The 576,716-nt window shown below is 42.0% G+C and overlaps 7 protein-coding genes and 3 long non-coding RNA genes across 37 annotated transcripts; 8 read left to right on the plus strand and 2 right to left on the minus strand.

Annotated features, from left to right (window-relative positions):
- Positions 1-5,650: 5,650 nt before the first annotated feature.
- On the plus strand, positions 5,651-36,204 carry ONECUT1 (one cut homeobox 1). Its single transcript, XM_043524373.1, has 2 exons — positions 5,651-7,399; positions 34,607-36,204. The coding sequence occupies exons 1-2, from the start codon at positions 6,322-6,324 to the stop codon at positions 34,897-34,899; spliced, it is 1,371 nt and encodes a 456-aa protein (XP_043380308.1). The 5' UTR covers positions 5,651-6,321; the 3' UTR covers positions 34,900-36,204.
- A 61,334-nt stretch (positions 36,205-97,538) lies between these two features.
- Positions 97,539-151,416, plus strand: FAM214A (family with sequence similarity 214 member A). Of its 6 annotated transcripts, none has more exons than XM_007056403.4 (12): positions 97,539-99,100; positions 128,870-129,054; positions 129,801-130,003; positions 130,674-130,799; positions 131,097-132,930; positions 133,519-133,635; positions 133,997-134,076; positions 137,316-137,424; positions 138,771-138,929; positions 141,813-141,881; positions 143,583-143,782; positions 150,807-151,416. In XM_007056403.4, the coding sequence occupies exons 1-12, from the start codon at positions 99,085-99,087 to the stop codon at positions 150,958-150,960; spliced, it is 3,252 nt and encodes a 1,083-aa protein (XP_007056465.2). In that variant the 5' UTR covers positions 97,539-99,084; the 3' UTR covers positions 150,961-151,416. The 6 variants fall into 6 exon arrangements, with proteins under 6 accessions (XP_007056465.2, XP_043379462.1, XP_037765852.1 ...); XM_043523527.1 differs by having other exon boundaries at positions 97,593-99,100; positions 133,997-134,145; XM_037909924.2 differs by lacking the exon at positions 97,539-99,100 and adding an exon at positions 99,142-99,260 and having other exon boundaries at positions 133,997-134,145.
- An 8,570-nt stretch (positions 151,417-159,986) lies between these two features.
- Positions 159,987-181,149, plus strand: ARPP19 (cAMP regulated phosphoprotein 19). 2 transcript variants are annotated; one of them, XM_037910298.2, is made up of 3 exons: positions 159,987-160,413; positions 168,592-168,714; positions 177,357-181,149. In XM_037910298.2, the coding sequence occupies exons 1-3, from the start codon at positions 160,369-160,371 to the stop codon at positions 177,525-177,527; spliced, it is 339 nt and encodes a 112-aa protein (XP_037766226.1). In that variant the 5' UTR covers positions 159,987-160,368; the 3' UTR covers positions 177,528-181,149. The 2 variants fall into 2 exon arrangements, with proteins under 2 accessions (XP_037766226.1, XP_037766227.1); XM_037910299.2 differs by lacking the exon at positions 159,987-160,413 and adding an exon at positions 163,846-164,165.
- A 4,920-nt stretch (positions 181,150-186,069) lies between these two features.
- Positions 186,070-392,027, plus strand: MYO5A (myosin VA). 20 transcript variants are annotated; one of them, XM_043524710.1, is made up of 43 exons: positions 186,071-186,540; positions 268,408-268,518; positions 269,931-270,102; positions 284,456-284,600; positions 306,288-306,444; positions 312,312-312,455; positions 313,676-313,757; positions 315,629-315,736; positions 316,319-316,425; positions 319,404-319,669; positions 320,572-320,653; positions 326,828-326,968; positions 327,820-327,945; positions 330,632-330,715; positions 332,924-332,926; positions 335,653-335,814; positions 337,953-338,050; positions 338,436-338,522; positions 338,620-338,728; positions 343,403-343,614; positions 344,562-344,718; positions 347,417-347,656; positions 348,251-348,499; positions 349,527-349,620; positions 350,785-350,933; positions 351,864-351,977; positions 355,280-355,426; positions 356,370-356,426; positions 357,180-357,407; positions 359,178-359,186; positions 361,012-361,112; positions 361,729-361,809; positions 363,850-364,048; positions 365,819-365,893; positions 368,205-368,298; positions 376,573-376,719; positions 377,168-377,322; positions 378,652-378,741; positions 382,027-382,177; positions 382,948-383,230; positions 384,172-384,346; positions 385,751-385,831; positions 388,549-392,027. In XM_043524710.1, the coding sequence occupies exons 1-43, from the start codon at positions 186,514-186,516 to the stop codon at positions 388,699-388,701; spliced, it is 5,652 nt and encodes a 1,883-aa protein (XP_043380645.1). In that variant the 5' UTR covers positions 186,071-186,513; the 3' UTR covers positions 388,702-392,027. The 20 variants fall into 20 exon arrangements, with proteins under 20 accessions (XP_037766076.1, XP_043380648.1, XP_043380645.1 ...); XM_037910147.2 differs by having other exon boundaries at positions 186,072-186,540; positions 355,283-355,426; XM_037910148.2 differs by lacking the exon at positions 359,178-359,186 and having other exon boundaries at positions 186,070-186,540.
- LOC122462223 lies at positions 291,294-321,349 on the minus strand. Of its 2 annotated transcripts, XR_006284649.1 has the most exons (4): positions 321,248-321,349; positions 312,426-312,562; positions 293,406-293,580; positions 291,294-291,350 (listed from the first exon to the last, which is right to left on the minus strand). It is a non-coding gene; the product is annotated as an uncharacterized LOC122462223 (long non-coding RNA). The 2 variants fall into 2 exon arrangements; XR_006284650.1 differs by lacking the exon at positions 293,406-293,580 and having other exon boundaries at positions 291,317-291,350.
- A 4,645-nt stretch (positions 392,028-396,672) lies between the features above and the next one.
- On the plus strand, positions 396,673-454,932 carry MYO5C (myosin VC). The gene is made up of 41 exons (XM_037911199.2): positions 396,673-396,814; positions 403,178-403,288; positions 404,714-404,879; positions 405,199-405,343; positions 405,791-405,947; positions 407,108-407,251; positions 409,246-409,327; positions 410,264-410,371; positions 410,928-411,034; positions 412,222-412,487; positions 413,517-413,598; positions 413,803-413,943; positions 414,918-415,043; positions 416,481-416,564; positions 417,483-417,617; positions 418,577-418,674; positions 419,976-420,062; positions 420,145-420,256; positions 421,804-422,015; positions 422,527-422,692; positions 423,081-423,227; positions 424,130-424,294; positions 424,523-424,616; positions 425,202-425,265; positions 427,252-427,432; positions 428,272-428,365; positions 429,418-429,481; positions 429,596-429,676; positions 430,721-430,901; positions 433,130-433,223; positions 434,196-434,256; positions 440,883-441,051; positions 442,749-442,836; positions 443,358-443,456; positions 445,109-445,263; positions 446,483-446,572; positions 448,098-448,248; positions 449,556-449,838; positions 450,944-451,118; positions 451,716-451,796; positions 452,037-454,932. Exons 1-41 carry the CDS (start codon positions 396,788-396,790, stop codon positions 452,187-452,189), a joined length of 5,226 nt encoding a protein of 1,741 aa, XP_037767127.1. The 5' UTR covers positions 396,673-396,787; the 3' UTR covers positions 452,190-454,932.
- LOC122462226 lies at positions 452,598-463,742 on the minus strand. 2 transcript variants are annotated; one of them, XR_006284653.1, is made up of 3 exons: positions 463,630-463,742; positions 461,048-461,197; positions 452,598-452,724 (listed from the first exon to the last, which is right to left on the minus strand). It is a non-coding gene; the product is annotated as an uncharacterized LOC122462226 (long non-coding RNA). The 2 variants fall into 2 exon arrangements; XR_006284652.1 differs by having other exon boundaries at positions 461,048-461,139; positions 463,630-463,740.
- Positions 463,743-465,228: 1,486 nt separating this feature from the next.
- Positions 465,229-491,995, plus strand: GNB5 (G protein subunit beta 5). The gene is made up of 11 exons (XM_027818834.3): positions 465,229-465,821; positions 471,172-471,308; positions 474,097-474,138; positions 475,055-475,131; positions 476,588-476,720; positions 480,734-480,877; positions 486,320-486,411; positions 486,551-486,599; positions 489,748-489,844; positions 491,088-491,254; positions 491,669-491,995. The coding sequence occupies exons 1-11, from the start codon at positions 465,710-465,712 to the stop codon at positions 491,678-491,680; spliced, it is 1,062 nt and encodes a 353-aa protein (XP_027674635.1). The 5' UTR covers positions 465,229-465,709; the 3' UTR covers positions 491,681-491,995.
- Positions 491,996-495,256: 3,261 nt separating this feature from the next.
- Positions 495,257-514,881, plus strand: LOC122462225. The gene is made up of 3 exons (XR_006284651.1): positions 495,257-495,335; positions 513,438-513,443; positions 514,871-514,881. It is a non-coding gene; the product is annotated as an uncharacterized LOC122462225 (long non-coding RNA).
- Positions 498,352-504,763, plus strand: BCL2L10 (BCL2 like 10). Its single transcript, XM_037911410.2, has 2 exons — positions 498,352-498,807; positions 503,581-504,763. The coding sequence occupies exons 1-2, from the start codon at positions 498,403-498,405 to the stop codon at positions 503,710-503,712; spliced, it is 537 nt and encodes a 178-aa protein (XP_037767338.1). The 5' UTR covers positions 498,352-498,402; the 3' UTR covers positions 503,713-504,763.
- Positions 514,882-576,716: the final 61,835 nt, after the last annotated feature.

Genomic DNA, 576,716 nt, shown 5'->3' on the forward strand with positions numbered 1-576,716 from the left:
CTTCCCCCTAATCCATGCTGCCAGCCCCCGGTATACCGTGGTACACCCCAGGGGGGTCTCAGGCAGCAGACCATGGTCTCCACCTTTCACATTGGGATGGGTGTCTTGTGGACCATTTATCTGGCGCATCTATTCCTACACCCCACAGAAAGCGCCCGGGTACTACGGTGATGGGCGGATAGAGAAGCATGCGTCTCGTGTTGTGCTGAGCTAGGGAGCCGAGAAATAGTCCAGGGGAAGGAGAAATAGAGGCTAATCCCTCTGGAGGAGAGGAGAGATGTGGGAACCAGAGGGTGAGGACGAGATTAGCACGAAGAGGAGAGGGATGAAAGTAAAACAGGGAACAAGTGAGATGGAGGGAGTGACTGTGACCAGGGGTGGAGAGAGAAGAGGTGGTGGTACTCGGCTTGGGTTGTGGAAGCAGAGGGGAGGAGATCAGAGCGGGGAGTAGCAAGGGGCGAGAGAGGCAGGCCGAGCAGCGCGGGGGGCTGCAGGAAGGAGCGAGAGAGAACAAGACCAGGCAGGCTAGAGGAGGCCAGGTGTGGAGACAATGGAGCGAGGGGCACCGCAGGAGCAGGGGCGAATGGCGAGGGGTCACGGGGAGCGGGGCAAAGCGTGAGGGTGGGACGGGTTTGTTTCCACTCCGGCAAACGGGGAGATGGCGCCCAGGAAAGGGCGAGGGGAAATAAACCGCATTGGGCAAACCCCGGGCAGCTAGCACAGAAGGAGAGAATAAAAGAGGGAGATGAAGGAAGGAGCCTGCAAGCCAGAAAACACCCTTCATCTCGCCTCCCTTCCCCAGAGCGTGTTTCCATCCCCCATGCCCTGCCCTGCTGAGCCCAGCAACCCTCTCACGGGAGAAAAAAGCCCGTGCCCTGGAGGGCCCCAGTGTTAAGGTGCGGTCCTGGGGGCTTGGAGGCTGGGGGTGGCTCTGTAGTGTCCCGGCTGGGAGGGTGGTTTTACCCCTTCATGCCAGTGTGCCGGGTAAATCACCGGCAGGCCAACGTCTGAGCACCAGCTTCTGCGCCCTGCAGCCCAGAGCAGGGAGCTCTTCCATTCCACGTCTTTGGGTGAAACGCTGGGCCCATGGGAGTCCGTGGTAAAACTCCTCCGGGGCCAAGACTTCACCCTCACTCTACTTCTGCAGGGAAGCCACTTAGCCAGCAACATTAGTTTAACATAAGCAACCTATGTCCATTAGCTCAGTTCAGTATTGCTGGCTTTATTTGATTGCGGTTAAATTAGGGGTCAGGTTTGGGGGACAGCCTTGGGCCTGCGGTGGGAGTCCCAGACTCGGAGACCGGAGGCCTGGTTTCTAGTCTCAGATCTGCCTGTGCTTTGGGCATTAATTCCCTCATTTGTAAAAAGGGAATAAGAAAGCTTGCTCACCTTTGTAAAGCCCTCTGAGCTGTACAGAGGAACAGCTCTATGTAAGTGCAGAACATTGTCCTATATTTGTTTCCAGCTACTTTGTTTTATTATCGTCTTGTGCTTTATTCTTGCTTGAAAATTTTGAGGTGCCTACAGAGACATCGTGCGATTTACCTTATTGTAACATCATCCCCATTTGTTTTCAAGGCATTCCTCTCTTCCACTGGCTTCTGACAGTACTTTAAGAATAGCAAATGAAAGGTCAGATCATTTTCCTTTGTTTTGGCCAAGGATTTGGTCTAAAGATCAAACACAACAAACCTACGGTGGCTCCTTGTTCACAAAATATGCACTATGAGTGCAGTAGAAGGTTCTCTTTTCTAGGAATACCGTATGAAAGATTTTATCAAATGTGCTTAATATTTGTTTAGCAAGTGGATTTGTTTTCATCTTGATTAATATGAGCAGCATTTAATTCTAAATACACCATTTTGCACAGTTGTTTACAGAAAGTTTGCAGGAGAAATTTCCAGGAAACCCTTGTAATAAAGTTCTAGCAGGAGACATTTCCAACTTATCCTGTCATTTACTTTTCAGGTCCCTTCAAAAGAGGGGTGGCTTGTTTTGTTCTGGGTTCACCCCTATTTTTGTCTTCACGTGGCCTCAGAAAATTTGTGAGACTGACTTGATTGCACTGATATTGGTAGCCAAAGATTGGCTGTTTATAACTGAGAGGTATCATCAAGATTTCACAATATAAAGGAGTCTTTGATCTGATGCATTTTCCAGCGAGACGGGTGGCTAGGAAATGATGATGGCAAATTTCAGTCATTGCTACTATTACAAACCTATGTACACAGTGAAGTGTACTTTGGACAAGAGAAGGACCAACGAGTTGCCCAACAATTCTATCTAGACAGCTTCTTTTTGCCAGGTTAGAACACATCTATCCACCATAGATAAATGATAACAGAGCCTTCTGTTTCAGATGAAAACATTTGAGTAATTGATACATCTAACTAAATCTGCCTCTTTTGGGTCAACCACACTCCTTTCAGGATATCGCCATAACAAATGTAGAAAGTCTGTGGTCCTGGTGGTATGCAGTTTCTGAAGGATGAATGAACTGGAAGCGTTAATAAACATCAATCAGGGATAAATCTGCATTGACAGGGAGACTGTCTAAGCAACCCACTGGGGTTGAGGGTGTTTTCTCAAAACAGCATATGTGACTCCAAGAATTCATAAAGAGCAGTGGTGTAATACAGAGATTGCTAGATGTCCCTTTGACACATTATTCCAAATTTGTTAGATTAGCCCTGGAAATCTCACGAAGCAACATGTTATTACCACATGTTCTGGCTACACAAAATCGCATCCAAGGGTTGATACACATCGTATATTTATTTTTGCTGTCCAAACGCTCACTGATTTCATGGTAAGATCTGTATTGTAATGGTTCCATTGACATCATGTCAGGTCAAAAGATCTGTTTTGAAGATAACAGAAGTATCGTATTGATGTACATTACTCCTGCGACCAAAATGCTGGGAAGTACTTGACACAGAATACATTTTAGATCAACAGCCTTCTCATTACATAACAATCTCCGCGCTTTGTCGGGACTTGGTACAAACAAACCCGCACTGCAAGAGACCTTCTGATCTTCCATGGGATCTGCAGGTGCTCAGCTCCTCTGATGATTGGCCTATTGTTTCTAGCCCAGCGATGGGCACATCTGATAGGATAGAAGTGTCTCACAAGAAGACACACGCTGCAATGGGCCATACACATTTATCTGGGCATCATAACCGGGACCAGTCATGTTAGTGGCACAATATGCCCAGCTAGGAGTAGAGTTTTGTTTAGTTTGAGTACGATTATTAAACTAAATTAATTCAGCGTCCCCAGCCAGTATAAGTGAATACACAAGTGAGAAGACATTCCTACTTGAAAAGGAGTACTTGTGGCACCTTAGAGACGAACCAATTTATTTGAGCATGAGCTTTCGTGAGCTACAGCTCACTTCATCGGATGCATACTTTCCACAGTATGCATCCCATGAAGTGAGCTGTAGCTCACGAAAGCTTATGCTCAAATAAATTGGTTCGTCTCTAAGGTGCCACAAGTCCTCCTTTTCTTTTTGCAAATACAGACTAACACGGCTGCTACTCTGATTCCTACTTGAGGTTGCTACGCCTGCTTTAATTAACCAGACGGGGGTTGGGATTGTACGACAGACGTTACGGAGGAGCACCCGTTACTCTGGGGCGGGCAGTCGAGGGAGGGCTGACTAGAAGGCACTCTCGTTCTGAGCCTTAACATTGCTCTAATCTGCATGTATCTGTAAATAACCCCTGTGGTGTCAACAGTTCAGCCGTGGAGCTGCTGTGTGCGCCATTATAAACCATTCTCCCCAGGTCACCGTCTCACTTGGCCATGACACCAGCTAACGTCAGCGGGCTGAAGACATGTTTAAATATATTATTTTTACGTGCAGTGAATAAGTATAAAAAATCCGGTTTAAAAAAACAAACCCCGTACCCCACGCGATGGTGCCTTTGTCAGCGAAGCAGGGCTGTGAGCTCATCTGATAGCATGGAAGGAAATCACTTTAATTTCCTTCCCTTTATTTTCTTCCACCCCAGCACAGTTATGTAGATACTATTGCGAAGCCGAGCCTGGCTTCTCCTAATCAGTTGTGTTCTTTCCCCGCAGATCGGTTCAGATATAATGTAGAGTGTCATAATTCCACCCTCCCGCAGCTCGGCTGGGGGGGAGAGAAGCCACCTTCTGACTGGCTTGGTACGTTATTGTTAATGGGCGAACAATAGGCACATCTGTCCTTTCTTCCGCTATAAAAGCACCTTAGCTAACAAGTTTTTCTTTCTTTCTTTCCCTTTGGAAAAAACAGCGGCATGTGGTAGCTGGAGCGTCCTTACAAATGCTCGGTTTTCACAAGCCGGACAGTTGACGTTTTTTCCGCCCTGCCCCCCCCCCCCCCCAACTCGCTCTGAGCTCATTCCCTGAAAGGGGGAGTGTTGGGGGGGGGGCTCTCGTTTAGTCCCAGCAGGTCGCAAGGGCTGGAAAAGCTGCCAACTTGAGCTACTCCTCTAGAGCTGCAGTCTAATTGTCTTGCGGGGTTTCGGAGGGATGGGGGGAGAAAAGATGGGAAGGGGAGAGCGGAGGAGCGGAGCTGGGATCCGGGAGTGAAAGTAGATCATATGAAACACGGTCACCAAATATTTCCAATGAGGCTCTGTCTTCCCGGCTACAATAAAAGTTTCCCTAGCGAGAAGCAAAGAGCAGCGGGCCACAGGGAGCGAGGCGCCTCACACGGCGTCGCCTTGCGGCCCCCCCCCCCCCCCCGGAGGTGCGATCCCCATCCCCCGGTCGCGCTCCCATTGCATTTCCCCTGGGGGGCGGGGAGGGGAGCGAAGGGGACACGTGTGAACAGCCCAGCTCTCCGAGCTGCTGCCCCAGGCGGGGGGCGGCTCTCACTCCCCGAGCCACTGGGAGCGCAGCGCCTTTGCGGGTGTGTCCCGCGGCTGCCTGGCTTTTGTTGGTTGGCTGGCTGACTCGCACGCTGCGATTTTTCACCTTGATGTGTCGACTTGAGGAAACCCGGAAGTTAATATTAAAATTCAATTTAAGGAGGATCGCTCACTAAAAATGCTAAGTCACCAAAGGGGAGGGACCGGCCGCTTTAATTACACAGGGAATCTCCCACGCGTCTCCCGCACCTAGAGGGAAGGGCGACGGGGAGGCAGGGAGACCCACCGCTCCGCAGCTCGGACCCCGCGCCCCTGAGCAGCCTCCCTCCCTCCCTCCCTCTCTCCCGAGCCCCGCCGAGCTTGCCGTGTGGGCGGAGGTGATGGGTTACTGGGGGGGGAAGGGCTCGCCTGCAGCGCACTGAACAAGCTGGGGATCTACAGCCCTGTTCACACCCCGGGTGAAAGCGCTGATGGGGCTGTCCCCGGCCGGGGTGCAGCAGATCTGCCTCCAGCCCCGGCAGCCCCGCTCCGTGGGGAGCAACCTGCAGTCCTGGTTACCTGCCTGGGCGTGGGAGACCAGAGCCAAGCTGCAGCTCGCCCTGCTCCTCCGGCTTCTCTTGGTGGCTGGGGCGCTCAGGGTCAGATCGCTGGAGGGAGGGCTGCGATCGATGTGAAGGGCCACAAAAAACGGCTGGGGGGGGGCGGTGACAGGGGTGGGCACAACCCTACAGCGGCCAGGGGCGGGTGTGCCCGGCCAGGGTGTGTTTCTGACAGGCACAAGCTCCAGAGCAGCTCCTTTGTGCTCCGCGCAGCCGAGGGGTTGTGCTCGTTTTCCCGTCCGCAGCCATCTAATCTGCTGGCGGGGACATGCAGACTTTTGCAGCACGCTGCCTGTGGGCTGAGTGCAGGCTTCCCCCCCAGCCCCACCGCCCCCTTCCCCAGGAGGGGCTGCTCCGGAGCTTGGGAGCGGAGAGAGCCGGGCTTAGATAGGAAGGAGAGACGGTCCAGCTTCCTTAATATGTACGGTGATGTCACGGGCAGGAGTGTGTATGTGTGAGAGAGAAAGAGAGTGTGTTTGGGGGGGGGGGGGGGTGCATGGGGCCGCCAGCGCGCATGTCTGCTCTCTACCAGCAGCAGCAGCTGCAGCAGCGGGCGCTGTGGCCAAAGACATTGAAACAGTAAGAGACATGGCTAGAGATGGCGAGGGACGCGACCAGACACCTACTGGGGCTGCTGAGGCTGTTTTAAAAGAACGGGGGCCTTAAAATTGATCAACCGTCACGAAAAAAAAAACAAATCACACAGAAAGAGAGAGCCCCACCAACCCCCCCCGCCCCACGCGCCTGATCCTTTCCACCGGGGCTGGAATCCTGCATGCCTCCAACGTGAAGACCTCCTAGGACCTTCCAGCCACAGGCCAGATAGATGTGGTGTCCACAAGCCTGCACGAATAACAATGAACGCGCAGCTGACGATGGAGAACATTGGCGATCTGCACGGGGTGAGCCATGAGCCGGTGCCAACCACGGCCGATCTGATGAGCAGCAGCCCCCATCACAGGAGCTCGGTGGCCCATCGCAGCAATCATTTGCCAGCCCACCCTCGCTCCATGGGCATGGCTTCCATCCTGGACGGTGGCGACTACCACCACCACCACCGGCCTCCTGACCACGCTCTGACGGGACCCCTGCATCCCACCATGACCATGGCCTGCGAGACACCCCCCGGGATGAGCATGAGCAGCACCTACACCACATTAACCCCTCTGCAACCGCTACCTCCCATCTCCACCGTCTCGGACAAGTTCCCTCACCATCACCACCATCACCACCACCACCATCACCACCAGCGGATCCCTGGGAATGTGAGTGGCAGCTTCACCCTCATGAGGGACGAGCGGGGTCTGGCTTCTATGAACAATCTCTACACCCCCTACCATAAGGATGTTACCGGCATGGGGCAGAGCCTCTCCCCTTTGTCTGGATCAGGCCTGGGGGGCATCCACAACTCCCAGCAAGGGCTGCCTCATTACGCTCACCCCAGTGCCCCCATGCCTGCCGAGAAAATGCTCACCCCGAACGGATTCGAAGCCCACCACCCTGCCATGCTGGGCAGGCATGGGGACCAACATCTCACCCCTACATCCGCTGGCATGGTGCCTATCAATGGGATCCCGCATCACCCTCATGCCCACCTGAACGCCCAGACTCACGGGCAGATTCTGGGCTCTGCCAGGGAACAAAACCCTTCTGTCACTGGTTCGCAGGTCAACAGTGGAAGTAATTCAGGGCAAATGGAAGAAATCAATACCAAAGAAGTAGCTCAGAGGATCACCACCGAGCTCAAACGGTACAGCATCCCCCAGGCTATCTTCGCCCAGCGGGTGCTGTGCCGGTCTCAAGGGACCCTCTCAGACCTATTGAGGAACCCCAAGCCCTGGAGCAAACTCAAATCCGGCCGGGAGACCTTTCGGAGGATGTGGAAGTGGCTTCAGGAGCCAGAATTCCAGAGAATGTCTGCTCTCAGGCTAGCAGGTGAGCCTCAGCGGTTACTGCTGTGTTTGTGTGGCTAGGCAGACAGAGAGCTCAGAGCTTGCCCAGGACAAGCCCATTCCAGTACGTATGTGCAGATAAATAATATCACAGGTCACATCACGCCTTGTATTTTGTTCCTTTCCAGTGCAATATGTCTCTCCCTTTCAAGTCTGACATTCCCACTGGATTTCCTTTCTAGCTCCTTCACATGAAAGGGGAGCGTTTGATTTATTTGCACCGTCGTCCCCGTTCCTAAACAATGATATGCGAGGATGGTGAGGCATAAGGGCAGGCTGTGGGTGCTGTGATGCCACTGTGCGTGTCTGGGGCTAGGGGAGAGAAACGGGGGGAGGGGGGGTCATGCTGTGTACTGTGACACCCACAGGATCAAAATCTACCAAGTCAGGTCTTATTATATAGACATGTAACGCCTACATGTTTATACCTGTGAACTGTACACAACATTGCATGTATATGTACATCAACTGGAAGGTGCACAGAGGAGCAAAAGCTAATTGATATTTTGGAGTGCCCATGAAATACGGATCAGGCCCCGGATAAGATAGATATTTCCTGTTATTGCCTATCTTCACATTTGTATATTTGCAAATGCTCTCTGGTGTGAGGTACAGCCAACTGACCAGCACACAGAACTAAACTCAGCTGTTGTATGTAAAATTGCTTTCAAACTTAACATGCTCTGTCTGTGTGTGTGTGCGTGTGTGTACTTTCTCTGCCTCTTACACACACACACACACACACACACACACACACACTCCTGAAGTGTTGGGAAACCCTATGGTGGAGACTTAGGTGAGGCTTCACAGTATTTCAAGCACCTCTCTGTTAAACGATGTTACCCATATGTTTGCATCTACCTTTTCGTCGCGTTTCTTTGGGGTTATTTGCTTGTATAAGAAATAAGAGTATCATAAAAGGCTGCGCAGAGCGAAATATTCATGTTTGTTTGTGTGATCGTGTTGTAAGTGGGTTTATTACCTGATAATTGTGGGGTTTGTTAACCCAGACTGTAGATTTTAAAAAAAAGAAAGAATCCATTTAAATGTTTCGGTGAGGTGTTGTGGAAATTGAAGCTAAGACCTCATAATAAATCGTTTTATACACTTCGGTGGATCTACTCTGTAACAAAAGTAGCGTTGTGACAAGGGTGAATAGATAATAGCTAAGTTGAAAGGGGAGCAGATGCTAGTTTCCTATTCTGCTTATTTCGGATCGGGCATTTTAGAACTTTGCTTTTTGACGCAAATGATACAATTATGGAATGTAACTTGTGGCTAAAGAGAAGGAATGGAACTGGTTAAAACTGCAAATGATCACAAGTATCATTAGTCCACAGAGTTCTGATTTACATAGTTCCAGTCTGTATATGCATGTGACAATAAGTATGTGTTATGCACAATTTATGCACTGAGTCAGTAATTGGTGGCGAACAGAAATAGCACCTGGGATTAACATGGCCATAATTCGCTAGTTCTGTTTCGTCCTAGGGAATGGCTGGCTGTATTGTCTGCTGTGACCCGAAAGAGCGGAGTAAGAATATTTCAATCCATTTTGTTTGTCTCTCTCTTTATTTTATCCCCCATCCCCAACTTGTACTCAGTCATAGTACAGAGCCCGAGTTTAATATGATGGTGGTGCCTTGAGTGAGGGTTTGCTAATTAACTGATAGGTCTCTATTAATTTGTCCCTGGAGAATGCCAGACAGTCAATCCGAGTTGGAGTCAGGGTCACTGATCCGTTTCACAGACAAAAATCAAGGGAAGGGCCAAATCTTCTCTTTCCAGTGCACAAACGGGTCTGCGCCTCTGCCTAAACAGTAGAATGGATACGGTAATAAATGCTCCCTGGCTATTCGGAGGCCCCAAACTGGCTACACATTTGATTCCTCGTCTCCTTTTCCTGTGCTTATGCTCGCTTGGCTTTGGAGTCTGCACTGGTGTGAGAAAGGGGATCTAGCAGTGACCTTTTCTCTCTCAAACTGGAAATGGTCTCTCTACATTAACAGGGGCGGATGAGGCGGGAGGTGTAGCAGTGTCTGGTTTTCTCACTCCTCCAGAGTCATGTAGGTTTCACAGGTCTGATCTGCCAGAAAATCCCATTCTCTCTCTCTCTCTCTCTCCCAATAACAGACCCCACGAAAGGTAAATCCCAGCCCTGCTGCGGCTGTCCAGGGGGGAGGCGGGGGAGGGATGGAGTTGGTGCCTGAGATCTCCCCTTAACGATTGACAGGGCGAACTTCGATTTGGAGTGTATTTTTAGGACAATTTGGACGACCTGAATTTCCACTTATTTACATAGATCGATACTGGAAACAACCACTTGAATTAGAATATGTTGGAGCCCCCTTCTTGGCATGAGCTGAAGGAAATTATGCCAAGCCAGGCTCGGCTGCTGAAAAGAAGATAGATGAGAGCGGGGGGCCGATTTCTGCAGTGTATGGTTGACAAGCTACTCCTCGCACTTCCAGAGATTCAGAGAAACAGGCAGCATTGTTCGGTACTGCCCCAAATCAACCCCCACCCCAGGCCCCCACGAATTCCTCCTCCAGCCCGCCCCATCAGGACAGCTCTGGGTATAAGTGGATCTCCATAATCTCTTTAGGAAGACAAAGACTCATTATTCCGCCCTCTCCTTCAAATCCAACCTGAATGCTCGATATTTGCACATGAGGGAAACAGAGCCCCATCCCTAAGGGTAATTTAAGCAAACATGGACCTAGAGTCAAAGCATCTACTCTGACCTGGGGGAGGGAACGGCGCTCTGGCTGCAACTGTTTATTTTTTAATCCTTCCGGCTTTGTAACAAGTTCCTGCGTCTCCCCTGTAAATACTGTAGGACCGTTAGGATCTGGAAGACAGATCCGGATCCTCTCAGGACCAGTCACCGTGCCTTTTCTGTCTAGCGTGTGTCCCTGCAGGGGCTGGCGATTGGAAGCGACTGAGCCTCCTAATTAGCCGGGACTCTGTGGTGTGCTTGTTGCCACGGCTGGGGCTCCTGTCCCTTATCCAGACTGCTCTGCTAAACACCCACCCTCTGTTCTCCGGGCTTGCTGCCTGTCTTGTGACCCCGGGCAGGAGCTCCTTAATGGGGGTCTGCTCAGCGCCTAGCCCTGGCATTGACCTCCGGCGCCCCAGGCCGGGCCACTCCTTGTCTCCAGCACAGCAGCCACCGAGTGGGATTGGGGAAGGGGGCGCAAGGCTGATGCTCACAGACGCAGGGCTGCAGCCGGTCCCGGGCCCTGGGGGGTGTGCACTGCCCGAGGGGAGGGGAGAATCCCTAGGAAGGACTCCGAGCCTGGCCGGGGGTGGGGGGGGGGAGCAGGGGGAGATAGGGAGGGACAGACCTGGAGCCCTGGACCATGAGAGGCCCCCTGGTTATCCTGCCACAGGGGAGAGGCAATAATCGTCGCGGACTCAGGACAGAGCAAAGCTGCAGCTGCCTGGAAGAGCTCGGGCAGTGGGGGTCGCTCGCTCCCATTGCGGACTGGTGAGGAACCCCAGGGGAGCAGGAAACTGTGCGATGCGGCACCGCCCTGGGCCCTGCCACTGCCCCGAACGGAGGAGGGCCCTGGGCCGGAGATCCCTGCACCTGCCTGGCGGGAGGCGAAGCCCAGCGCCCGGCTCGGGCCTGCAAAGGGGCAGTTCGGGAACACGTGTCCGTTTACAGGGAGCTGATTCGGGATCCATGGGGCTCTGGGCGCTCACACGCACCGGGCCGGGGCCTTCTCCAGGGCGGACGCCAGCCACTCCCATCCCCCGTTGTGGGTTCCCAGCACAGCCCCCGGCTGCCCCCGCACCCCGCCGGTAGCCAGTGGGCTTGTGGGGGGGCGCTGGTTAGTTCTCGGGCTGGCCCCCAGTAATGCAAAATGCCCGCGTTCAGGGCAGGCTGCCATGCTCTGGGATGCAGGCGTTGCTAGAAAGGCAATCTGCTGTAAATGCATAAACTATCGATTTTATTTTGTGCAGGTTTTAAATGTGTGATGATCTTACTAAGTGGTAAAAATCTGCCCCGATTGATATTGATGTATGAACATCAATTGGAAATATCATAAATTACTCCAGCCAACGCAAATTAAATTTCACGTCCAAATTATAACTCACTCTCGGGCATTTAGAGAATTATCAGGCAGATTAATATCCCGAGCAGGCTGTCAGACTCTTTATTTATTTTCTGTGCGTTTCTTAAAGCCAACATCAAGAAGGCGACAAGGAGGAAAACAAAACCCTGGTTATTTTAGGCTTCACAGTCTTGTCCAGCACTTTATCTTGAGTATTTGCCCCTTCCAGCGATCCCTGGGGGTTTCTTACTTCCCAGATTACACCGAAGCTCCGACAAATAAAGGGAAAATTGGTAGTTACATGGAAGCTGTATTGAGGTCTTGACACTTCCTGGGCTGTCTCTCGAAATGTAAGCAGAACTGCTAATTGCAAAGCTGACCTCTTCCAGCCTCCATTTTATTCACCCCATCTTCCTTCTCCTCTCCATCCTCCTTTCCTTTGTCTGTCCCACCCCCCCCTCTGCCCTCAGCACTGCATATTTATCAATTTACCCGTTTTTTCTCCTTCCGTCTTAGAAACTTATTCTTTCAGGGATGATTTTTTTTTTTGCCTTCGTGGTGTTTAAAGGGGAAAGTCAAGGATTAGTCATTATTATGAATATTAATACAAGGCTAGAGCCCATCTACAATCTGTTGGGGTCGGGAAGGCGATTTATTTTAGCGTGCAAGGTAGAGTTGACAAAAAATAGCTTTAACAAGAGTGAAGGCTTGACACGACAGAGCTAGCCCAGGAAAAAGAAACGTGCCCACCTCGCTGTGAGCTGGATATAGGGTCTGAAATGAGTCTGTCCAAATGATGCTCTCCGAAAGGCGTGTTTTGAAAATGACACCAGAGCCACACACATAGACACTTGCCCAGTCAAGGGAGACTCAATTCAGAGCGCGAAGAAGGTAAAACGTTAAGGTGAGCTCGGATCTGGAAATAACTGAACAATACAAGAGAAAGCTACAAGTGCGCAGGGCTGGACCGGAGTTCCCCTTTAAGACAGAACTCCCCAGATCTACTGCACAACGAGGTGGTCCGAAGAGCCCAGAGTTTATCAAACGGCAGCTTCCCAGCAGCCTGTTCTCAAACAGACTCTTTCACTGATGCATTTTATTTGCAATTTCTAGACAGAACAACGTCCCTGTTCTCCACCGAAGGCAGCAGGTCCCCAGGGCTACGGCGCCCAAGGAGGGAAGCTGGGCGCTTTCGGATATAGGGAACATTTCCTCTGCAAATGGCTCACCCTAAATTGCAGGCGAAGGGTTTGCCCACAGGCGCTGCCCGCTGCTGCATGGCACAGGGTGACTTTGCTTCCTAGATCAGGAATCAGTCAATATCTTCCAGAAACCTAATTTAAAAAAAAAAATCGTTGCTTTGCCTTTTTTCCCCCCTCACACTTGTTTTCCTCCATAAGAAATTAAATCTCAACTCAGCTGAATCCTGGGAAACCGGAGAGAAATTCTCACCAATTTAACCGTAAAGAAATCAATACTGTAATCAGGGCAGTTTTCCCATTAAATATGAAATCTAATGAACGCCGTTTGCAACATTTACCCTGAAGACGACTGTGTGCAAACTCACCGCGTGCAAGGAAAGGTCGATGCGTTTCTGGTATTAGCAGATCGTCACTCGAGCAGGCAATTAGTTCATCATTAGAGATCTGTTTAATATTTACACAGTGGAGATTATGCATAAATATAGTTGCATCAGAAAAGATACATTAATCGATTTTCGGTTGAACATTAATGTCTTGCTGCTTGTTTTAGTTATGGGGAGCCCATAATCGTAGAGTTTTTAAAAGACTGCGAATCTCCCTTCAAGGAAACTGAAAAGCGACGCACCTGCAGTCTGATCATTAAACAAGCCACCCCACGCCCATAGGCCTGTGCCTTGCAAAGTGGACATCTATTGACACATCTCTGTGACTTGTACAAGTGCTGTTTGTTAGAGAGAGAGCGTTGGGGAAAGGTTTCTCCTCCTGTGTGTTTGTTTTATGAATTAATTGCTAAAGGGAATCGAGTGCATTAGGACATTCCAAGCCTAAAACAAGCAATGAGGCTAGGCGGTTTTTTTTTTAAAGTTCACATTTCTCTTCAGCTCTTGGGGGAGGGTAAAGTTCCCAGCTGCGCATTTCAGAGGACGCCTCTGCTTCCCCCCAGAACAACTCATTAGCTGCCATTTACCTACAGGTCACGTGTTGTATCAGTTAGCAACCAGCCTTGTGGTTTCGCTGGGATTGCTCTGAAGTAGCCCTTTAAATAAGATAAAGTTAACTGCATTCGCCCTAGCTGGTTTGGCAGATAGCAGCAGCCGGTGACTCAAAATGATAAGGGCTGAACCAGAAATCCCATTCCCCTGGCAGCTAGTAACAAGTGCTCTGAGAAAGTCCTCCAGTGAGGAATCTGCGATTGTTTGTTGTTGGTGTCCTTGTAGCCTGATTGATTTATAACCAGCTAATACACGGCCTCATTTGCTTCTTGTTAATATTTATCCAAAGGAGGGACTGAAGGACTGCTTGGCTCTCTGGTAGCATGTCAATAGGGAACCGCGTTCCGCTGGGCCGGGCTTGCAGGGCATTCTGCAGTCAGAAGCAGGGGCGGCTAAACACAGGGAAGCCGCAATTTACTGTATGAGATTAGAAATACACGCAATGCTCAGGGCATGGCTTGACGGGCTCGTGGCTATCTGGGCCACCCTGCCTCTCTGGTGTGCGAGCAGCCCACAGCACTTCCGCAGCAACGCCAACATTGCTCCCTGAAACCAAGGCATTAGTGTCAGGAAATAGAGCTGCGGTGAGGGGCCCAGGGGCTCGAAAGGGTGAAATTGAAGGGGCTCTCTTCCAGTCCCGAAGTCTGAGGGATGTGATTGATTCTTGTGACATGAGCTGGATCCAGTTCAGGGCTTGACTTTCGCTGGGTTTTCATGCACTTTGAACAGGCAAATCACCTGCCTTCTGTGGTTCATTGTCTATTTCTTATGAGCTACAAAAAAGCGTTTCTGGATTGCCTGTCACCCGAAAGGGGCAGGGGCAGCAGAGAAAGGGACTTGCTTGGTTCCAATGTACAAAAGCGGTGTAACTAGGAAGAAAGATAACTTGCAATGAGTTGCAAAAAAAGTTCAACCCGGGTTAACCCTGGCTATAGCCACAGCCATGCCGGTTTGCTGCGAGGGAGCTCTTCCGTCTGAAACCGATCTTCCCTGTTTCTTTTTAAGATGCTGCCATAATGTAAATGGTTCACATCTCTGGTTATTTATTTGACTTGGCAGAACTCCTCTGAAATCATAGTGTGCTGGGAGTGAAGCGCATTGGGATGCGAGGCCAGGAAGCTGTGGGAGAGGGGGTGATAAACAGATAAAGGAGGATTTGGGGATTACCTTGCTAGTCAGTAACAACCCTTAGTTGCCACAACAGGTGTTTAAAGTTGTTTAAACATTCCTTTTCCCCAAATGACATTTTCCCACGGTTTCCTAGTCATTATTCAGCTCTGATTTTTGTTTGTTTGTAATTAATCACGTTTTAATTGAAAGACACACTGGTGCTGGGCAGGGAATGATATTTTAGAAAGAAACTGTAAGAGGAAGAGAGATATTAAGGGGATGTGATTGTCCCTGGTGGTTCTCTTCCGGACTGCCATTTTGATGATGATGTGAGATTGCATCAAAATGGGTGCTGCTCCTGGCCTTTTGGGGAAGGCCTCTTGTCTAAAGTCAACCCGGGATTGTTTCCTTCCAGTAAAGAAATGGGGTTTGACGAGGAAATGTGCGCTCAGGTAAATCCCACCCGCATGCAATGCAAGGATCCTGAACTGCAACTATTCCAAAAAGCGGTGTCACAGATTCACATGCAATTGGAGGGGCTGGGACCCAAGCCTAACTGGGACCCCAGTTCATAGACACAGCCGCAGTACGTACATAGCGAGTGATTGCATAGTCTCACCGTTCCTGAGACCTCTGTTGGACTTTGCTGCTCATAGTTTCTTCTACAAACTAATCCCCAATAGTTGTGTTGTTATATATATACAACTGTATATATACAATATACATAGTGCTCCTTTGAAGTGTGTGCATTGTACACAAGACTATCCGCTAATCTGAATGGAAAGAAATCAGTTAATTGCATCATACTGTCCGCAGATTTCTCACATCGCCTCTCAACAAATTAAAGAAACACTGTATGCATAATATTGACATGCTGCCCTACATTTCTATGGCCATTTTACTTCCTTGTTTGCGCCATGCTTGTTGTTCAGAAGCCATGCGCCATCTACTGTCCAACAGTAGCTAGTGCGAAAAGCTGTAAAGTACGAACTGGTCTTTGTACTAGTTGCGAGTTCTAATTGATGGGTGCGGGGTATTTTGGAGAAGTCTCTCCTAGAGAGGCACCTGTTGTTTCTGCGGCACGTGTCGTCGCCTCTGAACGTATCGAGTCCTAATTAAGATACAAAAATACAGACAACTTTCACGAAACTTTGCAAACATCTGGTTGCCACCAAGTTGCTAATAAGAGGACATGTTCATTTCAGTCGCTTGAAAGGAAAGTTTTTCTGTCTGTTTCTTTAGGGATTAGGGTTCATGTGAATGAGAATCTGTGAAATGAAGACTAATTTTTCAAGCAAAACTAAGGCTGCGCCTTCGCTCATACGTGGTGGGGGAGTCTATTGCCTTTTTTTTTGCTCTAAACTGAGTTTTGATTGATAAGCCCATCTGAGCCAGAATTCGTGCACAGGTAGGGTTCTGAATTTCAGCACTTCGGACAGTTACCTGCCTGCTCCCCCGTTGCGATTTCTATTCTCAGATCTTCGTCTCCTGCTCCGCGTGCTGTATTTCCTGAAGGACTCACGTGGGAACGGTTGTTGGTGACATTATAGACAAAAAGGGAAACGACTGATTTCCTACAATAAAGTCAAGAGAGGTAAAGAACAGGAGGGGTGAGCGTACTGGCCACATGCTTCCAAGGAATCATACAAGTCCAGTGAACTTTTATTCGGAAAGCTGATGTTCTCCTCTCTAACACAGGAGCAACAATAGCATCGATGATGCCTAATGCCAGCGTGCAGGGAACCGGCTGCGAGGATGTCGCACGCGCAAACTCCTCCCGCCACTCTTTCCCTCCCTTCCCACCTACATTAGACCTGGAGGCTTTAGCCACGCACATGCATGGGGACGATCACTCCAGAGGAGGCAGAGTGTTTCCATTGCTGTGACACCTCCAGCGGCATGACACCGCAATGCTTGGCGAATGCGTTTCAGTGGCTGGGGGGTGCGGGGAAATGCTGAAGAAACAGTGGCTAGGAAGCAGTGCTTAGCGGGTTACTGGGACCGTGCGAACCTGAGCATGAGTTCGGGGGTGAGGATAATAGGAGACTGATTAGGAAGGGAAAAGAGAGAGAGATTTCTCTAGCTAGAGGGTGGTGTTTCCGGTCCCAATTGGTGCATGGGGCTGTAGGGAAATTTGTCACAATGCTGCGATCGAGCGCTGGGCACTTGCAAACCACGGCTGTCAGATAACCAGGAGGGAATCTCTCAGTACTCACAAAGAATGATCCTAAAAGGCACAGACAGTGAATCCTTTCCTATCTATTCCTTTATTAGTTCGTAATTGAATGAACCCACGTGTTTAGCCTGGGCAGAGCTGTCATGTGCCCTCTGGCCGATCCCCACGGTAACACATCACAAAAGCAGCTCATACTTTGGGACAATTAGTGGGCTTAGGGCTGAAGAGTAAGATTTATTGCTGAGGTGCAGTAGGGGCTTCATCAGAAGCCTACTGGAGTCTTCAATGGGCTTGGGATCGGGGCCTACCCGAGCTGTGTGTAGCAGGTTGCACAAAAGCCTGGTGGCATCGTACCCAGGGCCACATCAGCACAAAACCTGTCATTTTCGTGACCACTAGATTTATTTATGAGCAAATCAATACATGTCAACGTGACAGAGAGGGCAACTTCCTGCAGTATCTTGGCGAGATGATATTGTATTACGTGTGTGAATGGTTTGTGTATAATTTTAGGTCAGGGATTGTATGCACTCCATGGGGGGAGGGCTACCACAGCTTCTCCAGGAAGGAAAAGCAGTAGGGGATGATCAAGAAAAATCACTAAGGTTATAACACCTGCAGGTAGGCACCACCTCCTGGGGAGGCTCTCCTATTCTGGTTTTCCAGAGACCAACAGATAAAGACAGGACTTTTGGATAAACAGCCTGAGCTTAAACTTACTTGGGGCCTTAGTTCTGGTTCTTGATCTAAAGAATCATGTGAACTTGTAACCAGAGGAAAACCCAGTTGTGAGGTTGGAAGGCCTGACACCTACCTACCAGAGCCCAATGCTGGAATTGGGGGTGCTCTGGTAAGCTTGTTAGCATGTGGATAGGTTCTTTTATTGTTTCTATGTTTTTGTTGTAATGCTTTTACTTTAAGAATAAATGTGCTTGCTGAGAAGGAGCTGTGACATAACCGCAAGAAATACACTGGTCTTAGCATTTGAAGTAAAAGCAAAGCACAGGTATTGGGCTTTTAGACAGACTGGCTTGCTAAGGCTACCCCAGCGTGGATCATGGAGGTGTGCAGCCTTTAAAACCCCTGTCAGAAGGGAATGAGATGTAGGCCTCCACCCAGTGGAGGTGATGGCCAGGAGCCAGAAATCTTTTAGTGGATGCTCTTGAGGGACCATGGAGGAGAAATACAGTGCAGTTACCCTACAACTATGACATTCAACTCTTACTTTAAATAAATATAAACTTATTTTCAAATATCATACCTTGATAAAACTAAAATGATGCTTCCTGGATTTGTTCCAAGATGCATCATCTTTTGGCCAGTAAGAAAGTTGATTTTGGTTGTGTAATGGCAAAATAATCATTTGAAGGAGAACTTTCCAGGAACAAGAATAGTTTTGATTGTACCCCATTTTACAGTGATAAAAATCTTCAATGCTAAAATTGGATATGTTCCCACAATGTTAAATGAAGGGTACATTGATTATTGTTCAGTAACTTTTACACACAGTATTACTGACTAACTCATAATGCTAAGGCCCAGATGACCTAAGGATTTTTGTATTTAACTTTTTAAATTTTTTTTTTCTGTTGGGCCACCAACCTGCTACCACTTCAAACTGAACTTCAAATACTAGTGCACCACTTGTAATTCCAGCTAATTTTAAATAAGAGGACACAAACTTCCATTCTTTAGTGATTTTGCTCCAAAAAATTGAAGAGAACCTTAAGGTCCTAGACAGTTTTAAAGTACAGTGATATTAACATGAAATACTATGAGGATTAGTCTGAAATAATCGAAAAGATTACTGACTTTTGAAAATTCTAGCTGCTCATTTGTATGTTCTTGACAAACATTTTGAAATACTTTCATGAATATTTATGCAACAATGACACTGCAGAAATGCATTTTCACCAGTTTCAACAGAAATCCTATATCAATATTTCTCTAATTTCTACAGGAGGGAGCTCTTTTGTATATGCTGACTGAAAGCATGTTTTAAAAGCAAAACAGATACTTCCTGTAGCTTTAAAATCCATGTAGACCGAAATAGCTACATTTTATCATGATGAGGCTTGATTATTTTGTTTAATCTCGAAGCTTGTTAGCCACCCACTTTTTAAAATAACCATAATAAAATCAAAAGTAAAAGTCTCTTTGAAACTGAGATGTTCATTTATCCATATTACGAATATATTCAATTTTATTAACCAATAAGAAATATTTGCCCTATGATGCTCAGAATGAACTAAATATTTCATTACTTCACTCTGGAGGTCACAAAGGCATGAATAACTGGGGCCAAGACCACATCAGAGAGAAATGGTTACAACAGTGAGACATCGCGTTATTAAATGTCCAGTTTTTGCTCAAACTAAGGCAGAGATTGAGTTGAGTATTTGTATCTTTCCTTCCTCTCTATACCACAAATGAGGAAGAGGCGCCACCTAGCGCCCACCACCGCTAACAGCTATCTAAGCTGGTGAGTGCGATACGAATGGCGGGCATGATTAAAATATTGATGTAGTCACAAGAACCGTTCATTAAGGCAATTTAATCTTTGCTATTAATGTCCCTTCAATTCATTTGGGGTAATTAAGATGCAGTTAAAGTGATTACATTCTAATTACTTATGCTTGACGAACGAGCGTTTGCCACGCTAAATGCGGTTAACTAAGGACTCAGCGAAAGAAAGTTAACATTTGCTTTAAATGAAGTAACTGGAAAATCAGGTCCTTTCCCTGTATTATTCCAGTTAGCAGCATATTCCGTAAGGGTGACGTCAGCTCACTGGAGCAGTTAAGGATCCCTCAACATTGCAATGGGGGGTAAGCCCCGGAATCCCAGCCCTGTTGAGTCAGCACCACTCAATCTGGATCACTTTGTTATTGCAGTGGAAGCAAATTAAGGTCACTAATTTTCATACAGTGCCTATAACTGGGATGCTTACAATTAAGATTCTCCGCTGAAATCTCCCTGGCCAGTCTGTGGACATTCTGCCTGGTTTCCCACAGAAAGATGCTTTATTGTCAAACTGTTCTTTTATTCAGATATTAAATAGCAACAAAGTGAGCAGAACTGGAATCCAATTTGAGTAACGTGAGAGATGAAGTAGGAGGATATATCCTAGCACTCACTGTCCAAACATCTAGAGTGGAGTAGGATGACAGTGAAATACTGCACTCTAAAGAAGCGTAAACCTGAACAGTCATTGTGTTTTTATATGTAAACGGGATTGATCTATGTCAGGAGTGGAAAGAAATAACATGGTGTAGTTTAGGATGTACCCTACGATTTTAAAACCATTAATATACTCTTCTGCTGGTGTGGGGGAGAAAGAGCCATTCTTTAGTGAACAGTGTAAGCAGCACTAATGTTTTACTGGGCTGGGGAGGCTTTAAGCTGGGAATGAGTCGTGGTGTGTTTGTACGGGCCTAACCCAAATGCAGGCCTGATGTTGCTTGGTGCCTGTAGGCACTACCATAGTACTCCTTTTGCACAAGACTAGGTGACAGAGACAGCCACATGAGGGTCTCCCATGTCCTTCTGAACACCACTGAGGGCAGTGTGAATGAGATGGAGCAAGTCAAGGACAGGGACCACATAGACCCAGTGGCCCTAATACTATGTGTAATGGCACAGACGGGCTGGGGCTGTCGCTTCAGGCCAAACAGGATTGTTTGGCTTTGTGACTGAATCGCATTAAATGAACACAATTCATATAAGCCCCTAATTATGTTCTTATACATGCTATATTTTAAGAGTTTTGTGAGAATGTCATGTATTTCTATCACCATTCCTATGTCTTCACACTCCATGTTTGTGTGGAAATGATATCCATGTGATAAATGAATTTACCATACACCTTTGACCATTTTGCCAGCAGTATGCCCACTGATTCATAGTCTCTGGGACTATTTTTAACACCCCAACCCCCTAAGCAGCTTAAAATAGATGCCATTTAAAAAAAATCAATCTGTTAGAGAAATGTTTCCTCCTTCTCTGTCCAAATGTGGAATTTCCTCCAAGAAATCTCCCCCCAGTCCTGCTCCACTTGATGGGTTTTCTATACATGAAAATGTCACTGGATATTTTATGATGCAACAAGGCTAAAAGCAGGAACTTTGGAAAGAGATTGTTCCCAGCTTCACAATGTGGCTCAAGCCCTTCTAGGTCCCAAGATAATGGGTTTTAAAATCATGACATGCTTAGGTTTAGAAAAGACATTTAAAGTAAATCTAGAGGGGGTTTGTGGCTCCATTTAAGCTTTGTACATTTGGATTCAGGGGGCTAGATTCACAAAAGTATTTAGGTCCCCATATCCCAGACTTAGGCCCCTAAGTATTGGGTTTAGGTGCCTAAATCTCCATTTTAGACTCTATTGCAATTCACAGAACCATCTCTGAACCCTGTAGCTACCTAAACTCACTCGGCACCTGCATTTTTGCAGTATAAAAGATGCTCATGTTTCTGCTCTCCACATGTGCTCTGCTGCCTCACTCTAGATGTCTGGTTTCAGAGTGGTAGCTGTGTTAGTCTGTATCAGCAAAAAGAACGAGGAGCCCAATCCAGTCGGTGTGCTCAGGCCATGTCTGCTGGATCAGGCCTCTCAGGCAAATTCAGACAAAATGGAGGAGACCATCCCTAATAACTTTTAGCCCAGTGGTTAGAGTACTTACCTGGGAAGTGGGCACTGTGGATAAATAATCAAACAGTCATTGGGCCAGAGAGCGAGCATGAGAAAGTGCAAGCATGAGAATGACTCTATAGCCTGGTGGTTAGCGCACTCACCCAGCATGTGGGAGACATAGGAACCAGTCCCCCTGAGCTAGTGACTCTTCAATTATTTATCCACAGTGGAAAAGCTTCAACTGGAGAGACTGAAGGAGCCCCACATCAGAATGTCCCATAGCCCAATGGGTATGGCATGCACCTGAGCAGTGAGGAATCCCCGTTCAATTCCCTTCTTCTCATCCGGTGGAGTGGGGACCTGAGAACCAGGGTCTCTCACATCCCAGGGAGTGCTCTAACTACTAGGGTAAAGGTTATGAGGAACATCTTCCCCTCCTCTCACCAGCTTCTTGCAACAACACACCTTAGGCGCCTAACTCCAAGAGATGGGTTCACAGCTGAAAATTGCTTGCAGAGATAGGTGCCTCCCTGCAGCCTGGACTTAGGCGCCAGGGTAACTAAACGATCTGGCTTTACAAGTAGGGGGATATGAAAAATTAATTCCAACAAAACATTTGAAAACTCTCTAAAACATTCCTAAAATAATTTTTCCATAGTATACGCAGAATACATGTTAATGTGAGATAAGAGTTTTATTGGCATTAGCCTGGGATGTCATGCAGAATTCCTCACTCATGGGTAATGTGCATTAAAAAGCACATAGATACCGTTTGTAAAAGTATCTTTGGAATCTTCAGGATCAAAGGCACCATGTACCGGCAACATTATTTATCCCAAAGTAGAGACAGCTTGCAAGACTTCCCAGTTTTGCTCCACCAAGGTATTTCAGGAAGATCATCTCTAGAGTTTCCATGCTCGTTCAATCCACAGCATACTGTTGAAACTTCCAGCCATGCTGCTAATTGGTATCAAGTGCGACCACATGACAAATGCAATGGAAATTAGTGTGGTGTGAACCTGCCCACCAGGAACTGAACTGAGACCACTACCTTATTTAATATAGGACACCAAACAACCCTCAAACAATAATGATCTGTGGTCACCATTGACCTGGGCCATGTTTGAAAACATGTCCTATCACCTTGAGGTGAAAGACACTATATCCCACCACCAGTCCACTTCTACTTTTTAACAAAATTACAAATTTTTAGATATATGAAATCACCATATTTGGAGCTGTATATCTGCATACATCTCTCTACAGTTGCATTGATACATACATCTCAGAACGTAAGCAGACAAATAAATAAATCCACCAAAGCATAAACCAACAGTGTGTCTTGGTTTTTCTGTTTGCTAGGTTCTAGAATCAGGCTATGATACTGATGGAACTGCAAGAGTTTTTCAAAGAGAAACAGCTGAGCAATAGAATTCCATTTTCTGCCATGTTGTGTTGCACTCAGATGGAAGAATTACCCTCAGTGCTACATCCATCAGGGCACAGCTCTGTAGGAAAATATTTCCAGAATCCTTCCATTCATTGAGCTGTTGAGAACTTGACACTTTTCCATTTTATATCTGAAAGAGTGCGGTCATTGCCGTTAACATATTTAGCCATTGGCTGATCAACTTTTCTTTCAGTGGCAGCTCACCTGTGATTTCAAAATCTTTCACAGAAGTCAGTACAAGTTTTGTCCATATAGTTTCTTCTGTTCTCCATCTTGACCCTGAGTACCAAATTTTCAAAAGGAGAAGCTATGGTGGATTGCAAGTCATGGTGTTGTCTCTTTATAACGTGTCTGAAGCAGAGGGCAGGTTCCATTTGATATTTTTTGTCTTTATGTGTTGTGTTTCTGTGTGTTTAGGAGTTAAAAATCCAGAAGGAAAGGAAAGTTATCACTTTTGTTTATATGTTTTAGGTAAGACAGAGAGAGAGAGAGAGAGACAAAACCGAACTGCTCCTGAAAGTGGGCAGTGAGGAAATAGTTCTGTTTTATTTTTTCTTAGACTTTAAAAAGGCAAATTCCCCTTAAGGATGATCTTCTGAGTGAGGCAGTGCAATCAGCACAACATATGCCTACTCCAGTTTTGGCTTTTGGACCCACAGAAAAGTTTAGTTCCCAGTGCATATGGACAAAATATCTACTTCTCTACTCCAACCCCATGAACTGAGAGAGATCAATCTCATTGCTGAGTTTTCATATGGGGTTTCATTCTTCTCTCACTGAAATCAATAGGCACTTTGCCCATTTACCTCAATGGGACCAGGATTGGTCTCATTGTGTGGGGTACAATCGGCCCAACTCTTTGTTTAAAAAGGAGCTTAAAAGAGCACTGACAAATGGTGTGATGCTCCCATTCTAGTGAGCAGTAGGTGCAGCAGGAAGTTCTGTACAACTCACAGGCAACTGGGCCTTAATAAGAGGTACCAGACTTGGCAAGTTAAGTCAGTCAAATCCCTAAGGCAGCTTAGAAGGAACAAAGGAGACAAAAATAGATGGATGGACTGAATCAGGAGAATTGCAAGTGTCAGAAATATCTGTTGCTCATGGCAGAAAAGGATGGAAGTGACTAGAAAAGGCCACAGTTCAGCCATGGATTTATAAGTCTCCTTGTGATGCTGATAATATTACATTGTCCTAGCTACACACACAAAGTGTTGGAGTCAAAGTGACTCTCTTTCTATATTCTGCTTTGCCTTTTTCTTAAACAGGCTCTTTTCAGAATCTTTCAAATGGCAGCTCAAGGGTATCACTCAGCTGCAGGCAATGCCAGAAACAAAAGGCACCTTTCTTTATATGGGATGACATGGGGAAATGGCCAGCTATGCTCCACATGCCAACATGGTGATAGAGCGATATAATCATAGCGTGATCATCTACAAAAGTGCGACATTCCAGTGGTTTTAAATTGAAAGAATTTTTGTGCCTGTCTTGTTTGTATCAGTCAGACAACTCAAAAACTTAAACTGCTTCTGGGTAGGTGTATGTTAAAGACATGAATCCAAATTATTTCTAGTGTAATTCTCGGCTACTTAAAAAAAATAGTGCTCATAAAGGTACAGGATTAACTGTCCAGGAGACTAAGGCCTGGTGGATGTCCAGAAAGGGCCTAATATATCAGTCTTTAAGCAAGCCCTGACTTCAGTGATGAGCTTTGCCTGCTTAAAGGAAAAGGACTCTGGCCCAGAGGAGAGAGATGCAGCTGCTTCCTTTTCCCACTACCCTGAATGGGAGTTGAACCAGTGACACCCAGGTGAAAGATTCCATTTACCATCACTCATGCTAGGAAACAACTGTTCTCCACTCCTACTTTTGACAGGCTCCCCTTTTGGAGTATTTGTTTCATCCCCTGTCTTACATTTGTGCTTTGGCAACTTGAGAGCAACAATTTATTATTAAAATTGATTGACTGGCTATAGAACAGAGAAAATGGTCTTAAGGAAAACCTATTATTACTTTTCATTATCACTGTTATTTATTGTTAGTTCTAGCAGAGTTCTTGGTGCTGTATGAGGCTCAGAAATTAAGAGTAGTGACTGCCCCAAAGCGCTTACAAACTAAGTGGGTACGATTTTCAAAAATGTCTAAATCAGTTAGGTGGCTTTCAATGGACTTTAGGCTCTTAAGTCCCTTAAGCACTTCTGAAAATTTCAGGCCGATCTGTTTTCCATGGAAGTCAATAACAGTCTTTCCTCTGACTGCCATGGGAGTTGAATCTATCCCTAGGAGACCAACAAGACCAAATGTTTGTGAAGTTATGTGCTTGTCTGAATAGGCGGGAGTAGCACACATGTTTAAAGTTAGCTGAATTGGGGGCCTAAATGCATTTGTTCTCTACTGTGCTTTTTAGGTCAATCAGTCTGAAAGTTTAGACACATTATTGACAAACATGGACCATCATAGCACATTGCATTTCTGAAAAAGAAGGCCTATGTATTTTTGTCTTTAGAAGAAGGTCATAGCAATGTCACCAGCAGGACAAAGTATCAGTATGTAAGTGCTTTGCTGAATAAAGTTGGGATTACTCACATGCTTAAAGTTAAGCACAAGCTGAAGCACATTGCTGTATCAGGACTTTTGTTAGTACAGCTTATGAAACTACCCTGTTGTAGTTTTCTAGCTATACCAAGAATTTACAAGGTATTGCACAGACCGAATGAGAGTTCAGATTTTTACAGTAAACATTGGAGACTTCTTTTCAGTACAAAACATACAGTCGTTCTTTTGCACCAAAATATACAGAAGAAAAAAAATTTTTAACGTAATGACAAAAAATGTCCACCCACCTTTTAAAACTGTTTTATGATTTAGGATATTTCCACTGAAGTCAGGGGGGTTAAGATTTCATCCTGCATTTCTGGAAAGAAGTAAGACCTGGTGATTAAGGCACTGGAATGGGACTCAGGAGTTCTGGGTTCAGTTTCTGGCCCTGCTACAGATTCAGTGTGTGACCTTGGACAAGCCATCTAATCTATATGTACCTCAGTTCCTATTCTGTAAAATGGGGATAACAATGTTCCCTTTTATTTCACCCTTTGCCTGCTCAGTCTAGTTAGAGTGAAGGCTCTTTGGGACAGATCCTGTCTTACTCTGTGTTTGTAAAGTGCTTAGTACAATGGGGCCCTGATCTTGGTTAGGTCTCTATATGCTATGGTAATACAAATAATAAAATAATAATAATAATAATAATTAATAATAACATGAGAGATCCATCCCCAGCAGCACCAAGAGGTGTCTGGTGGTAGGCTAGGGAGGTATGGGACATAGCTGGTGTATCTGCAATTACAAGGGCTTGTCTTCACTACCGGGAGATTGAGGCTGTTGCAATCGATGCTGCAGGGGTCGATTTAGTGGGTCTAGAGCCTGGCTGAAGAGCAACCAGCCAGCCTGTGGTGAGAAGCATCTAAGTTTGTACGGGCATTGAAAGTGTTAAGATCAGTTTTTATTTCATTTGACCAAATCTGACTTCTTATGTTGACTTATAATCACTTAAAATCTGTCTTTATAGTTAATAAATCTGTTTGTTTATTCTACCTGAAGCAATGTGTTTTGTCTGAAGCATGTCAGAAACTCCCCTTGGGATAACAAGCCTGGTACATATCAATTTCTTTGTCAAATTGATGAACTCATATAAGCTTGCAGCATCCAGTGGGCATAACTGGACACTGAAAGACAGAGGTTCCCAGAGTTGTGTGTGGGACCAGAGATATTGGCTAGTGTCATTCGGCTGCAAGTACCTGGGAGCAGCTTACATGCCAGAGGCTGTGCGTGAACAGCCCAGGAGTGGGGGTTCTCACAGCACAGCAGGGTAAGGCTGGCTCCCATAATCAAGGGTTGGGGTGACCTAGCAGATCACCAGTCCAGACAACACCAGAGGGGAACATCACAACCTGACTAAACAGTGCAAGGCTCTTCTGAGACTATGTATAATAAAGGATGAAAACCACAAAAATCTGCTCATACAGCTGATCCTGACTAAAGCCAATACACACCCAAACAAAAATATAAAATCCCCCTCTCAATCTGACCACCCCCCTGTATCTCAGTCCACACCTTCAAAGGTTGGAGAAAAGAGATGAGTTTTTCAGGATGCCCAAAGATCAACAGATCCAGGAATGAATTCACTTCACTAATGTCAAAGCTGCAAAGTTCTTGTTAGCTGCCTACGGTACCAGTGATTTTGTAGTGAGATCTCCAAAAATAATCAGTTTTGCACAAAACTGGAAAACACATTTATTTTTAAAATTAAATTTCTTGAATTTTAAAGCAAAATGCCACAAATGAAATACAAACATCTAGAAATCCCAGCACTGAGTTATGCACCAGTATAGAATGCATACGCTGCACCTGCCCATGTAAATATATTGTGTGCTGGGCTGATAACTTGTCCTGGGAATACCAGCCCAGTGTGCAAGGGGTGGAGGCAGAAGGGAAGGATGAGAATAGTACCCACTGCTGGGGTTCGAATGGATGGGGACTAGAGAATTCATATACAGTCCCCATGTGGAGTAGATCCATGTCTAGCCCTGGCCCTCTCTTTTCCTTTCCTTGGCTGGCAGATCACCTCTGGGAAGGGAGAGGAGTTAGATGGTGATTTAACCATTCCTCAGCTGCTTCAGAGGACATATTTGTAGCTGCAGGCTCCGTGCACTTGATAGATAGTCCTAGTATTGGGTCCTATATAAACAGATGATATTATATAGCTATATCTACGCTTACAATGCATGTTAAAAATCAAGTGTCAGTTATTAATTAAGAGCACCCTTTCATAAAAATTTAGCTGCCAGTTCTGACAATTATTCTATAGGTGGAGCTGGTAGCAGCACCTATTATTAAGGTTGGCTGACACGTCCCATTATAAGATTCTGTTTTCAATTGCTTATAACTTTGCCAAACCGTAACCATTCAGGATGAAATTCTCTGTGCTGCCTCAGTATGATTTTTTTTAAAGCTGAAGCAAAAGCAGCTGGATCAGCTGATTCCAAGAATTAGATTAGGGGAAAATATGTTGTTTTATCCCTGTCTAAAAAAATTCTTACAACCCTTTAATTGAAAAGCTCTAGCACCCCCATGCTTTGTAGCAAGTCTTTGAAATTTGGCTGGGGTAGAGAGAGGCTGGCCTGCTGGCAGGGTTGTGCCTTTTGCCAACCCTGTGAAAAACTACCTTAAAAAGCTCTAAAAATAGTCAGTTCACACATGCTCAGTAGAGTATTGTTAAAGTTTGGCAGCTAAATTCTCTGAGAGTCCATCTGTACTGAGCATGCTTCATCCCAGGGCTACAGGGGCCCTGCAGAGCAGGACATCTGTGGGCCACTGTGATGCTGGGTACTGGACAGTGAGAGTGGAGAGACTGTCACTTATATGGTCTTGATGCCCAGTGCTGTCACCCTGGTAGTGGAGAGGAAAAGGACGAATCCGCTTGACTGAAATGCAAATGGGATGAAAGCTTCACCAAGGATGGGAGGGAAAGGGAGTAGATTGGGGAAAGGATCTGGGGCTGGGGTGGCGGGGGGGGGCAGGGGGAAGACAAGACAGGCTGAGAAGATATTGGGATTGTCTGAGCAAAGAGCCTGAATGGGAAGGGTGGGATGAGGCGCTTGAGGAGGGAGACTGAGACTGGATGAGGAGCTGGGGGCAGAGAGGAAACGGGGATGCTGTGCCAGATTAATGCATTGGCAAACTAGACCCAAGCCTAGGGCCAAAATTCGTGGTGGAAGGAGGGCCACACATAAAGTCACAATGCCACTCAGGTTTGGCCTGGCTGCCCCTGTGTCATGACAGAGGTGTGGCCAGACTAAATTTGAGTGAGTGGCACTTATATTAGAAGTGTACGTTTACCTAGGGCCCTGTGATGGGTTAATCTGGCCCTTCTGGGATGAGTAGTTGTGGTGGGATGGGGAGACAGGACTGGCACAGGGTCAGGCTGGAAGGAACATAGGCAGGAGGGGTCAGACTTCAGGGAGGGGGGCAGAAGAGTTTGTGCCTTCTAAAGCATGTTCCCCTCCAGAAACAGATATTGCACCCAAAATTTCTGAGTCTCACCATGCCTCTGCTGTCAGCAGATATCTGTGAAATCTGTCTGGCAAAATGTGTGTCAGATCCTTCACTAGTCCAGGTCCACATAGAGGATGACAACCTACTACTGCTATCAGTTACTCTGTTAGCTCAAGTAGCAGAGGTCTGTGTTATAGATCTAAAGGTTCTAACTCTGATGCTGAACCACATAGGAGTCAATATAATTCAACAGGAGTCAATTTATGTGTTTTTATTTTGCTTTTTTAAAAACCTAGGAAATTACACACAAAAATCTACATTTTAAAGAAAGATTAATGTTGCAAAGTCAAGCACACAAAAGTTAGGAAATGTCAGAAACCAGGTTATCCTTGCAACCTTAATTCGGCCTCCTTGTGCATATGCATTATTATACAGTCCTTAATTACATGATCATATACTATTTTTGCCACAAGACCCCTGCCTCAGTCAGTGCACAGGATGGACTGTGGTCTGGGGATTAATCAAGGATATGTAGTGAAGGAGGCTGTTATTTCTTGAACACCAGCCTCATTTATTGCAGAAGCTGGAAGCTGTGCAGTGAATGAGGCAGGGAACTGCAGGAAGAGAAAGCCCAGTCCATAGTTAAGGCAGCTGAATGCTGCCCTAGAGAACTGGAGTCTATCACTGCCTCTGCTACAGAATTCCTAGGTGATTCTGGCCAAGTCACTTAAATCCAACTCATCAGAGATGATTTCTAATTATGTGTTTCTCATTTTCTGGGAACCTGAATTGAGACCCTGGGTTCTGATTTGCAGAAGTGCTGAGCACTCACAGCTGCTGCTAAGGTCAGTGGGAGCTGTGTTTTGAACGTATACAGTGCAATAAAAATGCTAAGTACTCTGAAAAATCATGTCCTAAATGTCTCAAAATGGGCACCCAAAATTAGTGGACACTTTTGACCTTAATCTCTGTGTGCCTCAGTACTGCAACTGTAAAAGTGGGGTAATACCTCCCCGTCACCTCACAGGGGTGTTGTGAAAATAAATTAATATCTGTGAAGTGCTTGGATACTATAGTGAGAAGCTCCAGACAAAAGTCCATGAGGTAATTAATAATTTAATATCCAGAGAGGGTTTGAATAGTGTGCAGTAAATAAAGTATGGCGCCACACATTGAATAATGGGAATAAAACAAGATTTCGAACAGCTGCTCATTCAGGAAGTATTATCCAGCCTGTGAGCATTTTAACTGGCTTATTTTTTGGAGCAGAACCACACTTTAATCAAATAGTAAGAATGTCAGGATCAAATAGTGAGAATGTCAGAACAGAAATAGTGGTATAGGTTATATCACTTTCCTGAGAGGACTGCAACTGAACAGATGTTGCCTTCTCTGATGAGATCAGTGGAAGCACCAGAGATGGTGTTTTCTCAACTTAAATTAGGAAGTATCTGTCCTGTGATTTCCATGAGAGGTCCTTGGCTCTAGAATATGTTCCCTTCCTGATCCATCACACTCTGGATTTCTCAAACGTCTTGTCATTCTGCAAAGCCTACCATTTCTCCTGGGCACTTGGATAGAGGTTGATCTGAGGGGAGAGGCTGGTAAAATATGGGGTTATTATTTTGTAGGTTTTGTTGGCAGGTCTGATGGTGTAGTATGTGATCAGTCTAATTCAATCTATAATATTCTGCAGCATTAGGCACTTTATTGTTTTAATTGGTGTAGAGCCAAGGTGAGGCACTTTCAATTAAACTGAACAAAATACAGTTCATTTTGGAGGCATTGGTAGCAGCCCCATAGTTAAGGCTGAGCTTTGAATTCAGTTCTAAGCTCTGCTTCCAAGATCCCTTATAACTTTTGAACGGAGTAACCAATTTGTTCGCAGATTGAAATGCTGCCTATACTGGGGCATGAGAAGAATGTTCTGACAATTTGAAAAGTGATAGATGTTTATTTGATCTTTAACCACTATTTTAACATTTTATGTTTTCTCCCCAGTACCTTAAACTTTTTGGATCCCTGTGTTCTCAGCAGCGATAGGTTTTGAGAACCTCAGGCCTTGTGCAGATGCTGAGGTCCTCAGGAACAAGGTATTTTCAAATCATGGGCCATTTTCTAGGGAATTATTTAAGAATCTTAACTTGTATGGGGTGGAGCCACAGAGCTCAAGAAGACATCAAACTTTACAAGGCAGATTCGCAATGCATGTTTATTTTCTACTATTCTTCATGTTTCTGGAGGACTGTCCTATAATTGTTTGACCTAGAATTATGAGGTTTATATATGCAGATAGACCAACTCTGTATTTACTGCTGTGTGTCTGTCTGGCTGTGATTCTAATGCTATTTGTCCAATCAGGACAAATTATAACAAATGATTATTTCATCGCACAGTGTGTCTATGCACAGGTCAGAATTTGTGCAACCATTGACAGATTAAAGAGGGGGACATTCTGAGGAAATGAAATTGTTTTTAATTTTCTTTCAAAGTTTATTTCCCTGACTCCCCTCGGGGCATCACTACCAGGGCAAAGGTAAGGATAGACGCTGGGGTCCTTACAGCAGCAGTTTAGGTTCTTTGGATGCCTTTACTGTGAATTTCCATACTTTGAAAGATTTGAGGTTTTGTTAAAGTTTATTCTTTACTATGAATATCTTTACTTTTTATTGTTTGTTAATAGATAATACAACATTCTTGCAAGGGTATTCAAACTCTTAGGTTACCAATATATATTCTCAACTTGAACTCCAGCTTTTGTCCAAGAATTAATTAATTGATATACAAAGCATAACGTCACTGAGGGTTTGCTTGCATGAAAAACATAAGATCTGAGACATTAATGGTATATTATCATAGAGGACAGGGAGTTTGAATTTTAAATGGTTCTTTAGTTCAAACCAACTATAAAAAATTTTGAATCTCTGTCCATTTGACGAGTGTGTCATAACCGAGCAAAAATGCTGTCACTGGAATAAATATTGACAAGTAACTTCTTCAGAAACTTCACTGCTGAGAGAACTGAAATGCCCTTATCCCCTGCCTCATGCACAGGTTGCTGTGAGTGACAATACACGAGATATCTGGGGACCTTTGTGGAATAATTTGATCCCCTCGATCCAATACTAAGGGAATGGGTGGCCATACTAGGACACTACAAGCACTGTTGGCACTGAGCTCGTCAGAAATGAGGACTGAATGGGCATGGAGGAGGAACTTTAATTTTATCTCTAGAGGTGGTTCATTCAGGTCAGCAATGAGGCATAATTGCTGGGGAATGAAAGGGAAGCTTGCATTCCCACCGCTCCTTCTGTCTCTGTCCAATGGATAATCTCCAGGTCTTTCAATACAGCACTTTCACAAGTGCTATATTCACTTTAAAAATACAGAATAAAACAACACCAAAAAACAAGAATGGAAAGAGAGATGGAATTAAATGGAAATGTTGTAACCAAGATTTACTGTGTCACTGTTCTGGGTGTCACAGTGTAGTTTATTTTGTTCAAAATATCTAATTATCTGGCCTTCAAGAGTGTAATACAACCCTGTTCCCTCTCAGTTCCTTGTTCCTCTGCCAATTAAAAGATGCTACAGAAAATGGATTGACAACAAAAAAAAGATAGATTAAAAAATGTGGAAAAGTTTGACTTGAAAAATCAGTAAATTTCCACTTCATCTTACAGGGATGATACATAGTTATATAGCCAGCATTATTGGGCATTATCAAAGGTTAAATGCCTCAATTGTAGCATTTTAACAAACAATTATAGAGGTGCCTCTCCCTCCTCAGATGTTTTCTTTATACATCAAAGTAAAAGAGGACAGTAAGTCTGGGTCAACATGGTTACAAGCATATCTGTGACCCTCGCAGGACGTTATTGGGGAATAAAAGGCCAGGCTACCCCTTTCCTGGGAGAAGTCAAGCGTATGGGGGGGGTTTCCTCTTGGTGTTTCTTTCTTATGGTCCTGCCAGGGGAATGAGGTTTGCTCCATGGAATGGAGAAGCCACCCTCACATATCATGAAGCCCTAGAGGTCTGTGGGATGCCAGGCAACTGTGAGGTGCCTCTGTGCTGGTTCCGTACTCCAGCAGCCTCCTCTCAGCTCCCTGTGTTACGAATTATACCTGGTAGGACACACACACAACTGCTGCGAATTATACCTGGTAGGACACGCACACAAATGCCACGAATTACACCTGGTAGGACATGCACACAAATGCTAAGAATTACACCTGGTAGGACACGCACACAAATGCTATGAATTATACCTGATAGGTCACGCACAGTTCGAATCTAGGCTGAGGCACATAAACAAAGTCCACAACTGCAGAGTTCCCAAAAAACACCAAGTTTATTATGCTCGAGCGTGGTGTCCCCCTGCTAGCCAGGAGGGGACCCCGAATACAGATTATACAAAGGTTATATACCTTTTAGCAAAGCATGTTGCCCTCGTGCATCGGAAACCTTAGCCAATAAACAAACCCTTTTCTTATCTACCACCTATCCCTGCTTGGTGCATTCCTCGTGCTAAACTAGTATGTTAATTACACAGCATGGTCCTAAAGCGATGCATCAGTAACTTTTATTATCAGGATGGGAGGCCTCACATCAAAGGCCAGGAGATAGGGAGTTAGAGACAGACAAAGAACAGATCACCGGGAGTCAAGGCAGGCTGGAGACAAGGAGGAGGATTTTCACAAGAATGCAGTATCTAAGGAACACTCCTCCTGGTGCATGATGTGCTTGCTTTTAGACAATGGTGGGCCTCAAACCAAAATGGAGTCACATGTGCTAACTTTTCCTTAACACCTGGCATCATGACTCTGGACCCACACAGCTGGAGACTACCCCTAGATGTGGTTTCCTCAGGGCCACACCCTTCCCCACTTGGAGGGGGATTCTATGGTCAGAGATTAACCTAAAGGAGACTAAACTAAACTAGTGTAATATAAAATCCCTCAGTATGTATGGCACACCAACTTGGACTCCCTCAAAAGCCCCTTAAACTTAATTAGACTCTGACTTCCTGAGACTTACTTGGACTCACATCCACTGACCAACCTGCAAGCTACACCTCACTCCAAACCGTACATATCATCTTTGAATTGGGTCCACTGAGTCTGAGCGTAAGGGAGTCTTTGGGAATATAAACTAATGTAACTTACACTCCAAAGGGCCATAAGAGATGAGTGAAATGAGTTGTGAAAAAAATCAACTAGTGGGTGGATGTAAGAATGCACAAATTCATGAAAGAATGCCATACCTTCCTCTATCTTACGCCTTCCTGTATTGTCAACTCGCTGTTCAGTGTGTAAATTACACCAACACAAACTTACTTATAAGTGAATATAGGTAGGTCCAAGAGGGGCTGACGTACCCAAACGTAGACATCATCCCTAAATTTGGAAGATCTAAGATGAAATGAATGTTATTTCCAACTTTCGGTTTACTGGCATTAGCAGCATCTTCTCTGATGCTTTCTCAGTCCGAACGCTAACAGTCTCCTGTGGTTTATTGCAGCATGCAAGAGGAAAGAACAAGAACATGGGAAAGATAGAGGGAATACACCCAAAAAGCCTCGGTTGGTCTTCACGGATGTCCAGCGTCGAACTCTACATGCAATATTCAAGGAGAATAAGCGTCCATCCAAAGAATTACAAATCACCATTTCCCAGCAGCTGGGGTTGGAGCTGAGCACCGTCAGCAACTTTTTCATGAATGCACGGAGGAGGAGTCTGGATAAGTGGCAAGACGAGGGTAGCTCCAATTCAGGCAATTCATCATCTTCATCAAGCACTTGTACCAAAGCATGAAGGAGTAACCACGAACTGAACCTCGGGGGAAAAGCTTTAAAAATAAATAAATAAATAAAGACCAGGACCTCAAGACAGCAGGTTTATACTTAGAACTATTTGAAAAAAAAAAGTTATTTATAAGTCCAAAGAAACCAAAGACTTATTTCACCTGCATTTTGACTTTGTTCTGAGATACACACTTGAGTAGGACGACGACTTGCAAGAAAAAGAAAAGAAAAGAAACAAAACAAAAAACAGAGAGAAACGAAAGAAACCACTGGTCTTACACCTTCATCCATGATCATTTTCACCGTATTTGGCTTGTTTAGTGGTTTGGAGCATAGTGATTTCTTGTCATTGAATGGACATCTTTTCAGATATGGCTCTTCATTTCCACAGATATTGCCATGATGGTGTATGGTGTATCCGTACTGTGTACACACCAGTGGTTAGGGACTTAGTCAGGGTCGTCTTCAGAAAGGGTTGTGCCACAGCATGACCAACATAGCGTGGAGTCGTCTGAATTCATTGAACGGTAGTGTGATTTTTGCTGTTTTATCGTTTGAACTTTGCTAGTGCAACATCTGGAAACAAGTTCAAACTAGGCAAAGAAATTTTGAATGATACCTAAACCAGTGCATTCTCTTTGTTTGTTAAGGAATGTTCAGATTTTAAAAAAAAAGTGAAACAATATTCCATCCATTAAAAAAAATCGACTAGCTACCAAAGAATACATTTAATATTATATTGCAGGTATTTTATTGCAATGATTTTAATATTCCAAAGCTATTTTTACACAAAATACTATGTAGAGTTATAGGTGTAAACTAATCTAACTGTATAACACATAAAACCTGTAATCAAGACTGTTATTTGCAATTATTAAACCACTTTAATATTTGTTTCCATGACTGGCAAGAAAGAATGTCATTTTAGGAATAGCAGCTAATGTCACAGTGTCAGAGCACAGATGCTAATAATGGGATCCTGCTTCCACTGAAGTCAGTGAGAGTTTTGCCATTGGCTTCAATAGGAGCAGGATGTGGCTTTACAGCTTTGTGTATGGCTGATGTGATATTTGCCATATATGCATACTTTTATTACACTGTCCCTGGCTGACAGTGCTGAAAGCTCATCTGCTTGGAGGGTGTCAAAAGACCATCTTTCCCTACCAATGTATTTTTATACATCTCCCAGCAAGCAATATCATCTAGATTCCAAACATTATATTCCATTCTATTTAATTCATTTTGTACACAAAAATTAAAAATATGAATAAATTTACAGTGTCCAATTCTGCCCCATTGACATTGAAATCTATGGCCATTAATGAGAAAAGGAGTAGAAGGAAACATATGGAGGAATGTGCTTTTGGGCCCAAATTATTTTTCCATTGAAGATTATGACAAAACTCCTGTTGACTTCAGTGGGAGCAGCTCCAAGAAGATTACGGTAGTGCTTTTTTTGGGGGGGCACATCTCGAAGTCAATAGCAAAACATTTATGGAGCTCTATACGAGTGGGATATGGCCCTTTGTTTTGTGGGTTTGTACCTGCTTACTAGGCTAAGTTTTTATTCCAGTACATTCTTTCTTGCACGTCTGTTAACCAGGAAAATGCATGAAATAGTTTACAATTTGTAGTTGAAAAGCTTTAAGTGCTCTGTTGCTAACAGAACTTTCAGAGAAATGAAATTGTTCCATTCTTATTGTGATAAAATCAAAAAGAAAACAGTGCAACATCTGCTTATAAAATTCTAGTGTAGAGGGGAAAAGATTTTACATGTGCCTGTTAGATCTCTAACTGGTATTTCAAATTACTGTTGCAAATCTCCTAAGCATACCACATTCTACAGTGAGCAGATATGCAGGTATATGTCCCATTGCTAGGATAAGAAATCTGTAATCTTTCTTATACCTGTAGCTTAAAAAAAAAAAAGGTAAACTAAAATCCAACATATTTCATCATCACAGGTTCTATTTTCTTGTGATAAAGTCCAATTAAAACGCTAAAGACTAAGAAATTAAGCAACTTTGCAGCACCATCAATTTCCCAAGTTAACAATGTTTGGTCAAGTTTCAGGCTATCCAGTTATAATTACAAATAGGTATTTTAAAACGCAACTGAAATATCTCCTTATTAAAACAATGTTAAATGAGAACAGGATGTTTGTCACTAAATATTTCTCAAAATTTTTCCTATGTTAAACTCATTTTAAAAAACTGCAATACACTTGTCTAATGAAATGTGATCCATGAATATTAGAGTCTCTAGTTTACCTTAAATTCTAGCGTGATTCGTTTTAAAAAGCTCTGTTCCCAACTAGACATAATTGAAGTGGAAAAGTTAATAGGAAGACATAACCTCACATTTAAGGGATCTTATAAATGCAGTCTCATTAATGTAATATTGAAGAGGACAACCATAATTAACGTTTTGCTTTCTCCAGGAAAACACTGCTTTGTAACTTACTTATAAGTTTAGAAAGAGAGCCTTATTTATTTAAAACTTGAGAATTTAAAAATGCAGGGAAATTCAAAGTACATTACCACATTTTTAGTATTTCCATTGTAATGTGTCTTGAGACTATTTGCTGAAACCAAAGATAACTTTCATACCAGCATTGAATTTGCACCCAATATGCAATTTCAGGATCTCTTGCTATGTATGTACACACACACACACACACAAATTGATGCACAAGTTAAAGCCTAAAAGTGGTTTTCTTACATCTGTTTAAGTATGCTTTAACCTTTTGTTTTTTATAAGCCATTAAGAACAAAGTCACCCTTCCTGTAAGCAATATGCTAATCACATTTTGAATATACGGAGAACACACACTTCTCTTTAGTTGGTTTCTAAATATGAAGCAAAATAAATATGGAAACCTTCATCCTGATTATAAAGTTATTTTATCCCTCAGGATACTGCTCCGTTGCACTGACTGAAGCATAGACAGTAGATCATATGGTGCATCAGATTCTTATTATTTCTTGTCTTTAGTAATGGTCATCCATGAAGGTGATTTTTTCCCCCAAAGTTGCCCTTAAACTTCTACATTAAGAATAAAAGCCTGGCCCCATTGAAGTCAATGGGAGTCTTGCTACCGACTTCAGTGGGGTCAAGATTTCACCCAAACATTTCCTGGAAGAATGGAAGTTAGTATTAGACTGAAAAATTACCACTGAGCCACTGGCTCAGGACCTAACAGTGACACAAAACAGTTCTGAAAGGAAGCAAAGTGGAAAAAGTTTGGAAACATCAAGAAATTGGGCTTCAGTCAAAGTTCAGTTAAACAGCTATTGCGGGTTAGGAATGTGCACTCAGTTCATGAAGTGCATCAAAACTTACCATAATGACCCAAGAGGGGGGGTGCCAAAGAGGTTGAAAGCTTTAATCCATCCACATCATAAACTGCATTATCAGATTTCCAGAAAAAAACAATACTGCTACTTTTTGGCTCCCATATTGCTGTCTAAGGGCCTCATCCCACTGTCCTTGCTCAGGGTAAAAGCAAAAGTAAAATGAAAACACCTACAATGGGGGTTGTTGCCTAGCAGCTCAGTCCTGCTCATTTTGAAGTCAATGGCAAAATTCCAGTTGACTTCAATGCACCAGATTTCACAATGCTTACCCATGTTGAGTGGAATCTTGCTCCATGAGTAGTCTGTTGAATTCATTGGGATTGCTCCTGGAGTTATGTGCTACTCAGTGTTCAGGAGGTTCACAGTTTGGCTTATTGTGAGCAGGGTCAGGCCCTTAGAAGGACTTCAGAATCAGGCTCCAACATTCTGCCCAAAGGGGACTACCTGTCCTTGGAGGGCAAAAAAACATGGCTGACCTTGTTATACCAAAGAGTCCTAGGACACTTCTCCTTGCCCGAGTTGTAAAAAAGATATTTTTTCCCAGGAAAGGTTGTACTTCCTCCTCTTTCTCTTTCTCCTATCCTCCTCCTCTTCCTCCTTCTTTGTACATAAGGATGAAAACTATGCATTTAGCAAACAAAGAGAAAGCACTTATCCTTTTCCTATCTAGCTGTGTTTAGGGTGCATTCAAAGGCCCAGAGGCTAATTTTGAGACTTTGCTTGGCCTTCTGGTTTATTATTGTGGTGTGGTTAGCTTTACAATACATTTGGTAACTATTTCCTAAAGACAAAGAAGCAAAAGGTAAGGAATAGCTACTTCCATGTGTTTAAAAAAAAAAGTGTGTAAAGATCTACTATTTATAGTGTGAACCAAAGACGCTACCTCACTCGATTTCCATTGGTGATTTTAATCACATTGATGATACCAAAGAATACCAAAGATTTTTCATGCACGGCCTCGGTCTGTAAAGGGAACTCATTCTCCTTCTTAAATACCCTCCACCATCCCCCTTCCTCAACCTTCACTCCGTGTGTAAACTTGTCTGCATTCTTAATAATAATAATCTTATGAATACTACTCTTACTACAACTGCTATACTGATGATAATGATGATGATAATAATAATAAAGCTCTAGGCAAACATGTTGCAAACTTTGTAAACTCATAGGACGAGTGCCTTGCTTGAACCAAAGTGTTAAACCGCTGTTGACCTCTTTATCTCTCACCTTATACTCTTTGAATACCTCAGCCTGTTAGAAAGGCCACTAATGAAAAAAAAAAGGAATAATTCTTCACCGTGGTGCTTTTTGCCGTGCAACCATGCAATGAAACTTTCTTTGATACCAAAGGAAAATGTTTTTTTCCACTTTCTTGCTGACAAACCAAAGGTTCCTTCTTCTTTCCCCTTGAAAGCAGCTTGAGTCCCTCCACCCAGACAGGCCGTGCATTGCTTTTACCAATTTCTCCAAATACCTCATAGTAATAAATCGTTAGGGTTATGTTGTATAGAGAGTTTATGTGATAAGGCAGAACTTACTAGTTTGATAATTGTTAAGGTTACTTAAAAAAAGTTTTATAACTTATTTATTTTGTAGAGGTTGTTTTGTTTGTATTTCTATTATTATTATTAATTATTATTATTATTATTATTGTTTGGGTTTCTTTCTTTCTTTCTTTCCCTTCATTTCTTTTGGCAGAACTGCTCTGTTATACTCAAGGAAGATCTTATTCCTGGAAATATTTCAAAGGTTGGGTAAAGATTGTTGTTTGCAAAGAATGCAAAAAAGGGAGAAAATATATATATATATATATATATGGCTTTGATTCTTTTTGTTTAAATTAGGAAGCTTTTTGTGTTTGCTAGTCAATGTTCTTTTTACAGGGTAAAAAAATATTCTCTGCTGTGATAAATGGGTTCCTATTTTTTCTCTATAATGTGCTGTGATTTTTAATTTAATTACATTTTGTATATGTTTATTTAATCACTGCTTTAATTTATGACTACGTAGTGAAAAAAATTGTATATAGTAGATTCAAAAATGGCCAAAGCTTTGTGTTACAATCTTTTTTTTCCTGATGCTGAGATAAACTGAAGGAGAGTGCTTCTCTTGACTGCAGGGTGTATCTTCAGACTTGTCTTAGCATGCACTTCAATGTGTTACAAACACTGCCAGGTCCCCCACCTCCCAGAAAACAAACAAACAAAACTTGTACATGCCAAAATGAGTGTTTCAAAGTAGTACTTTTGTCACTTAGAAAGCAGAAAGGCAATGTTAGTGTGTTTTTTTCCTTTAATTTATTTGTCTTTTTCTAGGAAGGTTATTTTGTGGGTAAGACCTGCATATCCAAAGAACTTAAAAGTTGTTTAATGTTTAAAAGCACTGGCATTTGTGAGAGACTTTGATTTGTTTTTGGTTCGATTTGCCATTCGCACGGGTATAGCAAGTAGAGGTCGTAAAACTTTGGAGATAAGCTAACTTGAATTTGGAAATGCTCTTCAGTACATGATACAGTCTTCACCAAGCTTTCTTCCTCTCCCTCCCCCACCAAAACTGCTTCAGCTAGGACAGGGGGAGGATGCTGCAAACACGATAAATACATTGATGTGGTGATATACTGAGGGGCTGGCTCCTGCTGCCATTGAGGTCAATGGGAAAAGTTTCACTGAATTCAGCTGGCAAAATGGATCTCTGAGAAGCCACTATTAAGAGCAGCTGGTCTGCCAGACACTGTTATTGGGTGTGCACTTAGGAGCAGAACAGGACAGTTTCTCAGAGTCCATCAAACATGGAAATATTTTCATGGGGCATGAATTTTTCTTAGCCCCCAATCCTCAAGAAAATTGGCAGAATAAATATGTAGGCTCTAATCCAGGCAAGCCCTTGTGCTTTGAACACAAATTTAGCCCCATTAAACGCAATGGGACTACCCCCACTCTTAAAGTTAAGCATGTGCTCAAGGGCTGGCTTCAGGAAAGCACTTAAACACAGGTTTAAGAGCTTTCCTAAGAGGGAAGAACTTAAGTAGGTGATTCAATGCTTTTCAAACTTGGGGCTTATGGCCAAGGCCCTCAAAGGTATTTGGGGTTCTAAACAATGGAAGTTAGGAGCCTAAATACCTTTGTAGATCTGGATCTAAGTGCTTTGCCAGATCAGGACCTTCAACATTTGAAGAGAAAGTCGTCCCCCTGCAGACACGCAGCATAAGGCTGATCCAGTCACCAAATGAGACTTAAGGGGTGGATAGGCTTTGCCCAAGGTGAATTCAATCCATGGCTGTCTATTTGGTCACCCAGCTGAAACAAAACAGAATAGAAATGTATTTCCCCCACACCCTTACAACTGGAAACATGTACTGTATTCTGTACTTCCCCTACACCTGGCATCACTTTGTACATCTTTAGAGAACAAAATCAGTTTTAATTGAGAGAAAAAAAGAAATGACAATGATAATTCTGCAAAGCTGATGGTGGCATCATGGCACAGGAAATACGATGCCATTTACCTGTATTTTATTTTGCCTGAGTGATAGATTCTATTTCAACTAAATGCCATGTACCAACATGATTTGTGATGGGTGTAAATATTTTTTTTTCATGCACAATAGTTAAGCTCAAGGTGTACACTGTTTTTGTTTTCGGGGATAGTTGAAGGGTTCAGAGAGGGAAGGACACGGGAGGGTTTGGGCTTTTGGTCAAAAGTTACACTTTCTTAGATAAATTTTTATACTTCAAGTATTGAAATGGGGCAATAAAGATGCTCTGAAATGCAGGATCATTAAATGGTCTATTGGTAAGCTTTGGATAATTGTCTGCTTTTAATACATAAACTAATGCCGTGCAATGAGTTATGTTTCACATGGGGGAGGAGACAACATAGTAGTCTATTAATCCAACAGTAGCTATTAAACACTGGATGGAACTGTATTTAGAAAATGTTTTCTGTTTAGTATTTTGATTTTTCTTGGTATGTTCTGCATTTATTGCATAATCATTGTGGAATCATTTTAGTTTTGCAGTATGACCCAAACAACAGTATTAAAAGAAAATAAAGTTTAAAGCATTGTCTTTTACTTGCTTCAGTAGTTGTCTTCATAACCCTTGTGTCTACTGTCCAGTACAAGCTAAACAATCTTCATTCACCTAGATGCTCCCAAATGATGGAGTTTTTTTTAATAACCTCTTCCCTTCCTTTCTCTGTTTTTCCATTCTGAATACACCTTTGACCTTTACTATTTTTTTCAGTGCAAGTCAGTTTCCATGTTCAAGTTAGCTTGATTGTTCATAATGTAAAAAGGGCGCCAAAGACAATCATCAGGTATAAGATCAGTAGAGGTAGGAAATCTTCCAAGAGCGAGAGGGAGTTCTTCCATAGCAATGAAAAAAAAAAAAAAAAGAAAAAAAAAAGAAAACTTAAGAGAAGATTTTGATAAAAAGACGACTTTGCTGTCATATTTGGTTTGCCAATTAGAAAACGGTAGTAGTCTATGCGTTGCATCTGCATTTCATACTAAGTGATTATTGTACCTAATTACAGCTGATTGCTAATATTTCCTCAATCTCTCTCTCTTAGTCAAGCGCTTCTTCTTCTGTATTTTGTGTATAGCGACAAGTGTAATGCACTAGGCATTATTCTGGTTTGTTTATGGGTATCTCCTGTACTGCGTTAAGATTTCTTTAAGTTACTTTTTTTAAGCTTTGCTACTGTTCTCACTTGATGCCGTGCAATATCATCTGCTGTGTTTGCTAAGCAAAAAAAAAAAAAAAGAAAAGAAAAAAAAAAGCAAGTGATGATGTCATCATGCTTTTCAGTGTTAAAATGTTTCAGCGTTTATGTAGTCACAAAAGTGTAGTAAATAAAAGGTTGGATTTTCCAGCACTTTAAATTTAGACATTTCTTGCCTTCTTTTGTTTTTCCATCTACAATCACAACATACTAATCTAATCCTTACATTTGCTTTGGGAGAGGAATGGGGTGTTTCACGTGCGATAGTTGTTAGATCATTCACAGGATAGTATGTGCCAGAAAGACACAGCTCATAGAAAGGGGCAACATATTGTTGTCACCTCGGGAACATCCCAGGGAAGAAACTGTGGCTCAAGGAGACATAGTTCCCTACCTTCTCCACTCTGGATCCATGTTGGGGAGGTTATTGGCTTAGACTAGCAGCAAATAATTTCCTCCTGTCCCCCTGCACAATTTCACCTCTGCTGCCTGCACACTGCAGGGGTTGGAGCCAAAGCCCCACCAGTTTCCTGCCCACTCCAGTTTGGGGATTACCCCATGCTGCCAGACCCAGGTCTGGGTAGCCTTCACAGAGGAGAAAGGAGGGTTAATGCCCCTGCACCCCTTATGTCCCTACAATGGTGCACAATGCTGGGCACAAACTAGACCAGTGATTCTCAAACTTATTTGATCATGCCCCCCTTCTCTGTGTCTACACAAAGTACTTTATGTCCACTCAGTCCCGCCACACAAGTTCATATACCAATCTATGCAGCAGTGGTAATTCACTTGAATCTGTTTCAGCTTCTTTGTTTTTCACTTGAGGTTTGCTTTCGGTTTTTTTGAGCCAACGATCCACTGTAATAAGAGCAAAAGCAAAACTGCGATTGTAGTAAATGCTCACAACTAAATGTGCACCCCGCATCATAACAAACGGATTAACGTGCAGATGGCAATGACGTTGTGTAATATTATGCAAGCTTGACAGAAATCCAGCAAAATGCACAGCGCCACCTAGAGTCAAATGCATATCACCAGCTGAGGACCTGATATGTCTGGACTGGAGGAATCGTCTTTGCTAGTTATTCATTGCTATGGGTAAAATGTGCACAGTAAGGTTTTTTTCCCCCCTAAAGCTTCTTATGCCCCCCGCCCCACCCAGGATAGCCTGCCTTCCAGTTTGAGAACCTTTGATCTAGACCATAGTGAGAAACAGAACATCAGAAAAATTTCAAAGTGGAGAAAAAACAACTTGAAGTACACATGTTATTACTCTTACCAAACTGTTTATTGGAGGGCCATGGGGCATGTGGAATAATTAATAACTGACTTCATGCTACAGAGAATGTTATATTTCTAGAAAGAATATGAAACCTGGAGAAATGTCGAAAAAAAATAGAGACAATCTTTTTTTCTGTGAGAGGTTCACTAATCACCAGCTGAGCCCTTTTGGGAAAACTTCTGTTCTAGCTGGAGTTCTATGCAAGGGTGCGTGCAGGGAAATAGTAACAGATATATTGTAAGGAGCTATACTGCACTAACTCAGTAATGAACTGAATGACCAAATAGCTGTTTTCTCTCCACTCTTTGCTGCTATGAATATCTGAGTCAAGATCTACTGTGCAGCTCTTGGAGCAGAATTTCACCCTTACAAAATAGGCGGTGTGGGAATGATCCTGTGTTATTAGGGCATTAGGAAGGCCAAGCCCTGTACAGTTCCGTAGCAGCTGGCATTAAGGGTTCCCAACAGTGATTTCCAATCCTGAGCAGAGAGGTTGGAAAGGTGGAGTCAGAGAGATGAGCAACTCACACATAATAACTGCAGAGCAATCTGAACCTGTCCGGGACAGGAAATCTGCAGGGAAAGAAGGAGATCTTCAGTGAATTCAAACAAATCCTTCTTCCACTAAATGGTCAATCCCCACTCATGTTTGAGGATAGCAAGAAGTATAGGGAAGAAGACCAAGAAGCAAACAAAGGGACAGCTCAGAATTAGTCACCACTCGGGCAGGTGCCAGTAAGTATAAATTGTGGACTTGTTTCTCTCCTCACAGTCCTACTCAATTCAGTGCACTGCAGCCACTGTCACAAAGAAGTTGGCTGAGGCCTCTGGCTGGCCCTGCATGTAACAGCACCTAGATGTTACTACTTCAACAAGGAAATAATGTGCTTCTGTTGGCACATTTTCTTGGAAGTGAAGTGAAAACCTAAAGTTTGATGGAAACTTTTGTTCTAACTCCTCCATCTCTAGACCAATATCCTCTCATCCAGTTTAGCGTGGCACGCCAAAGACTTTTTGTCAAGTGCTGGATGTTACAGCAATGTGGTATGTTACCTCAGCTAGTACAGTGAAAACTGTACCTCTGGATCTGTCACTTCAGGAGGATGTGGACTGGGGGCAGGAGCTAAAGCTACATACAGTGTCCTTCATTCTCGCTGAACATCTGTTTCAGTTTGGGAATGGAAGCAACAGGGACAGCATGGCACCTTTCAGGAAGCTAGGACACTTATTCTTCTAACCATGAGTACCATGTTACACCTGAAGATGCTATTTTTGGGGGGCAGGAACAGTATTCCTTAAGGATCTTATTGTTCTTTTTTATATAGGTTATCATATTATAAGGATTATGATCTAGTTAGATTCAACAAGCATTCCAGTCCCTATATATTGTACCTCATCTTGAACAATAAAACTAGGTGAAATTTGGGACGTGTCTGATTCTGCATGACTTGCTTTATATGATAGTTGCATAAAGATGCATATACTGCATGGTGCTGAAGTAATTCGAAGTGCCACAGTGATATTAGCCATGGGTTTATGATCCTCAAGGAAATGAGCTCTATGTATCGATCCATGTTCTTACATTTGTACTGTCAAAAAAGGGTCTGAGACTATGGCCAGCTGCTAATCAGAAAAGGAGGAACACCAAAGCAAGGCTCTTCCCTTTAGTTACTAATTAGAAACAAGTGTAACTGGTAAGCTAACCTGACCTGTGCGAATGTGAGAAACTTTCTTCAGCTTCCTTCAGTTGCCCTGATGGCCAGCAAAAAGCCCTACTTTGCTTTCCTTTCTTTTCGTTTCTCTTTCTGCAGCGTGACCTCTCTCACCTCCTTGGGCCTCTTTCTCATAAAGAGAAGACGTCATTGTTTATTTAAGAGAGAGACCCAAGACACAAACTGACTGGAGCCACACTTTCCCAGAGTCCTGGGGTGTTTGGATCAGAGTTTATTTATTTATAGTAATGAACTGTTTAAAAATTGGGTTGGAGAGGGTTGAAGAGGAAATCAAAATAATAATTCTATTACTTTTGCAGAGTCATTGTAACCATGGCACTCCCAGGATGTTAAAGAGACAAGGTGGGTCAGGTAATATCTTTTATTGGACCAACTTCTGTGGGTGAGAGAGACAAGCTTTTGAGTTTACATAGAGCTCTTCTTCAGGTTTGGGCACTGTACTCTGAGCATCACAGCTAAATACAAGGCAGACTTAATCATTTAGTATAAGTTACATATTGTAAGTGCTCACCCAAGCTGAGGGGGCTAGTTAGCACCTCTCCTGTCATAGGACAAAAAAAAGGAGGTGGGGGAGCAATTCTATGATGGGCATTTGGTTGGTGTTCTGCTTCTGCGTGGGAGCTTTAATGATTCGCACAAGTGAGCTGGGCTCTGTGCACAGGACTTGGATCCAGAAATTGATGACTTCTAATCTCAGTTCTCTGTAACCCTGGGCAAGTCACTTTCTGTTTCAGTCTCCCCCGCCTCCCTTTATGAAAATGGGACAAAAATATCTTGCCTCAGAGAGGGGTTTGTGAGGCTTAGCCATCGTCTATAATGCACTTGGAAAATGGACAGTGCCATGGGTGTGCCAAACAGGAATGGGTGAATTCATTTGGCCACATTTCAAACTCACTTGAACAAAGTAGATGAAGCTGGGAGAATAAAGCAAAAGGGAGATGGGGTGACAGGATCATGACTTCAGAGGTCTGATGGGAATTTGGGGGCCCTGTCCTGAGGAAAAGGTGCAGTCTGGGGAAACATGGCAAGATAAATGGTCATAAAACAGTAATGAGCAGATGCACAAGGAGCAGGCAGAGAAGCACACCTTGGAGATACCTGGGTTCCCGCCCTTATTTTTAAAAAAAGCACGATATTCCCCAGTAATCGTTTAAAACACAATAGTGGTACAAGAGCATTTGGGCAATCACTCCAGCATGCAGCAGTATTAGTTACATAGTCACCAGCCTCTCCAGTTCGCAAAAAGCATGGAAATGACCAAACCAAAACATCATCATGAAGGCGCTAGTCTGGTGATGACAGCAGCTCCCCACCTGTATGTGAGAGAGAGCACAGAAATTGCCCCTACTGGGGCTGATAGAGTGATATGCTCTGCCAAGGAAGTGTGGGCATATGGACATACAAGCTACCACCATTCAAACTCTAGCTCTAGCAGGCCAGGAACCCACGTCACTGGTCAGATGAACCCCCGCACACAGCACGGCGGGTGGCAACCCATGTCTTGACAGGCTGTGTGTGCAAAAAAATTCTTCTGTGCAAATTGTTGTGCTTCTGTGCCAATTTTTGTGCACGCGGTGTTTCGCCGTGTATGCGGGGTTTAGGATCTGTGTGCATGCGCACATGTGCACAGCTTAGAGGGAACAGTGGTGGCAACAGAAGATACTTTGCACACCAAAATCTAATACACACAGTGAGAGACCACAACTGTCTGTTGTGACTGTATGGAAGCATTGGACATGAGTGCAGTCCATTGGGTTGCTGCTGGAAGCCAATAGTTGTTGGTCCCTCCCCATTTAGTCAGGTGATGTTAGAGCCTTGGCAACCCCTGTAAATTCCTTTGTGTGCTGTTCATGTTGTGATTCCAGAGCCTCTTTCCCGCCCTTTGATGACACCTTCTTGCCAATCTCTATGAAAGTTCCATCTATCGATGTACCTTCCATCTTTGCAGTGCATTTCAGAGCAGATTGCAGCTGCTTTAATTTTCACATGCGCCCATAACCAGAATATGCAGTACCGCCAGGAAACCTGTGATTGTATCCTCATTTGCATATACCCCACCCCCTTTCCTATACATACATGGGTTCTGTGCACAGCAACAATTTTCCAAAGTCTCCCTGCACTGCCGCTTTGGGGACCACGCCAGCAGTGAGTAGGCTATGGCTTTCAGTGTGCCTTTTCCACCTGCTGCATAATGCACTACTGCCAAGGATAGATCCAGGGGTTTTATGCTGGGTGAATATATTGAAAAAGTAACTGTAATGTATCAATGCTTTGATATTAAGGTGAGAGGTGCCTTATAAATAACTACAATTGGTTGTGTCATGGGGAAGGTCAGAAGGCTAAAACCTCAGTGTTCTGTGGACCAAATCCTCCTGCTCAAGTAAAGCCAGTGGAAGGCCCTGAAGGTAAGCTGTAAGCAGGGGTCAGAGGGAAGGATGAAGAGAGCCTATGAATGGGGTCTGACTCCACAGGGCCCCATTAATCCTGACACAGATGGAAGGTTTGTGGATGTACCAAGTGGATATACAGTTAAGAAGATTCACTGAGCAAACTTTTCTGCATGGGAGAAAGAGGGACACACCTCTATGGACTTTCCCACCAGCCCCCATAGAGTCTCACTGAGTCAGGATTTGTCCCTAAGGAAGTCAGAGGAAGACAAGGCAGAGCTTGAAACACACAGATGAGTGACATCTTTTGGAATTTATGAAGAACCTCATTTCAGACTCCAGCACTTTCAGCAAAAAGATCAAACGTTTTGCCCCAATTCCTATTCACAGTTGTAGGCATTTAGGATGGGCACCTATCATTTACTCTCTCTCTCATTCTCTCTAGCACTCCCCAGCATCAGCAGTGTCATTCTGACACTAGAATGCTGCATTCTGTTTGCCACAAGCCAGGACATCAGAAAACCTGGAAGATTTTGCAAAAGCTTTGACTATTCTTAGGCATTCTGCTTGTTTCTGAGTCAGTTTATTATTGTTCATCTCTTTTAAATAAACTTAGTTAAAAAACTTTACATGTGGAATTTATGGTTATGTGCCCCAGAAAGCCCTCTCTTTCACACTGGTGTGTACTGTTCTGATTCTTAACACTAGTAAATGATGCACTGAAAAGGTTGTGTCTGCACTCAGGTTTCACCTGCATTTGGTCCCCGTTTAGGGTCCTTCAGATTAAACAGCACCTGGTTTTCTTTATTAATCATTTATTTTTGCTTTGAGGAAATAGTATTTGAGTGGCATGGCTATAATATGTCCCACAGATCTGGTGAAGCATTAAGACTCTTTGATATGCAGCTGATATCCTGATTCTTCCAGATGGACGTCCACAATAGCTTGGATGGCTTTGGATCCTGGATGTTCTGTGCAATGCAAAGGCACATAGTATTCCTGCTGGACTTATATTCTAGAGCGCACACACCATTAAATGACACAACCAATCTATAATCGTTAGGGGCTCAGCAAGGGTTGCTTTTGCAGGTATGACTGCTGAAGGGAATTGACCCACGAGTGATCATCCAACGTTGGTCCTTTCATGCATAGGAACACAATGAAGTAGGTTTCAGGGAGACAGGATATTGAACAAAGAGACTTTTCATAATGATACAGAAATTAATATATTTAATGTAATATCCCTGAATATTGTGGGATTTAAAAGGATGGGTCTTAGAAGGAATGTGACTTGTAATTTTTTAAAATTCAGTTTGCAGTCTTACAAGAAACATTGCACTAATTGAGAGCAAGAAAAATTATTAGGGAAGTAGGTGAGGCAAATAATCTTGGTTTCCTTTATATCTTCTAAAGATAGAGATGTCACCATATTAATTCACAGAGGTGTTTCCTTTGTGTTATGTAGTCTACCTCAGGCCCACAGGATCAATATTTAATTGTTTAAAGGGATATTGCATTCCTTTCCTGTCACTTTTGTTAATGTCCATGCTCCCTGTAATCCCACAGGGTCTTTCTTTGTGGGTCTGATCACAGAGATTACCCCATCATTCAACAGCAGTGGGAGGAGACTCTACTTCAGTAACTGATTCAGTAATGGATAGAACCCATTCCTCTCTATCTCCTAATGAAGTGATGAAGTGTGTGCCACAAAATTTAACAGGCTTTTGTGGCAAACTGGGTTGCAGTGCTGAGAGGAGGATTAAACCTTCTTCTCATTGCCCCATAAATCATGGAATCAGATACATTTATTCTGATGGATAGCCAAGACTCCACTGACAATATTTTAGCTATGGAACTGTCTCAGCACAGTGCCCTTGTGAGCAATTTCTTCTTACTAAGAAGCTAAGCCAAGTGAACTGCATCTATTATGAGGATTCCCTTTCAGCTATGAAATCCTTTGCTCTGCAGATCATCTCAGAAACTATGGCACCATTGGTAATCCATGCCCAGGGAAAATGTTGATTCCAAATGGAAATAGGAAACACTGAGGCCTATTCTATGGACAAAAGTAGAAGCCTCTCTTAAAAGGGAGCCTAGGGTACTTGATTTCAGTAGAATTGCATCAACATAAAATGAGAGTAACTTAGTGGGGGTATTGCTCATACACAAGAATGTGCTGGAGGTACCTCTTAGAGCTATCCCATATCAGAACACACGGCTCCCCCCAACACTCCCTTCTGTGCCTAAATCATGATTACCTCTCACTCAATGAGAAAGATAAAGACTCCACCTTCCCATCTCCAAGAGACCAACAAAATGCTACTTCTCTAAAGAAAAGTCTTGCTGTAGGTACCTCAGCAAGTCACACCTTCCCAGAGGCAAGAAGCACTAATGAAATTAAGGATATCTTGTACACCTGAAGACTTCATGGGTGGATGGGACTATAACATCAGAAGTCCCACCCCTTTCTGTAGGTTCCTTATTATGCCTCCCCCTTTCTTGATGTCCTATGAGAATCTTATTGTTGAGGAGTGAGAGTGAGACATCAAAGGCAGCTCCTCCTCCATCTCCTTTTGCCTCTCCTTCTCTTAATCCATCTTCACTATATCCTTTTCCACCTCTTCTGTTTCTCCTTTTCTTTCCTAAAATAGGAAGGGGTTTGATGGGATTATGACATCAGGAGTTAGTCACCCCCCTCACTTCACTTGACTATTGAAATCTTATGACTGAAATGAATCAGCAGGTGTGTAGAAAATACGTGCACAAACAGATATGCTGGCAGTGACTATGTACAGTTATTAAACATAACAATGAACATAGCCCTATAACTATTCTAGCATTTGCCAATAGGGATTCAGAAGGCTTACAGGTTTATAAGAGACTAATTTTATTTTTTCATTACATTAATTTGGTAGTATCATCGTACAAAGTTCAAGTATTTTCTGGGTAATGCTGAACTGGCGTATCTAATATTCAGCTTTACTGAGCTACCACATTACTTCAGATATTAAAGGATTAAGGCAAACAAAACTAGTTGGAGTATTTTTTGCTGCTGATTTCTAAAACTACATTTTTTTCATAGCACGTGAAGTTACACTTCTTTATTGACCTCAAAAATCTATCCTGACATTGGACTTTTGGATGTTAACACTATTGCGTTATATAGCTATAGAAATTCTTCATAATTCTTCCTTGGCCTAATTCACTGTGGAGCAGTAAAAAGTTTTGGACTGAGTCACTGTACTTTTACCAAGGGAACTATTCGGACAATATTTTTCAGTCTATTTGGACAATATTTTATAATTCTAGTGGTTATAAAGAGAATTTTAAAGAGTTGGTGAGGCAGCTTTGATGGCGGGGGTTAATAGTAAAATATAGAAACATAAATTTCTGATTCTATCACTTCCTATTTTTATATAAATTCACACAAGCTGTGAAGGCTCAAGGAAGGAGTCATACTGCTCTACCTTGAATCTGGTTTCAGAGTAGCAGCCGTGTTAGTCTGTATCCGCAAAAAGAAAAGGAGGACTTGTGGCACCTTAGAAACTAGCATAAGCTGTAGCTCACGAAAGCTTATGCGCAAATAAATTTGTTAGTCTCTAAGGTGCCATAAGTCCTCCTTTTCTTTTTACCTTGAATCTGGAAAATCATTTATACAACGCTGGGCACTAAAAAACGAATCTCAAACCTGTGTATAGCATTAAACCCATCTTTGAAAAGATGACTTTCCTGACCAGCTGTCATGCACAATCCACACACTACCTAGAGTCTACATCACTCCTCTGCTTTTATTTGACTTTTATTAACATAGAAATTAATAATAATATTATGCTGGAGGGCATTGGTGTTTTGATCTATGGAAAATCACAGACTTCACTGAAGCGGATGGGCATGTCAGCCACCCTTCACTCTGGCTAAATGGGAGAAGCAATTAAACTCCTTTACGGAGTAAGACAGGTGAAATGATAGATGTTTCTGCCCACAGCACTGGCCACATGTAAGGCCTGTGCAAGAACTAACTCAGGGAAAATAAGAGAAGTTTCCCTGAGAATTGATGGCAAGCACAAGAGCTGGGGCGTCAGTGGATTGCATCTCTGTGTGTCTGAACCATAAAGCAAGCAGAAAGCCAAGAAAAGGAGCCACAAAGCCCGGGAAAGCCAAAGAAGCCACAGTAGTGTGGCTGTTGGAGAAGGCCAAGAGAGAGAGCTTTTGGGGGCAGAGTGCCAGCTGGAAAAGCAGACTTAGAAACTGTAAGGATGGAAATTGCCTGCCATTCTTTGTTTGTATTGTGTCCAGGGAAAGAGGGCTATGTCTACATTCTTAATTAATCAACAGGACTCCATCGTCAATTTCTCCTCCTAATGGAAACCACCCAAAAGGCCCTAAATATTGGCTAACTGCTCGGGCCTAAGGGGCAACAATAAGATAACATAAAGTTCAGCTCAAGCCTTCTCCCCAGGCTTGGTTGCTTCCAAGGTGCCTCACTCAGGACTGCCCCACCTAAAGCCTAGATCCTCTTTTTAGAGAGCTAACCTCACCTCCCTTGTGTGTAGCTGGAGATGACTAGCCACCTGTCTCAGTTAGCAGAGCCCTCTTACCATTCTAAAGAATGTCCACTCTACTAATAAGGTGGGGGTGTTTTGCCCCTTTATTGCATGCAGAATTTTGTGTGATTATGTGCGGGAATCTGAGTGCCACTACATTTGTCTCCATAAAGTAGATGGGCTTGAACCACAGTCAGCAAAGAGAATTATTACTCTATATCCAACCAAAGACAGAAGTTGCAAATACAGTTCCTATATATATACACAAGGACTAGTTGAAATTTTCCATTGAAACTTTTTTTGACAGAAAATTGGGTGAGTTCCACCTCTTGAGTTCTACTTCCTAGGCTGAGCTATCCCATATAGACTCGTAGATTTTAAGGCCAGAAGGGACCATCATGATCATCTAGTCTGACCTCCTGCACAGCGCAGGCCACAGAACCTCACCCGCCCACTCCTGCAATAGTCCCGTAACATCTGGCTGAGTTACTGAAGTCTTTAAATCATGATGTAAAGACTTCAAGTTACAGAGAATCCACCACTACTCTAGTACAAACCAGCAAGTGAGGAAGGCAAACCCCCCCCCACACACACACACACGCACAAAAGTCTCTGTCAACTTGACCTCTGGGAAAATTCCTTCCTGACCCCAAATATGGCAGTCAGGTAGACCTTGAGCACGTGGGCAAGACCCACCACCCAGACACCTCAGAAAGAATTCTCTGTAGTAACTCAGAACCCTCCCCATCTAGTGACCAATCTCTGGCCATTGGAGACATTTGCTACTAGCAGCTGCAGACGGGCCACATGCCATTGTATGCAATCTCATCATGCCATCCCATCCATAAATTTATCAAGCTCAATCTTAAAAGAAGTTAGGATTTTTGCACCCATTCTTCCCCTTGGAAGGCTGCTCCGGAACTTCAGTCCTCTGACCGTTAGAAACCGTTATCTAATTTCAAGCCTAAACTTGTTGATGGCCAGTTTATATCCATTTGTTTTTGTGCCGGTATTGCTACTTAACGTACATAACTATGCTTCCGCCCTGGTGTTTATCCCTCTGATGTATTTATAGAGAGCAATCATATCTCCCCTCAGCATTCATTTGATTAGGCTAAACAAGCCAAGCTCCTTAATTCTCCTTTCATAAGGTAGGTTCTCCATTCCTCTGATCATCCTAGCAGCCCTTCTCTGCACCTCTTCCAGTTTGAATTCATCTTTTTTAAACATGGGAGACCAGGACTGCACACAGTACTCCAGATGAGATCTCACCAGTGCATTGTATAATGGTAATAACACTTCCCTATCTCTACTGGAAATATCTCAACTGATGCATCCTATGACTGCATTCACCTTTTTCATGGCCGCATCACACTGGTGACTCATAATCACCCTGTTATTGACCAATACACCCACCTCTTTCTCTTTCTTTCTCTGTTGCTTCCAACTGAAGCCCTGAGGGAGAGAGGGCTAAGGTGGCCTAAAATCACCTTTGCACCCACCTGATTCTGGGCAACTCTGGGAGCCAAAATGGCTCCTGGTACAACTTAAGCCATTACAGCCTATGTGTCAGGCCCGCCTTCAGTCACACACCGCAGCTCATCCCCTACTTCAGGGTTTGAGGGGACCTCTGTAAAGTGGCCTATAGCTGTTCATACAGTGCCTTCCCTCAGGGAATTCTCCCCTGGCCCTCTATGGGCTTTTGCAGCCCCTGTAGAATGACATAGATGCATACAAGGGCCCTAATAGGGGTGAAAATCTCATCCCATATTCATAAATAGCCTCAATTTGCTGATATATTTTGAGGTGAACTCCTTTTTCTGCTGGAGAGTGTCTGTCACACTCGTTTGTACATATCAACATATTGTGCTACTCTCGCAATTAGAGTTAGCAATTGCACGTAGTTATCCATGGGGGGAGGGATCGCTCAGTGGCTTGAGCATTGGCCTGCTAAACCCAGGGTTGTGAGTTCAATCCTTGAGAGGGCCATTTAGGGATCGGGGGCAAAAATTGGGGATTGGTCTTGCTTTGAGCAGGGGGTTGGACGAGATGACCTCCTGAGGTCCCTTCCAACCCTGATATTCTATGATCCCTTTAAATCTAATCATCTTTATTTCAAGACACTTGCTAGATTCAAATTTACGTCAACATGTGAAACAGCTCATCAAGCAACTAATCCTTTCTGCAAGACGTGTAGGGGTGAAGCGCTGATGGTCAACTCCAATCCTGTCATCTTGACGGCAACGGATCAGGGACATCCCGTTCTGTCACCAGCATGAATGTTTGACTGCCAGCCGGAGGTCAAAATAGGCCTTGGCACGCCTTTCATGTTACTGACTGCAGTGGCGCTAATATTAATAAAACAGCTTTGAGCCTTTACAATGTCTTACTCAGGTTTTTATCTGCTCCTGATTTTTCTGCCATGTACCTTTACTGGATTAATGCTGTTAGTTTTTGTTTCAACATTCACTGAACATTGTCTGTGAGAACTTATGTGACCAATTCAACATCTAGAGTGCATATACTTGAATGCAATAAAAAAGGAAAGATGTTTCTAACATTCTGTAGACACAGCCAACAGCTTTTAATGTATACCAGTGGTTCTCAGGCTGGGGACCCTCTTCCATGCCATGAAGACAAAACTCCCTCGAAAGTCAATAGGATTTTTATTGATCCTGCACTCTGGGATTGGCCCCCATAATTTGTAAACTGCAAAATATGTTTAGAAATTATGCTGTTTCTAACTGTTTCATATTAGTACAAACGATGCCATTCTAACTCTTACAGTGCTTCCTATAAGAAACATTATTTGTCCAAAATAGGTGGCATCTTTGATGTTCTGGTTGCTGTGGTTTTATTTTTTTACAGTGTGGTAATTATTCTCTTCTTTTTTGTTCTCCTTATAGACATAATAACATGCAATGAGGCTGAGGGAGATTGTTGCTCCCAGTATCCTCCCGCCACTAACTCCACAGAGAGAAGGTGTCTAAGTTAATGGCTTCTCCAAATGTGGACACTCCTTTGAGGGGATTTCTTGAGTAGTGACCAGGGCCTATCTCCACAAAGGTATTTACCTGTCTTTCAATGGGAGTTAGACCCCTAAATACCTTTGAGCCCAGATGGGGAACTCCTGACAACAGCGTGGCTAATCATCATGGCTCAAACAGCAAACTCCCCCAGCTGGGAAGGTGGCTGGTGTGAGCCACTCAGAGATACCCTCAATATTCAGAGAGTGGTATGTCCAAGATAGTTTGAGTTCACCCCCTCCACAAGACCAGTGTCTACTAGACCAGAGAGACTCTTAGGTTACTGCTAACACCAGTATCCCCCAGCTGACAGAAGGCTGTGATGCTGTCAGCAAGTTTATGCAACAGGTATTTTCTGGGTTTGAATCCAAATCACAGCAACAGAGCTGACCCTTTCGGACTTTGGGAAGTCCGGATGCAGGTGAGAATCTGAATTTTGTCGATTTCCTTGAAATCTTACTGGGCTATATGCTTTAATTCCCTCCTCTACAAATTCATTTCCCAGAATTCATTTCCAGTCCTCCAGGGAGGGTTTTGTATCTTGAGTAGATTTTAAGGCACCCAGAAATGGGTCCTAAAGTACCCCCTAGATCCTGATAAATTTGGCAGAGGGGTGGGGAAGCTGGTGGATTTCATATTTCTAAAACAAATTCATCCTTCTGGGGGAGGAGGGAGATTCAGCATGTCGCAGAATCCCAGATGAGCTCACAGCTTGAACATAGAGCATATGCAAATTAGATTTAAACAAAAGGAGCTGGAAGGCATTTGCTTTGTTAAATTATCATAGCGCTCTAGGGGGGAACAACTGCTTTTATCACCATGAATAAAAGGAAATACTCTAAACAAAGCTTCACAAAACCTTCCCAGTGAGCAGTGGTTAAAATAGATTGAAAAAGAGGGGAGCAAGGAGGAGGGGGAGAGCTGCTTATCCAAGCCAGGGAGAGGAACATTGCTTCTCTGATCCTCCTTCCTTCACCCCACTACATTCCTTTGTATTTTTACTGCCTACAAAGGGGTCTATGGATCTCTTGGTTTCACCCTACAGCCGTGATGCATCCCAGCCACGAGGTGCCCCACAGGGAAGCTCCCAGTGTGTTTTGTGCTTTGACAGAGTTGGAACCACCAGCGGATCTCAGAGTCAGCTCAGAGAGGCTCTCCCGGCTGAGAAGGAATCAGGTGAAGCTAAGTCCAGTAAGGAGGGTTATTTACATTCATGAGAGAGAAAGGCTTGTTGATACGTACATTGTAATTTCTTTAGAGCTATGTGTTTGTGAGTGCCTAGCACCCGGTCTATGCCTGAGGCTGCTAGGGACTACTGCAACACAAAGCAATACCTAGAACCCAGGGTAGGATGCTCCAGAGACAGAAGAGTTAAGCTAGTTATAGTATTTTGCATGGGTAGCTGTTCCTGGGTTCCTTCTGCAGTTGAAGAAATTAAGCCACGTGAACGGAATATGGCCAGTGAGTGGGAAATGGGGGTATTTTGTAATGATCTTTTGCTGACACAAGAACCTTGATCAAATTGACTTGGCAACTCAGAGAACGTTTTCTGCTTAAACTTGTTCTCTTGTGCTGTTTTCCTCCAACTGCACAGATCCAGGCCCTACCACACCCTACTTTGGGATAGTCTCCCAGAGTTCACTTGCTCATGTTCTCATTTCTTTAGCGAGGACATGATTGTACCACATCAGTCCCTGTGCCAGTAGTATCATACCAAGCTACCAGGCTTGCTGAATCAATAATTGGTAACAAATAAGAACCTATGCCTGAGAGAGGATGGCTAGTCTAGCGGGAAAGGAAGGATGGTCCAGTGATTAGGGTGCTATGCTGCAACTTGGGAGACCTGGGTTTTAGTCTCTGCTCTGCCACAGACTTCTTTTGTGACCTTGGGCAAATTATTTAGTCTCTCTGCATCTCAGTTCAGGTGGGGATAATAGCACTTCCCTATCTCCCAGGGGTATTGCAAAGATAAATGCATTAATGATTAAAGATTGTGATGCACTCAGATAGTACAGTAATGGGGGTTGTATAAATAGCTAAGAGAGAGAGACACATACGTACTCAGCCAAAACGCCCATTGTCATCATTTAGAGACAGTCACTGGCTGGGTCAGGATTGCAAAATCACACCCATGCATCTGTAATATAGGCTGCAATTATTTGTATACAGGAAAAAATCTTTTATATAAGATGGCACTCCAGTCAGAAAAAGACAATTTCACTAAGCTACATGCAGTATAGGGAAATCTGCAAGGCTTACTTGTCAGTGTTATTTTTGTTACTAATGCTCATTTGAGATGATCTTAGAAGAGTGATTCGGATTTGTAGTTAGAGTAATTTCATCCCAGAAGAATCACTGCAATGTTTACATAGAAACAAAATAATGATGCAAGTGACCCATGCTGACTATTAGCACACAGCAATGCTGTTTGATTGAGGCCTGATCCTGCAAACCCTTCACCACATAAGTAGTCCTTACTCATTCAAGTAGTCCCATTGACTTCAGCAGGACTGCTTGCATGGGTGAGCGTGATTCGGATGAGAAAGGGCTTGTAAGGTTGATTCCCTCTTCAGAATAAAGAGAGGGAAAAATACTTTGCTAATTTGAAAACATAGGCAGAATTTAAGATGGTGAGATCTGTAACTGACCAAACTGTAACTTACCCAGCAGGACATCAACCCTAACACACACAATACTGAGGAAAAATGCCACAGTGACTTGCAGTGATAAAAAACAGTCAACATTTCTCTGTTTGGTCTCATTCAAAGATGGCACCTCCAGAGCCGCAGAGACGTAAAATGACCATAGCAGGGCACTGGCTTGCTACTGCGTCCAGGAGGAATGCAGACTCAATAACTTTTCTTGGAAGTCTGTCTTCAAGTACGGCCCAGTTCTGACTTCACTTAGCTCACATGATTAAGGTGGTAAGAACTCTGAAAGGGAATTCTGTAGAGATGGTGTTTTTCTGTCCACCTGCAAAAAATACAATTTAATAGAAGCTTTTACATCTCTAATGTCCTTTCCTGTGTGTGATTCTTGGTGTCATAGTCGGGAACATGGCGGTAAGAACTATTCCAAACATTCAACAAACACAGTGATTTAATCAGAAATAATTAAGTTAACTCCCTGTGGTCAGAATCACCAAACCCCTAGCCCAGAATGATCCTGTTCTAGGATTCAGAGTAGCAGCCATGTTAGTCTGTATCCGCAAAAAGAAAAGGAGGACTTGTGGCACCTCAGAGACTAACACATTTAAGTGAGCTACAGCTCACTTCATCGGATACATTCAGTGGAAAATACAGTGGGGAGATTTATATACACAGAGAACATGAAACAATGGGTGTTACCATACACACTGTAATGAGAGTGATCAGGTAAGGTGAACTATTAGGAGTGAATGTATTTATTGTGAATATCCCCAGTGATGCAGGGATGAGGTTAGTGATTTACTCAGATTACCTGGTGCTCCCCAGCAATACACAAAGGTTCAGTCTTGGCACGGAGTTTAATCAAGTCAGTGACATACATCAAAGGATACTGCTTTAATCACATCATTAGACCACAGACATTGTTTGTAACTCATTATGATGTGTTTAACACAGCATTCTGTTTAACACAGTTATGCACAGTCACTATCAGACATTTCTCTCCTCAAGCGGAATGTCAATATCTTAACATCTTAATGAGTTATAGTCAATATCCATTGCAATAAAGCTCATGTTTCCCTATGCTATGATTTTGTCCACCCTTCGGGTCTTGATTTAAAACGGCAGCTTTTCCTATGTGACTGATTGAAGAGTTATAGAAATTCCATATCTGAATAAGTGCACATTGCTCTGGCAGCTGATGGAAAATCTTACATGTTTTCCTGGACCATAGCTCTCACAGTCGAATTAAGACCTATCAATCTAAACTACTCGTCTTCTAAAGAAGATGGGCCAGATTTGTTGCTTGTAGCTTGATCAGATTGTGAAGGAGAGCAGTTGGAATAAGGCACCGGTTATGTCCAAATGATAAACACTTGAGTTCTGTTAGACTAGAGCTTTTGGCTGTGTTGTAACTTGAGTTAATTGATTAACAATTAACTCAAGTAAATGAACACAACTGTAAATGCTAGTGAAGTGAGCTAAGGGGGGAGAAGCAAGGAGTGGTAGGGGAAAGGCTATGACCCCCACTTTCCGCTAGGTCATCTAGGAGAGCTGGCCAGCCAGAAGGATGTGGAGGCTGCACCCTTTCCTAAGGTCCCTGAATCTTTGGGAGGCATTGTGCCCCCCAGACCTACTGAAGGGATGTGCCTCTGCACATCCCCAATGTGGGACGTGGCTCTATGTCACAATCCAGGTCTCTGCTTTGAGGCAGCCAGGAGAATAAGCTGCCTGCTTTCTTTGAAATGTACCACCCGGAGTGCATAAGAGAAGTCAGTTCATAGGTGCTGGAACTAGGAGTGCCGCACCCCCTGGTTTGAAATGATTTCCATCATATACAGGGTTTACAGTTTGGATGAATGGCTCTCAGCCCCCTCCCCTCCCCCAACTATCCAAATTGTTCCAGCTCTCCCCCCCAGCCCCGGCTGCCCCCAAGTCAGTTACACATTGCAAAGTGTGTTAGCACAAGCCCAGGCTCTGCTCTTAATAACGCTATGTGCAAAGGGCAATTTGTTAGAAATATAAACTGACCACCTGACTCTGGCTGCCAGCTGCAGCCAGAGGCCGGATGCATGGAGTGGGGGCTAGGAAACAAGGGGGAAATGTGGAAAGGCAGAAACCAGGCAGGGACTGGAGCGGGGCGCCTCAGAATGGGGAGTGTTGGAGTAGTCACTAGGAAGAGAAATAGAGAGGGGAAAAACATACACATTGTTGGGGCAGGAGCCCCCTGGAGTATAGAGAGGACATAGAATAAGGAGAGCATAGAGGAACTGGCTATAAAGAACTAAGCCCTGGTCTACACTAGGACTTTAGGTCGAATTTAGCAGCATTAAATCGATGTAAACCTGCACCCGTCCACACGATGAAGCCCTTTATTTCGACTTAAAGGGCTCTTAAAATCGATTTCCTTATTCCATCCCTGACAAGTGGATTAGCGCTTAAATCGGCCTTGCCAGGTCGAATTTGGGGTACTGTGGACACAATTTGACGGTATTGGCCTCCGGGAGCTATCCCAGAGTGCTCCATTTTGACCGCTCTGGACAGCACTCTCAACTCAGATGCACTGGCCAGGTAGACAGGAAAAGAACCGCGAACTTTTGAATCTTATTTCCTGTTTGGCCAGCGTGGCAAGCTGCAGGTGACCATGCAGAGCTCATCAGCAGAGGTGACCATGATGGAGTCCCAGAATCGCAAAAGAGCTCCAGCATGGACCGAACGGGAGGTACGGGATCTGATCGCTGTATGGGGAGAGGAATCCGTGCTATCAGAACTCCGTTCCAGTTTTCGAAATGCCAAAACCTTTGTCAAAATCTCCCAGGGCATGAAGGACAGAGGCCATAACAGGGACCCGAAGCAGTGCCGCGTGAAACTGAAGGAGCTGAGGCAAGCCTACCAGAAAACCAGAGAGGCGAACGGCCGCTCCGGGTCAGAGCCCCAAACATGCCGCTTCTATGATGAGCTGCATGCTATTTTAGGGGGTTCAGCCACCACTACCCCAGCCATGTTGTTTGACTCCTTCAATGGAGATGGAGGCAATACAGAAGCAGGTTTTGGGGACGAAGAAGATGATGATGATGATGAGGTTGTAGATAGCTCACAGCAAGCAAGCGGAGAAACCGGTTTTCCCGACAGCCAGGAACTGTTTCTCACCCTGGACCTGGAGCCAGTACCCCCCGAACCCACCCAAGGCTGCCTCCTGGATCCAGCAGGCGGAGAAGGGACCTCCGGTGAGTGTACCTTTTAAAATACTATACATGGTTTAAAAGCAAGCATGTGAAAGGATTACTTTGCCCTGGCATTCGCGGCTCTCCTGGATATACTCCCAAAGCCTTTGCAAAAGGTTTCTGGGGAGGGCAGACTTATTGCGTCCTTCATGGTAGGACACTTTACCACTCCAGGCCAGTAACACGTACTCGGGAATCATTGTACAACAAAGCACTGCAGTGTATGTTTGCTGGCGTTCAAACAACATCCGTTCTTTATCTCTCTGTGTTATCCTCAGGAGAGTGAGATATAATCCATGGTCACCTGGTTGAAATAGGGTGCTTTTCTTCAGGGGACACTCAGAGGAGCCCATTCCTGCTGGGCTGTTTGCCTGCGGCTGAACAGAAATGTTCCCCACTGTTAGCCACAGGGATGGGGGAGGGTTGAGGGGGTAGCCACGCGGTGGGGGGAGGCAAAATGCGACCTTGTAACAAAAGCACATGTGCTATGTATATAATGTTAACAGCAAGGTTTACCCTGAAAGAGTGTAGCCAGTGTTTTATAAAATGTGTCTTTTTAAATACCGCTGTCCCTTTTTTTTTCTCCACCAGCTGCATGTGTTTCAATGATCACAGGATCTTCTCCTTCCCAGAGGCTAGTGAAGATTAGAAAGAAAAAAAAACGCACTCGAGATGAAATGTTCTCCGAGCTCATGCTGTCCTCCCACACTGACAGAGCACAGACGAATGCGTGGAGGCAAATAATGTCAGAGTGCAGGAAAGCACAAAATGACAGGGAGGAGAGGTGGTGGGCTGAAGAGAGTAAGTGGCGGGCTGAAGAGAGTAAGTGGCGGGCTGAAGAGAGGGCTGAAGCTCGAATGTGACGGCAGCGTGATGAGAGGAGGCAGGATTCAATGCTGAGGCTGCTGGAGGACCAAACCAGTATGCTCCAGTGTATGATTGAGCTGCAGCAAAGGCAGCTGGAGCACAGACTGCCACTACAGCCCCTGTGTAACCAACCGCCCTCCTCCCCAAGTTCCATAGCCTCCACACCCAGACGCCCAAGAACGCGGTGGGGGGGCCACCGGCCAACCAGCCACTCCGCCACAGAGGATTGCCCAAAAAAAAGAAGGCTGTCATTCAATAAATTTTAAAGTTGTAAACTTTTAAAGTGCTGTGTGGCATTTTCCTTCCCTCCTCCACCACCCCTCCTGGGCTACCTTGGTAGTCATCCCCCTGTTTGTGTGATGAATGAATAAAGAATGCATGAATGTGAAGCAACAATGACTTTATTGCCTCTGCAAGCGGCGATCGAAGGGAGGAGGAGAGGGTGGTTAGCTTACAGGGAAGTAAAGTGAACCAAGGGGCGAGGGGTTTCATCAAGGAGAAACAAACAGAACTTTCACACTGTAGCCTGGCCAGTCATGAAACTGGTTTTCAAAGCTTCTCTGATGCGTACCGCGCCCTCCTGTGCTCTTCTAACCGCCCAGGTGTCTGGCTGCACGTAACCAGCAGCCAGGCGATTTGCCTCAACCTCCCACCCCGCCATAAACGTCTCCCCCTTACTCTCACAGATATTGTGGAGCACACAGCAAACAGTAATAACAGTGGGAATATTGGTTTCGCTGAGGTCTAAGCGAGTCAGTAAACTGCGCCAGCGCGCCTTTAAACGTCCAAATGCACATTCTACCACCATTCTGCACTTGCTCAGCCTGTAGTTGAACAGCTCCTGACTACTGTCCAGGCTGCCTGTGTACGGCTTCATGAGCCATGGCATTAAGGGGTAGGCTGGGTCCCCAAGGATACATATAGGCATTTCAACATCCCCAACAGTTATTTTCTGGTCTGGGAATAAAGTCCCTTCTTGCAGCTTTTGAAACAGACCAGAGTTCCTGAAGATGCGAGCGTCATGTACCTTTCCCGGCCATCCCACGTTGATGTTGGTGAAACGTCCCTTGTGATCCACCAGAGCTTGCAGCACTATTGAAAAGTACCTCTTGCGGTTTATGTACTCGCCGGCTTGGTGCTCCGGTGCCAAGATAGGGATATGGGTTCCGTCTATGGCCCCACCACAGTTAGGGAATCCCATTGCAGCAAAGCCATCCACTATGACCTGCACATTTCCCAGGGTCACTACCCTTGATATCAGCAGATCTTTGATTGCGTGGGCTACTTGCATCACAGCAGCCCCAACAGTAGATTTGCCCACTTCAAATTGATTCCCAAGTGACCGGTAGCTGTCTGGCGTTGCAAGCTTCCACAGGGCTATCGCCACTCGCTTCTCAACTGTGAGGGCTGCTCTCATCTTGGTATTCATGCGCTTCAGGGCAGGGGAAAGCAAGTCACAAAGTTCCATGAAAGTGCCCTTACGCATGCGAAAATTTCGCAGCCACTGGGAATCGTCCCAGACCTGCAACACTGTGCGGTCCCACCAGTCTGTGCTTGTTTCCCAAGCCCGGAATCGGCGTTCCACAGCATGAACCTGCCCCATTAGCACCATGATGCCTACATTGGCAGGGCCCATGCTTTCAGAGAAATCTGTGTCCATGTCCTGATCACTCACGTGACCGCGCTGACGTCGCCTCCTCGCCCGGTATCGCTTTGCCAGGTTCTGGTGCTGCATATACTGCTGGATAATGCGTGTGGTGTTTAATGTGCTCCTAATTGCCAAAGTGAGCTGAGCGGCCTCCATGCTTGCCTTGGTATGGCGTCCGCACAGAAAAAAGGCGCGGAATGATTGTCTGCCGTTGCTCTGACGGAGGGAGGGGCGACTGACGACACGGCTTACAGGGTTGGCTTCAGGGAGCTAAAATCAACAAAGGGGGTGGCTTTACATCAAGGAGTATTTCAGGCAGGACTTCACGGAGGGTTCCAATAAGAAATGGTGCACCTAAGTTATTGTTCTTATTGGAACAAGGAGGTTAGCCTGGCCTCTGATTGATACATGGCTAGATTTACCTCGCTGCACCTTCTCTGTGAGTGACTGCAGTGTGACCTAGAGGAATGAGTCCCCTAGATGGGGGAGGAGGCAAATGAGTACAAAACAAATCTGGTCTATTTCTTGTTTTGATCCACTCCATCTATCTTTTACATCTTTGGCTGGCAGCAGATGGTGCAGAAGGACTGCATGCCATCCACATCTCATGGCTGCTCGGCAGAAGACGGTACAATAGGACTGCTAGCAATCCATATTGCCTGCCTGCTCACCATAAGACGGTTCAATAGGACTGACTGCAGGACTAAAGAGAATGACCTGGTCAAGTCACTCCAAATTTAGTCCCTGCGCCCATGTCTGCCCAGGCGCTCCCAGCCGACGCGGCCAGGAGCACCTTGGACATGACGATGACAGCTACCAGTCGTATTGTACCATCTGCTGCCACAAGGCAATGGGTTGCTGCTACTGTGTAGCAATGCAGTACCGCGTCTGCCAGCACCCAGGAGACATACGGTGACGGTTACCTGAGCGGGCTCCATGCTTGCGGTGGTATGGCGTCCGCACAGGTAACTCAGGAAAAAAGGCGTGAAACGATTGTCTGCCCTTGCTTTCACGGAGGGAGGGAGGGAACGGGGGCCTGACGATATGTACCCAGAACCACCCGCGACAATGTTTTAGCCCCATCAGGCATTGGGATCTCAACCCAGAATTCCAATGGGCAGCGGAGACTGCGGGAACTGTGGGATAGCTACCCACAGTGCAGCGCTCCGGAAGTCGACTCTAGCCTCGGTACTGTGGAAGCACTCCGCCGAGTTAATGCACTTAATGCACTTAGAGCATTTTCTGTGGGGACACACACACTCGAATATATAAAACCGATTTCTAAAAAACCGACTTCTATAAATTCGACCTTATTCCGTAGTGTAGACATACCCTAAGAGTGACACATAGGATCAGAGTGCAGGGGACCTGGAAAGTTGTAGTGAGGACAGAAGAAGATTGTGGGTTTTTTTGCCTCTCCATTCTGATCCACCTTCTACTACCCCCATATTCCACCCAGGGTTAACTCCCCTCAGTACACACACCACCTATGGAATTGCTAACACAAGCCAAGTAGTGACTCAAACCAGATTAGAAAAGGAGCATCCCCAATCTTATCTCTACAGAAATGAACATCCTGCAGCATCTGGGATATTGCTCTGGCAATATCAAGAAGACAAACTTGATTTATTGAATATTAAGATGAATATAGTGCTATGAAAGGTGCCAAACTGAAAAGACAGGAGATAAAGGCCCTATCTCCACAGAACAGGAACGCTATGGACAGTGACAATGCAGTTTCCTGACACTACCTTGCCATTGTCTTCACTGTAGAATTAACTGGGGCTCTTACCCTGGTTTTAGCCCAACCTCCCCTGCCATCCACATACACAAATCTTTTCCCCAGGTTTGAAGGTGCTTTACACACAAGCTAGCTTATCTGGCTAGAGGTTGGAGCCTGAGCCCAGGCTTTGCTTTAACTCAGACTGGAACCCACCCACTTTGCAGGTGAAGTTACTTCACATCACATCACATCCATGCTGCTATATTTAGAGTGCTAGCTTGAGCAGAGTTCATGTGAATCTGTCTACACGGGCTGGGAATCACACCTCCCAGCTGCAGTATAGACATACACAGTGAGGGCAGAGTAATGTTAGTATGGCCTTGCAATGAGGATATTCCCAACTGGGCTAGGTTAACCTGGGAGCCAGATCACCCAGGCTAACTCTGCAATGAAGACATAACTTCAGCCACATCCTTAAAGGGTCACATCTAGGTGTGAGAGCCCCCCACCCATTCATACCTTGACCTTTCTGCTCAGACTGCAAATAGGGTGCTAATTAGTATTAATTCCGACCACAGAAAAGGGAGATTGCCTTCCCTAGCAAGCAACACCACTAGCCCACTTCACAGACCACCAAACAGCCAGCACATGGGAACAACTGACCTGGGCTATATATGACACCTGGTCTACACATAACAGTTTTGCTGGCATAGCTATATTGGTTGGGGATGTGATTTTCCTCCTCTTCCCGAATCCTTGACCAACATAGCTATGCCAGCAAAAGCCTAATGTAGACGCAGCTATACCAGCAAAGAAGTCCTTTGGCCAGTAGAGCTTACTTTGCTTGGGGAACTGATTTAAGCTGGTATAAACTGCCTCTCCAGGGGGAGGGGTAGAGTTGTCAATATAGCTGTAGCAACAAACCCTTTCTAATGTAGACAAGGCCTGAGCTTGAGGCAAAAATTTCCCAGTCTCATTACCTGAGCCATTCTGTCTCCCAACTGTATTCTTTTACAGTCCTTAATCCCTCTGGCAGTGGTTAAAGTAGATTGTAACAGGAGTAGGTGCACTCCCCACTAGTTGAGGGCGAGCTGTGGGGAAGAAAGCGCTGCTCGCCCAAGCTAGGAATAGAAAGGGAACTCCCCTGCCTCTACCCATAGCTCCCCTTATCTTAACCCTCTCCCTCTGGGCCCAATCCAGGGCCCATTGAAGTGGACGAGTTTAGTCATAGGCTTCATTTGGACCAAGACCCGGCCTTCTAATTTCACATGTAAAAATCATTTAAAGATGTGCTCCAGCTATGCAGAAATGCATTATGAAAATGTAGGAAAATTCAACAGCTTTCCTTTTTGAACAAAGCACAGGAAACTAAGTTTAAAGTTCTTGATATTTTTCATATCTATAGGGACCATCTTTTTATTATGTTTGTGCACCCCAAGTGGGGTCTTTGTCCATGTCTAGGGCTCCTAGCACTATAGAAATACAAAGAAATAATATTAATAAGGAAGACACTTGTTGGAACTCTGTAGCCCTGTTAAAAATTGTATTTCCTTCTAAAAATATATTTGTTTCATTCAGGAAACAATGGCAGAGATCTCCTGTAGCTAATTTAATCACTGTACCATACATTTCTTTACTGTTTATAATAAAAACGGATTGTGTCCTCTAGTGGATTAATGAGGACTGGCGAAAGTTGCTCATATTCTTAGCAGTTACTGAAAATAGAAAATGAGCTCTGTGGTTCACACTGGAAAGTAACGAACATTTCCTGTTTGTGAAGCTTGAAAGGATTTAGAAATAGAGCTCCATGAAAACCAAACTTCGAAGATCCCGTGTCACTACAATATGTAGTTTTGCCAGCAGAGGGCAGGCACAACATATTTTCAAGTAAAATAAGACAGTTCTGCCAGACCAAGCTTCATTGACAAACATAAAAGGTACCCAAAGTGCAAAATTACACTCGTTATCATGAAGATGAGCTGCTGTTAATTTAGATCAGCCAATGTGAGATGTCATTTATCTGTTTAAATTTTTTTTTAGGCTTTAAAGAAATGTGGAAAATTCTTGAAAGGACTGTAAATTCTACAGTAACAAATAATCATTGACGATAAATATGCATTTGGGAAACCCAGCATTTATCATGCAATGAAGTTAGGAAATGGATGTTTAAAGTGGAAAATATCTTGTGAGTTGTTAGGGGCGAGACCATTTCTGCTCCCTCAAGTCTTCAGTTGTTCATGGGATGCTGACCAATTCAAAACATGAGAAAATTAAAATCTTAATATAATAAATTAGTCATTGCCAATTCTAAGCCCCATCAGTTTAACAGTAATCTTCTTTGTACAAGCAGCTGTCCTAGTCCTTAGACTGTATTGTGCGTACAAGCAGCTTAATTGTACAGTTTGATAGCCTCAGTAGTACACTGAATTAGTTCCCTTAATTAATAATCATGTGCATGAAGGCAGATTGCAGTTCCCCACTGAACATTTTGACCCGGAATCCCCACTTCAAATTTATGTGGCTCATTAAATTCTCTCGTGGCTCACAACACCCTCAATCACCTAAGAATCCTCCCCCAGGGATCAGATTTCAGAGTAGCAGCCGTGTTAGTCTGTATCGGCAAAAAGAAAAGGAGTACTTGTGGCACCTTACAGACTAACAAATTTATTTGAGCATAAGCTTTCGTGAGCTACATCTCGGCCTAAAGTAAGAAAAGTCTCTGCTGGCTTTGTGAGATTTAAACTCTTGTCCTAGGAGGATTATGCACTTTGGAAAGGTGGTTTTGAATTACAGGCAGGACTGATTTCTCCAGTTACACAACTGTTCCAGATCACTGGAGTCCCCAAGTGAATAAACAAGCTAAGAAATCTGCTCAGGAACTACCCTGGTGAAATCCCACAGGAAGAAGGATAAAAAGGCTCAGAATGTTCCATTATACAATCAGGACAAGCAACCGTCTTTCCTCCTTGCATGCCAGTACTGGACCTCACTCTGCACTCCTTACATAGGCACAGGGAGATCTTATTTTGCATGTTCCTATTCAAAACAGAAGGTTTAGAAAACATGGGAGGTGGGATCAGTGATGCCAGCTAGAAGAAAAGCAGCAAGGTTCAAGGATATTACAGGAAAGGGAATTCACTTGGGGCCTGATCCAATGCCCATTGAAATCAATTAAAAGATTTCCATTGACCTCGATGGACTGTGGGGTCAGACCCTTGGTGCACAAGAAAAGAGAGGCCACGGGCATACAGACAGTTTGAAAACAGGCACAGGGGTCAGGTTTTACCCCAGGCTAAGCCTTTGTAGCCAACTTTGGTGCATACAGTTAGTTTCCAAGGGAGAAGGGAATTGGACTTCGGAATGTCCTTAGCTTCTTCTATTCCATCTTCATCTAACAGTAGGATCTTGTAAAATATTGAGGCAAGATTCAATTATTCCTCACTAGTTGTTACCCACAGCACTGATGAAAATAACACTGTCATTATCTCTTAAAAATTAGGTGTTTATACTCAAAATATTCCCCTAATCTGAAAAGTCTGTTTAAACCTAAATCTGTCAGATGTTTATGGCAGGGAGCCAGGGATGTTTATGGTTGTGAGCCAGGGAGCGTGTACTTAAAAACAGATCAAAACCCCCAGAAGACAAAACAACTCAACTCTTAAAAGCATTTGAGCTCAGAGGGGTGTGTGTGCCTTGAGACTGCTCTTTTTATTTATCAATCATAAATGATTCTCTTATGCCTCATTGTTCAAACTGTAAATCACAAGAAGATATATGTAACCAAAGGAAGACACAGACACGTTAATAGTGTCATCGACATGGAAACTAGGAAAAGGAGGATGACAATATATGTAATGCTTAGGGAGGAATCCATAATTTCCATCCAGTAATCAACATCAGCAGTCCAATGAAATGTGTTTCCAATTTTGCCCTTGCAGTGTTCTTCATACACTTACTTTAACATTTGTCTCCCTTTTTTCACCATCAATATTCATTTTGGAGTCTAGGTCTGGTCTAAAGTTGTGGTAGCCTGCACCTTTTGGTGTGTTCTCATCACATCTTGCAAGGTAAGCAGTGTCTTTGTTTTGGGTAGGAGCCTCCAAAGGATACTTATGTGTTACAGAAATGGTGTTGTATCTCTTCTAGACTGTAAACTCATTGGGACAGAGGCTGTCCTGTATGTGCCCAGCACAACAGAGCCCTGATTTGGTAGAGGTCTCTAAGCACTACTGTAGTCTGACTGTAATAATAATGTTATACTGAAAGTTGGTAATGGCCGCCAGCAGGTGGGTCATAGATCTAAAGACAATCACATACCTTGCTAAAGCCAATGGAAGTATCAGTCACGCTCTTTTCTGGTCCAAGAGAGGGAGAAAATTAAGCCTTTTCATTTAGTAAACACAGCTGCGGACAGTGGTAGCAACTACCCTTGGCAACAGACTACATGGCAGGCCAGAGCTAACCCAAGTAAATTAACAAAGGTTTCCCTGGTTGCAATCTGCAGGGGCTTGGATACAGATGTAGGCAGTGTGAGTTGGATGCAAAAAGCTAGGAGAAGGAGTTGTGAGTATAAGCCTGAAAGGAAGCAGAGACAGAGCTTCTTGGACACAGAACACATTGGAGAGGCACACTTGGGAATTTATGACCAAGAAAACTACTGGCTGTTGTTTTCATGAACACAGTAGAAAAACTGAACTCTCTCTCTCTCTCTCTCTCTCTCTTTTTTAAATAAACAAGATTACACAGTGATTATACCTAACTTGTATCATCATTTTCTCAGCCTAGTGGGAAAAACCTTGAGGCTCTAAATTTTGGCAAACTATTTGGGCCAAAGGGGCAAGAACAATAATAGTGAATACTTTCATCAGCAAGATCTAGAATGCACAGGAAATCTGCTGTTCTAATGAGCAAAAATAGATCTCCAACAACTCATTCTGAACTCTCTAATTTCATAAGTTTATTGAAATCCCTTAGATCTACAATGGACTTTTATTAACCCTCTGGATTTTTCTTTTAATCAGAAAGTTAAATATAAAATTAATCTATACTAATTTAATTAGTTAAAACGCAGCCAGCCCCTGCTCCTAACACATACACAATTTTTAGGCACTGTTTTCCAAAGCAGAGGAAACTTATTCCTTTGAGTAAGGAGCATAACTGATACTTGCATTTAATTCTACTCTAAGGCTTTTAGTAGTTTTGGAGAACAGACATCAGGCCATTTGGACTTAGGGTGGTTGTGGTATTCCACTCCACAAGGAGTTACCAGTGGATCTCACTGCTAAGCACTCTGAGCCCTCTGAAAAGGGGGATGGTCCTAGCACTAAAGATAAAAAGATGTATTCCGTGTATTTCTGTGGCACCTTAGGCAGCGAAATTTGGAGGAGAAGGAAACATGAGTGACTAGAGAAGTGAGGTGAGCCAAGCAGAGAGTTGGAAACAACAGGCTGGAAGAGAGGCAAAAAAGGAGTAGGCTTCTGGACATGACAGCTGAGTGTGAGCTGTGGTAGGAAGCCCATGTTAGAACTGTGATTAGTTCTAAATATAGCTGAGGAAAATTAGGATCTTCCACCTAGTGGAAATTCTGACATTTCAACATTTGTTTTTGTTCCAATTCGGGGGGCGGGGGGGGGGAGTTGAAATTTCAATGTCTTTTTCTATAATGGAAATTCTGAAAAATTTCAGTTAAGAAATGTTGGAAGGCTTTATCTGGACATTTTCAATCAAAATGAAACATTTTTGCATTGCCAAAACTATTGCCTCATGGGACTTGTAGTTCTGGGAGGTTGATCTCCCATTCTCACTTGTGAGACAAACTCTCTGACCAGAAAAAAGAAAAGGAGTACTTGTGGCACCTTAGAGACTAACAAATTTATTTGAGCATAAGCTTTCGTGAGCTACAGCTCACTTCATTGGCATCCGATGAAGTGAGCTGTAGCTCACAAAAGCTTATCCGATGAAGTGAGCTGTAGCTCATAAAAGCTTATGCTCAAATAAATTTGTTAGTCTCTAAGGTGCCACAAGTACTCCTTTTCTTTTTGCGGATACAGACTAACACGGCTGCTACTCTGATCTCTGACCAGACTACAGCTCCCAAGATGCATCCCATCATGATACCCATGGTGCCATGCAGATTTACCTCTGGCCAACCTCTGCATGATGCATTATGGGAAATGTAGTCCTCACATGCGCTCAGCCCATAGATGACAATAAGGGCCTGAACTACAACTTCCATAAGGCAGTTCACTCATATGGAAATCCAGTTTAATGTTTTACTTAACTGATTCAAAACTAAGGTTTTTGGTTCAGTTCACCAAAATGAAATATTCTGATTTGGGTCAAGTGGACTCGAAATATTTCATTTTGATTTTTTCCTTTGGAAAATTGAAGACTTCTGACAAAACTGAGATTTTTTTTCCCTCATGATTTTTGAGGAAACTGATTTTTCTGTTGGAATATCATTCCAATGGAAAATTCCCAACCAGCTCCAGTTCTAAAGATGAGGATACCAAATTAGTTCAAGACCTCTGCACTGAAGACATAAAGAACTGTACAGTGACAATGGAGAAATGAAATGGATGCCAGCAATAAATGAAAAGAATGGGCCCATAAGAGTACAAGTAAATGGATCCTAAAGAATTCCCAGCATGCTGGAAGGAGGAAGCCAAATCTGAAATGCTTTGATTTTCTTTTACTGAAAGGATTCTGGAATAATGGCAAAAAGTTTCCAGGATGGGAGGCCAGGAGAGAAAAAGTAGGTGGTCTGGAAGACATGCATTGAAAAGGGTTTCAAGGTCTTGCCATTTGAAAGGGAGCAACAAGATGCTACAGAGAAGTGCAAAGTATTAATATTTGTATTATTATTCTATCTGGAAAGATTACGTTTGGCTTTGTATATTGTCCTATTGGTGATGCATCTCAATATGATAGCAAAAGCAATTGATTTATACAAAATAAAACAGACCAGATGGGTGAGGTAATCTGTTTTATTGGACCAACTTCTGTTGGTGAAAGAGACAAGCTTTCATGCTACACAGAGCTCTTCTTCAGGTCTGGGAAAGGCACTAAGAGTGTCCCAGCTAAATACAAGGTGGAACAGATTGTTTAGCATAAGTAGTTTAATTCCCAACCAATGTGGACACAAGAACAAATGGATATAAACTGGCCACTAGGAAATTTAGATTAGAAATTAGACGAAGGTTTCTAACCATCAGAGGAGTGAAGTTTTGGAATAGCCTTCCGAGGGAAGTAGTGGGGGCAAAAGATCTATCTTGCTTTAAGATTAAACTCGATAAGTTTATGGAGGAGATGGTATGATGGGATAACATGGTTTTGGTAATTAAATATTCATGGTAAATAGGCCCAATGGCCTGTGATGGGTTTTAGATGGGGTAAGATCCAAGTTACCTGGGAAAGAATTTTCTGTAGTATCTGGCTGATGAATCTTGCCCATATGCTCAGGGTTTAGCTGATCGCCATATTTGGGGTCGGGAAGGATTTTTCCTCCAGGGCAGATTGGAAGAGGCCCTGGAGGTTTTTCGCCTTCCTCTGTAGCATGGGGCATGGGTCACTTGCTGGAGGATTCTCTGCTCCTTGAGGTCTTTAAACTACAATTTGAGGACTTCAATAGCACAGATATAGGTGTGAGGTTTTTTTGTAGGAGTGGTGGGTGAAATTCTGTGGCCTGCGTTGTGCAGGAGGTCAGACTAGATGATCATAATGGTCCCTTCTGACCTAAATATCTATGAATCTATGAATCTATGAATTCATAACTTTGCTAGACAGTAAAAATCATGGTCTTAATCTAGACACTGGATTTATGGTTTATTACAACAATCTGTAACCCACTAATCCCCCTTTTTGTCCTATGACTGAAGAGGTATTAATGGGCCACTTCATCTCGAATGATCACTTAGAATAAGTGTTAACTTATGCTAAACAATCTGTTCCATCTTGTGTTTAATTGTGAGGCTAGGAGTACCTTCCCCAGACCTGAAGAAGAGCTCTATGTAGTGCGAAAGCTTGTCTCTCCACCAAACAGAAGTTGGTCCAATAAAAGATATTACCTCACCCACCTTGTCTCTCTAACATCCTGGGACCAACATGGCTATAACAACACTGCAAACAAAAAAGACTGTTTAGAATGTTTGTGCTGCACATATTCAGCATATACATTCAGACAGACAATCTAAGTTTGAAAGGATGGAAAAATCCTTACTTTTTTTTTAAAGAGACGACTATTAGTGCCAAAACACACATGTACAGCTATTGCAAGGTAACAGGGAAAGGGCTGTATCTGAAGCAATAAGCTTCCTTTATTTCCAATTCTTTTTTATAGCCCTTGCTGTTAATTTTTCAACTTTCCTGTCATATCACAAGCAACAAAACTGTGCTTTTTTAAAAGCAAATTACTCTGTACTCTTATTTCAAACTAAACTTGCCTCCTTTAAAAGATTCTGGAACCAGTCTCAGAGCCAGTCAAAATCCAGTGAAGTCAACAGGAATGTTGCTGGAATGAGGACTGCAAGTTGATCCAACATAGGAGACATTAGGATTGTGTTTATTTTTGGGAAATCAAGATTATAATTTAGAAGAACCCTCTAATTCCAATTTACTATAAACACACGTTGAATGTTTTTCAGAATAGTACATTGAGCAATATCCATCCGGCTGTCTTCTAAGCTACTGTGCCTGCTAGCATTAGTACAAGTAACCCTCCTACAACTGAATGAGATTTTTGATATTTTCACACACTTTCCTGATATGTATCTAAGGACAATGACTCCAGACAGCCTACTGCGTTTTCTGATTATCAAAAAGTATTGAGGTATTACTTCAAATATACATTTTGACAGAGGGGAAAACAAATTACTATGAAGATATTAAACAGGGGCTGGCTGCATTTTAACTAATTAAATTAGTATAGATTAATTTTATATTTAACATTATGATTAAAAGAAGAATCCAGAGGGTTAATACAAGTCCATTGTACTCTTTACTGGAACTTGTTATGAATCATCATTTCCTGTCCTTTCCCTCCCTGCCTATTTTTCTATACACAATGTTCCTGTATTTATTTATTTGACACATTATTTTCTTGTCTTCCTTACAGGACAAGTCATCCTTAAACTACTTCAGCATAAACAGCAAGACTCATACCTAGCTTCTTTGACATTGTTAAATCCAATGTCTGATTCATATTATGAGTTTTGTTGGGTTTTTTTTATCGTGAAGACAGTTAACACGGTTTTGTTAATAGTTTTAGCAAACCTAGTAAGGGTTTGAAAAATGAAAATTCATTGTTAATTATGGAAATTTGGACAATTCCTTTTTTGTTGTTTGTCTACATCAGTTTTGTCTGTGTCTTTAGACTGTAAGCTCTTTGGGGCAGAGACCATCTTCTACTCTATGTATGTACAGTGTCTAACATTGGGGTCCCAATACTAAGAGCTTGAAATGCAAACAAAAATAATAATGAAAGAGTTTAGCAGGTAAATACATTTCTTTATATGTACAAAGGAAAATGTCAGTGTCCCATATCTGGCAAATATCTTCTCCTTGGTTTCCATTCAAGACCATATCTTAGCACTCACTCTGGCAATGTAAAGGGGGTGGACACTGGCTGGCTCTCCCCAGCTGGCAATGTTGGCAGTCCAGAGGGCCTAGAACCACCCTAATGGGATTCTATGCTACCCCTAGAGTGGCTGGAATGCAGTTGTAGCCAAACCGCACTGTGCTCCTGCGATGCATGGTTGGCAGAGGGTTCCTAGGTGTGATACACAAGCCATTTTTGTTGTTTGTTTTTATTCTGACGTTCTCTGTCTAAATACATCTTGTTTTACCACAGCCTGAGTAGTTTTGTAATCTTGTTTGGGAATTTCACACAGATCATCCTGGAGAGGTGAAACCACCTTCTGCCTCTAAGAAGAGGCAGTGCAGGAAGAGTGTCTAGAGCCCACCCCACTTGGGATTTTCAATCACAAAAGCACAGAACTAAGGCAGGGGGGTCTTCTCCCAGATGGTGTATCTCTGTAGGGGCCATGCTCCTAATGATGGACAGGAAATGCCTAACAACCCTGGACAAGAGCAGAGTCTGAGGGGCCAGAGGTGCTATCACCATCTATAAATGACTGTCACTTTTACTTTCCTGCCCATTCTTGGCAAGCTCCCTCCATATTTCCCATGTGTATTCTTCTTTTTCCCTCGTGATCTCTGTTTAGTTTCTAGACCTTCCTCTCTTAATTAAACAACAGGAAAAAGTCCTCCCTGTGTCAGGCCAGAACATATTGTTTGTTAGATATAATTTGTTTCACAGGGAAATCTTGGACTAGAATTTTGTCATAGGCACATACTGTAGCTTGTTCCCTGCATTCTGTGCATGCTCAGATGTTTAACTACACACATTTTAGATTGCTCCTTTCTCAGGAAACTCATTTGAAATTGGGATTGGTTGAGTTAAAAGTTGTGGTGACCTTGCTATCTGGTTAGGGCTCGGGGAAGAGCTCTAACATCACTTCAAATTTCATTTGCTAATTTCATTTAAAATTTTGGATAAAAATTGTCTGAATAATAGGGTGGGGTCAATTAGACCAGGCAAAACTAGTTTGTGCAACTGACACAGTCTTAACCCAAGCTAATACCATGTCAGCGTTATTGAGTTGGTGTTATGTAACCACTTGGTATTGCTGCCACATATAGTCTGTAGATCCTAATCATACTCATAGATGTGGGAGGCCACAACCAGGAATAGGGCTAAGAGATAGGCCCTGCCCCCCCAAGAGTTTACCATCTAAAAAGACAAGACAAACAAGCAAGTAAAATGTTTGAAGTGGTGTGAGACACATGTCATATGCACTGGTGGAGCTCACCTTGGCTTGAATCTGGAGTAAGCTGCTCCACAAGAGCTTTCCTCGTCTACACTAGGTGTTTGCCCAGCTGCAACTATGTTAGTGACTGGCCACTGATGGCTGTAGTTAGGGAAGTCCCCAGCAGAGCCGTCTCTGGGGTACGTTGAATTGGGGCAACCGCTCCTGACTCTGCGCTTTGGGAGGCCCCATGGGCCACCAGTGCAATTGGCTGGTACCGGGCGCAGTCGGTTCCAGAAGTGACGGGTTGGTCCCAGAAGTGATGAATTCATTACCTCGGCCCCGGACCCACCTAGGGACAGCCCTGGTCCCCAGGATAGAAAAGGCCCCACTGACAGCTTTATAAATGCTGCATGGGTAAGGGGAAGGCTGTTCAAGGAGTTGGTAATGCTATATTGATTGAAATTCTGTGTTACCCCTTCTGTTGGTGCAACACAGAAGGCACATCCAAGGAAGAAGTAGTAGAAAGGTGACTTAAGCCACCTCTGCATCTTCAAGATTCTGGGCTGCTCTAGGACTGGGCGGGAGGGTGTCAAAATGGCTTGTGGCATAAATGAGAGCAGTCCCAGGGTGCTGTAATTAATGGCAGCTTCCTGAGACAGTTTGGAGCAGTCCAGAATTTCTAGCAGTGTGCACTTCCACGATTTTTCCTTCTGCCCTGGCACACTTTTGGTGCTAGGGCTTGTGAAAAGGCCAGCATAGAATGGTTTGTGGGAGGCCCTGTGCTGTGCCTTTAGCAGAATTCTCTTTAGACCCTGTACAGCATAATTTTGGCCTCTGTACACCACTGGAGCCGCAAACAGAGGCCAGGGCCGGGAACATAATCTGTTTTCTGGAAGATTTTGCTTATACACTGCAAGTCTAAATTCAACCCGAATCAGCAGCATCAAAAATTTCTTCACATTTTGGTTGTCCATGTGTTCTTGGCACAATCTCTAGTGGACCACAAACAGTTGGCACCTCATCTGGTACCTTTGCTGGATTAGATTAGACGGACATAGAGGTAGTACCTCCAGCTCACTGGCAGGTTAGGGTGAGGAAATTTACATTGCTGCTAGCTGGCTCCCAATCCTACAACTTTCCTGAACACTGTATTCATTTGAGTTTGTTTGTTTATTTAAATATAAAATCCTTTTAAAGCCTCTTTCAAGGGTCAGGAGAAAATGGTCTGACAGCATTATATTTGTACAGGGACATGACTGGGTTAAATAAAGCAGAGGGGTTACTTTAAACCCACCATAGTTATTGCCACCATTTTATTGCAGACAGTTGATAACAGTTCATTATTGGCTCTAGATACTGGAAAAAGCCATTTCAGTGACAGCAAACGTACAGCAGGAAAACACTCCCTCTTTCTTAAAATGGGATCAAGGAAACATGAGAGGTAGGCTGTCTTATCATGACGGTTTGTTTGGGATCATGGCCCTCTTCCTGAAACCTGACCCATGTGGGCCAGTGCCACGCAGATCAGATTCTAGTATCTGAACATTTATTTTATGTTCCAATTGAGATGGTAAACAAACACTTTGTGTCATCTTTAAAAAAAAAATTAATCTATAAACAAAGGGACGGCTCTTCCTCTTACTGACATCAGTTTACACCAGTATAACTCCATAGACACCAGTGTAATTACTCTTGATTTGCACTGATTTAAGCAAAAGGAGAATCAGGCCGTAAATATCTGAGGAAGATAAATAGCTTTTGTTTTTCTTCAGGGAAAAAAACTCAGTTAAACAACTTAAAGGAGAAAAAATTCAACCAAAAGGAAATTTCAAAAGGAGCCAAATGTGAGAGAAGCAAAGACTCCAATAGACCATTGTAATTGCTTTGCTTGTTTAAAAAATATGTACCATAATTAAATAAAGGTTTCAGAGTAACAGCCGTGTTAGTCTGTATTTGCAAAAAGAAAAGGAGTACTTGTGGCACCTTAGAGACTAACCAATTTATTTGAGCATAAGCTTTCGTGAGCTACAGCTCACTTCATCGGTGCCACAAGTACTCCTTTTCTTTTTGCATAATTAAATAAAGATTTCTTTTGTTTACAAAGTGACTTGGTGAACATGTATAGGGATTTCTTTTTCCCTTTCAAACTTTTATTAATGAAGACAGCTGCAATGCAGTGGTGCTGTTTTTAACCTGGATGTACTTTTAATAACAAATTAGAGGCAGGCCTCTCAGTACTTTAATACCCATTTTTTGGTTTAGTTGCTATTGTCCTTTCATCCTCCAGGGGATGAAACTTCTGAAAAGTTTGCCACATTAATAGGTTTGGTTGAATGTCATAGGGTTTACCAGCATGGTAATGTAACTAGAGGTACATAGTCACCAGTGGAATTTTGAATGCATGAGGAATGTGGAACTGGCCCCCAAATTTGTCTAAAACTATGATATACTAGACTCTGTTAATCCACTGTTACAATGGGTGAAGTAAGCCAGAGTATATCCCCCAGCACAGATGGTGGAGTCATATGAGTCCTGAAAGTAGTTCATTAGTGGAATTTCAGGGCATGATATTTATAAAAACATCTCTGGGTCCAATGAAATTTGTATTTGGGTAATCTTCAGATTTTACAGTTGAAACATCAGTCCAAATGGCTGGGGGTTGTACAATCGCTCACAGGGAAGTGCCCCTTCCCCTAACCGCCTCCAGAACCATTGGCTCTGGAACTAGACATGGGATGACTATGAGCTGAGGTCACAAACATTTGCAGTGCCATTTTAAACTGATTCTCAGAGACTATATGTGATAACAAGCAAACATTTGTACATATAGGCCACATGGTGAGACCCATTATTGTGTCGTTCCATTCCAGCCAGAGGGACAGTACTTATTCCATGCTATTTTGTGTGGGCAATAACCTGAGAGATCTTGTGTTAAAAGTTCTCCACAAGAAGCCCTGCAGTTTTCAAAGTTACCTGGCTGTCAACCAATGTTGACACCTTACCTGTTAAAGAATTTTGGGCTATGACTTCCACAATAGTTGCCTAATCAGGATCCAGGATGGTTTAAAATGATTGAAATATATTTTAAAACGTATTGAAATGATTAGTGAAAGCCTCATACAGTTTATACGGGGTGAAAACATGTTTAAAATGCTCAAAAAATCTTATATTTTAGCTTTGAATTATGCATTAAATCAGGGATTGGCAAATTTGGCCCGCGGCCCACCAGGGAAAGCCGCTGGCAGGCCAGGATGGTTTATCTATCTGCAGCGTCTGCAGGTTTAGCCAATCACAGCTCCCACTGTCCGTGATTCGCCGTCCCAGGCCAATGGGGGCTTCAGGAAGGGCAGCCAGCACATCCCTCAGATCGCGCCGCTTCCCATAGTCCCCATTGGCCTGGAACGGCGAACTGCAGCCAGTAGGAGCTGCGATCGGCCAAACCTGCAGACACTGCAGTTAAACAAACCGTCCTGGCCCGCCAGCAGCTTTCCCTGGCAGGCCGCAGGCCAAAGGTTGCCGATCCCTGGTCTAGTGTGTATTATACATCAACATTTTCCTCATTGACCATGCAAACAAATAATGTGCAATAATCAGCCATCTCTCTGTTTTGGTAAAATTAGTGGGGCAAAACATTACCCCTAATTTACCTATCACCAGCAATGGTTAATATAGCTATTAATGTGTTCCATTTTAACTCCAGGCAAAGCATTTGGATGATAAATGAATGATATTTTAAATTAATGTCTTCCTAAATATTTATAGTCGCATGTGGTTTCATAGCATATTTTCCTTAGAGCCAGCAATGTGGGAAAACAGCACATAAAATCTTAACATCTCAGAGGGAGGTTTTGAGGTTTATTTCAAACAAAAAGAAGACAGAGTTGGAACACAATAAAAGGTGTTCGTATCTAGCACCGCCACATTTTCCTAGCAACAATTAGTATCTATGGGATATTGAAAGCACAGCAATGAACATTGTCAACCAAGTGGATTTTCAGGAAGTGACTTCATTGTTGTCTCCTAGACTACATGTTTTTTGTTTTATAGATTCTACATTAAATTGTTTTTTATCAAAAACTTGATAGTAAATGGCACTAGATAGGTTTCAAAGGCTTCAGCTAACAACTGCACAACTAAAACAAGGCTCTGACAGTTGTGCAATATCTCTGGTATTCACCTAATAGATCCAGACCTATTGACTCCTTTGGTAAATGGTATGCAAGTTATCTTGTAAACCAAGCATGTGACTACTTTAAATATTGCCTTGTATTTAAGTATGTTCTACTTTCCTGCCCCACTCTCTTGTAAATCTGCCCTCATTAGAGTAATAGTATGAATTTAGCTTGGGCAGGACTGTAGCTCTAGCAAGGCTATCATTTTTCTCCAGAAGGGAATTATCCTTTTTTGTCTATAGATTATGTAGAAAGTTATGGCTATAATTCTCACTATACCCAGCAGTGTAGCTACAGTAATTGAGAAGCACACTGAGCACAGCGCACTGAATCCATTTCATTTTTCGTGAAACTCCATAATTTCATTTGAGCATCACAGGGTGAACTGGCCCTTTGAGAGGGTCCTCAGTTCAGCTTCACTTGAGGCTAACTTTACCTCTCAGAGTAAGGGAGGGGGGAGTCACGTGATGGGATCATATGACTGAGAACCAGGCCTTCTGGGGAATATAAGTGTAGCCTGAGGTCACACTGAGAATGTTCTGGCACCTGTATGGAAGAGAGAAAAACAGCAGGGGAGAGGGAAGTTTCAAGTACTTCCAGACAGAAGGCCTGGCATACAAACCCGCAGAAGGTTGTTGAGGGACAAGCCCTGGATGAGGGATCTGTGGTGGAAAATAACCCCCCAGCTAGGATGGCCGCAAAGGATTGTGAGAGGCTGGGCTATATGAATGCACGCTGAAGCCTATTATAAACTGAAAGGACTAATTGAACCTGGGGAAGAGGGCTGTAAGGTTTTGAGTATAATTGTGTATGGTAGTAAACCATGCCCAGAAGGGGAGTGGTACTGTGAAAACACTAGGTGTGATGATCTGATTGATGTGACATGAAAGGTAAACTGAGCTAGCAGAGGAACCTAAAGCTGGACTGGATGACCCTGAGGCCCTGCTACGCCGAGTTTCACCAAGAATAAATTTGGTACAAAATTTGGACTAATCTGAATTTGTAAATTATTGGGAGATGCCTTTAGGCTATCTGTCAAAAAAATATAGGGCCCAGTCTTGTCAAATTCTGAACATCTTCTGGAAGGTGCCCTCAAATCTCACTAAAATTAATGGGAGCTGAAGGCACTCAGATACTTGTGGGATCTGGCCCTTATCACAGGAATGGCTGAGTGTCTGATGTGAAGCTTTTGGAGATACCTGCTGGAAAGCAAATAGGGCTGAAGGGTAAGGGTGACATAGATGGTGAACAGTTCTTTCCCTCTTAATTTCCAAGTTACCTTTACAGGTGGTGGGGGCATTTTATTTGTTGTTGCTTTGGGGGAAAGAGACTTCTCCAGCTTCTGTTTGGACAACATATAAGACACCCCATTAAGTGGTGGAACTCATTTGCACCCACCATGTCATCTACTCTCTCATTCAAAAACGTTTAAGGCTTCTTCTGTTTGAACTGCCTTCCTCTCACTGGGCTGTATGTTGTGCTACTGAAGTCATTGAGAATTTTGCCATTGAGTTTGATAGGACAGGATGGGACCCATTATGACAAATTCAATGTAAATGCATGAACTGGGCATGGTGTCTACAAAGGGAATGGTGTTCCCTGATACTGAAAGTCACTAGGCTTAAAACTGAGTCAGAATGGAATTGCTGCTTGATAATTAATGGCTAGTATAGGATTTCTTCTGTGTTACTATTGAGATTATATTGACTCTAGAAGAGAAAATCCAGTTTCAATTGAGCATCCCAGTGTAAAAGGCCCACTGCCTCAAAAACAAAATGCAAACACAACACCTATGGGTTTGTCTACATGGTAGGGCAACTCAAACCAACATGTTTCACACTATGGCCTGTGTAGACCCTGCTGATGTGCACTAAAAGTTCCTTAGTGCATGTGCACTATGTTAATGTGCAGTAGGGAACTTTTAGCATTCCGTAGGATCTACACAGGCCAGTTCATGCACAACACATTGGTGCATGTTCGAATTCACACCTGCACATTGTGCACCATGTAGACAAATAGGGTTACCAACTTTCTACTTGCACAAAAACGAACACCCTTGCCTCATCCCCTGCCCCTTCCCTCCTCCAAGGCTCCTCCCTTGCCCCACCCCTTCTCCCAACCCTCGCCCCCGCTCACACCATCACCCCTCCCTCTGTCACTTGCTCTCCCCACCCTCACTCATTCATTTTCATTGGGCTGGCTCAGGGGGTTGGGGTGTGCAAGGGGAGTGAGGGCTCTGTCTGGGGGTCCGGGCTCCAGGGTGGGGCCAGAAATGAGGAGTTCAGAGTGCAGGAGGGAGCTCCAGGCTGAGGCAGTGGGTTGGGATGCGAGAGGGGATGCAGGCCCTGGCTGGGGGTGCGGGCTCTGGTGTGGGGGAAGGGATGAGGGATTTAGGGTGCAGGAGGGGGCTCCGGGATGGGGGGGGTGGAGCTGAGGGGTTTGGAGTATGGGAGGGGGCTCCGGGCTGGGGCAGGAGGTTGGAGTGCAGGGGGCAGGGGGAGGGCTCCAGCTGGGGGTGCAGACTCTGGGGTGAGGCTGGGGATGAGGGGTTTGGGGTGTAGGAGGGTGCTCCAGGCTGGAACCGAGGGGTTCGGAGGGCGGGAGGGGGACCAGGGCTGGGACAGGGGGTTGGGGCATGGGAGGTAGTCAGGGGCGCAGGCTCCGGGTGGTGCGTACCTCAAGCAGCTCCCGGAAAAGCAGTGGCATGTCCCCCATCTGGATCCTACGCGGAGGTGCAGCCAGGCAGATCTGTGCGCTGTCCTGTCTGCAGGTGCCACCCCCGCAGCTCCCATTGGCCATGGTTCCTGGCCAATGGGAGCAGTGGAGCTGGAGCATGGGGCAAGGGCAGCATGTGGAGCCCCCTGGCTGCCCCTACGTGTAGGGAACTGGAGCGAGGACATACCGCTGATTCCGGGAGCCATGGGAAACCACAGCAGGCAGGGAGCCTTCCTTAGCCCTGCTGCGCTGCCAACCAGACTTCCAACAGCCCAGTCAGAGCTGCCAGGCCTGGTCAAAAAACGAACACCTGGCAACCCTATAAGACAAACCTGAGGCATGTCATATTAAAGATCTAACTTAAAACTCACATAAGAAAAAAAATAACTTTAACTGGAATTTGTTTCTTGAAGAGCAGTGATTAAACATACCTGGCTATTTCCTTTCTCAGAACTCTCAGCCAAAACATGTATGTCCAGTTTCTTGGGAGTAACACTGCCTCAGTACTCTCTAATTAGAGAGGTTAACCTAGAGAGAATATGCTTTTTCTGCTTGCAACAGCTTCCCTAAAAATAAAATAAAAATACAGCATTTCTCCCAAGACTGTACACTGTGTGCATGTTAATAAAAGAAATTGTAACATTGTTTAACAGTGCCATCTGAATACTTATATGTTTATCATTAACATTTCCATTAACTTCAGTTCCAGGAAAATAGTGTGCAATAATGATATTCACTGATAATACCAATCCTTGAAAAATATAGGAGGAGGGGGAAATTATTTCCAGTTTGGAATATAATGGAATATTAGAGCTAGAGAAAGGATGATGTACTTCAGAGGGAGGACTTTCCCTGTTTTTCCACCTCCAGATAAATTAATTGTGTCTGATGTGTCACCTCCCTACTGTGCCACTGCGTTTGTGCAATGAAAAGATTATTGCTCCGAGTTTACTGAAGAAGGATTCATACAGACTTAAGGTGTATACAGATGACTCATCCTTTTTTTTAGGCAAGCCAAATCTTTATATACCTGTAATTGAGCTCCCGTGCAGTTCTCTGCTTCCATGAGCCTCACCCTTTGTCGTCATTCATCCACATTAGACTTCAATTTTTTGTTTTGAATCAGTATCCAATTATGCACGCCAGCTCATCTGCCAAAATGATCATAGAAGAGAGCGTGCAATGCTTCTGTATGAGTTGGTACAGAGCCAGCGGAGGCTGGACAAGTTACAAAGATGATGTGCAATAAGGTAATCTAAGGTAATCACATGTGTTTCATCCATGTGAATTTTGAAAAAGGAAAAAAATGAGAATGCTAATTCCCCATGACTTCTGATATCAAGCAGCCCTGTCAGATATCTGGAAAGTCCATAGTTTATCCAGACTCATGCTTGATTTTAGAAATGAGATGACAGTATAGCCTAGTGAGAACTAAAAATAGTCACAGTGCAGACTGCAGCTTTTGTCAAGCTATTTCCAAACTGTGAGTTTATGGAAATCCAGCAAGAGCGCTTACTTTCAAATGGCTAAAAGAGAGTTTGATTGATATATATCTTCCTTTGTGACAGTGAAAATCAATGCTTGAAGAATATGGGGCGTGAGCCTGTGAGGGTGCTGAGCTGCCTCAGCTCTCATTGACTTCAATGAGCATTGAAGGCATTTAGCATCATATACCATCAGGTTCCCAGTCATGTGGCCAATGGGAATTGCAGGAGCAGTTAGCACTTCAAAGGATTGGGCCTTGGGTGCACAAAAATAAACAAACCTTCTGTTCATAAACTGAGGTTTCATAGCAAAGTGTGGAGTCCAGGAAATTCTTTTTGACAAGTGATAAATTCCACTATGTTGGGGGTGCCATTACTGTTTTGTAAGTTAAACCTCTCCTTAGCTTATCAGTGGCTAACTGTATCTCTCATCAGAACGTGCAAGTCAGAAAAGAAACAAATGTATGAGAGCACTTGGAATAAAAGATTCATCAGCTGCCAGTTTATTAACTCCTAGAAGTGAGTTTATGGAGGTGATAACTTGACAATAGTTATATATTTTGATTGGCTGAGGAGGGTCAAACGGCAGTAAATTTAAGTAATAAACATTTTGGTAATGATTGTATGAGAAGATAAACAGCTTGTAGATCAATACATACAAAGGTTGCATGCCAGGCCATTTATTGATTCAGCCTGGGCAGCTTCATTTACTCCCATGAAAAACATTTAACACAAATTTTATTATTTATATTTTTTTAAGAAAGAAAACAGAACCCAAGACAGGGAATAGTGGTGCCTTAGAACTTGATCTTCCAGTCTTTTACACAGGTTCCATGCAGGTGTAACTCAATTGACTTCAGTGGAGTTACAACAGGGAAAACTGATGTAATGAATGGAGGAGCAGGGCCCTAGACCAACATTTTCAAACATGTGCCTAAAATTAGGCTCTTAAATCCATAGTTAAGCATCTCAGTAGAATGGCCTGATTTTCAGAAATGTTGAGGACCCACAAATCCCACTGAAGTCAGTGGGAATTAGAGATACTCTGAACCTTTGAAAATCAGACCACTATTGAGGTGCCTAAATATGGATTTAAAATACTAACTTTAGGCACCCAAGTTTGAAAGTTTTGGTTTGACCATCTCCATATACACATTCATCAGAACTGTGTCTGTCCAGTATGCAGAGTGATCTCATAAACAATATTTTATATCTGTGAATACAGCATGACTTTGTCACTCTTTCTGACATGGGTCTAGATTCCAGGGGGTCATGAGCTGTGCTTGTTTAGGATCCAGGGACGAGGAGAAAGGTGGATCTAAGCTAGTTTTCCACTCTCCATGAGCCTGAGATTGGCCCTCAGAGTAACTGAGAGAAGCCTAAAGACTTCTACACTGTCACCTAGGGACTGCTACACTGGCTGTGGTTCACCAAAGAACAGTGTGCTCTGGCCTTGTTCCCAGCCATATCCCTGAACATAGAACCTTCCCTGTGCCTTAATGGGAGATGGGGTGAAGCAAGTGGTGGAATGCTGGCTACATTGGTTTTATACCACTCAAAGATTTCTCTCTGTCAGGGGAATCCAGTTTGGCCAACTGTCCACCCCCATTGTGCCACTGGAGTCGTGCAAATAGGCCAGGATCTGGCCTATTTTGTATCATAATTTTCAAAAACAAATAACACTTGACCAGAGAGCTCTGTGCACGTTCTGTCACCTTAGAAAGACTTTCATCTGTGGTGTTATGACTGTAAAGGGCCCTGTTTTGTAACTTACTCATGTGAGTAGTCCCATTAATTTCAATGGGAGAGAAATGTAAAAACTGCTCACATGATTAAAACTCCCATTTACTTCAGTGGGAGCAGTCTTGGGCCCTTTATTGATGCATAGGTAAACTAGGACACAAACTACTTAAATACATAAATATTATAAATGTACTAATATCCAGAATACATCTATTTAGGTTTATACTGTACAAAGAATAAATATAAGAATATGATGATAAATGTATCTACGTTAAAAACCAAACGAAAAAGACCAAAGGGATGCCAGAGATATTGAAATGTGGGATTTTCTAATAAAGTATTCCCCTAAAATAACATTTTCCCATTCCTTTCTATGAAGCAAAATTTCATGATTTCTCCATTTTCAGTAATACTGTACTGGTGATCAGCCAGCCTGTTTGCCCATCCACCGTACTATGGTGTCACTTGCAACTCCTAGAAAATGTGCTTAGGTATGTTGCAAAAGTCATCAGTAGACCTGGTTGAAATTTTTCAGATGGGAAAAAAAAAACAGTTCAAAAGTGCTGCTTTGAAGAAAGCAAAATGCCCCACAAAATCGTGTTGACTTGTTGAAATTTCTCATTTTTTCATGAAAATTCTACTTGTCTTCAAAACTTTGATTATTTTCGGGGGAGTAGGGAAAAGAGGAATTGTGCAGAAAAAAAAATGTTTTGGTCAGTCTGACACTGATGGTTGATGGTCTGTAATTTGAGACTGAAAGCTGAGTTTTGTCACGTTTCCATGTGATGTTTCATGACTGGATGCGGCTACCTATATCTACTGGGAGAGTGTGCAATCGGTTCAGTTGATGGACATGTCACAGAAGGTGAACCACTGCTCTCTTTTGCAACAGGCCTTGGCGCTAGGCTACTGAATGTCTCACTCACTGCTTGTGGGATTGTCTCTTGGGCTGCTGAGCTATAACTCTCCCGAGTTCACTCCAGCCTTTGGGTAGAGGGAATGGATGAAGGCTGGTGTTTGTCTCACAGACCGTTGCAAAATTTGCAGCTTCTTGGCTAGTGTTTTTGATACAAAGGAGTTCTGCACAGGCCTTATGCATTGTGGGGCTGTCTGACAGCTACTGGAATCCCCTGTAGGATTGCCAGACTATCCTCTGCCTGCAGAATATTTGTGGGGAGGGAACAGGGATTTGGGGCTGGTATTTCTGACACTGAACATTGCAGCTATTCTCCTCCAAGGGCCCCTTTTCCTCTCTCAGACCCATGCTCTTGCTCCAGAAGTTGAGCAACTCTTATCATGGTCCCTAAGGCTGAGTCCAGGAGCAGCAATGCCTCCTTTGATTATATTGAGGCCATGTCTACATTAGATGAAGTATAGCGGCATAGCTGTGGTACTGTAGCTATGCCTGCATAACCCCATATTATAGACCCATCTTACAGCAGTGGAAGGGATTTTTCCTCCCCAAGAAATGGTAGTTAGATTGATGGAAGCATTCTTCAATCAACCTTATTGTACATACACCAGTGGTTAGGTAGGCATGGCTACAGAACTCAGAGGGGTGGATTTTTCACACCTTTTGCTATGTAACTTAAATTATAAGAGTATACCAGGCCTCTCAGTGGACCTGGAGAGGCTGATGGAAACTGCGCCTGGGAAGGGAGGAAGAGGAACATAAGAATGGCCATACTAGATCAGACCAAAGGTCCACCTAGCCCAGTATCCTGTCTTCTGACAGCGGCCAATGCCAGGTGCCCCAGAGGGAATGAACAGAACAGGTAATCACCAAGTGATCCATCCCCTGTCGCCCACTCCCAGCTTCTGGCAAACAGAGGCTAGGGACACCACTGAGGAGACTGGGGAAGAGGGCTGGTAGCTCTCTGGGGCCCTTGCAGCACCCCTCAACCCTATGGAGGTGGCTCCACAAGGTACTGGTCCCTAACTCCTGGCCCTTCTAATATGTGAGTCTCTCTGCTCCTCCTCTCCTTCCCCCACACCTTTGCAGTGATTTCAGGAAGTCAAATTTGGCTTCCCTGTTATCAAAGAGAAATGGTCCCAGTGTGCAGAATGCAGCCTTCTCCCTCTACTGCCCCTGGGTTATTAAGAGGATGCAGTTGCTCTTCCCACCCCATCACCACTTTCCCTCTCCCCTTGCCCTCATCTATCCTCCTTGGGGTTTATTTTATTATTTTCGTTTTGGTTTCAGGCGGTTGTACCTATCAGAGGACCTTTTCTTTCCTTCCCCTGCCAACCAACACACTGAAAAATCAACTACAAAATGGCCACTCTGGGACTTTCTATTCTAAGTTGAAATGATGAAATTTCACTCAAGTTGAACCTAAAATATTGCACTTTTCCCTTTTGAAAGTCTTTTCTTTGCAACCATGAGAATTTTTATTTTGCACAAAATTATGAAGTCCCAACACTTCCATTTTGGAACAAAAATTATTTCAAATTTTTGAATTTTTTCACACAATTGATATTCTGCTCCTCAACAAGCTCGAGTCATCACAGCAGAGCATAGCATGGAAGAAGATTGCTAGCAATCTGGCTCAACACATATGCCATGCAAAGCCTTGAACTAACAAGGGATGGGTAATAATCAGTGCCCAGAAATAACTTGTATTTTGAATGCGTATTACTCTGATACTACTCAGAAATATCTGGAGTAGAAAAAATGTATAATGGAGATAGTAGGGCTAAAATGTGAATTGTAAAATGCTAGGGAATGAGGCCAACAACTACCACAAGGACCAGCACATAGCAGTGGTGAGACCAGGCTTATTTTCTTTTTAAAATTATTTTATTATAGTGACAGGTGTCCATACCCTTTCATGAGAGAGACATAGCAGACAAAGTGCTTCCATTAAATTAGACACATTTGTTATTTATAGGTATCAAGGAATTCAAAATACGCTCTAGCTATAAGCCCCCCAAATCTACACAGTCAGAATATGTTAAAAGAACAGGAGTAATTGTGGCACCTTAGAGACTAACAAATTTATTAGAGCATAAACTTTCATGGGCTACAGCCCACTTCATCGGATGCATTGAATGGAACATATAGTAAGAAAGAGATATATATATACATACAGAGAAGGTGGAAGTTGCCATACAAACTGTAAGAGGCTAATTAATTAAGATGAGCTATTATCAGCAGGAGAAAAAAACTTTTGTAGTGATAATCAAGATGGCCCATTTAGACAGTTGACAAGAAGGTGTGAGGATACTTAACATGTGGAAATATATTCAATATATGTAATGACCCAGCCACTCCCAGTCTCTATTCAAACGCAAGTTAATAGTATCTAGTTTGCATATTAATTCAAGCTCAGCAGTTTCTCGTTGGAATCTGTTTTTGAAGCTTTTCTGTTGCGAATTGCCACCCTTAAGTCTTTTACTGAGTGGCCAGAGAGGTTGAAGTGTTCTCCTTCCGGTTCTCCTACACACCACCCAACAAAAACACTAACCCAGGAACCTATCCTTGCAACAAAGCCCGATGCCAACTCTGTCCACATATTTATTCAAGTGACACCATCATAGGACCTAATCACATTAGCCATGCCATCAGGGGCTTGTTCACCTGCACATCTACCAATGTCATATATGCCATCATGTGCCAGCAATGCCCCTCTGCCATGTACATTGGCCAAAGCGGACAATCTCTACGCAAAAGAATAAATGGACACAAATCTGACATCAGGAATCATAACATTCAAAAACTGGTAGGAGAACACTTCAACCTCTCTGGCCACTCAATGCATCCGATGAAGTGGGCTGTAGCCCGCGAAAGCTTATGCTCTAATAAATTTGTTAGTCTCTAAGGTGCCACAAGTACTCCTGTTCTTTTTGCGGATACAGACTAACACGGCTGCTACTCTGAAACCTGTCAGAATATGTTGTTGCTCTAAGTTTATTAGGTCATAATTCATTTGCTCTGATAAACTAACAGCTAGCTCCTGAATTCTGATTGACTCATAGGTTTCTACAAACATCTTGCAATGCTCACTCCTGTTTAATACTTTTTCTAAAATTGATCAGTCAGTACTAGAGCTGATGATTAAATTATAGCAGATTTGTACAGTGTGCTAGAAAACACATTTCCTCAATCGTTTATTTTTCCTATTCTCTTATATTTAAGTTGTCATACCATGCCTATTGCTGTGATTTTTGAGTTCCTTATGGAAGTCTTATAGCACATCACCAGCTATCCCAAAGCAGTAGTGCCACCTCACTTTGGAATTACAGGAATCTTGATCTGCAGCATCAGACGTCATTTCCTTGCACATGCCCTGATAAATACAGACTAATGGACATCCTTGGGGTAAATATTAACATGTAATTCACTGCAGAGACTGTCCTGATGGCAAGAGTCCTGAAAGTAAATACAGCTATGCATTCACCCCAAGGACATGTGATGTTTATTTTTATTATATTTGTACCATATACTGCTAGAATAGCTAAAATTCTGCTAGCATTTCCAAACAAAATCTGCTTTTGTGAGATTTGTAACTCAGCCATAAAAATTTGAATTAGGATGTTTTAATCCCATTTATGTTTTCTCAAGTCAGAAACAAATTTTATTAATGGTACTGTACTAGCAAAAGTCCCGGATACCTTAATATGCACCTGCCTTCTTCCCCTTAAACAAGTTTGTACCAAGGGGCTTTCAACACGTTCTGTCTATTGAGGCATTCATACAGTGCTCATCAGATGCATCCGATGAAGTGAGCTGTAGCTCACGAAAGCTTGTGCTCAAATAAATTGGTTAGTCTCTAAGGTGCCACAAGTACTCCTTTTCTTTTTGCGAATACAGACTAACACGGCTGCTACTCTGAAACCTTCATTTGGTATGTGATTGTCCAAGGAATGGGCAAAAGGATCGTCGCCATTCTTTAGCCATCTTTATATTATACCAAGTGAGAATATCCTACTGGAATGAGGTCTTCACCTGTCACTTCTAAACAAGCTTTTCTTAATTTAATCCCTTTCTCACTTGTCTCAAACGAAAGTAAATGTTGGTCTCAATTAGGGATTGTTGGGCTGTCCTATTCTACCACCTTCATTGCTAAAACTGCTAAATCCTGAAATGGAAGCTATTGAAATATATTATTTTTATTTTAAAAAGTGTTTCAAATCATTATATGTTTCCTGCCATAGTACTTCCTGGTCTGTATCTCACATGCACCATAAAATGCAAAACACTCAGCCTTTCTTCTCTTTCCTCTTCCCTGAATCAGGGCTCAGTGGTATGCCTCCCAAGTGCACCCAGCCCCTGCTGAGCCAAGGAATGAGACTAGGAGGACAAGAAGCTGACCCGCCTAGATCTCCTGCATGGTATTGTACAGCTTTGCACAAAGCAGGCCTAGCCTGCTATTCTCTTCTTCTTTTGCCCTTTCTCCTCCCCCTTTATCTTTATTATGACATTTGTTCAGGTTTTCTACCTTAAGGCTCCTCCTAGCACTTCCTGCCTGTGGCAGAAGGTGGGGGCTGTTGCTGGATGTGTAGATTTTCTCTATCTTTACATGCCTGTCTTTCCCTCCCTCATTTTTAATCCTTTGTTATTTCTTCTCCTCAGTTTTCTCCTCTCCCTTCCTCCAAGATTTTCTTCTCATTCTCATACACTATTCTCTTTCCTCTGTTTGTATCCGTAACCTCTCCTTTCCCTTCTGCCCTCCTGACTCTCCCATTCTCCCATATCTCCATCTCCTTTTTCCCAATTTTTCCAATTCTTCTCGCCCTGTTTTTCCATTCATGTCCTTCCCTGCAGCCTCAGTTAGTTCCTCTCCCTCATCTTCAGCCTGCAGGGATTAAGCACTATCCCTGCAAGGCCTGTGCCCCTTCTTTCTGCCCCCAAGAATTCTTAAACTGAGTGCATCTACCAGCAAGACACCTTGCAGTGTGGCAGGCTCAGTTCTGGGACACCCATATGGTGGCAGACCATGTGCTGGGCTGAAGGGATAAGGCTTAGACCTTGCAAGCTGAAATTCGAGAAAGGTCTCTTTCAGCTGCGAGGGTGGGAGATTTGACCGTCATGCTACATATTGTGTTAATACTAGGCACAATAGTCTTCCAGTGAAAAATCTGGTCCATGTTTGGACATCATATTTGACAATTGCTCTTTATATTGTGCCTAGATATAACAACATTTATGGTATTGAATCATCAAGCAATGTTCCAAGATCACTGAAATACTTAAATACTAAAGAGTAGAGGGTAGAGACTCTAAATGTCCTCCTTTTCTCTAGTGCTCCTACTGTGCTCAGAGCACTAACCTTAAATTCATAAAAAGAAAAGGAGGACTTGTGGCTCCTTAGAGACCTAAAATTCATTGGAAGTTCTCAGAATTAGGTCTCAAATACTGTGAGGTGCAAAATACTCACAGCTTCTATTGGCTTCAAATCCTAAGTGACAGAAGTGCCATGATAACTGAAAACAATGGGGGCTGTGCATGCACAGTATTTGGCCCATTAATCAAGAAGAACTTATTATCATAAATAAAACATGTTTGAAGATAGAGTTTTAAATTCCTGTGAGCCACGTGCTAGTAGCAGGCAGTCTTTCTGAAAAGTAACATCCCTTGTAAAAACTCCAAGATCTGAGCAATCCCACACTTTGGGAAAGTTTGGCTCTGGGTCTGAACTTGAAGGGTTGGGTCCATTTTTTGTAAAAAGACTCTAAAAGTCTTAATCCCACTTTAGTACTGATTTAACTATCATTAAAAGAAGTTTACTATTTTAAAAGTTATGGTTTAATGTAAACAATAGACAGTAAAGATTTTATTTTTGTTGTAAAGCCAGTATTAGAGCAGAAAGGTCTGCAGTATCTTATATACGATGACACAAATTATGTAAATTTTCATTAAATTGGCTACCACAAATAGAAGGATCAGAAATGTGGCTGAGTCATGCTTTACGCAGTCATGATGAACTCCACATATCTGTACATCTGCAATCCTTTTATATTGCAAAATTGACACCTGTGCAATTATTCTGCATCCGGTAAAGAGCTTTGAGATCTGTAATTACTATGCAAGTCTAGGGCAGTCACACACAATGTGAGTGTGATGCTTACCCAATTATTTATGAGTCTAAATATCAAAGCTCTGTTTATAACACTCTCTCATTCACCTATGTATCCTGGGCTATGAGTAAATGAGGCAAGGATGTTTGTCAGGCAATTTGTTCTCTGTAGTTGTTGCAGGATATAGAAGTGCCTCCATCAATATTTGAGAGACAAAAATAGATACAGTTTATACAGGACAAATAGCACAAGACTGAGTTGCTCTGGGATTTTGAGTACTTTGCAATAGCTGGGCTGCCACACTGTAAGGAGGAAGTTAGGAAGAGAGTTGTATGTTGTAAATTGTATGTGGCAAAACAAGTTGTATGTGGCAGACAAAGGGAACTTGGAATCCATCATATTTACTAATGTACTTGGTGCCAGTTTTTGAAAATCTGGTACTGAATCTGCAGAATAGGTACTGTATATAGAAGAGATAGAACTACCTTCTGTAACAAATGCAAAGGTCCTGGCCATAGCAGGGGGAGTGTGTCTGCCTATACTTTGGCTGTAGCGTGGAAGCGGACATCTACATAGGTCCTAACTTTGTGTGTGTCTTCCATAAATCCTGTGTGTGTAAATCCATAGTAGGGATGGGGTGTCCACACAAGACTGAGTCCTAGAGGGGATAAGAATGTCTATATAAGTTCTAACCATAGTGGGAGGAGGTGATCTCCATTAGTAGAGCCTTGCAAATCCACGGATATCCACATCCATGCAGATGCAGATATCCGCAGACCATTTTCGCGGATAGTGGATTGGATGTGGATACAACCGCGCAGGGCTCTACTCACCCCTCTGCACCTGGACCATGACGTCCGGCTCAGGCATTCTGGGGGGCACAGCGCACTCGGGGCCGGCAGCCAGTGGCTGGGGCTGGGTGGCAGGCTGGAGTTGGGGCTTTCTGTCCAGCAGCTTGGGCCCCTTGGGCAGCACCAATGCCCCACCGTGTCCCGGCCCACCAGCTCCTGGGCAGTGGAGCCCACCCACGGCAATTGAGGCGGGTGGGGCCCTGGCACCCCACTCCTGAGTCCCACTGTGAGGCAACACGCACTGCTGCTGCTGTCCCTCATGAGCCCCCGGGAGCAGCACACGATGTGACTCCCCTTCCCCCCCAGCCCATGCCCCCACGCCTCCCCTTCTCCTCGAGAACTTGCCCCCGCGCTGCCCATTAACCCCAGTCCCTGCCCTCTCACTACCTCTTCTCTGCAAGACTCCCCCCCCACCCCACCCCGCTCGCTCATCTCACCTGCTCCCTCCCATGCTAGACTTGTGAGATGGCTTGCTCTGTGGGTGTGGTGCGGATGCGGATACACATAAAAGACAACTAGCAGATTGTGGGTCCGATGCATGTTGATTCTGGTGGATGCAGATCCACATTTTTGTATCTGTGCAGGGATCTGTGCCCATCATGAAGGAGGGCGTTGTCTATAAATCCTAGCTGCACCTGCAGGGCCAGATTAAGGCAATTTGGGGACCAAGGTACATGCTCACATGAGGTCCCCAGTGGCCCTGCCTCCATGCAGTGGCCAAGTTTTGTAAAAGGTATTAGAGGCAGAGGCTACCTACACAAGAACTGTCTGCTGAACTGATGCATGCAATCCCCTCACTGGGACAGGCTGGAACTTCTCTCTTCACCTGATCACTGCTCCCTGTCTTCAGGGGTCTGTCCCAGAGGAGGGAAGATTCAGTTTCTCCTACCTTAGCAGAGGACTTTGATTGCAATTCAGTGTTTCCTTGCCTTGTAGTTATTTATACCAGTGCAAAGTAAATGCAAAGTAGGCACCAAATGCTACCATTCTGATGGGGTAGCCTTTAACATTCACTTTGCCCTGATGTAAATAGCTTCACTAGGTGCAGGACAAGGGAAAATCAGGATGTGTGTATGTGTGGGTATGTCTACTCCTGCAATAAAATACCTGCGGCACAGCTGTGGCTGGCCTGGATCAGCTGACTTGGACTCCTGGGCTCAGGCTGCAGGGCTATAAAATTGTAGAGTAGATGTTCAGGCCTGGGCTGGAGCCCAGGCTCTGGGACTCACAGGTCCCAGACCCTGAAGTCTACACTGCAATTTTATAGCCCAGTGAGCCTGAGTCAGCTGACCTGGGCCAGCCGCAGGTCTTTTATTGCACTGTAGACATACCCTGAGTGTACCAGCTGCTAACACTCCACCATAGTCATGATAGGAAGGATGGTAGCAGTAAGCAAGGTTCCCCTTCACCCTCTCACAAAGTCCTCTCCTGTGGTGATGTCAACAGGGGAGGGGAAATGAAGGGAATGGGGGTAATTCACATCTCCTAGAGATATTGTTTGAGGCAGCTTGCAAACTAAGGCAAGCATCACCGATCATGAGGGCTAGAAACTTCAAACATAATATATATTTTAAATGAAAGCTTAGGCTATATATATATATACTAGAAACACTTTACTAGTGTAGGAATATTGGTATATTATACTAGCAAAACACTCCTAGTGTTTACGCAGCTCTGCAAGCTTTGCACTGGTACAATAAAGCCACACCAGTGAACGTAAAAAACTATACTGACTAATAAAAGTGAAGTTTTTCCAGTATAGCTGCCTCCACACTTAGGGGCATCTTCCGGCAAAGCTATGTCGATCGAGATCACACCTGTTCATATCCCTGATGACTGACACAGATATACCAGCAAAATTCTGTAGCGTAGACCTAGCCTTAGAGTTTGACATCATCATGTGTCTCCATGAGCTGGAATCCTAGGCAAGTCCTATACCTTAGTCTGTCCTTGCCTGACTATGGGTGGGAGGGCATCTGTGTATAAATCCTGACTATAATGAGTGTACTTGAGTCAGAGGGTCAGGGTAATGGTTGCATATATCCTGCCCTAGTGGGGAGAGGATCAGGCATATGTCTTGACTGTGTCATGATCTTGCTAATGAAACATTGACCATAGACCAAATCCTGGCCTGTGTGTGTGTGTGTGTACATTTAAATCCTGCTCATACTCGGAAAGGTGTGTCTGTATAAAGTCTGATCTGGGACAGGGGAAGAAGGCGAGATGGTTTCCTGCATAAATCCTGCCCACAGTGGGGGAAGGACTATCCCTACAAACTGTAACTAGAGTGGGGACGTGGTATAATCTGCCTAAATCCTGGTGCTAATGAGGAAATGACATCTGCATTAGTGCTGACTACTGTAGTAGGAGTGGGTGTCCGCATAACTGCCGTTCATAGTGGCAGGGGGTGTCTGCAGAAACCCTGATCATAGGGGTTTTGTTGTTGTCCTGACCTATGCTAACTATATTTACACTAAGCTGGGCAGCCTGTCAGTCAAGCCTGCTACAGCTCCCTTCCCCACCTGTGGTGGTGGGATTTGGGGGAGGGGAGAGGAGTCACCCGTAGGCAGCAATCAGGCCTCAGTTGTTCTTGGGCTTTGTTGCTATAACAACTGAGGTCCTTCCAGGGCTCGGGGCCAAAGAGGAAGTGACGAGAGGGGATTGGCTGTTGTTGGGACACGTGACCCTGGCAGTGTTTTGACAGGGCAAACAGAGCCGGGAGGAGGGGGCGCGAGGCAGGCAGGGGCATGAGCGGGCAGAGGGGATGCAGGGAGGGGTTTAGAGGGGTCCTAGCGCTGCCCGGCCACGGGGACACGCTTGTCCCCGCCGGGGCCCTCCTCCCTTCCCCCTTCTGGCCTTAGGTGAAGCCGCTGAGCCGAGCCCACGCCCCCAGCCCTGCTCCAGCGCTTGGCAACGCCTGGGGTGGATGTGCTGCGTGCGGCCCGTTTGGCCGGAGGCAGAGCGGTGCCAGGCGGCGAGGAGGAGAGTTAGTCAGCAGCGCGCACAGGAGGGCGGGCAGGAGGCAGAGCCATGGAAAACAGCCCTCTGCGGCAGCAGCCAGAGGGAGAGGAGGGGGCCGTGGCGGGGGGGAGGCAGAAGTGAGGCGGGCGAGCGGAGGGCAGAGGCGGTGCCGTGTCTGGGGGGGGGGGTGTCGTGGCACTACTGGGGCGGGGGTCAGGTATCCGCTCCCCTCAGCCGCCGCCCCACACTTCCCCGCCCTCGGCCAGGGAGATGACCCTGTGACATCCCGCTCGGACCCGGGAGGGCACGGGGCACGGCGGGCGAGCAGCGGCTGTGGCCGGGCGCGGAGGGGGAGATGAGTGTGGCATGCGGCCCCTCCCGGCGCTAGCCAGGTGCCGGTGCAGGGCTAGCCCGCCCCGCAGGGGGCGTTGATTGGAGGGAGGGGGTGTCTGTGTGACAGGCGGAGCGGGCTGCGCAAGTCCTGTCAGACGCGGGCAGGTGGGGGGCACTGACAGGGAGCTGGTAGGGCCGACCGCGGCTGTGCGGTCTGGTACATTTCCCCTCCGCCCCCCATCCCGGTATGCCAGGAGAGGGGCCAGGCGGAGCGGGGTCACTCATGAGCGGAGGGGGTGAGAGACGAGTCTGAAATCCAGGTCAGCCCTGGCTGTGTGAGGGGGCAGTGACTGTGCTAGGGGGCGCGGGGATGGGGCTGCCCCCTCTTTCTGCCCCTTCTGCGATCGATGGTTTGAGGGGCTGCTGCTCGCCAGGAGCATTTGTGTAGAGGAGGGGAGGGCAGTTGGAGGGGTCTGGCTTCTTCCCCCTCCTGGAGCAGGTAAAAAGGAGTGGACTCCAGGCAGCCTGTGCTGACATTGGCTGTGGCCGCAGTGACTCAGAGGCTCTTTCTGCTGCGGGGGTGAGTTTAGGTGGCAGTGGTGTGGGATTTTACCCCGGCAGGTTATAAATAGACCTGCTCAGTCGCTGCTGTGTCAAGGAAGGACACATTGGCAAGTTCCAGAGAGAGAGAGACTGGGCTGTGTTTAGCTTTTCCCCGCAGACAGCTGCTGCCACCACAATGAATGCAAGGAGGAGGCCTAGCTGCTATTAGCAGGATCTTGTAAGCTCTAAGGAGTGGAGTGCTGGGTTTTATCTTATTTTATTGTTTTACACAAAAATAAATACAAGTAGCCAGAGAGAGCATCAGAGAGTCTTCCAAAGAAGAAGAACAAAAAACCTTAGTCTTCTCATTTCAGAGATCTGGGAAGAAACAGACTGGGAGTGAAAATGAAGCCTGAACGAGGTAAATGATTTATTAAGAGTTTATTTTTTTTCTAATTTTAGAAACAGCCTGTTTTTTAAGGCCTTCCTATATTATCACTGATTCTGGTTGAGGGGGAAGGAGAGAATACAGCTGCTGCTTTGGTTCAGTCCAGGAAATACTGAGAAGGGTATAATATAAGGTAAGGTGTAGTCTGAAATTGATTAGGCAGAATTGGATATTGTAGTGGGTTTTTTAAAAAAAATCTTCTGTTTGAATGGATTAATTAATTTTACCAGTAGAGCTCAGGGAAAGGAAGCAGAAACTCACTGTGGTAAACGCCTTTTGCCCTGGGAGATAGTATCAGTTAAACATCAAATAGAGTTGTATTCAGACTATTATCATACAATTGCAACATTTTAAACAAAGAAATCAGTCACAGATACAGTCAGGGCAATCCTGGCATAAGTCAGGTATATGTAAATGCAGGTAAGTGCGGCCCAGAAACACATCTAAAACAACTATAACTGTTAAAGAATTTTTATTTAGGTTTGATACAAGGGATTCTTTTTAGTAAAGAAGTCAGGTAAACAGCAGCAGGTTGAAATAGTCTTACTGTGTAATGGTTGTTGCTGGTATTGATCATATTTTTCTATGACTAATCCATAGGCAAAATGAGGTGCACTGACAATGTATCTGTTTCTACCACTTCAGCTCTTGTATACAGTATAACAACAGCTGCTGATGCCCCTAGAGTTAAAAATATGTCATGGCTTCTCTTCTGAACCATATTATCAGGGGTATATTGCTGTAAAAATTTGACTCACTTAGTCAATAAGCAGTCTGGGAGCAAATTTTGTTATTTGTCATACTAAAGAATTTTCAAAAAATCTTGCATAGCTGATTGTACACATTTCTTTTCCTTTTTTTCTGTTTTTCCTGCTGCTATTTTTTGTTTAACTTAACTGCTTTTTAGTTTTTAAAAACTATATATCTCTATTTGCCTGTAATATGAATAACTTTTTTGGTATTTGAGAAGTGTTTTAAAATAGTCTAGATATTGAGGTGTTAAACATTAATATACATGTGCAATAACTACTTTCCATTAAGCTTTTTATGATACAATTGCTAATATGGACCTTGCATAGATGCCTATTATTATTTCTCACACTCTGTTACATCCTTTGTAGACATCATATTCTGCAATTGTATATTAAAAATGCACAACACAGGTTGATTAGTTGTGTGTAAATTAAATTTAAAAACAGTTGCTTTGAAAAACAGACGTTTATACTTTAAAACAGGTAGGTGCTATTAAGAAGCAAAGGAGCATTATTTTTTTTTTTTGAAAGCTGACTGCTGCAAAGCAAGCTGTTTGTAGTGTGCCTCTTTAGACTCCAGATCACATGACTGAAGTTTGAAAGCTGTCTACCACCAAGGTGAACTCAAAACTTCAAAATAAATAATCAGATAAAACAAGAGAGTCAATATTTGCAGTTTTAAACTATTCTAAAAGCTCTAATTGACCTTTGTTTATGCTTTCGTAACTCATAACAGATAGGAAAATGCAGTTGTCTAGTTTGTATTTTAAGATGTTTGTGGAATGGTTAATGTCTTTTAATCAGTATGATGTGGAGATGAGTGGATTTGTAGAGAAACAAGAGTGGTAAGATTTTTTTCATGGAAACTGGCATTTAGTATATTGAGATTACATTTAATTATCTCTGAGAATCTTCAGACAGTATAGAATGTTCAGTAATGTGTTTAAACTGCTTTTAGATCAACAGCAAATGAAGGTAAGTTGGGGTTTTTAAAACAGTCATAGCTGTTTTCACAACAAATAGAGAATGTGAATAGCCATTTTAGTAAACGAATGTCTCTAGCTTAACTGTGTGCTGTTTGTTAATGTACTTGAGTAATACCATATACAAAGGGGGTTATGAAAGTGCTGCCTAAATGCCACATGCAGCCCACAGACGCTCTTACAGAGGCACGAATAATGCAAATGTTTACATGTGCTGCCTTCTGCATAGCAGCTGCACCACAGTAGAGCAAGCAGTCAAGTGTGCAATCACCTGCTTCCATTTGTTGCAAATTAATCGTGAAGGACACAAGACAAGCATTGCTGTCAGTTTGCCAAGGCCTAAATTGTGGTACAGACCTCCAACATGTTGGACAAAGACCCATAATGAGCACACAATAGCTAATTGGAAAGAAGGAAATTTAAAAGATATGGAATAAACTTATTTAGCATAATTTTTGATAACTCCAGTTTAACTATTGAGAAATTTTGAAATCTGTATTTTCAAAGTGTATGTTTGAGCCTTCATATCTGTGCACAGAAATGTACTGTACTTCTGCATTTCTGAATTGGATAATTTGTGTGGGGGGGGGTGTCATTTGAATTGGATATTTTTTTCTGTAGATGTACATGCCTTCAAAAATCAAGTGGAGAAAAGATTTGTTTTTTTTTAATTAAGGTAATGCTTAACTAAGACTTACCCAAAAGGAGTGAAAGATACAAAAGTTTGAGGGGGAAAGAAGGAGGATGATTGTCTGACATACCTTTATCACAGTACCTAATTATGAGCTTTTCACAGAGACCAGGTCTACATGACAAAGTTTTGTCAGCATAGCTATGTCGTCAAGGGTGTGAAAAAACCACACCCCCTAGCCAACATAGCTATGCTGGCAAATGCCCCAGAGTAGACACAACTATATCAACAGAAGACTGCTTGTATCAGCATAATTAATGTAATTCAGGGAGGTGGTATACTGACTGAAAGACTGTTGGTTTATGCTGTGCCTACGTGGTGTCTTTGCCAGTATAGCTGTACTGCTGTAGCTATACTGGCAAAGCATTTGTAGTGTAGACAAGTTACAGAGTCACCAGTAGAGAGGAATGGCAGACAGGGAAGGTAAGAAGAGGGGAACTAATTCTGATGTCACACTCTTACTAACAGTGGGGTTTTTATAGGACAGTAACTCTGAGGGGGAAGGTTTATGTGGGATAGAGGTTTATATGGGATAGAAGATCTAAAATACACAGTGTGCCTTATAATGAGAGAAGTTTGAAAATTGCAAAGGATAAAGACAAGAAAAGTTTCAAGGGAAGTGGCTGGGAAAACATGAGTATAGAGCTCCAAAAGACAAGCTCGTGGAGCAATCTTGGAAGCTAGGGAAACAGTTCGTAGATCTGGAAGTGCAAGGAAGGATGTAGCCTCATCACAGTTAAATGTGAGCCCTCATTGGCTGGGTCTTCACTAGACTTTTTCACTTAAACTTCACTGGAGCTCCACCACTGGGAGCATTAATGTAGGGAGGCAGCTGACTCCTTAGCTGCTGTCACCTAACCCTACATACAGCAGGTCTAGATGACATGGTAGTTAAAGCATTGATAGCCACGTGTCTGTACCGTGTCTGCACTAGCATTATTACTTGGTATGTTGTTGCCAAATCTCTATCACAAGTCTTGCAATATTTGGTGTTTTTCCTGGAGTCATGTAATTAAGTAGGAATCTCAGATTTCATTGCCAGTCACAGAAGCTACAGTGTGCAATTTTAAGAGAAAACAAATTCTAGTGTTGACAAAACTGTCTGTGTAATGTCCTGACCTATGTACAGAAATTTGCTTGCACAGATATACTGTTCTCTTGCAGTGATGGTGCTTGGCCTCTTTGCTCTCAATAGGTACCTGCCTAGTGCATTCCATAAACTAGTTATTTTATATATAATTTAATGGAACGAAGTACCAACAAGATGTGCACATATACACTGAGTTGCTGTTTGGTCTTATTAATGTATTAACTGTTCTCTTTCCTTACCCCTTTCTTCTCCAGTGTTTGTTATTCTTTTGTGGCTCATTTGTGACCCATCTCAAATTAGACTGTCAGTTCTCTAGGTAGGAATCATCTGCACCTTTAAGTGTTAATTCCCTCCCACACCATCCTACTTCAGGGGAAAGGTGAAGGTTTCCTGGCTGACTCGCTTCTGTCCTGTCATCGAAGCAAAAAAAGAGGAGACCATCAGGCTGAAGATTATGCTCCTCTCTCCTTCCTCCTTTCCAGAGAAATCAAGATTGGAGGTGCTGAGTGGTCTGTTCCTAGTAGTTGGGTTGAGAGACCCCCTTATGTCTCTTTCCAGTGATCAGTGAGGGGAAAGCCACTTCTTCAGCCTTCATAGAAATTTGGCCAGCCTTGTCACATTGAGGCTGTACATGAAAGATTTTCCAGTGGGCTGTAGGAAGAGGGGTTGAAGACCGGGATTTACAGGAAGTTGGGAGTAGTGCTGGCCACAAAACAAGAATTTAGTGTTGTGAAAAATGTTGAGCTTTTAGAATTTTTCATTTTACATTAGAATGAAACTGAGACCTTTTGAAAAAAAATTTGTGGAGGTGGGGGGGAGAAACAAAACAGAACAGCAGATATCCCATCCTGCACCTGAGAAACCTTTCCAGAAGAAAGTTTTGTTGAAACAGATTTATTTTGGTTTTAATTAATTGACATTTTCTGAAGAGAAAAGTTTCGCTGAAAAATTCCCAACCAATTCCATTTGGGAGCCTGTTTGCATGAGCACTTCTTCCCCTGGCCAACTGATACTGAGTGCATTTTTTTTTTTAAGGGGACATTGTTAAGGGGGATACTTTTGTTTCAGGCATAATTTGGCTTTTTTTTTCTTTTTTTCTTTTCTTCTAACTTCAGAGAGGGTTCCTTGCAAGTATTTTAACAAGCGGTGAATAGTACAGCAAATAGATCAAGTAATGAACAGACCTTTTAAAAAAAGAGATGTGTAATTAATTGCATTTTAGTGTCCTATACATATGACCCTTCATTTTCAGTTTAAAGCGATTTTTTACTGAAAAATTCCTGGGCTTTACAAAGTATTATTCAGTTGTTTCTGATTTTCACCCTACTTTTGTATCATTCAAATGTGTGTGTATATATGTATGTTTTATTAGGAAAATACAATACATTACATGAGATATATGTATTACAATAATATATTTGTGTGTATATGCAAAGCTGCCTGTTGAAGTAAGGCTATGTATTAGTCTAAAAGATACACACAACAAACAAACAGGCATGCATGCAAGCTCTGAAGTGCGTATACATCTTAATGTACTGATAAATCTCATGCCCACCACATACACATTTCAAGCTGTTAGCAGATAACTGTTTAAAGATTTGACACACTAAAATGGGAAGAAAACAGAAATCTGCATCAGAATACATTTCAGAACACAAGGAACTATTCAAAAGTTTTAAACAAACAAAAACAGGAGAAAAGGATGAAGTTGAGTGTTTGCGCTGAAACTGGTGTTGTCCAATTATTAAATCTAAATATTTAGAGGCTAATAGTTCTAAGTCTACAAAAGTAAACTGTTTATTCAAATGAAAACATTTATTTGGAGATTAGAGATATATTGTTTTCTTAAACTGAGAAGTGGCATTATATTTTGAGTTCTGTTTTAGTTCTGCAGCAAACCACATTGATAAACGGAATTCAAAGCATTAATCTACTGAATACTTTTTTCTCCTGTCTTTCCATCCACCAAAACAAACCCCGATATTTACCCAGAAAAAAATTAATAGTTTTTTGCACTGATTTTTCACCTGTTTTTATTGTTGTGGTAATAAACACTGATAAATTCCTGGGGAAAATTAAATAAAATAAAAACTGAAAATGAAGAGCCCTACCCGTACAACATATCTACTCCCCCAATAAAATGGTGTCTTAAATACTTATTTTTGTTGTTGTTACATTTTGGAAGCTGACCGATTAAAATTTAAATTTAAATTTAAAATTTCAGTTTAAAATGAATAATACAAGTTATGTAGACAACATAAACAAAAAGTGGAGGTGATGCTACTTCCTGTTCAATAAGGAAACTATCATTCTAAATATCTTTCAATTATGCTTCTGGCTATAGGTGCCACAGGTAAATGCAGGGAAGGGGAGATTGAACTGAAGGTGGTGCTGATTCCTGTTTAGTGGAGAAATTATTCTGATAATGATCAGTTGTGGCTCTGGTGCCATGGTTGAATGCAGGGAGGATGGGGATAAGATGATTGGAGAGAGGAGGCATGGGTGTGCTTTTTCTAATCTTAAGATTACTGTTATAGAGTAATCTTAAAAACAAAATGATTCGGATGGAAAACATATTGATGGGCAGTCAGAATATTAAACTGAAATTCCATTTATAAGGCATGAAGCCATCTAGCCTTAAACTATGGGGAAAACAGATTTGTTCTTGTAGTATGCAGTATACATATGCATACGTGGTGTTAGATATCAAGGTCTTTTTCCTTTTTGTTGTGGAGTTGGGTTCTGGTTTCTTTGATTTTTCTCTTTAATATCCACCCCCTTCTTGCCAAAACAAGACTGTATGCTCTAGTAGTAAAAGATTACCACAAAAGTTTGGTTTAAGTAAAATTTTAACCATGAGATGATGGTTTTCTTTGTATTAATAATGAGACTTTTAAGAAGAAAACATTGGTTTATAAACATTGATTTATAAATGGACTTAATTAAAATGTTTCCTATTGTGAAAACTTTCATAGTTGAAATACAGATAAAAACATTTATTGCCTAAAATTGAATAATTTTAATAGTATTGAAAGGCAAACTGCTAAAGGCAATTGATAACTTCATCTGTGAGGTGGAAATTTTTAAGAATTTAGAATTTTCCCCTTCACCAGAGCCCTGGAGAGAGCTGCTTTGGTGTGGTTTCACTTTATATGTCTAGGGGGGTGGAGTTGAGCTCATGCTATCTTGGAAGAGAGCATGGAGATTAGGGTGACCAGACAGCAAGTGTGAAAAATAGGGACGGGGTTGGGGGGTAATAGGCGCCTATATAAGAAAAAGACCCAAAAATCGGGACTGTCTCTATAAAATCAGGACATCTGGTCACCCTAATGGGGATGGTGGGGCTGATGGAACTGCAACTACATGGGTTCTGGCTATCCAACCCATCCCCCATTTTGGAGGAAGTGTAGTGACTGGTGTAAAGGCAATAAGTCTCCACATCAAAGTGTCTTCCCCTGCACTGTTTGGCCTAGTCTACACTAGGTATGCCTGCAGACCCATCTAGTGTAGATGCAGCTTTTGCAGTATAAGAGTTCTTTTGCCAGTCTAGCTTATAAAATAGGCTGGCAAATGTATATTTTTTCTGGTATAACTGTGTCTACACTAGGGCTTTTGACAATATAAAAAATGTCACCCCTAAATGATTTAACTATCCTGGCAAAAGTTTCTAGTATAGACTTGATCTTACAGAAACCCCGTCATGTGGACTGAGCTGTACACTGGTCTGTGGATTTGACCCTTATGACTTGATCCAGCACTCACTGAAGTCAAGTAGGACTTTTCACCAGGTCAGATCCTTAGGATTCAACATGTATTGAATCTTAGTCATTGCTATCCTGTCCTTGATTTTAGAGGTCACATTTAAGTCATTAGGCGAGCTGAGTGACTGCCAGGCACAAATTACTTGCCTTACAACTTTTGCTGATTGACTTCAGTTTAAAGTAGACTATAGAATAAAATTCCACTTCCTAAAATCAGCAGTATTCTCTGGAATAGGAATAGTGTCACCTGATTGTCACTTTGTGTTGTCACTTTTTACTACAGTACCTTTGTTGAAAGACTTTGTCCCTTCAGCACTTCACGCTGGCAACTGTGTTTCTCTGGTAGTTTTGAGAAAGGACTACCTCAGTACCTCTGTTAGAAAGGTTCTGAAAATGGATTTATTCTCTAATTGCACCATCAACACACATTGCACATCTATCTATCAGTGCAATAATTAGTCAATAGAAAAATATACTTTCATTACAATTAACTTTTTAGTAACTATCTCCTCCATCCTGATGCAGTAACTACTAGCTAAAGTCTTTCAAATTTTGAAAAACAATGACTTGAAATAGCTTTTAAGGTATGATAGAAAGTGTTCTTTCTTAGCTTTACATTGTTCACATAACTTACTGTTTTTGTTTAAGGGCTTTTATATATTAAGGCCAACTTAAGTCTTCAAACATGTAGTGTAGTGGTCTCAGAAGTGCACATACAGTTCCATGGTCACTTTTGCACTTGTAATTTCTCAAGTAAATCGGACTTCATGCATAAATAGGCTATTAAGCTTTGTGTGTGTGTGTACAATCTCACTTCTAGTTACTGAAAAGTCTCCATTCATAACATCCACACCCCCGCCCCTTTGGCCTTTTCATTCTTCCTTTGGTATATCTGCAGTTATACACAGTAAACAATGTACACTCATACTTGGATTATATACACAATTTGCTGGTACTAAAATTCTAAAAGAGGCTTTTTAAAAGGCTTCCTGTAAACAAACAGTAATTTAATTAAATGATATGACCATCTCAAATGTTCTCCAACCACTTTCATTTAATTATACGAGTTATTTTGACCAAATCAAAATTCTGACACTTATAATTTTGCTCATCGTATAGTTTATATGTATAGATTTTTGTTTTAATTTGTTATGGTAGATTTTGTAGCAATGAATATTGGCCTAACTTTTAATGTTAGCAGCTTTAAACAATTTTAGAACAAAAACTGTCGGGCACTGTGCCATAGAGCCTTCTAAAATTATGTAGACCTAAAAAGTGAAACCGTAATAATGGTGAATAGAGGGGCTGTTTCTAAGAAGGGCTTGGGGAATGTAGAGAGAATAACTACGTATGGAGTCAGGGAGGTGAATAAAGCACTTCAGGTAGCAAAACTGGGGGGAAACCTAATTTGTGTTCTGAACATGATCACAGTCTCATTGCAAATAAGTACAAAATCATTGTGTGTATAGTTTTATCTGCAATGATTCTGAAAAGAACAAATTCAAAATAATGGAGCTTGTTTCCATAACACTGTTTCCATCTGAACTATTTAACTGTACCACTGGGTGCATAATATTTTTGGTCACATGCTCTGGAATATTTTACTAGCATGCACTCTTTCAAGATTTTCTGTGCCACATAAGAAATCTCTCATGGATGAAGAAGAAATAGTATGCACTACTAATCAGTGCTCTGTTTCCTAATTTGTTATTTCTCTAGAGTTCTAACATCCTAAATCTAATATGCTTGTGATACTAGCTGCGAAAAACTGCATTAATGCAAAGTTAATGCTGCACTGTTAAAATCAGGACATACAAAAGCTAGGGACCTAACAGCAATGTTAACTAATTTGTTGGTAACTGTCTATTTAATAGTGCATTTTTTTTTTTTAAGTTTCAGTGAGAATGTCCAAGAGGAGGGGTGGGAAAACCTTAGGGTTACACTTGAACAGGAGGAAGAGGTAAGATATTTAGATATATTTCTAGTTATAGAAATATAATTTGACTCACTAGTTAATACCATTAGTATAGCAAAAAAGATTCAGATTTATAGTCACCTTAAATCAAAGTCAAAGATTGCTAATTTCTGGTAAGAATAAGGAAAAGTTGGAATGTGTTGGTTGGTGAGGAAAAGCATAGACGATTTACTCACTCATATTAGAAAATCAAAAAGCTATAGAAACATGGTCTAGTGGATAGGGCATAACGATGTGAATCAAGAGACCTGGGTTTCTGTTCCTGGCTTTGCCACTGACTTGCTGTGTGGCCTTGAACAAGTTCCTTCACCCCTCTCTGCCTCTCTTTTTTCTTCCTACCCTTTGTCTGTTTGATAAATTCACTGTAAGGTCTTCATAGCAAGGACTATATGTGCCTGTTTGTTTGTACAAAACCTCATTCATGGAGTCCCAATCTCAGATGGAGCTTCTTGGGGCTATCATAATACAAATGATAAATCTAATGGTGGATTGGAGGCATCAACAGATCTATATTTCTATTACTATGCTTTCGGAAGTCCTACTGTAAATACTTGATCGGCAAGGGGCATGCATGTTTTAGACCTTAGAATGATTTTTAAATATTTAAATTCTTCCATGAAATATTGCATTAACCATTCTGCTTTAATATTACAATAATATTTTAAAAAATAATCTCTTTAATAGTTTGTACTTAATGTCATTTAAGGCCCTAATGTGCTTCCACTGAGGTCAGTGGATTTTGCCATTATGCTCAGTGGCAGTAGGATTAGGACCATAGTGATCCCATTTAGGCTTTGAAGTTCACATCTCAGAATATATCTTCACTGCAGAGTTCACTTGCGTGATTGGCACTCAGCTTGGCCTGGGTGTGAGCATCCACACTTCAAAGCCGTACCCAAGATACTGGGTCCTTACTGGCACTGCACTCACTTGTGTGTGTTGCTAGACTTCTGGGGGCATATCCTGTGGCTCTTTATGCTGAGACACTCTGATTTTTCCCAATGAATTGTGGGAAAGCTTGTCTGTCATTTTAAACACACAGGGGAATTGTGGGAAGGCATTGGAGGACTATTTGCACTTGAGTGGTTTAGCTTGCATCCTTGCTGCAAAATGGAGATGCTGGCAGATTGAGTGAAAGTAGAACCCAGGCTGTAGCTTAGACCACCAACTGTGCCAGTTCTCCTGGGTTGAAAGCACCACTAAACTCAGGCAAGAGGGTTTTGTGTGTGAATGGAAGGGATGTTAGGGAAAACACTTGAGTTACTTTTCCAGTGAAGACGTGAAATGTGTGGGCAAGGGGGAAAGGGTTAGTTTTCACCATGTCAACTCCTGGTTGTTTTGTCTCAGCATTTTTTGTAGGTCGGGTAAACTGGGCAGCAGTACGTTTACTTCAAAATGCAGCCACAACTGAAGAGAACTTCCCGACCCCATCCCGAAGTCTCTCCTTTGTCTTTCTGTTGGGGTTGTCTGATGGCAAGGCTTCTCCCCCCCCAAAGGAATTTTACTGTGGGGAAGGGAATTTCACACCAGTAGTTACTGAGCAGGGACTAGACTATCGGGATCAGCCTGAACAGAGAATGGGTAGTGAGATCACAAAGGATGATAAGATTAATTACTGTTCTGCTAAAATAATAGCAGATACCTACTGAGCCTGCTCAGGAGTGAATTTCCTGTCTGCCCCTGCAATGATTTTAACTTTAATTTGCACTTTTCTTCCCCCTAACCTAATAAAGTACACAGATTTTATTAAGGATATTATTCATGCCAGGTTTCAAACTTCAGATGTTACTTTTCAATAAAAACATGATTGGGTTGGTTTTTTTGGGTTTTTTTGTTTTTTTTTTGTTTGTTTGTTTTTTTACATTGAGAGGAAAAATGTTTCTCCCTCGCCTCTCCATTTCAGTACTTATAGCTCAAAAAGGGTCAAAGGGATTCTGTTCAAATTTCATCATTGAACAGAGAGCAAACATGGAAAATTGAAGCCCAGAAGGAATACATCTGGAAAGTTAGGAGTATGAAAAGAGGGGTGAAAAACAACAGTTGCTGCCATAACTACAGTAATAACTATTTTCATGCAGTACTTGGAATGTTCAGATATAACAACTGCAGATGGACCATAGAGGTAGGAAGAATATCGAAGACTGTAGTTTCAAAGGAAACTTTAATTCTAATTCCTTTAGGGGTGTTTGGATTTTTTAAAAATGTAATTTGAAAACCACTGTTATGTTCTAACGCTGCAAAAAATGTATAATTGTTGAAGACTCATGCTGTGCCATGAAATGAGCTTTGTTTAGAAGCTTACACACACTCTATTCATGAGGCCTTGTTACGTCATATGTATCTTTTGTACAGCATTGAACCATACTTATTTCACCTGGAAATAATTTAATAAAACTTATTTTCCTTCAACAAAATACGATATAGTAATTGAAGGAGGCCAGCGGCCGAGAAGTCTGACTAAGAAGTGGTCATTAATGACCTTTGTAGAGAGAGGTTTTGCCGAAGTGTAGAGGTAAGACAGATTACAATAATTCAAGAATAGAGTAAGGGCTTGTCTACACTTAAAGCACTATAATAGCACCAGGGTTGCCAAGTGTCCGGTTTTTGACTGGAATGCCTGGTCAAAAACGGACCCTGGTGGTGCCGAGTGGGCCATTAAAAGTCTGGTTCGCAGTGCAGTGGGGGCCCGGGGCTAAGGCAGGCTCCCTGCAGGTCCCGGAAGTGGTCGCCAGGTCCCCCCTGCGGCCCCTACGTGCATGGGCGGCCTGGGAGTCTATGTGTGCTGCCCCCACCCCAAGTGCCGGCTCCGCAGCTCCCATTGGCTAGGAACCGTGACCAGTGGGGCGGCACCTGCAAGCGCAAGGACAGCACATGGAGCCTCCCTGGCTGCCCATACACCTAGGGACTGGACGTGTTGGACACTTCCTGGGAGCCATGGTAAGTGCCACCAAGACCCTGCACTGCTCACCCCAACCCCCTCTCCTGAACCCCAAAACCCTCATTCCTGGCTCCACCCCAGAGCCCACACCCCCAGCCGGAGTCCTCACCCGCCAGTACCCCAACCCCCTGTCCCAGACCGGAGCCCTCTTCTGTACTCCAGCCCCACCCCAGAGCCTGCACCCCCTCCTGCACTCCAAACCCCTTGGCCTCAGCCCAGAGCCCCGTCCTGCACCCCAAACCCCTCGTCATTAAAGGTAGAGGGCAAGGAGCTTGATGAAGGAAAGAATAGGGAAGAGGAAACTGAATGCAGTCTAATATTAATCTAACGCTTCAAGGTTAAATGTTTCAGTTTCGTTTTAATAGCCTTGTGTTGGTATTCGTCAATTATTGTTCCATAATGTTCAGTTTTTGTGTGTGTCTTTTTCTTTTTTTGGAAAATGCTTGTGCTGAGTGGTTAAAATTCACTAAGCTCAGCATGGCTTCGTATCATTGTACTTCTTTTGTTTGGGTATACTGTTCAGGCATTGAGACGTGTCAGTAGTTGTGTTGTTATGAGATGATATATTTTGGATGCGTTAGAAAGCACAGTTAAAGTATGTTGCCTGATGTGCAGTTGCAGACATGATGCATACAATGTGGCCTGGTCTACATTGACTACTAAGTCATGGCAAGTATCATGTCAGCTAATTTTAGTTTTTCATAATTGTTTTGCAACACGGTAAAATTTAGTAGCATAGCAAAGTTGCTATTGAGACTGCATCTAGACTACCGCATGCATTATTGAGCTCTGCAACATTAGAAATATCTTAACAAATTGGATTCATAAGAAGAGCAAGAAATGATTAAAGGGCTGAATAGACTGACCTGTGAGGAAAGATTAAAATCAAAATATGTATAGTATGGCCAGATAGCTACTAAGACAGCAAGTCTTTAAAGAATGTAAATACCAAGTAGATCTAAGAATTAGAGTAGCGCAAAGAGGTATGAGAATGAATAATGGGATGAAAAATTTCCTCACCCAGTGTGTATTCTAATGGTGAGAACTGTTAGACTGTAATTGTCTTCCACTTGAGTCATTTTAAAACTGGACTAGACAAAGAACTAGAATCTGTTTTAGGAAGTAAGTTTGCATTGGCTGGGATGTAGACTTTGGGATGTCTATACTGCAAAGAAAAACAAGTCTGGATGAATTGACTTGGGTTCTCTGAGCCTGGGCTCCTGGGCTAAAAATAGCAGTGTAGACGTTTGGGCTTGGGCTGGAGCCCAGGCTCTGAAATCCAGGGAGGGTCTCAGAACCTGGGTTCCAGTCCAGGCCTAGAAGTCTATGCTGCTATTTTTAGGTCTACAGCCCCAAATCAGTGAGGCTGAGTCAGTTAATCTGGGCTCTGACACTTGGTTCCCCAGGTTTTCCTTTGCAATGTGGATGTGCCCTAGAAGACTTTACAAGTCTTTTCCATTTCAAATTTCAGTAAGACTATGAATTTTACACAGATGCTCTTGGTTATTTAAAAAAAAAAAAACAGAAAACTTTTGTGCCATGTGCATGGATATATTAGGTGGGTAAATGCTCTTGTTTGCATGTGTAACTAGATAGATAGATAGATCATAGAAATGAAGGACTAGTACAATCCCCTGTAGTACAATGCACTGAGAGAGAACTAAGTATTGTCTGGAGACCATCCCTGACAGGTGTCTGTCTAACCTGTTCCTAAAAACCTCCAATGACTGAGAATCTACAACTGTCCTAGGTAATTTGTTCCAGTGCTTAACTACCCTTAGAGTTTGGAAGTTTTTCCTAATGTCTAAACTAAATTTCCCTTGCTGCAGTTCAAGCCCATTACTCTTTGTCCTGTCCTCAGTGGATAAGGAGAACAGTTTATCACCCAGCTCTTTATAACAACCTTTTACCTACTTGAAACTGTTGTCATGTCCCCCCTCAGTCTTCTCTTCTCTAAACTAAAGAAACCCAGTTTTTTCAATCTTTTCTCATAGGTCATGTTTTCTAGACTTTTAATCATTTTTGTTGTTCTCCTCGTGGACAAATTGGAGAAAATCCAATCTTTCCCAAAGTGTGGTGCCCAGAACTGGACACTGTACTCTGGTTGAGGCATTATCAGTGCTGAGTAGAGTGGAAGAATTACTTCTCACGTCTTGCTCACAAAACTCCTGCTAATACATCTCAGAATGATGTTCACTCTTTTAGCAACAATATTCCATTGTTGACTCATATTTAGTTTGTGATCCACTATAAATGGCAGATTCTTTTCTGCAGTACTCCTTCCTGAGCAGTCATTTCCCATTTTGTATTTGTGCAGTTGATTATTCCTTCGTAAGTGTAGTACATTGCATTTGTCCTTACTGAATTTCATCCTATTGATTTCAGACTATTTCTTCAGTTTATCAAGCTCATGTTGAATTCTAGTCCTGTCCTCCAGAGTGCTTACAGCCCCTCCCAGCTTGGTATCATCCACACACTTTATAAATGTACTCTCTATGTCATTATTCAGATTATTTACAAAGACATTGAATAGAACTGGACCCAAGACAGATTCCTGAGGGACATCACTCGATATGCCATTCTAGCTAGACTGTGAACCATTGATAACTACTCTCTGAGTATGTTTTTTCCAATCAGTTGTGCACCCACCTTAAAGGAGGTTAGTCTAGGCTATGTTTCCCTAGTTTGTTTATGAGAAGCTCACGTGAGCCAGTATCAAAAGCCTTACTGAAGTTGAGATGTATCACATATATTGCTTCTCCCCTATCTGTAAGTCTTTTTTACCCGATCAAAGGAGGATGTTAGTTTGGTTTGTTTTGAAAAATCCATGTTGACTGTTACTTATCACTTTATTATCTTGTGGTCACAAATTGTTGATTATTTGCTCCATTTTCTTTCTGGGTACTGAAATTAAGCTGACTGGTCTATAATTCCCTGGGCTGTCCTTATTCCTCTTTTTATAGATAAGTGCTATATTTGCCATTTTCCAGTACTCTGGGATTGTTTCTGTCCTCCATCATCATTAATGGCTCAAAGGTCTGTTGATATGTGAAAATGGGTAACTTTTCTTACACGCACTCTGAATACATAGTTAATTGATACACATGGTAAAATATCCATCTATATACATGGCTAAACCACAGGGGTTTTCTATGTACAGTGTGTATATATTTTTTCCCATTGCACAGGGTTTTGTAAATTTGCCTATCTAGTATTTAGTTTACTGTTAGTAATAAATTTGTTAGTCTCTAAGGTGCCACAAGTACTCCTTTTCTTTTGGCGGATACAGACTAACATGGCTGCTACTCTGAAACCTGTGATATAGTATGTGTCCTTATTGTCAGTTGATATTCTTATTTGGTAGGGTTATTTTTAATTGTGAATGATTTCCTTGCACTAAGTGTTCCTCTGTGTAAATGTAATTATTATACTGTGAAGTCTTTATACAGTGTAACAAATGAATTCCCTGACATCTCTCTCTCTCTCTCTCTCTCTCTCTGTGTAAATAGGTCAGTTTGTATATTTTTATTTTTAATAGCACTTTAGTACCATTTTTAGTAACTCCTAATACTTCATATTGGTCTTTCTGCTGTTCTTTCCTCTCCATTTGCCAAACACAGCTGAGTTCACAAGAGGAGAAAAGAAAACATGATACTGCTGCCAAGCAGACAGGAAACTGTAGTAGACCTTACGAGCAGTAAAGGGTTTAGGCACGCCTTCCACCCAATCAGCTGTGAGTGCTGTTGCTATGTGCACTCTTACTCTGCCTTCTTTGTGAAAAAATGTCTTGCACAGAGAGGCTAAATATGCACCCAGAGCTGAACATTTTGTTTTAACCACTGCAGACATCTGGATCTCTCAGATACTGCCAGTGTAGCCCATTTGCACCTAGGAGGCAACTTCCTTTATACAAGGATTCCAGTATGGTTTACAGTGGAAACAAAGGGCTGCACAGAGAAGGTGTGTAATTGAAGGAAGTAATTTTAAATGCTTAATTTTTTTCCAGTTTGACTAAATGTTTATGAAGGTGGGTTCTCCTTTCAAAGGGACATAGAATTTTTATACACTTGTGATTAAGTGTCAGCTTGAGAATATTAAACTCACATGATTTACATTCAACATTTTTGTAGTTCTTTTTCTTCAAATCATACTAGAAATAAAATTTTGGTTATATTGTTGATCTGAACAAAAAAAGGGTTGGGGACAGGCAGGATGCAAGAGAGGAAAGAAAGGCCTGTCAGACACCGTGGTGCTCCTTTAATGCAATAAGGTTTTAAAGATAGTGAGATGGGGCTGAGGAGAGGAACTGGAACAAATAAATTTTTCCCTATTCTAGCACAAACTTGTTTCTCAGTGAGTTTAAACTTTTTTCAGAGACTCCATTGGTACTAAATTTGACAAGGTGACAAAAGTTAGCTTACTAAAACTTTTGCTTCCCAAGTTATGAGCTTGAGAATTAAATTTTGAACTTAAAAGTTTCAAAATATTGTTTTTAAAAATATTAAATATATAGTGAAAGGAGAACATATCTTCAGTTTATACATGGATCCAATGATACATCCATCCAGAGAAATGAAGGTGAGAGGGTTTTTTTTAAAATTAATTTACCGTATATATCTCTGAGGAGCAGTAAGGGGAAATTACTACTTGTGGCATTTTAAAGTGGACATCTGATATAATGCCATGTCTACTAATAGCCCTGGTATAGTTATTATAGCCATATGTAACTGCTCTGTTTTTTTAAGTTGGAGCGAAAATACAAGACTTAGCAGAATGTGTGTTTCTTTTGTGTCCTGTTTTTTTTTATGTAGGTCAAGTTCCTTTAACAACACAGGGAAATGATTACAGCACTTTCATTTGTGCTACTAGTTGAGTGCATCACAGTATTGTCAGTCTTTTGTCATTATTTGCTTACCCTAGGCAAATAAAGTTTATGCAAATAAGTCTCCACGTGGGCAATTAGAGAAGCAGACTTTAATATTTGGCAAAGTAATAGCTTGTCATCATTGGCTGTTCAGCTATAGGTATGCTATGTGTTTAAACTACTGTTTAATAATATAACTGATCTAGCTCAAGTGCTGAATAGAGGATGTTGGTGTCTTTCACTGTATGTAGTATAACAGTGGTTTTCAAAAAAAATTTTCTGGGGAGCCAGTTGAAGAAAATTGTTGATGCCCGTGACTCAGTGGAGCTGGGGATGAAGAATTTGGAGCGTAGGAAGGGCTCAGGGCTGGGGCAGAAGGTTGGGGTGTGAGGTAAGGGCTGCAGGGTGGGGCTGGGAATGAGGGGTTCAGGTTGTGGGAGGGAGCTCTGGGTTGGATCAGGGGGTTGGTGTGCAGGAGGGGGTCATGGCTGGGTTGGGGGTGCAGGCTCTGGGGTGGGACCGGGGATGAGGGGTTTGAGGTGCAGGAAGGGGATCTGGGTTTGGGGGGCCCATGGCTGGGGCAGAGGATTGGTGCGTGGGGTTGGGGTACGGTCTTACCTCGGGCGGCTCCCGGTCAGTGGTGTAGCGGGGGTACTAAGTCAGGCTTCCTCTCCGTCCTGGCACCGCAGACTGCGCTGCGCCTGGAAGCGGCCAGCAGCAGGTCCGGTTCCTAGGCGGAGGCGCGCAAGCACTGTCCCCCCGCTCTCCCCAGCTTCCATGGGCTGCTTCCTGGCCAATGGGAGTGCGGAGCTGGTGCTCAGAGCGGAGACAGCACATGGAGCCCCGTGGACCCCCCCCCCCCCCCCCCCCCCGCCTAGGAGCTGGACCTGCTGCTGGCCACTTCTGGGGCACAGCACGGTGTTTGAACAGATAGGGACTAGCCTGCCTTAGCCGGGCAGCACCCCCGACGGGACTTTTAACGGCACGGTCAGCAGTGCTGACCAGAGCTGCTGCGACCCAGTGCCATACATTCCATGGCTCAGTACTGGGTCACGACCCACAGTATGAAAACACTGTAGTAAAACATTTTCCAAAATATTGCCAATGGCATAAAGATTACCTAATTACATATATTCTTGTTCTGTATGTCAGACTTGATGATGTAGAAAGGGCCAGAACTCTGATTTTAAGCAAGTTTTTTGAGTTAAATGTTCATCCTCTGCTTAGGAATGAGAAGGAATAGTCCCACTGGTGTAATCTTGTGGCTTGTGTAAGGATATCTATTGTGATTCACTGAGGAGTATTGTTCTAAGAAAGAGTAGTAGAGAAAATTAGAGAAGCCTCAGTGAACCTTGCCATCCTTTTAATTTACCTGACTAATATCTTTCTTTACAAATATTTACCCAAGACACTATTATTGTATCTTGTGAATACAGTATTGCACAAATTTATTCTGTGTGTAGCGTAACAGAACCCTATATAAAAAGATACTGCTTGCTGTTAATATCCTTAAAATTCTGTCTCCTGACCATTTTTAAATTAAATCATATATGTACAAAAAAATAAAATAAATTATAGATTAAATTGAGTGAGGATTTAGGGGAGGGGACATCGGTACATAGAAAAAGAAACTCAAATGAGATTTTCCTGACTTCAAAAACTCATTATCCATTGAGGGTGGCTGACAGTGAAAAAGAGGACAGAAGATAAAGTACTGGGAAACTGACTACAAGTGGAATGTTAGTACTTGGCTTAGACAGGTTATTGAGATGTAATAAAAATGAATTTAACCAAGGCAGGAAACAATGGCTACCCCTCAGGTAAGCAGAGCCAATTTAATTTAGTTTTTCCCAATAATACATAAATCATGTTGTCATGTAAGAGTTATTATATTATATAAAACTACTCAAAATCATTCTGTAAATGCGCTGCATTTAAAAATGGCACCTATGAACTTAATATCCACTGTTTTGCACATATATAACAACTTAGGATAAGGAAATATGGTAAAATAGAATCTTTAAAACCCATATTTGGTTTAAGCAGTAGAAATTTTTGGTCCTATGTAATTTTAGTCCTCTTGAATACTAAAATATTTTAAATGCCAATTAAAATGTAATCAGTATATCACAGAAGCTTGTAAAATAGTTATATTATGCCCTGTGACACACACAGTTCTATTATTCTGTAGCCGTTAAAAGACATGTTCTTTTGTTCTGTGTACTCATACTTCTATAACAGGCACTCGTGCTTATTTTAAAATAAGCTCCACCCCCCCCCCCCCCAGTTTTTAGGGATGTGTGACACTTTTTCCTTCATTTTCATAACTAAAGCTTCCAAAGCAAATAAAAAATCATGGCCTTGCCAATTTGTCGAAAGTAGAAAGATTTGGTATATTTTGTCCTGAATCATTCATAATTCTACTCCACCAAAACTGAAAGCAGGCCTTGTAGGTGCCTGCTTGAAAGGAACCTTGGGAAGTGGAAAAATAATTTACCTGAGGAGCTTCATGATACCGCACTATCTATTCTTTCATGGGTTTCTCAACTACTGATGGGCTAATAATATGTCCTACAACGTCCTTGGCCTGTGGTTTTCCCAGGATGGAGTAAACTACAAATATTTAAATAAAACTTACTGAAGCTGAATGTAGCCTGAAGGTATGTCTACAGTGCACTTAAACATCCACAGCTAGCCTGTGTCAGCTGACTTGGACTTGGGCTAAGGGGCTGTTTAATTGGGGTGTAGACATTCAGGCTGGAGCCTGGGCTCTGGGACCTTCCCCACTTGCAGGATCCTAGAACCCAGGCTCCAGCCCAAGCACAAATGTCAACGACGCAGTTAAACAGTCCTTTAGCCTGAGCTCTGTGAGCCCAAGTTGACATGAGTCAACTGCGGGTGTTTAATTGTATTCTAGACATAACCTGAGTGTCTAGTGAGAGGATTTTTTTTTGGTGAAGTCTGTTCTGAGAAGACTCCTGTCCAGAAGGATGTCACAAGATCAATTACAGACTGAAACAAGTTAGGAATAGGTTGAAACACTAGAGAAGGTTTTGGTGGTGGGGGGATGATGGGGAGCCTGGATGAAGGGAAGTTGAATTCAGAAAGATGAAAGTAGCTCTCTTCTCTGAAAATGGGTATTGCAGCAAACAATGGGGTCCATGGTCTACCTAGCTAATTCCCTATGACCTAGTTAATTCTCTGTATTCATTCCTCCTGGTGACTTCAGTACCTCTTGTCTCTAATTCTTTTCTAACAACTTCTCAGTGAAGGAACTCTCTGAGAAACTGTTACTTCTGACTGTGCCACTGAAGGCTGCCTCAGTATTGCTCAAGGGATTTGAGTCTCTTATCTCATACTTAACCTGAATACTATCTGTCTGCTTAGTGTCCTTTCTCTAATGAATGGTCTATTGGAGAAAAAAAACTTGCCTTTTTTGGTGACAGAGACACTCTGAAGCACAAATGTCCTCTTTTCTTCTCCTTTCAAGAACTTCCTTTTAACAGTTTTTTTTAAAGGTTTTTATAAACAGTGCTATTGCACTGTCATCTTGTTTCCCTCCCCCTATTTTTATCTTGCAAGTATGTTGAGAGAAAGCAGCTCAGCAGCTTTAGTAAGTGCCTGATGAAGTAACACAATGCCCCTAACAGACAAATATAACAATGCTGGGAAAGAACTATGGGCTTGGTACTGCATCAGTGCCAACATCACTTTTTTGAAAGTGAACGTCAAGAAACTCTGAAGGTGTCTGTTGACTAGGGGGTGGTCAATACACAGTTGACTTGAAGGACATTAAAGAGCAAGTCTTCAAATGTACCAAGATATGATTCCTGTGGTGGATGCCTTGCTGCATATGTGTCAAGAAAAATCTGAATAGTGTGCTTGGACATCTTTAAAGCATTTAGCTGTACAGTATCCTCCTTGTTGGAACCAATGGAAAGCATCAAGCTATCTAGTCTTATTGTGATGTTGTGGTGCTTTCCCCTCTGGACCATCACATTACCTCAGCTGCATCCTAGATATTCATATGTACATGTTGCATCTTACTGATTGAGGCATTATCTCAGCAGAACCAGCTCAAGGTCACAGGTATCATGTGTCCAAGTATACGGCATCAGTCCTAGCATCCTAGTTACTGGTGCCTCAATGTACTTTACACCAGTTCTTGGAACACTAATAATGCCTTAACTAATGATGCCATCCACATTGGTCATCTCAGTGCAGTTGGAGTTAGCATACTTGTCATCCTGATTCCCACCTGAAACAAAAGGGATGATGGGGGTAAGAACTTCTAGTCACATGTATGTATGAGTTGCAAGTCTTCTGACACTTGTGAACTTTTTGGGAAGTGTGGTCAGCAATAAACTAAATTCTCTCTGTGGAATCTGAGCTTGATTTATCATTGTGATGACTGAGCACTTGTTTACGTTGTAGACCCCCAAATGTCCTGCATTGAAATCCTGGTTTACATTGAGTTGCACCTCTGCTGCAGGAGATTAGTGGGGAAACCTAACACCCCTTGAGTCTGGTGCGTGAGATAGCTATAGGCAGTCAAGACTCAAAGCTGAGCATCCGTGCACTGTGATCCCGTACTCTGGAATGGAAAATGTATTAACCCTCCATTCTTGCTTCCCACATAAGGAGTTACCAGTTCAAGTGAATAGGTACCAGACCACCCATTAGAGGGTGGCTTGTTCATGCTTGGATTTATCTTCTTCCCCAAAACTATAAAGTGATAAATTATAAAAGCCTTTTGGTGATGGCCTAGCAAGAGGATGCCTTTGTAGCTGCCTCCAAAATAGGCGATTTATTGCAAGTGTCTGGCCTTCAACAGGAGCTACTTTAAAAGCTTGTTATGACAAAATAAACTTGTTTTGTGGAGTAAGTGAAGGCTAATCTTATGAAGACTAAAAAGAATAAAGAATAAATAACATTCTGTTATCTTTGTTCCATTATCTGTCCTATCATGGTGAGGAGAGAGGGAAAAACAGAACTTGGCCCACCCTTCCAGGACCAGACTAAAGGACACTTGGTACTTAAAGACTCGGGACATTTGGCATTGAGTATCAGCTGAGACAGAAGGGTTTCAGCTCCAAAATTCTAAGCTTTGAAAACCTCAGTTTTTATGTGCATACAGCCAATAGGCCAGCATATACCTTGGATCTTGTAGGAGGAATGTAAAGGGTTAACATCCCTGGTTATATCATATATAGGTCTGGGGCTTTTGTGTTGTCAAGCAAGGCTACAAAATTTCCATCAGAGAAGTATCTCCAAATTGCCCATATGAAGATGCTTTCCATATCTGCGTTATCCAGAAGAGACTGCAAAAAATCAGTAAATGTCATAAAACTCAGATGTTTTGTTTTAGGTACTTCCTCATATCTAGAAACACAGAAGGGCTGAGGTCTGTTATGGACTACAGCTATCTCAACTGCCATAATATTCAAAATGATGTCTTTGTGAACAACTCTGCTTCTTTGAAAAGATGACAACTGGTTAAGTTTGTGTGTACTGAAACTTGAGTTCAGTTTGCTTGGTGGGAAAGGAAAATGCTATTGGACACAATAAGTCATAGCCCAGTTTCTTTTGAATAAAATGACTACCTGCCCACAGAAATGCATTTTCACACTTGTCTTTTCCTCTAACAGCCAAGGTCCTAACCAAGTTGGAGAGACAAGTTCTACAATATTAATAGCTCTTTAATGGCAGAGGCAAATGTGGGTCCCACTCATGCCAGTATTGGCGGTATCCAGTTCCATCAGGCTGAAATCTTATGTATGATCAAACAGAACCAGGTAACCTCTCTGCATGCTGACCTAGGATCCCCTTTCCCTATCAGAATGGCACAACTGAAAGCATGCATCGTTTCAGTGAAGTCTGTTGAATTGAGTGTGTGTGTTTAAAGGCAAAGGAAACAGCTAGAAGAGAAAACGGTAAAGAAACTTCAAGAGGGCATGGATATGGGTTTCTAGAGCCCTTATAAGTTTTCTTTCCTTAGGACTTTACTGGAGAAAGACCTTTATCTTACCAGAAGATAACTACCAATTTCAGTAGCAAAGGTTTGTAAAACGTAATGAGAAGGCCCATAGGAATTCAAATTACCTACCCCACATGAAAACTACTTGCTTATCATTTCTCTTTGTCAGTCTAGGTAAAAGGAATTCTCCCTTAAGATTTATCTGGCAACTATTTTTGACACTGTATGAGTATATTAAAGTTCCTCTATAGTCTCTAGTCTAATGATCAGATGGGAATTTGAAGAAAACCCATTAAAATCCCTTTTTCTTGTGGGGTAGTAATGCCATCCGTACTAAGCCATTTTACCACCCAAAAATGTGAGTTTCTAAAACGAAAACTAATGCTCGTAGTGATAGTGTGTTCAGTTTGCAGAGTTAGTAAGAGTCAGGTCTTAGTTACTAATTTACCTTTATGCTTTTTCATAAGAATAAGGTAGTGTAGTACACTTGATCCTAAATTCCTTCCAGAGGTGGTGTTTTAATCTAACTTAAGTAGCCATCCTGCAAGTGTTCTTTCCACATGCCTGTCCAGAAAGGCTGTTCTCTGTAAGCTTTAAAATGAAAAGGTCCCAGAGCTGTTATTTGAAAGGGAGCAAAGCCTTTAATGTCTATCTTGCTCTTCCTCCCCTCTTTTTCCCCCTTGTTTTCTTTTGCCCCTGTGTTACTAGTTCTTGTATCCAAGAGAACCATGTCTAACTAGCTGTCTGATGGCATTGTTTGTTGTTCCTTATGAGGTCTGCAACTTCAAGGTTATGTTAAGGAACATTTATTTGGAGGAATGTCTGCTTGTGTAGCTGAGTTCAGATTAGCTCCCAGGAAGAGATTTGAAGGGCAGCCATGTGGACTGACTAAATTTTATTAGAAGTGATTGAGTTCAGTATCCTGTTGTGATTCTAGCTTGTCTTATCAATGTTTCCAAATTGAAAGAGGAAATTCCTTTTACATCTGGTATTTTTAAGCATATTTTTATGCTCTTTTACACCCTTTGCTCTTGTTTTGGTTATCTAATTATGCCACTCATATATTGTCAAGGTGGTTTCTCCTTCTGAGGAGCCTGAAACTAAAGGTATCCTCAGGGTCCAGGTGCAGAATACATCAAATATATGATGGTCTATGGAGATTTCATGAACCTCCAAGAATAAGGTTCTGCTGTGAACTCAAGCCTTATGGGGCAGAAGAGGGGGAAGGAATTTCCTGGAATTCTTGTTATCAGATGGTGTGCAGTTACAGCAGATCCTTGTCTACCTTCCCCACAAAGTTGAAGAGGTATAATCTTTTATTCTACTTCTGTTTCACACTCTGATATTGGAATGAACCATTGGAAATGCTGTGGTCACCAGAGCTTCTTATAGAGCAGGCACGTAATATCTTATTGTCTGTTAGCCAAAGACTTTACTCTCACTGGTCATGTTAATGGAGTATGGACCTAGAGTGTGGGTCTGCTGTGAATATACTTGTAATTCTATTTCTCTTGAAGTAAAGTAATCTTTTTACACCAATCCAGGTTTCTACACTTTGACAATGTACACTCTTGACAACAAACAATTGGCACCATGAAATCTTGGAAGACTGTTCTAATTGTAACCCAGTTCAAATCAGTCATGAATTTATAACCAGGTAGAGACATTTCAACTGATTACAAAAGATATTGTTCACTTTATGGGTATACAACAGCTTTCTGCTTTCACAGTTCTGTGTATGCCTGCACCTACTATGTTGCTTAACTATATTGATATCATTGCTGTTTGAGGGGAAACATGGATGGCTAGTCAATGGTGTATCTGTAGGGGATGGAGTATCCAAAGGATAAGGATCAGTACTGCAGCATATGGGGAAGTGCTCTCTGAGAATATCCTACCACACACGTAGCAGGAGGAGAAAGGAGGACTGACAGTGGTTACACAAACAGGTATAAACATAGTGTGTTTTGTCTACACTTTTTAAAAAAAATATATGCCAAACTGGATACAGGAAGATAACTATGTGCCAGTGTAGACCTGGCACAGGCTGAAATTAGCTGACCTAGTTACTGTCAGAATCTTAATCGTGGAGTGTGCAGATACAAACACAACTTAAAGCCATTTATGCTAGTAATCAGTTGCAAATTCTGTAAGATGGAGGTGGACATGGCCTAAGAGTTTGATCCTTAGAGGTACTGGTCAATGCAGGAGTATTCATTGGTGCTCTACAGCTTCTTTGTGCTATCTACACAGCTCAGAGGGGCAACAAAGTCACTGCAAGGCCCTGCAATAATATCCCAGGCACAGGGGCCCCCCTTACTGGTGTTGAGATGGCTTTGGGTCCTTCCTGCAAAAGCTACTAGTGCATGGGGCTTCTTGGGATAGGCAGGAGATGTCAAAAGGATAGGAATATGTGTGGCTAGAATGATACTATGCTTGAGCTATTTCCTGAATGTGCAAGATCTGTGGGGCAAGGAGCATCTGGGTGCAAGTTAAGGCAGGCTTAGGGGCTGTGCTGAACTATGCTGGGAAGTGAAACCGCCTCAGATTACCTGAGGATAGGGGAAGCAATTTCTTTCCTTCTTAGTTCTTGCAACCAGGCTTTGTTTCTTTCAGGACTGATTCATACAGAAGACATTTCAACAGTTTTTCTAGCTAAACACTAACGTGTTGTGTTTATAAGTGTGTCTTTCCACCCTTGTCCTCAATTACATCAGCTTGCATCAGCTGGCTGGTCTGTGCGTAGGAACAATTACCACACTCTTCAGTGTCTATAGTCTTGGCTTTTTTCTTCTGTATAAAGCCATTAAAAGTTCTTATGTACTAAGGAAATCAATGTGCCAAACCCACTCTAATATAAAATTAAGATATTTATCACAAATTGCTTTTTTTAAAAAAAAAAAAAAAAGTATGTCTGTAAAACATAAGATCAAATATGTCTGCAGTCTGTCACATAACATTAATAGTACAATATAACAATTTGCCCTGTCTTTTTATGCTTTTTTCATTAAAAGGGTAGTATTTAATGCAGCTACTTTAGTGTTTGTACTGGTATTCAAAGAATATAATGGTTGTCTTTTGATTTTATGCAGTTTTAATACTGAAGTGGCACAGTGTTTGTTGTAATTACATTAATGCAAATACTATGTATCTGGCCATTTGTGTTTCCCTACTCCTCCTCACCTCCTACTTAACTGTGATGGGAGTGGAAATCTTAAATTGGTGGAGTAGAAAGTGAGGCAAAATTTGGCAACTTTTTTTGTTTTAATCGTCTGTATTGGAAAAGTCCTAGATTTATTTTAAGAACTCAAATAGTGTTAAAAAGGATTTGAACATAAAGTGTTCCTTAACCAGATCTTTATAAAACTTTGCATACAGTAATTATATGGAACTTCAGTTACATTTTCAGAAAGGTACGGTGGCTTCCTCTGTATGCATAGGAGATCTTTCTTTCCCCTTCCACTTCTCCACTAAGTATTAAACTTCAGTTTATTTGCCTTTTAAAATAAAACATACTATAGGTAGATGTTAGGAATAGTTGAATGCTTATGCTCTTCATTGCCAGTAATGTTCTTAAATATCTTAGACTTAATACTTATTCTGTTGAGATCAATACATATTTTAAGGAAACCTCTGATAATATCACTTAGGGATTCTGGATTTTGATTTCCAAGTACTTATTTCAGACCCAGTTTCTTTATTTACTCACTGTTTTGGTCTCACACTTGGATGTGTTCACACTATATGTGGTTCATTAGATCAGTTTTTACTATAGCATGAAACCACACTAATATTACAAATTGTAAAATACTTTCTAAGCACTCAGTTTTTAATGCCAGAACAGGGACCCTTATGATCCCATAGTGTGATGTCCTGTGTAACACAGGCCCTAGAATTCACTCAGTAATTAGTGCATTAAGCCTGATCATCTGTGGTTGAACTAGACTAGAGCATGTGTGTTTAGAAAGACATCCGGTCTTAAAAGTTCAAGTGAGGGAGTCTATCTCCTCCAATAAGCTGTTATAGTGATTAATAAGGCACACAGTTTTAACAGTGAGAGTAATTTCCAGTCTGAATGTTTCTAGCCTCAGTTTTCAGCCATTGGATCTTGTTATTTTTTCTGCTGTAATAAATTGCCCGTGGTATCAGATATGTTCCTCCTGTGTAGGTACTTGTAGATCATTATCAAGGCACCTCTTAACCTTCTCTTCAAGAGTCGATGTACTGTAGATCCTTTGGTCTCTCATTTTAAGGTAGGTTTTCCAGACTTCGAATCATTCTTGTAGTGTTTTTCTGAGCCCTCTCCAAGTTGTCAACTTCTTTTTTGAAGTGTGGATGCCAAAATTGGAAACCAGTATTCCAGTAGTGACTTCACCAGTGCCATATACGTTGGTGATATTACCTCACCCCTCTTTGTGCATGCAAGGTTTGTGATGGCCCTTTTAGCCACAGCATTGTACTGGGGAATCGCTTTTTATTTACCTATCATGACATCTGTGACAGAGTCTCTGTTTTCAAGTTCATAATCCCCTATCCTGTAAGTATGACTTACATTCTTTGTTTATGTATGTATGACCTTGTATTTGATTGAATCAAATGCATGTTGTTGAATGTCCCCAGTTTACTAAACAATCCAGGTCACTTGGTGTAAGTAACCTGTTCTCAATATTTACTACTCCACTAATCATTTTCATTTACAGATGTTGTTAAAAATTGCTGATATCTTCTGACAGATAAAAGACCACTTGCTGATGGTATGCATACCATGCTCTGTTCCTTTCATTCATAGGCAAAAAATGCATGTGCAAAAAGTGTAGTGGCATAATAGTTTGGACAAAAGCGCACTTACAAGGAGCTAGTTATATATATTTACCCAGTCTGCACATGCTGTTTGTAGTAATTGCACACGTAAGCATGAGTGTTTGTCTGGAACTCTCAGGCCTCTGTTTGAAGACGATAATTTCAGAGCACCCGTGACAATCTGGCAAATTGAGTGATAACTACAGTTGTTTATTGTGACTGACACTTTATGCATTTGAACTACAGTACTTCATGCTCACTTTACATTTGTAGCAACACAGGGGAAGAGGGAAAATGTAATATATAAAAGCCTTCTGGTGTACAGTGATTTGGGTATGATAGGGAGGACAATCCATTTAATTGACATTACTTTTTTGTATAGCTTTATGTGTGTGTGTGTGTGTGTGTGTGTGTGTGTGTGTGTGTGTGTGTGTGTGTGTGTGTGTATATATATATAAATAAATGAAAGACATTGAAACAAAATAAAAAGCTGGGGTAGGGATCTCAAATGTATAAACATGTGGAAATGTTATTTTATACATAATTATTTTCTGGGAAATCCTGTCACAAGAGTCTACATGATTTACCCTGCAAAAATCCTCATAAGTAGTTGAGTTTGTGTTTCCATTTTCATCATAAGTAGCATACCTTTTTATTTCCAGCCACTGAGAGCCCTTGCTAATTCTCTAAAATAGCTACTTGGATTTAGTTCCTCTTCTGCACCCACAACAGGGCCTTATAGCCTGCCACGATTGGGTCAGCACCCATGATTTAGAGGCTAGACAATAAGGAATAGATTGTTTCAGTTTTGTACGTTTGTGACAATCCCCATATTTTCTGTATTCTTCTCCCCACCTGATGGGGCACAGCCTTGGCTTTCCATCATAAGTTTTTTTTAATCATGTCCTCCATGGAGCCTTCGTAAGCCGAAAACAGAAACTATATTTATACTCTTGCAGAGCTCTTGTTTCTGAAATAAAATTTTTGATATATTGGGTGCCTTTTTTAGTTTGGGGCACACCACCCAGAAATGTTCTTACATACTTCAAATCAAAGACAGAAAATGACACTGGGTCTAGGCATTGGTATAGTCAATCTTGGACTACTGCTTGATTGAAGCAATGAAGGTTGCTTAGAGTAGGCAGACCAGGCATTGTCTGCTCTGTTTGATACAGTACAATTTTTACTTGCTGTTGTAAGATACTAACTTTTACATGCTAGTTCTACATATGCATTTGCAGCTGTCTCGTCTTCTTCTGGAACAAGGGACCAGTATCAGTTGCAATCATCTCGCAAAATGCTAGAGCTGTAAATGCTTTAATAGAACAGTAAAGCCACATTTGAAACCAGTGTTTTTTTGGAAAGAGAATGTTTTGATCTTTGTAACACACATGAAGTAAGATGTTTGGATTCTCAGGATTTCTCTCACCTGTACTAGAGATACTTTAGTCCCATAATGACAGGTTTCAGAGTAGCAGCCGTGTTAGTCTATATTCGCAAAAAGAAAAGGAGTACTAGTGGCACCTTAGAGACTAGTACCACTAGTACTCCTTTTCTTTTAGTCCCATAAAATCCCTTGGCATTGAGCATAGGGTACTTTTAAGGTTTAAGATTGCCCATATACTCTTCGACAAATTTTAAACATTTCTACATTACTTTGTGATGGATGGATTGGTGAGGGGAATGGACTAAATGAGCAGCATGTAGGAATCCAGCAGATCAGAGGCAACAAAATATTTACCATGTAACTTCATACTGAATATTGTAGCTGAAACGGGGTGGTTCTTTCATTTAAACAAGTTAGAGGTGTAACACTCTTCACCTGTGATGGGTTTTGTTTTTTTTTTGTTTTACAAATCTGTCTTTAACTTCTACTAATGAGGATTTTTTTGTCTCTTTGTGGAATGACAGATACTTTAGATGAATACTTTGAATATGAAGCTGAGGAATTCCTGGTTTCCTTGGCCTTGTTGATTACTGAAGGTCGAACACCAGAATTTTCTGTAAAGGGTAGAACAGAGGGTTTCCATTGCCCTCCAGCACAGTCAAGTCAACCACTAACATCTAAGCATGAATGCACCGACAAATTGGCCCAGGTATGACAATATCAGTACACGATAAATACCAGGGGGTATTTATGGGGAATCCATGGAATCTTCAACTTGTGTGAATTGTCATGCTATAGAAGTCATTTGCAAATGAACATAACACGTACTTGTGTTCCTATACCGTTCTTCTTCTTTGTAGTAGAATGGTATCAAGTTTTTTTATTGTATAGAACCATAATTTGCATTAAAGGGATTTTTGAGAAAATGTAGACTTTTCCCTAATTTTTGTTGCATTTCTAGATAATCTTGGACATTTATTTTTCTGTTTTGCTCATTGGTGTGTGGTTAGGGGGAGTTGGTGCAGAAAGGTTGGGGCTCTTCAGTTCCTGAATAAGAGATGTTGATCCAGAACTCTGTAAACTTGCACCCCTGGCCATGCAGGAGAATTGCTCCGGCCCAAAGATTCTAACAACTCTAACAGGATATTAGACCGCAGAAGGGGGGACTTATAGAGAGTGAAAGAAGAACAAGTAGCAGAGTACAGTTGGTGGGAAGCTCCTCTATATGATCTCGCTTTTCCCCACAAATTCTCTAAATTGCCACATTAGTGCTTTATTATATCTTGCCTTGGTAATGGCTCTGCAGCCTTCTTTGTGATTTGAAAAACTCAGATGTGTTTTCCTGGATTGGGCCCTTAATGCTTTCACATTTTTTGAATGTGCTCTTAAAGCTGATTTTAAATCTAACTAGTATTGTGGTGCTTTTTCTTTTCTTTTTTTTTTTTTTTTTTTAAGTGTCGTCAAGCCAGACGAACCAGGTCTGAGGTTATGCTACTGTGGAAAAATAATATTCCTATCATGATAGAAGTGATGCTACTTCCAGACTGTTGCTATAGTGATGAAGGGCCCACCACAGAAGGGAGTGATTTAAATGATCCTGCAATCAAACAAGATGCATTGCTGTTAGAAAGGTGGATTTTGGAGCCAGTTCCCCGACAGTAAGTTTGGGTGTGGAGGTTAGTTAATAATATAAGGTGACTGGATTCTTGCAGGGCAACTGACTGGTTTAGTAACTTGGATTTGAATCCCAGATTATTATTGCTGTTCTTAGAAAATAATTGTATTCTAGTACAAAATTTGGGCTTGATTTTCCACAGCCTAGCACTTTGTGTAATCACCTGAGTAATGTGGGTGTAAAGTTTAACTAAGAATGGTATCATTTTGCACTCACTTTGAAGAGATATAGATATTCTCCAGGCACCATGACTTTTTTAGGATGCTAGATATACTTCATTAGGACATAAGTCTCCTTTCGTCACAAAGTTCACCAGAAATAATATTGTTTTGTTTCTGGCACTTTGAAAGCAAATTTATTTTCAGTCATTTTAATGCAGGTTGTTTTGATAATGCATAGTGTCTTTGTGTATCTTTTTATAAATTGTGCATTGAACCATAATTTCCTGCAGGATGTTTAGAAAATGTGTGACTTAAAAGTTCAAGAGTAGTGGAAGGAAATTTTGCAGCAACGGATCTTGTTCTGAAAAAATATCATTGGTTTCTAAGATCTTTAAAAAGATTAAAGCAAAGCTGCTCTAATTATTTAATTATTTTGCTGTTTTTTGTAATGGCTCTTACCAATACCTGCTTATTTCTTTTAATACATTTTAGAAGTGGAGATCGCTTTATTGAAGAGAAGACGCTCTTATTGGCTGTCCGATCTTTTGTTTTCTTTTCTCAGTTGAGCGCTTGGCTGAGTGTTTCACATGGTGCTGTTCCTCGTAATATTCTGTACAGGTAGGTCTGAGGTAGAAAAGAGCCATTTGTTTGTTCTTAGTGGGTAATTGCTGAATAGAAAGTAGCCTTAAAACAATTGATTCTCCTCACCCTTTGCTATTTACTTTCAGGAGGGATATATGGATTGGCTTTGCTTGTTGTTCGTTCTAGCATTTGGTTTGTGGATTTTGCAAAGTATGACAGTTGCCAGTTTCCGTAATGAATTTTATTTGTCTTATTTTTTTTAATATAATTATTTCTTTAGAAAAATCTGCATATAATGTAAATTTATCCAGAGGCATTTCTGTATTGTTTCAGAGTAAGTGCTGCAGATGTGGACCTGCAATGGACTTTCTCACAGACACCAACTGAACATGTGTTTCCTGTTCCTAATGTTTCTCACACTGTGGCCTTGAAAGTCAGTGTCCAGTCCTTGCCTAGACAATCTAACTATCCAGTTTTGACCTGTAGTATTCACACCAGCCTGGGCTTTTATGAAAAGGGAATACAAGAACATAATGTACATCAGCACTGTGATTCCATTGACGGAGAGCAGCGCAGCATGTCCAGTTCACAGCGTTCATGTGGAAAACAAACATGGACATTGATTCCTGAAGGCTTGCTTAATGCAAAAATATCCCCTGAATTTACTACATCAGTGAGAAATGTAAAACTTTATCCAGCAACTGGTTTTGGGTCTGCCTATGGGACATCACAGTCTAAAGTTCAGTGCTATAATGCAATGGGGGACAATAAGAAACAGCCACATGAAACATCAGTCAGAACTTTTAAATCCTTTTCTTTGGTTGATCCCCAAGTTCCAAATAGTCAGTGTTCCCGTCAGCCCATAGGAGAGACTAATCCTTTGATAGGTTCTTTACTTCTGGAGCGACAGGAAGTTATAGCAAGAATTGCTCAGCACTTGATTCACTGTGATCCATCTACTTCACGTGTTACTGGATGTCCATTCAACATGCATGAAACCAGTTCAAAAGTTTTTTGGAATACTTATGAAGATGAAAGCTTGCTGAAAAAAGGCAAGGAAACATCCTCTGTTTCTACTGCTAACATAGATATTATGTTATCAGAAGACTGCAGTGAAGACAAGACAAGAGTAATATCAGAGAACCCATTGGTTGATTCCCATGTTCTTATGAACCACTGTTCTCGTCAGTCCATAGGAGAGACTAATCCTTTAATAGGTTCTTTACTTCTGGAGCGACAGGAAGTTATAGCAAGGATTGCCCAACATTTGATTCACTGTGATCCAGCTACTTCAGACATTACTGGGCATCCATTCAATATACATGAAAGCAGTTCAATCACTTCAAAAGTTTTTCAAAGTTCATATGAAGATGAAAACTTGTTGAAGAAAGGCAAGGAAACATCCTCTGTTTCTTTCTCTAAGTCTGCCGTTACCATAAAAGACAGCAGTAAAGTAAAGACTAGAACACCTGATACCCCTCTTACATCTTATAGACTTGATGGTGAATTGAAGGCTTCTCCAAAACCCCAAGCAAGAAGAAAACTGATTCTAGCAAAACCCAGTGAGGTTGTCCAAAACACATTTCAGCAGACTCCAAATAAAACTACCAATTCGTTTACTAGCATAAATATATCATATAGCAAAGAAAATAAATCTGAACTGCCAGATAAACTGGACGCAGTTTCTGGTTGTCCACATAAAGACCAAATGACCAACAAAGGCATTGGTAAACAATGTTCAAATTTCAACACAACTGATGAACAGATTTGCAAAAATAAACTTAAAGAAAGAACAATCATGAGTGAGAATAGCAATGGAGGCTCTTTAATCAATCCACAGTTAGATAAATCCAAAATACTTGAAGGTACAAAAAAAGCGACACTAATGCAGGCATCTGATATTTTGCACAAAAATGAGCTTAAGTGTTTAGATAAAGATCCCAAAAAACCAAATATATGTGAGCAAAATACCCAACTTGTTAGTATTGAAAATTATTTAAATAAAGACCATGACAGTTTCAAATGCAAAAATAAGCAAGATAAACTGAAAACTGCACATGATGAGAATGAAGACCCAACGGACTATGAATTTCAAAGCAATTCTCAGAAGAAATCTGTAGAAGACTATTTGGATAGGTGTCAACGACTGAAGAATGCAGATGTGCTGGTAAGTACCTACCTGACAAGAGGGGAGTAGGTATCTAAATAACTTGGAGTATATTCTAGATCAACTCTGAAAGAATCTCTAAATGTATAGATGTAATCATGCTCTTATGTGAAACAGTGTAGTTAAAATCTCTGCTTTCAGGTCTGAAGATTGGTCTTGTGCTTTTTTTTTTCCTCCTGTTATATTTAATACTTAGAGGGAAACTGCCAGGCCTCACACATCATAACAGAGCTGTTAATGAATATTCCCACAGTCCTACTTCATTTGTCAGACTTCTTGGTTTTATAAATAGAACAATATCTAATTATGCAACATGATGAATAACAAGTGAGCTAGTCCATAGTGGCTGTAAGTTGGCGCCACAAGGAAACTCTTCTTTAGAGAATGCATGAATCTGTTGTACTTTGTTTCCTAAAACAGTAATACCATAGATCTAATTTCTCTGAACCAAGGTATATTCTTAAAATATGCTGCAGGGAAACTGGAAAAACTTTTCAATTTTTGAAGACAAGTGAGAAACAAATTCAGAACTGAATTTTAACTTGCTAGGCTACCTGAAATACTTGAGTAAATGTCTTTTACTTACAGAGAATACCACCACTCAAGCATTCAAGTATATGGCGGAAACACAATTTTCACTCTTTGGACGGGACTGTAACCAAGGCTTTCCATCCTCGAACTGGATTGCCTCTACTTTCAAGTCCTGTAAGTTACTATTGGGATTTTTTAGCTATTTTTCTGAAGAAGGATGAAATAATTTTGTATTTTAATGTGTAGGTGTTCTAGAAAATCTGATAAAAGCTGATGATATACCATCTCAATCATAAAGGGTTAACTTTACAACAATTTGTAGTGTAGACAAGGCCCTTCATTTCATTTTCAGTTTTTATTTCCCAAGGGTTTAATAATGTTTAGTTAAAAAATTCACTCTTAAATGTAGAATGTAAAAAATTTAAGATCGTATATATTTCTGCATTGTTTTTGTAATTTGTTATATCAGAATTGTCACAGACCACGGGATTTGTGATTGCAGTCTTCAAAGTAATAAAATATTATTTTTCCTTAGGTTCCTCAGAGAAAAACACAATCTGGGTGCTTTGATCTGGACTCATCTTTGCTGCGATTGAAATGTTTGTCTACAAGAAGGTATTCATCCTTTTCTACTCACAAGAAAGTGTGGGAGTATATTCAGTGGAATAATTACATATATAAACTGTAAGTAAGTGAATATGTAAGCAATAACACATGAAGTGAGTGAGGCAAACTAAACCTAGCCAAAACGTGGGTGTAAAATTTATAGGAACCTTTCTTTAGCAGTACTCTGTCTTCTAAATAGTTGTAACAATTGGGATGAGTTCCTGTGCAGTAACACTAGATTTCAGCACATTTCAAATGTACATCAATCAATCAGAGATTTTTAGACCATAATTCTTCCTTTTACAATAAATAATTAGTCCACAGCTCATAATGTAAAACAGAGGGCACTTTAAGTAAGAAAAGAGGTTCACTGCCATTTTGGAGATAGATATATATGTAACAGCTGGCTCAGATGGGTTTACGGCTGCGTTGCGTTGCATTGCTGGAGACATGCAAAGCTGCCAGAGAAAACTGGCGAATCTATCCCAGAGTAGTTTAGATCAGGGGTGGGCAAACTCTTTGGCCTGAGGGCAGAGGTGAAAGTAAGCCGGTACACCCCGGTACGGTGTACTGGTAAGAGCCAGTGTGCCGTACCGGGACCAGCTTTCCCAGAGGGCAATTTAAAGCCCTGGGGTAGCGGCAGCGGGGCTGTGGCAGGGATTTAAAGTGCCCCAGAGCTCCAGCCCCCACTACCCCTCCCCCGGGGCCCTTTAAATCCCTGCCTGAGCCCTGCTGCCCGAGCCCTGGCGTAGCGGCGGCGGGGCTTTGGAGGGGATTTAAAGGTCCAGGGCGGTAGCGGCTGCTGGACCCCCCAAGCCCTTTAAATCCCCACCTGAGCCCTGCTGCCGAAGCCCTAGGGTAGTGGCGGCGGGGCTCCGGAGGGATTTAAAGGGCCAGGGCGATAGCGGCTGCTGGAACCCTGGGCCCTTTAAATCGCCACCGAGCCCCGGGGCTCCCAGCCGTCTCTGCAGCTGGTAGGTCAGGTGTGATTTAAAGGGCCCCAGGCTCCCAGCCGCCACTACCGCAGCTGGAGTACTGGCCCTTTAAATCAAGATTTAAAGGGCCTGGGGATTTAAGGCCACGCCTCTTCCGGTTGAGGCCACGCCTTTTCCGGTTGAGGCCACGCCCCCTGTTCAGGACTCCAGCGTACTGGTAAGTCTTCTAACTTACTTTCACCCCGGCCTGAGGGCCACATCTGGGTGGGGAAATTGCATGCAAGGCCATGAACATAGGGCTGGGGCAGGGGGTTAGGGTGCGGGAGAGAGTGCAGGGTGTGAGAGGGGATGCGGTGTGCAGGAAGGGGCTCAGGGCAGGGGGTTGGGGTGCAGGAGGTGGTGCAGAGGGGGCTCAGGGCAGGCGGTTGGGGTGCAGAGTGCGGGAGGGGGCTCAGGGCAGGGGGTTGGGTTACAGGGAGGGGTGCGGAGTGCGGAAAGGGGCTCAGGGCTGGGGTGCAGGAGAGGTGTGGGGTGTGGCAGGGGGTTCAGGGCAGGGGGCTTGGGGTCCAGGAGGGGTGTGGGGTACAGCAGGGGGCTCAGGGCAGGGGGTTAGGGTGCAGGAAGGGTTTGGGGTGCAGGCTTCAGCCTGGCACCTCTTACCTGGAGCAGCTCCGGGGTGGCAGCAGTGCATAGTGGGGCTAAGACAGGCTTCCTACCTGCCCTGGCCTCGCACCGCAGGGGTGGCAATCCTGCGGGTCAGATCCAAAGCCTTGAGGGGCCGGATCCTGCCTGCGGGCCGTAGTTTGCCCACCCCTGGTTTAGATTGATAATCCAAGAATATCTCACATAAGCAAAGGAAGTTAGTTGCTTGACTCCTTTTCTTTCTGAAACATTTTTTTCTTACATTCTGTCTTGTAGATTTTCAAATTTCTGCCAAGGCATGTGGGATCAGATTTGGATTCTTTTGGTGAAATCTTTGCCCCCTTGACTTTAGCAGGGCCAGGATGTTACCCTTTTAAAGCCTCTGTAGAAATTAAGGGGCTAGTTATGATTTCTCATACACTAGTATGCATAACTTGAAAATCTGTTATTGTGGAAGCTAGTTAATGAAGATTTCAAGACATGTTTTCAGGGTTCCTTCCCCACTCTGAACTCTAGGGTACAGATGTGGGGACCCGCATGAAAGACCCCCTAAGCTTATTCTTATCAGCTTAGGTTAAAAACTTCCCCAAGGTACAAACTTTGTCTTGTCCTTGAACGCTATGCTGCCACCACCAAGCATTTTAAACAAAGAACAGGGAAAGAGACCACTTGGAGACATCTTCCCCCCCAAAATATCCCCCAAGCCCTAAACACCCCGTTTCCTGGGGAGGCTTGAGAATAATATCCTAACCAATTGGTTACAAAATCATCAAAGACTCAAACCCCTGGATCTTTGAACAATGGAAAAATCAGCCAGGTTCTTAAAAGAATGATTTTATTTAAAGAAAAAGAAAGATAAAAATCATCTCTGTAAAATCAGGATGGAAAATACTTTATAGGGTATTCAGATTCAAAACACAGAGGATCCCCTCTGGGCAAAACCTTAAAGTTACAGAAAACAGGAATAAACCTCCCTCTTAACACAGGGAAAATTCACATAAAACAAAAGATAAACTAATCTGCCTTGCCTGGCTTACCTATACTGGTTGCAATATTGGAGACTGGATTAGGATGGGTTGGAGAAGATGGATTTCTGTCTGGCCTCTCTCAGTCCCAAGACAGAACAACCAGGTAAACAAAGAGCACAAAACAAAAGCCTTCTCGCCTCCCCGCCAAGATTTGAAAGTATCTTGTCCCCTTACTGGTCCTTTGGGTCAGGTGCCAGCCAGGTTAGTTGAGCTTCTTAACCCTTTACAGGTAACAGGATGTTGCCTCTGGCCAGGAGCGATTTTATAGCAGTGTATTCAGAAAGGTGGTTACCCTTCCCTTTATATTTGACACATGTCGAAATAAAACACCTACATACAAGAGAAAAGAATGTTGACACTTTGTTCAATTACTACTGGTGGAATGAATGGACAACATAAATTCTTGTGTTTTCATCTATTTTTAGCATACAAATTATGAAGGCATTGTCCAGTGCAGGTTATTAGAAAATGGGTATATTAAGACTTTGTCAGTATAATTCTTCAGTCATTATTTGTTTGGGACCATAGTTTGTGATGCATCAAAAAAAAATGAATTTTCTCCCCAGCTGTCTATATGCATAACAGAAAACAAGGAACGAATAGTATTAATGCCATTACTTTATTATTTCCTTTTTTTTAATAGTCCACAACAATATATAAACACAGACAATGACCCAGAAGGCCACGGGAAACCATTTCTGAGTTCCAGTGCTCCACCCATAACAAGTCTTAGCCTTCTAGGAAACTTTGAGGTATTGTATGTGATCCAAAAGTCCCATACTTATAATACTTATTTAGTGTGTTATAAAGAGTTAATTATACTTGTGTGAATACCTCCTAAATAATTCCCTATGTTTATTATTAAACTGAGCAAAAAACCCTTTGTTCTGATTTCTACTTACAAAAGCTCCCCAGCCCATCTTCTGTCACAAGCATGAACATTGAGCAAGTGGTGGGAATGCTGTTATCCTTTATATCGGTTTTAAGGGGTCAGACCCTTTAATTGTTAATGTTTATACTAAGATCCTGTGGAAGTAATTAAAAAAAACTAGTTTCTCACAATTTGACACTTAAAGCATCATACAAGCTAATGTAAATGGAATGAGTGAAAATGGTGTACAGCAGATATTAAGGCACTAGCCTTTCATTTCAGGAAACTTGTGTTTCTAAATTTAACTTCAGTGGCCAGATAGTGTCCTATTTATAGAATGCTAGTTCTAGCTGTGAAATTTTGGTATAGGATTATTTCACTTAAAAGGGCTAAATTGATTTTTATTTTTTGTAGATTTTATATGCCAAAGAAAATTATTGCATAGACCCATTGGTGTGTTTCAGGGGGTTTTGTCCCATACTTCAATGGGAGCAGGATTGGGGTTCATGTGTTGTTTACTCTTGAACTAATGCCACTCCACTATATGTTTAAAAGTTGGAGGTATGTTTATGATTTGGTTATGATTTTTGGCCAAGTCCCCTCACAGTAGCCCAAACAATGAAGTTCTTATGCTCACAAATTTCCCATTTGAAGTTACTGGAAGTTTTGCCTGAGCAAGGATTACAGGATTTGGCCCATTATGGGCTATATTATGTCTTTTAAAGTACAACCCTACATTGGGTGTCCTTGTGCCTGAAGCAGGTAGAGTGCCTCCCTGTGCCCTGAAGAATGCAGAGAAAGCACAGTCACTGCATTGCCCTTGCTGGCAGTACAGTGTCCACTCCTTGCTACATGCATGTACAGAGTTGGGGCTCTCGTGGGAGAGGCTAATGCAGGCAGCAGTACTAGCTTTGTGGAGTCCTCAAGTGTTGTAAGTGCAGTGGCTGCTATTGTGCCCAAGCCCAGCACATGGCAGAAGAATGGGACAATGGAAATCTATGCGCTATGTTGTGTCTGTCTTTACTTACACATCTATTCAGGGGAAAGTCACTCTTGATACCCTTTATTTTAAAAAGAATGAGGAAGATGACTGTGACAGCTGTGTATGATAACTGGCAATAATTTAATTACAAATTAAACTTTACATAAAAGTTTGGCAATAACTTTTTGCTCTGTTTTCTATGCTGTATACTTAATCAGATGCATGTGTGCATTTTGGTCTTTCAGGAGTCTGTCTTGAACTATCGTTTAGATCCCCTAGGCATTGTTGATGGCTTCACTGCTGAGGTGGGAGCAAGTGGAGTCTTTTGCCCTACGCACATGACTCTTCCAGTCGAAGTGTCATTCTACAGTGTTTCAGATGATAATGCACCCTCTCCCTATATGGTATGTGTGTGTTTGATTTTTTTCTACTTTCTTCTGCAAAAATCTAACGGAAATGTCTGCACATTTTAGAGAATCTGACTAGCTCTTTCTTAGAATCTGTTCTGTATAAAGCAGCTTGAAGTCTGGCTTGAGGGCCAAATATAACACTTTATAGCCACTTTATTCCTATAACTCTGGGATGAGGACAAAGCTGATTAACTATAGGCTTTTGTTCTTGGTGAACTTGCATAACTTAATTTCTCCAGTAAAAATATGCACCTACAAACAAACATTAAGGCTGTGCACTTCATTAGGCAAGTGTGTTAATATATGCATGTGGCCCTCATGCTCCTAGCCAGTTGCAGGCACACCCTTTGGAGTCAAAAAGTTGATTGACCTGTACTACCAAAGCTGGAAAACTAAAACAACCCCTATCAGCTGTGGTTTAATTAGTGGATATGAACAACAAAGTTCCACTGTGCCTCTGCCCTGCATTTCTACTGTGACAGCAATATTTTTGTACACTTCAAAACCCTATATGCTAAAAAGCAAAAGGGCCTAATATATGCCAGTGTTTTGTGGAGAAATATAGTAGCCTGCCTCAGTTTGTTATAGGCTCCTTGGTAGGAAAAGTTGAAATGATGTGGGTAACAGATCCAATTTTGAGTTACAGATTTTAGTGTGCATATGGTAAATAAGATCTTTAAGTGCCTATGTAAATTATTTAGCAATTTAGGAGCCCTTCTGAAATCCCATTCTTAAACTAAATCCTAGCTAAATGTGTATTTTCAAGCATAAATCTTAGATAACATGTATTTTTCAAGAACAAGATGTTGAAAAATGTGAAAAGGCTTTAAAAAATGAGAGAGGAATCTTTTGGTTTTTCTGTTTTAAGTTTGAGGGGAGTAGTTATATTTTTTTTTGCTTTGTTTTTTTTTTTTTTCATCCTCTCATCTCACTGAAAGCAAACACCTTTCCTTTGCTTTCATCTCCCTAGGATTATTTCATATAGCGGTTTTCAGGTCATGCATTGGATTCTGGATTCTGGCTAAAGCACCCTCGCTTGTTTTATTAGCTGGACTTCATTGTTCTGATTCTTCTCCACATGCTGTAAATAAATCATGTAATGTTATGGTTGTGCATCACAGAACTAGTACAACATTTATCTAATGCCTTCACTATCAAAAAGATTGTTTCTGTTTTTCTGCCCTGCTCTGCTATTTTGCATGCCCACTTTTGTGCACATAAAACATTGCATACTATCAAACTTGCACTTTAATGCAAAACCTTAACAGTGATCTCAACAGAACAACTTCCCAAATGCATGGAATGAGAGCTGGTCAGATGTGCTGTTCTGTTGGTATAATTGATAAGGTTTTGCATTGGAATGCAACCTTGATGGGCAGCAGGTTTAAAACAAATAAAAGGAAGTTCTTCTTCACACTGTGCACAGTCAACCTATGGAACTCTATGCCTGAGGAGGTTGTGAAGGCTAGGACTATAACAGGGTTTAAAAGAGAACTAGATAAATTCATGGAGGTTAAGTCCATTAATGGATGTTAGCCAGGATGGGTAAAGAATGGTGTCCCTAGCCTCTGTTTGTCAGAGGGTGGAGATGGATGGCAGGAGAGAGATCACTTGATCATTACCTGTTAGGTGCCCCAGAGGGAGTAAACCTGGCATTGGCCACTATCGGCAGACAGGATACTGGGCTGGATGGACCTTTGGTCTGACCCAGTATGGCCATTCTTATGTTCTTATGATGAAATTGGGGAATGTTTTTGATCTGTGTTAAAGAGGGAAGTGAAAGTCATATGGAGTGTTGGAGTTTGTTATTGATAGTGTGGTAGACAATAAGAAGCTGGAAAGAAATGCACAATTCTTTCCCCTTAACTTATTTCCATTTTATCAAAGTTTTGGGTCATTAGTTTGTATCCTACCATAACTTAAATTGTCATTAAATATAGTTTTTGTTTGCTAGTAGAAGATGGCCAATCCATGGCTCTTTTTAACAAATACAGTATCTCCAACAACCAGAGATGGGATGCTTGATGGGGAAGGCTCTGAGTTACTACAGGGAATTCTTTCCCAGGTGTCTGTCTGGTGGGTCTTACTGATTGCCATATTTGGGGTCAGGAAGGAATTTCTCCCAGAGTTGGATTGGCAGATACCCTGGGGTGGGGGGGTTGCCTTCCTCTGCAGTGTGAGGCACAGGTCACTTGCTGGTTTGAACTACAGTAAATGGTGGATTCCCTGTAACTAGAAGTCTTTGAATCAAGATTTGAGGACTTCAGTAACTCAGCCAGAGGTTATGGGTCTATTACAGGAGTGAGTGGGTGAGGTTCTGTGGCCTGCAATGTGCAAGAGGTCAGAGTAGATGATCATGATCTCTTCTGGCCTTGAAGTCTATGAGTATGATTTGAAAAATCAGAGTTTGGCCTAAACTGAAAATTTGGGCCTGTCATACTGTTTATAATCTTCCAGTTTACAGGTTTCAGAGTAACAGCCGTGTTAGTCTGTATTCGCAAAAAGAAAAGGAGTACTTGTGGCACCTTAGAGACTAACCAATTTATTTGAGCATAAACTTTCGTGAGCTACAGCTCACTTCATCGGATGCATACTGTGGAGAGCTGTAGCTCACGAAAGCTTATGCTCAAATAAATTGGTTAGTGTCTAAGTGCCACAAGTACTCCTTTTCTTTTTCCAGTTTACAGTTGTAAGATCCATGGTACTGACTGTAATAGCATCTTGTGGATGGAGTGGCCTCCCCACTCATTAGTTCAGTTTAAAAAATAAAACTGTCAATATATTTAATGCCTGTAGTTACATGGATAAAGCATTCTCATATGCTAATATTTTACAAGTGTTTATATCCTAAACTTGTCATCTATTTTTTTCCCTAAGGGTGTGATTACTTTAGAAACCCTTGGTAAAAGGGGTTATCGGGTACCTCCTTCAGGAACCATACAAGTGGTATGTATTTTATAGCATACAATTGCATAACAGTTCTCTCCCAAACATACACAACTAAGCATTTGCTGGTGCTGCTGCTGTAGCATCAGTAAGTAACAGACTGCATTTCTGCTAGAAGATTCCCTGTTTTTCCACACTAAGCTCTCAAAGAGAAAAAGCACTAATGTTAATTTATCAGACTGGTGGTTATATGTTAATTACTGCCAGGAAAAATGCCACTTAAAGATAAACATGGTTGACCAGTAATGCTTATATTTTCTTGTGAAGTTCTGAATTTCCTTAATACTCAATACAGATTACAAAAGGAGATTTTTGGAGACCTTATTTGCTGGAGAGCTTGTATATGTGTTACATGAAACACGTGTGAAATGTATGACTTGTATGGGTGTGTTATACATGCCAAGTGTGCATACAGCATAATAAGATGCATACTAGTGTGTATGCACTCATATATAGAAACAAGAAAGGAGAACACAGTGCATGATGCTACAGTATATAGTCACGTGGCTAAAACCTGGTGCTTTTACATCTCTTAGGTCTGTTAAGAGGATCTCAAGAAAGATCAGTGGATTTTTGCTATGGGGTTTGTTTTTTTTAGTGGGATGGAGAGCCTTGGATGGTGGGATTAATCTTTATACATTTTAATCATTTCTCACTGTGACTTAAATTTTCCTGGAGCAATATCAGATGCCCCCTGTGGACACATCAAAACCACTGGCACCAAGGAGCTCCCTGGTGGAAAAAAAAAATAGGTTATTTGGTTAAAGAGATGTCCACCAGATTGGGACTTGGGTTGCTGAATATGAAGCTGTGTAGGTACTATCATATTGTGATTTTTTTTTCAATGCATAAGTGTGTGCATGCTAGTAACTCATGGCAAATTCACCATAAATTTTAAACATATCCCATGAGAGAGTCTAAGGTAAGTTATCCAAGATTCAGGCCCCTAATTTGTAACTGCTTTCTTTGTGGTCTTTAATAATAATAATATAATAATAATAAAAGGCACAAAAAATCTAGTCCATTATCTGAATTTTAACATATTTCTAATTACTTCTGATTTTCATTATTTGTATCAAATCCGTATTTGTGCCTAAGCATAATATCACATCTCAATATTTCAACAAGCCCTAGTTTTCTATAAATGTTAAAAATTGAAAATTATTAGAACTATACTCCAGAAATTGGTAAGCAAACCAAACAGCATAATCTAAAACCAACGCTGTACATCTCCTTGATGAATCCAGTGCAGGATCACAACGTATGAATTCAGGATTCTTTAAATCTGTAGCAGACCATTGTAATTACTGGAAACACAGCATTAAGGTCAGAAAATAATCTAAACAGAAAGTTGACACAAGGAGCAAACAGAAGTTTGTGTTGATTACCAAAGTAGTAAGAGTCTGTCTCTTACATGAAGAACTAGTTTGTGCTTATGACCTCCTTTAATTACGTTAATGTGAGGGGAAAAAATGGACAGTTCAGTTGCCAGTAGCTGAAGTGTAGAAATACAGGCTAAACAGTAATCTTTAAATTAACTTCCTATATAAAACAAGGGAACAGAGCACATAGAAGCCATCCAGTGAATCTGAACCATGATTATTCATTGGCATACTGAATTCTCATATCTTGTCACCCTTTATTATTCAGTGACTCTGTGAATCAGCTTTATTTTGTAAAATAACTGTTTGTCTTTTTCAGACCTTATTTAACCCTAATAAGACTGTGGTGAAAATGTTTGTGGTGATCTATGACTTACGAGAGATGCCAGCCAATCATCAAACATTCCTACGGCAAAGGACTTTTTCTGTTCCTGTGAGACGAGAAGTAAAGAGAAGCATCAATAAAGAAAACATTCGGCAGACTGAAGAAAGACTACTACGCTACCTCATACATCTGAGGTAAGATCCTCAGAGTAAAACAAAATAATTCACTTACTTCAGTCCTGAATTTATAACTGCCATGCAAACAATAGAGCCTTATTAAAAATAGAATGCTTTTAACTTTGTCTTCAGTGAGAATTTGTAGTTAACAGTAGAGACTCTGAGGAAAAATGATAGTAGATAATTGGGACTTTGAGGAGAAACTTGGTTAAATTTAAGACTGTTTCTTGGCATTCCAGCCAGTGGTGCAGTCTTGCATATTACTAATTCCTCTACATACTGATCCAGACACCGTCTTCGCTGGATAAATATATCTTTCTCTAAGGTGTCTTACAGTAGGATCCTATCTGTGGTGGTTGTCCAAGTAGAAGCTACGAATCCTATGTGGCTCTTTTTAATAGAGTATGGGATAAAACCCCAGTATCCTGACCTATGCCTCCTGCTCAGTAAAATGGGTTCTTACATGAAAGGCACTCTCTAACCTATTGATAAAAACAAAATAACTGTTTCATTTGTTTACACACTTACTACACTATGACTTATACATTCTTAACTTTATGAAGAACTTTGGGACGATTGTGTGAATACTTAAAGGCTGCTTGAAACCAAACACTACCGTCTTGTTACTCTGGCTGTAATGAAGGCTGCTATATAAAGCCAAAGGGAGGAATATTTGTCTAACCTGTCAATGAGATGGATGCCAGATCTGATGCACCTTGTCCTTATGCTATTTGCAGTCTTGTACCTACAGGACTGTGGCAAAAAAGACCACCTAGAAATGCAAAGATGATGATCTGATTGCAGCTCTTCAAACTTGATAATAGTTGACACTTTAAGATTAATTAGTGTAACAAAATGAAGACTGTCAAAAGGAGGTATAGTGTCCATTATAATTTCAGGTTTAAGCACCAAAGGAGTTAAAAATAAGGAATGTTAGGGCCTAATTAAGAAATATTTTTTCATTGCTTTGCATCTTTAACAAAGGTTACCCTTACTCATATCGCAAACTTTTATTTTAGCTATCCTCCCATTATTTTGTAATTAATTAACGTAATGCTCATGAATGCCCCTGCTTAGTAGCACCAGCTTTTTCCCAAGCCAGTTTTCTTACACAGCTTTGTGCATCTTAAGTCTAGCCCTGGGATTCCCATAAGCAGAAGTTGACAAATACTTGATAAATTGTATATTGGTTTCCTGAAGTGGACAAATAGAGATCATAATGAGATCACCAAATTTTGAATTGTAGTCTGGATTGGCATTCAGTCCACCAGAGCTCACTAACTCACAGCGCATCACTTAGCCTTTTCCCAAAAATAAACTTCCCTGTGGAACCAGTCCTGAAAAACTGAGCTGAGCCCAGGTAAAAGGGCTTTGCTTACATGAATTGCTGAATGGATGCAAAGGAACTGGGGCGTAAAATTCTAAAGTGTACCATAATTGATGGTGGCCGAGTGATTTTTGGGGTGTAGAGGTAGAGGAATAGCAGGTACGGGCCACTTCTTGGTTCCTCTTCCAATTTAATTTGTGCTTTGCTAGTTCAGTAAGTAAAATGCCCTTTTTTCCTTCTCCATGGTCTTGTCCAGGTAGTTGCTGTGTAGATTATACCCGTGTCATACATGAAGATATACAGTCTTCCTTCATAGGCTTCCCCACTACTTAGCCTATCATAAGGGCAGCATTTCTACTTCATGTGGCCCTAGAATACACATGTAATTGGGCTCAGCATTTAGATCTATGGTAGGAAAGAAGTTATGGATTTGCAATTGGTGTTCTGCAAAAAAACCACTAAAATGAGCAATCAGTTGGCTGTATGATCTTGCTGGTGACCTTGCTGGTGACCATCTGGTAGCTATATCACCAGTCTTTTCTGCTTGAGATTCAGAGCCAAGCAATAAGCAATTCTAAGAGAAATATATGGAGTTTCTCAAAATATTAACTTTAATTTCTAACAGTGTTGAACTATTAGAAGGTATAAAACAGGATACTCTGAATTTTACAGTAGATCATATTTCATGCTGACTGATATGTAAAGATTTGTTAGAGATGCAAGAATAAGCATTTTTACCAATGTATCATTTATATAAAAATAGATAAGTTATTTTAAAGCATGTGTTTAAAACAATGTGCCTCCCTTTATATTGGTTCTACCAAAAACATCTATATAAAAAAAGAAAGCACATTAATTTTGTTTTCATAGTTGAAGTTGGCCTGGAAATGTTTGGCTTCTTTATAGTAATAGTAGGTTGAAAACAAGTAACTTAATTTTACTTGCTGAAACTATATATATGTTTTGCTCAAAAAGAAATGAAGTCACAGAACTGTAAACTGCATTGTGGCAGCATCTGTTTGTGAGGCACTAATTAAGGTTATGTCAGCACTTCTATTATAATAGGTTCTTTTAAAGTGATTGTAACTCAGCAAAAACATTTGCCCAAGGCTGAAACTTGACACACAGTCAAATTTTTAAAAGCATCCTTTTAAACTTCATGTTTAGTTTTGCTTGTGCAGTTTTTCACACCCATGTTTTTGTGTGTTCAGAAACTCTTGGGTACTCTTACGGAGTATATTTGTACTAGAAGATACAGTATCTATGAAGGCCCAAAATGCAGTTTGAAGAGAAAAGTAAAGCTGCTTTCCTATGCAAAATCTCAGTTGTACCTGCAGTTTTAGAAGCCTTTGAAAATATTTGCCTGCCAAGTCTCAAGCCAGAAAGAATTTTGTATTATATTCAGACTTACAGGGATGTAAGAATTATGAGTCCAGATCAGACCTAGGGTCCATCTAATCCATTATCCTGTCTTTGACAGTGACCAGTACCAGAAGCTTCGGAGCCTTCTAAATAGTCAATTAAAGAGTAACCTATCCACAGCATATCTTTTATTGATTCATTTTTTAATTTACTATTTTTAATCCATCCTTTCTAAAGGGTGCCACAGTGCTATACAGTGGAGTCGCATCATCCGCGGGAGTTGGGTTAGGTTCTAAAGTCCGCGCGTAAGGCGAAAATCGCGTATAGTCAAAATTACCCTTGAAAATCCCTTAAATTGCCCACAAAGTACAGTATACTGTACATGGTTTTGTGTATACAACCCTGTACAGTAATATGTATAATGTGTACAGTAATGTACACTATATAATAGAGTACATATGCAAAATATCATTTTACAGTACTGTATTTTTAATTATGGGGGTAATTACAGGGGGTCATCACGGCTTGATGTCAGTCTAGGAGATGGAGGTGACGGAGAGCTTGGGTGATGGAGAGTGAGTCATAGACAAAGTGTTTGGCTGTGGTTCAGCTCAAGAAGTTGATTGCGTAAGCTAATCTGCTGCTGGTTGTTTTTCCTTGAAAAACATGGTGATTGGCAACTGTCGCTGTTGTCTCTTGAGCTGCTCAAATATTTCTTGATATGGTCTCAAATCGTCCGTAATACTACGTGTGATTTTGAGGCTTCGTTCCATTGAGGGATTGTATTCAGAAATTAAATCATCCAAGTATTTCGCTGCTTGGAACACTTCAGCAAATTTATGAAGATTCCAACTTGCAGGCTCTTCCAGTTCGTCATTGTCATCTTCGTCTTCTGTAGACGATTTTATCAGTTCCTCTACCTCTTCGTTAGTCAATGTTTCTCTATGACTCTCAATTAATTCTTCAATTCCTTCCTCAAGGATGTCGACAAAGCCATCAGCACCCACTTCCCTGGCCACCTGAACAATGCGTTTCACTTCTTTGTCAATGGTCGGAAAACCCTTAAAATCATTCACACATTCTTTCTATAGGTTTCGCCAACATGCATTGACTGTTTCAGGCTTGATTGCATCCATTGCCTGTTCAATATAAGTGATGCAATCGGCAATGTTGAAGGACTTCCAACACTCCATCACATTAAGATTGGGATCAGCATCCATAGTGCTATGTATCTGTGAGAACGTAAGCCTCGTGTATGTGGCCTTGAAACAACGAATCACGCCTTGGTTGAGAGGATGGAGGTGGTATTGGGGGAGAGAAAGATGACTTCAGCGTTGTTATGCGCAAACCGGAGTGCTGCACGGTGGCCAGGAGCATTGTCTACAATTAGCAACACTTTAAAGTCAAGTCCTTTCTCTTCGAGGTACTGCTTGACTTCAGGAATGAAACACTTGTGGAACCAATCCAAAAATAATGCTGCCATCACCCAAGCCTTTTTATTTGATTGCCAGAACACAGGCAGGAGATTTTTGTTCTTGCCTTTTAGGGCATGGGAAGTTTGAACAGCGTGTAGAGGCTAAGAGCCTTTTCTCGCAACGTGTTGCCATCGAAAGGCACATGTTTACGGTTCATGTCTGCCAGCCATAAGTTTAATGCCTTTTCAGTCTTCACTAAAGTCTTGTCATGCACCTGGCTCATCACCATAGCAGTTGTTGGAATACCTGATGCCCCGGCTTGACAAATTTCTCTCTCTCGAATGTTGATGGCACGGATGCTAGATTCATTGCGGCCATATTTACGTGCCACGTTGGAGACCGACATACTGTCTCTCAATAAGCCCAGCACAGCCAGTTTTTCCTCCAGCGTTGGAACAGATCACTGTTTCTTCGATTGAGCACCAGATGAAGTAGTTGGCTTGTGTTTAGGGGCCATGTTGTATGAAAAATACATATCTTTAAACACTAGAATCACGCTCAGCGCGGCGAGATGCTCACACTATGAGAGGCACGCAGGAACTGAGACCGACTGAAGGAACAGTAGATTCACATCTCCCATCTCATGCTCACTCGGGGCATACGCTCATTGAGTGGAATGGTGGGCAGAATCGCCCGCACTATTTACAAGTATCTTGTTATTTTTCTTGTTTTTTGCTGAGCGCGTATAGTTGAATTCGCATAAGTTAAATGCGCGTATGATGCGACTCACCTATATATTGGAACACCCCTCCCCTTTTGCAAATGGAACTTACTTTAGGTTATGAGTACTATATTACTTAGTGGCTAAGCTGTAGTTATTTCTTGGAACTGTATGTTAATTAAAACTAAGTTGAATAGCCTCTCATCTTGTGTGCCCAAGAACTAGTTGCTCAAAGAAGTAATTGTTGAAGGTGTTGAGAAATTGCTTCTCTAAATATTGTCCTGATATGACATATGACATGTTTATCAGTGGGAAGCTGAAGTCACAAATTATTACTGCTTTATTACACTTAGTTGTCTTGTTGATCTTCTTCAGCATTGCACTCTCAGGATTTTTCCAGATCTGGAGGCTGGTAGTACAGTCCTACTAGGATATTTGTATTTCTCTGATATGGGATTTGTGGTTATGTTCTACTGTAAAATCCTTAGAAATTTTAACACACTAGATTTTTTATAATCTTACAGATACAGCACTATATTCCCCCCTTCTGCAACCTAATCTTTCTGTATTTTGAGTTTTGCAAGTAATACAGTGTCCTCTGTGCATCATTCCTCTGTGGTCCAGTAATGATTTTCATGTAAGGTCCTCTTTTGCTGCCAGACATTCTAGTTCACCTGTTTTGCTGTTAAGCTTCCTGTATATTGATATCTCTGCAAAGATACCATTTGCCAGAATTTCTGCTGGCTTTAACTTGGTTACTTATCATGACACATTCCTTATAATGGAACTTCCACAGCTCTTCAAGAATTTTACATAAGGACATAGTGTGAGCTAGGCCCCATCCTGGACATTACACTCTATCCCTGCATGGGGTATAAATGCTGCCTTCCAAATGTTTCAATCAGCTTCTTTGCTTATTTGGGAAGCAAAGTTCAAATGATAAGGCTATTCAAAATTATTCTTTATGATAGATGTTCCCCAAAGAAAAAGCAGAAATAAGTGTCTCACTAATGGAGAGTAAGAAGCTTGAGGAGTGAAAAAGTGCTTCCATTTCCCCACCTGTAAAACGGGGAAGGGATAGCTCAGTGGTTTGAGCTTTGGCTTGCTAAACCCAGGGTTGTGAGTTCAATCCTTGAGGGGGCCATTTAGGGATCTTGGGCAAAAATTGGAGATTGGTCCTGATTTGAGCAGGGGGTTGGACTAGATGACCTCCTGAGGTCCCTTCCAACCCTGATATTCTATGAACAGAAAGGGATAATACTTCATAGGGACACTTCAAGACATAAATAATTTGCAGCTGATGCATCTATGTAGTCAACCCACCATTGCCACAATATCTCAAGCGAAGATCCTTCAATTCCCTCTTTAATATAAATCCTAATTCAAATTTGGCACTAACATACTGCACTGCATAGTGAACTACTGAGACAATCTCATTACCTTATTCTTTACCCACCATGGAAAGGGTCATGTGTACTTATGGCAGTATGTTTGTATGTTCAAATCAACATTGATAATAATGGATCATAACTTCACAGCAGCCAAGAGCCATGTCCTACTGCTCCACTGTGGATAAGGCCCTCTGCAGCCTCAGATGGGGGAGCAGATTTATTCTCTTAAGTACAATTGTGTGGATGAATGATATTATGCCTACTACCCCTCATGCAAATATTGGATAGAGTCTGTTTCTACATCCTGACTGCCCCCACGCACTTAAGCTGACGGTTCTGCTACAATAAGAGCCTTCAGCTTTTTTGATACCTCTAGGATTTCACTTTCTTGGTTAAGGCATGTCTATATGTTTTGTCTTTTATTCCTCATTTAAATGGGCACAGTACTTTTATTTCATTGTGGTCACATAGTTAAGGGTTTTACATGCACAAGCCGCAAGAAGTTCAGTTATTGCTCCCACAGTAGCTGCAATTGTGTGTTGGGTAATACCTTTTTTGTTTGTATGGTATGGGCAATAGCATTACATTCAGCTGCTGTAAGAATTGTAACTCTGTATTTCCTGTATGAAGCAGAGTGGGGCCTGGAAACTTTCATTTCCTGCACTGTTTCATTTTGCCACATTACTCAGCTAATGCATACTTTTATGTGTTCAAACACTATGGCCCTGATTAATTACTTCTAAAAAGTGTGTATAGTTATCATGTAAAGTCACAGATAGTTTTTAAAATATTTACTATTTACTATACATATATATTGTCTTCGTAGGTTCCAGAGTTCCAAATCTGGAAAGATCTACCTCCACAGAGATGTAAGACTCCTGTTCTCCCGGAAATCAATGGAAGTTGATAGTGGTGCTGCGTATGAACTCAAATCTTACACTGAATCTCCAACAAACCCTCAGTTTTCACCAAGATGTTAGCAAGCAGTGAAAATCAGAGTATTAACTGAATTACCAGATTACTGTTTACAAGCAAAACTTTGACATGGAATACAGTGTAAAATTAAATATGTAAAGAAATGAAAATAGTGCTCAAGTGAGAGTCAATACTCTTCTGTGATCCTGGACCAGTTTTTGTAAAAGGTTTCTGGAATGAGCTTCGTGTATTCCAAGTAGACTGGAAACAAATACTTAAATCTAATCTTTTTGTACTGTTTAAAACCACTTCATTGGATGTGTTGCAATAGCAAATTCCCAAGTTAGTTTAGTGTTTACACCTTTTATTTTATTTTTCAGTTATTTAATATTTAATGTTTCATTTAATACTCAAGTGATGTTTGTCTTTAGTGTTCTAATGTAGCACAAATCCTATGTAAAATCATATGTATTTTTTGCATTAATAATATTGAAATCTGAAATATATACAGAAGTCTTTAATTCTGTGTGATGTGTTTTTAAGTGATATTCATTTAAGTTATTGAAAATTAGGATGAAATTTTGAACTTCCATAACATTATCATACTATGCAAGCATGTGGTTTTCCTCGTTTTCTCTCTCTAATTTTGGTGACACCCCATTCTCATTGCTTCCCACACACAAGTCCTCTTACAGCACATGCGGCCATAATGCAGAATGTGTTTCTTTAGCTACTCGCTAGTTCAAATCATTGACCCAGTTCATATTTTGCACCTTTAATTTCCTTTTTTTTCCCCGAGTGGATGCTCTACTAAGAACATTTCTGGTTCTGTTCTAGTTATCAGTATAAAAATGTCACACAAAATTATTATCCTATTCCTGATTTGCTCAATTGTTTAAAAATGTACTGTGAAAACAAATTAGTACTTATATCTTAAATATATGCAAAAACTATTAAACTTGTAGTTTGGTTTTATTTTTAGATGAGGATTTTCATGTACCTGTAAAAGTATATTTGATAGATTTTTCCATTTAGGCCACTAGGTGGCTACATAAAGTTTGTATATTGTACTGCATTAGCAAATACTGATAAACAGTCAACCAATCACATGAAATACTCTCCAGTACATGTATATTCCTGAAACAAAATACTTTCCCTAGATTACAATAGTCATTTTATTTGAAAGCTTATTTTCATGAAATGTCTCAAAATAATATTTACCTAACAGAAGTACACTAAGTGTTAGTTAAATTGATGTGTAGCTGAGCTAGTGAGAAGCTATCATTTTTCTCTTGCTTGCCTTGACCTTAAAGCTGTATAACTAACTGTTCTAGTTTTTATTAATGTTGAATACTAGTTCTTTCAGTATTTGGCAAAAGCTTTCAGATGTTCATTCCTCAATGAATCTGATCACCACTGTACCACACGGCTTCTTTGACATCAGTGTATCTCTTACTGGTATAAAAAGGACATTTTAGTGTTTGTTAGGAGTATAGTTCCAACGCACAATAAACACTTGGGAGAAAGGAAGTATTTATTAAATTTTCAGCGCCTTCAATTAGGTAAGAACTCAATACACCTTGCCTGAGACCCTGTAGAAGCCCTCCAGTAAAACCAAGCGAGACTATACTTTCCTGATATTTCACACATTTTCAGCTGTCTTAGCACTACTGTAGTTGCATAGCTTGCAGAATCCAATTTATAACCTTGGCAGGATTTTTTTTTTCTGTTTATATTAGTGTCTTGAAGATCAAAACTAAACCTCTTTCTAGAGATGTGAGAAAAGCTGTACAAAATCACATTCTAGCTACAGCTTCCAGTCAGTCATGTGCAAATCTTGTAAAGGAAGTTGTGGAAAAGTTCCCTGTTAGCAAAAACTTCAGGTGCTGGAGCTGTACTGTGTACATAACTACTTTCTGGAACAGCAATGAGAATGTGTCCTATTTTCTCTGCATCTGCTATTCAGGTATAGAGTATGTTTCAGAGGAGTTAGTGTACGACATGTCATGAAGCATAAATTCCACCACAATAATTCTGTGCATACCTAATGAGATGATGGAAAAACTCTCATATCTAATTTCCGCATTGAAACAAGGGTCACCGTAGATGGAACTCTTTTTTTTTTAATGAAAAGAGGCCAAAGAATCTAGTTATGGTCGATTAATCTTTAGTTGTCCATTAGCAATTATCATACGTTATTTGCAGCTCAGTGTTGGTATGCTACAGTAGTTTAAATAGCTTCGTTCTGTCTTTCTTTTACATTTTCCTGAGAAATTTTGTTTTTTTTTTGAGATGAACAGAGAGATGTGGATCTTTGTTCCATGCTGGTTAAATTGTGAAGTTAGTCTTGTAGAGTAGGCTTTAAATTGACCTAAATTTCACACAGAATTCTAAATGTAGATATAGCAATTTTTCACTTAATACTGAAATCATTACCTTATCCATTTAATATTGAAATGATTGGCATGCTTGTTTACTACTGTTTATTTGTATTACAGCTGTGCAAACAGGACCTAATTAGATCCAGGCTCTAGTCCAGGGGCGGGCGAACTTTTTTGCCTGAGGGCCACGTTGGGTTTCCAAAATTGGGTTTCCAAAATTGTATGGAGGGCCGGTTAGGGGAGGCTGTATCTCCCCAAACAGCCAGGTGTGTCCCGGCCCCTGCCTCCTAGCCGACCCCCCCCCCCCACTTCTCGCCCCGATTGGTCCCCCAGGACTCCTGCCCCATCCACCACCCCCTGCTCCATGTCCCCTGACCACCCACAGACCCCCAACCCTGAGTGTTCCCTGCCCTCTGACCCCCCCCCGACACCTATCCACACCCCTGAACTCCCCTGCCTGCGCTGCCTGGAGCACCGGTGGCTGGCGGCGCTACAGTCACGCGGCCCAGAGCACCAGATCAGGCCGCGGCTCTGCAACTGCGCTGCCCGGCTGCCCAGAGCATGGTGCGGCGCGCTGAGGCTGTGAGAGAGGGGGAACAGCAGGGGAGGGCCGGGGGCTAGCCTCCTGGTCCAGGAGCTCAGGGGCCAGGCAGGAGGGTCCCGCGGGCTGGATGTGTCTCACGGGCCATCGTTTCACCACCTCTGCTCTAGCGTGCTGGGAAATGTACAGAGTAAGACAGCCACTACCCTGAAGAGTTTAGAGTCCAACAATTCTGCTTGTGCATACAATATTTTATTCTTTTTATACTTGTGTAACTTTTTGTTTATGCTGTAAAGCGTAGAACTGAAATTCACCAACTATGCTGGCTTCACTACACGTAGCAGTAGCATAGTAAAAATGCCAGAGTCCAACTCACATTAGCTTCCATCGTTGCATTTTCAGAAATGGTGAATTATAGCTCTTAAAGTTTGCTAACGTAATCAAAGCATCAGTCATTAAATGTCTTATTCCCATTGTCACCCTCTGGAAGTAAAAGATCACAGGTAGTAGGGCCTTTACCAAAAATGAAGAACTGTCTACTGCTTCAAGCTCTTTTACATAATTTACAATAAACACTGCATGCTTATATAGCATCTTTCAGCCTGAGGGTACTCTAATGCTCTGTAAAAAGGAATCATTTTACTCAGCATATGAATGCTGCTATTTGGTAAAAACACAATAGCGCTTTACATACCTACTACAGTAAAGTTTAGAACAATAAGTGAGGGCAGGTGGGGTGTGTGAGAGAGAGGGAGAGACCCTTTCTGTTTGAGGAGTCTGGTGGCACCTAAAAGACTAACAGATTTATTTGGGCATAAGCTTTCATGTGTAAAAAACCCACTTCTTCAAATGCATGGAGTGAAAATTACAGATACAGGCATAAAAATATATTGGCACATGAAGAGAAGGGAGTTACCTTACAAGTGGAGAACCAATGCTGAAGGCCAATTTAGTCAGGGTGGATGTGGTCCGCTCCCAATAATTGATGAGGAGATGTCAATACCAAGAGAGGGAAAATTGTTTTTGTAGTGAGCCAACTGCACCCAGTCCATATTCAAGCCCAAATTGATGGTGTTAAATTTGCAAATGAATCGTAGTTCTGCAGTTTCTCTTTGAAGTCTGTTTTTGAAGTTTTTTTGGTTGAAGAATGGCTACTTTAAAATCTGTTATTGAGTGCCTAGGGAGATTGAAGTGTTCTCTTACTGGGTTTTGTACGTTACTATTCCTGATGTCTGATTTGTTTCCATTTATCCTTTTACATAGAGACTGTCTGGTTTGGCCAATGTACATGGCAGAGGGGCATTGCTGGCACATGATGGCATATATCACATTAGTAGATGTGCAGGTGAATGAGCCTTTGATGGTGTCGCTAGAGTAGATACGGAGACAGAGAAGGGATTGGTTCCTGGGTTAGTGTTTCTGTGGTTGAAACTGCAAGAGGATTTTAAAGGTGAAGGCAAAGGGAAACAAATTGGGCTTATGCTCTTAGGATGAAGGCTTGGGTATCTTTTTATATTTTTTTTACATCAGAAATTCTGATACTGTCTAGCTTGAAAAATTCTGATGATTGACAGAACTATGAAATTATTACTTCAAGAGCAAAGACAATGAAAGTAGAGATAGAACAGACATTTTAGTCAGATTGTTACAATGTTCTGGAGAAAGAAAGACTTTAAGTCTGCCAGTGAGCTGAAGTGTAAGACACATCCAGAGACCTCCCCGCAAAAACAGGAATGACCAAATCTGAGATTCCTGGTTTTTTGAAGGTAAAAAACAAGCAGAACAACAATTAACAACCAAACATCACAAACCTTCCACGCCTTCTTTAAAATGCCATACCTTGCAGACTGATGATAATCCCAACAGAGCTGGAAACACTGTAGAGGGCATCTCCATTCTCCCATCAAGCCTGTGTGGCTAGAGGGTGGAAGACTCATACCATATAAGCTCCAAAAAGGTCAGAACTTACTTTTATTTCTGGAAATATAAATTAGTTTTCCAGAAAGCAGATTCACTCTCAAAGGTATTATGTTAATGCTTACAGGGGTCTAGCTAGCTCTGGCTGTTGCTAATGAGCTATAGAGCCTTTCACTTGTAAGTTTCCAGTTTGAATCCTACCCAGCTCAGCAGGGATTAAAAACTGATCCTCCTATCTAATACATTTGATACCTCCTTTATGAGATGACGAGTTTGGTTAATCTCAGTTCCAGCTCCCACATCACAAACTCATCACTGCGCTGTGGGACAGTTCTTGCTCTTTCTTTAGTTGCACAGTGCCCAGCAGAATATAGCTCTGATCTTAGTTAGGTCCTTCAGCAAGACCTCTTATCCTAGCAGCCACAATAGCCATGCTAACTATAAATTTGTCAGAGTTGGCAAGGGAAGTTGGGGAAACACCAAAAAGATGATTGAATCTTTTTTTTAAAAAAACTCCCTATTTTAATAAAAGTGCTTCTTTCAGCCTCTCTTTTCCACTACTCTCAAGATGTATGCAATGCTTTCTGTGCCACAGTACACAAACATCTTAGCTCACTCCATGTGCTCTAGGCTAATAACTAGCACATGTGTTAGCAAAAATAAAAATACACAATAATCAATCATGGTCTATGGAAAGTATATATGTTTACAACATAATCAGTGTTACAGCAGCATTTACTGTGGTGGTCTCTCTCTGGTAGTCCATCCTGATTTTTAGAAGAAGGGTGTGACCTGTAGAAATTGAACCATACCAATTAACCTGACCAGAGGCCTCGTCTCTTGGTGAGACCTGTTGTCACTGCAGGCAAAGTGCTAGAATTAGCGCGGCAGAAGAGTCTGTCCTATATCGGGGCCTCTCCTTTTGTCCCTCCAGGCCCACGAACATGATACAGTTCTGGCGTGACCTAGAATCCTACTTTTGATGTCTCTGACTGAAAGAATATTTCCAACACACCTCTGAACAACACACTAACCCACAGAATCCTTCCTACCAACACTACAAAAAGAAGGATTCTGCGTGGACCTCCTGAAGGTCGAAACAACAGACTGGACTTCTACATAGAGTGCTTTCGTCGATGTGCACGGGCTGAAATAGGGGAAAAGCAGCATCACTTGCCCCATAACCTCAGCTGTGCTGAACACAACGCCATCAACAGCCTCAGGAACAACTCTGACATCATAATCAGAAAGGCTGACAAAGGAGGTGCTGTCGTCATCATGAATAAGCTAGGCAGCTCTCTAACTCCACATTCTACAGGCCATTATCCTCTGATCCCACTGAGGAGTACCAAAAGAAACTACACTATCTGCTCAAGAAACTCCCTGAAAAAGCACAGGAACAGCTCTGTGCAGACACATGCCTAGAACCCTGACCAGGGGTATTTTATTTGCTTCCCAAGGTCCATAAACCTGGGAATCCTGGATGCCCCATCATCTCAGGCATTGGCACCCTGACAGCAGGATTGGCTGGCTATGTGGACTCTCTCCTCAGGCCCTACCCTACCAGCACTCCCAGCTATCTTCGAGACACCTCTGACTTCCTGAGGAAACTACAATCCATCAGTGATCTTCCAGAAAACACCCTCGTGGACACTATGGATGTAGAAGCCCTCTACACCAACATTCCACACAAAGATGGACTACAAGCTATCAGGAACAGTATCCCCGATAATGTCACAGCAAACGTGGTGGCTGACCTTTGTGACTTTGTCCTCACCCATAACTATTTCACATTTGGAGACAATATATACCTTCAAGTCAGCGGCACTGCTATGGGTACCCACTTGGCCCCACAGCATGCCAACATTTTTATGGCTGACTTAGAACAACGCTTCCTTAGCTCTCGTCCCCTAACACCTCTACTCTACTTGTGCTACATTGATGACATCTTCATCATCTGGACCCATGGAAAAGAAGCCCTTGAGGAATTCCACCATGATTTCAACAATTTCCATCCCACCATCAACCTCACCCTAGACCAATCCACACAAGCGGTCCATTTCCTGGACACTACTGTGCTAATAAGTGATGGTCACATAAACACCACCCTATACCGGAAACCTATTGACCGCTATACTTACCTACGTGCCTCCAGCTTCCATCCAGGACACACCACACGATGCATTGTCTACAGCCAAGCTCTGCGATACAACCGCATTTGCTCCAATCCCTCAGACAGAGACAAATACCTACAAGAGCTCTATCAAGCATTCTTAAAACTACAATACCCACCTGCTGAAGTGAAAAAACAGATTGACAGAGGCAGAAGAGTACCCAGAAGTCACCTACTACAGGACAGGCCCAACAAAGAAAATAACAGAATGCCACTAGCTGTCACCTTCAGCCCCCAACTAAAACCTCTCCAGCGCATCATCAAAGATTTACAACCTATCCTGAAAAATGATCCCTCACTCTCACAGATCTTGGGAGACAAACCAGTTCTCGCTTACAGACAGCCCCCCAACATGAAGCAAATACTCACCAGCAACCACACAACAAAAACACTAACCCAGGAACCTATCTTTGCAACAAAGCCTGATGCCAACTCTGTCCACATATTTATTCAAGTGACACCATCATAGGACCTAATCACATTAGGGGCTCGTTCACCTACACATCTACCAATGTGATATATGCCATCATGTGCCAGCAATGCCCCTCTGCCATGTACATTGGCCAAACCAGACAGTCTCTACACAAAAGAATAAATGGACACAAATCTGACATCAGGAATCATAACATTCAAAAACCAGTAGGAGAATACTTCAACCTCTCTGGCCACTCAGTAAAAGATTTAAGGGTGGCAATTTTGCAACAGAAAAGCTTCAAAAACAGACTCCAATGAGAAACTGCTGAGCTTGAATTAATATGCAAACTAGATACCATTAACTTGGGTTTGAATAGAGACTGGGAGTGGCTGGGTCATTACACATATTGAAAAGGAGTACTTGTGGCACCTTAGAGACTAACCAGTTTATTTGAGCATGAGCTTTCGTGAGCTACAGCTCACTTCATCGGATGCATCCGATGAAGTGAGCTGTAGCTCACGAAAGCTCATGCTCAAATAAACTGGTTAGTCTCTAAGGTGCCACAAGTACTCCTTTTCTTTTTACGAATACAGACTAACACGGCTGTTACTCTGAAACCTACACATATTGAATCTATTTCCTTAAGTATCCTCACACCTTCTTGTCAACTGTCTAAATGGGCCATCTTGATTATCACTACAAAAGTTTTTTTCTCCTGCTGATAATAGCTCATCTTAACTAATTAGCCTCTCACAGTTTGTATGGTTTCAGAGTAACAGCCGTGTTAGTCTGTATTCGCAAAAAGAAAAGGAGTACTTGTGGCACCTTAGAGACTAACCAATGTATTGTATGGTAACTTCCAACTTATCTGTAAGTATGTCTGTATGTGTATATGTATATATCTTACTATACGTTCCATTCTATGCATCTGATGAAGTGGGCTGTAGCCCACAAAAGCTTATGCTCTAATAAATTTGTTAGTCTCTAAGATGCCACAAGTACTCCTGTTCTTTTTTAGGATTAGGATGACCATACATCCCATTTTGGCTGAGACAGTCCATTTTTAAGCCTATCCTGGCCGACCTGCATTTTTTTTGCAAAAGTGGGGGGCAGGCTACGCTAGGGGAGCAGCAACGCCAGCCACCTGGATGGGTGGCGAGGAAGAGGCAGGGCTCGGGCCAGCGAGGTGGGTTAGCCCCGTGTGAGGGGAAGAAGGGGAGCAGGGCATGGGCCAGCCACATGTATTTGGGATGGGGGGGCAGGGCTTGGGCAAGCAGTATGGTTCTTGACCAATGAGAACTGCAGAACTGGCACTTGGGTCAGGGGCAGCGCGCAGAGCTTCCCTGGATGTCCATGTGCCTAGAGGCCACAGGGACCTGGCAGCCACTTGCAGGAGCCGCATGGAGCCAGGGTAGGCAGGTAGCCCGTCTTAGTCCTGGGCCCCCACTACACTGCCAACCGGACTTTTAACAGCCTGGTCAGCAGTGCCGACTAAAGCTACCAGGATCCCTTTTTGACCGGGTGTTCTGGTTGAAAACCAGATGCCTGGCAACCCTAGCAAGTGGCTCAAGCCAGCCCCATGCACTGTCCCCTTTTCCCTTTGGGAAATATGGTCACCCTAGCTAGGATGCAGTTTTAATGCAGGTCCCCCTTGCTCTCTCCTCTTGAAATGGCGTAATCACAGAGTAGTAGCCACCCTAAGGCTAGAATAGGCCAAAACAAAAGACTATACTACAACTCCCGCTTTTCATCTGCAGAGGGAAGCGGATATGACGTTGAAAAAGCGGAAGTCGAGGAAGAGAGATGCGGAAGTTGGAAAGTTCTTTTCTGCTTATTCGCTCTCTCCCAAGCCGGCTGAGTTGCTGGGGAGCGTAAGAGCGGAGGAAGTCTGATCCCGCCAGCTCGCCGTCGTAAGAGTGGCGGCCATCTTGTGCGGGAGGCGATCGGTGCGCGGTCCGGTGGTGGTGGTAGCAGCGAAGGACTGAGGCGGCTGCGCTTCCCCACTCCCTGCCGTCTCCTTCTCTAGCAGCAGCTGCTGGGGGTGCTATGTCCGCCGAGAGCCCGGAGCCTGCCTCGGCCGAGGAGCAGAAGGTGGGCGGCTGGGTCGTGCCTCCTCAGGGCACGTGGGGGAGGGCGGCCACTCTCTCCTGAGCTGTGTTGGTTCCGGCCGCCGTCGGGGCCCGGGGCAGGGTCGGCTGCGTCCAGCCTGGCCCAGCAGCGTGCTCCGTCTCTGGCGGCTGACGGTCCCCTCTCCCGGCCTGCGGGGGCGGCTGGTTCTACCCGGGGCGCGGTGCCCCAGGCCTGAGCTGCTCTTCGGCTCTGCCCGCGCGGAGGCCCCGCTTTGCTGCTGGCCAGGGTCTTGGGGAGCCCCCCAAGCGCGGTGGCCGCTGCCGCGGAGCAGGCCGGGTTCGCTGCGGGAATGGGATTGTCTCAGGATGGCGCCTTGCCGCCGCCGAGCCTGGCTGGGGAGGCGCCTCGGGAGCGGGTGTACGCGAGCTCACGGCTTGGGGGTGGCTTCCCCGCAGGAAGGGTGGGATGGCGCGCGGCCCCCTGTCCCGGCTCCCGCAGTGAAGCGCTGCGGCCCACTGCAGGATCAGGAAGCTTTTACCCGTGCTGAGCTCTGTCCCGGGGGGGGGTGTTGCTGGCTGCGGACAGCTGGGATGTGTGACTGTGCGCGGAGCAGGTTGCAGGCCCTGGGCTCCATACCTTAACATGGCTGAGCGGTGAAAAACACTAAGATATTGACCTTTGCACATTGTTTCACGGGGGAAGTTTTAGTCTCCTGGCTAATAAACCATTAATATGCCTGGGGCTGCGGGGAATGATCACTTTTCCTCTCCTTATTACTCCAGGGCCTTTCCCTTTCCCCCAGCTAGTCCCTGTAGTCGTCTGTATGCTAGGGATCTGAGGTCTTCATGTGAAGCCTTAGTGGAAGGAAACTCTCCACCATTTTATCAGCATTGTAATTTCTGAATGGCTCAAGGAGCAGCAGGCTACTTGAGAGTCTCTCTTAGCTTTTCCCAGAGGCCACAAAGAATGGAGAGCATCCAAAACAAAACTGCTATACGTACTTATGATCTGTCGTCACTGCAAATGGCCACTTTAAAAGAAATCATTGGCCAGTTTTAAAACATTACTTCTGTTACTTACAGCAGCTTGGAGTTTGAAAACTGGAATCTAGCTTCCCTCGTTTTATGCTGTTTTTACTTTTTTTCTTGATTTGGACTACAAAAAGTCTCCCTTCTTTTAGGGTTTGTATTATTGCTTATGGTCTGCATTGCAAACACTAAATGTTTTTTTTTTTAAGTCTTCCTAATTGTACTTAAGTTATGGAATCACTTCTGTTGCGCTGAAGTGCTGTAACTTTTTACCCCAAACAGTCTAAACTTAGGTGATAGCCTTAAGAGAGTAAACCAAATATATGTCTACATTAGCACTTTTGTTGGTATAACTTATATCACTTAGGAGTGTGGAAAAAACACACTGCATAGGGACATTAGTTACACTGACAGAAGTGTCTGTGTGGACAGCCCTATTTTGTCAGGGGACATTCTCCCACCGACATAGCTACTGCCGCTCATTGGGGGTGGTTTAATTTTGCCAACGGCATAGAGCAGCTACCTGGGAGGCCTTTCAGTGGCACAGCTGCATCTGTACAGCTTTGCCACTGTAAGCTCTCGCGTGTAGACATGACCTAAAGCTCTGCCGTCATCCACCCATTTTCTTGTGTCTGACCTGAACTAGCTGTACAGGCAGAAAGGGTTTGGGGCTAAAGTTGACTGATTGAAATGTTTTAATGAAGACCTTACCAGTTCACACTTCCTACAACAAGTTCAATTTTCTATGTTCAATAGCTTAACGTTCTTAAGTTTGGAAAACATTTGTGGAAAAACTATTGACGGGACAGCGTTCGTACCCAAAATGTGGTAAAAATATTTCGGACTATGCATCGCTATCAGAATAGCTATGTATACTTGAGTATTCTTAATACTAAATTATGCAACAATATAGCTTATGTGATTTCTTTTGTAGTGTTCTAGTTCAAGCAATTGACTCAGGCTGCAAACTTTACGATATTAACTAAATATCAATATGAAGTCTTCAAAGTTTAAACACTTAGTGGAGATTTTTTTTTGGAACCAGACACTGTATCACTGTTCTGGTGCTGTAGTTCCACTGTGAAATTGATTTGAAACAGACCCAATCTAGTTTAATAGTCCAAGTCAAAGAAATTTAAAAGAACAAACTCTGAATTATAAAAACAGAATTTGAATTTGATTTGCATCCTGTTAGGATGTTGTTTGTGTAATTCTTACAAAGTTGTATTAATGGAATTAAAAACATTTAATAAACTGCATACTAGATTTTATTGACTGGTAGTTTAATTTATGCACCCTCAAGTTATTTCATTTGGGAGCTGGGAACATCTTGCTCTGCCCTCTTCCCAATTGTCAACTAATAGTAAATTAACAACAGCTTTTTCAGGGTTACTTGCTTTAAAATCCATGCATTTTGTCACATCTTTGATGTTCAGTCTCTCACTGATTTTATGTGCCAAGAACAAATACAGGAACCCAGTGACAAGACAGGAAAGCAGTTGGCATAGTCACCACCAGTATTTCCACAGGGCAAATCAAATGTTGTCTTTTGTAGCAGGAAATGAGAAATATTGCCTGAAAGATTTAGCAACGTTTTGCCTGGGAAAATGTCACTGTTCTCATAAAATAATATTTTGATAATCCAGTGTAGAACTGTAGTACCTCTGTATTACTTACTAAAGTTATGCACCCAGAGAAAAAATTCCTAAAAGCTCTGGAAGCACAGAAATAAACCCTGATTCAGTAAACGCTTATAACTGAAACTCGGACAACTCTTTAGATTATAAACTTTTTATTTTGCAACACTATCTTCTGTGAAAATCTGACTTTCAAATAACTCTTGTATTTGGATACAGTCCGATAATGAATCTGAACTGGGCAGGGATTAAATCATCAGAAGTTTTTCTAGTTGAAAGAGAGATGTTTTGGAAACCTTTACTGTATGCTTGTTAGAGTAGAGGAATAAAAAATGTTAAATAAGGGATAAAAATAAATTGAAACTTCAGTTACAGCCGAACTAGATTTTTCTTGTCTTTGGTGTAAAATTTACGGGGTTGGGGGAAGAAAGCGGTGCCCTGTAACAAAATACCTGTCATTTGCCAAAGAATGATAATGGACTTTGTCAGTTCATTTTGTCTAGCCTTAGAGCTTCATATGTCCAAGAATCCTCTCCTGAGAAGCTGCAGTTTACTCCTGTTTGAATATCTGCTTTTGCCACAGCAGTTTATCTTGGATTTAATTTATTGGTCTTCAGATTCTTATTTTTGTAAAATCTCCCTTTGGAGCACTCTCCTTGATGTTTTGTTCTGGTATTCCTGTTGAGCGGACTATAGTTTGAGAAGAATTGATAGTCACATCTTTGGGTCATAAAATTTATTAGAAGAAACTGTACATCTACATATTTAGATTTTTTTTGTCCTTGTAGGGAAAAGGAAGCTGTGCATTCTCATCTCTGCTCCAAAATTTGGTTGACTGAGACCTTGTCTACACTACAGGGAAAAGTCGATCTAAGCTACGTCGACTTGACTTACACTATTCACGTAACTCAAATTGCATAGCTTAGATCTACTTACCGCGGGGTCCACAATATGCGATGTCGACAGGAGACGCTGTACTGTTGACTCCCTTTACTCTTCTCAATCCAGTGGAGTACAGGAGTTGATGGGGAGCAATCTGTGGTCGATTTAGCAGGTCTTCACTAGATCCGCCAAATTGACCGCTGATGCATCACCCGTCGATCCTCTGGTAAGTGTAGACCAGCCGTGACAGTGCATTGTATGTCAGCCATCTTGGTTTGTCCTACTTAATGAAGTGTTGCAGAATTAATTCCTTTAGAGCGTTTGCATGCTTCCTTATGGCTGCCTAATACAGAAATCTGTCAGTTGTACATGGCCTTCCTCCAAATAAATTGTCAAACATCTGTCTGGATTTTGCTTTTTGTAACGTGTCTAGAGAATGTATCCTTTTCCAGAATTCACTAATGCCATTGATGTATGGGTCTCCATTGTTCTAATCAGTAGTAGACAACCATATTCTGCATCCTGTTCAGGTATTAATACACTTAATTAGTTTTGCCACAATAGCATAAATGCAAATTCTATACGTTTTTTGACTTCATGGTAATGTGCTGGCTTGTCAACATGTAAACTAGCACAAGCTGAGTTTCCTTTAAGAGACAGCAAGACAGTGTATTTATGTAAGTTGTTGGATGTTGACCCTCATTTATTAATGTCATTAGATGGAGATATTTGTGTGCATATTGTCTTAAATGTCATATTTGTCTTAAATGTTCTGTCTTTTCTGGCTCTAAGTTGAGTAAAGGTGTTGTGTGAGGGTCACATTTACCAAACATCAACAATCTATAGCTATAATAACCAGGACTTACGAGCTATTAGCTGTCAGAGCTTGTCAGAACTTGCATGGAAGACTTCCTGGGAAAACACATGGTTTTGTACAAAGTGATGATATTGTGTTCAATTGGGTGTCACACTTCTCTCTGTCTATGCACACGCAGTGACCCAGTGTGATAGGAGTCACTTGTCATGCTGTCTGGAGTGGCTCACTACTGTTAGTTCCAATCTTAAGTCAGACTGTCAGAAAACAGGGCAGGCACCCCAAATTGGTGGTATATTCTGTAATTAGATTTCATCAAGCCAGTAACAAATGTGAACTCCTGAATCACTATATCAGTATTACCATGTCACACACAGTCCCCTTAGCATTTCCAGCCCATCTTGCCACCCAGACAAACTGAAGTTTGTGCTAATGGTCACATAAACCAAAAATCATACCACATCAGGTTTCTCCCAGTCCCAAACGACCAGTCGCTTGCCCCCGCATCAATTCATACTCTGAATCTCACACCAAAGATAACGCTGTCAGCCAGTTCTCTAATAGCTAGTAAACCTTTAGTTAGTTTAAGAAAAAGAAATGAGTTTTTGAGAGGTTAAAGCAGTTAAAATACATTAACGTGTGAGTCAAAGTTTGTAAGTCCAAAATGATAGCAGAGATGCAGTAATCTGCCAGTGTCCCAAAATCTTTTCAGGGCTACCCAGAATAACTCTGGGGATCTCCATCTTTGTGTTCAGTTGTTCTACCCTGTTAGAATCTAAACAGTTCAGAGATAAAGGATCTTCCTTTGAATCAGAACTTATAGCTTCTTCTCCATACAGCAATCTGATGATTGTTTTACTCACATAATGGCCAATTGCTTTGAATTAGCATTTCCACTTACAGGGATATTACTCCTGGGAGAATTCTCTGTCCCCTCCAAAAATTTTTTGCACACAGTATTTTAAAATTCTGCAAATTTTGTTAAAAATAACATGACATAATCACATCAGATTCAATTATTTTGGTAATTTATTTCAAAATACTAGCTGAAAGGTATGTCTGTGACAATACAGACACACAAAGAATTTCCCCAGGAGTAGAGTGTTAAAGAAATCCCTGTGACAACACAGTTCCTATTTCTCTGCCTTCTCTCCCCCCCCCCCCCCCCCCCCCGTTACCCCCCCAGCCGAGCCCAGGTGGGAGGCCAGACACCCACAACCTCTCCCACCAGAGATCAGTTGCGGGGCCCTCCTGGCCCAGATACCTGCAACTCCTTCACCCCCCCCCCCCCCCCCCCCCGAGCCCAGCCAGAGGGGCCCCCTAGCCCAGATACCCACCCCCTCTCCCCCAGGGTCCAGCTACAGGGCCCCCCCTTGCCCAACACCTGCACCCTCCCCCCAAAGATCTCAATTGTGGGCTCCCCCAGCCCAGACACCCACCCCCATACCCCTCAGAGCCCAGGGATCCAGAGGGAGAAACAGCCTGATGCTCAATTCCAGGCTTGTGTGGAGTTTCCTGTGTGCTGCCACCTCGTTCCCTCCGGGCATGCTGGGAACTGCAGCTGCCGGTAACCCTGTAGCTCCCTCGGTCCCCTGCAGCAGTGTCTTCTATGTGTGAAGTGGGCTCTGCCGGGTCAAGTGGTCCCTAGTGGCGGTCAGCAGCACTGCAGCCCATTTCTGTGGGGGAAAGGAAGTTCTGTGCACACAACATTAATTTCTGCAATGCGCAGTGGTGCAGTATTCCCCCAAGAGTAGGAACTACATAATGCGAATGCCTGCTGTTACATTATAATAGGAATAGATAAGTGAAAACAATACAAGTAACGTTCCATTAGTTTTCGTTAAGTTCTAACACCTGAATATACTTCATTAACATATACTTTGATCTATGGTTATTTAATTACCAGGCATGTATAATGTAAATGTAATGTAATAGTAAGCAACAGGATATAGATAGGCAAAAACAATACAATTAACATCTCCTTTGATCTCTGTTAACTCACAAGAAAATTGCCTTGAATATATACTACTACATTTAACTTCTTTGATATTCACACACAAGTGAATTGGCCTATGGCTCTAGCCTGAGCTGATCTGTCAGCGTCACAGCACTGTTGTTGGAAGTGATCTTTATATGTGAAAATATATCTTGATCAGTACAACCTCTAAATGAGATGCCATTTACGGTTCAATGCAACTTCGTGGGACTGTTAAAACTAGACAAAACAAAAAAATGTACCGGCAGGTACAACATTGTTTTGGCAGAGAGGTGGGTTAGATGACTTGATAGGTCTTCCATATCTATTTACCAACTGGCTGCTTTCTTGTTCATTAATGTATTGAAATAGACTGGTGCTCCTGCATGGTGAGCTCATGCTGTCATTGAATTTTCTGTGAAGATTCCAAAGTCCTTCCTCACAAGATCATGCAAATTCAGAGCCCATCAGTATGTGAGGAAGTTCAGTCTTTTTGCACAAACTTATACAAACTGAATTTCATGTAATTGTGTGATCTAGTTCTCCACTATTTTTAAGTTGGGAGTGTCTCACAATTCTCTACCGTTGAGTTGTGTCTGGACAGAAAAATATTGCATGTGGTAAATCCTCAGGTGTTCCAAAGAGGTAACAAGGGGAAGTATGATACCAGGGAGAGGCGTTAATTATGGCAACGTTCAAAGACGAGCTGGATGCAGTTGGGTGACTATCTCAATGAGAGTTCTCATCCCTTTACTTCTTGTCCAGAAGTCTTGCCGTGTCTTCATTTTCACAAGAGGAGCATTTAGCCAGCCTTGCGGATTAAAAGCAGTAGCAACCAGCATAAATCAAAAGGGCCTCCCCCAAAATTTGCCACAATTGAGTACCAGAAGCAGTCTAGGCTTGGCCTCTGCATTGGAAAGTAACATCAACATAACAGTATTGAATAGAAGAAAATACTTGTTTCTGAAAATTATTTGTCTGATGATGATTTCATGTGTATGGAAGATATGCACATGCTCTTTCATATATACATATAATACGAGCAGATAACCAAAGTAGAGGGTGATGCTAAAAAACAAGAGGCTGCAAATTCTTGTCTGTTGAGTAGACATCTTTAAAATGTTGATTCACTTGATGTGTTGTACACATGAGTCTGTTCCAGCGATGCGATGGACATTACTCAATCTTAAACTTGTACTGTATCAGCCTGTGGAAATCTGTTAGAACGTATATCAAACTACTTATAGATTCATTAGTGTTCCATAAAAGGCCAGTATCTATAAATGTGCTATAATTTCCTGACTATAATGGCAGGCAAGGATTCAGAGCTGTACTATTCTGATATTTGTATGCAGTGTGGGGTGATACTAATACTCCATAGCTATAGTACAGTCATGAAACAGGAGTCTTGTCACAAACTAACATCTACACAGATCTTTTCTTGTGTAGCTTTATGTACGATGCAGCAGGGATACTTGGAAAAGGTCCCACTGGCACTTGTATAGATTTCAAAAGTTTTTGTACCACCAGTTTTAGATTGAGAAATTAAGCTTGCTCTATGAAATTAGATATATTGGCTGATACAGTGTTATCAGCTATTTGTAAAATTGGAGTCCTGCGAGATACAGCAGGAATCTCTTTTTTGCCTTGTATATTTAATTTTAAGATGGGAGGGGGACACACTCTATAGTTGCTGCAATCAAAGCTCTTGGAAAAATGCTGAACAGTGTCTAGTCAAATCCTCTCTAATAGTTTGTGGCATCAGATGGCTAACATAGATCAGTGTGCTATTGAATTGCTCAGTGGGGGAGTTGTGGCACAGGTGTTTATAGAAATAATTTTTTTTAATTGCATATGTTTCAGGAAATGGAAGATAAGGTGATCAGTCCAGAAAAAGTTGAAGAAGCAAAGTTGAAAGCAAGATATCCTCATCTAGGCCAAAAGCCTGGGGGTTCAGATTTCTTGAGGAAGAGGCTTCAGAAAGGAGTGAGTTCTGTTTTATAAATTGATCGATACAAGTCACTTACATGGAAAAGTAAATGTGGAATGCTTGTTGCTGTGACTTTTTCCCCCCACTATACTGATGCAGATAATGCATACATTGCTGCGAAGGTTTTTTTGTTGAGCCAGAGAGTAATGCTCTGGAAAAAGCCATGAAGTGTTCAGAATCCTTTAATGTTATTTTTTTGAAGTCAGTAACTTTTTACACTATAGCAGTGTAACTTTGCCTCAGGGTCACAACTGAGGATGCCAAATTCAGGATGAACTGCTGAAAAAATAGGGCAGATACACCCCAAGATTGGTGGCTAATCTCCCATCGGATATACCAAACCAGCAACAAAGTAAACGTCTGTTTCACCACACTGGCTAACAAGAAGTCATAAAAACAGTTTCCTTGGGCATCCCAGTCCTTGTATTGCCACCGAAAACACTGGATTTAGAGATGAGTGGTTCTTTACAACCAGTCTCATCAAATAAAAGGTTCTTCTGATCCCAAAGGACTAGCTACACACCCAGGTCAATGGATAACTCAGATCTTACCCCAAAATCATGCTGATGCCAATCCTTTAGTATCTAAAGGTTTATTTATAAAAAGAAAGAAAGAAAGGTGAGCATTCAAATTGGTTAAAGGAATTAAATACATACAGTAATTGCAAAGTTCTTGGTTCAGGCTTGTAGCAGTGATGGAATAAAGTCTCTGGCTGCATCCAAATCATTGTAAGGTCCTCAGTCCATTCGTTAGAATGCTCCAATTAGGATAAGTTCATAGTCCAAAGGCTTGGGCAGGAAAGAGGCTGGAGCGTGATAGAGGCAAAATGGAGGGATTTCTAGGGCCTTTTATATCCTCTGCCATGTGGAGGGAAACTCATTGTTTTTTTAAAAAAAAAAAAAAAAAAAAAAAGCAAACCTCAGCACAGCTAGTGGAAAATTACAGATAAAATGTGAGTTTGGAGTCACGTGGGCAAGTCACATGTCCCTGCCCAATTTTGCTCTGTCATTTTAGGAAGCCATTACCTATACTCCGGACAGCATGTTTACAGGATAGTCCACTCAGTGTAGATGGGCATCTCCCATGGTCCATTGTAAGTTAAGTGTCTTTTGATGGGCCACTCAATTTGAATAGACCCTCCAAGATGTGCTGCCTAACTGCCTTGTTGGTTATCCCAGGAGAAAACATTTGAAACACAGGTATAGAGCCAATACTCATAACTTAAAATACAAAAATGATACATGCATACAGACAGCATAATCATAATCAGCAAATCATAACCTTTTCATAGACACCTCACTTGACAATCTTTGTACAAGATTTGTTGCAAATGTATAACAGTGGTTGCAACAATGATCTATATCAGTGGTTTTCAAACTGTGGGTCGCGATCCAGAACTGGGTCGCGGACTGGAAGGGACTGGGTTGCGGAAGCTCTGGTCAGCACCACCAACCGGGCCGTTAAAAGTCCTGTTGGTGGTGCTGCCCAGATAAGGCAGGCTAGTCCCTACATTTTCCGACACGCACTGTGCCCCCAAAAGCAGCCAGCAGCAGTTCCAGCTCCTAGGTGGTGGGCGGGGGCACGGGGCTCCATGCACTGCCCCCGCCCCGAGTACCTGCTCTGCACTCCCATTGGCTGGGAACTAGTCAATGGGAGCTGGAGGGGATGGTGCTTGAGGGCGAGAGCTGAGCAGAGTTGCTTGCGCGCCTCCGCCTAAGAGCTGGACCTGCATCTGCTGCTGGCTGCTTCCGGGGTGCAGCGCAGTCCACAGTGCCAGGCCAGGCGGGAAGCCTGCCTCTGCAACCCAGCTGCGCCGTTGACCGGGAGCCGCTGAGGTAAGCCTGTGCCCCAAACTCCGGCCTCAGCCCTGAACCCCCCCCCAAACCCAGAGCCCCTTCCTGCACCCCAAACCCCACCCCAGAGCCTGCACCCCCAGCCCAGAGCCCTGACCCCCTCCCGCACCCCAGCCCTGAGCCCCCCCAGACCTGGAGCTCCTCCTGCACCCCAGAACTCTCATCCCTGGCCCCACCCCAGAGTCTGCACCCGGAGCCCTGACCCCCTCCTGCATCCCAACCCCCTGCCACAGCCCTGAGCCCTCCCCAAACCTGGAGCCGCTCCAGCATCCAAACCTCTCATCCCTGGTCCCACTCCAGAGCACACACCCCAACCACCAGTCCAGAGCCCCCTCCCACACCCTGAACCCCTCATTCCCAGCCGCAGCCCTCACCCCAACCCTCTGCCCCAGCTCTGAGCCCCTCCCATACCCCAGACCCTTCATCCCCAGGTGCGTTGGGTCACGGGCATCAACAATTTTCTTCAACTGGGTCGCCAGGAAAAAAGTTTGAAAACCACTGATCTATATGGTCCTATTTTAATCAGCTAGCGTCACAAATGGTAAAAGCCACGGGAAATTATGTTTGTTCAGAGATCATGCCTGCAAAACAAACACTAACAATCTGGCTCTGTAACTGAATACAGCTTCAATGACTCATCCAACCTTTTTGAGAACACTAAATTCAAAAGGTGGCCCCTTGTTGTCTAACAGTACTTCCATAAAATCAGCCGTCATTCCACTGTAGTAAACATTTAGGGCCAGAACCTGGTCCCTGCTACAGCTGCTTTGCACTGCTCTTATACCATCCCTCCTGTTTTAGGATTGCCAAAATTAGTGGCCGCTCTTAAAAAATATTCACCCATCTTCCTAGTAACTACATGAAGGCCGTAATGTTTCACTGAAATTTGTGCCAATGTACTGTAGACATCACAGGTATTGTAGTCATAAATTTATATCCCAGCCTGGAGAGCACTGATCTAATGGATTGAGTAGCATGGAATGAGTCAGCAGTTTTGTTCTGTTCCAAACTCAGCCAGTGATTTTTGTTTTTTACACTGGGCAAGTGTCTCATCTATTTTATGCTTTCATTTACCCATCTGTAAACCGTTCAGTATGTTTGCATGAAAGGCACTATGTAAAGTGTCCTCTGTGATTAGATGAGCAGTCATGGTAGGCCAGGTGTTGTGCAAGCTTCTGCAACCTCTGCCAGTACATGCACCTCCAGATCTATAGCATCCTAGCTTTTACTGTTTGTTGTGCAGCTCAGATGGGAGGGGCATATGAAAGTGAAGTCAAGCCATCTTTAATCCCCCACCTACCAGCCAATGCAAAGTTATGTTGGCAGTTAATGGCTCCCCAAAATTGGTGGGAGGTAGAAGCTGTGACATAGTGGGGATTTTCCCTTATGTTGTATGTGAGCCTTACTGTTTTGCATGAATGCTGTGCGTGCCTCAGTTTCCCTGTGTATTGCACCAATGTCTAGGTGGTGGGAATAAGGGTGTGTGACTTTTGTGGGGGCTGCTCCAGCTGCCTGCACGGATGCTATGGCTGCCCCTTTGTAACCTGAGACCCAGGAGGGGGATGCGACCAGATGACACTTGGCCCGGGAAGCGAGACAAAGGCCAGAGGAGGAGCAACGGGCAGGGCAGGGACCAGGCAGCTCGAAGCGAGTCAGTCTCGGCTGGCTTGGGGTGCAGGGGGAGGACCAGAGCCATAGGTCTGGGCTCCCTTTCCCCCCCCAAGATGGACTTGGTTGAAAGTCACTGATTTCTGTGCTAACAAGTTCTGTCCTATGCTGTGTTCCTGTCAACTAATAAACCTTCTGTTTTACCGGCTGGCGGAGAGTCACATCTGACTGCGGAGTTAGGTTGCAGGGCCCTCTGGCTTCCCCAGGAGCCCCGCACGGGCGGACTCGCTGCGGGAAGCACATGGTATGGAAGGGGATGCTGAATTCTCCAAGGTCAGATCCAGGAAGGGTCTAAGATGTCTCAGCTTCTTGTCCTGGAGACAGTATGCTCAGAGAGAGGACGCATGCTCCCCCAGAGTCCTGGCTGGCTTCATATGGAGTAGTTCTAGAGCATCGCCCTCGTGACTCCATGACAGCAGCTTCCTGAACATGTCCTTTTTACTGTACCCTGAGCTGGAACACAGCTGCTACACAGGTCCTTTGCCACGTGAGTGGACTTCTCAGGTAGCAGTTAAGATTGCTTTTTGCTGCTTTGCTGTTGGAGCAGCACAGATCAGCCAGAGTGGGGTCAGGATCTTGCCCAGTAGATGAAGCCAGTGTAAATGCGGCGGAATTGGGAACAGTTAACCACATTATTATAGGGACTCCTCGTTGTTTTCACATTATTATAGTTCATCTGTGCAATCCATAGATGGAAGGTAAGTACAGAGAGGTGTGCTCCTGGATTATCCTCACAGAATCTGAGTTGTTTGGGGCTTTTTGTGTGATCGTTAGAGTACAATTAACATGTTCATTCACTTATGCTCAGAGAAAACATTTGTCTTTAAGCAGAATATCTAAATATGTGCTCATGTATCTCTTGAACTATTCACTACGGTTAAATATAATGTTGCAGTACGAAGGACATTGTGGTCTACATGCTTTTGCTGGTATAGTTTATTTCACTGGTATATGATATACCGGCAAAAAGGCTGCACTAGGAGGGTTTTCCAGTTAACTTCAAAGTGTAGACCTGGCCTAAGGCTCTCGGGAAAACACAGATTTGGTGACTTTAATGGATTGGCAATCCAAAGTCAGGATGCAAATTGTGCCCCCTGTCACCAGCCCTTCCCGGTTAATTCAGGGGCTGTTAGCTCAGGCACTGTATATTGCAGCTGCTATCGTACTTAATGGAGAGCCATTCAGGGCTTCACAGGTTGAAACCAGTACCTTAAACTTCTCTTAGAAATGAGTCAGTAGTTAATACAGAACACTGAGAGTGTATGTAATGTGCTCTCTGTATTAAACACTTAACTAGTGTGTTACATGTTCTACAGTATTTAAGTTCCAACTGACTTGAATTTATAAACCTATAAATAGGGTAATCCGTTCCAGAGGTGATATGGAATATGGAGGAATACTTTCTCCATTACTAGAAGCTTAATTTTAAGTCTGATTTTTGGCCTCCTTGTATAACCTAAAAATAGTCACATAAGCCTCAAAACTGGCAAATCTGGGGCTGAAGTAGAGAATGTCCTTTACAATATAAAGGATTGAATGGGACAGCAGGTTCCTGAATTATGTTTGACACTTTGCAACAAAAAATAAAGCTAGAAAAAGATGAAAAGTTTAGTTTACTAAACACTATTAGCTGAGACCTAGTGGGTAGCAGTAAAATTTGGTTTGCCTGCTCCAGCCACTATAAAATTAGGTCTCAAGTTATGGTTTAAATATCAAAATTGTAAATCTCTAGCTTTTTCTTTGCAGAGTCTTCAAAATGTAACCTGACTGAGAAAAGGGGTTGACATTGCAGATTCTCTCCACTCCCAACTGTCTGTTTTATAAGTAAAACAAAGACCAATCTTAAACAGCCAATTAAATTTGGGAACAACAATCTTGTTATGTATTGACATTTCTGGTAGACTTGAACCATCTACATGTCTCACTTTTAAAGGGACACTAACCACTTAAAACACACTTCTGAATTTTAATTGTCAGATTTGTTTTATTTACCGTTTTATTTTACTGGCTTTTTTTTCAGTATTCTCTGCGTTAGACAGTGTTCTGTGTGTAGCGGGTTTCATTGTATAATCACTTCCCTTCTTTGTTCATTATTTCTTTTAATATGCAGCGTGGGAAGACACTTAAATTGAATTGTCTTTGGAAATAAAGCAAAATTTTTGTTAGTAATTAGATTTTGGAGGGCGGGGCACATGTTCACATTCCCACAATCATTGTTAGCCCATTGATACAGGGGGATAAAATATGGCACTGCATATTATGATTTCTGTTCATGTGGCACAGTGGCTCAGTTTTGAAGCAATTGTTTCTACAGTGTGCCACAAGTCTTCAGGAGGCAGTTTTCCTCTATGTCCAGTTTGCTTTCTCTCTGACACCGCTTTTGTTTGGCCAAAAAACAAAGAGCACTGTCCCTTCCATAAGCATAGTAAACTCTACACTGTCGTTTTCTGTTACAGAAATGTAAGAGCAAAAACTAATATTATGGGGGGAATCGTAGGCACACTTAGGGCTAGATTTACAAAGGGATTTAGGAGCCCTAGTGGAATTCACAACCCTGAATTAGATGCTCGGACTTCCTACAATGGATGGGGAGAGTTCAGTGTCTAAGAATGGGAATAGCACAAACCACCACACTGAATGGGGAGCTGCCTAAGCCAGCCAGTAGGAAATGCCAAGGAAATGGTATGGCCTAAGCTCCACAGAGAGAGTTACGTGCGTAAGTCTGGACTGGAGGGAGGCAGCCAGCTCCACTTGGGATGTGCAGCCATGATCTCTCTCCTTGAGTTAGCTGGTGTGTGTGGTGGGGATTTTTTCTTTTTCTTTTTTTTTTCTTTCTTTTTTTTTTTTTGTAAGAAACGCAGTAGCAAGAGGCAGCATCCCTGTTTTCACCTTTGGTTAGGGTGTGTGGGAGACCTGGGCTCAATTTCCCCCTCTGCCTGATGTAGAGAAGGGATTTGAACTTGGGTCTCTTACTTCTCAGGTGAGTGTCCCGTGGTTAGTTGGGGGGGGGGGGGGTTCTCAGTGTGTCCTGTTGGAGCTGTTCCACTAATATATATATAATTATCCATTGTGCCAATGAGAGTGACTCTGTAGTCCAGTTAGGGCACAGGAGTGAGAGGTGGGAAATCCCTGTTCATATCCCTTCTCCACATCAGTTAGAGGAGGAGGAGGAGGAATGAAACCTTGGGTTTTCTATATCCCAGGTGAGTGTCCTAACCACTGAACTGAAGGTTATAAGGGGCTGCTGCCACTCTACTCTCCAGTCGTTTTGTGTGGATTTAGGTGTGCTCCGAGCATGCCTACTGGATTAGCCCCTAAAGGCAAGAGTGGCAGCAGAATGCCTGGTTTCTGAATCACACTAGGGCTTATGTTCTGAACTACTGTGAAGTGTCAGGACTTAGACTGTTGTGTACATGCTCAGCTGCTGAAATTTTGGCACCTACAAGGTAGAACAGCTGAGTGGTGGTCCCAGTGGTGACCAAATGTGGAATATAAGTGCCTAAGTCAATTTCTGGATCCAGCCCTTACAGTTAAAGTTGCATAACTGTTGTCATTCTAACTCATTTTCAGTTGCTGTTTGAAACTTTTGCTTCTGGACAGAAAACTCTGAAGGAATTCTCTTTGGCAAGTTAGAAGCAAAGCAGATCAGCTAGCTTATGTGTGAAGGCTATGACAAAAGATCTTTTTATTTGGGGTTGGGGAGTTTCGGAAAAGGTCAATAGATTTCCCTCTGGCTGAAATGTTATGGGGTTAGAAGGTACAACTTGGTGTTGGCATAGTCCTCATGAAAAAGTGTTTTCATTTTCAAGCCTTTTCATTGTTTTGGTTGAAAGTAGGTGGTTTGACCAAATGGGCCTTTAAAAACTCAGAGCATGCTCAATAATTTTGTTTGTTTGTTTTTTTTCCTAAGATCATAATTAAGGCTATGATTTGGTCGTGGCAGTCACGAATCCTGTGACTTTACGAGACCTCCGTGACTTCTTCGGCTTCAGCTGTCAGCGGCTGAAGCCAGGGCTGGAGGTGGGACTGTGTGCCCCTGCCCTGCAGCTGCGGCTGGAACCCAGACCATGTCCTGCCCTGCCTCGCAGCTGGGGCTGGAGCCAGGGCCATGTGCCCCTGCCCCACGGCTTCCCAGGGCCATCTCTCTCTCATTCCCCCCCCCCCCCCCCCCCATGGCTGTGGCCGGGGCTGTGCGTCTATGGCGGGGGTTAGACTGTGTGCCCCTGCCCCACAACTGCAGCCAGCTCCAGAGCCAGGGCTCCATGTCTCCCCTGTGGCCACAGTCCCTGGAGGCAGGTGGGACTCAGCCTGTCAGTCCCCCCCATGGAACGCCAGCTGTCATTCCTCCCTACTTCCTCACTCTGCCCCTGAGTTATTTCTAGTAAAGTCACTGGCTCCCATTAATTTTTGTTTGTTTGCCTGTGACCTATCTGTGGCTTCTACTAAAAATAACGGTGACAAAATCTTAACCATGGTACGTGCAGCTCAGGAAGGACTTCGTGAATGTGTCCGTAACTAATTTAGCTGTATAATGTGAAGTCTAGTTAAATATGCTGGGTGTGTGTTGTTTTTGTTTTTGTTTTTGTTTTTTAAATTTATTTAAAGGTAGCACAGCTCTGGGGTTCCTGGAGCAGGCTCTCTATCCTTTGAACTTTCTAAGATATTTTGGTTGTTGAGGTACATGATTCTGAGTTCACTTAGCACACCAAGCTTTTCAGGTCCTGGGTTGAAGTCCTTGAGAGTGAATGAAGCCTCCTGTTCTTTTGAAAACTATGGTCAGTAGCAAAGTGCTTATATGAAACAGGACAGATCTATGGTTACATGTGAAATCTTAACATCAGCGTTTCTTCACCTGCCATGCTTAACTCTGCAGTCTTAATGTTCTCAACTTACTGTTTTATTTTGGAGTGTTTAATAAAGCTACTGTGCCCCAAATGGGGTAGAAAATAGTTTTGTTTTTTAACTCTTCTTTCTTCTCCTTTTTAAGAGCACTGCTTTAAACTTCCCACTCAGTTATCTATTTCTGAAGTTTTAAATGGTCTTTGATTCAATAACTGATGTAATTTCATTTATGTATTGGATAAACTTTTCAAGTCTTAAATATTTTTGTCTTCTAGCAAAAATACTTTGATTCTGGGGATTACAACATGGCTAAAGCAAAAATGAAGAACAAGCAACTCCCTACCGCAGCTCCTGACAAGACAGAAGTGACTGGTGATCACATTCCCACTCCACAGGATCTTCCTCAGCGGAAACCATCTCTTGTTGCCAGCAAGCTGGCTGGCTGACTAGAATGGCTGAACTGCATGAATCTTCTCATTCCTGTTTTCTCCTGAATAGTTATTCCTCACTTTTTTTTCTCTTCTCCCCCTACCCCCCTACACTAAGTCATTGAGACTGACAGCTTTGCAGGTAGTGGTAGCGTGTGCTGCTATTGTATGGGAGTACTGTTGAGAGTAAAATGTGTAGTACTTGGTCTAGTTGAGAACAATGCACTGATAAAAAGGACAGATTTGGTTAGAGCAATGTAAAGTAATCTACTTGAAAATGTACATATTGCCTATTTCCTAGTGTAGGACTGGTTTCAGCAAGTGACATAGCAAGTTTTACAATTTTTAATGTTTCTGCTTTCCTTATTTCTCCTCAATTGCAGCATAGTATGTTTGTATTTAATATAACTACCTGTTGTGTTGCTTTTTCTTCTGTGTTTGATTTCTGCTTTGTTCTCTAAAATAGAGGTTTAGACCACAAGTTGCTAGGAGGTAAAGCATGTATAAAAACAAAATTGGGGCTTTGAATGAATTTGTGTATCTGCTCTTGAACTTGAATGGCCTTAAACCTGTCTCAGCTTTAACAATAGACTTTTACTTGGGCAATATTTGCCCATTCTCATGTAACTCTTGTGAACCTAGTACTTATTTACAACTGCCTGTTGAAGCTGGTATTCTTTTCAGTTCTGTAGTGTAGAACACTTTTGTTGAAGATGTGAATGAAGTGTGCATGTGCATAGACTGTTGAATTCACTCTTGTGCCATTTTTGTAAATACAATAGTTTTGCACAACCTTTTGCAATTGTCTATTAATTTTACATTTTAAAAAGCAGAATGTGCCAACCAGAAGCACAAGTGATTCTGTACCTTTGAAAGTCTCAGCCTGAAATTATGTGCTCAGAATCTTGCTGCTGAACGTAACAAACTTGTGTACCCAGAATTCATGAAACACTTAACATAGACACTTGATTGAGTTGGTCTTAACCCTATGCTTTTGAAGCTGTATTTTTTGTGTGTGTAACAACCTCCAATGTTCATATATGGTAATCTGAATTATGTACCTATGGGCATTCAAAGGCAGGTGCCCATTATGTTCAGTATCTTTTAAATCTATAGCTTTTAAAGTTGAAATGCTTTGTGGGATATTTGGAATATAGAGAAATAAATGTATGAAAACGTATACTGTCCTTGAGGGTTCCCCAGATGACAGCCTTCAAAACTACTAGGGGTTACTAAGAAATTGGACAGGCATTAATGCATTTGGAATATTTAACATTTTTAATTGAAAGGATATGAAATCTTGTTTTGCTGAACGCTTAAGGTGATGTTATAATATATAGACTTATTGTTGGGACATCTTAGTTCTTTGTGTTGCACAACAAACCCTAACTGGTTTTGATCAACACCAAGAATAGGAACTTATATTATACACTGTGATCTACTGATTAACACAAGATGTGTCTATTGATAGATAATGTTGTAGTTTGTCATTTCAGTAAATAAAGATAAATTTCACTTTCTGTGTAGACAGTGCAGGTCATATGGGGACCTAAATTGCTAGATACAGCAGGTAACACTTGGAAGCTACCAAAATATAAATGTAATTACATCATATCGGAAAGCTAGCTGAGCATGGGCACAATATGAATCAGAACTTGCTCTTTTAGCTGGATCACGTATTAGTTAATGTAGTGCTTGCTCTATAATGCTTATTACAAACCAATTAACAAAAAGGCTGTAAGTTCCCCTTTTGAAAAGAGGAGTTCAGAATTTTTCCTCCCTCCCCCCCCCAAAAAATCACCTCTCCAAGAAGGCAAGAGTCTTGGATAGCTTGCTTTTGTCATTCACTTCTTCAAGGAAAACTGCAACACAATTCCTTTGTGTAAACCCAGCCCAATCACAAGCATGCATGAAAGAATATTCTAATTACAATGTGCATTTAAAAAATCTTCTGTATTGTAATCATCCAAAAAAAAAAAAAACTTGTGGGGGAAATGACCATTGAAGAAAAATTAGACTAATCTTTCTTCTTTTCAGTGGCCCATCCCAAAGACTGACTAAAAGGTCAGAAAACAAACAAGGAAAAACTTAGTTAAGCTTAACTCAGACCTATTTGACCATGCACTGTGGCCAAAGGGCCTGATCGTTTCCATAGGCACTGAGCACCTGCAGCTCTCATTGACTTCACCCATTTTGAAAATTCTGGTCTCTTTTCATAAAAGATGTAGTGGTAGATATGTTAATTATGTGTATGGTAGGTTTAGATGATTTAAGGGTATTGGTACAGGATTAATTTGCATAATCTTGTCAGTTTGACCCTCCCCCATTGGAGTCAAAGGAGGACACTCATCCCAGAGAATTTCGAAATCTCAAAGAAGTCTGTTCCTTTTTACATGTCTTTCATAGGTCTTTTTGCTTGTAATTCATGCTAATTACAGTCCACTTTTTCCTTACTTCCATTAAGATTATAACAAATTTGTGAATATTTTTCATGGGAACCAGACTGAATAAACAGTAAAATTGATACCCTGTTTCCATAAGTAAAAAGTTAATCTGGGAAAGGAGAACTGTCTTATCAAATCATAAGTGTATACCACAATAGCAAGGAAATACAGATATATATAGAGAGAGAGAAAAGTAAACTGCTTTTTATAGCTGTCTGTCCTAATGTGAAAATCCTTCCTTATTTTTGTATGTATGACTGAAAGCAAATGAAAAATTAGGCCTACTGATAGGATTTAAGATTTGGTCTGAAACAAGATTCTAACAATTGAAAGTGACTCAGTGTGCATTGTCGGTGATGCTACACTGTAATTCACCAGGTGAGTTGTCTTGATATTTAAGGAGGTAAAAATGGCTTAAATTTAACATTCCATTCAGTCAGCTATAATTCACTATTTTGTACCACTGATTAGACACCAAATGCTTGTTGTCCATTCAGTGGCTTGCAGTTCTTAAAGTTGTAACAAATGCCATTATAGATGATTCATGAGAAATATATATTTGAAGTACTGTTTTACTAACCAGGGAATGACTGATTGTGAGCCTTAACCTCGTCTGATAAACCTCAGCAGCAGGCACAGCTAGTTTGATTATATATACATTAATTAAGACTTAATGATGAAGCCCAATAATCGCTTCACAGTAGATCAAACTTGACTGCTAATGTACACCTACCTTCATCTTACTCTAGCAAGATAACTAAGCTATCCAAACTTGTGTATATAATGTATAATATGAGTTTTACCATTTGATAAATAACCTTTTTCAGAGATCTATCTGCACTGTAGCCTGGTAGTCCCTTTCTTATCTTGCCTTTAAGGATAGGCAGTGATTAGCTAGTAGTACTCATGTAGGTTTATTATACAGTATCAAGTAGCATCAACATTTTATTCAAAATAGTTGCAAGTGGATTAATTAACAGCTTCAAAGATATGTCCCCAAACCTAATAGCACTGAAGGCTTCTTTCATTGTTCATGGTACTGTAGGACAGTGTTTGTGCAAAGGCCCCAGAAGTGCTGTTTTGTTGGACATATTCTTTACACCCACTCAAGAAGTTAAGGTGATGAAATGTCAATTGCTTCTTACAAACATACACGTTGTATAGTATACATAATAAATTGATCTACTTAGTTTTTATTGTGATGTGCAAATTTGTCTTGTCTTTACCATGGTCTCCAAACCATATTGCATATCTTAATCTTTATGACGAATTTCTAGAACCCAAATCTTGCTCTTCTGTATCACTAAAAGTATGACTGGACCTCAATTTCTAGTATGTTGGACTACAGAACTACTTTAATGTAACCATGTTTATATATCAGCGCTTATTTGTCTAACAGGCAATTAAAACTTACTGTTTGAAAATTTTAACTCCTTAACAAATGCTTGTTTCAATGCCTTGCATTTTTGAGCGAAGGTGATTTCTGTGAGAATTAACTTTGCATCTAGAAGATAGCACTGCAATAGATAGTAACCTTACCTCAAAACTTGGCCCTTAGCGCCCAAATTTTGATATCCAAAGTTTTACCAGTAACTTGAAATAGGAAAAGACCAATCCGGTAAGCCGAAACCATGTTTTAATGTGTCTTCCTTTTGGAAGGCTTTCAGAATATTTGCAAAAGGCAGGCTGACGTCCATGCATGAGAAATCAACTGACTTCACTGAAAGGTAGTATTTTTTTATTTAGAAGCAGACAGCTGTTTCCTCAACCAATCTATTTTACTATATGCCTGCTAATGCTGTAGTAGATACCCCTTTTCTAAAAACAAACAAAAAAACCTGTTAATATAAACAATCTTCCTCTTTTTTAAAGGCATATAATGTTCAATCTTCAATTTTCACTTACTCCATAAACCAAGAATATTTTCATATTTAGTCACTCAAATCATGTGCCTTGATAACTAAGGCAAATATTGACCTTTCATGGTTGTATTTGTGGGCTACTGGACATCTCATGCCAATCACATTCCCACATAAATGCGACCTTTGGTATGAAACCTCTGACGTGCCAGTGAACTGGTCAAAGAGAATGACAAAAGGCAGGGTGCTAGTCTTTCCAGTTGTAAGACTATTTTACAGCAAAATTTTAAAATTCTTCCACTGTACTGCAATTTCACCCCCCTGCTGAAACAGATGTGACTCGGTCCAGTTGAAAGTCAGTGCAATCCTCAGGCCCTTTGAGTAGTTAACCAGAGAGAATAGACAGCTTAGACTTCTGCTGTCAGAGTACAGATTTCTCTGAAATTCTAAATAATGGCATATCCTGTGAATGTAAACATTTTAGCCTAATTCCTAAACCACCATATTGCTGTGGACAAAGTTGACAGTTCTGTGTACTGATCTTCATTTTTTATGTTCATTTAGATCCTATAGACCAAAATATCTGTGCCAACGACCCCATCTGCAGCTTTGCTGAAAAGATCATGTTAAGGAATGCTGGTATTAGTATTGGCAAACTACTCAATACCTAAAGGTATTGATTACCCAGTAAGTCTGATGGGCATTGCAGCTTTGGAGGTGATGGGACCAAATATGAATGGAGACCTTGCATCCAAGACCATAAGTGATGTGAAAACAAAGTTGTGTGTACAAAAGCCTATACAATCCACTCCATAAAAGGGTGAACTCATGCTGCAATTTTACTTGATATTTAAGTAGAGCTCCACCATGCAGTTTTCCAGCTGAGGCTTTCATTTGGCAAAGGATGTCTGTTGACTGCAGTTTGAGCCTTCTCCCTGAATGTTGAAAGGTGCATGATTCATCCTACAGAAAGCTAAACTAAGCACTAAATATATGTTCAGTTACTTACTCCAGGAACAACTTTTGTTTTGATCTACACCCTTGTGTAAAGTTGCATATTCACAGTATGCACTGAGATTTGTTTATTCATTTTGAAAAAAACAAACCTCTACCAAACTTAAATGTGTATGTTCCTTTATTTGAATCTGGCTTACAATGGAATATGGAGCATTTTTTGTTGCTGTCGTTGCTTTGGGCTCTGTCCCAACCTAACTAAAAGCAGATATTTTCAGGAGTTATTTTTAACTCCGGTAGCAAAATAGTGTGGCATGGAGACTTGCAATGCCATTTTCTAGAAGCTGGATGAAGGACTTGAGTCTTGTGAATGTTTTTATTTCCAGGTTTTTTAAATACATCGCTATTTCATAACTTAGCAAATAAAAACAAGCTTTAGTGGCCTGTTTTAAATCTTTATGTAGCCTAAAGGTAACTTGTGTTTCCTTTAAAACTTTGCTCCTGTGTAGTTGTTCAGCTGTAGACATTACTGTGCCTTTCTACTGCATACTCCTAAGTGTGTCGGTGAAACTTATGTAAGTCAGGGGGGTGTTTTTTCACACCCCTGACCAACAGAAGTTTTACCAGCAAAAGTGCTGGTGTGGACATAACCTACGTTACATTGTGGGCCTGGACTGACACATAGTCAACTCTGCAGAAGCAACAAGGACCCTCTTTCACTGATATAGCTACTGCTGCTCATTGGGGGTGGTTTAATTATGCTGATAGGAGGGCTTTCTCCTTTCAGCATTGAGCAGCTACACAGGAGCCCTTACAGCTGCACTGGTACAGCTGTGCCACTGTAAGGTCTGTAGTGTAGACATAACCGAGAAGCTGTTCCAAGTTAAACTACCAGTGACTCCAAGGCCCATCAGCAGGGGTAGACAAGACAAGCCATTCCAGCAGCATGTATTGATTCAATGCCATTGGATGACTCCCCCTATCCTGCAGTGGTCCTGTGGCCATCTAAAGAATCCAAAAGTTATAGTATGGCATAAAGAAAGCTACCCTGCACACCAGGATCTGGGCCTAATAGCTCAAAGAGAATTATATGGGTCTGAAGTTGGAGCAGAATTTCTCTTCAGCAGTTGAACCAGATCACAAAATGGGTATACACAAGAGAGCTTTAAATGACTGGGTAATGCTCTTTTTAATCTTTGGAAAAAAAAATTCTACTTCTACAGTATTTTCCTGTTCTAAATGTCTGGAAGATAACTTTCTCAACATTTTCTCTGCTTTGATTTGAAATCCAGTATAAAATAGTGTATATGAGAACCCTGTCATAGTTGTGTTAATTCTGACTAAGTAACCAAGTGACTGACTGCATCTAGGTATATTACAGGCACGCTGTTCCTAAAAACTGTCACTGCCTCTAAATCCTGATCTTTAACAATCTTGAAATCCCAGTTCAGATGGAATTGTGCCCAACCACTAGTGTGTTTTTGGGTACACACAAATATTTTGTATTTGTAATTACAATTGAATCCTGGGCTCCAACTGTGAATGGCTGGTACAATAATCCACTGTTCAATCAAGCTCCTGAAAGTAGAATTTTGGATTGCATTTAACGTACAGATCATCCCAAAGAAACAAGATAGATGTTATACCTGAGCAAGTGCACAGACAGCAAATTCAGGTCCCTTTTAAAAAATAAAGGTCAGTAAGTTCATGTACCCAGAAGGAGCAAAAGATGAAAGTATCAGAGAGAGGAGACAAGTGTGTGGGCAATGGTGACAGAGAATAGGAATAACCAGAGGGCATGTCATGTGGTCAGGAAGACAGGCTCCAAGGGAGTGAGAAATTCAGTGAAGAATATAGGGTAAATAGGCAAGAAGAGGCCCATAGGAAATACGAGGAGGGAAAGGACAATGATCACAGTGTTCTTTTCAGTCTAATTTTAAGCTAACTTGTAAGGTTTATTGCTTATGAATGGTGTTTGACAGTCCTAAAGTACATTTTCTGTTTATCCACAGAACAGATATGAGGAGCAGCTGTGTAAACTTCTCTGCCAAAAAGCCTGAATCTTGAACTGGAAGATTAATTGGCAGGTATAAGAAGGTAGTTCATGCCCTTTCAATCCATAGCTTCTCCCTGAGATGCCAGTGCTGATAATGGCAACCTGTTTCCTAGGAACTGGATGATGATAATGGTTAATCAAAAAAGAAAAATTGACAGAGTTGAATATATTCCTTTGACTATACTCTTCACTAAACAGCTACAACTTCCTGCTGAACTAGCATAATAAAATATGGTAATTCCCTCTCCTCCCCCATTCCTCAGCTCCTTTCGGCCCCCTTCCAACATCAGTAACACATGATGATCAAAGATCTTGGGCCATAATCAAGTGATAATCAAGGTGGGCCATTTCCAGCAGTTGAGAAGAACATCTGAGGAACAGTGGGGGTGGAGCGGAGGGGGAGGGGGAGGGGGATTAGTTTTACTTTGTGTAATGACCCATCCACTCCCAGTCTCTATTCAAGCCTAAGTTAATTGTATCCAGTTTGCAAATTAATTCCAATTCAGCCGTCTCTCGTTGGAGTCTGTTTTTGAAGTTTTTTTGTTGAAGAATTGCAACTTTTAGGTCTGTAATCGAGTGACCAAAGAGATTGAAGTGTTCTCCAACTGGTTTTTGAATGTTATAATTCTTGACGTCTGATTTGTGTCCATTTATTCTTTTATGTAGAGACTGTCCAGTTTGACCAATGGGGTCATTACACAAAGTAAAACTATTTCCCCACCCCCACCGTTCCTCAGACGTTCTTGTCAACTGCTGGAAATGGCCCACTTTGATTATCCCTACAAAAGGTCCCCCCCCCACCCCTGCTGGTAATAGCTCACCTTAAGTGATCATTCTCGTTATAGTGTGTATGGTAACACCCATTGTTTCATATTCTCTGTGTATATAAATCTCCCCACTGTATTTTCCACTGAATGCATCCGATGAAGTGAGCTGTAGCTCACGAAAGCTTGTGCTTAAATAAATTTGTTAGTCTTTAAGGTACCACAAGTACTCCTTTTCTTTCACTCACTAGATCGTAGCGAGGTTTCCTCTCCAAATTGCGAGGTTGGACTGAGGGAGTCTCTCCCTCTTTCTAACCTGGTGGTTAGGCGGTCAGAGGGGCTGGTTCTGATCTCTTCCGCCTCCCCCCCGCCCCCCCCGCTGACGGATGGATGGGAAGGGGAGTAGAGAAAGAGGGCACACTGACATCTAAGAGAGTGGTCATGTTTTACACACAGTAGGCAGGGGCAATTTCCCCCCTATAAACGGAGGGGGGAAGACCCTGACCTGGACAAAATTAGAAAAAGCAAGACTACTCCTTGTTTCCACTGCTCATCCTTTAGCTCGAAGGTCCGGCTTCTTCCTTCTACCGCAGCTTATTCCTCTCAAGCTACAGCCCTCTCCCCAGTACCGCAGCTGGCTGCTCCCTGGCTTGGCCCCCGCCCCCGTGGAGCCTGCAGCCGTCTGTCTGTCTGCTCCCGTCCCGTCCCTCCTACCCACAATGCACAGAGCGGAGCAGCCCGCGCCCCATCCCCGCATGACAGGTAACTAACAACATGGCGAGCCGAGCCGGGCCGGCGCTCTGAGCATCCCCTCCACAGCCGCCGCGGGCCCCGCGCTGCGCCGCACCCCGGGCCGCCAGCCGGGGGCAGGGCGGAGCAGGGAGCGGCTGCGCCGAGCCGCGCCCGGGAGCCGAGGGCGGCAGCGCGATGGCAGCCACCGAGCTCTACACAAAGGTAAGGACCGGGCTGGCCGCACCTGCCCAGCGCGCTGCGGCCGGGGAGCGGGTGGCCGGGAGAGAGGCCCCGGCAGCGGGCACTCGCCTCCCCGTCCGCCCGGGGGGGCGGGGGAATGAATGAATGAAAAGGGTGGCGGCAGGCCCCTGGAAGAGGGGGGGCCGGGTGCTGAGGGAGGCGGGGCGGCCCCTGGCAAGTGGGGGGGGGCTCCGAGGGGGGTCTGGGGGGAAGGGGTGAGCGGACGGTTCGTGCTGTTCGCGGCTGTCCGCTTCCTCCTGGCTCCCCCCATCTCAGTGGCTGGCTGGGGGCCGTGATTGTCCTTCATGCAGCCCCTTGGCCAGTCCGCCAGCGGCTCTGCAGCGCTGGGCAGCCAGGAAGTGAGGGAGCTGGGGGTGACCGTCGCTGAGGATCCTTTCCAGCAGCATCTTTCCCACTTGGTCCGCTGTGCCCCTTTTCTGACCTGAAAGTGAAAAGGCTCAGGAAGAGGAAGGGATAGCATCGGTGTATCTAGCACTGTGGACGTTTCCTTATCATGCACGCTGCCACCGCTTCTTACCTTGTTCCTTCCCAATATGGATACACCTCTGTTTAAGACTAATATTCATAATCTCCATTGTATGTTTGCTTGAACAATTACCTTCTAATATATTTTCACTGGCTCAGCATGTCACACTGACTTCATTATAATCAGATGGCTTTTGTTTTACTCCACATGCTAGCTAAAGAATTGCAGTTTAGGAGATACATGGATTTTCATCCTCTGTTTTTGTTCTTCTGTAGGGATATGGAGGTAGTGGACAGCTAGGTTATGCTAATGGAGTGAAGAGACAGAGATATAAACCTCCTGGATTTCACAGGAGGAGGCATTAGTCACCTTGACTCTTCATTGTCGATAAGTCAGGCTCCGAGATTCATACTGCTGATTCTTTATGTAAATTCTGCTTATAGCCTTTACATATCAGACATAGCACCATTTCAGTGTAGTTGAACAATCAGTACTCTAGGTATGTGGCCATGGTTATTTTTAAAATTATTTTTATTTATTATTTTACATTGGACTGTGGTGTTCAGCTATCATCATAGTTTCTAAAAATGTTGTCCAATTCCTTAAAACCTTCTGCTGAGACATACAAGGTAGAAAGACCTCTAGTATTAAAACCAGGGGTGCTGAAACAATTTTTATAGTGGGAGTGCTGCTGATGGAAAACATGTATTGGTGTTTGTTATTACTACTTAAAGCCAGGGGGTGTGGCAGGACCCCTAGCTCCAGCACCACTGATTAAAATCAACTTTTTTGGTGATGCTGCACATTCAGATTATATTGACTCTTGGATTTGATTCAGAATCACTACTGCCAGTAGTGAGGCAGTAGACTACTTTTTTTAGTAGGGTACACTGGTCAAGCAGACATCATGTCCTAATGTTTTTAGGTCCTGTAATTTGGTATCTCATCAGTTCATGCATTGGAAAGATCAATGTGAACGCAGTATGTAGATTTTGATGACAGGAAAGATTGCAAATTAAGGTCTGTTGAAAAGGACATGTTATGTATTAGCAATAAATTAGAGAATGAGAGAGAGAGAGCATGTTTTTTTTTTTTAAAAAAAAAACCTGGTAAAATCTATGCTCTAGTTTACTTTATTTAAGGGTGACCGGGACCAATGTGGTAATCTAATCTGATCTCCTGCAGAACACAGGCCATAGGATTTCACCAAGTGATTCCTGCATTAAGTCGTTAACTTCTGGTTGAGCAAAATCATGTATTTTTGAAAGATGCCCAATCTTGAGTCTGGAGTCACTTTTGAACATATTTGATGATCAATCTAGGTCACTTTTGAACATATTTGATGATCAATCTAGTTCTTTGCTTAAGGAAGGAGAATGAAATGGAACAGCAGATTTGTTTTTCGGATGGGCTAAAATCTTTCACCTTGTTTGTGGTATCCACCCACAAACAGAGATATAATGGGCGATGCTTTGAAGATAAATAGTCAATGCAAACCAAACTCTTCATGCTCTTCGTAGCGGGGCTTGAAAATTTCACTAGACACCTATAAGAGGCTGATACAAACGACTGACTGCCATATTATCCTGGGGCAACATCCTGCTAGGAGGCTTAAGGTACATCTACAGAGTAATTAAACACCCATGGTTGTCCCAGGTCAGCTGACTCAGGCTCACGGGGCTTGGGCTGCGAGGCTGTAAAATAGCTGTATAGATATTTGGGCTCAGTCTGGAACCAGAGCTCTGGACCCCACAAGGGCTGAGGCTCCCAAAGTCCAGGCTCCAACCCAAGTCCTGACATCTACATAACAATTATAGCCTCTCAGTCTGAGCCCCGCAAGCTCGAGTCAGCTCTGCCACGGGTCTTTTATTTCAGTGTACACGTACCCTTCTGTTTCTGGTTTGTAGGTGTCTAATAAATGTGAAACCCTCTCAGACTGATTAAAAGGGAAAATGTCTTTTTTTCCCCCTTCACACTCACCTCAGTTTTCTCCATATAGTTACTGTCCCATTCCCCAGTTTAAAATATTTAGGTGTCCTCCTTAGCATAGCAGTAACAGAGTAAAATTGGCATGATTCTTGATTAATGAACATAGACAATGGATTTAAAACCTTAGCAGGCAGAGGTGAAAAAGACCTAATGAAATAAAACAAGGACTGGGTATAATCCCCAATAGAGGATTTAAAAAATAGTAAACTAAAATGACCCTCACTCTTTGAAGATACACATAATGCTGCGACAGCAAACTGTTCTTGCCACCTTTAAAACCATATGCTTTTCACATCTCTCCACTAGAGGTAAGCACATTCAGGAAAGTCACTTGGGACAGTTCCTCAGGGCTTCTAATGGGAATGAGACTTAACATAGATACACAGGGACTTAGCATAGCCTCTGTATCTTGGGACAGGAATTACTTTACGACTGGACCAAATATTAGGTAACTTATGTGGTGTCAGAGGTTCAGTAGTGCAGTGGAAGGATCATACTTGGTATTACAGATATGTATGGAGAATACCAAACCATGAAGTATGGCTTTCCGTAGCTTAGTGTGTGGGTAAATTATTGTGAATTAAGAGGTCCATTACGGCGTGAAAGACTTTTGTGGGACTCTATGTGAGTGTGAAAAGGAGCTTACATGATTCACTTTGTAGGAACACATCCTTAGGCCTTTTGTAGACATACAGTTTGAGTGCTGGCTTTAAAGAAATCAATTAAAAACCAGTGTAGTTAAATTGGAGCAAACCCCTGCGCCCCCAATATTTACACATGTACCCGCACACACTTAACAACCTAAGTAAAATTGATAATAGGGACTCAATCTGCAATAAGAATGGCCACACTAGGGGCTGTTCTGATTTTAACTGAATTGTCTCCTGAACTGATTTTGTTAAATTGAGGCTCGAGCCATGTATAGATTAGTTTTGATTGTAAAATACTTGAGCCATGGCAGACCTGGTCTTTTATGTGTTTTCTGTGAATTGTGTAGCATACTTGTGGGCATTATAAAACAGTAATTTGTTCTCCCTGGAGACAAGAAGTAAATGTTCTATAGTAGGGTATTTCGAAAATACACAATGAAGTCTTGAGACCTTACTATGGTATTCTGCTATGAAAGGAACACTGTCAACTTGAAATTAGAATTGGAAAATGTATAGAGGAAAGCAACAAAAATGAATAGGGGTATGGAACATCTTCCATATGAGGAGAGATTAAAAAGAGTGGGTTTCTTCAGTTTAGAAAAAAGTCAACCTAGCCAAAATATGATAGAGAGCTATGAAATCATGAATGTTGTGGAGAAAGTGAATGAGAAATTGTTATTTATGCCATCACATAACACAAGAACCAGGGGTCACCCAAAGAAATTAATAGGTAGCAGGCTTAAAACCAGGGAGGATAAAAAATCAGATTTTTTTTTATTTAAATCAATTTTTTTGATAAAATGCTTTTTGAGGAAAAAACCTATCTAAAGATAGTTTTAATTAAGATATATTATAGCTCAAAGATAACTCATCATGGAATAGGGATTATAAATTCTAATTCTATCGTATGAGACAATATATTAATGTAATGTTTAAGAAAAGTTTTGTAAATGAGTTCCAATAGTTCATGGATTAGGGACCCAATCTTATGGGGTTCCAGGGGCTTCTGTATAGATTATTTAGGTTAATCTTTCTATTTGCCCAATGGGATTCAATGCTCAGTTTAGAAGATACCATCAGAGATGCTTAGTTTTGCAGTTCTCAAACTGTGAATTTGTGTCTCCAGAGATAACATGCTTGTTAACAGCAAAAATGGTTTTAAATAAATAGAGGTGAGAAATAACAGACCTCAACCCTATTGTCCCTCTGCAAATTTGTGTACACAGAGTCAATCCTTTACCTCTCTCTAAAAGTTCAGAGTTTCAAAAAGTTCAATGAATAGAAGATTATTGGGGGGCGGAATAGATCTGGACAAGGAGAAGAAGTCTAGAGATAAATGTGAGATGGGCGGGACAGGCAGTAGAAACAAAAGTGAAACTGTTTGAGCAGCCTATTCCAGAAGTCTTGAGGTCTTTCTGAGTGTAGCCTTCATTGATTTGAGATCTACCATACCATTCTCTCACTAGAAGGGAATACCTATAATGACAGCAGGCCGTAAAAGAGACCCAGTTTGGGAATATTTTAATGAAGCTCCTCTACCTGTGGGTAAGACAGGCATGCGTCCAAAATGCAAACAGTGCAACAAAGAAATGCAAGGCCTGGTTGCTCAAATGAAATAACATCATGAGAAGTGTTTCTTCTCAGGAGGAAGCTGCGTTGAAGATGATGAAAGGAACGTACTTAAAAAATGTATAGTGTGTACTTTCTAAAAATGAAACCTACATCTATCTCTGCATTGTGAAGAATATGTTTTAAGTTTATAACAACCAACAAGAATGCACTTTTATGTAGAAATCCATGATTAAATCGAGTCTTCCTGATTAAATCAAATCCACCCTGCTTAAAACAAACATAAGGAAGTATGTCCTCACACAGTGCACAGTCAACCTGTGCAACTCGTTGCCAAAAGAGGTTGTGAAGGCCGAAAGTATGACATGGTTCAAAAAATAATTAGATAAGTTAATGGAGGATATGTCCCTCAATGGCTATTAGCCAAGATGGTCCGGGATGCAGCCCCATGCTCTGGGGTTCCTAAGCCTCTAGCTGCCAGAAGCTCGGATTTGTCGACAGGGATGGATCACTCAGTCACCCTGTTCTGTTCATTCCTGCTGAAGCACCTGGAATTGGCCACTGTTGGAAGACAGGATTACTAGGCTAGATGGACCATTGGTCTGACCCGTATGGCCATTCTTATGAAATCTCATCAATTTTTTAAAAATTGAGTTAAAATGGTTTATGTAGTACACCTGAATCACCCTGCCAATTTTTGTGGCTTTACAATCGCATATTCCTGTTGTTAATGTGGTAAAGGGACTCAACTCTGTATGGAGATATATGATTTAGAGTGTGTTCAGGGTGACTGCACTGTCATTTTTCTATGGAGGGGAGGTGGCCCCTCCCCTCTGGGGAAGGGGAACTGACAGTTGGTGGAAAAGAGGGCTAGCGGCAGGCAGTGGGGAGCCCGAGAGGGTTTGACGGAGAGAAACAGAGAGTCTGTGAGTAAATGGAAAGAAAGAGAGTGAGGGCGAGAGGGCAGCCAAAGGGGCGGAAGGAAACCAGAACTGAGAGAAACTGAGAGTGAGTGGACGGACAGACTGAGGTTGAGCAGAACAGCCAGATGTGCAGAAGAGGGTCTCTTTGGTTTAAAGCTGGCTAAGTCAGTGCATGTTTGATGTTGTGTTCTTGAGCGTCCGTTCCTGTTTGTTCTTGATCATTTACTTCAGTTGTCTCCTATCTTTGATTTATGTTGTCCCAGAGATCCGGAACAGGAGAGCCAAAGGTCCTTCAGATCCTGTGGATCTGGTCTAATGTGCACCCCCTAGGCAACATCAGTGGAGTCAAGTCCATCTCTTCAGGAAGTCACAAGAAGTGCCGGAGGCTCAAAAACTGGCTTGGGCATTAGATATTGCGAAAGATATTTGGGAAAACTAAATCTAAAATTAAACTAAAATAATAATAATTAATAATAATAAACAACCTATAAGATAATAGGCTTTGCATTCAGAGATAGATATATTTCTTTATTTAGAGGGTTATATTTAGTTAGGTGAACTTAGTAGGAAGTTATAGTGTGTGTGTGTGTGTGTATATGTTCAAATTATTCTAAGTTTTTTTATTATATATATCCTTCATCTATTTAATGTTATTGTACGTAGGTGGAATCTAATTCTGTTTGTTCCGGTTTAAATAAAATCCATGTTATTGGTTTGTTTGTTTTCTGACAACCAGTTGTATTATTTTGGTTACTATTAAATAAGCTTTGGTTTCAGAGTAACAGCGGTGTTAGTCTGTATTCGCATATGCATCCGATGAAGTGAGCTGTAGCTCATGAAAGCTTATGCTCGAATAAAGTGGTTAGTCTCTAAGGTGCCACAAGTACTCCTTTTCTTTTTATTAAATAACCTTTTATCATAATGTAACATCTCTCTCTCCCCCCAGGTCTCACCTGGTAAGTAAATTATACCACCACTGTGATGGACTATTACTAAATCTTGTTCGGTGGTTTTGGGACGGGGTGACCCTCAGATGTATTTCAAATTATAACATAAATAACACTACTCTGAGAGTTCTGTTTACACTATTTTAAATTTTTTTCCTGATGCTGTGTGAAAGACCTGTGTCAGTATTAGTCAGTAATCCATATTTCAAACAGTGTAGAGTTATCACTAAGAGAGAACTAGAAGGATTACATGAACTTTCTATTTAAACTCATTTACAAGCCAGACAGCAAGGGGGATTCAGGTAGACACCTCCAGCCAAGACCACTGACTTGCCTAAGCATGAGCATTTGGTGAGAGCAAAAGACAGCCAAGCCCTTGAAATGCTGAATACTTACTTGAGTAATATGAAAAGTGGATTTGAGAACCAGCCTTCAAGGGAACTCTTAATTTATGAAAGGTGTACAGAAAAACAGTAATTCAGTCCAGTGCTTACACTGGTGAATGACATAAGGAAACATGAGACAGACTAATATTCTCCTCAGTGATGAGAGACTGGTATAGTAAAGCAAGGATATAAAAAAGAAATGTGAAGAATATTGCAGTGCTTTAAGTCAAGGAAGAGGGGAAGAAGGATGACCACTGCCTTCAAGAAAAGGCTGTCTCACAGGGAACAGGGATGGTGAGAAAAGGACAAGTTGACCAGAAAGATTGTCTTTTAAATGTCAGTCATTGCTCCTTCAGTGTAACAATGTGAATTGGACAACTCTTGCCAAGTATAAGAAGAGAGATGTTATGCATATAATCTTTTTTGTTTTAATTTTATCTTTTTATATTCTTAATCTCACTTTACTACAACCCAAGTGGTTGAAGACTGTTGTTTGGGATGATCTATATGATATTCCCAAAGAGGTCCTCAGACTCTAAAGAGCTGGTGAAGCAATGGAGTCTCTCCTGCTTGGGATTCTCAGTCAAAAGGGCACAGGTCAGGAGATCTTTCCCATAAAGTGTTTTGTGATCCTACTGATGCACAGGAAATTCCTGGTTTCAGAGTAGCAGCCGTGTTAGTCTGTATTCGCAAAAAGAAAAGGAGTACTTGTGGCACCTTAGAGACTAACAGATTTATTTGAGCATAAGCTTTCGTGAGCTACAGCTCACTTCATCGGATGCATTCAGTGGAAAATACAGTGGGGAGATTTATATACATAGAGAACATGAAACAATGGGTGTTACCATACACACTGTAACGAGAGTGATTGCTTAAGGTGAGCTATTACCAGCAGGAGAGCTGGGGGGTGGGGGGGGAGACCTTTTGTAGTGATAATCAGTGATGACCACAATAAGAACAGAGTTTCAGGATGTCATGTAGTAAGACTGACTATACAGATAGACTGAAATTGTGTGTAAAAGGTGTTAAATAAATGCACAAAGAAAAAGAAAAGAAGTGTGGAAAGAGTGTTTTCTTCTACTTTTTTTCAGTTACAGTAGTCTTAAAGGTTACTTGTTACGCTAGTGGATGCAAAAATTGACTGGCAGCGTGGCTGTTTGAAAATGTTGTCTGTGTCTCTTTAAATCTTCATTGGGAAGTTGGTAGGGACCACTATTTTTGTATGCAAATTATGGAGATTGCAGATCAGCAAAGGGTGGTTGAGCAAAGTTCTACACTACTACATTTTAAGATATGCCAAAGCACAGTTCACCTGCAGAATGAGGACCGATGCTTTCAGGCTTGGATCTCTTGCATGGCAACATGAAATACTATTCTAGACCACTGGTCAGGCCACATCTAATATCTTGAAATAGGATGTAGTAACTATTATTTTCCTAAACTAAGCAAGTCTTACCAGACACCATCTACTCATGTTGACCCTGGGTCATATTTCTAAATTATATCTTCATATTTTAGACCGTCAATGGCTCCCACTTCCCTGCAAAGCACACCATAGAAACAATTGTTTGCAAATTCATATCTATTTGCAGCAAAGCCAGAATACTATGATGACACAAGTTATCATACTAAGTTACAGAATCTTATGGGGGTAATTCCACTGTGCAAAGTTAAGCTTCCATTCGTCTTGTGATTGCTTCTGTTGAAAAATCTACTTATCCACATGTTGGGTTTGTTTAAACACTCTAACTTGTATAGACATTACTATATGCTTTTGTAGTTAACAACAACTTTGGATTTGTTTGAGTGACTGTAAAACAAGAAAATGATAACTTGTTAAGTGTGAATAATGTTTGATCTATGCCATGTTTTGTATTTCTGCACCAGTGAGGTTTCAACTGCAAATTCTGCTTTAAGGCATTATCTTCCCTCTGGAGACCCTGTTCAGTTTAAAAACTGTTTCCTGGGTGCCATTGATGGGTGTGGTGGTTGGTTTTTTTAGAGGTTTAATGTGTACATGATCTTTGTACATGATTTTTGGTGCAATCAGAAATCCATCAATGACATGGAAGTAGTACTCTGCTGTAAATGAATTGTGGAAATGTTGGTTCTTTGACATTTTACTTTGGGGGTGGGGGGAACGTCATTTAAGGCATAATACACCTTACAAGTGAAATGATTCTCCATTTTGGCCTTATCTAGACTCAGGAATAGTCCTGATTCAGCAATTGGTGCCAGAAATTGGTGTAGCTGTACTGGTGCTGGCCCTTAAGGGCACATCTACACAGAGATAAAAGATCTGTGTCATGGCTGCGGCTGGCCTGGATCAGCTGACTTGGGGTCAGGCTGCAGGGCTTAAAAATTGCGGTGTAGACATTCAGGCTCAGGCTCCAGCTCAAGCCTGAACATGTTACACAGTGATTTTTCAGCTCTTCAGCCCATGAGCCCAAGCAACTGACCCAGACCAGCCAGGGTTTTTTTATTCACTGTGTAGACATACCCTAGGAGTCAATAAGGGCAATAATGGATTTTACATCAGTTGAGCTAATCAAGGTTTATGCTTGCTTGAAGTAGAGGGCAAGTGAGCACACTTTGTCATGGATGTAGAACTCATTTGACCTCATCTCCATCAATAGAAAAAACATTTTCAGTGTTGGATGTCAGCATTGCTCCAGGTGTTTTTAGAAATTTTCTTTGTGCCAAATTTGTGAATATCTATAAAACGTCACAAAAATTAGTTTTTACATATGGAAATTCACAAAGCAGGTTAGAAATTGTCTTCTGCTCCTTTTCGTTTAAAGCTGAAATGAAGAGCTTACATTAGTAGCTTTTTTTTGTCCCCTTTCTTCTACCCTTTCTTTTTTTTCCCCCTTTTTTGTATGATTGAGACACTTCCTCATTTGTACAGTTACTTGTGTACATCTTCACAATCACATAACAAGAAAACTTTTTTTTTTACGTTGGGGACTGTGTTTTCAGAACATTTGTGTGTTTGTGTCGTTTTTAACCACCCATGACCAGGTTATTAATAAAGGCGGAGAAAAAGATATTCTAAGATAGAACCTTTGTTTTCTCAGAGCATTTAGTGTTGCCTTTTTAGGACTTCTTGTTTCTATTACCTCCCTTTCCAGAAGTAGCTTTGAAGTAGCTAATGCTGCTGACCTCGGATCCAATCCAGTTCTATTAAAGTAAATGAAAAGACTCCCAGTTATAAAGACTCACAGTTATATTGGGTCTTTCCGTAGATAGCTTCAGTTTTAGATCATGTGAGTCTGCACGCAGTGTTTGACCTTAAACTCTGCCAGCTTCTCTTTGGAGCTTCTCAGCTTTGGGTTTTGCAAGCAATACCCGAAATGCCTTCACGTCTAGCTGTATTTGGGAAACTGCATAGTAAAGGAAGTAACTTGTTTGTTTCAATTCAAAGTTGTTTGTTTTAGTGCATATTTTGTTACTTGGCTCTTTTCATTGTGTGCACTTGCCTCATTTGTCTTTGTGGAATGATTTGCTTTGGATCCAGAACTCTCTTTGCTTGTTGAAATTTCACCCTGTATGTAGTATTTGTAAAAAATAATTTCCCAAGATCAATAAAAATGTTTTTATGAATTTAAAAAAGAAACATTAGGCCCTTATTCTGTATTGATAACTGCATGAGCAGACCTTGGTACTTCAAGAACCCCATTGTTTCAGTGGGGGATAGTGCTGGCTCTGGGTCTGCCACTACAGTTGTCTGGGAAGGGGCAGGTCCTTAGTTAAAATAAACAAAGATCCCCTTTCAATGTTCCAACCCAAACACAACACTATACTAGTGTGCTGTGTCTATGAAAGTGAAAGTGACTAGAAACTATTTAGTTAGTATGTTTTAATGGTTGAAGATAAGATAAATGTAAAATAGCAAACAAATAGTAATAGTGAAAGGTGATTTGAAAATTTGCTCACTTTTTAAAAAAAAAGGTGATAAAATTTTGTTTGCTTTAAGCCTGGAGAAATTCCTTTAGCTGGCTAAATTAAAAAGACATTCATTTTACTGCTATGAATCACTTTATATTGTTTAGGAGCTTTCTAAAAATTAAACAACAACCCGTTGTTCTCAGGAAAAAAAAGTTTTCTAACAGGGTTGTACTGCTGAGTTATAGAGTGGTGGTAGTCATTCATTTTGACATATAAATTGTGCAGTGTGCTTCTTGGACCAGAAAGAGAGAGATACTTAGTATTCAAACTCTTTTCTATGTAAGATCACTGCATCTCTGAATAGTGAGGTTATTAGGGAGATTAAACCAATACTGTTGATGTTGATTTAAGCAAATACATGTGTAAGATGGCAAGGTGTCTTTTATTGTGTATTTGCTAAACATATCTTATGTTCTTGTCTTCTTGCCAAAAATTAATTGCAAACAGAAGAGGAAATATTTTAGCTTCATTTCTCCTTAAGAGACTGCTGTATTATTAAAATAGAAGTAATAAAAACATTATGGGTAAGTGCTATGCAAAATTCTGAGCAGTCGACTTTATTGCTGTTGTCTTCAAAATAAAGGCACTTAGTATAGCATTACCTGTTGTATATCCATGCATGGTTATGCCCTAAATCATTCATTCATTGTGCATTCTCTCTTGTAATCTTTTTCTATGGTTGGATGTTACATTTGTGGCCAATTAAACTGAAGAAGTCTCAGCTTTCTGTAAGCAATTTATATCTGTTATATATGTCAGCATTTTGCCATTCTTGTTAATAGAAAATTTGAAGCCCTACAAGCAAGATTTGTTAGTCTTTTTTTATTAGTGTACATGTAAGTATGAAGTTGCATCCTGTGCTTGAAGACCAGAAAGAGTATTAAACCAAGACCTCTTAAGTCAGAACTGTTTATTTTAACACCGAGTTTGTTCCAGGGAGGAAATGACATCATCATGGGCAGAGCTCTGTACGGTCTGGGAGGTAGCAATCCGTTTGTGAAAGCTTCTTCTCTTTCCACAAATAGGCTTTGAGAGGATGTATTATGCAAGCCTAATGCAAACTGAAGAACTGCAGCATCATTGGAAGCTGCTTTTTTTAAAGCAGCTCTGTAGAGTAAAAGAAAATTATTCATTGCTGCTTCAGACTTAATCTTGGGGGAGAGTAAATTTCCTTTGTCACATCTGGGGATTAAGCATGAAGCTCCTATTAATAATTGGTTTTGTATATTTAATTCAGGGATCGGCAACCTTTGGCCCACGGCCCGCCAGGGTAAGCCCCCTGGCGGGCCAGGCCAGTTTGTTTACCTGCCACATCCTCAGGTTTGGCCAGTTGCGGCTCCCATGGCCGCGGTTCACTGCTCCAGGCCAATGGGAGCTGCGGGAAGCAGCAGCCAGCACATCCCTCAGCCCACGCCACTTCCTGCAGCCCCCATTGGCCTGGAGCGGTGAACTGTGGCCAGTGGGAGCTGCGATCGGCCGAACCTGCAGACGCGGCAGGTAAACAAACCAGCCCGGCCTGCCAGGGGGCTTACCCTGGCGGGCTGCATGCCAAAGGTTGCTGAGCCCTGATCTAATTCCTCATCCATAATGTTAAAAAAATTACCCTTTAATAGTATTAATGGAGTGTGGTGGGTTCCATTTCCCACCAAGCATCACCAGAAATCCTTGCAAAATAATAATGTCTCTCTAAGGTGCCAAAGGATTCCTCGTTGTTTTTAATGTCTGTGTATTTAGAAACACACAATTTATCATGTAAAAAGAACAGGAGTACTTGTGGCACCTTAGAGACTAACAAATTTATTAGAGCATAGGCTTTTGTGGGCTACAGCCCACTTCATCGGATGCATAGAATGGAACAGAGAGCAACAATACCTAAAGTCCGAAGGTGCAAACAATTCGATGTTTATTGGGGTGAACTTCCAGCAAGATTAAATCCAAGTCCCTTTTTCCTTATTTTCGAATCCCAACTTACTTCCTGTTTGCCCCTAATTTATATAGTAATGTTCTTAGCTATACCTTAACTAATCGTTCTATTGAAATTTACCTAACCAATCCTAACATATTGTAACATGATTAGCTAACCAATTAAATCCCACCACCTTAATTAGTTTACACCCAGCAAAATTAATTATACAGCAGACAGAAACAATCACAGAACCAGACAGAAACCATGCAAATAAACAATAGCAAAGTGGGAACTATAATGACAAAACAATACAGAAGTGAGGATTTCACAACTATATCTATAAAGACATAAGGGTTTCCCAGCTGTGTCTATTGATAAGTGAGTTCTTACCAGACAGAAAACTATCAAACTAAATTTCCTTTTCCATCTTCTAGGCTCTTCCCTTTCTCTGGAGGTGATAGATCGGATCACCTTCCTAACAGCCCCATATTGACTAGTTTGGAATGTGAGGATGTGACTGTTCGCTTCCCAGCTTATGACTGCCTCTGCTGCTTAGCCAAAGGCACTGGCCTAAGAACAGGGCCTCAGACTGTCACAGTGAGAGAAGGCCCTTACACAGATTCTTTCTTGTATACCTCTATTACTAGCTAAATGATAAACATATACTGAAATTCTTAAAGTATATGCCTGTACAGACAGGCCAGAATATCTATATCCTAACACTCCACCCCTTTTTTGGGGGGGGGGCGGGGGGGATCCTCCTGCCCAGGTATCCCTGGAAAAGCATAGGACATATGGCGACACATTTCCTGAGAGGGCCAGGCATCAAGGTGGAAGGTGTCGATGCTCCATCTGTCCCACTGCCATTTGTGTAATACCGTGCCCTGCACTTTCGCTTGTACGGGCATACTACACCTATTCCAATTAGTGTTCCAGACTTCCCATAAGAGTGGGCCCGAGAAGGTTGGGTCCGGGTTGTCTAGTACACTGGGTGGGAGGGCTTACTACATTACTTATAGGTTATAATTAGTGGCTGTTCTCTAGGGGGTTGTGCCCCCCCCGATCATTTCCGTATGCAATGTAACACAAATATAGTTAACAATACACCAGTTGCTATGATAATCCACAGCAACACCAAGAGTCCTGACCACTGCAGTATGGTCCAACATCCTGGCCACCACCAAAAACACTGCTTCTCCTCCTTTGATAAGGTTAAAATTTTGTCAGCGCCATCCTGTAGTGTATATTGTAAGTGTGTCCAACTGTTGGAGCTTGCAGCAAGTTGCTCTTGTAATCTTTGTGTACTTTGGTCCATATTGTGTGTCCATTGAATATCCACAGTGAAATTTGGTATTGTCCAAACCAATTCAACTACTTGGTACGGCATGGTGTAGTAGGTGCTGGTTCGATTGTTTACAATGATTAAGTCCACTGGTCCATTTGTGCACCATAGTCCAGGTGGCAGTGTATAGAAGTTCATAATTTGGTCATACACTGGAAGGATTTTGCCTCCTAGTGTTATACTGCAGGATTGTATACATTCCCAACAGAATACACTGTACCCCATATACATTACCCCTAAATGCCCCCCTTTTTGCAATAGGCCATTGATCCTGGTCCTCCATAGTCATAGGAGAGAGGCACATCCATATTCCTCCTCTGGATATACAACTGCTTAATGTGATGACAGTCCAATTTACCCCATTCCACCCCTGCCCCCCTGTCAAGGTTCCTTCCCCTCTCTGAACTCTAGGGTACAGATGTGGGGACCTGCATGAAAACCTCCTAAGCTTACTTTTACCAGCTTAGGTTAAAACTTCCCCAAGGTACAAACTATTTTACCCTTTGCCCTTGGACTTCCACTGCCACCACCAAACTTCATCTGGGTTCCAGAGAAAACGTTGTTTGGAAACGTCTTTCCCCCCAAAATCCTCCCAATCCTTGCACCCCACTTCCTGGGGAAGGTTTGGTAAAAATCCTCACCAATTTGCATAGGTGACCACAGACCCAAACCCTTGGATCTTAGAACAATGAAAAAACATTCAGTTTTCTTACAAGAAGACTTTTAATAGAAGTAAAAAAGAATCACCTCTGTAAAATCAGGGTGGTAAATACCTTACAGGGTAATTAGATTCAAAACATAGAGAATCCCTCTAGGCAAAACCTTAAGTTACAAAAAAGACACACAGACAGGAATATTCATTCTATTCAGCACAGCTATTTTCTCAGCCATTTAAAGAAATCATAATCTAACACATACCTAGCTAGACTACTTACTAAGTTCTAAGACTCCATTCCTGTTCTGTCCCCGGCAAAAGCATCACACAGACAGACTCTTTGTTTTTCCCTCCCTCCAGCTTTTGAAAGTATCTTGTCTCCTCATTGGTCATTTTTGTCAGGTGCCAGCGAGGTTATCCTAGCTTCTTAACCCTTTACAGGTGAGAGGATTTTTCCTCTGGCCAGGAGGGATTTTAAAGGGGTTTACGCTTCCCTTTATATTTATGACACCCCCCCCCAACCTATTTTCTAGTGGCTCCCAATGCACTCCCCCTTCCCTAGTTACTCACATAGAGTTCAAGGGGACCACTTATTTGCATTTCCTTCCCATGGTATCATAGTAACAATTACACAAGAACTCTCCCCACAGGTGGGGAATGTTATTTTCCAGGTAGATGGTATGTTTTTGCAATTGTGGATAAATATGGGCTAGCCTCCCGATTTAATACCGAAGGCCGTTGTTCTGACCAAGCCTCTCTCATAATATCCATTAACATTATTAACTGAGCATTTTGAATACCTAAACACACTTCTCCCCATGTTAGTCTTCTGAAGCCACCCCCCACCCATGTCACCAGGTCCCCTGCCCAATGAGTTAACTGCAAGTTTGCCTCTACTGCTGTCTTCCACTCGATAGTTGCTGTGCCATTAATTCATTAATTTGTTGTTGAAATCTCACATTTTGGCTTACTAATCGTTTGGTTACCCACTCATCCCCCAGATTCCATGTGCCCAGCATAGTGTTCCACACTGCCCACAATCCCCTTTTCCGACGACAATTCCAGGTGTGTCCCCTCACCCATCCATTGAATTGTTGTTTCAATCCTTTTATGTACATACTACAATTAGGATGAATTTGGTCCACTCACCACTCCTTGCGGCATACCACCCCTGTAAAAGAGAGAAAGAACATGTTAAAAAGTGCTGGCTGCACCCGCTCTCACAATGGCTCCCATACATTTGCCCATGTATATTCTCTGGGAATATTCTCTGCTCCAGGCTGTGGCCATTTTAAATTTGGATTCTTCCAACTGGGCATCCATATCACCTGTAGGGTTATATTCTGTAAAATGGTTTTCATACACCCAGCGTCCCAAAGGGGATTTTACGCCCAATGTAATATGTACATAACAATCACACCTTCGGGGATTATCTTCCATGGAAGTACCGTTGTGGTTACATATGGTAACATCACACCCTAAATGTGGGGCCCTATTTTCCTAAGAGAGTTCATTTGCTCCAGGAGACCAGAGGGTTATATTCTTTGGACCCTCTGTAACAAACCACACAGCTGGGTAACTGTGTTTTCCACTATCATTAATCATGGCAGCACCCAGGGAGTATCATGCAATATTTCCTGATAAATTTGATCTTCTCCGCCTGGTTGGGATTCCCCCATCTAATCCATAAACCATACACTGACACTGCCAAATTCCTGTTGGAGTATTAGTGGTACATCGTTCTATGGGGAGATTCTCATACTCTTCATTAGCTTTATTACCACAGGTTACATATGTACCCATCCATGTGTTTCCTCCTTTTGACAATTCACATCGTGGGATCTGAATAGAATTTGTAAATGTGACAATTGTAATTAGCACTAGTAAGTGTTCCATCCAGGGCCACGGAATTTTCATCCTTTTCTCCTTTTTGAATTAACCTGTAATACACACACAACAAAATTTACACGTCCTCTTTCCCAATCGCCTGTTTGTACCTTTTTATTTGCGTGCAGTGAACCCATTTCCGTCCTCCATTCTCTGTACCCAATAATAGCAGACTGAGCCTTAATTGATCAAGGACAAGATAGGGGCCCTTCCATTTAGGAGCTGGGAATGGATGGTGTTGACCTGGAATCTTGTACATCACTAGATCTCCCACCATGGGTAGATCATGCTCCCCGGGCAGGTCAGACCATGCTTTGATTCTTGCTGCTCCTTGCTTGTCTCACCAGGCCACTGCCTGCTGTACTTGTTTTATATGTTCGATTATAGTTAAAATCCATTCTTGTGTTAAGCCGTGTGTAGTGATTTCCCCAGGTACTGGGGTAAGTAGATTTTCCCATCGTTCTATGGGCCTTCCCATGAGAGCTCCATATTGAGAAAATCCTGTGCCCTTTGATTCTCAGGCCCTTATTCTCATGAAGACACAGGGCAGTAACTGTGGCCAGTTTTTTCCTCCCATTTACACTTCCTTCCTTAGCTCACTTTTAATAGTGCGGTTCACACTTTCCACCTGCCCCGCAGCCTATGGGTAATAAGCAATATGGAACAACTGTGTGATTCCAGTGAGGGCTGATAGCTCTCCTAACAGATCTGACTGGAAAGCAGCATCTTGGTCTGAGTCCATCACCTTTGGGACGCCCCAGCGAGTGAATACCTCATTTACCAGTATTTCAGCAGTTACCCGGGCAGTTTGATACTTTGTGGGGAAAGTTTCCACCCATCTACTGAAAGCATCCACTACCACCAACATGAATCGGTTTTTCCTGTGATCTGGTAATAGGTGTCCTGTGAAATCAATTTGTATTCTCTCCCATGGTCCCCTTGGGGCTTGTCTCATTAATTCTCCCCTTAGCACCTTGTGAGGTGGGCTGTGCCTGGCACAGTCCAAACAACGTTCCAGATGTGATTTTAAATCAGCTGCCATTCCTGGCCACCAGCACAACCTTTTTAAAGTTCCCAGTGCCTCCTCAAACCCAGGATGTCCCCCTGCCAAGCTCCCATGCACCCAGCTTAAGAAAGCCGTCCGGCTTCCCTGAGGGCACAGCATTACTGGTCCCTTAGTTGTTAAGGCCTTGTCTACACTATGAAATTAGGTCGAATTTATAGAAGTCGGTTTTGTAGAAAGCGTTTTTATGCAGTAGATTGTGTGTGTCCCCACGCAAATGCTTTAAGTGCATGTAGTCGGTGGAGTGCATCCACACTACCGAGGCAACCATTGACTTCTGGAGCTTTGCACTGTGGGTAGCTATCCCACAGTTCCCGCAGTCTCCGCCGCCCATTTGAATTCTGGGTAGAAATCCCAATGCCTGATGGGGCTAAAACATTGTCGCGGGTGGTTCTGGATACATATTGTCAGGCCCCCCTTCCCTCCGTCCCTCCATGAAAGCAAGGGCAGACAATTGTTTTGCGCCTTTTTTCCTGGGTTACCCGTGCAGACAGCATACCACGACAAGCATGGAGCCTGCTCAGCTAACCGTCACCGTATGTCTCCTGGGTGCTGGCAGACACGGTACTGCATTGCTACACAGCAGCAGTTTATTGCCTTTTGGCAGCAGACAGCGCAGTGTGACTGGTAGCCGTCGTCGACATATTCCAGGGTGCTCTTTTAACCGACCTCGATGAGGTCAGGGGCGCCTGGGCAAACATGGGAGTGACTCAGCCAGGTCATTACCCTTTTAAGTTTTGTCTCATGGGATTCAGTCCTACCGGCAGTCCTACTGCACCGTCTTTTAATGAGCAGCCAGGAGACGACAATGGCCAGCAGTCATACTGCACCGTCTTCTGCCGAGCACTCAGGAGATGACGACGGCTAGCGGTCGTCCTGCACAGTCTGCTGCCAGCAAGATGTATAAAGATAGATGAAGTGGATCAAAACAAGAAATAGACCAGATTTGTTTTGTATTCATTTTCTCTTCCCTCCCTCCATGAAATCAACGGCCTGCTAAACGCAGTTTTGAGTTCTATCCTTGAGGTTTTGAGTTCTATCCTTGAACGGACCATTCTGTTTCTTGAAAAGCCACCCCCTTTGTTGATTTTAATTCCCTGTAAGCCAACCCTGTAAGCCATGTTGTCAGTCGCCCCTCCCTCCGCCAGAGCAATGGCAAATAATCGTTTCGCGCCCTTTTCCCTGGATAGCCCGAGCAGGAGCAGACGCCATAGCACAGCAAGCATGGAACCCGTTCAGCTCACCGCAGCAGTTATGACCATTGTAAACACCTCGCACATTATCGTGCAGTTTATGCAGAACCAGCACCTGAAAAACCAGGCGAGGAGGCGACGGAAGCACAGTGATGAGGACATGAACACACTTTTCTCTAAAACCGCGTTCCCCCGCAATTTGGAGATCCTGGTGTTAATGGGGCAGGCTCATGCCGTGGAACGCTGATTCTGGGCCTGGGAAACAAGCGCAGAGTGGTGGGACCGCATAGCGTTGCAGGTCTGGGATGATTCTCAGTGGCTTCAAAACTTTCGCATGCGTAAGGGCACTTTCATGGAACTTTGTGACTTGCTTTCTCCTGCCCTGAAGTGCAAAAATACCAAGATGAGAGCAGCCCTCACAGTTCACAAGTGAGTGGCAATAGCCCTGTAGAAGCTTGCAACGCCAGATAGCCACCGGTCAGTTGGGAATCAATTTGGAGTGGGCAAATCTACTGTGGGGGTTGCTGTGATGCAAGTAGCCAACGCAGTCATTGAGCTGCTTCTATCAAAGGTAATAACTCTGGGAAATGTGCAGGTCATACTAGATGGCTTTGCTGCAATGCGATTCCCTAACTGTGGTGGGGCTATAGATGGAACGCATATCCCTATCTTGGGACCAGACCACCAGGGCAGCCAGAAAATAAACCGCAAGGGGTACTTTTCAATGGTGCTGCAAGCGCTGGTGGATCACAAGGGACGTTTCGTCAACGTCAGTGTGGGATGGCAGGGAAAGGTTCATGACGCTTGCGTCTTCAGGAACTCTGGTCAGTTTAAATGGCTGCAGGAAGAGATTTACTTCCCAGACCAGAAAATAACTGTTGGGGATGTTGAAATGCCTAAAGTTATCCTTGGGGACCCAGCCTACCCCTTAATGCCCTGGCTCATGAAGCTGTACACAGGCACCCTGGACAGTAGTCAGGAGCTGTTCAACCATAGGCTGAGCAAGTGCAGAATGGTGGTAGAATGTGCATTTGGACGTTTAAAGGGTCTCTGGCTCAGTTTACTGACTTGCTCAGACCTCAGCAAAACCAATATTCCTATTGTTATTGCTGCTTGTTGTGTGCTCCACAATGTCTGTGAGAGTAAGGGGGAGACGTTTATGGCGGGGTGGGAGGTTGAGGCAAATCGCCTGGCCGCTGAATACGCGCAGCCAGACACCAGGGCAGTTAGAAGAGCACAGCAGGAAGCGCTGCGCATCAGAGAAGCTTTGAAAGCCAGTTTCATGACTGGCCAGAGTACTGTGTGACACTTCTGTTTGTTTCTCCTTGATGAAAACCCGCCCCCTTGGTTGCCTGTAAATTCCCGGTAAGCCACACACTCTCCCGCCTTCGATCACAGCTTGCTTGCAAAGGAAATAAAGTCACTATCATTTAAAAAACATGTATTCTTTATTAATTGATTATAAAAATAAGGAGATAACTCACAAGGTAGCCCGGGTGGGGTGTTGGAGGAGGGTAGGAGGGAAGGAAAAGGCCACTTTAAAACTTGTTGAATGCCAGCCTTCTGTTGCTTGGGCTGTCCACTGGGGTGCAGTGGTTGGGAGCCCGGAGGCTCCCCCTCCCCCGCCCCCGTGTTCTTGGGCGTCTGGGTTAGGAGGCTATGGAACTTGGGGAGGAGGGAGGGCGGTTAAGCAGGGGCTGCAGCAGCAGTCTGTGATCCTGCTGCCGTTCATGAACTTCCACCAGACTCCGGAGCATGTCCGTTTGATCCCGCAGTAGCCCCAGCGTTGCCTCATGCCTCCTCTGATCTTCCTTCCGCCACCTCTCCTCACGTTCATCGGCCACTGTCCTGTACTCTGCTATTGTGTCCCTCCACACAGCTCTGTCAGTGCCGGACGACTGCATGAGCTCTGAGAACATGTCATTGCGCGTGCGCTTTTTTCGCCGCCTTATCTGAGGTAGCCTATGGGACAGAGGAGGGAGGCTTGAAACATTTGCAGCTGCTGGAGGAAAAAAAGGGAGTGAAGTATTTAAAAAGATACATTTTACAGAACAATGACTATACTCTTTCACGGTGAGCAACACTATTCACATTACATTGCACATGTGATTTTGGTACAGGGTTGCATTTTGCATCTTATATTGGGTGCCTGCGGCTTTGGTGTTAGAGGTTACACACGCAGGGCCGGGCAACAGAATTCGGCTTGCAGGCGGCCATGGTAAGTCATAGTCTTTCGGCTTCTGCAACCTTCATAACAGCAGCGCCCTCCTTTCCCATACCAAGCAAAGCCCGTTGAGTTGGCCATTTAGTGCTGCAGTTTTCCTGTTAACGTGCAGCAGCAGAAACCAAACTAACCCCCTCCCCCGATCCAATTCTCTGGGATGATCGCTTTTCCCCTCCCCCCACCGCCTGGCTGGTATCAGGGAAGATCCCTGCCAAACGCAAACAGCTTAGCGCCAATGCCCCCTCTCCCCTGTGTGGCTAACTGCGGGGAGGATTTCTTTTCAGCGTCAGGCAAACAGCCCAGTAGGAACGGGCACCTCTGACTGTCCCCTGAATTAAATTCCCCTATTTCAACCAGGTTATCACGAATGATATCACTCTCCTGAGGATAACACAGAGAGATAAAGAACGGACGTTGCTTGAATGCCAGCGAACACCGGCACCATACGCTGCCAGGTTTTGTCATGCAATGACACCCGATTACTTGCTACTAGCATGGTGTGGTAAAGTGTCCTACCATGGAGGGCGGAATAAGGCTGCTCTCCCCAGAAACCTTCTGCAAAGGCTTTTAGAGTACCTCCAGGAGAGCTTCATGGAGATGTCCCTGGAGGATTTCCGCTCCATCCCCAGACACGTTAACAAGACCTTTCCAGTAGCTGTACTGGCCATGAATGTATCCCAAGTCCTCAGGGCTACTTAATCATTAAAAAACGCTTGCTTTTATAACATGTATTATATTTAAAAAGGTACACTCACCAGAGGTCCCTTCTCCGGCTTCGTTGGGTTGGGAGAGTATTTCAGTCAGGGTGATAAAAAGATCCTGGCTGTCGGGGAGAACGGTGTGCTGTGTGCTCTCCCCAAGCTCGTCCTCCTCATCTTCCCCATCTGCAAAATCCTCAGGCATGATGGAGAGTACCCCATCATCGGAGTCCATGGACAGGGGTGGGGTAGTGGTGGCGGCCCCCCTAGAATTGCATGCAGCTCAGCGTAAAAGCGGCATGTCTGGGGCTCTGTCCCAGAGCATTTGTTTGATTCTTTGGTTTTCTGGTGCATTTGTCTGAGCTTCTTAAGTGTCACGCGGCACTGTGTTGCATCCCTGATGTAGTCTCTGTCCCTCATAGCCTCTGAGACTTTTTGAAATGTTTTGGCATTTCGTCTTTTGGAACGTGGTTCTGATAGCACGGATTCCTCTCCCCATACAGCGATCAGATCCAGTACCTCCCGTTCGGTCCATGCTGGAGCTCTTTTTCGATTCTGGGACTGCATGGTCACCTGTGCTGATGAGCTCGCCTGGCCAAACTGGAAATGAGATTCAAAAGTTCCCAGGGCTTTTCCTGTACACCTGGCCAATGTATCCGAGTTCAGAGTGCTGTCCGGAGTGTTCACAATGGTGCACTGTGGGATAGCTCCCGGAGGCCAATACCTTCGAATTGCATCCACACTAACCCTAATTTGAAACGGTGATGTCGATTTCAGCACTAATCCCCTCGTTGGGGAGAAGTAAAGAAATCGGTTTTAAGAGCCCTTTATGTTGAAAAAATGGCTTTGTTGTGTGGACGGGTGCAGGGTTAATTCGGATTTAACTCTGCTAAATCCGACATAAACTTGTAGTGTAGACCAGGCCTAAGACACACCAAATCCCTTCCATTAGTTCCACCTTTGGCACATGCCTGTCCCCAAGTTTCATGACGCCTTCCAGTCCTGGGTCAGATTCTTGCAACTCTCGAATTCGCCCTCCCTGATCTGTATCCACCCCGCTTCTTGTTAACCCTGCTACAGGCACACTCTCTTCTGGCTCCCCGGGCCATGGGGGTGCCTCTGTTGCAGCCCACTTGGCCTCTACATCAGCCAGATTATTTCCTTTGCTTTAGGGGTCCTGTTTTCTTGAGTACCTTTACCACATTGATCCGTGTAAAACAGTGACTGAGCTCCTCCACTCGCTTCCACCACTTAGCATGCTTGATTGCGGAGCCGTCTGTTGCCCTGAAACGATTATCTGCCCACCATCTCAGCATTAATGTGGCACCATGAAATCCATAATCTGAATCTACCTCCACCCAACATTCTGGCTCCTTTTTGGGATCCACTTCATTTAAAGCTGTTAGCAAGGCTGCCAGTTCTGCCTCCTGAGCTGACTTTGCTTCTCGTGAGAAACCAGTGGTGCTGACTCTCATTTCCTCTGATTCCCACAACAGCCAAGCCTGCAGTTTTCCATCCCCCTTGATACCTACAACTTCCATACAAAAACCATACCAGTGTCCCCTCCTTTACCTGATTGGGGTTAGCCGCCCGAAACACCTGATGTTGGGTTTTACCTGGGTTGGCTTCACATTGGTGTGGGGTGCCAACCAGATGTAATCCAGCTACCCAGACAATGGGTTCCTTTAACATTTCTGCTTTAATGTTTTCTGCTTGTAGAGCCAGCAACCATTTGGCAATACACTGCCCACTCACTGGTCCCTGTAAGATAGTATACATATTTAACAGCCGCAGGGGGTAATGATGAGATCGGACTATTACTTTCTGCATTCCCGTGAGGTATTTGAATTTCCCTACCCCCCCAGTAGGTGCACAACAGCTCCTCCTGTTCTTTTTGTGGATACAGACTAACATGGCTGCTACTCTGAAAGTTATCATGTGTGTTTCTGCTGAAGTGATGCTGCAATGTACACCAGATGGGATTAGATAATTAGTATTTTTTTAGCTAGATAAATCATAGCTTTTCTAGTTGACGAGTTACTGGGCCCTACACAAGTAAGTGTGAATAAGAGTCAGTACTGCTCCTTTTACCACAAAATGCTCCATGCTAAGGAGTGAGGCATGGGGGAAGCAAATCAGGCAAACCTACCTGGTTTTCAGGGTCTCCTGAGGAGGACTGCAAATCTCTAACAGTAGCCTTGTGTCTTACTAATATCATCTGTCTCAATGTATATCTCTAATGTGCCATTGAATCACCTTTGCTATTAAAAATTACACACTGAACTGCTTGTATCCAAGCAGTGGTTCACAATATTAAAACAGTATTCCCATATGTGGTGGTCTGGTTCCTCAAATATATTTCACCAGCTTTATGTGTTAGTATGGTTGACTTCCACAAAAAGTCAAAGGTGACAGTAATGTTGAATGTAGACAGCATGATTTCCCTGTGTGTGGGAAATAGTGCATAACTGACAATTGTATCCTATAAAGAAAAGGCTACCCCACAGGGATGGCTATGGTAGCTTCTTGATAGCTTGGTAGCTTCTGTGGTAGCTTCTTCAGTGGACTTAAGAGGTGCCAGGCATTTAATAACTGTTTTAAAGGGACAGTGTTGGAACTTAGTTTAGTGTGTGTGCTCTTTTTAATTTGCAAAACCTAACATTAATAGAACTGTTTGCATCATTACTTATGTCCTGAACACTAGAACCTAACAGGAACAAAGGCATATGCATAGGCAGTTCACTTTGAGAAGCAAAATGTAGCTGAGCAGGTGCTCTGGCTGGTCCGCCAATGGTGTAGTCAGGAGATGTATGTTTCGTACAGAAGTCATGGATTCTGTGGTGTGTTTTGTTCCCTCCCAGCCCTCCCTTAATCCCTGACTTTTGGTGTCTTGGGACTCTTTCCCGTGGGTGAATGGAGGTAACAGCAGTATTTGAACCAGTTTCACTGTGATCCTTGGAAGATTTCAGAAATCAGGAACTCTCCTGATTAGTTAGTGATTTGTCTTATGTCCATGCTTGGGAGGGGCAGACCATGAACTCCAGGACTTTTTTACTTTACTTTTGCTGTTCGCATGTTTGAAAAAAGTTGGAGGTTACCTCCGATCCAGTCCCGCAAACACTCACTATGGGACAGTGTTTGCTACTTACTGTGAGTAATCCCCTTGGTTTTACAGTAGTAAGCAATATACCACGCAGTATGTATAAGGATTAAGGCCTTAATTTGTATTCTTTTTAGTTTTAGGGGGATAACTTTATGGTCCCCATTCCCCAGGCATAATTTACATGGGAAACAAATGAAAATAAATCCTAGGATATTTCCTTGATAAATCCTTAATGGTGAGTAGCATGTGTGTAAATACATTGCTGCTGCTGCCAGGAAAGGCTCTATTTAAAAGTGTTTTAATATTTATAGCGAAACCAGTTCATTTTGCAGTGTGGTGTCCGATTTTCTAGACAGCCTGTTGTGTCAATCACATCATTAATTGGCTCAGCTACTTATAATAACACAGAACACTCTTTGAATTGCACTCTGAGTGCAGGCAGCAGCCTTGTGCGGCACACACTATGAATCAGGACTTTGTGAGACACTGAATGGCTCAATTACTGGCCAACACAAAAGCATCCAGGGCTTTTGAGCTCATGATCTTTTTCCATCTACTTACTACACGCTTGAGGCACAGGAGCAACCTGTCACCTGTTTTCTTTCTAAAGTCTTTCAATTGGAAAAATATCTAATTTTTGTGTGTTCTCATTTGACACCATCATTTAGTTTTGTTGCTGTTTCTTGCCATATCTGTGTGAGGAAAATCTGAAAATGAGAGGATCAGAGATGGCCTGAGGCTCAAACAAGACAGGTGACTGCTTAGGGTCCAGTAGTCAACAAGAGGGGTGTTTTTGTATTGTAATTGCACTAAATGGCTATCTCACACACAAACATTAGGCCAGGCTTTCATATTGCCAGCAAGGTCTAAGGATTTGGCTCTACTGTATGCCTATGGACTGCAAATCCTAAACATGAATTCCTATCTGAGGACCCACACATCGTAAAGCTGGTTCTGGAGAGGATAAATTTGGCGAATTCCTAGGGGTGGGCAGGGCAGCTAGTAGGAGCTCCAGGAACATACCATATGGTTGGCCATTGATGCAGGTTTTACGTACTGGCCCAAATTAAATAGAGAAAGAAAGACAATCCAAGAGAAGTTCTGTGGTAATAGTAATCAAGTCTTGGTGCTTTGGCTATAGCTACAGCTCCTTCAAGTTTATTAGTGGAGGAAACAAGACAGTAACATAAGTCCAAAGAGCCATGTATCAATGAGAAAATAGGAGCATTATCTAGTGGTTAAATTAGGAGATTAGTAGTCAAGACTCCTCCTGAATTCTGTTCTCAGCTAACTTGCTGTGTGACCTTGGGCAAGTAATTTCATCTCTGTTTCTCTTTTTCCTATCTGTAAATGGGGTACAGTAATATATATCTCAGGGGGATATTCTGAAGTTTAATTAATGCTTCTAAAGTGCTTTGTTACCCTTGGGGGGAAAGCACTATAGAGTTGCGTTGCAAACAACCGCCATCACTAACTACTGAAATGCTATCTCTGCCTGCCAGTGGTAGCAAGTGTTGGAAGGACTGAAGCATAAAAGGCAATGGTGTAAGAGTAGGGAAGCTCAAACTTTGCTCAGCTTTGGGATTCATTGGTAACTTGAGAGGAGTTGAGTACAGCACTTGACTTGCATTTGCCCTCCCTTTTAATGTGGGCTGTGATCCATTATAGTTGCTTACAAGGTGGGAGCAGAGTCTTCTCAGGCTTCCGCTCTTTATTAAAAATCTATGTGGCCACATGTTGAATTGTATATACTTCTGGGTTGCAGGCCTCACGTTGTACACTCCTTATATAGGCTTGAGAATGAGGGGACAGATATGGAACAGAACAGGTCTAATCCAAGTGTAATTGCAGTAGTATATTCAAGTGTGTTACCATCATGCTGTTTGGTAAAAGTGTTTTTAATGAATTCTTTTAACACCCTCCTTATTTCTCCCAGGTTGCTTATCAAGTCTCTCACCTTCAGTTTAACCTCCCATGAAATAGTGACCTCTGCTATGGCTAGACCTACGGCTGGCACATTAATTAATAGAGATGGAACAAAGACTGCCACAAATAATTAACAGGATAATTGGCTTATGGAGTTAGCTTAGTTATTGAGAGATGGAGAGATAAATGGCATAAACACAATTTGTACAACAGAGACTCTTCCAAACTACTTATTCTCCTAGTCTGGTGATGGTCTGGATTACAAAATTAAATGCAAAATGAAAGCAATGCTATTGTATATCTCATACCTTGCTTTAGTCTTCAGTGGAACAGGTGAGGGGAAAAATATGACTAGTTATCTTGCCATGTGAAGGTCCCTACGTTATCCATGTTTTCAATGTAGTTAAATGAACTGTGAGTTTGTAAAGTGGTAGTTTTAAACAGGGAAAAATGCAACATCCATATTTGCTCTAAGATTTTCAGAGATTTGCATATGGAGTCCTTATTGAAAGCGGATAAGACAAATAAATCATTCATTGCTACTGGAATTACTTATGTTTTTCAGTTTCTCCATTTGATTATCACAAGACAGTGGGGTTCTGCCGTTATTTCTAGTGACTTAAATGAAAACACACTCACTCTTTGTGCCGCTGGAGAAATAAGATAAAATATTGTGAATCACTTTAACAATGAGGGAATTCATTGCCCCAGTGTGGCTTGTCACACGTTATCCTTGCAGATTTTCGTGGATTACTAATGCATAACTTTAAAAGAAGATGACTTTAGTCATTATGCTGCAGAGGAGAGAGAGAGAAGCTGGGGCTGGCCTAGGTGTTTCTGCAGACCAAGTGCAAACAACGTGGAGATATTCTTCACTCAGACTAAATCTGTTTCACATGTAAAGGAAACTATGACTGACTCTCAAGATGCTGGAAGTTTGTACCACCAGAGGTACTGGGTGATGGTAGATGGTTTAGACTATATGTACATTAAAGTAAGTGTAATATGTTGCCTTGTTTCATGCTCTTAGTTTTAATACAGTTGAAACCTTTTGATATGGTTATACAATTTCTTTATGTTTGTACCAAGGCTTAATGTAAATTTAGTTTTGATTTATACTGATCCAGACTGGTAATATAAACAAGATTCTTCCAAACATGTCAGATGATAGTTTCATTGTTTGGGACAGGGTCTCTTTTTTTTGTCTGTTTCTTTTTAAATCTCTCATAGTTTTTCAAAAAGAGACCTAAGCACATGTTGAATTGAATGTCAGTGTATAATATTGTTTTTTATCATCTGTTAATGAGATTCATGCCACAGCAATCTTAGATATTGGAAGGCAAAGCAATGTTGTCTTGGTGGTAGTAGCTGAATATACAATATTTGTGAGGAAGAGGAATAGAATCATTTATTGAAATATGGCACTGAAAGAAGTGCATCGGGAATCCAACAGATGCACACTTTTTTTTTTTTTTTTAGTCACTTCTAATGCAGGTGTGAAGCTCTGAGGATTGCTGCTACTCTTCCTAATTTATAAGACCCTCCAAGGCTCTGTGGGCTAGAATCTCATTCCAGTTTATGCTGGTGTACACTGGAGTAACTCCACTCATTAACACTGAAATTTAGCTAAACAAGATGCAGTCAGCTAGTGGAGTGTGCTTCCAGGTGCAGCAACAAAGTGTATAACTAAGTGCATTTTGGTCCTCGGGGCTTTATCAAGGTGCGGAGCTCATAAGATCATAGGAGACAAACCAAGATGTTTTAAACAGAACAAAGGTATACATGGAAAAAGTCCTCCAGCAAATAGGTGGGGAGCTCTGCCTCCACAAGTTTCCTTTAGGTAACCCTATAAAAGCAGCTCCTTACTCTACCAGGGAGCTGCTTTTATAAGGTTGCCTGATGTTTCTCAGAGTGCAGGGCTGGGCTGTCAGCCCCCACTCTGCTTCACTTCTCTACCCTGTACTCGTGTGGGATATCTATGTGGGGATTTAACACTGCCTGTTGGTATTCAGTAGAAGCCCCTACACCCTATCACAGGATGCAAATCCAGTTTCAAGTCTCCATGTACACAGGGTCTACATATCTTCAGGTGAAAGGCAGTGAGACTGAATCAGTCTTTGTCCTACACTTATTTTTACATGCCAGTGCAAATGGGTCATCAGATTAAAATAAACTAGGTTAAAAATTGGCAGCTAGAATAAATGGCATAATATTTAAAAAATTAATAGTTGGGGGCAGAAGGAACGTACCACTGAGGGTGGAAAGAACAATGGGGATAGATCCTCAATATGCTGGGGCTCAGGCCAAGGTATGGGTGATATGTGTCTTTCCTTGTCCTCTGACCCCATTTTTTAAAACTTAGTTCTGGGGATTACCAAGATAATGAGCTGAGATGAGCAGAGCGTGCGCGAGCATGTGTTTTATGAAAATCTAGACAGGCTGTTCCTCCATGACTCAGAATTTAGTATGTCTCAGGTGACTATGCCTTATTGTTCTGAATTGATACTATCTGTTAGTTGCTGTAATTGAGCTCAAATGTGTGGCAAAAAGTTATGTGTTTCTTATTTTAAAGGTTCACTGCTCTTCTCAGGAGCCCAACAGCAACTTTGCTCAGCATCACCTCTCAAGTTAAAGTAATTTAATAGCCAGCATTTGCTGCACTGCTGTTCTTGTATTAGACTTCAGTAATCTATTTTGCATAATACTATACACATATGTTTGTGTTTTACTACATATTTTACTGTAATGAAAGTTTTCTCTGAGTAAAAAATGAGGGAAGCCCTCAGGATTTACTCCCAAGTTTGTAAAAAAACATTTGGGAAGGTGCAATCTATTTCTTGGTTTCTAACTATAAGGTTACCCTAATGTAACAAACTGTTTCTCTTTACATTTGTACATTCTCTCTCTCTCTCTCTCTTTTTAGCCTAATAAACCATTTATCAGTTTTCCATATTCCAGGCACTGTACAAACATTAATGGATTTAGCCTCTAATAACTCTGCAGGATTGGTTATCAGTCACTGCCCCAAGATCACACCCTTTCCTTGAATAGCTTCAATTTCTCAATTCTAATGCTGGCCCAGTATAGCTGTCTGATCAATATAACCCTTTATTTTCTCTTCCTGCCTTGTTAAATGCTAGAAGTGCCAACTAATCCCATTACAGCGCTGCAGATGGCTCAGTGCTAAATCAGTAACACTGATACAAAAGAAGAGATTTCCACTTCCTATATCTGTGAACCAAGGATTAACTGACAGATGCATTCACCACTGTCTAGGTTCTCCTTCCTCTCCTCCCCCCCTCAAATCTGGAAGGATCTGTAAGCTGGACATTGGCTCATAGCTGTTTGCAGAGTGAGTCAGTTCAGTTATCTCAGCCTTTCCCTTATATGTGAACTTGAAAGCTTTTTTTGGAGGGGGAGAGGAATCTGTTTAAGAGCCTAAGTCCATAATAGAATTTGAGAAGTTGAGGGTGAGAGTTTTGGGGAGGAATCAATTTAATTTTTACATTTAAAAAAGGTTTTAAATCAACTCCTTGCACTTTTATACCAAGACCTGATTTGAAGATTCTGTATTTTCCCTGCAAGAATTAATGACACTGCTAACAACTAAAGCAGAAAAGAGAAACATGGGGCTTCAGTGTTTGGGAGGTCCTTTCATGGTTAACATAGTCCTCAACTCAGGTCTTAGTCCTCAAGGCAGGTAGGGTGACCAGATAGCAAGTGTGAAAAATTGGGATGGGGTGGGGGGTAATAGGCACCTGTATAAGACAAAGCCCCAAATATTGGGACTGTCCCTATAAAATCAGGACATCTGGTCACCCTAAAGGCAGGTGAGAGAGGTGTGTGAAGATCCACTTCTCTTTCACCTGGCAAGACCTGAGTTTTCATAGATACTAAGGTCAGAAGGGACCATTTTGATCATCTAGTCCGACCTCCTGCACAACGCAGGCCACAGAATCTGACCCACCCACTCCTGCGAAAAACCTCTCACCTATGTCTGAGCTATTGAAGTCCTCAAATCGTGATTTAAAGACTTCAAGGAGCAGAGAATCCTCCAGCAAGTGACCCATGCCCCATGCTACAGAGGAAGGCAAAAAACCTCCAGGACCTCTTCCAATCTGCCCTGGAGGAAAATTCCTTCCCGACCCCAAATATGGCGATCAGCGAAACCCTGAGCATATGGGCAAGATTCACCAGCCAGATAGCCAGGAAAGAATTTTCTATAGTAACTCAGATCTCACCCCATCTAACATCCCATCACAGGCCATTAGGCCTATTTACCATGAATATTTAAAGATCAATTAATTACCAAAATCATGTTATCCCATCATACCATCTCCTCCATAAACTTATCGAGTTTAATCTTAAAGCCAGATAGATTTTTTGCCCCCACTGCTTCCCTTGGAAGGCTATTCCAAAACTTCACTCCTCTGATGGTTAGAAACCTTCATCTAATTTCAAGTCTAAACTTCCCAATGACCAGTTTATATCCATTTGTTCTTGTGTCCACATTGGTACTGAGCTTAAATAATTCCTCTCCCTCTCCGGTATTTATCCCTCTGATATATTTATAGCGAGCAATCATATCTCCCCTCAACCTTCTTTTAGTTAGGCTAAACAAGCCAAGCTCCTTGAGTCTCCTTTCATAAGACAAGTTTTCCATTCCATGGATCATCCTAGTAGCCCTTCTCTGTACCTGTTCCAGTTTGAATTCATCCTTCTTAAACATTGGAGACCAGAACTGCACACAGTATTCCAGGTGAGGTCTCACCAGTGCCTTGTATAACGGTACTAAAACCTCCTTATCTCTACTGGAAATACCTCTCCTGATGCATCCCAAGACCGCATTAGCTTTTTTCACAGCCATATCACATTGGCTGCTCATAGTCATCCTATGATCAACCAATACTCCAAGGTCCTTCTCCTCCTCCGTTACTTCTAATTGATGCATCCCCAGCTTATAACTAAAATTCTTGTTATTAATCCCTAAATGCATAACCTTAGCCTTCTCACTATTAAATTTCATCCTATTACTATTACTCTAGTTTACAAGGTCATCCAGATCCTCCTGTATGATATCCCAGTCCTTCTCTAAATTGGCAATACCTCCCAGCTTTGTATCATCCGCAAACTTCATTAGCACACTCCCACTTTTTGTGCCGAGGTCAGTAATAAAAAGATTAAATAAGATTGGTCCCAAAACCAATCCTTGAGGAACTCCACTGGTAACCTCCTTCCAGCCTGACAGTTCACCTTTCAGTAGGACCCGTTGTAGTCTCCCCTTTAACCAATTCCTTATCCACCTATCAATTTTCATATTGATCCTCATCTTTTCCAATTTAACTAATAATTTCCCATGTGGCACGGTATCAAACGCCTTACTGAAATCTAGGTAAATTAGATCGACTGCATTTCCTTTGTCTGTTACTTTCTCAAAGAAGGAGATCAGGTTGGTTTGGCATGATCTACCATTTGTAAAACCATGTTGTATTTTGTCCCATTTACCATTGACTTCAATGTCCTTAACTACTTTCTCCTTCAAAATTTTTTCCAAGACCTTGCATACTACAGATGTCAAACTAACAGGCCTGTAGTTACCCGGATCACGTTTTTTCCCTTTCTTAAAAATAGGAGCTATGTTAGCAATTCTCCAATCATACGGTACAACCCCTGAGTTTACAGATTCATTAAAAATTCTTGCTAATGGGCTTGCAATTTCGTGTGCCATTCCTTTAATATTCTTGGATGAAGATTATCTGGGCCCCCCGATTTAGTCCCATTAAACTGTTCGAGTTTCAGTTCTACCTCAGATATGGTAATATCTACCTCCATATCCTCATTCCCATTTGTCATGCTACCATTATCCCTAAGATCCTCTTTAGCCTTATTAAAAACTGAGGCAAAGTATTTATTTAGATATTGGGCCATGCCTAGATTATCCTTGATCTCCACTCCATCCTCAGTGTTTAGCAGTCCCACTTCTTCTTTCTTTGTTTTCTTCTTATTTATATGGCTGTAGAACCTTTTACTATTGGTTTTAATTCCCTTTGCAAGGTCCAACTCTACTTGACTTTTAGCCTGTCTCACTTTATCCCTACATGTTCTGACCTCAATAAGGTAGCTTTCCTTGCTGATCCCTCCCATCTTCCACTCCCTGTATGCTTTCTGCTTTTTCTTAATCACCTCTCTGAGATGCTTGCTCATCCAGCTTGGTCTACAACTCCTGCCTATGAATTTTTTCCCCTTTCTTGGGATGCAGGCTTCTGATAGCTTCTGCAGCTTTTATTTAAAGTGATCCCCGGCCTCCTCTGCCTTTAGATCCATAAATTCTTCACTCCAATCCACTTCCCTGACTAATTTCCTTAATTTTTGAAAGTCAGCCCTTTTGAAATCAAAAACCCTAGTTGCAGATTTATTTTTGTTAATCCTTCCATTCAGTTTGAACTGAATTAGCTCATGATCACTTGAACCAAGATTATCCCCTACAACCATTTCTTCTATGAGGTCCTCACTACTCACCAAAACCAAATCTAAAATGGCATTCCCTCTAGTCGCTTCAGTAACTACTTGATGAAGGAATCCATCAGCTATCGCATCTAGGAAAATCAGAGCCCTATTATTACTAGCACTCGTCCTCCAGTCTATATCTGGGAATTTAAAGTCTCCCATGATCACGCAGTTTCCATTAGTATTTACTTTATTCAAAACATTAAAAAGGGCTTTATCCATATCCAAATTAGATCCCGGAGGTCTATAGCACACCCCAAGCACTATCCCAGGGGAGCCTCTAATAGTTTTCTTCCCCGATGTAATTTTTGCCCGGACGGACTCTGTCTTATCCATTCCATCGCTTCTTATTTCTTTACATTCTACCTCATCATTGATATACAATGGTACTCCACCACCTTTTACCTTTATTTCGGTCTTTTCTAAACAGCACATACCCTTCAATACCTGTAGTCCAGTCATGACTACTTTTCGACCTTGTTTCTGTTATCCCTATAATATCTGGTTTCGCTTCCTACATCAGTAGCTCTAGTTCCTCCATTTTGTTATCTAGGCTCCTCACATTGGTGTACAAACATCTTAATTTTTGCTGTTTGGCCTCGCTCACATTCTGTACCCTATTAGGCACGGTCATTCTACAGCCAGTATAACCTATTAGACTGGTATCTACACTGCCCTTCCTCCTGATATACATTCTCCTACCCACGGCTGTATCCTTTCTTACTTTGTTTTCTTCCCTCTCAATGCTAAAATCCGGCGTGGAGATTACCTGGACACCTCCTAACCATCTCCCCCAAATTCCTAGTTTAAAGCTCTTTTAATCAGTTGTGTCAGCCTCCATCCTAGAAGTCTATTTCCTTCCCTACTCAGATAAAGTCCATCCCGAGAGAGCTGTCCTCTGTCCATGAATGCCTCCCAATGGCCATACATCCCAAAGCCCTCCTTATAGCACCACTGCCTAAGCCATCTGTTGATAGTCATAATCTTGTCACACCTTTGTTGCCCTTCTCTAGGAACAGGCAGAATCCACTAAAGATCAGCTGAGCCTCGATTTCCTTAAGCGTCTTCCCCAGCCTAGCATAGTCTCCCTTAATACTTTCCAGCGAGAATCTAGCCGTATCATTTGTTCCCACATGAAGGATAATTAGGGGATTCTTTCCTGCTCCCTTTAGGATCCTTTTCAACCTCAGGTCTACATCCCGTATCTTAGCACCTGGAAGACAGCATAGCCTTCTATTCTCTGGATCAGCTCTGGTTACAGGCCTGTCTATTCTTCTCAGTAAAGAGTCCCCGATCACATAGACCTGCCTTTTCCTGGTGACGGTGCTATTCTCCAGTCTATCTCCTGTTCCCTCTGGAGTTCTTTCCATTCCTATTCTCCCTTGTAATCCTCTTCAACCCATCCTGTATCCTCCTGGGGCTCATATTTGGTGTAGTCTCCATTGACTCTTCCCCTTTTCCTATAGGACTAGTCGCTCTTCTCTTCTTCCTTGCCCTTCCACCGTCAGTGGCTACCTGCTGAGCCCCTTCTTCATTTTCCAACTCTGCAAACCTGTTCTTGAGCTCTATTTCTCCTTCACTAGCCCGTCTTTTCCTCGGCCTGGTTCTTTTAGTCACGTGCTTCCACTGACCACTTTCCTCACCCAGTCTCCCCTCAGAATTCCTCAGTCCTGCTTCCATCTGCAAGTCTGAGCTTTTCCCTTCAGATACCTCATGTCTGTACTCCATAATCTGCTCGAACCTCTTCCTAAACTCAACCAGACTTTCCACCTGCGTCTCCAAACCTCGGATCTTTTCCTCCATCAGCTCTATCAGACGGCATTTCATGCAGACAAAACTCTTACCAGGTACCCCCTCCAGGATCATGTACATACCGCAGCTTCCACATCCAGTCATCTTCATTGTGTCTTCCACGACATGAGTCACTCCCACTGCTACCTCTGTATCTGTCATAGCCTTCCCACCTAAATCCTGTTAATCTGGGAAACGCAAACCACACCAAAACACCACCACCCACAGCAAAAACAAACCCCAAACAAGCACCACAAGACAAACTCCCCTGTTTACGGCTCTGTTTGTTGGCTCCTCTGCCGCTGCAGCTGTCTGTGCCGCTGCACGACTGGCTGGCTACCTTTTATAGGACCCCTAGTCAGAGAAGCCCCGCCCCCTAATCAGGGCTCAGCTTCTCTCCCAGCACAAAGCACAAACTCCTGTGAGTTGAGGAATCAAAAGAACATTGCAAGAGTTAATTTTGACTTGAAATAAGTTTTTCTAATTTGTGTGACTTTTTAGTGCCTGTGAATGGTGTCTGATTGGTAGTCTTGGACATTGAAGTTCTCTGCATATCTACAGTGCAGGTACAGCAAGTCAGTGGCCATGCAAGTTTCTTAATATTGCTCTATAGTATGACTAACCTAGAAATGAAGAGAGCATTTCTAGAAGTAAAGAAGGTAATTCAATCTCACGCCCATTCATTCCTTGTCCTCTTTGCTGAGCGTGCCATCCACGTTGCCTGTTCATACCAGTTATTTTGGTACTTCTTTTGATGTGAACATCAGAGTCCAGTTCTCAGAGGACAGAACATCACACTCATTTCTTTCGGATACCAAAGAGTCCTCAGATGGCAACGAGTTTTGGTCATTATTGACTTGACTCTGGATTTGGACTGGTGGCGTTATTTTTAATGTTTAAGTATAAACATATAAACTGGTAAGTGGTTTGTGATCTGTTGATTTTTTTTTTTAAAAAAGTTGTTTCATTTCACCTTTTTAGAACTAACTTCTTTGGATCTTAAAACGAAGCCACTCAAAAAGCTAACCCTGTTTTATGTATAACACTAACATGTTTCCCTATTTCTCTTTAAACCTGGAGTATTTATGGAATCTTTCTACAGATTCAGTTGTAACATAGTGAAATATTAGTACAATATAAAATGGTATCTCTCTTTTCTGGTACTTCTCCCATTAGTGCAGCATACCTAATTAGCCTAATATACAGGGTATAGATGTAGTTTTTTTACTCCCCTTGTGAGCTCCCTTCACCCCCACTGGTTTCTGCTATTCCACACTTCCTCTAACCTATCTTCAGGTCATGTAGCCTTTGGTTGTATTCTATGGCAGACTTGTACTTCACTATTTTCCAAGGTCACTAGTATGTAATTGGGTAAGTCTCCATTGCAGTGGTATAGACTGAAATTTAATTGTACCAGTTACTGTGCATATGATCCATACCTGTACATTTCTTCGGTCAGAGCACTGAAACTACAGCAGGTAAGTTTTCTGTGGAAGTGTCTAGCGTATGCATCACGTTCCTCCTCACACTTTAAATAACCTTACTATGTTTCTTTAGCTTATTCCTTGTGTATTCAGCTATCAAATGCTGACCAAGCCACTCATATTTTTGGTATAACTCTAATTAGCATCCTTCATAGAAACTCTTCTGACCCATGATCCTTCCTTTGCCAATTTGCAGTTATTCCAAATGCAAAAGCTTTCCTTGGTACAAATCTCTTGACAGCTAATTCACACTAAACGTATTGCTTGACACTTTTCCAAATTATATGAGTACTACATTGAAGGGAGAGTTAAATCACTTAGATAGAAATGCTAATGTTTAACTCGAATATCATTCCCCAAACTAGTTTATGGTTTAAATGTCAAATCGAATTGAGGTTCTATGGCATGGTATAATTTATACCTAGGTAAATTGGTCTGATCTCCATTTACAGCTATATACTCTGAAATAGCTTTTTCTTGATAGGTATTGTCAAGGTTCCTTTCCCACTCTGAACTCTAGGGTACAGATGTGGGGACCTGCATGGAAAACCCCCTAAGCTTATTTTTACCAGCTTAGGTTAAAACTTCCCCAGGGTACAAACTATTTTACCTTTTGTCCCTGGACTTTATTGCTGCCACCACCAAGCGTCTAACAACTATAACAGGGAAAGAGCCCACTTGGAAACGTCTTTCCCCCCAAAGTCCCCCCAAGCCCTACACCCCCTTTCCTGCGGAAGGCTTGATAAAAATCCTCACCAATTTGCATAGGTGAACACAGACCCAAACCCTTGGATCTTAAGAACAATGAAAAAGCAATCAGGTTCTTAAAAGAAGAATTTTAATTGAAGAAAAAGTAAAAGAATCACCTCTGTAAAATCAGGATGGTAAATACCTTACAGGGTAATCAGATTCAAAACATAGAGAATCCCTCTAGACTAAACCTTAAGTTACAAAAGACACAAAAACAGGAATATACATTCCATTCAGCACAACTTATTTTATCAGCCATTTAAACAAAACAGAATCTAACGCATATCTAACTAAATTGCTTATTAACCCTTTACAGGAGTTCTGACCTGCATTCCTGCTCTGGCCCCAGCAAAAGACAACACAGACAGAGAGAACCCTTTGTTTCCACCCCCCTCCAGCTTTGAAAGTATCTTGTCTCCTCATTCGTCATTTTGGTCAGGTGCCAGCGAGGTTGTCTTAGCTTCTTAACCCTTTGCAGGTGAAAGGGTTTTTCCTCTGGCCAGGAGGGATTTAAGGGTGTTTACCCTTCCCTTTATATTTATGACAGGTATAATGTATTAAGTATAGTTTTTAAAAATGGGAATGGGTTAGAGTATACTAGATACAAAATCCTATGGGGTAATATGACAAAGTAAAAATTTAAATATATTTACCTGTTACTCATAACATCTTACATTATTACAATTTAAAAATTTAAATATCTAATTTGCCAATAACCATTTATATTGCTTATAGTACTTGTCCTTGCTTTGACAACAAAGTAGGGATTGTCACATTCTGATTCTCATGCACTAATGCAGCGCTGCACTATTTGATTTGGAAACATTGAAAGGAAATATTTAAGTGCAAACAGAACTGTTTCAATTGAACTTAAAGTGAAATATTTTTATTAATATTGTATAATTCTATATTTTATTTACTGAAACCCTTGCTTTTTTACTTCAACTAGCTGATGGAGACCCTTAAAATTTATAGTTTGCTCTTTAGGAAAAGAAAACAAAAACCCAAACAATGTGTGTATGGCACAAAACTGTAGGATGTTGTCTGCCCTCCCAACATGTTACAGCATCTGAACTTTTCTAAATTAAGTTTAAACAACTCATTCAGAAAAGATGAAGTTATCAGTTTACTTCATTCATCCTGAAATTCTTCAGGAAAATTCATTATGATTTTGAGTGGGTATAATCAGAGTAGTGATTATAAATGGTGATTAAAATGTCATCTGCAGAGATGAAGACTCTGATCTTATCCCGTGGATGGTATCTCCTCCAATTTTAATAGGTATATATAAGTGTTGAGCCAAACTCCTTCTCCATACACCACTACAATGGAGATGGCTCTGACTCAGTTTTCAGAATAAAAAGGGTAAAGAACTATCCAATAACCCTATATAATCAGAAGCTGTGTATAGTGCATAGTTATTCAGTGCATTGCTGCTGCACCAGTAGGTCAGAACTAATACCATATGTTTTTGATTCTGTTTTTAAAGTGTAATGTAGTCATATGACAACAGTGTGGCAACAGAGACCCTTGACTCAGTTATTGTGGAGATGGTGCCTCAGTATAGACTATGTGGCAGCTTTTCCATTTCTCATTCTCTCCACTTGTCCAACCATTTTTTTGCTATTGCTTCACTTTGATTGCTTTGAACATCCCTATGTCTTAAAGGTTCTTTCAGATGTGGTATTGATTTCTTAATTTAGTTCTCTCCTTTGTTTAGAACTGTGATTTCCTTTTCATGTTTTCATTTATCACTGTTGATGTCATGCCTGATGATTTAAAGGTGTGTCTAGTCAGTTATGTGGCTCTGAGTCACTTTTCTTTAGAAGATGTTACACACATTCTAGTCTGTCAGGCAAGAATTGGTACATTATGAAAGCATGCTACTGGCCTCACAGTTAGGGCTGCATTAAGTACCCTGCATTTTGCACCAAAAAATTAAAAATTCTGCGCCAAAAAATTTAAAAATTCTGCAAATTTTACTTGTCAAAATAATGCAATATAATCACACCAGTTTCAATTGCTTTGGTAAGTTATTTAAACTACAATACAGAAAAAAGTCACTAACTATTCAGGTTTCAGAGTAGCAGCCATGTTAGTCTGTATTCGCAAAAAGAAAAGGAGTACTTGTGGCACCTTAGAGACTAACAAATTTATCTGAGCATAAGCTTTCATGAGCTACAGCTCACTTCATTGGATGCATTCAGTGGAAAATACAGTGGGGAGATTCATATACATAGAGATCATGAAACAATGGGTGTTACCATACACACTGTAACGAGAGTGATCAGGTAAGGTGAGCTATTACCAGTAGGAGGGGGGGTGGGGTGGGGAACCTTTTGTAGTGATAATCAAGGTGAGCCATTTCCAGCAGTTGACAAGAACGTCTGAGGAACAGTGTCGGGGGCGGGGGGGGAGGAATAAACATGGGGAAATAGTTTTACTTTGTGTAATGACCCATCTACTCCCAATCTCTCTTCAAGCCTAAGTTAATTGTATCCAGTTTGCAAATTAATTCCAATTCAAAGTTGCAATTCTTCAACAAAAAACCTTCAAAAACAGACTCCAACGAGAGACTGCTGAATTGGAATTAATTTGCAAACTGGTTAGTCTCTAAGGTGCCACAAGTACTCCTTTTCTTTTTACTAACTATTCAGGATTTCCTAAACACATGAAAGTTAAGTCACAAATACTTGGTAACTAATACCCTGCATTCCAGTTATAATCCTGGATTTTTATTTAAATTACATTACAGAATACCAAACAGGAAAAAAAAAAGTAGAATGTCATTTTAAATTGCTCAGACTTTCACACATGAAAGTCATACAGTTTTGCTAATCATTGTCCTGGACCTAGCTGGGTACTTTGGGAAGTGCTTCGTTCTGATTGTCCTGACATTTTATTGACTGCTTGGTAAATGTTTTATTTGCCCTCAAAAGTAGTTTTTTTGTTATTGTTTTTAATGGGTAAGTAAAAATCTAACCCTATTATGCCACTTTCTCATAGGAAAAAAGTGAGAGAGCGCGTAGATCTTCCTAGCTGATTCCCTTACTGTCATTTATAAGACTTTACATCACTCTGACAATGTAGGGGCCTTAACATTTCTACAGGTTTTTATGCTCCTGAGGGAATTGACTGAGAATGGGAGTAGTTACCGAACAATAGAATAATTAACAATGTTTCTATGCAGACAGGTTGCTATATTTCTGCCTCAGAGAATGAGACCAATTAACCAGCAACATTAACAAAATCTGGGTTGTTTTTTTTTTTTACAAAAGCTATTTTCTTTAACTTAAAAACAAACAATTTTCAGTAACATGATACTTATCTTTAATTAAGTGTTTTTTCGGTTCTCAAGAAGCTATATTTTACTTGGCAGGCAGGCTGCTACACTTCTGCCTCAGGGACAGAGCCTTCCTCCTGCATAACAAAAAGACCCACTCTCCTTCTCGCCCCTCGAGCTACAGTATCAAAGAGAGGGACAGACTTTCTCCCTTTTTGGCCCGCCCCACCCCCGAAGGTGATCAGCATCTCCCTGTAGGCATCCACGCTGAGTCCCCTTACCCCTGCAGTGATTTGCATCTCTGAAGCTGGTCCAGGCACGCTGGAACAGACATGCTGTCTGGGCTGCCAGGGAAGAGATGGGTATCCCCCTGCAGATTTCTTTTGCGTTTTTCTGTGCGTGGGGCACAGAAATATGTGGGCCATATGAATTCTGTGCCCCCGCATCGGTGTAGAATTCTGTCAGGAGTAATTTAAGATTTGTACTTAGCAGGATTAAAATCCCTCTAATTCACTTTTTAAAAAGACTGAATTTAATCTCACTTTTAAGGAGAATTGGATTTTCCATAATTTATTTGACTAAGGAACCACAGTCCCTACAAACTCCAAACTTCACCCATATATTATAACATCTTGGGTGTTGTAACAATGCTGGTTCTGACGGGACCCAACTGAGAGTGCCAATTCAGGACAAATTGTTTAAAGGAGGGCAGTTATAGTCCAAGGCTGGGGTTCCTTTACTATTAAGGCAAACCAAACCAGCCAAACAGAGAAGACTTTGGTTTTACCCAACTGGCTAACCATAAGTCACACAAGCAATTCCCTTAGACACTCCAGTTTCCCAGTATCCCCACCAGTGCCACTCGTTATGGGGACGAATGATTATGAAAATAAATGCCCCAAAGGACCAAGCCCCAGACCCAGGTCTATATACAAATCAGATCTTACCCACAAATCACGCTGTTGCCAATCCTTTAGAATCTAAAATCTAAAGGTTTATTCATGAAAGGAAAAAGATATAGATTAGAGCCAGAATTGGTTAAATGGAATCAATTACGTCCAGTAATGGGAAAGTTCTTGGTTCAGGCTTGTAGCAATGATGGAATAAACTGCAGGTTCAAATCAAGTCTCTGGAGTACATCCATAGCTGGGATGGGTCATTCAGTCCTTTGTTCAAAGCTTCAGTTTGTAGCAAAGTCCCTCCAGAAGTATGAAGCAGGATTGAAGACCAGATGGAGACGAGGCAGCTGCCTTTTATAGTTTCTTCCAGGTGTAGAAACACCTATTTATTCTTACTGTGGAAAACTACAGCAAAATGGAATCTGGAGTCACATGGGCAAGTCACATGTCCATGCATGACTCAGTTCTTTACAGGTGGCAGACATTGCTCACATGCTACCTTGTAAGTTCCCAGGAAGACTTCTTATGTGGATTGGAGTCTTCCAAGATCCATTGTCAGTTAAGTGTTTCTTGATTGGGCACTTAATTTGCACATTCCTTTCTCAAGAAGCTGACCAAATGCTTTACTAAGGCTACTTCAGAATCAAAACACATTGATATACAAGTACATAGCCAATATTCATAACTTTAACTACGAAAATGATACACACATACATATAGCATAATCTTAATTAGCAGATTATAACCTTTCCATAGACAGTTTACACTACAACCTTTGTACAATATTTGCTGCAATATATAACAGTGGTTGCAATAGTGATCTATACGGTTACAGATTCTGTCAGTAATGTCACAGGTGTACGACACAGTTCAAATGTTCAACTTAAATACAAAATGAGTTATTGTCCTCTGTCATCCCAAACTCATTTAGATCCACAAAGACAAGCTGATGGAACTATCAAATTACACCAACTATTTCTGTTTTCCCATTCTGCCAAGAATATCTCTTTGACTCACCATCCCATTGGGAGACCAGGGAGCATTGGTTAGGGAGTGGAGATGTTACGGGAGGACATATGGGGTTAGTAAGGATGTGATGGGGAAGTGGGAGTTAGTGGCTGTGTGTGCCTGGAGAAATAGGGTTATGGTGGCAGGAGGAGAAGGCAGCAGCAAGGAAGCACTAGTGTTTCCCTGCCTTCTCTACCCAGCAGACTTGCTATGGCTTACTGGGAAAGGGGCTGCAAGCCACAACCAGATTGCTGCAGATTGCTGATTTCTCTTCACCACCCAGGATAGTGTCCCAAATTGTAGCCCTTACTGAGCCTAGTGTGTCAGGAGTAGAATCATAGATTTGCTATAGTGAAATTCCTCTCCAGCCTTGCTTCCCTCTCCACCCAGGTGCCTTAGCTCATTATCTCTCCCTGCTTGCCCCTCATCACCTGCACAGCTCTTAATCATGTACCTCCTCCATAGCTGCATATTCCAGTTCCTCCACATGCCCTCAGTCCCTTTCCTCATTCTAGTTTTATGTGTTGATTCCTGGAAGTCTCACTAAAATGCCCAACCTTGCTTCTGCGTTCATGTAAACAATACAGTTGATACTTTCCACTGCAAGTGTATCTGTAGGTAATTCTATTTTAATCTAGCTGAGGTCACAGTTCAGGTTGTTTGTTTAATTTTGAGGGATTGGTCATATACATGGTGTTTGGTCATATGACAGAACTTAAAAGGGAATTTATGGTGGCGCTAAGGAGTCTGTTGTGCTGGGGAATGTGATGTTTGGGTAATAATTAGGGCCCTACAAAATTCACGACCATGAAAAACATGTCACGGGCCATGAAATCAGACCTCCCTTTTGAAATCTAGCTATTGGAGGGAAGGGAGAGGGACAGGACTGAGGGTTCCATAGCTGGGAGCTCCTGCTATTCTCCAGGCTCCAGCTGCTAATCCGCCTGGCTGGGGAGGGACGGGATTTCCTCTTCCTCTGCATGGCTGCTCTCAGGGGGGGATCACACCCATGTCTGGGTACCTCCCCCGGCTGCAGGAAGCTGGGCTCTGAAGGCAGCACAGCCGTGGACTTGCCTGCAGCCAGGGGAGTTACCCAGAGGTACCCCAAGGGCCATATAGGGGAAGAGCAAGCCCTGTCCCTCCCCAGCCCAGATGGGACTAGCAGCTAGGAGCCCCTGCCTGGGGCACTCCCAGCAGCATGGGGGAGATCAGTCGGGTTGCCAATTTTGGTTGGACATATTCCTGGAGGTTTCATCACATGACATAATCTTTAATTGAAGATTAGTCTTTATTTCCTGGAGACTCCAGGACAAGCCTGGAGTGTTGGCAGACTCACCTCCACCTCCAGAAACCGCCTCCGGCTGCAGGAAGCTCCGCGGCTGCTGTCTTCAGAATCCAGCTCTGAAGGCAACGCAGAAGCAAGGGTGGCAATCCTGTGACCCCAACCCCCAACAGCTTTGCAACCCCCACAACCCTCTTTTGGGTCAGTTCCCCCACAGTTACAACACCCTGAAATTTCAGATGTAAACATCTGACAACGTGAGATTTACCAATTTTAAAACCCTCTGGCCATGAAATTGACCAAAATGGACCATGAATTTGGTAGGGCCCTAGTAATAAGCATTGGAATAAGATGTTGGTGTGCTATGAATATTTACACAGTTTGTGATTGCCTGCTTTTATAGTGATTGAGCTGATAGGAAGTGCAGTGCGTGACCTTAAGTGTAACTTGACAATTTTTGCAGGGAAGGTGATTTTAAATAATTTGCTATGTTAAAATAAGAGACAGCATGGAGCTTCTAGTTTCTATTATTATTAGTATTTGTATTATTGTAATGCCTAGGAGCCCTAGTCATGGACCAGGACCCCAGTGTTCTAGGAGCTACATTTCTGCTAGGGGGTTTGAGTTCTATAACATCACAGACAGCAAGGGGCCTTAGCTAAACTTCATATTAATTTTGCATTTAAATGGGGAAAAAAAATCCAAGCTGTAACAACATGAAAATGCATGAATCTGTGCTAGAATTCCAGTCTGATGACTTCTCAGCTAATTTGCTAAAATAGGTAAGTTTCAGATATTGGTATGTTGTCCAGAATTTGTGGATTTCAAACACATGACTTACGAAGAAAATACCTGAAGGCATATTTTCTTTTCTTGTAATCGATTATATATCCTTAGCTGAGTAAGTTCCATGAGAGAGAGTCTCTCAGATTCAATATGTGGTAAACAATTTGTTGCATGTGACTTCCTTCAGATACCAATGTGGTTTTAAAGCATGTGGGCTGCTACTGGCATCACAAGTTATGAGCAGAATAAAGGATTTTTAACAGAGGGTGCTGACTGACATTGACTGTGTTTATGAGATGGTAAAGCAAATGAAGAGAACGCATGAAATACATCTTTATCCTTTAGATTAGCTGCCTTTAGATGCCACTGCTGGGCGTGACTGTTTAGAAGTTATTCTGGTGAACAAAGTTTTGATGGCTAAAGTATGATCTGAGGTAATGACTGATCACAAACCAAGTAAAAATATTAAGCAGAAGATCCGGTAAATTAAACATAACGTAGGATTTTTTATGGGGAAAGTTATTACTGAGCTTATACTGAAATGTTCATGAGTCTCAGGTGTTTAAAAGAGAAACAGTTACAACAGCAATATCAAATGTTAGCTGGAACCCCAGTGTGCTAGACACTGTATGTATTTGATGCAGCTCTGAATGTGCTGGTATAAAGAAAGATTGTTTCATAAATACTAGTTTTTCTAAGAGTTCAAAAACATTTAAATGTCTGTTGCAAGCCAAAATCACTGATGGTAATATGGCACAGTTACCTGTGCAGGGTACAGCTTTTGCTGTATTGGTAGTCTAGGGCAGCTATGTTGGAATTTGATGGTAGCTAGAGGTAATAGCCTGGCAAGTCTTTGTGAAAAGCCTGTATTTAAAGTCCCAGTCTTGATCATAGGTATTTATGTGCCGTAGCTAACTTTCCCTTTCGTTGACAGTGAACAATTTCTGATTTCAAGAGAGTGCTTGTGCTTTTTGAAAAATATTACGAACTTAAGTTATTGTGTACTCAGGTGTCGAATCAGGTATACATAAGGGGGTTTTCTTTTGATCATATCAGCATGTGCAGACCTAGGCTCTGATCCAAGTAGTCCCCTTGAGTTCAGAGGGACTTCTCATGTGCTTAAAGCTAAGTGCTGCATAAATCTTTGAAGGCTTTTGCCTAATTGCTGGCCAGGGTTTCAGCCACATAGAAACAAGCCATGTGTTAATAAACAGCCAAATTTCGCACAAGTTGGCTTAATTTGTATACTACAGAAGAACTAACCACAAAAAAGTCTGCTGGTGCTATATTGCCAGTTGATGTCTGAAAACCTGCAGTGGTCACTGGAAACTGTAGAATGTGGATCTTTGGTTGTCAGGAAGAGGAAAATATTTTCCTCACTAAATTATTTTGATACTGGTGGGTAAAGCTGCTAAATTCTATTGAGACTTTGTGGCACTTGAGTTTTGAAGTGTAAAAAAAAATCCTACGTTAAATGCTCAATGTTTGGAACATGATCAAGTATTAAGTTCTATGACTGTCACAATATAATATGGTATTGTAGGGAATAACTAGATTGGTCACAATAACTTTTAGCACAAGAAGCCCTCTGTACCTCTTTTAGGTGAAAATCCTTATGTACTGACACTACTGGGAGAAAATTTGACAATTCATCCTTGTGTAAAGATTATCTCTAATTCTCTCAAGGTCACCATCTCATCTGCTGTGCAGGCTGGGTAGGTGGTTCATATATCTTCAAAAGTACTCTCCCTTCACATTGCTGTATTGGTGTGACTTGTGGTTTCATGACATAGGCCTTGTCTACACTTCCGGGGTAAGTTGACATAAGTTACGCTACTCCAGCTACGTGAATAACATAGCTGGAGTCGACGTAGCTTAGGTGGACTTACTCGGTGTCTACACAGATGCTCTCCTGTCAACTTACCTTACTCTTCTCATTCCAGTGGAGTACTGGAGTCGACGGGAGAGCGCTCTGCGGTCGATTTAGCGGGTGTTCACTAGACCCGCTAAATCGACCCCCTGCTGCATTGATTGCAGCAGTGTGGATCCCTGGTAAATCTAGACATGTCATGAGATTCCTGTTTTTCTTTATTCTGCATCCTTTGTTGGATAGACCGACATGCAATCTGAGTTGAAGTCTGAAGTTTTAAGTTCAGAGGATTAAGTTTGCGATGCCTTAACTTTTCATTTCCTGATTTTCATAGGTATGAATATAGCTCAACTTGATATTTTGTCGTCAAAGTTTTCGGACATTTAATTTCCTTGTTTAGGGAAAAAAAATTCTCAGCATACCACAACCCAGTTCACCACCTCCACTGCCTCTGGTTCCTTGGCAATGATTACCTCAGCCAAAGAATTAAGAAGTTTCACTGTCCTTGCATCATCTCCTCCTCTCCCATCACTCTGCTTGACCAGCACAGCACAGTTCTACCTCCTCACTCCACTTCTCCACAAATACATGGATATCAGAATGGAACCAACGGGTTGAGCAGAGAATGCAGTGCAGGAACTAGCATAGAATCAGTGGGGACATCTTTTTGCAGGGGAGTCAGGGATAGCATACTCTGCAAGAGGAATATAGATTAGATATTAGGAAATGCTTTCTAACTATAAGGATAGTTATGCACTGGAACAGGTTACCAAGGGAGGTTGTAGAATCCTCACCCTTGGAGGTTTTTAAGAACAAGTTAGACAAACACATGTCCACGAGGAGGAACTGTGAAGGGTGGTGGTTTCATTTCTTTGTAGGAGCAGTAGAGGGATGGGGAGAAGTCTGCATGTGGATTTTAGAGCACTTTAAAGTATCACTCTTAAAGCAAAAATGTTGGTCTTGGGGCAAAACTTCCTGTAGAATGCTGGCAGAGAACAATTTATGTGCTGCCAAAGGCTAGGGCTTAAATTCAGAGCATGTCACCTTGAGTCACCCAGTACTGGGACAACAGACTGCCTACAAATCCTTTGTATTCCACAAAGCCCTGACCTTGCTGGACATACATATTTCACTCTTCTAGGCACAGTTTAGCTCCTGCAGTTTGGACCTGCAGTTCCAAACTTTACCCTCAATAACTTTGGAAATATAACTTCTCCAAAGGGGCAGTGAGTGCTGTGTACTAGCTGAGATAAATTCTGATGTCAGTTTGGGGAGGATCGGAATCACAGTTTGAGCCCCAAGTGTGGACCAAAAAAGTTAGAAGAACTAGGTGATTTTAAGCAGGATCTATCTCAGGAACTTCTTGTTCAAATGCCTCTCAAGTTGGGACTGTCACAACCTGTCTGAGTCCCTCTCTGGAAGGAAACCTGTTTGTTGTGAGTGGATGCAATCGATGGATTCCATGTGCTCTTAAGCTACCTCTCCCTTCCTTGGAATGTGGGGCTCTCCAAGCGAGTTCTGTTAGACCCTGAAATCAGTACCTCAGCCTTTCCAAACCCCCCAGTTGCATGTGCACTTTCCCTCTGAATTCCACCTCACTGTGGGCACTCAGAGCTTATCGATTAACCCCTTCTGGGAAAATGTGGCGGGCAAGCAAGGAATACAGGCTTAGCAAAGGAATTTTTTAACCACAGTCACTTTTACTGTTAAGAAAGCACTAGAGTTACAGATCTTTGCAACATAATACAGTCCTGAGATGCACCCATTGAGTCTGCTCTCACATCTGTTGTGAGTCCGAGAGCTGGTCAGCATTTCAGACAAGGCAGAGTCCCTCCTGCCTTCTCCCTCTTCCAGCATGGTCTTCTGGCATGTGGCAGCGGTTGGCCCCCTTGCTCAGAGAAGCCCCTCCCTAAATACATTCTGTGTCCCTTTTTTCCCATGTTCTCCAGCTGGGAAATTCCAGGCCCTTCCTTCAGCCAGGCTTATGTGCAGAGAGTCCATCGTCCCATGGCAGTGGGTTGGCAGTTAAGAGACAATCAAAGTTGATAGCCACACACTGCTCTTCTGTTGACCTATCTGTCTGCTCTCAGAGAGATGGATTATCTAAATCGATGGGGAAAACCCTTCTGTCAATGTAGGAAGCGTCTACAGTATGGTGCTGCAGGACAAAGATAACCTACCATTCCTGACAGGTGTTTGTCCAATCTGTTCTTAAAAAACCTCCAATGATGGGGATTCCACAACCTCTGTTGGAAGCCTATTCCAGAGTTTAACTACGCCTATAGTTAGAATTTTTTTCCCTAATATCTAACCTAAATCTCCCTTGCTGCAAATTATGCTCATTACTTCTTGTCCTACATTCAGTGGACATGGAGCACAATTTCATCACCATTGTCTTTATAACTGCTGCCAGTATATTTGAAGATTATCAGGTCCTCCCTCAGTCTTCAGTTTTCAAAACTAAACTTGCCCATTTTTTTAACCTTTCCTCATAGAATAGATTTTCTAAAGCTTTTATCATTTTTGTTGCTGTCTTCTGGACTCTCCCATTTGTCCACATCTTTCCTAAAATGTGGTACCCAGAACTGGACACAGTACTCCATCTGAGGCTTCAGTAATGCCGAGAAGAGTGGGGCAATTGGCTCCTGTGTCTTACATATGATACTCTTGTTAATACACCCCATCATGATATTAGCTGCAGCATATTGTTGACTCATATTGAGTTTGTGAGTCACTATACCCCCAGATCCTTTTCAGCAGTACTACTACCCCAGCCAATTATTCCCCAATTTGTAGTTGTGCATTTGATTTTTCCTCCCTAGGTGAAGTACTCTGCACTTGTCTTTATTGAATTTCATCTTGTTGAACTCAGACCAATTCTCCAATTTGTCAATGCCCTTTTGAATTCTAATCCTGTCCTCCAAAGTGCTTGCAACCCCCTCCAAGTTTGATGTCATCTGCAAATTTTATAGTCATACTGTCCTCTCCATTATCCAAGTCATTAATGAAAATATTGATTAGTACCAGATTCAGGCCTGACCCCTGCGGGGACCTCCCTAGATACCTCCACCCAGTTTGACAGTGAACCATTGATAACTACTCTTTGAGCATGGTCTTTCAACCAGGTGTGCACCTACCTTACAGTAATTTCATCTAGACCACATTTCCCTAGTTTGCTTATGAGAATGTCATGTGGGACTGTCTCAAAAGCCTTACTAAAATGAAGATATATCACATTTACTGGTTCCCTGTAGCCACCAGGCTATTAACCTTGTCAAAGAAGGAAAGTAGATTGATTTGGCATGATTTGTTCTTGACAAATAACTGGGCTGTCTGTTTCTTATAACCCTACTTTCCTCCATGTGCTTACAAATTCATTGTTTAATAGGTTTATGTACCTCCCCATCCAAGTGAGATATTGGAAATAAGACAAAATGAAGTTGGAAAACTCTGTAAAAATAAGACCTATTGGAAGTGTTTCTTATATTAGCATGGAGAAGCTCATTTTGGTTGCTTGTTTAGTGACTCTTACATAGTTGGTGAAGAGGTGATTGAGGAAAATGTTTATTAAAAACAACAACAACAATATATGCAACTAGGGTCAGAGGTAGGGGTGATTTTGCCTCTAACTTTACCTTGTAATCTATATCACTGGTGTGTTTGTCTCTTTTCTGATAACACATCTATATTCTCCAGTGATTTATTATTTCTTAACTCCTAAAGGTAAAAGTGAAATTGATCCCTTTGGACAGCTTTTTAGACTAGTTCTTGGTGGTGATCACTAACCTCAGGTTTTCTGTAGGATATAACTATTGTATTTGCATTACTGAAGTTGCTTTAGCAGAGAAAGTGGAAAGAACCTGTGTAAATCACTTCATTTTTGGGCAGAGATAGGATGCTGGCATTTTCATGGCCTCAAAAACATGGATTGAACAGTGATGAAGTTATAAATAGAATCATTCCCTTGTCAACAGCTGACATTCTGAGTCACAGAGACAACAGGGATCGGAAAGCAATACAAATAGAGACCAGCTTTTGAAACGAAAAATAATGTTATGAGGGCACAGCTGTGGGAAACTCCTTTCTCCAAAGGCCATGCAGAAGAGCCCTTGTTATGCAGAGAAATGGAGATTCTATTTGTATTTTCCTGGTGCCCTAAATGAATTTATAAATAGATGCTGCTCAGAAAATGGCAGAGAGTGTTTTTGCTCCTCTGTCAGGTTTTCTCTTTGCCCAGCTGTCTAGTGTGGCTGTGTTTATGGAGGAGGAAGACTTGAATCAGTCTGAATCTAGACTTGTACCAAATTGCAGCTTCTCCAAATCTAATATTGGACAGTCATGTAAAAGAGCACTAAAATCACCCATTTTTTAAAAAACATGCCCTTTCTGTAGCTAATTAGGAAAATTAATATCAGAGTCTGGTTTGTTGGATTATTTTTCAGTGATAGAGCTAACCTGCAAAATGTTGGTCAAAAGCTGTTGTTAGATTTTTATCAATTTAATTTGCAGGCATCATGATGGAGATATCTGGCTAGCGTTGACTTTTGAAAGTGAACGCTATACAGAAGTAGCGTCCTACAAGCAGTGTGAAGCACACTTTTACCTCACTGATATTTTATGACTATGACTAGGGTAAATGCTAGTAAATGTTAGAAAATTTATGTTTTCTTAATTTTTCCACTCCCAAATTTGTCCCTTTTCTTTTAAAATGAGAGGACTAGGTGTAAGCTGAGAGTTGGCCAACCTGCAACAAGAGCCCAGCTTGGTCAGCAATAAAATGGAGTCCTATAGTCCTGGGAGGAAGCAGTGCTTGACTTCTCCGTATGACCACAGAGCTGTTTGGGCAAATTAGACCCTCAGCCACCAGGCATGGTTTGTTATCTTGTGTGGGGCATGGGAGTGTGGAGCAGGGAGTTAACCCTCTCTGTGCTGGTGCATGGGTAGGACTCCTGTACTCCCTGTCACTGGGATTAATGCACCAGATGAATATTGTGCATTTATGAAGAGTTTCTGCCTACACAAAGGATCAGTAAAATGGCATAAACTCTCTCGGGGCAAGAGTCTCTTCATCTGTGTTTGTTCAGCACCCTGCAGAGTGAGGTCCAGATTATGACTGGGGCCACTATGTGATACCATAATATCGATAATAATATCATCTTGCTTGTGCGGGACAGCAAACATTTTAATTGAATGTATAAACTTCTCTGCGGTTGTAGCATCTTTTGAAATGCGGTGCTGGAGGAGTGTTATTGCACTCTTTTTAGACACCTTAAAGTGGGAAAAGGAAGAGAATTCTGTGTATGTGGCTGCACCATGTAACTCTGTAGCCTGTGTTGTCAACTGATGCAATAGTCCAATCCATTAAGGCACTTCACTTTATGGCATTGATTTTTTCAGTAAGGTGGGATGTCTGTGTCAGCACTTAAGTTCAGAGCTACTGTACTGAATGTCTGGGGAGCTACCTGATCCTGACTCAAGGCTTAAATCTAAATAACTAGTTAAGCTAGGTCTTTGCATTTTAACAGAATATTTTGCTTTCCCACCCAAAAGTTCCAGTTGGCAGGAACAACAGCAGCCATGTTCTCATTCTTGAAATTCTTAGAAACTCCAAGCCATCACCCTGCTGAGTGATATGTAAAATAACTTCTGATATCTAGTAACAAGTACATGTGTTCATCCCTCACACAGTTGTATACCATCAACATTGTTTAGGAAGAAGATACGAACAAATTATTTTCTTTGTCTCTAGCTATTTGTTCCTTTATTGACAGCTTTTAATTCCAGTGTCCATATTAACTGCCAGTGACAGTTATTCCTCCTGCTTCTAAGTTCTCAGACTCTCTGCTGAACATGGTATTAAATACAAACTCAGTAGATCTGATCAGTAGCATACTGCTTAAATTATGCTACTTGACTTATGGAGCTTTTGATTTTAAATGATGCACATATGCCAGTGGTGCAATCCTGGTCCTATTGTTTGAAGTCAATTACAAAACTCACAGACAGTGGGACCAGGATTTCCCACCAGATAACCCCTGGCATTGAGTTGACACTGACAAGAATGTTGATTGGAATGATATCAAATACGATAGCAGAGAGTAAATATTTATAATACATTAGATGAGCTCACCTACTGAGATATAAAACAGGTATATCTTAAATGCCTAAAAGTAGGTAAAACTGACTCATTCCATCTTCTTGTTGAGCAGTGAATCCTCCCTGTTAAGCAATGGAATGCCTCTAAAGCCTAGTGATTTATTTGCCTTCGTATAGACTGCTCATTTAAAGTATATGATAGATCTAAGGCCTGGTCTACACTACGAGTTTGTCAGATTTAGCAGAGTTAAATCCGAATTAACCCTGCACCCGTCCACACAACAAAGCCATTTTTTCAACATAAAGGGCTCTTAAAACCGATTTCTTTACTTCTCCCCAACGAGGGGATTAGCGCTGAAATCGACATCGCCGTTTCAAATTAGGGTTAGTGTGGACACAATTAGAAGGTATTGGCCTCCGGGAGCTATCCCACAGTGTACCACTGTGATCGCTTTGGACAGCACTCTGAACTCGGATACACTGGCCAGGTGTACAGGAAAAGCCCTGGGAACTTTTGAATCTCATTTCCAGTTTGGCCAGGTGAGCTCATCAGCACAGGTGACCATGCAGTCCCAGAATTGAAAAAGAGCTCCAGCATGGACCGAACGGGAGGTACTGGATCTGATCGCTGTATGGGGAGAGGAATCCGTGCTATCAGACCTACGTTCCAAAAGACGAAATGCCAAAACATTTCAAAAAATCTCAGAGGCCATGAGGGACAGAGGCTACATCAGGGACGCAACACAGTGCCGCGTGACACTTAAGGAGCTCAGACAAGCATACCAGAAAACCAAAGAATCAAACAGATGGTCCGGGACAGAGCCCCAGATATGCCGCTTCTACACTGAGCTGCATGCAAGTCTAGGCGGGGCTACCACCGCAACCCCACCCCTGTCCATGGACTCCGATGATGGGGTACTCTCCACCATGCCTGAGGATGAGCTTGGGGAGAGCACACAGCACACCGTTCTCCCTGACAGCCAGGATCTTTTTATCACCCTGACTGAAATACCCTCCCAACCCAACGAAGCCGGAGAAGGGACCTCTGGTGAGTGTACCTTTTTAAATATAATACATGTTATAAAAGCAAGCGTTTTTTAATGATTAAGTAGCCCTGAGGACTTGGGATGCATTCATGGCCAGTCCTGCTACTGGAAAGGTCTTGTTAACGTGTCTGGGGATGGAGCGGAAATCCTCCAGGGACATCTCCATGAAGCTCTCCTGGAGGTACTCTAAAAGCCTTTGCAGAAGGTTTCTGGGGAGAGCAGCCTTATTCCGCCCTCCATGGTAGGACACTTTACCACGCCATGCTAGTAGCAAGTAATCGGGTGTCATTGCATGACAAAGCCTGGCAGCGTATGGTGCCGGTGTTCGCTGGCATTCAAGCAACATCCGTTCTTTATCTCTCTGTGTTATCCTCAGGAGAGTGATAACCTGGTTCCTACTGGGCTGTTTGCCTGACGCTGAAAAGAAATCCTCCCCGCAGTTAGCCACACAGGGGGAGGGGGCATTGGCGCTAAACTGTTTGCGTTTGGCAGGGATCTTCCCTGATACCAGCCAGGCGGTGGGGGGAGGGGAAAAGCGATCATCCCAGAGAATTGGATCGGGGGAGGGGGTTAGTTTGGTTTCTGCTGCTGCACGTTAACAGGAAAACTGCAGCACTAACTGGCCAACTCAACGGGCTTTGCTTGGTATGGGAAAGGAGGGCACTGCTGTTATGAAGGTTGCAGAAGCCGAAAGACTATGGCTTACCATGGCCGCCTGCAAGCCGAATTCTGTTGCCCAGCCTTGCATGTGTGATCGCTAACACCAAAGCCGCAGGCACTCAATATAAGATGCAAAATGCGACCCTGTACCAAAATCACATGTGCAATGTAATGTGAATAGTGTTGCTCACCGTGAAAGAGTATAGTCATTGTTCTGTAAAATGTATCTTTTTTTTTTTTATCTTTTCTGTAAAATGTATCTTTCACTCCCTTTTTTTCCTCCAGCAGCTGCATATGTTTCAAGCCTCCCTCCTCTGTCCCATAGGCTATCTCAGATAAGGCGGCGAAAAAAGCGTACACGCGATGACATGTTCTCTGAGCTCATGCAGTTGTCCGGCACTGACAGAGCTGTGTGGAGGGACACAATAGCAGAGTACAGGACAGTGGCCGATGAACGTGAGGAGAGGTGGCGGAAGGAAGATCAGAGGAGGCGTGAGGCAACGCTGGGGCTACTGCGGGATCAAACGGACATGCTCCGGAGTCTGGTGGAGGTTCATGAACGGCAGCAGAATCACAGACTGCCACTGCAGCCCCTGCTTAACCGCCCTCCCTCCTCTCCAAGTTCCATAGCCTCCTCACCCAGACGCCCACGAACACCGGGGCGGGGGAGGGGGAGGGGGAGGGGGAGCCTCCGGGCTCCCAACCACTGCACCCCAGTGGACAGCCCAAGCAACAGAAGGCTGGCATTCAACAAGTTTTAAAGTGGCCTTTTCCTTCCCTCCTACCCTCCTCCCACACCCCACCCAGGCTACCTTGTGAGTTATCTCCCTATTTTTATAATCAATTAATAAAGAATACATGTTTTTTAAACGATAGTGACTTTATTTCCTTTGCAAGCAAGCTGTGATCGAAGGCAGGAGGGCGCGTGGCTTACAGGGAATTTAGAGGCAATCAAGGGGGCGGGTTTTCATCAAGGAGAAACAAACAGAAGTGTCACACAGTACCCTGGCCAGTCATGAAACTGGCTTTCAAAGCTTCCCTGATGCGCAGCACTTCCTGCTGTGCTCTTCCAACCGCCCTGGTGTCTGGCTGCGCGTATTCAGCGGCCAGGCAATTTGCATCAACCTCCCACCCCGTCATAAACGTCTCCCCCTTACTCTCACAGAGATTGTGGAGCACACAGCAAGCAGCAATAACAATGGGAATATTGGTTTCCCTGAGGTCTGAGCGAGTCAGTAAACTGAGCCAGAGACCCTTTAAACGTCCAAATGCACACTCCACCACCATTCTGCACTTGCTCAGCCTATGGTTGAACAGCTCCTGACTACTGTCCAGGGTGCCTGTGTACGGCTTCATGAGCCAGGGCATTAAGGGGTAGGCTGGTTCCCCAAGGATAACTAGGCATTTCCACATCCCCAACAGTTATTTTCTGGGAAGTAAATCCCTTCCTGGAGCCGTCTAAACAGACCAGAGTTCCTGAAGACGCAAGCGTCATGAACCTTTCCCGGCCATCCCACGTTGATGTTGGTGAAATGTCCCTTGTGATCCACCAGTGCTTGCAGCACCATTGAAAAGTACCCCTTGCGGTTTATTTTCTGGCTGCCATGGTGGTCCGGTCCCAAGATAGGGATATGCGTTCCGCCTATAGCCCCACCACTGTTAGGGAATCCCATTGCAGCGAAGCCATCTAGTATGACGTGCACGTTTCCCAGAGTTATTACCTTTGATAGCAGCAGCTCAATGATTGCGTTGGCTTCTTGTATCACAGCAACCCCCACAGTAGATTTGCCCACTCCAAATTGATTACCGACTGACCGGTAGCTGTCTGGTGTTGCAAGCTTCCACAGGGCTATTGTCACTCGCTTGTGAACTGTGAGGGCTGCTCTTATCTTGGTATTCTTGAGCTTCAGGGCAGGGGAAAGCAAGTCACAAAGTTCCATGAAAGTGCCCTTACGCATGCGAAAGTTTTGAAGCCACTGGGAATCATCCCAGACCTGCAACGCTATTCGGTCCCACCACTCTGTGCTTGTTTCCCAGGCCCAGAATCGGCGTTCCACGGCATGAGCCTGCCCCATTAACACCAGGATCTCCAAATTGCGGGGGAACGCGGTTTTAGAGAAAAGTGTGTTCATGTCCGCACTTCCGTTGCCTCCTCGCCTGGTTTTTCAGGTGCTGGTTCTGCATAAACTGCACGATAATGTGTGAGGTGTTTACAATGGTCATAACTGCTGCAGTGAGCTGAACGGGCTCCATGCTTACTGTGCTATGGCGTCTGCTCCTGTTCGGGCAGTCCAGGGAAAAGGGCGCGAAACGTTTGTTTGCCATTGCTCTGACGGAGGGAGGGGCAACTGACAACATGGCTTACAGGGTTGGCTTACAGGGAATTAAAATCAACAAATGGGATGGCTTTTCAAGAAACAGAATGGCCCCCTCAAGGATAGAACTCAAAACCTCAAGGATAGAACTCAAAACTGGGTTTAGCAGGCCGTTGATTTCACGGAGGGAGGGAGGAAGCGAGGAGAAAATGAATACAAAACAAATCTGGTCTATTTCTTGTTTTGATCCACTTCATCTATCTTTATTCATCTTGCTGGCAGCAGACTGTGCAGTACGACTGCTAGTCATCGTCATCTCCTGGGTGCTCGGCAGAAGACGGTGCAGTATGACTGCTGGCCATCGTCGTCTCCTGGCCGTCATTAAAAGACGGTGCAGTAGGACTGCCGGTAGGACTGAATCGCCATGAGACAAAACTTAAAAGGGTAATGACCTGGCTGAGTCACTCCCATGTTTGCCCAGGCGTCCCTGACCTCATTGAGGTCAGTTAAAAGAGCACCCTGGAATAGATCGACGACGGCTACCAGTCATACTCCGCTGTCTGCTGCCAAAAGGCAATAAGCTGCTGCTGTGTAGCAATGCAGTACCGCGTCTGCCAGCACCCGGGAGACATATGGTGACGGTTAGCTGAGCGGGCTCCATGCTTGCCATGGTATGGCGTCTGCACGGGTGACCCAGGAAAAAAGGCATGAAACGATTGTTTGCCGTTGCTTTCATGGAGGGAAGGAGAGAGGGAAGGGGGGCCTGACGATATGTACCCAGAATCACCCGCGACAATGTTTTAGCCCCATGAGGCATTGGGATTTCTACCCAGAATTCAAATGGGCAGCGGAGACTGTGGGATAGCTACCCACAGTGCAACGCTCCGGAAGTCAGTGGTTGCCTCGGTACTGTGAACGCACTCCGCTGACTGCATGCACTTAGAGCATTTGTGTGGGGACACACACAATTGACTGTATAAAAACGCTTTCTACAAAACCGACTTCTATAAATTCGACGTAATTTCGTAGTGTAGACAAGGCCTAAGACCTTGCAGAAACCTGTGCTTCCAGTTTGTGATGATTTCAAGTACTGACAGTAGGATACAATCTGGCAAATATGAAGTAAATTTTTGGTAATAAGTGCTATAGGATTCCATGCTAGATGTGTACAATCCAGTGAAACTTGAGGAACTTCTAAATCTAATTGTTGTGTCTATTACTGCTTAATGTGTAATTTGTCAAAATCTCATAAACTAATGTCTTTCTATTGGCTGAGATTTTCACTCCTGTCACCATCTAGCAATAGGAAAGCAAATCCTACCATATGCATGAATGGAACCTCAGCGCAGGAAAATTTCAGCCTTGATTACTGTCAGCTTTCTCTTGTTCTCTGCTGGTGGCAGGAGCTCACATATCCTATCTCAGTGGTGTTTGTAGTGTTGCTGAGAACATGGGTTCCTGGCATGATGCTTCCTTCAGAGCTATTCATTTTGTGAAATATAAACCGGAGAAACACTTTGTGTTCTCCTGTTCCTTTACTGCCAGGCACTGCAATTGCTGCCCAATTTGAGATGATTTCAGGCTTCTGTGTTCAAAGTTCTAGCACTGGTGCTCTTTCTGTGGAGTTTGCAGTTGCTCTGCGGTAGTTCCAATATGTGTGCATTTCTAAATCATTTAGGGCTTGTCCAGATGAACAGTTAGTGCGTACCTAGCTAGGGTGTAAATCTACCTGAGACTAACATGTCAAACACTAACTATCCACATGGACCCTGCTCCCATGTATAAAATTTCCCTGCTGCACTTTGAAGATTGTTGTGTCTAGAGAGTGAGCCACGTGACAATACCGCAGGCCTCAACTTTCTGATTCCAACTGTTGTTTTTAAAGTTCCTCTTTGCAGCGACTTTGATGTTTAAAAATAAACATACAATTGCTTCCTGTGTTGTGTTCTTCGTATGTTTGTTAATTTCACGGCTCCTATATCTCTTTTCATTACATGACTTATTAGTGATACTTTGTGTGTGGAGTATAACCTTTGTGTGTTGTTTTGCAAATAATTCAGGTCACACACTATTCAAAAGATTTGGAAAATGTTACTGAAATACAGAGAGAGAAGGTGGGTGAGGGAATATTTTTTGATTGGACCAACTTCTGTTGGTGAGAGAGACAAGCTTTCAAGCTTACTCAGAACTCTTCTTCAGGTCTGGGAAACAGTGTCATTGCTAAATACAAGGTTGAACAGATTTTTTAGCATAAGTAGTTAAGGCATATTTCAAGAGACCATTCAAGGTGAAGTGTCCCGTTAACACCTCTTCAGTCATAGGGAGGAAAGGGGGAGGAAGCTGTTGGGGGAGGGAGGGTTGTTAGTGGGTTACAGATTGTTATTAAATGCCATAAATCCAGTGTCTCTACTCAGTCGATGATTTTTACAGTCTAACAAAGTTGTGAATTTAAGTTCCCAGGCTCATCTTTTGAAAGTGTTTTGCAGGTTCCAGTCCTGTCACTTTGAACCCTATTTAGATGATACATTGCAGTTCAGTTTTAGGTATCACAGCACTGAGCTAATTCTCTTCAGGTCTAAACAGTTCTGAGGTTATTTGAGCTTTATCTATACGTTTGTCATCTGTTTAATGACACTGAATAAGCCTTGAGACCTTTTCAAATGATTGAAGCATTTGGTGGCGTTTTCTGATATTGTTGGTAAACAAGCAACAAATGACTCATCTTCTCAGTACTAATTTGTAACATGATTTTCATGTTCCTATTAATAATTATATTCAAGATCATAAGGGAGCCCCATAGGACTCTGTTTTGGGCTGTGTTTTCTGTGATGTCTTTGTGTTCCCACCAGATTCCATGTTTGCACATTAGTTTGGTACTTTGTTTTACTGTGCCTATCCGGACACCTCATATCTTGCTAAATATGCAGACTCGTGTCAATCCTGCAAAGCTCAATGTATTCAAGAGTGAATTTTATTTAACTGAGAAAATCCATATGTAGGAGTATTTTGCAGCTTCTCAATTCAATGACTAACACTATTTTTCTTAGCTCTGTAACTGTTACGAGCCTTAGGTTTAGCTGTGCGTGGTTATACATTTGTTGTTTGCAGTAGTGTTGTAGCCATGTTGGTCCCATGATGTTAGAGAGACAACCCACAAGGTGGGTGAGGTAATATCTTTTACTGGACTGACTTCTGTTGGTAAAAGAGACCAGCTTTTGATCTATACAGAGCTCTTCTTCAGGTCTGGGAAAGGCATTCAGAGTGTCACAGCTAAATACAAAGGCGAACAGGTTGTTTAGCAGAAGTAGTTAAAACATATTCTAAGTTAGTTTGCAGTGCTGTTGTAGCTGTACTGGTCTCAGCATATTAGAGAGACAAGGTGGTTGAGGCTATAACTATAAGGGAAAGAGAGAGCAGGAAGAAAGTGAGAGCGAGCGAAAACACCAACTGGACCTGCTAGAGAAGCAGAGCAAGAACCCACCGACCCCAGCAATTCCCATCACTCCAAAAATCCACAATTGGGACCAATTATGTCCTGTGTACAGGAGACCGATGATATTGCTGAATATCTGACTACCTTTGAAAGGCTGTGTGTAGTGTATGAAATCCCTGATGTCAAGAGAGTTCCTACCCTGATTGCAAAATTAACTGGTAAATCTCTAAGTGTATTCAATGAAATGCCCATAGAGGATGCTTTAGACTATTGTAAATTTTAAAACACTGTTTTACAAAGGTTTCAGATTACCCCTGAAACACACAGAGTTACATTTAGGAATCTTAAAAGGGATATTGGTATGAGTAATGGGGAATATGTGAACAAAATGAAAAATTTGATGGGAAAATGGGTGAGGGGCAAAGGTGTTACAAGCTTTGAGGGAATGTTGGATTTTGTTGCTGAAGAGCATTTCCTAGGCATATGTAAGGCTGATGGAAAGCAGTGTCTTTGGGACAAAAATGAAACGTCTGTGGATGAGATGGTGTCTCTAGCTGATGTCTTTGAACAGACCCAGGCATCTATTGAAAGCAAACTGCCAAAACAGGAGTTTAAAGCTGGTGGAAGAGAGGATCCCCTTTTATCTCTAGCAAGAAGGAGGGTGGCTGGGAGGCCGAGCATTCACCTCCCAAAAAACATTCCTCTAACCCTCATCCCAAACCTCCTGTAAAAAAAGAAGACCCCAAAAGGTGCTATAAGTGTAATTCCACTGATCACCTGAGGAATAAATGCCCTGTGCTAGGAGGAAGCAGGCAACCAATAGCTCATGTTCATTGTGCTGTCCTCAACACACAAATCCCCCAGGTGATTGGAACCTATCATATTGGTTTTATGAGATTAGCCTCTGCAGAACCAGGTATGGAGTGTGTTAAGGTTGCCATAATTAATGGCAGGAAATGCTTGGGGCAGAAGGATACCAGGGCCCAGATCTCTCTGGTTAATCAGAGTGTGGTCCCAAAGGTCAGCATATTACTTGGCCAAATGGCAGAGATTGTGGGGGTGGGCAAAAGCAGATTCCTCATTCCTTTAGCTAAAATCCATGTGCTGTGGAAAGCTCTGAAAAGTGTTTTGACTGTGGGCATAATGGAACACCACCTAGTTGACCTGCTTCTTGGTAATGATTTTTTCCGTGTAGCTCACGTTAAAGTACTTTGCTTGCAGCAGGAGGGAGTTTTATGCTGTGACCCCCAAGGGAGATCTTCAGCTATCGATAGCAGAATAGTTTGCTACCACCTCTGACAACTGAGAAGAAACAACTTTATTTTTTTAAATGATGTATCAAAAAATACACAACTTCTTTGGATTCAATATGAAAAATTTATGATAAATGATACCAAAATGCAGGAACTGCCTTTTTTTTTGGTAGGCTGGGAAGAAAGCATATTGTTAGTGTCTGGATCAAGAATAAACTGTCAACTTTGGCAGCCTTGGCTAAAATAACTGCCTGAATATCATCAAATTATGAAACTCATAGCCAGACTGGGGATCGCAACCAGTGTTCCCTCTAATTTTTTACGTCCATGTGCAGAATGAATTTTGTTACGTGCACCAATATGGAGGTGATGTGTGGTGGGGGTGGGGCCTGGGGGGTTTGGAGTGTGGTGGGGGGCTCAGGGCTGGGGCAGAGGGTTGGGGTGGGGGTGAGGCCGAAGCAGTGTCCGAGGGGGGGCAGAATGTGGGTGGGGCCACACCTGGCTGTTTGGGGAGGCACCCCCCCAGCCTTCCCTACCTGCCCCTGGTGTGAACAGTCCTGGAAGTGATATCACTTCCGCCCGCCACCTCCCTCTCCCCCTGCCCCCCCCACCCCCCAGGACGGCCCTGTTTGTGGCTCTTCTCTGAACCCAATTTATCAACATCCTTCTTGAATTGTGTGCATCAGAACTGGACACATTGTTCAAGCAGTGGTTGTGCCAGTCCCAAATACAGAGGTAAAATATTCTCTTTAATTCTATTCAAGATTTCCCTGTCTATGCATCCAAGGATTGCATTAGTTCATGTGACCAAAGTGTGACCCTGGAAGCTCATGTTCAGCTGATTATCCACCATAACTCCCAAATGTTTTTCAGTCACTGCTTCCCAAGACAGAGTTCCCCATCCTGTAAGTGTGGCCTACATTCTTTGTTCTCAGACACATTCATTTACATTTAGCCATGTTAAAACGCTTATTGTTTGCGTGCATCTAGTTTACCAAACCAGTCACCTGTCCTCTTCATTATTTACCACCAAAGTGGTTTTTCCTTCAGTTTAATTTTTTCTTTTGCACTTGGCTCACAGTATTGTGTTCGGATCACCTCTTGTTGAGTGGAGAAACATCAGTAATCCCGATTAGAACAGTAAAGCTGGATTATCTTTATGTTTAGCAAAATTTAACACAAAACAAAAAAACAGATTCATGTTCCTTGGAGTATGTTGCCTATACATAATCCATTCCATTACAAAGTCAGGTCCATCCTTATAAAGAGACCATGTTAGTCATCATGGGGGAGTGGTCTGTTCTATGACTGAATGCACATCAAGGTATCACACCACGAAAATTCAGCTAGTCCCATAAAATGGAGATGGAGTCTCAAGGAGACATTTGTTTTTGATACTAAAAAGTTACTGCTGCTGGTTACAATTTAGAGAAAGACTGCCCTTTGTTAAATTACTATGCCTTTATTAAATGTCAAAGTAACTAGCAAAGATTAGGATAAAAAGTAAGTAGCCAAAGAATCTTTCTGTAGCAACCAGACTGGAATGTTATCAAAATCTCAGGGCAATTTATCAAGTTTCTTGTTACAACCTGTGGAGAAGAGCATCACTATTTTGCAAAACAATAAAAAAAAAAAACCCTATTGGGGTTTCCTTTTATCTGGTAACATTCCTTATCCTTGTCTTTGGCATGGCATACCATTTGAGCTGAAAGCATATTCCCTGTCTAAGGTATGTCTACACTGGCAAAGTTACAGCGCCGGCAGTTACAGTGCCAGTCAGAGAGCGCTGAAGGGAAACCACTGTTGTGTGTTCACACTGTCAGCTGCCTGCACAATAGCATGTTCACACTTGCAGCAGTATACAGATCCATTGGTGCACTTTGGGCAGCTATCCTACAGAGCATCTCTTCCTTTTCTGCCGCTAAGAGTTGTGGGAAGGTGGAGGGGGTTGTGGGGCATCCTGGGTCCTGTCCCAATGCGCAGTGATGCATTGCTTCGCATCCCAGCAATTCCTGTGCTTCCGTCCATCTTCCAACAGTTTGTGTATTGCGTGCTCTGCCTCTTCGGTCTGCAGGAATGGATCCTGCACTGTTGACCAATATGCTGCTCGCTCTCACTAACACGTTACGAGTGGCAGTGGAGTTATTCCTTAAACTACAAAGGCAAGAGGAGTTCGACATTGATCTCTCCCTGTGTAGTAGCTACGACATGAGATTGCTTGTGGCATTCACGGAGGTGCTGACCACTGTGGAATGCCGTTTTGGGGCTTGGGAAACAAGCACTGAGTGGTGGGATCACATCGTGATGCATGTCTAGGTTGATGAGCGGTGGCTGCAGAACTTTTGGATGAGGAAAGCCACATTCATGGGACTGTGCGATGAGCTTGCCTCAGCTCTGCGGCGCAAGGACACGAGAACGAGAGCTGCCCTGTTGTTGGAGAAGCATGTAGCGATTGCACTGTGGAAGCTGGCTACTCCAGACTGCTACCAATCGTTCGCTAACCAGTTTGGAGTGGGAAAGTCGACTGTTGGACTCGTGTTGACAGAAATGTGCAGGGCCATTAATCGCATCCTGCTCCGAAAGACCGTGACTCTGGGCAACGTGCATGACATTGTGGATGGCTTTGCACAAATGGGCTTCCTTAACTGCAGAGGGGCGATAGATGGCACACACATTCCAATTCTGGCACCAGACCACCTAGCCACCGAATGCATTAATCGGAAGGGGTATTTCTCAGTGGTTCTCCAGGTGCTTGTGGATCACTATGGGCGTTTCACGGACATTAACGCAGGCTGGTGCAGAAAGGTGCATGACGCCCGCATCTTTCGGAACACTGGCCTGTTCAGGAAGCTGCAAGCGGGGACTTTCTTCCCTGACCAGAAGATCACTGTAGAGGAAGTCAAAATGTCCATTGTGATCCTGGGAGGCCCCACCTACCCATTAACGCTGTGGCTTATGAAGCCATATAAGGGGCATCTTGACAGCAGCAAGGAGTGGTTTAACAACAGGCTGAGCAAGTGCAGAATGACTGTTGAGTGTGCTTTTGGCCGTTTAAAGGCCCCCTGGTGCTGCCTACATGGGAGGCTGGACCTGGCCAATGATAATATTCCTATGCTTATAGCTGAGTGCTCTATACTCCATAATATTTGTGAAGGGAAGGGTGAAAGCTTCACTCAGGGCTGGACTTGAGGCTCACCACCTGGAGGTTGAATTTGAACAGCCAGAGATCAAGGCTACTAGAGGGGTGCAGCGCGGTGCCATAAGGATCAGGGTTGCCTTGAGGCAGCAGTTTGAAGCTTAAAGCTACTAATATTTGGTGCTATGCTCGCGAGTGCAGTGCTGGTAATGATAGGAGGTGATTGTGATTGGTGCACTATGAAGGTGTAAGAAAATTGCCTGTTGCTTTGCAGGGCTCTGTTTGCTTTCAATTAAGGGAATAAAGATTGGTTTCAAACCAAAACAATTCTTTTATTAAAAAACAACAACCGGAGGAGAGAGACAAAAAAAACCCCAACACATCAGCACTGAGGGGCATGAGGGAAGGGAGGGTCCCAGGAGGAGGTGGGGTTCCGGGACAGTTAAAGATTTGTGTATGTCCAGGTATCATAGCCAACCTTCTCCTTTGGAGTACAGTGCAGCAGGTACTGTACTTGAGCAGGGTTAAACTGCAGAGGGATGTGTGTTGAGTGTAGTGGGTACTGGGAGTCCACAAGGCTGGACTGCAACAAGGCAGGAGTGGAATGCAGCGGGTACAGGCTGGAGCCAGGAGGTTGATAAGAGTGTAACAAAGATGGAGATTGCGCTCCTAAGATCATATCTGTGAAGCCAAAATTCAACATTTTACAGCAGCAGTATTGTTTTCAACACTCAGACCACTGATTTAAAACCCAGCCACTATTCACATACCTGTCACTAACTGGCTGACCCCAGGCAAGCACACATGGGTCCACAAGACCCCCAAAATGGTGTCATCGCAGGGGAAATCAGTGTTCCAGGACTGTACTATACACTGGACATGTGGCTCTTGGAGAGAGCCACCACTGTAGGAGGGGCCTTATAAACATTCCACAGGCTGTGTTCATTATGGAAGATATCTTGCTGCTGAGGGTGAGGGTGAATCAAGGGAGGGTCTTCTCCAAAACTGCGGCTTCTGCCCTGGCCCTTATGCGGCTCTCCTGCGTGCAGCAATGGTTAGTGACGGCAGAGTGGTGTGGGAAAGTTACCCTTAATGGGGCAAGAAACAAAGCAGCTCTGCCAAAGAACCTGTGGCAGCAGATTGCCCAGTATCTCCATGAGAGTTTCCTGGAGATCTCTGAGGCAGATTCCTGTGAAATGAGGGAGTCAATCATCACCCTGTTCTGCTGCTCAGATTAGGCATGTGGTGGTACGCGCATCATACAGACACAAGCTTGCTTTCTGCAACCCTCCTGCACCCAACAACTGGCTTCAGCGATTCCCAAAATCAGAGCCATTTACTCAGGGCCTCCTCTCCTTTGCGCTTTGCCAAGCTCTGACAACTGTGACTGGCTAGCTTCCTCCGGGGTAGAGAAGAGCTCCGGGCTGCATGCATCTCTGACCTCCGAGTCATCCTTTGCCTCTGAGTCGCCCTTCCCCTCCCGCTACACATCCTTGTCAAGATTTCCTCCTCCTGGCTCGGTCCACTCTCGACTGACACGCGAACCACCCAAGTATTCACAGTGGTCTTCACAGTCTAGGTGGGGTCGCCATCGAGTATCACGCCCAGCTCTTTGTAGAACTGGCAGCTCATGGGTGCAGCACCGGAGCAGTGGTTTGCCTCCCGCGCCTTGTGGTAGGCGTTCCGCAGCTCCTTCACTTTGAGCCTGCACTGCAATGTGTCCCAGTCATGGTCATGACCTATCTATCCATAGATGGTATAATTCCTGTGGCTGGAGCGCAGCTGGGACTGGACAGCCTCCTCTTCCCAAATGCTGATGAAGTCCAGCAGCTCGGCATTTCTCCAAGCGGGGGATCACCTGGTGCTGGGAGCAAGCCTGGTCACCTGGAAAGATGCGCTGAGACCACTGCACGTGTTACTGAGCAAACAGGAAAGGGACTTCCAAAGTTCCCAAGAAATTTAAGGGTGGGGATGATGGTTTGTCACCTGAGGGCAGGGCAGTAGAGTTCAAATTGATTACCAGAGAGGCGAGAAAAGGCATTGTGGGACATCTCCCGGAGGTCAATCATAGCGCTGTAATTGACCAGGGTGTCTACACTGGTACCGTGGCACTGTACCCCTGGCGCAGAAAGCTCTATGCCTCTCGGGTTGAACTTTTTACAACGCTGCAACTGCACAGTTTCTGCGCACTAAGTGGCTTGGCAGTGTGTACACCTCGGGAGTTACACCGCAGAAAGCTGCTTTACTGTGCAGGAACTTGCCAGTGTAGACAAGGCCTAAGTTACTCAGTAACACTCCTCTCTTGCAGATTGCCACTAAGTTTAGAAGAGGAAGATAAAAGAGTAGTTGCTGGGATTTATTCCTTTCTTTTCTTTTTGGGATAGGATGGAGGGAGATGTCAATATTTTGGATGTTTCTTTTTCCACAGAAACATTTAAGTCTCTTGATTTTAAGTGGTTAATGAACTCAGTGTTCAAGGAAATGTCATTAAACATCACACTATGAATTAAAAATGTTTCCCCTTTCATTCCGTTCTGATACCAAGAGGTAAATATGTCTTTGTCATACCATTTTAACTTACTCTTTGTTGAGGATAAAAGTAATTTTGAATATAGTTGCCACATCCACGATTGTCACAAAGGCAGTCTGGGTGTTCCCATGCATTCCTTTCCCTTGGAACCACAATTTGGAGCACTCTTGAAAGAAAGTCTGGTCCCTCACCCAGACCTTTACTGGTGCTGCATGCATGTGAAAACCACATATGATAGGGACTGTCATAAACCTACAGCTAAGGGTAGCATAAAGTCCCTCCTTTACCTGTAAAGGGTTAAGAAGCTCAGATAACCTGGTTGGCACCTGACCAAAAGGACCAATAAGGGGAGAAGATACTTCCAAATCTGTGGAGGAAGGTTTTTGTTTTGGGCTTGGGTGTTCTCTCCAAAGACAAAGAGAGAGACCAAGTAAGTAATCTAGATCCTACTGAATGATACATATAAACTTACAGAAATAGTAAGTAATAGCAAGGAAATGCGTTAGAGTATCTTTTATTTTAGCTTGTGAATTTTCCCTGTGCTAAGAGGGAGGTTTATCCCTGTTTTTTGTAACTTTGAAGTTTTGCCTAGAGGGGAATCTTCTGTGTTTTGAATCTGATTACCCTGTAAAATTACCTTCCATCCTGACTTTACAGAGGTGCTTCTTTTATTTTGTTTTTATAATAAAGCTCTGTTTTTAAGAACCTGATTGGGTTTTAGTGTCCTAAAAACCCAAGGGGCTGGTCTGTGCTCACCTTGTTAACCTATTTGGTTGGTAGATTATTCTCAAGCCTCCCCAGGAAAGGGGGTGAAGGGGCTTGGGGGGATATTTTGGGGAAACAGGAACTCCAAGTGGTCCTTTTCCTGAATCTTTGTCTAACTCACTTGGTGGTGGCAGCAGTACCCATCCAAGGACAAGGAAGGATTTGTGCCTTGGGGAAGTTTTTAACCTAAGCTGGTAGAAATAAGCTTAGGGGTTGTTTCATGTGGATCCCCACATCTGTACCCCAGAGTTCAAAGCGGGGAGAGAACCCTGACAGGGACAATCACACTTTCTTCAAAAAAAAAAAAAAAAATAAGAAGGGGAATGGGGGGTTAAAAAAGAAATATGAGGTGTCTTGTTTCCATATATTGTATCCAGTGCAATTTAAGTTCTGATATTTAGAATCAGATTAATTTTTAAACATTGATTTATATATGATGTGCAGTGAGAATAATTTCTGTTAGAATTTGTATTATTGTTTTATTTGAGCAATAATCTTGCCTGCTTTGCTTCCTTAAGTGTCCTGCCTTACTACAGAAATGTCCTGGACTTGTTTTATTTTTGGCATGACTAAATCCATCTCCTGGCTTTTCTGAAAATTTTCAACTACTTTCAATATCTCTCATTCCCATTGGTAACTCTGGTGGTGTCTCACCTAGTCTGTAATGAAGTCCATTTTTATTTTGCATCTGAAGTGTGCTTGTATTTTTATGGGGTCAGAATCCCGAAAAATAATTCAGGCTGATGCCTAAAAAGATTAAATCACTCTCTACAACTTCTTCTAGTTATCTGGAGGCCTTGTGGTCTTACTACACCTGTCCCAGAAAGGAGCTGTAGAGAGGTCCTCCAGGCTGCTTAGAGTGGCTTGTGGGATGCAGCCAATTGGAGAGAGGTTGCAAGGAAGCAGTGAATCATGGCCCAGCAGGGTAGTATAAAAAGAGCTGCAGGGCTAGTTTAGTTGCTGCTTGGAACCAGAGGAGTGAAGGTCGTGCTCTTGGCTGGTTGATGGACCTGCAGGATCTCGGACAGAACAGTTGCTTGCAGGGACCAGGGGAGGAAGAAGGAACTCCTGGCTGGCTGCTGGGAGGGAAGCAAGAAGAACCCCCTAATTGCTGGCAGGGACTGGGGAAGCAAGAAGGGGCTCTTGGCTGGCCATTGGGACTGAGGACAAGACTTCAGCCCTACAGTAAGAATGAAGTGTTGGTGAAGGTGAAGGGGCTGCAGGGAAATGGCCCAAGGAACAGGAGCAGCGGTAGTGGACTTAAAGGGGATGCAGCAGCGGCTGCCTTCATAGGGTCCCTGGGCTGGGACCTGGAGTAGTGGGCAAGGGTTTCTCCTCCCCCATTAAGCACTAGGGAAGTGGCCTAAATATTGAACAGTGATAAACCCCCAGAAGGGGATCTGAACTGTTAAGTGGGCCAACTGGAGAGTTGGGACAAAAAGGGCAAAGAGTCTCCAGGGAAGAAACCCTGGGGGCACGGCACCATACCAGAGTTGAGGAAAGTGTGGGCCCCTTACTGAATGAGGGAGGCAACCTAGTGACAGAGGATGTGGAAAAAGCTAATGTGCTCAATGCTTTTTTTGCCTCTGTCTTCACAAACAAGGACAGCTCCCAGACTGGTGCGCTGGGCATCACAACATGGGGAGTAGATGGCCAGCCCTCTGTGGAGAAAGAGGTGGTTAGGGACTATTTAGAAAAGCTGGACGTGCACAAGTCCGTGGGGCTGGACGAGTTGCATCCGAGAGTGCTAAAGGAATTGGCGGATGTGATTGCAGAGCCATTGGCCATTATCTTTGAAAACTCGTGGCGAACGGGGGAAGTCCCAGATGACTGGAAAAAGGCTAATGTAGTGCCAATCTTTAAAAAAGGGAAGAAGGAGGATCCTGGGAACTACAGGCCAGTCAGCCTCACCTCAGTCCCTGGAAAAATCATGGAGCAGGTCCTCAAAGAATCAATCCTGAAGCACTTACATGAGAGGAAAGTGATCAGGAACAGTCAGCATGGATTCACCAAGGGTAGGTCATGCCTGACTAATCTAATCACCTTCTATGAAGAGATTACTGGTTCTGTGGATGAAGGGAAAGCAGTGGATGTATTGTTTCTTGACTTTAGCAAAGCTTTTGACACGGTCTCCCACAGTATTCTTGTCAGCAAGTTAAAGAAGTATGGGCTGGATGAATGCACTATAAGGTGGGTAGAAAGTTGGCTAGATTGTCGGGCTCAACGGGTAGTGATCAATGGCTCCATGTCTAGTTGGCAGCCGGTGTCAAGTGGAGTGCCCCAGGGGTCGGTCCTGGGGCCGGTTTTGTTCAATATCTTCATAAATGATCTGGAGGATGGTGTGGATTGCACTCTCAGCAAATTTGCGCATGATACTAAACTGGGAGGAGTGGTAGATACGCTGGAGGGCAGGGATAGGATACAGAGGGACCTAGACAAATTGGAGGATTGGGCCAAAAGAAATCTGATGAGGTTCAATAAGGATAAGTGCAGGGTCCTGCACTGAGGACGGAAGAACCCAATGCACAGCTACAGACTAGGGACCGAATGGCTAGGCAGCAGTTCTGCGGAAAAGGACCTAGGGGTGACAGTGGATGAGAAGCTGGATATGAGTCAGCAGTGTGCCCTTGTTGCCAAGAAGGCCAATGGCATTTTGGGATGTATAAGTAGGGGCATAGCGAGCAGATCGAGGGACGTGATCATTCCCCTCTATTCGACATTGGTGAGGCCTCATCTGGAGTACTGCGTCCAGTTTTGGGCCCCACACTACAAGAAGGATGTGGATGAATTGGAGAGAGTCCAGCGAAGGGCAACAAAAATGATTAGGGGTCTGGAACACATGACTTATGAGGAGAGGCTGAGGGAACTGGGATTGTTTAGTCTGCAGAAGAGAAGAATGAGGGGGGATTTGATAGCTGCTTTCAACTACCTGAGAGGTGGTTCCAGAGAGGATGGTTCTAGACTATTCTCAGTGGTAGAAGAGGACAGGACAAGGAGTAATGGTCTCAAGTTGCAGTGGGGGAGGTTTAGGTTGGATATTAGGAAAAACTTTTTCACTAGGAGGGTGGTGAAACACTGGAATGCGTTACCTAGAGAGGTGGTAGAATCTCCTTCCTTAGAAGTTTTTAAGGTCAGGCTTGACAAAGCCCTGGCTGGGATGATTTAATTGGGGATTGGTCCTGCTTTGAGCAAGGGGTTGGACTAGATGACCTCCTGAGGTCCCTTCCAACCCTGATATTCTATGATTCTATGATTGTTTGAAGGCTAGCCCAGAAGGAGGTGCAGGACTGATTAAGGACTGAGCCCAGGGAGGGCTGCAGACCAACGGAGGAGGGGTAGTGGGATAGGCCGTTATTGGACTGTTTTAAGGACTTGAGCCCAGGAGGGCTGCAGGCTAACACCAACTGAGGGGTACTGAGCTAGACCTCTGTTGGACTAATAAAGAACCTGAGGGCTGAGAGAGGGTTGCAGGAAGAGAGAGACCAATGGAGGGGTACTGGGATAGGCCCCTATTGGACTGTATACCCCAGATGGGGTTTGTGTTCCTTTTTTATATACCGACTGAGTGTAACTTAGCCAGAGGGTTGAGTCACTGAAGATCTATCTCAATGAGAGAGAGAGAGAGAGTGTCCAGGCACATGCACTCGGCCCGGGGGCGCTCATGAGAGGTGGGTGCCACCCCCAAGAACATTCCATTAATTGCCCATAAAACCAGATAATCTCTCTCACTAACCACATTCTACTTACAGAGGATCCAGTTTTCATATTCAGGCCCAAGAATTAATATTCTCTTAGCTGAGCACTAATGCCTTCTTTGCCATGTTCCTCAAAGATTAATAAGTTAACATATCAGATGGCTCAGCCCCATTCATATGCATCACATGGCTTGGACTTGAGATTCAATATGAACAACGTGGGCTTTAGCTTGCTGCATAACTGGTGACAGCTAAACTAATAAACTTAAATGACTGGAACAGCATCATCTTATAACAATGGTCATGCCAAGCATGATAACACCGTTCACCATATATCAGTGGTCACAGCTGACTTTAAGACTGTAGAGAGACAAGGTGAGGTAATATCTGTTATTGGACTACAGCATCTGTTGGTGAAAAAGACAAGCTCTCAAGTTTACACAGAGCTCTTCTTCAGGTCTGGGAAATGTCAGAGATAAATACAAGGTGGAATAGATTGTTTGGCATAAGCAGTTGACACAAGTTGTAAGATGTATGCGTCCATGAGTCTGTGTTTCCACTGTTTGAAGAAGAGCTCTGTGTAGCTAGAAAGCCAGTCTCATTCACCAACAGAAGTTGGTCCAATAAAAGATATTACCTCACCCACTTTGTCTCTCGCATATGCTAAGAGACCACTCAAAGTGAAGTGGCATGTTATCACCTCTTAGTTGTTGGACAAAAAGGGGGGTTAGTGGGTTACAGCTTGTTGTAATAAGTCATAAATCAAGTGTCTTTATTAAGACGATGATTTTTAATGTCTAGCAAGGTTATTAATTTAAGCTCCCAGGCTCATCTTTTGAAAGCGTTATGCAGGTTTTCTTGGAGGATGAGGACTAAGAGGTCAGCTGTGGAGCGATCGTTTTGTGGAAAATGTTCACCCATGTTTGATATGGTGTCTTTTATCATTTCCCTCTGAGTTTATTAAAGAGCACAGTCATTGTTTGGTTTCACCCACATAGTTGTTGGGGCATTTACTGTGCTGGATGCATTATACCACATATGGTGATTGGCGTGCATAGGACTCTTGGATTTTGATAGGTGGGTTTTGGGATGGGGGTAAGTATTGATCATTGTAGCAGTGGAGGTGTCTGCTTTTACTTTTACCCCACACCAAAAGAAGGCATTGAGCTGGCCAACTAAGTGTGAAATAGGCTATGTTCCTTCTGCAGTAATACTGCGTGTACAATAGAAGAAGCAAACCTTTAAACACTCATGCTAAATTATTATTTATACTTATAACGTTTGGTTTTTATTTCTAATTTCTATTTGTTAGCAATGTAAAATACCTCAAGTGGTTAATGGCTCAAAACGGAGGCTTTGTGAGTCATATGATCTGAGTGGATTGATAATTATTGTAGTCTGCTGATTTCATGTGACCTCAGATAAGATCATGAGGTATGAAAAAGTGCCTGAGAAAATCCTGCGGTAGTTTTTAATGACACAGAATTCCAGTTGTGCAGTTGGTGTGAGTTCTTTTTGATCTGTAGGTGGAAAAGGAAGCTCTAGAGTCTCTCTGTCCATTGTTCTGCCTCCACCTCTTTAGAGTCACTATTTGGATAGCATTAGTTACTGCCTCTTATCAACACAATGGAAATAGCTGTACTTGCTTGAAGTGATCATATAAACTCCTGGAAAATTTAGTTCTATGTGATTCTATGCCAGGTATTTCTTTACATGATTCTACTGACCCTACAGAATAGTCCAGAGACTGAATCACGCCTAGTAAATGATTCCATATGCTTGTATTTAATCATTCTTTGTGGTTCTTCAGTGCTCCATCTAAATGCAAGCTAACTCGTTCATAAGAATTGTTATACTCATTCTGTGAATGGTTTCTTATTCTGCTTTGTGGCAGTTGTCCATTCCGCCCCCCCCACGCCAATTCAGACTTAATTTTGTAGTGTAGACATGACCTATGTCGACCTAATTTACGTCAGCATACAGCCACTGAAGTTATTCAGTCGCTTGTGTGTGTGCACACTTGTGTCAGCGGTGTGCATTCTCACCAGGAACACTTGTATTGATTGTATTGTCAACATGGGGCATAGCTGGATGGCTCCTGAAAGCCAGTAACAGTCGATGTAAGCAACGCAGTGTCTATTCTGCTCAGGGAGGTGGTGTTACTAATTTGGCATAGAGAGGCACTTAAGTTGGTGGCAGGAGCCAAATTTAAGTGAGGACTTCCACCGCTAGGTTGATGCAAGGCAGCTTATGTTGACCTAAGCATGTAGTGTAGACCAGCCTTAGTTTCAATTTATGAATTCTCAGAAATTAAAGGTAAACTGCTTTCTAACAGCCATCTAAAGTGCAATCACACTTTAAGATCCCAGCACAGGACGAGCTTTTCAAACTAGATCAGTTACACCCAACTCTTTTCACCAGGAATCTGGCAGAGGATAAAAAATTTCAGAGAGCACCTCTCAGGATTAGAGGTTTGCTGGGAGTTGAACTGTACTCATTTTACTGATATGTCTGTAGATTTTTGTTCTATTTTGGCTTTCAGTAATTCATAATAAAACTGCTGCTGAGGAATTCCCCATCAGGTATGTACTGATGAACTGTGGGCATAGCATCCAAAGATACATTTCCGACCATTCAAAAACATTGGCTAGTAAAACACAGTTTGGGTTACCAGGGCTCTACCTAAAGATATCTGATTTGAATGGTTTTTGTTGTTTGTATCATTGGCTGAGTGTGTTTTGGATAAAAACTCCATTTAACCCATGCAACTAGTGCATCATTGGAACTTGTTGTCTAGGTAATTTCTGTAATTGCATCTTTCTGGGTGCACATGTGTGTGTGTTTGCCAGTGGTCCATTAGAATGAGCAAAATTGCAGCAGTTTCAAACCTACAACGTACTTTAAAAGGACTAAAAAAATATTAACTAGGTATCCCTCTGGGAAGTAAAGCAAATACTAAGGAGTTAGTGAAGGATATAGTTAAACCTGTGTGGTCATCCTCTTGCAGTTTTCCATTTCAATACTTTTCCGTAGTGATTTAGAAATTCGTATTGAACTTTTATTAATGTTAATGTTTCAGAGAGACTAAGGACCAAGTGCACTGATAGCATAAGTAGGCACAACTTCACTGAAGTCCAATTGCCCCTTAGTTCAATTCTCTGTTTAATTTTAATTCTATCTCTAGGCTGGGATTTCATGCCCACTATAATTCGTTGGAGAAGTCTGTTTCCATTCAAAGGGCCAGTGAAGCCTTGCAGGTTGGGTTTGATTTTTAATTTTAAGCATTTGTGGGCAAGTAATGGAAGGATGTAGAAGGACTTGGCTCTTCAGATCAACTTGTCCCAAGGTTTGAAGAAAAATTACTTGAGACTTATTGTCTAGACCACTAGGCATACTAGCCAGATACAGAACAGAGGGGGAAAGAAGCAGCAGAGTGATTCTCATGTTTGAGGAGTTGGCCATTTGGGGTTGCCAGTTCTAGATAAGTGAGTTAGTGATTTCACAAATTGTTATTCTATCTTAGTCTCACCAAACAAGATTTGCATTTTTAAGAAGGAAAAGATCCCAGATGTTACCACAAAACTAGTCCCGTAATACAAGATCCTCAACTGTTACTGGAAAAGTTCTCTAGTGACTCTCCAGAAGATACTTTAGGTACTTCCCTTTCTGGTGTTTTCTGCTCTTTCTTTAGACTTATTTGGAGAAAATTGTATCCAGCTTGATCCCCATTCACAGATATAAGTGATTGGACATAAGTAAAGTTTGCTTCTTTCCTAACAGCCTCTTTAGTTGAAGAATGGTGTGAAGCACTGTGGGACAGGGGCCATGTATTCTGTTTGCGTCTGTACAGCATCTAGCACATTGTTGGTGCCACCAATAACAAGGAATTAGTAATAATTAAAAGTATACAGGGTACTATGTGTTATGCATATTTAAGCTTTCAAGTTTTGTTACCTTACTGGGGACTTCATTCTAATGGAGCAGATCCACCCTGAACTGTTGAGACAGTGTATATAGACCAGCTGCCTTCATCATTCCCTTTTTCCCTGACCAGCTTTAGTCTCCAAGTCTTACTTTGATAATGAAGAACTTGAGATGGCTTTCTTGGTTGAGTATCATTACTGTCAGGGTTATGACCTACCTGTTGGCCACTTTCCACTACTAGGACATCTTGGAAATCTTCCTGTCTTTCCACCCTTGTCTTTAAACAAGTTGTTGCCTTGGCACAGATCTGACCAATTCAGTGGTTTCTATTACTCTAGCCTGGATATTGCTGGTACCCTAAGAGTAAGATAATATAAAAGTCAATGACTCTAAAGCTTTATTACCATCAAATCTTATATTGATGAAGATTTTACCACTAACTGTATACAGTGCTGTGAAAGTCTTACATTTCCCTAGCTCTTTGAGCTGGATAGTGACACACATATACACCTATTGCTGATTGTCTGCATTAAACTTATTTTCTGTTGAATTAGAGTTCTGACCTTGTGAAATAGTATTAGGCTAAAACTTGGGGGAACACATTTTCAGTTGAAATCAATAAGAAAGAGAGTCTCTTTTCACAAGGATATGGCAGTCTCTATGGAATAAGTAATGCTGTTTCCATCAAACATACTATTAATTATAAAAAGATAATTCCATCGTTTCACTTACAAAAAGACTGTATGTTTATCAAACTCTGAAAAATCCTTACAGTGTCTGTGAAGGGCTTTGAAGTTATAAAAAGTGCTAGGTATTATTCAGTAAACTTTCTACAGGGCCTGATGTTTCCACTGGAAAATCAGGGCATGCACACTGTCTGGCATAATTTATTAATATTGGAAGGCAAATCACATGGTGTAGCTGTCAATATATTTCTCAAAGCTACTGTAGCTCAGTTACTCATTGGTCCATTTTATACCTTAGAAAATTTAAAAGGATAATTAAGAGAAATGATAATAAAGGACACAAAACTAAGACACTGACTTGCAGAGAGAACACTAGGGTGTCCTGATTCTGTAGCACACAGCAGCTATTTAAGTTAGTGATAGTTTTGTGTGGTCTGCTCTAGGATTGGACCCTATCAAAATCCAGGATGACCATGAGGGTTTAATATAAAATGATGCTGTTTATGATAAAGAATGCCCTGGAAATCAGTGAGCAAAACAGTTCTGCTAATTTGACAAAGCCGAAATATTATGAAATTATTTGATATTTATAAGTAGGGACATCTCTCTTTCTCTTGTTCCACCCTGCCCCCACTTCTGCTTCTTTTACCAAGGTATTTTCTGTGGCGAGGTTTTCAGTATAAACAATGATGATCAAACCATAGACTAGAAAGCTACAGCATTATTCTCTAAGCCAGACTTTAATATCCTTGAGATTATCTCATGTGGAAGACTCAGCTGGCATGGGCAACCCAGTTTCCATGGTGATTTACGTTCTGCTTTCTCTTTCCCCATGTAGTCAGACAGTAGAAAATGGTACAGTTTCTTTTGAATAGATTAAAGGTGCCAATTTCATATTGGCTCAGAATTGTGTATTTGGAGGCTGACTCTCAACATCAGAAGCCTGTTACAGAGAACTCCGTGCCATTTTATTAACATGGAATTAAGACTGTAACACAATTAATACAACACCTTGTCTGCATCAGAAAACTCTTCTTCATGTAGCCTAGAGTGAAGCAAGCCTATAGCACTTTTCTTGATAAGTAATATCAATGCTTTCCTCAGTGAAGCTCTGCTATTCTCTCCTATATAGTCTGTCTCTTTTGTATGTATGAATGTTTAAATGATTAAATGTTTAAATCCAAACATCAAAACATCCATCCTCAAACTTGTGAAAATGAATTGAAAACATTTTTATTAATACTTTTATAAAGCTTCTCCACATACCCACCACTAGAGCCAGTGTTGTAGGCCTGCACACTGCCTAACCATATCAAAACAGTGTTTAAAATAAATGGATAATTTCCCCTCCATAAACACATGCTATTTCCAGCAGATCTCCAAAGACAGACTCTAACGGTGTGGAAATGTCAGTTAAATCCCTCCAGCTTTTAACCCAGTTAAACCACATTGGGCTATAGATCAAAGAAGATTGCTATGATGCAGTGTACCGAAAGGACTTTCTGTTTTAAACCTATTGCTGATCAAGCTTTTTCTTAGAAATTAACCCTACTTTTTTCTCCGTTGTCTAATTGGAATGTGTTGGTTTTTTTTTAATGCAGCAAATGTATTCCTACAGTAGATAAATACTGAAGAAAAGTTAATAGGCTTCATATTTTTATTTAATCTGAATGAAAAGAATTGACACATGCCTGTTTGGAGATCAGTCTTACATTGACTAAGAGTTCCATCATCTGATTTTGGAATGTGGGCAAGTAACTCTTTAGTAAACCACTCCCTTTCCCAGATTAAATATTTATTCAAGTGCTGTTTGCCTCCCACCAGGTCACAGAAAGTGTCCTGTATGATCTGCAGTATTCCACACATGGGATAGAATAGGAAGATTGCACTGGAAGGCTCATCTAAAGGGCTCAATATCTCCTGACTTGACAAACTTTTAAAGTGGCACTTCTTCAGCCTTGTGCAGAGGGGGTGCCCATGGGACCTCTTGCCCCTGAACCAGGCATCATCTTTAATACACAGGTGTGGCCTGTGGAAACTACTTTTCTTAGCATGCAGCACTATGGATTGATTCCAAGATCATGCCTCTCAATTATTAAGAAGTAGTGGATGAAATCTGCTCTATTTTATGCCAAGTGTGCGGTGCAGCCCTTATGCGTCTGGCAAGTTGCCAATATAACATCTGGTAGAGCAAATTGTTGCTGCACCTGATCTAGGGGGAGATTTTCAAAGGTATAAATGACAGGCACTTAATCTCCACTGAAAGTCACTGTCTACTCATATACACTAAAAAGTGCAGTAGTTATTGTGGCTGTGAACACCTTTATAATACTCAGTCGATATACAGCTTAACCATTTGAAACTAGTACAGAAAAGTGACCCAATTGGTTGTCACAATCCAGTTATCAGAGAAATCTTTTGTCTTCATATATTCTACACTTTTCTAATTAGTCAGACACAGCTACTTCAGGAATGGTTCAACTAGTAAGCAATTTAAATGTGAGGGGATGCTTTCTTCAGATTTTTCTTCTCCAGTTCAGAATAATGTATTTTCACAATAGTTGATGTGACTGCATACATTTCATAAGACTTTGGCCTAACTAAATATTTGAACAATAGAAAATACAGCTGAACATCATGAAAAGCAATGTGATTTTATGGAAAATAGGTCTCCTCAAATTTGGGATTCTTTTTTGATGATATCACATGTTTGTTTGATTAAAAATAGAACTGGTTTAAAATTTTCAAACAGAACAGTTTTCCATCAGAAAATGTGGATTTAACAGGATCAAAATGTCCATAGGCAACCAGGCAGGCTGTTTGGCAAGTGGGCAGACTCCCTAGCTACCTGGCCAGACAAGCTGCCCAGCTGACACATAATACATTATATAAAAGTAAAATCATTTTGACTTTGACATTATTTTATTATACATTTTAATATTATAAAAGTTGAGTAATAAAAATCAGTTTGCCCTATAGATAAGAACAAAACTATTTCAGCCTTATCAAAAGGAAATTAAATGAAACGTTTCAATTTTTCTGAAATACTGGAATTTTGTTCTGCAGGACATTTTGAAGTTCTGATTTTTGGTCTGTCATAATTTTTTTTATTTTATTTATTTTTTTTTAATTTTAGAATTTCCAGCACAGTGAGATTCTGGGTTCTGGCCAGTTCTAGATAATGATAATTGTGTTGACACCATATAATTTGCCTTCTGTAAGGCATTTGACAGAGTCCTGCATGACATTCTCATTAAAAAAAGAGCAGAATACAAAATCATTAAATGGACTAACAACTGGCTAATAGTTGATCTCAAAGTAATTTATAAAGGGGGAGTTATCATTCAGTGGGGGGCGAGGGAGTTTCTAGTAGGCACCATCAGGGACAGTTGTTGGACCAGTTCTGATATATTTATCAATGTTTGGGGAAAAACGTAGTCATTGCTGATGAAAATTTGCAGATGCTACAAACATTGGTGGAGTATTAATTGATTATAGATAAGGCTACATTTTAGTCATGGGTATTTTTAGTAAAAGTCATGGACAGGTCACGGGCAGTAAACAAAAATTCACAGCCCATGACCTGTCCATGACTTTTACTATACACCCCTGACTAAAACTTGGGCAGGGTCTGCCTAGGGGCATCGTGTGTGCTGGGGGAGAACAGCCTGGGACCCCCGCTGGTGTTGGTGGGGCGTGGGTGGCGGTGCACGACCCAGGACCCCCACTGGTGCTGGGGGAAGGGAGTCGGCGGAGCTGACATGCTCCTTACCTGGCTCTGCGCCTTCCCCCACCAGCAGCAGCAGAGTTTGCGTGTGGGAGGGGGTGGGGGGACGGGGTGAGGTGGGCTCTGGGGGGCTCCTAGGTGGACGCATTACCAGACAGCCCTGTGTGCTGCCTCTGCTCAGAGCGCTGGCTTCGCAGCTCCCATTGGCCAGGAACCGTGGCTAATAGGAGCTGCGGGGGCGGTGCCTGCAGGCGGAGGCAGCACACAGAGCAGCCTGGCCATGCCTCCGCCTAGGAGCTGAGCGAGGGGGAAGTTGCCGCTTCTGGGGAGCCCTCCAGGTAAGAGCCGCCCAGAGCCTGCCTCACCCTGTCCCGTGCCCCAACTCCCTGCCCCCCACACCCCAAACTCTGCTGCGGGGGGTGGGGGGCTGGCCTGAGACTTCCCCAGCAGCGGCCAGTATGACTGATGCAGGGGCTGCCTGAGCTGCCCCTGAGCCAGGCACACCGGCCGCTGCAGAAGTCATGGAGGTCACGAAAAGTCACAGAATCCGTGACTGCCGTGACAAATTTGCAGCCTTAATTATAGGGACAAGTTCAGTGCTATAGAGTAATCAGGATTGCTTATGAGCTAGGCTCCTTTAAACAACATGCTTTTTACTAAAAGCTAAATGCAAGGTCATACACCTAGGCACAAAGAATCAGACCACTGTCTATCATGCTGACCACTATTGTCTCATTGGAACAATTCACAAAGGGATGTGGTTGATTCTCCATCCCTTGAAGTTTTAAAATCAAGATTGGATGTCTTTCTAAAAATAGGCTCTAGCTCAACCACAAGGTATGGGCTTGTTGCAAGAATTCAGAGTGAAATTATTTGTCTTGTGTCCTGCAGGAGGCCAGAATTAGATGATCATAATGGTGCCTTCTGGCTTTAAAGCCTTTGAAAAAGATAATATGGGTAACCAAACCTCCTGCTAGGAAGGCTCTTTCTATCAAGTACACTACTGAACAAGGTGTATTATTGGCTTTTTTGTCATCCTCTGAGCCATTTCATGTTGTGCAATATTGGAGCTAAGAAACGGGAATGGTCTGACCTGGTGGGGAAGCTTGTATGATCCAAAGCTAAGTATAAACCCTGAGAATCACTGGTACAATTAATTGTCAGTTAGAAGTGGATGAACCAGAAGGTTATCAGTCTGTGACTTAATTATTTGAAAAAGTTGCAGCTTCTTCTTTACACTTTTAGTGATACTAATTAAATGCTATGGTTGGAATTGTCCCCTCACTGATGCAAACCTGAAAGGAGTAGTCATTGTGTGGCTCACATCTGATTTTGATCCCTTCTATGGGAGCAGGAGGAAAACTGTTACTTTGGGATGTGCAGTATTTTTAAAGTCTGAAAGACAGTGTTAACATAGATTAAAGTCCATTCATTCTTGTTTAGAGGAGAGTATTCTTTTAATACTTTTGAGATCATCTGTTTTAAATTAGCTAACAAATGCAGTAGCAACAAAGGAAAATGGGTAGTGGCTTTTAAAGCTGTAGCTTATGTTACTCAGCTACAATTTCCACACAGATACAGATGAGTATTTTACAAATAGTACACTTTTGCTATATTCTAGTCTTATTCCTAGTTGTATACAGTACTTGCTGAAATTGTCCAACTCACAAATTGTTTGAATTAAATCTATTAGAAAATAAATTCTTGGTTGTTAAAAAGATATTTATCTTGTCTGGATTTTCAGAATTGAGCTTATATCTTGCTGAAGTTATTTTTTATTGGAAATGAAGGCTTTGATGTCCTTTGTGAATAGGAAATAAAATTCAGTTTGTATGTATGTCTTTCTCAGTAGATTAGAACAGCCATTATATTAATGATAAACATTTTAGTTTATGGTGATAGCCATTATTTGAAGGTTCAGATGTTGTCCAAATATATAGGAATAAGGCTTTTGGTGCTGTGTGTGTTAATTTCATTATAAATCATGAGAAATTACTGATCTTTTGCTTGTTGATTTTGTATTGCAGTATGCCAGGGTTTGGATCCCTGATCCAGAGGAAGTCTGGAAGTCAGCAGAACTTCTCAAAGATTACAAAGAAGGAGATAAAGTCATCCAGCTTCGACTCGAAGAGGGAAAGGTAAGGTTACATGTTTGTCGTTAGGCCTACAGGCCTTGATATTGGCTGCAGGCCATTGTATACTAGTATGAAAGGTCAAATTTTCAAAATGAGGCCATATTAACATATGTGCAGTCATTTGGGCTCATAGTCTTTGAGCCCTTGTACATGACAGGAATTATATAATTGAAATGCACAACATTTATTCTCACTTGATTTTTTTACACTCCACCTGTCCTATCCTTCCCTCATATTTTATTGTATCTTTATCTTCTGCTAATTCTGTAACTGAAGTCATCATCTTATTTGACATCCCAGTTAGCTGCTGTGGAGATGCTATCACAAGAAGAGAGGAAACATTCTACATATAGAAATTATGATTTCTAGGAGCTCTTATCTTTCTATTAAACATCAGATTATTTTTGTTAAAGAAATTTAAATGTATTGAAGAGGGGTGTTTCATCTAAGATACAGTGGCCAATACACCAGTAGTAAGATCTGCTTTTAGAAACTGAACATCTACAGAAATTGTTTGTTTTAATTTGTCTGCTACACAAAGCAATATAGATCTGGCTTGCATAAAGATGCCTACAGTAGTTAAATAACATTAACAGAATACACAAATAGAATTGTATCTAAATAGGATGTTTTTCAGTATTTTTTTCCAAATGTCATATGATCCTTCAAGACTTTCATATAACAATATAGATGAAAACTGAAAACTACCTTCCCAGTTTGGAAGGACTCAGAAATTTCCACTTGCTCTTTCTGAAGGTGCTGCTCACTTGTACGTCACACTTGCAGAATGGGGTTGCATATGTCAATAAAATCAAATTGCATTACAAAAAGGTATCATTGTCAGGAAGGTTAGTGTACTGTTAGAGTTATAGCTTGTATGTCTCTTTGTATATAGAGAGAACTCTGTATTTGTATATATTTTTTAAAAAATTGGATTTAAATATTCTTGTTAGTGTTGCTGTCCCAGCATTCTCACATTGTATTACTGCATGACAACAAGATAGTCAAACTGACTGAAGCAAAGTAAACTATTTTCTCAGTCCATTCTGCGTGAGAGGAAAAAAATAAACAAACAGCATAAATTATTAAAAATTAAATTGGATTTTTAAAATTAATGTAGTTTTAGTTAAATCTAAATTGGTGTTAGCAACAAGGTAAAGGATTTTATTTTAAAAAGTTAACCTTTAAGGTCCTGCTACGTGTAAGAAATCCTAGTTGGATATTTTCAGTTAAGTTACTGGAGGAAGCATTACAAGCAGAAGGCAACACTTAGGAATGCACAAGACAAGGTAAACTCATTCAGGGAATGATTACTAAAGGAAAAATGGTTGGTGAGACAAAGTGGACGGATAAGCTAAAGATGGAAAATATTAAAATACTTCTTTTCATGTAATATGTGTGTATTTAATTTTCAGGATTTAGAATATTGCCTTGATCCAAAGACCAAGGAACTGCCTCCCTTACGAAACCCTGACATACTTGTTGGTGAAAATGATCTCACAGCACTCAGTTATCTCCATGAACCTGCTGTTCTACACAATCTCAAAGTTCGCTTTATAGATTCAAAACTCATTTATACCTATTGCGGTAAGCACATAACCCGTTTCCTTTATACTATTGCAAGGGACCAAAAAAATAAAAATAAAAATATTGAAATTGCCACGGGTAGGAAAAAAGAAGGTTGATTATTGATAGGTCTCTGATTTTAAATAAAGTCCTGTTTTCATTAATTATAAGGCAGTTTGGGGATCCTTTAGTAAGAAAGGCCTGTGTAGATACAACACATTACTACCTACATCAGGTAGGCCCTGCAAGTATGAAGATTCAGAGTAAATCTGCTTCATTTTTATGTGCTGCTAGGTTCCCAAAGGGCTCTGTTTAAAATGGCTGTTCAGAATGCTCACCTTGAGGTCATGGGGATTCTTGAATGAACATTGTGCCCCTTACACATGCTTACCTAAGTATGTATATTGGCTGGAGGAGAGCTTTGAAAAATGTAAATGTATCTTTGGAAATGTGTCAGACTAAGTTTATAAAGCCTTTCGTTTGCTGGACTTACTCTTTCACAGTATGGCTAACTTGGTATTGTGCTTGCATTGAGGATTCCAATTACCCTTCCTTCGTACCATTTTCATTCAGTTGAACTGCAGGAATGAGGTTATAGCAACTACAGAGAGTGTATGTGCCAGTGTTTGTGTGTTCATAACTGTGCTGTTTGTTAGTGGTAAAGAACATTTAACTCATAGCAGTGCAGATTTGTGATCATACAATATCTGGAAGTATAATTGGCCATAATTAAGGCTAAGATTTTTTCACGTGTATTTTTAGTAAGAGAAATGAACAGGTCACGGGCAGTAAACAAAAATTCACGCAGCTATGACTTGTCCGTTACTTTACTAAAAATAACCGGAGACAGGGCTAGGTAGCGAGGAGGAATGGAGTCCCATGGGGTGGGGACTGAGGGTACTGACATGCCAAGCCCCCTGCAATGGCAGGGGGTACAGCCCTGACTCCAGTGGCCACAGCAGGGGTCACAGCCACAGGGGGGGACATAGCCCTTGCTCCAGAGCTGGCCCAGCTGTGGGAAAGGTGTGTGTGACCTGACTGCAGCCTCCACCAAGCCTCGGCTGCAGGGAGGGGGTGGGCACACGGCCCTGGGAAGCTGCAAGAGGGGTGTGCGGCCCCAGCTGCAGCCTCCAGCAAAAGCCTTAGGAATGGGGTGTGCGGCCCTGGCTGCAGCCCCCGGAGGAAGCATGGGACTGTGGCGGCAGGGTCCTGATCTCAGCGAGCCCCAGTTGCAGGGCAGGGGTGCGCAGTCCCACCTCCTCCTGAAGCCCTAGAAGTCATGGAGGTCCGACAAAGTCACAGAATCCTTGCCTGCCCTGACCTTCATGACTAAATCGTAGCCTTAGCCATAATTTGTTCAATCAACCAAAACTGGAAGCATTTACTATAATGATGACTTCATCATAATTGCGGTTGAGTGATAAATTTTAAAGGAACATTGTGAAGTAGCTTAGGCCAAAAATTTAGATTTCACGCAGTGGGTTTTTTAATTCCAAATCCTGGTATTTATTGGAAATATGTTGCTAACTCTTAATATAACATTTCAATTAAAACAATTTCATGTTCATTTTTAGATATTTCCTTGTATTTTGTTTTTTAAACATCATGCTAGTGCATGAGAAACAGAAAGTTAAACTAGTTAGCCTGTTTAGACTGCTCAAGGTGTGTAAAATATAAAAAGCTAATTGCATAATTGGTGGGAAGTTAACCAGCTTATGAAAATTCCCTTTAATAGTTGCTGTTAGTAATACAGATCAGGGATATTTCTCCCAAAATATGTGCCAGATTTTCCTGTCATGTAAATCGGTCTGGCTCCATTGTAGTCAGTGTAGTTAGGTCAATTAATTCTAGTTGTGAATTTGTGCCATGATTTTTACCCATACTGTTTCCCTTTAATTTTTTAATGGACCATTTTAACTTATTTCATTTTTTAATTTAGACTAGTCCATTTTTCTAAGGACAGCCCCAATTTGTTTTGTGCAGAATTCCCAGAGCATAGGTAGCCATCGTGAATTACCATTGTTTGAGTCTGCTGCTTGCAGTTGGATTTTGTCACTGGGTCGCACTTTGCACTGCTTTAGTATAAATTAGGCTGGGCTGTAATTGAGGGAATCTTGTCACAGGGCAAGGGAGTCTTTGGGTATGTCTACACTACAAAATTAGGTCAATTTTATAGAAGTCAATCTTTAGAAAGTGATTTTATAGTCGATTGTGTATGTCCCCACTAAGCACATTAAGTCGGCGGAGTGTGTCCTCAGTACCGTGGCTAGCATCAATTCACGGAGCAGTGCATTGTGGGTAGCTATCCCACAGGTCCCGCAGTCTTTGCTGCCCATTAGAATTCTGGGTTAGGATCCCAATGCCTGATGGGGCAAAAACATTGTCGCGGGTGGTTTTGGGTACGTGTCGTCAGTCTCCCCTCCCTCCGTGAAAGCAATGGCAGACAATCGTATCACGCCTTTTTTCCTGGGTTACCTGTGCAGATGCCATAGCACGGCAAGCATGGAGCCCACTCAGCTCACCGCTGCTGTTGTGAGCATTGTAAACACCTCGTGCATTATCCTGCAGTATATGCATACCTGGCTAAGAGACACCAGCACGAGGACGATTGTGAGGAGGACATGGACACATACGTTCCTGAAAGCCGAGGATGTGGCAATTGGGACATCATGGTGGCAGTGGGGCTGGTTGATACAGTAGAATGCCGATTCTGGGCCTGATATCACAAGCACAGATATCAGCAAATCTTACTGTGGTAGCTGATGTTTTGAAGGCATTTGCAACTTCCTTGGTGCAGTGCCAGTTGAAGACCTTGCTCTGTCCCTCTGTTGGTGCAGAATAGCCATACTTTGAATTTGATTTCAATTCCTAATGTCAATTTCTCACGGTGTCTATTACTGCTGTAGCTCCAGCCATGGTATCAGGAATGGTAGGATTAATGTAGACCTGCAGCCAGGATTTTAGTGATGCAGAGTACAGGCATTGATACCGTGGTGCCCTGTCTACAGTAACTTGCTACCACTGATGGAACTACACCCAAGGATGGCGACGGAAATTTTTTGAAACAAAAAAGTTTAATGTAGATAAAACCTAATGGCTTGACCTTTCAAACACTTATCAGCAGGTACTGATTTCAGTGGGACTATGCCCACCAGTAAGTGTTCTCAGGATCAGGCTTTAAATTCCCTTGAATCTTACTGACTGTCTTGTGTTTGGGTTGTTTGCAACCCTCTATTGTGTTTGGTATCCATTTAGAAGGTTTAAAAAGGAGTTTATTTTTATGCCAGGTTTTTTTTTACATTTGGCAAACATGCTGCTTTTATGTTTTTCCTAGTGTTGCTTCAATTGACTGTACACCAGGCCTCTGCTAATTTTCCCTAATGTCTGGAAGACACGTGGAAAATTACTAAATCTGGCAAACCATTAAAGGGCATAAAATGTTTTACTAAAAGGCAAGTTTGCTGAAGTTTGAAGAAGCTCTTCAGCCTTCTAAAAAAGTCTCAGCTGATGAGGATTGTGCAATTTGCATGTTAGGTTTATTAGAAGCATGTTGATCCAGGGTCTTTTGAAATCTTTAGGTTTCCAAGTGATCAAAGTGCGAACAAATGAGGTTTGATATGATAATTTTTGACATTATAGGACACCCAGAGCTGCGATCCAAGCTGCTATTGAGTCACTCTTTCTCCTTTACTCCATCACCACAGAATATTCTACATTATGGGAAATGTGGGCACGCACATAATGTTTTAGGGCTTGTCTATAATTACAGAACTGTAGTGTAATGAAGATGCTGCTTTCACCAACGGGAGAGCTTCTCCCGTTGGTGTAGGTACTTCACCTCCTTGAGAGGCACTACATATGTTGACAGAAGAAGTCCTCCTGTCGACATAGCACTGTTTACACAGAGAGTTACATCAGTATAATAGGCGCCCAAACCCCAGAGCGACCTAAATGTACCAACATAAGTTTGTAGTGTAGACCAGGACTTCGTGTAATAGCAAAAAAAAAAAAAAAAAAAAGGGCGGGCGGGGTCAATTGTTTGCTTGGTGAAATTCTTAGGAAAACAGTAGTATATTTACTACTTTTTTTCCCACAGATATATCAAATGGGGACTAACATGGTTACAGGGCTAGCTGCATCTTTGACCCCTCTCCGGTCTCTGAGTGCACCCCCTCAAATATTTGGCCTTTTACCCTTACTTTTCTGGGGTGGGATCCTGCAAATGTCCCACTTTTAGCCTGGGCCCTGGGACACAGCACCCCTATGTTTCAACTGATTACTCAGCCAACCTGATGGGGGTTGTCACCTGCAAGTCTTCACTTTGGGATCTTGTGAGCAGTGATTAATATAGATGACCAGACAGCTTTCTCCAGACAAAGCATTGTTTATGTCAGTGGTTCTCAACCAGGGGTATGTGAACCGCTGGGGGTACGGCAGATGTTTTCCAGGTGATACATCAATTCTTCTAGATATTTGCCTAGTTTTACAATAGGCAACATAAAAAGCACTAGCAAAGTCAGTAAAAACTAAAATTTCAAACAGTCAGTGACTTGTTTATACTGCTCTGGATATTATACACTGAAATGCAAGTACAATATTTATATTCCAGTTGATTTATTTTATAATTATATGCTATAAATGAGAAAGGAAGCAATTTTTTCAGTAATAGTGTCCTGTGACACTTTTATATTTTTATGTCTGATTTTGTAAGCAAGTAGTTTTGTAGTGAGGTGAAACTTGGGGGTATGCAAGATAAATCAGACACCTGAAAGGGGTACAGTTGTCTGGAAAGGTTGGGAGCCAATGGTTTCTGTATTGCAGTAGGAACTAAGCATAACAAGAGAGAAAATCTAAGATATTAAAACAGAAGGCCTATAGATATGTTTCCTAGGGTATATCCAGGGCTGCCCCTAGACATTGTGGTGCCCTACACAGCCCCCTGCTGCAGTCCCCTGGGATGTAGCTCAGTGGAAGGGGTGGAGTGGGGGGTGGGACTAGGGCAGAGGTGGGGTGGGGGTTTTGGGGAAGGGGTGGAGTGGGGGTGGGGCTGGGGCAGAGCAAGGGTGGGAAGAGGGAGGGCGGGACAGGGGCTATGGGGAAGGGGTGGAGTGGGCATGGGGTGGGAGCGGAGGCAGCTTTCCTGGCCGGCTTAACTGGCCAGGGGATCAGGCTATCCGCTAGAGCAGCATGCAGCTGCATAGGGACACCAGGAAATTTGGGGCAGTTTGGTGCCCCAAATTTCCTGGTGCCCTATGCAGCTGCGTAGTTTGCGTCTGGGTAAGGATGGCCCTAGGTATCTCTACACTGCAAGTAGACACCCGCTGCTGGACTGTGTCAGCTGACTTGGGTTCGGGGTAAGAGGCTGTTAACTGTGGTGTAGACGTTTGGGGCTTGGGCTGACCACACCCGAATGTCTACACCACAATTATACACCCCATTAGCGTGAGCCAGAGTCAGCTGGCATGGGTCAGCCACAGATTTTTAATTACAGTGTAGACGTACCCCTAGAGGCCTGCCATGCCTTAGGCAGGTCTGTCTTCACTCCCTTCCTTGACCTCTGTGGTCTGTGAGAACCGCTTCTCATCAATGATTCTCAACAACCACTCTCTCTCTCTCGGGAATGTCACTTTTAACCCCTCAGAAGCCCTTTGTCTCTTGTTCCCAGTTCTGTGTTGACAGACCTAGGAGGTTGGAGGTGGTACATCAAAGCAAATGGGTCTAGTATTGTCCCTGAAATGTGACTAAATAGGTGGCTATCTGAAGCTATTGTCCTCTTTCCCGCTTGGATGCAAACAGACCTTGCTTGAATTTGTCCCTTGTATTCATACGTTACTGTCTTCTTAAGTCAGAAAAATAGAATATGTAATGTTCATAAGTGATTATAGAACAGCACCAAGTCAGTCATAGGGAAGCCAAGTGAAATTGGTGTGCACTTACAGAACTCAGTTTGCATGTGAAAACCATATGCAGTTACAGTAGAATCTCAGAGTTACAAACACCTCAGGAATGGAGGTTGTTCATAACTCTGAAATGCTCGTAACTCTGAACAAAACGTTAGGGTTGTTCTTTCAAACAACATTGACTTAATACAGCTTTGAAACTTTACTATGCAGAAGAAAAATGCTGCTTTTAACCATCTTAATTTAAATGAAAATGGGACAGAAACAGTTTCCTTACCTTGTCAAATCTTTTTTTTAACTTTCCTTTTTTTTTTTAAAGTAGTTTGTTTAACACAGTACTGTACTGTACAGTATTTGCTTTTGTTTTTGTGTTTGCTGCCTGATTGTGTACTTCCAGTTCCAAATGAGGTATGTGGTTGACCGGTCAGTTCATAACCCTGGTGTTCATAACTCTGAGGTTCTACTGTACTTGATTTGTATATTCAAACATCAGAATTTGGGCTTTGTCTACACTACAGAACCTGTGTCACTACACTACACCTGTGTCACTTTGTCTACACTACAGAACCTATGTTGGCATAGCCCGCTAGTGTAGCTGCAGTGTACACCGAGAGAAGGAGTGTTTCTGCTGGTATAGGAACGCCGCCTTCCTGAATCACCTCTTCTGTCAGCATAGCTGTATCAACACTGGGTTTTTTGTGAGCATAGCTATGTCATTAGGAGATGTGAGTTTTTTTCAGACCCCTGACCGAGCTAGCTATCCTGGTATATACGTTTTTAGTGTAAACCAGGCCCCAGAAACATATTTGTTGAATTTACATTTTGCATGTTGGCCTTTGAAAATTTGACTCTTTAGTCACCTACTGTACACCCTAGAATGATATAAAGGTAGGTCAAATGAAGACTGAAAAGGATTAAATTTCACTTTGATATAATCTTAAATCATTTTAAATTAAAGAAGGCTTGATAATTTTAGGGCAGTAATTGACCTGAGATCTGGAGGTAATTTGTTCAGCTCTGTTCATTATTTCTTCAAATCTGTTCAAATCTGAACAAAGATTTGTGAATGTTAAAAGGAAAAGTGCATCTCCGTTATTCTAAGAACCTTGCTGCTTATGTAACTGATGTATAAAATACTGCCCATTATGCAGTACAATGAGCCTAGATTTAGATAAATATCTAGCCATTTGTAGATTGATGACCACCCTCAAGATGAAAGAATTGGAGCTCTTTAGTTTGCGTGTATACAGGAAGAATCATATTAGCAACTGAGGGGTGCAAATTTAATATAATAAAAGAAAATGAAATGTTACCATGACCCTTGCATTAGTAGATTTATGTATTTCTTAAGGAAAATCCAGTGCAATTAAGATGGGTGTGAAATAAAGTAGTAATTTTTGATAATATTTTTATGAAGCCTACATCTGCCTCAGTTTGTCCTATATTTTGCATTGCTACCCAGTGTGGGGTAGGGGGTGGGAAGGATTAAGTTTGCTCTTGGGGCAGACTAAGAGATGTAGGTGTGTGTGTCACCCCCCTGTCTGGATGGAATGAAGAATCTTCAAGGAACTGGTTAAAACTCACCCAGATCAACATGGAGGGCAAGAGAGACAATACAAGCACCAATGATTCATGGATTTCCCCACCTCTCAGCAGGGAAGCTGACTAGAAACCCCCAACTCAAGATCAAAGGACTTGAAGGTGTGTGGTCAGGGAGTAAAATGTGGGTTCTGGAACAAGTCTGGACTCTCTCCCCAGAGAATTGACTAAGGAAGTCAGAGAGAAACTTGTTGAGGTGCATTAATCCCTGAAGTCTCTACCAGTAGTCTGTCTCAGTTGGACTTGCAGGACAGAGCTCACGGTGTGAAGCAGGAGCACTAAAGTCCCAGAGGTTCAGTCTCAAGAGGCGGTGAAGCCCTGTGGCCTACCTTAAAGGAAGAGTGACACCCCTTGGAGTCTGGCACACTGAAGGGGTTCCCTCAGGAGACTGATCCAAGTTAAGGAAGTAGCACTGATGCTGTGGGTATGGATGGAACCAAAAAAGTTCCATAGAAATTATTCTTAAAACCAGTAAAATTTATTAGTGAATTATGTCCTGCTATGGTATTTTATAGGTTGGCTTAAAAATTCTGTAGAAAGTGTATATAATTCTTTATTCAATTCTCTAGGGCTTTTCCATGAGGGATATTATTTGTCTTCTGAATCTATTCTGAAATAAAGTAATTTAGTATATTAAAGTCTGGACATTTGGCTTTGTTTTAGCTCAATGAGATTATTTTTGCCAGCATAGCCCAAAGCTGGATGGGATTGTTTTGAAGTTGCATAAAATCTGTAGTGTCTCATTGATTTGTTCCACAAGTCTGAGTAGTTTTAAGAAATTTTTTCTACATGTTTATCACTGTTGAAGGCAAACTCCTCTCTAAGATGTCTAACAGATGTCTGAAACTAGGGAAGGAAGATATCTAGTATATTTCAAGTTGCAAAAAACTATTCCTGTTTGTTGCTAGATATGTAATTGTGTTTCTCAAAGTAAAAAATCATTAGTCATTTCAAATCATAACTATAAACTTAGACAATTTATATGAAGTTCAGTGCATTATTATGTATTTCTTAGCAGTTGTATAAATTGATGGGAACAACAGCCACATGATTTATTAATCTCTGAAATGAGCAGAGAATCTAATTGCTCATTTAGCTGTGGGAATCCAGTGACAAAGCATTGCTAGTGAAGAGAGTGACTGTGTCCCAAAATGTTTCTATGGCTTGAGTCAGTTGTTAGGCTGAGAGTTTTCATACTCGAGGCAGCGTAAGGATGCTTATGTTTGATTATTGCTTAATAAGTGCAAGGGGTATAAATAGTCTGTGGAGTCACTTGTATAGGAAGTTTAAAAATGGATCAATGACTATAAGTAGTTGGGTCCTCCATTGCAGCCATTTTATATATGGAGTTTTTCTCTGGGAAACTGTTAATAGCAGCCGAGTGTGTAAATGGCAAGAGTAAGAAGGAAAGGACAGAAATTCTCAAGGAATACTAAAGATCCCACATCTCTGGAAGAAGTGAGAAGGAAGGAGACTCAACAAAGACCATTTATTGTAGCTATTTTTTGTATGATAAATTTTCTTAGGGAACAACATGTTTTACTTAAATCTGATGTGAAAAACATTGCCCTCATCCAGTTCTTTTGAGAAATCCTCAGAAGGATAAAGCTTTTTATTAGGGCTGTCGATTAATCACAGTGAACTCACGCAATTAACGCAAAAAAATTAGTCATGATTAATCGCAGTTTTAATCGCACTGTTAAGCAATAGAATACCAATTGAAATTTATTAAATATTTTGGATGTTTTTCTACATTTTCATATATATTCTGTGTTGTAATTGAAATCAAAGTGTATATTATTTTTTATCATAAATATTTGCACTGTAAAAATGATAAAAAGAAATAATATTTTTTAATTCACCTCATACAAGTACTGTAGTATAATCTCTTTGTGGTGAAAGTGCCCTCAAAAATAAATATAAAGTGAGCACTATACACTTTGTATTCTGTGTTGTAATTGAAATCAATATATTTGAAAATGTAGAAAACATCCAAAAATATTTAAATGGTAGTCTATTGTTGTTTAACACTCTGATTAATCATGATTAATTTTTTTTAATCGCTTGACAGCCCTACTTTTTTTTTTCCTGTGTAGGAAAATATAAAGTCAAAAGGTTACCTTGGACTAGGATCAGCTAAAATAGCTTCAGCCCTTGGCATTTTTGTTTGTTAGCACTAATAATTTATTGATTCAGATTAGAAATTGGAATTTTTTTTTCTGTACTGAAACAGACCTGTACTATTGTTTGTTTGTAAGTCTCTTTGCCAGTTCCACCAATGCCAGTGTCAATGAGATATTGAGGCTAACATGCTTGTACCATTACTCCCCCATGTCTCTTCACAGTGTTGTAATCACTGTGCTTTCCTGCAGTTTGCAAGAGGTGGCAAACAGCCTCCTATTAGACAAGCAAGATATTTCTGAGGGCAGTTTATGGGAGGTGCTTCAGTAGCTAACAAGCAGCTGACACCCCTCTTCTCCAGTACACCATATTGGAGCTCATCCATCATCAGTAAGACATGAGTTTGGTCCTAAGAACATAAGAATGGCCATACTGCATCAGACCAATGCTCCATCTAGCCCAGTGTCCTGTCTTTGACAGTGGCCAGTGCCAGATGCTTCAGAGGGAATGAACAGAACTGGGCAATTACTGAGAGATCCGTCTTCTGTCTTCCAGTCCCAGCTTTTGGCAGTCAGAGGTTTAGGGACACCCAGAGAATGGGGTTGCGTCCCTGACCACCTTGGCTAATAGCTATTGATGGACCTATCCTCCATGAACTTATCTAATTCTTTTTTTGAACCCAGTTATACTTTTGGCCTTCACAACATCCCCTGCAATAAATTCCACAGATTAACTGTGCATTGCATGAAGAAGTACTTCCTTGTGTTTGTTTTGAATCTGCTGTCTATTAATTTCATTGGGTGATTCCTGGTTCTTGTGTTCTGTGAAGGGGTAAATAACACTTCCTTATTCACATTCTCCACACCATATGATTTTATAGACCTCTCTCATGGCACCCCTTAGTCATCTCTTTTCTAAACTGAATAGTCCCAGTCTTTTCAATCTCTCCTCGTATGGAAGCTGTTCCATACCCCTAATAATTTTGTTGCCCTTTTCTGTACCTTTTCCAATTCAAATCTATCTTTTTTGAGATGGGGCAACCAGAACTAAACGCAGTATTCAAAATGTGGACTTTCTATGGATTTATGTAGTGGCACTATGATATTTTCTGTCTTATTATCTATACCTTTCCTAATGGTTCCTAACATTTTGTTAGCTTTTATGACTGCTGCTGCCTGTTGTGTGGATGTTTTCAGAGAACTATCCAGAATGACCCCAAGATCTTTCTTGAGTGGTAACAGCTAATTTAGACCCATCATTTTGTGTATATAGTTGGGATTATGTTTTTCCAATGCTCATTACTGCGCATTTATCAACATTGAATTTCTTCTACCATTTTGTTGCCAAGTCACTCTGTTTTGTGAGATCTCTTGTCACTCTTCACAGTCTGCTTTGGACTTAACTATCTTGAATAATTTTGTATTGTCTACAAATTTTGCCACCTCTCTGTTTCTCCCTTTTTCAAGGTCATTTATGAATATGTTGAACAACACTTGTCCCAGTACAGTTCCTTGGGGGACACGACTATTTATGTCTCTCCACTGTGAAAACTGACCATTTATTCTTGTCCTTTTCCCCCTATCTTTTAACCAGTTACTGATCCATGGGAGGACCTTCTCTCTTGTCCCATGACTGTCTGCTTTGCTTAAGAGCCTTTGGTGAGGGACCTTGTAAAGCCCTTCTGAAAGTCCAAGTTCACTGTGTCCCCTAGATCACCTTTGTCCACAAGCTTGTTGACAACCTTAAAGAATTCTAATAGATTGGAGGCACGATTTCCATTTACAAAAGCCATGTTGACTCTTCCCCAATGCATCGTGTTCATCTGTGTGTCTGATAATACTATTCTTTACTATAGTTTCAACCTAGTTGCCTGGTACTGAAATTAGGTTTACTGACCTGTAATTGCCAGGATCAACTCTGGAGCCTGTTTTTAAAAAAATGGTGTTATATTAGTTAACCTCCAGTTATCTGGTACAGAGGTGGATTTAAGTAATAAGTTACCTACCCTAGTTGTTAGTTCTGCAATTTCATATTTGAGTTCCTTCAGAACTCTTGGGTGAATGCTATCTGGTCCTGGTGATGTATTAGTTTAATTTATCCGTTTGTTCTATAACCTCCCTTATTGACACCTCAATCAAGGATGGTTCCTCAGATTTGTTACCTAAAAAGAATGGCTCAGGTGTGGGAATCTCCCTCACATCCTCTGCAGAGAAGTCTGATGCAAAGAATTCATTTAGCTTATCCACAATGGCCTTGTATTCCTTGAGTGCACCTTTACCACTTCCATTGTCCAGTGGTGCCACTGATTGTTTGTCTGGCTTCCTGCTTCCGATGTACTTAAAAAAAAAATTGCTATTAGGTTTTCAGTCTTTTGCTAGTTGCTCTTCATATTCTTTTTTGATCTGCCTAATTATATTTTTACCCTTGACTTGCCAGAGTTTATGTTTCTTTCTATCTTCCTCAGTAGGATTTGACTTCCAATTTTTAAAGGATGCCTTTTTGTCTCTAACCACCTCTTTTAGTCTGTTGTTTAGCCATGGTGGCATTTTTTTGGTTCTCTTCCTGTTTTTTTTTAATTTGGGTTACACATTTCATTTGAGTTTCTATCATGGTAGTTTTAAAAAGTTTCCATGCAGGTATTTCACTCTTTGGCTGTTCCTTTTAATTTTCAGTTAACTAACTTCCTCATTTTTGTGTCGTTCCCCTTTTTTTGAAGTTAAATGCTACTGTGATGGGTTCCTTTGGTATTTTTCCCTTTACAAGGATGTTACATTTAATAACATTATGCTCACTATTACTGAGCAGTTCAGCTATATTAATTTCTTGCATCAGATCCTGGTCCCAGCCTCTTCATTGTGCAACTAGCTTAACTGTAGTCTTATTTATTTTTAATTTTGTGTGGGTGAATCTGGCTTTGCTGAGAAGCCTAGAATGGTCTGGGCAGGCATTGTTCATCCTTCTGCACAAAGATCTGCCAGTGCACCTTAATCCTGATTTGGAGCACCTCGACTGTTCCACTCCTGTGCTCCTACCCAACTCTGCCAGTGTACCTTGATACTGGTCTGTAACACCTCTGCTATTCCATTTCTGGGCTTCAGTCAAACTCAGACTACAAATTGTTTGGTACATCTGTGATGGGGACTAGAATATGATCCAGTTATTTCCTTCTAACTAACTTTTTATTAGCTGCTCGTATTTTCAGTTGCAGGATTTATAAAATTGGCACCTAAAAAAATTCCCTTAACTTGCAGGTGGGTAGGTGTGCATGTGTTCATTCTTGACTCCTCATTAAATTATAAGGGCTTCATATTTTTTAAAAAAAAAATAATAGAGACTTTAAGTTCAAGTCCCTGAGTAATCCCAGTGAAGTCATGGCTGATGGAAAAACAGTGAGGTCTTTGTGTCACAGATTACATAGTTATGTCTTGATGTATAACATGTAATATATCTAATGGAGCAGAAGAGAATCCTTCCAATCCTTTTCTGAAAGGTATTTGCTCATTAGAAAGCTTGTCTGTATTTTTATTTTGTTGTTTGCTTGATCTGTAAATATATGACATGATTTAGTCGTCTGTAAAACTGGGATGATATTCGGAGCAGCAGGTCCAGATTTCAGATGCCTTTTCTTTGCTATTCCAAGAAAAATGTTCCACCTACTTTATGTCTCAGTCATAATATTTAGGCCTGTTCAGTGTCTGAATTACAGACTTTTAGTGCTTTATAGAAAAAGTGATGGTTGATTTCTGAGTATATTTAGATATGACACTACTATAGAAATATCTGGTATGGGGGAATGAGATAGATACCTTCATTCAAGTTGTCTTTCATAGAATGATCCCTGGTGTGCTTATTAGATGGCCACAGCTAGGATTAGAGATTCTTTCTGTCCACATGGCAACTGCTTCCCTACGTGGCAGTCGTGAGAGACTTGAAATGGGAGATATAGTAAGTTACAAATGTTGGCCTGACTTTCAGCTTGGTCTGAAATAATTGTGGCAGTGTGTTATAGCACTTTTAAATGTCTAACTATTTGATTTCAAAGTTCAGTCAGGAGCCTAGGTGTGCCAGCTCTATGCAGTACACGTACATTTATTTCTGAGCACTTGTTGGAGGCCACTATTCAAAATCAGGCCATTGTTTATTAGAAATATTTATACCAAAATTTCTAATACTAGTTCTTTTATACTAAAAATTTATAATATTGGCATGTGATGCCATAACATCATGCACAAATGGTTGACATGTCTGACATCATTAAGCCATTATGGGAGAAGTGGACACTATTTTATTTCAGAGCCTTTCTGTTAGATCCCAACAATTGTAACTGAGCAAATCAGAGGCCATGATTTATAATAAAAGATGGGAAGTACAGTCCTCACTGATCTTGTTACTGGATAGAGTTGGCCGTTCATCATCAGTCAATGTCAGGCTGACTTACTCTAAATTCAAGCAACGTTTCATTCTTCAAACCCAAAACTTTAAAAATGGGGAAAGGGTAAAAGTCCTCCCTGGTGATTTTCTTACAAGCAAGAAAGTAAACTGTGTTCAAACTTTCAGGATTCAAATTTAGTACCTAATCCAAAACCCATCAAAATATTGTCTTTCCATTTACTTCAGTGGGCTTCGGATCAGGTCTTTATTCTCCTCCAAGCTAAACATTTAAGAAAGATTAGAAGAACATACACCTGGCTTTTGACACGTTTACATTTCCAAATCAGCTATTATTAATAGCTTTTGTTCCATTTCTTTTGTAGGTATCGTCTTGGTAGCCATAAATCCTTATGAGCAGCTACCTATCTATGGCGAAGATATCATCAATGCATACAGTGGTCAGAATATGGGGGATATGGATCCACACATTTTTGCTGTGGCTGAAGAAGCATATAAACAGATGGCCAGGTTTGTGAAAAAACAACCTTTGAATTCTGTGTTTCCCATAGGAATGAGGTCTTAAGTTCCCAGTCAGTGGACTTGATTTTGCTTTTATTTGTACTTAGTAGATGGTGTTAAGTCTGTTTGCTCCATTGTTTTATTAAATTTCAAAACCTAAAACCCATTAAATTAGCAAACCAATAAAAAAATGTTTTGTCTCTTACAGACAGTACTCATTTGTTAGGTAATGGGAAGGATCCATTGGAACTGTTCCGAATTTAGGTTTAAAATTTGATCAGATCTGTAAGGGACAATGTTGTTTCAGACTGATAAGTAATAGAGGGCTATTTTTGGACCACTAACTATTTTTAAGGAACAAATAATTGTGCTTTAAGAATGCAAATATTTTACAGTATTTACGTATAACCCCAACAGAAAAGATGGTTAATCTGGGTAATCTTAACAATACCCAGACTTCGGAGAACTGTCTCTTACCCATATCAGTGAAGCCAGAGCTGTACAATTTGGGTTTGGAAAATAACTCGTCATCCAGTATTTTAAGGGGCAAAAGAAAATTACATAGAGAGTGTCTGAAGAGTACAGATACGTGAAATTAAAATACTGTAATGATGCCGCTACTGCAAGAGTGTGAATTCTTACTTTAAGTGTTCTTTGAAAACGGATTGTTCAACCTAGGAAAGTGAGCTGTGAAATCCAGCCTGTCGCTCTCAAGGTCATGCCAACCTGAGAGTTTGAAATATTTCAGTTTTTTGAAAGGGTGTGTCTTCAAGTACAGTTAACAAAATTGATCCTCATGTCCTATAGTTATGGATAGAAGTTTTTTACATCCTTGTCCTTCAAGACATATAGCCAGTAAACAAGATGGCTGAGTTTTTCATTGTGGTGTGGCAATTATGCAGTACCCTCTGAGAATGGAGCAGAGCGCAGATGGGGTGAAAGTGATGAGATGGACACCTTAGTTTAACTGCATGCTCAGTTAAGAATGTATAAGGGAAAAGGAGAGAATAATATGCTTAAAGGGCAGAAGCCCGGTGAGTCCTCTATGTGAAAACACTGAGTTGCATGTTGACCACATAATACACCCATTTCAAAAGAATAGTAGAGCATGGTGCAGTAGGTGTTGATGTAGCATGTTCATAGACTGCTTCTGTCTTGAAATACCCGACATATAGACTGCTATGTATACCTTGTACGTACATGTATACCTTTTTCACAGCAGTCTGTATGTTGGGTATTTCAAGACAGTAGCAGTCTATGAGTGAGCTACATAAGGTACCCAACATCTAGATTGCTATGTGTATTTCAAGAACTTGGCTTGGAATCTACACTCCACCTCCAGGCACCCCAAGGACGAAGTGGGGAACAAAGGACCAAAGAACAAAATAATGCCAAGCTGTCACGGATGTACCATCTGCTGATTAAACATCACTTCAAACGAGGGAACAGTGATTGAATGTCACTTCAAACGTAAAAGCAGCGTGATGAAGCAAATTCCATAGACTGGTATAGGAGTGAATTCCGATAAAAACAGAACCTAAAAACTGAGAACTTTGAGTCTGGTTCTGCAACCATCCTCAAGGAGCATCGGATAATATAACATTGCCCGCATTCTCCACCAATTATGTTATACCAATAAAATAAAAACCAGGAGGATCTTATTAAAGAGGATAAGGCAAAATGCCACATTTATTGTGAATACAGGACGAATTAGAGTAAGCAATCAGTTATAGCTATAACATTTCATTCACTCACACACACCATACACACACAAGTTCTGCAAAGTTGTTATAGTTACCAGCCTAGGAGTTGCTCGTACCAAGTCACTGGCCAGGTAGCCTAGACACGAGGGTGGAGCCGAGTCTTGTCAGATGCACATCTGATGCTCCTGGAGGGTGGTTGGAGAATCAGACTCAAAGTTCTCAGTTTTTAGGTTCTGTTTTTATAGGAATTCACTCCTATACCAGTCTATGGAATCTGCTTCATCACGCTGCTTTTATGTTTGAAGTGATAATCAATCACTGTTCCCACGTTTGAAGTAATGTTTAATCAGCAGATAGTACGTCTGTGACAGCTCAGTGTTATTTTGTTCTTTGGTTCTTCATTCCCCTCTTCGCCCGAGGGGTGCTTGGGGGTGGAGTGTAGATTCCGGTTTGCTCTCGGGGTCACCCAGTCATTTCACTCCATACATTCTTCAGCCATGTGATATTGGGATTGTAATTCTCAAGCCGCATTTCTAATCTTTTATCACCCATTCAAGCCAAACATACATTTGCATTCACCCTCTATTTCACTTTAACATATTTCTTATTACATGTCTATTTTATTACCTATCCTTCCTTTAACATAGCCCTTCTACAACTACTGGGGCATGACAGGCCTCAATAGATCTGTCCATACTACTCGCTACACAGGAAAAGAAAACAAGCAAGATAAAGAGTACCAAGGGTGAGAGCCAACAAATCGTTGTTGTGTTCCGGAGGACAGTTGTTTTTACAAAGTTCTTATCACTTCTTAGAACAGACTCTTTGTCTAGGGATGTGCTGGTACAATTAGCATCAACCTTGTAAATTTTACAGAGAGGCATTTATTTCAATTAGTGCAGCCTTGGTGTGTTAGCTGGGAAACATATCTCTTTCTAATGTTCAGGCTCAGCCTAGGGCCTGCTCTGAACTATGCTGTTCCATATCAAAATGAACATTGATTTAAATTTTAATCCAACACAGCAGTCTGTATGTCGGGTATTTCAAGACAGTAGCAGTGTATGAGTGAGCTACATAAGGTACCTGACATCTAGATTGCTATGTATATTTGAAGAACTTGGTTTCGACTAAAGAGGTGTGTATAGAATTTGGTGTGGATGAAATAGCAATCATATTTTCGCTTATAGCTGCTTCCATCTGGGGGACTCATTGCTTTACAGACATTAATGAATTAACCCTTGTAAATGTCTGTGAGGTGGTAATTTATTTCTGTTACGCAGAAGGGGAACTGAGACAAACAGGCAATAAGTGACTTGCCCAAGGTTACCCAGTCTATGGCAGTTTGACCTCCAGTCTTGTGCCTTAACCCAACACCATGCTTCCTCCAGCAATATTTCAGTAGTTTCAATTTCTCGAATAATAACTAATTTCTTTTAGAATGCATTATGAGATGTTAACGATGTGGAAATGATATTTTAAAATATTTAGCACTAATAAACTGAAATCATTTGTTTGTGTGCCTAGAGAATGTTATAACAAATTTATTCCTTTGTGAATTTATTTATAAAAGTTACTGTCATTTAAAGTGTAATTTAAGCGTACGTTGGAATTATAGGTGAGTATTTCAACACCCCATTCATTAAATAACTATACAGAATTTCTCTGCACTGAAGTAGTGAGCTACTTGTTTACATATTATGCATTCTTAAGTGCTTTTTTCCTTTCTCCATTTTGTACTACTTATCTTTTCTTCCGTTTGCCCTTGACTCTTTATTTAACATGCCTAATGTATTGTCTCTTTATGTCCAAGTTCTTAGTCCCTTACTATTATTAATTTTTTTATGATGATGCATATTATCCTCCTCTTTGTGGCTTCTCTCTGGGCCATTACTGCTTTAATCTCACTTTTATTTGCATTCTTTAGCTATGGAGGCTAAAATCCATAATACATATTAAAATTGCAATTTGTCTGTTGGATTTTTTAAAAAAAATAGGTTAAGTCATCATAGGCTTTAAGGCCAGAAGGGACCATCATGACCATCTAGTCTGACATCCTGCACATTGCAGGCCATAGAACCTTACCCACCCACTCCTATAATAGATCCATAATCTCTGGCTGAGTTACTGAAATCCTCAAATCATGATTTAAAGACTTCAAGTTACAGAAAATGCACCATTTACACTACTTTAAACCTGCAGGTGACCCATGATCCATACTACAGAGGAAGATGCAAACCCCCAGAGTCCCTGCCAATATGACCCAGGGGAAAATTCCTTCCCGATCCCAAATATGGCAATCAATTAGACCCTGAATATGTGGGCAAGACCCACCAGCCAGACACTTGGGAAAGAATTCTCTGAAGTAACTCAGAGCTCTCCCATCTAGTGTTCCATCACTGGTCGTTGGAGATATTTGCTGCTCGCAATCACAGATCAGCTACATGCCATGGTAGGTAGTATCCTCCAAACCATCCCCTCCATAAACTTATCAAGTTCTGTCTTGAAGCCCTGCTCCCCTAGGAAGGCTGTTCCAGAACTTCTCTCATCTGATGGTTAGAATCCTTCATCTAATTTCAAGCCTAAACTTGCTGATGGCCAGTTTATATCCATTTGTTCTTGTTTCCTTAAAGATTTGATTATTTCAGATAATCATTAGTGATTAAATATTCATATGACTGCTATATTTAGGGCAATAATCTCAGTGTTTTATGGTAGGCCTTGTTGTATTCTCTTGGAAGGTCATGTTTTCCCATCATTTTTAATTCTTCCTGATACTATATATTTAAATGGTCTCTAGCATAACTAGTCATGATACTCTTTTATACCTGAAATTCAGTGGGCATATCTTAATATTTGCACTTTAATAATTTATATATAAATGTTTTTTTTTGGTTTTGCCAGCTTGATTATTTCCCCCCAATATAGATGATAGATGAGAAAACTCTCTTTCATAATTAGATGACCTGTCTATGGTTTCCTGGAAGTGTGGACAGTTCCATTGAAAGTGGTTGGTTATAAGTTAACATTGACCATTAATTGTTTGCACTGTGCTTTGAAAAAGTAAGGTGCTAAGTAAATGCTGAATGTTAGTATTACTACAGTCAATAAGGCTCACTCCTAGCTTCAGTGGGCACTGACTGACATTCAGCAGCTCACAGCATCAGTTCATATAAAGCAACAAATCTAGGTATGTTTTAGATCAAAGGTGTCAATCTTACTTTGTAGAGAGTTCTGAATTTCAATTTTAATGATAGTCCATGAGCTGGTATATGCATTTAAGACTCCTCCACAGTGGAGTTAACTGTTGTTAAGCAGATGTTTTTGAAATGTCAAGGGTAGAACATGGCCTTTTGTTTCTTTTACTTCCCCATTTTCTTTTCTCTTGTTCCCTCTTTTCTGTCTGTGTCTTTTTTGCTTTCTGCATCTCCCTTCTTGCCACAGCTACCAGCTTCTCACTCTGACTGCTTCCCCACTCCACTGCTAAAATAAACAATGAAATAGTTAATGCTTACATTTAAAATGTCATTAGACTTCAGGGCTACCAACCCAGTGAAATTACTGGCAGGTGGGAAAATTCTATTCACACCTCTGCAGACTCAGACAAATGACACTGCATCGTTCTACACTCAGTTCAGATTTGAAAGGTTGTTTTTGCAAAAATGAGGGTTAGATATTTCTGTTTAAAAAAAAAAACAACAAAAAAACTGAGATTCTGCAGAATCTGACTATGCCGTGCAGGTCACATAACTATCTCCTGTGGGACGGATCTGGCCAGTGCAGTGTGGCTGAGATCTCTGTTTTAGATCACTTTTGCACATATGGGCCCAATCCTGTAAATCTCTACTCCCAAATAATTTCACTGGGATGGATTGTACCCTTCCCCTCCTGCCACCAGTACACTCATGGAGGGGTCTTTGCCCAGATTTCCTCTTCCATGTGGAAAGGGGGTTCAGCTGCCTCTATGGCATTGATCCCATCCTCTCCCACCTTGATCTGGTAGAGCCCAGTCTGGGGGTCTACCCTGGGGGAAGCCAAGAGAGGATCAAACAGGCTGAAAGAGAACATATCAGCTCCTTTCCAGCCTTCTGAATCTTATGCATAGCATCCTGGAGGCAGCTGTGGCCAGGAGAGTGTCTCTGTTAGAGCTACTCCAATGGAGTCACAATATCACGAAGCCCCACTGGTGGGAAAAAGCTGGTGCAGAGGCTCAGGCCCTCAACCCAGATGATCCAGGCATCCCACATCTCCCTGGGATCTGCCAGATTTGGAGGGTGAGACACGTGACTGTTTTGCTGCGGGACAAACCATTCTCCTGACAGGGTGATGTTGGGGAATCTCAACAAATGATTCTTTGCAGAATTTTCTTTCTGTAGAACCCCACTTCGGGTTTTAAAGTAGAAGGAGACAGTACGCCCCCCTGAGTTCTGTGGAGCTCCTCTTGTGACAACTTGCATGAATAATTCTTACTAAGGTGAATACATTTGCCTGATAGGTCCTTATACGGGTAATTTTACATTGGACAATGAGCATGAATTTTCCCTTGAGCCTTCTCTTTCTATTTCTATACATTTTAGGTTTTATATCGTAACCATTGCCAGGTTGTGTGTGTGTGTGTGTGTGTCTTGCGTGCTCTCTCTCTCTCATTCCTCATATGTCAAATGCTTCATCTGAACAAGTTTAAACAGATTTTGGCCAGACGTTTTAGTAAGACGTGCAATAGAAAAAGAAGCAAATGGCCGTTGACACACTCATCTCTGTCTTGGAAACATAAATCACATAATTAGCATTTGGACCCTTGCATGTTTTGACCTCTTTTTTTGGAACTACAATGCTAAGTGGTGTAAGAGTCAGTATTTCCCAAATGTTAACACAAGTTGTCCTATTTCAGTCTTACTCCTATAGAAAATAACTGTGGTAAATACGTGACATAAGTTGGCAAACATTGATTTTTTTAATTGCAAATGCTGTACTTGCCCATGAAAGCAGTCCTCTAAGGAATTACAGTGCTGTATCTTCCAGGCTGGTTCTGTGTTGCCTTTTCTCTGAGTACAACCTGCTGATAACGCCAATTTACAAAATATTTCAGTAAAATAGTAAACCTTTTTTGGAGGCATTCCAAAATCAGCATAATAAAGCTGTAACCCTTATCAGGTACAATTCCTCTTCCCTTTCCCTCTTTCTTTACTGTTTATGATGTCTGTGTGTTTAATTATATGGTCTGGAAGAAGAGAATATGGGGATGATTGTGAACTGCAATAACACGAGACTTATTATTTTCAGATTCCTATCAGTATAATATATAACTAGAGGTTTTACAAAAAGAAAAGGAGTATTTGTGGCACCTTAGAAACTAACCAATTTACTGGTTTTAGTTGACTCTGTTCTTTTCTATACTGTGTAATGGGAGCACATTACATGTGTATATTTAGGATAATCACAGTGCATTCTCATCCAGGCTTAGAGTGGCTCCTGGATACTGTTGAAATCACCATTTTCAATTTAAATAAAAGAACTTGCCTGCTGGTTCTGTAGCAGAATCATGCAGAGGAGATTCAGCTGGAAATAGAATTACATAATGATGAGAACCCTATAAAACTCAACAAATCCTGGAGTCAATAGGGACACTGCCAAATAATTTTGTATTAAAAATAATAAAGATTTGACAGAACCTGAGGTGAATAGAATTTTTTTAAATTACATTGTTTTTAATGTCAGCTTCTCCTAAATACATCTAAATATATCTGTACCTTGGCAGTGTTGGAAAGTAGGCTAAGGAAAACTGAGTCAATTAATTTTTTTGACTCTTTGAAATTTCACTTGTGCCAAAGTGCCAAAATTGTTTCACAGAATCTGCTTTTACCTTCAAAACATTGCACAGAGGTATCTTGGCAACCACCTTGGGAAATTTTGGCTCATGGACAGATAGCAGTGGGTAGAAAAACATATGAACAATCACACACATTTGTAATGTATACACAGATATTAATCAGATTAGGTGGAGATGGAAATAACACTTCATAGAGTAAAGGAGGAGGAAAAGGCAGGATAGTCCAGTGGTTAGGGTGCTAGTCTGGGATGTGGGAGTTCATGGTTCAATTTCCTATTCCTCCACAGATCTTGTGTGTGACTTTGGGCAGTCAGTGTCTCTGTGCTCAGTTCCCAATTTGCAAAATGTGAGTAATAGGGAAGTGATATCTCATAGGGGTGTTGTGAGCATGAATATATTGAAGACTGCAAGGTGTTCTGATACTATGGTAATAGGGATCATATTAATACATAATCTGGATAGACAGGTATATGCAAGGAGATCTTTATCAAATATTTAAGGCTTCCCTTTAGTATATGTGCAGACATGTTTAGTAGCGGTAAGAGGTAAGAAGAGTAGAAACAGCAGCCTGATCTTTCTACACAACAGAAGCAAGCAGTGACCTAGATGATTAGTGAACTAAAGGACAATGGCCACTTTTGAGAGCTCTGGCTGCTTATTGGGAGAAACAGGGCCATCTCCCCAAAGTTCAGTATCCTGGGGTTAACATGGAGGTAGTGGATTCTGCCATTTCCTGTTCTGTTTCACCAATAATGGACTCCTCCTTTGGCTCAGCTACTGGTTCAGCTGTTGCAAGCTCATCCTCCTTCCACAAACTCTGGAGATGCAGAAAGCTCTCAAATGGAGGTGGCGTCTCCCTCTTAACCAGAATTTGGAGGAGTTAGAATGTGCAGAGGGCATTATTGTTATGGTGTGGCAGCTGACAAGCCAACCTGTTCAGAATAGTGTCCCCAAACCATGACTGATTTTTATAACCTGCACACCATATGACCACAACAGGGAATAAATTGCAATCCATAGTATTAACGTAGTCAAACTACATATCGGAGCACACAGCAAACTGATCTCATCAGAATAAAGATGGTAGACCAGCCTCAACGTGGAAAAATTACATATGAATGTCATGACTGCAGAATCTTGGAGAGTTCAGAATGTGGAAATATACCTGGCTTATTGGACTGGGGAGACCCCACCATCTTACACAATCTTTTGTCCCCGCATGGTTCCCTCTATCCTGCAGGCTCTGTGCAAGATACTTTTCTGACAACTTCCCAATGTTCCTACCTACTTTCATCTTCTTGTGGAGAAGGACTGATGACCATCTCCCAATATCTCTTTGGTGGATGGACCACTCTCCCCTGCAGAGTGTTTAGGGGGGGCCAGGTAAAGCAGCTCTTCACACTTGTGCGCACACAGAGGCTCTGCCCATTCGTGGACCAGGACTCCATTGTGCTGGGTGCTGTACAAACAGAACAGAACAATGATGGAGTTATATGAATTTGCAGCATCTCACTGGAGTAATTTAGTTTAGGGTTGTACTCATAAAATAAGAATTAAAAAGGAAAATGTCCTTTCCTGCTGAAGGTAAGTGTATTTGTGAATTATGAAGGACGTGTAGCCCTGCCCGTACTGGGACTGTGCTTGCTGACTGTGTCTTCAGGATGCAGCTATGATATGTCATAATTGACATCTAGTCTTTTGTCCTGCTTGTTTGGACTAATGATTGTCTGCAGGCAGTGAAGGGGTTAAATGTGGTTATAATTGGAGCCTGGAGTTCATCTGAGCTGTCCTGCTGATTTCTGTGCAATAAGCTTTAGCAGCCTGTTGCAGCAGTGACCTCAACCAACTAATCCCTGGGGAAATCAGTTTCATTTTGCTGGGTCATCTTTGTGCCCCTCCAGAGTGCAATCTGTCATGATTTTGAAGCCGGTGCTGACCACAGTTTTCTCCATTTGTATGTGTTCAGTATGTCCAGAAAAACTACGATTAATCAATTATAGTTTCACCTCTTGGCATTTTTACATTCTAGAGCTACGCTTCCGGGACCCAATTAAAATTGTAAGCTATGTGAATTGCTGTTAATATGTCTTGTTTGTTTAGAAACTGTACATGCTGTTTTCAAGGTTGTTCCTTAAACCTTTTACCAAGTCGCTGTTGCGCAGAGTCACGGAAGGTTGACAGACTTAAGGAGCTTCAGTCTTTTGTATGGAAAAGAGCATAGCTGAATTCTCAGTAAATCTGTTTCTGGAGCATAAAATCTGGAGTGATGAGTTAATAATACCTAGGTCTTACATAGTGGTTTTAATCTGTAGATTGCACACACTTTACAAAGGAGGTCAGCATTATTATCCCCATATTACAGAGGGGGAAACCAAGGCACGAGAAGGAGAAGTGACTTGCCCAAGGTCACCCAACAGGGGTTTGGTGTCCTAAGCATAGACATGGTGTAATATTTAACACAAACAAAGGGCTTTATGTCTGGCAAGCATTTTACGACATTCTCTAGGTCAGTGGTCTCCAAACTTTTTGGATCGCGCCCCCAGGGCCAGCTCTAGGGAAGCGCAAAAAAAAAAGAAGAGCTACCGCTGGGTGCAGCCAAAGATGGAGCGGGGCTAGCCGAGCGGCCGCTGGCATGCCACCGAAGACTCAAAGGTCCGGGAGCACTGCTGCCACTGTGCCAGCGGCGCTCCTCCTTCCGTGCACCCCCAGGGACGGTCTTGTGCACCCCCTGGGGTGCGTGCACCCCACTTTGGAGACCACTGCTCTAGATAATCCCAACACATCCCTCTGAAGTAGGCCAGTATAATAATGGCCATTTTTTACAGTAGTGAAACTGAGGCATATTTTGTCTTACTTGCATCTCATGCTTATTAAGCATGAAGTACAGCAGAACCTCAGAGTTACAAACACCTCAGAAATGGAGGTTGTTCGTAACTCTGAAATGTTCCTGTTCTGAACAAAATGTTATAGTTCTTTCAAAAAGTTTACAACTGAACATTTACTTAATACAGCTTTGAAGCTTTACTATGCAGAAGAAAAATGCTGCTTTTAACCATCTTAATTTAAATGAAACAGGCACAGAAACAGTTTCCTGACCTTGTCAAATCTTTTTTTAACTTTCCTTTTTTTTAAAGTAGTTTATATTTAATACTGTACTGTACAGTATTTGCTTTTTTTTTTTTTTTTTGTTATTGTTGTCTTTGCTGCCTGATTGTGTACTTCCAGTTCCAGCTGGGGTTGACCAGTCAGTTCATAACTGTGGTGTTCGTAACTCTGAGGTTCTATTATAGTTAGGGGGAAAATTGTCTTCTGGCTGGTAATAAAGGACCTGTTGTCATGACTCAGGGTAACAGGACTTGTTCTCATGACTCAGGGTATTGTAAAACGCATGTCAGCAGTGGGGAGAACCTGATGCATTGCTTCTGTGAAGGGAAGAGTACTTCAGGTCAGGGCATGCTGAAGCCGGATAGTCAAGATGGTATTCAGGGCAGAGAGAGAACAGTCAAGAATAGACCAGGCTGTGGAAATGCAGCATGTTAACTCTGTAACAGGAGTAGTGGCACAAGTTTTGTGATATGTAAAGGCATACATGGTGGTTTGCACTAATATGTAATTTCTTTATTCATAATGTTGTTCATACAAAAATGCCAATGAATGCTTCAAAGCAACATAGACTCTACTAATAATACTTAGAGCTTACATAGCGTGTACACCTTCAAAGTGTCTTACAAACATTTAGCTAATTAATCCTCACAACAGCCCTTTCAGGGTTGAAAGAATAATTATCCACATTACACCACACCCTTCTGTACGTGCAAATACAAGTGAATTATTCATCACTGCAGAGATGTGGATAGAATTCAAAGATGTGGCTCAGAAACGAAGGAGGTGATTATGGTCAAGTTTGGGGGAGAATGACTGTCAGAAAACTAAGAGACATAAGGAGTAAGAATATGTTTGTTAGAGTGGGATAGGAGTCTTGGGCTATGGATAAGAGGTGAGTTTTGAAATAGTATTTGTGGGGGAATCAGCTAGCTACAGGGGAGGTTTTTGCAGATGATGGTGGCAGCCCAGGGGAAGGACCTGGCCGCCTTCCTCAAGAGGTAAGATGAGGGGGCAGTAAGTAAGTCTGCTCTTTGAGGAATATATTTGGTGAATTGTAAAATAAGGAGAGATGAGGCCAAAGAGATGGGGAATATTTTGGCATTAAGGAGACTAGGGAGCCAAATCCAGAAAGCCAGAGGATAGTGAACTAATTTAGTGATTGAAGAGAATTGTTATCAAAATCCTATGTTCACAAGATTAACAAAGGGCATAATCTTGTTCCCCATACCCAATGTGATAAGTCACTGGAATGCTGAACGAATTTAGAAAAGGAACATTTTAATCTGGTACTGTTTTCGTTTGGTCTAAGAGCTTTAGAAAATTGCTCTTTTTTAAAGAAACGGTTACATTACTTCTACTTGAAAAGCAATTTCTGGCTTGCATAGTTGCCAATTTTTAAAATGGCTTTAACAGGCCTCACACTGCCTGCTGCATAGTATGGGCTCAGTTTCCAAAGACCTTCACAATGGGTGAGCAGCGCTACATGTGTACAGCCTCATTTGCACCTACAAAAATACACAGCGGAGAAAACAAGAAGTTGCATATACAGTTTCCAAAGTGATGCACAAATACAAAATTTTGCAGGCGTAATGGGGCAGACATGGTTTTCACCCCTTGCCAGTTGTGTGTGGCTTTAAAACGTCAATCCTTTATTTATTAGTGACACTGCAAAACTAAACTTCTGCCAGTCTTTACATACCGCAATGTATAAGGTAACAGCTTTTACTGAGCCGTTGGCATGTCCTCTTTTTCTCTATCTGGCACCCACTGAAATCAATGGGAAAGAATCCTTTGGACTTCAGTTGTCCTTGGATTATGCCTATAGTGAGAAGGTGTACAGGCCAACACACTAATCCATGTAGTCTGATGCCTAATTAAGCAGGGTATAAACAACATGTTTTGTTATTTTGTTATGTATTTTGTTATTGTTATTATGCATTCTCTCAGTAATACATAGGTGCTCCTTAGCCTCCTAAACATCTTATGCCACGGCATTGTCTTACTCAAGTCCCTGATCACTCTTCCTATTCTTTAGCCTCAACCCTGCATTCTTCTACAACCAGACTTTTCTGTTCAGTGGAAAGTGCCCTGGTCATATGAACATTGTGTAAGATCTCAAGTCCCTGCAGATGAAGTATGTAACCAATTAAAGACTGTTTTACTTTTTAAAACATTTTATTAGAAAATTACTGTAAAACCAAATGTAGATAAATAGAAGGGAGCTAATCCTAAAGTCCTTAATTCAGCATAACTTCTGCTGATTTTAGTGGCAGTTATGCTTCAGTAAGGACGTTAGTATTTAATCCAGGATATTGTTTGCGCGGTGGGGGGTGGTAACCCCGCAAAATACAAAGATTAAAAAATCCATCTTGTTCTAATTAATGCAGCAAGTCAGATGTGGAGAACTGGTCTCTTTTGAGATACTGCTCATTTTTGGGGCATGGGGGAAGGAGGAAACAAGAAGGTAGAGGTGCCACATTCCTGCAAAGTTAAGGTCTCTCTCCTAGATGCTTTTTTTGGATGTCTTCAGTGCACTCCTCCTGAGGATAACAGTACATTCAACCCAAGCAACACTTTTTTGTCACCCACTGTAAGTTCAATAAATTGCTTTGTGTGAAGGTCAGAGAAAATTCAATATTATGGAGAATTTTTAATTTGCTATTGATATTAACTACTTGGACAGCTCTGCCACATTGCAGTGGGGAAAAGGACTCAGATTTCCCATGAAAGGAGTTTGAAAGCTTTTACCTGGCTATTTTATTCCAAGAAGAGACCCTAAATTAACACTTTATATGGAAGCAGGAAAGATGTTAATGAAATACTTTTAGGGTTTATGTAGTTATACAGGCATTTGAAGATACCAGAGTTGACTGAGATTTTTTCTTATCAATGAAATCAGTTTTGTGGCTATATTGAGCCTCAGTAAATAACTTCTTGTTTAAAACTCTTTGTCAGTTGGAAATCATGATGGTAGAGTTCATCACAGATGTAAGGCGACTGGAATTAGTAGTGTTACACCAAGGATGCATTTGGCCCTTGATGATTTGTGTGAGAGAGAGAGAGAGAGACAAACACACACATAAATTAGCTCAGAAGTATCAGGATCTTCTGAAGAAATATCAAATGGCAAAGAAGCAAATAACTCAGTAGGTATTCCACTCCAACCTCCAATTTGTGTGTGTGTATGTGTTAATCTTATGTTTTTTGAGGGAGAAGAGGGTAGTTATAAATATTCTCCTTTTGCCTTCTCACTTCTTCAGCAAAACTTCAATGACTAGCTATATTTTAACATCCATTTTAGCATTTTCACTAAGTTTGCAAGTTATTTAAGAAAATTATTTTAACAATTAATGGAATTATTATTATAATACTTAGTACTTACACAGTGCTTTTCATTTTCAAGTCACTGTTCAAACCTCATTTCCTTGCTCTCATCAACCAGGGACCTACATGGTTGATGCTCCTAAATTCCACAGGAGCAGAGCTTTTTAGAGCAACCCCATGGGACATAACTGATCTTCAAAAAAAGAAAAAGAGTACTTGTGGCACCTTAGAGACTAACAAATTTATTTGAGCATAAGCTTTTGTGAGCTATAGCTCACTTCATCGGATGCATGTAGCTCATGAAAGCTTATGCTCAAATAAATTTGTTAGTCTCTAAGGTGCCACAAGTACTCCTTTTCTTTTTGCGAATACAGACTAACACGGCTGCTACTCTGAAAACTGATCTTCAGTTACTCAGCTTGATAAGGCACTTTATAAGTACATGTAAGAGAAAAAGAAGATATCTAAGCATTCATGACTATAGGTGCCCAGTGCTATAAACAGTTTCTTTATTATGGTTATGTGCTGTCATTGAGTATGCTGCTTGTATTAACTGGGGATGTTGACAGATTGATTCCAAAAAATACGACAGCTTCTTTTAGCACTGTCGTACCATGGTACTAGCAGGATAAGGGCAGACGTCTGATTGGTCATATCCATACATTGGGCAGGTGCACATATTATATGCATGTATTTGTGCATGCGCAGTTTTGAAATCTGTGCCTGTGTTTTAACAATGTAAGAGGTGAGCAAATGTCTCTGATTTAAATGGTGCTAACGTTTCTGTGCATTAAATCATATGGATATAATTGGACCTGTGACTGACAGAGCAAGACTTGAAATGTGCTAGAGTTCCAAAATTGACATTAATTTGACTTTTTGTCATTTAAAAATATTATCAAAATGTTCCTGCATAAGTTATTTTCTTGGGTTGGTTTACCCGCTGCTATAATTCAGTTGTAGGCTGACACATCACTGAGGAATCAAACAGGTTCCTTGTTCTGCCCGTCATAGGCATGACTCTCACTGATGTTAATGGGAATTATTTGTATGTGTTTAAAGGAGAATCTAACCCAAAGGTTCTTCTGAGTCATAGGCTGTCTCCCTTGTGAACTTTCATCAGTCTAGCTTTCAAGAGTTCTTTGATAAATTAAAACTCACTGTTAAAATGTCCAAAGCAGTTTCAGGTTAGTAAGCATTTCTCTACCACAGACTTGCAGGAGAGAATCTGCAGTAAGAGGAAGAGGTGAAACTGTAATTGATGAACTAAAAGCTACTTATGGGCCTGATCTTGTACTGAAGGCATTGGGAGTTTGGAGTGTTCAAGGACTGCAGATTCAGACCCTCCAAGAACTATTTACTCTCTGTTTGTTTAAGAACTAGAAGCCTGTTCCATCCTGTTGGTGCCCTTACCAGTGATGTAAACACCATAAAATATGAAAACAAGAAGCCAACGGTGACCCCTTCAAAATATGGTGGAAGACTCATTAAACCTTTCAGCACAGGAGATGGGAGAAGAAAATAATCCCTTAAGTATTACTCTTCAAACAGCTTCAAAAGCCTCCGTAAATTAAAAATGTGAAATTAATAAAAACCAAAAGATCCTTCTCCAAAAGCCTCCATTAAAAAAGAGCCCTTCAGATCAAAAGATTCGGGCTGTTTTGGATCAAAGGGGAAGCAAGTTCCTAAGCTCTCCTCGTTCAATGTGCCCTGCTAGCTATCCTCTCTCCTTTCATCCTGAGACAGCTTCCCCTGAAGCCCCTCTGCTGATCTCAGCTGTTATAGTATGGCATGAGGAGAGAGGAGGTCTTTCAAGTAGTCAAGCCCTAGGCCAGCTGTAGGTTTATAAGTGATATCAAAATCTCAAATTCTATTCTACCTACGTATTTTTTTCAAGAACGTAATAACTATTTCATTTATTTTGTTGTTTGTTTTACGGCCATGAACCTTAAGGACAGGATGAAGTGATGTAGCCTAGCCATCAGCCATGGAAAAAACAAACTCTGCTTTGTTGATCACATGGATAAAAACTGTGCTTTGTTGAAATGGATAAAAAAGACAGCTCTGTGCTTCTCTAGGTCCCACTGAAATAACCACTGACAAGTAGCTATTTAGCATTTGAGTGCAGCTAGTTCAAAAATTTGGGCCCCAACAGGACTTTCTTTTGGTATGTATTTAGCAGACAGGAAGTATATATTCATTGGGCCACTTTAGTGCCATTTTATTCTATACATCTTGACTATCCTAAAACATTCAAACTGTTTGTTTTGGAAATGTTGGTTTCCATACTATAAAGCATCTACTTCTTAATTTGAAAATTCGTTCAGTTTGGGAGCCAGAGCCAGGAGATTTTGTGGTCTACAGGAATAAAAAGGGGATTGGAAGTCAAGAACTCTGCAGCTGTAATTTCATTGTTGCCTGTGGTTTGCTGTGTGATCTGAGTTTTTCCATTTGTAAAATAGGATTGTTAACACCTACCTTCCAGGATGGTAGTGAGGATTAACTAGTTAATATTTGTAATATTTGTAGAGAAGGGTGCACATAAATTGTGCATACTATTACAGTTGTGCATGCAAGTGGTCCAAGTGAGCATTTGCATGCACAGTTTCCAGGATTCTGGCCAAGACACGTTAATTGTTCACAGCATTTTCTGAAAGGGTCATAAACTATGAAATAAACTCTAAATATTTTTATTGCTAGTCTGGTTTGTCTTTGCATTGGGCATTCAGGATCTGTGGGCTCTCAGGTTTTGTTTTTGAATATCCGCTCTAGACATTTTGAATCAGTAAAATAAAAGGCATAAAATAATACTCGCCAGCAAACCTCAAAATACCTCACAGCAAATCTAGAATGTGAATTTGTTAAACTCTTGTGTTTCTCTGTGTGTGTGTGTGTGTGTGTGTGTGTGTGTGTTTAAATGTCTGATAGCAGTGCTGGCAACTGGGACTAGGAGGGGGTATATTATTTATACATATGTCTGAGCATGGAGGTTGCTGTCAGTAATCCTATACGCCTTTCTTTTCCCAGGCTATAGTACTTTCTAAAATTACATCCTTAAAATGCAAAATAGCACAATCTGCCTGTCCCACTGAAGTGTGATACTCTGTTGAACAGAGCTCCATACTGTGATGTATTTCTGTGTCCAAGCCAATTGGCTATAGGTAGCTGCTGCTTTAGCATTGACTTAAAAGGAAGCAGAATTACTTCAATGCTGAGTGCATTTGAAAATCTTACCCTTAGATTTTAGTGAATTTTAGAAACCCAGGTGTAGTAGTCACTACTATTAATAATCTTATTTAAGGGGGGAAAGCCGTTAGACTATCCACTCCATCTCCCTGCCAAAGCAGGATTGTTTCCTACAAGCCACTTTCTCATCTCTTGCCCAGTGCAATTTCATTTGTATATTACAAAAATATTTTCTCCATATATTACATTTTAAGCCATACTGTAGCACTCCTGTTTTGCTGTTGGGCTTCAGGTAAGCAGAAAAGGTCTTTAGCATCAGATTGTGCAGTGGTTTTGTAAAGCTGATAAATGTCTTTTGGGAAGTATGTTGTGAACTCAAGCTTCCAGGGACAAAGGGAGAGTGCTGATCTACTTCTCCGTTTGGCACTCTGATAATAAGATTCCTCATAAATGTTGCTTGTCATCATTGTTGTGGAGGTATCCTGAATTCTATTCAGTGTCTGACCTTTGTCATACAATAAACAGAGACTTGTGCTGTTTAATTAGAAGCTTTGTAAAATTGTCATTAAAATTTACCAGTCCAGGCACAAAGTCTGTTTGTCCATACTTTTACCCAGATTACTGACGATGAAAAATTAACGAAACTAATGACTTATTTTGAACTAAGCCCGATTTGGCCATGCTTATCCTTCCCATCTTCCTTCTCTTTTTAAAGTAATATGAGTTGCTACTGCGGGGAGATAAAGAGGCATATTATTTTTCTGTAAACATTTTAATGTTTGGCTGAAATAGTTCTTGTAAATGGTGCCTGTCAAGGACTTTAAAACCATTTGAGCCATATTTAGATCTATTCTGGATGATGTAACAAATCTCTGTCCTGAGGATAAAACTGCTAGGGTAGGAGGAAGAAAAAAGAGGTGGAACACTCAGAGCTGATTTGTGTAACAGTTTAGAGTCTGAAATCCAGGAGACAATTTAAAATGTAATAATAATAATAATCGTGGGCAGGTTTAATGGCACCTATTGTATTTTTTCTTAAAAGGGAAAATTCTCTATTCTCCACTTGCTGCGGCACTAAGGAAACTGTTCCTCTTCAAAGCTAATAGTGGAGCATAACTGAGACTTCTTTTGATCTCTCAGATGTCTCCATGCATCTGAAGAAGTGGGGCTTTTACCCACGAAAGCTTATGCCCAAATAAATCCGTTAGTCTTTAAGGTGCCACCAGACTTCTCATTGTTTTTGTAGATGTTAACATTGTTGTTCCAGATTTCCAATAATGTTTTAGACCTTTGCCATTGTTGCTTCATTAACGTCCAGAAAAGGCCATGATATCATAATTAAATAATCATTTGTAAGGTGCTCTTTAAATGATATCTTCATATTAAACGCTATATTTCAGCACTTTTCGGTATATAATTAGTCTATAGGTATACACACCTTGTAATAAGAGAAGCAGATTGAGCTCAAACAGGCTTCTCATGTCAGTTTGTGCTAGCCCTGGGAAACATAAGGAACAGAATGAGACATTTTTATTATGGTGTTCCATTCCTGGAACTAGAGTTAATGTTCTGTCAGGACTTCTGTTATAAATCCATATTATCTGAGATTATAGTTTTGCAAGTGTGTGTGTGTATGTATGTATAATATAGATAGATCTGGTGCCAAGGCTTGACATGTGGGCACCTAATCCAAATCCTGAGAGTTAAAGTTCGTAAAAGATTTATATGTAATAGTTTCAACATGTCTTTCTTGGGGCGGTAAGTGAACTTAGTCCTGAAGAAAGGTGCTAGGTTGGCAGTTGGAACTGAAGTCCTCTGTTTATCCAGACAATTTGTCCAGCACAGGCAGTAGCAGTTTGAGCTTCCCTGATGTCCTGCCAATCTTCCTGAATCCTGCCCTCCCTCTTTCATCAAGGGGTAACAAGGTAGCTGAGTCTTGATAGATGTTCAGTCTTTGGCCTCTCTCAGACTGTCATCCAGGCTGCTAATTAAGATGGGCATGGTATAGGTACAGCTAGTGGTAGTTGTTGATGGGAGCTCCTGTCCTCTAGGAACAGACTGAAATTTCTTGTATGTCACTCAACAACCTGCAGATGATAATGACTCTTGATCACTATCGGTCTTGTCTCGATCAAAGCTGGTGACAGAGAAATGAAAGGCTTGTTATCTCATTGCACATCTCCTGAGTTCTCCGGCTGCTGAGGTTGCACCATAAGTTTCATGTTCTAAGAACAGTGAGACATTGTTCTTTCCATACTGTGGAGTACCGGAGGAATAAAAGGCTACAAGCTGTTCTGCATTTTGGCCCATTTTGACAGAATGTAGGGATTATCTATGTGAGAGAGAGCCCAGACCATTGTATTTTGGGTTGGGCCACTTGCAAGTCTTTCAAGAACTACTACAGCCTTCTTTCTACTTTTCCTTTTTCATCCTCAGTAATTAGTTCATCTCATACCATCCCCTGATAAGCAGAGATACAGTCTCTTCCTCCTATGTATACAGCCACTGGTTACACCTCTGTTTCTGATGGGGGAATGAGGAAAAGAGTGTCTTTCTCCTTCCTTCTCCTGATGCAAACTCTTGATTTTTTGCCACAGGAAGCCCCATAATGCTGCCTCCCTTATTCACCCAGACTGGAGTGGGTGCACTAGATTTTTTGTTCCTTAGAATGGAAGCATCCTAACAGGTTGGTGGCTGCTAAGCGGGTAGGAATAACTAGTCAAACCACATTTCCCTGGCATCTTCTTTGGGGAAATTGCCTTCTGCACTGAAGGAGGATTTGTGAGGATGGGCAACTCTAGCCAGGAGAGAGGCTATTTTTCATTGGATTTGGACAGGTGCAACATCTCAAACAATAGGCCTGTACTACCTGTTATCAGATGTTAAGGTGAGTAGTTACACTTTGTCGTGACTTTTCCCTCTGAGCCTGTCAGCTTAATATGACAATGTTGCTGCATTCATTCATGCTTAACACTTTGATAAGCCAGAGGCTAAGAACACACACACACACACACACAAAGGTTTGTTTTTACCTTGTTAACCTTTTCTTATTTATTTAAATAATTGTGGCTTTAGTTTTGGCTTCTTTTGCCAGGATGTGGCCAACCTGCTTTACCACTAACTGTATTCAATATAAATCAGGCCTTGTCTCTCTCAAAGGTGTGATGAAAATAGTCCTTTTAATATACAACTCTGTGCTGCATGAAATGCACTAGAGCTATGTTCTTATCAGGCGTTTTGGGGATATTTTTGGAGACAGATAAAAGATGGAGAGAAATAACATGGTCTGTTAATTTAGTATGGTATTCACCATGGTTGTTATGGTCTCTGTTTTTTTGTTTTTTTTTTTCACTAAAGTCTCACAAGTATAACCTCAGATCCCCTGCATATTGTCAGACTGCTTAAACAAGAATCATTTTTGATTGTTTTTTAATTAAACTGATAGATGAAATATTCTTTCATGCCATCTCAGCATGCATTCACTGGTGATTTTGGCAGGCAGCTGGAGGCTGTAAATATTCCATCTGAACACATGCGTGCCTGGTCTTTCATTTAGCGTTATTGTACATCCTGATCTGGGGGATTGAGTTTGGGGACTTGGGAGCAAAGAACTCCTGAATTCTAATCCCAGCTCTGTGAATGATTCTCAATACATTCTTGGGCAAATCATCTATCCTTTCTTTCTCAGTTTTCCCATTTGTAAATTAGAGATAATGCTTGCCTAACTTACAGGGATATCTGTCTGAAACCTTATTAGCTATAGTTTGTCCATTATTTTGGAAATATAAAGCTTTGTATAAGTAATATGTACCTTTTATTGTTACAACACTTTAAAAGGTTTGGATCTTTTTAAACAGTGGTTTTCACAGGCAAAGCTACGTGTTTGTTAGATGTGGAGCTTCTCAAACCAGAGGCTATGGGCAAGGCTCGCTTTGGAAGGGAAAAAAATTGGTAACAAATGGAGATTTAAAAAAAATGAGAAGAAATTGCCTTACAACAAAGGGAACCTTTTAGCTCTGGAACTGCTGTTAAATAATCAAGCAAGACTGTTCAAAACACTAATGTCTAGAACAAATGCAGGGAATAGGGTTTCAGGAAGAATTGTTTTATGGTTACATCAGAAGAACAGGAGTTAGGAGACCGTCCTTTTGTTTCTGAATATGCTACTCATTTCCCTATCTGTGAAATGGGGACAGTAATCATTACCCAGCTTTGGTAAAGCACTTTGGGAATCTCAAAAAGAAGGTGCCACAATGTGTTATTGAGATAAACAGGATGAAGATCAAGTTAATTTACAGGGTCAAGTACTTTGAAGGAAATCTAATGTCAGAGCAGACTGAAATGGCCGTGTTGATTCTGAATTCCCATCCTGGCCAAGCACCAGTTAGCCCAACAAGAAGCTAGATCATCAACAGCCTTGTTTTAACCATGTGCATGCACATTATATGTACTGTTACCATATATGGTGAAAGGGTTGTTGCCAAGTTGGATACACAAAACATAGGTCTACTTTAGCAAACTGCTGGTAATTACCATGTTTTTGTGTTTCAGAGATGAACGGAATCAGTCAATCATTGTAAGTGGGGAATCTGGAGCAGGAAAGACAGTCTCTGCCAAGTATGCCATGAGATACTTTGCCACTGTAAGTGGTTCTGCCAGTGAAGCGAATGTTGAAGAGAAAGTACTGGCTTCCAATCCTATCATGGAGGTAAGAGAGCGGATGCACTATCTTATCCTATATGCTTACTTTCTGCTGCTACTATTGGTAGCTGCTACTATTGGTAGCTACTACAAACACTCAGTGAACAGAAATGCAAGTGATTTTTTTAAGGCATTCAAACATAGGAGTGAAGATAAAATGTATAAGGATTGCCATAATATCATTTCTTCTCTCTCTTTCCCAGAAAGGGCTCTAAATTGAGATGTCTTTTTGTGCACTGTTCAGGAGGAGGTGGGGAGGAGAGAGGATGTGACAAATTCAGTACACCAAAGTAGCTATATAACACTGATTTTTCAGACTACTAACCAAATGAATGTGGAGGAGAAAGTGGGGGGATACGTGAAATCCACAGAAGGTTTAACATCCATATTTTTTTTCCATAGAATCTTTAAATGATGCCCTTCCAGTGTGATATAGTGTTATATTCTACTCCATTTTGCTTTACTGGGAAAAGATTTGGTGAATAGCGGAAAAGTTCAGTTTTATAGGATATAACTCTTGTTGGGAAGACAGAGTGAAAAACATCTATCTATACCTGCATGAAACACTGATTCCTGTGATGATAAAATATAATAGAAAAAAATCACTTTGCAATACTTAGATCTTGTTATACTGTTGAGGATAATCCCCTTCCCTGAACCAGTGCCCCACTACTAACTAGGCTGGACTTCAACCCCATGTTCTTTTGGCGCAGAGGCAAGACAGCTGACAATATATTGTGAGACAAACATATAATTTCCCTTTTGCTGCAGGATAACTGTTCTACAGACAGATGTGAGGACAACTTGAAAAACAAGATCTTATGATTTAGCAGAAACAGTTCTTAATGATCATCCTCTCTGTGTTCCCATTTAGCTATATTTCTTATTTTGCCAGCAAAATTGTCCTGTAGTTTCAAATTATAGCTGAAGTATTGGTCAGTAAAGGAACTACAATGAAACATGGGGAAAAAAACAAATATCAGGGGAATTCTTAAGAGAAATAACTGCAGAAAACGTGTACGTGATCTGTATGCCTTAAGAAAGTGGAACTCCATGCTTAGAGCAATTGATGACTCAGTGGATACTTAGTATTCATGTGGTATAGAGTGAAGATGTTGAAGTAGTATGTGTTTTTCAAGCAAATATGATTCCTCATAGGCTCACGGTTAAAATATGCAAAATTACAGAAAAATCACTAACTCTGATGCAAATGATGCCACCTTTTTTTTCTTTTTCCAGTATTTTTTTAAAATAAACTCTTTTTATTCCTTCTTTCCTCCTTGCTCAAGCACTTCTTGACTCCCCAAAAGCACAGATGGCGCTATAACTGCCCTAGCACAACTGTGGCACATGTGGTTTTGATGTATTCTCTCATAAGGTAATTCTGCCTGGTTTGCAGTGCTGTGTGGCATTTCAAAGCAAAGTCTTGTGGCTTAATACCCCTGGGGATACCAACTGCACTCTGTTCCAATTGATTGCTGTTCTTATAATGACTTAAAGAACACAGATTTGCTCTGGGAGTTTTATAATCTGCCTTGATTGAGTCACGCACTGAGGTAGAAATGGAAATGCATTTTGAAATAGAACAGGAAGGAATTAGCCCAGGTTTAATCATTCATAGAGAATGAGAATAATTTTAACCAGTTTCATGCCTCTGGTGCATGTGTGTGTTTGTACCATATTGACAACCTTACTTCAAAGGGTTGAACTATAGGCTAACACAATCCAGGATCTAACCCAACAATGTTTAGGGGTTTCATGAATCTAGGAGAGTAGTGCATGTGGAAAGGGAGCCAACCATGAAGGGGAGTAAGAAATGGCAGCGGAGGTGAGAGACCTCTTGTGGTTTTCACTGTGTACAAGCATTCTGTTTGCACAATTTAGATTGAAATATGAAGAAATTACTAATGGGTCACCTGAGGTATTTCGTTATTTTACTTGGGCTAAAAATTTAAACCAAGCAATCCTCCTCCAAAAAAATAAAATAAAATCAAACTGACCACTAATTAAGTGTGTGATTTAATTTCCAAAGCAATGAAATTTAAAGTGAAGACTAAAATGTGACTCTCCATCTTTAATTATTGTATATAAAAATAAAAATTACAGTGCTTTGTTTTTGACTTTCTAATCTGTAAAGGATAGAGTCAAACCTGTGCAGACTGAAATTTGCCTTACTTTTAAAACTATTACAGTTGGGTGGAGGATGTCTTCTAGACTCCAGGCAACTTCTGAGTTTTTAAATCTATTATGCCATTGCTGAGAATGTGGTTTGGATTTTTTTTTCTTTTTTAATCTGCAGTTGCATTTAAGTAGGATACAGAGTAGCAAAAACAGCATTTTGAATTCTGCGGTTGCAGAACTGGCAAAAAAATTAATTCCTAATTGTATGGTTAATTTGAAACAGGAAAGAAGTCAGCAGTTGCCAAATGAAAAGGTAGTAAATAGGAACAGGAATGCTATTTTATTTTCGTGCTTCTAAACTGGCATTCTAAGCAACAGAGCTTTGGCAACTATAATTATTTATGACAAAATACTTCTGACACTGTCCTTTTTTGCTTTTATTTACTAAGTTATCCATAATGACAGCTGATCAATTAAATAATGTGCATTGCTAGTGACTTTTTAAATGCTTATTATTTTGTAATCAATAACTATAATCCTCTGTAAATATGTAATTATTGACTTTTTAAAATATGTACTATTTATATAACCTGACACAGTTCTGGAAGAGCTATTATCATTCATTTACAATATAAGTAAAACATACAATAAGGTATGGTTGGACAATTTCTAAAACTGACTCTGGTCACTACTATATTTATGGTTCTAATGACTTTTCAAAATTATGTTTTTTTTAAAAATGTCTGGTTTTGAAGTACAAATTTTATACATATAAAACCCTAGGGCATTAGAGTACATGAAAGAGGAATTCATTATTTCTGAGGGATAAGCAGCCACTGCAGAGCAGTAATAGTTTTCTTGATAAAATAATAATAATACATAATTATTCACAAAGCAGCAACACATGTTACAATAGGAGCAATTTTTAATCATTTGAATGCTGATAACCCTAAATGTCAATCACGGCCAGATTTTTAGAATTGTGAAGGTGTGCATTATTTGCTGCTAATATTATTATTTGTATTACTTGTAACCTTTGTGGTAACTGCAAATGCAAATAACCACATAGACATCCATTTGGTCATCTGTGTGTGCTACCGCTATCACTGCATACTCCTTTCTAGAACTCCTAGCTCCTGGTTACTGTGCAGTACACCTGCTCATGCTCAGTGAGTTTTGGTCTGTTGCTTGCAGAGTTCAAAACCTAAAACAGTTCAACAGTTGCTATTTGGTCACAGTTTTTCTTGTTTTCACCACTTCTTATTTCAGCACAAAGCTTCTACAGAGTGGCTGCATGAACCAGAAGAGTAGGACATATCTGTACTGTAGCTTTACGTTCCATAGTTATGATATAGTTGAGTATTATATTGCATCCTGCCATTATTACATACTTTTCATCTTAAATGCAATAAAATTTCAGAAGAATGATATGCTGTCTAAAGGTAATTACTCCATATGATGTTTCTGCACAGACCTTTGCTAAAAGCAGGTGACCCTAGTAATTTCTAAATGGTTAACTGCTGCATAATGAGTAAAGTACTTGGTTCCTATGGGAAAGAAGAAAGTGCTTGCCTCTGTCTCAGCATAATCTGAATTATACATCTCAACGTTCCATTTAGATGAATTGACATTCTATTAAGAATTCCCCTCTTGTCTTACAGCAGTGAAGCTGTTAATTGTAAAAGCAATAAGGTTGTAATAAAAATCAGAAATGGAGTAAGACTATTCTGGACTCAGAACCATCAATAACTTCAGGCCTCCTATGCATGCTGTCTGAGATGGAGTCACACACTGCAAAACACTGTCCTTGTGCCCATCCTTTCCACCTTCTCTCTTCAGGTTATATTATGATATGACTTGAGGTTTTGAGATGGGCAACTATGGACCAGCTATACCTCCCCTACCTCAGGTCCTGAACTAGCAATAAGTGCCACAAGCCACAATCAGCTGTGTGTCATGCCACTAGCTGTTAGCTGATTCACTACTGAATAAGATAGATATCCCTCTGACTATTAGTTTCACTTCCTAAAGAACCTTAATCTTCTCCTTGTAAAAAGAGCCCAGTGATTTTAACTTAGATCATGACAGATTATTATTTTCTTTGCAAAATGACTATTGCTATTACCTTTTGTCTCTTCCAGTAATCACACTTAACCCCATCACCACAAAACAGAATCCAAATACATCTTGGAAACCGTCTGTTACTCCATCATAGCTATCTAAAAATTTCTTAACAGGGTAACAGAAACATGAAAATGCATATGGAGGTGCTTCCATATATCATGACTCAGTGTAGATGCCAGATGATATTACTCTGTTTGTCTTTGTTTGATACACTTCTTTCTGAAGAATTAAAACTGCCCAGCTTGTCTGATCTGACTGTTGATCTATGCAACATTATCTCTCTGTGTGTATAATAGCACTTTACTAGGAGTGACTGCTGTAGTTAAGGTTGAAAATCAGTTTCTTATAAACCTAGTTTTCCACATGCTCATAACTTTCTGAAAAAAGATCACCTGTCAGCTGAGATGATTTTTACACACACACACACACACGTATATCAGCACCCTACCCAAGCACACGCATGACCAGGAGCATCTATAATTTGGATGTATTTCTGAATAAGTAAATGGCTCTTTAAAGCGAGCTCAGGCATTTTCTGAAGACAACCCCAGTGAGGAACTACACCTTTATAAACCAGAGGCCCGATCCTACAAACCTACTTCACATAATTCTCTTTTGCACAAATAGTCCAAGAAGTAGCAGTCTTTGAAGAGTGAAATTGTAATTTGAGGATTTATAAAGATTCATAAAATGTACTATACTATCCAAGAAATAGTGTATGTTTTTTATTAAACCTTTCTTTGATCCTTAGGAGTATTGCATATATTATATTCTGGAATGTGGAACCTATTCCTGCGGTTTGTTCTCTCAGAGTGCTAACTAGTCCTAGTACGTGAAATTCACCCACAAAGTAAATATGCTGTAAGAGCATGTCTGGGGCACTAATTTTTTGGAAGTGTAACTGATTATAGATTATTTATTATGTATTATTAACTATGCAAAATATAGGTTGTTGGCTGGGTCAGAGGATTATTTTAGGCAGAACTGCAGTGATGGCCAAAGTTAGAGATGCTATACATATTGTTTTCACTTATGGTCTTCATAAGCCCTTTAAAAGACTTTGTGATAATGCACATTTTGTAAATTTTAGTCAACTAAAAACATTCCAAATCCTTGGAGGGTTATCAGGATTATTTTTTGAGTTGGAAAATCCAACTGTGAAGGTGAAAGCATTACTGTGTTGGCCAACCCCATATATTAGTAGGGTGACCAGATGAAATGGACAAAATATCGGGATACATGGGGGAAGCAAAAAAAAAACCAAAAAACAAAAGCGGCCGGAGCCGAGTTGCTGAAGCAAAAAACAATATCAGGACAAATGGCATCCCGACCATGCATCAATCGGGACACGGGACAAAGAACTAAAAATTGGGACAGTTCCAATTTTATCAGGATGTCTGGTTACCCTATACATTAGTGTTAATGGAATAGCCCTGCTATAAGTTTTCTATAACCTAGGAAGTTGCTTCTCTAGTAAGACAGAAGAATTCACTATTAAGTTCTTGCTAATTTTGGAGCATGAACTCCATGGAAGTCCATGGAGCATGGAACAGTTGTGAGCCATGTAGGAGAACAGACAGGTAAGAGAATTTCCATGAGCTATTAAACCTGTATGTATTTTTCCCCTAGTCCATCGGAAATGCCAAAACCACAAGGAATGACAACAGTAGCCGTTTTGGGAAGTACATTGAAATTGGTTTTGATAAGAGGTACCGAATCATTGGTGCTAACATGAGAACTTACCTCTTAGAAAAATCAAGAGTGGTATTTCAGGTAATACAATCCTCTTATTGTGTGTGTTTATGTGATTATATCAAAAATCCTACTGCCAGCTAGCGTGAGGCATCTCTCATTTCTAAGGGGCCTCCAGTGTCTTGCAGCTGTAATATAACACCAAGAGAGGAGTGGGAGAGAGCTTTTAGGCATATTAATCAATTATGCTTGTAAATCTATATACATCGCAATAAGAATATACTGTATATCTAAGGGTTAAACATCTTCAACATAATAGCGGACATCAGAGTACGCGTACTACAATATTTTACAGTTGTGTCTCAAAACACAACAAAAACTGCACATGCATGGGGAAAATCTCTGTTGATATTCATAAAGCTGCCACCTTATCCTCTTTTAAATCCCTCCTTTAAAACTGACCTCTGTCATGATACCTACAGATCACTCCCATGTGGCATTGATTACGACAATCTGTGACTTCTGTTTTTCTGCTGAAGTTGTTTGCTTTATTACCTCATCCTCCCAACCCATCCCTGTTCCCTTTGCCTGTTTTTGTCCACCTGTTTTGTCCTGTCTGTCATGCAGACTGTGAGATCCTGGGGATAGAACTGTTATCTTTGTTACATTTCTGTCTAATCCAATGGGGCCTTGATCATTGATTGTGATTCTTAAACTCTGCTGTAATAGAAATAATAAATAACAGTTTACAATAGTGCCACTGCATTGTTTGGGCTATTATTGAAGAACACTGTAGCATTTTGTAAATAATGCTATGGTTCAGCGCAAGAGAAGTCTTTCTTTTGAAGTTCTAAAGCTAAGAGTATCTTAGTTTATAATGATGGTATTGACACAAAAAGTTTGGGCATCATGAGTGCAAATAACTTTCTCTCAGCGTTCCTTTCACTAGAATACTGAAAACTGTGAGGCAATGTTATTTAGTTATCTTACGCAATTGTAAAGTTGTTAAGTATGACCACTTTACACACCCACAAAATGGGATGTCTGTATTTTAATAGTAGTCACAAACCTAAAAATTGAAATCCTGCAGCTTTAATTTTTCTGCATAAATATTGCTGTTGGAAGTGGATTACACAAGAAACAAATGATAGAGGTTGATTTACTTTTTTCATTTTCGTTGTGGCTTTCTTTGAGTTCCTAATTGCTATAGAATATATTAAATCTAGAAGTTCTGTCCTTCTGACAGATATGTCTGTCAGTTGATAAATTCTGAAATGTAATTGCTTCTTTTTTTCTTAAAGGCAGAAGAGGAGAGAAATTATCACATTTTCTACCAGCTCTGTGCCTCTGCAGCATTACCTGAGTTTAAAACACTGCGATTAGGTATGAAATTCACATCCAGTGTACTGTGCAATCAGAATGTACAAAGTATTATCTCTAAGCTGTCCAAGTGATGGGTCTAAAAGAAGAATCACTGTCTTTTAAATTCTTATTAATCCTGAGCTGCTTACAGCTAACAAAAAGAAGTAAATAGACATTTTATTTCTAAAAAAGCAAACTTGCAGATTTATATAGTCCGTGTAAGCTAATACACACTAATGACAAGCATCAGTACAGTACATAGATATGAACCAGCGTGTGGAATATTTTCTCAGGGGCAGTGATGCACCTCCTATCTCTTGACTCATTTAAAACTGACCTAGTCAAGATACAGAACCGTAGCTGTAATAGTCCTGTCTTGGCCCAGGGTTGGGCTAGGTAATCTAATAGGTCTTTTCCTGTAGCTCCATCTCCCCAGAGAATTTTTGAAGTTTTCAGTGTCAACACAAGTGTCTGGAAAGCTTGTACAACACTTTGTGTCCACACTTATGTACTTCTAGTGTTTCGTAAGTGTTAACTAATAACCAATGTGATTGGTCCAGCTCTGAGCAAGTCTTGGGAATGCCTTCACTACACCAGTTCAATTCAAACCATTTCAGTGCTGCTGTAGATGAAAGCACAGGCACTGTAGCTGCTATGGGATAGCCAGTCCCACTGCTTCATCCTACAATGTATTTTCTCCTTCAGTGTACTCAGATTTCCACCCACCACCACTCAGCCGTCAGGCCCAACAGCAGATAAGATGGTTGTTGAGATGGAGAGGTGGATGATTTCTGCTCAGCTGATTTCCTGGTATCTCTCACGAATAATAAGCAGAATGTATAAAATCAAGCAACAGAAGTTTTGTTTGTTTTTTAAAATTAGTTTTATAGCATTAGAAACATATATTTTATAATCATTAATGTTTTAAAACTATTTTATTTTCTCCCCTTTTCCCCTCTCCCTTGTGGGGCACTGAACAACCCCAGAGGGGACAACTGCCGTAAATGTTGCAGGAGGGAACTGATCTGTTCTGGCTAAAGAAGTGATCCAGAGGACCCCTTTCCCAGCCCTTACTAGATGACAAGGGCAAAAACAGGAGAAAGATGGAAACTGTTATTGTCTTTAATATTTTCAAATACACTAAAATCTTTAACAAACTACACACACAGCATCCTTGAGCACAATCGGCTCAAGAAGTTGCAGCGCTCACTGGAGTGGATGCCAGGTGCTATGCCCACAGTCAGTTGGAGGGCTTAGCATAGTGTGAACGCATCAGTCCTCAGACGGAACCAACGACAAACATACTCTGGACTACACCATTGAGCCTAGAAACTAAGGCAATGGAAAAACTACATGCACAATCAATTTTAAAATACATGTGCACCATAACATTAGAACCCTACTGTCAACTGTGCACCTATTCTTGGGTGGCTGGCTGAGACTTGCAGGATAATTGTTTCCATGCACATGTATGTCATGGTCTGAAGACATGCTGTGTAGGAGACATGTTGTGTATGGACTTTTGTGACAATTGATGGGACAGTGAAAGAGTTTATAACACCTTCAACTTTTTTTGACCTTGAGATCAATACAACAGGCTCTGCAGCACTCACTTCCAGAGACTGTGCTGATTAGTATGGACACAGCGAACGTACTGCAGGAGCAAATGGCTTTAGAAACATTTAGATGCAGCATTAAACCTGAAAGAGAGCAGTTCACTAATGCAGATGGTCCAGAGGAGTCAATGATTCAAATATACTGAAATATGGGTTCTGCCATTCAGGTTAAGAAGCTGAAGAGAGCTTTACCTGTTACACAGTTTAACACAGAGATGTTTGCAGTTGTGTGGTTTCTACTTTAGTGTGTGTAAAAATTGTTGTTCTTTCTTGTAGGGAATGCAAATTACTTTCACTATACGAAGCAAGGGGGTAGTCCAGTGATTGACGGCATTGATGATGCTAAGGAAATGGAACACACCAGACAGGCCTGCACTTTGCTAGGTAATTCTGCTATTATGCTGGAGAAGCATGGGCCTAGTTCAGACTTTGGAATCAAAGCTGTTTTTATATAGTCTATATTTTAGTTCATTCTTTCTGTATTGTATTTAAAATAGAGAGAGAGACTTCGATAACCTTTGGGATTTAGATACTTTTAAAGTACAGTATCATCAAAGTTTTAGTGCAGGGAAGAAGAAACATTATTAAAGCAGTAATAAATGCTGGATTTCCATGGCTCATTGTGTAAGATTTTGAGGGTTTTGTAAAACGTTGTCTAAGCAGCAACACAGGCAGTTCATTAAAATATTTAGTAGTTTGCTAAAGTGAATCTTTCTTGCATCTGATTATAATGTCATGTGGTAAAATATAGTAATAGGAGGGCCAAGTGTCATGTTGTAATAGCATTTTCTCTCCAGAACTCTTCACACAACTGGAAGATGAGAAGTGGTGGCAATTTCCCACAAAATCCCAGCTGACTTTATCATTCCTGTTTACAAATATTGGACCCTTCTTTTCATCAGCTGGGACTCTTTTTGGGTTTTTCCTTCACTCTTCACTCAGGGCATTTTATTCATCCTCTTTCAGGGATTAATGATTCCTACCAGATGGGAATTTTTCGAATCCTCGCTGGGCTCCTTCACCTGGGCAACGTGGGGTTTACCTCTCGGGATGCTGACAGCTGCACGATCCCTGTAAGTTGTGAATGAGTTTAAAGGATATAGTGACGCTCTATTGTGACGCTTCTGTGTTTTTTGGTTGGGTGTCTCGTTGGTTTGTAGAGGCCTCCATGCAAAGTAGGGCCAGTACAAAAATAGAAGCAACTTCTTTTTTAGTTCTAGATTGGAATGACTTTTCCTGTTGCTCTTCACAGATGGATTCTGCTCTTCCCTTTCTAGATCCCTGTCAGAGGCTCTCCATATTATTTCTGAGGCTCTCTTGACTCCCTGCTGAATTCACAAATGGTCTTTTCTAGGAAACTCTTCCAGACATGCTAGCTTAGAAGTCCTGAGAGGGTGGGTGAGTGTCTGTGCTCCCACTACAAATGGTCCCGTGATGTGTCAAGGATTTTTGCTGGAATTCTAACTCTAGTTTGATGAGAAATACCAAACTGATCCAAATATCCACAAAGCGAACATTTCACAAAATATGCCATCTTACTGGGCTGTCCAGAGCGGACCATACTATACAGAGGGGGGAGAAGGTTCAGCAAATTAATGGCTCCAGGGTTTTGCTGGTCATTGCTGCAGGAACCTTTCATCTCTTACCATTCTAGAAGCAAGCAGCGAAGTGTCTATATGGTGTACCCTGAGTGTAGCTCCTTTCTCTGGTCATCGAAGATAGTCCCATTTATCTCTCTCCCACAAAGGCTTCCTGCAGGTGACAAACATGTCTCCTGACAGTGGGAAACAAAAAAGGGGCTGATTTGTCTTGCTCTTGTGTGTGTTTTCCTTGGGCTCACAAATTATAGAAGCTTTTTTTCTTATCAGGCCCTGAATTTTTATTAACGAGCCAGGCAGCGTTTATTTTCCTTCTCCTGCTCTCCAAGCTGCAGCAATTCCAGTTTCTCCCTTCCTCGTTTGTGCTTGCTGTCAGTGCTCAAGTGCCCATGCTAGTAGTCTGGGATGTATGACAGCATGTTCTGTGTCAGGGCATAGCTGATGAGTCTACTTGCTTTGACACCACATTCTGAATCGAACTGGTACAGTTTCACAGCAGCCACCAACAGCGCTGACCCCATGGTGTGTCTTTAAATGGGCTCTTCTTGGAAACAGTGCATCAAGTAGTGCTTCTAGGTAGGAAACTTAGGAGGGACACAGGCTACCCCTTCTATGGGCAGTGGCATGACACTTCTGCTAATGTCATTAGAGATCTCTGCCTAGAATTTGGCCCATTATGTCAAAGCAGAACATGAATATTTACCCTTTTGTTAATGTCAGGACTCATGCAGTATTTCTTAGATTTTTGACCCTATTTTAAGTCTCTGAAGAATGAGCAGCAGCACCAGTGACGAAATCAAGCTGCTGAAAGCCTGTCCAAGTAACAAAATCATCTTTGCATTGGCAGAACTGAAAACTTACTATGATGACCGTTGCTGTATTGCAACTAAATTGTACGTTGAACCTTTAAACCTTGAAAAAAGCAGCAAAGGAGCATGTTTATTATTGAGGTACTGAATGACTTTGTTGTGTAAGAGACTATTGTCACTATGATATATGGAGCTTTAAGAACTGTAGTTACTCTGATTACGCCTCCTTTCAGTCTTGACATGTTTTAAGTCGCCGATTTCAGGAAGATGTGCCAGTTGGAAGCAAGTGCGGATGCGGTTTTGGATGTAGATGAATTAAGGACGTAATTAGTCTGGGTGTAGCTTGTAAACAAGGATCTTCCCGTTGTTATAGCTTGGTTATTCTGTTATTATTTTGTCGTCTTGTTGTTCCAATACAGTAAGAATCATTATCGGCAAACTGAAAGACATCCTTAGTTAACTGGAATTTGATGCTGTAAAAGTGTAGTGTGCCACAAACACTTCAAAAAGAAGGAAGGGGCAGGGGCTGAAGGTCGGAAAATAAACCTGAGAAATCATTACGTTATTGGCCTTAAGTGACCAGTTGTCTGTAGGAGAAGAAATCCCTTTGGTCCTATTCAAATCCCTTTGGTCCTGTTTCTTGTCAGCTGACTATTGAGCTACACTGGTGTGATCAGTGAACCTGAAAGTGGTGAGGCTAGGGAAATTTTTTATTAATGGGAAAGATCTGTACTATTATTTGAGATATAAGGTGATGGTTTACTTGGTAATGATTAGGTGTGGGGTTCCCAAGCCCGTGAGCAGCACTTAACTGAGTTGCTGCAATATAGAAATATGGGTGATCAATTCAGTGTTTTATTCTTATGGCAGAAAATCTGACTATCTCAGGTATACAATTCAATGTGAGAGTTAAATGACATCTTTTAACATGCTTGACTGTTTTATATTTCTCCCCAGAATTCAGTGGGGAAAAACCTTTTTTGATGTTTATATCTGAGACCAGGTTTCTAAAGCCCTTCCTTTTTTGCCTCTGCTAATACTTGACTTTTGACTTTGATAGAATTTCATTGATCTCTATATATGAGTTATATATGAGTGTATGAGAATGTTGCCCAGATTACCGCTCCTATATTTTATACTTCTTCCTCCTAAACACACCCACCCCTCCTCTTTTTGATTTCATCCAGTTTATGCAACTGAAGCATGCCCTCTCAGGTACTATATACAAATACTGTCAAATAGGGGTAAATACATATGCGCTGTAAAGATTCTCTGGTTTCTACGTCAAATCAGAGTTTATGATTGTTTTAGCTCAGTAGATAATGACTCCAAAAATTAGTCACCACGTGAAAACTTTTGTAGCTCATTTCTTTGTTCAGGTTGTGAATACTCTGCATGGGGATCAACCCACAAACACGCACTTAGAGGAAATTATGTTGCTATTTCCGTGATTACGCTAATTTACTAAAGTATCTGAGTGCGAGACACAAGTCAGTAAATAGATACAGAGAAAGGAAGAGGTGTGAAAATATAATTGTTGCAGCTGAATTTTAGATTACTTCATAACAGAAAAATCCACTGACATTAAATGTGCGATATTGGTAATATTGTTTTAAAGACCTAAGGAGATTATTTTTATTTTAGCCCAAACATGAACCCCTCACCATCTTCTGTGACCTCATGGGTGTGGAGTACCAAGAGATGTCCCACTGGCTGTGCCATCGGAAGCTTGCTACTGCCTCTGAGACCTACATCAAACCAATTTCCAAACTGCAGGCCATCAATGCCAGGGATGCTCTTGCCAAACATATCTACGCTAAACTCTTTAACTGGATTGTTGATCATGTGAACAAAGCTCTGCATTCTACTGTAAAGCAGCATTCTTTCATTGGCGTATTGGACATTTACGGGTGAGTCTTCTGTGCATAAGTATCGTACTGCAAGAGGGTAGCCTATGAGCTGCTGTCAATTTCTTTAGCACATGTATTGGTGCGTGGTGAAAACCATGAAAAAAATGGTGACTAGTTACTGTGATTAAAAAGTGAGTTATTAGGTGGTGGTTTTGACACACTACCTAGGACCTGTGTCCTGACTTTCAAATTAGGCATTCATAGTTGAATCTTGGACTTTAGCAAGTTTGCCATTGGTAGCTCATTGATGTATCACAATGGGGAAAAATTACAATATATAGATATGCTTGTGCTTAGACTTTCATATTGATCCAAATATTAGTTTAGTCCAAATATTTGGGTTAAAGTTTGTTTGTTTTTAAAACCAACAGTATGTAGAATATGCCATATTCCATTCTGCTTCATATATCTTCCACTGTTCTGCTGATGGTTTAATAAATGGCATCCGGTTCTTCCCCTTTGCATGCATCTGAGTTTGCACTGTTGCTCATCTCCTTTCTGGGCTCTCCTTTAGTCTTTTTTTTTCTTGTTTTTTTGCAGCAGCTGCTGTAGCACTTTTCCCTCTGTTCTGGAGAGTTGAATGTACTTTCTCTTCCAAGGCTGCTCTGTAGATTGGGCACTGTGGACGCAAGGATGGCTAACATGCTCTCCAGGAACCATGAGCATCACCACATTGACACTCCTTTAGCCAGGAGAAAGTGTCTCAGAATTGCTCCTGGCACTGGAGTGTCATTGCCCCATCTGTCCTGTCACTTTGTTGTGTCATGTTTATACTCAGTATAACCGACTGAATGCCACTGATTGTTCTTTGTAAATATGATTAGAGAGATGATTTAAAATTACAGAATCATTTATTACACCTTTACATTGTGGTAGTAACTTTGAATGTCTTGGTTTTGCAGGTTTGAGACATTTGAGATAAACAGCTTTGAACAGTTTTGTATAAACTATGCCAATGAAAAACTGCAGCAACAGTTCAATATGGTAAGTAGGAAATTATTGGCACCTCTTCCCTCCACTTCCCTTCTCCAAAATCTGTTCTACTAATTAGATCCTCAGTGTCTGAGATGAATTCCTTCAAAATAACAACCAGCTGTCTTAGATGTGGGGCTTAGAGTGGAATGGGAGGAGAATCAAGAGCAGTGGTTCCCAACCTTTTCTCTGCCATGGCACACCTTGATATCTTTAATTATTTCGAGGCCCACCAACATATTGTCTCCAAATGAACTCGCCCTCTTATTGCCTCGGTTTAAGCTGTTTACAACCCTTTATTATTCACCATCTGTATAATGCAGTTCGTGATGTTAGAGTCTAACATCATTAACTGTATTGTACAGACTGTGACAAGTATTTTCAGTTGACTCACATATTTTACGTGAACAAGGCCCCAGTTCTGCTCCATCGCCACCCAGACCCTACCAGCTCTGCCTCCCCAGCTCCCCAGCCCCAAGCTCACACCAGTTCTGCCTCACCAGTTCTGTGCCCTCCCAGCTCCTCCATCCCACCAGTTCAGTATCCCCAGCTTCCCCACCTCACACCCAGCTCCCACCCTCCCCCAGTTCAATCCCCCTGCCTCACCTCTGCTTCTCCTGGGGTTCGTCCCTCTCCCAATCCTGGGGGGCTGCAGTGGGGTTCCCAGTCATGTTCCAGGCTGGAGGGGGAAGCTCCAGGGCTCTTCCCCCCGCCCCAGCTGGTAGATGCAGGGGAGGGAGGGACATAGGAGCCAAGGTATTGCTCACTGGAAGGGAGGGGAAGAAGCTCTGATTGGTTGCTTTGCCCCTGGAGGAGGTGGGGTAATGAGACAGACAGCCAATCAGAAGGTGGCTTCCTCCTTCTTTTCCCCCTCCCCCACTCTGCAGAATTCAGATTTGCTATCTTAATCTCGCCTTGGGGAATGGAATGTGATGCATGCATAATATTTGAAAGGGGCCTCATCCCAGAGAGCAAAAGTACAGAAATGGGATCCAGCTCCAACACTAATTAAAATACAAGGGAAGGGTTTTTTTGTTCTCACATGTTGTTTTTCAAAAAATTCCACAGCACACCTGTTCAGGCCTGATGGCACACCGGTTGGGAAACACTGACTAAATAGCAGCTACTCTGGGCGTATTTTAAATTCTTATCATAGTAACAGTTTTAAGACAACATAAGCTTTGCTCTGCAATTAAGATGCTGAGACTGCTTGTTAATAAGAATACTATGCAGATGAGTTTGGAGCCAGTCATATCTGTATATCTTCCAATGCAAACCTCTTCAGTGGTTGCATCGAGCAGGCATTCACTTCTGGAAATCTGCCACTTTAATTTTCTTGGTTTATGGTGTACATTGGCATGATTTTTAAGAGTACTGCCACTTCCGAACATTGATTAGAGTCATCAGGGTGAGAGGAGCCTCTTTATTCTTCCTTCTTCAGAGAGCATTCAATTTTAACAGATAACAACCCTGTATCCTTAGCCAGAGTTATAGTTTGTAATTATGTATTTTATCTGCATAAAGATGAACCGAGTGATTTATGCCAGGTCCTAAATGTCAGCAGCATTGCTAGATTCCATTAGAGTCAAAATGCAAATGTACCTCAACGGTGCTTGTGTTCTGGGAAGCTGGATCCTACGCCATGAGTACATGTCCCAGCCACACATATTACTGAGCACTCGCAAGTGAACTATCTATCAGAAATGAAGTTGAATATTCCCACTTCAAAATGTCCACAATATTATCGTAATGTTGCTGATCCTGTTGCTACAGAGGGTCACAGCTTCCCAAGGTTTTCCTCTATGCCCTGCTTTTAAGGTATTTCAAAGGTTTCTCATCCTTATAGCAAAGATTCTGTCACTGAGGGGGATCCCAAGGAGTCATTCTTGTGACACAGACTACTTTCACCCTTATTCTATTTCCTTCCTTACATGGCAGCAGCAAACCCTGCACTCACATTATGGCTGAGAGAATGGATGGTCTTTTCTGTGGCTGCTGCTGTGCCCCATATTGAGCTCCAAGAGCTTACCAAACCAGTGTTTGTTCCCTGCACCCAGAGGGCCAGAGTTTCTCCTGCATCCAGTTTAGATTGGGGGCCATCACAAATTGGGGGTTGTTCAGAACTGGCTGGGTGATTATGGTCCTCATAGTCAGCTGGGGATACTATAGTACATCACAGTTTGGCTACTCACTCCCTTTCCTAGTATGTCCTCTGCCCTGGGGGCTGTAGGGAATCATAGAATATCAGGGTTGGAAGGGACCTCAGGAGGTCATCTAGTCCAACGCCCTGCTCAAAGCAGGACCAGTCCCCAATTTTTACCCCAGATCCCTAAACGGCCCCCTCAAGGATTGAACTCACAATCCTGGGTTTAGCAGGCCAATGCTTAAATCACTGAGCTATCCCTCGCCACCCCACCCCCCCGCCCCAAAGTTATGGAAAGTGGAATTGGCAACTGCTGTGCAGTTGTATAAGAAAACAGAACTTTATGGAATCAGGAAATCTCATGAAATTAAAAGAAAAATTAAAATGTGGCACTACCAAATGTTTACAAATAGGTTGCCTGGGTATATCAGTATCTTAGCAAATACAGAACTTAACTTTATATCTATAGGTGAGAACATGGCTCAAATTCAACCTGACTACTTCTTCAATAAAGAGGTTTTGCATTTAGCAATCGGCCACAATTTTGTGCTGTTGTGCACCTGCAGTTTGTCATCCTTTTATGGTACTGTGAATCAGTACTCAAGGAAGATCAACGCTGAGCCATCAACAGAATCATATTCTCAAACCTGGCTAGTTCTACCATAACCATCTGCATACTTTGCCTTCTTACATTTTCAGATTTGAAAAATTCATTTATACATTCCTTGAAAGGATTCAGTTCTACCCTCAGGTACTCACATGTATCTCCCATTGGGTAAGTGGGAAATGCATTGGTGTATTTTGGGGCAAAATTGGGTCCAGAAAGGTGAGTAAAATTCAAGTTAAAAGGCATTGTAGAATCAGAAACAAGCCCCAATGTGATTGGAACTTGACACTCAGGTGGTAAATTGAGCTGTTGTTAATAGAGAGATTTTTTCACCAGATGATTGCTAATTCTTTTAAAGTAAAATGATTGTTTTTACATTTAGGGTTTGAATAACAAGTCTGTGTTTCCTCAATAAAACTAGATCATTAGGGTGACCATATTTCCCTATACTGAATATGGGACACCTGGTAAAATTGCTTGTATTCAACTGCAATCAATCAGAACTATGCAGTACAAACGTTCAAATTAACATTAAGTCGACTGAGCCCGTGTTAAAAAGAAATACTGTGTAGTTGGATTCTTTTATTTACCTTCTTATCTTTAAGGCTTTAGGGTTCACATGGGGAGAGGTGACACACACACACACTCCTGTACGCCTCTCTCTCACAGGGGCTGACCGACCGACCCAACCCTCACCCCCCTTGCTCGGTGCTTTCTGCTTTCTATGCCTGGCTGGGCTCCGGGACAGACCAATCTCTCCTGGTACATGACGCCACATCTTCCAGAAGCAACACCTGGAGAGGGGGCATGCAGCATCACATGCCCCCTCTCCCCAGATTTCTGCTAGGGTTCACACCAGAACGTGGCCAGCAGCAGCCTTTTGGCACTATGCAGGAGGGAAAAGATGGGAACTGCTTCCAGTGGCAAGGGGGGTGGGGTGAGGGGTTGACCTGGCCCTTATCTTTGCAGAGCTCATCTCTTTTCCCACCCCCACCCCTCACTCCCCTGTGGCTGGAAGCCTGCAGGGTCAGGGTGAGAACAGGCTGGAAATTGCTTCCACCCCCACCCTCCCCGCCACTCCAGAGCTTAGCTGAGGGGGGCAGAAAGCCTTCCTCATGCTAGCGCTGTGTGGGGCTTCGTCACACGCAGAGCTTGGCTCCTCCTGGCCAACGCCCTGGGCCACAGGGTCTTGGGCTTTCCTGGGCGCCAGAGGCAGTAGGGGAAGGAAGGAGCCTGTTGGTGAGCTGAGCGCTCCGTCCAGGGGCTGGTTCTCCGCACAGCATTGGGAGTGGGACATACTCAGGGGAGGAGGGCAAAGCAGGGAGAGCACAGTGTGAAGGGGAGCACATAAAGGGCTGATGAGTGGGCAGCAGAGGCGACATGTAACCAACTGGCGCCTGTCCGCACACACCAGCCACCGCAGCAAACAGCCAGTGCCAGCTGGAAACGGGATTGGGGGGGTGGGCCCTGCTGTCTGAAAGCCGGCACACAGCAGGGGGCTGCGCTGACGGACCAGCATGGAGAGCGGCCAGCCCCATGTACTGCATCTTCCCCACAACCAGCCTTGCACACCCAACCCAATTATTGGCCAGTGAACCCCTCCACTTACCACTGGTGGGCAAGTAGCTGGTGAGCAGGGATCTGGCCAGTAGCAGGACCCTCCAGTTCTGATGTGGGGGAGACAGAAAACATGGGACAATTTGCCCATTTTTAAGAAAAAGTTGAGACACTTGCAGGAGGACTTAAATACGGGACTGTCCCTTTAAAAACGGGACATCTGGTTACTCTATATAGATCATTCAGTTTCCAGTGAGGAATTATCTTACCATGTAATGTCAGGGTTAAGTGCCTAAAATGTAGCGTAGCTCCCATGATCTGCTTCTAAGGAGTGTCTATATTTAAGGGCATTGTGTAAGGCTTAAGCTAATGAAATAAAAAGGATGAACTACTTTGTCAGGATAGTTTTCTGCTTTCTTACTGGTGTGTGCTGGAGATCTACAATGCACTGATAGACTTCTACACTGAATTAAGAGGGCAGTCAAAGATAACCTTGAGGGTGTTGTGTGTCTTTATCTAGACTAAAATTACATGTCTCTTAAATAGTGTCACAAATGATGATATTTATTAGGGTATATTCAGAATTTGTCTTTTTGTGAGTCAGAGCAATTATATAGAGAGCTGAGCAAATAATGAATTTTTCCATTTGGGGGCCAAACCAAAAAATCCAGGGTGGGGGAGGTTTGATTTTAAACCAAAACACATTTTTTGTCAAATCAACAAACTAAAAAAATTTGTTTATAATCAACTGAAACATTTTTGGGCAATTTCAAAACAAAAAAAATCAGTTTTTTGTTTTGATTTGTCATTTTTGGTGTTTTTTTCTTTAGCTAAATGTGAAAATGTAATGCGGTTTGTAATGAAAAGTTGAAACAAAACATTTCAAAATGGAGTGTTCAAATTTTTCATTTTTTCCCCAAATGAAAGTATTTGTCAAATTCGACTTGAATTTGCAAATAGTTCTGGAGCCCCCAAAATGCATTTTTTGGCAAAATTTCTATTCACCAAAAAAAATTTCACCCAGCTCTAATTATATGTATTACAATTTAGTTGGGATAAAAATATAGTTTAAACTGAGTAAAACAAACGAAAAATTTCCATAAGACTTGTTTATTTTAAAAAGAATGACTGGAGAGTGACCAAAGTTTGCATGTGTAATATTTACTATTGGGATTTTTGTTCTAAAACTTTCACTTTGCTTTCTGTGCACATACTGTTAGGGCTGTGTAATTTTTTTATTATATCTTCTATGAAATAATCACTAAAATAAAACTGTTACATTTTTTAAGTTTGAACATAACACCATTTGAGAACAAATGAACCTCAAAATAGTCTCTCAGTAGAAAACATGCAAAAAATTATTCGGGTTTTTTGTGCGAAATAGGGCAATTTTAATAAAACCGTGAGAATTTGAAAATCTCAAATTTCAAGAATTTCAGCTTTCTTTATGAATATTTTGTGGGACATTAATTTACCTATCAGAACTGCTGTCCCTGTACTTGAGTATCTTATTTGTTTTCAAAGACATCTGGTACAGTGTGGAAGAAGCAAATATATGTGTTTGTATGTATCTCTCTCTCTCTCTCTCACACACACACGCTCGCACGTTCACAGATAGCACTATAATAGATACTTTTTAGGAGTGAGTAAGGAAAAAACCAGGCTTTGCTCTTAAAGAATGTTTTAATTTAGTCTGCATAGGCCAGGAGAAAGTGGTTAATTTGCCTTTCTTCCACTTGTTTATTAAATGGTTTGGCTCAGCTTTAACTTTTATGTCACTGAATGGCTAGGTTTAATGTACCATGAAGAAAACAGGTTAACAGAAGGCAGTGTATTTGGCCTGAATTTTCATTCAGAGATTTTTTTTTTTTCCGCATAGCATGTCTTTAAGCTGGAACAAGAGGAATATATGAAGGAACAAATTCCATGGACCTTGATTGATTTCTATGACAATCAGCCTTGCATTAATCTCATAGAGGCCAAATTGGGCATCTTGGATCTGCTAGATGAGGAATGTAAGGTACGTGTTCAAATGACTTGACTTCTATACTGAAAGATACACTGGTCTCCTGTTTCTGTTATCATTTTGCAGTGCTTATGGGAATAAAGTCACCTACACTTAACGATTGTTTTGATGCTCTGATTTTAAAGTTATCTGGAGCAGTTAAGAAGAGATTTGGCAACAACTGGAGAACAAAAGACAAGCATAATCCGGCCTTTCCTCTAAATCCACATATCTGTAGCTCCCGTCCAGGCTCTAATCATCTCATGTCTTGACTGTTGTGACCCCTCATCATTCTTTTTGTTCTCCACCTGTTGTCTTTTATCATATGCTAAGATTATGAACTGTTTGGAGCAGGGACTCTCTTTTTATTACATGTGTGTACAGTGACTTGGGGCTTCTCCTTGCTGAGTCATTACAAACAACTAATAATAATGGATATGCTCTGACCTGGTAAGCCTGTCTTTAATAAGCTGTCTTGTGTATAATACATGACTTTTTGCTTCCAGATATACTGCACTGAAACACTGTTGATAGAATGTATTTATTTCTACCTTCTCTTTTTTCCTTTTCCCCCGTTCTATTCAGAGTGTCTGTAACTTGGGTAGAGCCTGCTCCCAGAAACATTGCTGAGAGTCGTCCCAGTGGTGCTACCTGCAGTAATAAACAGCACGCTCAGTGATAACTGCTTGTAGCGTCAGACCCATAATTAGTTACTGGCTTTTCATCTTCAGTTTAGCAGAGGGCTTAAGGTTGAAGTAGAATGCAAAGTGTTGTCCCCCATTATCACAGAACCATTTTTCTGGTATTATTCACTTCTAAAAGGTCCACAAGATGGTGCAAATGGTGTTTTACATTCTCTTATGTAGATGCCTAAAGGATCAGATGACTCTTGGGCCCAGAAATTGTATAATACACATTTGAATAAATGTGCACTCTTCGAAAAACCACGTATGTCAAACAAAGCTTTTATCATACAACACTTTGCTGACAAGGTAAGGATTTTTTTTCCTTTGCAATATTTGCACATAACTCTGTGTACAGATCTATATTACTTCTATGTCAAAGTGAGAATTATTTAGGGTGTTCAGTATAAGCCACAATTACCAGCAGTAACTTCTAGCTCTGCATGCAGCACGTCCCTGAAAACCACTTTGTACTTATATAGCCAAGGATGTCAGCGTGCTTGAAGTCTCAGAACACCCCTCCGCGGTGTAGATATTATTATCCCCATCTTTCAGATGGGAAACTAAAGCAGAAAAGAGATGTGACTTGCACAGGGTCACAGAGGAAGTGTATGGCAGAGGTGAGAAGACGAAAAAGCTCTCCCAATTCCTAGTTCCATGCTTTAACTGCAGACCATCCTTCCTCTAAAAGATTACACCGTAATTTGTTTATATACCACAATGTAATATTACAATGCCAGTTCTCCTGTTGTGTATTTCTACTGCATGTTTATGTCGATATCTGCTCAGTTGAACAGTCACCATAACACAACCTCATTCTGCTGTCATTTCAATGTGCTGACAACAAAGAGAGTCAAACACACCCCTCTTCTTGTCACTGGAGCAACATGTGCTTTTTCTTTTTTTTTTCACCTGGTGAGTGAAAGCAGCTGTGTTTAATGACCTGGAAGACAAAGTAGGTCATTGGCATGTATGTTGCTAGACTGGTTCTTACCAGGTGCTTAAATTTACTGAGCAGCCTAGAAAATTAACTAAAAGAAAAATGTTTTTTTGAAAGAAAAATTTGAGTCTTCATGTGAAGGAGTTAAATTCTGAGTTAAAGTGACGCTATATTGAGGAAGGCTGGATGAGGATTTTGCTCTCATACAACCCAAAAGAATTTTCATTTATAATATTTATAGGAGCTATGTGGCTATATTGGTAGTTCAACATGTGCTAAAGAATAACAGCATCATGTCAGAATCAGCAGGATTTGTGGTCTTTACTTGACCTTACTTTGCTTCCTCGCATGTACTTGAATTTATGCCTAGAAAAGGTGAGACTCTGCTTTGCCTCTGTTCTCCACCATGTCCTTGATAATAGCAAATAGTTAAGAGAATGCTTATGCTTGATGCATGAGCCATTTCTCTGCTGGAAATCATGAAAGAGCAAAAAGATAAAGCATTAAACTCTTTACATACTGTAAAATACATTGAGCCTTGCTGTTTAAAATATGCTTTGAACTCTATACTGAATAGTATAGTTTGGGTTGGGGAAGTCCCAGGCTGTGGCAGTCATAAGCACATGTAAGACTGAGGAATTACCAATGTTAAGTCATTTAGTCTTTCATATATGTACAAGTTAACATATACAAACATTTTGGAACAGTGCGGTGGGTGTGGGGGAGAACCATAATATGGGCCTTAGCTGGCAAGGTTTGTAAACTTGGTTGTTCCCTGGAGGAATTCATAGAGCTCTTTGCCTCCCTCTAGTGGTATTTTTTTCAGCTGGGAAGATTCATTTTAATATTACAAAGTTAGGGTGAAATTCAAAATAGGGCTTAAATGGTAGATGGTTTTTGTGTGGGCCCTGTGCACAGAGGTGAAGTTCACCTTAATAAATATTATAGCGACTTGATCAGAGTTTGTTCCATAATGGCTAATGAGCATTGAGAGCATTGTTTTTGTGTAGAGGAATTTGGGGATTTATTTTTGCCACAGCTATGGGAATAGTTTCAATGCCAGTGTGTTACAAAATGGGTATGGCGAAGTTCTCAATGAAGAGAAGAGGACTGTGGGCAGACGCTCCATCCATAGACATGTAGCTTGGAGAGACAAAACCAGTGAAGTTCCTTTTTGAAAGAGGGCATTCATCTCCAACTCTTGATCCCTGTCCTATTAATAGCAAAGTTACTAAAGAGGTCATTCTTTTTCAGTGAACATTTAGACTGCTGCTGATGCAACCCCTGTCTTCCTGGGGTTAGTTTGAGAGAGGCACATAAATAAATATCTCTTACTATCTCTGTATTTTTAAAATACCTATTCTGTGGATTTGGGGCAATTGGTTTTCTTTTCCCCCATTCTTAAGTCAAGTAAGTCATCTCTGTTCAGTTTTAGTTTGAGGCCTGTGGCCTTTCTTTGAGTCCAAGAGAGTCAATCTTCCTGCGATAGAAGAATGAATTAAGAAGTGGGGATCATTATCATTTATAGAGTCTGTTGTCCTTTGAATACATACCTTCAATTACTTTTGAAGACAGCTGCCTATTTCAATGCAGATGAAGATCTTTGTGCAGCTGACTGTAGCAGTGTGACCAGTTTTACCTATCTCATGAGATGGGTTATCTGTTTCTCAGTGAGGTCTGGCTTTTATCTAATTTTACAGCTATGTTAACTGAAGCACAAGGAGGTGAAGTGGCTCAGCCCAGATTCTGGCTCTTAGCCTGTATAACCGCTCAATCACACTGTCTCAGCAAAGGCATCTCTGTACATGTGCACTTTGTCTTGTTTAATACAATTACAGCAGTTATGCATATGTTATGGTTTAAAGTTCCATTTTTTATTAGAAAGTAACCTTTCTTACAAGCAGTGTTTGTCATGCAAGCATTTATTCAGTGACTGGTATTTTAAACAACATTAATAGTAAACTTTTTAATTTCACAGGTTACAGCTGGTGAATCCTGCAAAAATGAACTCCTAATGAGTTTTTGTAGAAAAAAATCACATTTTTGTGTTTTTAGGTGGAATATCAATGTGAAGGTTTTTTGGAAAAGAACAAAGACACAGTTTATGAAGAACAAATCAAGGTCCTAAAATCAAGTAAGGTTAGTGTTGAGGATTGATTTTTTTTTTTTTCCCCTGACATGGGATGTCAAGTTAAGGGTCAGCTTTTTTTATATAAGCGTTAGAAATGAAAGTTGTTCTCCCCCCCCACGCCCTCGAGTCTAAATGGCCCTCTCCACTTGGGTATAGTTTCTATTTATTTAGTTGTTTGTACGTATTTAGAAAGCTGTGGGACATGATCTAACTCCCATTGAAGTCTGTCTGTATTTAGCCATAGATTTTAATGGAATCGGATTGGAAAATTTGTTTTGAAAACCACAAATTAGAAATTGGCTTGGTATGTTTGCTGCTTTGCTGCTTGGAATATTTTTTTACTTTTAGCCTTACATGAATTTTCAATAAATTTTCACTGTAAATTTGCTTGGGCTTTTTGGAAGATATCAAGGGATCTTGATGGATCAGAATAGGCTTGATTGTTCCCTTGTAAACTGCACACCTTTTGATTTTTAAATGTTTTGTGAAAACAGAATTTTCTTGTCTGTCCAGACCAATTAAACGTAACCAACTACACCTCTACCCCGATATAACGCGGTCCTCGGGATCCAAAAAATCTTACCGCATTATAGGTGAAACCACGTTATATTGGGGTAGAGGGATTAGAGTGTACAAAGACATAATGTGTTTTGAAATTTTACTAGGAAAGATATTTTTATTCCTTTAGGATAAAAATGTTTGTAAACTTGCGAACTAAATCATTTTTGTTAGTAGGGGTAGAGGGTCTCAGGTGGGGGCGCAGGAGGGAGGCAGGAGCTGAGTGAAGCGGCGGTAGCGGCAAAACTGCCCAGCTTGGCAGAGCACGCAGCACCCCCTGGCCGGGGCACGGGAGGCGCGGAGCCAGGGCCGGAGCACAGACCCGCCCCCTCTGGCAGCAGGCACCCGGGCTGGGGCATGAACTTCCAGCCATGAGCTGCCCCCCGGGACACCGCAGCCTGGCCGAGCCCCGCCACGCTGCCCCTGCATGTCTGAATCGACCCCGTTCCCCTTCCCCCCATGGCCCCATTATCCAACCTCTCGGCCCCGGCCTGGCACCCTTAACACGCCGCTCAGAGCAGTATGTGGGAGCCAGACACGCTGATGCGCCGATCCACCGGAGTGCACAGCCCCACGCCCCAGAGCGCTGCTTTACTGCGTTATATCCGGATTCGCGTTATATCGGACCGCATTATATCGGGGTAGAGGTGTATACAAGAAAGCCAGGTTGCCCCTATGTACCTCTTCCAAAAGCCAAATCAAAATGAGAACCCAGTAAAGCAGGAAAACCTACACTGGCTGATCCTTGAAGGTGTGTTTTATTTTTAAACTCCATGGGACTATCCCATTTAAAAACTTTAAAATATTACACCAAGGTATAATGTGTGACATGCTCACTGTTGGAGAAGAGCTACTTTCTCTTAATGGTAGGAATGCTAGCTATTTCTCTTCTGAAATGAAAATGCAAGTACAAAATGTACTTCCTGATGGCAGCTATTGGGAATTTGCTAGCTGTAGAGCTCCAGACAGGTTGGAATAGTACCCATACAATCATTAATGCAGCTGATAGCCATCCCATGGGAAATTCCAATATTGTGTCATTTGTTTACATCCTGAATTGGCATACCAAGTTGAAATATCTAAACTTTTTATGGAATGAGAAGTTACAAACATTTTCTACTCAGCAATGTTTCATTTCAGGTCGATGTTAACCTCTGGTCATGTGAGCTGCTGTGGTGCCTCCTGGGAGTTGTGGTTGTGGATCTGTCATGCCCCTATTCTCCCCTCTTGGCACTGCTGCCCAGCCACAGGAAGAGACTGTCAGGCATCATGGGGATCTAGTCTGGCTCGCGAGCATGGTCCACAGAGAAGAATGGGGGCATGAGGGATCTGGACCTATAACTCCCATAAAGCATGGTGCCAGCTCAGGCAGATGCAGAGATTAATGTCAGCTTGATCCAGTCCCACCTGAAATGAAATGTTTTGATTTTCCCAATGGAAATTCCACCAAAATCAATTTTTTCCTGCAGAAACTTTAGATTTTGGTGGAAACCCCATTATCCAGTGGAAAAATGTTTCTTTGGAAGTTTTTCAGGCAGCCTTAATTATTAGTAACTCTTCACAGTAGCTTTTGATTTTCTGGTTTAATTCCTGATTTTAATCTACTTTTTTTGTTGTGGTTGCTGTTGTTTTCTGGGTTCGCCATACATATTCAACAGAAGGTAAACCTAAAATCTAGTGCATCGCTTATAATTCTAATAATTGCTTACCTCTGCATCATTACAGCTTCTAGAGATTTATGATGTTGTGGAGAAAGTTTGATCTATTCAAAGTGCACGCAAGCATGCTTCCCTAGAAGGGCTATGTAATGCACAACTTGAAGTGTTAGCCTGCTCTAGAAATTAGTCCATGGCACTTATTGAGCATGTTTTATTCCAGTGCATGTAATATATGAGAGTTCTCAGTTTTCATGCTTGCTGCTGGCATGTGTTAGCAGCATGTCTGTGAGATCATCTGAAAAATTCATGTGGAAATGAAAAATGCTTGCTTGTTTCCTACCACATGACTTGTCTGCCCTTTGAGCCTTGTTTTTTTTTTTCTCTTTGAGCACTGCCAGTGCCCTGTGAAACCGAGAGAGGTGCTGAGCCAGGAAAAAACAATGAAGACTCCCTCAGTAGTGCCCTATTCATATGTACAATCTTTAGTTTGATCCTTCAGTTCCAATGGTAAAGAATTGCCATGTGTTGCCCCGGTTTCCACACACAATAGCAGATGATGCCTTAGAAAATGGTGACTTTTAAATTAAGTTGAACATTTTTATACTCAGACCTTCACCTGAGGGGGATAGTGAGCCTCATATATTTGATTCCTTAGAAACACTGGCCCATCAGCAATGCAGAGCCAAGGAAGGACACACTCTTTTGTGTTAGTGCCAGTAGCAGACTCATCTGGATGAAGCTTATTAAGATTCAAATCACAATTGGCTTCCTTACTTAACTGATATAGACCCACACAGTTTGTATGAAATGGCTTGGATATGTCTTTTAGATATCTAGGTAGTTGATATTAATCTTTTTCTATTAGTTCAAGAATTTCAGATTTCTTCTGGCCCCCATATTGTAACTTTATATCGCCCTGGGCAGCTGCATCCTTTTTAAAACACATGATGCTATAGAAATGGCATGAATGTTGGGCTAGCAGACTGCATCACTCTAGAACAGTTCACTCTGGAACAGTTGCACGGACTGTTTCATTGATCATGGTGCACACTCATCAAATTTGATAAGGCAACTAGTGATCGTTCCTTGTGAGCCATACTTAGCTAATTGCTTTATGTTACTGAAAATGTAATGTTCCTATTTCTTGGGAATAAGAGAACACATGCTAGTTTAAAGATTATTCATTTATGGATAGAAGGGCTCAGGTTTCCTTATTCTGGCAATGTTTCTGAGGTGCTACACGTTATCTACCTGGAAGCATTATCTGTAGTTACCTGTATAGTTACTATTGTTTCAGGTTGCTATTATAGCAGAGTTACATTTTGTGATCATTGTCATTTACAGTTGCTGTGAGGGAGGGAAGGGGACCAGAGCTGGGTCCCAGAGGTTGCTTGGAAAGACTGTGCAGGTTCTTTCCCATTCTTGTTGATTGCCAGATAGAATGGATCTTCAGCCGGATAAATCCATCCTCTTTCTAGCTGATGGGTGTATTTGAAAGGTGTTAGACCGGAGTTCTCTGTGGAGCCTTTTGGGCCATTCGTCTCCTTGCTCAGCTAGAGAGGAGCCTGACACACTACTGGAATGTCAGAGGAGGCTTTCCTGATGTTCTCTTCTAGTATCCAAGCTGTCCTATACAGCAGCAGTTCTACACTGAGAAAGCATCTGTAGCAGTGTGTCACAGGGCAGGCCTGCTGGGCAAGTGTGGCACTGCTGGTGCTGCCTGCCTTAGTTTCCCCTCACCCAGGTTTTGTCTGTCCCTGAGATTCCCATGGCTCAGCCCCTTCATCTGGGTTACTCTGAGTCCAATCCCCCTTCAAGGAAACAAGTTCAAACAAAAAGTACTTTCTCCCCACTTGGGCTCCTCTTCAGTCTGTCATGGGCTCATTCCCCAGTCCCTTTTGGGTTACTTTTCAGTCTCTGTCTCTGGGATAGAGCCCTGACTTCCAGGCTCCTTCCCTGGAGTCCCCTCAGTCTCCTGCAGGCCACCACTCAGAGCCTTCCATGGAAGCCTACCCACTGTCTGTGGTTCCACACTCAAACTGAGTTCTCAGCCCTTTTAATGAAATCACCCAGCTAATCAGGACCAGCTGGGGGAAGCAAGGGGGGTGGGATGGCTAATGTGCCAGAGCCCAAATACCCTTAAAGGGATTGGTAACCTGTGACAGTGTCACAGACTGGCTGAGCTGTGAAGCTATTGCTGGCTCTATGCACAAGACTCAAGTCAAGCCAGAATTTGATGCCAAGACATCCACAAATACAAACAATTTTATCATTAAATCAGCACAGGCTTCGACACCTCATGTTGTTCATGCATGTGTGTGCTCTTGCTTACTCTGTCCCATCTCCCCCCACCAAAAGAAAAGCAAACTGCTTACAGAAAATGAGCTAGGATTCTAACCATCTTAGATACTTATAGAAGATAATACCATTCATTCTTTGTACTTCAGCATCAGTACTCTGCTATTTCCATCGGAGGATCTTAAGCAGCACTATAAATAATCAATTAAGTCTAAAACCTGTCTGAGGCAGACTAGTACAATTATACCCATTTCTAGATTAAGTGGTTTGTTCTCTGTGTCACGGTCACACAGCCACTCAGAGCTAGGAAAAAGAACCCGGCATCCTCATTCTCAGACCCACTGCATGACCCTTAGACAGCACTTCTTCCCTTCTAGAATACTCACCCCCTGATCCTGAGAGGTAACTTGTTTTTCCTACTTCTCCACCAGTTTAAGATGCTGTCAGAGTTGTTTCAGGATGAAGAAAAGGCCCTTAGTCCCACCTCAGCAACCCCTTCAGGCCGCACACTGCTGTCTCGCACTGCTGTAAAACCCGCCAAGGCCAGACCAGGCCAAGCAAGCAAGGAACATAAGAAAACTGTGGGACATCAGGTGAGTTGAACCAGTGACTATTTTGATTAGAATAATCTTTTCCCCTCCCCTTCTAGTGTCTTATTGGTCTCATACTGTGCAGCGGTTTCTTGTGATCACTGCTCAGGAGTGTTGGTTCAGACGGAAAGGCCACCATCATGGCTCTCAGCAATAGATTCGGCTCATCCCACTACCTTTTTCTTTTTAAGTGTTGTGGAATCTTTAGCTTCCATCAGGCATCGCCAACAAATGGGCAGTAGGACATTGATTAAGGATCGGACACCAGGATTGCTAGAATATTGATAGAAATCTTCAGCAAAAACTATGCAATCCATGTAAGAGAAGTAGGCCATGTTTGAGCATGTATACTGCTTTAATTTTTTTGTGGGTGGAGTACTTCACGTTCATGTATGATACTTTCATGAAGACCTGCTCTCCCAGCCTTGCGTGGCCACGTAAGAAAGCAACAGTTTACTGTCAGGGCAATATAGGATGGCTGTTCTTAAAGAGGACTTGCTCATCTAACTCTGATAGTAACCATTAGGATTCCTTATAGCTTACAATTTGGACTGTGTAGAGTGTTAGGGCCAGATAAAACACACAGTTAGGGCGAGATTTTCAAAAGAACTCAATGCCCAAACTAAGTGACCATGTTTTCAAAAGAGCTTAGCATGTTGGATGCTCAGCTCCTGTGAAAATCTGATCCCTGGTTACCCTGATTTTCCAAGGGTTCTGAGCTCCCACCAACTTCACTTGAAGACAGTGGGTGTTCAGCACCTCTGAAAATCTGCCCCGAAAGTATAAAGTCCTTACCCTAAAATATCTAGATGTATATATCAAAATTAAAAAATAAATATGCCAATCAGCATGACCATAAAGCAAATCTCCTGCCCCATCACTTTCCATTTATCAACAGTTACAAAGCCGGATTAAACAGATGTCTTGCACTAGGACTTAAAACTTGCCAAATTTAGGCTTTGGCAAACTCTGTTTCAGAGTGGGACCCTGCCCTGAGAAAGTCCGGCCACTCACCTACTGGGGATCTAATAACTGCCAGGAGTAGAGCACAGGACAAAAAGTGGTTTGTTGGCACTGTCAGTCCTCAGTTGGTGTTTTATAGATGATTGACAGCACCTCGAATTGCGCACAGGAACAAACAGGAGCCCTGTTCATCGTTTGCAGCCCAGGTTTATATGCTTGTCAGCCTCCACCACTTTATTAGTGAATAGCCACATTCTGCATTGACTATTCAGGGATAGTTCCAGGTAAAGCCCATTCCTGTAGGTCCGGCTTTTCAGGTGTACCACACCAAGTGGTAATCTAGATACTGGTGTATGGTGCCTATATAAGCATGGGGAACTGTGACAAGGTCCTTATTAGAAAGGCAGGGCTGCAGCCCCTGAGCCAGCCAGAGATGATCCAAAGCATTCAAAGCCACTGTGTTTCTTGGGAATCCAGGACTAGTGATGGATCCAATAAGACCCTAAGACTGAAAAAGTTGAAACAACAGGCATACCTCCAAAAAAATGAAGAGTCACCAATCACCTATCAGTTTCTACAGATCTTTCCTCTGGCAGAAATCTGTTTTGCATCTCTTTCATCTGGATTGATTTTAAACCAGCTGGGAAAAAGTGTCTATTGTGATATTTTAACATGCCTGTTCAAATTGTTGCTGATTTCAGAAACAACATGCAGATTTGGGTGCTAGAATTTATGCTGCCCATGTAAAGGTTCAATACAGAATGTATTCCGTTGTTAGTATTTAACCTCACATTTGGATATGTTGTTGCCCACAAAATAGAATGTAGTTAGAAATTCAAAATAGCTCAGTCTTCCAGCTCCTGCAGCTTGTGTGGTTACACTTCAACTCAAGCATTTGTGTATCGTATGGCAGTATGATTGCCGTTGATTCCACAAGAGTGTTGCAGTGTATATGAATTGCTTCGAAGAACCACCAGAATTTGTAGTATGGATGCATACACTGGGGCAGCACATAATCAAATTGCTCTATTGAAATTTGTCTTTATGCTGGATTTTTCAAGACAATCTCTTTTATCTAATACAAAAAGTTCCCCTTTGAGATCATTTCAAACAAGACTGAGTTTCATCGTATTCTGATTTCCTTTTTGTTGTTTTTTTTTTCTTTTTCTTTTTTACAGTTTCGGAACTCTCTTCATCTGCTGATGGAAACCCTTAATGCTACAACTCCACACTATGTGCGTTGCATTAAGCCCAATGACTTCAAGTTTCCATTCACGTACGTTGGTTCATAAATGGTCTCTGAAAACATAGTATACATCACTCAGCAGCAGAATAGTGTATCCTGAAAGCATTGGGACACACATAATAATAGCAGATGTTTGGGGCTGAATAGAGAGAAAATTATTAGCTGACAGCTTTGTATTTCTCCTTTATGCTGTCTGAGAAGGATACCCACAATTTCATGATTTTCCATTTGGAATTTGATTCAAAACTTGCACTCCTGAAGAATCTGTACTCATGACAACTTCTTTGACTGAAATCTACTAGTTTGCATTTCTAATGTTGTCACCATTTCTGAACTTGGGTTCTCATACAAAACTTGGCTAGAGCTTCACTTAGAAAGTCTGCCATTTGACAGATGTTTTGGTTTTTTTATATAGGTTTGATGAAAAGCGGGCAGTTCAGCAGCTCAGAGCTTGTGGTGTTCTGGAAACTATCCGGATCAGTGCAGCTGGCTTCCCCTCAAGGTAGGTTTGCCATTTCTCAGATTGTTTTCAGAAGAGGCATTTTCACTGTGAGAGGTTTCCGTTGTATGGCTAACACCCTTTCTGTTTCTTGGTACAGGTGGACGTATCAAGAGTTCTTCAGCCGCTACCGTGTCCTGATGAAGCAAAAAGATGTCCTTAGTGACAGAAAACAGACATGCAAAAATTTGTTGGAGAAGCTGATTCTGGTAGTAGAATTGTAGCTTTTAAAACCTATAAATTAGGGCTATCAATTAATCACAGTTAACGCACACGATTAACTCAAAAAAATTAATCACGATTTTAATTGCACTGTTAAACAATAGAATACCAATTGAAATTTATTATATATTTTGGATGTTTTTCTACATTTTCATATATATTGTATCTGTGTTGTAATTGAAATCAACGTATATATTATTTTGATTACAAATATTTGCACTGTAAAAATGATAAACAAAAGAAATAGTATTTTTCAATTCACCTCATACAAGTACTGCAGTGCAGTCTCTTTACTGTGAAAGTGCAACTTACAAATGTAGATTCTGTTTGTTTGTTACATAACTGCACTCATAAACAAAACAATACAAATGTAGATTTTTTTTGGAGGGAGTTACATAACTGCACTAAAAAACAAAACAATGTAAAACTTCAGAGCCTACAAGTCCACTCAGTGCTACTTGTTGTTCAGCTAATTGCTAAGACAAACAAGTTTGTTTACATTTATAGGAGATAATGCTGCCCTCTTCTTATTTGCAATGTCACCGGAAAGTGAGAACAGGCATTTGCATGGCACTTTTGTATCTGGCATTGCAAGGTGTTTGCATGCCAGATATGGTAAACATTCATACACCCCTTCATGCTTTGGCCACCATTCCAGAGGACATGCTGATGATGCTCATTTAAAAAAAAAATTTGTTAATTAAATTGTGACCGAACTCCTTGGGGGATAAGTGTATGTCCCCTGCTCTGTTTTACCTGTATTCTGCCGTATATTTCATGTTACAGCAGTCTCGGATGATGAGCCAGCACACTTTGTTCATTTTAAGAACATTTTCACTGCAGATTTCACAAAATGCAAAGAAGGTACCTATGTGAGATTTCTAAAGATAGCTACAGAACTTGACCCAAGGTTTAAGAATCTGAAGTGCCTTCCAAAATCTGAGAGGGACAAGGTGTGGAGCATGCGTTCAGAATTCTTAAAAGAGCAATACTCTGATGCGGAAACTACAGAACCTGAACCACCAAAAAAGAAAATCAGCCTTCTGCTGGTGGCATCTGATTCAGATAATGAAAATGAACATGCGTCAGTACACACTGCTTTGGACTGTTATCGAGCAGAACCCATCGTCAGCATGGACGCATGTCCCCTGGAATGGTGGTTGAAGCATGAAGGGACATATGAATCTTTAGCGCATCTGGCACATAAATATCTTGCGACGCCAGCTACAAAAGTGCCATGAGAATGCCTGTTCTCACTTTCAGGTGACCTTGTAAACAAGAAGTGGGCAGCATTATCTCCTGCAAATGTAAACAAACTTGTTTGTCTGAGCGATTGGCTGAACAAAAAGTAGGACTGAGTGGACTTGCAGTCTCTAAAATTTTACATTGTTTTATTTTTGAATGCAGTTTTTTTACAGAATTCTACATTTGTAAATTCAACTTTCATGATAAAGAGATTGCACTATAGTACTTGTATTAGGTGAATTGAAAAATACTATTTCTTCTGTTTTTTTACAGTGTCAATACTTGTAATCAAAAATAAATATAAAGTGAGCATTGTACACTTTGTATTCTGTGTTATACTTGAAATCAGTATTTTTGAAAATGTAGAAAACATCCAAAAATATTTAAATAAATGGTATTCTATTATTGTTTAACAGTGTGATTAGTCGTGATTAATTTTTTTAATCGTTTGAAAGCCCTACTATAAATATTGCTTGGAATCCTGAATTATACAGATAGTTTTTGAAAATGTGTTGCTCCCCCTCTACAAATTTGAAATTAGTCATAAGTTATTATTAGTTGATAGGGATTTCAAACAGCAGCCAACACTAGTTTAAGAAAATCATAGTCTCTCTGAGTGTTATATTGTTTGCTGGATTGGGTGACACTCACTTTTCTTTTTGAAGCTTTGGAAGCATCAGGCCTTGGCTGCTATTAAGGATCAACCATTCTTTTTATTGTCAAAAATGGGATGTTGCTTCAGTGAGTGTAAGTCACTTCAGTGTTGATGTGTGTGTGGTGGGGATTTGGTTCTCTGGTCTAGCAGAGACTGGGAAGACAACAATTTTAAGCCCTGGTGGATGGAGGGACTGCCTCACTTAATTTAACAGCAAGTTGTATTAATCTTGAGGTTATAGTCATCCTGAGGATTCAAATATGCAGGAGTCTCTCTTTCCTGGTCCAAACGAAAACCCTTCCACCTCCTTAACAGTTTTCAAGTACATAAAAGGTTGTACAAAGACGGAGAAAAATTGTTCTTGTTAACCTCTGAGGATAGGACAAGAAGCAATGGGCTTAAATTGCAGCAAGGGCGGTTTAGGTTGGACATTAGGAAAAACTGCCTGACTGCCAGGTTAGTTAAACACTGGAATAAATTTCTAGGGAATCTCCATAATTGGAGATTTTTAAGAGAAGATTAGACAGACACCTGTCAGGGATGGTCTAGATAATACTTAGTCCTGCCCTGAGGGCATGGGGCTGGACTAGATGACCTCTCAAATTCCCTTCCACTCCTATGATTCTGTGATTCCTTAATTCCACTTAACACAGTGAGATCCTGCCACTGCCCTACCACCTCTTAGCTGTCTCCCTGCCCTTGCCCTCCTACACAGAGATGTTCTGTGTAAGCTCCCTAACAGCTTTCATGCATGTAGCCAGTTTCCAGGCTAGGGGAGTAGTGGTGAAAATAAACAGCAGGAGAAGGAGACTTTCCAGCACAGGAAAGGCAGGACTAAGAGTATTGACCCAGCCCTGCTTCCAAGAGTGAACAGCTCCCCATCTTCCAATACAGCACCAGCTGCTGGCTCCCCTTAACATTTAAGAATTAGCTATTACTTAAATCATCTGGGTATAAAACAAAATCATTAGAGTTACACAAGAAATTACTGGGGTTCCTGGGGATTAGCCAGTATACAAAGGGTTAATGCATAGCACAGACAGGCTCCAAAACAGGTTCCCATTTATTTCTCAACCGGAAGGTGATTAACCATGACTCAATGCAAGGTATAGGTGAGGAAAAGTAAAAGCACACAGATGACTTGCCATGAAAATTAAAATCAGAAAGCCACCTAGCTTGCTGAGGGGCAGCGTAAGTATCAGTCAATTGTATTATACAAACAAGCATAGAATGCAGTTTATTTTTTCAAGATTCCATTTAAATGCACTTGTGTGCATATGCTCTCCCTGTCATGTGAGTAGATTCCTTTTCTCGTGTGTTACTAAAAGCATTCAAAGCAATAGGAGCAGCTGGAGCTTTCAGCTTGACTGCCAGTGCTTGCATACTGACATCAAATAAAATCAATAGTACCTATTAAATAGTGGAGGTTATTGCTTTACCTGTGTGTTTGTGAGTAAATTTCAAGTCAAAGTACACACAAATGATTTCATCCTGTTTTTCCACCCCTACCCATAGGCCCTCCCAAACCTTGCTTCCTCGCCCACCAAGTGTGCTGCAATCATCTCGACTTGTTCTGTCCATTATGCCTCATTGGTTTTATTCCATACAATTGTACATGAGTGTGGGGGCACAGATATTTCCCCTGGGCTAGTAGGGTTGGTTCTCAGGTTAATAGATATCAAGTCATTTTTTCAAATCCTTTCTAAAACATTTGTACTCTGTAATATAGCTTAAGACTGACTGTTGAGGAAGGTCAGATATCAATTTAAAAATAGTTACTTTAATTTTCCTTTCAATTACTGATTTTTTTTCCTCGTCTCATCAGTTTCACTAGTGTTTCTCCTCAGTTTCATGAGAAATACCAACCTTCCTGATCCTTGTAGCCTGAATATTAACAATGTCCTTCATGTTTGGTTTATATTTTGTTTAAAATTTCCTAGATGTGTACTGGTGTTTATTACAAAGTGGGTGAAAAATGTTGCAAAACTTCACTTTCCAGTTTTTTGGGTAAATATTGGGTTTAATATTGGGGGATGGGAGGACAGAAAAAGTAAGAGTATTAAAAATTAAAAGCAGTGGTTTTTTTAAAGCTATGGTTTATTTCATGAACTGTATATTAACTGTACTTACATGTATGCACATGCATACATGTGAGTGTGTTTCTTCTTCTATGTTATCTTATTTAACAGACAGTCTTACATTTACACTTAGACAAATTTATTACTAACATACACATCTCACTAATGTAATGTATTGATTTTCTTAACAATCGATATTTTCATGTGCCTGAGTGGTCCAAAGTTTGGGTAAAAATCAGTTTAAAAAAAAAGAATAGCTTTTGTTAAACCCAGGGATTTTTCAGTAAAAACTGACGACAAAGTGCCTTAAATATAAGCCGTATTTGGCAGAGGAAATATCAGTCTTCAGTTTTTAGGCACATTTTTAAAAAAAATGAAAACTTTTTTTCTGATTCAGAAAATATTTCCTGTTAGAATAAAGTTGTAACCAATCCTCACATATATATTATTCCTTAAGTTTCCAATTCCCTAACCCTGCTAATTCTAAAAATTTATGCACAGAACATAATAGGGTAAAAAAAAAATCCTGCTTCCTTACCTATTGTAAGTACAGATTTCACTGAAATACTAAATGGGTAGTTTTACCTCTATACTGACTCTGCTTTCAATTCAGCCTTTGAGTCTTCTTTTTTATCCACTATTGTTTAATTCTGTTGCTGATCACATATTTCATCTGAAAATAGGACAAGGATAAGTACCAGTTTGGTAAGACAAAAATATTTTTTCGGGCTGGTCAAGTAGCCTATCTGGAAAAAATAAGAGCAGATAAGCTGAGAGTTGCCTGCATCCGCATCCAGAAGACAATCCGAGGGTGGCTGATGCGAAAGAAGTACCTGCGCATGAGGAAAGCAGCCATCACCATTCAGAGATATGTTAGAGGGTACCAAGCACGATGGTAAGTAGCACACGTGGGGACACTTGCTCTTACATCAGTTCACATTCCTCTAACTAGGTCATTTAACTGTGAGACCTGTCTCCTTGTGCTGATCACTAGGAATCAATTTTTCAGTGTAATGAAGGAAATAGACTAGACTATGCATTCCTCTAAGAGCAGTACCTGCTTGTTTTGACCTTCAGAAAGAAGTAGCTATTTCCCAGCTGGATAACACCTAAGAGCAGTCCATGTTCTGTATTTGTTAAAGTAGAGGAAAAACAGAGTGAGGAAGTCAGTCTGCAGGTGGGGTGAGGCAGGACCCTTGCTTAGACTGAATCCTGCCCTGCCCTTTTCCTGCCACAAAACCTTGTTAACTTTCCACTGCCCTTCTAATGTGGCCTCTCTTTCCAGTGGTGAAGAACCTATCCCTCAGGCCAGGATGCAACAAAGGGGAGACAGGCCAGCTAGGAGTAGATGGCTGATGTGGGTGATGAGGGAACTAGCTGGAGCAGGAAAGCAGGCAGATACAGAGGTGAGGTGGGAGGGAAAAGGAAAGGAATTGAGTCGGGATGCTTTTCAGTGGTCTTGCTGGAGGAATAGGAATTAAGGGTGGACCTGTTTCTGTTGGGGAATGAGTTAGGGAAAGTTGATTAATGGAAGCTGCTTTAAAGAATGAGGGAAGGTGATGAGAAACTGAGAAGAGTGTGTCAGTTCCCCAGTGCAATTTTCTGAGGATGAGTAAACTCTATCTGGGGCTTTTAAGGGTTAATTTTTTAATTTTCCCATGCTGCTGCAGTATAGTAGTAAGCAAACATTGTACCATTGACAGTACTGCAAATAATCTAGAGTAGAATATGTAGAAAACGTAGCTCTTAAGAAAGAGGGTAAAGTTATAGGACTGGGAAAATGTTAGTCAGGGCTTATAAATAATAGATGTAAATTCCATTCCCACCATTTTTCTTTGCCAGCTATGCCAAGTTCTTGCGAAGAACCAGGGCTGCCATCATACTTCAGAAGTTCCAGCGCATGTATGTGGTTCGCAAAAGATACCGTCTCATGCGAGCTACCACTATTGTTCTTCAGTCACTTTTACGAGGTTACATAGCCAGGAACAAATACCAGAGGGTAAGAAGACCCAGTGTTTCATTATTGCTGTTTCCAAGCACCTCCGGGTTAGCCCAAACTGTAGTGTTTCCATGGCGCTCTAAAATGTTTGTGTACAAATTGTCAGACCTTAATGCACACACTCAGTGCCACTGCACGGCCTGAAATAAAGTACTTGAAAATATGAATAATACGATACAATGATCAGACATCTACTCATTATGAGTCCAAATTAATATTGCATACACACATGGACCAGATGATTTAGTAGCTCTTCTTAACCCCTAATTTCTGTGATTCTGACAAACTCTAAAAGATGATTGAGGATGCTAATTTTGATATTAGTGAGCTGTTGTCTGATAGAATAAAAGATTAAAGCCTTGGCTCTCTTTTTGTTTTTCACTTTTTTCATTTACCTGTGCTGATCTCAGTTTGGGGGAGGTTGATAGAGTTCTGTCCTAATTATGATGATATGACATTAAGTGACTATGTTTAAAGAAAAATTAACTGCCCTCATTTTAGAAATTAGGCTTTGCTTTTAAATGTTATAAGGCTAAAAGCAGAATTACTGATACATTGGGATTTTGTGAGTTAGACAACATTTTGCACAGCAATTCTACCTGTAAAGATTGTTTTGCATTGAGTTTTTCAAAGGTCAACTCATCATTCACTGAGAAATTGTCCTACATAGTTGTACTTCTTCTCAAGTTAGTAGATGTAAACATAAAAGCCTGCCAATGCTTGTGTTTGAAATGCTTGTCTTCTGTTGATCAAAAAAATTGGACTGAATGAATTTCTGGACATTTTTAGATTTGTACTAAAGAAAAAATGTACAAGTATGCATACATGCTTGTGTGTAGGTGCACACATACATACACCCATGCGTATACAGTATATCAATCTAACATAACATTGATGTGAAGGTTGTGCCAACGAACGATCAACAGCCAGAAATGCCAGAAAAGTAAGATTTCTCCCCCTGAACTCAGCCATGTTACACATCCTATGTGTTTTATGGTGTACATTATTATTATTTGTTTTATTTCTGCTAGCATTCTGAGCACTGTAATCCAGGTTTTATATTACCAATGCACATAACAATATTAAAACACTGAGTCTCTTAATAGCCTGACAGATGTTTTCAAATATACATTAACTTCCGAAAGTAATGAGCTTCCTCATAAAACTGACAGGTACATCGCATCAACATATAGGCTAAAAGCCATCCCCAGGACATGCAGAACAGATGAGTCAACCATTCTAGATTCCTGAAATTGGCTGAGTGACTCTTATACACACTTCCTTTTCTATTGTACAACAACATTTTATAAACCTGTCACATTCCCTTGTAGTAGATATGGCAAATTACTTCTGAAGTCAACATAAGGGCCAGTCAAACTTACCTATCTAACGATGGTTCTGCAATTATAGTTAATTATTCTCCTTAGTAATCGCAATTAGAAATTACCTATTATAAAATCCTCCCATCACAGATGGAACAAATGATAAATGTAAGACAGATGCATTGATGTGAAGAAGAAATTTTATTAAGGCCTATGATCCTGGGATGACTGCAGGAAGAAACAGAGGCTTTGTTTGCAGTCCTGGGATTCTAGATTGTGTAGTTGTCTTCCTGTGACTAATTGACAAGCTCTCCTTACAGATCACTTTGGTCCATAATATGTGACGCACACATTACCCTTTAGAAGCTAAACCCTTTAGTTCTAACTCTTTAGAGCGAAACTCTCTCATCCTATGGAATTTAGGACCTCCAGACCTTGGAAATCACTAAAAAGCATCCTTAATTCAGCTATCCAAAAAGTAAATAGAAAATTTGTTTGAATATGAAAGATTGGTAGCTAAAACACTGATAACTTCAATTCTAACCCATTTTTTCATCAAACCTGAATTGTTTTTATATTTTAATAAAGAATGTCAAGCCATGTTTTGAAATTTCTACTGTCAGCTGTTCTGGAATTAGGAGGGTGCAAAATTTCTGATTGGAGTAAATGGGGAGGAAAGCATTCCTTTAATGTTTGCAGAACTTCAAAAAAGCTGCATCAATTTTGTTTGATCTTTAGCCAAACAGTAAGCATGAGAAAGCATTAAAAAAAAGTTTCTACAAGTTAGGAATAACTAAAGAAAAAAAAGGCAGGGGGGAAAGAATGGAAATTGGAATTCAACTTCATAAGCTACTACCAACTATTGAAATGCAGAGGAGGTTCATGTATATGTGTATATATTTGGAAGATATGTAGTGAGACTAAACAATAAGTTGCTGAATTTACCTATCTGTCCATGTACCACTGACTTCAAGTGGCTTCATAATAAAAGGGTATAGTAAGAGCAAGATCTAGGCATCCCTAGAACTCTAGGGATGGATTTGTTGTTTTGTCTATAGGTGTTCTATATTCTTGTAATTAACAGGGATCTCACATCAATACAAATGTCCCCAGTTCCTTCCTTCCATCTCTTTCCCTTCATTTTAGCTTTCTCTCATTTCTTTCCCCATCTTCTTCTCTTGCTCCTTAGGTTAATTTATTTTATTTATTTATACTGATTCCCTGGTCCTCTCCTGCTGCCTTTCACCTGCATTTTCTCTTTTCAGATGGATGTGTCTCTAGTTGTTACCTATATATGTCTCCTTGCAGAATGTTGTTAATTTTGTATAAATACAGTGTGTGGCTTTTTCATCTAATGGTTTTGTTTTTAAACGCAGATGCTTCGAGAGCACAAGGCCATTATTATTCAGAAACACATGCGGGGCTGGCTGGCTCGTGTGCACTACCGTAGGAGCTTGAAGGCAATTGTCTACCTGCAATGCTGCTGCAGGCGTATGATGGCCAAGAGGGAGCTGAAGAAGCTGAAGATAGAGGCACGCTCTGTGGAACGGTACAAGAAGCTCAATATTGGGATGGAGAACAAGATCATGCAGCTGCAGCGTAAAGTTGATGAGCAGGTAAATGCCCCAAGAGTGAATGATCAGAAGTCTCTCATCATCTGCGTCAATATTTGAAGTATGGGCAATTGTTGGAAAAATACAGTAATTATTGAGAGCAGAATTTTTCTTTAAAAGGAATCAGTTTTCTTCTTTAGTCAGGAGAAATATCCCTTTCCATAGAGGGGAGAGTGGATCAGTTTAGATGTGAATCAGTAGATAATGTACCTTTCCATACCATTTCCATACGTAAGAATGGCCAAACTGGGTCAGACCAAAGGTCCATCTTGCCCAGTATCTGACAGTGGCCAATGCCAGGTGCCCCAGAGGGAATGAACATAACAGGTAATTATCTGGTGATCCATCCCCTGTCATGATACACTTTTTTCAGGGTGTTGAATGGAAAACAAGTTGCTGGGCATGCATGGGCTTTGTCTGATTTTAACCTGGGACATGAAGGTTTGGATGCTGCTATCTTCCTGGCCAAGCATCAAGTGTTCTGTGGATAAATAGAGTGATTCAGTCTGTCAATATAGCACCTTTCACCAGCACTAACATTCTGATTAAAACAAAGCTATTCTAAATGCACATATGTCTTCATTGTGTTTTGTAAAGCATAAAGACTACAAATCCCTGCTGGAGAAACTAACTAGCCTGGAAACCACGTACAACACAGAGACTGAGAAGCTGCGGAGTGACGTGGAAAGGTTTCGTATGAGTGAGGAGGAGGCTAAGAATGCCACCAATCGTGTGCATGTGCTCCAAGAGGAGATCGCCAAGCTTCGAAAGGAGCTGCACCAAACACAATCTGAAAAGAAGACAATTGAGGAATGGGCAGACAAATACAAACAGGAAACAGAGCAGGTGGGAACTCCCTACCCCAAAATACCAAAGTTTTAGAAACAGCCTGTCTCTAAAAGCCCCATTGGTTTGCTGTTCCTGAGATCTTAGAAATTCACAGTTACTAAAATTATCCTTTTCCTTTTGTTGTTCTTGGGTTGAGTACAGCATATGGAGTAGTACAGGAAGCTTGCTGATTGGAGCATTTTTCAAAACTAGAAACATAGTGAATTGATCTGACCTCAAGCTGAATGTGTCCCCCAAGAACAATGATTCTGTTACTTCCCCACCCATCCGTTTTTGGAAATCTGTGTGGCACTCAGCCTCTATCAAACTGAAAACATGTTACTTCAAAACAATAAAATAAAACAAACAATTTTCCATTTAAATTTGTTCAAATTTTTGGGTCCTTTGCTAAAGAAAGAGTTTCCATAGAGCAGTCTTGTAACTGTCTATAGGTGTGGTCTGCAAACACAGTTTTTGTACTGGTATTAATATGTATGTTAGGGGAAGCATTTACTAGCAATACAATTACTAACACAACTCCTAATGTGACTACAGGTATGCTGGTATAAAGGTGCCTTATGCTGGTAAAGGGTATGTACCACTTTGGCTATATCAGTATGGTTAAAGCAGTACAACTTTTGTTTGTAGACAAGCTCTTGGATCACACCGCCATCAAATCTTAAGAGGTATAGGGCAGAATCATTGAATTTGTTTCTAATCTATGTGTCTTTCGATGCAATACAATTTAAATGGCATTCCCGGTTAAACACTCCAGGCTCTTGTGTTCATTGGCCTCATCTGATCAGAAATTCAGTGTGTGATGCATGCAGGAGAGGGTGCGATTGGGATGTGAATTAAGAAGTGAAGGTGGCACTTTAGCTCACTGATCTTATTTTCTGAAGGACAGTTAAAAACATCGAATTTTTGATCTCTTACTACAAGAATGCAGTGGAGTCAGATCCTTCAGAGCTTTAGGTGCACAGATTAAACACATTCCTGTGACTGCAATCCTTATCCTGAGCCAAACATTCTGTTGTTTTTACAGTTGTTATCAGAACTAAAAGAGCAAAACTCATTACTGAAAAAGGAAAAGGAGGAGCTCAATTGTCGCATCCAGGATCAGGCCAAGGAGATGACAGGTCAGTTCTGTTCACTTCACTTTCTTTTTTGGTTTGTTTCTTCTTTTGTAAAGCGACTCAGAGCTGGTTAATCTGCTGTGGTTTATTAACTACGTTTCCCTTTAGAATGTAATTTACAACTGTAATATAGGACCACATGTGCTATACAACTGTTGATAGTTTGAGTGTTAAGTATGCCCGAAGATATATTTTTTAAAAAAAGTAAACTAGTTCTGACTGTTGTTAAATATAATTAACCCATTGGGGTCAAATGATCAAAAGTGGTCTACTAAATTGTGAATGCAAATTCCATACTTGGATATGCAGCTTGATACTTGACGTACAAAGTGAGTAATTACACACTTAAATTCTTTTTAAATGCACAAATGTGGTATTTGCACACTCAAGTTGAGGCAGCTGGGCTCTGTAAACTGGGCTCTGTGTCTGTACAGAGCTGGCACAGGGCTTATGATTTTTGATGATTGCTTCTGAACCTCGTCTCTGAAAAAAAAAATCATTTCTATTTGGAGAAAACTAATCCCCTTTATTGCAATCACACAAAGACACACACACATCATCATCTTTGTTGGGTTGTCTGTTGCTTTCTAAACTCTTGTCCAGCACAAGATTGCACAGTTCACTTTGGTCCCTGCATTATCCAGAGCATCAGAGAAAACCACACACAGACCAACGCCTATTTTTCTAATAGCGCTCAAACAAATAACAGATGTATTGTTGCATCTTAGTAAGTGACTTTGTGGTGAGCACCTAATCGTAACTGGAGAAAGATGCGGAAGAACCAAGACTATCCTTGTTTTACATTGAAGATATATACAAATGGAGATGCCATCTTCAGATACTAGACTAATACAGTACAAAAGCAGACTAGGATAAACAGTTTTACTGCTGCCACCCCAAATTATTAGGTGACAGACAATGGAGAAGACTTTACGGAAGTGAACCCTAGTCCTTTTTGTCTTTGATGCAGCACTTTCCTGCAATGGCATAAATATTACAGGCTTGTTTTGTTTTTAAACAGCACAGTTTGTACAGTATCTGTGTTCTTTGCATACTTGTGCATAGTGTCTTGCTTTATACTGTACCTGTGGAATATGGACATCACAGATTAAATAGGTTCCCAAGATCCATCTTGTTCACACCTTGGTATCATCTGTTTGGTGACAGAGACCATGGAGAAGAAGCTTGTTGAGGAAACGAAACAGCTGGAGCTAGATCTGAATGATGAAAGATTAAGATATCAGAATCTTCTGAATGAGTTCAGCCGCTTAGAGGAGCGCTATGACGATCTCAGGGATGAGGTGAATCTGATGGTGGTAAGTGATTTCAAATATAGCAAAACTGTGTCCTGTTTGCGGACAGTATTTTAGCACAACTTGGTGAAATAATGTAGGGTCAGATTTTGTTCACAGATCTGTGCATGGGAATTGTTTGCCTGTGTGCCAGAGCAGAATTTGCCCCTTAAACATTAGCTCTTAAATCTGATGGCTTTTGCTCCACCAAAACACTTCATGTTATCTAACCCAGCAGTTCTGAAGTAGGGATCCACGGCTCCTGAGAGGCTGTGACTTGGTTTCAAGGGGCTTCAGGGCCCCGAGGCTGAAGCGTGGGGCTGGAACCAGGAACTAAGCCACAGGAAGCCCTGAGCCCCAGTGCTTCCCCGAGAGGTAGAGCCTCGGCGACCCCCGTGGGCTGAAGCTGGGAGTGGAGCTGTGGGGAGCCCCAAGCCCTGGCGCTCCCCCTGGATTGAAAGCCCTGAGCTGTGGTTCTCTCGCACAAGGCTGAAGCCCTCAGCCCCCTCCTTCTCCCACCCAGAGCCCTGGTGCCCCGCGGGGCAAAAGCCCGGAGTACTCCCACCTGGAGCCCAGCACGCACCCTCACACCTGCCCAGTGGCTGAAGTCCACAGCCCCAAGCCCCCCCTGCAGCTGAAGCCCTGAGGCCCCCCCACACACACCCAGTGGCTGAATCCAGGAGCCCTGAGGGTGTCCCCCCCGACTGGGCCCTGGAGTTTTTATAGTATATTGGGGGGTGGGCGGGAAGCTCAGAAAGAAAAAGGTGGAAATCCCCTGCTAACCCATTTTTAAACTTCTTTTCGGGGCCCAGGTGGCATAGAGGAACCAGAATCTCAAATCTTTCCCCAAAGTTATGGTTGCTGTGGAGTAACTCAGAGCACTAGAAGCTAAGCCACTGGGTTATGGGCAGGTGACTATAATGCTGGTACTGACTTATTTTATTTGCACTTCAGAGCATCCCCAAGCCTGGGCACAAAAGAACGGATTCCACACACAGTAGCAATGAATCTGAATATACATTTAGCTCTGAGATTACAGAGACAGAAGACTTACCACTGAGAATGGAGGTAATGTTAGAGGAAACTCCAGTACTTTTCACTAATCACCAGCAAATCTATGCCCATCTTTTCTTTGTGACTGGCAAATCTTAGTATCAAGAATCTAGTGCTTTAGTCCACCATATCCCATTTTCTTTATGAATGGCTCAGTATAGAGTTGTATCTCGGTAATCCTACAAAAAAGATTTCAGTAAAAATATATTTTTAATTTTCTTTAGATTACAATAAAGGAATATAGGGTAGTTGGTCACACAGCGGCCTGATTTACACGTGACATAGTCGCCCTGCAACTTTTGAGGGCACAATCAGTTGCATGCTCAAAAGTGGGCGCTCAAAAACAGCTTGGGGCTGACTGAAAAGCAACTTCTATTCTATATATTTAAAAGTTCAGAGAGGCACAAGTAGCTAATTATTCTCTCAATAACTGTGCCGAAATAGGAAGGTAGCTATAAATTTCATAGCTGATTACTACTCAGACGTACAGAACTGTTGCACCAGTGTCACAAAATGCCGTGCAATTCTCGTGCACTTTATCAGTGAAGTTCACTTCAATGGAGACTGGCCACTCAAAGTTCTATGCATCACTTAATGCCCACATTAAAAGGCTGTATATATGGGCCTTTTTCACTGGGGTGAATTTCACTCTGTGAGGAGAACATCATGTTGGATTTTTTTTTTCTATGCGATACAGAAGAAGAAAACTTGAAAGGTGCCTCATTACTGTAACCTCAAGTATGCATTCATTTGAATCCTGGATTATTTGGAATTTTTCCAGAATTATTAGTCAGCTCTTCTACTGCCATAAGCAGTTAGTACTAATTATGGTGTAAATTCACGTGTATCTGCAACTTTTTCTTAACATATCTCAAGGTTCGAAAAAAAGCCCATACACAGAAACTTCTTTTGATATGACTACAAACATGCCAAAGAGCCATCAGATTCCTGAGCTGGCATGTGCTATGCCAGGCAAGAGATGGACAGTGTTTTCTACTCAAGCTGGGGACATTTTCTTTTCTTTTAGACTTCTGATTTCACTCTTGACTGTGGGTGGTCATACAGCATGTCACTCCTTCCTCACCTACTGAATAATGGTGATTTAGAGGGACAGAGTTCGGCTCTGTCTGGTGTCTCCATAGTTGGGTTTTACTGATTGCCATTATTGTTCCTGCAATTCCTCCTTAGGCAGACTGTTGACATCAAGTTATAGCTTGTGCAGATCCTCTAGATGTCATGTATTTCTACTTCCATTTTTCATAAGAATGGCCATACTGGGTTAGACTCGTGGTCCATCTAGTCTTCTGACAGTGGCCAATGTAGGAGGCTTCAAAACGAGTGAACAGAACAGGGCAGTTATTGAGTGATCCATCCCCTGTCATCCAGTCCTAGCTTCTGACAGTTGGAGGTTTAGGGCCACCCAGAGAATGGGGTTGCGTCCCGGACCATATTAGCTAATAGCCATTGATGGACCTATCCTCCATGAACTTATCTAATTCTTTTTTTGAACCCAGTTATACTTTTTGCCTTCACAACATCCTCTGGTAATGAGTTCCACAGGTTAACTGTGCCTTGTGTGAAGAAGTACTTCCTTTTGTTCGTTTTAAACCTGCTACCTATTTATTTCATTGGGTGACCCCTGGTTCTTGTGTTCTGTGAAGGGGTAAATAATACTTCCTTATTCACTTTCTCCACACCATTCATGATTTTATAGACCTCTCTCATATACCCCCCTTAGTCATCTCTTTTTTAAGCTGAAGAGCCCCAATCTTTTTAATCTCTCCTCATATGGAAGCTGCTCCAGACCCCTAATCATTTGTTGCCAGTTTCTGCACCTTTTCCAATTTTAATATATCTTTTTGGAGATATGGATATGGGTGCCCAGAACTGCACACAGTATTCAAGCTGTGGGCATACCATGGATTTATATAGTGGCATGATATTTTCTGTTTTGCTATCTATTCCTTTCCTAAAGGTTCCTAACGTTTTTGTTCGTTTTTTTGACTGTTGCTGCACATTGAGTGGATGTTTTCAGAGAACTATCCACAATGACTCCAGGATCTCTTTCTTGAGTGATAACAGCTAATTTACACCCCATCATTTCATGGGGTAATTTACTTAGCAGGACACTGGCCTAGTGATACCTCATCTTTATGGATAGATGGAAACTGTCATGTGTAGTGTCATGTAATAGCATTTCTCATGAGATCCAAATGTTTTTTCTCACATTGGCTGCAGCCTTATTTAACTGCTTTTTTATTTTTTTTCAAAATCATGCTTCACAGCAATTTTGTTCTTTTGAATGTTAATGAATAAAGTAATCCACACAGGACTGTGTGCAGATAGAGAGATTAAATCTTCATTAATTTAACCTATTAAAAATGAAGGCTAACAATAGTAAACAGTATCCAAGAAAGTAGAGATAATTTCAAGCCAGAACCCCACTTTTAAACACCCTCATTTTCTATGGAATTTGTATCTGGAGGTTTTTGTAGTTTGTGACCATTATATACTAATATGTTATAAATGCTTTGTTTGCTTTATAAGTGCATAGTTGTATCTTTTCTAATATCCTTTCTAGGCTTTAAAGGATTAGGGTGCACTCCACAGTAACTGCTTAGTCTTCATTGAAACATGATAAGCTATAAAATATTTGCCTCCAACAAGTTCCATTACAGCTTTGAATTACACATGATGGCCTTTACACCAAGATACCAAAAGAAGGCTAGTTGATTAATCCAAGTGTATACAGTGCAGCTACAGTAGTACAAGAAAAAGGGCAGGAAACTTCTGAATGTACCCAAATCACTTCCTTCTAGTCATTTTTATATTTCACACTCCAGTTTATTGGGTTGCTTAATGGTGGGTCCAGATAAAGAAATTATGCAATATATTGCTTTTAACTAAAGAACCTAACAATAATAGTTTAAAAAATTAGGAGAAGTTTGCCTGTAGTTAGTTTGTTTCATAGTGAATCTAACCACAAACTTATTTCTTTTCTCCCGTCTCCTCTCCAAACAAGTAAGTAAAAGAGGTATGATTAATTAGACTTTATGCCTTAGAATTAGTATCTAGTTATTTCTGCCTTTAAAGCTCTAGGCTAGATACCTTTTATACTAGTCAGTTCTTTTTAAAATAACCTTTTGAAGGTTAGTGATACATTATGGATGCCAATATGTAGCTCTCAGAATCAAGTAACATGTATATGCCCCTAATCATCCTGTTTCTCCAGTCTTTCTCTCCTCTCTTCTCACAATACCCTTTGCGCCTGACATGGAATGGTGACCCTTCTTGACTCCGCTGTGTTCTTCCTCAAGCAGGAGCCAAGTGAGAAAAAGGCACCGCTGGACATGTCTCTGTTCCTCAAGCTGCAGAAACGGGTTACAGAGCTGGAGCAGGAAAAGCAATCCTTGCAGGATGAACTGGACAGGAAAGAGGAACAGGCTCTCCGCACCAAGACCAGGGTAGAGTGCATCTAGCCAGTCACATGAGGACCTCGTGTTGTTCCCACCTTAGTAACATATAGACAATTTGGCCTGCTGAATGGTTTCTGTAAAACCATCTGCTCCATTAGTACTTACTTTGTTTGGCCAAAAGTTACACGCCTGAGTACCTAAATTCAGTCTCCTAAAACCAGGTTGTGGCATTTAAAATAAGTGGGCGGATCTTAGAAAGACAAGGGTGAGGTAATATCTTTTATTGCACCAACTACTTTTGGTGAGAGAGACAAGCTTTCAAGCTTTTTTCTGGGCTGATTTTGGTTTATTTCAAAGTTTATTTGGTTTATTATTAAGGAACCCACTATTAAACTCGATGGGAGCTGAGGGTAATCCGTGGCTTTGAAAATCATGACACTTATATTAAGCGCTCTGACACTTAACACTCTACTTAAACAATTCCTCGTTCTGTTCAGTATTTACCTTACAGGAAGAATCAAGCCAAAGAGTTTGGATCTGAATCCAGACCCGAAGATTATGATCGTTCAGATCTGGGGGATTTTTTTAGGCTTGCCTCTGATTTATATTCTTGAAATACTTCTAGAAATATGAGTCCTATTTTGGCAACTGATTCTCATTTCCCTTCTGTTGATGGATTTCTTGAGCCTCTTTGCATTTAGTATTTAGAGTAGATCTTCTCTGTCCCTATTCAAATAACTTTACCAGTTTGCCCCTGATTTTATTTATCTTTGATAAGCACAATAAGTAAATGAAACAAGGCAATGTAAACATACCGCACAAAATACTCGGAGGTATAGGGCTAAATACACTGTATTCAGTTTCCCAGGAAGGATAGCTTCAACTCCCATCATGACTGCAAAATGCACATTTTTGTTTTTCTGCCTTGACTCCTGTTAGTAACAGATGAAGGATGGAATTTATTTTTACTTTTGTCTGTGTTCTTTCCTAGGAGGAGGAGGAAAGGCCCCCAATGAGAGGCGCAGAGCTAGAATATGAGTCACTCAAGGTAATTCTGGATAGGAGGCTTCTGGTATTTAAAGGATTAGTAAGAATGTTATCACCAGTTACACTAGCTAGGATAGTAAGTACTATCTTTCCTGCTTCAGGATGTAAGTCAACTGGAGAAAGAATCAGGAAGAACCTCCTCAATAGACATTTTATTGCATAATTGTTCACTGTGAGCTGTAGGAAGGCATGGCAGGGGACTACACTACTGGAATTGCTCCTTACACACAGGACTTCCCTGTAGCTGGTTAAACTGCTTTGTATAATAAATATACCAATGACCCTAGCCTATGGCTTTGCTGATATTGTTGCAGATGATGGACCATGCCAAACAGACGATCATGTCCCAGTACCATAGTTTGTTTGAGAGAGTCACATGCTGCTAGCATCTTCTGCACAGTGCAGAATCTTGATAGCCCTGCTAGGCACAAGCTGGCTTGGGTCTAATAGAAATTCTTTAAAAATTTTGTGTCAAGGGAAGAGTAGAGGAGGAAGAGATTAATGGACATTTTTCAGTTGAGCCTTTTTAGGGGCCAGCGCGGGGGTGTTTCTGGTTTTGTACTTCAGACAAAGGGTAGACCAGTTAGTGAAATCCTTCTAGGCACTGTTCCCTATGGCTAAGAGATCAGGAAAATGGGAGAGATTTTCCCCATAGTTTTAACACTTCTGTCCTGTGGTTCGTAATTCTGTGTAACTGTTGTGGAGGAGTAGAAGGGGTTCTGCTAAGTGATGGGGATGTCTTTTTTCTTTGCAGCGTCAAGAACTTGAATCTGAGAACAAGAAGCTGAAGAATGAGCTGAATGAGCTGCAGAAGGCCCTTTTGGAGAAGAGCTCTCCAGAGGTGACTGCTCCTGGTGCCCCTGCCTACCGAGTCCTCCTGGATCAGCTGACCTCCGTAAGTGAGGAACTGGAGGTACGCAAGGAAGAAGTCCTCATCCTGAGGTCTCAGCTGGTGAGTCAGAAGGAGGCTATTCAACCCAAGGTAAGTAACAGCCTGCAGATGTCCTGGGAAGTAAAGTTAAATTGCAGCATTAAGCTACTACTTTTTACCTGGGAGTGTTGTGATGATTTTCTTAAATGAGCCAGATCAGTTTCCCTCCCCAGTCTACCCATGGTCCTTTAAAGCCTTTCTAGGAGTGAGCAGGGGTTGTTATAAGAACACAAAATTAGAATAGGCCAAAGTGGGAGATTCCATAACTAGACCGATTTCTGGCCTACAAGCCAACTGTTTTCCTTAACATATCTCTAGTTAGTCAGACCAGGGCTGATTTATTGACATTTGGCCAAGATCTTCAGAAGATGATTATCTACATGAGAAATTGACAAAGAATGTAACTTAGCCCTGGTCTACACTGGGGGGTGGGGGGCGGTCGGGCGGTCGATCTAAGTTATGCAACTTCAGCTACATGAATAACGTAGCTGAAGTCGACATACTTAGATCTACTTACCGCGGTGAGTCAACTGCTGCTTCTCCCCTGTCAACTCCGCCTGCGCCTCTCGCCACAGTGGAGTACAGGAGTCCACGGGACAGCCCTCGGGAATTGATTTATTGCATCTAGACTAGATGCGATAAATTGATCCCTGCTGGATTGATTGTTGCCCGCCAATCCGGCGGGTAGTGTAGACATACCCTTAGAGTTTGGTTTAACTGCCAACAATATTTCTTTCCCTTGACTGCTAAATGCATGCTTAATTGTTAACTTTATTCAAACAAAGTGTTAAAGCCTGGATATATTTAGAAGTTGGCAGCAAAAATAATTGAAGAGCATCGACTGGAATTGGAATTGGAATTGTGTATTTCTGTTGCAGAAAACTCAGAGCACCTCCCATCATTTAAATTAGTTACTCTGCTAGCAATGCAAAAATCACTGTCAACTGCTTGCTGGTGCGATTCAGCTCGAGCGGCACTAGCCCCTTATGAATATTTAGGTCAGTTGGCAAACTTACCACACTTCCCAGAAAGCCTCCTATATTCCCCCAGCTCATAGTTCAGTAGGAGGTAGCAGGAAATGTTTCCTCCAGATCTAAGTCTGGGCATAAATGATCACCCTTCTTTGTTTCCAAGTTGCAAGAAAGGGTCAAAAGGATAATTTACAATGTTGTGCCTATTCCAGCTGAATGGTTAAGTTACCATGTTATCTTAACAAGAGCAATAGGTACCATCAGAGTCCCCTTAAGTACATATCTTAAAGGAGAATAAAACTGTAGTTCTGATGATGAGATATTTAGGATCTTTCACAATTTCAATAGCAGGACTCAACTTGAAAGTAATATCTCTTTAACCTAAAAACATTAGGACTTTTCAGATAACACCAAACAAGTAGACATGATAATTGGATTGGAGAACTGAGCCATCCAGAGCTTGGTAAGCCCACCAGGAACTGAGTATGCGTGTTACCTTTTCCCCCTGCTACTGTAAAGAGATGTTTACTGAAAGTATAGTGAAAGTCTGTGATACAGGTGGCTGTTCATGTCTTAACTTTTAACATAATTAGTTATAAAGGGAACAAAACCTGTTAGTGGAATATTTTAAATATTGTAAATAAATCCTAGAATAAATTGTTCCTAACAAGAAGATGCAGGTGTGGTCTTTACACCTGTCTGAGTACAAGAGAAATAAAAAGGTGACCAATGGGATGGACAACGATAAGTTTCAGATAATTTTTGATTGTTAGTTTGGACAGCTATGGCAGGAACAGAATTTGCTGATTAATTGTTTCTCTTCCTTCTTGCTTGCCGATTTGATTGCCAGGAGGATAAGGTAAACATTTTTTCACTGCTGTAAGCCAGATTTCTTACAGGCTAAAAACATCATCAAATACGAAATACGTTTGAGCTGTCACTTCACTAGTTCACAAATAACTTTGATGTATTTGAAGTTCAGTCCTCACGCTTTGGAGAGATCTTTTCTCATTTCCTAAAGGAATAAGAAAAAAATTAATCTACAAGTTCTTTAAAACAAGCATAATAACAATTTAGAGCTAAGGTGATACTGGCAGGTTATGGTAATTTAAAGATTAAATTAAAAAACCCTGAAATTTATGCAGTCATTTGAATAAATGTATTTTATCAGAGGTGTTTGGGGAGTAAGAGCAGCACAGTTCCCGGGGAAATTGGGAATCAGATCCCTCTTTAGAGATGGTAATATTACAATTATGTAACTGTAAATCGCACATAAGAGTCTGTGATGTGAAAAATTACATAGCTTTATAGTGTTTTTAGTGTTGTAATGTGTCAAAGGTAACATACGCATGACTTAATCCAGAGCACTACAATCTAAAAATGTTTGGCAGGAAAGGCCGAAAGTTATTGGATTAGAAGTTTTAGGTGAGAGGTACAACACACAGAGCTGAGAAGAACATAGTTATGTTCCATACATCTTGTTTGTAATGAAGGCCTTTCATTCATATATTACTACAACTATACCATTTATGGCAACCCTGGAGATCTGAGAGTAAATAGTATTTATTTAATCAACACAAAGATCAGAATATGCATGTACAGTATGTTGAAGCTTAATTGGGTTGTCAGAATTATATGAGTTTTACTTCAAAAATGTAGAATAACATCATAGTTGTTAAAATAATTTCTTACATTTATGGTTTTGCAGTTGGAAAAGGTTACTGTCAGCTGACAAGGAAGCTGGCAGTAACTGTGTGGAGCTCATGTGCTTTGTCACTTCTCATGCAGTACGGCTCAAATCTTGCAAAACTGCCTGTGCAGGCTAAGTCTGAAATACTTAGTAGTAGCCTTGCTCAGAGACTTAATTATTGTGAGAGTGAAACAGAAATGTCAGGCTTTAGGTTCTGGTATCCATTAAAGCCATGCAGCTTCACGACATTATCATCCACGTAAAATGACGTAAAATTAAAAACAACTTGGCATATGAGGTTGGAGAAATCAGATAAAAATCTTACTAAGCTGAAGTGAAGAAAAAGGGAAAATGCAGCAGCAAAAATTGAACTATGTACATTGAACTCTGTGTTGAACAAATCAGGTGATGATGATCTTTTACTTGCAGAATATGCCAGTTTACATTACTGCCAACTTTCCAAAATAACATTTAAAACTGTGTAAAGGTGGAAATGGAAATTATTTGCAAGGTTCCAAATATGACAGGGTTAATGTTACCATTTCTGAATCATAAACAGCAATAAAATGTATTTGTGAATTGAATACATCTTTTGAAAATTTTGTTGCTTATATTAAAAAAATTATAAGACCGTTCACGAGAATTCAAAATAAAATGTGAATTCACTGTTTCATGAGGTTTATGTTGTTCCTTTTAGATGGTGGGCAGATGAGGAAAGGGAGGTATAGGCACACACACACACTTGGTAGAGTTAGAGATAGAGATATTTCAGTGTGTTGTGAGGGGTACATTTTAAAAGATACTTTGTCTGTATGGCAGGTAGAGACAATGTACCAAATTCTGTTACCCCTTCTCTCCCAAGCAGAAGTGTTCATTTCAGTGGGGGTTACACAAGGAGTAAGGTGCTATTCAACTTGAGTAAAGGTTGCCAAATCTAGCCCTTCATTAATTTGGAAATGTTAAACCTTACCCTGGAACTGTTTTTTCCCCACAGAATACTATGACAGATTCTACAATTCTCTTGGAGGATGTACAGAAGATGAAAGACAAAGGAGAAATAGCGCAGGCATATATTGGGCTAAAGGAAACAAACAGGTATGTTTTGTATTTATTTTGCTTATCATAATAACTTTGAACCCACTTTTGCCTCACTTATGCTGTACCATACTTTGAGTTGCATCAAGATGAGACTAAATTCCCTAAATGCATTTGTATTTGGGGTTTCATTATTTTGCTGGGTAAGACTGCTATTTTCAAAATTCAAATTAATATTCTAAATACTAAGATATAAATGCAAAATCAAGCTTCCGGGGGTTTCCATCATCCATGCCTGTAATTGACACTGGAGCTAAAATTACCTTTGTATGATTACCTCTCTTTTGGTGTGTGTGACATTCCTCTTGTCTCTGGTAACATTTCACTAGCACTTGTCATAGCAATTTATAATTACGCATGTTTTGTAATAGTATGAAATGCAGTGAGCGATACTGTTCTTTAACATTCAGAACAGAATTGCTCAGTTAGTGAAACTGCAATCAAGTTTACCAATGTTTTACTAAGTAGCTTTAGAGCTGTATAGATTAAAATGTTGTGTCTCGTGTCTGCCTTTCATAACTGTAATTTAACATTTACTTACCTTGTTAATGTGTCCTCTCATCATCATCATGTATCCCTTTTGTGTTTTGTATTTTTTAAATATTTTGGTTGGAAGACAATCTCTTCAGGACTATCATATGCTGAATGAGGATGGAGAACTATGGCTGGTATATGAAGGGTTAAAACAAACGAACAGGTTACCAGAATGGGGTTTTCTTCATTTTGCATTCTCTCTTCTTACTAACTGTGCCCCCTGCTATGGAATTGCTTTAGCTGCAATGTTTCTTATGCACTAATAGTTCAGAAATAATTGATCATAATCATTTTCTACAAAGAGTAGAAGAATTACCCAAAGCCTGGTCTGTGAACCATTCTATCTACCAAGGCATGCCATTAAAAACTTAAGATGGCTGTAACAATGAAAATATGATCCAATACAAAATGTGTACACTGAACAGAAATGGACAATATAAAACACCAGCAGTTCTACAACTGAAATGAAAGAGACTTTGTAACTATATGTTACTTGTCTACCTTCATGTTGTGTCTGGAAATGTTTTGACGTATTGTTTTTCAGTTTGAAGAAGTACATGATTTAATTGATTTTTAATGCTATTATTTAAATAGCTTCTGTGTACTTTTTATTTTCTTTTAAAGTTTTTCTTGTTGTCTTTCTTATTTTGTCTGACGATAAGTAATTGTACACAATCATCTTGGAGAGGGCAATGCTAAAAGAAGTGTCCATTCAAAATGTAACTTTCAAACATAGAAAGAATTTTTCAAATGATAGGGTGGTGTGCAAAAGTATGTGTACAGTCACTGCAACACCTGAAAATGTGTGGGCAGACTGCTAGTTGGGCATTTAATTGGCCAAGTGCACACAGCATCTTGTAAGCGAATACAGTCACTCATTCATAGCATGTGTTCATCTTTCAGAATTTTTGTAGAATGTCCATAGTCTTCCATTTGTGATAACCCATTAGTTTTGCATTGTTTTTAATCCCTATACATTTACAGAACAGTAGCTACCAAAACAGATACTTAGTAATGAATGCTATTAACTTCTGTAATGTCTTTCCTTTTCTTATGCTAACAAAGCCTAAACCTAATCTTCTTTTGTAAGTCTGCTAAGCATTAACTTAGAATAGCGAATGTAATGCAGAGAGGGATGGAGAGTGGTCATTTTGCATCTTTTGTTTCTTGTCCTAGCGCTATATAGTCAACAAGCGTTAGAGCAAGAGGCAGAGAGCTTTTTGTAAGGTAAATGACTGTTTGCCTTCACATGCTTGTTCAATGTAGCTACCAGCTAACTTGTCTGCCTTATTCATATTTAAACCCTGAAAGTGTTTCTGATAGTGCCAATGTCACTATTAATGCCATTTCCTGTGTGTACATACCCCAGAGAGTGAGTCATAGCACTCAAAGGGTATGTCTACATTGCACCTGGCTTTCAGCAGCCGCTAGTGGTGTGTAGGGTAGATTTAGCCTTATACTGCCCGACAAATATGAATTCATTCACACAGCACTCATTTGAAGTAAGCAACTAGGTATTCTCTCCATTTCACATTTGGAGAATTTGAGACATAAGCGATTTGCCCAAGATCAAAAAGTAAGTCAGAGGTAGAGCCAGGATTAAAACCTAAATTATTGGGTCCTAATCCTGTGCACCATTCCCTAGCTCACATTTCTAGCACACGTAATAATCCTCTATTAAATTGTCTAATGCATGCTTAAATATTGAATCAGGCTGATTTGTGTTCATTTGCAGTTCAATGTTTTGGTTTCTCACTGAACAGAGTTAACCTGGAAAAAGATTTCTCTGTTAATACCATATGCGCCCTATTTTAAACAAATAAAGCATCTTTAAAATCTTATTTGACCTATTTAAACTTGGAAAATGTTCTTGGCCCCCATAGAAACATCACTAGACAAAAGAGATTTACGGATATGTTACGTGTTATGGCATGTTTTCAGTACTACCAGTAAATAGTACTTGCTCAAACACAGAGAAGATGCAAAGCAGTATCAGCATTACTGTGCTGTCTCCCATTGTTTGATTGTTTGATAATTTAATCAGAAGGCATATTGAAGGGTTTAAAGAGTACTCTGCATTTTTCATTTTTCCTTGCAAGTCAGCAGCTAAATATCTGCACAGCAACTAAAGCTTTAGACTCCTGGTTAGAGTTTGGGATGTTAATGCTAAGTGTCTCGCTCAAATCTTGCTGGGTTTTTGTAGGCTCCTAGAATCTCAGCTTCAGTCCCAGAAAAAGAGTCACGACAATGAGCTGGAAGCTCTCCGGGGTGAGATTCAGAGTCTGAAGGAGGAGAATAACCGCCAGCAGCAGCTTTTAGCACAGAACTTGCAGCTGCCCCCAGAAGCTCGGATTGAGGCCAGTTTACAGCATGAGATCACCCGGCTGACTAATGAAAACTTGGTAAGGGAGATACTACTGCAATGTAAATGCTAGGAGATGTAGAGAGAGAGATACAGAGACACATGTACTGCCCCAGTTTTCAAGCGGGAAACTCCCAAGGTTAATTGCATGTTTGCAGTAGATTTTTGCAGGTAGGGTAATACTAGAATAGATGAAATGACACAATTCATGCTGTTGGGGTATAACATTTCAGCCCCATCATATGAAAGAGGAAATTTCTCTGGTATGATTTTCATTACCAGCTCTGTGCTGGAGGTAACTTTTTAAATCCCCTGTTACAGTTCCACCACCAAATTGAAAGGAGGATTGGGCTAATTATCTGACATCTGATGCCCCCGCCCCCTTTTTAAATACTGTAAATCATCTCTAATAGGAAACTGTTATCCCTGGAGTTTATATGTAAACTTCTGCAAAGTATTTGCCCTGGAATGCACAAAATTACACAAAGTGTCAGATGTTTTTAGAAAAACTCTGGGGGAAGATAAACTCCTAAGTGCCTTAGAAAGTCTCTATCTTCCTCATTCCCACCATCTCAAATTACATAGGTCAAACAAGGCACTATATTCTCTGTTTGTTCAGTTTATGTTGGAGGAACAAACATTTTCAGGAAGTCTCTTGACCAAATGGGGTTAACTCCCTCCTTGGTTATTTGACAGCATTTTTGTACGAATGAAAGAAGAACAGATTCCTTGGCCTGTCACCCTCTTCTCTTCAAGCACATGCTTCCTGGCATACAGGATTCATAGCAGATTAACAGGGGAATTTTCTCTGGGAGCTCCATACTGACATATTGCTGGCACACTGTCACTCATTACCCAAAAATCTTTCTCCTGTAATGTTCTTTACGTAGTAAACTGAGTTGTGTTGCTTTTAAGAAGAAAGGAAGTTTTCCTACCTGTGCTCTGACACTGGTGGCCCCCTATTCTAAACAAAGTGAGAGATGTTCTTTCCCATTTCAGTATATCACAGTCATTCTTAATATAGCGTTATATTTGTAGTGTCTGAGGTTTTGACAGAAGGTGATGGGCTGAAGATAGTGGTCTTGGAAGTAAGTTTATGATTGAAGGCTTTTTACTAATTTATCCCAGAAATAACCTTACCCCACTGGAAAAATTAAATGATAAAAAAGCTTTTCTGTCTGTATAGCTCCTCCTTTCAGATCCTTAGTCTGTATTTTGGTATCTAGCTACCTTTTAGAGATTGCTACTCAATGGATTCTAGCCTCCCAAGCCAACACATAGTCACATAATTCCATCCCAGAGGAATTTCCTTTTCGCATCCAAAGAAGGGAATATTACTTGCCACATTTAGACTCATTCTTTAGGAATCTGCTTCTGCTGTTACAGAATGCCAGGTTGACTGCATTCTTCTTCTTTTCCACTACCTGTTGGGTAAAGTGGGAAAGAATTAGCAGCATTCCTTGATGTGAACTAAGGATCTCAATGTTCACTACTCTCATAGTCAGTAGTATTAGTGGGGTTTATAACCTTCTGACATAGGTTCTCATCTACTCTTACTCTCACTGTTATATTATTAGTGACATTCATAAGAATTGACTCTTTAATAACTAGCACTAATGTCAATTCATCTAAATCAAACATTGTCTATGGACAGATGGAGGGAACAGCAGCAGGACATAAAACCTAGCCTACCAAAAAAAAAAAATTAGCTTCTTAATCTTGTTTTAACCTGACTTGGTTTATACAGTGTTTGCTGAAATATTAGGGTCTCAAAGGGAGGAGAAAAAAAAATCTGTACCTATTTTTTCAGTTTTATGAGGAGTTGTATGCAGATGACCCCATGAAGTATCAATCGTATCGGATTGCACTTTACAAACGGATGATTGTATGTAGATCATGTTTCTCTGTTGTTTTGTTTGCTACTTCTGGAGCACTAACTGAAGAGCAAGCTGGCTGCCTTTTCCTCTCTCCAAGGAAATCCTCTACAGAGAGCTTCACCATGTCAATTTTCCCCCCACAGCTTTTGTTGTCAGTCTTTAGTGTCATTTGTGTAATCTTAATGTCTCTTTTTGACACAGTTTGTTACTAATCTGAGTCTTGTAGCGTGATCAAAGCAGCCTAATTTTGAATATAAAATTACATTTTAGGATCAAAATTGGCATTCTGAACATAAAGCTTGTGATGCTAAAATACTTAGTTTCCAAATTTTCTCTTTGCTAAAAATTTTAAAGGTGAAATATTAAAATCTGATTCAGGAAAATTGCAAGTTGGTCCTGCAGAGACTGACTGCTATATATAGTGCCTACTAAAATGAATAGTCCTATTGAAGCCAGTGTTTGTTAATAGGACTACTCACAGTTATTCATGTTAGTGAATGATTGTAGCATTTGGATCCTTCTATGAAACTGTGGAATCGACTTGTGATAAAGGTGGTGGAATCAAAATACTCTACTGAATACTTACTCTGTTTACGTTTTTTAATTAAGATTTTTACAAAGAGCAAAAACAAAGGCGAAAACAGGAAAATAGAAATTCATTTATGGGTTTCCAAATGAGTGAGAGGCTCACAACTACTTATTTTGTATAGACGAACTATAAAAGTGTCTTTTTTGTTTGTTTGTTGTGGTGCAGAAATCAAATCCCTTGGTTGAGCTTTTGAAAGCAGCCTAGTGGATTTAGACACACATCTTTCTTTAATTTTAATAAAAAAAATACTATATCTGGAGATAAAGGAGTCAATGGGAATTTTTTGTTAACTATTTTATCCACTGCTTTGAATATGAACGGCCGCTCTGTCCTATTGGCTAACAGACCTTTAACCTGACTCCTGCAGTTTCATCACATTTTAGGTGGTAAACTCTTTGGGGCACAAATATCAAGGCCAATTTTATACCTGCTTCCCACCAACTGTCAAAGACCTGTTAATATTTTCCACAACATTTAGAGAATGATAGCATCTCTGATGGGTGCTTCTGGTTCAGAATGTACCTGCTACCTCTGCCTCACATTCCCATCAGTATAATAAAGAACCAAGATTTATTGAGTGTTGGGTTTTTTTTTCAAATGCTTTCAAACCCTTAATCTGAAATGGCTTTTGAGTTTTTCTGTGTTAATGTAATCTTCAAAGGCTTTCCACAAATTATTTTAAACTTTTTATTGATATTTTTTAATCAGCGCCGCAATGTGCATTACAAAATTACAAGATGGCAGGTCCCTTTTCCAAAGCACTTGCTGTCTAAGGGCTTGTCTAAACAGCAAGTTAGTGCACAGCAAGTGCGGTGTAAATCTACAGTGCACTAGCCTGATGTTCACTAAATCACCATGGGAACTCTGCTACTATGCACTAAAAGTTCCATAGCTTCAAACAGCAGGAAGTCAAAGCGTACTGTGAACTTTTAGTGCTCAGTAGCAGGGTCCATACAGCAACTTAGGATATGGCAGGCTAGTGTCCTGTAGATTTACGCCCCAGCTTGCTGCGTACTAACTCTCGGTATAGTCATGCCTTAAATAAGAGAATGCACAGTGAGTGTATTATTATTACTTCTTCTTATTTGTATAGTGATTGTACTTAGGAGCTAGTCATGGACTGGGACCCCATTGTGCTAGGCGCTGTACAAACACAGAACAAAAAGATGGTCCCTGCCTCATGAGCTTACAGTCTAAGTAAATGTGATGACAGCAGACAGATGGTGATATGGCAGAGAGAAAGCATGAGGGTTACAACAAATATCATGTGTTTTATAAAGCTGAATTTGAGTCTTGTACTTCCCCCCCCCTTTGAAAAAAAACCAAAAACAACAAACCTATTCCATTTGTGAGGCTAAAGGCAGGCCTGAGGGCAGGAATAGAGGGTGCAGAAGTTGAGGTTAGCAGTGTAATGGGAAGCCTTGAATAGATGTGTTATTATACAATCTCTTCCACTCACCATAATCACTGAGCAGGATATGTGGGCATCCGCAAAATATATCTGCATAAGAGTTCTGCCTCCATCACGCTGCAGCTTGACAATATGTTTGATAATGTTTGGCTTGAATTTTAGGCAGTGTACAGGCTTGCAAATTTCAGCCAGATGGTGGCATTTCCTTTCAGCTTTTCTCGCAGTCCCTTTTGTAACACTAATAGTGTTAGTCTTGTCTGTTTCACATGTAATAACATTTGTCTAGTACCTGAATCTTATCTCTTATTTTAATGTACAGGATTTAATGGAGCAGCTTGAAAAGCAGGACAAGACAGTTCGCAAGCTGAAAAAGCAGCTGAAAGTGTTTGCTAAAAAGATTGGTGAACTTGAAGGTATTTATAATGTTTATGTGTGAGAGAGAGACTTGTTCTAACTCCTGTTGAACTCTTCGGCACCAAATGTTTGTATGTCATTATTTAGTAAGGCAATGAGTCTTAAGCAGTGTAAGCCAGTTATCTTAGCATAGAAACTGAAGATCTACTGAGAGGTCTGTGTGCGTATTGAAGGCAGCGTATGATCCTCTATAATGATGTCTTCTAAAGTAATAGTTAATATTGATTGTAGCCTTTATTTTAAATTGAATGAATTGATAGTTCTGTGGTAAATTACAATGAGTCCGGCTCCTGTTGCTAGAGATTAAAGATAAATAGGATAGAGATTTGGAGGCTCTAAGAACACACAAAGAATGAGGACAGTAACAACAAACAAAGTTTAAAAGTAAAAAAAAAAATCTTGTTTGTTTTTTAAGTTACACTACATACCAATTTACGCAACCGGAGAGAATCCATGCACTGACCAGTCTCACATCCATATTCACATACACAAAGATTTCATAGAGTTGGGTGGATCTCTCAACAGGTAGCCATCGAGACGGGTGGGTGGTTCCTGCTGGGGTCATCCTAATGAGGTCTTCCAAGGGTCTTGGCACTTTTACCCAACCAGGGAACGTATTTTATATTGTTGTTCTGACCACACCTAATACCTTATGCGTATGCATGAGGGTTCAACCCTCTTTTCCTTATCTGTACTTCTACACCCCATGAATATTGGGGTGCCCCATTTTACATAGGTGGTCATCTTAGTTCCCCTTATTCTCATTAACATCTATGCACAACAGGATCCATGGTAACCTGCAGTCAAAGCAGGATATACCATGATGTTACAATTAGGTGCCTTGCGGTCTAGACGGGTACATTACAACATGTTTCCCATAATATAACCTATTGGCTCATTCTTTTCAGTAATCTTTTAACCTTACTGGCATAGGGTTAATCATAGGTCACCCACTAATGTCAAGTGTTCTTAAGCCTAAGGCCTAGTATGACTAAGCTAAAATCTTATAGGCCTCAGCCTGTGGGCCTTGTGTTCCAGCCATGCTTTACATATATACCTAAAATACACTTATCCTAAATACCTGTGAATCTTATGCTTCTGTAATCCTACAATTTAAATCTATTTGGCATACATACATTAGCTGTGAAATAGCATATGAGTTGACCGTAACAATAAATGAACTAATTGGTTACATGGTATAAGATGAAGAGGGAAAAATGGATGGATGTTTCACTGAAAGGAAAGACCAGGTTGATTGCAAAACACCGCACAGTTTGTGTTCTCTATTTACCCAACATAATATGCAGTTTTTTGCCAAGAGGAAAATATTTCTGAGCAGGAGCGTGGTAAATATAAATGTCCCACTTTATTTTGAAACGTGAGCTTCCCTAGCACAAACAGAGACATGCAGAGAATCTTTGTTTTTCTGCTTTCTGGTTTTCTTTTAATGTTGATGGTCATAATTGAATGTGAGTTTTCAGAAATATAAACCAAAGTTATTTTTATTTATGTCAAAGTGAGTATCAGTTTAGGATATCAAATCTGGTAACAATGAGTGTGTGATGTTGAGAAAGACAACTAAAAGTGTTTTTTTTTAATTGCTACACGTGATTAATAGCACTGTAAAGCGGAAGAGGATGTTGGTTTATAATTACTTCCTGGCACTTATCCCTCAGAAATTCTGCATGAATCTCTTCTTTGTTTGTCAGAGACAGGTTCACAGACAAACCAGTTCTTCTTCTTTGAGTGCTCGTCCCTCTGTGTATTGCACTGTGGTTACGCATGAGCTACATGCACCTGAGACTGGATGCAATGTCTGTTGATCCGCACCTGCGCTCAACACCTCCTCATGCCCTAAGCCAACGGCATAAGGGGTGAGGTGGGGTGGTGGACTAACTGCCTCCCCAGTTCCTTTCTGCTGTGGCATGGTCTGAGGCAGAACCCTCCAGTGTCCACCAAGTTGATTCTTCGGTGTCTAACCTGTAAATATTTTTTAAATTTACTGAGATAGTTTAATAGTTTTTGTGTGTGTTAGATAAAATCCAGAAGTGTATGTGGAAGATATTATGCCTAGGATCTCAGGTTTCACAACTGTATCTCCTGCCCCGAGTCTTTCCCAGGCAGCGACAAGAACCATCATAAATGCTGTACTGCCTCAGAGAAGCGCACATCTCTTCAAAGTGTGACATCTACAGATCCTTTCCCAGCTGAACCTGGCAGGTGCTGGAATATAGACTTAAAACATTTCTGATGAATCATGCTCTGAGGACCTAGTCTGATCCGGCAGAGGCGTTGAGAAGCACACCTCCTAGCATTACAACCTCTGATATAGGGGCAGACAGGAGTAGAGCCAAAGACAACTCCTCATAGGAAACCTTCTCAGAAGGCAAGAATAAAATCCCACGTCTAAGAGGAGGGCTTGTTTCCCAACACCATCTAAGTTGGGTAAGACCTTGCACCTGGTCCAAAAGGCTCAGGATCTCATCATGGCCACTGTACTGATTTTCAGGCTCCAAAGAGCAAAGATGCCTTGATACCAGCACTATCAACAAGAGTGGGACCATCATTGGTACTGACCAGAGAGAAAAACCAAGAGGAAAGGTCAGGATGGTCATTGATACCAACCAAGGAGAAGCACCGAGAGCCCCTTGCAATGATCATAGAGTTGCATTCTCATAAAGAGGCTTTGACTTCTATGGGCTTCTGCACTGGCTGCCATGGAGCACAAGGAGAACAGTCCTCATCCCCTGATTACTAGGATGCATATACTACTCCAGAGGATATTATCCTTCTGTGTCTGCAGTCTCCCATCTTATCAGAGCTGGTCCTTACAAGAGAGAACTTGACACCATCAGTCCAGGGATGGTACAAAAGGAAAAGTCACTCTCCTATCCCTTCCACCAGTTGTGGCATTTCAACATCCATGGTACTGATGACACCACCCTTAGAGTCGGAGCCTACATTTTCCTTCTCAGGCGAATGAGGGACAGACATCATCCCTGTCAAGACAGGATGTTAGCCCAGATAGAAGATCCAGGCCCCCCTGGAAACCCCACAAGACAAGTACCCTCCTTGGGACTGATTGTACCCTATGTTATGGAGTCCTCCACAGCCAATATTTGATGCCTCTCACTGGCGTCAGTGAGGACCCAGGCTCACCTTCTCCACCAGATAACTAACAGGCAGTTTCAGGACTCGTTAAGGAGGGTTGCTGATACACTCCAGATTCCTGTAGAGGAAATCCAAGAGACACCTCAGAAACTCCTTGACGTTTTACAGAGTGCAGAGTCGTCTGACATACACCAGCAGCATGTGCCCCTACTCCTAAGATAGGGAAAAGAAATACTTAGTGCCATCCAAGGGAGAAGAATTTTTGTATATGCATCCAGCCCAAAACTCTTTAGTTGTACAAACTGCCACTGAAAAGAGCAGGCAAAGTTAATCAAGGTACGCTCCTTCAGATAAGGAGGCTAAATTTTTGGACCTTCTCAGTGGTAATTTACTTACTTTAACCACCTTGCAATTCCAAACAGGCAATTACCAAGTGGTAATTTCTAAGTATGATTTTGTCCATTACTCAAAATTTCCAGAGTTCATGGATAAGCTCCCACAAGAGGATAGAGCACTGTTTCAAGCCCTTATTGGAGAGGGTAGATTGATTGCCAGCTCATCTCTCCAAGTTGCAATAGGTGCAGGCCAACACAGCCTCCTGATTGATGGTGATGGCTATCATCATGTATTGGGAGTCCTGGCTTCATTCCTTGGGATTCCTCAGGGACGTTCAATGTTCAGAGGAGGATTTGCCTTTTGATGGGAACAACTTATTCAGTGAGAAAATGGATGATTCATTGCACTCTTGTTGAAAGACTCCAGGGCAGTCCTCCTGTCCCTGGGGATATACACACCACCACCAAAGAGGAAATATCATAGGCAACCTCACAAGCCTAGACAAGCAGCACAACCATTCTACCACCAGAGGGGCTGTGAACTGCCGCAAAATTGGCAGAGGATGCAGCAGAGCAAACATAATGCTCCTCCTTCATTCTCCTTCCAATCACAGCTGCCTTTTAAGAAGTACTTTTGATGGGATATTTGAGAGCTGTGAACCAATCCAGGTGCCATGTCCTTTGACTTCAGACCTCATTATTAAATTTGGCAACCGCCTAGCCTGTCTTTCCCATACCTGGCAAATGATAACAGATAAATGGGTTCTCGACATCATTCATTTTTGCTACATCATAGAGTTCCATTCCCCATCCCTCCTCAGGGACCATTCTCACAAGAGGATACTCACTGAAGAGGTAGACCTCCCTCCTTCAGTGGGGGGCCCATAGAGCCAGTACCCCCTCAACATCGGGGAAAGGGGTTTTACTTGAAATATTTCCTCATTCCTAAAAAGAGAGGATGGAGTTCCATCTTAGATCTCCAACAGCTCAATGCTTTCATCTACAGATTAAGGTTCAGGATGGTTACCCTGATGTCAATAATTCTGTCACTAAACAGAAAGGACTGGTTCACAACTCTTGATGTGGAGGATGCCTATTTTCATATAGACATCCACCCCTCATGCAAGAGATTCCTCAGGTTTGCTTTAGGTTCAAACCATTATCGATATAGGGTGCTCCCCTTTGGATTAGCAACAGCCCCCTGGGTATTTACAATGTTGCTTTCATTTGTGGTAGCCCATTTCCATCACCACAGATCATCAGTTTTTCCCTGCCTAGAAGATTGACTGTTGATGGAGAAATCTAATTAAGAGGTACTGACAGCCACCTCATCCCTGCTCAGTCTTCTAGCATCATTGGGACTCTGTGTGAACACGGAAAAGTCTGTTTTAGCTCCCATAGAATTCACTGAAGAATCTCTGGACTCTGTCAGGGCTAGGGCTTGCCTCCCTCAGGACAGATTCCAATCAATAGAGAATCTGATCTCACAACTCACAGTGAGCATGCAGACATAAGCTCGCAGACAGAAGATCTTCCTGGGTCACATGGAATCCTGTACCGATGTAACATCCTTTTGTGAGACTTCACCTTCATTGCCTACCGGCTTGGGTTCAGACACTGTACATGCCAAGCAGACACAAAATGGACAAGTTGGTCACACTTCCTCTCAGAGTGCTGGACTCTCTAGATTGGTGGGAGAGCAAGTGTGCATAGAAGTTCTCTTCACTTCTCCCATCCCTGAGAAAACATTGATCACCGCTGTCTCCCTGATAGGATGGAGCATCCATCTAGATGAGCACATAGTACAAGGGACTTGGACTCCTCAGGCATCCAGGATGCACAGAAACCTCCTAGAACTGAGAGCGGTGTGAGAGGCCTGCAAAAGATTCTGCTCATACTCTTACTGCTCAGACAATCCCAGCATATTCAAGTGATGTCAGACAACGTGACAACAGTGTTCTATATCAGCAAGCACCAGGGAGCAAGATCTGCCACCCTCCACCCCATCCTGGCCCCTTTGCCATAGAGGCTGTCAATAGGTGGAGTAGATGTGTTCGTCACCAGATTACCCTATCAGCAGCATACCTCCTGGGTATACACAATACACTGGCAGACAGCCTGTGCAGGCACTACTCCAAGGGTCATGAATGGGAACTACATGATTTTCTGGTGCACAGCATATTCCAGTAGTGGGGGTGTCTGTCTTGGGGCCCGTTTGTATCCCAAGAGAACAGGAAATGCAAGATGTACTGCTCCAGGAGTGCTCGAAGTCAGGACTCTCGTGGAAAAGTGCTTCTACACCTTTGGTCAAAGCATTTAATGAATGCTTTCCTCACCCAATCCACTGTAACATCTAGTTCTGAGGAAGGTCCAGCAGGACAGAACAGTGGTCATTCTCATTCTTAGATGGCTCAGGCAGTTTTGGCTTCCCAAACTCTTTTAGATGTCACTCATCACCCATCAATATCCTATCCGTCCCAAACCTTTTGATCCAGGACACAGCAGCGTCCAACATCCTAATCTGAACTCCCTCCACTTCATGGCATGGCATGTGGATGAATGTTGAACCTAGAACAGACATCCAAACCATCGTTAACAACAGCATAAAGGAATCTACCAGAAAGTGCTTCTCGTCTAAGTGGAAGAGATTTTCCGTTTGATCTCTGCATCGCCAGATGTCCCCAGAAGAATCAGACATCCTACTATTTTGGGCTATGCTTTCCTTGAAATCCTCAAGTCTTTCCCTTCGCTCCCTGTAGGTACACTTGGCTGCTGTTAGTGCCTGTTACCCTCCAACTGACAGTCACTCTATTTTCACCCATCCAGTGACTGTACATTTTCTGAAAGATCTAGTCAGAATCTTCCCAGTGGTGACAAGACCTGCTCCAACATGGGATCTTAATTTGGTTCTCTCATTGTTAATGTAGTCCTGTTCTCTCATTGTTAATGTAGTCCTGTTTGGACATATTTGCTGACTTATTTATTTATGAAGGTTACTTTCTACTGGCTATCACTTCGGCTAGAAGGTTAGAGAACTAGAGAGGCTGACCCACCATACACAATTTTCCATAAGGATAAGGTTTTGCTAAAACTTACACCCAAAATTTACCCCCAAAGTACTCTCTGAGTTCCACCTGAATCAAACAATCCACTTCCATGTTGTCTTCCTGAAGCCACATTTCCAGTGAGGATAAGCTTCCATACATTTGTTGGCTATATGATGGGCTTTGGAGTTCTACCTATAGAAAACAAAATCTTTTAGGAAATCTTCTAGGATGTTCTTTTCCGTGACAGAACGAATGAAGGGAAAAGCGATCTCTTCTCAGAGACGTTCTAGGTGGATTTCAGGCTGCATTCTGCTGGGTTACAAATTAGCAAATATCCCTCCTCTGCAAGGTGTGAGGGCCTACAGCAGAGCTAAGGCAGCTCCGGTAGCCTCTCCAAGAAGTTCACCTTGTTGACATCTTTAAAATGGGAACATGGGATTCTAGCTGAAGGTTCTAGCTTCATGAGACATTATGCCACAGTGCAAGCTTCTGCAGCTGATGCTTCCTTTGGCTCAGCGGTCCTTCAGTCATAGATACCACACAAATCCTTGCCCCCTCCCCTTAAATGAATACTGCTTTTCAGTCACCCAATGTGAAATACACATAGGGACCAGCACTCAGAGAAGAAAGAGAGGTTATTTTACCATATATAGTCACTGGAGTTCTTTGAGATGTGTGGTCCCTATCTGTATTCAACTACCCACTCTCCTTCCCCTCTGCTTTGGATCCTTCATATATGATTCATGTTAGAGAAGGAAGTGGAGAGGCCTCCACTGACCCTTACACCCTCAGTTAAGAGGCCAAGGAGAGGAAGTGCACAGGCGCAAACCTATGTCACTGCTAGTAAAAATCTTCTATCTCAGGCTCGCAGTGGAATACAGATGGGTATTATACAGCTCAAAAATCTCCAGTTAGATGCAAGGTAAATAACCCTTCTTTCTCATGAGCACTAGGATTCAAACTGAAGGTTGGATTGATGAAAGGAATAATGCATTTCATGCAAACCAAGTTAGTCATGGGTTAACAGTCTGATTCTAAGCTAATGAAATCATTTCAAAACAAAGTTTAAAAGTGGTTTGCTTTTAAACAGAATTTGAACACCGTTGGGTTACGGTTGTAAATAGAGCCACACCACATTCAACATCATTTTCACAAACTGCCCTTCAGGGTATGCTTAGGTTCAAGCATAATTTGTGAAAATGATTATGAAATTTGTTTGTCCTTGTCTGTGCCAATTAGCCAAACAAACTAGTGTAGAAAGGGGTTGGTCTGAAATAGTTTTCAAACACCATCTCTCACTTTGTGTAACAAAGACATACCTTTAAGAATGCTAACATTTTGCTGTACAGATAATGGTGACCACTGCAGTATAATCCAGTATGTGACTAGTGCTATTTCTGGTTCTTACACTTTTGTTGATGTGAAATCCAGCAAATCAAAACTAATTAATTGCTTTGAATTTCTAAAAACAGCCTGAAAGGCCTTTTTCTCATCACTACATTGGGAGCACTGACAGGGAGGTTAACTTATATTAATGGGAGTTACTCACACACTTCCACTTTTCATCAAAGGGAGGATGTATTCCTATAATATGTTTATCAGGAATTAAGTCTCTTAGCACAATGGGAGTTGTACTGGGAGGTTTTAGGCTAAATCAAATAAGAATACTCCTTGATGACAAATGTTAGAGTTCTTGAGTCAGAGCATAGGAATTTCTGCTGTCGTGTAAAGCTTGCATTGGAAAATATTTTCTCAGTTTTTTTTTCTCTCCCTCTTAAAGTGGGCCAGATGGAAAACATTTCGCCTGGGCAAATCATTGATGAACCCATACGTCCAGTTAATATTCCACGGAAAGAAAAGGACTTCCAGGGAATGTTAGAATATAAGAAGGATGATGAGCCAAAACTGGTCAAGAATCTTATTTTAGGTAAATATTTTCCTTATTTGCAATAAACAATATAGGAACTTGGGATTTGCCTTATCAGATCAGATAACTGATCTGAGTAGTTTGGTATCTTAGGTTTGGCAATGTCCAGTTTACCTAATATTTTGGAGGAAGGTGAGACTTCTCCAATGCACTAACTCAACTGTATGCATCTTTATTGTAATGTTATCCTTCTTGCTTAGTATATCAAATATTGGCAATGCCTTTTGTAATTCTCCATAAAAAATTTTAACTGGCAAATATTTTTTTTCTGATCCAATAGCTTTGTCAGAAAAATAACACTATTTGTAAAATAAATGCCATTGGTATTCATTGGCCAGAACTATGGTGATTAACTGAGGATCTGCAGCTATACTGCACATTATACCATCTGACGAATTTAGATTTGATGTAAAGTTCTGTGTGTGTGTGTCTGACTGGTTTTTCCCAGATCTGAAACCACGTGGTGTAGCAGTCAACCTGATCCCAGGACTACCAGCATATATACTATTCATGTGTGTCCGCCATGCTGATTACCTTAATGATGATCAAAAAGTGAGGTCATTGCTGACTTCCACTATTAATGGCATCAAAAAAGTATTGAAGGTTAGTTGTTTCATGTCCTTTATGAAAATGCAACTTGAAATCTACTTTTGCTTTTGTTTTAAAGAATAGAAAAAAGGCTTTCACCGATTTGGCTCTTAGTTACTGGTTAGTAAGTCATTCCCACAGATAACTGCCCATCACAAAAATGCTGTTACCTGTCCCCAGATCATAGCTAAAGTTACATGGAATTAGTTTCACAATATAGTATAGATAGTTTGACTCAATAGAACAGCAGAAGTTATATTAACCCTTGTTTGATCCTAAAGAGCTTTCATCCTGCCCTCTACCCGTGCATGTATAATTTTGTGCACATAGTCACTTGCACAACTCGTTCTTTATAGAACCCTTCCAGTCCTCTTCATAATGCCACGCTGTTAACCCATATACTCCCGTTGCTGTTTTGGTTGGGAGATTCCCAGGTGGTTATGTGTAATTCTAAGGACTGTTCTGTGAGCTGGTAGAAAGGTTGAGACTAGTGAACATTAATATCCTTAAATAGATTACCCTTTGTAATTTTTGTCAGGGCATTTTTCAGTCATTAAACAAAACAGCTACCATGACTGAAAAGCATTTAAGCAATGCACGCCTTCTGGAAAAGCTTTAGTAAACACCAGTTGTGCAGGAATTCAGATAAAGTACTTAAGACAATATATGAATAGTCTTGGGAGAACAATGTGTCTAGTTATATCAGTTACTGCACGTTCCGTAAAGTGCTTCAGATTTAATTGTTCAGGAACCAGTTTCTAGGTTCAAAGCAAGCCTAGGGCTTTGTTTTTTCTTGTTAAGTTGACGTGTCAGGTTTATTAAAATTGTTACAAAGTGGTAGTGAAAGACCTCCAAATTCTAAGTTATGTTTTTGCTCCCCCTGCTGTACATCTTTATCCTCAGTGTTGCAGTTTGCTGAAACCAGTCATACTGTAGCACAGTGAGTACTGGTAAGAGAAAGTGCAGTAACAAACACAATCACCTAGATTTCAGCTCAGTTCACAGGACGGGGGAAATGCCTGTAAAATTGGAAAAGAAAAAATTGGTTTGAAAAATAATATTTTGAAACTTCTACGAGAGGGTAAAAATGAATTTCACCGTTTTAAGAAAACACTTGCCTTTCAAATAATGTTATGGCAGTGTACTAAAAGCTGTCAAACATCAACATTACTATACTGGTAAGTCTATACAACTACCAGAAGAAAATGCCTGTATAGTGTTTTATTATTTTTAATTATTTTACAATGTATAGTGTATTATTTTTTTTCTGTTTTAGTTTCTAACATTTTCTTTTTCAATTTTTCTTATGAATCCAAACTCAAATGTCTTTGTTTTTGTCTTCAGAAAAGAGGTGACGACGTTGAAACTGTCTCCTTTTGGCTATCTAACACCTGCCGATTTTTGCACTGTTTGAAGCAGTATAGTGGAGAAGAGGCAAGTGCCACTCCTGTTCTGTTTTTTTATTTTTATCATATGATTCATATTAGACCTTTCCCTTAAATTTATTGTTTTGTTAAAATGCAAAATGAAAATAGGTGCAACAGTTAATGTGCACTAACCGTTCAACTTCAAAGGTGGGTTCAGATATGGCATGGTTCACAAATGAGGCACATTTGATAGTGTCAAGCAAGTTCACAATGTTTTCACAGCGTTTGACTGTTCAAAATAATTGATGATCTTCGACCAAGAAAGATAGAAGACTGGTATAGTAAGGGGCTTACAGACCAGATAGGCTTGCATAGTGTCATCATACCAGTGGTATCAATCTGTGTTCCCATCAGATCTCAAAGTTAGGCAGTATCTCTAAGAAACACCAAAGGGCTTTGGAATAGGTGGTGGTAAGTTGGTAGATGGCATTGCAAGGCCATAGTGAACCAGTGTCCCAGCATGGTGCTAGAGGGCATCATGCTGGAAGTGCCATCTTTCAGATTACATACAAAATTAAGGTTTTAGCTAATTTTGGAAGTTAAAGCTGCATGGCATTATTTGTAAAAATAAGGATGTTAGCCCATTAGCCATGGTGTCCTGAACACATTTCAAGTAAGGTAGAACATAGTTACCCATCTGATTCATTCCTGCAAATTTAATTAGATATTATAGGAGGGATTCTCTCCGTAACCATCCAACGGAGAATTCCCCGAGATAAAATTGGAGGGGGGGATCTCTCACCTGCCGCAAAGCTGGCAGAAGTGTCTCCTGCACCAGACCCTGCCCACTGCCATGCAGGATGTGGGAAGGAGCTCTACTCAGCTATGCTGAGCCTCCACTGGTATATGACTATGCACCAGTGGTGTACGTTGGTGCAACTCTGAGGCTTTACAAACACACAGCAGGGCACAGACCAGCCCAAAAAATGAGAAGCTCTGACACTTTCCACCCACCCACTCTCCTGCACTGATTGGAGATTGACCATGAGAGAGAATCTGGCCTGTATCTCTGTTTAGAAAAGAAAAGGAATAATTGTGCTGCCTTGCTCTGAGCTTGTAAACCCTATTCACATCTCTCTCCAGAAGTGGCTATATTTCAATGCTGCATGAAGTGATGTCTCAGTGTGGTGTTTATATCAGTTTAATTTTCTAATGTACTCTGTAATCCTTCAAGATGAAAGGTTTTGTGATGGTGGCAAAATTATAGTTATCTGAATATTAAAAAAAGACATTTAAGGTACACACTATATGTAGAGCAGTGCTACTCAAAGTGGTGGTCTGTGGACCAGTGCCAGTCCGCGAGCCATTGGCTGCCGGTCTGCGCGCACATTGAAAAAAAAAACTGCTGGTCCCCCACATCCGATAGCTTGAGAAGCACTGATGTAGAGTACATATGTTACACTCCCCCCGATCATGGGTCTAAATAGCAGTGTAGACAGTGAGGCACTGCTGAGGCAAGCAAAGACATTCCTGAAGCCTCTGGATATGTACCCTACATGCCCAAGCAGTGCCTCTCCTGTCTACACTGCTCTGTTTTTAGCAGTGTAGTCTCCCACTGCCAGAGCCTTTCCCTGCCACAGTAAAAAGACTATGGCAGTGGGGCATGGCTCCAGTGCGGGGAAGCAGCAGGGCAGGGCTCTGGAAGCTCCCTGTTGCTTCCCTCATGCCAGAGCCTTTCACTGACACACTGTGGTGTGGATGCAGCCTGCTTTTCATTGCAGTGTGTAGCTATCCTGCACAGTACTGCAAGAGGTGTGCAGTGTGGATGTAGCCTTAGAGGGAGGTCTTTAAATGCGCCTTTCTATTCAACAATTCTTTAAAGGCCTAGAAAGACTATTTGTGCAGCTAGAAATAACGGGGGAAAAGTAGTGGTTTATTTGTAACTTCAGTAAATGCTTCAGATTCTTGAAGTTTCAAGGCAGTGTAGCCTGATCTACAGATTATGTATTAATTATATTGATTACTTACGAATCCTGAGTTATCACTTCGAGGGTTGATAGTTTCTTTTCCCAAGACCAGAACCAGTATTATTCAAATTATTATATAGTTGGAAACCCCAATGTGCACAGTTGCAACACTCACTACAGGAAGTCTTCAATATATTTACAAATAGTTTATCAATACATTTACACAGTCACAAACACCCCAACTCAGTAAGATAGAAAGAGATACTACAGAATGCACATCTGCACATCCATATACTCAGACCATCCCTTGTAGAACAGCCTGAACTGTTAGCCTTCATGTTCCTCATCAACATCACCTTTCCTCTCATCACCAGTAGCCATTATTCTGGCACCTCCCAAGGACTACATCTCCTTCTCTTACTGCCCCTAAGGGCAGGTCTTCACTACCCACCGGATCGGCGGATGGTGATCGATCTATTGGGGATCGATTTATCGCGTCTCGTCTAGATGTGATAAATCGATCCCTGAATGCGCTCCCCGTCAACTCCGGAACTCCAGCTCGTGAGAGGCGGAAGCGGAGTCGACGGGGGAGCAGCAGCAGTCAACTCGCCGCCGTCCTCACGGTCAGGTAAGTTAACCTAAGATACGCCGACTTTAGCTATGCTATTCACGTAGCTGAAGTTGCGTATCTTAGGTTGACCCTGCCCTCCCCCAGTGTAGACCAGGGCTAAGAGTGATGCAAGGTTTTTCCCCTTTTCCTTATTTGTATTTCCTCACCTTACTAATGTTGGAGTGTCCTTTTCCTATAGGTTAACATATCAATGATCTCAGTTTATTATCATATATGTCAATTCGTTACCATGGCCCTCTTGTGGTTAGTTATTTGTAGATGTAGCTTATGTACCTGTTACATACGTCAATTCATATATATGGTCGGGTCATGTTCCTGTGGTCAGAAATTCCCCTTAAACTCTCTATTTTTAGCTCCCTGATACTTGGAGTTTCCGTTGGGTCATTTTTCTGTTTAAAGTTTATCTGTTCAAAGTTCATAGGCCTCAAGCCTTATGCTAACTTGCTGAAGCTAATGTCTGACAAGATACAGGCCTGTAGGTGTAGGTTCCTTGCATTAATGCTGAATATAATGCAAAGCAGTGAATATAATAAAGGCAAGCTCAACCTACGATAGAAGTCATTTGATCCATATCCAAAATGCAAATCCAAGTGTTAGCTGAAATAGAACCAACTTTTAAATGAAATGTTTTGGGGATGTAAGCGGGAGAATGGGAATGGATTTTCAAAGGAGTATTACTCGCCTACAGTAAGAAAAAAATATACATGCTATTTTGTACATTGAAGCATTTGCTTCCATTGTCTTGTGAATTCAGGGATTTATGAAGCACAACACGCCTCGTCAGAATGAACACTGCCTCACCAATTTTGACTTGGCTGAATACAGACAGGTATTGAGTGACTTGGCTATTCAGATCTACCAGCAGCTCGTCAGAGTGTTAGAGAATATTCTGCAGCCAATGATTGGTAAGGCAAAATTAAATTCTTCTAACTTTCCAGCTATATTAATCAAAATAAATTTCTCCCTACTCAATGAGAATGTGGTAGTATATGATGTCTTGTATTTTCCCTTAAATGGTATATTTATATTAAAGCACCCTACTAGTATTCTGTTTATAAATGACTAGTATAAGCAGAGATCAGGGAGAGAGAATGAAAGCATAACTCTGTTGCTACTCCCCCCCACATTATGACAGAATAGCTGGATGTACCTTATAAATGCTTGTAATAAAGTAATAATATTATCAGCAGTGAAGTAGTTAACAATGTTGATATTTAAATTTACATTTTTTTAAATGAAAATGATTTATTCTAGATCTCTAAGCAAAGTCCATTAAATTCATGTATCTCCCCTTAAGACAATATTGACATTTAAATTTTCACTTGGCTGCAGAGTCAACACATCATTTAGATGAATGGAGCAGCTCTTAGCTCCACTGAAGCTATTGCTTATCTAATTGAAGACTCAGGAAAAAAGTACTATATTGAGCCACGTTCAGGCTTTCTTTACAACCCTACAGACTAGGCTCTTTTTAAAATTGTAATGGAAACTTAACTTCGATTCTGCAGAAATTAGTGGGGGCAATTAGAAAAGAGCTGGAATGGTATAGAATGGTGGCCAATAGAAAGCTCAGTCTACTACTTGTATATAAATATTAATTACTATTGTTTTGTAAAAATGTGTATATATTTGGGCATTTTTCAGCTATAGTAATAATGTTGTCAATCAAATGCAGTTTCAGGAATGCTGGAGCATGAAACTATTCAAGGCGTCTCAGGGGTAAAGCCACCAGGGCTGCGAAAGAGAACGTCCAGTATTGCGGATGAAGGGACCTACACGCTGGACTCTATCATTCGACAGTTGAACACATTCCACTCAGTAATGTGTCAGCATGGTATGGATCCGGAGTTGATCAAGCAAGTTGTCAAGCAAACATTCTACATCACTGGGGCAGTAACCCTGAATAACCTCCTCCTGCGCAAGGACATGTGCTCCTGGAGCAAAGGGATGCAGATACGGTGAGAGAGCGCTCCATAGTATTTTCACTCGCCTCTTAAATGTACTGTTGGCTGTAAGAATGGATTTGTTATGCTCAGATAATTGTTTTGAATAATAGTTGTATTTCAGCATTCCATCTAAGAGAGAAGTGTGCCGGACTCCTTTATGCTGGTTTTGAGGGTTTCTTGCACTTAATATCTCACCAGGAAGTCATCATGTAATTTAGGGGTAAATCCTGGTTCCACAAAAAAGCTTCTGTAGGATGAAGTTGGGGGGAAACAAAATTAATTCCCTTTTATCTGCAAGTAAGGCTCAGCCCAGATGGGCAACACCTGCTACTGCAGAGTATTGGGAGGTGTAGCAAATGTTCCTCATTGCTTAACCTTGTCAGTTTGTGGCTCAGTGGACACATGATGTGTTCAGATCTATTGTCGTTCCTCTTTTTCCCAGTATGGGACACATTTTATTCATTTTTTGGTGTCTGTTGCCCAGTATATTCTGTTTGTATAGTGTTATCATATTCATCTCCTAAGAAGCTTTGAAAATCTCAGCCTAATATACAAGGGTGAAATCCTGCTTGTCTTAACTGCACAGAGTAGTCCCATTGAGGTGAATAAGGGGAACAGAGTTAGGCTGTACATCCAAACAGAGCCAAACAAGGAGGAGAAGCGGTAGATAGAGAGTGTTTGGCCATTATTTTCAAATATTCTTTGGAACTCAGGGTGTGAAGGCTTCTAATGGCACAGCATAGGGTTATTAAACAGTTCTCAGGAAAATCAATTGAAGGGAGCTGCTATGGAAATAAACTTTACAGAAATTATAACTAGGTACTGTGTGAGGAAAGTACCCACAAAAACAAAATATGGGCATTAATTAAACAGAAAATCTAAAGCTCTTGATATTGGGTCAGACTTGAACAGTAGGAGTGAAAACATTCTTGGGGGGTTTCCTCTTTTAACAGGTACAATGTGAGTCAGCTTGAAGAATGGCTACGTGACAAAAATTTGATGAATAGTGGGGCTAAAGAAACACTGGAGCCTCTCATTCAGGCTGCACAGTTGTTACAGGTGAAAAAGAAGACGGATGAAGACGCAGAAGCCATTTGTTCAATGTGCAATGCTCTAACTACTGCTCAGGTAATCCACCCCTTATCCTGACAGCTGTTACATTTATGCGCACCTCTAAACTGTGTTTTTTCTAGGCCTGCATGTGCTTCCATCTCAGAGATTGGGTATTTCTGCTCATGTTGTTGTAAATAAGCATAATGAAAACAGAGGTCGAATGGGATAGTGGGTCCTCTCCCAAGGTCTGTGCACAAAATAGGTTCCAGGTTGTACTGCTTTAACGATACCAGTATAGTTAAGATGGCACAATCCCACCAATGTGGATGCAGTTATTGTGGGGGGGGGGGGAGGGGAGGGGCAGTGCGATATACTAGTATAGCTAAGGGGAATAAGCTATACTGGCATAAAGCTCCTTTATACCAGTGTAATCCATACTCAGGGTTGTACCAGAATAGTTAGTTCATTTGAAAAAACACTACAGGTGACTGAAATAGTTATATCTGTACAAAATCCGTGTAGGCCAGGCCTTTGACTCCAAGAATAAGAGATGCCTGTGTACCATACTACTACGTTCCAGCCCAATCCCAATCCCTGCATTAGAAATGTAGAAACACCTGTTGCTTTTGCACTTTAAGAAAAAGTTCCAATTTCAGAAGTTTCAAATTTTATTTAAAAAAATAGAATCATGAAAAAAGTACAGAGATTTTTACTTAAGCTAAAGAAAGTTATTCTGTAACATTTGATATTCCCCTTACTGATGTCTGTCTTTTTCTTGGTTTGGGGTCTTCGTCCTACATTTAGGGCTCTAACTTGTTCCATTTAAAATCAGTGGAAATTTTACTACAGTCTTTGATGGGAACAGGATAGGGTCCGAAATGTAGGACCAAATTCAGGTAAAGGAAGTAGCAACACTTCCACTGACTTCAGTGGATGTAAGATATTATTGCTGCTGATTGATTGTCTCCTGGTAATTTTCACAGTGTGGTAGGCACTGCCCACACATGTGTCAAGGCAATAGTCCCTGCCCCAAAGGACACACAATCTAAGAAGACAAGTGATGTATGAAGGATGGAGAGAGCGAGCGAGCGCTAAACCTTACATTTTAAAAACAGTCGTCAACCTCTAATCTCCTCCTGTGCTGGTATTAGCTGATCAATTTCGTGTAGCTGTCATGGAAGAAGTAGGAGTTGCCAGTGTGCCAGGATCAGCTGTTTAATAATAATGTACAGCTATATATTTTCACATTAAAAAAATGTAAAAGGCTTGTTTATTTTAAATATGTGCCTTAATTTCTTATAGCATATAGCAATTTCTTAAATGAGTAAGAAAATTTCAAATGCATTGATTTGAAAAAAACTGTAACCAGCACTTGTAAACAACTAATTTAGAAAGATATTTTTAAACATTAAGAATAGGATGCATATATATTTAATTCAACAATAGACTGAAACCAAGAACTGTTGTTTTTCTTCTCAGATTGTAAAAGTTTTGAATTTGTATACTCCAGTTAATGAGTTTGAAGAAAGGGTCTCAATATCATTTATACGTACGATACAGGTAAGTCTGTTTTTTGCCCCACATATTGTTGAGTTAGTTCTACAGGAACACATCAGTGAGCCAAAATAGGTGTTGTCATAAAGTACAGTGCGATATTCAAAGTAAAGCAGGCTTGTCAACTACATTTTCTTTTCTTCTACTGTAATACAGATGTGATACCAAGACATTTACCATATATACTTATTCATAAGCCGAATATTTTTGGTAAAAAAGTGACGCATCAAAGAACGGGGGTTGGCTTATAAACAGGTCTACACCAAAATTTGATGATTTTAAACTCTATGAAATCATTGAATTGAATATCTAATACATTGTCATTTTGTTTACCTGGAGCATCTGCAGGCATGGAGCCCCTCAGTTCCCTGTGGCCGCGGTTCGCCGTTCCCAGCCAATGGGAGCTGCGGGAAGTGGGAACTGAGGGGCTCCATGCCTGTGAACGCTCCAGGTAAACAAAACGTCCCAACCCGCCAGCGGCTTACCCTGACAGGCCGGGAGCCAAAGTTTGCCAACCCCTGAAATATAGGGTCAGTTATGAAAGTGTCATACAGTTTTTACTATTTTTACTTATCCATCTTGGGGGGTCGGCTTATAAACGGGCTAATGAACGAGTATATACGGTATGTTTATTGTAGGCTATCACAATTTCTGCTATGATTTGCAGATTTAAACTAATGTAGACTTTATAAACTTTCTATCACTATTTATTTTTAAAATGAATTCTAGGTACCTGATTTTCAGAAGATGACATAATTTTTCTATCTCTGTATCTTTATTTGTGCACACTCCACTATACCCACTTTTCAAGTATTAACATTTGTAAATGCAAGTGAGGAAATTTGTACACACCAAACCCATTCATTCAAATTTTTTTCACACAAGAGGTCAGTTTGAGACTACTTTGAAAACTGAGCCATACATATCAGAAGTTCTCAATTCAGCTCTTCTAATTTGAAAAATATGATGAGAATTAAACATTTTTTGAAAATTCAGAGGAATACTGGCTAGTTAATTAATTTTTAAAAATTATTTTTAAAAGTTGCTTTTCCTGGTATCTATTAGGGGAACAATAAGATTGATAAGGGAGATTGACAAGATACAATAACTCCTCACTTAACGTTGTAGTTATGTTCCTGAAAAATGCTACTTTAAGCAAAATGATGTTAAGCGAATCCAATTTCCCCATAAGAACTATGTAAATAGCGGGGGTTAGATTCCAGGGAAATTTTTTTCGCCAGACAAAAGACTATATTTTTTATATATATATATATATATATATATATATACACACGTATACACAGTATTTAAACAAATTGTTTGTTTTAAACAAACAATTTAATACTGTACACAGCAATGATGATTGTGAAACTTGGTTGAGGTGGAGGAGTCAGAGGGTGGGATATTTCCCAGGGAATGCCTTACTGCTAAATGATGAACTAGCACTCGGCTGAGCTCTCAAGGGTTAACGCGTTGTTGTTAATGTAGCCTCACACTCTACAAGATAGCACAAATGGAGGTAGGAGACACAGCATGGCAGAGAGAAACAGAGACACACATGGGGGGGGGGGTGTGAGACAAACACCGTGTGTGTGTGTGAGACGTGCATTGTCCCTTTAAGTACGCTGATCCCACTCTAAGGACACTGCCTTTTTAAGTAGATCTACAAGCTCGGTCCTGAGCCCTGTTTTATGTCGTCCCCCCCTGCCCCGCCCTGTGGAGATGGGGGGCAGGAGCGGTGGGAGGGGGACACCCTGACATTAGCACTTCTCCTCCCGCCCCTGCACATCAAGCAGGAGGCTCCCGGGAGCAGCTCCAAGGCAAAGGGCAGGAGCAGCATATGGCAGTGGGGGGAGGGACAGCTGAACTGCCCGGCAATTGATAGCCTGCTGGGCGGCTGCCACACAGGGAACGATGGGGAGCTGATGGGGGGCTGCTGGGCCACCCTGGTTCCAAACCCCCCTCCTCCACTAGCTCCAGCGGCTGCTCTTCCTGCAAGCAGTGAACAAAGCAGGCAGCTGCCAAACAACGTTATAAGGGAGCATTGCGCAACTTTAAATGAGCCTGTTCCCTAATTGATCAGCAACGTAACAATGTTAACCGGGACAACGTTAAGTGAGGATTACTGTAAAATCATACCAAACCAAATTAATCATTCTGCATATTCGCTGAAGAGGTACAGTTAATATATGCCGGAAACGTCCCCTACTCTCTGCAGAAAATCTAAATGTTTCTTCAGATTTGTTATGAAGGAAAGACATGCAGATCCAAAGCTGCTCAGGGGCAGCTCTGGTTTATGTGCACAACTGTTACAAAGGGTCCAGATCAAGCTACCAAATATATATGTATATATTTTGCACTGATCAGTAGTCAAATATTTAGTATGACAAGCTCAAACAATGACATGTTTTCTTTTTAATAATTTCTTTCTCAAGAGAATGTTTAAAGCCCACAAAGTAATGATAACTGTAGCTCACGAAAGCTTATGCTCAAATAAATTTATTAGTCTCCAAGGTGCCACAAGTACTCCTTTTCTTTTTGCGAATACAGACTAACACGGCTGCTACTCTGAAACCTGAAAATCAAGTATAACTGATTATAAGCTCCAGTTTTATTTACAAAAAAAGCATGATACTAAGCAACTCAAATCCAACGTGATTATTTTTGATCCGCCTTTGCTGCAAGATGAAGTATTAACACAACCAATTTCTTATCTTTTATAGATGCGTTTACGAGACAGGAAAGACTCTCCTCAGCTGCTAATGGATGCTAAACACATCTTTCCTGTTACTTTTCCATTTAATCCATCCTCTCTTGCATTAGAAACCATTCAGATTCCAACCAGCTTGGGCCTAGCATTCATCTCACGTGTCTGAACCAAGGATGCACTGTCAGCTATTGACAATGAGTCTGTTGCCTGAAATCTGAATCCATTAAAACATAGTGAGCCACTGAAAATACGTTTTTGAAGGGACAATACTGTATATGCCCAGATTTTTAGTATGGGTAGCTGGAAATCTACATAACTGTACCACAACTGGAAGGCTGGTAGAAAGATGTGCATTTGTATAGGTCATTATTTTCATGTAGACACATTACTGATTGTTACGTTTCCAGAGTATGAATATAGGGCTAGGGCAAAAATTGTCTTCAGCTGCCTAGAGACATTTTTAGATCTTTAGTAACATATTTAAATAGTGTACATTAAAATCCATACACAATCTGCTCATAGGCAGGGACCAATAAAGACAGACACGGTATTATAAGTGGAGGACTAGAAGTAAGGCATTTTGTAGTAGAATACATAGTCATGTAGGAATCTGTTTCTCCATTAGAGTTTTTGACAATTTAAACATAGCAAACTGGCAATATATAAAATAATTTGTTAAACAGCTTCCTTATTTATGTCAGTATGACATAAATTATGAAGTTTTAAAGTCTTTTGGCTTACTATGCGGTATAACATAGGAGTTCATTTGTTAGTACTGTGATTTACTAAACATATTAAACTGCTGCTGAGTATTGTGTTCTTTAAAATGTATGACAGTATCCTTTATTAGGCACTAAAATAGGAGATTTCACTTTTTCTTATCAACTTTGTTTACAGTCCAATGCAGTCCATTCTTTTAACTGGATTTATGCAAATGTCAACAAATATCACCTGGAAAGGAAAAATGGTAACTAAGCACAAGTAGCACATTGGAAGTTACATGACAGTTTTCTTTAAAGATAGGGTACAAAAATATTCGTCTTGTGGCAAAATGAACAAAAGTCAGTCATGATTATTATAATTATTTCATATTTTGTAGTTGGTCAGGGTTTTTCCTTCGTCCAATTTTAGTCTAAGGAAATGGCATTGTATTTTTTCAATATCATCCATTTTATGTCTTTGCCACACTTTTTAAGATGTATTCTCAAATACCTAGAATGAAAGGGGAAATTCCTTGAGTAGCCCAATATCTTCATTAGTCTATATATTGGCTTCTGGAAACGTACAACAAACTGGGAAGGGAGTATTTAAAATTGTGCAGTTTGTGAATCTATCCACAAAGTTCAATGAACCTATTTAACAAAAAGATTACTTCATGCTAGAAAAATAGTTTTTAAAAAAAACTCTATAAAGTGTTCTGTAAGATCCAGAATGCACAATGAAAAATTATAGTTGTTTTGGCGTCTGCACCCAATCAGAAAGAATATTCCCTCTTTCACTCCTCAGATCTTCTCCAGTGTGGAATTTATATTTTAAAATGTACAGAGGCCTTGGTCAACACTCCATTTCTGAATTTTAAAACATGATCAGTGATGTATGATTCAAATATACATATGAAACAGTTGCACATTACTAAATTGTAGAGTGCAATATCTTAATGTATCGTGCAAATTAGCAACTTAGCATGAACATTTATTTCTTTTCAGGAATAGAAAAGTATTCTAGAGGTATACTTTTAGAATGTTCTGATACTAATCAGTTTGCCTGCAAACCTACAAAATCATTTTGCTATCAGCTGAGCAGACCAATACATTTCAGTTACGTTTTATTTGAGATATATACATGCACCTTATATATGGTGACTGATAAAATGTATAATAAAGAAAGCTTGATCTTTGTCAGTACCATTTTGAAATGCTCATGCCTTTTTATTTTCAGAAGTGTGTGCCCGTTTTTTGTGTTTTATAGGTCACTACTGATACGTTCCGGTACCTACAAGTAAGCATTGCATCTTTAATTTGGATGATCTTTGTTAAATTATTTAAATTATTTTCATATGCAAAGTAAACCAAAAGCACTTCATTCAAATATATTTGTTACTTTATCTCTGACGCCAAGGATAATATAAGCTGGCTCCAAACATAGTATAATATAATATGGTGGAGTGTACTAATCTTTCAAAGTTTCAGGAAGTACTGCACTTGTTAATATGTCATGAAAAAGCTCTGATACCCAGTAATAGCATAAGAGCAGGAAATAGGTGAAACATTTAGAAAAATAGAAACTTTTCTCCTCCTGTTTAAATAAAACTGGCACAACAGTATATTCATACTGTAGATCAGGAAATATATCTACTACTTAAACACATAGTTATGAAAATTGATGTTTAAGATGTATTTTTGTTTTTAAAATTTGTTTACCGATATAAAGCCTTACTGTGTCTTGTTTCCTTAACAAAGTAGTAATAAGTTGTTTATAGGTATTATCCTTAAACTCAGTGGTTTGAGTAGTGTTACATTTATATCACATTAAAAGTGTATGCTGCTTGACATGTTTTAAAGGAAAATATTTCTAAGTTGAAATAGATGTGCACTTGGTAAATCATCTACAATTTTACATAACAGTATTTTACATGCACTTTTCAGAAGTAAGGATTTTAGTCTTGATTTATGATATAAAATATTTTTCACCTTAGGTTTAAGGTCTCTTTAAATAACATGGAAACAAATATAAACATCTTTTAACAACTTTTTTTTCCTTTGACTCATGGTTATGCTCTTTTAATGTGGACATAACTTTTATATTTTAATTTATTCTCTATTGATATAGTAGATTCTGTTGGATGCTGGAAATTATTAATTTGTCAATGTCCCTTTTGACATATATAACCATTCTAAAGATGTTGCACAATAATTACCTCATTGAGTTTGGTATATTTTTAGTCCAGCATTATTTTGCTCTGCTTTTTGCAACATAATCTTCTATCCAAATTTTAACAAATTGCTACCCAGGCTTTAATCCGAGATGGAACTTGAAAGTGCTTAAAGAATTTTGCTTTATTAAATGTGATTAATCTAGTCTACTTGATCAGAATGGAAAGATATGGTATACGTCATCTTTGAAAAGTTGATTTTTTTTTTAATCCGTTAACAGTTGTTCCATACCTGGAAACACCAGCATTTGAAAGCTGAAGGTCTGTTTCATTTAGGATTTAAAACTGAACGCATTTCAAAATATCATACAAAAATTCTGAGAGAATTACTTTTGTTTTTTAAGATGCTGATAATTCATCTGATAAATAAAAGCCTTTAAACAGGTTTTCACTCTATATCACCACAATACATGGATGAAAACCAAAACAATTCAGAATGACATAGGCTTTGAAATGTTGTAGTGTCTGATGTTGTATTTAGTAAACGTGTGCATCATAAACACTGTATCCTATTAGCTGTCACTGAAAAATGTCCAAATAAAAACCAACTCTACAACTGTTGTTTTAGTTTTTTTGTGAATATTTAAACAACAGATATATTCAAGTGAGGCCCAATCCAACCCATGGAAGCCACCAGGAGCCTTTCTATTGACTTGAAAGGGCAGTTGGTTCAGGTCCAGGATGTCATACATGCGCGTGCACACAAACAGATTCATATTGACAGAACCTTCTTCTGTAAATACATCTATACTGTATGTGTCTTTTGTTGTACAGAAAGCAATTCTGTCAGTATGTTAACATGCTACTATTTCAGAGTGCATGGAAAACAAATTATACTAATGAATAGAAGAAAATTAAGGTTGCGAATTAAACAAAAACACAGACTTCTGTGCCCTGGAAGCTCTAAAACCAGATGGTGTTTTTAGTGGAACTTTATCTTAATTCCATAATGAACTTAGTGTATCCGACCAACTGTGACACTCCTGGGGATACCCACGGTGGTGAGGAAGCCTTGTCGGTCAGTGCCTGCCAAGGGTCAGCTCCCCAACCCCAGCAGCCATGGGCAACATAAGCGCTCCCCTCCAGGTCTACACAGGCCCAGCTCTATCTATACAGGTTAGTGATAGGCTCACTCCAACCCTCAAGCCCCCCGAGTGTCCCCCTGGACTGACCAGGCCCTGATCTACTGGATGCTCACTGAATTCACAGAATCTGCTGCTCCCAAAGAACCAGTACACACCAGCTTACCACTTTCACCTCAGGATCATCACTCTGCTTAACACACACCACTTAGATATGCTTATTTAACAACATAGAGTGATTCAGGAAGTAGCAAGTCAAAGTATTGGAAACAAATGGTTGCATGTAAAATAAAATCATAATACGCATTCTAGAACATACTTTAACTAATTACTGTCATGTCTCACGTTGCTCACCACCATTTCTCAGCCAGGTAGGCTGTGATCCCTTTTTCACAAAACAAGCTTGTCTCTGAAGTGAAGAATAGTACATCTCTCCTTGAAATCCCATATACATCAAAATAGTGGTTTGATCTTTATTCATAAACCAGGCCCCCTCCTGCTGTATGTTTCTTTCTATAGATTTTGCAATCTCGTGTCAATTTTGTAACCTTAATTAATTGGTGGCTCCATTGTGAGCTACGCAATGACCAACTAGAGAAAGAAGCGTTTACTTCCCCCATCTGAACAGAATCTATCACAGGGGTCGGCAGCCTTTCAGAAGTGGTGTGCCGAGTCTTCATTTATGCACTCTAATTTAAGGTTTTGCGTGCCAGTAATACATTTTAACGTTTTTAGAAGGTCTCTTTCTATGTCTATAATATATAACTAAACTATTGTTGTATGTAAAGTAAATAAGGTTTTTAAAATGTTTAAGAAACTTCACTTAAATTAAAATGCAGAGCCCCCCGGACCAGTGGCCAGGACCCGGGCAGTGTGAGTGCCACTGAAAATCAGCTCGCGTGCCACCGTTGGCAGGCGTGCCATAGGTTGCCTACCCCTGATCTATCACCTTCTAGTGACCTGTCTTAACTTACATACCTTAAAACCATAGTTTTCAGGATAGACACATATCTCCTTAAATATCATTCACATATACATTTTGCAAAGACTGTGATGACCAGTAAGCTACCAGCTCTTGGTAGAGACCTTACATGCCAGCCTTTGACGAATTATTATGCATATACCAACCCCAGGGGATACCTGTAAACCCCCTATGCACCTCTTATGCCATCTGCCAGTTGGCACCTGGATCACACCAACATCATTATAGTTAGCTATATTTTGAGCTTTTGTTAATTTGTCACAACCTTAATATTTAAATATGGGCTTTTGTATATTTTATTCCCTTGCTGGTTTAATAAAATGTAAGGAAAAACCCAAATGTAATTTTATAAAGAATGCAATTAACAAAGTTACATTTCTATTGTTATCACTTGTTTACTCAGGAATGGTTTCCTTGGTCATCTTCAGTAAATTATATCATTTATATTTTACTAATAAAGATTTACCCAAGAGAAACTGTTCCACTTGTTCCAATAGGTATCTTTTCAGGTATAAGACTACTGTATCTGTGTACAATAATTATAAAAATCAGGGGGGTAAGTTACTGTACAAACTGCACACAACAGCTACATTTAATAATTCGATTTATTTTTCTTTTTTAACACTAGATTGAAGTATGTGTTATATTTCTTCATTTTGAGGGAGATTTTCAATACCACTGAAGAGCGATAAATATCTAATGCTCATTTCTGCTTCAGAAAATCTCCTCCTTCAACCATTTGGCTTCACAAAATGTAGTCATTGATAAATGTTTTAAATCCAAATTAAGGAGACTGGATTCTATTTAATTGCCAACAAAATTAAAAAAGTAAATTCCCCAATTACCGGACTCTCAGCCCAGAGCCCTTTGCCTATAGCTATGGCAGACTGAGCCAGCCTCCTTTGAGCGGACTGTACACATTAGTAGATGTAAAGAACCATCTAACAACATGATGGAAAATGTTTATAAAGTCACTAATTTCCAAGCTAATACCTTGGAAAATGACACATTCAGAGCTTCTTTAATACAGCTGGCGTGTCTTAAAAAAATGTCAGGGAGGAGACTGCTCTCCTGCTTTAGGGAACCCTGCAAGCTGAAGCTCTGTTAAATACAGAACCATGTTTGGCCATGTCTAGACTGGGGATTTGCCCCAGTTACAGCCACTGCTATAGCTGCAGCAGTGCACCCCTTAGTACTGATAGAAAGAGCCACTATTTGTTCCCTTTGCTGGAAAGTAGGGTAAGCTATTGGTGCAAATTGCTGCTTTCCTTGTCTGTCTTTGGGGCACACACCAGTGCAGATATGTTGGTGCTTGGCCACAGACTGGGAATTTGCCTCAATTCCAGCAAAGCAGAGTAGAGATACAGCGGCGTTTGATCAGCCATGGGTGGGCAAAATCAGGCTTGAACAACATCTCGGGAGCAACTGTGTGGACAAGCTCTGGCACTCCTCTCTGCTGGTTTTCCAGCCAAGTTGAGGGCCACCACGTTTACCCACCGTTTGAGCTAAAGCATGGGACGCTCGTGGTGAGCCCGAGCGCGGTCAACCCATGTTAAAACAACTTTCACAAACGGGTGCTCGGCTCCAAGACTCAGCTACGAGGCGCCCTCAAGTCCCTGCCCAGTGCTCTAGCCCTGCTCGGAGGCACGTCCCCTGTGCGTGGTGGGGGAAATGTCTCCGCCGGGGGAGGGGGGTCTCTGTCCAGGGGGGTGGGGAGTGAAGCTGGGTTGGTGTCTGTTCGGGGGGGGTATGAAGCCCCCCGGGGGGGGAGGTGATCTCCGCATTGGTCTTTGTTGGGGGGGGGGGGGGGGTATGAAGCCGGATTGGTCTCTGTTCGGGGAGGGAGGCGTATTTAGCTCTGTGGGGGGGTGAACTCTGGACTGGTCTCTGTTGTGGGGGGTATGAAGCCCCCCGAGGGAGGTGAACTCCGGATTGGTCTTTGTTTTGGGGGGGTATGAAGCCGGATTGGTCTCTGTTCGGGAAGGGAGGCGTATTTAGCTCCGGGGGGGGTGTGAACTCTGGACTGGTCTCTGTTGTGGGGGGTATGAAGCCCCCCAAGGGAGGTGAACTCCGGATTGGTCTTTATTGTGGGGGGGTATGAAGCCGGATTGGTCTCTGTTCGGGGAGGGAGGCGTATATAGCTCCGGGGGGGGGTGAACTCTGGACTGGTCTCTGTTGTGGGGGGTATGAAGCCCCCCGAGGGAGGTGAACTCCGGATTGGTCTTTGTTGTGGGGGGGTATGAAGCCAGATTGGTCTCTGTTTGGGGAGGGAGGCGTATTTAGCTCAAGGGGGGGGGTGGGTGAACTCTGGACTGGTCTCTGTTGTGGGGGGTATGAAGCCCCCCAAGGGAGGTGAACTCCGGATTGGTCTCTGTTGTGGGGGAGTATGAAGCCCCCCGGGGGGCAGTGAACTCTGGATTGGTCTCTGTTGTGGGGGGGTTTAAAGCCCCCCCCGGGGGGGTGAACTCAGGATTGGTTTCTGTTGTGGGGGGGTATGAAGCCCCTCGGGGGGCAGTGAACTCCGGGTTGGTCTCTGTTGTGGGGGGGTATGAAGCCCCTCGGGGGGGTGACTCGGATTGGTCTCTGTTGTGGGGGGGTATGAAGCCCCTCGGGGGGGGGGGAATGAACTCGGATTGGTCTCTGTTGTGGGGGGGTATGAAGCCCCTGGGGGGGGGAATGAACTCGGATTGGTCTCTGTTGTGGGGGGGTATGAAGCCCCTGGGGGGGGAATGAACTCGGATTGGTCTCTGTTGTGGGGGGGTATGAAGCCCCCGCGGGGGGGGAGGGGGAATGAACTCGGATTGGTCTCTGTTGTGGGGGGGTATGAAGCCCCCGCGGGGGCGGGGGGGAATGAACTCGGATGGGTCTCTGTTGGGGGGGGGGTTGAAGCCCCTCGGGGGGCGGAATGAACTCGGATGGGTCTCTGTTGTGGGGGGGTATGAAGCCCCCGCGGGGGGGGGAATGAACTCGGATGGGTCTCTGTTGTGGGGGGGTATGAAGCCCCCGCGGGGGGGGGGAATGAACTCGGATGGGTCTCTGTTGGGGGGGGTATGAAGCCCCCGCGGGGGCTGAAGCCGGATTGGTCTCTGCCCGGGGGTGGATGAAGGCCCCTGGGGGCCCAGCGGCAGGTCCGGTGTCGGCTCAGGAGGGGCTGGAGCGGGACACACCTGGCGCGGCGCCGCCCCTCGGCCCGCCCGGGAGCTGCCAGCTGCGGAGCGAGTCGGGCTCCTTCCCCGAGGCGCGGAGCAGCGGCCCCATGGCGCTGGCCGAGCTCTACACGCAGGTGAGCCGGGCGGGTGCGAGCGAGGCGAGGGGGCCGCGGCGTCCCTCCAGCGCGGGGCCCTACTGCCCCCGGCCCCTCCCCTGCGGGCTGGGGAGCGAGGGGCCGCGGCCGCGCTCAGGGCAGGGGCACCTGCCGCTCTGGGAATGGACGGAGGGGAAAAGTTTCTGCGTGGGCAGGGCGAGCCGGCTGGGCCTGGCCCCCGGAGCCCCGCCGCGCCCCCAGCTTGGGGCGCAGGGCAGCACCAGAGGGTCCCTGGTCCGGAACTCGGGTCAGTGGGGCTGGGGGTGCTGCCGCCCCCCCCCGGCTTGAAGTACTAATAAGAACCACCGAACACATGGTTTCCATCAGCAGCCCCCCCCCCCATTGTTCCTGCACCCCTGACTCAGGTTATACTTTGCCTCCCAGGTATGGGGCTGGAGAGTAAATGCACAGCCTTGCCAGCCCTAGTCCCTCAGAAACCGGGAGTCGAGCCCCCCCAAAATCACGAGATTAAAAGAAAACCCACACCCACCTTTTTGGGTCTTTGGAGCTGCCTTCTGTTCTTTGTGCTCTAGGCTTCTAAGCTTTTCTCTGCAACTATGAAAGCTGGAAAAGGAGGGGGGGAATCCTGGTCCTTTCAAAGTCCATGGGAGTTTTTCCATTGACTTCAGTGGATCCAGAATTTCTCCGCACCCCCCCCCCCCCTTTTAAATGAAAGCTAGGCTTCTTACATGATCACAGGACTCCAGGAACTGGGGCATTAAGAAAAGCACCTGATATTGTGAGAGATGCCCTGAATTTATGGTAGGCTGTTGAGATTTAAAACAAAAAACAAACAAACAGTTATAGGAAAATATCATGATTTTTCCAATCATGATTTTCACCCAAGAGGCTGGTTTTAATAACTAGCTATGATTTACCACTATCCTGGGACTAAACAGGGCTAGTAAACCGCAGGTTTCTGTTATTTCTATAGGTTATTTATTAAACTAAAATAAGGACACAGTATCACTTAGAAAGGCGCTCATTATCCTGCCTGGATGATTCTTCAAGTCTGACTGCCTGCAGAATTGCTTTACTAAATAAGCCAAACATTTACACAATTGTATAGAGCTTCAGCTAGGCAAGAATAATGAAACAGAAGTGAAATGCTGTTGTGAATCATGAGACCTGGCTTCTGTTCCCAGCTCCTGACAGGGAAATGAGGTTTGGCAAGTCACTCCACTTCCCTGTTCCTCCACCCTTTCCCCATCCATAAGCATTATCCACCTTTAGATCTAGGGAAAAGTACACTGCAAGTGCAAAGTGTTTTTTACCATTATGATCACTTCACAGTTTGCATGCTGTGGGGCCAGTTCTCAAGTCCAGTGAGTTTGCTTTGCCCTAGAGACAGAAAACAGAACATAAATCCAGCGGATCCAGTTTTGTGAGGGATTCCCCTTGTTTGGAGGAATCCTTGGGTGCAGCTTCCTGGCTACCAGTGCACGATCCGCAGACAAGTACATCATTGACCAGGGATATTATGGTGATAGTGGGCCAGCCAGGAGACTGGTTTTAAGGGGCTAACTATCTGATCCTGTATGGAAAATTCTCTGTTCCTAATACAGAGCTGTGCCCTCACTTAGGCTGGTGTGAATACTGAGTAACTCCATTACAGTCAACAGAATTACTCTAGATTCCCATCATTTTAAACAAAACAGGATTTGGCTTCCCTAGATCATTAAATATTGATTACTTTTTCCTCACAAGTAGTGTTTAATACATTATACTGAACAGCTATTCCATAACTAAATGTATTTGTAATTATTTTCAGTAAGCTAGTGGGGAGGCTTTTAAATATCGAAAGAACGGAACATACATTATTTTTGAATCTTTGGTTATTTTCCACTCAGTGCCTCTAAATAGGTTTTTAACCTGGCTTGATCAGGAGCTGAGGAAATTTTTACTTAAACCATGTTTATTTACTTGTTACATTGTTAAGGTCAGAAAAAAAAATAAGGCTTAATATTTGAATATTAAAATAATATTTTTTATTATTCAGCTCTGATTACGCAGTCGGCACTATAAAAGACCTAAAGAAAGAAATCTGTCTCAAAAATCTTAATCTAAAACACATCCATAAAACCCACTCCTACAAATGCTTAAGTAATTCCTTAACTTTAAGCATGTGAGTAATCCATTTAGTAAAGCATGTGCATAAGTATTTGCAAAATAAGGCCAACAGCCATAGATAAGACAAGATGCACTAGGAAACCCATGGAAGTTTTAACTTAGAATATTAAATCAATCTCTCATTCCCCTTGCTGTGGTTCAGTATATTGGGGCCTGGTAGAAGAAATGCCTCTTTAGACATATCTAAAACATAAAACATTTAGCTATATCCAAGACCAAGACACAATCTGGCACAATTTGTACAAAATGATCGTACTTGCATTTGTTATTTTGAAAAGTAGTATATGTGAATTGCTATTCTGACGATGAACATATAGTTCTACAGTTAAAAGTGTGACAGCCAGACATGTACAGAAAATTTTAACATGACTAATGAGACAAAATACAATCAGCATCTAAGGAGCAGGATAAGGGTAATATCAGTTTACAGCTCTATAAGACTCATAAGAATGCAATTAACATTTTTATGTAATTCAAAAAAGAAAAGGTAATAGGGGTAGCTCAGTGGTTTGAGCATTGGCCTGCTAAACCGAGGGTTGTGAGTTCCATCCTTGAGGGGGCCATTTAGGGGATCTAAAGTTTCTGAACAGTATTTCATCTCTTCTTGCTTCAGTATAGAACAGAAGAAGAATTACGATTTACTATTGCTTACTATGGGAAGGGCATCTTTGGGTTAAAGGCGCATTGGCCAGAGACACTCATATATGTAGCTGTGTATGTTTTAATTTGTTTGTTCAAGTTAATGCAGTTCATTCCAAGGGTATGCAGTTGGTTCCTCAGATAATTTTTGAAAGCTCTCTCATGTATCAGATATCATATACATGAATTGAAGTAATCTAAGTAGGCTTTAAAATTCCTAAGTGGGTATCATGGAAGAGTACTTTTATTTGAAACTTTTGATATTGTTGTATTTGGGGGAGTATAAGGCATTTATTTATACAGAAGTCCCAACAAGCTAAACTAGTCATTCAGGCAATTCTGAAATAAGTACCTTGAAATACAGAATATCAGCTCTCACCTTTGGGGTAAACTTTGAATATAATTGGTCATTCATGAAGCTAAAGGGGAAATTTATTCTTCAAAATGTAAACTGAATTTTTTGTTTGTATAATTTACTTCCTGTTTTTTCACCAGTCACTATAATTTCATGGTAAATAATTTGTCTGTTTAACTTTTTTCTTTAAATAATCAAGGTAAACACTGTGTCTGTGTATTACTAACTTATAATCAAATATCTCTGTTCTGCCATAATAAATAATATCATTACAAGTTTACCTCTAGATCTCTGGACTGACTATTCATCTTATTACTTGCACATAAGTAATTCTTTACATATTCATTCATCTTATTACTTGCACATAAGTAATTCTTTCTGAGTGGCTGTAATTCTTTGAGTGGCTAAAATTCTTTTTGAGAACCTAAAAGAACACAATCTATTCTTGAATCCAGCATAGTGTCATGCAGGCGGGGGAAGACTGGGTGTAACTTTAAAGGAGAATAAGTAAACTCTCTGTGTTTACTTGTAAGGTAGGGTTCAATTAAACTGACCTTAAGCTGGCTGGTTACATTTACCAATGGAGGCACCTGGAACTGCAGGGACACTTTCTGAAGAATACTTTGGTCACATGCTTTTTTTATTCTTTACATAAGCATAGTTTAGTTTCTCACATAAGATCACGCTCAATCTAGGCTAGGCTGTTTGATTATAATATTATTGGTCTGCTTAGAATAATATTTATTAAAATGCTCTTTTAGCATATATAAATATGTATACAGTATCTTAAATACCCATGAAATCAACATACGTGGCAATGATAAAAGTGAAAGTCTAGCCCAGTATTTCAAGACAAGGAGCTAGTTAAAATTTCTTCTTCGTATATCTTATTACACAACACCTTTTATTTGGGTATAAAATGTGTCAGTAATTTGATTTGGGGGTTATCTTTAATCACTTAGGCAAAAATATTTTCCCTACTGTGGTTTGTAGTTGATCAAGAAAGACTTCTGTGACTTTGCAAATCTTCTTAATAACGTGCAAAATGTTCCTTATTTTGTGGGCATCATCAAATGGACTCATGAAGGGCATTGGAAGTTTGAAAGGTGTTCACCAAATGATATGTGTGGTGCCATCAAGTTTCTTGATGATGGTTGTCAGGGGTTAGATGCAGGGGGAAAAGGTGGTGATACTCTTCTGAGCTTCACCCACAAAATAATCTCTGCCCATGCAAGTCACCAAAATAAAATGCTACTCACAAGATTATGCAGATATTCAAAATATTGTAGGTTCCATGAGGCTCCTTGAGCTTGCTCCCCCTTGGGAGGGATTGAATATGTCCATAGATTCTGGTAGGCTCCTGGGATACCACCTGATTAGAGGAAAAGAAGTGAACTCCCCACTTCAATGGGAGTTTTATCCTGTGGCAAGAAAATAGGGCTCCAAGATCCTATTTTTGCCATTGCCACGTACCTTTTGAGAGATCTTAGGCTAGTTACTTAATCTCTCTATGCCTCCGTTATCCCCTCTGTAAAATGGGCACGATGATACCTACCCCATAGACATATTTTGAGGCTTCATTCTTTTAGGGTTTAGTGTTTGTAAAGTGCTTCAGGATCCTTGGCTAGAAGACATTATGGAAGTGTAGATTACTGTCATGATACTGTATTTCTTATGTCACTCAAAGAATAGAAGTAGAGATTTGATTGTTTTGTCAGTGGTTAGTTTCAACTCTTGTTTGGTTTCACACATCCGATTTAGTGGCAGTAATCAGGTAACAGAATGCCTCTTAGTTTAAATGAATCAGCAGTAGATAATTCTTGTTCCCTGGCTGCTGTCACAGATATGGGTACTTCAGATAAGAATTTTCTCACCTTAGTCTGTTGCTAATTTTGCTTGTTCTTTCAGTGAAGTCATAATGCTGTTGTGATTAACATCAGTCTGTTGCTATGGAGATGACTATGATGTCATAAACAAAGCATTATGACGTCACAGGAAGAAGAGAGTCTGTGCCAGAGCAAACTCCAGTATAAACAACAGAGATAATCATGTCTTTGATAATTATTTAAAGTGGCAGTGGATATTATTATAAATGTAGAACGGCATTGGTTCTAAATGAAATTCTCTAATAAATACAGTAGTTCAGCGCGCGGGAGAGAGAGAGATGGTATATACTCTATACTGATGGCAGCTGGACGCACTCCTACTTTTGTTGTATAACTTGAGTTTTATACTTTTAAGTGAGTGTTTATATAGGAACATCTGCACTGCTTAACCCTTAGTCTCATGCCTAAAGCATATTTAAGATATACAGGTATCACAGCAAGTTGTTATATGTTGGTAATACTTTGCACCTAAGTAGCAGTATTACTTCTGAGGCACTCAGAACACTTCAATAAACATTGTTTCACAAGTCTTCTACAAAGAATTTTGTTCAATTCTTTAAACAAATAAAGACATCCTGTTCAGCAGCGCACATCAAGCATAAGGTGCTTTTAGGGCAGAGTGCTTTAACTCTGGGGCTGAGCTAAAATGCCTAAAGTGTGAAAGATTCCTGCTGAACCAGCTGGCCTTATGGGAGCTAGCTGGCTGGTTATAAATAGGGAAACCAGCCAGCAGGCTTTGAAGTCTGTCTTCAGGGACTGGAGAGATTATTCTGTGGAGCTTGTTCTTTAATCATGTAAAAAGAAAAGTAACTGTATAGGTATTTTCTTTTTCAAAATGTTTCCTAAGTTAAATCTCCCCTTACGTTATTTTAACGAAGTGATCATGTAAATCCTACAGAATAAGACTCCTGGATTTGTGTAATACATACATATTTATAGCAGAGATACTTGTGGTTCCTTCTTAGAATCAGAGCTTCTGCTATAAGCATGATTTTACTCTCTTTTCAGAGTCCTTAATTGAGAATGATCTGCTTCCTGCTATCTGTTTCTGCTTAACTTGAAGCTCTGTTGAGCCAGCACCTCTGAGATCTTTGGATAATTGAGGTTACACTGTATACCTCTTTTATAAATATAATTAAAGCACAAGGCATTTGCCCATGGCAACACAGTAATCCATAGTAGAACCGGGAATAAAACCTTGGAGTCCTGCCTCCCAGCCCTGTATTTTAACCATTAGATCACATTCAAAAGAAATCTGGCAAATGTATGTTTAAGATAGTCTGTTTCTTAAATAGCATCAGAGTTAATGCTTATCTTATTCTTCTGTTGTAGTACAACAGCGTTTGGATCCCTGACAATGAAGAAGTTTGGCAGTCTGCTGAAATCACAAAGAACTACAAAACAGGAGACCATGTGCTTCACCTACTATTAGAAGATGGAACTGTGAGAAAAAATACGCACAGTTATTTCAATTTTTAATGAGAGGCTGGATCAGATCATTGGTCCATGTAGTCCAGGATGCTGTTTCTGACTTTAGCCAGTACCATGTTCTTGATTTTCTTGCAATTTTAGGATTTTCTAGCCAGTTAAAACTGTACAGTAAGTAGCAATCCCCTAAAAAATGTAAAGAGCTTAATTTTACCAGCCAGCGCTTGTCAGTGTATGCTCCATTGCACTGACAAGGGAAAATGGAGCTATGCCAATTATGGAGTTCGCTGAGGAGCTTGTCCATAATTTTTTTGTAAACTCATCGCTTTAGTATATGATTTGTCGTACATATACAGTAGAACCACACTATTATGATCCTCTAATTTGTGACACTACTTTTTTCCAAAATACCTTGTGAGCACCTCCCTAGCCTGAGAATGAGTTATTGTATGTTTCTCTGATTGTCTGAGGTGCAAGGACAGAGATGGGAGCGAAACTCTTTGCAAGTTGTTGTACTGCACCCATCACCTTGGTATCTGTGCAGCTTACAAATTTGTTTATGTGAACACAAGAAGTGTTTCTCTTTCCTTTCCCCATTTTAAAAGGACTACTTTTTAAAAAATGTGATAAAAGCAGAGTTGCTGAAGGAAATATAGGTCAGAAAAGTGGGGGGTTACATTTTTTTCAAAGGGCAATGAGGTCCAGGGTTATTTTGAGCTCTTTGGGAAGCACATTCCACAATCATGCGCCAGTTGCCTCTCCTGCACACACATGTCACTCTTCAGGATGACAGTTCTATTGTTCCAATAGACTGTAGCTGTCATGCAAGGACATGATCATATAGAACAAGGGGCTTCCTTGGGTTATTTGGGTCAATCCAACAGAGGGCTTTGAAGATTAGGGCCCAGATTTTCTAGGACTTGTGGGGAACGAAAAGGTAACTTTATCTCCTCTTTATGTTCCCCATCTAGTCAAAGGTTTGTGATAAGTTAGAGCTGTCTTTAGACGCTAACTTAAGACCAGCTGCCTGTAAGACCATAGGCCATTCCAGCACCTGGGACACCTGGGCAAAAGGACACTCCAGCTACACTCACTTTCCCTAAATTGCCTTTAAACTACTGCAGAGTTTTTTATGTTTAATTTAAACCTCTCGTTCTCTTTATTGATTGAAGAGACTTCATGTAAAAAACTCTTAGTATGTTTCAGTACAATATATTAGAGAGAGAGAAAATAAGCCTTTTTTTTTTTATGAGACATTGAGGGGCCCTATCTTGCATTCCTTGTACACTAAAATGACCATGGATGTCACTGGAAGTTAACTGGTGTTCACGGAATGCAAGATCAGGCACTGATCCATCATCCATGCAACAGTTAGGACAAAGGTAGCCAAAAAGTTCAATATGTATTTACGCGTGCGTTTCATGTAATTTGTATTGTCAGGAATTGAATTACCCTGTTGATCCAGCACCTTTGCCACCACTACGAAATCCTGACATACTTGTTGGTGAAAATGACCTCACCGCACTTAGCTATCTCCATGAACCTGCTGTTCTACACAATCTTAGAGTTCGTTTTGTGGAGTCAAAACTTATCTACACTTATAGTGGTACGTAAAAACAAACCCAGGGTTTCAGGTAAACAAACGAAAAATTTAAAAAAGTTTAAATTCTTGCTGCTGAAAGTACAATAGGATCAGAATTGTTTTCCTGTAATTTGTTAATTAAGTTTCTTGAAGCCAGGGTGATTTATGCATGAATAAGGACTGCTTCAGTGATCAGGCCCTTGCGTAGTGGTTAGTTCAGATATGAGTATTTTTACAATGCAGCAATTTAGTTGAGGTTCCTAGTTTCAATATCTTGCCTTTTGTTAGATGTATCATCCCATTTTCTACAATACCTGATTTTGTACTGTGTATTTTTTCATAGGAATCATTTTGGTTGCAATGAACCCCTATAAACAGTTGCCAATATATGGGGATGCCATTATCCATGCATATAGTGGGCAGAACATGGGGGATATGGATCCACATATATTTGCTGTGGCAGAAGAGGCTTACAAACAAATGGCAAGGTACTTTCCGTTTTCATTTGTTTAACACTTGTTTCTTCTAAAATATAATTCAAAAATCTGATGGCAAATAATGTAACCAAATAATAGTAATTGAATTTTGTTTTGTAAATGTCCAAGCAGCTAAGATTCCTTTTGTCTGGATAATTTCATGCAGCCCACCCTCAAAGAGAAAAGAACCTTGTAACCTCTGAGGAGAGGTGCTGAGGGGTAAAGAGTTTCTGGAACTTACTTCTTAATACCTCTCATGGGGAAAGGACAAAGGTGGTCCTAGCTCAGTGATTTGTGTTGACTACAGCCTGCAAGGGACAAACAAAACAGGAGAAGCTAAAAGACCAAGGAGAAGATGAAAGCTGGCAGTGGTGCTGGTCACAATAACATTTATCCCATGCATATATATATTTAGACTAGCAAGATATTTAAAATCTCCTTCTTATCGTTCTGTTTTAGAAACAACAGGAATCAGTCTGTTATAGTCAGTGGAGAATCAGGAGCTGGAAAAACTGTGTCTGCTAGATATGCTATGAGATACTTTGCCACAGTCAGTAAGTCAAACAGCAATGCGCACGTGGAGGATAAAGTACTGGCATCCAACCCAATAACAGAGGTAAATTTAAGGATGAAAGTAAAGGGACTTTATACTCATTAAAGGCTGAATCCTGAAAGTTGCTGAGCTCCTATGGTAGAAGTCAATGAGCATTCCAGGTATTCAGTAACTCTTAGTAAACTGTATACATATTAAGAGCCCAGTCCTGTGACATGCTCTGCTACGTCAAAAATATTCAACATATATGTGCACTTTTTTCCGTGTCACAAATATGTTTAATTTTCTTGCCTATGTGAAGTATTGAGTATAATGTATATAACTGTATCCAGTGGGCTATACTTATTGTTTTATTGCAGTTTTGTGCTGTCACACTTTTCATCTCACCATCTTCTCCTTTAACCACCTTTTAAAAAAATAAATTCCTTCTTTTCTAACTGGAACCATCTGTAATAACTCAGCAACAACACTATGATAATGATAATTGTAGGTGGTCTTGAACTCAGTCTAAGTGATGGCAGATGGAAATCCGTATTAAGTCATCCAAATCACAGGTCTGATTTTTCAGAAGCTCTGAGCACTCACATCTCTCTTCAATTTCTGAGTGAGATTAGAGTCTCAACACCTCTGAAAATCAGGCCACTTTATTTAGGTTCTATATTTTGGAACCCAAACTTGAAAATGTTTGCCTTTATCTTTTTATGTATATTTGAAATGTAGATTTTCAAATTGACACACACACACACGGCATCACAAAGAACTTTTGAAAAATAATCAAATTTTTGTATATTGCACTATGTAGGCGGGTTGTTTTATTATTTTGTCTGCACCAGCAGGAAAGATTCTTGGATATATGGTTACAGGAGAAAAGAAGTGGGTGGTTTTGTAGTTGTGGGTAGAAAAAGGTTGAGAACCCATCCACAAAGGAGACTTATTTATGTTAGTGCTTAGTTTGTATAGAGTTGCGTTTAATATATGCATGTTACTTTAGGCTCAGAGTCTCTAGACAAACAATTTCCAGACTTGTTTCATAATAGAACATCCAGATCCCATTTCTGGATGTTCGGATTGATCCTTAGATGCATAAATGCCCAAAGTTGTATGTGCCTAAGTCATATTTTGAGAGAGTTACTCCTCTTTAGATGTTCACATTTGAAAACTGGACAGCATGAATGATTCTGTTGACACAAACTGGGCATTAAAGAGGTTCACCATGTTCATAGGCTGTAGGCAATGCGAAAACAACACGCAACGATAATAGCAGTCGGTTCGGGAAGTACACTGAAATCAGTTTTGATCAGACACACCAAATCATTGGCGCCAACATGAGGACGTACCTGCTTGAGAAATCCAGGGTTGTCTTTCAAGTAAGTGAAATAAAGTTTAAAAAAGCCAACTTCAGTGAAATCACTGTTGTACAACTCTCTTAACTTTGTTAGCATTATACTAAAAGAGGTAAGTGAAGTTTTGCATAATTTGTATTAATCTTAGTGTGTACCTTTGTTTGGAATAGGAGACCAATGTTATTTAGGGATATATATTCCTTCTCTGCTTACACCGTATGGAGGAGAGCAGAAAGGCTCTGATCTCACAGTAGGAAATGCAGTGAGACATTGTGTTCCCACCAATATCATCACATTGTTGTTTTTCTCCTCTCCGAGCCACAAAAATAGAAGTCTGCTCTGTGCGGCCAAGATGGGGGCAGGGTCAAGGTAGAAGGAGGAGGAGTTGTGGGATCGGCTGCTCTGTGCGGTACATTGGCCTCTCTGGGCAATGGAGCTTATTTTAGAGTCATTCCTCATAGTGGCATAAAAATGAGAACTTACTAGGTGGCTTGCGTAGATTCTGAAATTCAGTATTTCAGATTGTGGTTTAGAGCTGACTCTGGGGAGAGAAGGAATGAATGTGCATGGGTTGTGTGTTTCATTTGCATTATTTAAGATGATCTTGGAATACACAATGGAGATGAAGCTGAGGAATTTGATGAGGGCAAAAATTCCCTGCAAGTTTACTTAACAGAAATTAACATTATTCCTTTTTTTTCAACTAGTATAGATGGCACAGCAAACCAGAATGTAACTTCTTTTCCCCTAGCAAAACCTGCGTTGCTTCATTCTCAAATTTCAAGTTGTCACATTGGAGGCTTGGCTAGATTAAGTCACTTGTTTGGACAGGTTTAAGTGGAAGATGAAAGTAAATACTTTGAACCTTCTCAGGTACTGTGGTGATGGGCTATCTAAGTACTTAGATAGACTGCTCTTTAAAGTGAATAGTTTGAGCGATTGACAGACTTAGGCACTATCCAAGCTACAACAGTGTTAAAAAACTTCTATCTAAAGTGAGATTTTGGCAACTTGGTTAACAAAATTTCCACTTCTGGCTTTGGGAGGGCAGAGTGTTTGTTTGGGGTGGCATAATCAACTGAAATTCCTCTCTTATAATAGAAGTTAGATATAAGTGATCAACAATCTCATTAATTTTAAATACCTTAAATGATCAGATGGATTTTTTTATTTGCCCTAATAAAGCCAGTGTTAATAGAAGCACATTGGAAACATAAACCTTTTTCAGTAACACATAATAGGTGAAATCCTTTTAAGGTTAAATTGACAAAACAGGTTGTGGTTAACACTAAACTTTGAGATGCACAAACTGTAGCATTGTGGAATCTTATTTAACCTATTTTTCTAAGGCTCTAATCCTGCAAACACTTATGAATATACTTCACTTTATTCTCATATATGTAAAGTTAAATGTGTGTTTGTGTTTGCAGGATCGGGGCTAATTATGTCAGTCATTAGGGTATTGTGAAATAATGGTGCTAAAGTAGCATGGAAAATATCTGGTGGTTGGTTGTTTTTGTTTAAAAAAACACACACACACAAAACAAAAGATTTTACTGCTTGCTTGTAGTTGTGTTTATAACTTCTCAGGTACTGAGAACAGCTATCTCTGTACCTAACAGATGGTTATAAAAATAGTCTTGAGAGCTTTCCACTTTCTGTGAATAGTGTTTCAGTTAGCACTCCCAAAGGAAGCAGTGCTGATTGCTATATTTGCCAGCCCTTGTTAGTTTTTTACCTGAATCAATTATTAAAGTAACAGCTTTGGCAAAGAACTCTGCACACTGACATGCAGGTTTGCAGAGAAAGTGCACTTGGTTTTGTCACAGCCCAGGTGCTTGCTGAAATCTAAAAGCATATCCATTTTAGCATAGGCAATATTTGACTCAAACTAGATTGCAATAGAATTTACACTTGGATAATCATTCACTCTTCTACAATTATAGTCAAATGCCACACGTTTTCCATGTTTATTTTTCTTTCTCCAGTATAATGGGTTCCTTTTCTTTCATTTGCAGTCAGAGAATGAACGAAATTACCATATATTCTACCAGCTGTGTGCTTCTGCTCTGCAACCAGAATTTAAGCATCTTAAATTGGGTATGTCTCAAGAAAGTAATCTGTTCTTCACCTTTGCAGTGTTACATTTTAAGGGTAGGATTTTCAAGAGCCCTAAGTCTCTTAGAGCACAAATCTTACTGACTTTCAGTGGGACCTGTGGGCCAGCATGTATGTCTACACTGCAATAAAAGTCCTGCAGGATGACCATGGCTGGCCTACGTCAGCTGTCTCGGGCTCATGAGCCTCCTACTCCAGGGCTAAAAAATTGCAGTGTAGACATTTTGGCTCAGGGTGGAACTTGAGACTTCATGGGAGGGGCAGGTCTCAAGACCCAGGCTCCAGCCTGAGCCTGAACATAACGCTGCAATTTTTAGCCCCACAGCCCAAGCCCTGCGAACCTGAGTCAACTGACCCAGGTTCTGAGACTTGGTGCCACAGGTTTTTCATCGCAGTGTCGACATACTCTAAGTTGCCTAGGGTTTAAGCCTTCTTACTGTAGTCAGTGGCAAAGCTTCCATTAACTTCAGAGGTGTAGGATCAGGTCCTTAGGTGTCTTTGAAAATCACACTCTTTATTTAGTGAATATGCTTGTGAAGGATGCCATATTGACAGTCCTGGGGAGTGAAGGCTTCTTTATTTGTCCACAGAGCAGCGACATGGTACAAGCTCCATGTGAGCTTAAACTGCAATCTGGAGGACCAGCCTCAAGAGGGTTTGTCTCCCTACCAATCAATCCTTAGCCCTCTGTTAGATTTCCAAAAGGGGTGTCGGTTAGTGTCAGTTGTACTGGTTTTGTTATGTGGATTCCTGTTTATTTCGGAAGTACACGAAGACAATGAGCTCATTTTAGAAGAACTATCAGATGGTAACAGCTTTCATTCCATTTTCATTCATAGCTACTGGCCTATTGATGAAAGACTCTCTGTACCACTATCAAGTACGTTAATTGTTACAAGTTTTACTTTCCATCTATAGGGCATGCAGAAGAATTTAATTATACAAGAATGGGTGGCAACACTGTTATTGAAGGAGTCGATGACAGAGCAGATATGATGGAGACCCAGAAGACGTTCACTCTACTCGGTAAATGAGAATACTTGGCAACACATATTGATAAACTAGCAAAGCGAGCTTGCCTCTGAAATGACCAATGACAAATAAGTTTTGAAAAAAACTGGGGAGAATGTGTAGTAGTTACCTGCAGAATTGCTGTTTTGCTATTTGCTTTAATGGGACTTGGCAACATCAACTGGCTATTAGCAATTGGTCTTCATTGTTAGTGGTATAAATTACTTAGAGCAAGAGTCTGACTCGGCCTCAGGCTGGCATGTTGTGGAGGAAAGGGAGATAAGGAGTCTTCCTACCCTCTTGTGTGATCTATTGAAGGGCAAAAGTGGAATTGTCCCTGCACCACTCAGGAGAGTACAGGGATTTGTCCCTAATTACTTCTCTGGGGATGGGGAGGGCAGAGAGTAGGCAGAGCTATAGCTCTGCACAGCAACCAGCAGTGTCTTCACCAAGTCCTTATAGAATCGCTAATGATTATATACAGCATTGCAAGTATTCCTAGAGCATGCTTTTTATTAATGGATGTTTTTATTGCTTTGAGTATTTCAAATGAATAGGGATTTTTTTTAAGGTCTGAAGGAGGATTTTCAGATGGATGTTTTTAAAATACTGGCAGCCATCCTACACTTAGGCAATGTGCAAATGACAGCTGTCGGTGATGAAAAATCTTCAGTCAGTGTAAGACATTTGCTCATTCAAATATTTGAATTATTATATTTAGTTTTCTTTATCTGGTGGGTCATTGCCAATCCTTTCGTATCTTCCCCAGCTACCTGTCACGTCCTTCCTCTATCTCTATGTTACAGGCTGTCTTGGGACATCCTACCTTGTGAGCATTCTTTGCCAAGACTCTTTGTAAAATACTTGGTCTCAATTTTTGGGTGCATAAAGCAGCCCTAAACCTGGCAAACTAAGACCACTTTAGGATTCCTCCTACTCAGCAGAATCCTCAGTTGCTGGTGTTTATGCCACTCCCCTTCCTGATTCGTGGCACAAAGGGAAGGTGTGTGGCTGAGATGTGCCTGCATCCAGCTGATCCCCAGCTGCTAGAATGACCCCTTGGAGCTGTTTACAGCCTCTGCAAAACAGATCAGCCTCAAGGCCGTTCAGATTTGTGCTATGGGACCACACCATCACTTGGTGATCTCAAGGTCAGGGGAACCATAAGACAGGTTAAAGCCACCTATGCTGTCCCCAGCCCATATGAGGTGCAGTTTAATTGGTCCATCCCTGGTTGTATAAATGGTCCTTTTCAGCAGTGCTTTTTCTAGAAAAATGTCTATTGACATCAACAGGAGTTTTGCCTGTGTAAGAAGTGCCTGTGTTGTTAAAAACCAATTAAACCAAACCAAACCAAACCAAACCAACAATCATAGGCTGAAATCCCAACCCCAGAGAAGTTAGTGGCAAGGGCTCCCATTGAGTTCAATAGAGCCAGGTTTTCACCCAGACATTTTAAGCAGTAATTAAGGCTATGATTCTGTCATGGATTCCGTAACTTTCCGGGACCTCCGTGATGTCTTCTGGGGCAGGGCTGGAGTAGCTGTCAGTCCCAGGGCTGCTGGAAAACCAGTCCCAGGGCGACCAGAGCAGCGGTTCCTGGCCTGCAGGAGCAGCAGTGGGGCTGGAGCAGCTGCAAGCCCCAGCAAGGTTCTGTTTGTCCCTTCTTCCTCCCCCTCACCCCCAGGGTATTTTTAGTAAAAGTCAGGGACAGGTCATGGGCTTCTATGAATTTTTGTTTTATTGTCTGCAACCTGTCCATGACTTTTACTAAAAATACCCATGACAAAATCTTAGCCTTAGTAATAATTCATTAGTTAAAACTTTTCATAAGATCTAGTAATGTTTATTTTTCTTCTTTAAAGCTGGAGGATAAACATCTCAATATATTCTGTGAACTTCTGGATTTAGACAATGACAAAGTGGCACAATGGTTGTGCCACCGAAAAATTATCACTACCTCAGAGACTGTAATAAAGCCTATGACAAAACTCCAAGCTCTTAATGCAAGGGATGCTTTGGCAAAGAAGATCTATTCTCACCTGTTTGACTTCATTGTGGAAAGAATTAACAAAGCTTTGCATTTTTCTGGAAAGCAGCACACTTTTATTGGTGTTTTGGACATTTATGGGTAAGATTATCTCTGGTGAAAAAAATTATTTTCAGATGATACAACTCTCCTCTGTTTTCCAGTTCTTATTCCTACATATCTGGGAAATATGATGCATTTCCTACAATGAATTGGCATCCATTTAATCAAAAGGATGCAGTCTTCTGCGCCATAAAATCTTTTGCATGAAGGGCAATGGCAACTTCTTATTTTGATGGATATCAATATCTGTGTCTCAAGGTGACAACTGATCTTGGATTTAGTACATCTTAGGACATTGGTCTTTGATATGCACCTTATCAGAAGTAAATTTGGGGAAATCAATTTAAAGTTGTATTGTCACTTTGAGATGGGATGATGCTCCTCTGATGGCTGGATACGTTAACTTTAGGGTTGCTTTGTTTCACCATTGCAACACAGAGCAGCCCCATTGCACACCAGGGTTTTGGTCATTATGTCTAAGACCTTGTCTACATTTGCGTGTGTATAGTACATGTAGCTACATACTGTGGTGAAAGGCAGGCTGTGTCTGCTCTCACTGCGGTGTGTAGCTGTATGAGGCAGTGAACGTTTCCAGCAGTGTGAGGCAGCAAGGAAAGGTTCTGGAAGGGGGAAGCTGTGAGGAGAGGAGACTTTCCCCGCTGCTGGAGTCTTTCGCTGTGGAGGGGAAAGGCTCTGGCAGCGGGACACAACACTGCTAAAAATAGCAGTGTAGGCATGGGAGGCTCTGCTTGGGCATGTAGAGAGCTGTGTAGGGACTATTGCATAGGGTTCAGGCATGTAGGACACTCTACTCAGTTAAGCCATGCCTCACCATCTACTCTGCTATTTATAGTCATGCTAGCTGGGCCTACAATGTCTGTACTGTACATGCCACCACAAGTGTAGACCTCCTCTAAGAAACTGAAAGTTTAGGAAGTAATTTCCTTATAAGCAGCTGTTTTCTCTCAAAATCCCATCGGGACATTAGCACTCACTTTTAAGTGATTGTGATTATTTTTTTTCTCCTATCTAATAATATCTGCCCCTAATTTTTCAAATGTATTTCAGATTTGAAACTTTTGATGTGAACAGTTTTGAACAGTTTTGCATCAATTATGCTAATGAAAAACTGCAACAACAATTTAACCAGGTTTGTATACATATTTTGCTGCAGTTGTATGTGTTGATTGGTGTCTTTATTGTAAAGATTAGCAATACTTAGAAAAGAGATTTTCTTATACTTTACTGCATGTTACACATATATTTTACCTTACCTCTATTTTCCAAATGCCTGTATTTTGTTCCTGAGTTATTAACATGTGCTTTTCATAATGCTGACATTTTTCATTAATAGCATGTCTTTAAACTTGAACAAGAGGAATATATGAAGGAAGACATCCCATGGACTCTAATAGACTTTTATGACAACCAACCAGTCATTGACCTTATTGAAGCTAAAATGGGCATTTTAGAGCTGCTAGATGAAGAGTGCTTGGTAATTTTTAAATTGTTATACATATAAACTGGTATGAAAACATTTCTGCAGGTTGTGTTTCAGGCAGAATTTGTGGTTTAAACCATATTCTGATTCCTTTTAAATTAAGAAGATGAGCACCTTGCTGATGCAGTAATCATTCTCTGAATCTTTGTAGTCTTCTAAAGTTGTAAAGAATCTCTATTTGATTATTTTAGTTGAAAACCATTTGCTCTTGTTAATTTCTTTTCTTATTCTACATAAAATTCAAGCTTCCTTTCCTCACTTTCAAGCACTCCCTGACTGTTCCAGTCCTACATCTCTGCCCTCTTCTCCTTCTACACACCCTTCAGCTCCCTGTGCACCATCTAGGCTTCTCTTCTCACTATTCCTCTCCTTTTTTCTTTGCCCACTTCTGACTCCATTTTTCCTTCCCTTCTGCCATGTACCCCTAGAGGCCCTTCCTCTAAAAGGGAAAGGACGGCCTTAAAGGTAAAGGACAGGCATGGGAAAGAGAATCCAAAGTGATTCTGTGTGACCTTGGCAAGTCACTTATGACCTGATTTTCAGAATCCATACCATGCATAGGATGGTAAAAAGTTACTGATCAAGCCCAGTGATTCACCCAGTACCATTCTCTTGGCCTGATTGTCATAGATCTCTTGGGCAGCTAAATTATGCCTCATTTGGAATTATGTTGCCACTGCCCTTTCAGAACAAGGAGCAGCGTTCATGGCAGGGAGGTCTGCCTGCCTACAGAACTTTCTCAGGTTATGTACCTTGGCTGCTTTATAAGACCCTGTTTCTTCTTAAAATGGTTTTCCCAAGGGAATTTCTGGCTATTCTGAAAGAGATTAAAACTCACATGCTATTTATCATCACAACACATTGTATGTCTGCTGCTTGAATAGCATTTATTGGTCGTAAGTGGCTTCCTCATTGTTGACATTCCAACAGTATTTTATTAAACAGCCTCACAGCTTGCTTTTTTATAGTTACCTCAGGGGACTGATGAAAATTGGCTTCAAAAGCTATATAATAATTATATCAACAAGAACCCATTCTTTCAAAAGCCCAAAATGTCAAACACATCTTTTATCATCCAGCACTTTGCTGATAAGGTAGGTGTATATTTTACTGTATTATTTCACCATTTTTCAACCAACATAACATTCAGGAAGGAAAAAAAATCTATTAAAATGTAAATGGAATTGTACATGTGCCATCTTTATAAGCTATATTCAATATATGTTGTTGTTGTTATTTTATTATATATTTATTGGCTGCGTATCTGTCACGGAGGTCATGGAAGTCAGATTCCATGACTCTGTGACCTCCATGACTTCTGCAGTGGTTGGTGCTGGCTCAAGGGCTGGGTCAGGGGGCTGAGGTGCAGGGCAGTGCTTACGTCAGGGGCTCCCTGGCTCCCACCGGCATATCTCTGCAGCTCCTAGGCTGACGGGCCAGAGGGCTCCGTGCCTGCAGGCCCTGCTCCCGCCGCTTCCCTTGGCTGCAGTTCCCGGCCAATAGGAGCTGTGGAGCCAGCGCTTGTGGCGGGAGCAGCGTGCGGAGCCCCCTGGCCTTCTCTCTCCTTCGGAGCTGCAGACACGCGCCGCTGGGTAGGGAGCCTGGTCTCTCCCCCTCCAGCACCAGCAGGGGGGTCCTGGCCCACCACCCACGGCACCCCGAGACTTGCCCCCACAGAGTACCCCGGGCCCCCGCCCAGGTTTTCGTTAGGGGTATATAGCAAAAGTCACTGACATGTCCCGGGCCATTTTTGTGAATTTTTGTTTATTGCCTGTGACCTGTCAGTGACTTTTGCTGAAAATACCTGTGACAAAAATGTAGCCTTACCTATGGGCCCACAGTGTGCTGTACAAACAGATAGGAAGATAAAGTCCCTGTCTCAAAGAGCCCACAATTGTTAGTTTGTGAGTATAAGATCAAAAACTTCAGACTAAGGTTGCAGAAAAAGCATACAACATATAAGCAAAATAGTCAGGGATCCAACTGACACACATTCAGTTAGTACCAGCAGGTTTTATTAGTATCTTTATTTTATTTATATTTGAAACTTAGTTCTCAGTTTCAGGGGCCACTTAGAGTTTAAGTCAGGGGAAATGAGTAACAGAAGCAGTGGATAAATGAGATGAGATCATTAGAAGGACTGTCCAACCACAATGTGCATGATGACCTTAAGAGAAGGTGGTCAGCTGTCAAGGAGGTGTTCCTCTGCTAACAATCAAGAACATTGCAGGCTGCTGAATGTGGTAGCTGGGGCTGAATGCAGTTCCTAATCAAAACAGAAGAAAAATGCAACTGGCTGCATATTGAGCCAGTTTGTCCAGCTCTTACAATTGCTGGTTATACATCTGGCACAATGCAACTGATAAAGGCAGAATTTTACCTACAGTGGTTAGGAATAATAAAAATATTGGACTAGTTTCTGAGACCAGCCCATCTGCACCCAGTGCCACCGCCAAGGGATAAAGGAATTTCTTTTCATTAATTTTTCATGTTGTTGCCATTATGATTACTAATTTCACTTTTTTGCACAGGTAGAGTACAAATCTGAAGGATTTCTGGAAAAAAACAGAGATACAGTGTATGAGGTATTGATTGACATCTTGAAAAACAGCACGGTTAGTAAATTCATCATGGCTGATTATTCTACTAGCGATACCAGAATTCTTGTGGAATATGAATAAAGATTAAGATGAAAATACTTTGATCTAATGTTATTAAATTAAGAATGCTTTTCCTGAAAACACTTACTATGGATCTAAAATAATTCCAAACTGTATACTTTTAATTTCAAAGTGACACTGCAAGTTAAAAGGACACTGTTTAGACTTATTCTTATGTATAGTTACCCAGCAAGTTAATATTTTAAGTATTTTTGTAATGTTCTTCATAAACAACCTTCTGAAGCTTGAAACTGAAATCTCAGTTTATTAAAACTGCTTTTTTTTCTTGAGGTATATGCAAACTGATAGTTTATCATGTCTGCGGGGCACTGATTATTTTTAAAAGGAGACAAAAAATAATGGAAAGGCATAGAAAGAATTACTTTGACTTTCAAGCAGACGTAAGGTGAAAACAAAAGAGATTTTTATCACTTTTTGGCCTACTACTCTTGACTATGCAGCCCTATTGTTAAGAATCTAACTTAAGCTGACAAAGAAAAACAAATTTTTAGTTTTAAATAACCTTTTTAAAATAACATGAATAGTCTGAATTTAACCCAGTCATGTAATCATGTCCACGCGGGTGTATCCCTGTACCCCCAAACAATTCCGCTGACGTCAGTGAGGCTCCATGCAGGTCTAATTGCAGGCTTCAGGTCTTTCAGGTGAAATGAAGTCCAGCAGTAATTGCTTCCTAGTTAGTTATGAATCTTAAATCAAAGGGTCCATTCTCAAAAGCTACAAGATTTGGCCTAAGATCTGAGACTAACAATGTCTTTTCTGTCCTGTACATCCATTATTAGAATTCTTATATTAAAACATTATTACAATTACTCTCAATGTTAACGGTGATCCTTTCTCTTACGCTTTTAGTTTCATCTGTGTGCAAACTTTTTTCAAGACCATCCAGTGCCCATTTCACCCTTCCGGTCAGCTATAACAGTCAAATCTGCAAAAACAGTGGTCAAGCCACCTAACAAACAGTTCCGGACGACGGTTGGCAGTAAGGTATAGAGTTTAACTCAAGCTCTAAAGAGTCATGTTTTTAACTGTAGAGCAGCAGTTCTCAAACCATGGGTCGGGCCTCCAAAGTGGGTCACGATCCCATTTTAACGGTGTCGCCAGGGCTGGCTTAGACTAGACTTTCTGGGACCTCAGGCCGAAGCCCAAGCCCCACCACCCGGGGCCAAAGCTGAAGCCCAAGGGCAGCAGGGCTCAGGTTATAGCCCCACCTTCACCCCACCTGGGGCTTCAAGCCCTTTGGCTTTGGACCCACCCACCCGGGATGGCGAAGCTCAGGATTTGGCCCCTCCACCCAGGGCGGCGGGGCTCAGACTTCATTCCCTCCTCCTGGGGTCTTGTAGTAATTTTTGTTGTTGGAAGGGGGTCGTGGTGCAATCAAGTTTGAGAACCTCTGCCGTAGAGGTTTCCAGTTCAATCCCCAACATCAGCCAAGAGGGGGTGGCCATGACTCTTCAATATTCCTCCTAAAACAGCACTTTTTAGACACAACAAATCCTGCATCTTGGCAGGGGGCTAGACTAGATGACCCTTCTAACCATATGGGTCTATGATTCTATGAAGTAGAAAATATTGGTGAAGTGCGGGCATTCAGGAATTTGTACTTGGGGGCGTGAAATTCAGATTTATTCCTAAGTGCGTATCTGGTACTATGGTATTTAGAAACATTATTCTAGGATGTCTAGTGTGCTGTACAGCTAGGGATAGCCCCAGCTACTAGTTAGTATCCCAGTTTTGTGTGCAAGTGGGTGTATTTGTGTATTTGTGTGTGAAAACATTCACAGTAAATAGTGCCAACATTTTAATTATCAGAACTCTGAGACGACTGCTATCTATATTTTTTGTCACAGTTTCCAGCTAGAGACTAACTCAGAATCAAAAGTCAAAGATGTATTACTTTGATAGGAACGTTAAATTAGCTAAATTGTTATCTTAATATTTTCTAGTTCCGCAGTTCTTTGTATTTACTTATGGAAACACTTAATGCAACCACTCCTCACTATGTACGATGTATAAAGCCAAATGATGAGAAGTTACCATTTGAGTGAGTACACTAGTGCTGTTGAAATACTATGTTAAGACTGAATATATGTTCTTATTTTTCAGATTAGCCAAGTATCAGTAAAGTGTTTTTATTAGCTGAAGTTTAGATACAGAATGTATTTTATTCCCGTAAAGATTACTAAAATAAAACAATTTAATATTTTTATATAAACAATTAATGCTACATGATTCACCTGGTCATAGTTATTAAGACACTGGAAAATTTTCTGTTGAGTTAAAAGGTTTCAAGCCATGATTTATTTTTTTTTTTTGTTTCTTTGCTATAACATTTTTGGAGGGAATGCTGACCATTTTAGTTTTAAGAGGGTAGATAGTTTGAATGGGTGTGCTCGATCTTCTGTGATGTGGATTAGTACAGGTGGGTTTCTGGGAGGAAAAGTCGCTCCTTCATACTACCTACCCTTTTAACAAAAATATTTATAAAGGTGTTAGCTCTTTTCTATGAATGTTCCTACGTGCAACGTCAGTCACATCCAAAATGTTTGCCTTCTTCCTAAAATACTTACAACACGCACTGAAATAGTTGTGAATAAGAAGAGCATTCTTAATGTTATGTGTCTGTCAAGTGTTTCAGAATTCTGAGAGCCAGCACTGCTACCAATCGCTTTGAAATTGGAGTAGTCTTTAATCATGACAAGCACGCAACCATTAATGAGTTTCACATGCAGAGATACAGGAAAATCTCTTGGCTCAGAGATGTGATGTCTGTTAATAGTGCTGACGGATACATGCATTGACAAGGGAGATATACACACTAAGTCTGCCTTCGTGGTACCATATTACACAGCCACAAAGATCTGTTGTTCAGGAATTGGCATTCTAAAGAGTGCTTAAATAGGCTTTGACAATATAAAACACTTTTTATTAAAGTTGCTAGTGAGAATTTACCCGTATGTATGTTATATATTGAGAATACTGACTGATTCTGTGCCATTTGATAATATACACTTTCAAATTTAGCACTGAAGGGAACAAAGCCTCTGTAAGAGAAAAATAAATGTACTGCTCATTTGTCTTTTGGGAGGAAGCCCTGAAGTTCAATTTCCATGTTTTTTTCCATATATATGTATAGAGAAAGAGAGTGTGAGTGTGTAGGACATTATTATATAATTCAGAAATATTTAACACCTGCAATTTTGTTTTGCTGGTAAAGAACCTCTATATTAAACTGTGATATCTCCAATTGTGCATACAGGTACTAATCTTTGCAAGAAGTACAATGGTTATAAACATGGCATATAAAAACTGGAAGAAAATAATGTATAAGTTCTGTTCCCTTAGGTTTGACTCAAAAAGGGTGGTGCAACAACTGCGAGCATGTGGTGTTTTGGAAACTATTCGAATTAGCTCACAGAGCTATCCATCCAGGTACGTGACTACTCCTTTTTCTTGAATACATATATTTAGATCTGCTGAAATAATTTACATTCACCAATTTTTCATTTTATAGGTGGACCTACATTGAATTTTTCAGCCGTTACAGCATTCTCATGACGCAGCATGAACTCTCTTTAAGTGACAAGAAAAAGATTTGCAAGACTGTTTTGCAGAGGCTAATCCAGGTTAGCATTTCTGCTCTGTGCTGTCATCCGTTATAAATAAGGCTATGATTTAGTCACGGGTATTTTTAGTAAAAGTCATGGACAGGTCACGGGCAGTAAACAAAAATTCACGGCCTGTGACCTGTCCATGACTTATACTAGAAATACCCCTGACTAAATCTTAGCTGCTCCTGCGGTCCTAGGGCGCCGCTGCTTTGGTGAGAACCTGGGGGCCAACAGCTGGCCCCTGCTCTGGTGGCAGGGGAAGACTGCCCCGGCCAGCCGCTGCTCCAGGGACCCTGGGGAACACTGCTCCAACAGCCTCCGGGGCCACTCCCGGGACTGCTGCTCCGGGGTGGCCCCCAGGGCCAGCCGCCCTGGGCGCTGCTTGAGTGGCCCTGGGGCCAGCTGCCCAGGGCTGCCTGAGCAGTTGGCCCCAGGGCCACCCCAGCAGCAGCCGCAGCTGCAGAAGTCTGTAGCTGCAGAAGTCACGGAGGTCCCAGAAAGTCACGGAATCCATGATCTCTGTGGCACACTCGCAGCTTTAAATATAAATACAAAGGATCCAATTCACAAAAGTATTTACTCTTTAAATATGAATGATGATTTAAATATTATTTATCTTATTAGTAGGTAGGTCATTTAATCAGCTGTGGAGTAGTGCATTGAACACAGAGCCTTTGTTCTTTTCCACCGGCCACTGATTCAGTGTGAGCAATTACTTAACCTCTCTGCACCTCTGATTCCCCATCTGTAGAAGGGGTATAATGATACTTTACCTATCTTAGTAAAGCATTTTAGGTCAATGAAAAGAAAGTGCTACATGCATGCTAAGTGGAATACAGTAAAGCGCAGTGCTGTTCTAATAATGTGTTATCTTGCAATCAAACTCTCTGAAGCCAAAGCTTTAATCCTAGCAAGTTCAGCTCAGCCTTCCATCCTCTTGAAGTGGATAATTGAGTTCCTTGCTGTTTAGTGTATGTGGCTTCTTAAGACTTCCGAAAGTAGTCTACCTGCTCTAAACATTAAGGATCCCATGTCACGTTTTGCACCAAGGCTATCCCTCGCTGAAAATATTTTTTTCCTTCTCTTCCATCATTCCTGTGTGATGTGTATTCACATTACACCAGTTACTTGTAGTCCTTCAGCTTAGAGGTGACTGAACTTCAGCTGAAGTATAAATACACAGGGCCAGAAGCTGCCTTCAGTTACACCCAGAGTCAGTTAATGGTGTAACTGGGAGGAGAATTTTGGCCATAGTTTGTAAAGTGCTTTGAGATGTAATTGTATGAAAAGTGCTGTGTGACTATAAAATATATAAAACTGACCTTATGCAAATTCCTCAGTCTCTTTTAGCATTTAGATCCTTAATTTTTGAAGCAGAAAGATTGTGGAGTGAGCACAGAGCTCAAATATTTCCCCAAATCTGTAGGGAGACTGCTTGTCGTTAACTGTGTTTCTGACGTTTTGGCATAGCTAGGCTACAGTTATTTATGCCTGTCCCTCTGCCCCCCAAAAAGGAGAAGAAGATTGCAGATTATAAATAAACCTATGGTTTTCTTTTGCAGGATCCTAACCAGTATCAGTTTGGGAGAACAAAAATTTTCTTTAGAGCAGGGCAGGTTGCTTATTTAGAAAAACTGCGGTCAGATAAACTGAGACAAGCATGCATCGTGATCCAAAAGAATGTTCGAAGCTGGCATCAACGGAAGAAATTCCTCCGTATAAAACAAGCAGCTGTTACAATACAGCAGTACTTCCGTGGACAGCGGGCTGTACGGTACTTCATAATAAATCAGTTTGCTATGAGGGCACGTGTAAAGAGCTCAGACTCATGCCTGGCATATACATGCAAGTGTAAATATGGGGGAGAGTTTGATTAGCGCTCTGCACATGTGGGCTGAGCCTGACCAGGCAACTGGGCTCTATGCCCACTTGGCACTTGAGTCACAATTTGGCTCTGTATGTTAGACTTGTTTCCAGGAATAGTCCAAATTAAAATGCTACTTAATGTGAATCTACCCCAGAGTAGGGAACACCCGTAATTTTAGACCCAAATTCACCTGCATCTGCTGTGACCTCACTTTTAGCATTTTAAATTACTTCTATTACAAATGTTGACTCATGAAACTGGGACTATAGACATGTCATTTAGTTAAAAGTATTGGTTCCACATAGTGATAGTCATCTTATCCTATTATTTCTTTTGGGTCCAACCTTTGGGACTTGAGAGGATGAGCACAAGCAGTCTAATATCAATTAAAAATAACTTTATTTTCTTTTTAATTAAGGCAAGCTATCACTGCTACAGCTCTAAAGCAAGCATGGGCTGCTATAGTTATTCAGAAGCACTGTCGGGGATATATTGTCCGTAAACTTTGCCAGCTCATCTGTGTGGCTGCTATAACAATCCAAGCTTATGTGCGAGGATTTCTAGCAAGGAAGAAATTCCGAAAGGTACAGCCATTTAAGAATTTGACCAAGATCCCAGTGTTTGGGAACTTTTGTGTTATAAAATGATGGAGGCAAATTCTAGTGATGCTTAATGCTGTATCTTTTACATGAGGTACTCTTGAATACTTCAGCATGTGGATGAAATGTTTATTACCTCATAATTTCAAGCAGGATCTATTGCACATTCACTTTACAATTTTTAAAATGTCGGAGGTGGTGTTCTTTGATTATTCCAATGGTTTGGATGTGCTATTTGAATGTGTTTCTATTTTAAGTGTTAGGATTTTAACATGGTTGTTTATCCCTGTAGATAGAATCACAGAACATCTGAACAGATGTTGGTTGATCCACCAGATAATTGTAGGAGTTTGTTGCTCTCTTGTTTTTAAAGATGCTCAAGGAACACAAGGCTGTAATCCTTCAGAAACATGCCCGTGCTTGGCTTGCAAGACGTAGATTTCAGAATATTCGGCGATTTGTGTTGAATATCCAGCTTTCGTACAGAGTTCAGCGACTGCAGAAGAAACTAGAAGACCAGGTAGATGACAAGAATCCATTCGTGTTTTCTATTAATTTTCTTTCAATGCATTTGTTTTATTGCGAGTCAATCACATGTGAATTAGACATTTATGCTAATAATATCATCTGCAGTTCATTAGACACGAAAAATTTGCATAAGGGATATGGACCCTGATAAGGGCCTAAAACAACCACAAATTGTCTTCCCATGCAGGCACACTATTCTATATTTGTCCAGAGGGGCTTCCTTGTACTTTTTGAAGCATTTGGTACTGACCCCTCTTGACGGTGGGATTCTGGACTAGAAGGTCAATGGTTAGATCCGGTGTGGCAGTTCCTATGTATGCTGCAATTGTTCAGTCACTTCTCTTTGATCCTGTTCACACTGGGATCAGAACCATATTAGCTGCAACTCTGTTTAGATGCATTTGCTGTTTTGTGGGTTCTACCATGGTTTTCTTTCAGGGACAATTTTTTGAGAGCCATATTAGCCAAACTGGTTTTATAATATGGCTTTAACCTCATTTTCAGACAGAATTTCCCTGCTTGTAGTGAACATGAATTAGCAAGGGGAGGGGTCAGGCAGTAGATTAGCTGTTTTCTCATAACTGAGGCAAGGTTGGGTGGTAAATTGTTTTTGTTATCCAAGTATTACTTGATTCTGTTCTTGGAGGTCATTCTTTACTAATACAGTGTCCAAACAGTTTTTAAAAATTGAGAGAACAAATATTCAATTATTAGAGATTTCCAATGAAAGACACAAAAGTTGGGCTTTGGTAACTGATGGAGGGATAGAGCAGAACCTGTTGCAACTGTTTTGGGAGGGGAAATATGTGTATTTCACTAATAATATAAGTTACTAAATAGAATGGAACAAAACTCTAATTTGGTTTCATTTTAACCTATGTTTACTCATTTTAGAACAAAGAAAATCACGGCTTACTGGAGAGGCTGACTCACCTGGCTTCGACTCATGCGAATGACCTAGATTCAATCCAGAAACTTGAATTAGAGCTTGAAAAATTAGTGACACAAAAGAGAACCTCTGAGGAAAAAGGAAAGAAATATAAGGAGGACACTGAACAGGTTAATCTTCCTGTTTCTGGTGGTGTTCGCAATTTAAGATAATTTATTAATCTTTTAGTTACTGTGACAATGGGTTTATGTAGTGCCTGATCCTGAGGGTTGCTAAGTATCTGCAACTTCTAACAAAGTCTGCAGTTTCCTTTAAACTGTAAGCCCTGGGTTTCAATGAAAGATTTTTTTTTTGTTCATTTTTAATTTGTGTCTTTTATTAACTTCTTATGTTTGCAGAAACTCTCAAAACTTGAGAAACAGAATGCAGAACTGCAAGAACAGAAAACATTCTTAGAACAGAAGCTCCAAGAGGAAACTGAGGAAATGAAAGGTACAATAAGAAAGCAGATGTAGGGCAGTTTTGCAAAGCTGCAGTGGAGAAAAGTGATAGAGCCAGCTCCTCAGCGGGTGTAAATAGGCATAGCTCTGTTGAAGTCTGTTTACTGTAGCTGGACATCTGGCCTTTAGTTACTCATCTCTGAAATGCTCTATTTAGGGTATGTAGTGCCCAGGCTCTTTATTCTAGAGTCTATGTAGGAACAGAAGCTTTCTTCTCTCCCTTGCCTCTTGTCTCTGAGGGAGCTCATAGCATTCCCTTCAAAACTCTTCTCTTTGCTTGATTCTTTTAGTATATTGCTCTTAAAAATCCAAGTTCTCTTGAAAGGTTAGCACGTGGAATCAAAATCTGTAATTACATTTTAGAACCCATAGCATGTTGATTTGTCAGAACTTGCTTATGCTGTGGTTCTGCATCTCAGGAGTAATGTGGTTACATGTGATATGTTAATTCTAAACTAAACTATCCAAAGAATTGCTTATTAAAACAAAAACTCATGTTCATGCTCTTAATTTTTAATTTACTCTAAATGTTCACTGTTACATGAAGAGCCTTCAAATATAATTTTTTTCCCCACAGACAAAATGGATGACCTCACAAAACAACTGTTTACCAATGTACAACAAGAAGAAAGACAAAGAATGTATGGAATTTAAGTTACTCTCTCTCTGCCTTTTTTTTTTCTTTCTGAAAATGTATTATGCATACATAAACACAAAAATCGTTCCGTTCTCCATGGCTATTGGGGTATATATTCGAATAGGAAACTAAAACATGTCAACAGAGGGAAGGTTAAAGACATCAGTCATGTGCCTGGGAAATTGTATGGTTTCCTTTGATCAATTTTGCTTTTACAATTTTCTGTTTTAATTCTCAAGCATATTTTTGAGAACTGAGAGGAGAGTCTGATCATAATGCCTTTGGAAATGCACTGCAACCCACAGTGTCTGAGAATAGGCTGATGGTGACACCAGACAGATTTTTTGTGACGTAGAGGGAAAAAGACAGAAAAGGGGGTTCACCTTAGGGAAATCAGACAATGTCATGCCCACAGCCAGCTCTTCCAGTTACACTCTCTCTCTCTGACCACCACCATTTCAAAGAAATAAAGGGCATTTGCTTGAAAATACAGGACAAAGCTTAGTTTTAAGGCACGGGCCCTCACTACCCAAAGTGTTTCCATTTGAGTCACAGAACACATAGTTCGTCCACATGTTATGAGCCTTTGTATGATTTGTTGCTTGAAAACGTACCTCTTATCTGATCAGATGCTTCACAGTAGCTCCTAAATGTATATGATTTGTAGAACATTCGGCACAAAATAAGAGACATCCCTTAAAATACAGGGAAATGTGGTTACTCAACCTCTCCAAAAGTTGGAAACCCTGTGTCCTTCTCAGGTGAGAGAGTCTCCCGTCGACATCGCATAGTGCGGACCCCGCGGTAAGTCGATCTAAGCTACGTCGATTTTGAGTTACGCTATTCAAGTAACTCAAATTGCGTAGCTTAGATCGAATTTCCCATGTAGTGTAGACAAGGCCTGAGTGAAGACTGTCTCCACCAGCTGGGTCTCACAGGGAGCTAGCAGGAAAAGCGAGGACGCTTGCGCTGTATTACTGGCTGGGGGTACGTCTACATAGGGAAAAAAGCCTGCAGCAGTGAGACCCTCCTCTGTCACAGGGTTTCAGGGCCCGGGCTTCAGCCCAAGTGGAAATGTCTACGCTGCTATTTTTAGTTCCATAACATAAGCCTGAGTCAGTTGACCTGGGCTCTGAAACTCATTGCTTTTTTTTTTTTTTTTTTTCAGTGTAGACTTTCCGTTAGACATAGGGGTTGTTCTGCCTTTGAGCCCTCTACCTCAGTCCCCATAGCCAGGTAGATGTAGGGAGGCCTGGGCACATTCCTGTCATCCTCTCATCAACGTTGCAGGTGATTCTGAGAAGCTAGGCTGGGATTTTGAGAAGTGCTCAGCATTGGCCTAACTCTGCTCCCACTGAAGTCATTCAGAGCAAAGTTAGGCTGACACTGTGCACTTTTGGAAATCCCACCCATCTCATTTACCTGCCCCACCCATCCCCCATTTTCTCTTGCCCAAGTTGTGGTGGAGGATTCCACCAAGTGTCTTCTGTGACTCATACAAGAGAGAATATGTCCCATTATTCTTAGGTACCTTTAGTAACTTTCTGAAAATTAAAAGGTTAGGTGTTTTCCATTCCTGGTTATTAGGTCAGTAAGTGATATTAATAGTTGACAGTATTTCCCCTCTGTTTTCAGTCCCACCTAATATTTTTTACTCCTTTATACATTTTATGCTTTTTTCAGTTGAAGGGTGCACCTTGTCTGTCATTTCAGCTGGTCCTGTTTCAATGGATATATCTATATATGAACTGGAGGTGTAGTTTTTGACTCACATAGACATATGCATGCTAGCTTTGAATGAGCTAGCGCCCTAAAAACAGAATTGAAGCTGCAGTGACGTGGGCAGCAGAATATTCCGATAGTTTCAAGTGTAGACGTACCCATAGCCTTCGGTCTCCAAAACTGCAAATCAAATGGAAAAAACAGAACAAAACACTTCTTCACCTGGAGATGGGTTTTTAAAAAGTGCTTTCTTTCTGATTCCTTGCAGAATACTTGAGAAAAAGTTCCAAAATGAGAAGCAAGACTATGAAAAAGAAATTGAGTCATTAAAGGGAGAAATTAAGACTCTCAAAGAAGAGAAAATTAAGCTGCAAGATCAAATTCAGGAAGAACATGTCATTCAGGATGGCTTAAAACTGGAAGTAGGACAACTTAAAAAACAGGCAAAGGTAGGAGGAATTTTTAAGTAAACAAAACCAGGAATGGTCCAGTTTATTTTAGTTTCTTCCCTATATCCTGCAAATAGAGAATTTCAGTGCTTTATTGATACTCCATCTTTTCTGTTCTGTTGTTTATGTACAGTACATTTTAAAGCAAGCTGTGGCTAGTAAAAATCTGGTTGAGGCAATAGTGTATATTTACTGTTGGCTTCAATACACATGGAAAAACCAGACAGACACAAAATTACTCTCATTTTCACAAATGACAGCTGGTTAGTACATTTGAGTGTAAAATCTGAAAATTGCACTTCTCACAAACCCACTGCCAACTAAAAACAAAACAACAAAAAAACTTTATCTATTGTCCTGATGAAAGGAATATTTGTAACCTAATTCTGCCCTCAGAATAAGCACAACTTAAAACGTAGCCAATGAGAACTGTGCAAAAATATTGGAGGACTGAACTGGGCCTTAAACATTTGTCCATTAAAATATGTGAATCAACTTTTGGAAGAAGGTATTAATTCATTATTTATTCCCTTTTATAAACAGAACCTGTTTGTGTGTGTTTAAAAACAGCAAAATATTCTTCCTTCGAGTCAAATATTGTAGCATGAACTATATATGCTGTGTCAGAATCTTACTATTAGGTTCTCTCATATAGGTGAATATTTGAGACCTTTTACTAGACTGATTTAAACAGAACACATTTTAAATCTTGTGGCATGTTGATCAAACCGTTGTTAATTATAATACTGTTTACAACTTAGTCAATATCTGGCCCATCTTAGTGACTCATTTTTATCTCATTGGACTCCATCTCATTCTGAAAAAATTGTCCAATTCAGATGATACCTGAATTGCAAAAGGAAATTGAACTGCTTCAGACCCAGAAAATGGATGTGGAAAAGCAGGTCCAATCCCAGAAGCAAGAAATGAGAGGTAATTGACATCTATGTAATTCAGAGCATTTACAGACATTTACGATTCTGTTTTAATTGATCAAACTTATATATGTTTAGTTGTGTCGGTTTTTCTAGATATATTATAAAAGGTAAAAACACTCAGAGATCAAAACTTCTCAGACAGACGTTAAAAAACAAACAAACAAATAAACCCCCTTGCCCAAACCCAGAATGAACTCCATCCCATCAGCCACATTATCTTCCACCAGAAAAAGCCTGAGGGAAAACAGGTGAGTATTGCTGCGTGCTGAATGAATACCAACACCAGGGGACTCCTCATCAAGAACACTCAGTCCTCTCTCATTTAAACAACACTGTTGTTAATTCAGATGTCTCAGATGATTGCCCTTGCTTTGGGATCACATGACAGAGGAGTTGGTCTCTCAGCCAGCCAGCACTCAACCCATTTACAGATCAAAAGTAATACCTTGAATTTAACTCAGAAATGAATAAGTAGCTAGTACAACTCACAGAGCACGGATAAAATATGCTCTCTAGCACTGATTCAGCAAGGCATATGCCTAAAGCCCATGAGTAGTTGAAGGGATTGCTGGCATTCTTAAAGTTAGGCATGTGCTTCACCAGAGTCTGTGAGAAATGCTGAACTGGAGACCGTGAGAAATGTTGCTTAACAAGAGTGCTGCCACTGTCTGCACTCTCTGCAGTACCTAATAGCTTGAAGGTGCAGCTCCTGTGTAAATCATCTTGCCGTAAGCAAAGCATTAAATAGCTACGGTGTAGATAACTCCAGCAAGGTCCAAATTTGGAAGGAAAGGACATAACTTTCATATCAAGTGCACATGATAGACAGCATCCTTGGCACTTGTACCTACCTAGAATGCCATAAAGAGAGAGGGATAGAACGAAGTCTCTGGATTGCACTCCTTAGTTAAATTAAGTATATGCATCATCCACCAGCAAAGAAGTTGGCTGCTTTAGAAAGAGGCTGATGTGATTATTTGTATGACATATGTATTCTGAAAATTTAAGGAGAAAATTCATTCTTTACATAATGATGTTTATTTTCAGAAAAGGTGTTGGAAGTTGCGCAACAATTTTTTGAGAGCTATGATGTTGAGGATGTAAGAAGCAGGTAAAATATATAAATTTTTTTCTGGGCTTTTTAAAAATGTAAAACAATCATACTTTTAAGATATTTAATTTCTTCACCCATACACATTTTACATTGTCTTGCCTTGTATTTTAGGCTGTCCACAGAAGATTTGGAACATTTAAATGAAGATGGAGAACTTTGGTTTGCTTATGAGGGCCTGAAAAAAGCCACAAGGTTAGTTTTAATTATGTAATGTATTGTTCATAATTCTGGCCTGAGATTCATAGGATAAACTGTAAGGGGCAGTAATAAGGAAACTGGTCTTACAGTATCATACTGCAAGCATCATGTAACAAGTGAACAAACATTGCCTAATAGCGGAATAGTTTAGGGCTCAATCCAGCAAATCGCATTGTTATGAAGTCAATGGGAAAAATGCATGAATAAAAAATTACTCATGAATAAAACTTGCAGGATTGGGCATTATAAACATTAAGTAAGGATGGTGGTATTTTAATAGTGCAAGCATTAGAAACATATGGGTATTTTTTAATAGCTAGAGAACTTTCCATGGGGATTCATGAGACTAATCTCCATAAATTTTAATGTTTTGATGAGCGACCCAATCTTTGAGTGGAGAGGCATGGACTGAAAGGAACAAAAAAGCTCGGACAGTCTTGGTGGATATATTGTGTACAAGAAAACTTTCTCTGAGCTTTGTTTTAAACCAGTCATATAGCTTTTGTTTAGTACTGCACAGCTAGAAAAAGGAAATAATTTTGACCTTATAAGCCTTTAAGAACCAGTGTTACTAGTGAGATCCATTTAGTTTGGGCTAAAACCACACTGCACATAATTTGGGCGTTTTGTATTTTACAAGGTCCTTTATCCACCTGACGTGGTTACTTTCTCTAATTTACATGTCTGCACATGGTGGCATTTCTTTAAAGGTTCTGAAGTTGTTAAATGAAATCTCTGTTTACAGACATAAACAATACATTGCATGCATATCAGGAAAGATGAGATAACTGAATAGCTTTGAACTGTAAATTATAACATAAAATTGAAAACTATTTAGATTGAACCCTTGTCATGAGAAACAAAATGTGTGTGTTCTGGGAGCTCATAATTGGTCTGAATTCCTGGGGTGTTGAGGTTCTGGAGTTGTTTCAGCTCTATGCCTTGTTTTCACATTGCTTTTGTCTTGACCCTGGAAGAAGGCATATTGCTGCCAAAGTCATACTCTCTCTGTAGCTTCCAATTTTTGTTTTTTAACAGAGTGTTGGAAAGCCAATTCCAGTCTCAGAAAGAGAACTATGAAAAGGAGATTGAAGCTTTGAACTTTAAAGTTGAACATCTTAGTCAAGAAATTATCCATTTACAAAAGTTGTTTAGGGAGGAAAATGACATAAATGACAGCATCCGACTTGAAGTTAGTAGACTAACATCGGAAAACATGGTAAGGTTCAAGTACTGCAGAGGTTAGTACTATCTTGTCGGACAGAACCTTTTCTCTTATTACCTTGGGACAGAATCCTGCCCCAAGCGTATTTGTGGCATGAAACCCTCAGTATTTCTGCAGGCATTTCCATTAACCTCGATGGACCCCAGAGATGTAGCCATGTCAAAATACACAGCCTCTATGCCCACACTGGAGTAAAGGCTGTGGTGATGCCCAACAAACTGCCATACATGAGGACATCATCAGGAGAGGTGACAGACTTGGTTGGCCTGGTCTACAGCCAGTTTGTTCAGCCACGTGGAGCTACTCTGTCTTAGCCCCTTACTGCTGTGTAAACCTGGGCTGAGAAATGTCCTCAATGTGCATTTTTGTTGTAATCGTCAAATGTTAAAATACCCATTTTACAAACTCTGATTCAGCAGGAGCTGCACGTTCATGCACCTGAAAGCAGAATGTGGCTCAAGTGGTTGATACTTTCCTAAGGAAACAGACGAATCACAGTGTGAGCTTAGATTGTATTTTAACCCTTTGTATGCCCATGTGACTAAGACTTATGATTTTAGAAAGGATTTTGTTCTATTCAAAATATTGTCATGATGGACATTGGTAGGCTCATACAAGTATTATGCTGGACATACCTATATGCTCTTCCTTGCCATTCTTATGGGATTTTTTGTTTCAAATTACAGTAATAATTTGTGGAAATATGGAGTTTTACACTGGATAGCTATTCAGGAATACAAACATCTATTTCTAAGCTTTTAGGTCACTTGAATAGAGAATTAGCTAGAAAAACAATACCAGAGCTTTAGCATTGATCAGGAAGCTATCATATTTAGCCATTTCAGTACATCCATAATTTAAACAACTGGTCTGAATATCAAATAAGACCGCTATTGTTTGACTGATGGTTTGTGTTTATCTTTCTCATCGGTGGATGTCATAGCTTAATAAAGAGAGTTTCTTAATGAAAAAATAACCCTTTCCAGAGCAACACAAACTAGAATCAGAATTACACAGTATGTTGCATGCTGGAGGTACAGTATTTCAAACTGATATAGCTAGGAGTCAGACACTCATGCTACAGTGTCTTTGTAGGCAAACAGCCACCATTAACCATACAGCAATAGCTCATACAAACATACATCTTTAGAACACAAGAGTTTGTTTTTTTTAAAATTCATACATGGAAAGATGGCAGAACACTTGGGTTAATCCCTCTACTGGTTTTGAAAAGTACCAACCACTTGGAACAGACAAAAGGAAACTTATTTTACTGCTTTTTCTGAAAGATGGTGTTTCTTTCATTGTAACAACCACCTGGGTAAGCAGTCAACCAGTCCCAGTTAAGCAAAGCTCAACATTCTGCAGTTTTAAAGAGTTCAGATCCAATAATTGGGTGCCGGTCATAATGATGTCCTGTAGTTGGATGCATACAGGCCACCAGGATTGCCAGCTGCTTTGCACACATGCAGCATGTGGGATAGAACCAGGACCTTCACCTCCCAAAATTGAGTCCTCTAGCATGTAAACTTAAGGATAATCTGTCAACAGGCATTTATTCTTATATCTAGCATAGCAGTGGTTTTCAACGTCTGGTCCACTGACCCCAGGGGACCCACGTACTGTGTAAGACTTTCCAAAGAGGTCCGCACTTCCATTTGAAATTTTTTTAGGGGTCTGCAAAATGAAAAAAAGTTGAAACCCGCTGCTCCATAAGTTTGAGCAGTCTGAGGTTCCATCCACCAAAGGGCAGTTATTCACAGAAAGCAGCCAGTAAATTACAAGCATTTGTTATAAGTCCAAAGCCTGTTTGAACACTTGAGCAATACAAAATCTTCTGACCAAGAGATGAAAGTGCTACCACCTGCACCATACTGATATTGATACACATGGAATATACATTTCCAAGAAGGAAGTGCATTCTGTAGTGTATAATGTTATTTCCTTTGACTGGAAAAAAGTAAGAGTCAGTAGGAGAAATATTTTCAAAATTTAATTTGAAGTTACTGAGATGAAAAAGCATTTCAAAAAGGGAGCCTATAATATCATTTCTTTCTGAAGTGTTTTGTAATATATTATATAAGAGATACTTTCTAAAAAATAAATTGAACTGGAAAAATGAAAATCATGACATAGTTTCCTTTAAACTAATTCAGCTGTTTAAACTTTAGGCAAAATATTGAGAGACTAAATTATTCAAGTGTTTTTTCCTCTTTATAAAGATGATCCCAGACTTTAAACAGCAGATTTCTGAACTTCAAAAGCAAAAGGTGGATCTTGAACAACGCCTTCAAGAACAAGCTGCCAAGATGAAAGGTAAAAAGCCAACGTCTGGCCTGTCTTGCAAACAAATACAGGGAGCCTAGGGGACCCCCCTACTAGCACATCGGTGCCACTGGCAGGACTCTGTCCTCTCCCCTTCCAGCATGGAGGGGGTGGTATTTTGATGGGAGAGGGCAAAGTGGAACACTGCTGTGTCACTCCTCCAATGATGTGGGTCATTTATAGATTCCATGCCTCTGGTATAACTTAGAATTGCTTGACAGCAGCTCTAAATTGTGTCAGATCTGCAGCTGGTCCACATCTCCCCATGTCTCTCCTGCACTGAATAGAGTTCTGGTGCATGAGAGAATCTTTCCCATGGCTGGGGTTTATTTACTACGTTCCATGCCATTACTGTGGGCCAAGTCTGGATTCCTTATGCATGCAAAGCTCCCATTGAATTTAGTGGGAGTCTGGACTGAATAAAACTTAAAATCTGAAAATCCTGGCCGTCAGGATTTGGCCCATAGCAATGAAAGATTTTCTCTTGTTTATAAACACTTGGTTCCTCAACAATGTTTTCATTTTATATGAAACTTTATTGCAAATTGTAATTACTGAAGGAGTTCCAAAAGTCCCTATATCATGTAATCATCAGAAGGGGGAAATAGTCAGTTATTTAACATTTAATTACATGACATGTACCTTGTAAATTGGTCTGATACTACATGTATTTACCAGCTGGTGTCTGATCCTGTGCCTTTTATGGGCACTCAGCTCCCATTGCATACTGGACCTATTATTAAACAGTTGCTGTGTAAGCAAAGGACTTTTTTGATATGGGTATTTCCCTTGTAATTCAATATTGTTACAGGAAATAGGAAGAGGTTATTATGTGTAAGAAAATATTAACTAAATTCCAGCCTAGATCAATCAGCAAACTTGGGGGGGGGGGGGTAATTGTTTGTTTGTTTTTTGTTTGTGTTTCTTTTGTTGTTGGATATTTATTTTTTTTAACCATCACAGGAAAAATGGAAAAAATGCCTAATCAGGTGCATCACAGTCTGTCAGAGAAAGGTCAAAGGAGGTAAATATTATTATTATATTATTTTAAATTAGGGTGTCAAGCAATTAAAAAAATTAATCATGATTAATCGCACTGTTAAACAATAACAGAATACCATTTGTTGAAATATTTTTGGATGTTTTCTACAATTACAAATATTTTGATTTCAATTACAACACAGAACACAAAGTGTACAATGCTCACTTTATGTATATTTATTTATTACAAACATTTGCACTATAAAAAAGAAACTTCAGTTCACCTCATTGAAGTACTGTATTGCAATCTCTCTATCATGAAAGTTGGACATACAAATGTAGAATTATGTAAAAAAAGAATAACTGCACTTAACAATAAAACAATGTAAAACTTTAGAGCCTACAAGTCCACTCAGCCCTACTCAGGGGTGAAAGTAATTTAAAGGACTTACCGGTACGCCAGAGTCCTGAGCGGGGACGTGGCCTCAACTGGAAGATGCGGGGCCTTTAAAACAAGCCCACAGGGGCTTACTTTCACCTCTGGTCCTACTTCTTTTTCAGCCAATCACTCAGCAAACAAGCTTGTTTACAATTGTGGGAGATAATGCTGCCCACTTCTTGTTTACAATGTCACCTGAAAGTGAAAACAGGCATTCGCAGGGCATTGTTGTAGGGTGTAGCAAGATATTTACATGCCAGATGTGCTAAAGATGCATATGCCCCTTCATGCTTCGACCACCATTCCAGAGGACATATGTCCATGCTGATGACTGGTTCTGCTCGATAACGATCCAAAGCAGTGGGGACCGATGCATGTCATTTTCATTATCTGAGTCAGATGTCACCAGCAGAAGGTTGATTTTCTTTTTTGGTGGTTTGGGTTCTGTAGTTTCTGCATCAGAGTGTTGCTCTTTTAAGACTTCTGACAGCATGCTCCACACCTCATCCCTCTCAGATTTTGGAAGGCATTTCAGATTCTTAAATTTTGGATCTAGTGCTGTAGCTATTTTTAGAAATCTCAGACTGGTACCTTCTTTGCGTTTTGTAAAATCTGTTGTGACAGTATTCTTAAATCGAACAACGTATGCTGAGTGGCCATCAGAGACTGCCATAATGTGGAATATATGGCAGAATGCAGATAAAACCACAGAACAGGAGACATACAGTTCCCCCCCAAGGAGTTCAATCACAGACCTGCAGGGCTCAAGTAGAGTTTCTAGCTTTTGCAGTTTTTCAACATCTGTCGGCACTGATAGTGCTCTTGAAGAGCTAATGTGGATGTGATAGTGGCTTTATTGCAAAGCAGGCGCTGAATCATAGCCAGTGTGGAGTTCCACCTGGTTTAAATTAAGGCTGTCGATTCGTCGCAGTTAACTCACACAATTAACTCAAAAAAATTAATGGTGATTAATCGCATTCTTAAACAATAGAATACCAACTGAAATTTATTAAATATTTTGGGATTTTTCTACCCTTTCAAATATATTGATTTCTGTTACAACACAGAATACAAAGTGTACAGTGCTCAACTTATATTATTATTTTTATTACAAATATTTGCACTGTAAAAATGATAAAAGAAATAGTATTTTTCAGTTTACCTCATACAAATACTGTAGTGAAGTCTCTTTATTGTGAAAGTGTAACTTACAAATGTAGATTTTTTTTTGTTACATAACTGCACTTAATAAAAGAATGTAAAACTTTAGAGCCTACAAGTCCACTCAGTCCTCCTACTTGTTCAGCCAGTCGCTAAGACAAACAAATTTTATTTACATTTACGAGAGATTCTGCTGCCTACTTCTTATTTCCAATGTCACATGAAAGTGAGAACGGGTTCGCATGGCACTTTTGTAGCTGGCATTGCAAGGTATTACGTGCCAGATATGCTAAACATTCCTATGCCCCTTCATGCTTTGGCCACCATTCCAGAGGACATGCTTCCATGCTGATGATGCTCATTAAAAAAAGTGCATTAATTAAATTTGTGACTGAACTCCTTGCGGGAGAACTGTACGTCTCCTGTTCTGTTTTACCCGCATTCTGCAATATATTTCATGTTATAGCCGTCTTGGATGATGACTCAGCACATGTTCGTTTTAAGATTACTTTCACAGCAGATTTGACAAAACGCAAAGAAGGTACCAATGTGAGATTTCTAAAGATAGCTACAGCACTCGACCCAAGGTTTAAGACTCTGAAGCACCTTCAAAACTCTGATCGCAACGGGGTGTGGAGCATGCTTTCAGAAGTCTTAAAAGAGCAACACTCCGATACAGAAACTACAGAACCCAAAGCACCAAAAAAAAAAAAAAAAGAAAGAAAGAAAATCAACCTTCTGCTGGTGGTATCTGACTCAGATGCGAAAATGAACATGCATCGGTCCGCTCTGCTTTGGATTGTTATCAAGCAAAACCCATCATCAGCATGGACGCATGTCCCCTGGAATGGTGGTTGAAGCATGAAGGGACATATGAATCTTTAGTGCATCTGGCACATAAATATCTTGTGATGCCGGCTACAAATGCCTGTGATGCCATGCAAACACCTGTTGTCGCTTTCAGGTGACATTATAAACAAGAAGTGGACCGCATTATCTCCTGCAAATTGTAACAAAACTTGTTTGTCTGAGCGATTGGCTGAAGTAGGACTGAGTGAACTTGTAGGCTCTACAGTTTTACATTGTTTTATTTTCGAATGCAGTTTTTTTTGTACATAATTCTAGATTTGCAAGTTCAACTTTCATGATAAAAAGATTGCACTACAGTACTTGTATTAGATGAATTGAAAAATACAATTTCTTTTGTTTTTTACTGTGAAAATATTTGTAATCAAAAATAAATAGTGAGCACTGTACACTTTGTATTCTGTGTTGTAAGTGAAATCAGTATATTTGAAAATGTAGAAAACATCCAAAAATATTTAAATGAATAGTATTCTATTATAAAGAGTGTGATTAATTGCGATGAATTTTTTAAATTGCTTGACAGCCCTAGTTGAAATATCTTGTACAAGAGGTTCTTGTTGTGACGGGTTGGATCACAGAAAACCCCTTGGAGGCTGCCAAGACTATTTCTGCTCCTGCTTTCCTGCCCTGTCAGTTTAGGACTTCAGTGCCCTGCCTGGTTTCAGCCAGACCCACTAGGCTGCTGCAAACCCAGACCCAGGTCTGAACGATGTCCCCTAACAGCTGTAGGTTTAACTGAAAGCAGCGTACAGAAGTGTTCCTGTCTTTAACAGTCAGATACCCAACTCCCAATGGGGTCCAAACCCTAAATAAATCAGTTTTACCCTGTATAAAGCTTATACGGGGTAAACTCATTAATTGTTTGCCCTCTATAACACTGACAGAGATATGCACAGCTGTTTCTCACCCCCCACCCACCAGGTATTAATACATACTCTGGGTTAATTAATAAGTAAAAAGTGATTTTATTAAATACAGAAAGTAGGATTTAAGTGATTCCAAGTAGTAACAGACAGAAAAAAGTGAATTACCAGGCAAAATAAAATAAAACACGCAAGTCTAAGTCTAGTACAGTAATAAAACTGAATACAGATAAAATCTCACCCTTAGAGATGTTTCCATAAGTTTATTTCACAGACTGGACACCTTCCTAGTCTGGGCACAATCCTTTCAGCTGTTCCAGCTCAGGTGATAGCTAGAGGATTGCTCATGATGGCTCCTCTTTGGTCTGTTCCACCCACTTATATATCTTTTGCATAAGGCGGGAATCCTTTGTCCCTCTGGGTTCCCACCCCTCCTTCTCAATGGAAAAACACCAGGTTAAAGATGGATTCCAGTTCAGGACCCGGACCGCCGCCGGGTGAGTACTAGCGGGTGGTGCCTTTTTTTTTTTATGCCCACTCCCCCTGGTTTCTCCACCTGACTATGCCACTGGTTCAGATCACATGATCACATGTCCTGTGAGACCCCAAGCCTTCATTCCTCCCAGCCTGACTCACAGGAAGGCCTGTCTGCAAACAGAGCCATTCACAGTCAGTTGTCCTGGTTGATGGGCGCCATCAAGATTCCAAACCACCATTAATGGCCCACACTTTGCATAATTACAATAGGACCTCTTAGTTATATTTCTAGTTACAGATACAAGAGTGATACATTTATACAAATAGGATGACCACGCTCAGTAGATTATAAGCTTTGTAATGATACCTGACGAGACCTTTTGCATGAAGCATATTTTAGTTACATTATATTCAAACTCATCAGCATACTTTCATAAAATCATACAGAGTGCAACGTCACACTTGTTTCTGTCCATTGAACCTTGTTGTATTCATAGCTCTGTACTGTTAGCTGGACTGTGTTTGAAATGGCCCACAAGTTTTCTACATTTTGCTAACACGTTTTCAAAACCACCATCGCTGAGCGCTACTGTAATGGATCGCTGCAGACTGTGAGCAATGCAAGCCGTGTTCAAAAGGCAAGCGACTGGCTACTGCTACCATGTTACGTCCACTGTCAGTACTAATTGTTGTTACCTTTTCTTGAATATTCCATTCTTTTGCAACATCCATGAAACTCTCTGCACATGCTTCAGCGTAATGTCTCTCTTCAGTATGAGTTACTGTTACAGCAAACGACTGCAGTGTCCATCTGGTATCAATAAGGTGTGCCATGACACCAAGATCACTATGATTGCTCAAGGATGTCCAGTGATCACCAGTGAAAGCAACAGCCAGTGCATTTTTCAGAAGCTCCAACTCTGTAGTCTTCTCGTTGTCAGTATAGGTCACTTATCTGTGATGCAATCGTTCCTCGGGAGGGCAAGGTGTATGACTGATTGGAAGATGCAATTTGAATAATATCTCTTAGCCCTCTGTCATTTACAGTGTTGAGTGGTCTGCAGTCCATAGCTATCTACTTTGCAATAGCATTGGTTCAGGTGTTGAACTTTGTTTGATCCGTGGGCTTGTAGCGATCCTGAAACTCTGTAATTGTACTGTCGCGGCTGGCTGGATTCGTTTGCTGGTGGTGGGTTATCTATACCACAAGAGCCGGAGGCAAAAGCATGCTTAGAACGTAGGTGGTACTGCAGACTTGAAGTGCTTCTGCGGTACTGGGACTCAGCTGTGCAATAGCTACAGATAACAGTCTTTTTAGGCAAAGCACCATCTGGAAGTATTTTAAACATAAACTTCCCATTCAAAAGTCCTGAACTGTTGCTGCTTTGCTCCATTACCTTTTTCTGATATTTAATCACTCCAGATCATGAAAGCACAGTAGAACTGTGTCAATGTCTGGAATAATTCAATACATTCTTCTATATAATCAATATATTTGTGTCCTGTTCAAAAGAGTCCTTGCCATGGATATGGAAAGATTTTACCTCAGGATTAACATTCAGTAGGGGAGTGAATAGCGCAGGAGGCTTTTTTTCGCCTGCTGCTGCTGGGTTAGCCTTTTGTACACTATTTTGTGTGCCTCCTTTAGAGGAGTCTTGGCTTATTGAAGGGGTAAGGTTTTTTTGGTTGGTTGGCTGGTTGGTTTTTATCTATCTATCTATATCTCAGTACTCTGGAGATGAGAGGGGTGTGAGTTGTGCAGGAGAAAGGTGAATTATTGATGCTACTCATGTTGGAGGGGGTTTCTGAGCTCACCAGGTTCACCTCCTGTCCGAAGAGAGTTTCATCTTAGACATCTGCATTCAGTGTTGGGAGAGGACAGGGGAGGGGGGAAGTAAGCAAGGACTTGTGCAGGAGGAGGCTCTGGGAGGACAATGGGGAGGAACAAGCAGTAACTTGCGCAGGAGGAGGGTGAGGGAGGTGTCTTGCTGCTCCTGCTTCTGGAAGGGTGGTTTCTGGTACTGGGCTCGCCAGGCCCGCCTTCTTTTCCGGAGCAAGGTGGGCTCCCTTCCGCTGAGTGAGCCCTTGTTTGCAAGGGAGGGTGGATTTTACCTCAGGGACTCGTCACGCTGCAGGGGTGGAGAGGCTGAGCTCGCCAGGCCCATGTTCTCTATGGGGTACCCCCGGAGTGAGCGGCCAGCAAGGGGAACTGAGGCACGACGCGGGGTGGGGGGGTTGGTCCTGGGAGGGAGGGGCCGACCAGGAGCAATAGGGCCCGGGCTTCAGAGCCGAGCCCTGGGCAGCACAGAGCTGGCGGGGGGGCGGGGATCAGCTCCCGCTGCGGTGGCACGAGTGGGGGAGGGGGACAGCCCCAGCGGCAAGCGGCAGGGAGCTGTTTTCACTTTACTTTTCTGCCGGAGCCGGTATGAGAGCCACGTGTTTCTGCCGCCCCTTCTCTTTCCGCCCGCCCACCCTCCGGTGGCGGCTTGCGGTACTGCGCCTCCCTCCTGAGCAGCGGATGCTGCCCTGCTGTGATTAAAAAAAAATCAACCCAGGTTCATTGTGCTGTGCGTTAATCGCACCCCTTAACGGCAGTTAATTGACAGCCCTATGTTACATCTCTTTGAGAAATGTGGATTCAATGCCACAGGCTGAGCAGACACACTTAAAACCTTATAGGGACTGGCATTGTATTTAGCAAGTACCACTCATTACTGGGGTGATGTAATGATAAGGTGGGAAATTGCTTCTGCCAACTCCAATAGGTGCCTCAGAAAAACAGAACTTGTAACCCATCTTGAAGCAATATTTTGCTTTGCGGAAAGAAGAATAAGAAAGGAACAAACTCTTTTTGATTTCTAGGACACTGGAAGACCAGACTGAAACACACACAAAAGAAGAAGAGAAGCAGATTGCCACAATCCAAGAAATTCAGAAGACAAACAATCACCTGAAGGAGCAACATGAAATTGAGAATAAAGTAAAGAGCAAGATAAAGCAGGAGGCAATTCATCTTACTCTGGAAAACATGGTGAGGAATGATATTCGAGGTTACACAGTAGGCGCTAAACCAGGGGTGGGCAAACTTTATGGGCCAAGAGTCACATCTGGGTGGGGAAATTGTGTGCAGGGCCAGGGCAGAGGGTTGGGGTGCGGGAGGGAGTGTGGGAGGGGGTGCGGTGTGCAGTAACGGGCCCAGGGCAAGGGATTGGGGCAGAGGAGAGGTGCGGGATGTATGAGAGGGCTCACAGAAGGAGGTTGGGGTGCAGGAGGGGTGCAGAGTGCAGGAGGGAGCTCAGGGAAGGGGGTTGGGGTGCGACGGGATGCAGGGGGCTCAGGGCAGCAAGTTGGGGTGCAGGAGGGGTGCAAGGTGTAGGCAGGGAGTTGGGGTTCAGGGTACAGGAGGGGTTTGGGCTCCGGCCCAGCGGTGCACACTGGGGACAGGGCAGGTGCCCTGCGTGCCTGCCCTGGCCCCACGCCACTCCGCTCCGGGAAATGGCTGGAACCACGTCCCTGGGGGGCAGGGGGCACAGGGCTCCATGCACTGCCCTTGCCACGCCTCCAGGTACCGTTCCCGGCCAATGGGAGCTGCAGGGGGTGGTGCCTGGAGGCAAGGGCAACACATGGAGCCCTTCCCCCCCCAATACCCCTAGGGCCCCAGGGTCATGGTGCTGGCGGCTTCTGAGAACAGCGTGGGGCCTGCGGCACCATGGGGGTCAATCCCATGGGCTGAGTCCAAAGTTCTGAGGGGCCGGATCCGGCCCGTGGGCTGTGGTTTGCCCACCCCTGCGCTAAACATTTCCCAGCTGAGTGCAGCTGCGCAAGGAGAGGGTGCAAAGGTCCATCTCCCTGGCATCTCTATACTGGCCTAGGCAGAGTTTCAGTCCTTGTGCTCCTGGCGTGCAGAGAATGAGGAACTGTAGAGCCAACAGTAGCAGTGGAAATCCCAGCTGGAGAGGGACGTATCCATGGCTTTATTCCCTGCTGCCCCAAATTGGGGCCAGCAGGAGGAAGAAGGCACACAGGCCATTGTTGTTATAGTTTGTATAGGCAGATATAGTTTGTTTAAGACACAGTGCCTCCATAACTCCCATTGAAGTGCAACACTTCCTAAACCGTCCAACCTGCAGGTACTAGTTTAATGTTACAGTCTAGCCCAATCAAGCAAAAGATTTAAAGGCATAGTGCAGTTAAATATTATGCTCGGAGGTGAGAGCGATTTTACCCCATTTCTCAAGCCTCTGCTTGGAATTCCCATTGATTTTGAGGACAGAGGGATTGCGGTATCAAGCTTGTATTCAGTGGGACTACTCACAATCTGAAAATTAAGTACATACATAAGTCTTTGCAGAATTGGGACCGAATATTCTAAAAGGGAAATGAAGTTAGCGAGCCAGATAAATATTGACCTATGTGAGACCAACTACTGAGCAGATTTCTGCACGTGCTGTCTGAGTGATTGGTTCATCAGCAGTGCTGGTAAGGATGTACCCCTTTGCAGCATTGCTCCAGATCTCAGTTTTATTGCTCTCTGTGGAGGTAGAAGCAGAGATCTACTGACTTGTTACTTGACTTTTTTCTTCTAGTCATAATCCTGAATTTTTGTCCAGGATGTAACAGTAATTTTGATATCCATAAATGGAGTAAGACTTACATATACCAATCAAAGGCAATATTTTAAAAAATGCAGGTAGCTATAAATTCACTCTCTTGATTTGATTATTGTAGGATCTTGAAGAAGAGTTAGACATGAAAGACAGAGTAATAAAAAAATTGCAGAATCAGATCAAGGCTCTTACCAAGACTATTGAAAAAGGTAGGACTTATTTTTTAAAGTTTAAAATAGTTTTGAATGTGTAATACAGGGTATGTGTGTGTGTGTGAGAGAGAGAGAGCGGGGCGGTCAGAAGGTTGTGAAATTCAATTTTTCAACAACAAAAGATGGGAAAGCTTTAGAAAAAATTTCATAAATGTTTGCCCTGTTTTTCAGCCCATTTTATAAAAGTGTATATATGTGTGTACACTTTTTTTAAATTTTTTTTACAGAATTAGTTTTCACTCTAAAAGTTGTTTTAAAGGTTGAAAACCTGACTAATATTGGGATGGGTAGCCAGAGCCTCACTTGTTTAGTGCAAGTAGTCCCACAGGAGTAGACTATTCATGTGAGTAATCTGAGCAGGAATTGACCAATAAGACTTGAGCCATAAATTGAGATGATTATTGCAAACAGGAGCTACAGTATGTTTTTGGCAGTAAGACCTGCATGTCTCTCATAGTTTATTTTAACATGTTAACATTACATTAGCCTGTGAGTAAGAGTACATTTACTTTTGACAGCCAATGAAACACATGTGCCAGCTGTGCCTAAAGAGTACATTGGAATGATGGAGTACGTAAAGGAAGATGAAGCAAGAATTATTAAAAATCTCATCCTTGGTACTTCAGTTACACTTTGAATTCCAGTCACATTTAATTATATTCGATATAGCATGTTAAACAAAGATTTGTTAATTTCAGTTGTACTCGTTGTCAACTTTGATCTCTTTATCTCCCTTCTCTCCCACTTTACTCTTAGGAGCACCATACTATTATTTTCTATTACTGCTGATTCAAAGTGTTTCAAAGACAGAAGTATTTATCTGGTGAAATTTATCGTTTGTCTCATATCTCTGACTCTACTGTCTAGCTTCTTATTTGCTCACTTCTGAAACTAGAAATCTTGAGTACTGCAGGACCTGAGTTTAATTCTCCTTCCTGGTCTACCTCTTCTGTAAGTCATTATCTCTAGAACTTTGCTAGAAGTTGTCTGTACCCCTCTGCTGAAATCACAAGCCCCTGCTCTCAAAACTTCAGGGATACAGAATGTTTCAATTGGACTGTTCTTGCTTTATGACTCAGGGCTGTGTCACCTCTCCTGTTTGGTCTCTCATCCAGTCTTCTACCCACTTGCTCTTCTTATCTATCTAGGGTATTTATTTAGCAGCGGTCACCATAATATTTAGGGATAGCATCTCTGGGTCATGGTCTCCTCTTTTTTTCCCTCTGCCAACTCCTTCACTAGTGGTTGAAATTTCACTTATGTTTCTCCTTCCAAGTGGAATTCTTTTCTTTCCTCTGAGTTGTTTCCACTCATTAAATCTCACCGTCAAACCATTTTTTTTCTTGCTTTAGCTCGTGATTAACAGTAAACTCTACTCATTTTCAGTGCGCTCCCTGACCCCCATTAACTAATGTACAAGAAAACATATATCCTCTCTATTGCTTCAGATAAGAGCTTTCTTTTCCTCTGCTCGACTCCACCTTCATGTATTACCATTCCTTTCTACTCGAACAAGATGTACTATACTTTATAAACTTGTTACAGTATTTCCTACCTATCTGCAAAACTTTTTTTTAATATATTTCTATGAGGGATGCTAAGTGGAAATGTATTGTGTTGTAATTATTAGAGCTGAGCAAGAACCAAAATTTCTGACCTGCAGAAAATTTCGTGCTTCTGGAAAAAAATCCATTCTGATGCAGAACAAAAAGTTGGACCTGTGAAATTTTCTATGAGAGGGGACATTTTGAGAAGAACTGAAATGGAATTTCTCTAAAACGTCCTGCTTTCCAGCCATCTCCTTGCCTAACTGTGTGCCAGGGAGCCAGTGCTCCTTGGGCATACCCCACTCCCCTGCAGCCCACCTGGCCACTGCCAGTGTGCCTCATCTCCCCCACGGTGGGAGGCTGGCCAGAGGAGCTGTGGGTGAGGCAGGGAGCTCAGCCTGGAGGCAGCCCACCTGGTGGGTTGCCCAGGAGACTGAAAACCTGGGCTGCCACGGAGGGGTGAACCATGGTGCTGGGAATGATTTCTGACCGAAAATCTAAATTTTGCAGATGGTGAATTCAGCACTGGGAAATCATTCTGATGCAGTTTCCTGCCCTGCTCTAGTAATTGTACAGGAAAAGAGAATTCATCCACAATCAATCAAGAACGTGGTTAGAAATTAATCCAGTGCCTTTTACCTATTTAAAAAAGACTAGATGGTGATATTACCTTTGTATCTACTATGTGTAATGAACACCCTATTTGACTCTGCTTTGCTCAGATCTAAAGCCACGTGGAGTGGTCGTGAATATGATTCCGGGCCTACCAGCTTACATCCTGTTCATGTGTGTGAGATATGCAGATTATGTGAATGATGATGACATGCTGAAATCTTTCATGAGTATAACCACTAATGGTATCAAACAAGTTATTAAGGTAGGAATATTTCTTGCATATTTTGCTTTATTCTACTATTTTATTGGTTTCAGTGTACATACACCTATAGGCTTACAACCTGTACACATTATACCTGGGAAAATGTTGATATTTGTCATCCGCTGGTCCTCCGGAGTTAAGAAAATGATAGATGGTGACAATGGTTTGGTAGTTGCACTGCAGTAGCACCTACAGATCCCAGCCAGGGGTGAAGGGCCTATTGTGCTAGTACGGTACATACATACTCCATAAAGACTGCCCTCTCCCAAGAAACTTTCAGAATTGAGACATAACATCCAATACAGTGCATCTAAAAGTTAGTAGCTCAATAAGTAAGTTTTACTTTGTTTTCAGCCATAGTAAGAGTTTGTTGCATGAGGAATTGCCAGACGTGATACTGGGCTTCTTTTAGGACAGAGATGAGGTTTGAAGAGTGTATTTGTTACAAGACTGCATTGTGTGGAATCTAGAGTGCTATTGCCACTATGCTTCCAACGGTGTAATTGCGTTTAAACACAGTTCTTGCTAGCATGGCACTAATAGATCTGAATCCTAGAAAACCATGTTGTAAACCAACTTACAAAACCATACTATAAGCTAGGACCCTCTGTCTGTGGTCCCATCTGCACTACAAATTCCACCATGGCAGTATCTGGATATTATGTTGTGGCCTAGTGACCCAGTAAAGCAAAAAGCACAGTTCTGTTTTGTGGCACAGATGGAAGTGAAACATGTTTTATGCCGTTTAACTTGTAGTATAGACAGAACCTACAACTCAAGTTTGTAAATAATTTTATAACCCAGTTCACCCCTTACACTGGGCAAGGAAAGCATGTCAGCACCTTGCTACCAAGAACCATGTTTAAACACAGCTGTAACTTACATAGGCCCAACAGCTGACTTCCAAAGCAATACTTACGTATAATTTCATGTCAGTTGTGTATACATACTGTGTTCAGTCCTTTTGCAGTAAGACTTCCAGTAATTTTTGGAGCCCCCATACACACTGTCTAGCCAACCCATGGTACAACTGCATTTAAATAATATACAAACAGAGATTTTAAGGCCATTATAGACATGGGCACACTTTGTATAGATAGCATTTTACAAATACTATTTGCTGCTACACTAACTCTGTGCTGGTCATAAGTTTCAATAATAAATTAAACTTTAGGGGATCATGTTGTTTAAAAAGGTTGTTTTATATGTCATTGTTTAGGAGCACGCTGAAGATTTTGAGATGTTGTCCTTTTGGCTCTCCAATACATATCATTTTCTTAACTGTTTGAAACAATACAGCGGGGAAGAGGTAGGAATAATTTAATCACTTCACATTTTACATAATTTCACTGAATTTTATAACCAAATGGGGCAGGGATCATCAGATGGGACCATCTCACCAAAAGGGCATGAAATTCATATCCTTCTGCACTAGTGATTTTTGGCTTAGAGGTGATCCAATGGAAAGAACAGCTTGTCCAAAGGAGTTTAGGAAGATGTTTGAAACACTAACAATAAACAGTTGTTAAAGCAAGAAGGAAGAAACGGTTACATACTTCGGGTGCCATTTAATCCATCTGCTGCTTAGTTTGATCTTCTGTTTAATTTGAACAGGACCTCAGGAGCTCAACTAGTTGTATTTAAAAATAACTTTCACCTTTTCTTTCACTCAGTGGTTACTGCTTCAGGCAGACATTGTTACCATTTGATTAATAAGTAAAGTTACAACTCCAAATGAAATCAAAGACACATGGTAGTAAAATAGCCAGTTTCATCTTAAACCAGATGAAGCTGAATTTCATTGCTCGTTTTTTGTTCTTTAAACCCCAAACTCAAAGTGATACTTGATGACTGCGGAGTAGAAACCCATATGGTCTGAAACTAAAAGACAGTATTCTCATGAATCCCTACAAAGAGAAAACACCTTTCACTCAACCCCAGCTTAAGCACTTCTGTGTCCTCTGCAAGCTGCAATACTCTCCCTGGTGGTTATAGTGACGATAGCAAATTTTGATCAGAAAGGCCTTTGATTGAAGGCAAGGCAAGGCAATGTAATGCAATTCTTTCACAATTTAACTGCGGAATTGGAGGCGTGTTTGAACCCAAAACGTGGTTCCGGGTTTGGATCCACGTTTTCAGCTTTAATCCATATCTGTAATGAACCAAATGCAAGTCTGAACATTCCAAACTTTGAGAGAGTTTGCATTTCAAAACCCCAAGCTTGAGAGCATTTCAATCCTGGATTTTTCTTCTCATTACAGAGATACAAAACTCAGATGTGGGAGTTTGGGTCAGCTTTAAAAATCCTGAGCTGATAATGTTGCCTGTCAGCAGTTGGAACCTATTAATAACCCTGTTTCTGAGAGGCTGAAAACTCTGCCAGATTAATATTATATCAGAAACTTGGCTTTTTACAAAGTACAAAAATGAGAGCACTTGAAACCATAAAAGATTGAAGAGGCACATTTGAATTTTTCTCTCATGTAGTTTAAACAAGAGAGTGATTTTCCTGCAAAAAATATCTGATGCTTTTCATGTAAATGATCTAGCACCTGATCCAAAGCCCACTGAAGTCAATGTGAGTCTTCCCTTTGACTACACTGGGTTTTTTGATTAGACACCGAATGAGCACTAAATAGAAAAATGTGTATATTGATGTTGATGAAATCCATGGGTAGTAGCAGCGTCTCAAGACAGCAGTACATTTGACCCATTTTGAGAGTGCATACACACACAACTCACTAATCCAGTTCATGTGTAGCATTGTTCAGATCTATTGATAATGATGGCATTAACAGCATTGTCATATTGATACATTTACAACTATCTTTCAGGAATTCATGAAGCAAAATACTCCACGTCAGAATATGAACTGTTTGAAGCATTTTGATCTTTCAGAATACAGACAAATTCTTAGTGACTTGGCCATTCGTATCTATCACCAATTCATTCTTGTAATGGAGAATAACATTCAGCCAATGATAGGTAAGAAGGAAGAAAATAACCAATGAAAATAAATGCACTAGTAACTTCTAAGGTATTTTGAATAAATCTTATACAGAGACAAAAGATTAGGGGTGAACTATGCCCTGTTGTGCATACACCTATATACATATGTGAGTACATTGACTTACAGTCACCAGAAGTTTGCATTTCCGCCCCCTCCCCTCACCCCACCACCACCCTTGCAGTAGCATTTCTTAGTGTGGGGCACTGCCCTAGAGCAAAAAGGGCTAGCTAGGGCAGCTGTGGACAATGTATAAATTGAGTGTTAGCAACACGTGACAGGTCTGAAGGAGGTGGGGGAGGGGGCTGATTGATTTTATTTTCCTAAAAAGGGGGGTTTCAGTTAGGAAATATTACATAACATATTTCTGCTTCTACTTCCATCCTGCCCTTCCTCACCCCCTCTATTTCTAACCAGCCAAGCTGAAGGCAAGCTATTCAGCAGCAGGGTATTCCATTTCTGTAATGCTGTTTTCACTAGACATTTTACAGTGGCTTTTTCCCTTGGTGTTTTTCAATTATTCATGATAGTGTGACAGTAGTTTTTGTTTTAGTTTTTCCCAAATTACCTCCCACCAAGGCTATGTCTATATTACCCTCCACTGGTGTCATCATGTAGAGTACATGTAGCTACTTGCTGCAGTGAAAAACGGGCTGCATCCACACTGCAGTGGGTCGCTACAGGCATCAGTGAAAGGCACTAGCTGAGGGGAGGCTCCAGCAGGGAGGCAGCAGGACACTACACTGCTAAAAATAGCCGTATAGGCAGGCAGGCACCGCTTGGACAAGTAGAGATGGTGTAGGAGACGTACTCACATGCATACCCGTACCCTTCCGGCGTGTCTTCACTCCACTTACCTAAGTCATGCCTCACCGGCTGTACTGCTGCTTATACTTCTGCTGGGGGGCTATGCAGGAGTGTACGCTAGACACTACCCAAAGAAGCATGAGTGTAAATCTACCTGAAAGGTCTAACCACACTAATCTTGTTTGATGTGGTGCAAGGAGTGGCTTCCTTCATCTACAGTGTTCCCCTTCTCCCTTTTGGGCTACCGTACTGAGCTGCCACGGTAAGGTGAGGTTCTAGATGAAATCTAGCCTGGAAGCCCACACCATTTTCACATGCAAACACCTGTCCTCCTTTATTACTGGAGTAATGAGAAAATGCAGTTTAAAAACTTTAAACGATACATCTTGAAAATATTGGTTCCCAAAACCAAATTACCATCATTAAAAGGACCCTATGTGGTGTTGGTGTTACAAATTATTTCCTGTTGCCTTTTCAGTGCCGGGTATGCTTGAATATGAAAGTCTCCAAGGAATTTCTGGCATGAAACCCACAGGATTCCGTAAACGTTCTTCTAGTATAGACGACACCGATACCTACACAATGACCTCCATCCTGCAACAGCTCAGCTATTTTTACAGCACAATGTGCCAGAATGGCTTGGACACAGAGCTTCTAAAGCAGGCGGTGAAGCAGCTTTTCTTTCTGATTGGAGCGGCCACCCTTAATAGTCTTTTCCTCCGCAAGGACATGTGCTCTTGTCGGAAAGGAATGCAGATAAGGTAAAGCCAATAAAGATTCAGCGAGCAGTTATTTGAGAGAGGGGATTTTTTTTACTTACTGTAGTTCTATCACTTGTGGCATTGGATACACTGTGAACATTCAGCGGTGATTATTCTTGTCCCTCTGGTTTGAAATGGTAGATTTTAACTTTTCTGTGAATTAGTTTGCTGGTCCTAGCATACTCCATGATACAGTGCTTATCACAAGTGTACTTTACAGGTAACATTAATAGAGGGACACACAGTACAGTCTGGAGGGGCAGAGAGACTCAGAAGCCCAGTTCTGGAGCATTTGTCCCCTTTAGCCTGCAACACGTCTGTGGATCTTGACATGCTAATTTACACACACAGGTATTTTAGAGTGGTTTTTATTGTGGAGAGCGGATATTGGCAGAGGAGGAAGTGCTGAATTGTCCTTCCCGCCCTTAATGATCAGACAAGAATCAGGTGCAATACCAGCAGGGGTTTGGCTGAGGGCTCCTCTTCCTTTTGCCCTTATGTGAATCAGGAGGAGAATATGCTCCTAAATCATTGCAAAAGATATATAGTTCAGTTACATCCCATTAGACAGTCTGGAGACAGAGCTGAAAGAAAATCAATAGATAAACCTTACAGGCCTTAAATCGTCCAGGAAAGTGGCAATGGGAGATGCGGGCTTTCACCTATAGGTCATCAATTATGAGAATCTGGCCCTGGTTGGGACTGTGCAAAAGTTGCTATCATCTCCTGGCTCTCTTGAGGATGCTGTGAAAGTGTATTTTTAAAGGAATAGCAATATTTTAACAGAATCCCATGTAATGCTGGCACATCCTGCTAATGTATGAAACTGATTAGGGCCTTTGTATAAACAAGGAAACTGTCATTGTCCAAAGTTTGTGAAATACAAAATATGAACAGGATAAAATGATGAAAGGGGAATCAGATTTTTAAATTTGTCAGTTTTAATAATCTAAGGTGGGTGTCTCTAAAGATATTTTTTGCTTAATATGTATGAATTTTAAACTGACAGTGTTTCTTTAATGACATTCATTTGCAGATTGCTTTATTATTACTAGTTTGTGAGGGGAAACTGACATTTCTATGCTTATTTTTTATTTAACCCCAGATGTAATATCAGCTACTTAGAAGAATGGCTTAAAGAAAAGAATCTGCAGAGCAGTTCTGCCAAGGAAACTTTGGAACCTCTCTCTCAGGCAGCCTGGCTCCTTCAGGTCAAAAAGATCACAGACGAGGATGCCAAGGAGATATATGAACGCTGTACATCCCTGTCTGCTGTGCAGGTAATAAACTCTGTCATTTTATGTTGGCAGCACCAATTGCAGAATCTTATAATTCATGTGTGAAATAACCCTGGCTGCAGACAGAGTGATCAGCATCCCACTTTTATAGCGGCTCCTCCCTGGCCGCCTCTTCCGACACAGGAGTCCCCAGCTATAATGTTTGATTCGCGGATTCCTTTGTTTGTATTTTCTACTTTTCTGTCTTGGATGCCTATCTGCCTTGTTCTGTCTGAGTCCTGCTCCAGACTTGTCCTCTTCTCTATTCCCCAGTATAATTTCCTTTGTCTGTCACAAAACTCTTTTTTTTTTTTTTTTTTAATGGGTTTCCTTTAATCAGTTCAGCCATTTCCACCATCTACCCACATCACCTTTCTCCTCTCTGATACTTTTGGGGATGAGCCTAGGCAATTATCACATACAGAACCACTCACTAGTTTGCCAGTTAATAATCTACCTCCTTACAGTACAATTGCTTACAGTGCCCTCAGTCGGTTAGATATGAATGGGGGCATAATTTTAATGCCTCTTCCTTTCATACTGTTCCTTTTTTCTTGCCTGGGTTATTAAATTATTAAAAGTCTTTTATTATTTACACAGATAGTAAAGATCCTCAATTCATACACTCCTATAGATGATTTTGAGAAAAGAGTGTCCCCATCGTTTGTTCGTAAAGTCCAGGTAAGAGCCTTAAATGATTTTCTCCCACACATTCAAGTTACGATATTTTGCACACTCTGTTTACAATGGTACGTGTTCATACTTGGCTTTAAATTCAAACCAGAACAAAAGTTACTGCTCTTCTATACCCTTTGGGACTGACAAGAAAAAAAATCATTAGAATAATGGGAAAGCAAGCCTTTTAGGGTTTTAACACTTTGTATCTTCTTGACAGTAAATCTCTCTTTGTTCTATTTGCAGGCTATGCTCAATAATCGAGAGGATATTCCACAATTGATGCTAGATACCAAGTATCTCTTTCAAGTGACATTTCCTTACACCCCATCTCCATATGCCTTGGAAATTATACAAATTCCCAGCAGTTTCAAACTTGGCTTTCTCACAAGAGTGTAATACAAAAATTAAAAAGGATTTGCCACCCTGTCCTCAAAGACTAAATGAAGAGCAAACTTTTGTGACTCATTTTCCCACAACTGGGATATAGTGTAGTGGCTTACTATGGAATATACTTTTAAAAACTACTTTGGAATCAGGACATCAGCAGTAGGAATAAAGTATATGCCAGCCTACAAACCCCTCCTTTCTTTTCTAAGTATTGTCCATTTTCCACTGCATTTTTACAAAGGGCGATACTATATCCAGCAGCTATACACCTTACAGTTTTGGAGCCCTATGAAGAAAGTTTGTTTGAGACAAATTTGTATTGGTGCTCCATGTTCTTTGACAGATCGCCAGTGAGGGAACAACATGCTCAATCTCTCTCATGGGGTAACTACTACTGTGTTATAATCTGTCATGGTGCGGCTTTCTTTCACATGAGATGTTTTCCCTAGGAGTTCATCTCACTGGCTTGATATGATGGATTTATTTTGCAGCAGTCTTCACCCAGTTAGATTTCCTGTGGCATTATTCCATCTGTGAAGGCAGTCTAACAACAAACAACAATAAAATTACTGTTTTGTGCCCGCAGAAGAGTGGAGCAATAGAAAATGGAAGGTCTTCCTACAGTAGTTTAAAAAGCCAATGCAAATTTCTACACTGACCCTGGGGACAGCTCTGATGTCAGTATGAGGGAGAGAATTGCTTCTGCAGACCCATGCTGGCTTTTTCATATGTGTGCTGACTTGCTCACTCAGACATAATAGTTCAGGCGGAGGAGACCATATTAGCATCCATTTAAAGTAGATATGGGGTTGAGACACTTAATTTGGAGGCAGAGTTCAGTTCCCCTTTGCAAAATTCAGGGGTATTCAAGTCTGGGGTTTTGGTTCAGCCCATTACAGTGATAAAGCCAGCTGTAAAATTGAGATCAAAATCCAGGTTTGCATTTTAAACTTCTGTTCCTTCAAAGGGGGATGGAGGTAGGGTTGGACTTGGACCCATCTCTAGCGTCATGTAATTGCAAAACACCTAGAGAGCCCATTCACTCCCCCCTCCCGTTTTTTTTGTTGATCAGGTGCTAAGAATACAAACAGGTTGGTGGAGACTGTTGCATCTCGAGCAGTGACATTTAATAGTCTAGAGGTGAGCTAGAAAAACTAACAATTGAGTTTAATACGAGCATAACTAGACTGCATGTCATGGAAAGAATATTTCAAGCTTCTGCAGAACATCCTGCATGTTCCACCTTTCTAACTCAACCAAGGGAACACCCACATATCTTATTTGTAGAGCTCATCACTTTGGGAGATGTTCACTTGCCACAGTGATTGGTGCTGTAGGAGAACCTAGATAGCCGGACAAGGGCCCAGTCCTGCCAGCACTTATTACAGAGGGTTGTGTTGACCACCGGTGGTAAGTCAGTGGGACTGCACCCAGTAGTAAGCGTTTGCAGCAATGGCTCTAAGATGACCTGCAAAGCATTTGTACAAATTTGAGGAGAGGTGAGGGGGTGGTTATTTTGTTTTTGAACTTTCTTCAAGGGAAGAGGGTGACAGGACCTGAGGTGAGGAGGAAGCCACTAAGGAGGATATAGTTTTGTTTTTGTTTTTGGGGGGGGGAGGTGGGCGGGGGGGGGGGGAATCTTCCTCCCCAGCTCCAGACTAGTGAGGAGGAGGGGGATGGGGAATAACCCTAAACTCAGACAAGGGTTAGGCATTGAAGAAAAGCTGGGTAGCCAGAAGTGTGCAAGAAGACAATGCCTGCAGCTGTGTTACTAACCCACTGGCCAGCTCCTTGTGCATGTGCCTACTACTCTGAAAGTAGTGACTGACTGCAGCTTCCCTGGTATGTCCATGCTCACAGATGCAACCTGATTTCTTACTATTTGTTCATATTTATTTCATTTAGATGGTACGCTCCTTGGGGGCAGGGACCTTGTCTCCTCTGCCCTGTGCAGCAGCATCACCCACAGCCAGCACACAATAAATAATTTGTAATAATTTATTAACAGTGTACCCTGTAAAAATGATTGAAGTAATGGCACTCAGACACCATGATGATGGGTGACCTTATAAAAACCTAGACAGATAATGATGTTTTATTAGTCAGTGAATTAGAATGTATTTGTGTATTAGAAGTGAACTCTGTAGTAAGTAGGGCATAGAACTCTGTGGTCAAGGACCAGTTTGAGTTGTATTGATATATTTAAGTACTTTTTAACTTAATTCAGTTAATTTAAACATTATCCATATGAAGGGAATGACAAAATATTTTTGTAATGTTTTGCTACAGTATTTATGCACTTTGTTAATTTTGCATAACTGTATATGTGAATTTTAAAATGGAACCACCTCTGATAGTTACTAATATGAATAGTGGTGTATGAAAAGCACATAGAGCAAGAATGATACATATATATTTTTTTAAAAGCATTTTTTTAAAAAAAGTATACACAGTATCCTAAGCATGTAGGTAGGCTAACATTTTCCACATGTTAACTATCTTTTAAATCACTTTGGAATCATTTAAGTTTCGTAATAAAGATATTTTATGGTTTAGTACTAAAATGTTTGACAGAAGTCACTTGAAATTATATCAGGCTTGGTGGGTATGGTAGGTCATGTATCAAACGATTAAGTCTTCATTTAGGTATTAGATTGATCACTGTGACTGCAGCATAGCATATTTCAATATCTGAAATTTGTGGTGTCCCTAGTTGCTAATTCATTTCTGTAATAAACATTATTTTGGAAACGAACTAGTTTGGTTGCTGTAACCTACATACTCCTTTTACACTTATCAAGAGCATCTGAAGCTGTATGCAGATCATACACTAACTTCTTCCCGTATAAAATCTTAGCCCACTCTGATATTCCCATAGCAGATATGCTATTCAAGACACATACATCTGTAGGTGAAAAGCATTCAGTCATTGTACAGAGAGGAAATGTGGCAATTTGGTGTTGAACTATTTCTCCCAGAGTTTGGAGTGAAAAAAACAGCTGACACTATGTACAAGAAGAAGAAAATCTTGATTGATTGATTCAGAGGAAGGATCTATGTCTGTAAGAATGGGAGAGAAGGCAGACATAATAGCCTTGTGGTGGGTAATAATACTCTGCCGTTAAACTGCCCCATCCCTGTTGGCATGAATGGCAATACTCCCAGGGGCTTCAGTGGATACAGTTTCAAGCACTTACATGCTTACTGTATGTAGTTACACAGTTACATTGTCCTCTGGAATTCTTTTTGAATCCTGGCTCCTTTTAATTTTCAGGCTCCTGCCTATATAAATGAGTTGGTCTCCTCTCCCATTCCTCCTCCACCTTTCCTTGCCTTAATTATCATTACACGTTTGATGGAAAATATATGGAGAATGTACATTGGCAACCTGGCATCTGCAGTGGGTGGAAAGATACTATGCAGCCATTCACACAGTCAGTTCTTTTGAATTTTAACATTTGGAAACTAAAAAACTGGCAACTACATGGAGCAGAGAGGGCAAAACCTGGTGTGTTTAAAAGGTAAGGTCCTACTCTTACCTTGTTTCTTAGTCTGAATCCCCGTTGATGTCAGTGGGAGTTTTGTCCAGAGATTTGTGGGTAAAACCTCTAGCCCTTGGAATGTAAACCAACATTAGCTGAACTAAGATAGTACAATAGGAAACTAGAAGCTGAGCTTTAATATCCCTCTAAGTAGATTATTAGTATTAAGGTTGCCCTTCTACACTTCCAGTTACACGCAGCTTATTTACTCCTCTTCTGAAGTGTCCAGTGTTTGTCCTGTGAAAAGGTAGGTAATTTTCTATCTTCATTTGCAACATTTAGCATACAATATCTGCTCTGCAAGTACCACATTGGTAATGTGTATTTCACCAGGTCACCCTTTTTAAATGGCTACCACAAATGTTTGATGACATAATAGGTCTGAAATATCTCAAGCCATGGTGGAGCAGGATGTTTGAAGTTGGGATCTTTTCAGCCAGCTCTGTTTAAACGGTAGGGAAATAACTATCACAAAGAGCACTGTATTTGCAAATTAGTTTATCAAAATGTCAAATATCAGATGAGGTCCTGATACCAATATCTGATACTAATTCTTAATTAACTGGGAATTTTACTAGCTTTTCTCATCCATGTATTGTCAATACTGCATATTGTATAGTAGTTATTGAAGTAACATTTGCATTGGGCCTGATTCATCCTTGATGCATAACCCTCTTGAATTCATGAGAGTTTCACTAAGGATGAATGCTGCCCATTTTATGTTCAAAGCTTTTGCTTCGTTAAATTTTGTTGTGTGCGTGTAATAAATATCTGTCTCTTTAATACCAGTGGTTTTATTTTGTTCAGCATTTTTTACTGTAGAGTGTTAAAATACTTTCGAATTACACTACTCCTGAAGGGAAAGCTTTTCTATCGAAACCTGACATAACCAACGCTTTCAAACCTGGGTGCCTACATTTAGGCAGCTAAATCCATGTTAGGGCACCTACCCAAAGTGGCCCAATTGTCATAGATGCTTAGCAACAGCGGCTCCCATTGCCCTCATCGGGGACTGGTAATGCTCAGCACCCTTGAATAACAGGACACCTTGATTTAAATGTCTAGCTTTAGGCACCATGTTTGAATATTTTGGCCAGAGTCCTTTGGTCTCCAGTATAATGAGTAGTATAATCACCATGGGGTTGATTCTGCGAGCCGTTACTCACATGAGTAGTCCCACTAATGGCAATGGAATACTTGCATGAGAGAAACTACTTGTGTGAGTGACAGGCTGCAGCATCAGCCCCAGTGTTCATAAAATATTAAATTAAGAACCTCCCTTAATGCCACCTAAGATGCCCATTTTCATTAAATGGGGGAAATAAGCCCATTTGAATTCATGTATTTGATTCAAAGTTGACCAAACTGCAAGATCATCATGCCATGCATTTTAGATCATGTATGGGCTGATTTCTGCCCTTTTTACACACATTGGGTGAAATCCTGGCCCCAATGAAGTCAATGGCAAAACTCCCATTGACTGCAGTGGGGCCAGGATTTCACCCATTGGGTGTTAATATCTTACTCCTCTGGTAGACCCATTGAAATGAATGGAATTCCTTCAGGAGAAAAGTGCAACTCAATCTGAGCATGGGTGGCAGGATCAGGCCCTAAATATAAGAGAGGGTTATTTTTTTAATGCAAATGAAACTAGCAAAACGTGAGTTCACTTTCTTAATCATATTTCACTTTGCCCTGGTAAAATATTGTAATAGTAATCAACACTAATCTCATTGTGTCACATCTGTGTAACATTTTTTATTATTTTTTCACAGAATATTGAATCAGTGCCCCTTATTTTGCATGAGAATGTTCTATGCATTTGTCTCATTTTCCTGCCTTTAAAGCAGTGATTTTTCACTCTCTATTGAAGGTGAAAAAAGTTCTTTAAACGTCTGCAGTCACAGCAATGACTCTGGCTCCATGAACAAAAAATGGGTTCAAAATGTTGCAGCATTATTTCTGTTCAACCCATCTCATTGTTATTCATATTTTGTATAGCTACTGAGAGCATTCGGGACCTTCTTTTCAGTTTTGAAAATGGTCATGAATAGGACAGACTGCTTAAAATATATGGTGGAAAAACCATCAATTTTGGTAAACAGCGGGCCCTTCTCAAGCTTAATCCATTGTTGCATGTCATTTGATTATTAAGGTTCTGTTGCCATTGTGTAAGCCAAAACCCAGAATAAGACATTACAAATAGAAAAAATATTCCATGCACTACAACCAAAGGATGCTGCTGTTTGTTTCCTCATAAAAATATTATCCACACCACAGGGCATGTGCTAGTGACAGTTTATTGAGCTTTAGAGATAAGCCGCTGAGAGCTTATCCAGCCTACAGCTGTCTATATATTGTCTAAGATCCATTAGCTACTGGGAGAATACGGGAAAGGTTTGTCATGTGACCGTAATGCACTCCCCCTTTCTCCTCTGTCTCTTTCAGGTCCAATCCACAGCAAAGATGTGTGACCAGACCTTTTTGGCAATTGTGTTTGGTCCTTGTGACAAGTGCTCCACAGAGAAACCCCTCAGGGCAACTTACATCAAATCAGAACAACTCAACTACTGTTCGCTATGTGTGGAAATGGTATGTTACAGCCTTTGCCAGAGAGAACACAAAAGTAAATAATGTGTAAATTAGGGGTCAGATGTATTCTCAGATGTGTTCAGTTAGACAGTGGGCTATGAAACCATGAGACCAGGTAGGGTCCCTGCTCTACTCCAAATAAAAGCCCCAGTCCTCAGCTACACTTGGGGAGCACCTGATGGAACTCTGAGGGGGTGGGGCAAAGTCAACTTTTTGCTCCCTGTTGGCAAGTGGCTACCTGCTTTTTCACATATATGGTAAAAGATCACACATTCTAACTCTGCAAGTAAAATGTGCCGGCCCAAATTCAGCCCTGGTGTAACCATGCACAACACCACTGAGGTCAGCAGAATTACATCAGACCTCAGTTTTGCCCATTAGCCTTCAAAAATAAACACTGGATGAAACCCCATGAGGTTTTTGTAAGTAGCTGTTTCATAAGAGACCAGCAGATATGATTTTCTTAAACTATCACAGTGAACCTGAATGTGATCCACAACCTGCCTGAACTTCTGCATGATCTATAGCCATACCACTTTGTACAAGGATCATTTCATTTCTCACAAGCTAGACAGGTGTGGGTGAGTTCAGTACTTGGATGGAGGCCTGACAAGGAACACCTGTGTTGATGTCAGAGAATTTATAGGTGGCTCTTCCTTCCCTCTGAGTTAATTGTGAATCAATTTCCCAGTATTGAAGTAAAGAGCACTGTGCAGTCAGTCCTGTCTTCTGGATAAAACACAAAAATTAGGCTATGAATACAGCTGGCCATTAAGGAGCTAGTTTACGTCCCTATTCTTACCTAAAGGATACTGTCACACTGGTGTCCTGGCCAAGTTCCATATTGGGCAATTATATTCTGCCTATCTGAATTCCCCATGTAGTATTCATTGGAGAAAGTATTCTTCTTTCCTTCCTACCCTGAACTCGTGTTGTGTTGAGCAATGTCAACGTTGCTGCAGTTCAGGGGCGGGTATAAAGATCCTCACGAGAATGTTGGGAGGCTTAGTTCGCTTGGTTTATAAAGCACTGTCAGAGCTTTGGAGGAGAGTGAGAATGCTGAAATAACAGCTATCTATGATGCAGGGAGCAAAGCTTATCTACTGAAACCTTGCACGTTCTAATACATTCAAACTGACGGGGAATATGTTTAGATATAGTGGCTATAAAACAAAGGACCTCTCCCTCCTCTATCTATTTGCTTCTCTTGACTTTGAATTTGCCACTTTATCTGGGTCCTACTTGGCCAACAGTGGGTAAATACCAGTTTACGCAGTTTTTCTAAGGAGTTGATAAACCCCTGCTGAAATAGCTGTAAGAGACTGTTTCCCATATTAAGACTCTTACAGCTTTCTCTCTGCTGCTTATACTATAGAAGGCAGAATCTTACTGTTTGGAATTAGACCATAACAGAGGCTACTAAGTGGAAGCAAATTAATGCTTAAAGAAGAATTGCCTCAATACATTGATTCTTCATAACACAGGGTACATTAGGCACTCTATTAAAATTGAAGAATGATCACTGGCAACAGCACCAGGGCTTGCTGCATCTTGCTTATGCATATTTATTTTGCAATAAAGGCTTTCATATCAATAACTAGCATTTATATACCTCTTTGCATCTTCTAACTTCTGTACAAGCATTAACTAATGAGCTAGGGAAAAATAGGTTCATGGACAGGGAAGCTTAGCTGCAAACTGATGACGAGTCTGATTTTTAAAATTGGCTCCATGCTTTTGTACATGAAAATATGCACAAGCATTTGATTGTGCAATGCTACTTAGCAATGCATTTTTCATAACTACAGAAATCAGGAATTTGTGCGCATAACTGGCTAGTTAGTTTCATGCCTTGGATTGGTCAGTTCCATATGCAATTACCAGATTTCCATATACAAACAGTTAATTACGGCTACAAATATAGGACTCAATTGCTCACATGGAATTTTAAAAATCAAATCCTATGTGATTCTTCCAAAGCCATGACAGTCAGTGGCAGATGCAGGATTATAGAATTTTGGAATTCCTGGTTCCCAGTCATGTGTTCAGTCCATAGGCCAACTGGCTTTTATGCTAGATCACCCTTTATCTCTGAGGTCTTTCTTTTCCCACCTAGTTTGGGGATTTATGGTGAGCACAAGATGCCCAAAAGGGGTCGTGCATCATGTTTTCGTTTTTTCACTCGTGTAGGATTATTCTATATCCAATCATTCTTATTGTTCATCATGACAACTATTCAGAGTGAGCAGCTGGCCAAACTATTCCATGATAGACATACAAGTCACGGTTCCATTGTTGAGTGTTGCATGTAAAGCAGGGATTCCACCATGCCTACATATGAAGACTACAGTGTATCCTTCCCCAAATTACAGCACTTGCCCCTTGAGCATAGAATGAGTTTTCTGAGAATTTACAAGTAAATCAGTTAATTAGTTTGATTTAAAATGTTCCCTTAAAAATTTTTAGCATCTTTCTTTTTCCTCCTACTGTCCACCAAATGATTTTAATGTAGACTCATCAGCTTCCCATGTAGTCCACACTCATTGTGCATTTGCCACATTTGAAGATATTTTTTAGGCTTAATGATTTCCCCCCCTCATTATTCTTCACAACGGAATGTTCCTTTTTCCGTAGAGTTGGATTAGCAGGTTTTGCAGGGAATTCAACACAAAATACTGCCTTCTTTCACACTTCCTGCCATCTCCCATTGTTCTCACTAGGAATGGGGCCTACCTTCCATTGTGGCAGCTTGGCTTCACCCTCACTGGGAACAGCCGGAACGGGTGGCCATCTTGTAGGTGGTACCTTTTGTAGCCTCATTTCCACTGAGAAAAATAGGAGATGATAGCAGGATGATTAACTCAGAGATGGGCATGGAACTCTCTGTAAAAAAACACGATTTGTCAGTCCTGCTGAAGAAGACACTTTCTGGTTATGAAGTATAGCAGCAACAAATATTATTAATCCAAAAATTATTTTAAAAAACTATCCATTTCACAAGATTTACCAACAGGGAGGGCAAGAGGAGAAACATAAGAAGTGGCTTGCATGCAAAATCAGGGGAGAGGGAAACTGGGATGTGTGTCTGAGCAGGGGTATGTGGGAGGCAGAAGTGCAGGGGAAATGGGATGTGTCTGAGCAGTGACACACAGAGGCCAGGAGCTGAGGAGAAATGGCCATTATGCTCTGTCTGGTCTGCACTGCTCCAATGTGGGGTAAAGCAGCCAAAGTGGCCTGGTGAATCTGGCCCTAAAACTTAACATTAAAAATAAAAAAGATTTAAGGATGTTGACACAATTTTCAAATCATTAAAAATATTCTATGGTAATAGTCTGTTTGCATTTCTTGTTTAGTGTTTATGTATGGCAAATTTAATAAAAAATAATGAGGAAATTCCCAGGTAAAAATCTGCTAAAGTGGCATTAAGTTTGAGAGTAGCTATAATTAATTTAAGACTAAAAACATTACAAGGATGTTGCAATTATCCCCAAACTAAGCATTACAAACCCAGGAAGATCAGAGTTAAGGTTAAAGAAAGCAAAAAATGGTAAAGTATGGAAATGAGTAGTTAAGGCACCAAACAACCTTAACACCAAATAGTAGTGGCACCATGAAGGGGAAAATAAATGAAAAAATCTAATGTCTTTAAAATCAGTTTAATCTGATCTCTGGCTATAAACACTACTTAGCACTAACCATAAGTGTATAATTATTGCATGGCATTACTACTGAGTGAAGCTGAGTTTCTTTGGATGCTTTTACTGTGCACTTCCAGACATTATGATGTTTGGATTTCTTTTGCGTTTAACTTTAACTCTGAATTTCCTGGACTTATAATGCTTGTTTGGGGAATACTTACCACATATCTATAATGTTTATACCCTTAAGTTACTGATATGTACACAACCTTAACTCCAGTGGTTTTCTTCTGGCAATATAACAACAATAGTACTTTGCACTTATATAGTCACTTAGATTCATACAGTACTTTGAGAACTTTGGATCAATCAGTCTCTGCATTTTACAGCTAACTAATGCAGGCACAGAGAAGCTAAATGAGTTACCCAAAGTCCCATGGAAAATCAGTGGAACAATCAGGAATACAATCCCAGTCTCCTTCTCTAATTACTAGGTCAGCATTCCTTTTGCACAGAATTTGCCATACTGAATCAGGCAGTTGGTCCTTCAAGTTCAATATCCCTACCTAATGCTTCTGAGGAAGGCAAATCAAAGGCAAACCCCACCCCCTATAATGGACTTGGTCAACTGTGTAATACTGAAGATAAGCTTAAAGACTGGCTTTGGTATTGTTCTTGTCTATAAAACTATCCAGGTCCCTTTTAAACTCCATTTGACTCTAGGAGCTCTCATGGCAGGTGCTCCGTGTGCTTTGAAATCAATCTGAAAGCATTCTGAACTTAGATTCCAAGCTAAAGGGGCTGTGGCACTTTAACTGCTGCTTTCCCCATTTCAGATTAAACACGCCTATAGCAGAATGAATTCTGCAAACATAGGCTAAAGACTTCCTTAATATTCATTAGTTTATTGAATAATTAATTACTAATCTATTTTTTGTTAATGTTAAAAACACATTGCCTCTAGTAGACATGGGGTTTTATGGGAAGGACGAAACAAACTGCCTTGATTTAGACATTATTTACTAAATGAGAACATTCTTATGTGGCATTTTTGAATACTGTGACTCAACTGTATGTTCTCCTCTATATTTATCATCCAGATCTGGAGCATGTCCAGAATAGATCTGCTCTAACCTGTTATTTTTGCAGGGTTAGTTAATGACAGCCCAAGTATTAATAGCCCAGCGTTTGGCTAGGTCAGTTAACTTTCTCTTCGAGTTCCAATTCATGAAAGAAGTGAGTGAGCTGTAGTTCACGAAAGCTTATGCTCAAATAAATTGGTTAGTCTCTAAGGTGCCCCAAGTCCTCCTTTTCTTTTTGCGGATACAGACTAACACAGCTGCTACTCTGAAACCATTGTACTTAGTAGCTTGAGCTGCGTTTCCACTTCCCACCCCTCTGAGACATAATGCTGAAACTCGCTTTTCCCACTGGATGGGGGTGTGTGCTGCATCAATCCTTTACAAGATGCAGCATGCTCCCCCTACATCTTGGGTCTAGAGAATTCTGCCCAGCCCCATCCACTTGCTCATTTTGGGGAGTACTACACATATAGCCTCTTTTCTCCTATCCACATCAGGACCCAACATCCTCTGGGCCCAATCCTGCAACTTTTACTCACATGAGTACTCCAAGTGTAATCAAGCTGGGATCTGCTACATGCACTTTGGGACTGACCTTGAAGGGTGCTGAGCACCCCAGCTTCCAATGACTTTGATGCCTTCAGTGCTGACTTTCAGCTCCTCCCAGGAGAGGCTCAGTTATTTACAGGACATGGGCTTTAATTCCTGTATACAAAGAGATCTACTTATTCAGTGAGTAAGGCAGGCAGGAGCGGGCACTGATTTGGCATTACTGTACTATCCTGAAATGCAAGCAATATCTCAGCAGCACTGACTTGCACTCCAGATTTAGCTCTGTTCATATAGAACTCAGTATCACAACTTCCATGGACTTCAGCGGGCCCAGGATTTGATGTTTATGTACCTTGGCATTCAAAACCTGGGCATCTGTCATAGAGCAAATTCCTTTGTTAAAGAGAATTGATTCTCCCAACCCTTCCCCTATTGCCTCATCAAGTCAAAAAATAGTCACATTCTTGAATTTCATATAAGCAGGTTTAATTAGTCAGATGCCAAAACAGCACCTTCCTGTTGCTGTCTTGCTTATTAGTAATTATGCTTATGTTCCCTTGGTATCACTTTAAAAGTACTGGATTCTCCAGTGAGCAGGTACAAATTAGGAAGTGGGTGGGCATTGGAAACTATTTCCAAAGTACCATTTACTCTGGGGAGAACTGAATGCTGCCTCTGTACTAACTCTAGATGGCATACATACCTTTAGTGTAGGGATGTATAAGAGAAACTGACTGAGACTGACTGTACTGCTGTTAAACACAGTGTGAAAAGGGCTTTATTTTTTCCAAGGCCTAATGCTGCATCCAGGATGTGCACACAGGCTAAAAAGCAGCTGCACTTACTTTCTTATCTCACTTTTCAATCCTGGACCTTGTCCAGGTTGAACAATAGTCACTTAGTTTGTCTATTTTCTGCCCACCGGAGACAATGGGAGTCAATATGAACAAAGTTACTCCATGTAGATCAAGGACAATTAACAAAAGCAGAAGAGGCCATGTTCAGGAAGCTCCCTTTGCAGAAAGACTGCAAAGACCCATTTACAGCTGGTCTGTCCCCTGCAAATAACAGTCAGTTACAGCCTCAATACATCAGAAGCACTATATTCTCTTACCTACAGAGCCCACAATTAAAAGATGGAGCTGGGCAAAATGGTGTGTGTGTGGGGGGGGGGGGAGGTGGAATAATAAATACATTGACTTTGTGGCATGTAATAATAATGATTAACTCTTTTCAACCAAAGATGCATCCAAACACTTCACAGAGAAGGGGTAGGTATTATTATCTCCATTCCAGTGAGACCCAGAGATGGGGGTGGAAATTTTCACTGCTGCCTAAGAGATCTGGTTTCCCAGGTGGCCAAATCCACTGTTCAGCTTTGAAAATCTCAGCCCCAATGCCCAAAGGGAATGGCACTGCAGCAGGGCTGGAGGTCGGTGGGGGGGAACCTTGATTGCCAGGCCTGGTACCTTGACTAAGGGTCCTGTTTTTGAAGCAAAGCCTCTGAATTTTTAAAATCTGACTGCGACGAGGATCAACACGTGCCTTGAAACGCGCACCTTTCACGAGTTTCGGCACAACCTGGGAAAGCCACTTTGCACAAGCAGCGGGCGCTGGGATGGAATCCCGGGGCTGAGAAACAGCCGGGAATGAAACTGCAAATCTGCCCTGGTGCCAGTCTCTGGGAGCCCCCAGTGCTGTTCTCACGCAGCTCTAACAGGGGCGAGGAGAGTGACCCGATGTCCTGATTTTATAGGGACAGCCCTGATATTTGGGGCTTTGTCTTCTATAGGCGCCTATTCCCCCCCCCCGGATTTTTCACATTTGCTATCCGGTCACCCTAGGGCGAGAGGAGCAGCCAGCCCCGAGCGGGGGCACCCGCACTCAGCCCCGGTGTCAGCCCGGACTCACCGCAGGGCGGCGCACGGTACCGCGCTGGGGGCGGGGGCCGGGCCAGCAGGTGCTGGCTGCACAGAGCTGCACGAGCCGCCAGCCTGGCCTTGAACGTCAGCGTGCGCGGGGGAGCCCAGTGCGGTTCCCGGGCTCGGTTGCTGCGGCAGCATCCCTGGGAGCCGGGCCCTCAAACCCCTCCTCCCTCTCTCCCCGCTTCCTGCCGTGCAAAGATGGCAACCGAGGGGCTGCACGAGAACGAGACCCTGGCGTCCCTGAAGAGCGAGGCGGAGAGCCTGAAGGGCCGGCTGGAGGAGGAGCGGGCCAAGCTGCACGATGTGGAGCGTGAGTCTGGGGAGGGGCCGGGCTCGGACTGCGGCGGCCAGGGGCTGGAGGGAGGGGGGCAGCGCGGGCATCCCGGGGCGCGGTCGGGCCGAGCGGCGCCCCCCCGTGCGCGTCGCTAGCCCGGCGCAGGTGCTGGCTCCCGGGTTCCAGCCGGCCGGGCACGCGCTGAGCTGGTCCCTTGCCCCGCGTGTGGACACTGGGCAAGCGGCGTGAGCGGCCCTTGCACCCCCTTACCCTGCTGAGCGCGCGGGGCCTGAGCCATTCCCCGGGCGCCTCCTGTGCCGGGGGAGGGGAAGCAGCTGCTGCGGCTGCCTAGTGGGTGCTGTGATTCCGTAGCATCCCTGCGGCTGATGCTCACGTTGGTGGCGGCCGCAGCCGGAGTGAAATCCCGGGGGATGCACTGAGCCGGCATTTCATCCCTGCGGCGTGGCGCCAAAGGGGACCGTTGCCCCCTTCAAAAACCCAGACCTGCCCTAGCGCTGACATAAAGCAATTCAGTTGGCAAGTCATCTAGGTTAATCCCGTGTGTAATGTCAAGCTCCCTAGTGACTGCAATACAGGTACAAAGAAATGATCATGCATAATTTTACACCACCCTCCCCTCTTGCTCTGGTTAATACGGAATAATTTAAACTTGTTAACCTGAAATCCCTGAGATACAAGACGATATTATTATTATGAATAATAGTAATTTATTATTTACTTCCCATCCCTCCTCCTCCTCCTCACCCTTTTTTTTTTTAACAAATATTATAGGTATAAATTGCTACATTTTTCTTGTACTATAGGGTTGATTTTACCAGTAACTTTTGTAGGCATATTACAACTTTGTTCCTCCTGTCTTTGTTTTTGAAGTCTGTGTTGAAAGGGGATACAAAGCTATATCTAGTGATTTATGTGATCACTGTCTGTTACTGCAGGGGAATGGCAGGAGTGAGTATATGTAAATTTCAGATAGTTTAAAAAAAAAATACACCTGCTTCTTTTCTGTAGTAAATGAGGCATTTTCTTGCCTAAATTTGATTATCAGAGGTTTTGTGAATGTCCTTTTAATAGAAATCATTGAATGCAGATGGCGTCCTTACAGAAATATTACCATAACTCAATACGGTCTTGCAGTATAATATCTACAGTATTCGCAATGAGGCCTCAATTCAGCAAAACACTTAAGTACATGCTTAAAACCATCTCTATTTAACAAAGCATATGCTTAACTTTAACTGTGCATACTCTAACTGTAGGTCTCATGATGTTTGCGGAATATTCTCCACATGTTTTTGTTCACTTCATAGATCTGTAAATAAATGTTTTCCTGAACTTTGTTTTATTAAGACTGTGTATTTGCCCAGGGTTTGATTTCCATGACAAAATCTGTGACTTTTAACATTTTTCCCATTTAAAAGTAATTTTTTTCACCCTAGTGTGCCCACTGCTGAGCAAAACTCCTCCATTATTTTTATAGTTTTATTTCAGTGTTGAAGCTCCTGGTCTCTCTGTGCTTTTAAACTATTTCCAACAGCTATTTCTATTGGGGAAATAAATTAAATAACTTCCTTTTTTGAAATCTAAAATTATGACTGTCACTTTTTGCCATGACAAAATCATGATTTTTCCCATTTCTCCCCAAGACAAACTGCCTGCCTTAATAGCTTTTCTCTTCTTTGTTCAATTATATTTTGAACTGTAGCTCTGTGGAAAAAATGTGAACAGATATCTGAAGTCCTACCCTTATATTTGACTTGCAGTCTAGAAAACTCTCAGGGTTTATTACACCATTTAAAGGTTCAGATTGAAAATATAAACAATTATTTTGTCTATTTGGTTCATAGATTTTTAAGGCCAGCAGGGACTGTTATAATAATCTAATCTGACATACCCGCTTTCCTTCCCCTTCCCCACCTCCCATGCATAACAGGCCAAAGAACTTCACCCAGTAATTTCTGCATCAAGCCCCATAATTTCTATTTAACTATAGCATACCTTATAGAAAGATATCCAGTCTTATTTGGAATATTATGGGCCCAATCCTTCACCTTTACTCACACAGGCTACCTCTTGGGAATAGTCCTGGTCAGTGCGGTGGAGCTACTCGCTTGAGTAAGGGTTGCAAGGTCAGGTCCCTAGTTTGCAATAGTGTTTTTACAAATATAAATATTTCAGAATTGTTATATGCCTATGAAGGCTGTAGGGATCAGTGTTCTAAGAGAGTTATTTATACTAAAACAGCCAGTTCTGCAGAATGTATGTTGCATTAACAGAAAGGAAACATGTAGGCTATTGGCAGTAAAAAGATTTGTTTTATTTGATAAGTTCTGGACACAAGAATTTCAGCCTAGTCTTCCACTTGCCATAACAATCTCCAGCATTTGTATTTTGATTATGTTATTTTAGTATCTCAGTAGATCATTTGATTGGCCTCACTTGATGATAGGTGTGCGGGGAATGTAGTTTTTCAATGAGTTTAGTTGTTACGTTTTGGAAAGGCTAGTTTGCTTCTAGCCCCTCATGAAGATCGTTCTGTAGTGGATGAATTGTCAGGAATAATGGGCAGCAATTTAGTTCACTTGCTATGTGAGGTTTAGTCTCTTATAGGGCAGTGTTTGTAGCTAAGAGCATTATTTCACAGTCGGCGAGGCTGATGTGTTTTGAAAGATGATTATTGAACAGCCAATCCATTAGAAATCAATTTCAGACTTAGAGAGGCAGAAATTGCTCCACTGATTGTGAGCCAAAGAGCCATCTTTTTAGGTATGGTTGCCCATCCTTTTGCTGTGACAGCCCTTCCTAGTTGGCATGCTTTCTCATCACTGCTTAAACACAGGACAAAGATTTTAGCTGCGAGTTTTGTGATGTAGGGATCTGTTTACATTCATATAATTGCAATTTAGGGTCTGAGCTACCCATAACTTTCATCGATGGCAATTACAGTTACCCAGAGCAATCGCTCATCACCACAGGGATTGAACTCAGAGCTCCAGATCCAAATCACTTGAACTAAAAGAGGAAAGTCCAGATACAAAATCCACTGAAGTCAATGGGAGTCTTTCCACTGATTCCAGGGTGTTTGGATCAGGCACTGTCTCTTCTAGCTGATCACAGTGGCTGATATGGGCAACCCACTAGCGACTAACACACACTGGATCACTTCAGCAGGTCTCTGGATCAGGTCCTTTTTGGTCTCCGGGGCCCGGACACAAGGCTGTTTTACAGCACACCACGTCCTAGGCTGGAGTAGTAGCCCCATTCCTCCATACTCCTCCTTGTGAGGTGTTTTAAAGCTGGTAGAGCCACTAGATCAGGGGTGGGCAAACTACAGGCTGCATCCAGTCTGCCAGCCATTTTAATCCATCCCTTAAGCTCTCGCTGGGGGAGCGGGGTCTGGGGCTTGCCCCGCTCCAGCCTGGGAACAGGGTCAGGGGCCACTCCGCGTGGCTCCTGGAAGCAGCGGCATGTCCCTCCTACGGCTCCTATGCATAGGGGCAGCCGGGGGTTCTGCTCTACATGCTGCCCCTGCCCCAGATGTGGCCCCGCAGCTCCCATTGGCTGGGAACCATGGCCAATGGGAGCTACACGGGTGGTGCCTGCGAATGGGGCAGCGCGCAGCAGAGCTGCCTGGCTGTGACTCAGCACAGCAGCCAGAGGGGGAACATGCTGCTGCTTCCGGGAGCCGCTTGAGGTAAGCGCCACCCAGAGCCTGCACCCCTGAGCCTTCCCCCCCGACCCCCGTGCTCCAACCCCCTGTCCCAGCCCTGATCCTCCTCCCGCCCTCTGAACCCCTCAATCCCAGCCTGGAGCACCCTCTGGCACCCCAAAGCCCTCATCCCCAGCCCCCCCCAGAGCCCACACCCCCAGTTGAAGCCCTCACCTGCCCTGCATCCCACCCTCCCTGCCCCAGTCTGGAGCCCCCTCCTGGACCCTGAACTCCTCATTTCTGGCCCCACCCTCGAGCCTGCACCCCCAGCCGGAGCCCCCATCCCGTCCTGCAACCCAACCCCAATTTCGTGAGCATTCATGGCCTACCATACAATTTCCATACCCAGATGTGGCCCTCGGGCCAAAAAGTTTACCCACCCCTGCAGACAGATACAATGTCTCCTCCTGTTACTCTGGTTACATGGGGCCAGCACCGAGTCCTGTTGCTCCTGTGTGAAAGGAGACAGCATGCCTCTGCTGAGCCCTTCATAGAATGAACATCACTGGGTCAGAAACAAATTAGTGTTCTCAGCTGATGCCTCCCCTACCCCCCCAACCCCCCCCACCCCCGACAGCCTCAGCGTGAGGCTTCAGGGGTGCAAGATGGCTTTGAACTGTGCCAGTTGCAGGGGGGTGGATTTCACACTGAGGTGCCTTTGCAAGTTCATTTTTACGGCCATGTTCTGTTGGAAATCTAAGATTATTTGTAGAAACAGCAGATGGAAACTCTGCTGAGAAATAACTTAAAACATTGTGAGAACTCCTGCTGGAGGATTTTACTTAGGATTCTTCACAATGAATAGAAACTGTTTCACAGGGTCATATGTTTTAGAAATAAACACTTGCTATTATCCAGACACCAGTCAAGTGAAGTGCAAAGGCTTTGTTACACTGATGCAGGTTAATGTCGTAAGATATGATGCTATCACAAGAACTGCTCAGCCACTCAGCTCACGCTGGGGCACATAACGCCTGCAGTTGGCACACAGACTTCCCATGGCTGCCAGTGGGAATTCTGAGTGCAGATCAAACCTCTTAACTGACTGAAGTCCAGTACCTATAGCACCTTGAGGTCAGAGTTGCCATGTTAAAATGTCCTCACATTGCTGGGACTGGAATTATTTAAAAAAAAAAAAAAAAACTTTTTATAACATTAAAAGCACTTTCTGAGGATTTTAGAACCACAACAATAATTTGAGACAAAACGCTGCACTAAAAAGTGAGATCTCCAAAATCTGATGACGTATATCATTTTTCAAACTTTTTTAAAATTCTGAACAAACGTAAAAAGTCCTAAATAATGTAGATGAATTTTTGTAAAATAAACACACACATACAACCCTCTCCCGCCAAACAAACAACACCTGGTATGGTAGATGGTTTGATTAGATGGCATTCTCTAAGGTCTCGTCTATCTCTAATAGCTATGCTTCAGTGAAGAATACTCTAGATGCGATGGTTAGATGTGCTTCAAGTGAACTTAGAGTCTGATCTTGCACTCACTCACCTGACTAACTACTCACCTGAATAGACTCATTGTGCTACCTGGAATTACTCATGTGGGTAAAGTGACTCATGGGCATTAAATGTTTGCAGGCCCGGGGCTTTAATATGGAGCAAACATTTGATGATTCTCTTTATGGTTAATTCTCCACAGTTCATCAGGTGGCGGAACGTGTGGAAGCCCTAGGTCAGTTTGTGATGAAGACCAGGAGAACTCTGAAAGGCCATGGTAATAAAGTCCTCTGCATGGACTGGTGCAAAGATAAAAGACGAATTGTGAGCTCTTCCCAGGTGAGGAAATGTGTAGGCACTATTCGAGGTCAGTGATATCCAGGCATAATTCTGATAGCTACACTAGGTAACGTTAATTGGAAATGAAATCTGCGTTTAGTTTAAATACTTTCATGATGTCTAAAGCATTCTTTTAGCAAAATGTTTGTTCAGAGAACACAAACCAGACTACTGAATAAAGAATATAATTCTGGTAAGCATCACCATACCTACTGGAGGTGAGACCCTAAAGACCTCTCATCCATTTTCCATACAGAATTTCAGAGTACTTTAGCACATTACCTATACAGTATTACAGCAAGCTGGTTTGGGATCAGATGCACCTTATTCTCTCTGGACACTCAGTATGCAGCACTTCACCCCATCATTTGAATTAACATATGAAGAGAAAGAATTGGGATGGAGAGATCTGAAAACATTCTGATTCTACTAGAAAGGTCTGTGTGATCTGTGAACATAAAATCCTTTCTGTGGTCTGGAAGATGGATGTGGCCTTAAAAATAAACAACCTCACTTAGCCAGCTAGAACTATTACAAATATTTGGACATTTTGATAAACAGGCATTAAGTCTGTTTGAGATCAGTCTTATGTCACAAAGTTGTACAGGGGAATGGGGGAGTATTGAGATAAAAGCCTTTCCCTTGTAGGTCACTGGTTCACATTCAGAAGGGTAATGGCTGGAACTTTTTACATCTGACGGCTGTTCATTGGCCTCTATGAAATGAGTTGCTGGTCTCAATCTACCACTTACAGGATAGAATAGGCTATCTGCATCACAAACCACCATGAGAGTTACTGCTGTCTGGCACCATTCTTGGAGGTCTCAGCCAGGAGACCAAAGATTGAACATTTAGTAAGCTATGTTCTGAAGTGGTAAAGTATCAGTGTATAAGTATGAAAGCAAAATAGAGAGGCTTTATTCCACTTTAAAATATGTATCCTGAAAAAACCCACATCCAGTGATTCTGTGAACCAGTCTGGGGTTTCAGATATTAGCATTGCAGACACACTGAGGTTTGTTTTCTGTTTGATGGCACTTAGATTGTTTCATTTTCCATTTTTTTTAAACTTCTATTTTAAGAAATTAATTAGCCCAGGGGCAATAACAATAGCTGGTTGCAAACAAACAATTCACTCTTCTCAGACTGGAATGTTAACGGATATTATCCCAGCCAAAGGTAATTGGCATCAACACACATACCAGGTGATTATGTAGCACACTATTGATTGCATGTTCATTCCTGTTAGTAGGTTACTTAGGTGGGCAACTAAAGGTTAAGTAAGAGGAGTAGTAGAAAAAAGGGGAGCAGAGGAAGGGTGGAATGGGAAAAGAGGATAAACAGAGTGATGTGAAGAGGAGATGTAACTGAGAGGATAATTATGAGCTAGGATAAGTTCATTTGTAGGAGAAAAGGAGAATAAAAATTCATCCAGGTGGTTGTTTCTTGAGAAGATGGTGATCTCCATGATAAGTGGTGAGGACAGCTCTTTCCATTCCCTTAAAGCAGGGATGGGCAAACTTTTTGGCCTGAGGGCCGCATCGGGGTTGCAAAACTGTATGGAGGGCCAGGTAGGGAAGGCTATGCCTCCCGAAACAGCCTGGCCCCTGCCCCCTATCCGCCCCCTCCCACTTCCCGCCCCCTGACTGCCCCCCTCAGAACATCCACCCCCCCGGGACCCCACCCCCCCATCCAACCCCCGTCCCCTGACTGCCCCGCCCCTAACTGCCCCCCCGGGACCCCGCTCCCTATGCAACCCCCCCTGCTCCCTGTCCCCTGACTGCTCCAACCCCTATCCACACCCCCGCCCCTACCTGCCCCCCTGGGACCCCACCCCCTATCCAACCGCCCCCTGTCCCCTGACTGCCCCCCCCAAACCTCCTGCCCCTTATCCAGCCCCGCTCCCTGCCCCCTTACCATGCAGCTCGGAGTGGCGGGTCAGAGCGCTGGTGGAACGGCGAGCTGAGGCTGCGGGGGAGGGGGACAGCAGGGGAGAGGCTGGGGGCGAGACTCCCTGACTGGGAGCTCAAGGGCTGGGCAGGACGGTCCCACAGGCCGTAGTTTGCCCACCTCTGTCTTAAAGGCTATATCTACCCTGCGAGCTAGTGTCTGATTCCCCAACTCGCATACTCCTGCTAGCGCTCATCGAGCTAGCGTGAGTATGAGTAGCAGTGTAGCCATGGTAGCATTGGTTGGGGCAGCGGAGGCCCGGCTGAGCTGTGTCAAGTACATACCCACCAGTTTCAGGCAGGTGTGTACTGGGAATGGGTAAGCCATGCCGCTGCTACCGTTGCCTGTGCGACTGCGTTTACACTACTCTTCAGCCTCACGCTAGCACTCATTGAGCTAGTGCAAGGAGGTGGGTGACCCCTAGCTCATAGTGTAGACATCGCCAAAGAGGGAGGGTCTTGCTCTTGCTGTGGGCTAAGGAAAGGTTTGTTAAAGAGGGTCGCAAGTGCTAAGACTGATTTTTCAGAGGCACGCTGGAACAAAGGGTATCAATCTCCATACAGGCCTTTTAGATTCCATTTGGCCATCAGTGTGAGGGGGATGGTGCAGTGTCATTTTGCATTTACAGAAATAACTAGCCTAATTAAGCAGAGTCTCTGATTCACAGCGCACTTCACTGTCACTAATAGCAGTGTTGTAAAGGTGGTGACATATTGCCTGGGGAAATGGCATGTGGGACAGAAGTTAACAGCCGTGCTCTGGCCAGATCTCTGAAATACAGGAGTGAAAGTACACTTTGAAGCCCCCAATTTCTCTCTCCATTGTGTGTTGAATTTAGGATGGGAAGGTGATAGTGTGGGATTCCTTCACTACCAACAAGGTAAGTGGACTTCTGCAGTTTCTGTATATAAAGCCAAATATGGCTGCACTGCATGGATGTGCTAGACATGGAAGTGGAAGCCCTTCCCTCTCTTTCTTCTTCAGTGCACCAGAGCTCCTGGCACCACTGCCTGAGCACTAAGTGCTTGGCAGTGTAAGCTTCCCGCACTCTGCTCTCCAGCTGGAGTGTGAGCATGTCACTACTCTGGGCACTGGCTGGTGCAGAGCAGGGCTGGCAAAGTGCAGGCTACACCTATGGAATATCCGTAGTGAGTGCCATGAGTAAGCACGTGCCCTGGCATAGTTTGACCCCTTGTGTTTTCTTCTTTAGCCATAATGTCCCCAGATGTTTCTGCATGAGTGATGTTGCTCCCTCCCAGTGTGGCTCAGGTCTGCATAGCCTTAGCAGAGGCTATAGCTAATAAAGAGTGTCATTGGCATTATAAAAACAGGCCACTGTAACTTACCTTTGAACAAATGCTGCAATGACCATCCAAAATGCGGAGATTCTAAAGTGGCCCTTGCAGGTGCCCAGCATCTTACACAATTGTCCTGGAATAATTCAGAACCAGTCACAAATTTGATTAGCTTTGTGTTGGGAAATAAGGCTAGAGGTACCGAGAAATGCATGACTTGGCAAATGTGGCTTGATTCTAATCCCCATACATCCTCTTGCTTTCGCAATGAAAGTTGATCTTGAATTACAGCTTGATTCTGCACTGTTCAGGTTTAGGAGCAAAACTCTGTTAAACATGGGCATGGTCTCTCATCTGTTGTATATTTTCATTAAATACAGTGAGGAGTCATGACAGCATTTGAGCGATTTCGGCCTCTGTGGTTATTTTAACACCAATTAGTGACATGATAATGCACTCAGAAGTAGATTCTTGAGTTGTAAGGAGAATATTATGTTTCAGGAACATGCAGTGACTATGCCATGTACCTGGGTGATGGCATGTGCATATGCCCCATCTGGATGTGCCATTGCTTGTGGGTAAGTAAAAGCTCTTGCAACTTCTTAAACTAGAGGTGACTTTGTGTCCCAAGTAAATGTAACTTATGGAGCTGGGGGAAAATTTTAAAATGTTGGCTCTTCCCTTCCCCTCCCTCCATTTCTTCAAGAATGCTTTAGAAAACCATTTGGAATCCTAGGAAAAAGACCTGATATTTAGTAGTTCTAGCAGAAAAAAGCAACTATCTAACTTAATCAGATGGGTATTATTTAAAAAAAATCTGTATATGTGGCCTTCTTTACCCATCACTGGAATTGACTGACAGCTTAACAAATACTGACAATGATATCATTTGGATGCTATAAGCATTTAGGAAAATGTTGCACCCAATGGGCCCGGTTCTATCCCACACTGGTTCACATGAGTGTAACTCCACTGACTTCAGCGGAGTTACTTCTGATTTGTACCAGCATGAGAGGAGAAATGGACCCAAAGTAGGGCCTGATCCAAAACCCCTTGGAATGAATGGGAGTCTTTCAGTGGATATTGGATTTGATCTATATTGGATCAGGTGCATTTTGCATGTTTTGATAACCTCATGACTTTGTTCATATGGAGCAGAAATCTCTCCTTGCTTCAAACGTCTGAAAATATCTTAGGACCTCATTTTGCCGTTGGCCTATATAAGTAACATTCAAGTTTGAAGCACAGACAGCTAAAGATATCTGTTCCATTGGAATAAAGTCACATAATAATCAAAACATGCAATATGGGCCTGATCCAATATGCAATATGGTGTCAAAGGGAGTTTCACAGTATATGCAGATCAAGGGCATGTAGGGTCTTAAGACTGTATTAAGTTATGTGCAAATTTAGTACACAAAGAAATTGAACTGCTGCTTTTGTCATCTCATCATTAGATCATGAAACCTCAAATGTTAAAGACTTTATTCCAGATAATTCTTTTTCAGCAACACAGTCAATATTTCCACTGCCTATTTTCAAGTTATTTTGAAAGTATGATCTTTAAGCCATCAGTTGCTATATTTCTTTTGCCATAGAAGATGTGTCAAATTCAGTAAGTTGGATAAATGGTACATCAAAAATGTAATTCAATAGAAAAATGGCAATTTGACTTTATTCAAAAGATTAACTGCAAGGTTACTACTGTATCACTTGTCAATAAATGTTGGATGGACTATGGTTCAGTAAAACGCAGTTTATTAATAAAATGCATGTAATAAATACTAGGAACTAGGTCCTCAGTCCCTCTTCCAGCTGTTCAAGCAGTACAAAATAGCCATACATTTTCCATAAAGAAGCAGCTGGGGATTCCCTTAGCATAGGGGAATCCCAGGTGGTGTAACAGAATGGAAATCTATATTTATAAGGATTTGATGTTGCAGAATTTTTAGTATATTTCACCCTTACATTTGTTTCTCATCCCACTTTTTCTTGTTATTAATGTTTTCTGTCTTTTTTAATTCTTAACTCTAGTGGCCTGGACAATAAGTGTTCTGTGTATCCACTGACATTTGATAAAAATGAAAATATGGCTGCAAAGAAGAAATCTGTTGCAATGCACACAAACTACCTGTCTGCCTGCAGCTTCACTAACTCAGACATGCAGGTAAATACATTCAGGTACAGCATATAATACAAAACCATGAGCTGGATTTATACTGCTGCTGCAGGGAGATACAAAGTATTCTTCCTTGCACCAGAGATGGTCATTGTGCCCAGTGGGGTATTCACATTCTGTGCAAGGCAAGTTCCTGCTAAGAAGGACAGCGTCCATCTCTGCTGAAAGCTCCATAAAAGCTCTTGCTCACAGAGGCTGTAAGTAAGGATCTGCTGATTCAGATTTTGTATATTTATAGATTTTATTTATAAATTTATATATATATTTTATATATATATCTGGTGAGCTGAAACATAGAGAGACCAAGTAACTTGCCAAAGATCTCACAGGTATCCTATGGCAGAGTGGGGAATAAAACGCATGTCTTCTAAGTGCCAATCAGGTGCCTTTGTCACAAAACCATCCTTCCTATTTAATAAATAAATAAACCCCAGCTCCTGCAAGATCATGAGTCTATGTGGGCATGAAATAATCCAAGATAATCGTCTGTCCCATTCTGGTTTTAGAATTTAATTGATGTTATGCTTATCCTGTACTGTTGTAGCAAAATAAATGAGAAGAGGGGTTATTTTCATTGTTATGCAGGCTATGAAGTCTGAATAGAAAAGATATGATTGTTTCCTTAGCTCCAGATATTTACAGCTCTTCCTAAGGAAATATCAGCTAGGATTGCTTCTATTTCAGGACATGAGCTACCCAAGAGTGAGCTGTTATTTGCCATTATGTGGTTTCAGTAATGATTCTGAGATGCTGATTCAAGTCTATTGCCATGGAAACAGAGGAAAGTCAAGGATCTACCCAGAGTGCTCTTGTGTACTTAATTGTGGCCTTACAATGCAGGAGTCCAGTATAATTAGGGCAGAGTAAACATGAAATCTAAATTAGGTGGAATGTTGTTTCTGAAATACAAAAATAGTGTTTTGCTTTCCTGCTTATACCTGTGTGAACCATGGCTTTTTATTTTTGTAGGTTTTTAGTATGCTCTTCATAATCAAGGAGTGAAAACAGCTGAGTTTTTCTTTTACGTTCATGTAGAGTACAATAGATATTCTAGATAGATATAGATACAATAGATATTATACTGAATAAATTACTATTTATTATTTGTGTAACACCAACCACGTACATAGGTGCTTTAGACAGAGAGCTCTGAAGGAGCCCTGACCCGAAGAGCTTAGTCTAGCTACACAAAGATATTGAGTTGGGGATCAATAGGTGTTTGTTTTGAGTGATATTTTGTAGTGCCGTTTAAAATATAGCAGTGAAAAGAAGAGAGAAATCAGAAAATCCAGCTCAAGCTGGCCATGCAGCTCTCCTTTGGGATGCTGGTTGTTGGGAAATAGTCTCCATTTATGGTCTAATGACACTGGGATAAAATTTTAAAACAATTAGGCTATGGCGTAAAATGTGCATAAACAGTGCCAGGTTTTTCTCAGCACTACACTTTGGTTAAACATGAGTCATTTGGATGCACTGTCCAGCTCCTTTCCTCCTGGGACACATCTACAATGGACTTACTCCCAGCCATGGAATAACCCCAAACATGAGTGAAAGGCCTCATCCTGCCAGGAACTGAATGCCTTATGTTAATAACAAGGAAAGCTGCTCATCAGTTTGTGGGAGACACATAGCACCTTCGCAGGCGCTCTCCTGCAGCTGTGTGAAAACCATGTTGCCCCGCTCCAAGCCAGCTGCACGTACATTAGTAATATCAGTACTTGGGGATTCTCCAAGTATTTTACATGCAGAGGACAGACAGATGGTAGAAGAGTTGGGAATTGAACTCAAGAACTCCTGAGTCACCGTCTCTTCCTCAAACCTCTTAATGACTATGAAGCATTTCTAGTCCGTTCCAGAGAGCAAAATTTTGGAGTCTTCTGTGAGCCCCAAAATATCCTCGCATTTCAGCCTTGGTTTCTATATCGTCTTCGCTAACACATGTTTATTACTCCAAGGACAGGAAAGAATGCATTTTACCCAAAAGCCTGGTAAAATGCTGCATATTACCACGAGGTGGCAGATGAAGACACTTGATCCAGGTTTCAGAGTAACAGCCGTGTTAGTCTGTATTCGTAAAAAGAAAAGGAGTACTTGTGGCACCTTAGAGACTAACCAGTTTATTTGAGCATGAGCTTTCGTGAGCTATGCATCCGATGAAGTGAGCTGTAGCTCACGTAAGCTCATGCTCAAATAAACTGGTTAGTCTCTAAGGTGCCACAAGTACTCCTTTTCTTTTTACACTTGATCCAGTATTTCCAAACTTGCAGAAAGTCTAGAAGACTAAAACATAAGCAAAGTAGATCTTTCACTCAATGTTTTTGTATAAGAATAGTTTCAACTTGAGTTCATAACATTTCCAATCTAAACATGCTTATTATAAAATATAATGAAGAGCTTTGTGTTGAAAATGGATCACACCCTTAAAACTTCTGTCTGTCCCTCCCCCTGCACATCCTTCTATGCTGCTCATTTGGGTATCAAAATGGGAAATGCTGATAATCTAGCAGCTGACAATCTCAACGTCTCAGCCTGAAACTGTAAATATTCCTCATAATACAAAAATGTATCACCCTAGATGCAAAAATTAGAGGTAATTTAGGATTCTGTTCCACACCCTCAATCCCAAAACTTTAGCACATCTCCGCATGCAATGAAGACACAGGACTCAAAACAGACTGTCCTGCAATTTTTACAAACCTCTATGTGCCCCTATATCTATGGAAGGGTAACCAAATCTGAGCTTTTGCCAAAAATAGTTTGTTTTTAAACCAGGTGTAGCCTGGTAAATGACCCTATACTTGCATGATTATTTTTTTTCTTTGCAGTGTGATTCATTTTGGCTTCCAATCACAGCTGGGTTCTCTAGCAATTGCTTCAGTAAGGGAGAGCCACCTTAGCAATTAACTTGTGATCCTTGTGATTCCTTGTTCTGTATACAGGACTGAACCATCAGATAACATTTCAGCATACAACATTTTTGATTGTATAAGAGCTGCTGATGGCCACAGGGAAGTTTTGTACAATTGAGGGTCTTCATCGGGATGAGAGTAGCTGTTGGCAATGTTCAGTCATTACATGTCCAAATCCAGTCACACAATGATTTAGGACATATGATGGACTTGCCAAACAATTGTTGGTCTAAGGTCATGCACGCAAAAGATGCCACATTCAAATTATCTGTAATTTACACGTATTCTCTTGGCTCCAGACTGGCTGTTTCAGGCAATAGAATAAGAGGAGCTTTCAAAGTTTATTTAAATCCACCAACTCTTCAGTTAATCCTTTTTGGATTCCAGTTTCATTAACGTGGACAGGGCAGACATACCGATCTGGAGCTAAGAACTTCCTGGCAGAAATGGAAATATGAGCAGATCACAAGCTTGTGATGCACTAGTTGGTGTCCCCTCAAACAACTGAGAACAGAATTAAGTTAATATTTGCTGTGTCTATCACAATATTTTGTTCCCCCCTCCCCATGCCCCCGCACTCTGCCACCTTCCTTTTAAGAAAACCATGCTGAGATCCACATTGGTGTACTGACTCTGATCTACTGCACATTAAGTTCAGTAGCATCTCAGAGTTACAAACACCTTGGGAATGAAGGTTGTTCATAACTCTGAACAAAATGTTATGGCTGTTCTTTCAAAAGTTTACAACTCAACATTGATTTAATACAGCTTTGAAACTTTACTATGCAGGAAAAAAAATGTAGCCATCTTAATTTACCTTGTCAAATCTTTTTTTTTAAAACTTTCCCTTTATTTTTTTAGTAGTTTACGTTTAACACAGCACTATACTGTATTTTGCCTTTTTTTTTTTTTTTTTTTTGGTCTCTGCTGCTGTGGTTTGTGGTTGACTGATCAGTTGGTAATTCTGGTGTTTGTAATTCTGAGGTTCTACTGTAAAATCCAATTAATTGTGTGTGTGAAGCACAACGGTTTCTGAGTGAACCTGAGGCTTTTACGTGATGTTGTACTGTTGCCCTTTCCTTACCACCGTAGATCCTGACTGCTAGTGGAGATGGAACGTGTGCCCTCTGGGATGTTGAGAGTGGGCAGCTTCTGCAGAGTTTTCATGGGCATGGGGCTGATGTCTTGTGCCTGGATCTGGCTCCTTCTGAAACAGGAAATACGTTTGTGTCTGGGGTAAGTGGGATTTTTATTTTAGGATATAAAACCAAGGAACGAAGGATACGTAGGAAAATGGGAGGTTTGTGACGTTGTTTAAAGAGGAGGGTGGGATATATGGGGAGAGACCATACAGAGCAAGTAGTCCTGTCACTGCAAGCATACTTCTCAAGCTGGAGCAAATTAACACTCTTCCTGCAAGGTCAAACCCAAACCCCATCAGATTGAATGTAGCTCTGCAGCTAAAGTACTTACTTAGCAAATTCCACCCTACATTAAAATAATCCAGCACATGATCAAAAGCTTCTCTTGGGAAGGGGAAAGATGAAGAATTAAAGCAGTAAAAGTTCATAGAGCGGAAGGTGGTGTTGGCCTTCCATAGATAGAATTCTGTTACGCGGCACATGGCTTTTCACACTTGCCTCCTTTTCTTCACCCTACTCGGATTCCTGATCATCAGGGGTACCAGAGCTCTGCTAAATGCATCTGGGTGGGGGAGTAAATGATGCATATGCCACCTTTTTGATAACCCCCTCCCCAGAAACCTGGAGGTAGCTGGGGGGCTGGTTTAGCATCAACACAAGTTAGATCATCCATAGGTATTGTAGAGATGTGGGGCCAGATCTTCACCCATCACTAACAGCACATTCAGCTACTTTAAATAGGCCATCAAGGATTTATATCACCTGCTCTCCCATCTCCTCAGCCTAGGGGAATATCAGAGAGGGGACGGCAGAAATGGGACGGAAGCACACAGTACTTTACCCGATCCTTGGCTGGTTGCTAGGGGACTGCTCCGTCCAGCTGCACAACTGAGTTCTGGTGGAGGCTGTTTTGACATCTCATGTCAGGCGGTATATCAGGGAGGCATAAAGGTGTCTTAGGGATTGTCTTCACCCATTTCTTTAACTATGGAATTGTCTTCACTGCAAAGTTAACTTGAATTATAACTTGAGTGTTGCTCCTAACTCAACTCCCGTTCTCACTCACAAACCCTTAACTCTAGTCTGATGGTGCTTTCAACACAAGTTGGCTGGTTCAGGGGGTACAGGCTACAGGTCAAACTAGCACAATTAATCAGCTGCTAATACGATTAGTCTGTAGTGTAGATGCAGGCTGGCTCCATTTGAGTGCTGCTCGTCTTCCAGTGCCCAGAAAGGACAGACAGGTTCTCTCGCAATTCTCTGAGAAAGAATGCCTAGAGCCATTTAGCTCACTACAGTGCAGAGAACTACAGTATATGACTCCAGAAATCTTCATGCCACACATGAGAGAGTGCAGCCCCAGTGTGGACACAGCAGCTCAAATGTTATTTCACAGTGTGGCTGCTCTCATCTGAGCTAGTCTAACTCCAGTGGAGTAATTCAAGTGCCGGTAAATCAAGTTAACTCTGCAGTGAAGACATACCCTGTGTTAGTTTGACACTGGTATAGTTAAAGTGGTTCAGCCCCCTAGTGTGGGTGCAGTTATTTTGGTATAAAGGTTCATACACCAGGATAGCTTTTCCCATAAATTTAAGGGATTAAGCTATGCCCATATAATCATATTTGCATGGGGGCAACTGCATGCACAGGAAGGGTTGACCAGTTTTAACTATTGAGCTAAAAATCAGTCCCAGAACTGAAATAGTTACATCCGTACAAAAATAGTATGTAGACCAGGCCTCAGAGTAACCTCTCCCTTTTCCTGCTAAATTGTGTGCCCTCATGATTGAACCCTTGGTTTCAGTACTCAACACCTGTTTAGTTCCGTTAAAAATGAATAACCTGCTCCATGCAGGGGTTTTACCCCTTTAAAGAACCGATCTCCACTCAGAGGAATCAGTACAAGAACTATGTATGTGAAGGGCCAGGTTGCGCATTGTTCTTGCATCCCAAACTCCTATAGATGTCAATGAGAGTGGCGGGCATGCAAGGAACGCAGGGCTGGGCCCTGAATGTGAGTGGGTTTTGAAATCCAAAATGTTCCCTTTCCAATGTAGTTCTTTTTCCGGGCTGAAGATTAATTATCTGGTGCTTTGGTATCAGAAGGAAAGTTCTTCCATTTAAATAATGGCATCATAAGTGAAGAATTGTGATTTAATTTCACAAGGGATTTAAAAGAGAGAGGAATGGCTCACGAGGAGACTGTTTAGTTAAACCAGCAATTATGTCCTCTTAAAAATAAATATTGCATATACTGCAGTCTACTGAGGAGGCATGCACTAACTAAGCAGTAACACATAGCAGGATTGGTCTATAATATGTTCACCACATGCCTCTGGTGACTGTGGAGACCTGAACAGAAAGGCAGGCAGAGGGCCTCGCGTGCTAAGTCTAGTTATTACCCTCTCTTTCTCACGTTACTGTTTTCATAGTTCTTTAAATATGATCCCCCCCCCCCCCCGCAAAAAAAAATTCTGTTTTTTTTTTCTTGTCACTGATTTGCAGATATTTGTTTCTATTCTTATTTGTATTATAGTAGTGCCTAGAAACCCCACCTGAGATCAAGGCCTGATTATGTTAGGTTTGTACACACACGTAGTAAGAAATGGTCCCTGCCCTGACGAGCTTAGGCTATGTCTATACTACAAGCTAGGGGTGTGCTTTCCAGCTGGCATACACATACTTATGCTAGTTCAAGTATAAACAGTAGGACAGCCGCAGTAGCCTGGGTAGTGGCGGCAGAGCTTAGCCATGCTGAGTATGTGAGTGGGTTTGTTCACTGCATGGCTAAACTGGCCCCCCTGCCTGTGCTATCTTGGCTACATCCCTATTTATACTTGCACTAGCTGTTATCAAGCTAGTGCAAGTATGTGTACGTGAGCTGGGAATCACACCACTAGCTTGTAGTGTAGATGTAGCCTAAGCAGGCAAGACCAACAAAAGCTGGGGAGGAAACAGAGGCAGAGAGAGGTGAAGTGACTTGTCCAAGGTCACACAATAGGTCAGTGGCGAAGACAAGACTCCCAAAAGAAGAACCAGTGTCTTCTCCATGAGACCATTGTGGGCCTGACCCTATGAGGTGTTGAGCACCTCTTAGAGTCGGGTGATCTCAGTGGGAGTTGTGAGTATAGTCAACCCATCCCAAATCATGCTCTGCACCTTGCAACAGCAGGCCCAGTTGGAAAATTCTTTACCCTCTTTTTCTTGCAGGTGTGTTGAATACCAAACCAGCTATTAAGCAAATGGCTTCAGAGCCATGGATGGAGCTATCCCTGGCTGAGATTATTGCAACTGTTTCATTTTCTAGTTAAGGTTATTTGAAGAATGCACCATAAAATTTTAACTATTAAGTAGTAATTTTTTATATCAAACCTGTTAAGTGATGAACGAGTCAGTGAAGCAGTTTAGTGGCATGGTGGGTATTGCAGAATACAGCTACAGAAACAGCATTAGGACAGCAGCGTTGGGCACCAGAAAGTGATTTTTAGCGTTTGATGAGAAGGTGGCACTCAGCATGAGCAGCCCTGGGCTATGACTGCTCGAGAATTGATTTCCAGCCTGCTGCTGCTGCGCTGCATCTCCACCACTGGTAGCAACTATAGGAGTGCTGGCAAGAAACGGCCAGTGGAGATTCAAGCATCATGCTGTGTAATCCTCTAATTTTGGCTGCCTCCATTTTGGGGCCTCTGCTATATAAACCTCTAGGGCTTGATTGTTTTGAGATATTGACCTTTTGCAGCTCCCATTGACTTCAGCTGGAGGTATGGGGTGCTCAGCAGCTCAGAAAATCAGGCCTTAGTGCAGAGGTGGGCAAACTTTGGGTTGAGACACGGGGAGGGGCTCAGGGGTGCAGGTTCCGGGCAGCGCTTACCTCAAGCAGCTCCTGGAAGCAGTGGCACGTCACTTCTCTGGCTCCTACGCAAGGTGTGGCCTGGCGGCTCTGTGCGCTGCCCAATGAGTTCCCAGCCAATGAGAGCTGCAGGGGCGGCACTTGGGGCGGGGCAGCATGCAGAGCGCTAGCCCCTGGCTGCCCCTGCACGTAGCGGCCAGAGGGGAGGGCCATGCCGCTGCTTCCGGGAGCTGTGTGGCGCAGCCCCGGACCCTGGTCCTCAGCTGGAGTGCTGGAAGGGGCCATGCTGCTGCTTATGGGAGCCACGTGGAGCGGCCCCCGAACGTGCTCCCCGGCTGGAGTGCCGCTTTCCCCTGGGTGCTCAACATCCCCCCAATTCCGCACCCCTGTCCCTGTCCCCACTCCATCCCTTCCCCGGCCCGGCCCCGCCTCCTCCCCTGAGCGCACCATCTTCCTGCTCTTCTCCCTCCCTCCCAGCACGCTGCCAAACAGCTGTTTGGCAGCGGTTGGGGGAAGCACTGGGGGGTAGGCGGAGGAGCAGGGACGTAGCGCACCCAGGAGGGAGGAGGAGGAGGGGGTGAGGCAGGGGGGAGGGGAGCTTGGCTGTTAGTGGGGGCAGAGCACCCACTTATTTTTCCCCATGAGTGCTCCAGCCCTAGAGCACCCACAGATTCGGCGACTATGAACGGGGCATAGGCCCCAGACCCCACTCCCCAGCGGGAGCTCAAGGGCTGGATTAAAATTGCTGGTAGGCCGGATCCGGCCCATGGGCTGCAGTTTGCCCACCCCTGCCCTAGTGGTTTCTAAAACTGGGTGCCAAAACTTAGAAGCCACTTCTGAAAATCTGGACCCAAGTGGTTTGCCAAAGGCCACGCAACAAGTCGGCATTAGAGCTAAGATTAGAACTCAGAAGGATCCTGACTTTCAGTACTCTGTTCAGCCTATGAGTGCTGTCCATATAAGAAACAGCAAACCCACTTTCTTACCTGCTGTAGCCCAGTGTAATTAGACAGCCTTGTGCGTCTTCTGATTATTAAACTACTGTTCACAACAAGAGAAGATTTCCTGGGGAAGAAAGGAAGGAAATAAATGGGACAAAGGATGAAAAAGATAGAGAAGGCAGTGGCTGAGTAGTTTAACTGAACTATTGTTTTGCCGCCTGTAATGCTCTAACAGCTCCTTTTACGTACTGCAAGGGGAGTATTCTACCTATCTATCTAATCCTAAGGTATTTCTTTCAGAAAGTTTCAGAAACAACTGCAAGGTTCTTCTGTACAATCTCACTGCATGTATTTCTGCCAGACCCCTAGGGGTAAAGTTTCAGGGGTCTGTGGCCCAGTTTCTGTGCTGTAATGTTTACATGCATAACTGAATTGCAGGTGCAAATCTGAATGCTGGTGCCTCCTTCTAATCAATTGCTGGTGCAAAACGGGCAGTAAGTGGTGCAAGTACTCAGATTTGTTCCTGCAAATCTTTGTGTGCTCATAAAAAGGGGGACCAAGTTGCAGGCTTTCTGAAAATATACCCTCAGTATCTGGAGCAGCTTTGCTAAAGTGTATCCTTTTAGGAGATGTGAGGTGCAGAGCTTAATTGGAATTGAAAGGGGGCGTTTAAGTCTTATGTGGGGTTGATTTCACCTGTGTGAATTGGTGTGTGTATAACTGGGGTAATTATTTCTCTTTTTAGGGGTGTGACAAGAAAGCTATGGTTTGGGACATGAGGTCTGGACAGTGTATCCAGTCATTCGAAACTCACGAATCAGATATCAATAGCGTCAGGTCAGTGCATTTCTGGCCGAACACTTTTTCAACAGTGTAATATTAAGCTACATGTTGATTTTATTTCTGAAAGCCTACTTTATTTGACCAACACATCATTGTACTCCTTTTTTTTTTCTTTTTTTTTTCCCCTGCACAGATATTACCCAAGTGGGGATGCTTTTGCCTCTGGCTCTGATGATGCCACAGTAAGTTCATTCAAGAACTTCATTTAGAAAAGATTTGTTAAGTCTCATATCATAAATCCCTACAAAGAATGGACCAAATTCACAGCTGACATGAAGTGATTTTATTAGACCCAAGTTATTAATATGTGGATATAGGGAAACGCTTGCAGAATTCCTAGCTGGCCTTTGGAAGGTTTTGGTTGGGAGGATTTCTGGGTGAGATCTTCCAGCTTCGTGCATGCTATCAGATGAGCAGCGTCACTATGGGAGGCAGACAGCGAGTTTCAAAGAGATTTTTAGGCAAATACTCAAACTCTCTCCATTAATCTGCCTGTAAAATTTGCAGTCACATCTGTTTACACAAGCAGACTAAATTTGCATGTGCTGCTGTATGCTCCCCTGAGTTTTGTAGGTACATAAATAGAGTCCAGCTGAAAATTTTCCCTTAAAACCTTCGACTGACTTGCTGCCATTTTAAATTGTGCTCCATTCTTGGGAACTGCTAAGAGGGCTAAACTCCTTCCCCTCTGTGGTTACTCTACGATCTGGCCCAAATCCTCTGGTGAGGCCAGATGATAGAGCAGAAGTCACAAGTGGTTGTGCAAAGGTAGCTTTAAGCTGCTGCTCTGTATGGGCCAGTCTGTCGGCACGGTGTCAGTCTAATGTACTCTGGGCTGCAACAATCCTGAAGTCAAAAAAACACAAGCAAAGTTTAGCTCTGCGCCAATCTTCTTCTGGAATATAGACTGTCCAACTTCCAAGTGTTTATGTGGAGACTAATTGATGCTGTATCAATATGTGTGTTTGCACTTCACTCAAATTTATGTTCTCACTTCAGAGAGAAATTCTTATAGGAACTAACATCAGCTTTACCCTCTGAAAAGTGGTGAACATATGACAGCCCCATCATGAGGCATCAGCAAAGACAGGATATGGGTTTTTAAGCACCAACGCACAGTTCTCTATCCCTTGACGTAAAGGAGTAACTCCAGCAGCTAGTTGCATTAGTAGGCCTTTATTCTGTATTTAGTGGTGGATTCTATGACTCTTGAAGTCTTCAGGGTAATACTGGATGCTTTTGTGAAAGGTATGTTTTAGCCACACTCAAGTTAACGGCTCAATACAGGAGAAACTGGATGAAATTCTATGGTCTCCATTATGCAGAAGGCCAGACGAGATGATTTAATGGTTCCTTCTGACCTTCAAATCTATGAATAAGACCCTAGGAAAGGACACGGCACATTAAGTCAGTATGTTACATGCAATATACTATTATCCCATAAAAATCCAGTTCTGCAACATGATCCTCATACGCAGACCCCACTGAAGTCAATGGGTCTCCATGTGGGTACAAAAGAATCAGAATCTGGGCTGAAATTTGTCAGACTTCAAAAAGGGACCTTCAGAAGGAATTTGGAGATATTTTCTGTTTGCTCAAGCATTGCCTTTAAGCTTGGGTGGGACGCAAAGTCCTACTGGAGCACTCGGACAATGTAACAAATTTTGGGCCTAATCGAAAGCTGATTTAACTCAATGGAAACATTTCCATTTACTTCAATGGTTGGGATCAGATATTTTGTGCATTTTCTGGACAAAGTGCATGCTGTTTTTAGAAGCCAAAAGCCTCTGTTATAAATTAATACATCTAGCTGAGAGTACAGTCTATGTTAGCAAATAGGGGTATCATACTGTAAGGATCTGCATTGTGGAGGCAATGAAATGGAGAAATTCTCCATCATTAAAATTCATATGAGAACACTCATTTTTCAAAAGTACCACAAACTATGGCAACTGTGCTATTAGTTTTTAAAAAAAAATCTAATCAACTGTGTGGGAATTTCTCCAAACTAATAGAAGAATGGAAAATTCCATCTTCATACTTTGGGGGATGGAGTTGGGTCAGTTCCTCTGACTACTGGGTTTGTTTGTTTTTAAATTAGAAATAGCAAATTGCTGCTTTAGATTGAGAATGTTGAGAGCAGCACTGTAAGACTTCTGTCACCCAGAAAGAATGCCTGGGGATGCTGTGGAACCGAGTGTCCTGACTGATTGATGGGCTGTCATAAATGTATGTTTATATAGGCGTTTTCTCACTTGGAGTGAACTGACCCATTTGTCAGAATTTTCTGACAGAATTATTCATTAGCTCATAGCGCCAGGAAACGCTGACTTCAAATACCTTGCAGTTTATAAAGGTCTGTGAATAATATAGTCTCTGCTTTATGCACAGACTTGAATATCAGCCACATTTCATTAGTAAGACTTAATATTAACAAACCCAGCTAGCCAGTGTTTGCTTAGACTTAACTTATTGAGGCAGGTTAGTTGAAATACAGTTTCAAAAGCACACATGATTTCAGGGCTGAATAAGTGCTGTTCTCCAGGCTGCTGAAATTTTTGGTCTGAATATAGAAGTTTCCATGATTAAACAAGTTAAAACATATCGGCAAATAAATGGACATGTGAAGCCAAAGGCTGTAGGGCTGATTGGAAATTTTTCAGCAAAAGGTGTCGGGTTTTTTGTTTGGAAAATGCTGATTCTTCTACATCAAAACCAAAATGTTGTGTGGAAATGTATTGATTGTGGTTCAACTTTCGTTGGGAAGCTTTCTCAGGTCTAGGATGGAATTTTCTGGAATTTCCCTCTGTGGTTTCTTGCGAAAAATTGTGAAAGCTGTTTTTCGTCCTGATGCAGAATGAAAACAAATTCTGAAAGCTTCCATTTTTGCATGAAATAGAATTATTGTTTTCTGGCCAGCCCTAAAAGGCTGTACCTACTCTCCAATTGTAAACCCATCATGAAGCAGGAGGGCAGATAGACTGTGGAAGAGCTGTATGTGGATACTCTGAATCCAGGAACCCACAGTTCCTCTCTGTGTCAGCATGGAGAGATGATTTGAGGAATGGCCAGCGGATCGCTCAGTTTAGGCCAGTCAGCCTTAGGTCATTTAGATCACAATTAGGATCCACATGTCTAAACAGCCTGTGCAGTGGTCCCAGGTACTCTGATAGCCCATGGGCAGAAGAGCAGAAGCTGCACAGCCATTCCACATCAAGCCCACAGGGTTGGAATTCCTGTCCCCTTCCTCATGCTTTGCACAGGGTGAGGGAGTAGCAATTGGGTCTAATCCTTAGTGATGAACGTATGTTGTTTTTGCTTTAATTCTAGTGTCGTTTATATGACCTTCGTGCAGATCGAGAAGTAGCAATTTATTCCAAAGAGAGCATCATTTTTGGAGCTTCTAGCGTGGATTTCTCTCTCAGTGGTGAGATTTGAATTTTGAGGGATATGTAGGTTTTTGCTGCGGGGAGGCATTTAGACAGGGATGCAGCTGAGGTTGTAATGTAATACTTTTTTCAGCTTAAATTGAGAACATTTGTTATTAGAAATGAGCTAAATTAAATATGGAAAGAAATTTTCCATCCATTAAAATATCTTCTTTCTTTGTAAAAGATTTTTTTATTAAGTAATGTAATTGGTTATTTTTAAATTTCATCAACAAATAATATGCGGCTATGAGGTAAAATCCTGGCCCTATTGAAGTCAGTGGGAGTTTTGCCATTAACTTCAGTGGGGCCAGGATTTCACCCATCACTTTTAAATCCACCTCAAATGCAACTAGAAATAGAATACTGGTCACTTTTTGTATTTAGGGTATACTATAAAGAGTTCATAAAAGGTTAATAAATGATTAATAGATGTTATAAGTTGCTGTAGGTGGTTATATAAGTCACAGTTGTGCTCAAGATATTGAACTGTTGGACTCTATAACAAGCTATAATAATTGATTAACCATTTATTAAAACATCTATTAATCACTTGGTAACCCTTTATAATCAATTTTATAAACATACCCAGAATATGATCAGAATATTTTTGTCTGATATTAATTGTTAAAGTGCTCTATTTGCCTTCAGTCTATATCCCTCTTTTGAATGAATCTTTCATCTGTAACAGTTGAAAGATATTGCATGTTTTTAATTAGTGCAATCATGGAATTTTTAATACTCTTTTAAATAAGAGGGCTCAAATACCATTACTTTTCAGTTGCAGAAGACGGCCTCTGCTGGTCAGCTATTACTGGCAATCAATATCCATGCAGAGCCATGATATTGACATGTTAAGTGTCATGTACTTACAAAGTAAAATACATTTTCTGTAGCAAAGTGGGCACCCCCAAAATCTGAGGCTGGACTTGCATGATTTTGCTTTGGAATGCACAAAGAGTAATGTAGTCCAATTTAGAAGGAAAATATACACCTTTGTATTGAAGCAACATCCTATAGTGCCCATGAAAGTAGAGTGAGGATAGCATATTTTGGCATATCGTATTTAAGGCATAGGATTATCAGGAGATCTGACTTCTATTCCTGACTCTGCTTCAAACTTCTTACAAACAGCTTTTCTTCAGCCAGAAAACCCTCTTTCCTCTCCTTTCATTAACTGTTATTACTTAGAAGTTTAACCATTTAAGCCATTAATCTGCATAAATGTGATTCTGTTTGCAGGTCGCCTACTATTTGGTGGTTACAATGATTACACCATAAATGTATGGGATGTTCTGAAAGGGTCTCGTGTATCCATTCTGTTTGGTCATGAAAACAGAGTTAGCACCTTACGCGTTTCACCTGATGGAACTGCTTTCTGCTCAGGATCATGGGATCACACTCTACGAGTAAGGGATTTTTCTTTCCAAAAATACAGGGATTTCCATTGGTAAATTCATTATGGAAAATGTCCAGGGGATGCAATATGAAACCAGTTGTTTCAAAGAAATTAAAGCCCCGTAATATCATAGCTACTGCTGCAAACAGTAGATAAGGCCTAAATATTTCCCCAGGTCAAGAACATATTCATCATTAAAAGAAAGTGTTAGCAGAACATTATCACTAAACAATTAAACACTGGGAAATTATCAGTTGAAGTAACTGCTCCACCCTCAACTCTTTACCATTAACATAATTTACAAGTTCCAAGAAAAGAATTTGGCTCTCTTGCAAATTAACCAGGCTTTTGTATAAAACCTATGTGTTTGTATGGAATATAAACTAAAATTCCCTAAAGAATTATTTGACTTTTATCTTTACAGATCTGGGCGTAAGACGCAATGCTGTTTTCAAATACAAATGAAGATTGAAACCTTGGGCTATCAAAAAAAAAAAAATGTGAAATGTCCTTTAGAAAGATGTAGCATTTCTATTGTAGTTTCCATGACTTATTGATGGGTTGCAAATCAAAATAAAACAAAAACAAGCTAGGACAACTTGTTAGCCAGGAATTAATTCAGTATATTAGCTACACTATCAAATGTTGTTACTGAAAACACAAATAAACACAACTAGATAGCAAAGGTAATCTGCTTTTAACACATCGCAAACATCAACTTGTAGTAAAATAAAATGTTTTTAATTCTGTTTTCAAGACTACCTTCTTTTATTAGATCATTCTAAAACCAGACTTTTCTCTGAAATCATCTGTATCATAGAATTTTGTAGTCCAGTGCATTATGTATTTATTATTTGCAAGAATTGATTTTTTTAAAGTAAATTTGCAAAAACCAGACACCTAATTTTATCTGGGAATCATCTATGACTTTTGAAACATTCCATAATACTACATTGAATTTTGATGTGAAAAGTTAAAAAGCAAATTCGCTTTCTGATACTTCACTTTATGATGGAGTTACAGATGATTCCACAATGGTGGTAATTAGGGAGCAAAGAATCTAATGTTGAAAATACTAGCTGTCACAAAAAGTATATTTTCTTGTTTAAAAAAAGTCATTTCAATCCCTGTTTTTTCTTATATCCTTTTAGATGAAATTAACTATTTCATCTCTGTGACCTGAATTTAAAGAATTCCATTAAACTCATAAAGATAAGCTACAAAGACGAGTAGTATAATTCATGGTTTATATAGTCATAAGGTAATATTTTAACCAATAGTTTCATAGAAATTATTAATTGTATCACTTGGTGAGTGAATTTTCTTTGAATTAAAGAGATACTACTTCTAAGCACTAATAATGATACTGATAATAAAATCTTTACAAGTCAGCCATACTCATTCTCTGGTCCTGGCTCTCATTTACACTAAGGCTACTTTATACCATTCTAGCTGTGGAAAGCAGCCTTAACATGCTATCAGTGTAATATATTTCAATGTTAAGGCCCCTTTACAGTGTCAGAGCAGCATAAAGTGTCCTTAGTGTAAATGAAAATCAGACCCCTGAGCTGAATTCCACAGTCCTTCCATTGACAAAGCTCCCACTGAAGGTAATAATATTTTATCCTAGTAGGACTGTAGGATCAGAGCCTATATGGAGAATGCACAAAAGTGAAAACTGGGAACATTGTTTAGGGGCCCAATCATGCCAACACTTCTTACAGCCATACTGCTTACTACAGTGAGTCAAGTCAATGGGACTCCTCATCCAACAATGTCTAGCAGCAAATGTTTGCAGGATCTGGCCCTATGGGTGACAGTTGTCATGTAATATACAGTGGCTGTGCCCATACAGATCCAATTATATATATAAAGCTGTAGCTGTGTTCATATATTGAAAACTATTAAGGACAGACTGGGCCTTCTTTGCTCATACTGAATGGTACCTTACTGCTAAAATAGTCCCATTGAATTGGATGGATGTATTTAAGGAGTAAGGTACTACTCATTGTGAGTGAGGGTAGTACAGTCAGGCTTTCAAAATGTAATAAATAAGGTACATCTCTGAAAGATGAAAAGTAAATTTTATATTTAGATGCAGTCAAGAGTAAACAATTGGCTATTGGGGTTGGTAGTTCATAACTTCATTCAATTTAAGAAGTGATTTTTTTTTAAAAAAAAAATTTTTTAAAAAGTGTAGTTTAACTGTACTAGGAACAGAGGCTCCTCATTAATGAAAACATATAGTTCCATAAATCCAGAACTAATTAATTTAGGACATTGACACAATCATTCACTTTACATGGAGAAGATCAGCCTTCACTCCTTGTTGAAGTAGTTCACTTGTTCCTGCTTGGAAAAGTCCGCTCCAATGCTTTGCAGTATTTGTGGCAAATTATCCCTGTAACAAACTGAATGCACTATGGAAATTGTAATATGGCATCTGGAGCTCATTGTGCAATATTGAGTTACTACACTGTATGCATTTGTTCAAAAAATTAATATTTATTTATTGGTAAGACATTTGTTTTTGAACAGACTGCATTGTGTTGATACTTGTGAATGGCCTAAATATAATAAATCATATTTTACATATTGAGAAAATGTGTATTTATAGTCCTCTTGCACATAAGTTAGATGCTTTCGATTACACTATTGTTTCCACTCTTGGCATATGCTCATGGCACCAAGGACTTTGCCCTGTAACTAATTGTTCATTTGTCCTATGAAGGACCTGATACAGTCAGAATCTGAATATGCTAGAAAGTATTTGTGTCCCTTGCCATGTGGAAAGAGCCATGGTGAGCAAAGGCAATGCTGCAGAGACAGATCTCACATAATATCTGCTAATTCCTCCATCCCTTCAGCAAGAAAAAAGGAGAGAACTGCTGGAGGATATTAGGTCCCAGAGCACTGCAGAAGGGCAAACATAGTACCTATCTTTAAAAAGGGAAACAGGACATGGGGTATTATAGACCAGTACCTGGAAGGACTCTGGAACAAATGATTAAACAATGAATCTGTGAGTGCCTAGAGGATAATAGGAGTTAAAGGAATAGCCAGCATGGATTTGTTAAGAAGAAATCATGGCAAACCAATCTAACTTCCTTCTTTGACAGGATTACTGGCCTAACCAGTGGATGGGGGGGAGGGGAAGCAGTAGATGTGATATATCTTGATTTTTAGTAAGGTTTTTGACACAATCCTACATGATAGTCTCATAAGCAAACTAGGGAAATGTGATCTAGATGAAATTAGTGTAAGAGGAGTGCCCAACGGGCTGAAAGACTGTACTCAGACTAGTTAGCAATGATTTGCTGTCAAACCAGGAGGGTGTATCTAGTGGGGTCCTGCAAGAGTCAGTCCTGGGTCCAGTACTATTCAATATTTTCATTAATAATTTGGATAATGGAATGGAAAGTATGCTTATAAAATTTGCAGATGGCACCAAGCTGGTAGGGATTACAAGCACTTTGGAGGACAGTATTAGAATTCAAAATTACTTTGACCAATTGGAGAATTTATCTGAGTTCAACAAGATGAAATTCAATAGAGAAACTGCAAACTACTTCACTTAGGAAGGAAAAATCAAATGCACAACTACAAAATGGGGAAACTGGCTAAGAGGAAGTACTGCTGAAAAGACTCTGGCAGCTATAGTGGATCACAAATTGAATATGAGTCAACAATGTGATGCACTTGCAAAAAAGTATATCATTTAATATATAGTATATAATTGTCTCTACTCTGCACTGGAGAGGCCTCAAATGGAGTACTGTGTCCAGTTCTGGGCACCACACTTTAGGAAAGATGTGGGCAAATTGGAGAGAGTCCAGAGGAGTGCAACAAAAATGATAAAAAGGTTTAGAAAAACTAATCAATGAGGAAAGGTTTAAAAACAACCTGGGTATGTTTAGTCTTGAGACAAGAAGACTGGTGGGGAGGAGACCTGATAATAGTCTTGAAGTATGTTAAAGGCTGTTCTAAAGAGGACTGTGATCAATTGTTTTGTATGTCCACTGACGGTAGGACAAGCAGTAATGAGCTTCATCTGCAACAAGAGATTTAGGTTAAATATTAGGAAAAACTTTGTAACTATATATATATATATATATATACACACACATATATATATATATATATAAAAATAATACCCTCAGATCTGTAATAACATAAGTTGAAGTATCCACCCCTGGGGAGCAGTGGTAAATGAGATGCAATGCAGAGGGACTGAGCGGGCAGACCATAAACATGTTCAAAGTACTGAGTATAAAAGGGAAGCTACATCAAGGGCCAATTCACTGTCAAACATCCATTGCTTCGTTCTGTTAAACAAAATTAATGTATAAACAGGAAGGGAGGAACAGGAACATGCTAGAGAAGTAGTTACTGGATATCTCTCTTGCCATGGGAAATGCCATAGAAAATTCCTGCTGGAAGATTTACAATCACAGGGAAAAGCTCTGATTTAAACAATTTTATGCAGTTGCCCTATTGAAAAGAAAAAGGTAACATCCCAGGTTTCTTATCCAAAACTTAACTCATAAACCCAAGTTAAATTTCCCTGGTAAAAAATCAATTACCTTATATGGGGTTGTTACACTGAGTTTGCCCTGACGATGAACCCAGGAGAACAGGCCAGTTCTTGATAGTGATCTAACCACAACAAGCTGCAATAGGATTGATTCCAAATATCTATATTTTTAGACTATTTCTGAGTAGAATTGCTGTTCATAAAAAGTAATGTAGTCTTCAAGATGGAAGATTTCCCTTTTGCACAGGACAGGTACAGCAAAGACAGCAACATTAGCTGCCCTGTAATGGGTCCTGATCCTATTCTAAACAGTTCATCTCTAGGAGTGAGAGGGCACTTCATTGTACATCGCAGTTAGTTACTCTTATTGGCCTCTTTGCTGAGATTGACGCTTATCAACAATAGTGATGTTGGACATCTGGACTGCCACCAACTCCATTCTCATGAGCCATCAGAGAGCCAGCTATTTCGATCGTTACCAGTCTGGGCTGGAGTTGAACTCATGATCTCACAGTGAAAGGTACTGAATCCTCCTTCCAATCCTCCAGGAATCCAGTTGCTCTGATTTGAAGATTGGCTAATAAGCACACTTTTGTATATATTGAGTCTTCTCTGCCTCCCTCTCCCCACCCCCATACGCTGCACTGTATAGCCACTAACCCAATGCACTACGTTTATTTTAATCTTGCTTAAAAATAGATACTTGAAAAGCACCTCTGAATTTGGCCCAGCAGCTCTCATAAAAGAAATGACTCTGAGCTCTAAATTTTGTATGAGCTTTAGCCACAAGCCCATGTAAAAGAAAATGTCATTGTGTTGTTTTGGTAAATGCAAAACCTAGCCAGCCAATATTCCCTTGGGCACCTGCAATTCCCATGGCTTAAATAGCAGTTTTGGCTGGGCAGAATTGGACCAGTAATGTTTTAATACATGCCAGAATCTTATAGGTATTTCTACAGATTCAAGCTTGGGCTTAACGGTACCACTCCGGATTGTTTTTGTGAGACAATTGACCTATACAGTAAATACATCTGGATTGTCTGTGGATCTGGAAATAAATAACAGCCACTTGGAGATTTTCAACCATTAATTTGTTCATAATTCTGGAAACTGTTTTCATCTCCCACTTTTTTTAATGTAATAGTTTTTATCCTACAACTCACAGCTTGTTGACAACAGCTGAATGCTTTGACATTTTATATATTAAGTAGCAACTCTTGCCTCCTTTTTTTATGAGTAAATGCAATTAGTTTACATTGCACATGATTAATGTCACTTTGATATTTGTCTAAAAAGAATCCAGTATGTTTCTTGGCATTTACAAGAGTCCAGGTGGGTGCTGTGTATTTGGTGTCAGGCAGGTCAAGAATGCGTAAGTGCAATCACATCCGTTTGGCTTCTAATGAAGGAGAAATATGGAAGCGGGTGTGTAAACACATGCAGCGGAAACCCTGTTGTTACCACAAAATTCATCCACATTTCTGTAGTGCATATGTATGTTATTTTTACAGGTCAAATCCTGCTCCCTTCACTTTTCCTGGGAACAGGATCTGGCTTATAAATAACACTGAAGGTTCAGCAGTGGTGAATTGTGCCAAAGCATACTAATGAAAATATAACCACCGAGAAACAATGAGCATGGATCCCCTCTTACTCCTGATTTACACAGGGATAAAGTGAGGGATTGTCTACGCACAAAAACTGAACTGCTTTAACTATACTGGTTTCAAGGCCTGAGTGTGGATGTATTACCAATATAGCTTATTTCTGTGCAGGAAAGGGAATGCCACTACAACTGCATCCACCCTAGGGGTTATAATCATGGTGGTTAAAAAAAAAAAAAATTACATCCCTAACCAACAAAGTTATACCAGTACAAAAACTGTGTGTAAGCCAGTCCTGAGAGAAGACTCGGGCTAGACTGTTTTTATTAATATGGCAGGAAAGTTACCATGTTTTCTGCCTGATATTTTAGTTTAGAAATAATATTAATAGGATAGAGTATTGTAATAAGCACTGGAAAGGTCCCTTACTATGAGGTGCATGGCGAACATTTATCAAATACAGTCAGCTCCCTGGCCCTCCCTAGTGCCCGGATACCCTCCTGCCCCACCCCTGGGCAGGACAGAGCCCCCTAGTGCCCGGGTACCCACCCTGGAGTAAAAGGTGGCCCCTAGTGCCTAGGTACCCACCTGCCCCATTCCCAGGGCAGGACACGGCCCCCTAGTGCCTGGGTACCTGCACCCGGGGCAGGATGCAGACTCCCAGTGCCTGGATACCCTCCCACGCCCCGGGGCAGGATACAGCCCCCTAGTGCCCGGGTACCCACCCCCAGGGTGGAAGGCGGCCCCTTAGTGCCCAGGTACCCATCCGCCCCATTCCCCGGGGCAGGACACGGACCCCCCAGTGCCCAGATATTCTCCCGACCCGCACCCGGGGCCGGACACGAACCCTTCGTCCCCGGTTACCCTCCTCCGGCCTGCCCGGGCTGCAGCCGCAGGAGGCGGCCCCTAGTGGCCGGCTGTGAGCTGCAGCCTGCCGGGGCGGGGCGGACAATGCCGGGGACACGTGGGCGCGGCGGGGGCAGCTGCTTAGTCCGCGGCGGTGGGGCTGCAGGCTCAGCCATGCCGGGCTCGCTGAAGGAGCAGACGGCGCTGCTGCTGGGCGATTACTTCCAGCACCGCCTGGGGGACCCGGCGCTGCCGCCGCCCAGCCCCGCGGCCGAGACGCTGCGGCGGGCGGCCAGCGAGCTGGAGAGCCGGGAGCGGCCCTTCTTCCGCGCCTGCCGCCCGCTGGCCCTGGACGAGCGGCGGGAGCCGGCGGCGCTGCTGAGCCGGGTGGCGGAGCAGCTGGAGGCGGAGGGCGGCCTGAACTGGGGCCGGGTGCTGGCGCTGGTGGTGTTCGCGGGGAGCCTGGCGGCGGCGCTGGCCGAGCAGGGCAGCCGAGAGGAGGCGGGCCGCTTGGCCGAGGTGCTGGCCGCCTACCTGGCCGAGGAGAAGCGCGAGTGGCTGGAGGCGCACGGCGGCTGGGTAAGTGGGGGGCCGGGCCGGTTTGGAGGGGGGACAGCGGCCGGGCTGGGGACCGTGTAGCCCATCGCACCGGGGCCGCGTGGTCCCGCCCTGGCCAGGGGCTGCCGCCTGCTGGGGGAGGCTCTGACCTGAGCCGGGTACTAACCATAGAAACCCTCCCATTCCGCTGCCTGCAGGCTCGCCGGGCTCCGCCCGCCCCCCGGCGGTGCTGACTGCCCGCTGGAGAGAGCCCCTCTGGCGTGTGGGCCCCTTCCCCAGCGCAGCGCGCTCCGCTCCAAGGGCCTTGCCGGGGGGAGCAGCTGCCCCGCGCGCACTGGGGTACCGGGGGAGGGTGACTCTGCACGCAAGGCTGGGTATTTTTTCCATATATGGGAGCTATGCTGTCCCAGGCCCTGGGGAGGATGCTGTGGCCTGGAGCTTCCCTGACCGCGGTGTGATTCCCCGCCCCCAATAGAATCCTAGACCCATGCGGTTAGAAGGGACTGCAAGTCACTCCTCGATCTGCACAAGCTGGCAACTGACAAGAACGACCCTCATTTGTGTGACTTCTTGTGTAACCCGCTGCCGAGATGTAGGAGTTGTTGTCTAACCATCCTCTGGTGAAAGAGCTTCCCTGACCTCCCTAGGCAGTCCATTTACCAAACCACCTCTCCCTACCTTGAGGGGAACGGGGGGCGCCTTTGTTACTGATAGTCTGGCATATTGCAGTCTAGGGGCCTGCTATGCTTAGTTTCAAACAATTTTGTCCAAACTAAACCACCTCCCACACGGGTGGGTGGGGCGTGGGGGACACTTCCTAGCACAGCTCTATTTAATGCAGACAGGATCTGGGATTTTCAGTCATGTGGGACAACTGATGTCATGTAGTGCTCTGACAAGCCAGTGTTTGTGTCACTAGTGTGGATGGGGTCACTCAGATAAATTTAACACCCATTGCAAGAAAGGACACTAGACACAGCATTGCACTACCTTGTACACACTAATAACTTAATTGTTATTTATCCATAGTGGATGCTCTAATGTAGATGAGACTTTAGTAACACTAAAGTTCTTTCTGTGTTTCAGTGCGACTGCTGCTTCCACCAATGGTGAATTATAGCTTCCAAGCTTGTTACTATAGATGCAGTGTTTGCTAGAATGAGTGTTGAATGCTACAGATCCAGCAGAACCAGATTTCTGACACTAATTTTAAAATGCTGAAGTGTGTCTTGTCAATGTGGCTGTGCATTATAGTATAGACAGCCACATTGACCGATAAACTGTGGGATATTTAGAGAACTTGTCACTGTCTAATCTCAATTTAATTTGCTTATGCAAACTGGGAGAATGGAGTGTAAAACTTTGCTAACTAAATTCTTAAAATCTCCTGTTTCTTTGTATGGTATTCTGTGTAGTGTACACTCTGTGGGTAAGGGGGTCGAGAGGGGCAGGCAAACTGAAGTTGTATCTTGGCTAGCTGTGATGAAGCATTAAACAGATTAAAGTGTTGCCCAGTGTTACCACTTGTTACCACTTGGGAGTTAAACTGATGGAAGTTATCGTGTAGACAAGATTTTGATATCTTTACTACCCTGTTGTTTTAACAGTGAAGTTGAAGTACCATTTAAATTGGTGGCTGGAATTGGCTTGCACTCTATAAACTATAGGATGCGTGACATGAAGCCTTTGAAACAAGTATTAGGGCTAAATGAGACTCTGTTTATCACTTTAGGCGGACTTCATGGAGACCCTGGATCATAGTCACTGCTCAGGCTCTGCCTGTTTCCACCAGTAGAGATTAGATGATGGAACCCTATTAGTAGGATTGCAGCTGCACAAGCTGCCTGCTCTAATCCAGTTGGAGAGGAGTCAGGACATATTTAGTATACTCAAGGTGTCTTATTTCAGGCAATTCAGTGGAGGAAGTGTTCCCAAAAGGTGGTCACACACAGTAGCAACACTTCATAATTATTGCTAAATGTGGAAAGGTACATCTAAATTTGTACAACCATTGCAGTCTGAAACCCAGTCAGGCAGCAGATCTAGGTTGGAATAGGGATTAGTTCACATATAATTTTTTTACCTAGGTTAGTTCCTTGCTGCCAAACATTTTGCAACAAAATATAAATCTGCTACTTGTTACTTTTTTTAATACAAGTCTGACACATGGAGACAAAATCCTGGTAGAGAAGATATAATGGAGGTGTTATGTTTCTTACATAAATTAAACTGGGTTGTTTCAAAATAGAACACCCAATGAAATTAAAAAGTAAGAGGAAGCAATCTTGTGGAAGTCCATTGCCATGGAGTTGAATCTAAAACTTAGTAGGATTCAAAAATGGAATGCTACATTTGATAAGAACATCCACTCCTACATGAGATAAGACACATTAAAAAGGCTGCGCACCCTCATGCTTCAAGGCATAATTCCGCCACTAAATGGTAGGGAAAATTTGTTTCCTATCCTCATTGGACTTTAATATTAAATGTGACCACAATATATGGGTATATCTTCACAGCAGAGTTTGCCTGGGCTCTTTCTTGAGTGTTGTCCTCAACCCTCTCCAATCTGCACACAGACCTCTCAGCTGAATTTGGTGGTGCTTTCAGTCTCGGCTAGCGGATATAATTGGGGTGTGTGGGTTGGAGCCAAGATCTGCTTTTACTTGGGCTGGTAACCAACCCACTTTGCAGTTACAACACAGCCCAAGTGCTGATAGTTTCAGTTCCTTCCCACAATTCTTCCATGTGCCCAGGACAGACAAGTTCGCACAGTTCACTGTGCCTACTGCAGCATAAAGAGCCATGGGATATGTCCCCAGAATTCCTAGCAACAGACCTAGGGGATTGCAGCACCAGCATCAACCCAGGAACTTGGTACCGCTTTGTAGTGCAGTTGCTCACATCCAAAGGTTGAAAATCCTTTATAGGCTTTCTTTGAAGCATCTGATACTGGCTATTGTCAGACTGGATATGGGACTAGATTTTTCTGCTGATACAATGCATAATCAACTTCAAAAGAATGACTTCCCATAATACTAGAGGTGGAATAATTCATAGAAATCTGCATTCAGATCTCCATTTTCAAATAAAACCTAGGAGAGGAACATCTGGGATTTTTTTGGTTTTTTTTTTTCTCCAGGCAGAGAGTCTGCCGAAGTTTGATTATATGATGAATGAAAGAATTTGGGCAAGGGTTCCAAGAATATGTCATTTAGTCTCTCTGAATGTTAAGCAATCAACAAGCTACATTTCAAAGCCACAATGTAGCTTTAAGTTATTTGTTTCTGTTAATATGCAAACCAGCTTGTGTGAAGTACTCAGATGCTATGCCCTTCTTACAATTAAGAGAAGACTCTGTTTGACCGAACTTGTGTTTTAGCAGATACCTTAACCAACAAGTCACATACTAAGGATATGAGGGATGTGAAATATGCTAGATGCGCTTTCTAGAAGTGTGCTGACATGTTGTTGGGCTAGCCTTGTTTAAAGCTCTCAGAAATCTGTTAAGCAAACGCATTTTGGCTTCTAATACCTTTGTATCAAATCCTGTCCTTATTAAGTCCATGAAAATCTTACTGTTGACTTTGCTGGGCCAAGAATTTGGCCCTAGGCTTAGCTGAAAAGTTAAAGTACAGATGTAGACCAGATTATTGTATTAAGTTCAGCAACACACTTCAAAGTAGGAACACCAAATATTTATAGTCCAGAACTGACATGCAAGTCTTGAATTTCATTTATATATCAAGTCACCACTAAGCTATATGCTTGATTCCTTTGATGTACCCAGTGTTCCCCACTTGCTTCAAAAACTGTCATTGCATTGATGGGGCTCTCTGAGCAAATAATAATGATTTAAAAAAAAAATCTGACCAATTGTATACCCAAAATCATTGTATATGACTCAAAGCACAGTTTTCTATTGTACTTGGAATACACATCTGGAGAATTGTCAAAATGATTGTGGAATACCTAGCATTTAGTTCAATTTCAGACATTTTAAACAATCTCTTAAACATCATTTTAAATAGTACTGATCATTTGATGCTGGTACAAATAAGAATAAAACAAACTTTTCTAAGAGCTTTTGGCTTCATTATTTTGCTTTTTGGAAAAGTTAGTTGTGTGGGTTTTTTTAAGTGATCACTTGCTCACCTGAATGCTAATTGAAATCTGACTGTTGGCTAAAATGTAAACTATCATTTACCAAAAAATGCATTAACTGTTTGCACAAATTAAAGTGTAAAGAACAAAGTTCCGGAAGAAATTAAGAGCATAACTTGTTTACATAGATATCTGCCAAACAGAGTTCAAACATGACCATCTGGTGTTGTATTACTGCCACTCTTGATTATCATGAATAAAGATCTGGAAGAGCAGCTGCCAGCTTCATTCTGTCATAGGTCAGCTCTGAATTGAGTTACTTGCAGACTTTCCAAGTAGCATGTGTAATCAGAATCATGCATGGAACTGGGAGAAGGGGCCGCATTAAGACTTCTGTCTCAAGTGGAAATTTCCATGCACTGTTTCAAATATTCTCCCAGGCGTGAATGAAGAAAAAATACAACCAGCTCTATTCAGAGACTTGCATAAAAAAGCAAAAATATACTAGTGACATACTAAATGTCTCCATCTAGGAAGGTGGTTGTTGCACTGCAAACCATATTTACAGATATCTGTCTTCTAAATATCTGTGTGGTATTCAAAGTAGTGAAGAACTGAAATAACCAAAGCATGCTTGTTTCTGCTTTACCCCAAGTAGACTCAAATTCTCACTTTCTTTTGCTTTTCTAGGATGGCTTCTGTCATTTCTTCAATGGACATGGCTCTCAACCAACTGACCAGAACAGTACCATAAGCAGTGCGATCATGGCGGCAGCAGGGTTTGGACTAGCAGGATTAGCTGTTCTCTTGGCTGTACGATAGGCTGATCCAGTGGATCTTGCAATGGAAAGTACTCTACAAACTGCCAATTAGATTTCAGTCTATTTTCTATAGGATTGACTCATTAAGAAGATAGAAGTTTATATTTTTTAACTGGCTTGGAGAATTGTTGTCTTGCCACATCCTTGGCTATAAACTGCTTTACTTGCTACCCAGTAACAGCACAAATGAAAATGTGTACCTAAACCACCATTTGTGCATGCACACGTTGCTTATTGGCTCTGACCATCCTCTGGACCTCTTTCTTTGAAAGATGTAATCTAAATATTGCCATAGTTCATTCATGTACTGTAACTTCAGAGTATTCAATGTTATGCTAGAATAAGCCGTGGCAGTCTTGCAACCAAACCCTTTGTTCAAGGTATTTTGTTTAAATGGGAGTAACTTTAGAACACAACTTCAGCTATGCTGTAAGGTGAGCTAACACTAACTGTAATGTAATATGGTTTATAACTCCAAATGTGATGCACTGCACATAATACTGAGAGGCAATTCATTGGTTAGTCTAGAGCAATGAGTACCTATGTTGTAAAGAACATTATGGCTTAATATTAAGGAAATATGACTAAGAATAGTACGCAGCTACACTACAAATAGGTGAGGACTGATATAAAAGCAGAAATGGCTGCAAAATCTGTTCTTACTGAAAGGAATTTAACTATTGAAAACTTTAATTGGTATATTTGGAAATCCATTGAAGGCTGGAATTTCTCTGGATTTCCCTGTCAAAACCAGAATTTCCATATATCTTAATATATTTTTGAAGTATTTATCACTGTATAATACTTGTAGCCATGACATCTTTATTTTTGTTTGAAATTTCATTTTGAATACAGGTTCTCATGATCTCTCTAGTGTATATCAACCATTGTCTCCCTTGATCTAACAGTGTTAGTCTGTTGTCAACAAGCTGTGTATTTCTTTCTATTGTTTCTAGTAGCTTTTAACTTTCCTGGGTTACTTGTAGCTTGTACAATTTTACTGTGGTGACTTAATATGGTGAATAAATACTATTAAGTATTTTTATTTTAAAGAGTTAAATCTTCCTGGATTTATTCAGATGACTGGCATACCTGTTTGAAACATGAACATTAACCGTTTACCTGGATGCGTAAACTTACCTCTACCTTTTTTGAGTGTTTTGACAGCAAACAAAAGGGAGCTTGTGGCTTTGCAGCAATGTGCATAATCTCCTAACAGTTCTATCTGTAACCACTTCCTGCAGCTCGGTTTAGTGAAGGGCCCTTAAGAACACCCCCCCACCCCTCCCCATCTATACAGACTAATATTTTTGCAAATAGTGTCTTAAGAAATAATTCAGTGACTGACTATATAGGTGGAAGGATTCAGAAGAACCATGATTAAAAGTGTTCTTCAATACTGGCCTGCATTGCAGCTAGCTATTTGTATTGTCCAGATTCCTGTGCTAGGAGGATAGAGCTCAATTAAGAACAGAAAACGAAAAGTATGAAGTAGTGCTGGTAAGTCTTGCATGGAGGTAGAAGTTTATCATTCTTACTTAAGAACCCTGATACTTCCATTAGGCACTATGTAGAGAGAGACCTGCATTAAAGACACTTATGTTCTACCCCTTATCTCCCCTTCCTCCCTACTTGGTGGGGTTTAAACAGTTTTTTAAACCCATCTAAAACTTTATTGGCTTAAATTCTTCAAGGCCTTAGGCTTAACATGTTTAAAATATCCCCCAGGCCCCATTCTGTAAGATGCTTGTGGAACTTTCAGGGTTTCTTTAACTGCACACTTATACGGATAAATCACAAATGGTTACAAAGCACAAACTACAAAGGGGTGGCTAATCTGAGGTTGGGATGTCTGTCTGTCTGAGACCAGAGTATCGTGTAGCTGAAGAGAAAATAAACAAACTACTGTAATTTTCCTGTTATCCTCCCAGATGAATATACTCTTACCAGCATTTCACACACTGGGTAGTTGTCCCTCTGCCACCCTTGTTCCAAATATTACCTAACATCTCCTCAGTGCTCCCCTCCAAAAAACAAAATCCTGTTGCTCCTGGAGTTTTGTTTTGCTCTGCAAATGTGAACAAGCTTCAGGGTGAAGTTTTGGTAGACATCAGTTAAGTTAAAAACTAAGAAAATGCAGTGAACTATTGCAACTGCTCTACCCTTCACTTCTCTGTTGTTAATGCCAAGGTGTTTGCGTAGCGGTGTAAATGAGGTAATAATGGGGAGAGCGGTTTCCCTAGTGCTACTCTCTGGTATTGAGAACCCTGCACTGTAATTTATATCGTATGTAGAACTCCATTGTGCTAACCATGAATAAAAATGCAGGGAAACTAACAAAAGGCAATATTATTTATTCAAAGTTGGCAAGTTCCAGAGAGGATGGAGAGAATGCTATCTCCCCCTCAGTGCTGTTCATTCAGAATAAAAATGTGTACTTGTTTTCTGTTGTCTAACCCTGCAAATTCAGTGTCAATGGGAGATTCAGGCCTTATTGTTCGAGGCACTGAATCTGCTTATGATAAGGTGTGGTCCCTTCCCTCGGTACATAATTGAAATAGTTGCTCTATATGTAAATCTGCCCATCGATCACCTTAGGAGACTTCCTCTGGGGGAGAGGAGTAGTTAGACTTGTGCCAAACCACATTTATTGGTAACTGCAGTTGTAGTGCCCAAAACAGGTTACTTATCAGTAAGTGAGAATAACACAAGGAAATAATGGTGGTTTCCCAAAATCAGTCACCTGAGTACTTCCCTATGTTCTCTGTAACTGGAATATCATGTGATCAGTGACAAAAAGGAATTAAAACTTTAGTTTCTGAAGTAGCTCTATATGTACTCAGATTTTTTTTGTCTGCAAAATAAGGTTAAATACGGTATGGAAATGTGCATATCCTGGGTCCTGTCCCTTTTGCTCATATTTCAAGTTGGGCAAAGATCAAATTATCTCATTCCAGTGTGCAGTCCAGACGACTGAAGGGTTGTCATTATCTGCCCTGCAACCTGGGCTCCCTCAGCGTACTTTGCTGTTGAGTGGCCCAGGGTGGGAGTTACACAGACAGCAGGCAGGTCATATCCTGAGTGTCTATGTATAGCTGCAGTCCTGATCCAGCAACTCTGACCCTTGCAGCCATAGTTACTACCTTCAGGGTGACCTCAACACACTCCCAATTACAAATTTTCCCTAGTTTGTGTGTGTTCTGCATGGGCCTACCCTCTCCTGGACAGTTCAAATATTATAGGTCCCTTTGCCCTGTAAGAGGTCAATATCCAGCAACCTCCCAAACAGCTCAGTTTAAATACAGCACTGGATTAATTTTAACTATTAAAATTTTCGTATACAAATATTTTAAAATGAGTGCAAGGTATTAAAATCCAAAATGGTTACAAGAGAAATAAAGATAGAATTTTCTAAGACCTAAAACTTAGTTCAAGATAAAATCATTTTCACAGCAACATTGCTAACCAAATTTTCATGTCAGGATCCCTCCCAAAGTCAAAAGGCGGGTTTCTTTGTCTTAAGTAAAAAAGATAACCTAGGGTGTTTTTGCCTCTTTATAGTTTTTGCATCTCACCTTTATTGGTTCCTGTTCAATGGAAGTGCAGAGCCAGTGCTTGAGGCAGGGGTAGGGTATGGAGCCCCATGGCCCCCCCCACCTAGGAGCCAGACCTGCTTCTGCCCTATTCCGGGGCGCAGTGTGGTGTCAGAACAAATAAGGACTAGCCTGCCTTAGCCGGGCAGCATCCCTGATGGGACTTTTAATGGCCCAGTTGGCAGTGCTGACTAGAGCCACCACCACCCAGTACCTTACATTCCACGACCTAGTACTGAGTCGTGACCCGCAGTCTGAAAACCACTAGGCTAGAGGCATCAGCTTGTCCTTTGTTCTGCAGAAACTAGTTTACCCCCGTTGCTGTCCCCCGGACCCTGTTTATTGCTTATATGTAAACTGAGATAAACACACATTTCTGTGGTTAGGCTAGACCTGTTTAACAACTTCTGCCTAGTTGGGCTTCATGGGGTTGAACATGTGCTAACAGCATCCTAGGGGGCAATTCATAACTTTACATGTAATGTTGCTACGTACACTTCAGCATGATAGTATTGACCAGTGAGTTGTTTTTTAAAATGATACCTCACAAGGCATATTTTGTACAAAGATTATTATAATAGTGTGTAGGGTGTGAATACAGGGATGCATTTGGTCACAAAAATATCTTGCATAAAATCTTGAATGAAATTCTTAATTTTAGACAAGGCAAGACACACAGACAAAACCATAGAACTTATTTTGCTGATCGCAACAGTAGGGCAGTGGAGAAAAGTAGTAAATGTCTATTATGACCCAGAGTCTGGAAATGTCCTTGAATGCAGCCACAACTAGCCTTCACACTAACCAATCTTTTTCCTTTAGAAGTGAAGTGTGGCTGATGCTTTGATGTCAGTCTTGTGGAGTATTCTCCACGCACTGTGTTTCAGCACAAAGGATGTTTGTTTGTTTGCTGCTAATCCGTAGAGGAGTCAAAGGCAAAAACATGAGTTGAGAGCAAGGAAAATGGATATAATTTTGTTTCTTTAATCCTACTAGAGCAGCAGAGCTTTGGTGAAGAAGTAGTCAAAGATCAAAAGACGTAATGTGAATATCATTTGGAGGACTATTTTCTTATTACTAAGGTACTGAGAAAGAGAGTACATAGCTATTCTCTTTGCACTACACAGTGCTGTTTTCTCTTTACAACAGCAGCATTGTATAATATAACAAGACTTAATTAGGGACAAAACTCAGGTGGTATAAATCAATGTAGTTCCATCAGCTTCAACTGAGGAGTTGATTCTTAGTTTTAGTCTAAGCATCCACATTGTTTTTTGTTTTGTTTTTTAAAGCAAGGGATGAAACAGTGCAGATTAACTGATAGAATCAACTGATGTTTCATGCTCTCTGTTTGCCACCAAAAAATAAAAGGAAGCAAAACCTTGCCTAAAAAAACCCCACACATTGCTTTAAGAAAGGAATAGTAAGTTGATGCTCTCAATAGTAAGCATTCAGATATAGCATTCAGGTTTTATTTTGTGATAAGTGCTTCAGAAATAACAAAGACCCTCATCCCGTAAACACTTAACACATCTGTAACTTTGTTCTTATAAATTGACCCAACTGACTTCAGTGGAACTACTCATGAGTATAGTTACACACATGCTTAAGTGTTTGTAGGTTCAGGGCTGTAAATAATACCTGAAATATTTCTATTTTTGCTATTAGGATTAACATATGGTAACTGTCATGTAATCCAACTGGAGCACAAACTTGCAGATACTGTGAACGATCAGTTTTTCACAGTGTCTGTAGGCGTGTGCAAGCTTTTTGTCATGGGAAAATGTTCTCTCTCATTCCTATTCTGCTAAAACAAATATACCTCCTTAAACTTCACACCCGGTGGGCAGACACACTGAAGTCAATGGACCTACCTCGTGTATGTAAAGTTAAGCACTTATAGGAACCCAGCATGTATCCTACTGAACTGAAACTGAGGTCCATCTAGTCTAGAATCCTGTCTCAGACATTAACCAACACCAGATGCTCCAAGGAAGATGTTAGAACTCCTCACTAGGTAGATATGGGATAATCTGCCCCTCACATTAGAGCTCATCGTGATCTCTAAGAGTTAGATTGGTTTTAGCTCTGAATCATGATATTTAATACCCTTTCAAAAACCTTTAGCATTTGTTGTTAGAATTCTGGATATTCTTGATATCTATATAGAAGTCCAGTCCCCTTTTTTATTCTTGCTAAATTTCTTGGCTTCAGTATGCTGTGGCAATGAGTTCCATAGTCTAACTGTGTGTTGTGTTGGTTTTTTTCAAAATCAGCTTTGAATTTGCCACTTTTTAATAAGGTATGTAAGTCTTTGCAGGATTGGGACTGTGGATGGCTGACTTAGAGCTGCACAAAGGAAGCCAATTGAATCACACAGCAAAAAGAAATCTTACTGTGCTACAAACCCCCGGAACTATGCTAAATATTCTGGACTGCCATCTAACTTTTTACATATATACTGACAGCTCCATTAACAGAGTCTTCTATGTTAAATGTATTCGCACTATGGGTTGCTGTTATAGGGCCCAATCCTGTTCCCATTGAAGAATGAGTCATGCCATTGACTTCAGGGACAAGATAGACACATGGGTAAGAATAATTAAAAAGAGAAATACTCAGGGCTTGTCTACACTTACAGGGGGATCGACGCATGAAGACCTGCTAAATCCACCACAGATCACTCTCCCATCGACTTCTGTACTCCATCTGAACAAGAAGCACAAGGAGAGTCGATAGGAGAGCATCTCCCATCGACAGAGTGTAGTGTGGACCTCGCGGTAAGTAGATCTAAGTACGTCAACTTCAGCTACGTTATTCACGTAGCAGAAGTTGCGTAACTTAGATCGATATCCCCCCCCCCCCATAGTGAAGACCAGGCCTCAGAATGTCTGGAGACCTTTCAACACTATATAAGTTTGAAAACATCGGGTATTTTTTGTCAGATTACAAAACTTGTGAATGTAACCCCATTATCCAAGGTGAACAAAAGGAAAGGGGACAAAAAGATGACTGAATGGACAAGAAAAATAGTCTGAAACATCACATTTATTTGATGTTGTTTGTTTTTAAACGGTCTCTTCCTTTTTCTTACATTCCAGTCATCTTAGATTATGAAAATAAACTAGGGTGGGTTTCACTTTTTCCAGCATGTTTCTAGACTCTTTCACTCTGACAATCTCACACACCACAAAAATGCTATTGTGCTGGGCTAGCACACATTGATGGGAAAGGTCTAAATCCTAACCCAAAATGTAATCCTTGAATTACTGTTACAGTTCATGAAGATGTTTCTATTAATACCAAATCTTATAAAACTTTTTTTAATATAAAAGAAAACCTTTATTTTAGGCTTTAACTAGCTGTGTGTGTCATCTAAATCCCTTTCAAAGTGGTGGGGGGGTTGTTTTGGTTGCATTTAAATCATGATTATATTGAAGTCAAATCTGTTGTTTAAAAATTTCTTTTTAGAGTGAAACAATTAGACTATCCCTCTTGTGAGAGAGTTCCCTGCCTGGGCCCAGTCTAGCTTGCTTTATTCAAATGAGTGAGGGGGACAGGGTTTGACCCTCTGTGTTTGTATTTCTTTGTTTTCATTGACATTCTTTCTGGTCTTCAAGTTGTCCATTTGTACCCATGTAATTTATGTTCTTATTTCCTGCACTATATCATGTAACCACCATTAGTGGATTGGCTAGCTTGTGGTTTCTGGCTTTTCACCCATTTTAGGTCATTTTTGAAATGCATGATCTATTTGCATTGGTTAGGAAATGACCCATTTTAAAAGGGGGGGTTCAGTGAGGGATTGTGCCCGGTATGAGAATCATATAATTTCCTGTAGTAAGTAACTCGGCATTGGAAATTGGAAAGGCATATTTTAAGAGAACCACTGTAAATACTGTAGACAACTTTTGCTCTCCTCTGCATTTCAACCCTCTAATGATTCTGTGTTGACAACTTCACTTTGGGGAATTCCTGTGTTTGACTGGACATGCTTTTGTTTTTTTCTGGACATGGGAGGTGCCTTCAATTGTAAGTCTAGATATAGTGAGTATTGGACGAACTCCATACCCCTTATACGTACTGCTGTTTTGATCCTGTCTCCTTTTAAATGTGGTGTGATATCTATATTAGCCTCTGGGGTCTGAATGTGGTAGGGATGGACCAAATCCTCCACAGGTGTAAATCAGCATACAGTAGTTTCATTGAAATTCAATTCCACCAATTTACACCAATGGAGGATTTAATATGGGGTGTGTGTGTGTGTATTGCTGTACATACTCCACATTCTGATTGAAAGGCTATGGTTCTTGCAAATGTAGCTGTGTTAATTTTCTATTAAATAGTGTGCTTTACTTCTTCAAAGTACTGTACAAACAAAAAAGTGTTGTCTGCAACATTTTTGTTGGCTTTTTTGTAGTTGCCATTTTCATGTTAAGAAATTAATTGGCTGGATGATTTCTAAATTTTAGCTGGTCCTTTCCTAAAAATTATCCTGAGAGAATCCCTGCATATTTTAACGACTAGGAATAATGAATTGACACTTACAAACATGTACAGAACTTTTCTTCTTGAGACTGAAAAGCATCTTACAAATGTGGTAAGTATCGTCATGCCCATTTTCAGACGGGGAAACTGAAGCACGGATTGGTTAAGAGACACTGCCCAAGATCAAACAGCTAGAGGTTGCAGAGCTGGGAATACAACCACCATCTCATTAATTCCCAGTGCAGTGCCCTAGCCTCTGGACCATGCTAAAGTGCAGTGTCTCTATGTTCACACAGAACAAGGAAGGTCCACTGTGACATGTTGGATGCTCATTGTTCAGGATGAGATGCGCTCCTTCCTACACAAGCCCTGAGAAAGTGGGTTTTGGGTGGTGATTGGGGATGAAATACATCTCCCATCATGTGGTCAGGCCTCAGAGGAGCAGTTCATGGGCTGGAAGAATGGCTACTACCATTCTGCATGCTTATGTGCTGATTTCTTGGCTTCTAGATATGCCTTCCCTGTAGCTCATCTTGGCAGCCACAAGCAGTTGGAATGCCATTAGTGTCTATCCCTAGAGCAACACCCTGCCCCACAGCCATTTCAGCTCAAGGGCTGGCCTTTGGGCCTGTTCCCACTTGTAGTTTGCCATAACCTGAGTTTGGTCCCTAAAATAATGTGCAAAGGATCCATGTTCACTCACGCTGTCTAATCCAGCAGGGACTCCTGAGGGGTTGGCTGATGGTAGGGGAGAGAGATCTAGTTATATTTTCTGGTCAATAGGGATTGACCGTTTTGGTATGTTCCTTTTGAATTCTTGAAGAGATTCGTGTTTGATATGCATTTTCTGAATGAGTATAGAATAAGGCCCGGGGGCCACATCCGGCCCTTCAGATGTTTTAATCCAGCCCTCGAGCTCCTGCCAGGGAGCAATGTCGACAGCTTGCCCTGCTCCACGCAGCTCCCGCAAGCAGCAGCATGTCCCCCATCCAGCTCCTACATGTAGGGGCAGCCAGGGGACTCCGCACGCTGCCCCTGCCCCAAGCACCGCCCCTGCAGCTCCCACTGGCCAGGAACCACAGCCAATGGGAGTTGCAGGGGCGGCGCCTGCAGATGGGGCCGGGGGGGACATGCCACTGCTTCCGGGAGCTGCTTGAGGTAAGTGCCACCCAGAGCCTGCATCCCTGACCCTCCCAACCCCCTGCCCCAGCCCTGATCCCCCTCCTGCCTTCCAAACACCTCGGTTCCAGCCCAGAGCACCTTCTTGCATCCCCAACCCCTCATACCCAGGCCCACTCCAGAGCCCACACTCCAGCTGGAGCCCTCACCCCCTCCTGCACTCCAATCCCTAATTTCGTGAGCATTAATGGACCGCCATACAATTTCCATACCCAGATGTGGCCCTTGGGCCAAAAAGTTTGCCCACCCCTGGAGTAAGGGTACCAGAAAGCGTAACCATCCAGAGACAAAAGTGAAACCACCCAGTTTGTGCATTGTCTGCACCAAAGCGAAGTGCAAACAGATGACAGTGAAGAGTTAATTACATGTTTGAAAAGTAAGATGTTCAGTGACACAGGTAAGAGCATTTGCCTTTATAAAATATAGTGACTGCACAACCATCCTCTTAGTTCAGGTGAGGCTCTAGCTAACAGTCAAGAGAAATTTTCCTGCAAGCTTTATGTTAAAGTGGTTACTTCAGGTGAGCATTTCCTACTGGAAAGTGAACTATTGCATGATCATGCAAGGCACTGTGCATACCTTGTGGGAGGTGATCAGCACTTTCAATGCAAACTGATCTCCTCCCAAGAGGAGCTCAGTAACTTTGAAGATGGGTATTTTTACTGTACAGGTTCCAATCCTGCTCTCATTGAAGTTCCTGGCTAAACTCTTGCTGACTTCACTGGGAGGTAGCAGGTTTGGGCCTCATGATTTTTAACCAGACTCTGTCCATTTTAAATGCACAATGGCTAAGGCAGTGGTTCTCAAACTTTTTTTGGGGGGGGGACCACTTGAAAATTGCTGAGGATCTCGGCGAACCACTTAGTGATCTTTCCAAATGTTGTTTGTACCGTTAGCTAACTGTTGTAAACTGCTTTGGATAAAAATGCTATATATTAAAAAACCCCGTAGTAATAAACATTTTTTGTTCTACAAATAAAAGCACACAACTCATATTTTAATATCAGTAGTCTTACCTTTCTAATGTGATGGATGTGCCCTCTCTCCCCTGCCGCGGCAGCCCCTGAGCTGGAGCTGGGAAGGAGGGGGGGTCTCCCCTGCCGTGGCAGCCTCTTGGCTGGGAAGGAGGGTGGTTTCTCCCTCTCTCCCCCACCATGGCAGCCCCCGAGCTGGGGCTGGAAGGAGGGCCATCTCTTCCCAGTAGCCGCAGCCCTGGACCTGGGGAAAGTCACTGTTTTCTCTGGCCACCGGAGCCCTGCATGTCCCAAATCCACCCCCCCTTCTCACCCCACTGCCCGCTCCCAGCTGCCCCTTATTCCCCCCAAGGCCACCACCTCACCTTACATGTGCATCTTGTTCAGGGTCCAGGCACCTAATAGTGGAGCCATGCCTACGCGGCTCCACTAATTAGGTAGGTTGCCCTTCATTCTTTTGTGTGCAGCCGTCCAGGCACACACCTTAGAGGGAACTATCCACAGACCAACTGTGAATGGACCTCACAGTTGGTCCGCAGTTTGAGAACCTCTGGGCTAAGGAATTCATGTACTGATTTCATCCTTAGCTCACCCCAATATCTGTAGGCATTGCAAATCATGTACCACTCTGGGCATCTAACAACAGAACTGTGTGCACCTATGTAAGCTGCAATACCTAACTGTTGCAGACTTGGGTGACTTACGGGTGAGTCTAACTGCAATTCTGCCTCCCTAGCCTTTTTGTGGGTCTAAGCCACACCCTTAATGTTATTTTAACATATCACAGCTTCTGGTGTAGAAGTATGATACCCTCGGGCAACCATTCTGCAGATCAGGGGTGAAATCCTGGCCTCACTGAAGTAAATGGCAAAACTCCCACTGATGTCAATGGGGACAGGGTTTCACCCCAGATTTCCTACTGAAGTCAGTGTAATTGTTGCATGTGGAAGGACTGCAAGATAAGTGCACGTCCTAATTCTGTAACCCTTATTTGCTTATGCCCAGCCGTTCCTTCTGCAGTCTCCTATCACAAATAGAAATTCTAACGTAAGTGCTACTCAGTGTAAAAGGTAAGTTATCTGGCTCTTGGCTAGGAAGCATAAGAGACTACATCAGTCCACAAATGTGCCCCTAAATCATTCTCTTTTATATTTCAATTGAATGTTGACCATTTTTCTGATGTTTTCACCCTGATTTTTAAAAAAAATCAAAAACGTTTCCTGCAAAATCCTTTTAAAATATCAGCATAAAACAGCCTAAAGTCAAACAAAAAGTATGGAAATTTCACAGGCTTCATATTTATAGTCCCCTAAATCTCACATACCGTGTGGTGCTCCCCATAAAATACTATCTGCCTAGCTAATAATATATGTATTTATCAATGTTTCCAGTAGGCTTTATTAATGTAAGATGTTTCATGGAAGGAAAAGGTTAATCATGTGAATAAATAGGTCAAAAGATTACGTGAAACAAGAAACCCAACACCAATTATTCTACCATCTGTGCTAAATTTGATCCGGTGTTATATATGGTTTCCAGTAATCATCCATCTCCCATTGTTGCCATGTGCATTGGTGGGACACTTTGAACTCCCAGAAGTTGGCACTGAAGAGCTGGACAGGCTTTTTCTTGGTAACAGGAACTGTCCTTTAGAAGCGCATGAAGTAGCTCTGACTTGGCAACTGGGCGGGAGTTACTCAGCTGTCAATCAGTGCAATGGAATTGTAACTGAAAATCCACTCGAGCAACTTCTGAGAAAGACACAAACTTCCAAATGATTGTAGCACAAATACAGCAACTGCCTTGGGGCTGTTGTAACGTGTGCCGGTTGGAACAGCACACCAGTATTCGTTCAGCCGGCCTAGGATTGCTGGCACATCCAGCCGTGCCCTCCCCACTCCTGGCACACCCCCAGGATCCCCACAACATTAGTGGCTGGGGGAGGCAGGAGCAAGTGGTGTACAGCTGGCATGTCAGCTTTGTGCAAGGGATCCCTCTATGCAAGGGGAATCCCCAGACAGCTGTTTAAGCCAGGTTTCCAGAGTCAGGGCCAGGGTCTGGCCCTGTGCCTGGACATTGAGGGTATTACCCTGAGATGGGAGGTTCTCTGCTTTCCTTGAGGAACCCTAAGTATTCCCTGGTCCCACTCACAAGGGTCGCTATCTTGGTAACCATCCATGCAGCTCAGGAGGACTTTGGGCTCTCTCAGAGATGTTACTTTAGACTGCAGTGGGCCACGCTCAGCCCTGATGTAAGTGGGCTTCATTGAGTTATGTCCGTTAATGCCAACACTGAATATGGCTGAGAGGGCAGATGTTCCCTCTGCAGCATTCACAGCTGCGGGGGAGAGACTGGGAACAGAATGTGACCTCAGTTACTGTCACTGCTTCTTTAGCAAATCTCTGTTTTGCTCAAGGTGCAGAGACTCCAGAACAATTTTTTTTTACTGTAACCTAGCCTCGCCTGAATGCGTTGACTAGAGCTGATCAGAAAATCTTCTCTTTTCCTCCTATAGGACATTTTAACTTTTTGTTGAGAAATTAAAAATTTATGAGGAGAGCAGACACTTTGCATCAAACATTTTGTTTAATCAAAAGCCCAGTTTTTCATTTAAATAAATAAAAAAAGGGTTCAATGGAAAGTTTTTCTGTAGCCCTCGTCTGACCTTCTGCTAGGCCTGCCTGTTTAGGGAGGGCTGATACAGTTGGGGCAGGGTGTTTTGAAGGGGAGCTTTCAGGATAGGAGATTTTGAATAGTAATATGCTTATTGTCTGGTGGTGGGTGGATGGGTGGGAGAGAGAAATGTGCTGCTCTTCTGGTTTTGTAATATTGTCTCTTAAGTAAAGGCCAGAATGCCTAGAGCCTCTGATGGGGGATTCTTTTATGTTGCTTTAACATAGAAATAAATAAGATATTTTTGTGTATATTTTCCTCTTTATTCTTTAAAACTTGCATTTTCTTTTCAGAAAAGAGTTCTACATATAATTAACAATCTGGGGGTGTTAGGCAGGGTCTCTGATGTTACTCATGTATTAGTTGTTACTGCCATCAGGACTACTCTACATCAACCCATTGAGCACCCTGGGCCATAAAATTGTGTGCCCCCACACTCCTAAAAGCACTCAGTGGGCACAAAGTAAATTGATAGTGAGTGTGCTGAGATTTTTTTTTTTCTTCCAATGTGTCTCTTAGATCAAGTAGCTTTTGTAATACGCAACCAGGAAGGCTCATGTTATAGCAGCACTTGGAGGCTCCAACTGAGTTCAAGGCCCAGTTGTGTGGGGCATTGTACATACTCATGGTAAGACACAGAGAATCTAGTTGAAGGCCTCAGTCCTGCTATGGACTGTATGGGCAGATCTTTGTGCCCATGGAGAATCTCACTGGAGCACACTCTTGTGGAGATACCACACTGGGACTTATGGTCCTTGACCTTTCAGTAGATAATGTTAAACGGACTTCACTTTCTCCTGGCGCTGAGGTGTCAGTGGATCCCATGCTCTGCCAGATTTCCAAAGATGATGTTGGTATTGCAGACTTGGCCTTGGAATCATGGTCCTTGCTAGCCTCACTCCAGAAATCCACCAGAGCTTTGGACTCAGCCGCTGGCCAGCTGGCAGCCTGCTAAGCCAATGTCTTCCTGGCTGCCCCTTTTAGACAGAAAGGGCTGTCCTGAACTGCAAATAGTGCTACTGGAAGCCAGATATGAATATGGGGTTTGAAAGCTGAACTGGCCTCTATGAATTGGTAGGTTATCTCTGGCCCAGAAACAAGGAATAGGTGGACAGCAAGAAAAGACCGTCCAGGGGGAATTGTGGGAAGGCACCGTTGGACTAGGGACACTCAAAAGTTGTATTGCAGTGCTAGCCAGCATCCACTGTGGTCATGGGAGTAGCTGACGATTGTGCTCACTCCGGCTTTAGCCTCTACCCCCAGTCATGCTAACCGACTCATGGTACTAGCCTCACAGCAGGAGTGAAGGGATTTTGAGTGTGGATGGAGGTTGAGTTAACAGGAACAACTCAAGCTATAACGTGAGTGAATTTGGCAGTGAAGACAAGCCAAATGAGGCTCAGTGTAGGCAAGGGGACTGTCCTTGTTGGGTGTATTGCAGGACCAGGGGCTAAGCACACAAGACAGACTAAAGGTGGGAGAAAGAAGTCTCTTTTTATCCCCATTTGGCAGGTGGAGAGCTGAGGCCCAGAGAGCGGTTGCATGACTTGCCCAAGGTCACAAAGGAAGTCTCTGGCAGAGCCAGGAATTGAGCCCAGACCTCCTGAGTCTCATTCCAGTGCTTACCCACAAGACTATCCTCTCTTCAGTAATCAGCTACATGTTAACTTTCATCAGAACAGAGACCGGAGCCCTTGTCTGCAGCAACTAGTTCTTAACATTCCTTTTCATTCCGTTTTTGCTAAAACAAACCCTCCAGTGCCTCCAAAATCACGGTTCTCTAGGCCTGGGTTTCACGGCCCTACTGGTTAATACAGCTCTGACTGCTATGGAATAGTTCAAAAGTCCCAGTGTGCTGTACATTCCAGCAGTGAATTCCTTTCATGAGCAAAACAATGTCGACCCCGACTTGCCTGTATTTGATTTCTGCCTTCATTTTTGTTCTCAGTCTGCTTTTGCTCAGCCGTTGGAGTGTCACATTTTTGCTCAGGAATGTGCCCTTGGCCTCCAGATTATGCACAGACAAAACACTGCTGCCAGCATCTTAGTTTTTCATGAATTTAATCACTGAAAAATGCATTCAAGGCAAATGTGGGGGCCTAGTGGGAGCGTTGTGTGCTGGCATATCAGAATCGCCTGATTGCGTGTACCAGTCTCTCTCTCCCTGGGCTGAGAGTTCTGCAGGCAACCCACTCAGCACTTGAGAGGGTGGGGAGATATCCACTCCCACCCCCATCAATATCTGTATGTCCTTCTGTCAAACAATTCTACAACACATTCCAGGGAAATCACCACAATGGAGCCATTAGGATTAAACAGAGCTGTAATACATGTAACTGAAACACATAAATATAAATAGCAAACAAAGGGAATAATTGCATATTATGGATGGAGACTGGCCCAAACTCAACCCTCAGAAACATACACCCGTAAACCTTGGGAAAGAGCACAACTGTAGCCAAACTTTCATAGACTGATGCTATCAAGCCCAAAACAAACTCCTGAATCTGAACTTCGCCTAACTTTGGGAACATTTGGATCTAGCTCTGAACTTTGCAGCTTGGCCTCTTTTCTAATTATGGACTTGGATGATGTTGTCGTCATCGTCATCATGGGAAGGGGTCTTACTCTGATTTCCTTCTTTTCATATTCCACTGATTAAACTTTTTACTGGCAGGAGCAACAGCTGCCTTATTACCCTCTGTTGATGTTTCTTCTTTCTGATTATGCTACTGAGAAGCACCTGGAAGGGGGGCTGGGGGGGACATTCATCCCAGTGCAGAGGGCCACATCAGTTCCATATAAGTTCTGTTTTAATGGTTTATGTGGGACGTTAAGTGTCACATAGGCCTGGGGCTGGTACTCTGCACAGGAGTGCATCTCCCCTGTCCCAGCAAATCACTTCCAGTGAACTGATGGTTTGAATGTTTGCCTGCTGTTCTGCCTGACTAGTTTGTGATTTTCAATACGTGAAATTATTTGCTGAATAATTTTGGTGAGTAAATCTTGGTCTGTACGTTTTACATGAGCAGTTTGTTGTGAGTGTTAATATCTGAAACAGGAAATTCAAGCTGTGCTGGTTACATGTGACTAGGCACATGGGTCAGATAATACTGTTTCAGTCTCCTAACTGGAGGAGTGTAAGCTTGCTGGCCTGCACTGCTTTAAGTAAAGCTGTTTCCTAACATTAGTTATTCTGGTGCAATCGTATGTGTCAACAGTCTTATTTAGGCATAAGCATGGCTAAAAGTCAATTTAGCTAAATGTAATAACAATCAGACATTAGCCACTTGATTCCAAAATAAGGGCAAGTCTACAAAAGAAAGTCAACCTAACTCATGTCAACGTACAGACACCACAGTAATTGAATCGGTTTTTCATGTCCACACTACACTCCTTGTGTCAGCGGTGTGCGTCCGCACCAGGAGCACTGGCACTGATTTAACTGCCAGTGTGGGGCATTGTGGGATGGTTTCTGAAAGGCAGCAACAGTCAATATAAGCTATGCAGTATCTGCACTGACACTGCATTGACCTAACTACATCCACTTAAGCACTACGCCTCTCGCTGAGGTGGAGTTATTAAGCTGGTGTAGTGGGCAAGAAACACTGAGAGCTACATTTTAGTGTAGATGCTTACAGAGTTAGGGCAACATACGGCAGCTTACGTCACCCTAACTCTGTAGTGTAGACCAGGCCCAAGTGTCTACACACAGACTTGCACTGAAATACCTAAACTGAACTTAATTCATGCCTTTTGCTACGTGGGTGCATATCTATATGTTAGACCAGCCCTTAGTTTCAGGTTTTTGTCATTAATACCCACATTTATGAATTGAAAATATGCTTTCCATGACTAGCCTGCTGAATTTTACTTTTTCCATGAAGATTCCTACCCAAAATGTTTGCTAGAATATTCACAGGAGGTGATCACAGAATATGCAGAAAGATGGGTCAGATCCCCAGCTGGTGTAAATCAGTGTAGCTCTACTGAAGTGATTGGAATTATGCTGATTTACACTATCTGAAGAGCTGGCCCGGTATTTGCACTGTTTACTCCAGTGTATTCTCTAGGCTGAATTGTAAATTTTAAGGAAAATGAAGGCAGCTTTTTGAGGACTTTGTCAACAAAACAGCTTCAAGAAAGCAATAATAATTCAGAGGGCCTTCTTGCCAGTAGATCCGTCTATTTCATGGAGTGACAGGGAATTTAATACATTTCTACTGTAGATTAGTTTGTGCCAATATCCTACTGCAGTTATGGAGTATTTAGCATTTGTGAAGATCCTAATTAAATGTGTTACTGTAAACAGAATGCAAAAGAGGGCTAAGTCCAATGAATTTTGTCTACAGTGATTAACCAAAGTCAACAAATTTCATTTATTAAGAACCAGTAAAAGGAGGGGTAAGGGGTGGTGGTGGTTCAGATGGAAAAGGCCTTATTGTTTTAGTCAAATAGTTTGGTTGCCCTTGAACAGGGGATTCATCAGCTAGATGGAAATTTACCAGGTGTGAGAGAGACAAAAATAAAATGTGGTTATGAAAAAACAGCAGGTGTTCCACGCAACCAGCAGGTAGAAGTTAAAAGAATGTACGAGAATGTGTCTCTACATGCCACTCCCCAGCCACACTCCTGGTGGGTTCTCTTAAAACAAAAACCCCAAAGAGGCTCTTTTGCGGTCTGTAAGCTTTCTCCCACATTTAGTACAAACCAACACCTATTCTCAAGTACCTAAGTAGGATCCAGTAGTGCACAATAAATATGAATGACCTGTGGGCAAAAACTGGTTTTGTGTCTTTGCAATGTTTGCTGACTTTGGAGAAAGGCAGTGTGTGTAGTGGGGAGAGCAGGAGACTAGGAATTGAGTCTGTTGGATCCCATTCCCAGCCCTTTTGGTGACTTGTTGAGTGACCCTGCAGTCTCACTTAATCTCTGCCTGCCTCAAGCCATCTGCAGTAGGGGAAAAGGTGTTCCTTAAAACAGTTTGGAACACCTTGAGTCTGCAAAGCCTCTAGAACCTCCTATATCCACAGATGAGAGCAGTCCCATATGCAACAGCCATAAAAAGTGACTAGAACCAGATTGATTTACTAGTTCCAAATAAACTATCTGACCAGTTGAGCCCTTTTCCTGTGGGAGAGGTAATATGGTTTCATGGCTTGGACATTGGATTGGAAGTTAGGAGATCTGGGGTGAAATCTTGGCCACATTGAAGTCAATAGTAAAATTCTCATTGACTTCAATGGGACAGGATTTCACCCCGAGGCTGTATTCCTGGCTCCGCCACTGACCTGCTGTGTGACCTGGGCAAGTGACTTAACCTCTTGGTGCCTCTGTTTCCCCTCCCACCCATTGTCTGTCTTGTTTATTTAAACGGCAAGATCTTTGGTGTTGGGACTGTCTCTTACTCTGTGTTCTGTATTGCTCCTAAAGTCCCTGTCTTGGCTCAGGTCTCTGGACACGAGTAATACAATAACAATAATATCTGTAAATTGTTTGAGCATTGATCCTGATTTCTCCTGTTCACCAAAGAGCATATGCGAACAATTTTCAGCCTCTGAATTGTTCTTGAATTGCTCACTTCAACAATTCACTTTCCACGATGTGGGTTTGGTCCTCTACTCACATGATATTGCTCCTGCTCCTGGATTGGATGACTAATAAATGACCAACAGTGGCTAACACATGATACGCTTCCAGTATGAATTTTCCGTTGAATAACAGTTCTTGCTAAAACTGGTGAAATTTTCCTGCTACAAGAGGAAGAATTCCGAAATGCTAAGCTGGTGTGGAGTGGGCAGGAGAGGGACCCTGCAGAATTGGAGGCTGAGGAAGGAAGCTGCTGGAGCAATGTCTAGAAACAAGTTGGATGGAGTTTCAGCTTAGGGCTAACTCAGGAGAGAGAACTCTGAGGTGATTGGCATGAAGTCCCATGGCAAATCTATGTGGATATCTATGTGTGTATCTGTCATTTTTCCATATTTTGTCATGTTAATATTTTTCCCTCCATAGCACAGGCTTGATCCTGTGTGTTGTCAAGCACGACCCATGGCATGATGAGTGGTGTGAATTGAGACTGCTCAGCACCTTGCAGGACCAGGCTCTCTCTGATTAATTGCTATTCATCCTCAGCTTTGCAAATCACCTGCAAAGACCCACAGAGTCACAACTGCAGGGGGATAGTGGCTTAGTTTTATTCAGCTTGTCATTCTGGCTGCACTCTCTGATTGGGAGAAGGAATATAGGTGATGCTGTTACAAGTTCAAATAAGTTTTGGGGGGGCAGGGAGGAGTATGGATCCCCTTCCTCTGCCTAAGAAGGCAAAGCTCCCTCTCTGTCCCCTTGCTGGGGTAAGCAGCTCTCTCCCACGGCTCCCCTTCTCCTTGGGGCAGGAAAAGCTCCCCTCCTCTTTCAATCTATTTTAACCAGCTGTTGTTATCAATAAGATGTTACTTATCCTTGTTTTCCATCTGGGGAAACTAAGGCACAGACTGATGTTGCTTCAGGTGACACAGGAAATCGGCTGCAGAGTTGGGAAGAGAACCCAAGTCATCTGACACAGCCATTCGATCCATACTCTCTGTGTAATACAATTTGCTAATAGTAATATTTTCCTTGGAATGTTCTAAACCAAGTATTCTTTACCCTAGTGACTGGAACAGCTGACCACCAGCAATGCCAACATACCACAGCTATGCCGGGCATAATCCTGCAACCCTTACTCATGTAAGTAGTGCCACTGAAGGAATACTTGCATAGATAAGGATTTTCAGGGTAAGGACCACAAGCAGGTCTGTATTATACAGAAGTGGCATGACCCCACTCAGAACTGCAGGACCATTTAACTCAAGGGATATTCACTTTAACTCAAGGGATATTTGTGCCCTTGGTATACATTTACTTGCAGTTAGGTATATTCGAGCGAGTAAGCAACTTTCCATCCTGGGGATCCTAAAGGGTGAAAGCATAAGTGGTGATCATTGTAGGAGGTGGATGTACAGGAAGTGACTTGAGTACCCTGTGAAAGGTAAACAAGACTTCAGCCTCCTCCAAAGAAGAAATTGCTGTATGTATTGAATCAGGTTTTTAAAATATCTAGCTATGCATTTGGCTGCCCCTAACTGTTTATCCAAGTGGCTGGCGCTGTCCCAGTCTTTCTGGTAAGTGACCTTTCCCAATTTTTTTCTTTTTAAGTTGACATTTAAGAAGGGGAAAAAGTCACAGGCACAAGTTACCTTTTTACAGCGATAAAGCCGCACCAATCAACAAAGCCAGGAAAGTCTAGCTGGAGCCAACCCCTCCTTTCTATGCCTTTCACAGTGGAATTTGTACAGACAAAGTGTTAGCTTTAATTTCCTGGTTTGATAGTTTTGCATCCCAACATGGGTTGGCCTATGGGAAGCTTCTCTGTTTCCTGTTAGCTTGAATTACTGATTGGTTACATGGAAAGGTAGGGTTCAGGCGGCTGCTGTGCATCTCTCTGGGAAAAGACTCCTGAAAGTAATTAAGTAAAGAAGGGCAGCTGCTGGCAGCTGGAGGCACTCAGGCTGTTAGCTCATTACAGAAAACCAAACGCTGAAGAGCCTTAAATCTTCCTTGAAGGGACTCTAAAGTTGGGCAGAAAGGCAGAGCTCCATGCTTATTTTGAAAAGGCCTCAGACAGCTGTGGTAAATATTTTAGTGTAAGCTCAGGAGGGGAGTAAAATTAATTCTTATGCTTCCCAGCCTCTGAACTAGACACATATAATTCCCCAGCTTCAGATACTGTGCTACTCTTTTCCCACATATGTTTATTTAAGAAACGTGGCCTTGGTCTCATGGCCATTTTCCAGGCCAGCCTTAGGCATGCGTGAAATGTGAGATCACACAGGGCCCAGTTGTCAACGTGCACCCAATATCTCCCCTACTAATGGGCCCACCACAGTCCTTCCCCTTGAAAGTTAATCTGTGGAGCTCATCCTCTAAATTCTCAGGTGCCAAGTGTATCCCCATTTCCTGGTAGCTGGTCAGACCCTTCAGAGAGCAACAAGCACTGTACAGAAATGCGAAGTGCTCCGAATCCCCCACCTTCTGCATCCCTCCCTCTAATGACAAACCTCCACGCTTTAACCCAGCTGCCAAACCCTCCCATTCCCAGATGTGCTCTCTGGGATGTGGCCATCTGCCTGAGGCCCTGCTGTGCATCTCACTGTGCAAAACGCCCCCACAACCCACCCCTCAAGGGCTGGCCCCACATGTTTTGCTCATATTTGTGTTGTTTTGCTGCAGATGGTGAGTGGAATCACAAACAGCAGCTGGATTGATGTGTGGGATTCTCCCTCCCTCAGTCCCCCCCCCCCCATCCTTTGCTTCTTTCTCCCCTTCTCTCTCCTTTGTATTAAAACAAGAGATGGGAGCCCCACGGGGCCCCCATATCTGAACTCCTGCATTTTGAACCCTGGGATCCAGATCTGAACTTTGCAACTTGGCCCCATCAGTGATTTCATAACCAATGCTTAAAACTGAAGCCAAATACAAGCTAATGCAAAAGTAACAGCCTGGAGCTGATTTGCCTGGGAGTTGAGGCTAAGGGCCTAGGTGAAGAGCTGGGGTTAAATTTATGCAGGCCTATTTAAAAAGCATAGATGTTTGAGCCAAGTTTTTATTGTGCTAGGGGCTGTGTATGCAGCTTGTGCCTTTTGAATTGAATTTTGCCACTTTGGATTGAACTCTTCGCACAAAATGTGCACAAGTGTGGGGGGTGTTTTTGTTTTTGTACATTTGGTCTCGTGTGCAAAACTTGCCTGCTCCAGATGAAAGTGTCAATTGATCCATGTCCTGTCTTGCTTTCTCTGCTAAGCACAATAGGGGATTGTGTCAGAAAAGACATTAACTAGCCGGATACCAGAACCTAAGGATCTGAAATTGTATTTGTCTAGATTACGTGTACTAAAGAGCCATGAGGCTATATAGAAGAGTACTTCAGTGTTTCAAACAATGCTTTGTTACCATGCATATCCATGTCACACAGTGGGAGGGAGAGTAGTTCCTGGTATAGCCAGATATGGAATTTGATTACTGTCAGCAAATTTTCTTAAAGTGACTTGTGTATCAACTTTATCATGGTATGTGGCAACCAGTCATTGCTTCCTCAAGTGGTGTACTTCACCCTCATTTTACCTTTACTGGGACACTCCTAATTCCATTTTTTCCAAGATGAACACTTCTTAAGTCAGTCCAATTGTGGAACAGAACAGGACAATTTCTTTAGGACAACAATTATGTTATACTTACTTATGTAGTACCATTCTGCCTGGAGGATAGAGAAACTCTTCACAAACTAAATTCAATTTATAGCTCATAGATCATCTAGTATGGTGTAAAACAGGGGTGGGCAAAGTTTTTGGCGCGAGGGTGACCTCTGGATGGAAATTGTATGGCGGGCCATGAATACTCACAAAACTGGGGGTTGGGTGCGGGAGAGGGTGAGGGCTCCAGCTGGGAGTGTGGGCTCTGGGGTGGGGCCAGAAATGAAGAGTTCAGGGTATGGGAGGATACTCCAGGCTGGGACCAAGGGTTTCGGAGGGTAGGAGGGGGATCAGGGCTGGGGTAGGGGGTTGGAGCTTGGGAGGGTATCAGGGGTGCAGGCTCCGGGCGGTGCTTACCTCAAGCAGCTCCCGGAAGCAGCAGCATGTCCCCCCTCTGGCTTGTACATGGAGGCACGGCCAGGTGGCTCTACGCGCTGCCCTGTCCACAGGTGCTGCGGGAGCAGCATGCAGAGCCCCCTGGCTGCCCCTACGCATAGGAGCCGGAGAGGGGACATGCCGCTGCTTCCAGGAGCCACGCAGAATGCGGCAAGCCCCTGATCCCATTCCCTGACTGGAGCAAGACAACTCCCAGACCCCACTCCCCGGTGGGAGCTTGAGGGTCAAATTAAAACATCTGGAGTGCCAGATGCGGCCCCCAGGCCGTAGTTTGCCCACCCCTGGTGTAAAATCTCTGTAACGAACATGGAAATACTCCCATCTCTAGAAAGGACTTGGAGGGAGTATGGCTGAGCCCCTCATTGATCTTCATGGGGAAGCAGGCTACTTCAGTTCTCCCAGCCTGTGCAGTCATTTCAGGCTAAGCCCTCTCCCTTCCCACATGAGCAACAGATATCTTCTGGCAGCTGGGGGTCTGCCTAGAGCCTACTCCTGTCTGTGGCAGAGGAGCCAGGATGTTCTTCCAGTCCTGCTGCTAGTGCAGGCTTTCCTTCATTCTGGAACTGAGCACTTGGTGCACTCTGGGGCATGTCCAGGGTGAAAGAGAGCCGGTACGGGCCTGTACGGCGTACCGGTAAGAGGTCCCTGCCCCTTTTGCCTCCCCCGTTGGCGGCCCAGCTGGTAGGGTCCGTACCAGCGGGACTGCCAACGGGGGTGGGGGGAAAGGGGCAGCAACGTTAAAGCGCTGCTGCGGCAAAGGACTGTCCTTGGCAGCGCTTTAACGTCTCTGCCCCTTCCCCGTCGGCAGCCCTGCCGGTGTGGACCCTACCGGCAGGGCCACCGATGGGGGAGGGGTGCAAAAGGGGCAGTTATGTTAAGGTGCTGCTGCAGCAAAGGGCCCTGCTTTAACATCATTGCCCCTTTTGTGCCCCCCCCCCCCCGGCTGCTGACAGGGGGGGCAAAGGGAGCAGCTGCCCTGGGGCTGGCAATTTAAAAGGGCCCAGGGCTCTGGCCACCGGTGCTGCTACCGTGGCAGCAGCCGGAGCCTCGGGCCCTTTAAATCACCACTGGAGCCCTGGGCGGTGTGGGCCAGGCAGCCTGGAAGGGCTGGCTGGGGGACACTGACCCCCAGCCATGCCCCTTCCACCTCAGGCCCTGCGCCTTCCTGGGGCTGGAGCTGGCCCCGGCCCCCTACCGGTAAGTGTCTGGAGTTACTTTCACCCCTGGGCATGTCAGACCCAGAGTAAGAGAAATTTCCACAGCTGATAAGTGTGATGATACTGATGGATTTTGGAGGAGATTGGGTTTATGTTGCTGACCCTACCAAAGACTCTGTAAGGAGCCCATCTGTAAGGGTATGTCTATACTGAAATCACAAGGCTTGATTCCACTTGTGTAGACAAACCTGAGCGACCTTTAATCTAGCTAGCTCGGGTAATGGAGCAGTGTAGCTGTGGCAGTACAGGCTTCAGCATGGGCTAGTCACCTATGTAATTACCCAGGGTTTCAGCTGGGTTTGTGCAAACCGTGATGAAGCCTGGGCTGCCATGACGTCACTGCTACCAGCATCCGAGGTAGCTTGGGTCTGTCTAAACAATCTGCAGTTACACTTGTGATTGCAGTGCAGACATTCCCTAACACTAAGAATACTAACAAGAAATGCCCAAGCTATTGTGCTGGGAGAGTGATTTCTCTGGGTGGGGGTGGTATTGAGAGAGATACTATTCATAAATTATGGCAATTCCTAGGCCTTCTCTGCATGGAATCTCCACTTTATTTTTAATGCTCAGACTGTCATATTTAATATTTGGTTTAGATGAGCTTGTGTTATTTAGATTCTTGGAAGTTGCAAGGCCAGTGCACTAATCCACTGCAGAGGGCTGTATGTTTGTAGACTTCCTGTCCACCTTCCGAGAATGTCAGCATTGGAGAGTGTGTTGCTATTTTAATCCCAGGAATTTCAGTATAGGATTTCACTTGTTTTGAGCATGATAACCTTTCTCATCACAATGAGCCTACTGGACAAGACGGACGGGTGTAGCACGCTTCCTGTGTACTCGCGTGAAACCCATTCAAACTGCTCTACATGGAAAAAATGAGAAGTGAGTTTAAAAATATCAACTCAATTGTTAATGGCTCCTGGAGAGAAGGGGTGGGGAGAGATCTGTAACCTACACAGAGTACTCAGCTACAATAGGGGAACATGTTTTCACCAGGGAAATGTCCAGTGTAAATAATGCGGTGATGGAAAAGCTTACTAAGTTTCACTAGTCTTTTCTTCTTCCTCTCAGCGCTATATGCCTCTGAGCTGGAGGCTGGGGTGTGGAACTGGCTTCTTTTTAGCCCTGGGTTTCAGGACTTTCAGCCACAGTCTTAACCCCCCCCCCCCCCCGCCCCCCCAATACCAATATATGGGGTGGGGAGGGGACCAAGTGAGAGACAGTCCCAAAACTTATCATGAAAAGTCTGCACATGGCAAAAGGTGCTCTGCTAGCCCTGAGAAAATGGACTTTTTGGTGGTCCAGACATGGAAACCACTACATAGCTTGCCAGCCCTTTGTGGGAATGGGACTGTCTGTCCCTACAGTTACAGAGGGTAATGAGATGACAGAGAGAAGGGGTGAGAGTTTGAGACGGATTTTGTGGTGGGGGGTAGAAAGATGGTGATTGTGGTGATCCTCTTCCCTGCCCCCCAATCCCCCGCAAACAAAATAACCTGGATGTGGGGCTCTGACAGTCCTAAAACAGCTCTGCCTTTTCCAACCAATAATCACATTTATTGGGTATTTCTAATTCAGTTATTTCTACCATTTTGAGCCCTTTCTCTGTACGGTTTCTCAGCTCCTGTTCCCCTTTACCAAGGGTCGGGAGCTGAGTGAGACAAACCTACCATGGGGCTCATTTTTGATTTTCAAGTCATTAAAGAGCTCCTGACAGAGCCATATTGACCTCTTACTATTCTCTTTCGTTCACCTCAGGATAGTTTGCAATTGTGTCTTCAGTATCGTCTCCTTGAGAAACTTCCAGCTCTCCCCAGCTCCTTTATCCCTTAGATTTCCTCCCCAAGGGACTTTACCTACCAGTTCTTGAGAGTGTTGAAATCGGCTTTTTTGAAGCCCATTGTCCTTATTCTGCTGCTCTCACTCCTTCCTTGCCTGGGAGCCATGGATTCTATCGTTTCATGGCTGCTTTCACCCCAGTTGCCTTCCACCTTCAGATTCACTACCAATTCCTCTAGTTTAAAATGACTGTTCCCCGGTTACTTCCTCCGCTTTCTGAAACAAAAAGCTGCCCCAATACAGTCCAAGAACTTATTGGAAATTTTGTGTTTTGCCATATTACTTTTCCAACAGATGTCTGAGTAGTTAAGGTCCCTCAGGCGTTTTGGATATTTCTGCTGTTTGTTCTAGAAATGCCTCATCCACCTCATCTTCCTGATTTGGTGGTCAAGAGAAGCCACTATCCTACCATGAAGTCACTCTTATTTTTTCACCCTTTTATCTTTACTCAGATGCTTTCAACTGGTCTGGCTCCTGGACATCGGAACAAGTGTCTATACTTTTTGATGTATAATGCAACACCCTCTTCCCTGCCTGTCCTTCCTGAACAAGCTATACCCCTCCATGGCAATATTCCAGACACCAGATTTATCCCACTATGTTTCTGTGATGACAGTTAAGTCATAATTTAGCTTATGTACTAATACTTCTAGTTCTTCCTATTTATTCCCCCTATGCCTTACATTTGTGTATAAACCTCTAAGACGTTGAGCAGATTTGCCCATTGATTTCCCTCTGATTGCTCCTATGACCCTATTGTAATTTTCCATATCCCCCTAAACTCTAGTTAAAGTTGCCTTGTTTTATGCTTACATGTGGGCTTTTGTCACATGCCCCCTTGGAACCTAAGTCAAAGCCCTCCTCATTAGGTTGGTGAGTCAGTGCACAAAGATGCTGTTCTCCTTCTTGGGCCCTATCTCTTCCCAGCTTCCTGGAATGGCATCTGATGGTCAATGAAGCTGAAGCCCTTCCATTGATGCAGCCATGAATTCATCTCCAGGATGCATGTGTCCCTGCCTGGTCCTTTTTCCTCGCTCCCAGAGCACTGTGGTCCCTGCTGATCTGCTCAGGGTCCTACCTGGCAGTATTGTTTGTGCCCATGTCGATGAGCATGGGGTAGTGGTCAGAGGGACGGATGGGTCTCGGCAACCTTTCCATAACATCTTGGATGCGGGCCCCAGGAAGGCAGCACAGTTCCCAGGACATCATGTCAGGTTGGCAGATAGATACCTCAGTCCTCCACAGAAGAGAGTCCCTGACTATCAGCGCCCTATGCCGCCTCCTCTTGGGTGCAATAGCTGTGAGCCTCCTAGCCTTGGGGACAGCTGCCTCCTCCTTCTCAGTCACTGGGGTCTGCTCTTTACCACCTGTTTCCAATACAGCGTACTGGTTATTGATCACAATGGGTGGGGGACCTGGATAGGTAGGGTGGAGCACTATCTACTGCCCGAGGTGGCTAGCAGCCAGTCTCCTGCCCATAGAGCAGCCAGTTCTCCTTGTTTCTCTGGGGTCGCTGTAGTTGTGTGTGTGGGCCACAGCCATGCAAAGTGCAAATCAACATTTGTGGACCTCGGACTGGGAAGGCCCCCCCACTGCAGCTGACATTCATTCTAATTGTAAAGTCTCTGTAATGCAAGTCTACAACCATAATACCCAGGAGCTCTGTTTGTAGGCCTGAAGTATGACAAAGGAGCTAAGCATAATTTCCCCCCTTTTACAGATGCAGAAACTAAGGCACAGGGTGCTGAAATGATTTGTCCAAGGTCACTCAGCAAACCAGTGACAGAGCGCAGAATAGAATCCAGGTCTCCTGGGCCCCAGTCCAGTGATCTGTCCTTTTGGCCATACTTCCTGCTGGGGTATTCCTTGTGTCCAGCCCTGTAATAGGTGTGTGCTTTAGTACCAGAGCGATGGGATGGGATAGGAGTAATGGGATCCATCACCAACCATTGCAGAATGGGACCACAGGAGTGTAACTCACTCAGATTAAACACTACATGGGGTTGTCGCTTATTTCCACTTTGATGAAGTATTCTAGACTGTCGAAAATTAGAAAGCAGTTGTTGAACTTTCAGTCCTGAACTCTAAAAGACCCGTCTAGAGGAAAGTTGAAAACAAGCTGTTAGAAATGAGGGAGGATTCCAGATCTGGATAATTTGCTGAGATTTCAAAGTCTAAAAGGAGAACAGAACTTCACCACATGAGAAGCCAAGCCCCAAATGAAATCTCAAGTCCCTTGTTCAATTGGTGTGGAGCTGACAGCACGTACTTTTCTTATACCTAATTTTATTGTGTTGGCAGAAGTCAGATATGGGGTGTGGGAAGAACACTGGTACCCCCATATTAAGAAGCTTTTCCCTTCCTCTTTTCCTTGGGCAGCCTCTATTTGTCTGATGTGTTTTGTATGACAATATTTTAATTATACTCTTATAATTTATTACAAATCATTTTAAAGGACCTTGAGTGCCTTGGCCATAGAGGAGAGAGAGTTTTATAAAATAAAATCATCATCATTTTTTTTTCAGATGTTACCAGAAGAAATGCTGATTAAAGGTGCCTTTTGTTCAGTACATGATTTAAAAGGTGACTCTAAAACCTGCCCTTGTCATTCATGCAACTAAAGCCTGTTTATAAAACAATGACTGAGGGCTTCTATTTATGGTTGCGCTTACATTATGTTCAGAGCTGCTAGAAATGCAAATCCAAAATGTAACTCCTCTGTGTGCAGTTTCCTTTAATTAGAATGAAATCCTGATGAATCATGAGTTCTGCCTGCCTCCGAGATGCATGAAGAATCCAGCTTTGGCAGCAAACATCCAGGTACAGCAAGTACTAAAGTTTACTAGTTGTACTTGCCATCTGCTGCAAGGACTTGTTTTTTGTCCTGGAGTCACATGCTAGCTTGTGATCTGATCATGAGTTGCAAAGGATAACCTTCCAATATTTATTTTTTGCATCTGGAGTTTTAAAGGCAGAGCAAAAGAAGGAAAGCAGAAAAAACCTGGCACTTGCCTATTTTAGTTAGTTTTGCTTAAAAAAATCGTATCTCTCCCTCTTCTCGCCCCCACCCTTTGCTGTACTTTGGATAGTGGGAGGAGGCCACTAATAGCTATTGGGAGCAAGCAGTGGGCCATGGTTAATTGCGTTTAAAAGATATAATGTGCTGGAAAACCTGGAGAGGTTTGGGTTCAAATGTAGTGGATGGCCATACCATTCAGGAGAGCTGCAGAAACTGACCTCCTCCTCCCACTTGCTCTCTAGGAATAGAGTTCTGGCCTCCCTGATCTTCTGGGCCAGCTGCAAGGAGCAGCCAGCATATGAAGTCATAGCTACCAGCCAAAGAGGAGAAGAGAGAGATCCGCTCAATTTGGAGCAGACAGTATTCCAAACCTTGCCTTGTTCATCTTTCAGAGGCAGACACCAAGGCAGAACCTCAGAATGGAGGGGAAGCCAGGCAAACGCTGCCTGCCACCCTCTGGAGTGAGCTGACCCCTGCTGGCCAGGGCGATACAGCACCAGTGGAGGTGAGTCAAACCCATTTTCCACCCGTGTTTCCATTTAGCTGTTTGCTGCAGCTTTGTTCATGAAAGCACAAAATGAATGAAATCCCACTAGAAGTTACCACCCATTACCCTGAAATAGAATTGTCCCAGCCCAGCAGCATGCTGGTAACATTCTGCTCTCACTGACCCATAACTGCGCAGTTATCATCAGATAGGCAGTTCCCTGAACTCTGGGTGTCTGACTTTGCAATGATCTTACAGCATGCAAACTCCTGCACCCTGATGGGCTACCCTGCCTACCAGCCAGCCAGAGTAAGCAGGAGTTGCGTGCTCACCACAGTTATTCCTCAATAACCATACTGGGCCCATACAAATAGCTCTGCTTTGACAGGCTCCTTTGCTCAGAACGATCGCGCTGTCTGCCAGCAACACAGCCAACTCCCTCGCCCCTCAGATGACTAGGCACATGCCCAGAATGCACCTAGAAAGGAAGGTGAAAATACCTGAAAGCAAAAGATAGGGCTTGTTCTTGTGTCATTCGCTCTTTGCTCAGTAAACGTGATGTGAAGGAGCCACGCAGGTACAGTGGAGTCCAAATAACACCGTTTACTGAATACTTGCTCTGTGCAAGGTCTATCTACCTGTACGTGCCGGTTGGGTTCTGGCAGCTTCTAAAACATAGAACACAGTGAGCACTACTAGAGGGCTCACAAGCTTTTTAAAAGGATAGTGTTTATTCCTACACACTGCAGCTGTGAAAAGGACCCAGCTTAAAATATCCTTGGAACTCAATGTCTTCCTTCAGGCTCAGTGTGTTGAAATCAATGGGCAGTTTGCTACTGATGTTAGAGCAGACTCAAGCTCTTAGAATCACAGAAGACTGGGGTTGGGAGAGACCTCAGGAGGTCACCTAGTCCTACCCCCTGCTCAAAGCAGGATCAACCCCAACTAAATCATCCCAGCCAGGGCTTTGTCAAGCCGGGCCTTAAAAATCTCTAAGGATGGAGATTCCACCACCTCCCTAGGTAACCCATTCCAGTGCTTCATTACCCTCCTAGTGAAATAGTATTTCCTAATATCCAACCTAGACCTCCCCCATTGTAACTTGAGACCATTGTTCCTTGTCTTGTCATCTGCCACCACTGAGAACAGCTGAGCTCCATCATCTTTGGAACCCCCCTTCAGGTAGTTGAAAGCTGCTATCAAATCCCCCCTCACTCTTCTCTTCTGCAGACTAAACAAGCCCAGTTCCCTCAGTCTCTCCTCGTAAGTCATGTGCCCCAGCCCCCGATCATTTTCGTTGCCCTCCGCTGGACTCTCTCCAATTTGTCCACATCCTTTCTGTACTGGGGGGCCCAAAACTGGACGCAATACTCCAGATGTGGCCTCACCAGTGCCGAATAGAGGGAAATAATCACTTCCCTCAATCTGCTGGCAATGCTCCTACTAATGCAGCCCAAAATGCCGTTTGCCTTCTTGGCAAAAAGGGCACATTGCTGACTCATATCCAACTTCTCGTCCACTGTAATCCCCACGTCCTTTTCTGCAGAACTGCCACTTAGCCAGGCGGTCCCCAGCCTGTAGCAGTGCATGGGATTCTTCCATCCTAAGTGCAGGACTTTGCACTTGTCCTTGTTGAACCTCATCAGATTTCTTTTGGCCCAATCTCCAATTTGTCTAGGTCACTCTGGACCCTATCCCTACCCTCCAGCATATTTACCTTTCCCCCCAGCTTAGTGTCATCTGTGAACTTGCTGAGGGTGCAATCCATCCCATCATCCAGATCATTAATAAAGATGTTGAACAAAACCGGCCCCAGGACCGACCTCTGGGGTACTCCGCTTGATACTGGCTGCCAACTAGACATTGAGCCGTTAATCACTACCCATTGAGCCTGACAATCTAGCCAGCTTTCTATCGACCTTATAGTATATTCATCCAATCCATACTTTTTTAACTTGCTGGTACTGTGGGAGACCGTATCAAAAGCTTTGCTAAATTCAAGATATATCATGTCCACTGCTTTCCCCATATCCACAGAGCCAGTTATCTCATCATAGAAGGCAATCATATTGGTCAGGCATGACTTGCCCTTGGTGAATCCACGTTGACTGTTCCTGATCACCTTTCTCTCCTCCAGGTGCTTCAAAATGGTTTCCTTGAGGACCTGCTCCATGAATTTTCCAGGGACTGAGGTGAGGCTGACCGGTCTGTAGTTCCCTGGGTTCTCCTTCTTCCCTTTTTAAAAGAAGGGCCTATATTTGCCTTTTTCCAATCGTCGGGGACCTCCCCCGCACGCCACGAGTTTTCAAAGATAATGGCCAATGGCTCTGCCATCACATCAGCCAATTCCCTCAGCACCCTCGGATGCATTAGAGCTGGACCCATGGACTTGTGCATGTCCAGCCTTTCTAAATAGTCCTTAAACTGTTCTTTCACCACTGACAGCTACTCACCTCCTCCCCATACTGTGTTGCCCAGGACAGCAGTGTGGGAGCTGACCTTGTCTGTGAAGACCAAGGCAAAAAAAGCATTAAGTACTTCAGCTTTTTCCACATCATCTGTCACTAGGTTGCCTCCCCCATTCATTAAGGGTCCCACACTTTCCCTGACCTTTTTTTTTGTTGCTAACATATCTGTAGAAACCCTTCTTGTTACCCTTCACATCCCTTGCTAGCTGCAACTCCAGTTGTGTTTTGGCCTTCCTGATTATACCCCTGCATGCCCGAGCAATATTTTTATACTCCTCACTAGTCATCTGTCCAAGTTTCCACTTCTTGTAAGCTTCCTTTTTGTGTTTAAGCTCACCGAAGATTTCACTGTTAAGCCAAGCTGGTCGCCTGCCATATTTGCTATTCTTTCCGCACATCGGGATGGTTGGTTCCTGCGCCCTCAATAAGGCTTCTTTAAAATACAGGCAGCTTTCCTGGACTCCTTCCCCCCTCATATTAGCCTCTCAGGGGATCCTGCCCATCAGTTTCCTAAGGAAGTCAAAGTCTGCTTTTCTGAAGTCCAGGGTCCGCATTTTGCTACTCTCCTTTCCTCCTTTTGTGAGGATCCTGAACTCAACCATCTCATGGTCACTGCTGCCCAGGTTGCCACCCACTTCTACTTCCCCTACCAATTCTTCCCTGTTTGTAAGCAGCAGGTCAAGAGGAGAGGGGCCCCTGGTTGGTTCCTCCATTAGTTGCACCAGGAAGTTGTCCGCAACCCTCTCCAAAAACTTCCTGGATTGTCTGTGCACTGCTGTATTGCTCTCCCAGCGGATATCAGGGTGACTGAAGTCCGCCATTAGAACCAGGGCCTATGTTCTGGAAACTTCAGTTAATTGTCTGAAGAAAGCCTCATCTACCTCATCCTCCTGGTCTGGTGGGCTATAGCACACGCCTACCATGACATCACCCTTGTTGCTCTCGCTTCTAAATTTAACCCAAAGACTCTCAACAGGCTTTTCTCCAGTTCCATACTGGAGCTCTGAGCAATCATACTGCTCTCTTACATACAGTGTAACTCCTCCACCTTTCCTCCCCTGCCTGTCCTTCCTGAACAGTTTATACCCATCCATGACAGTGCTCCAGCCATGTGAGCTACCCCACCAAGTCTCTGTTATTCCAATAACATCAGTGTTCCTTGATTGTGCCAGGACTTCCAATGCTTCCTGCTTGTTTCCCAGGCTTCTTGTGTTCGTGTACAGACATCTAAGATAACTAGCCAATTGCCCTGCTTTCTCACTATGAATCAGGAGGCCCCCCATGTTGCACCCTCCTCCTTGTGTTTCCTTCTGGTATCTCACTTCCCCACTTAGGTCACCATCCCCCAGCGAACCTAGTTTAAAGCCTGCCTCACTAGGTTAGCCAGCCTGCCTGCGAAGATACTCTTCCCTCTCTTTGTTAGGTGGATCCCATCTCTTCCTAGCAATCCTCCTTGCTCTCCCCTGAACCCCGCAGTGCTCTCAAAGGGCCGCCAAGGTTCCCTGCCCTGCTAGCTCTTGGATGTGAGGGTATTCCCTGTGCAGAGCCACTCCTTCAGCAAAATTGATGGAAGCCAGGTGGGGAGAGGCTGGCAAGGCGGTGGGGAGGGGCAAGCTGCTAAGTATGATGAAGGCAATTGTGGGATGTCTTTGCACAGGCAGACGAGAGCGTAAGGGTTTGTGTGTGTGCCTCGGCGTGGCTGTACAGAGCCAGACCAGTAGTTTCTTTCCTCTTTAATTTAAAATGTGAATATTTTAATTAAAGCTTTCAGTATAGTAACAATTTTGAGCTTAATAATCTCCTGATCCCATTAATGAGGCGTGTGGGTTATTTGCTAGATGCACTTCAGGACATGGCTGCAACAGTATAAACCGGAATCCCCCTTAAATAAAATTCCCCTGAAATCAAAAGGGGATTTTATTTAATTCCTTCACTTTTCTGCTTTGATTCCGTTCTACCAACTTCCCCCACCCCCAGCTCAAAAACCCCCATAAAGCCTCCAACAATTTGAGAACGTAAATTCTCTCTCATGAGTGAGAGAACAGAGCATGTCGTTCACGCTGTATGTTGCTCCATGTTGAGCCCCTTCACAGCCTTGCCTCCCCAAGGCAGACTTCTATGTTTAAAAGTGCAGTTCACAAAGCACAGGGCACACACTGGGGACAGTTTAGTGCGAAAAGCAAGCATGCAAACAGAGATTGGTCCAAGATAGGCCGAAAATCTGGCCATGCATATTTCTGGAACTAAATAATTTTCATTGGGAACATAAACTACAGTGACTGTCATAATCCCTGTGTGAGCCAGGTTTAAAAAAACACTCCTCAGGAAACAGATATTCTTGCAGTTAAGCAAATGGGTAAGCGTGAGGCTCTGCAGTGTATTTCTGCTCCATGGACCACACTGACACCCAGGCAATTTATATGTAGCAAAATGATCTTTTTTTGGTCCATTGCTGGTCACCGAGCGATAGAGAAAGCAGAAGCTAGATGTTTCTATGAATGTGGATTATTTCTCAGAAATCAACTAGTGAAGGCAATTATCTGTCTAACATGCTTTGACAAGTCCCGCCACAGCCATCACCACAGCTATTTCTGTGTTCAAAGCAAAGAGCCTGCTGCAAGGCTTTCCAGTAAAATGTGCACTCGGGTCCAGATTAGAAACAGGCCAGTGGAGGCCAGCAATTAGACGGCTGAATCTCCTCTGCCGAGGAGGGGAAAACATACATGGGGTTGTGTAAACATCAGCTAGTCCCTCAGTAAGTGCAGCATTGCAAATGACACCGCTCTGCAGAGTGAGGAGGAGCTGAAATGGCAGAGGCGTGTCCTGTGGTGTACTTTCTCCTCCTGCCAGCCCTCCTTAGCTCTGGCACACAGCACAGCTGGGGCACACGCATTCTTTCGAATTTGGGACTGCAGCGTGAAATGGACTAACCCTGAGCGCTGGCAGTAGAGAAGGTGAAGGGCTAGTTACTAAACGGACGTACATAATTGCACTGTTTTTCACTGCTGTGGCAACTTCCAGCAGAAGATCTTTTGCTTTTGAAAGAAAGGGCCAGCTGCTCCCCCCTGAATCCATGTGCAGAGGGAAGCTTCCATCCATGTTTCTCCTCCTCTAGCGGGTAAAAGGTGAGCCTAGCGCCATCCCTCGCTCCATGGCATTGGGCCTAGCACAATGGAGTCCTGGTCCATGACTAGAGCTCCTAGCTCCTATTGTAAAACAAATACATAACAATGATAATTAACAGTTCTCTCCATGGGGCTGGGTATTCACATGTGGAGAGGAGTAAGATTTGGTCCCCTCCTCAGCAGCACCTGCTCAGAAGTTTGCAATGGGTTTGTTTGCATGTATGGGTATAACATATAGGCAGCAGCTGAAATGAGTCAGTCCACTGCAATCCACTGAATCCATGACAATCCACTGAAAGGCTTAGGGAAAAGGTCACATCCCTCTCATAGCGCAGCTTCAGCCTGGCTAGAGGAGCAGAAATATCACTGCATTGGTTTACATTTCACTCATCAATTGAAGTTTCTCTTCCACAGGCATGAGGGTGAGAGACCTAATTCCTGTTGTTGATTTGTTTTTAAATGACAGCTTAGATTCCAGAGCACAAAAGGGCAGCCTCAGTTCACTGGCCCATCATGAATCAACCCAATTCGCCCGCACTCCCTCGCCATGGCTCTGGCTCAGAGGACAGTGTGTCACTCACTGAGTCGCCAGCATAATCCCTTGGTATTCCTTGGAAGTCTCCTGTATGTGTTCTGATGCATCTGAACCCTGGTTTAGCTTGTGAGAGACTTTTGTGCAGGGTGGGATGTCTAGAGGCCATGCAGTGAAGGGGTGCTCAGTCTGGCTGAATGAAACGAGGGGCTATGGTCTTGCAGGTTTGGTCAGTGGTGATATATGGGCACTTCTGGCAACATGAGGGATTTTTTTTAAATTGGCATGAAAATTTTGTTGATTGATAGTTTGGGGGCTGGAATGTGCTTTTGGTTACATGGGTCCATGGAAGAAGCATCCATGTAACAGAGAAGATTTGATCCCTTAAATCGAAGATAGGTGCTGCAAAACAGATAAAAGACATTAAAACACTTTTAACACAATTCGGCCTTTTAGATTTAAATTGGTTTAATAGTTTAAATTTATAGAGTAAAAGAAAAAAGTAATGATTTTTCTCTCTTTAGTAAGTAGAGCACTGGAGATTTTGAGTGTTTGCATGAGTTTTTAAAATGTTGTTTAAGTCCCAAATTGTATATTTCTTACTGTCATGTGGGGTTGCCACTGGAGTGAACTAATACTGATCTGTGCACCACCATAACCAAACAGCAAGCTCTGATGTGACTCCCAAAAGTACCACTTTCCAAAAGCAAGTACTCCTGCCAACAACACGGTAGCATCAGTTAGACCAGTGGTTCCCAAACTTGTTCCACCGCTTGGGCAGGGAAAGCCCCTGGCGGGCCGGGCCGGTTTGTTTACCTGCCGCGTCCGCAGGTTTGGCCAATCGCAGCTCCCAGTGGCCACAGTTCACTGCTCCAGGCCAATGGGGGCTGCTGGAAACGGTGCAGGCCGAGGGATGTACTGGCCGCCACTTCCAGCAGCTCCCATTGGCCTGGGACGGCGAACTGTGGCCACTGGGAGCTGCAATTGGCCGAACCTGCGGACGCGGCAGGTAAACAGACCAGCCCGGCCCGCCAGGGGCTTTCCCTGCACAAGCGGTGGAATAAGTTTGGGAACCACTGAATTAGAGAATGATTCAGAAATTATGACAGTCTAATCATGCAGTATGTCAGTAGTGGCACATAGAGCAGAACAACTTACCTGCCACACTGCACCCCAGTGTGTTGAGGTACTTAGTTTTTCCAAACCTGACCACACTCTGTTCCTGATAATTCAGTTTAGAAATATGAAGTGTCACTATTTACCAAACCTGTTTGTCTGGAAGAAAACCTCAGAGCTAAAAGTGTTGCTAACAAAGTGGAGGCAGAGTCAACACACAAAAGAAAGTCTTTGGGGTCACTTGGATGAAAAAGAATCAATAGTACAGTAATTGCAATTGATCTACAGCTCTCCCTTGAGGTGTCTATCTGTATTAACCCCAAAATAAATAAACACAGTCAGAAACAAATAGGACAACCTGCTTGTGAGCAGTCAGGCCACCAAGCTAGGAATGCAAAGTGAAGCTAAGCACAAGTCTAGCCTGATGCAAAATATTCTTTGTAGCTAGTTTCTTCCTGGAACCAAACAAAAAAGCCTGTATTTGCATCTAATGTAAAATGCACTGGATTTTATACCAGAGCTGCTGCTTTGCTCTGCTGCTCTAGAAATTAAAAGAATTGATTACAATAGAACAGCCATATGGTCATCAGGCACAGATTGAACATTCTTATTGGGCCTGATCCTCTATCCGGAAGGAAATCCCTTTGGGCATAGTGTGTGCACAGGTATTTCAGAACCAGAGCACTCCGCTCTCCTAGATGCATAGGAACAGCATTGTTTGTTCAGGACAGTGAATCCCCAGGATCACCAATGCTGGGGGAAACATGAGAGTGCTGGGAGAGAAACCATGCATTCCAGGGGAGGGGAGCATGGGAGAGTGCTTGCAGGGACTCCAAGAGTGGTTAGGAGGAACCACAAAGCATTTGAACAGTGCTGAGTGCTCCCAACTGCCACTGAAGCCAGAGGGAACTGCGAGTGCTCAGCCCCTCCTGATTGATTCTCAGCCCCTTGCAAGGTTGAGCCATAAGAGAGCACACTTAAGGTTTAAAATGACCTAACAAAGCCAATTTAGAGAGGGGTTTGGTTCACTTGCTCAGATAGGTGTAAATCAGAAGTAGCCCTCTTAAAGCCCCAAGAGTTACAGTAGTTTAAAACTGGTGTGAGTGGAGGGAGAGCCAGGCCCAGTGTGTGTACCTGATGCTTTTTTGGAAACCAGGCTTTCAACTGAACACACCCACTGGCTGAACTGCTTGACATTTGGCTTGCAGCCCTTTTCCGACATCTGTTATTAAAATCCTTGGCTGGAGGGCACCTTACAAATTAAAAGCGATTAGCGGTAAACGCCACGGCTTACGATAGGCAGAGCTCTTTATTTCAGAATATGTATTTTTTAACACAATTACCTTGTGCAGTGCCGTGTGGCCCAGTGAACGGGACACTGGAGTGTGACTGGCGTGCCTAGGTTGTATTCCTGGCTCTGCTACTGGCCTGCTGGGTGACCCTGACTGAGTCGTTTCATCGCTCTGTGCCCTGGTCTCCCCAGCTGTAAAGTGGAGCTAATGGTACGGTCTTCCTTTGTGAAGCACTTTGAGGGCTGCAGATGACAAGAGCGACAGAAGAGCTATTTATTATCAGTATTAGCAATAATTCTTTCCTTTGTTGTTATTTTGCTTTTGTTGTCAATTTTCAACCATTGCAAAGAAGCCTGAGTGGAGAGAGGGCGCTGGGGCCATCAGAACAGAGGCAGGCATCCCTGAAGGAGACAGGGAAGGCTAATAATTACCACAGAGAGAAGCGACCGGAGGGAAGCTATAAATCTGAGTTGTACTTGTGCCTGAGGAAGTAAATGCATCTATTGGCCTTTGACTGCAGTCTGGGTAAGTGCCTTTGAAAAATCGATGGTTTTAGAAAGAGCACCCCTTCATGGAAATAGCAACTTCCTGCATGTTAGAACCTAGAAGTAACAAACAGCAGTTTGTAAATTTTCACCATCGTAACGTAAAGCAAGGTGACTCCATTGGCGTCCATTAGCTTTTCGATATATGGCAGATTTTGTACGCTGTAGCAGGCAGTGCTTTCCAGGCGGCTTTGATCTGCTAGGCCTGAACTGCTTTTTTACAGTAGGCACAAGGTCAAACTAGCGGGTTGAGTCTTTAAAAAATGGCAGGGCTCTCGGTGATTTAGCAATGATTAATTATTCATATAAAGGCTGTTGTTTCAGGCAGTGACATACTCATGCCTGGGAATAAGGAACTGAGAGTGATGTAATCACTGCCTGAAAGAGTGAATATAGAGCCTTTGACTTCAATACCCAGCCTGCTACCAAGGACCCCCTTGCACTAGACAAATACCAGTTTGTTTACTGGGATCGTTGCAATTTGATTTTTGCTTATTTCCTCTCACCTACTCACATTAGAAATGGAGGCCTTGGCAAAAAAGCACTTATTGAACTCTTGAGGAGAAAAATCCTTTAGCACAGGATGATTTTTTAAATGAACCATGGTTGGTCTGAGAAGAATGTCCTTTGAAAAGTATATCCATGTAAAAGAGGGTGTTGTTTTACCGGTTTCTAGTCTCCTTGGAGGGGATGGTTTTTTGTGTGGTACTATGTATATGGTACTCCCTGCAGTCACTAAAGCAAATTCAGTGCAAGGAAGGTTTACAGGACTGGGCCCTAACTTTGGTTTTAATTAACAAGTGAGTTTTAATTAATCTTCCAGGGTAACCCACGGTATTAATCACAAGTAAATTTTTCTTTATGGTTACTTCATCATCTTCCAATGGCATGGGACTGTATAGATGTACCAGTCTTCAAGCAGAATTCCCATCAATTTTCCATGGAAGAGTTCTGTTTCAAAACAGATGCCATAATATAGCCCATCAGTCTTTATTTTCAGGTACAATCTTCAAATACACTGCTCAATGATTACCTGGGAACAGGTAATCCCAATCCACTGTAATCTGATGTGGGGGGCAAGGTTGTAATCTTCAGGATTTGCTGAGTATCACAGAAGATCCTAGATATAAATCATGGGTGGAAGCAAAGGAGAATAATCCTAATTTTTGAATGGAAAAATGTTAATGACCCTTTCTGAAGCATTTGGTAAATAAGGAGTTTAAGACAACTTCCTTCTGGGTGCTTTTGTCTTGTGACTATGACTAAATGCATCATGCTGTCACCAAAATTTCTTCTGCTGCGTGTACTGATTTTACAGACAGCTTTCTTGCTGAGTTAGTATGTTTGCCGGAAACTCATTTATGTGTATTTCAGTAACAGAAAGCTGACTGGATTTTGGCAGAAAACAAAGATTCCTCCTAGCTGGCTGCCTTTTTACTATTGATGTGGATTATTTTTAATGTCATCTCTCATTTCAAAGGAAATACATAGTCTTTTTTGGTTACCAGATAATGTCAACCAGGAGGCAAGGCATCTGGAATTGCTTTGTTGCAAGAACAGTCTTTTGGTTAAAGAGAGTCAGGCCTAAAGCGTCCTCAAGACCCATGTCACTAATGGTGATGAATGCACAGACACAACCAGCAATGGGTGACTAGAGAAACTCACTGACAAACGGGGTATTTTTCAGACTTCCCTTTCACTTTTCTCTTTGTAATGTATATTTTCGGACTTTCCGGGTTGATTTTGTAAATGCTGACTGGTTGCTGATCTAGCCACATGGCTGAGCAGACAAGGGAAGTGTAAATTGTGTATCATTCTTAGTCTCCTATGTAGTTAATCAAGGGAAAATCCAGAATTCCTGTTTGAATGACATCATTTACATGGTGGGTTCTGTAGGCTAGCAGTGTTACATAATCACCTTTCTCTTCCCTTTTTTGCTTCATATTTCAAGCTCAATAATACACCTGAAACCAGCAGGTATGTACTCAGCAGGGCTCAGACATGCCTCCGCTGACACTACTTGTGCTACTGTGGTTAGGCTGCTATTTATACGCACACTAGCTTGATGAGAGCTAGCATGAGTCTGTGTACACAAGCAGGGGAATCACAGCCCTTGCTCTTCGTGTAGATGTAGCCTCAGTCCCACTTACTGCTGTGTAAGGGAGTGTAACGTGGTTTAAGAAACATGCTGAGAATTTGGAAATCAATTAAAGTAGGGGACGCCCTTCTTTAATCTAGATCTTCACACAACCCCTCTTAGTTTCCTTTCTTGCCATTCCTCTAAGCCCCCTCATATGACCTCAAACTATCTTAGGCCTGATTTACACATCAAGTTTTGCTAGCATAGCTATGTAGGCTAGGGGAGTTTAAAAAAAAAAAATCACGCATCCCAGCCAACCCCTGTCAGCTGTCAGCATAACTAATATTGTTCAAGGAGGTTGTTTTACTATGCCAGCAGAACTTTGCCTTCTGTTGTGTCTACACTAGGGGGTATGCCGGCAAAGCTATGCCAGCACAGGGTGTGTGGTGTAGACATGGATTTAGACTCCTTTATGTACTCAGATACCATAGAGGTGAGCACAATACAAGAACCTCAATAGAATTTAGACTTCTTTATGCTCAGATTCAGCAGGCCTGATCTTGAGCTCGTTTACAGAGTTTCAGCATTGGTGAAACTCCATTGGCTTCAATGGAATTATCCCAGTTTACATGAGTGTCAGTTAAATCAGAAAGAGGGCGCAATGTCCGTATTCAGAGACAATGCGCAAAGGTGGGTGTAAGTCTAAGTGAGTCTAGAGACACAGTCGTATCGATGTGCAATACACGCTGATAGGATCACAAGGATGGGTACATTATACCAATTTACTGTCCTTTCAGTTCACTTAGACTCACCTCTGAAGTTGTCTCACAGGCCTCCTCCCCTACCGAATGGCACCCTGTGAGAACAGTGGAAAGTACATGTTCTGCACTACCCCAGACTTACCCTGACCTGTTATTTTCTAGGAAAGTATCAAAGAGCACTAAGTGAATGAGTCCCAGGACAGGAGAAAGCAGCACTCCTCAAGATGCAAGAAGTTTTTAACTTATGTATTTTAAATAAATAAAGTGGTAGCACCACAGAGACACCCATCAATATAACGTCTCACACACAGACCTCCATGCACCCGTGCCTGTTTTCCAATGCTGAGGGCCCAGTCCAACTCTCAATAAACACGAATATAAATTTGGAGTAACTTCCCTGTCTTCAGTGGTGTCACTCTGGGTGAAAATAGAATGGGACCCAAGGCTACATTCAGCCCTTGGTGTAAGTTGGTGCAGGTTATGGTAAGGTTTCAGTCTGGGCCTACCTGAGATCAAGGACAGTCTACTTCATCAGAAGGGTTCATTGGGAAATGTTTGAGTTAGCCCATGACCATCGGTTTTGCAAGTCAGCTCTACCACAAGCAAAGACTGAGATGAAAATACATCTGAGATGGCTGGACTCGCTTTTAAGTAGGAAACAAAAATGGAAAAGCACCCAAAAAGGATTCCCAGTCTGAACTAAAGGCCCTGGGACAGGGGACCCTTGATGTTGAAATATGAACGATGCTCAGAGTAAGAAAAGCTATGCTGATGTTCATGGAAGACTCAACTTTCTGAATACAAACGATCTTCTCTTCTTTCTGGAAGTATATAACAGATTACAGTGGGCCAGATTGTGCCCTTACACATACCCTGTGCAACCCCACTGGCTTTAATGGGGTTGCGCGGGGCAAAAGTAAAGGCAGAACTTGGTTTTCTTTATCTTTGCAGCTTGTCATCTCTCCATCATCGCTGATTATACATAGCACCAGCATGGCCATAGCAGGAAAGAGAGGCACACTTAGAAAGAAATCCTAATTATGTGCTCCCAAATTACCCATTAAAACCAGGTCAGGACAGTTTTCTTTTTTCCTCTCCACGTGGAAAATAAGTAACGAGAGTGAATCCAGTAATCAGGAAGAGAACTGTGTCCTGCAGTCCACTATTGTTAGCTTACTGGTCTTATTATTCTTTTCTTTTGGATATATGGCAAAGCTGTAGGACTGAAATTCACCCCTGTGCAGAAGACCAGCCCCAGGCCTACACACTGCTTCAGGCCTCAGAGATTAGGGCCTAAATGGAGCACAGAGCTTATACAAGAGTGAATGTCATCCTAACTCAGGGTTTCCTTAAGCGTGGGAAGGGCTGCCCCATTGGGCAAGAAGGTACAAAGGTGCAGAAAATGTGTAAATGACAGTGCATAGGCAGACTTTAACAACACACAGTGGGGTGGAGGTTGGGGGTGTGTGTCATTTTCATTTCCTGAAAAGGGTGCTCAGCTTCCAAAGTTTGGGAAATGTCCAGAGCGAAGGCTTTGGCTTTTTACGTGTGTGAGACAGGCAAACAGCAACCATCACCTGAGACATTTAGCACAATTCTGGCTAGCTTGGCTGAGTAAGGGGACTTCCTCATTTTATAGTGCATGGAATCCACCTGGCACGTTGATCTAATTTACCTGTGCCATGCTCAGATACTATAATGGAGGGGGCTAGAGAAAAGCAATAGACAAATAAAGGGCCCTGCTCTTGAGTCTTTGCTATGGTACTGTGCAGAAATCACAAACACAGTTCCGGGCTCAGTTAAACCATGTCATTTGAAGTCAATGGGGTTTAAAATGGCATGGTATATGGCTCAGATTGTTCAGCCAACCATTCTGCTACATGATTACCTCTGTTCAACTCTTGGGTCAGTATAGGTATTGTAAACCTGGTCTGTGGGACTGGGTGTTTCCAAGCCTGTGCTTGAGCATCCACATTGCACTGTAAACCTAAGTTTACAACTGCTGGACCCGGGTCTCTTAGCCATGCTAACAAGTCCATACTGCACTGTGCAGATCTTCTGACCTGGCTCCGCAGCTTGAGCTGCATCCACAAAGCAAAATGACAGGGCTTGGGCCTGAGTCAGAGCGGGACTCTGGCTTTGACCTGCATCCCTAGCAGGTGCTTAGTGACCCACGTCAGTCTGATTTGTTTGGACAGAAGAGGGGCTGAAGCTCAAACCTGAGTGAGAGCCTGTGTGTGTGTGTGTGTGTGTGCGCACAGATTAGGCATACCCCAAGTTAGCTGACCCTAAGTTAGAGGAACACAGCAACAAAAGATCCTACAGCACTTTGAAAAAAAAAATATATATATAGTTGATTGGATAGGGTTGATTGCACTAGTGAAATGCAGGTGCCTCTGGGGTACAAAGTGACTGATGATTAGTAGACAAAATGTGAAGAATACACCGTCCAGTTGGAACCCCAGGGCAAATTGCAAGTATAATTCCCCAAGTGGAATTTGTCCAGCTGAGTACTCAGAGTAGATAAGATATTGCCATTCTGGAAGACCAACCCTATCACATTTGTTTTTCACAACACCAAGATGAGTTATTGGAGCGCTGGAGGTTGCAAGCCCAGAAAGCCTGCTGAATTTTGTTTGCCTTAGATTGTTGATCCAAACAGATACAGGGGGATACTGAAAGGTGAACTCTTTGTAATTTTCCATAATCTTATCTGAAGGCATCAAAGTGACCTAGACATTCATCAGATGGTTACACTAAAAGCCACAAAAATAATTTAACAGCATTACTTTATGAAGTTGCAGACTGGGGGGAGCAATGCGAGTTTCCTGGGGGGATGTGGGTGACCCCATTTGTCAGGAATGGGCAGCAAAGGAAACTGAGTGCTCCTCACACCCCTTTTGAAAAGCTAAAGAGATGTCACCAATTTACCATTCTCCCTTCTGCCTAAACATTTTTTACCCACCATTGTTACAAGGAACATCTAAGACTGCTACCACTGAAAGAGATTTGAGGAGAAAAAAGTATTTTTCTCAATCTTTTTCAGTTTTCTTCCTTTGTACATGAGACAGCATTTCGCATGTAGTCAATTTCATGGTTTCCCCTGTGTTGTTACTGTGTTTTTTTGCTCTAGTTTGTGCAGGACTATGGGAAACAGTGAAACATTTTAAAAATAGGAAAATTTGTTTGTAGATCCACAAAAATTGGCAGGGCGAGACGGGGTGGGGCTAGCATCTGCACCTGTTTTTAGTTTGTTTCTTCAAAATGATTAGCTTTCAGCTTGAGAGTCTCTCTTCAAAATAATAGAAACACATTCTAAAAAGGCAAATTTTCTGTTATATGCAGTTTAAAGACTTCTTACTGAAAGTGAACTTTGAGAAAAATCTCATCCCAAGTTGCCTCTTAGAACCCCTATTTACTGGCTGGAAGTGCATGGAAGGGTTGATCAAGATATTATTCTAGACCTTAAAAACTGCTGATCTGGCTAAAAACTGAACAAAAATGGTACAATGGAAGCAGGACATGCAAATTCAGCTCACAGAGAACTTGAAGGGAAAATTACACATGCTGGAAGCTACAGATGAGTCCATCCTAAATAACAACATGAGGCAGACATGTGGAGTTTCTAGGAGCTTTGCATCTCTTTATCACTATAACACCAGCTGCACTCAAGTGTAGAGCCCCAACTCCTGACAGGAGATGCCATCTTTGTGCTGGTCCATCTGCGCTTGTCCCTAGATGGCCCTGCTTTGGAATGTAGTTTGAGAGACTTTTAGGAACACATTCAAAGTTCCTGAGACACAAAACTTTGTCATCGGGGTATAAAACAGAATCCACCAGTGTCCAGACCTGCCGGACCTGTGCTGTCACCTGTTGGACATTTTGAAGCGTCAGTTGCTCAGGCTGACAAATCCTTGCAGGAAGGGCGATGGTCAATACCACTCTGATCACACAAGCCCTTTGGGTAGTTTTCATACATTTTTCCTCCCCAGAAAATATAAGCTTCTCCATGCATGTTAGCAAGACAATGACCCACAAGCCTGGGGGTGGAATAATGCCACTGCTGTAAGGCCCTATGAAGTCTTAAAGCTTTTACCTAATTATTTAATCAGGAAACACACACAGGGGGGGAAAAGGACTAGGAACAAACCCTAAAGATTCCTACTATGTGATTTCATAGATTATAAGGCTAGAAAGGACCTCCTGCATAACATGTGCTACAGGACTTCCCCAAATTAATTTCTGTTTGAACTACAGCATGTCTTTTAGAAAATCATCTGATCTTGGTTTTAAAATGTCGAGTGATGGAAAATCCACCACAGACCTTGGTGAGTTGCTCCAATGGTTAATTACCCTTATTGTTAAAAAGTTTGCACCTTATTTCTAGTCTAAATTTGTCCAGTTTCAGCTTCCAATCATTGGGGTTTGTTATACCTGTCAGCTAGGTTGAAGAGCCCTCTATTATCAAATTTTTGTTCCCTGTGTAGGTACTTATAGACTACAATGAAGTTACCCTTTAAGCTTCTCCTTGATAAGCTAAATAGACTGAGCTCCTGGAGTCTTTCACAATAGGGTATGTTTTCTAATCCTTTAATCATTCTTGGGGTTCTTCTCTGAACCCTTGCTAATTTTTCAACATCCTTCTTGAAGTGTGAACACTAGAACTGGACAATGTGTTCCAGTTGCTGTCAGACCAGTGCCAAATATACAGGTAATATGACCTCCTTCTGCATTCAAGATTCTGCTGTTATTACATCCAAGAGCTGAATGAGCTTGTTTGGCCCTCCCAATCTTTGTGTCATTTGCAAACTTCATCAGAAATGATTTTGTTTTCTTCAGGTCAGTGATAAAAATGTTAAATAGCATAGGACCAAGAACTGATCCCAATGGGACCCCACTACAAACATACTTGCTCAGTGATGATTCTCCATTTATAATTGTATTTTGAGACCTATCAGTTAGCCAGTTTTTATTCAACTGAATGTGTGCCATGTTGATTTTGAATCATTCTCATTTCTTAATCAAAATGTCATGTGGTAACAAGTCAAATACCTTGCAGACGTCTATTAGTATTACCTGTATCAACAAAATTTGTCATCGCATTTAAAAAGAAGATATCAGGCTAGTTTGACCAGATCTATTTTCCATAAATCTGTGTTGATTGGCATTAATTATATTACCGTCCATTAATTCTTTATTAATCTAGTCCTGGATCAGCTGTTCCATTACTTAGCCCAGGACTGACATCAGGCTGACAGGCCTATAATTATCTGGGTCACCCCATTTACCTTTTTTAAATATTGGCACAACATTAGCTTTCTTTAAATCCTGTGGAACTTCCCCAGTGTTCCAAGACATTGAAAATCAACATTAATTGTTGAGCAAGCTCCTCAGACAACTTTTTTAAAAGTTTTGGATGCAAATTATCAAGACCTGCTGATTTGAAAATGTCTGACATTAGTCGCTGCTGCTTAACATCCTCCTGAGTGACTTTTGTAATGGAAAGCATTTCATCATCATATGAGGGGTGCTGGAACAATTTTGTATAATGGGGTTTGCTGAGAGCCATTGAACCAAACTGTAAACGCTGTATATGATGGAAACCACTTCAAGCCAAGGGGTGCGGCCGCACCTCCAGCATCCTTCGTTCCAGCACCTATGCATAAGATATGACTATACCATCTGGCTTTTTCCCAATCACAGAACCAAAATATTTATTGTACACTTCTGCCTTATCTGCATTATTATGACAATTTTTCCCTTTCCATCTAGTAACAGACCAATATCATTGTTAGGATTCCTTGTGTTCTTAAAATACATTAACGGCTCTTTATTGTCCTTCATTCTGCTGGCCACAGCTTTCTCCTTGTGTTATTTTACTTTACTTGTCAATTTTCTACAATTCCTAGCTTCTAATTTATATTCATTATTATCAACTTTCCCTTTTTTTCTGTTTGTTATATGTTGTGTTTATTTTTTATGGTTGCTTTCACTTCCCTTTGAGCCAGGTTGTTTTTTTTTAACCAGTGTAGCTCTCTTTCTTGATTTTGAGAGTGTGGCTTTTGGGGCATCTAATAAAATGTTCTAACACAGTTTCCAGTTATCATTCACATTTTTCTGTTTAAATTCAGCCCGTCACATCAGTTCTTCTCATTTCTCAAAGCCATTTTAGACTGGTGCTCTGTGTAGTTAAAAGTCAAGCAATGATGGCTTTAAAATCACAGAATTGGCTTTAACAAATGTAGGAAGAGTGTATGATTGCTTATGTCAGGGATCGGCATCCTTTGGCACACGGCCCATCAGGGAAAGCTGCTGGCGGGCCGGGACGCTTTGTTTATCTGTGGTGTCCGCAGGTTTGGCCGATCGCAGCTCCCACTGGCCGCGGTTCGCCACTCCAGGCCAATGGGGGCTGCAGGAAGTGGCGTAGGCCAACGGATGTGCTGGCCGCTGCTTCCCACAGCCCCCATTGGCCTGGAACGGCGAACTGCGGCCAGTGGGAGCTGCGATCGGCCGAACCTGCGGATGCTGCAGGTAAACAAACCATCTAGGCCCGCCAGTGGCTTTTTCTGATGGGCCACATGCCAAAGGTTGCCGATCCCTGGCTTATACACAGCTTACCTGATGCCATTTCCCATGACAAGGTGTAATCAGTAAATCATGTGCATGATAAGTTATACTGCAGGCTAAAGTATTAGTTTTGTATCTCACTGGACAGGTAGTTGCAGGGTGTTTGTGCATTTCTATTATTGTACCTTTCCTTTCTTTACAACAATTTATGAGCCATTGTTCTCATCTCACAGGAGTTGCTGGAAAATCTGATCTTGATTGTTTCCACAAAAAGAAGGAAAAGGAATAAAGGCAGTGAGAGAAAACTCCACTCACTAAACACTTCGGGAAAGCGTGAAGTAAACAAACTACTTTCTTGCTATGAAATTTGCATTACTTGCTTGTCATTGGAAATGGTCAGATTGAACCAAAGCCACTTTTAACCTCTCCTGATCCTAAACTGTTGCTTAGCATAGGGTGAGTCCAGATCAGTTCAACAGGAGAAATTCTTTTCAATGGACAACTAAATAGACATGAAAATCCATAACTCCAATTGACTTCAGTGAGATATGTGGCTAGCTGCCAGGTCTCAGGATCAGGCCCATGATACATATAAGTTCATCTACAGGTACCTTAGAACAGCAGTTCTCAAGCAGGAGGTCTGTAGCCCTTTTGGGGGCGGGGCGGCTGATGAAACCCAGTCCCCTGAGCCCCAGCGCCTGAAGCGGGGAATGGTGTCGGGCTGAAGCCATGAGCCCTAGGGCCCCCCATGGGGCTGAAGCTGGGAGCAGTGTGGGGCTGAAACCCTGAGCCCCCCAACTCCCCTGCAGCTGGGAGCAGTGCGGGGCTGAAACAGAAATAGAAGTCAAACTACACCTTTGCCTCAGGGTCCCACCCCTGGCCCGGAGGGCTCCCCTTCCCCCTCCCCCGCTGGGCCCTGAAGTTTTTCTAGCACGTTGGGGGGGGGCCTCAGAAAGAAAAGACTGAGAACCCCTGCCTTAGAATACATATTTCTTTGCGTACAATGTTCTTAAAGTATTTGAACAACTATTAAACTGTTTTGTCAGTTACACTGACTATGGTCTGTCTGCTGATGTGGGGTTTGAACCAGAGTTCATTCTGTGGGTTATTATAGTACAAAGATGGGAACAAAGATTGAGTGAGACAGGAAAGCAAAAGGCCTTACCTAATGTGAACAGTCTGCAGTCAGAATGGGAAAACAGCTTAGCAAGCCTGGTCAAGTATCAGCCTTACCATTTGCTCTGACATCATTCATTCCAGCCTGGTTCACAAGATCAAAGAACATGTGCCTTAAAGAAGCAGGACTCAGTACAAAACGCAGACAGTAAACACAAGTGCATGCAGGCTAGTGTGCATGCACCTGGCTGTCTGACATATCTGCCCTCCCCCCAGTGGAAATCCACTGCTTTCTGTGGAGATACTCCTGATTTACAGGGGTGGGAGATCAGAATCAAGCCCTTTGAATTGCACAGGGAAAGTAAGGAAAAAATCTTTCATTTTGAACAATATCACGTTTCTTCTTTCTTTTTGTCAGTATGTGAAACAGATTCATGATACATGCTCTGCTCTGTCATGTGGGATTGAAAAACCGCTCCTGGCAGATGGTTCTTTTTTCCTTCAGAAAAATTATACAAGGTCATAAAGTACTTGGGGTGGGGGGAGTTTTTTCAGTCGCTTAGAGACACGTGACTATTAAATCATCCCCTAGCACTCCAAACTATTTTACCAGAGCTAATAATGTTAACACGTGTGGATAAAACAATAGACTTTGGGGTTATTTCAGTGTGTGCTTGTGCAATTTAAAACAAGATGCTAGCGTTTTAAACAATGTTCCACCAAAGGTAGAATTCAGTGTCCCACTGGCAAGATGTGAAAAGCTAGAGGAAAAGAAAAGAAAAGACATGTAAAAGAGATGAAAGTGTGAGTTAATATTCTTCCGGTCAGGCAATCCAGTCCGGAGGGTAAGGCACAAGAATAAGAATCAGGAGACCTGATTTCTATCCCCACCTCTGCTGTGTAACTTTGGCTAGTTCTTTAACCTCTCCATGGCTTGGGTTTTCCAGCTGTAAAGTGGGGATAATGATACATACATAAAGCATTTGGGCCAGAGAAGGAATGAGAATGACCCTATAGCCTGGTGGATAGGGCCCTCATCTGAGACACCTGGGGTCTAGTCCTGCACCAATGAATATTTAAGTATTTTATCTGTGGGGCTGATAAGTAGTATTCTTCCCATCAAGCAGACGAGCAAGCTGAAGCACCCAGGGGTTTGAAATCAGTCAGCCAGTCTGCTGCAGTCACTCTCTCCTCCACTTCCTGACCCCAGACAGACCAGGCGTCAGGACAAAATGTGAAGGAGCAGAGCACATGGTGTGCTGCTAATCCTGGGCAACACAGATCTTTGGAGGAACCACTTCGGCCAGTGTATTTTAGAGTAGCCCTTAGGTTGCTCTAATTTAAAACGGGCCATTTTGATGGGGGAGCAGAAAGCTGGCTCCCCTCGTGCTCTCCACAGCTGTACTGAGTCCAAACCGGCAGCCCCAATGTATTTAAGGGCTTTACGGTCTGGTTAGGAAAAACTGCTGACTGACTCAGAAGAAAAGACTGTAGAATTAAATGGCAACGGCTATCAATCAACATCTGTTGTGGTGCTCAGAGGCTTCTAGACAGTTTTGTCACTGCCATTCTTTCATCTGGTATAAGCCTGAGCCCTTGGGAACATGGGGTTGGTAGCTGTATTAACTAAGAATGCAAGCAGAGACTGAGGTGCTTCAGTACTACAACACCCAGTGAGTTCATCCAAAAATAAGAATCACATGTGGAGGTCATAAAATGAAAAGACCTCTCACTCTGACAGAGATAAGCTGGCATGAGGGACTGCGCAATACGTCTTCTACCAGTTTTGTTTCTTTCCTTGGTGAATGTTACTGCTATTTCCTTATCTCTGATGAAACAAGAGCTGCATTCAGACCTCAGGGATACATTAGACAAGGGTCTAACTACCACACACAGTAGGCATAAACCAAACAACTGAATCCAGGCAGTGGTGGATTATCAATTTAGGGGCCCAGCTGAAACTCTGGCCCTGGCCCCGTTCTCCTCCTCTCCCTCTACCTCACTCCTCCTCTTCCCCCTAAGGCCCTGCCTCCACTCCAGCCGACAGTCTGTGGAAGGGTGGTGAGCAATGCATAGGCCCCTGGCCCCCAGGCAGAGCTGGCTGGGCGGCTCACCTGAGCCCATGCTGAGCTGGCCTGAGTCTGTCATGTCCTCCCTTCCCCGTACTGGACAGACACACACCCATGGTTCCCGGCCAATGGGAACTGTGGAGCTGGCGCTTGGGGCGGGGGGCAGCACGCGGAATCCCCTGGCTGCTCCTAGACCTAGGAGCTGGAGGGGGGACATGCTGCTGCTTCCGGGAGCCGTGCGGAGCCCCGCTGCACCACCAACCAGACTTTTAAAGGCTGGAGTCAGCGGTGCTAACCGGAGCCGCCAGGGTTCCTTTTCGACTGGCATACCGGTAGACAACCAGACACCTGGCAACCCTAGCTGGGATGCCAGAGAGCTGCCCTTGGCTTGTGTCACGGCCCTCCCAGGGCAGATGGGTCTCCCCACAGTGGCCCAGGCTCCCTGGGCAACTCTTACCATGGCTTGGCTTCAGGAGGTGGGGTCCTTGGGGTGAGGAAAGGGAGGAGCAGGGGGGCAGGGCCCCATGGCAGGGGGGGATGTGGGGGCCACTGTTCCCTCTCACTTTTTATGTTCATGTGCAGAATGAATTTTGTTATGTGCACCAATATGGTGGGGGGAGGGGGTGATGTGTGACACAGCACCTTCATATTGGTGCACATAACAACATTCATGTGGTGGGGGTGGGGGCCGAGGGGTTCGGAGTGTGGGAGGGGGCTCAGGGCTGGGTGCAGGGGGGTAAGGGCTCTGGCGAGGGGTGAAAACTGTTGGGTGGGGACAGGGGATGAGGAGGTGTGGGAGGGGGCTCAGGGCAGGGGAAGAGAATTGGGGTATGAGCTCTGGGGTGGGGCCAGGGATGAGGGGCTTGAGGTGCAGGCTGCCCTGGGGCTGCGGTGGGGTGAGAGGACTCCCCCTAGCTCTCTCTTGCCACAGCAGCTCAGGGCTGGGGGAGAGTTGCCTCGCTCTGGCGGGGCTGGGCTGGGCCAGGCTGAGGAAGGGGCACCTCTCCCCAGGTAACCGTGGCAAGTCCATGGCCGGTCGGCGGGAAGGGGCACCTCTCCCCGCTGCAGCAGGTCTGTACTTTGGCTGGTGGGGAGAGGCATCTCTCCCCCGGCACAGCCCTGAGTCCCTGCATGGGGCTTAATAGGCAGCTGTGCGGCCTTTAGGACCCCGATGTGTCTTAATCTGCCTCTGAATCCAGGCGCCCCTGACTTTCAGAGAACGCAGAGCCAGATCCTCACTTCAGTGGAGTGATGCCAGTTTACATCAGCTGAAGATGTTTCCTCAATTTATAAACTCTTAGCTGGTCAAGAAGTCTGGGCCTGAGTTTATGGGCACACACGCTTTAATGTTACTGTTAATTTTACACATCCAGAGAGAGGGAGAGGAAGATGGAGATTAAACCTTTCAACGTGGAATAGCATGCTAGTCACCAGCTGAATTCTTCAGTCTCTGGGATAATGTATTCCAAGAGGAATGGCATCTCAGCGAACACTTCACACGTGCAAACACCTCAAATGGAAGAGCACCTTGGTCAATGATCTTCAGCTAGAACAGTGTCTTGGTCAAACTCATTAGCTGGTTGAGAGAATAAAGCATCATCCTGGGGAATTACATCACAACGATCTCCCTCACAAATAGGGAGCAAGGTCATCAGAGTCCCAGGGAAAGGGAACATATTTAAAAATAGTGAGCAAATATGCAGAACAAATCTCAGAAAAAAATATACATATGCAGTGGACATACACAAGGTACCTGACTATATAGTAAGAGACCTAACAGTAAGACGTGTACTATAAAAATACACTAGCTAGTCTTATTAGAGTTAAAGTAATATGTGCGTTGCCTCTCGGCTAGGCCCTGCGAATCTGGAGGAATTTATCGGAAGTTAAATTAGCAGACAATCAAATATCTTCCAACAAGTACTTCCTTAAATCCCCACAACCTGCTTTACACAAGCATCACGTTGAGAGAGAGAGAGCGAGCAGTAGTTCCAGAAATGCCATGACAGCACCAGTGATTTGGCACTTCCACCACCGAAAGGGCTCACCTTAGGCACAGTGAGTAACATGGACACCTGCAAGCAGCCTCATGTGAGTTAGGGTGGCAGAACTGCCATCCCACCTTCTGCTGTGATCCTATCAGATATCACCAGTCAGGCTGTGTCAGATTGTGGACGGTAGACCTCTAAGGAAGTCTTGGAGGAAGCTATGCCGGTGATAACAGGTAGCACTTTTCCTCGGCATCCGTCCTGAATCAGGGCTGTTAGGGGTGATCTGCTGGTGGAGGTTCTAGAGATAAAACCCAGGCTCTGGCTGCTTGTGGTCATGTAGCCAGTGGTGCAATTCATAAGACTAGGGGGATTAGCACTGATATCCTGGCCAAAGTCAGATTTGGGTAAATATATTTCGCACAGACAGAGTCATAGGAGCTTGTGAGCCATGACACACCCAGTGTGTCCTTTATTCCCATGGAGTTCATGGAAATTACACAGGTGCAGCCAAAGGATAATAGATGGTGTTTGATCCTATGTAAGGGCTGCACTGACTGTTGTAACTGGTGGAGGTAGCATTTTATTGCAATTGTTTACAACTTCATTTTCTTCCTCGAAAGATGATGCCTGACGATTATTGGCCATTCAGTCAATGTGGGCTGCACTTGGCATTTCCTAGCTGCTGTTTAAAAACTATGCTGAATTATTAAGCTAAACCCTGGTGGTTGGTTAACCCATGCTGCATTTTTATACAGTGGTAATGGCCGGACCAGCTCACTTCACCTTTGCTGGCGCCTTATATAGTTATTCATAGCTACACATGCTGAGTTTTTGATGAATCTTGGTCTGGAAGGTCAAGGCTTCTGCATCTGTGCTACGTGCACGGAAAGAAACGTGAGATGCAAAGGTCAAAGCTGTTTGCACTGCATGGCTGCAAATGATTGTCACCACAGGAGCACTAGGTGTATTTGTGGAGAAGGGAGTTGGTTACAATACCTGACCAAAAAGAAAAGGAGGACTTGTGGCACCTTAGAGACTAACCAATTTATTTGAGCATGAGCTTTCGTGAGCTACAGCTCACTTCATCGGATGCATACTAGCATTTAACCAATTCACATTACAGGGTGCACCTTCCAGATGCTGATGCAGTCCCATTTATGGTTAACTTCACATATACAGAACTAGAGATAGTCTGTCATGAAACTGGCCAGAAGGGTGACCAGACACACCCTGTAACAGAAGTGTGATCTGTGTGGTGAGATCCGGGGGTCTAGAAGTCAGTCGAGCTGGGTTCCAAACCAGTGGATCACTGTGATTTAACCTCCCTTTGCCTCATGGCTGTCTACAGTGGAGACTACAGTCAGAACTCAGTTACAGCACCATGGTTTCCTGATACAAGGTACGCATGCTTTGGTCTTGTGGATGGGGCCTAACCATGGGCCAGCCTGTGGAGCCTTAACTCTGTGGCAGCTTTCCATGGGGTTCAGTCCACTCTCAAGAGAAAAGGTGGCTGACCCCATCCCTTTGCATGTGAAGGACGAGATACACATGCACCGGATCCCTTCCATGCTCTAATCCCAGGGAGACCATATCCCGGGTCAGCGTTACAGCCCTGCTTTCTCCAAGGCCACAGCATGGACAGGGAGAAGAGTTAAAACAGTTTCATTCCAACTACACGGCGAGACCAAACCATGCTGATGGACGGCCAGGCTGTAACCTAGTCTGCTGACACAACACAATGCTGCCAACTGTTGTGAGTTCATCGCAAAGCCAGCTCCTGGAGTCAAGTGACTATGTAAAAAATCCCATCTCGCAAATGGGGGAAGATATTTCACAGGGGTGTTGTGAGTCTTCAGCACTTTCGGGGGGCAGGAGACATGCAGTGTTATTGGTACCTATATTGACAGGAAAAGCATTTCTAAGGAGAGGCCCTACCACACAACACAGTCTGTTGCTGACACTCTGTTGTGTTTAGTACTTAACGAGATGGGTTTCTGCAAGGCTGGCATAGTAAAGCTGAACATTAAGGGCCTATCTGATTGCACTAGTGTTAGAGCTCCAGTTAGGAGTTGGGCTTTAGGGTCATGTAACTGTACCAGGATACATTCAGGTTAGAGTCCTCCTCCCCTCCCCAAGATTTTTGACTTTGTCTATTATTCCAGTTTCAGGGTTTTCGAGTCTCTACACTGGGAAGTTAAATTTATGTGACTCTTAACACTTGACATTATTGTAATTGGCACCATTTGCAAAGAAATCCAGTGCTATGATTTGTATTGTGTTTTAAAGTATAAAGTCTACAGCCAACCATGCAAGCCTCTGGTGCTGATCTTGCTAAATTAGCCAGTTCTCACCCTGCTATCTGAAACTTCGTTTTCAGTAGCCACTGTTTGAAGTGCTTGACTAGATCATTACATACAGTGTAAGCAATCCTGCCTTCTAACTCTGCCCTGACACAATCATTAATAAATGAACATAGGACTTATCATTAAAGTGCGTCTTTTCTGTTCCCATTGGAATATGTCACCCTGCTCATCAGTTGTATGGCAGCAATTAAATGATTAGTATATTTCATTTCAGTGCTTATAGAGACAATTCAAGGAGCTGCTTAATGGTAGATTATTAAGATTTTGAACACCTAGCCTGTTATTTCAAATTCCCAGGGCTCATCAGCCTTTTATTCGTTGTTCTGTACTGTCTACTGTGCATGGGGCTTTAGATGAGACCTTAAAAACCTAGGTCTTGGCTGCTCTGCAATGTAACACATTTCTGGCTGGATAAGTAGAAGAAAAAAAAATCCCTCTTTCTAGGCACTTCTGCCCTCATGTGGTAGATCAGGATGATGCCACTACAAGAGGCAGATGTTTGAGGTACACAACATAACTAACTTAACGGCCTGGCTGTTAACATGTATACAGAATGCATTCTTAATTCACCATGGTAAATTTTATATTTGTTTCGATAGATTGAGTCAGTGTCCTTTCCCAGCCCCAGTGTTCTTAATGATAAGATCTGAAACCCAACTGTTCATCTTTTTCATCCTCCGTTGACTAGCTATTGGAACGCAGCAGTAGATGGAATTAACTATAAAGGCGGAACCTGCAAAACACTTTGAGGTTGATTCTCTTCTCACTCACACTATTTATCTTTGTGTAACGCCCCTGATTTCAGTAGGTTACTTCTGATGTTTACTGTGTATATTTTAACATGTGATATTGACAACTTGTGTTTTAACAGTTATAAAGCTTTGACTTTTTGAATCATAGTATCCACGGTCATTAATAATTATTGTCTTAAATCCCCACACACAATGTCCGGTCTGCCCCATAATTTCCTGACACTGTGAATATATGTATAAACTTACACCGATAATTTTACACAACTGTAAAAAATGTAATTGATAATAATCTAAAAAAGCTTTAAAATAAACATTGATATTAACTTTCAAAATGATCAAGAATCAAATTCTGCCAACCCTAAATACTTGCTTGCAACAATACAATTTTTTGGCCACCAACAGGTGTCACTGTTGGCTGAAATAATCTTTCAAAGACTGCTGGGTTTAGAGGTTATTATAACTATACAGCAAGCATAAAACTATGATTAACAAGCACCTACAGGCCAAATCCTGCTGCCATTGAGATCAATAGGAGCTCGCCTTTTCTTTCAATGGGAGCAGATTTGGCCCTTACGTTTAAACAATGTGAACGGTGTGACACAAACATACAAAGCCAGGAACTTCAAACTGAGGCTGACACTGTGCCTTTCACTCAGGTTATCATGGGAAAAGGGCCTAATAACCTCAGGTAAATCCAGCATAAGAGATTTCTAATACCATTCCCTGCCTAGGAGTGAACTGTTTCCTGTCGGAACCTGACATATCAGTTTCACTTTTAAAGTTACAGACTATGTTGGCTTGTAGCACTAAAGAAAAGTAGGGGGGGGATATTAAGAGGAGATTTAAAAAGAATGGGGGAAAACATGCGGAGAAGGGAAGGCTCGCTCTTGACAGGTGCAGAGTGCTGTCACCTCCCATTGAAGGTGCTCTGTAACCCATGGTCCTGCTCAGGAGCAGGTGCTCAGTATGTGGGCCCATTCAGCCAGCAGTCATTGTGGCTTTTGCTTGAATAAGGACTCAGGTTTTCAGGAGTAGCTCTACAGATATTATTTGTTGGAGAGTTGGAGCAGAGTTGGGGTGCAATCCTACATTTCTTGTGCATCATTAAAGAGGGCTGCAGCCATCATTCCAGTCTCTTGAGTAAATAATGGAGTCTAATGCCACTCAGTTATTTCAAAATTCAAAACTGTAATCAGCCTTTCGGGGCAATGACAATCACCATGGGCCAGACCGTGATCCCCTTACTTACACTGCATAGCTCTTCATTCCGCATAGACATCAATGGGATTGCTGAGGTGCCAGGTGATATTCAGCAGGGGGAAGGGCAGCACAATCTAGCCAGGAACTAATGTTAAAATTATATAATACACAGGTTGAGAAAAGAGTGTCTGTACATCTGGGTATAGTGCTTAGATTATCCACAAATATAAAGTTAGTTTAAAAACTCATAAGGTACATATAGTACATAATCTGGTACTACTGCATCTCCTTTGCCCACAGTCTTATTAACCAAGGTGGAAAACAAATGATTGTCCGTCTTCAATGGACAGTTTTAAACTGGAATACCCTCATGACACCCACATCCTTCACGTTATGAATAGAGCTGGGCAATATTTTTTCGGTGAATAGTGAATTTGCTACGAATGCATTCTGGGGGGCACTGAAACTATTTGTGTATTTGGGTCAAATTGCGAGGGGCTGGTCCTTTAGTAAATGTGGTAAGAACCTGCTGGGGCAGAGCAGAGGTCAGGCAGGAATTGGAGAAGACAGAAGTTAGGTAAATAAAAGTGATGCAAAGAGGGTGGAGCATGGAAAAGAGTAGTGTCTATGTTTGGCCAATGGGATCTTCCAGAGAGGTGGATGTGCTCAGAGGGGAAAGAAACCAAGAGGGAATCAGTTCAGAGCAGGTGAAGACAGAAAGAAAGATAACATTAAGAGAAAGGAGAACAGTCTGGTTGCATCAGGAGGTTAGAGGCTGGGACAAGGCACTGACATAAGTGCAGCATGAGGAGGAAAAAGCCCAAGCCTTAACGAACAAACAACACTGTTTTCAGCTGTCATATAAAGATACTTTTCATCTTTTCTTTCCCTGCTGGGTATCAGTGTTTAACCCAGCACTTTCAAAGGCAATGCTTCTTAACCTTACAACATCTAAATTGGGGCATCCACTGGTAAACCAGATGGCCAAAATATAACTGGACCCAAGGCAACTGTCTGTAACACTGTGCTGGAGTGTGATGCAAAGAATCACTGCAAGAAAGTACTGCTGTAACATATCTTCTTCTGTTAATGAAAGAAAGGTCAAGCCCAAAACCTTCCAGTCACTCTGGCTAATATGCCTCTCCTGAGAAATTACTAATCTTTATGCAGCTTGACCTTTCTCAATACAGAAGTTCAGCAAATTACAAAGCTCCTCTCTAACTGTTAACCCTGAAAGACCAGAGATTACTCAGAGTGTACAGTGCAAATTCAAGCTGAGCATGACACACAAAGTTCAGATGCTGACACAAACTTTCCCAAAGGTCCAGGATTTTGGTGCAGCCTGTCTCTGTTACTACTGTGCCCCCTCCCCGTCCCAAATCCAGCCATCTCTATACAAAAATGGAAAAGTTTCCACTGGTGATTAAACTGTCTCACTCTTCCAACCAGGGGTGAAAGTACTTAAGGGACGTACCTGTACACAGGGCTGGGGGTCCTGAGCCGGGGGGGGGAGGCGGGGGGCGGCCCTCAACCAGAAGGGGCAGTTCTTCTTCCAGAAGGGGCGGGGCCTTTAAATCCCCAGGCCCTTTGAATCATGATTTAAAGGGCCTGGGGCTCTGGCTGCGGTAGCGGTGGCTGGGAGCTCAGGGCCCTTTAAATCACCGGGGCAGAGCCCCATGGAGCAGTAGCTGCAGCGGCGGCCGGGAGCCCCAGGGCTCTGGCAGGGATTTAAAGGGCCCGGGACTCCCGGCCACCGCAACTGCAGCTGGAGCCCTGGGCCCTTTAAATTGCCACCGGAGCCCTGCTGCCGCTACCCCAGGGCTCCAGCAGCAGGGCTCTGGTGGCAATTTAAAAGGACAGGGGCTCAGGCTGCTGCTGGGACCCCCAGGGCCCTTTTAAATTGCCGGCCTGGAGAAGCTGCCCCCTGCCGGTACGGTCGGCTGTGTACGGCTCTTGCCTGCACGCCGTACCAGACCGTACTGGCTGACTTTCACCTCTGCTTCCAGCTCTAGTTGCTCTTCAGCTAAAAACCAGCTTCCTTGGCAGCCATTTTTATGTGGTATCTATATCCCTGTGAGCACCTCGGATAGAAAGCCTTGCCTTCCAACCATGACTACAGGTCTGATCTCATGTATGCGGAATTCACTGGAGAGACCACTGCTGACCTCAGTGAGCTTTGGCTTACACCCCAGTTGTACACGTGGCATGGAGGTCCCTTTCTGCGTGTAGTCACTGCAAGCTTTTGTTCTAGCTTATAGGCAGAAATTAAATGAGCTTGGAAGTCAGAGCATTGATGCAGCACAGCTCAGTTTGAAATTGTTTTTTTCTTTAACGTGTTCCCACTCAGCCACATTGTCAGAAGTGGCCACCAGCTGTGGGTACCTCAGCCTTTGGGTACCCAACCTGAGCTGCCGAAAGCCTGGTTTGCAGGGCTGCAGCTGAACCAAGCTCCCAGTGACTTTGGTTGGGTTCAGCTACTGGCCTCATGAGGCATCACTCTTCCTCTCCATGAAAGACCTCAGCGTGGTCTTCCTGAAAAAAGAGGGGCTACTATTCCTCTTGCTTTCCTACATTCACTATATTTGCCATATCAAGTTCTCACAGTTAGGCCTGATATAGTAAATGTATACAAAAACAAGACAACTCTTTTTTAAACATTGAGACTATTTTATAAGTACGTAAGTAACAGTAAAAGGCAAAAACTCCTTTTTCATATAGTTCAAGTCACTGGCCTACTAGGTGATCTTCCATCCCTGTGCCTGTTTCCCCATCTGTAAAATGGGACTAAAACTACTGACTTTCTCAGTAAGCTCTTTGAGCTCTAACTGATAAAACACACTATATGAGTGAGATATTTATAATTATTATTAGATGGCTTGCAGCATTTAAATAAGACTTTGACAGGCACTGAAATAGATGAACTACATAGGCACCTCCAAAATATACAATCAACTCAATTGGTATAGAATCATAGAACTGGAAGGGACCTTGAGAGGGCTTCTAGTCCAATCCCCTGCACTCAAGGCAGGACTAAGTATTATCTAGACCATCCCTGACAGGTGTTTGTCTAACCTGCTATTAAAATCTCCAATGACGGAGATTCCACAACCTCCCTAAGCAAGTTATTCCAGTGCTTAACCACCCTGGCAGTTAGGAAGTTTTTCCTAATGTCCAACCTAAACCGCCCTTGCTGCAATTTAGGCCCATTGCTTCTTGTCCTATCCTCAGTGGTTAAGAAGAACAATTTTTCTCCCTCCTCCTTATAATAACCTTTTATGTGCTTGAAAACTGTTATCTTGTCCCTGCTCAGTCATCTCATCTCCAGACTAACAAAACCATTTCTTTTTTATGGAATGGGCATAACCAGTGCCCTTGATGTAAGATAGTTGTAAGAAGCCATTAAGTTCCTTTATGGAACCAGGTAGCTGAAATAATAAGAGCTTGCACCCAAAACTCAGGCATATGTCATGACCAAAAACGAGGCACGTGTGCACAGTGGGGTTTTGCTGGGGATAGTTTTAGTAGGCGGGGGGAATGGGGGAGAGAGAGACTGAAGCAGAGGGAAACACCATAGAGACAGCGAGAGAGGGAGCAGAAATTCAAGGACACACCTACAGAAGCAGTGGTAGTCTGGCTCTGACAATGAACTAAGAGAGAGTGAGTTTTTGGACTGCATGCTGACTAGAAACAGAACTTGGACCTGTGAGCAAAGACACTGTCTCTTGTTTGATTCCTGCTGCATTCAGGGAAATGGGACCATGTATATTTTTTGTAAATAAATAGAGTTGCATTAAATGTTCTTGACTCAGTCACCAGTTTGTGCTCCTGACTGGAACAAACCACATGACATGAATTTTTGGCTAACTGCTTGAGTTAAAAGGGGTAGCAATACTATAGAGAACACATCCCTACTGTCAGGTGAATGGACAAAGTGACCCGAGAGTGCTTTTTCATTTCTAATGCATATGATCCCCAGGAAATGATACTAATCACTGAACATAACTCCTGGATAAGGAGTTTGCTCTCTTATAGGCAGGAGGTCTGCATCAAAAATGAATTTTCCCCATTAAAACAACCTGATTCAGCAATCAATCAAGATTAGGCCAGAGCCTCAGGTAGTGTACATCAGCATGGCTTACTAAGTCAGTGGAAATGACTACTAAGTCAAGGAGAATCTGGTTCTAAAAGTTTACTTCAGTTTCTAGGTAACAATGTTTCTGCAGAGTTCCCTTCTAAAGGGTCAACTGAAGTTTCAGATTTTTCTAAGCATTTGAAAGCTGGGGCATGTCACCCCATGAAAGGCAGTATTGAAAATTCCATGTGAACATTTTATGAGACATGACCTTGTGCAAAGCAAGTCTGCAAACAATTTTCACATGCTAGAAGGAATAATGCGAAGGATACAATTAATGCACTGTTTCTCCCAGTGACAGAATTCTGAGACAAATCCCTCAAGCCTAAGGAGTGTGACTCACTGGACTGAATTAAAGGTTTCAGAAAGCTCTTAAATTGTGCTGAATAGTGAATACATTGCTTCTCCTTTGATGGGATTTAATCTTAATGCAACTCATTAGCCCTAATGGTGGAAGTCCTGAACCAGCTGGTGCCAAAGGATTAATTTAAATCAAAATTCCCTCAGGTATAGAATCATGGAACAAGAGCTGGAGGTGGCTTAGTGAAGTATGCACATTCACTCTGTCTCACCTGAAATGCCATTTTACTCTCCTGCTGGGAATCTAGACTAATAGTCTCAGTTTAGGCCTTACTGGCCAACACACAGGGTAAAATCCAAGCCCCACTGAAGCTGATGGCCAAATGTGTGTTGTTTTCAGTGCGGCCATGATTTCACTCCTGGAGCCTAATCCTGCTGTTTACATGGAGACCTCTCATGGAAATCAATGAAAGCTCTACGCCAGGAGAACTTGAGAGTGAGAATGTCCTGCAGGGAAAATCCTAGGAACAGGCAAATTCAGGAGAAAGTTCAGGCTGAGGGTTTTTGGTTTGTTTGTTTTTGCTGTTATTTAAATTAACAATAAAGGCAAACTCCATGAAGAGAGTAAGTTTGGACAAATCCAGTGTCTGTATGTGTGTGCTTTGTTAGGAAGAGGTTGGGAATGCCACCCATTTACAGAAGCATAACTTCAACGGGTCTGCATCAAGGTGTGCAATGTGGAAAACAAGATACAATGCAGCTCCTAAATTTCACAATGAAGAGCCTTCTGGCTTGACACTGCCTGAATGCATCCATCCTTAACGGGCATCCTGGACACAGCCATCCTAGATCAAAGCCCTTGGGGCACCTGGCCACATCTAAGACCTCTGAAGGCAAGGTCTCTATTTTTCCCTTCCAGGGGGTGAGGGACAAGGGCAGAACAGGATAATTGTATGCTTGCTTCTGGTTTACCGTGCCCCATGGTAACATAAAGGCCTACAGGTACGTGCGATACAATTCTTTGTTAATTATGCCTACTCTCCTCTTGTGTTTTAGGTCTGAATAAATAATATAAAACACAAAGCAAGGAATAATTTGAACAGGAAATTAACTCCTGGGAATATCCAACAGTACTGAAAGATTAATTGACTGGAGTATCTCATGGTCAAGAGTGCAAAGTGAGCCAGGTTCTGAGCTCCTTTACACTAGTGTAAATCCAAAGCTCATTGGGTATGATTGCCCTCTGCCTTTCATGGTCATTTACACCAGTGCAAAGTGGGTGTAAATGCTACCATTCCCACTTGGTAGTAATTTACAGCCACTTTGCACTGGTGTAAACAATTACACAAGGTGTAGAGCAACTGAGGGTCAGGCTCATTGACATCAGTGGTGTTACTCCAGATTTGCACTGGTGTGGCTAAGATCACAATCTGGCCAATTAGTATTTACAGAATCTATTGTACATTTGTTATGGTCCTTCTGGTTTTATGTACATAAAGGGCAAGACAATAAACTGGCTATGTGTACAGTATTCCGCTTTAGTGCTCTATCCCTCACTTACCCGGATATCATGCTAATGGGAAAAACAGGGGTAGATGCACTGGGGTGCAATGTTTTTGGCTACTGTGTCTTTTAAACCAATGATAAATTGTGATTCCTTGTTCGGTCACTAGGTGGTAGATGATGGAGTTATAGGGGAAAGTCCAACAAAGCTATAGGCCTTTTGCTCAACCCAGCTGTTTGAGCTTGATACTGCACCCATAGATCATTTCATGGTTTATTTCATGGTCGTGGTGACTAATGCTTCAGCCCTTGTGAACTGTCAAACATTTTAGTTACAACTATTAAGGGGGATTTGCAGCTGAGCTGGCTCCCAGTCTCCCTGTCTGTGGGCACAAGTTTGAGTAGAAATACCTCTAATTATCTGATTGATGCCTGCGACTGGCTAGTCACAGGCAGATTTGCTCCCGTGGTTTCATTGTGGGGATAAATTCTGTGGGCACAACTTGTGTCTGCCCCAGGGAGACCACCCTTCAGCACACGTGGATGAATTTTTCTGTATGCAGGTAATTGCACCTGCAAATCAGCCACACACCCCTTTGTTTTTCTCTCATACAGGGATGTGAATTCCAAACCAGGGCCAGCTTGCCTGTCTACTACACTGTGTTTGTACAGTGCTGAGCACAATGGGGCCGTGATCTTGGCTGGCCCTAGGCACTACCATAAGAAACATGATTCATTAATTAATTATCCTACATCTGGACATTTACTGGCCAGCACCTGTAATAGGTGCAAAAATGTTGATTGGAATGAAACACTATTTTCAGCGAAATTTCACAGTTTTATTCCTGCTGATAAATGTTTTTAAACGCTGAACATTCAGCATTTTGGGGGGGAGGCGTGTAAATTCTCCTTTAAGATGGGAGGGGGGCTCTGGTCAGGGTGCGTATTATGCATCGGCTATGTAGTGGCTGTATTGCAGTGAAGGAAGGTAAGAAGGCGGGTTAGTTCATTTCCAGCTATCTCCATTTTGCCAGCCCGCTCTCCTGGACACTGCAAAAGGTAAGCCAGCCCGTTTGCTATGTCAGTCCTGAGCCGTTCCAGCTCAAGAGCGATCGGGTAGAGGGGCCTGGGAACGCAGCGGGGCACGCGCATACGTACAGAGCTGCGGCGTTGCGGCTGTACCGATGCAGCCCCGCCGCTGCGGCGCAGGTGGTGAAGACGCTCTGTGCTGACGAGCGAGAGCTCTCCCCTGGGCAAAACAACACCGCCGCAGCGAGGGGCCGAAGGTACGTCCCTAGGAGAAGCTCTCCTGCCAACGGAGCGCTTACGTCAGGGGAACTTGTGTCACTGTGGGGTAGCTTACTCCCACCCCCGAGCGACATAAGTTGCGCCAACCCAGCCTGGAGTGTAGTGAGAGCCTCGTGTTTATGCCGAGATCAACTTGGTGCAGCGCCATCTAATACGCTGACAGCTGAACGGAGCGTTCTTTGTCCTGTGCGCGCGGCAGAGTTCAGACCCGAGCCCCGACCAAAGTGCACGCGTCACTGGGTTAATCGAGCACGCCGCAGCCGCCTGTGCCTTCCAGACCTGTATGGGGCTCGGCCGCTGCTCAGGCGTAGCCACCGGGTGCTCTCCGACACCAACGCGTGCAGGAGCCCCAGGAAGCACTCGCTGTTGTAATACCCCATTATTCTGTGTGAATATCAGGTTGGCTTTAAAGCTTGAGGAACAACCTCCCTGGGAGATTCAAACGTCCGAAGAAAGAAAAGGAGGACTTGTGGCACCTTAGAGACTAACCAATTTATTTGAGCATAAGCTTTTGTGAGCTACAGCTCACTTCATCGGATGCATACTGTGGAAAGTGTAGAAGATCTTTTATAAACACAAAGCATGAAAAAATACCTCCCCCCACCCCACTCTCCTGCTGGTAATAGCTTATCTAAAGTGATCACTCTCCTTACAATGTGTATGATAATCAAGGTGGGCCATTTCCAGCACAAATCCAGGTTTTCTCAACCCCCCCCACTAAACCCACTCTCCTGCTGGTAATAGCTTATCTAAAGTGACCACTCTCTTTACAATGTGTATGATAATCAAGGTGGGCCATTTCCAGCACAAATCCAGGGTTTAACAAGAACGTCTGAGGGGCGGGGGCGGGGGGGTTAGGAAAAAACAAGGGGAAATAGGGAAAAATAGGGAAATAGGGAAAAAACGTCCGAGTTCACCTGCATGACGCGCGCTGGCAGATGCCCCTTACGTGTCATCAACTTCTCCCTGTATGCGACCCAGCTGCCATTCTATTCGGTGAGAGAGAGGAAGGCTGGTTAGTTACAAAAATAAGCCATGCAGGAAACAGAAAAATGATTGCGTGACTTATGCATTAGCTAACACAGCACAAACTGAGACTTTTACAATTCTAAATTCACTGTGGGTGAATAATCATGCATTTAAGCTGAACATTTGCTTTTCCAAGCTGTCTGTGCTAGCTAAGCTCCACCACACCCTTGAATAGCTGCGGAAAGTGAACACCAAAGGGCGCTGCTGGAAGCTCAGCTGAACAGAAATCCACTTTGTAATTCAAATGAATATTTGCAGAATATTTTCCCACACCATTCACTCAGCTCTGTACAGCAGATTTGCTATTTCACCTATGTTTGGAGTACATTGTATGAAGGGCAATATAGACATAAAGTGCATTTCATTACTTAATGAGCTCAAACCCTATTGAAACAGACACAGGCAGGGCTCTGAGAAATTTTCTTCTCCTAAAATTATTCAACTTTGCCTTACCAAGCACTGACATGTCTCCAGGACTGCAGACCACATGTTGCCACATTTCCAGAGGTAATTATTGTTGATTCTTACTGCAAGAAAAACATGCAATTCAATCCTCTTGCAAAGAGAGTTTATCCCTAAGCAGGGGTCACCTCCCTCTGCAGCTCTCTTGTTTTCAGCAGAGATGTGCATCTCTGGACCCTTGCTGTCAGTCCTTCCCAGGCACTAAATTTGGATTGCATAGTACAGTCAGAACACATTGTTACAAAGTGCTGTGTATTCCAAACCATACATTAAAGATCTCAAAGCACCCTTTCATTTTGTGCATGCAAACTACATTTGCATCCACATTTGCACACACAAAAGTGGGAGTCCACTTATCTCTTTTGTGTTTGCAGATGCCTGTTTGTGGACGCTACATAGGTTCAGGTGCCATTTTGCAAATGCAAACACACGTATGTGCAATGTGGCTGACACAAAATTGAAGTCCACAACAGGAAATTCTGCCCTAGTAGGAAACAACAAAAATGTTGGGAAAAGTTCTTGGTAACATACAGGGTTATTTATTTGTGATGATCAGATTGCACAACACCCTTGAGAGAAAGGAAGAGAGAGAGATCTGAAAGGGAAAGAGATATTTGAAAATTTTGGTTTTCCACATTTAAAATGAATGGAGCACAGAGTGTTCTAAGAGGTACGGCAGTAAACCGCTGTGACAAGTAGCACTGCCGATCACTAAGAATTTGGAGAACTGTGACAGCTTCCCTTGTTAAATTTGCCTCAGCAGTATCTATAATTGCCAATGGTGCCGTGTAATTTGTATCATGGAATGGGATGTGATCGGACAGGAATCAATACTGTATGTGTGATTCATCAGTAGTGCCTGGTCACCACCGGGAAGGAAGTAATGCGTATGTTTAACCTAATCACCCAAAGATAGCCTGAACTCTGCCATTACTCCCTTCTGACACATCTTTAACATTATTGTGCAAAGACAAGGGCCTGATTCCAAATTCACTGAAGTCAATAGCGCTACAGCAATGTAAAACTGATGTAAGAGAGAAGAGAACTAAGCTGTCTAAATCTTTCATGCCATGCATGAGTATAGCTCCTATTAACATTAATCAGAACTCCAGGGGCACATGTTATTTGAATCAACCCTCCTAATGGAACCGCTGGAAGACTGGCTGTCATTATTGATAATGCTCTGAATGTAAAGTGTCCTGAATGTTTTGCTGATTTAAGGCCTGCTCTTGAGAGGTGCAAAGCACTCTCGATTCCTGCCGGGTTTTGGGTGCCCAGCACTTCCCCGGAGACAACTAGCACGTTGTAGGATTGAGGTAGCAAGAGTTTCTTGCAATGGCACCTTAGTGCTGCTTAGATACCAGATGGGAGGTTGCCATCTAAAGAAACGAATGCAATATTGAGACTCATTACAGACAATGACGACTTACCACGAAAGCCATGGAATTGTGTCAAACTACAAAAATATGGGGAAAATAGACAAAGGATGAACTATTGGAACTGGATGAAAATTCTCCCCTGCATCCAAGGACTGTTTTCTTGGGTAACCCTCCTGAAGACAACTCTACTTTCACAGACATTTCTGCATAAATTTTTGTCTTGTGCACTCTTCTGTATCCAGCAAGATCCGTATGCTATTTGAATGGATCTCAGAAATTTCACACTGTGACGTCAGTGAAGAACTGGTTTTCAGCCTGAGAACTAATCAGACTTCTAAGAGATTTGGAATCCTTAGCTAGATGCTGTGTTTTGAAGAGACTAGTGCCTTCATTATAGTTCCTCTGGGCACAATCGTGCAACTACTTATACAAGTTACGTCATTTTACTTGAGGGCGTAAAATCAAACGTGTGTGCAAGAATTTGTAGGATGAGAGCCTATGTTTGTAAAACTGAGGCTTTCCTAGATATAGCAAGAATCCCTGTGATAATCCTCACACGCTCATTTAAAAAACGAAAAGAAGTGGATTGCTTTGGTCTTGTGCTTTAAATGCACAGACATAGTTCTGAGTTACTCCTCTCTCCTTCACTAGCCCTATTTAGATCACATATGATTAAGCAAAAGGGACACCCAAGACCATGGTGTTATCATGATTAATATCCTGAAAAAAGAGACACGGGGCTTTTGATTTTGTGGGCACAGGTCCATAAACAAACCATTTATTTCAATAAAGCACAGCTGTAATATGCTACAGGAAGTGCCTGTGCTTTTAAAAGAGACGTGTAAAATGATATTCAGCTGATCAGTCACTTCAAATTCCACGTAATGGCTATATCAGCAGAGAGCGTGGGCTCGTGGTTACAGTAGAGAAACGCTGTTAGGCATTGGAGAGGCTGAATTAGGTAAGGCTTGCAAAGTATTTAATAATACATAAATAATAATAATATTGTGCACCTTTCATCTGAGGCTTTCAAAACCCTTCATTACAAACAACTGATTATGTCTCTAACATCCCCGCAACTTACATAAACATTATTATCCCCATTTGGAAACTGAGGCATAGTGAAGACAAGTGACTTGCCCGAGATAGTTACTAGTCAGTGTCAAAGCTGGCCTGGAATCCTGGTCTCTCGACGCTGAGTTCTTTGTTCTAACCATAAGACCATACTGACTCTTTATTATAGATGTGCCCACCTTCTGATTCATATTCATTTCTTACACAAATACTGACCATTTGCAGGCAGCTCTATTTGAGCAAATGCACAATTATGAAACTGAGCTGAAGGCTGAATACAGACACTGAAATGGCTCACCCCGCATGTGGCTGTAAAATCGTAGCTACACTGGCACTCTATTGAACCTGCAGACTTATCACAGGTCATTACTCTCCAATGTGCACATGGATGCTCTAGAGCACAATTTCCATGGGTGGCAGAAATGTCTTCCTGGTTCCAGACCTCCTTTCCCACAGTCCCACTCCATGCTACCCCTCCTCAGTGCAAGACGACTCCGCCCACATCCTCTGCTTCTTCTTGCCATCCCTTCCTGGCGCAAAACACCCCACCCATTGGCTCCCAGCTTCCTTCCACTACTCCTTCCCCACGCTAAAGTTCTCCCAATCCCCATCACTCATCTTTATGTTCCGACTCAGTGTTTGTCAAGTACTGCAGTAAGATATTCAGTGCACACCCAAAAAGCTGGCCTTGTCACTTCCCTAGCTGAGATTCTTGGATGAAAGGAGCTACAGGAGGAGGGTAAATTCTTATGAGAAGTATTTGCAGCTTTGAGCCAACAGCAAATATGTCATGCTCTCTCCCTGTAAAATCAAGGGGCTGCTTGTTTTATCAGCACTAAACTCACCCTGGCTTAGTGACACTGTCTAATCTCACCACATCTAACGGTGGAAACCTCACACCTCCCAACCCATCCTACCACAAGTGCAGCAATATTAAATACCATCACTCCTGGAAGCAGAGGTGCCAAGCACATACAGTTACTGTGAGGACCCAAGAAAGCAAAAGCAGTAGACATGCAGCTGTATTGAGAGGGACATGAACAGCATGGTGAAGCATTGGGGGGTGTCCCACTGTTTCCCTCCATTGTTTGGATCTATGCACTAAAGGGCCTGCTAGCATCACTGTCCTGAGGGGAACACCGCATGAGATAATACTGACAGGGTTAGGGTGGGCAATATTATGGAGAGGGATCCTCCCTACGGCCTTGAACACTGGTACTCCCAGGAGCTGTGGCACATGTCCACCACACTGTACTGCATACCCAAAGAAAGGGGGTGATGGCACCACATAATGGGCACTTCTGTGCATCTGGGTCCCCGTCCCCCACACAAGCGGAGAGGACAACCCAGGCCAGAGAGAAGATTTTCTTTTCTCTAGTCTGTTAACCTACTTTAGCAGATGACTCTGCGGTGCCGTTAACCTACTTGCAGCCTGTAGTTCATTAACATGGCAACTGTGTAGAGTACTGAGCTCCCAAGTCCCTCAACTCCTTCCACTCAGCTTGCAAAGACAGATTTTAATATAGATTTATAATATCTTGGATACTCAGCCCAACAGTGCTGCCTTTGTTGTCTGAAGTAATGTTCGTTCAGACCCAGTGCCTCACAGCCTGCCAAGCATTTCAGCTTTCAATACCAGACATGCAAACTCTGAGCTAGAATAGCCTTCAGCTGTTATAGACCATTTAACCGTCCATGCTACTAGTATACAGGGCATCAGCTAACCAAGTATCTAATCTAAAATGTGCATGTGAATTCAGTGACTTTTTTACTGCCTATGATGAAAAGAAGAGCTGTATAGCACTTGACTAGAGCTAGACACAGGACACACAACAGCAAGGCAAGCTTCCTCACAGCATTAGCCAGTCCCTGACCTCTCATGCTTTTCTATTCCAGTTTCATGATCCTCTGAGCAATCTGCAATACCTATTGGCCTGAGACTAGCAGCCAAGGTGCAATCCAGATTTGAAATCAGGAGCCAATTCACAGGGACACTTCGCCTTTAGGCAATATAAATAGGGAAATAAACCAAAACAAGTTAATGGGCAGGTAATGCCCTAAATTTCCTCAGAGAAACTTGTCGGGCTTGTTGTACGTAGATAGGGTTTTACTTACAAAGAGATGGGTATTACGATACTTCACTAAATGAATGACTTGACACCCCAAACTGATAGATGCCAAGTGAACATTTAAAAGAATGATTTAGAAATACAATGGCCCTGATCCTCAGGGCTGCAGGAACCAGTTAGATGTGCCAGCTGGTAACAGCCCCCAAGGGGCTATATTGCCAGTTGAGGACTGCTGGGGCAACAGCAGTGTTCTGGCCACACTCCTCCTTGGCACCCCCACGTCAGAGGGACTACATCCTGTGCCAGCTAAAGGTTCCCCCATGCTAGGGTAAACCCCAGCTGCCCAATTAGGCCATAGGCCCAGGATCTGGCCCTATATGTCTATTTTTATGGGTTTGTTTGTATTTCATAGGAGTATTTTAATAAGGACGTACACATGTAAATATTCATGTAAATGCCTTGTCCAGCATTGCTCTACATGGCGTAGGTGGCAACACAGGGGTGAAATATTCAACGTTGGTAGGCACCCCAGAGTTACATGCAGTGTTTTTAGACACAGTTACATAATTGGGGCCAAATCCTGCCTGCTCTATTCAGACAAAGCTCTCTTTGACCATGCCTGGCAAGTAAGGGAGTAAGAAAAGTAGGATCCAGCCCTGGTTACAGTAGTGCAGTATACAGATATCCATTCAGCACAGCAAATGACATCTTGCTGGCTATTGTTTAGTATAGATTTTGCCTGAGGATGTTGTTGTTTGTCTTTGTTTTGCTGTAAGCAGATGATGAGCTAGGGCACCAAACTGGTCCTGAGCTTCCTAGTGCAAGCTATGATCTGGTAGGTATCCCTAGGTTTCTCACATTTTGTAGAACCACACTGTAATACCGAGGTTTTCTCTTGTGGCAATACATTTCCTTGAACCGCTGTTATTGATATTCTGAATAACTCTCTTTGTAGGGTTAGGCTGGCTTTTTAATCAAATGTTGAGTGAGAGGTTTTCTGCAAGTCTTCATGTATGTATGTGGGTGATGAATTACATGCCCATATCCTCTTCAGGAGAGGATGGGGCTCTACAGGGTCATTTAATTGATGATAACTGGACAGTAGAAGCAACAGGTGATTACTTTTCATCAGAATTTTCTCCATGCTGGGGAGGAGGCAGAGTCTGTAATGTACTTCTGTACCAAATATGGACTGGCAACATAGCTTGTGTTCATCATAAGATCCTTTAACTCTCTGCCAGGCATAGATGAGGTTAGTGTAAATACAGTATTTTACACTATTCGGCCACTAGGTGGCACTGTGTATGAAACAGTTTAACAGTCCATTACACCTTCCTTTAAGTTATACATTTCTACCCTTTACACTATTTACATTATTGCACTGTCTTTGAGGTTCAGGACAAATCAGTGTACTAAGTGTCTCTGAATCTTGCTGGCTTTCTCATTACATGACCTGAACGCGTAACAACTTAGTCATCTCGCTATCCATTAGTTGCAACAACTGACTGTGGTTGGCTTGAAATCCTTGAGTCTTCTTCTTGTTCTGTATCTGCCAGCTGTAGCGTTTGCTCTGTTGATTGTGGTTTCTGAGGAACACATTGTAAATGTAGACAATTTCTGTGGCACTCTCCATTGTTGGTCTATATCACGTATGATCTGGGTGCTGAATTATTTTTTCTTTATGACTGCTGGAGTTGTCCATTCTTTTGCTTCATACAATTTGACATGAACAAAGTCACCAGGTTCTAGATCTGACATCTCACAGCCAGCTGAGTGACATCTCTTGTAAAAGTGTTCATAAGCCCTTTTAGCCTTTTTATCTGATTTGGCTACTTTCTTCATGTCTGACCACTGTGGAAATAGGTTATTTTCCAAAGTTGGAACAGTAGTTCTGAGTTGTCTTCCCATCATAGCTGTACTGGACAATATCCAAAAGCCACTACTGGTGTTGATCTGAAACGCAAAAGAGCAAGGAATGGATCTCCCTTTTATAGATTTTCTTGTCTGTCTGTACAGCTCTCTGACCGTCTCTATTCGCTTGTGGGCAATGTGGGCTGCTAGTAATATGATCAAAATCATATTTATTCAGAATGACTTAATTTTGCTGCAGTGAATTGTAGTCCGTTGTCTATCATTCATTTTGGAATACTGAAGTGAGCAAAAATGCACTTCAGTTTCTCAATAACACTGCAACATGTTAAGTCTTTCAAGTACATTATTTCTATTTACCTGGAAAAATAGTCCATAATGACCAGGTAAGGGATGTCCTCTGAATTTGCATACATCTGCAGCTAGTCTCTTCCAAGGTCTGTCTGCTAGAGCTGTTAGCAAAAGTTCTTTGTGTTGTGTTCATGTGTTAGTTGTGCAATGTGCACATGCAGATACTATGGTCTCTATGTCCTGGCTGATGCCTGGCCACCATTCTGACTGGCTGGCCTATTCCTGGCATTTAGTTCATCCTTGGTGTCCTTCAAGGATGAGGTTTAGGATTTCCACTCTCATTTCATTTCATTTGGAATTACAATTTAATTACCTTTAATCATGAGTCCATTTGACTTGTTTAATTGTACATGCGCCACAAAGTAGTAGTCTCTTGTCACTTCCTTAGTAACCTTTA

The sequence above is a fragment of the Chelonia mydas genome, chromosome 10 (genome assembly GCF_015237465.2).
Source record: "Chelonia mydas isolate rCheMyd1 chromosome 10, rCheMyd1.pri.v2, whole genome shotgun sequence".
Lineage (NCBI taxonomy): Eukaryota > Metazoa > Chordata > Testudines > Cheloniidae > Chelonia > Chelonia mydas.

What these genes read in the sequence shown, in the direction of transcription:
- ONECUT1 (XM_043524373.1), top strand. Translation starts at nt 6,322, where the DNA reads ATGAACGCGCAGCTGACGATGGAGAACATTGGCGATCTGCACGGGGTG. An exon ending in GTCTGCTCTCAGGCTAGCAG is followed by an intron (nt 7,400 to 34,606) that starts GTGAGCCTCAGC and finishes GGTTTATTGCAG; the next exon opens with CATGCAAGAGGAAAGAACAA.
- FAM214A (XM_037909922.2), top strand. Translation starts at nt 115,241, where the DNA reads ATGGTTTACAGTGGAAACAAAGGGCTGCACAGAGAAG. An exon ending in TGAAGAATGCAGATGTGCTG is followed by an intron (nt 132,931 to 133,518) that starts GTAAGTACCTAC and finishes TTTTACTTACAG; the next exon opens with AGAATACCACCACTCAAGCA. An exon ending in CGCTACCTCATACATCTGAG is followed by an intron (nt 143,783 to 150,806) that starts GTAAGATCCTCA and finishes TTGTCTTCGTAG; the next exon opens with GTTCCAGAGTTCCAAATCTG.
- ARPP19 (XM_037910298.2), top strand. Translation starts at nt 160,369, where the DNA reads ATGTCCGCCGAGAGCCCGGAGCCTGCCTCGGCCGAGGAGCAGAAG. An exon ending in CCTCGGCCGAGGAGCAGAAG is followed by an intron (nt 160,414 to 168,591) that starts GTGGGCGGCTGG and finishes CATATGTTTCAG; the next exon opens with GAAATGGAAGATAAGGTGAT. An exon ending in GGAAGAGGCTTCAGAAAGGA is followed by an intron (nt 168,715 to 177,356) that starts GTGAGTTCTGTT and finishes TTTGTCTTCTAG; the next exon opens with CAAAAATACTTTGATTCTGG.
- MYO5A (XM_043524710.1), top strand. Translation starts at nt 186,514, where the DNA reads ATGGCAGCCACCGAGCTCTACACAAAG. An exon ending in GGGTTAAAACAAACGAACAG is followed by an intron (nt 361,810 to 363,849) that starts GTTACCAGAATG and finishes GGGTTTTTGTAG; the next exon opens with GCTCCTAGAATCTCAGCTTC. An exon ending in AGCAAAGGGATGCAGATACG is followed by an intron (nt 383,231 to 384,171) that starts GTGAGAGAGCGC and finishes CTCTTTTAACAG; the next exon opens with GTACAATGTGAGTCAGCTTG.
- MYO5C (XM_037911199.2), top strand. Translation starts at nt 396,788, where the DNA reads ATGGCGCTGGCCGAGCTCTACACGCAG. An exon ending in GTTGAGGATGTAAGAAGCAG is followed by an intron (nt 429,482 to 429,595) that starts GTAAAATATATA and finishes CTTGTATTTTAG; the next exon opens with GCTGTCCACAGAAGATTTGG. An exon ending in ATCTTACTCTGGAAAACATG is followed by an intron (nt 441,052 to 442,748) that starts GTGAGGAATGAT and finishes TGATTATTGTAG; the next exon opens with GATCTTGAAGAAGAGTTAGA.
- GNB5 (XM_027818834.3), top strand. Translation starts at nt 465,710, where the DNA reads ATGGCAACCGAGGGGCTGCACGAGAACGAGACCCTGGCGTCCCTGAAG. An exon ending in GAATTGTGAGCTCTTCCCAG is followed by an intron (nt 471,309 to 474,096) that starts GTGAGGAAATGT and finishes TGTTGAATTTAG; the next exon opens with GATGGGAAGGTGATAGTGTG. An exon ending in GAAATACGTTTGTGTCTGGG is followed by an intron (nt 480,878 to 486,319) that starts GTAAGTGGGATT and finishes TTCTCTTTTTAG; the next exon opens with GGGTGTGACAAGAAAGCTAT.
- BCL2L10 (XM_037911410.2), top strand. Translation starts at nt 498,403, where the DNA reads ATGCCGGGCTCGCTGAAGGAGCAGACGGCGCTGCTGCTGGGCGATTAC. An exon ending in TGGAGGCGCACGGCGGCTGG is followed by an intron (nt 498,808 to 503,580) that starts GTAAGTGGGGGG and finishes TTGCTTTTCTAG; the next exon opens with GATGGCTTCTGTCATTTCTT.